General features: G+C 41.5%; 5 protein-coding genes across 14 annotated transcripts; 2 read left to right on the forward strand and 3 right to left on the reverse strand.

The window, feature by feature from the left end:
• Nucleotides 1–3,727: 3,727 nt before the first annotated feature.
• Nucleotides 3,728–242,745, forward strand: NWD2 (NACHT and WD repeat domain containing 2). Its single transcript, NM_001435023.1, has 7 exons — nucleotides 3,728–4,183; nucleotides 101,979–102,067; nucleotides 129,808–129,924; nucleotides 221,778–221,981; nucleotides 225,932–226,076; nucleotides 230,992–231,581; nucleotides 236,421–242,745. Exons 1-7 carry the CDS (start codon nucleotides 4,033–4,035, stop codon nucleotides 240,351–240,353), a joined length of 5,229 nt encoding a protein of 1,742 aa, NP_001421952.1. The 5' UTR covers nucleotides 3,728–4,032; the 3' UTR covers nucleotides 240,354–242,745.
• Nucleotides 176,990–281,288, reverse strand: LOC101906734 (uncharacterized). The gene is made up of 5 exons (XM_059887893.1): nucleotides 281,232–281,288; nucleotides 274,120–274,235; nucleotides 245,998–246,559; nucleotides 208,517–208,622; nucleotides 176,990–177,321 (listed from the first exon to the last, which is right to left on the reverse strand). Exons 1-4 carry the CDS (start codon nucleotides 281,286–281,288, stop codon nucleotides 208,521–208,523), a joined length of 837 nt encoding a protein of 278 aa, XP_059743876.1. The 3' UTR covers nucleotides 176,990–177,321; nucleotides 208,517–208,520.
• On the forward strand, nucleotides 246,365–324,928 carry C6H4orf19 (chromosome 6 C4orf19 homolog). 7 transcript variants are annotated; one of them, XM_005207854.5, is made up of 4 exons: nucleotides 246,365–246,547; nucleotides 301,863–301,918; nucleotides 321,733–321,786; nucleotides 323,183–324,928. In XM_005207854.5, exons 3-4 carry the CDS (start codon nucleotides 321,755–321,757, stop codon nucleotides 324,114–324,116), a joined length of 966 nt encoding a protein of 321 aa, XP_005207911.1. In that variant the 5' UTR covers nucleotides 246,365–246,547; nucleotides 301,863–301,918; nucleotides 321,733–321,754; the 3' UTR covers nucleotides 324,117–324,928.
• An 85-nt stretch (nucleotides 324,929–325,013) lies between these two features.
• Nucleotides 325,014–421,705, reverse strand: RELL1 (RELT like 1). 4 transcript variants are annotated; one of them, XR_009494805.1, is made up of 8 exons: nucleotides 421,515–421,692; nucleotides 381,502–381,726; nucleotides 377,303–377,374; nucleotides 368,262–368,319; nucleotides 365,327–365,563; nucleotides 360,902–361,040; nucleotides 328,290–328,338; nucleotides 325,014–327,197 (listed from the first exon to the last, which is right to left on the reverse strand). XR_009494805.1 is itself a non-coding variant. In XM_059887669.1 (7 exons), the coding sequence occupies exons 1-6, from the start codon at nucleotides 421,600–421,602 to the stop codon at nucleotides 360,905–360,907; spliced, it is 816 nt and encodes a 271-aa protein (XP_059743652.1). In that variant the 5' UTR covers nucleotides 421,603–421,692; the 3' UTR covers nucleotides 325,014–328,338; nucleotides 360,902–360,904. The 4 variants fall into 4 exon arrangements, 2 of the variants coding, with proteins under 2 accessions (XP_059743652.1, NP_001071566.1); XR_009494803.1 differs by having other exon boundaries at nucleotides 325,014–325,830; nucleotides 327,070–328,338; XM_059887669.1 differs by having other exon boundaries at nucleotides 325,014–328,338.
• Nucleotides 421,706–494,359: 72,654 nt separating this feature from the next.
• On the reverse strand, nucleotides 494,360–496,073 carry LOC132345584 (lysosomal-associated transmembrane protein 4B-like). Its single transcript, XM_059887889.1, has one exon. The coding sequence runs from the start codon at nucleotides 495,832–495,834 to the stop codon at nucleotides 495,445–495,447; it is 390 nt and encodes a 129-aa protein (XP_059743872.1). The 5' UTR covers nucleotides 495,835–496,073; the 3' UTR covers nucleotides 494,360–495,444.
• Between the last annotated feature and the right edge of the window lie 43,120 nt (nucleotides 496,074–539,193).

Below are 539,193 nucleotides of genomic sequence, written 5' to 3' on the forward strand. Positions count from 1 at the left end.
ATCCAGGCCAGAATATTTGTTGTACAAGCAGGTAAATACTTGGATCTTTCTTCTGCTGAGTCAGAGTCAGTCACAGGGACTCTGATTATGTCCTTTACAATCACCACCCCCATCATCTAAGTAAGATAAACTGAACAGGTGATACAGCCATGCAGCTGGGTGAAAAGCCACCAGGCTTCATGGGGAAGGGAAGGAGATGAGGTACTTTGGCATACCATTGACTTTGGAACAAGCAACCTGTGCATACATCACAAGAGGTATACAAGGGTTATCAAGTGGAGAGATAAGAGAGGTATTTGGGATCCAGTGGGATGAAATGAGACACCCATTAAAAGTCTTATACAGAGTCTTAGTGTCTAGCTTACAGATGTTTAGCATATCAATATTATTGTAGTTCTTTTTCTCCTGTTCTATAAAATTATTTTTGGGGGGGGGCATCATCTATATACTGACAGGAGTTGAATTCCTTGACAACAAGGAATCCTTCTAGCATTATGAGTAGAATAAACATAGCAGTTATTTTACCTTTGAGCAGCCCTTTTTTATCAAGGGCTGGCATCACTATTTTATAAAGATAGGAACCTCTTTGTGGTCCTCTGGTCTGCTAATTGGGGTGAGTGAGAGGATAGAGAAGGGAATCCCTCTTCCTGATCACAAGTTTGGCCCTGAGTCCACTTTTATTTTCCAGTTTCTATTTCCAGGTGCTCTTCCACATGCTCCAGCCAGCTTCAGGGATGATATGAGTTTACCTGTGGTCTTATGAGGAAAAAACAGGACCTAAAGACAACAAGGAATCTAGAAGTCTTTGTCATCAGATCAACAGCTGGAAGATCAACAGATCAACAGATAAAAGCTGGAAGTGTCTAGTCTTGTGAGATCTTACAGCAGACCTTCTTTCCTATTTTGGTCTATAATAACCAGTCTTCCACACCTGTGAACACAGGCCTGACCATCTATTGTTCAGGTTACTAAAGATGTCAGCCAGGACCAGACCTGGGCAAAATTAGAAAACAGAGGTGGTGTACTGCAAAGACTACTGAGATAGGGCCCCAAAGCCTGGATTCCAGCCTGGGCATCAACTAGTACATGACCTTGGACAAGTCATTTCTCCTTTTTGAGACTTGGGTTTCTTTTGTGTATGTAAAATGGGAGTAATAATAACATGTTTGTAAAGTGTTTTAAACAGATAAAGCAATCTCGACACTGTAAGTCAGGACCTTCTTTCCACATTGATGCCCACCCATTCCCTTGCCTTTCCAGTTTCTCGCCTTCCCCACTATCCACTTCCATAGCCTACAGTTAGTTCCACAGGGTGGGAAATATATCTAGTTAATTCATAACAAAGTGTTAGCACCATGCCTTCCCTTATGCCATCTGCATGCTAATGAATGAATCTCTCGTTTTAGGCTACCCGATGTTAGCAAGAGACAGGATGGAAGAAGTAAATGGGTGTGCCTGTCTGTGTGTATGTGGCAGGGAGGTCATGTATCCTCATGTAGAAACCTCCCGAATAACCCAAGACAGCAGCCTGCTCTACCTAATGCAAAGCTGGCTGTACTGTGCCGGGAGCTTTCTGAAGCTTGGCCCCATAGATACTGTTAAATTCTCTCTCCTCTGCATCCTCGGTCTGCAGTGACACTGGCAGATGCTAAACTTCGGCCTGTCTAGAACAGTTAATTAGGTTACAGAGGCTGCCAAAACTCTCAAAGTCATCCTATGAAAATGAAATACTCTGAGATCTGAAACAAAGGTCAGAAGACACAAACACTAATTTGATTTTTAAGAGAGAAACCACAAAATGGGGGAGGGGGGCAGTGAGAAAGAAAGGGAGGCAGGTAGGTCCTCGACAATCTGGCAACTCTGCACCATAAAACAACATGGAGACGTGGCATGAAGTGGTCCTGGCTCCAGCAACAAATACTGTATATTCATAAAGAATGATACTGTAATAGACATACTATATTCATAACCTCTTCCAGAGAGCCCAGTCCAAACCTCCTGGGACATCAGGAGAGCTTTCAGACAGTTCCCCTTCCTGCTGGAGAATGTCCCCACCTGGGAGTAATGACGCTGGAGAGAGGAAGGAGATAAACTGCTAAATGGAAATCAGTTGAATGAATACGTGGGCATGTTCAAGGTCTCTTTATTGGTTTCATCAAATTATTACAAAGTAAGAACTGCTGTCTGCCCTCAGGTTCTCAGTACTGAAGAGGCAGCCTTAAAAACCTAGAGACACAATTCTTCAAAATGGTTACCCCGAAAGTGTGTGTTGGTGCTGCGGTGGGGGTAACAAAAGGCAGCGGTGCGTAGGACTTCACTGCCACCAGCAGGGGCCAGAAGTGCATGTCAGGAGCTGCCTACAGCAGAAGCCCCAGGCCAAAGGCTAAAACTGGTAGCTGAGGCTGTCTTCACCCCGTGCCCACCCGCCCCCTCCACAATCTCAAAGATTTGGAAAAGCTGTTCTTCCTCTCTAAAACACAGTTGTTCCTGCCTTAAAGCTCAACATCAGGGGTTTGGAGACCAAACTCCAGTTAAGGTTCCAAAACACCCTCCTCCCTTACCCCACCTCACAATCCCACTTCCTGCGTGCCCTGGGATTTGCAGTATTTTGAAGGTGCAGTGGAGTGTGGCCCAGAGATGGCAATTTTAGGTTCAGTCCCTTTGCATCCCATGTCATCCCTTGCACTGTCCACCTCACGTCCCGACCCCTGGTTTACAGCCCCGCAACCGCTCTGGCCGTGTTAGATCCGCTTCAGGTAAACCCAACTCACGCTCTGCACGGACTTGGAAAAGCTGCCCTATGCCAACTCTGATCTCTCGCACCTTGCGCCAATCTGCGGCCACCTGCACTTTGCGGGACGTTGCGCTGGGAGGCGCTCCCCGGAGTCCGCACTAGCCTGCGGTGCCCAGGCGCGCGCCATGCCGCGCGGGACTCCCGGCATCCAGCCTCCCTTCCGGCGGGTCCCGGAGCCTCGGCTCTGGAGGAATGGCCCGGGAATGCGCCGGGGCGGGGGCAGGAAGGACCCCCCTGGAGCCTTAGAGACCTCGGGAGGACTCCCCGCGGAGATCAGCTCGAGGAAGGGTTCCGTGACCACGCGGCGAGGAGCACGTGAGCAGCGCTGCTTTGCTATAAGAACCCCCGCTCTGCTGCGCGAGGGGAGCGAGCGGAGCGGCAGGACGCGGCCACCTGCGCCAATAAAAAGGGCGACGGTGATACTCCCTCCAGGACACCCCAGACGGTCCCAAGTTTTGGTGCTTAGGACCCTGGAGGTCCGGGCTCCGCGGTGCGTCTAACTTTGAGGCGAAATTCCCAGCACTTAGGCAAAAACGCGCAGACACCAGCACGCGTGCGTTTTTGAAGATGCTCAGAGCTTGTTTGACCTCTAGTAGAGTTAGAGGAGGAGTAGCAGAAACCCTGAGCTAATTTCTCGTCCTCCACTGAGCAGGCAGCTAGGAGCGCCCGGGCTCGCCTTCAGAGAAGCTCGGGAGATCCCTAGCGGCCCGAGACCCCCGGCGCCCCAGCCGCCCTTTAATTAAGTCGCAGGATGTTCCTGCGCCCCGCCGGAGGCAGCTGGCGGTAAACTCCAGACGCCTTTTGTAGATAAAGTTTGGTCCGCTCTACTTGCCGGCTCCATCCCGGCCGCGTTGTCCGCCCCCTCCTCCTGCAACGGGCGCGGGCGGGGAGATGGCCGCGGGCTCGGCGACCGGCGCGGGCGCTTCCCGGCGCAAAGGGGCGCCGCGCGCGTAGCCGCCGCCACGCTGACCTCCAGCTCCCTCCTGCTACTGCGCTAAGCCGGGGCAGCGAGCGAAGGCGAACGCCCAGAGGGGCCGGAGGAGGCGGCGAGAGGAGCCAGAAGGTCCATATGGCCTCTCTCCGCCGGCCGGTGGTGTGCGCCACGGAGCTCTCCCGCGGCCCCTCGGGTTCGGAGCGGCTCTGAGCGGCGCCGCCTGCGGGAATCTACCTAGCCGTTCCGCGGAGCCGCGGGCAGGAACCCGAGAGCAGGAGTCGGCATCTATTCCTCCCTAAGGGCAATGTGGCCGGCCGGTGCGGGCACCAAGCTGCCCTGTCCCCGGGACTCTGCGCTCCGGCGGGCGGCTTTCTCCGGGAACCTCACCGCCCTGCCTTCTCACCTCGTGCCAGCCGGCCGTAGCGTCCGGGTCTTCATCAGCGCCAACCCCGAAGGTATGTCCCTCGCTTGCTCTTGTCCGTCTGCGCGGCGGGAGCCGAGAAAGTGCCAGGGCACAAGCGGGTACACCGGGCGTCCCCCGCGCTCCCTGCCTCTGGACCACACCGAGGCTGCCCTGAGCGCGTGGGAATTTCATTAGAATCACTTTTCTCCTTCCCTTGCTCGTTTCTTCTGCTTGCTGACTTTGCCTGGGGTGTCCATTTCTCGCCCCCTGCATTATTTCTGCCGGTCGGTCTAAGAAATATCGGAGAAATTAACAGACGCTTCTGGAAGCTTCATCCTGCCACCCCACCCCCACCTCGTATTTCTTCCCTTCAGCGGTTTCTTCTCTGAGGTTATAAACGCAAATAAATTTTCTCGGCCCCGCGACAGATTCCTGAATGGGGGCACCCTCCTTAGCCACTTGTTAAGGCCGAGGCGAAGTGGGAGCATAGGATTCTCTGAGCCTCGCCTTCTGCCGGTGTGCTAGTGGTGCCTTTGGTCTTGAGGGTCAGAGGAGACCCTGGCGAACCCAAGATCTGCGGAGATCTTGGGGAAATGTGCTGTGCGGTCCCGAAAACAGGCTGGCGCTCAGCCCGGCGCTGGTTTCAAGGTGGAGCGTTCAGGATGAGCTCATCTCTATGGCTGGCTCTTAGGCTGGATCGTCCCGGTCTAGAACTTGGCCTTCTCAGTCGTGTTCCTGCTAAGGTCTGGGCACCTGGTAGCTGTTAAATGAAAACTTGTTGATTTATTACATTCACGAGCCACAGCGACTGAGCCCTGCGTCGTCAGTTTCTCGCTCCTGCTCATCCTGTGCCTTTCTGTTCTCAGTCCTAAATGTTAACTTTTATTCTCAGTAAGTGAAGAAAAGGTAGGATGCATTTGACTTGGACCAGATAAAACTGTAACTTGCTCTTTTCTAGAAAACTAAATGTTTGACCCTAAGATGAGATTATAGAAGACTTAAATAGACGTTTGTTATCGGAAACTTACTTTTGCTGCACTCTATCAAGCCTTGGGTCTGACAAGTAAAGAGGAAAAAAAAAGTTATTCAGTCATTGGATAGAATCATCATTTGTGAAAGCCCAAGACTCTGGTTGCTTGTGAAAAGCATTCAGAGGACCAATAAAAAATATCTTTCAAAAAAGTTGTTTCAAAAAACACTAGAAGCAATTTCGGGTGAAGTCCGAATTATGAAAAGAGGATTGGGAAAAGAATCATATAGATAACCCACAGTGATGAGTATTAGAAAAGCTGTGCACTCATCAGAGAGGGTGTGAATGGTCGTTTATCAGTTTACAACTGTGTTTCACGGAACTCAATAATTAAGGTGGCTTTAGGGCAGCTGCAGTACATTGTTTAAAATTCCTGTCATTTGAAATATGTCTTACAGGATTTTTTACTTAAATCTGGAAAGAGAAAACTGGAGCTGTGTAACCTGTTGCAGGATCTAAGAAAATCTGCAACTTAAGTGTTTCCGTGTTGTTTTTAAAGTTTTCGAGAAAATATCATTTTCCTGAGCTTAAAAAAAAAAAAAAAAAAGCCACTCATGAGACAAGTTGAAATGTGCTGATGTAAAACCAACTAAGTAACATTTTTCTTTAAACAAGTTGTTTTTAAAGTACAATGAAAGTCTGTTAATGTCATCAGTAGTTTGCCTTTCTTTAAATTTGTAAAAATAATTCTAGGATAAACAGTGATAGTGAATTTTTATCAAATAAGATTAATATCGAATTAATAGTCACCATTAATGCTATTTTTCTTAAGCCTGTACACATGATTCTGTTAATTTTGAAGTTTCTTGAAATAGAAACTTTAGTGTGTATTAATCTTAGGACAGCAAACAAGAGGGAGGGGTGGATCTTGCCTTCTGGTCACTGAGCTGGGCAACTTGCACATTTATCTTACAAGACCAGATATGTGAATCTTACCCTGAGAAATTGCAATAGCGGTAGGACTTCAAGTTTTATCCCAAAAGGAGAGTCCAGGGTATATTAAATAGAAAAGATGGAGATGGGTTTTTTTTTTTTTTTTAAGAGCCTGAACATGAGGCTTTGCAATCTCCGTAAATGCTCTGTCCAAGACAGCACTTTACTGCAAGATCTTTATGGATATGACTCAGGAAGCAAATGGTTGTGTTTTGGTGTGATCCAATATTAGATTGTTGGCCAATACTCAAGAGCCTCTCCACTGTCAAATTAAGACAGAGAATATTATCTCATGCTTTCCTTTACCAGCGGAAATCCAATTTATGCTCTAGATAAAAGCTTGTCTGTGAGCTCATAGCAGTTTAAGAATCCAGCAAGGGTCTCCCTTTGATTGCTTTACAAGGCTTGTGTGGCATTTCCCTATCAGTACTTAAAATAATACATGTCTTTAGAACATAGATTGGCTCATTCAGGTTTTGCTCTCAAACACCATCAAAGGATGGTGGACAAGAGGGTGTTCTTCCTATTTTACAGATGAGAAAACAGAGGCACCAGGTTAAACTAGCAGAATGAAATAAGCCAAAGCCTGCAGGGTACTCTTTGGCCCAGCCTAGATTAGTGTCCAATTTCTATAAATATCTACACTCATATGAACAAGAAAATCAGCTGGCTGTAGTCAGTAATTCTGGTCTTCCTCTTGAAGCCTGACAGCCCCAAGAAGCTGAATAGCAGGAAGGGACCATGGTTGCCCTGACCCACTGTACCCCCATGAAAAGGTAGCTTTACAAGCATTCAAGGAAATTTCAAGATTTTTTTAATTCTAATGGACATATTCCTGTTCAGAAGTATATCTACATCTGACTTGTTCTCACCATGTGATAGACACTGGGTAAGAACCAGCATGAGGGAGGCTGTAACTGTCCCCAATTCTCCTACGTGGATGGGTTTTGGATCTCATCTAGTCCCACCTCCCACCAATGTAGCTGTCCCATCTGTGGCATCTTTATTAATCCTTAGAATTTTTCTAGTCATTTAGTCACTGTCTCTCTGCCAGAATGGCACTTATACCTCCTTGGAACAGTGATTCTAAAACATAAAAATTCTCCAGTGTGATTATTCTGGATTGAATTGTCCATGAAGATGTGGAGAAGAGGAGCCTTCACAGCTCTCTCCCTATGATTGAAATTTGAGAGGCCTGTTAAATAATACTCCTCTTCTCTGCTTCAAGTCTTACCCAAGGCTCCTTTTCATACAAGGACATTAATCTCATATTGGGGACCCCACTTTCATGATCTGAGCTAAACCTGATTACCTCCCAAAGGCCTCACTTCCAGATATCAAATTGGGGGTCAGGGCTTCACCATATGAACTGGGGGGAAGGGTGGGGACAAACATTCAAGTCTTTGCCCCTGATCCCTCAAATTCATGTCCTCTTTGCATGCCAAGTACATTATTCCATCCCAAAGCTGCAAACAGTAGCATTAACTCTAAAGTCCAAAGTCTCATCTAAATGATTTGTGGGTGAGACTCCAGATAGGATTCATCCTGAAACAAAATTCCCTTCCAGCTGTGAAGCTGTTAGATGAGTTATGTGCTTCCAGATACACAACGAGGAGCCAGGTGTAGGATATAGTTTCTCATTCCAGAAGGGAGAAACTAGAGCAGTAGGAAAGAAGGGACGAAGGGTTCCATGCAAGTCCAAAGGAACCTATTATACAGAGTGAAGTAAGCCAGAAAGAAAAACACCAATACAGTATACTAATGCATATATATGGAATTTAGAAAGATGGTAACAATAACCCTGTGTATGAGACAGCAAAAGAGACACTGATGTATAGATCAGTCTTATGGACTCTGTGGGAGAGGGAGAGGGTGGGGAGATTTGGGAGAATAGCATTGAAACATGTCTAATATCATGTATGAAACAAGTCGCCAGTCCAGGTTCGATGCACGATACTGGATGCTTGGGGCTGGTGCACTGGGACGACCCAGAGGGATGGTATGGGGAGGGAGGACGGTGGAGGGTTCAGGATGGGGAACACAGGTATACCTGTGGCGGATTCATTTCGATATTTGGCAAAACTAATACAATATTGTAAAGTTTAAAAATAAAATTAAAAAAAAAAAAAGCTTAGGGTCAGAGAAAACCATAAAAATGAGGAACTAAAATGTCAAACTAAAAAAAAAAAAAAAACCCAGCAAGGCAAATACCATTAGGTCTTGCGGCTCTAGAATATTCCTTTTTGGATTGATGCTTTGCCTTCTGGACCCACTAGAGTGTTTGTCTCTCCTCTTATGTCTGCAAGGAAGGAGTCACCCACCAAAGTCCCAGGAGGCCCTGCCCCCAAGGCTTTAGGCAGAGGCCACCTCTCCTATTGAACTCCAGGTGATGCCATCCCTCAGCTTTGAAACCAAGGAAGCAGCCCTGATGCTCTCTGAATCTTTGGGGTCATTCTTCCTCTGTCTCGAAGAATAACCCATGTTCACAGGCAGAAGCCCTGTGGTCCAGTCCTGTAGGTCTGACAGCTTTCCTTTCTGTCATCCTGTCTCCACCAGTTCACACTGGCCATGCTTCTGCCAGGGGAGGGGCCCATGGTTCACACCCATCCTCATTTCTTTACCAAATGGTTGTGTGACCACACCCTTACTGTGCTTTTCAGAGCATACCTCCACATATTTTTGCAATATGGATAGGCTGAGAGCTTTCAAGATCATCAAGTTCTGATTCCCTTTTACTTAACAAAATTAGTTCTTTAGTTCATCTCTTTCTCATTTTACTATAAACAAACCAAGGTACTCCTGCAAAACTTTCTTAAAAATCTCCTTAGCTAACTATCTGTTTCATTGGTTCTACTTTCATTGGTTCTACTTTGTCTTCCACAAAACACTAGAATATTGTTCAGCCAAGTTCTTTGCTATAACAATAACTTTTCCTCCATTGCCCAAAACTTGTTCCTCATTTCTGTATCCTCCCAAGAAGGCCTTTGAAGGCCTTTGTCATCCATAGTCTGGTGATGATTATTTATGTGTTCTCTGAATAGCTGTCACTCCAACTCTCCTTTTTCTGAGCCTCACCAGAGTCCCCTTTATCAGTCCCTCATGGCATTCTTGGCTTTTTCTAGTGCACACCTCAAAACTCTTCCAGCTTCTACCCTGTTCCAGAGTTGCTTCTCCATTCTTAGATATTTGTTACAGCAGCACACCACTTGTTGGTGCCAGAGGTCTCTTAATTTCCTAGGGTTGCCGTAACAAATTACCGCAGATTGGGCTTTAAATAACACAAATCTACAGTCTTATGATTCTGAAGTCTGGAGCCTGAAATCAAGCTGTTGGCAGGGCTGTGCTCCCACGGGAAGGCTCTGGGGAAGAACCTTTCTCTGCCTCTTTCTACTTTCATGCCAATCCTTGGTGTCCCCTGGCTTGTGGCTTTCTCTCTCCAGTGTGTGCCTTGTCCTCATATGGTAGAAAGAGAACTTTTATGTCTCTTTTTCTAAGGCTAAGAATCCCGTCTTATGACCTCATCTAATTATCTCACAAAGGCTTCACCCCAAAATATCATCATATTGGGGGTTAGGACTTCAACATGTGAATTTTGGGAGACACAGCCCTTAGTCAATAATACGTAAAATGTAAAGCTGAAGAAAAACCAAAAACTTGCCTTTGTTACTAATAAAAGCTGAAGCAGGCCAGTGCTCCTTATCTGTGATCCTTTGAGCCAGATGTGATTTTACAATTCCACATTTTTTAGATTTAGGGCAAAAATGGTACATATATTGTTACTAATATCCTATAACCAGATACGAATGTGTTTATAAGAAAACATGACTAAGTGCTATACCGTAGAACTTTCTGCAATGCTGAGGGTCTTATCTGTATTATCCTATGTGCGAGCACTAGTTACATATGGCTATTGAGCTTTTGAAACTTGGCTAGTATGATTAAGAGTCTGAATTTTTAATGTCATTTCATAGTAACTGACTTAAATTTGAATAGACTCTTGTGGCTATTGGCTACTATATTGGACACAAAGCTCTAAGAAGGGTAATAAGGACTATAAGTGGCTTCATCTTCATAAGGTTGGGTTTTGCCACCAGGAGTCAGGTCACTTCAGGTTTTGCTGCCAAATGAATTAAGGAAAATTTTGTTTTCGATTCTTGGGGGATTTTGTCATTTCAAATAAGGGCTGTGGATCTTTATTGGGAAATATAGCTTTTAACTTTAGGCAAGTGGGTTTCCCAGTACTGAGCCTCTGAACTGTACAGACTAAGTAAGTCACTACAGCGATGGACAGACCAGACTCTCCCCTCCCCCATCATGGACAGAGCTGACCCCTTAAAATGTATGATATGGAGGAGCTGAGAATGACAGGTTTGCTTACAAGAGAGAAAGAAGGGGCTGGGTTATTTGTGCCCAAATTTTCCTTCCAAATGCAGCCATCAGATAAAGACACTTCTCCCCGAGGGATAAATGCCAGCCCTATTCAGGGCTACTAGTGGATCCCTCTGTGTGTCAAGAGACATCTGCAGTGGAGACAGAGCTATCTCTAGCACCTTTTTTTTGTTCATCCCCCCACTCCCACACAAACACAGATCATCTTTGAAGGTTGTACACAATGTTAATGATAAGAACCTGAGCCCATCCCCACTTAGGTTTTTTACTTGACTTGTCTTTGCATCTTTCCTGACTCTCTTCTCCATTTCTTTTTAAAAAATAATTTTATTTATTTATTTTTGGCTATGCTGGGTCTTCACTGCTGCACGGGATTTTCTCTAGCTGGGGTGAGTAGGGACTCCTCTCTAGTTGTGATGTGCGGGCCTCTCGTGGCGGTGGCGTCTCTTGTTGCAGAGCATGGGCTCTAGGGTGTTTGGGCTTCAGCACTTGCAACACCTGGGCTCATTAATTGTGCATTTCAGTAGTTTGGTGCATGGGCTTAGTTCTTCCAGAGCATGTGGAATCTTCCAGGACCAGGGATCGAACTCGTGTCTCTGTATCGGTAGGTGGATTCTTCGCCACAGAGCCCTCTTCCCCATTCCTTTGGAATCTTATATAGGAAACCTTATTCTCCAGTTGGCAGAAGTCAAAATAACAAGAGATCTATTCCCTACAGTTGCTGCAGCCAGTGGCCATTGACCTTAACTTGTGTTCTCAGACAAGAGGCAGAAAGATATGCATCAAGAAAACCACAAGAAATTTGTGAATATTCTTCACCATGGTTCTTCTTTCTTTTCCTACAATGCTAATTTCCAAGCTCCATAATTTTTTCATTGTTTTATGAGTTATTGAAAAAAATACAGTTAGGCACAATAAGAAGTGTGTTATATATACACACATACACGCTTTTGATAGGCTGAAACATCTTTCAAAATTAAGAGTCTTAAATGAGAATATTGCAAACTGCTATTTTACAATAAATGCACACAAGATGTTTATAATAAATGAGTTCTAAAATTTTAATAGTTGAATCTTCTGGTCCTTCAGCAAACATTTTTCAGGCAGGAGAGACTACAGATGGCTTAGTGGTAAAGAATCCACCTGCCATGTAGGAGATGGGGGTTCAGTCCCTGGGCTGGGAGGATCCTTTAGAGGTGGAAGTGGCAACCTACTCCAGTATTCTTGCCTCGGAATTCCCATGGACAGAGGAGCCTGGTGGGCTATAGTCCATGGGGTCACAAAAGTTGGATATGACTTAGGACTAAACAACAATAACAGACTTGAGAGCCAGACTAGCTGGGATTTACCCTTCCTCAATGCACCATTTAATGAAGTGATTTCTTAAGCAAGTTGTTTAACGTCTTTGTTCTCAGTTTCATAATCTCTGAAAGAGAACTCTGCCTAAGAGGGTTATTGAGTAGTTGAAATAAGTTAATAGATGTAACTTACTTAGAACAGTGCTGGACACTTGTTAAGCATTATTTGCTGTTATTCTCTTTAAGTTTCCACTGTGATCCAGACACCCTGTGGGTATGGAAGTGCCGAGAGGAACAAGGAATTAAGGAATGCCATCTGCCGAGGCATCAGTCAGAACTCAGCAGTAAAAATGAAGAGCATTCCAGATATGTTCAGGAACTAGATGTTTCCCCCCAAACATTGTGAGGGTCAGAGAAGTGAAAGTCAGGGGCACTATTGGGCATTTAGGTCACATTGCCAAAGCTGTCACCCAGAGGACAGGAGAATGTAGAAGCCACTGCCAGTCTACACCGCTGGAGACTCGGTAGCTGGCTGGTTTCTCCAAGTACCCTTATCTGCTGAACCTGCATGTCAGCCACCACAGCTGGTGACAGAAGAACCTCTTGGCTTCCCTAGCCCTCCAGATCTCACACAGATGTGTCCCCCTGGCCGAGCGGGATTACCTGTGGACCCTGGCAGCAGGTGTGACCAGGAACCTCTAGGCTTCCAGCCGCTGTGCCCCAAGGGAGAGGGTGAAAGGCGTGGTAATGGATCCTCAACCCCAAGAAACAGTATCTGGCAAGAAGCAGTTACATGCACTCGTTTGCTTCCACAGCCAGTAGGTGTTCACAGAGCACCCACTCCCTATGGGTGCTGTTCTGGTGCTAAGAATACAACAGTAACAAAACAGGCCAGGTCTCTGCTCTCACAGAATTTACGTGAATGATAAAAATATATGTGATGAGCACAGAGCTAAAATATGAGCAGAGAAGTGAAAAGACACTGAGGAGTAAGCCAGCTTGGGGCTCAAGAGTGAGGGTTTGGGAGGGCTCCCCAGAGGAAGGAGTAGAACCAGGATGTAGAAACTTCTACAGGATAATTGAACCTGAGGCAAAGAGGTGGGAGATCTCTACAGGGAATAAAGAGGGATAATCTTGATTATTCCACAAAGAGCTTTTCTCCTTTTGAATAAGAGTGGAGGTGATGTATTGAGGTGATGGTATTTTTTGTCCTTTGAAAGTGGCTCATTTAGAATGACACTGAATGGAAAGTGTGACTTGGGCCATATAGGTACTCTATACAAATAGACCGTGATTTTATGATTTAATAGGACTTCTTGGTGGCTCAGACAGTGAAGAATCTGCCTTCAATGCAGGAGACCCAGGTTCCATCCCTGGGTCGGGAAGATTCTCTGCAGAAGGGAATGGCAATCCACTCCAATATTGGGCCGTATAGGTACTCTGTATACAAATAGATTATGACTTTATGGTTTAACAAATCATCTGTGCATGCTGCGTGCATATTCAGCCACTTCAGTCTTATCTGACTTTTTGTGGCCCTGTGGACTGTAGCCTGCCAGGCTCCTCTGTCTGTGGGATTATCCAGGTAAGAATACTGGAGTGGGTTGCCATACCCTCCTCCAGGAGATCTTCCTGAATCAGGGATCAAACCGGAGTCTCTTGCATTGCAGGTGGATTCTTTACCCCTGAGCCACCTGGGAAGCCCAATAAATCATCTACTGATTTTTAAAAACTCTTGTAACACCATTGCAGTGATGTTAATTGCCATTTTAAAGATTTTCTGCAAGTTCGTATTTTGTTTCAGTTGTCTATTGCTGTGTATCAACCAGAGGCTTCCCAGATGGCACTAGTGGTACAGAACCTGCCTACCAGTGCAGAAGACATAAGAGACGTGGGTTCGATCCCTGGGTCCAGAAGATCCCATGGAGGATGACACAGCAACCCACTCCAGTATTCTTGTCTGGAGAGTCCCATGGACAGAGGAGCCTGACAGGCTACGGTCCATAGGATCACAAAGTCAGACACAACTGAAGTGACTTAGCATACATGCCTGTGTACCAACTCGCCCCAAGATTCAGTGACTTAAACCAGCGATTTACCATTTCTCCCTCCTGCATCTGGCTCCTCTGTGCTCCTCCATGAGGGCTTGCTCACTCCAGCTTTTTCTCATCATTTGGATTCATTGTAGGGATTGCTTTCCCAGAGAAAGGAAGTGGAAGCTACCAGGCCTCTTCAGGCCTGGGCTTGGAAGTCCCAGAACATCTCTGTACCTGCATCCCATCTGTGTGAGTCATTAAGGTAAGACCAGAGTCAAAGGGATCTTAAAAAAGTCTTAGGAAGTAGACTCCATCTCATGATGTCAGGAGAGACATGTACATGTAGGCAGGAGAGGTTTTCATGATGGCCAACTATAAAAGCTGCGGAAACCCCCAGTTATGTCTTTGACATAACTGTATTAAATGACATAATACATGAAAATGTAGTAAATTCATAACCTGAAACATAGCAAATGCTCAACAAGCATTGCTAATAATGATAATTGTTGTGACGATGATGATTTGTTAAGGCTGGACAGTGAGTCTGTAAATTCCACCCTTCTAAAACCTTGCAGATTCTGAAATGAGGGGAAAAAAGACCAAAGGCTATGCAGATAGGAGATAAATTATCACCACTGCTGGTGATAAAGATAACGCAGAGCATTTTTGTACCTCCTAACACTAAATACAAGAATTGGACAATCTTCCATTCCAACACTGGTGTGAGGGGCAAGGCGGGGCGGGGGGTGGGGGGGTCTGCTTCATAGAACCTGAAGCCTGGCGCATACCCACGCTCTCCGAGGACAAACAGGTCCATTCCCCATGAGAGGGGTGAGCAGGTGGGTTAAGCTTGCCTGCTTTATTCTTCCTACATTTTCCAGTCAAATAAGTCACCTTCTAACTTCCCACCTGAGCTCTGGGGAGGGTAAATGAGACAGAAAAGAGAGGCCAGGAGCCTTCCACTCCAGAAGAAACTTCCAGTTAGGAGAAGAAAGGCTTCTTGCCTAACACAGATATTCACTTATTTCCACTTAAGCATTCATACATGATGAAAGCCTTCAGTTACCCAGAACCATTTAAATTGGATATCTAGTTTGGCATAGCCCAAATTATATCACTGTGAAATATCTTAATAGAAGAGAAGACAGTGAACAATAGGGTGTTACATATCTTAAATGTAAAAGAAGCAATTACATGCAAATATGCATATCAGAATACTTTCATAGGGTAAGTGCTTAGCAAGGCTTTGGAAAAAGTCACTTTATCTGTCTAGAAATAGTTTGTTTTAAATCACTAAGTTTTGGGATACATTGATATGCCACAATACACAACTAAAAAGAAAAAGTGCAAACTCACAAACACCTTTGAAAATGGTTAATGTTGAAATTCCTACAGAGTAACAGGAATTCAGCTACAAAGTAATTGGGTATGACAAAGTATGCTGGCCAGTCTTTTCAACTCAGATTCTTGTAAGTCTTTTTGTTAATGGTCATATGATTTAAATAAAAGTAAGTCTTGTGGTAGATGGCTCACAAAGATCCTAGGTGTTGAGTTACGTACAATCTAAAAGTGAGGTGATATTGATTTAAAGATAGCTATCACTTCAGGGATTTAGCTTATATCATAATTTTGCTGCAATTAAACAGAATTCATTCTACAAATTAAAGTATGTTGGCTATTATATAGTTAGGAAAACAATTTGTATAATACTGGAATCAAGATTGCCAGGAGAAATATCAATAACCTCAGATATGCAGATGACACCACCCTTATGGCAGAAAGTGAAGAACTAAAGAGCCTCTTGATGAAACTCAAAGAAGAGAGTTGAAAAAGTCGGCTTAAAGCTCAACATTCAGAAAATTAGGATCATGGCATCTGGTCCCTTCACTTCATGGCAAATAGATGGGGAAACAGTGGCTGACTTTGTTTTTTCGGGCTCCAAAATCACTGCAGATGGTCACTGCAGCCATGAAATTAAAAGACGCTTACTCCTTGGAAAGAAAGTTATCACCAACCTAGGCAGCATATTCAAAAGCAGAGACATTACTTTGTCAACAAAGGTACATCTAGTCAAGGCTATGGTTTTTCTAGTGGTCATGTATGGATGTGCGAGTTGGAGTATAAAGAGAGCTGAGCACTGAAGAATTGATGCTTTTGAACTGTGGTGTTGGAGAAGACTCTTGAGAGTCCCTTGGACTGCAAGGAGATCCAACCAGTGCATCCTAAAGGAAATGGAAGGACTGATGTTGAAGTTGAAACTCCAATACTTTGGCCACCTGATGCGAAGAAGTGACTCATTGGAAAAGACCCTGATGCTGGGAAAGATTGAAGGTGACAACAGAGGTTGAGATGGTTGGATGGCATCACTGACTCAATGGACGTGAGTAAACTTTGGGAGTTGGTGTGCTGCAGTCCATGGGGTCACAAAGAGTCGGACACAACTGAGCTACTGAACTGAATACTGAGTTAATGAAAGGATTAAAAAAATTGCAGCTGTGGATCCAATTCAAAGGGAATAATACCCACTTCCAAGGAAATACTTCCTTGAAATCTCATTTTCATTCCAGAGTATTTTAAAGCTTTGACATGGGTACACTTAAAACAGAGAGCAAAGCCCAGATGTCAGGTGTCTTATTCCAAGAGTGATTACAGAATCTAACTCAGAAATGAAATCACAAAATTGAAAGGGTGTCCTTCATAATGCTTAATCTGATCCATTATGTATCGTGTCATTCAGAGGGTTTCTTGTCACTGAGTATATTTCCTTCAGATTTTATTCTGAGCATCAGCTGAAATATTTATTGGCTAGGCATTGCATAGACCAGACTCTGAACTGGTTGGTGTGCAGAGTTACAAAGGAAGTAAGAGGTCCATACTGCTCCCTTTATTCTTTAGGCTCATCCATCTAGGAGGCAGGACCACCACAACTGTCAGGAATAGGAGCACTGTGAGGGGGATGTTTGCGTGCAAAGGTCAGTTGGAATAATTGGAATCAAACTGTCATATCTGATATCCCAGTCAAGCATGAGCTGGTCAAATTTAGTTAAAAGGGAAAAGCCAGGATGTATCTAATCTAAGAAAGAGACCTCTGAACTGGAGTGGAGGGCCCAGCGGGGAAACTGGTCCATTTGCGCATGATGAGAACGCTGAAAAGATGTTCAGAAGCCCAAATAATCTATGTAGAGTATCAATTATGATAACAATAAAAAGGAACATGTAGGAGAAATGTAGACAGATCCAGAGGCTCCCACCTCTGAGAAGCTACCATCTGTAAGTATGTATCTGCAAACTCAAGGGGGATGAGAGCCTTTGTAAAATACGAATTTCATAATTTAATGAAATTACTCTGAATTAGGAATCTTATAAAGGGTGAGGCTGCGAGGTTCTTGTCACATGGGTCTCCCAGTTTTTTGGCATACCTCCCCTTCACAGGTGGGAAATGGACTTCTCTCTGAATCTAGACGCTGTTTTTGACCAACAGGGTGCAGAAGAAATGGCACAGTGCCAGTTTCTGAGTCCAGGCTCTTAGAAACTGGCCCCTTTATTTTCTGTCTCTTGAAGCACCAGTTCTTTAGACCCCAGTCACCCTTGGAGGCTTCCCAAGTTGTTCAGTGGTAAAGAATCTGCCTGCCAATACAGAAGATGCAGGAGACACAGGTTTCATTCCTGGATTGGGAGGATCCCTTGGAGAAGGAAATGGCAACCCACTCCAGTATTCTTACTTGGAAAATCCCATAGATAGAAGAGTCTTTCAGACAACAATCCATGGGGTCACAAAGAATTGGACAAGACTGAGCACACACAGACCTCCTTGGCTGCTGCTGCTGCTGCTAAGTCGCTTCAGTCGTGTCCGACTCTGTGCGACCTCCTTGGAGAGATCCCTTAAGACAAGTGAGTGGTAGCACCATCTTGTGGGCAAGGAGGAGGAGCTGTCTTGGAAGCAGGTCTCTACCCCCACTTCTTCCCATACCTACAGTCTGCCCAGCTGATGGATACTGTATGGAGCAGAGACCTTCTCCCAACTAAAACCTGCCCAAATTGCGGCTTCAAGAGAAAAATGATTATTTTAAGCCAGCGATTTTTATTTGTTATACAGTAATCAATAAGTAAAAGTGGTAAAATGAACAAACCCAGTGTAGTGTGGACCAGCTAAGGTGAGTTTGTGGGGTAGATCTGGATTTGTATCTTGAGATTTGTTAAAATGTTGGGTAAGTCTTCTAATTTCCTCAAGTTTCATTGCCCCTCCAGCTTCTGAGAGTTGAGCGTAATAAAAACCTCCTTCCAAGGTGAGCTTGAGAAATAAATGAAATACTATACATAAGCGCCTAAAACAATACCTGAAAAGTAGCGGGGACTTAAACATCCTGAATCAGAATTTGTGAAAAGCCCTAGGCAATACAGAAAAGAGGTTTTAGTTTATAAGGAAATGAGAATTACTTGAATAGCTGCTTCTTTGTAAATTGTGGTATGAAATGGGTCCTTATTCTCAAATTATGCCACCTATATAATCATATATGCTTTAACTAGAGGAAACTATATTAAAGCAGTGTATTTTTAAAATGTTGATATAACACATAAATATGAATTCAGCCCAGTTTATGAGGTATTAGGTTAATAAGTTGCACCTTTAAATAATAGAGCAGCCACACCTTATAACTTATTTTTTAAAAATCATCTGCCCCCCCCCAAAAAAAAATCCCTTGAAACTATAGGTAGAAAGCAGATTTCAATAAAATGACATTCAGAATAAAAAGTTAGCATTTTCTCCTTGTAATGTCAGATGTGCTAAAATCTTCTACTAAAAACTGTCACTTCTTTCACACATAAAGGATCCCTTTAATGTTGCTTTAAATCTCCATGAGGGTTCAGAGATCACTTTTTAACTCCTGTTAATCTTTTAGATCTAGATGCACAGTTTGCTTGCCACAGATGTTCCAAAGAGCATGAAGTGCCCACATTTATGAGGGAAGGACTACTCTTGATAAAACTGAGCAGCCGTCTTTATCTAAGGAAAGATTTCAATACAGATCTCATGTATGATTGAAACCTGTCTCATTCCAAGTGGCTACTCTGATAGAATGACCCAGCTTTGCATAAGCTGGTCATTCTTGTGTGCGTGTGATGGTTATTGTAACCCCGCACAATATTGATGTTCCTGTCCATGTTTGGGATAGAGGAAGGTAGAGAGGAGGCATGACGAGAAGGGGGAGATGGAGCTCTTGAGTGAATGAACACATGATTCCAGCCAGAGTTAGATGGATGATAACTTGAATCTGGAAAGGCTTGATTCATTTGTTCATTGATTCAGCTCTATAAATCTGAGAGTAGAATGGAACAGGAAGAGAAGGCCCTGGCATCTAAGAATTTTGAAACAGAAACAGGTTTTGTTTTTTAACTTTGTGTTTGGTGTTCCTTGGAAAGGGCTGGATACTTGGGCAGTCTGGTCCCTCTGGGGCAGGAGAGCCAGGATACTGAGCATCATCAGGACGGGTGGAGGGGGGCAGTTGGGCAGGAGCCTTCCTTACTCCATGTCCCTCACATGATTATCTAAAGAAAAGGAACTGAGAGCATTGGCTAAATGCTTTCCTTCTTTTACTGAGATTTCTAAAAAATATTTGAAGCTCATTCTTTGGATCCAGTACTTATTTTATAATCTTTTCTTTTTGTTGTTCATTACCCTTTTCCTTTTGGAAACTTACAGTCTGTTTCACTGTGTCAAAAAGAAAAACAAGAAGGTTTTCACTTTTGCTGATATTATGAATAGTGTTAAAGCAGACTCACGCTCTGCAGGCAGTTTCTATTGTTGTATAAGCGGGAAAGGGGTCCCTTTTTATACTCAGCTGATCCCAAAATGCGAATGTAAATTGCCTGCCTGTAGTACCTGCAGATGGGGGTAGGGCAGTACAGGTTTCTAGGACCCAGGTTTCATGTGATACCACAGCATCCAAGAATCACAGCACTGGCATCGTGGATTCAATTCTGCCCAGTGTTTCCCAGCTGTCCGACCTGGGGCAGGTTCAAATATCAGTCTTTCTGTCAGAACAAAAAACGCCTATATTGTATATCTTACGGAGTCCTGAGGATTAAATTCTTACGTTGTATACACACAGTGATCCCTACATAGAAAGCATTCTTTTCTTAAAACTCTTCCAAATATAATAAACAAGTCTTAAACTGACTCGAAGTCACTATTAAGTAATTAAGTTTCAGTAAAATAACTAAAATTTAGTACTCACATCGGAGAAGGCAATGGCACCCCACTCCAGTACTCTTGCCTGGAAAATCCCATGGATGGCGGAGCCTGGTAGGCTGCAGTCCATGGGGTCGCTAAGAGTCGGACACGACTGAGCGACTTCCCTTTCACTTTTCACTTTCACGCATTGGAGAAGGCAGTGGCACCCCACTCCAGTACTTTTGACTGGAGAATCCCAGGGACGGGAGAGCCTGGTGGGCTGCCATCTATGGGGTCGCACAGAGTTGGACACAACTGAAACGACTTAGCAGCAGCAGTACTCACGTGGAGTAGATGCTCAAGAATTCAATCTCATCTTAAGAGAAATGAAAGTGGAGAGGAGGTGGGGGCCAGTTACCTCTGGACCTAGCCTTCTCAGGCATTCCTGCAGCACCAGCTCTGCCAAACCAGCTCTAGTTCCCAGAACCCATCCCCGATCATTCCAATCCCTGTCATCTCCCACTCCTGCCCACAGTGGGGCTAACCCTCTCTCTGTCAATATACCCAGATTCCTCATACCTGTATGACTCACCAACTCCTCTGGGTGAGGCCAGCTAGATGCCCACAGGAATGGTGGTAGAGACACAGCCTTTGAGACCCATCCTCCAGGCCAGGGCTTCCATTAAGCCACATTCCCTGAGTGCAGCTCCTGATTTTTTTTGTTGTAACAGCCCAAGGGAGAGGAAATTGGAGGAAAAGGGTATCTTTCCCCACCCCGCAGGAAAAAGCAGGGACTGAAGGATGATGAGGTGAGACGAGATTTCTGCCATGAAGCCAGACAATGGCAGTGCAGTTTTAAATCCCCATGCAATTCTCATAAAAACAATGAGAAATCAAATAGCACTGAGGTAATGGTCTAGCTACTATGACTTTTGGGACCAGTTAGCAACTTTGCCACTTTCTTTACAGCAAGTTTCATTTTGTGTTCCATTTAAGTCACGCACAGCCCGGCTTGTGTAACACCCATTTAGAAGTTGGAGAGATTTGAGTTTTTCTGCTAGAGAAATTTCTGGTCTTCTAACAGCCTTGTGTGTGCATGTAGTATAACATTTGTATCCTAGAGGTGATATGAGGTGGTAAAGGGACGTGAAATGGGCTGAAACATCTTGGCTTCTATGTGGGATTTGGACAGTACCTCTGTGACCTTGGGCAGTTCTCTCTGGAACTCTTTTCCTCATCTGTGGAATGAGGTGGATGAAAAACAGGACTTCTGGGACCTCTTCCAACTTCAGTATTGCACTATTCCATTTCTTTGAAACTACCTAGCAGTTTTGTTTTATTTTTTTTTTCATATTGAGAGGAAGTCAGGAGTCTAACTCTACCTTTGTGATTATGACTATGATCTGAAAAATGATGATAATATCACCTATTTTCCTTGACTCATAAATTTGTCATGATAATGAATGGAAAAGCACTTCTGAAACTGAAGTATATTATAAAAGTGAACACTGTTGATTATTTGAATGTGGAAAGTATAACAGAGGACAACCAAGACCGTTCCCAACTGTCCTGTATTGAAACTGGGGGCTGTGAGTATGATGAAATAAGCAAAAAGGACATCTTGTCTAGGCCTACCAATGGGAATTTGAGGTTTACAAAATCATCAGGACTTTGGATAAGGTGGTTAAACATAAACTCCTTCATAGAAGGGGTTGGATCTCCACCCTGAATTGTGTGATGGGATTAATCACGTGTGTACATACAGCACATGATACACACAGAGATCACTGAGTAATCAAGGTTGAAGGTTCAGAACCTGGAGCTGGAAACACTTGAGTTTGAGACCTGGCTCTGTGCCATTTTCTGACTCAGTGACCTTGTTACTGCTGCTGTTCAGTTGCTCATTCGTGTCCGACTCTTTGTAATCCCATGGACTGTAGCACGCCAGGCTTCCCTGTGCTTCACCACCTCCTGGAGCTTGTTCAAACTCATGACCATCAAGTCCATGATACCATCCAACCATCTCATCCTCTGTCATCACCTTCTCCTCCTGCCTTCAGTCTTTCCTATCATCAGGGTCTTTTCTAATTAGTCAATTCTTTGCATCAGGAAATAAATATTGGAGCTTCAGCATCAGTCCTTCCAATGAATATTCAGGGTTGATTTCCTTTAGGATTAACATGTTTGATCTCCTTTCAGTCCAAGGGACTCCCAAGAGTCTTCTCCAACACCACAGTTCAAAAGCACCAGTTCTTTGGTGCTCAGCTTTCTTTATAGTCCAACTCTCATATCTATACAGATCAGATCAGATCAGTCATGACTACTGAAAAAAACCATTGCTTTGACTAGACCGACCTTCTTTGGCAAAGTAATGTCTCTGCTTTTTAATATACTGTCTAGGTTGGTCATAGCTTTTCTTCCAAGCAGCAAGTGTTTTTTAATTTCATGGCTGTGATCATCATCTGAAATGATTTTGGAGCCCCCCAAAATAAAAGTCTGTCACTGTTTCCACTGTTTCCCCATCTATTTGCCATGAAGTGATGGGACCAGATGCCATGATCTTAGTGTTTTGAATGTTGAATTTTAACCAGCTTTTTCACTTTCCTCTTTCACTTTCATCAAGAGGCTCTTTAGTTCCTCTTCGATGTCTGCCCTAAGGATAGGATCATCTGCATATCTGAGGTTATTGATATTTCTCCTGGCAATCTTGATTCCGGCTTTTGCTTTATACAACCCAGCCTTTCTCATGATGTACTCTGCATATAGGTTAAATAAGCAGGGTGACAATATACAGCCTTGACATACTCCTTTTCCTATTTGGAACCAGTCCTTGGTTCTTGGTGTTGCATCTTTGCCTGCATACAGTTTTCTCAAGAGGCAGGTAAGGTCATTTGGTATTCCCATCTCTTTCAGAATTTTCCAGTTTGTTGTGATCCACATGGTCAAAGGCTTTAGCATAGTCAGTGAAGCAGAAGTAGATGTTTTTCTGGAATTCTCTTGCTTTTTCTGTGATCCAATGGATCAATGGCAATTTGATTTGATGCCTCTTCTAAATCCAGCTTGAACATCTGAAAGTTCTCAGTTCACGTACTGTTGAAGCCTTGCTTGGAGAGTTGAGCATTACTTTGCTTGCGTGTGATATGAGTGCACTTGTGCAGTAGTTTGAACATTTTGGGCATTACCTTTCTTTGGGATTGGAATGAAAACTGACCTTTTCCAGTCCTGTGGCTGCTGCTGAGTTTTCCAGATTTGCTGGCATGTTGAGTGCATCACTTTCACAGCATCATCTTTCAGGATTTGAAATAGCTCAACTGGAATTCCATCACTTTCACTAGCTGTGTTCGTAGTGATGCTTCCTAAGACCCACTTGACTTTACACTCCAGGATGTCTGGCTCTAGGTGAGTGATCACACCATCGTGGTTATCTGGGTCATTAAGATCTCTTTTGTTTAGTTCTTCTGTGTTTTCTTGCCACCTCCTCTTAATATCTTCTGTTGAGAGGTCCATACCATTTCTGTCCTTTATTGTGCTCATCTTTGTATGATATGTCCCCTTGGTATCTCTAATTGAAGAGATCTCTAGTCTTTCCCATTCTATTGTTTTCCTCTGTTTCTTTGCATTGATCACTTAGGAAGGCTTTCTTATCTCTCCTTGCTATTCTTTGGAACTCTGCATTCAGATGGGTATACTTTCCTTTTCTTCTTTTCCTTTAGCTTCTCTTCTTTTCTCAGTTATTTGTAAGATCTCCTCAGACAACCATTTTTTCTTTTTGCATTTCTTTCCATTTGGGATGGTTTTGATCACTGCCTCCTGTACAGTGTTACGAACCTCTGTCCTTAGTTCTTTAGGCATTCTGTCCACGAGATCTAATCCCTTGAATCTATTTGTCATTTCCTCTGTATAATTGTAAGGGATTTGATTTAGGTCATACCCGAATGGCCTAGTGGTTTTCCCTACTTTCTTCAATTGAAGTCTGAATTTGGCAATAAGGAGTTCATAATCTGAGCCACAGTCTGCTCCCAGTCTTGTTTTTGCTGACTGTATATAGCTTCTCCATGTTTGGCTGCAAAGAATATAATCGGTCTGATTTCAGCATTGACCATCTGGTGATGTCCATGTGTAGAGTCATCTCTTGTATTGTTAGAAGAGGGTGTTTGTTATGACCAGTGCATTCTCTTGGCAAAACTCTGTTAGCCTTTGCCCTGCTTCAATTTGTACTCCAAGGGCAAACTTGCCTGTTACTCCAGGTATCTCTTGATTTCCTACTTTTGCATTCCAATCCCTTATGATAAAAAGGACATCTTTTGGGGGGGCATTAGTTCAAGAAGGTCATGTAGGTCTTCATAAAACTGTTCAACTCAGCTTGTTTGGCATTAGTGGTTGGGGCGTAGACTTGGATTTTTGTGATATTCAATGGTTTGCCTTGGAAATGAACAGAGATGATTCTGTTGTTTTTGAGATTGCACCCAAGTATTGCATTTTGAACTCTTGTTTATTGTGAGGGCTACTCCATTTCTTCTCAGGGATTCTTGCCCATGGTCATCTGAATTAAATTCACCCATTCTGGTCCATTTTTGTTCACTGATTCCGAAAATGTTGATGTTCACTCTTCCCATTTCCTGTTTGACCACTTCCAATTTACCTTGATTCATGGGCCTAACATTCCAGTTTCCTATGCAGTATTGTTCTTACAGCATCAGACTTTACTTTCACCATCAGACACATCCACAAGTGGACATCGTATCCACACGCGGGTGTTAATTCCACTTTGGCTCAGCCTCTTCCTTCCTTCTGGAACTCTTTCTCTGCTCTTTTCCAGTAGTATTTTGAGCACCTATTGACCTGGGGAGTTCATCTTTCAGTGTCATATCTTTTTGTCTTTTCATACCTTTCTTCGGGGTCTCAAGGCAAGAATGCTGAAGTGGTTTGCCATTCTATTCTCCAGTAGACCATTCTTTTTTCAGATCTCTCCACCATGACCCGTCAGTCTTGGATGGCCCTACATGGCTTGACTCACAGTTCCATTGAGTTAGACAAGGCTATGATCCATGTCCATGTGATCAGTTTGGTTAGATATCTGTGATTGTGGTTTTTATTTCTGTCTGCCCTCTAATGGATGAGGATAAGAGGCTTGTAGAAGCTTCCTGAAGGGAGATAAACTTCCTGGCTGTGGGGTAAACTGGTGGGTGGGGCCATGCTCAGTAAATCTTTAATCCAATTTTCTGCTGATGGGTGGGGCTGTGTTCCCTCCCTGTAGTTTGGCCTCTTCAAAAGGACTTATGCCAGCACCCTGAGGCTCTCAGAAAAGTGCCCCTGACTGTCGACCCATGCCTCTGCTGGAGACTCCTGGATACTCACAGGCAAGTCTGGGTCAGTCTCTTGTGGGGTCATTGCTCCTTTCTCTGGGTCCTGGTGCACATAAGGTTTTGTTGTGCCTTCCAAGAATCTGTTTCCCAAGTCCTGTGGAAGTTCTGTAAATCAAATCCCACTGGCCTTCAGTCAAATTTCCTGGGGATTCTTAGTCCCTTTGTCAGATACCCAGGTTGGGAAGACTGTTCTGGGCCCTAGAACTTTTGCAACGGTGCGAGAACTTCTTTGGTGTAATTGTTCTGCAGTTTGTGGGTCGTCTGCTCTACAGCTTTATAGTGGAGTTAATGGTGACCTCATCCAAAAGGACTTAGGCCACATGCCATGCCTCCCAAGTGTGCTGCAGTCAGAGCCCCTGTTCCCATAGTAGGCCACTGCTGACCCGTACCTCTGCAGGAGACAAATGCTCAAAGGCAGGTCTGGTTCAGTCTCTTGTAGGGGTCAGTGCTTCTTTCCATGGGTCCTAGTGTGCACAAGGTTTTGTTTGCACCCTCCGAGTGTCTCTGGCAGGTGTGAGGTTTGATTCTGAATGCGATTGCACCCCTTCTACCATCTTGTTTAGGCTTCTCCTTTGCCCTTGGACATGGAGTATCTTTGTTTGGTGGGATCCAACATAATCCTGTCAATTGTTGTTCAGCAGCTAGTTGCAATTTTGATGTTCTCGAGGAAGATGAGAGCATGTCCTTCTACTCCACCATCTTATTGTTAATAGTGACCTTAAGCAAATTATTTAAGCATATATATGGTTAGAGAAATTCTCTCTAAAATTGAACATATCATAGAATTCTTATGAGGCCTAAATGAGGTAAAGCTTGTGAAATGCTTATCACAGGCCTGGCACATAATAAGCTCTCACTGAATGTTAACTAGATTTATTTTTATCATATTGTTATTATCTATTAGCTCCAGTACCTCCTTGCCTAGAAGATGTTGACAACTCAGCTAGTTAAAGAGGTGACATCAAGCCTGCTTCTACTAGCTGGCAGTCATTAAGGAAAGAAAAAAAAAAAAACAAAAACTCATCTGCCAGTGGTATCTTCGTTGCCCACTCAATTAGAAGAGGGAAATATATGTGACATGATGTTACAGTTGGGAGACATTTATATTCTGTTTGTTTGTATTAATCCAGAATGTTTATTTCCAACTGTCTGTCAAGGTTGACATCTTAAGAGGCCATGGTTGTTATAAACATACTAAAACGTGCTTTTGTAAAATTATCGTCAGAAATAAGTTAATGAGCTAGAAGAATAGGCATGCCCTCATACTTTCCAGTCAGACCACGTTTTTAATCAGAAATTCACAACAATTATTTAACAAATATTTATTGAGGGCTTTCTTCATGCTAGACACTGTTCTAAGCACAGAGGATGTAGAATTTAACGGTGTTAAATTAACTGTTTATTTAACATGCACATCACTTCTGCTGTCATGGATTTCAATTTCTAATGGAGGAAACATTATGTGAAAAAAAGCAAATAAACTAATATATATTTAAATATCTTTGTAAACCTTATAAACTCCATGGGATGACTCGTGCTGTGAAGACAAATGAAACAAGGTAAGGAGAAAGAGTAATGGGCAGAATTACCTTTTCCCCAGTAATGAGTGGTCAGGGAAGGTCTGCCTAATGAGGTAGTATTTGAATAGAAACACAAACAGAGAGGAGGAATGGAGACAGTCAGAGACCTGGAGGACAAACGTCTCTGCCAAGAAGTACGTGCAGAGCAGAAGGGGTAACTGCAAAGGTCCTGAGGCAGAGCACACCAAGAAGAAACAAGCTCACTGTGGTGGAAAATATACAGCCTTGACATACTCCTTTACAGCCTTGATGTACTCCTTTTCCTATCTGGAACCAGTCTGTTGTTCCATGTCCAGTTCTAACTGTTGCTTCCTGACCTGCATATAGGTTTCTCAAGAGGCAGGTCAGGTGGTCTGGTATGTCCATCTCTTTCAGAATTTTCCGCAGTTTATTGTGATCCACACAGTCAAAGGCTTTGGCATAGTCAATAAAGCACAAGTACAGTTTTTTCTGGCACTCTCTTGCTTTTTCCATCCAGGAGATGTTGGCAATTTGATCTCTGGGTCTTCTGCCTTTCCTAAAACCAGCTTGAACATCTGGAAGTTCATGGTTCACGTATTGCTGAGGCTTGGCTTGGAGAATTTTGAGCATTACTTTACTAGCATTCGAGATGAGAGCAACTGTGGAAAATTCTGAAAGAGATGGGAATACCAGACCACCTGATCTGCCTCTTGAGAAATTTGTATGCAGGTCAGGAAGCAACAGTTAGAACTGGACATGGAACAACAGACTGGTTCCAGATAGGAAAAGGAGTACATCAAGGCTGTATATTGTCACCCTGTTTATTTAACTTATATGCAGAGTACATCATGAGAAATGCTGGACTGGAAGAAACACAAGCTGAAATCAAGATTGCCAGGAGAAATTTCAATACCCTCAGATATACAGATGACACCACCCGTATGGCAGAAAGTGAAGAGGAACTAAAAAGCCTCTTGATGAAAGTGAAAGTGGAGAGTGAAAAAGTTGGCTTAAAGCTCAACATTCAGAAAACGAAGATCATGGCATCCGGTCCCATCACTTCATGGGAAATAGATGGGGAAACAGCATCAGACTTTATTTTGTGGGGCTCGAAAATCACTGCAGATGGTGACTACAGCCATGAAATTAAAAGACGCTTACTCCCTGGAAGGAAAGTTATGACCAACCTAGATAGCATATTCAAAAGCAGAGACATTACTTTGCCAACAAAGGTCCGTATAGTCAAGGCTATGGTTTTTCCTGTGGTCATGTATGGATGTGAGAGTTGGACTGTGAAGAAGGCTGAGCGCCAAAGAATTGATGCCTTTGAACTGTGGTGTTGGAGAAGACTCTTGAGAGTCCCTTGGACTGCAAGGAGATCCAACCAGTCCATTCTGGGGGAGATCAGCCCTGGGATTTCTTTGGAAGGAATGATGCTAAAGCTGAAACTCCAGTACTTTGGCCACCTCAGGGGAAGAGTTGACTGATTGGAAAAGACTCTGATGCTGGGAGGGATTGGGGGTAGGAGGAGAAGGGGACAACAGAGGATGAGGTGGCTGGATGGCATCACTGACTCGATGGATGTGAGTCTGGGCGAACTCCGGGAGTTGGTGATGGACAGGGAGGCCTGGCGTGCTGCGATTCATGGGGTGGCAAAGAGTTGGACACGACTGAGTGACTGAACTGGACTGAGATGAGTGCAATTGTGTGGTAGTTTGAGCATTCTTTGGCATTGCCTTTCTTTGGGATTGGAATGAAAACTGACCTTTTCCAGTTCAGTGGCCACTGCTGAGTTTTCCAAATTTGCTGACATATTGAGTGCAGCACTTTCAAGACATCACCTTTTAGGATTTAAAATAGCTCAACTGGAATTCCATCACCTCCACTAGCTTTGTTCGTAGTGATGCTTTCTAAGGCCCACTTGACTTCACATTCCAGGATGTCTGGCTCTAAGTGAGTGATCACACCATCGTGATTATCTGGGTCGTGAATATCTTTTTTATATAGTTCTTCTGTGTATCCTTGCCACCTCTTTTTAGTAACTTCTGCTTCCATTAGGTCCATACCATTTCTGTCCTTTATTGTGCCCATCTTTGCATGAAATGTTCCCTTGGTATCTCTAATTTTCTTGAAGAGATCTCTAGTCTTTCCCATTCTATTGTTTTCCTCTGTTTCTTAGCATTGATTGCTGAGGAAGGCTTTCTTATCTCTCTTGCTATTCTTTGGAATTCTGCATTCAGATGCTTATATCTTTCCTTTTCTCCTTTGCTTTTCGCTTTTCTTCTTTTCACAGCTATTTGTAAGGCCTCCTCAGACAGCCATTTTGCTTTTTTGCATTTCTTTTCCATAGGGATGGTCTTGCTCCCTGTCTCCTGTACAATGTCACGAACCTCCGTCCATAGTTCTTCAGGCACTCTATCTGATCTAATCCCTTCAATCTATTTGTCACTTTTACTGTATAATCATAAGGGATTTGATTTAGGTCATACCTGAATAGTCTTGTGGTTTTCACTACTTTCTTCAATTTAAGTCTGAATTTGGTAATAAGGAGTTCATGATCTGAGCCACAATCAGCTCCCGGTATTGTTTTTGCTGACTGTATACAGCTTCTCCATCTTTGGCTGCAAAGAATATAATCAATCTGATTTTGGTGTTGGCCATCTGGTGATGTCCATGTGTAGAGTCTTCTCTTGTACTGCTGGAAGAGGGTGTTTGCTATGACCAATGCATCATAGTTCTTAGCAGTTCTTAGCAGAACTCTACTAGCCTTTGCCCTGCTTCATTCTATAGTCCAAGGCCATATTTGCCTGTTACCCCAGGTGTTTCTTGACTTCCTACTTTTACATTCCAGTCCCCTATCATGACAAGGACATATCTTTTGGATGTTAGTTCTAAAAGGTCTTGTAGGTCTTCATAGAACTGTTTAACTTCAGCTCCTTCAGTGTTACTGGTTGGGGCATAGACTTGGATTACCCTGATATTGAATGGTTTGCCTTGGAAACGAACAGAGATCATTCTGTATTTTTTGAGATTGCATTCAAGTACTGCATTTCAGACTCTTTTGTTGATTATGATGACTATGATAGGAAAAGGAGTATGTCAAGGCTGTATATTGTCACCCTACTTATTTAACTTATATGCAGAGTACATCATGAGAAATGCTGGGCTGGATGAAGCACAAGCTAGAATCAAGATTGCTGGGAGAAATGTCAATAACCTCAGATATGCAGATAATACCACCCTTACAACAGAAAATGAAGAGGAACTTAAGAGCCTCTTGATGAAAGTGAAAGAGGAGAGTGAAAAAGTTGGCTTAAAGCTCAACATTCAGAAAACGAAGATCATGGCATCGGGTCCCATCACTTCATAGCAAATAGATGGGGAAACAGTGGAAACAGTGGCTGACTTTATTTTTCTGGGCTCCAAAATCACTGCAGATGGTGATTGCAGCCATGAAATTAAAAGACACTTACTCCTTGGAGGGAAAGTTATGACCAAGCTAGACAGCATATTAAAAAGCAGAGACATTACTTTGTCAACAAAGGTCCATCTAGTCAAGGCTATGGTTTTTCCAGTGGTCATGTATGGATGTGAGAGTTGGACTGTAAAGAAAGCTGAGTGCCAAAGAATTGATGCTTTTGAATTGTGGTGTTGGAGAAGACTCTTGAGAGTCCCTTGGACTGCAAGGAAATCCAACCATTCCATCCTAAAGGAGATCAGCCCTGGGTGTTTATTGGAAGGACTGATGTTGAAGCTGAAACTCCAATCCTTTGGCCACCTAATGTGAAGAGCTGACTCATTTGAGAAGACCCTGATGCCAGGAAAGATTGAGGGCAGGAAGAGAAGGAAACAACATCATCAGATGAGATGGTTGGGTGGCATCACTGACTCAATGGACATAAATTTGGGTAAACTCCCTGATGGACAGGGAGGCCTGGTGTGTTGCAGTTCATTGGGGTCACAAAGAGTCAGACACTACTGAGCAACTGAAGTGAACTGAACTGAACTGTGGTGGAGAATAGATGGAAATAGGGCAATTTTCACAAAATATAGCATCCTGTATGCTAGGCACCCACCAACCAGAATAGGTACCATCTATCAGCAGCCAGTAAGCTGCACCTGTGTGTCTCTGCTGAGCATTAGCCTTGTGGAAAAGGAGGTCAGGGAATGTGTGGAGATCATGTGCAGCCATGTATGTCATCTCACCTTCATTTCTAGACTTAGCTTCATAAACTTTACCCACAAAAGATAAGGGTTATCACTATTTATTTGGATAGCATCTCATTCATTGATTACACTTATTTTTAAAAGTTATTCTAAAAGAAAATTCCAGAAGTATTTCCAACATTGTTGAAAAAGAGGGTATGTCACTGTTGACTTGGATATATGGAAGTTTGTTATAAATAGATTAGATCAGTGTTTTAAGTTCAGCAGTTGTTCAGTGTCCTAATGAGGTAGAAAGGCAAAGCCTAACCTGCATCTCCTGCCTCTTGGGTCCCTGGAAACTAGAATGGGAAGGAAAGAGACATGGTAATCGGATCTTCCAGAAAGCAGGTGGAAAATGGCCCCAAGCTTTGGAAATTATACTCTTACAAGAGAGGAAATACCATGTACACATATGTGTCCTAGGTAAACAGGAAATTCTCTCTCAGGTGGCAGAGGGTGGGGCCAGCTTTGGTCTCTGGGTGCTGGAAAATGGCATTGGCTTTGCTTGGTGTAGCTCCAAGTGGATCCCTTAACCAATTCTCCTAGGAAACCTGTTACAAATTCCTTAAGAGGGAAAACTAAGGCAGCAGTTCTGGAGCCTCTTATAAGTTTGTTGGCTCAAGGAACACCAGCTTTATGTTGTCTTCATCAAGGAAAACAGAAGCAGTGAGATTGTTGGAAATCAATAGCTGAGGCTTAAGTGAACTCACCTGAAGCATCTCGGAGTCCAGCAGGAGCTGCTGTGATGTGACCTTCCTCAGGGACAGTGGGGATGCATGATACAGTTTTCACAACTGCTAAGACCCCAGGGCACTTTGTAAATATTAGAGTCTATCTTTGCAGCAAAATGCAGTGGCACACAAGCAGGACGCATAAGCCACATGTTTCATAGCAGATCCTCAAGGTAATCAAGAGTCTCATACTGGCTATTACTTTTACATTCGGACATCCACCCGTTCACTCAGGGCATACTAAGTGCACGGCTGAGCTGTCCACCACTTGCTTTCCCCCAGTCTGATCTGAAAGTTGAGGGAACATAAGTTGCACAAGGTGTTAACAATGTAACAGAGGATTATGTGGCTTTTGGCTCTGAAATCCGAGATGCCAGGTCCAGTATTTGGAATTCACCACTTTGTGTGTCTTCTTTCTCTCAGCTTTGGTTTTCTCATCTTTTAAATGGGACTAAGCCATGAAATTAAAAGACGCTTACTCCTTGGAAGGAAAGTTATGACCAACCTAGATAGCATATTCAAAAGCAGAGACATTACTTTGCCAACCAAGGTCCGTATAGTCAAGGCTATGGTTTTTCCTGTGGTCATGTATGGATGTGAGAGTTGGACTGTGAAGAAGGCTGAGTGCCGAAGAATTGATGCTTTTGAACTGTGGTGTTGGAGAAGACTCTTGAGAGTCCCTTGGACTGCAAGGAGATCCAACCAGTCCATTCTGAAGGAGATCAGCCCTGGGATTTCTTTGGAGGGAATGATGCTGAAGCTGAAACTCCAGTACTTTGGCCACCACATGCAAAGAGTTGACTCATTGGAAAAGACTCTGATGCTGGGAGGGATTGGGGGCAGGAGGAGAAGGGGACGACAGAGGATGAGATGGCTGGATGGCATCACTGACTTGATGGACGTGAGTCTGGGCGAACTCTGGGAGTTGGTGATGGACAGGGAGGCCTGGAGTGCTGCGATTCACGGGGTCACAAAGAGTTGGACACGACTGAGCGACTGAACTGAACTGAACTGATAGTACTTGACTTATATTGAGAATTAATGAGATAGTGTATGAAAAGAAAAAGGGGCAGCAGAGGATAGGATGGTTAGATAGCATCACTGACTCTATGGACATGAATTTGAGCAAACTCTAGAAGCTAGTGGAGGAAAGAGGAGCCTGGCATGTTACAGTCCATAGGGTCACAAAGAGTAGAATATGACTTATCGACTGAACAACAACCAATATGAAAAGCACTTAACTTTGTGTCTGGCATAGTGGACACATTAATACTAGTTGTTCTGATGATTCAAAATGGAGACATAATTATAAAAGACTGGGGATGGTAGAGGAAGATTAGAAGAAACAAAAGGAAGGAGGAGGAGCAGAAAGATGCAAGGAGATGGGGAGGAGAACATGCAGGGGGAAAATTAGCCAAGAAAATCAAACAAGTGTGCCAAGCTATGTGAAAACAAAACATAGAAATCCCCTATAAATTTTACCAGAGTCAGAGAAATTACTTGAGAGCAAGAGACTGATAGACTGGAAGGGGCCCTAACTGGTTTTTTTTTTTGTTTTTTTTTTTAAGGAGCAGGAGGTAGAAGAAGAAGTGATTTTAACAGTAGGATTTTGTGTGGTCATTGGAATCAAATGATGATTGTTTTTATTCCTAACCATTTACTGAGTGTAAACAGTGAGATGAGTAATACTTTCTGAGCATCCCTGAAACAAAACAGCAATTAAAGAGAGTGCTGGGGTTGTACCTGATGGTTATTAAGATGGAGATTGCAGACTACAGTTAATAACCATTCCATTTATTTCAGATTAAACTAACCAAGCCATTCCAAAGTGAAAGAGAATTTTGGACCCAACTCCTTCAGTCTGTCTGCATGCGTGCTCAGTCATATCCAACTCTTTGCGACTTCTTAGAGAAGGAAATGGCAACCCACTCCAGTGTTCTTGCCTAGAGAATCCCAGGGATGGGGGAGCCTGGTGGGCTGCCATCTATGGGGTTGCACAGAGTCGGACAGAACTGAAGCGACTTAGCAGCAGCAGCAGCAGCAGACTGTAGCCCAACAGGCTCCTCTGTCCATGGGGATTCTCTGGGCAAGAATATTGGAATGGGTTCCCATGCCCACCTCCAGGGGATCTTCCCAACCCAGGATCAACCCAGATCTCTGTGTCTCCTGCTTTGACAGGCAGGTTCTTTACCACTAGCGCCACCTGGGAAGCCCTCAATCTGTCTGTCCACTCCCAATTTTAAGAGGTAACTGTCAGCTTAAAATTCACATCTGACCAAATTCAGATGTAATAGGTGATTATTTTTAACCAGTCCCTTCCTATGTGATAGGAAGATATGGAGAATTTGAGTGGCTTGTTGAAAGTTAAATAGCTGGCATAAATCTCATCTGTCAATAGCATTTCAGATCTTGCTTTCTTCTGGATGTGATTTGGGTAGTTTCTTCCCCTTCGGTAAAATGATATTTCTGTCTCCTCCTCGTCCTATCATTTCGGTTTTTTACAACTTGCTGACCTTTTTCCTAAATAGGTCATTTGGCTGTACAACCAGTAAACTTCATGTTCTGGAAATTTTTGCCCAAGGAAGTTGAATATATTTTTATCTGAATGTGTCCATATTTAAAAACTGCTAAGGTTATCAGTCAGTTCAGTTCAGTTCAGTCGCTCAGTCGTGTCTGACTCTTTGCGACCCCATGAATTGCAGCACGCCAGGCCTCCCTGTCCATCACCAACTCCGGGAGTTCACTCAAACTCATGTCCATCGGGTCGGTGATGCCATCCAGCCATCTCATCCTCTGTCACCCCCTTCTCCTCCTGCCCCCAATCCCTCCCAGCATCAGGGTCTTTTCCAGTGAGTCAACTGTTTGCATGAAGTGGCCAAAGTACTGGAGTTTCAGCTTTAGCATTCAGTGCTCCACAAAATAAAGTGAATGCCCTTATCCTGTAACAAGACATTTTCAAAGGTTCAAAAGATGCAAAAATGAGGTTTTATTCTGTAAGAAGTAAAATCAGAAGTAAATACAGGATATAGCTCTTTCTCATTAATGCCATTATATTCTGTATACATATGTAACATCCTACTTAAGTTCTATAAAAGACTGGTCATATTATATTTAAACTTTTTATATTATATTGGAGCATGATTGATTAACAATGTTGTGATAGTTTCAGGTATACAGCAAAGTGATTGTTAAACATATATATTTTTTTTCAAATTCTTTCCCCGTTTAGGTTGTTACATGATATTGAGCAGAATTCCCTGTGGCAAACAGTAGGTCCTTGTTGGTTATCTATTTTAAATATAGTAGGGTGTACATCTCAATCCAAAACTCCCTGAACTATCCCCTCCCCTCCCCCCAGTAACCATGAATACATTCTCTTAAGTCTGTGAATCTATTCCTATTTTAAATAAATTCATTTGTATCATTTATTTTTAGATTGCACATATAAATGATATCATACAATATTTATTTTTCTTTGTCTGACTTACTTCACTCAGTATGACAATCTCTGGGTTCATCCATGTTGCTACAAATGGAATTATTTCATTCTTTTTAATTGCTGAGTAATATTCCATTGTATATATGTACCAGTTCTTCTTTATCCATTTCTCTGTTGATGGACATTAGTTTGCTTCCATGTCTGCATTGAACATTGGGTGCATGTATCCTTTCAAACCATGTTTTACTCTGGATATATGCCCAGGAGTGGGATTGTATGATCATATGGTAGCTCTATTTTTAGCTTTTTAAGTAGCCTCCAACTTCTATCCATAGTGGCGGTACCAGTTTACATTTCTACCAGCAATGTAGGAGAGGTCCCTTCTCTCCACACCATCTCCAGCATTTACTGTTTGTGGATTTTTTTTTTTTTTTTTATGATAGCCAGGCGTGATACCTTATAGTTTTGATTTGCATTTCTCTAATAATCTTTTCATGTGCCTCTTGACCATCTGTATGTCATCTTTGGAGAAATGTCTATTTAGGTCATATTTTTTTATTGCATTGTTTGTTTTGATGATACTCTGTTGCTTGAGCTATTTGCAAATTTTGGAGACTAACCTCTTGTCATTCACATCATTTGCAGATATTTTCTCCTAATCCATGGGTTGTCTTTTCATTTTGTTGTTATGGTTTTCTTTGCTGTGCAAAAGCTTTGAATTTAACTAGGTCCCATTTGTTTGTTTTTGTTTTTATTGCCAATACTCTTGGAGACAGATTTAATAAGATACTGCTATTTTTAATGTCAGAGTGTTGTACCTATGTTTTCCTCTAAGACTTTATAATATCAGGTCTCACATTTAGGTCTTTAATCCATTTTGAGCTTATTTCTTAGGTATGGTTTTCATTTCATTATTTTATATATAGCTGTCCAGTTTTCCCAATACTGTGTATTGAAGAAACTGTCTTTCCCCCATTGTATAGCCTTGCCTCCTGTGTTGTAGATTAATTGATTATGTGCCTGGGTTTATTTCTGGGCTTTCTATCCTGTCCCAGTGATCTGTTTTTGTGACAGCACCATGCTGTTTTGTTGGCTGTAGCCTTGTAGTGTAGTCTGAAGTCAGGAACCTGATTTCTTCCTGCTCTCTTTTCTTTCTCAAGATTGCTTTGGCTATTGGGGTCTTTTGTGTCTCCATACAAATTTTAAGATTATTTTGTTCTAATTCTGTGAAAAATGTCCTTGATAATTTGATACAGACTGTATTAAATCTGTAGATTACCTTGAATAGTATAGTCATTTTGACGATATTGATTTTTTGAATCCAAGAACATGGTCTTTCCATCTCTTTGTGTCATCCTTGATGTCTTTCATCAGCAACTTATAGTTTTCAGAGGACAGGTATTTTGTCTCCTTAGGTAGGATTATTCCTAAGTATTTTTTTTGGTACAGTGATAAATGGGATTATATCTTGAATTTCTCTTTCTGATCTTTTGTTGTTAGTGTGTAGAAATGCAATAGGTTTCTGTGTATTAATTTTGTACCCTGTAAGTTTACCAAATTCATTGAGCTCTGGTAGCCTGATTAGGATTTTTTCTCTTTAAATTTTAATCCTCTGGTAGCCTCTTCAGGATTTTCTATGTATAGTGTCATGTTATCTGCAAACAGTGACAGTTTAACTTTTTCCAGTTTGGATTCCTTTTCTTTTTATTCTCTGATTGCCATGGCTAGGACTTCCAAAACTATGTTGAATAAAAGTGTCAAGAGTGGACATCGTTGTCTTATTCCTAATGTTTGTGTTTTTTTGTTTTGTTTTGTTTTACAGTTTTTCCTTATGACTGATCTTTAGTCTCACAACGTTGTGGTTGGAAAAGATGCTTGGTGCTTCAATTTCTTAAATTTATCAAGGCTTTTTTTGTGGCTCAGTATGTGGTCAGTCCTAGAGAATGTAAGACTGATCACATTTATATTATACAGTATATGTTTCTAAATATTTTAGCCACTTAATACCATTTTCTAATCAAAATGACATATGTAGGATAAAAATAAGAAGTTTTATTTGAAGTAACTTTTCTACCATACTATCATAATATGCTGGAGATGTTTAATGCAGAATTTATAAGGTAGAATGCACCTCAGAATAGGTCTGCTAGCCATGAAGTACTTAAATTAATACAAATTTCAGCAATAGTAAAATCAAATCACAGCATTCTATCTCAATCCCAAGTCCATACCATTACATGGCTTGATTGCAATTTTTTCTGCCCCTCCAAACAAGTGGAGGAGGGCAGAAGAAAAAGAAGGACTGTAGTGACAATACTGAATAAGGGATAAGACCTAAAAATCCTGATGTAAAGTGATATACAGTCGACCCTTAAACAATGCACAGGTCTATTTACATATGGATATTTTTCAGTTTAGATAAATAGATATAGTGTATTACTATAGTGTAGTTAGGAAGTATCTAGCAAGTATCTGTATTAGTTTCATATTGCATCAATAACAAGCTACCACAAATTTAGTGGCTTCAGATCAGATCATATCAGTCGCTCAGTCGTGTCCGACTCTTTGCAACCCCATGAATCGCAGCACGCCAGGCCTCCCTGTCCATCACCAACTCCCAGAGTTCATTCATCACGTCCATCGAGTCAGTGATGCCACCCAGCCATCTCATCCTCTGTCATCCCCTTCTCCTCTTGCCCCCAATCCCTCCCAGCATCAGAGTCTTTTCCAATGAGTCAACTCTTCACATGAAGTGGCTGAGGTACTGGAGTTTCAGCTTTAGCATCACTCCTTACAAAGAAATCCCAGGGCTGCTGCTTGCAGTCCAAGGGACTCTCAAGAGTCTTCTCCAACACCACAGTTCAAAAGCATCAATTCTTCGGCACTCAGCCTTCTTCACAGTCCAACTCTCACATCCATACATGACCACTGGAAAAAGCAGAGCCTTGACTAGACAAACCTTTGTTGGCAAAGTAATGTCTCTGCTTTTCAATATGCTATCTAGGTTGGTCATATCTTTCCTTCCAAGGAGTAAGCGTCTTTTAATTTCATGGCTGCAGTCACCATCTGTAGTGATTTTGGAGCCCGGAAAAATAAAGTCTGACGCTGTTTCCACTGTTTCCCCATCTATTTCCCATGAAGTGATGGGACTGGATGCCATGATCTTCATTTTCTGAAGGTTGAGCTTTAAGCCAACTTTTTCACTCTCCACTTTCACTTTCATCAAGAGGCTTTTGAGTTCCTCTTCACTTTCTGCCATAAGGGTGGTGTCATCTGCATATCTGAGGCTATTGATATTTCTCCCGGCAATCTTGATTCCAGCTTGTGTTTCTTCCAGTCCAGAGTTTCTCATGATATACTCTGCATATAAGTTAAATAAACAGGGTGACAATATACAGCCTTGACGTACTCCTTTTCCTATTCGGAACCAATCTGTTGTTCCATGTCCAGTTCTAACTCTTGCTTCCTGACCTACATACAGAGTTCTCAAGAGGCAGGTCAGGTGGCCTGGTATTCCCATCTCTTTCAGAATTTTCCACAGTTTATTGTGATCCACACAGTCAAAGGCTGTGGCTTAGTCAATAAAGCAGAAATAGATGTTTTTCTGGAACTCTCTTGCTTTTTCATTGTTGGCAATTTGATCTCTGGTTCTTCTGCCTTTTCTAAAACCAGCTTGAACATCAGGAAGTTCACAGTTCACATATTACTGAAGCCTGGCTTGGAGAATTTTGAGCATTACTTTACTAGCGTGTGAGATGAGTGCAATTGTGTGGTAGTTTGAGCATTCTTTGGCATTGCCTTTCCTTGGGATTGGAATGAAAACTGACCTTTTCCAGTCCTGTGGCCACTGCTGAGTTTTCCAAATTTGCTGGCATATTGAGTGCAGCACTTTCACAGCATCATCTTTCAGGATTTGGAATAGCTCAACTGGAATTCCATCACCTCCACTAGCTTTGTTCATAGTGATACTTTCTAAGGCCCACTTGACTTCACATTCCAGGATGTCTGGCTCAAGGTCAGTGATCACACCATTGTGATTATCTGGGTCGTGAAGATCTTTTTTGTACTGTTCTTCTGTGTATTCTTGCCACCTCTTCTTAATATCTTCTGCTTCTGTTAGGTCCATACCATTTCTGTCCCTTATCGAGCCCATCTTTGCATGATATGTTTTTTTGGTATCTCTGATTTTCTTGAAGAGATCTCTAGTCTTTCCTATTCTGTTGTTTTCCTCTATTTCTTTGCATTGATCGCTGAGGAAGGCTGTCTTATCTCTTCTTGCTATTCTTTGGAACTCTGCATTCAGATGTTTATATCTTTTCTTTTCTCCTTTGCTTTTCGCTTCTCTTCTTTTCACAGCTATTTGTAAGGCCTCCCCAGACAGCCATTTTGCTTTTTTGTATTTCTTTTCCATGAGGATGGTCTTGATCCCTGTCTCCTGTACAATGTCATGAACCTCATTCCATAGCTCATCAGGCACTCTATCAGATCTAAGCCCTTAAATCTATTTCTCAATTCCACTGTATAATCATAAGGGATTTGATTTAGGTTATATCTGAATGGTCTAGTGGTTTTCTCTACTTTCTTCAGTTTAAGTCTGAATTTGACAATAAGGAGTTCATGGTCTGAGCCATAGTCAGCTCCTGGTCTTGTTTTTGCTGACCGTATAGAGCTTCTCCATCTTTGGCTGCAAAGAATGTAATCAATCTGATTTCGGTGTTGACCATCTTGTGATGTCCATGTATAGAGTCTTCTCTTGTGTTGTTGGAAGAAGGTGTTTGTTATGACCAGTGCATTTTCTTGGCAAAACTCTATTAGTCTTTGCCCTGCTTCATTCCGTATTCCAAGGCCACATTTGCCTGTTACTCCAGGTGTTTCTTGACTTCCTACTTTTGCGTTCCAGTCCCCTATAATGAAAAGGACATCTTTTTTGGGTGTTAGTTCTAAAAGGCCTTATAGGTCTTCATAGAACCATTCAATTTCAGCTTCTTCAGCATTACTGGTTGGGGCATAGACTTGGATTACTGTGATATTGAATGGTTTACCTTGGAAATGAACAGAGATCATTCTGTCGTTTTTGAGATTGCATCCAAGTACTGCATTTCGGACTCTTTTGTTGACCATGATGGCTACTCCATTTCTTCTAAGGGATTCCTGCCCGCAGTAGTAGATATAATGGTCATCTGAGTTAAATTCACCCATTCCAGTCCATTTCAGTTCGCTGATTCCTAGAATGTCGACATTCACTCTTGCCATCTCTTGTTTGACCACTTCCAATTTGCCTTGATTCATGGACTTGACATTCCAAGTTCCTATGCAATATTGCTGTTTATAGCATCGGACCTTGCTTCTATCACCAGTCACATCCACAGCTGGGTATTCTTTTTGCTTTGGCTCCATCCCTTCATTCTTTCTGGAGTTATTTCTCCACTGATCTCCAGTAGCATATTGGGCACCTACTGACCTGGGGAGTTTCTCTTTCAGTATCCTATCATTTTGCCTTTTCATACTGTTCATGGGGTTCTCAAGGCAAGAATACTGAAGTGGTTTGCCATTCCCTTCTCCAGTGGACAATATTCTTCAGATGTCTCCACCATGACCCGCCCATCTTGGGTTGCCCCACAGGCATGGCTTAGTTTCATTGAGTTAGACAAGGCTGTGGTCCTAGTGTGATTAGATTGACTAGTTTTCTGAGTATGGTTCCAGTGTGTCTGCCTTCTGATGCCCTCTTGCAACACCTGCCGTCTTAGTGGCTTAACACAACACAAATTGACTGCTTTATCAAGAAATAATTCGGATCAGAAATCTGAATTCACTCTCACTGGGCTAAACTCAAAGCATTGTCAGGCCTGCATTCTTTCTGGAGGGTGTAGAGGGGAATGTGGAGCAGGTAAGGCAGAGACAGATTAAGAAGAGTACACTTCTTAACTCCTGGCTGAGAAACCAGTCTGAAGTCAGACATTACTAAGTAATGTCAGAATTACTAAGTACTGTTGTTGTTTTTTTTTAAGTAACTATGGAGATTCCATGTAACTGCTTCACTTTATCTATTCTGAGCACCTTGGACAGTAGATACTACAGTACTACCGTTGGTGGTTGGTTAAGTCTGTGGATGTGGAGGATGTGCAGAAACAAAGGGCAGACTATTATACATGGATTAAACTCTTGTGTTGTTCAGTGATTAACCATACTTCTAAGATGGTGACTTGTGGTAAAGTATAGAAAGTAGTAAGATTGAATTGACCTTGCTCTGCGTAGTCTCTCTATATAAAGTCTCAGGGAAATCTGGAATATGGGATCCAGATCTGGGACCTTGAAAAATAGCCACTGGCATTGACATCTGAAAAGAAGCATCTACCAAGCATAAAACATGTACGTTAGTTTCTGTTAGCTTCATATTGCTTCCATAATAAGCTACCACAAATTTAATGGTTTAATACAACACAAATTGACTGCCTTACAGTCCTAGCGATCAGAATTCTGAATTCCCTTTTGCTGGGCTGAAGTCACAGCATTGACAGGACAGTATTCTTCTGGGGAGAATCTATTTCCTTGCTTTTCCCACGTTGTGGAGTCTGCTTGTATTTCTTGGGTCATGGCCCCTTCTGTATCTTCAAAACCAGTAGTGTAGCATCGTCCCCATCTCTCTATGATTCTATTTCCATTGTCATTTCTTCTTCTCCTTCTAACCTCTCACTAGGGTCTTAGTGTATGTTTTGAGAACACAGATTTGAGTCCTTTACTTGTACCAAGAATTAATATTTTTCTTATAACTAAAATATTAACTCATAACAGTTGCAACAATTAATGATAAGTGGGCTCTGCCCCCAAAGACTTCATGTCTGATGTCTGATAAGGGAGAGAAGCACAGAAATAGAACATTGGATGCAGTGAGAATTGTAAAAACCAATTGATCCCTTTATGGGACTACTGCATGTCTGACTTCAGACTGATTCCTCAGCCAGGAGTTAAGAGGTCTATTCTTAATCTGCCTCTGCCTTACCTGTTCCACATTCTCCCCTAGACCCTCCAGAAAGAATGCAGGCCTGACCAATGCCTAGACTTCAGCCCAGCGAGAGTGAATTCAGATTTCTGATCTCTAGGACTATAAAGCAGTCAATTTGTGTTGTGTTAAGCCACTAAATTTGTGGTAGCTTGTTATTGATGCAATATGAAACTAATACAGATGTTTTATGCTTGCTAGATACTTCCTAACTTTTCAGATGTCAAGGCCAGTAGCTGTTGTGTAGTTCCTGGGTGTAGATCCCCAGTCCATTTCCTTCAGGAGCCCTCTGTGCAAAGAAGATAGCTTTATAGTCAGAAATTACCCATGTGCTCCTCATCAACCCAGAAACATCTACAGTACCCCATATCACATGTGGAATAAAGTCTCCTCTTCAGGAGCCTGATTTGCCAACCCTTCAATTTGGCATTATCCTTCCAGCCAGCTGATTTCTTTCTGTACCCTGCCCTCACCTGTTTTCCCAAATGAAGTCTTTGTGTTTCAGTTTTAAGGTTGATCTAAGGAATTATTAAGTACTGTTTTTTTTTTTTTTAATAACCATGGAGATTCCACGTAATTGCTTCACAAGGCAATGGCACCCCACTCCAGTACTCTTGCCTGGAAAATCCCATGGACGGAGGAGCCTGGTAGGCTGCAGTCCATGGGGGTCGCCAAGAGTCAGACACAACTGAGCAACTTCACTTGCACTTTTCACTTTCATGCATTGGAGGAGGAAATGGCAACCCACTCCAGTGTTCTTGCCTAGAGAATCCCAGGGACGGCGGGGCCTGGTGGGCTGCCATCTATGGGGTCGCACAGAGTCAGACATGGCTGAAGTGACTTAGCAGCAGCAGCATCTATTTTGAGCACCTTGGACAGTACCTTGCCTGACAGGCACCCAGTGAATGAATGTGCAGTATTACAATACATAGCTTGAATGTTGATAAAACAATTACAAATGTAAATTATACTATGGTCCTTTTATACAGTAAGATCACTCTTCAGTATTAGTGATATGTTCTATAATTATTAAGACCTTTTAAGAGGCTATTTAATAATACTTAGTGGGTAAAAGCAGACCATTGGCATGAAGAAGTCAGTTTTTAAGAAGATTTTTCTGGCAGCCATCTGCATGAGGGATGAAGAGGTGAGGGAAACTGGAGATAGGTAGACAAGCATAAGGCCTATGCACTAAATCAGGCATAAAAGGTGAGTGTCCAGGACAGGAGTTTCCCAAACACCTACCATAACCTATTAACATCTGTTATTATTTAAATATTGCTAAAGCTTATTTGACAAATGGAAATAAGTCATCAGGCTTTTTTATTCCATTAATTGATCCAGAAAAAGTCCATTTTTAGCCAAGTAAGATCAAAGTGAATTTCAGATTTCCCACAGCACTGATTTTTAAGCCTAATCTTAAGAATTCCTTTGCCATTATGAGATTTATTTTTATTAGTATTACATGGATGTGTAAGTATATCAATAGTTTCATAGGAGTTGAGTAGCCTGCATCTTTGGCTAGGAAAAAGAGCAAATAATTGTATCATAATCACAAATAAGACTTTTAGAATAAAAGTTGCACATATTGACAGGGATGCCAATCACAATTTGGTTTGATTCAAGACAGCCAGATGCTTGTCTCTTTTCATGCTCTTGATGGTTGATTGTACTTTTTAATTAGGGAGAATGTGAGCTGTGCAAAACTGATGTCTAGAATAGTAAAGTGAAAAAATGGAAGGTTTATCCATAGTCTTCTTAATAATCATCATTTTATGCAATAAAATTTATATACAGTGAAGCACACAGATTTTTTTAAGTATACAGTTTGAATTTTGACAGTGGTTCACTTGTGCATCCAGAGCATAACAAAGCTATAGAACACTTCCATCACCCCCAAAACTATCCATGTTCTCCCATCTGTCAAACTCCACCTTACATAAGCATCATTCTTATATCCATCACCATGGATTGATTTTATTTTTGAACTTCATTCCAATGGAATCATACAGTAGGTACTTGATCCTGGGTCCTGTCACTCAGCGTAAGGTTTCAGATATTCATCATTGTTGGGTTTGTGTCAGTAATTATTTTTTTTATTGCTGAGTCCTATTCTCTTTTAGCAGCGTACCACAAATGGTACATTATCCTTTTGATAGGCATTCAGATTGTGTCCAGGTTTTTGCCCTTAAAAACTAAGCTGCTAAGAAAGTTAAGGGGTCTCTATGTGTATGTTTTCTCATTGATTAAATACCTAGAAGCAGAGTTGCTGGCTCAAAGGCTGACTGGGTGCTTAACTGCATAAACTGTCAGTTTCCGAAAACAGTTGTACCATTTTACACTCCCATCAGCAACAGATGAGCAATTCATATGCTTTATATAATTTGGTATTGTCAGTCTCCTGATGCATGTGAAGTAGTACCTCACTGAGGCTTTAATTTGCATGTTTCTGAGTAAGATTTGTATTGAGCATCTTTCATGTGCTTATTGAATGTTTATATATCTTTTTTATGAGGTGTTTTTCAAGTTTTTAACTGAGTTTTTGTTGGGTTTGCTTTTTATTATTGATTCATAGAATTATATATTCAGTATACAAGTATTTTTGTCAAATACACATACTACAATTTTTTTTTTGCAATCTAACATGCTCTTTTATTTCCTAAACTGTCTTTTGATGAGCAAAAGTTTTCACTTTTGGTGAAATCTACTTTTATCAATTTTTTTATGTGTAGTGATTTTTGTATCCCAAGAAATCTTTTCCTATTTCAAGATAGCAATTAATTCTCTCATGTTTCTTCTCAAAATGATACAATTTTACCTTTTAAGTTTAGGTCTCTGATGCAGTTTGAATATTTATATATGGTATGAAACAGAGGTTGGGATTCATTTCCTACACATTATCTAGTTGACCCTGTGCCAAAAGACTTTCTTTTCCTCACATTGATTTGCTTTGACAATCTTGTTGAATATCAATTAACCATATATGTGGATCTGGTTTGGGATTGTTTCATTGGTCACTTTGTCAGTCCTCATTTCACTACCTCACTGCCCTGATAAGTGTGTAGCTTTATAGTAAGCCTGGAAATTGGATAGTTTAAGTCCTCCAACTATGTTTTTTATTTTCAAGATTGTTTTGGCTATTTCAGATCTTTCTAGTTTCCTTGTAAATAGTAAAATCAGTCCATTTCTATAAAACAGCCTGCTGGAATTTTGGTTGGGATTCCATGGAATCTGTAGATGAATTCGGAAATAATTGATATCCTGACAATGATGAATCTTCAACCCATGAACATGAGTATATCATCAGTGTATAGTAGATTTCTGATGCTAAAGCTACAATACTTTGGCTACCTGATGAAAAGAACTGACTCAATGGAAAATACCCTGATTCTGGGAGAGATTGAAGGCAGGAGAGGGGATGACAGAGGATGAGATGGTTGGATGGCATCATCGAATCGATGGACAAGTTTGAGCAAGTTCCGGGAGTTGGAGATGGACAGGGAAGCCTGGTGTGCTACAGTCCATGGGGTTGCAAAGAGTTGGACACAACGGAGCAACTGAACTGAACTGATAGTAGATTTCAGTGAAGAGGTCTTACACTTCCTTTGTTAAATTATTTCCTAAGTATTTTCAATTTTGTACAGTTTTAAGTGAAATTATTTTATATAATTTTCTAATTGTTTGAATATTTGTTTCATAAATTCCTTTGTGGTGGGATTTCCTGGCGGCTCGGCGGTTAAGAATCTGCCTGCCAATGTAGGAGACACGGCTTTATCCCTAGATCAGGCAGATCCCCTGGAGGAGGAAATGGCAACCCACTACAGTGTTCTTGCCTGGGATATCCCATTGATAGAGGAGCCTGGCGGGCTACAGTCCATGGGGTCACAAAAGAGTTGGAGACTACTTAGAGACTAAACAACAACAAAAAATTCCTTAGCATTTTTTAGATAGACAGCCATGTCTTTTGGAAATAATAGTTCTGTTTTTGCCCTTTAGGTCATTACATTTTATTTCAGTTTCTTACCTTATTGCACAAGCTTATTGTACTCCAGAATAAGTTGTTGAACAAAAGTGATGAGCAGGTATATTTTCTTTGTTCCTGGTCTCGGGGAGACAGTGAATGTTCCAAATCTTAGGGAGAAAGTGTTTGGTGTTTCACTGTAACATATTATGTTAGCTTTAGGTTTTTTTGAGGTTGCCTTTTATCAGATTGAGAATGTTCCAATCTGTTCCTAATTTTGTGAGTAATTTTATTATGACTATGTTTTGAATTTAATTAAAGGCTTTTTTATATCATTTGAAACAATCACATGGGAGTTTTCTGCTAATTCTGTTATTGTGGTGAATTATATTGTTTATTTTAAAATGTAAAACCAGTTTTTTCTTCCTGGGATAAGCCTAGCTTTCTTGTGATGTATTAACTTTTTATATGTTGCTGAATTTTATTTGCTAATATTTTAAGGACCTTAACTATGTACTCGAGAAGGCTATTAAGCTAATTTTATTTTCTTCTTTTTGATTTGAATATTAGTAGTACAGACCTCATAAAGTTAGCTGAGAATTACTTCTGCTATTTCTGTTTTTTTAATCATTTGTGTAAGATTGATAGTCTTTCGTGGTTATATGGTTGACAGAATATACCACTGAACCCATGTGAGTCAATGTTTTCTTTGAGGGAACACTTTGTTCTTCAATTTCTTGAATAGATAGAGGACAATTTAAAGTTTCTGTCTTATCTTGCATCAACTCTGTGAGACTGAGATTTTCAAGGAATTTGTTTATTTCATTGTTGAATTTATTAGCATAAAATTGTGCATAGTATTCTGTTATTATTGATATCTGTAGGATGCCTACTGGTATCCCCTCTCTTCCTGAAACTTATAATTTGAGTTTTCTTCCTATTTTGCTTAATCAGTTTTGCTGATATTAATCATCTTAGTAGTATTTATTAATCTTATTTATCTCCCAGATAGCCATCTTTCAGCCATGTTAATTTCCTTTGCTTGCTTTCTTTTTCATTACTTCTGCTCAAATCTCTTACCCTCTACTCATTTGGGATCAATTTACACCTTTCCTGTTTTCTTATAGTGAAACTTAAATTATTGATTTTGTGTGTGTGTGTGTGTGTGTAATAAAGTTTTATTAAAGTATAAAGGAGATAGAGAAAGCTTCTGACATAGGCATCAGAAGGGGGCAGGAAGAGTACCCGCTTGCTAGTGTTAACAATGAAGTTATATACTCTCCAGTGAATCCAAAGAATGTCTGGAGGTTGTAAAGACCTCATCAGACCCACTCCCATAATTTACATTTTAAGGTAACACCGTCCTCAGGCAAGATACATCCTTGTAAAGACCAGGTCTACTCCCATAATTTACATTTTAAGATAACAGAAGGTTGAATCCAAAGACTGTCCTTAGGCAGGATACATTATTGTTATATAATCCTAAGGAATGTGGAGAAAGAAAAAAGTTTGTCCTTTCTTCCTCCTTGAGAATTCCAGACCCCTCTCTCCTTGGGGACCCCTAGACTCCTTATCAACCTTCCTAGGAAATGACTTTCTCATTCCCCCCTTTTCTTTTAGGAGAATTATGTTGCCTAGGGAAAAAGGGCGTCGTTCTCGTTCCATAACTACTTCCGAGCTGACAAGGGGTGTTGTCCCTAAATTGGTGAGGCAACATATTCTCCTAATCCTCATATTGAGGATATCTGATCCAGGGGCAAATTATTGATTTTAAACACATTTTTGATATTAATATAAGATTTTATGGCATTGCATGGGTCTGTCATGAAGAATGCTCCATATAAGCTTAAAGAGAGTGTGTATTCTGCATTGAGGGAAGTGTTCTATAAATGTCAGTTAGATTGAGTTGATTGATAGGCATTTTATATCATTGCTGCAGCTCTGCTCAATTGAAATTATTGAAATCTCCAACTGATATTCTGTTTTTCCTTTTAATTCTGACCATTTTTGCCCTGTTGTTGTTTTAGTCACTAAGTCATTTTTGCCACCCCATGGGCTGTAGCCACCGGCTTCTCTGTCCATGGTGTTTCTCCAGGCAAGAATACTGAAACGGGTTGCCATGCCCTCCTCCAGGGGATCTTCCCAACCCAAGGATAGAATCTGCACCTCCTGCATTGCAGGTGGATTCTTTACCATCTGAGCCACCAAAAAATTACTCTTAATAATTTGCCTGAGCTAATTCTGTGAAATCTGTCTCACTTCTAATATGCTTCCACTGATATCTCTACTCAGTTTGTACATAGACATATATGTAAGTTTTAAAAATTGTTTTAGTGTTTAGGTCTGGTATTCTGGGAGTCATCTCATGTTGTCTATGTAGGTTTTCATGAGAGATTGTGCTTGACTACTTTGTCAGTAAGTTCTCTCTTCACAATTTATGAATCTATATATAAAGTGGATAATGCATTTCAAACTCAGCCTATTTCAAATCCTGCTGTGGTCTTTATCTGAGCTCTTTGAGGTCTTTGGAGCTTCTCTGGTGGCTCAGATGGTAAGAAATCCACCTGTAATACAGGAGACCGGGATTCGATCCCTGGGCTGGGAAGATCCCCCAGAGACAGGTCTGACAACCCACTCCAGTATTCTTGCCTGGAGAATTCCATGGACAGAGGAGCTCATGGCTACAGTCCATGGGGTCACAAGAGTCAGATATGACTGAGCAGTTAGCTCGTTTGAGGTCTTTCATGTATATTTGCATAACTTTTGGTGTGAGTAGGAATGTGAATAGCCTGGATTCTCTCTGGTTTTCTCTGCATGTGCATGAAGCTTCAGCCATAACTCTGCTTTCCCCAACCATGACTGTATCCTCAGGTCAGTGGAACTACTTAATTCTTCCCATTTGTCCACTATTGAGATCATCATTTCTACCAAACATGCCTCTGCAAGTTGGTATTGTTCCCACTCCTGCAGCAGATAAAATGCCAACCCCAAGGCCTGGCCTGCCCTGACAGAACCTTTATGTCAACCTTGCTGGCAAGCAGCAGTTGTAAAACACCAATAATTGTAAGTGACATTTCTTCAAATATGCAACTAGTTTGATGAAACATGGTTATATCAGGTGGGAGAGCAACAAACCAGCACTTACATGAATCTTGAAGTGCATTCCTGCCCTTGAGAAGGTTTTAATCAACCAGTCAACCCCTGAACTTTCATGGAAACAAGCACCCGCTTCCTTGACCACTTCATTGTGGTTAAATGGACACAGCAACAGCAGCAGAAAATAGCGTATTTCCCAAAACATGCACATCTGCAAGGTAAACATTTAGTCCATTTTCTGACTTTACTACCATCCTCACTCATCCAATTATGTGCAGTTGGCTTTACAGCCCCTTCCCCGAAAAGAGGAGCGTACACAGCCAGTCAGTTTTGTTAAATGCAGCTTATTCAACTCCCTGAGAGAGATCTTCTGACTGTTATTGTCAGTTTTGTTAAAACATTAGGACAAGACAGAATAAAACGGACTGACTTAGTACAGGTATTTACCCCTGTTGCATTTGGCTATTTTGTATAACATCCGGAATAATGGTCATAAAAGAGAAGACAAAATACAAAGGTAGATGAAAACAAGATGAGAAGTACACATGGTTAATATCAAACCTTATTTTTAAGTAGAGAAGGTGTAGACTTCACTGCTAAGCTTTTCTGGGTGTAGTTCTGTTTGTGACAAAGAGCTTTACTTTTTAATATAATTTATTTATTTTGGGCTGTGCTGGGTCTTTATTGCTGGGGGCAGGCTGTTCTCTAGTTGCAGCGGCAGGGGCTACTCTTTGTTGCAGCGTGCAGGCTTCTCGTTGCAATGGCTTCTCGTTGCAGGGCACTGGCTCAGTAGTTGCAGTGCATGGGCTCAGTAGTTGAGGTTCCCAGGCTCTAGAGCACACACTCAGTAGCTGTAGGGCAAGGGTTTAAGTGCTATGTGGCACATGGGATCTTCCCAGACCAAGGATCAAGCCATGTCTCCTACATTGGCAGGTGAATTCTTTACCACTGAGCCCCCAGGGAAGCCTGATGAGGAGCTTTATTATCACTTTGTTTTACAGGGTTTTTTTTCTTCCCTATTTCTACTGTTTACTTTCTTCCTGAATATCAGTCCCTTTGGAAGCCTAAATACAGAGAAATAGGACAAAGCCTTTAGTAGAAAATCTTTCTCACCAAATGGAAATATTGATTTACGAACAACAGCGAGTTGTATAACAGTAAGACTACACCTGCAGAAGAAAAGAAATTAACATGGTAATTTGCTGTATACTTTCATAATTCCAAAGATGAATCTCCAGAAATAATATGTAGAAGCAGAAGTTCATTGTAAATGAGTATCAGTTGCTTACTCCCAAATGTATTGTAAAGCTCCTGTAACATCTGGGCTAGATTGAAGGAAATACACAGTGAAAAGCAGAAGCATTTCCATTATATCTGTATTATCTCAAATTATTTTACATTAAGTATAATATAAAATAATTGTTAATGGCATGTTTCTAAGTCTATTTTAAACTCTCTCATTCACTTACTCATTTAAAAAAAAAAAAAAAACAAGAACAAAATCTCTTTTGAAAAATGTACTGCTTTATTCTCAGATTATATTATCAGCTATAGTTAATGTTAAACATGAGCATAATAATAAAATAAGTAAAAATGTGCCTCTAAAAAGTAAAAAATAAAACCAAAATAAAAATAAGAAAATTATTCCTAGATTGTAGCCAAGATCTTTTCTCTTAAAAGAATTTCCTGAAGGAAAAGAATGAATAAAGACACCTTTATCATTTCAGAATTAGATTGATAGCTACTGGAGTCATGTAGGAGTTGTGAGGGTAAATCATTGGGTCCCAACTGGGCATGCAAGAGGAGAAGTAGTTGCTGTCTGGTTGCGGAGTGGTTTTATGGCTCCCTGCTACGCACCTACAGTGCTGCATTGATCCAGGTTCCAGCAGGAAACAGATGGCCCCCTCAAACTAAATTATTTCTAGAGGGTTTAAGAAACAGACTTTTTGAGCAAAGCTTAGGGAAAGTGGAGAGAAATTACAGCACCCTGGGACCAGTAAGAGTAGATCTGTTACCACTCCAGGTCCAAAGTACTCAGAAAAAAACATATTTTCAGAGACCCAGAGAGAAAGCCCTCTTGAGAGGACCCTTCAGGTCAGAACTCTGGGGAACAGAGACCGTTGCTTTTCGTTACTTTCTGTCTCTGGTCTCTTGCTATGGTTCCCAGGCTCCACACATCACAGGGAGCTGGAAGATGAGGAGACTCACTGATGGAATTTCTACACATCAGCCTCCTGGCTGAGGAGAGAGAAGGTAGAGAAGGGAGCTGGAGGGGCAAGTGGAAGAAAGCCGACTCCTGTGTTTGTTTTAGAACCCTGCTCTTCTGGAGCTTATAGTCCAGTGGGGAGGCATGGTTAAAAACAGCCACAACAAAATTAAACATTAACACCAAAAAGCAAAGTATAAATGCAGGACTGTAGTCCAGACTTTTTTATGAAGGACCTCCATCCTTTTTCAGATGAACTACATAAAGGGTAGCCCCGTGGGGCAGTCTCTGGTCCCCACTCTTTTGAACCATACCAAGTATTTATGGGACCAGTTAAGTTTAGAATTCTGTTTTTTGAAAAGCTCCTATGTGCTAGACGTATAGTATAAAATTGGCATTTTAAAGTTGGTAAAATAAAGACTCGGTTCCAACCCTCCAGGGCTTGGTAGGATGAGAAGGAAAGGCATGTTTAATAGGTCTAGATGGACCTGTCAAAGGAGACCCTCAGGGTAAGGAGAGGACCAGGATTCATTGCTCATCTTGAGCACTCGTACGTGTAAATTCAGTCTTCCCTTCACTCACCCTGAAGGATTCATCCTTATTTTACATATGAGAAAACAGGCACTGAAAGGTAAAAGCCCAAGGTCACACAGTAAGTAAGCCTTGAAGGTAAGATTTAAGCTAGGTACTGTGGCTCTAATCCCACGGTCAATTCTAAGCCTTACACTTCCCTCCCAGCCACTTCCCAACTCAAGAAGGTTAAAAAAAAAAAAAGGAAGAATGGGAGGAGGGAGTGATAATAATAGTGATAATAATAGTTGTTGTTTAAAGAGGAACTACAGGCTTACCTTGGAGATACTGTGGGTTCAGTTGCAGACAACCACAATAAAGGGAATATAGAAATAAAGTCAGTCATATACATTTTTTTGTTTCAGTGCCTTTGAAAGTTTCATTTGCACTATACCATAGTCTTAATTCTGCAATAGCATTATGTCTAAAAAAAGTGTACATGCCTTAATTAAAAAATACTTCATGACTGAAAAACGCTAGCTGTCGTCTAAGCCTTCAGCAAGTCACAGGCTTTTTGCTGATGGAGGGTCTTACCTCGATGTTGACAGCTGCTGGCTGATCAGGGTGAAAAGTGAAAGTTGCTCAGTCATGTACAACTCTTTGCGACCCCATGGACTGTAGCCCACCAGGCTCCTCTGTCCATGTAATTCTCCAGGCCAGAATACTGGAGTGGATAGCTGTTCCCTTCTCCACGGGAACTTCCCTACCCAGGGATCAAGCCCAGGTCTCCTTCACTGCGGGCGGATTCTTTACCATCTGAACCACCAGAGTGGTAGTTGCTAAAGTTTGGGGTGTCTGTGGTAATTTCTTCAAACAAGACAACAATGAAGTTTGCGTCTATTGACTCTTCCTTTCATGAACAATTTCTCTACAGCATGCCATGCTGTTTGATAGAATTTTATCCACAGTAGAACTTCTGTTAAAATGTTACATCTTCTCAAAGTCCCTGCCACTGCTTTATCAGCTGTTTATGTTATATTCTAAATCTTTTCTTGTCATTTCAACAATCTTCACAACATCTTCACCAGGAGTAGATGCCATCTCAGCAAACCACTTTCTTTGCAGATCCATAAAAGTGATTCCTCATCTGTTAAGTTTTATCATGATATTGCACCAATCCAGTCACATCTTCGGGCTCCATATCAATCAAATTCTACTTTTTTTTAGTACTGCCACAATATCTGTAGTTCCTTCCTCTGCTCAAAGTAAGTCATCCATGACAGCTGGAATCAAGTTCTTCCAAACTCCTGTTAATGTTGGTATTTTGGCCTCTTCCCATGAATCTCTGATGTTCTTAATGACATCTGGAGTGGTAAATATTTTCTAGAATGCTTGCAGTTGATTCTGCCCAGATCCATGAGCAGAATCACTGCCTATGGCAGCTATAGCCTTAAAAATGTATGTCTTTTTTTTTTTTTTTTTGATGAGAATTCTTTTTTCCTTCCACTTTTATTGAGATATAATTGACACCTGTTAAGTCACTTCAGTCATGTCCAACTCTGTGACCCCATGGGCTGTAGCCTGCCAGGCTTCTCTGTCCATGGGGATTCTCCAGGCAAGAACACTGGAGTGGGTTGCCATGCCCTCCTCCAGGGGATCTTGCCAAACCAGGGACTGAACCTATGTCTCTTATATCTCTAGCATTAGCAGGTGGGTTCTTTACCACTAGCACCACCTGGAAGCCCCATAATTGACATAGAGCCCTATAAGTTTAAGGTGTACAGCATAATGATTTGACCTATATACATCGTGAATGATTGTCACAATAAGTTTAGTAAATGTCGATTATCTCATATAGATATATACAAAATTAAAGAAATAAAATTCTCTTTCTTGTGATGAGAATGCTTAGGGTTTATCTCAACAACTTTCAAATATACAGCAGTGTGAATTATATTTATCACACTGTACATTACATTTCTAATTCTTATTTGTGTCTTTTAACTTGAAGTTTACCTTTTGACTGCCTTCATCAAATCCGCACCACATCTGATAACCACAAATTTCATCTCTTTTTCTATGAGTTTGTTTTTGAAATATAATTGTCTACCACATTATGTTAGTTTCTGTTACACAGCACAGTAATTCACTACTTCTATGCATCTCAAATTGATCACTCTGATAAATCTAGTTACAATGTATCACAGATAAAAAGATATTACATAGTTTTTGACTGACAGTATTCCTGCATTACATTTCATTCCAATGACTCATTTATTTTGCAGCTGGAAGTTTGAACCTCTTAATTTCTCTCACCTACTTCTTTGCTCCCCCTAACACTTTCCCTTCTGGCAAACAGCTGTTTGTATCTATGACCATTGTTAGGTCTGTTCATTTGTTTTGTGTTTTAGATTTCACATATAAGCAGGATTTGTTTGACTTATTTCACTTAGCATAATATCCTCTAGGTCCATCCATTTTGTTGCAAAGGCAAGATTTCTTTCTTTTTGGCTGAATAGTATTCTGATGTGTGTGTGAATATGTGTGTATCACATCTTTATCCGTTCATCTGTTGATGGTTGCTTGAGTTGCCCCGTATCTTGCCTATTGTTAAATAATGCTGCAGTGAACATAAGGGTGCATTTATCTTTTCTAGTTAGCTTTTCATTTTCTTTGACTGGATACTTGGCTGAAGTGGAATTGCTGGTAATGTGGTAGTTGTGTTTTTTTCATTTTCGAGGACTTTCTGTACCATTCAGCATACTAGCTGCACCAGTTTACCTTCCCACCAGCAGTGCCCAGAGGTTTCCTTTTTGCCACATCCTTGCCAATACTTATTATTTCTTTTTGGCAATAGCCATTCTAACAGGTGTGAAATGGTATCTCATTGTGGTTTTGATTTGCATTTACCTGATAATTAGTGCTGTTAAACATCTTTTGATGTGCCTGTTGCCATCTGTATGTCTTCTTTGAAAAAAATATCCATTCAGATCACCTGCCCATTTTTCAGTCAGTTGGTTTGTATTTTTTGATGTTTAATTGTATGACTTATTTGTATATATTGTGTGTATTTTGGATATTAACCCCTTACCAGATATATTGTTTGCAGATTTCTCCTCCCATTCAATAAGTGGCATTTTTGTTTTGTTAATAGTTTCCTTTGCTGTACAAAAACTTCTTAGTTATATTAAATCAAATTTGCTTATTTTTGCTTTTGTTTCCTGGCCTGAGGAGACATATACCTCCAAAATATTACTAAGATTGATATCAATGGGCTTATTGCATATGTTTTCTTTTAGAAGTTTCATGATTTTCAGATCAGTTCAGTCACTCAGTCGTGTCCCACTCCTTGCAACCCCGTGAATTGCAGCACGCCAGGCCTCCCTGTCCATCACCAGCTCTGGCAGTTCACTCAAATTCACGTCCATCGAGTCAGTGATGCCATCCAGCCATCTCATCCTCCATCGTCCCCTTCTCCTCCTGCCCCCAATCCCTCCCAGCATCAGAGTCTTTTCCAATGAGTCAACTCTTAGCATGAGGTGGCCAAAATACTGGAGTTTCAGCTTTAGCATCATTCCTTCCAAAGAACACCCAGGACCGACCTCCTTTAAAATGGACTGGTTGGATCTCACCACAGTTCAAAAGCATCAATTCTTCAGCGCTTAGCTTTCTTCACAGTCCAACTCTCACATCCATACATGACCACTGGAAATGCCATAGCCTTGACTAGATGGACCTTTGTTGGCAAAGTAATGTCTCTGCTTTTGAATATGCTATCTAGGTTGGTCATAACTTTCCTTCCAAGGAGTAAGCGTCTTTTAATTTCATGGGTGCAGTCACCATCTGCAGTGATTTTAGAGCCCCAAAAAATAAAGTCTGGCACTGTTTCCCCATCTCTTTCCCATGAAGTGATGGGACCAGATGCCATGATCTTAGTTTTCTGAACGTTGAGCTTTAAGCCCACTTTTTCACTCTCCTCTTTCACTTTCATCAAGAGGCTTTTTTCCTCTTCACTTTCTGCCATAAGGGTGGTGTCATCTGCATATCTGAGGTTATCCATATTTCTCCCGACAATCTTGATTCCAGCTTGTGCTTCTTCCAGCCCAGCGTTTCTCATAATGTACACTGCATATAAGTTAAATAAGCAGGGTGACAGTATACAGCCTTGACGTACTCCTTTTCCTATTTGGAACCAGTCTGTGGTTCCATGTCCAGTTCTAACTGTTGCTTCCTGACCTGCATATAGGTTTCTCAAGAGGCAAGTCAGGTGGTCTGGTATTCCCATCTCTTTCAGAATTTTCCACAGTTTATTGTAACACACAGTCAAAGGCTTTAGCGTAGTCAATAAAGCAGAAATAGATGTTTTTCTGGAACTCTCTTGCTTTTTTGATGATCCAGCAGATGTTGGCAATTTGATCTCTGGTTCCTCTGCCTTTTTTAAAACCACCTTGAGCATGTGGAAGTTAATGGTTCACGTATTGCTGAAGCCTGGCTTGGAGAATTTTGAGCATTACTTTGGTAGCATGTGAGATGAGTGCAATTGTGTGGTAGTTTGAGCACTCTTTGACATTGCCTTTCTTTGGGATTGGAATGAAAACTGACCTTTTCCAGTCCTATGGCCACTGCTGAGTTTTCCAAATTTGCTGGCATATTGAGTGCAGCACTTTTACAGCATCATCTTTCAGGATTTGAAAGAGCTCCACTGGAATTCCATCACTTCCACTAGCTTTGTTCCTAGTGATGCTTTCTAAGGCCCACTTGACTTCACATTCCAGGATGTCTGGCTCTGGGTCAGTGATCACACCATCGTGATTATCTTGGTCGTGAAGATCTTTTTTGTACAGTTCTTCTGTGTATTCTTGCCACCTCTTCTTAATATCTTCTGCTTCTGTTATATCCATATCATTTCTGTCCTTTATTGAGCCCATCTTTTCATGAAATGTTCCCTTGGTATCTCTAATTTTCTTGAAGAGATCTCTAGTCTTTCCCATTCTGTTGTTTTCCTCTATTTCTTTGCATTGATCACTGAAGAAGGCTTTCTTATCTCTTCTTGCTATTCTTTAGAACTCTGCATTCAGATGTTTATATCTTTCCTTTTCTCCTTTGCTTTTCGCTTCTCTTCTTTTCACAGCTATTTGTAAGGCCTCCCCAGACAGCCATTTTGCTTTTTTGCATTTCTTTTTCGTAGGGATGGTCTTGATCCCTGTTTCCTACACAGTGTCACGAACCTCATTCCATAGTTCTTCAGGCACTCTATAAGATCTAGTCCCTTAAATCTATTTCTCATTTCCACTGTATAATCATAAGGGATTTGATTTAGGTCATACCTGAATGATCTAGTGGTTTTCCCTACTTTCTTCAATTTAAGTCTGAATTTGGCAATAAGGAGTTCATGATCTGAGCCACAATCAGCTCCTGGTCTTGTTTGCTGACTTTATAGAGCTTCTCCATCTTTGGCTGCAAAGAATATAATCAGTCTGACTTTAGTGTTGACCATCTGGTGATGTCCATGTGTAGAGTCTTCTCTTGTGTTGTTGGAAGAGGGTGTTTGCTATGACCAGTGCATTCTCTTGGCAGAACTCTATTAGCCTTTGCCCTGCTTCATTCCATATTCCAAGGCCAAATTTGCCTGTTACTCCAGGTGTTTCTTGACTTCCTACTTTTGCATTCCAGTCCCCTATAATGAAAAGGACATCTTTTTTGGGTGTTAGTTCTAAAAGGTCTTGTAGGTCTTCATAGAACCATTCAACTTCAGCTTCTTCAGCATTACTGGTTGGGGCATAGACTTGGATTACTGTGATATTGAATGGTTTGCCTTGGAAACGAACAGAGATCATTCTGTCATTTTTGAGATTGCATCCAAGTACTGCATATCGGACCCTTTGTTGACCATGATGGCTGCTCCATTTCTTCTAAGGGATTCCTGCCTGCAGTAGTAGATATAATGGTCATCTGAGTTAAATTCACCCATTGCAGTCCATTTTAGTTTGCTGATTCCTAGAATGTTGACGTTCACTCTTGCCATCTCCTGTTTGACCATTTCCAATTTGCCTTGATTCATGGACCTAACATTCCAGGTTCCTATGCAACATTGCTCTTTACAGCATCGGACCTTGCTACTATCACCAGTCACATCCACAACTGGGTATTGTTTTTGCTTTGTCTCCATCCCTTCATTCTTTCTGGAGTTTTAGTTCCTACTTATTTAAGTCTTTAATCCATTTTTAATTTTTGTGTCTGTGTATGGTGTGAGAAAGTAATGCAGTTCAATTCTTTTGCATGTAGCTGTCCAGTTTTCCCAATACCATTTATTGAAAAAGCTGTCTTTTCCCACATTGTATATTCTTCCCTCCTTTTCATAGACTAATAGCCCTTGTAAGTGTGGGTTCATTTTTAGGATTTTTATTCTGTTCCATTGATCTGTGTGTCTGTTTTGTTCCATATCATACTGTTTTGATTGTCACAGCTTTGTGATATGATTTGAAATCAGGAAGCATGATGACTCCAGTGTTGTTTTTCTTTCTTCAGATTGTTTTGACTATTTCGGAGTCTTGTATTTTCATGAAAATTTGGAGATTATTTTTACAGTTACCAAGCCTTCTTCCTCAGAGGAATCACTATATGGTAGTTATAGCCTTACAAAATGTATTTCTTAAATAATAAGACTTGAAATTCAAAATTAGTCCTTGATCCGTAGGCTAATTCATGGATGTGTGTTAGCAGATGTGAAAACAACATTAATCTCATTGTATATCTCCATCATAGCTCTTGGGTGACCAGGTACCTTATCAATGAAGAGGAATATTTTGAAAGGAATCTTTTTCTGGGGAGTAAGTCTCAATAGTAGGCTTAAAATATTCAGTATACCAGGTTGTAAATAGATGTACTCTTATCTGTGCTTTTTTTGGTTAATTTATAGAGCACACACAGAGTAATTGAGCCTAATACTTAAGGCCATAGGATTCTGAGAATGGTAATTGAGCATTGGCTTCATCTTAAAGTTACCAACTGAGTTAGCCCCTAGCCAAGACAATCAGCCTATCCTTTGAAGCTTTGGAGCCAGGCATGGACTTCTCTATAGCTATGAAAGTCCTAGATGGCTTCTTCCAATGTAAGGCTGTTTAATCTATGTTGAAAATTTGGTGGTTGGTGTAACCACTCTTATTAATTGTCTGAGCTAGATCTTCTGGATAACTTGCTACAGCCTCTATGTCAGCACTTGTTGCTTCACCTTGCACTTTTATGTTATGGAGATGGCTTCTTACCTAAAACCTCATGACCTAGCCTGTGCTAGCTTCAGACTTTTCTTCTATAGCTGCCTCACCTCTCACAGCCTTCATACAAGTGAAGAGAGTTAGGGTCTTCCTCTGGATTTGGCTTAACAGGATATTGTGTCTGATATGACCTTTATTCAGACCACTGAAACTTTCTCCATATCGACAGTAATGCTGTTTCTCTTTGTGTGTTCATTGCAGTGGCACTTCTAATTTCCTTCAAGAACATTTCCTTTGCATACACAACTCAGCTGTTTGGTGCAAAGAGACCTAGCTTTCCACGTGAACTTCCTCACTAAGCTCAGTCATTTCTAGTTTTTTATTTAGAGTGTGTCTCTTCCTTTCAGTTCAATGCTTAGGGGCCATTTTAGGGTTATTAATTGTCCTGATACCAATATTTTTGTGTCTCAGGAAATAGGGAGGCCCAAGGAAAGAGAGACGGGGGAGTGCCTGGTTGACAGAGCAGTCAACAGTTTATCAAGTTCATTGTCATGTGGGCGAGATTCGTGGCTCCCCCAAAACAGTTACAGTAGTAACACAGATATCACTGATCTCAGATCAGATCAGATCAGTCGCTCAGTCGTGTCCGATTCTTTGCGACCCCATGAATCGCAGCACACCAGGTCTCCCTGTCCATCACCAACTCCCGGAGTTCACTCAGACTCATGTCCATCGAGTCAGTGATGCCACCCAGCCATCTCATCCTCTGTCGTCCCTTCTCCTCTTGCCCCCAATCCCTCCCAGCATCAGAGTCTTTTCCAACGAGTCAACTCTTCGCATGAGGTGGCCAAAGTACTGGAGTTTCAGCTTTAGCATCATTCCTTCCAAAGAAATCCCAGGGCTGATCTCCTTCAGAATGGACTGGTTGGATCTCCTTGCAGTCCAAGGGACTCTCAAGAGTCTTCTCCAACACCACAGTTCAAAAGCATCAATTCTTCAGCACTCAGCCTTCTTCGCAGCCCAACTCTCACATCCATACATGACCATAGGAAAAACCATAGCCTTAACTAGACGGACCTTTGTTGGCAAAGTAATGTCTCTGCTTTTGAATATGCTATCTAGGTTGGTCATAACTTTCCTTCCAAGGAGTAAGCGTCTTTTAATTTCATGGCTGCAATCACCATCTGCAGTGATTTTGGAGCCCAAAAAAATAAAGTCTGACACTGTTTCCACTGTTTCCCCATCTATTTCCCATGAAGTGATGGGACCGGATGCCATGATCTTAGTTTTCTGAATGTTGAGCTTTAAGCCAACTTTTTCACTCTCCTCTTTCACTTTCATCAAGAGGCTTTTTAGTTCCTCTTCACTTTCTGCCATAAGGGTGGTGTCATCTGCATATCTGAGCTTATTGATATTTCTCCTGGCAATCTTGATTCCAGCTTGTGTTTCTTCCAGTCCGGCGTTTCTCATGATGTACTCTGCATATAAGTTAAATAAGCAGGGTGACAATATACAGCCTTGACGTACTTCTTTTCCTATTTGGAACCAGTCTGTTGTTCCATGTCCAGTTCTAACTGTTGCTTCCTGACCTGCATACAGATTTTTTAAGAGGCAGGTCAGGTGGTCTGGTATTCCCATCTCTTTCAGAATTTTCCACAGTTTATTGTGATCCACACAGTCAAAGGCTTTAGCATAGTCAATAAAGCAGAAATACTCACAGATCACCTATCAAATATAATAATGAGAAAGTTTGAAATATTGTGAGAATAGCCAAAATATAACACCGAGACATGAAGTCTCCAAATGCTGTTGGAAGAATGGTATTGATAGATTTGATTGATACAGGGTTGCCACAGACTTCCAATTTATAAACACATGCAATATCTGTGAAGCACAACAAAGCAGACCATAATAAAATGAGGTCAGCCTGTGCTGTGTCTCAGCATTCTCTTACCACTTAATATTCTTGCAGCCAATACTAAATAATCGATTGGTGTTTATTTAATCTTTTCAAGCCACCTGTACTATAAATAAGTTAAAAACATGGAGTAATGATTCTCTGAAGTCTTCCATCTTTGCACTGGGTACCTGCCATCCAAAACACATGATGATACAATGAGACTCATCACCTGTCTAAAAACAGCAGAAATTATAGTAATAAAACATGAAGATCAATACAAAAACTTTTATTATACTATGTTTTTACTCTGTCCTATTATATTTTAATCATGATGTAAAATATTTTGTACTAACTTATAGATGTAAGACTCATAACTAACTTAAACTCTCTCCTTTACACAGACAGTAACATTCTTGTAGCTAAATCAAAGTAGTCTGACTGAATATAGCTTCCTAAAACCTCTACATCATTGTTAATTCCCTAGGGAAAAATAGACCTGTCTTTTCCGTACAATGTCTCTTCAATACAGTGAGCGTAATGTTGCTTATCTCATGCTATATTTTAGAGCAGTTATGCATAGACTTTTAGTGTTCAAAAACATAATAGTCTATTTAAAATTGCCATCCTATTTCTTGTAGATGCAACAGTTCTTTTAATGGAGGGCTGATAAAAATGAAAAACAAAGACATCCCAAGACCTTAAGCACAGGGTATGTAATCTGTTCTCAGACCAGAAAAAAAAAAAAAATATTGCTTATAAAATGATTACACTGTAGCCATATTTTATTTCTGAGGTAGGGAAAAATACAGAATAGCAATAGTTTTTTCTACCCTGAACCTTGCTATATTCCCTGGCCTTGAAGGTGCTTAGGAAAGCCTGTTGACAAATTCAATCTACCTAGATACTGTTTCTTACACAGCAAATGCAGTTTGGGCTGTAAAAACAGTTAAGCCTCTTTCTGTTAAACATCAGTAATTATTTAAGTCAGACCCGTTGACCTTGCCTGTCAGTCTGCATCCTTGCACAGTTTGAGTTGTAGAAATGTTCAGGTGCAGTCCTGTCACTCATACTCACCGTTTATGGACTATGTATTTGGCTCTGGCTGTTACATTGGGCATATTCGTGTAACATCTCTCTGTTTTGGATTTGGCGACACTGGTTTCTCCTTTCCTGGGTTCTGCTTGTATGGCACTTACGGTATTACAGATCAAGTTGCACCATGAGTACCCTTGGAAAATTACTTTACCTCTCAAGACTCCCATTTCCATCACTGTAAACATTGTTCCATAGTTCCTTCTGTTAAAATTGTTGTGAGAAATAAATTGACAAATGTCAGTAATGTAATTATAATAGGTCACCTCTAATCAACATTTACACAGGACTTTGCATGATTACTGAGTTATTTTCAGATTATTATGATGGCATTAATACTACTTCTCTTTTATTGATAGGGAAACCTAAGTTCAGAGAGGTTTAGTAACTTGCCCCAAATCACACAGCTAGTTTGTGCTGGAGGCAGAACTCACATCCTCTGCCTCACTCTGATGCTGCAGGCCTCTTCCTTGCTACTCTTTAATCCTTATAGAGTCCATACTGAGCTTGCCTCAAATCCAGCCTTTTGCAATCAATGAATCAGTCGTGTCCAACTCTTGGCGACCCCATGGACTGTAGCCCTCCAGGCTCCTCTATCCATGAGATTTTCCAGGCAAGAATACTGGAATGGGTAGCTATGCCCTCCTCCAGGGGATCTTCCCAACCCAGGGATAGAACCCACATCTCTTATGTCTCCTGCATTGGCAGGCGGGCTCTTTACCACAGCGTCACAGTTTATTGAAATCTTAGTCTTCTGTTTAGACGAAGACTCTTTACATCTTTTTAGAAACTGGTGTATTTCAGTGATTTGACACTTACCAGGATAAGACTCAACATTGTATAAGTCTTAAGATTTTTGTAGTATTTGTAAAGAATTGGAACATAAATATTATAAATGGAAGCATTTGGAAATTTACATGTAGTGAAGAGAGTCAGATAATTTGACAAAGATTTTTCTTGATACCTCAATAGTATCTGAGGAGTGTAAAGTGATCTCTGTCATCTGTCATCTCTGGGAAGAGCATGTAATTTCCTTCTGTTTACTCTTGAGTGGGTTTAGGAGATGAGGATCCTGGGGAATGTCCTCAAAGCTCTTGGGACTTAAGTTTTCTCATTTAAACTGAGAGGTTGGCTCTTAGTTTATTATATACATTCTATGAGGCTGAAGGATCACTGCAGATGTTTTATTTAAATTCCTTTAAAATATGTTTTGGCAAAATCCTCTGGAAGTTCCTTCACATTAAGTTATTCTAAATCAATATAGCCCTTCTAATCCATAGCTCAGAAAGCTCCACCTCAGGATCTCACAGTGCATCTCGGGGGACTTCCCCCAACTCCTTGGCCCCAAGTTCCCGTTGGACTTCTTTGTAGGGCACCAGACCACTAGGTTCTCCTTCAGCCAGGGTGACCCCATGTATCTGATGGTCCTATTTTACAGCTTATTTACAAGAATTTCCTCTTGGCATGAATCACATAAAAGTGGGGAATGAAGGAAGACCATTCACTGGGAAGAGTAGAACGTGGATGAGGTGTGCACACCTCTCCGCCCAACACCAGTGAGTGTCTGCTGCTCGGGATTCTGTGCTGGTCCTTGTGGGTAGTTGTCGCCAGGAACCAGGGCTGCACATCTGTATTTGCAGCCATGCACTGTCCTTGTATTCCTGCAGTGACTGGAGACCTGTGCTTGGGAGTAGCAGAGAGGGTTGTGGGCAGAAATGCAAGGAGCCTGTTTGCCTTCAGGAATGACATCCTTAGTAGTTGTTTCACTAGCGAGGTGCCTCTCTGCCAACTCCACAGTCAGAGATTTTCTTCCGTGTCTGATGATGGGCAGGACTGATTAAAAAAATCTTGCAACTGTGTATGACCTTGGATACCATCTTGGAAACTATTTAATTTAGCACTCCTTCGTGTACCATCACTGAGCCCACAATACGCTGATTTTATCCAGAAAGGAACAGAAGCCTATTTAATCTACGGTCATTATTGGCAGAATTTGAATTTAGTTCATGGGTCTCCGTTTCTGGCCAGCTTTGTAGCACATTATATAACTTGTAAGGAAGTAGATTTTTTATTTTGTGGAGTTTCTTTTAATGATCTCTGATATGTGTTCCCTGTAATTCAGTAGCATTTGGTTATTTTTCCAAAGCCCTAAAGTCATTAGAAAAATGGGTTGCTAAAACAAATTTATAAATAATTATCCTAAATGTTTCTCCTGTATTTTGAAAGGTGGTTTAATTGGCCAATATTTGAGACCTTCTGGTAGTATACAATATAAAAGTATAGTAATCTAGAAGAGATAAATTTGGCCATCCTGATTTATAATTTTTATAAGTACCCAAGAATCAAAAGAAAAATATCCTTTGGCATTTTCATAAATTCATTTGAATTGCATTAACTGATTTGCTGTCCACATGATGGATGTTTCTAAACATTTAACTTTCTTTAAGAAAACATGTAAGTTTTAGTTTTATTTGGACTAGACAGTATTTTCTAAATTACCTTTTGATAACAATATATTTTTTATTTGGGATTCTAAAATTTAAAGAAAGGCAGATTCTTTACCGTCTGAGCTACCAGGGAAGCCCTTCTAAAATATATCTAAGTATTTTATCTGCATGTCATTATTTTGATAGTTTTATGTAGAACTTTATAATAAGCTGATTTTTTTTCCATCAAAAATTTTTATACACAGAAAATTCTCTCCGCTTTGATGTTCAGAATACAGGGCATTCTGTTTACTAGTGTCACTGTTTATACTAGTCACATGATCACAGTTTTTAAATATTACTTTATCAAACCTACACTGAACAGAATTTCACACTGAATTTTTTGAAGACTTATCAAATATATTCAAGAATTTTGAAGCAGCCTCTTGTTAGAATCATGGCATCAACTGGCCTTAGGCCATATGTGTGGACGAGAGTCAGTTAAAAGCATTGCTCATAGAAATCTGCAGAGACAGTTTTCTGTATTTAGTTGACTGAACAATAGGATATAGCATCAGAGTATCACTTAATATATAATGGTTATTTTCAAATAAAACTTTCATTGTCATCTGTCTAAGAAAAAGTCTTAACTTTCAAATATGATTGGTAAATTCATCATTTTTATGTAGTGTGGTGTTTTATCTGCATCAGCTTTAGAGACTCCTTTACTTAGCACTTCTGTTCATAGTAACAGCAGTGATGATGAAATCCCCAAGATGTCCTAGTGTTGACATATCATCCAAATCCCACGTCTGCTTATTGGGTCAGATTCCCCACACTGTCAGAGTTGGAGAAGTACATTACCTTTTTCCTGACATGTTACATTACTGTGAGCAGGCTCTTGATTTTTGGAACATAAAAGTAGTCTCACGAGATACTCACTTAGATATTAATCAATTCCAATTTTCATTGAGCTGTGCATGTGCAAAGACAGTTTCATGGCTTAGAAAGAATTAGAATCACTATTGTGTCAGGAGAAAGAATGTGGACTCCATGGTGTGTAGCCCAGATTAAACTATACTTTGGCCAGTACAACTTGTGTGTGCTTGGGCAAGTTCCTTAGCAACTCTGAGTTTCCTCGAGTGTGAAATAGAGATCATGATATCTACTTCAAGTGATTCTTGTGAGGTTTAGTGAAACAATGTAGGTCACAGTACCTGAGCAGTTACTGAAAAGGTCTTAATGAACATTACCTGACTAGACATCTTTACCCCTGTATTCTCACAGAGCTTAGCTTGATTTAATGATACCAAAAAAAAAAAAAAAATTAGTATAAAGAGAATAGGAGATTTCCTAATGTGAAGTGTTTTTTGTGGATCCTTTATGTCAACGGGAATAAAGCTGGTGCAAGGAAAATTAATTTCACACTTTAGCCTTCTGCAGATGCCTCCTGTTCCAGTATCTCTTTGGCCAGTATCACTTAACCCTGAGGTGAAAATGAATATAGCAAGAGGGAGAAACAGTTGTTCAATTTATTACAATAGCCAGGCTATCAAATTAAACATGTTATTTATAGTATTTCTAATTGTCAACCCAATTTGTGTATTAATTTGCAGGCTAACATGTGCAGAAATTTAATCAGCAGCCCATTATTTCCATGGAGGTTTAGCGGTTGTATTCAGGCATCAGAAACTCTTCTGCTGCCTCTGACGGAGTCCATGGGCACAGCAGAGGGCTTTATAGAAAGCACACATTGCTGTAAGCTGCTTATTTGCATTTGTTACACAATGCTAAACAATTGAACTAAATTCATGATTGGTTTTCAAGGGATTAACTAAACCCAATTGTTTTAGGAACATAAAAGAAATGGTTATGATTATACTAAACGAATCATCTGTTAGATATTTAAATAAAACTGAGCTCTAGAAAAAAGACTTCTAAATTTGTGACAATTCCGTTCAGATGCTCAGTCCTGTCCGACTCTTTGTGACCCCACGCACCTCAGTATGGCAGGCCTCCCTACCATCACCAATTCCCGGAGTCCACCCTAACCCATGTCCATTGAGTCGATGATGCCATCCAACCATCTCATCCTCTGTCGCCCCTTCTCCTCCTGCCCTCAATCTTTCCCAGCATCAGGGCTTTTCAGTGAGTCAGCTCTTCGCATCAGGTGGCCAAAGTATTGGAGTTTCAGCTTCAGCATCAGTCCTTCCAGTGAACACCCAGGACTGATCTCCTTTAGGATGGACTGGTTGGATCTCCTTGCAGTCCAAGGGACTCTCAAGAGTCTTCTCCAACACCACAGTTCAAAAGCATCAATTCTTCGGTGCTCAGCTTTCTTTATAGTCCAAATCTGACATCCATATATGACCACTGGAAAAATCATAGCCTTGACTAGACGGACCTTTGTTGGCAAAGTAATGTCTCTGCTTTTTAACATGCTATCTAGGTTGGTCATAACTTTCCTTCCAAGGAGTAAGCGTCTTTAATTCGATGGCTGCAGTCACCATCTGCAGTGATTTTCGAGCCCCACAAAATAAAGTCTGACGCTGTTTCCCCATCTCTTTCCCATGAAGTGATGGGACCGGATGCCATGATCTTCGTTTTCTGAATGTTGAGCTTTAAGCCAACTTTTTCACTCTCCACTTTCACTTTCATCAAGAGGCTCTTAATTTCTTCTTCACTTTCTGCCATAAGGGTGGTGTCATCTGCATATCTGAGGTTATTGAATTTCTCCCGGCAATCTTGATTCCAGCTTGTGCTTCCTCCAGCCCAGAGTTTCTCATGATGTACTCTGCATATAAGTTAAATAAGCAGGGTGACAATATACAGCCTTGACGTACTCCTTTTCCTATTTGGAACCAGTCTGTTGTTCCATGTCCAGTTCTAACTGTTGCTTCCTGACCTGCATACAGATTTCTCAAGAGGCAGGTCAGGTGGTCTGGTATTCCCATCTCTTTCAGAATTTTCCACAGTTTATTGTGATCCACACAGTCAAAGGCTTTGGCATAGTCAATAAAGCAGAAATAGATGTTTTTCTGAAACTGTCTTGCATTTTTGATGATCCATCAATGTTGGCAATTTGATCTCTGGTTCTTCTGCCTTTTCTAAAGCCAGCTTGAATGTCTGGAAGTTCACGGTTCACGTATTGCTGAAGCTTGGCTTGGAGAATTTTGAGCATTACTTTACTAGTGTGTGAGATGAGTGCAATTGTGCGGTAGTTTGAGCATTCTTTGGCGTTGCCTTTCTTTGGGATTGGAATGAAAATTGACCTTTTCCAGTCCTGTGGCCACTGCTGAGTTTTCCAAATTTGCTGGCATATTGAGTGCAAAACTTTCACAGAATCATCTTTCAGGATTTGAAATAGCTCTACTGGAATTCCATCACCTCCACTAGCTTTGTTTGTAGTGATGCTTCCTAAGGCCAACTTGACTTCACATTCCAGGATGTCTGGCTTTGGTTAATGATCACACCATTGTGATTATCTGGGTCGTGAAGATCTTTTTTGTACAGTTCTTCTGTGTATTCTTGCCACCTTTTCTTAATATCTTCTGCTTCTGTTAGGTTCCTACCATTTCTGTCCTTTATTAAGCCCATCTTTGCATGAAATGTTCCCTTGATATCTCTAATTTTCTTGAAGAGATCTCTAGTCTTTCCCATTTTGTTGTTTTCCTCTATTTCTTTGCATTGATCACCCAGGAAGGCTTTCTCATCTCTCCTTGCTATTCTTTGGAACTCTGCATTCAGATGGGTAAATCTTTCCTTTTCTCCTTTGCTTTTTGCTTCCCTTATTTTCACAGCTATTTGTAAAGTCTCCTCAGCCATTTTGCTTTTTTGCATTTCTTTTTCTTGGGGATGGTCTTGATTCCTGTCTCCTGTACAATGGCACGAATCTCCATCCATAGTTCATCAGGCACTCTATCTATCAGATCTAGCCCCTTAAATCTATTTCTCACTTCTACTGTATAATCATAAGGGATTTGATTTAGGTCATACCTGAATGGTCTAGTGGTTTTCTCCACTTTCTTCAATTTCAGTCTGGAGTTCATGATCTGAGCCACGGTCAACTCCCAGTCTTGTTTTTGCTGACTGTATAGAGCTTCTCCATCTTTGGCTGCAAAGAATGTAATCAGTCTGATTTTGATGTCGACTATCTGGTGATGTCCATGTGTAGAGTCTTCTCTTGTGTTGTTGGAAGAGGGTGTTTGCTATGACCAGTGTGTTCTCTTGACAGAACTCTATTAGCCTTTGCCTTGCTTCATTCAGTATTCCAAGGCCAAATTTGCCTGTTACTCCAGGTGTTTCTTGACTTCCTACTTTTGCATTCCAGTCCCCTATAATGAAAAGGACATTTTTTTTGGATGTTAGTTCTAGAAGGTCTTGTAGGTCTTCATAGAACAGTTCAACTTCAGCTTCTTCAGCGTTACTGGTTGGGGCATAGACTTGGATTACTGTGACATTGAATGGTTTGCCTTGGAAACGAACAAGATCATTCTGTCATTTTTGAGATTGCATTCAAGTACTGCATTTCGGATTCTTTTGTTGACTATGATGGCTACTCCATTTCTTCTAAAGGATTCCTGCCCACAGTAATAGATATAATGATCATCTGAGTTAAATTCACCCATCCCAGTCCATCTTAGTTCACTGATTCCTAGAATGTCAATGTTCACTCTTGTCATCTCCTGTTTGACCACTTCCCATCAATTTGCCTTGATTAATGGACCTAACATTCCAGGTTCCTAGGCAATATTGCTGTTTACAGCATTGAATCTTGCTTCTATCACCAGTCCCATTCACAACTGGGTGTTGTTTTTGCTTTGGCTCCATCCTTTCCTTCTTTCTAGAGTTATTTCTCCACTAATCTCCAGTAGCATATTGGGTACCTACTGACCTGGGGAGTTCATCTTTCAGTGTCCTATCTTTTTGCCTTTTAATACTGTTCATGGGGTTCTCGAGGCAAGAATACTGAAGTGGTTTGCCATTCCCTTCTCCAGTGGACCACATTCTGTCAGATCTCTCCAACACGACCTGGCCATCTTGGGTGGCCCATACGGCATGGCTTAGTTTCATTGAGTTAGATAAGGCTGTTGCAATTAGTAGTTGTGACAATTAGTAATTGATTTTTATATTAATTCCACATATGGTGTACATCAGTGTTTTAAGCTTTGGCTTACTTTCATTTTGAGCAGGACTGGGAAAGGTCAGTTTTCTCCAATCCCAAAGAAAGGCAGTGTCAAAGAATGCTCAAACTACCGCACAATTGCACTCATCTCACATGCTACCAAAGTAATTTTCAAAATTCTCCAAGACAGGCTTCAACAGTACGAACCATGAACTTCCAGATGTTCAAGCTGGTTTTAGAAAAGGCAGAGGAACCAGAGATCAAATTGCCAACATTCGTTGGATTATTGAAAAAGAAAGAGAGTTTCAGAAAAACATCTATTTCTGCTTTATTGACTATGCGAAACCCTTTGACTGTGTGGATCACAATAAACTGTGGAAAATTCTGAAAGAGATGGGAATACCAGACCACCTGACCTGCCTCTTGAGAAATCTGTCTGTAGGTCAGGAAGCAACAGTTAGAACTGGACATGGAACAACAGACTGGTTCCAAATAGGAAAAGGAGTATGTCAAGGCTGTATATTGTCACCCTGCTTATTTAACTTATATGCAGAGAGTACATCATGACAAACTCTGGGCTGGATGAAGCATAAGCTGGAATCAAGATTGCTGGGAGAAATATCAATAACCTCAGATATGTAGATGACATCACCCTTATGGCAGAAAGTGAAGAAGGACTAAAGATGAAAGTGAAAGAGGAGAGTGAAAAAGTTGGCTTATAGCTCAACATTTAGAAAACTAAGATCATGGCATCTGGTCTCATCACTTCATGGCAAATAGATGGGGAAACTTTATTTTGGGGGGCTCCAAAATCACTGCAGATGATGACTGCAGCCATGAAATTAAAAGTTGCTTGCTCCTTGGGAGAAAAATTATGACCAGTTATGACTAGATAGCATATTAAAAAGCAGAGACATCACTTTGCCAACAAAGGTCCATCTAGTCACGGCTATGGTTTTTCCAGCAGTCATATATGGATGTGAGAGTTGGACTATAAAGAAAGCTGAGGGCTGAAGAATGGATGCTTTTGAACTGTGGTGTTGGAGAAGACTCTTGAGAGTCCCTTGGACTGCAAGGAGATCCAACCAGTCCATCCTAAAGGAAATCAGTCCTGAATATTCATTGGAAGGACTGATGCTTAAGCTGAAGCTCCAATACTCTGGCCACCTGATATGAAGAGCTGACTCATTTGAAAAGACCCTGATGCTGGGAAAGACTGAAGGCTGGAGTAGAAGGGGACAACAGAAGATGAGATGGTTGGATTGCATCACTGACTCAATGGACATGAGTTTGAATAAATTCCAAGAGTTTGTGATGGACAAGGAGGCCTGATGTGCTGCAGTCAATGGGGTCACAAAGAGTCGGACACGACTGAGCAACTGAACTGAATATTTTCATTAATTCCTGAGGTTTCCATTGACTTTTCATGGTACATATCTTAGCTTAGAATACAGGTTGGTGCCTAAATATTGATGGATTTTTGGATGGATACCTCCAACATGGTGCCATTATTTCAATTTTGCTACCTCAGTGAATATAATCTAGCTTTGGGTGTTGTAAATTGGAAATTTCCACATAACTTCTATATTTTTCATGAGTCATCATCAGCAGTTCTCATTTGAAATATGCTTATACCAAATAGTTGCACAGAAGCACCGTTTTTCAAAAATAAGCAATTTACTAAGAAATTAATACTTTGATTTAATTCATTTATGTCAGAAATCGCGATTCTAGTGAGTATTGTTTCTTAATGTCATTTCATCCATTTCCCCCCATATTGTTTTATATGAAAGACTACTTCTCTGAATCTATTAAGAAAAACAGTTTTACTCAGGAGGTAGGTTATTATTTTGATAATTACATTTTTCTTCATTTTTTCCCTCTCTCCCCTGAAGTGCATTCCAGAATACCCCATATAGTCTGTGGTTAATTGATGCCGTTGGTACTCCCATTATAGTTTGTCAACTTTTTTTCTTTAGTTATAATTTTTTTGTATTCTGAAAAATATTACACATGCTTTGGCACCAACCAGGTTTAACCAATATAGGCTTCCATTTGTCTAAAGAAATGTTATTCATGTAGTGAAAATCCTTGCCACTGTTCTGTGCCTCTTTCCCTGGAGAAAGCAAAACATAAGTTTGTATCTGGTGTAGTTACGTCTGAAAAAGTTGCAAGATACAGGTATTCTATATACTATACATGGTACATTCTGCCAGAGAAGAAATGTGAGTTAAGAAAATGAAAGGCACTGATTTCTTTCTACTTTGGAAGGCATGCTGATGCCCCACCATGAACTAGAAGTGGTCTCAGTAAAGATGCTCTTACCTGAGATGGATGGTCAGGCCATTCCAGTTCACAATGCCTTGATCCGTGTTGTGTCCTCATGGGGTGGTGTTCTCTTTAAGGGATGACCTTAGGCCTGAACAGAAAGCTGCTGCTAACCCCTCTGCCTGACCACCCTTTCTTCCCATCTTGGGAAGAATCCCCTTGAAATTATGATGAAAATCAGAAATTCCAAGAAGACCCAGACTTTTATTTGTTCCATTTATTGTGTCTAAAAGAGTTTCTGTTATGTACTATGAATTCCATAAATATTTATTGATTGAATGAAGGTGTCACAGAAAATGAAAACTTTGCATTTTCCTGAGATTTTTAGAATTTCTTCAGTACTCCATCCTAACCTTTCACAACTCTGTGCTTTTGTGTGCTAACATCAGTTCAGTTCAGTCGCTGAGTAGTGTCCGACTCTTTGCGACCCCATGAATTGCAGCACGCCAGGCTTTCCTGTCCATCACCAACTCCCGGAGTTTACTCTGCATCTAAACAAAACCAAGCAACCATTTTCCCCAGCATTTTTTCAATGAAATATTTGAAACATACAGGAATGTTGAGAGAATTGTAAGTAATCATATGCCCACCACATAGATTCTACAGTTAATATCTTACATGTGTGCTTTCTCATACATTTCTCCATCTCTTTTTGTTATATGCATTTCATACCAAATTGTAATCATCAGTGCACTTCACCCTTCACATATCACACTATGAATATTATTAGATAGAGTTCAGTACTTGTTGACAGAGCTTTCATCTGCCTTTTGAGTTAAATTTACAATGAAATGAAATGTGCAAAAACCTAAGTGCATCATTTGATGAATCTTGACAAGTGCCTACATCAGTATGGAATAAACCTTGAACTAAATATAGAACATTGTCATCCCCTAAAAGTTTCCTCATGTAGTTTCCCAGTCATCCCCCATCCCCACCCCCAGAGGCAACCACTGTTGTGATTTTTTTCCACCATAGCTTAATTTCAAGCAACCAGTTATTGGCAAATGCTTTTATTCTCTGTTAAATAAAAGTACTGGTTGGATTTGGCCACATACATAGGTACCTGCCTGAAGGTTAAATAAGCGATCCATTTTCCATTTTCACATCCGTGCAATTTTCTGAGGCTGGAATTTCTGCCTCTCTTCTAATGGCTTACTTGCCCTTCTCCCTAACCATTTAACCACCTTCTAATCCTTCCTGATCGTTTCAGGTAAGCTACGAGAAGACGAAGCTGCCGTTAGAAAGTTAGAAAAGCACACCATTTCAGAATTAAATTCAGCCAGCATATATTAATAGCATACTTTGTGCCAGGTACCGGTCTAGACATAGAGGCTGCCAAGATGAATAAAACATGTAGAAGTTGCAGCACAGGAGATTGACACAAAAGCCAATAACTATTAGTCATTTGTTTACAGCATTTTAAAAATAGTTATTGAGCCTCTCCTGTGTGCCAGGCAGCAGGGATACAGCCCAGAACAAGACAAGCATGGTTCCTGCCCTCAATAACTTCAGCCTAGAGTTGAAGGTGACCCTTAGAAGTGTGCCAAGCATCCCAAATCAGAAGTTCAGGGTGTTACAGGAATTGCAGAGCCAACAGATGGAACACAGGCCTTCTGAAGGGCTATAGGTGGTCAGAAAAGGCTTTGTGGAAGGAATTGCCTTAAGCTGTTATCTAGAGGACAAGCAGGAGTGAACTTGGTGAAGTGGGTATAAGGAGTTGATTGCAGGCATGTGCAAACAGCATGAGAAAACAAGTGGCAGGTTGGAAAGTGGAAATAAGGTGTAGGAGCAAGGGAAACGTGCCCCAAAAATGAAGGCTAGAGAAAGAGATAGGGGAAGTCCAGTGGATTCTTGTAACATTTATCAGGAGGAGGCAAAGGTAGTTAATTAACAATCTGAGCCACTGTCGTCTTCACTCTTCACCCCCCAGATAAAACTGTGGATTTATTGGATTAGCTTTTGAGGGTCATCTAGAATGGGCTGCATCATTGTTCTGGAAAGAAGCAATTCTAAGAGGAAGAGTTCAAGAGTCCTAGAGTTAAGAGATGATATGACCAAAAGAGTACAACACTTGGGAATATCTTTCACTAAGGAGGTGAAGAAAATAAATGATATGACAAGTTTAGGTTTAATTGACTTCTTAAAATATGCATCTCTGTCTAGTTCGGAATCCTGAGACCAAACCTGAAAGGGATCACAGGGATTCTTTGACCAAAGGCATGAATTTCACCATCTACTTCAGAGGCCTGAGATCAGCTCAGGGCGTGCTGCAGGAGTAACCATTGTCACGAGCAGGCCTTCCCCTGGGTCGTTAGTTCAGCAATTTAAAAATAACTAAATGTGGCCAGGTCCTCACCTTTGTACCACTTTGATTTTCTTGCATTATTTAATACCTTGTAGTAAAGTTTAGATGCCATAAAGAAAATAATAGTCCAATCTAAGGATTTGCTGTAAGATTGTTTCTTAAAAATACCTTAAATTGCAACATTTTGTTCATCCCAGATTATACAGGAAAGAAGCTGCAATTATTCAGCTGCTGCGTTGAACTACATGCTAGTGCTGATAAAATCTCCATTACCTTTTTGTAAATTTAATTTTAATTACATCAGTCTAGACGACTCCATGCAGATATTTACTTTTAGTATAATGGATTTTTAAGGGGAAATTTTCCATGAAAGCATTGAGCGTTGAATATTTCATTTGAAAGTAAATGCTAAAAGTATTTTTACAACATTCAATATTGATACTTTGGGGAAAAGTCAAGTAAAAGCATCCTTTAAAGGATTAAAAGGAAACGTGTTTTACAGGCTTTAGCTATGAGAAGTATTTAGAATTTCACACTAATAATAATAATAATGTGTTTTTGACAAAGAAAGCTTCCCAGGTGGTGCTAGTGGTAAAGAACCCTCCTGCCAGTGCAGGAGACATGAGACACGGGTTTGATTCCTGGGTCAGGAAGACCCTCTGGAGTAGGACATGGCTACCTACTCCAGTATTCTTGCCTGGAAAATTCCATGGACAGAGGAGCTTGGTGCGCTACAGTCCATGGGCTCACAAAGAGTTAGACACAGCTGAGCACACATGAGAATTACTGATAAATGCATTAGAGTGAAGGATAACGCTAACCTTTTGACTGTTTCTTTTTTCCTGTGTGAAGTTATATCAGTGTTCTTCACATGGTGTGACATGACTGAGGTATCTCACTCCTTTAGTTATGAGACCAGATGAACACATCCATAAATACATAAGATCAGGATATTAACACTTAAAACAAAATGAAGGCACTATCCAGTACATACCTTTGGGATTCAGTTCAGTTCAGTTGCTCAGTTGTGTCCGACTCTTTGCAACACCATGGTATAGGTATCATATTAAACTGCCAGAATTTTCAGTTCTTGAAAATTTGGAAAATTCTCTGAGTGTGTGCTGACTCCTTAGACACTGAAGCACCTCTAACTGAAGATCAGTTGAGGTTAATTAAATTAACAGGATCACACAGCATTAGATTTAAAATATTTATGTTCAGTTCAGTCGCTCAGTCATGTCCAACTCTTTGCGACCCCATGAACCACAGCACGCCAGGCCTCCCTGTCCATCACCAACTCCCGAAGTATACCCACACTCATGTCCATTGAGTTGATGATGCCATCCAACCATCTCATCCTCTGTCATCCCCTTCTCCTCCTGCCTTCAATCTTTCCCAGCATCAGGGTCTTTTCAAATGAGTCAGCTCTCCGCATCAGGTGGCCAAAGTACTGGAGTTTCAGCTTCAACATCAGTCCTTCTAATGAACACCCAGGACTGATCTCCTTTAGGATGAACTGGTTGGATCCAGTCTAAGGGACTCTCAAGAGTCTTTTTCAACACCACAGTTCAAAAGCATCAGTTCTTCAGTGCTCAGCTTTCTTTATAGTCCAACTCTCACATCCATACATGACTATTAGAAAAACCATAACCTTGACTAGACGGACTTTGTTGACAGAGTAACGTCTCTGTTGATCTGATATGTGTGTGTGTGTGTGTGTGTGTGTATGTATGTTGCTGAAGACCAGACTTAATGACTCTTAATCAAAGGCCCTTACTTTAATGTATTTGATGACTACTAAAAGGCAGAGGAACCAGAGATCAAATTGCCAATATCCGCTGGATCATGGAAAAAGCAAGAGAAAGTTCCAGAAAAACATCTATTTCTGCTTTATTGACTATGCCAAAGCCTTTGACTGTGTGGATCACAATAAACTGTGGAAAATTCTGAAAAAAATGGGAATACCAGACCACCTGATCTGCCTCTTGAGAAATTTGTATGCAGGTCAGGAAGCAACAGTTAGAACTGGACATGGAACAGACTGTTTCCAAATAGGAAAAGGAGTATGTCAAGGCTGTATATTGTCACCCTGCTTATTTAACTTATATGCAGAGTACATCATGAGAAACGCTGGACTGGAAGAAACACAAGCTGGAATCAAGATTGCCGGGAGAAATATCAATAACCTCAGATATGCAGATAAACACCACCCTTAAGGCAGAAAGTGAAGAGGAACTAAAAAGCCTCTTGATGAAAGTGAAAGAGGAGAGTGAAAAAGTTGGCTTAAAGCTCAACATTCAGAAAACGAAGATCATGGCATCTGGTCCCATCACTTCATGGGAAATAGATGGGGAAACAGTGGAAACACTGTCAGACTTTATTTTTTTGGGCTCGACAATCACTGCAGATGGTGACTGCAGCCATGAAATTAAAAGACGCTTACTCCCTGGAAGGAAAGTTATGACCAACCTAGATAGCATAATTGAAAAGTAGAGACAGTACTTTGCCAACAAAGGTCCATCTAGTCAAGGCTGTGGTTTTTCCTGTGGTCATGTATGGATGTGAGAGTTGGACTGTGAAGAAGGCTGAGTGCCGAAGAATTGATGCTTTTGAACTGTGGTGTTGGAGAAGACTCTTGAGAGTCCCTTGGACTGCAAGGAGATCCAACCAGTCTGAAGGAGATCAGCCCTGGGATTTCTTTGGAAGGAATGATGCTAAAGCTTAAACTCCAGTACTTTGGCCACCTCATGCGAAGAGTTGACTCATTGGAAAAGACTCTGATGCTGGGAGGGACTGGGGGCAGGAGGAGAAGGGGACGACAGAGGACGAGATGGCTGGATGGCATCACCAACTCATGGACGTGAGTCTGAGTGAACTCCGGGAGTTGGTGATGGACAGGGAGGCCTAGCGTGCTGCAATTCATGGGGTCGCAAAGAGTCGGACACGACTGAGCAACTGAACTGAACTTAAGGTATATTCCCTTAGAAGATGCATTACTAGTACAAATTCTAAGATGCTTCAAAGAGATGAGTACAGAGAATTGGGGCAGGGGAGTCTTACTTGGCTCACCTCCTAAGCCAAACTCCGGTTCAAAATGATGTTAAGACACTGAGATGTCCGACATACATAAAGATCCGAACTGCATTCTCAAAAATATCTATGCCTATTAAACATAGACTAAATCTATTTCTGGAATTGTTTTTTGAAGTGATCAGTTGCTACTGATCCGTCCAATCACTTGTCAGTAGACTAGCACTGGGACCAATGATAGCTTGCTGCTTCCAACAAAATGGTTTGTTTCAACATGTCAGTATTTTTCCCAGTTTGCATGGGAAATCAGCCAAAAATCTCTCTCCCTCTTTCCCGTAGAAAACATTATTTTTAACTTTTAAACACCACATGCTCTTAATTGATAGGCATTTGTATCAATGGCCACCTTCTCATTATCTGTTACACTGCCTGACTGCAGTGTTGGGGCACATTTCTCATTTCCTCTGTACCTCTGGGACAGCTTTGCATGTGGCCAGAGTGCAATACATATTTGCTAATAATTTAATTCATTAGCAGTATCTAGCAAATTCACATTTGTCCCTAAAAGCAGTCATTATGGGAGCTCTTTTGATCCCTCTTTGATGTCATCATGAGGAGTTGTTTTTTTTTTTTAAGAACAAAAATGTGAATTTAAATATAATCTTCCAATTTGCCACTTGTTGATGAACATCAGCTCTGACATGTGAATATTTCACTTTTACACTTCATATGTTGCCAAAAGGTTTGATTACCTTCCTTTCTAGCTCTGTATAGTACATTATATTAACTCCCTTTGAAGTACATTTCTCTCATACATTTGTACATTTAGTTTATTTTTATAGCCAGGCAGTAGATTGTATATATTTGGAGGATAGTGTTGATAGTGTGCAATAAGAGAAATTTATATGAAGAATGAATATTTACTTTTACTAATGATAGTAAGAATTTAAAATGCTTTATTAACGCAAAAGAAATCTTCATCTATCAGTTCTTGCAAACTATGTGTTATTGGTTAGTACTTAGCAAATGTTAAGCCTGGGACACTGTTCATTAAAAAAAAAAAGAAAAGATTTAGAATTCAGAAAACCAAAGGAGGCCTATCAGTGAATATTCTAAACTAATCAAAAGCACAGTAAAAGGCTTATAGGTAAATGTCAGAAGATTAGCCAAGATTGTTCCACAAGTCACAGAAAGTCTCTCCTCTCCCCTGCCCCACACCCTGAGGGGAGAGGGAGGTGGTCTGTGTTGTCAGGGAAAGTAATGGGAGGGGAGCCACAGAGCTGACCAGATCTGATGCAGTGAGACAGGTGTGAGAGCTTCCAATTTTGTTGCTGTAATAATGGCCGTTCTCCCCAGGGCTCCCACACACCGGTGAAAAAGTACATTTATGGAAGTTCAGGAATGAGTATTATGCTCTTCACAGTTTTAACTTCAGCATACCACTACCTACCAGTTGATGGCTCGCTATTTCAGAGAAATCCTTGGCACCAAAGACTACAACCTAGTATGGTATTCCCAGGACTGTCTTTTTAAAAAAATAAATAAGCCTCCCACCCTTGAGCCCCAGGTATTCATTTGTGCTCCGTAACTCTTCTCATGCTGACTTTCCATAAGGAGCAGCTTGGAGAAGACTCTTGAGAGTCCTTGGACTGCAAGGAGATCCAACCAGTCCATTCTAAAGGAGATCAGCCCTAGGTGTTCTTTGGAAGGACTGATGCTAAAGCTGAAACTCCAGTACTTTGGCCACCTCATGCGAAGAGTTGACTCATTGGAAAAGACTCTGATGCTGGGAGGGATTGGAGGCAGGAGGAGAAGGGGACGACAGAAGATGAGATGGCTGGATGGCATCTCTGACTCAATGGACGTGAGTCTGAGTGAACTCCAGGAGTTGGTGATGGACAGGGAGGCCTGGAGTGCTGCAATTCATGGGGTCGCAAAGAGTCGGACACGACTGAGTGACTGAACTGAACTGAACTGAAGTAGGATGTGTCCCAGGCCCCAGATGTCCATCTCACCTTTTATTTTTAAGATAGCAGCAAACTAAGGGAGAGGGTGGACCACATTGATGAAGATGCAGCTTCTGCCTTTATCTCCATGTTTTAGATATTTCAATGAAATGGACTATGGTGACAACATTTTGCCTAGGTCAAAAAATTTCAGCTCTGATAGGTCTGATTATTTTTAAGGATCTGGAGACCTACTTCATGGTTGATTGAGTATATGGGAATCACTTAAGACTCCAGAGAAAATATTCAGCAAAAATTAGTCACAGGATATTAAAATCATTGTACAGGTCTTAAAGTATTATCCAATCAGAATATTCGATAGTGTGCTCATCCTGGTAAATAACCTGCACCCTGTGTTTGATTACCTCCGATAGCAGTGGCTCTATCTTTGGATAGATAGCTAATTGGATCTGGAAAGCTCTATCAAGTCAAATCCTTATTTTTAAATTTTTTTTATTGAAACTGTCTCACTGAACCTATCTGCTGCTCCTTACTCAGTGCATCTATTTGAATAGCTTTGCCAAAAAAGAGGCAGTTTCACTATATTCCCCTTTCTTGATTCTGCATGTCTTCACTCTAATGATTTAATCCTCCCTTGTGTTACGACTTAAGCACAAAATCTGGGTCTTCCTTTGCTCTAATTATGGCTTCAGTTATCCCTACTGTATAAACAATAATTCCCATAGACTTCATCTCTTTCTCTAATTTGGCTTTCATCAGCTCCTGGATTTCCAAATGTATCTAAGGCATTTCTGGGACAACCTTCCAAACCTATAATATCCTGAATTAAATACTATCTGCTACAGCCCATGGGGTTGCAAAGAGTTGGACACGACTGAGCAATTTCCACTTTCACTTTCCCTCCCAGAACAGTTCTCCTGCCCAAAGACCATGTCTTATTTTATTGTACTACTATTTTTCTAGTCTTCCAGATTGAAAATATATTTCCTTTTTATTTTGATATACGGTCAGCCAGTCCTCATTATTCACAGATTCCATATCAGTGAATTCATCCATGGCTGAAATTTGTAACTGCTAAATGAGTCCTTGTGCTTTTCCAGTCATCCTGCACGCATGCAGATGGTTGAGATACTCAGGTCACCTGATGTGCCCAGTTCCCTGCTGAGGTTGAACAAGGGGGCGCCGTGCCTTCTTGTCTCAGCTTAATACTGCAAACAAGTGTTCTTGTCACAGTCCGTTTAGTGCCACATTTTCCAGACTTGTGTGGGGGTTTTCTTGGGGATTTTGCTATGTAAAGGGGCTCCAAACTACAGTGCTGAAGTGTGTGTGCATAGTACTCCTGAGCACAAGAGGTTTGCAGAGCATGTTTGAGAGAAAATCTATGCACTAACGAGCTTCGTTCAAACATGAGTCATGCTTCATAGAACTTTACTGCAGGTGTGAGAATGGACTGTAATTTCAGACTTACAGAAAAGTTGTAAAAGAGTACAATTAATTTCCATATACCTTCATCTGAATTCCCAAATGTTAGTACTCTATCACGTTTGCTTTATCACACCCTCCTACTCTCTCTGTGTCTCTGTGTGTGTTTACATGTGTATTCACACATATAATTTTAACATATATGTATGTGTGTATGGGCTTTCCAGGTAGCACGGGCGGTAAAGAATCTGCCTGCCAATGCAAGAGGCGCAAGAGATGCAGATTCGATCTCTGCGTCGAGAAGATACCCTGGAGTAGGAAATGGAAACCCACTCCAATATTCTTGTCTGGAAAATTCCATGGGCAGAGGAGCACAGTGGGCTACAGTCCATGGGGCCCAAAGAGTAGGACGTGACTGATAACTAAGCACACACATGTGTGTATGTAATTTTAACATACATGTATATTCTTTGCACTTAAGTGCTTCAGTGTGCATTTCCTAAAAAGGATATCTCCTTATATAACAATACAGTTATCAATTGAGAAACATGAACTCAGTCTCACCTAATCTGTAGATCCTAATCTACCACTTGCCGCAGTAAGGCTGGACCCTGGGTTGCGTTCAGCTGTCACGTCTCTATAGTCACCTTTAATTCAGTATAGTTCCTTAATCCTTGACGTTAATATTTTTGAAGAGCATGCTGCAGTTATTTTGTAGAATGCCTTCAGTGTGGTTTGACGTTTCTGCATGATTAAATTGGTATTATGCTTTTTGAGCCAACCCAATTCAAAAATGATGCATTCTCCTCGGGACATTGTATCAGGAGGATTAGGATAGTGATTTGTTCCACTTCTAGTAATATTTGTTGATTGCTTGTTAAAGGTGGTGTCTGTCAGATTTCTCCTCTAAAATTATTGTTGATGCCCTCCATTCAGACCTCCCAGGAATAAACATCTGGTTAAACAGAGTTGGGTTTCTTGGCTCATGGCAACAAGTGAGGGTGCACACCGTGAGGAACTGGAGGATATCTCAGTGAGGGTGTATTCCAGTGTGTTAAGAGGTTCTTATTTTCATATTTGGATCTACCTGCTTAATTGGAGAAGGAAATGGCAACCCACTCCAGTGTTCTTGCCTGGAGAATCCCAGGGACGGGGGAGCCTGGTGGGCTGCCGTCTATGGGGTCGCACAGAGTCAGACACGACTGAAGCGACTTACCAGCAGCAGCAGCAGCTCAATTATTGGGGGGAGATTTTAAGGAAGTGTGGTTTTACTCTCAAGTGGGTGCTATCAAAAATGGGTGGTTTCTCTATTGGTTACAGTAATAATTTGTATATAGAAGGCAAGAGGAATGGAGCAAAACTAAACTTGTATTTGGTAAATAAGCAGCACTCACATCAGCGGGAAGTGGGAGGTATTGATCATTTTTTGTGGTTTGGACAGTATTCTTGGTTTTGTTTTTTTTATGTGTCCACATGCATTTATGGAATGGTTCTGCCTATGTTTCACTCTAGCATGGTGACAGACCATCTAATACTGGCATTGTAATAAATTACTTACTTTCAGCAAGAGAACATGTATGTTCTCACATGTATGTGAGAACCAGATCTGTTCCTGTTCAGTAAGAGTCAGGGACTGTTTTTCTTCATGTTTATTACATTTTCTCCCTTTGAAATTAATGTAAGCACCCCTATTGAGGTAGATGGATGGATAGCCAGATGGGTGGGTGGCTGGGTGAATGAAGGTACAGATGGATGGGAAGGGAGAGAGTGCTTCCTGACAGTAGAAAGTTAATTGATAAATGTAAAAGATAATGGAAATAGAAAATCATTATTTGCCAACTGTAATAATTTAATGAAGCAGGGACCTTCAATAGATGCCCTAACTAATGGGTGAAAGCTTGAGGAATAACAGGTCATTCAGTTCAATTCAGTCGCTCAGTCGTGTCCGACTCTTTGCGACCCCATGAATCGCAGCACGCCAGGCCTCCCTGTCCATCACCAACTCCCAGAGTTCACTCAGACTCAAACGTCCATCTAGTCGGTGATGCCATCCAGCCATCTCGTCCTCTGTCGTCCCCTTCTCCTCCTGCCCCCAATCCCTCCCAACATCAGAGTCTTTTCCAGTGAGTCAACTCTTCGCATGAGGTGGCCAAAGTACTGGAGTTTCAGCTTTAGCATCAGTCCTTCCAAAGAACACCCAGGGCTGATCTCTTTTAGAATGGACTGGTTGGATCTCCTTGCAGTCCAAGGGACTGTCAAGAGTCTTCTCCAACACCACAGTTCAAAAGCATCAGTTCTTCGGCACTCAGCTTTCTTCACAGTCCAACTCTCACATCCATACATGACCACTGGAAAAACCATAGCCTTGACTAGACAGACCTTTGTTGGCAAAGTAGTCTTAAATCATGTCTCTGCAAGATACCTGTCAATTAAAATGGAAAAAAATAGTTATTTTTTAAAGTAGAGAAATTGTAATCACTCTGATGTGATGGTGGTGGTGATGCAACCAACTTTTACTGAGACATTACTGTATGAGAAGTACTTTATATTGATTTAATCTCAGTAAGGTAGGTAGTATGGACATTCTCTAAGGTTTTTAAAGGCTTATGGTCCAGCTCTAGGACATGCATGTTGTTTAACCAAGCCAGTAATCAAACCCATGATTCCTCTTAACAGCCATACTATGACAGCTCCCTCTCACATGTATAAAATCTGTCACTCCATTTCCCTTAAAATGTCTCTCCTTTGCACCCTTTCTTTTACTGTTGTAATCAAGATGTGAGTTCACCTTACCTTGTGTATGGGTTACTGTGGCTCTTTTTGGGCAATCCTCCCTGTTCCCATTTCTTTTTTGTCAGATCTGCCATTAGGTAATGTATCCCTTTGTACCTTCCCATAAGATCACATGTATCATGTCAGCAGATACTTCATCAGATCCAGACTCCTCATTTTCAAGACCCTCAGTAAGTTGCTGCCAGTACCATAACTTGTTTCCCTGTCCCATTAGGAAGTTTTGTTCTCAGACTCCTGCCTCTTTCTATAATAGGCTCCAGGTCTTCTTCTGCATCAGGAAAGCTCTCTTTTCTACCCTGCTCTTTTTTCTGAATTCTACTCATTTTCAAGTCATAACTTTTCTAAAACATTTCCCCAATTTGGGCCTATAAATTAACCTGGTGTCTAGAATGTGTTCCACTCAGTTTAATATGGAACAATTTTCTGTTTTCTACAGGTACCTTAGTTTTGACTCTTATCTAAAGCAGGGTTCTTTGCACTGGGGACCGAGCAGTGTTTCCTTTGGTTCCCTGATGCCCAGGTGAGTGTTGGGTACACAGTAGAGTCTGGACAAATGGAGGACTGACTGATGAATTACTCTAAACAGACAGGTCAGCCAGGTGCAGGGAAACGTCTGTCAGTAAGGGACAGCTGCATTGTAGACCTAGTATGAAAGCGTTTTTCCTGTAGTTGACTGAAAAGAATGATGAATTGCTTCGGTTCTGCATATTCTGCCATATGTATTCTTTCCTTTCCCATTTGATGAAAAGAAATAATTGCTGTTATCCCCCAGACTCCCAGCACACAAAGAAACAGCAAAAGACTAATATTTATAGACTAATTATATGTAACCCCTGTAGAATCCACCTGCAATGCAGGAGGCCTGGGTTCAGTTCCTAGGTCGGGAAGATCCCCTGGAGAAGGAAATGGCAATTCATGCCAGTATTCTTGCCTGGGAAGTCCCATGGACAGAGGAGCCTGGTGGGCTACAGTTTATGGGTCACAAGAGTTGTATATAACTTAGCAACTAAACAAAAACCGCCACCTGTACATTGCACAACAAACTACACGACCTGATGCTCCTCTAACACATCACACGCTTCTTAAATTTTCCTTGTTTTCCTCGTGCTGCTACTCTTCTAGAAAATATTTCTTCCTTTCTACCTAAGAAAAATTTTATCTATATTTCAGGTCTTAATTACCTTCTCTGGTAAACTTTCCTCGATATTAGACAAATTAATTACTCCTATCTTTCTGCCCCAGTAGCATTTTTCCTATCCCTCTATTCTAGAATTTGCTCTGCATTACTGGGAATCCCATTCTTAGCTGACTGCTGTCTGGCCCCAATATACTGTGAATGCTGGGGACAGGGATGTGCCTTGTGTGTCTTTTATTTTGGAAGAAACACTATAGCAACCAATAAATTTTAATGTGACAGGCACTTGTTGAGAACTATATGTGAATGAAGTCATACTAGTGGAGTGTGAAATTCCAATTATATTTGAATGAGGAGATCTGAGATGCCACTTATAGTTCTTACTGCGTGTTATTTAAATAGACTTTAACATGAAAGGAAGAGAATAATTAAAGATGAATTATGCTAATTTGAAGAAATTTGCTCTCAAAATTTAAAAGAAATCTAAAATTCCAAAGTTACCAATTTTGCAGTAACTTCACTTATTATGATTCACTTTGTAATAAAAACGAACTGTTTTTGAAAGGAAAAATATTATATTAAAACACAAAGAAGTATTTAATATCATTCAATAGTATGCATGGCTGTAACATTAATATCTAGTTGCATGATGACCTTGCAAATATTAACAAGCAGAATGAACAAAGAATAAAGACACTCAAAACATCATTATTCTCCAGAAAACATGAGGAACTAAGATTTTAATTCTCATCCTGCTAGTTTTATCCGTGGATGGACGTGCTGTCAGTATGCACTGCTAGCCTGTCACATCTGTGCTTATCTGGGGCTGTTTTCTGGGTCCACACCAGGGGACTGCAGGTAGCTTGGTGCTGCTCATCAGTGTGGAGTGGATGGAACAGGGTGGCAGCCTTGAGGAGTATGTTCATGTTCAGTCGCATCCGACTCTTTGCAACCCCATGGACTATAGTCCTCCAGGCTTCTCTGTCTAAGGGATTCTCCAGGCAAAAATACTGGAGTGGGTTTCCTTGCCCTCCTCCAGGGGATCTTCCCAACCTGGGGCTCAAACTCCCATCTACCTGCATCTCCTGCATCGCAGGCAGATTCATTACCCAGTGAGCTGCTGTAAGTGACATATAGCATTATCAGTTTCATATATATATAACAGTTTATTGTTTTGTTTATTTACCTAGAAGTGGAATTGCTGGGTCATATGGTAGTTCTGTTTTTAATTTTTCGAGACTTTCATATTGTTTTCCCTAGTGGCGATACCAGTTTACTTTCCCACCAACAGGGCGTGAAGTTTCTTTTTTCTACACATTCTCACCAACGCTTGCAATTTCTTACCATTTTGACAAAAGCCATTCTGACAGGTGTGAGATGATTTTCTCACTGTGGTTTTGATTTTCATTTCCCTGATGATTAGTGATGTTGAGCATCTTTTCATGTGCCTCTTGGCCATCTGTATGTCTTCTTTAGAAAAATGTCTGTTTAGATCCTCTGCCCATTTCTCAATTGAATTGTTTGTTCTTTTGTTGGTTGAGCCATATGAGTTCTTTGTATAGTTTGAAGATTAACCCCTTATTGGGTATATGATTTGCAAATACCCTCTCTCTTTTTCTTTTGTCGTTGTTTTTCTTTGCTGTGCTGAAGATTTTTAGTTTGACGTAGCAACTAATTTATTTTTAGGCTTAGCTATGTATTTACTAGTTTATTTGCATACCAATACTTCTTGCATCTCAAATTTTTGTCTACTTGAAATAAATCCTCTATAATTTCTTTCTAAAGAAATAAGGCACAGAATAGAGAACCCAGAAATGAACCAACATTTATATGGGCAATTAATCTATAGCACAGAAAGGAAGAATGTACAGTTGGTAAAAGACATCCTCTTCAATAAATGGTTTTGGGAAAACTGGACAGCTACATGCAAAAGAATCGAATTGGACTACTCTCTTACACCATACACAAAAATAAATTCTAAATAGATTAAAGACTTGATTGTAAGACCTGAAACCATAAAGCGTACAGAAGAAAATATAGGCAGTAATTCTTTCACACCGATCTTAGTAATTTTTTTTAATATGTTGCCTTAGTCAAGTGAAACAAAAGCAGAAAAAAATGAGAGTACATCAAGCTAAAAATCTTTTGAACAGCAAAGGAAGCTATCAACAAAATGAAAAGGCTGCCTACTAAATGGGAAGAGATATTTATCAACAGTAGCTGACAAGGGGTTTATATCCAGAATCTACAAAATACTCTGACAACTCAACATCAAAAAACAATCTGATTGAAAATGGGAAAAGGAACTGAATAGACATTTTTCAAAAGAAGAAATACAGATGGACAACAGACACATGAAAAGATATTCAACATCACTAATCATCAAGGAAATACAAAACAAAACCACAATGAGATATCACCTCATACCTGTCAGAATGGCTATTATAAAAAAGACAAGTGTTGGTGAGGATGTGAAGGAAAGGGGACACTTGTGCACTGTTGGTGGGTATATAAATTGCTGCAGCCACTAGGGAAAACAGTATGGAATTTCCTCAAAAAATTAAAAATGGAACAATCTTATGATCCAGAAATTTCACTGCTGGCTATTTTATCCAAAGAAAATGAAAACACTAATTAGAAAAGATCTGTGTACCCCTGTACCCATTGCAGCATTACTTATAGTAAGCAAGATATGAAAGCAAACCAAGCACCCATCAATAGATAAATGGATAAAAATGATGTGATATATATATATATATATATATATATATATATTTAAATATTAATCAGCCATAAAAAAGAATGAAACCTTGCCATTTGCAACAACCTGGGTAGACATACAGGGCATATGCTAATTAAAATAAGTCAGAGAAAGACAAATGCTTTTAATTTCACTTACAATGTGGCATCTGAGAAAACAAATGAACAGAAACAAAACATCTGAGAAACAAAACAAACTAAACAGAAACAGTTACAGATACAGAAAAGAAACAGGTGCTTGCTAGAGAGGAGGGGTGTAGGGAGAGGAAAGAAATAGGTGAGTGGGATTAAAAGGTACAAACTTACAGTTGCAAAATAAGTGAGCCACAAATATGAAATGTACAGTGTGGGGAATATCGTCAGAAATTATGTAATATCTGTATGGTGATGTATCGTAAATACTTAGGTAGTGATCAAATTGCCAACATCCTCTGGATCATCGAAAAAACAAGAGAGTTCCAGAAAAAAACACCTACTTTTGCTTTATTGACTATGCCAAAGCTTTTGACTACGTGGATCACAATAAACTGTGGAAAATCCTTAAAGAGCTGGGAATACCAGACCACCTGACCTGCCTCCTGAGAAATCTGTATGCAGGTCAAGAAGCAACAGCTAGAACTGGACATGGAACAACAGACTGGTTCCAAATAGGAAAAGGAGTACATGAAGGCTGTATATTGTCACCCTGCTTATTTAACATACATGTAGACTACATCATGAGAAATGCTGGATTCGATGAAGCACAAGCTGGAATCATGATTGCTGGGAGAAATATCAATAACCTCGGATATGCAGATGACACCACCCTTATGGCAGAAAGTGAAGAAGAACTGAAGAGCCTCTTGATGAAAGTGAAAGAGGAGAGTGAAAAAGTTGACTTACCATTCAGAAAACTAAAATCATGGCATCTGGTCCCATCACTTCATGGCAAATAGATGGGGAAACAGTGGAAACACTAGAGAGACTTTATTTTTGGGGCTCCAAAATCACTGCAGATGGTGATTGCAGCCATGAAATTAAAAGACACTTGCTCCTTAAAAGGAAAGCTATGACCAACCTAGATAGCATATTAAAAAGCAGAGACAATACTTTACCAACAAAGGTCCATCTAGTCAAGGCTATGGTTTTTCCAGTAGTCATATATGGATGTGAGTTGGACTATAAAGAAAGCTGAGCGCCGAAGAACTGATGCTTTTGAACTGTGGTGCTGGAGAAGACTCTTGAGAATCCCTTGGACTGCAAGGAGATCCAACCAGTCAATCCTAAAGGAAATCAGTCCTGAATATTCCTTGGAAAGACTGTGCTGAAGCTGAAACTCCAATACTTTTGCCACCTGATGCGAAGAACCAACTTATTGGAAAAGACCCTGATGCTGGGGAAGATTGAAGGTAGGAGGAGAAGGGGATGACAGAGGATGAGATGGTTGGATGGCTTCACTGATGTAATGAACATGAGTTTGAGTAGGCTCCGGGAGTTGGTGATGGACAGGGAAGCCTGGTGTGCTGAAGTCCATGGGGTTGCAAAGAGTCAGACACAACTGAGCAACTGAACTGGGCTGAGTGATCATTTTGAAATGATATAGAAAAAAAATCACAGTTTTGTGTATCTGAAACTAACATGGTGTTGTATGTCTGTTATATGTCAAGTATACAAACTCATAGAAAAAGAGACCAAATTTGTGGTTATCAGAGGCAGGGGTGGGTGAGCAATAGATGAAAATGGTCAATATGTACAAATTTCTAAGATAAATAAGTACTAGGGATGTAATATACAACATGATAAATATAATTAGCACTTTATATGTGAAAGTTAGGGTAAATTGAAAGTTGTCATCACACACAAATTTTTTAGATTTATTTTTGAATTTATATAAGATAATGGGTGTTCATTAAATGTACTGTGAAAAGTCCAGTCCTTATTCTGTACACCTTAAACCTGTACATTGTGTGTGTGCTCAGTCATGTCTGGCTCTTTGCAACCCATGGATTATAGCCCGCCCATCTCCTCTGTCCATGGGATTATCCAGGCAAGAATACTGCAGTGGGTTGCCATTTCCTCCTCCAGGGGATCTTCCCAACCCAGGGATCAAACCCACATCTCTTCTGTCTCCTGCATTGACAGGTGGATTCTTTATGGCTGAGCCACTTGGGAAGCCCAAACCAATACATAACTGTATGTCAATTGTGGTATGTCAATTATATCACAATAAAACTGGGGAAAAAATAAAATACTTGATAGAAAAAAAAGGAAGGAAACTCACTTTTTGCTTTTCTAAAAATATTTTCTTTGCCCCTTTTGTTTGAAAGATTACTTTGCTGCCTATTTAATTCTAGGCTGACCGTTGCTTTTTATTTCAGCCTAGTAAAGATAATGTTCCAATCTTTGGCTTCTGTTGGTGGTGCCATGTCAGTTGAAAGTATAATTGTCATTATGTTGTAGGTTATCTGTTCTTTTTTTTTCTCTAGCTTTTTTTAAAATCCTCTCTTTTGGTGTTCTTCATTTTCACCATAAAATACAACTTCTATATTTGTGTGTAATTCTTTATTAATGTCTGGAATTTGTTGGCCTTGCTAAAGATGAGGACTGGAATCTTTCAACAAATTTGGGGAAATATTTAGCCATTATTTATTCGAGTACTGCCTCTTTCTAAGCTCTCTTCTCCATCCTTCTGGAGCTTGAAAGATGAATGTTAGATTTTACTGTATTATCTGAATCTGTCAACTTTCCAGATTTTTTTCATTTCTTTCTACTATATTCTGGATAATTTGTTCCCATCTGTCTTTCTGTTCACTTAGTCTTTTTCAGCTACTTAACAATTCCACTGAGTTTTAATTTAAATTATTTTTTTTTTATTTCTAGAGGTACTGCTGTATTATTCTAAAAGACTGCTTTATTGATTTTTATGTGTGCTTCTTGTTCCTGTTGTTTTATTCAGTTCTAACTTTCATTTCTTTAAGCACCTATATTCCAGATAATTCAGTAATTTTTCTGTGTGGATGTGTTTTAGCTATTTTTTTTGTTTGTTTGTTTGTTTCAGCTGGTTCTAACTCATGGTGCCTTGTTTTCTTGTGTGTTTATTGATTTGTGTGTGTGTGTGTGCCTGTGCACATGTGGCTTAATATTCTTTGAAACTTTTAATTTGCTGAAATTCATTAACGCCTCATTAGAGATTATGCTTCTGGAGCACCAGGGGTCACTACCAAAGCAGGACAGTTTTTTGTTTGTTTTTTGTTTTTTAGCATTAATAAGAGATTTTAATCAAGAGGGTAAGGGAACCAAACAAACCTTAGTCTTATGCTTCTATTCAAAGACACTCAAAACTATTTTTTTCCTCCCTGTCCTTTCTAACTGCAACTTTATTTGTGACCATGTAATAAAGGCCAGTTTAAAATCTTTGTTTTTTGAAAAGTTTAAACCTTTTTTAAAAATATTAAACAACCAGGCTAGGGGGAAAAGTACTCAATACGTACTTTATTTATATCAATTGAGCTAATATTTCAGTACAATGTAACTATACAGAATATATACAATGCACATATATTATATATTCACAAAGCAAACACTATAGGCTCAGAACAGATTTGAAAAAAACATGATATTCACATCAATTACAACAACTCTAAAAATGATTGTAACATTGAAATGGCCCTTAGTATACAAAAAAGTCACACACACACACAAATATATATATATATATATATATATATATATATATATAGTCACCAAGAACTCTGGTTCCTGTAGAATACTAATAGCCAGATACTAGTTTATAAAATGCAAAGTTTCAACATCATATATATTTTTAATAAACAAAATGCAAAACCATTTTAAAATAAATTATAGGCTTGATATTTGCCAGACTTTAAATAAGATTAATTTGCACTGCTGATCTACAAGAGGCCAAGCTCGTGATTACAAATATCAAGGAGATTGTTTTTTCTGCCAAGTGCAAATGATATGGCAGCACATTTTCCTGGTGATGAAGATTTATTTCTGATTGACTCTCACACTGAAGATCTTGACTCTTTGAGGTCATGGCCTTTTACAAGGGTTTCCTGATAGACTCATCACTTTGGGGCTCTTTTGTGACCAGTGTACCCTGACCCACAGAAGACAAAAATCAACACTAGAGATCACCAGGATTTAGTGGAAAATAGCCAAAAGCTGGCCTTGAAGAATCCTTATTTTCTGAGATTACTGCTTTCACTGTGTTTTGGGCATTGCTTGGTTTTATTCAAAGTATGTGACATGTTTTAAAAGATACATTTTTAAATATTTGTATGCCATATTTGGGTCGTCTTAGTGTCATATTTGTGCAGGTTTCTTTTCCTCAATATTACCAGAAACAAGCCCAGCATTGTTATCTTTTATAGTTTACCCTTTTTTCCTAAAATGTATTGAAGTGTAGCAATAATACAGCTATTGAAGTTCTACTGGGAACTTTTAAGAGTATTTGGATAAACTGGTGGTATTTTTTAAATTTCATTTTAACTATGGCTTTCCCTAAAGCTTTGAAAAATATCTTGAAAATTTGATCATTTTTTAAGAAATACAGTGTGGGACAAGTTCATGATTGTTGTAGCTACTTTACTATTAATCTTTTAGTGCTGAAAATTCTCATAAGTAATAAAAAAAAAATGCTTTAATCTTTGATTCCCCAAATTATTTGCTAGAAAAATTGCAGTGCTTATTGAGCATTTACCACATGCCAGGTGTTGTTGAAAGATTCCATCCTAATCTTGACAACAACCTCATAAGCTTGATGCTAGTAATTTTCATTCCATATGACAAATGAAAAAAATGAGACTTAACAATTTGCCTGAGATCACACAGCTAGCAGGTGAAGAAGCTGGGATTCAGACACGGGGAGTTTGGTTCTAGAACCACGCTCAGTCCCTCTGTCTTCCCTGTTTGATACCGGTTGGTATACTTAGATTGAGTACTGAGCAAGATTGACTAGGGTGTGCTTTAAAACTTCATTTAAATAATGGCAATGACAACATAATTGCAGAATATGCTGGAATTTTGATAGGGACTGTGTTGCGTCTGCAGATCACTTTGGAGAATCTCAAGCCTGTATTTGGTGAGGGTTGCCATTCTAGTAATATTGAGCCTTCCCATCCACAAACATGAAATGTCTCTCTCTCCTTTCAGATCTTTCTCTCAGCAAGGTCTTGCACTTTACAATGTATGTCTTGCATTGTTTTTGTTAAATTTCTTTCAGTGTTTTATTATTTTAATGCCATTGTAAATGCAGTTTTTCTGTTTCATTTCTGAATTGTTTGTTGTGAATATAAAGAAATACTGTTGTAGTCTATCCAGTGACCTTGTTGAAATCATTTATTAGTTATTATAATATTTCTCTGGATTTCTCAGGATTTTCTACATATAAGACCATGTTGTCTGAAAATACATTTTCTTTCCTTTTCAATCTCAGTTTGGTTCAGTTGCTCAGTCGTATCCGACTTTTTGTGACCCCATGGACTTCAGCATGCTAGGTGCCTTTATTTTTCATTTGTTCTTCACTACACTGATTATAACCTCTAGTAAAATGTTGAATAGAAGTGATAATGTGTTCCTCATCACAACTGGAAAATATTCAGTCTTAAGCTGTGAAGCATAGTGCTAATTGTAAGGTTCTGTATAGGTAGCCTTTATCAGAATCAAGAAATGCCTTTCTGTTTTGCATGGCTGAGTTTTTATCCTGAATGGGTATTAGATTTTGGCAAATGTCTGGTTTGGGGTTTAGGATCATATAGACTTAATAAGTTGAAGTGTTCCTTCTACTCTATTTTCTGAAAGTGTAAGGGAGTATTTCTTTACATATTGTTATAATTTATCTGTTAAATTCTCTGGGCTGGTGATTTTCTTTGGGAAAATTTTTAATAACTAATTCAGATTTTTTAATTTGTTTTAGATTTCTTCATATTTTCTTTTCCTTGAGTCAGTTTCAAGAATTTCTGCTTGCAGAATTTGGTCATTTCAACCAGGTTTTCTGATTTATTAGAAATAAAGTTATTGTTCATAATTTTATGCCCTTATAACTTTTTAAAATTTCTGTAGCATCTTTATGCTATATTTCATTCCAAATTATGATAGTTTGCCTTCTTTTTTCTTAATCAACCTAGCTAGAAGTTTGTAAAATTGTACTATGCATTCAGAGAGCTAACTTTTGGCTTTATTGGTTATATGGGATTTTTTTTCCCTATTTTCTATTTCATTGATTTTGACTCTGTATTTTCCTCCTTCAGTTTTTGATTAAATTTGTTCTCTTTCAAGCTTTTTTTTTCTTCTAGTTTTATTGACATAAAGTTGACAATACAGCACAGTATAAGTTTAAGGCATATAGCATAATTATTTTATTTATATCATGAAATAATTACTACAGTAAGTTTAGTGATTATCCATCATCTAATATAGATACAGAGTTAAAGATCAAAAACTGTTTTTGTGCATGTGATGAGAACTCTTAGGATTTACTCTCTTAACTTTTATATATAACATAACAGTGTTGAATATCTTTATTATGTTGTACATTACATCTCTAGTACTTCTCTGTCTTGGAGTCTGTAGCACTTTGGACTACCTTCACCTACCACCTCCATCTACCCCATCTCTGGTAACCACAAATCTGATCTCTTTTTCTGTGAATTTGTTTGTATGTTTGTTTTTGAAATATAATCGACCTGCGACACTGTCAGTTCTTATTACACCATAGTGATTTTTTTCTGTACATCTGAGAATGATCACCGCAATGTCTAGTTGTGGTATGTCACCACAAAGACATTATTTAGTTATTAACTATATTCCTTACACTGTATACTTCATACTCATGACTCATTTATTTTGTAGCTGGAAGTTTGTACCTCTTTAATCTCGCTCACCTATTTCTCACCCCCTCCCCGCCATCCCATCTCCTCTGACAATCACCTGTTTGTTCCTGGTATCTTTAACTCTTTCTGATTTGTTGTGTTTGTTCATTTGTTTTGTCTTTTAGATTCTGTATATAAGTGAAATCACATAGTATTTGTCTTTATCTGACTTATTTCACTTAGCATAATACCCTGTAGATCCATCCATATTGTTGCAAATGACAAGATTTCATTCTTTTTTATGGCTGAGTAATATTCCATTGTATATATGTATACCACATCTTTTTATCCATTCATCTACGAATGGACATTAGGTCACATTCATATCTTAGATATTATAAATAATGTGTCAATGAACATAGGGGTTCATATATCTTTTCTAAATAGTGTTTGAGTATTTTGAAAAATACCCAGTAGTGGAATTGCCGGATCACATAGTAGTTCTATTTAATTCTCTGAGGAATCTCCATAGGGTTTTCCATAGTGGCTGCACCAATTTACATTCACCCCAATAATGCATGAGGGTTCCCCTTTCTTTACATCCTTGCCAGCAGTTACTTTGTTGCCTTTCTGGTAATAGCCATTCTGACAGGTGTGAGGTAACATTTCATTGTGGTTCTGATTTGCATTTCTCTAAGAACTGGACATGGAACAACAGACTGATTCCAAATAGGAAAAGGAGTACGTCAAGGCTGTATATTGTCACCCTGCTTATTTGACTTATACACAGAGTACATCATGAGAAACGCTGGGCTGGAAGAAGCACAAGCTGGAATCAAGATTGCCGGGAGAAATATCAATAACCTCAGATATGCAGATGACACCACCCTTAAGGCAGAAAGTGAAGAGGAACTCAAAAGCCTCTTGATGAAGGTGAAAGAGGAGAGTGAAAAAGTTGGCTTAAAGCTCAACATTCAGAAAACTAAGATCATGGCATCTGGTCCCATCACTTCATGGGAATTAGATGGGGAAACAGTGGAAACAGTGTCAGACTTTATTTTTTGGGACTCCAAAATCACTGCAGATGGTGATTGCAGCCATGAAATTAAAAGACGCTTACTCCTTGGAAGAAAAGTTATGACCAACCTAGATAGCATATTCAAAAGCAGAGACATTACTTTGCCAACAAAGGTCCATCTAGTCAAGGCTATGGTTTTTCCAGTGGTCATGTATGGATGTGAGAGTTACACTGTGAAGAAAGCTGAGTGCCGAAGAATTGATGCTTTTGAACTGTGATGTTAGAGAAAACACTTGAGAGTCCCTTGAACTGCAAGGAGATCCAACCAGTCCATTCTAAAGGAGATCAGCCCTGGGATTTCTTTGGAAGGAATGATGCTCAAGCTGAAACTCCAATACTTTGGCCACCTCATGCGAAGAGTTGACTCATTGGAAAAGACTCTGATGCTGGAAGGGATTGGGGGCAGGAGAAGGGGACGACAGAGGATGAGATGGCTGGATGGCACCGCCGACTCGATGGACATGAGTTTGGGTGAACTCCGGGAGTTGGTGATGGACAGGGAGGCCTGGCATGCTGCAGTTCTTGGGGACACAAAGAGTCGGACACAACTGAGCGACTGAACTGACCTGAATAATCAGTGATATTGAGTGTCTTTTTCTGTGCCTGTTGGCCATATGTATGTCTTCTTTCTTTCATCTTTTTCTGGTTTCTTAAGGTAGAATCCTAAATTACCAGTTTGAGATCTTTCATTCCTGCTGTAGGTATTCAAAGGTATAGATTTCTCTCTAGCCATTGCTTTAGTTGCATTTCTTAACTTTTGACCTAGATTTTCATTTCATTAAGTGCAAAACATGCCAAGTTTAGTGCAGAGTGTCTTAATCTGTCCCAGCTTTTACTTTTCCACCAGGCCTTCTCATGTTTCTATGCTCCATGTACGAGGCTCAAAGTCAGCCTGAAGCACGTGGATAGCTTTTGATCTTTTATGTCTGTGAGTAGCCTTCTTCAGCCAGGAATTTTCAGAGAGCTTATCAAGACTGTCTTATGGCTGTTTATTTCACTGATTTCCTTGTAAAATTTGAATGAAGCCACAGGCTAGCTGAGCCACCGGGCTTCCCCGTTTGTCTGCTTCTGAGACTGCTACTACTGCTAACGGCGCTCATGGGCATGGAGTTTTCCCTTGCTCAGCTGCAAATCAGGTGAGCTTTCTGTGACAGTGAAGATGCTGATGTTCATAGCTTGACCCTCTCTGACATGGAGTCTAAGAAAGGGAGTGGTTAAGGAGGGATGGGAGAAACCCCATGCAAGAATCTGACAGACTCCACTGTTCTTATCTGAATAACTTATCTGAAGTTCAGTTACTTTTGATTAATAATCACATCCCAATTTGTTTTATGCCCTTGGTCTTTGGTTAATTTACATTAAAATGCTTCTTTTCATAATTTTGTCCAGTTTCATTATTGCTAATTAGAAAGAGTATTTGCTAAGTAAACTCCTTATTATGCCATACTTTGTCATTATTTTCTGACATCACCCCAGATTCACACATTGCTGTTAATCCTATTAACATAGTCAACTATTAATTTAAGATAAAGTTGAATTTTCATTTATGTTAACTTTATGGAGATAAAATAGTTTTTGAGTTTAATTAATGTTTTAATTATAGTAGCATCTATTTTCCCTTTAATTTATTGAGTCCTAGCTATGTGCTGCAGAGAAGGCAATGGCACCCCACTCCAGTACTCTTGCCTGGAAAATCCCATGGACGGAGGAGCCTGGTAGGCTGCAGTCCATGGGGTTGCTAAGAGTTGGACACAACTGAGTGACTTCACTTTCACTTTTCACTTTCATGCATTGGAGAAGGAAATGGCAACCCACTCCAGTGTTCTTGCCTGGAGAATCCCAAGGATGGCAGAGCCTGGTGGGCTGCTGTCTATGGGGTCGCAGAGTCGGATACGACTGAAGTGACTTAGCAGCAGAGGCAGCAGCTATGTGCTGGGGTCTGCTCTATTTTCTGTGATATAAAGATGTATGAGGATGTCTCTGCCTTTCATGAATTCACAAGTTTAATGGGGGAGACAGACTAAAAATAAATTACAAATATTATAATAAAGCATAATGCATGGTGTTATATAGGGGTGAGCAAAGTGCTCTGAGGTGACCAGGATATGCTTGTCTCTAGCCAGTAAGAGTTCACAAATTGTGGTGCTTTTGACTGGGACTCGGGAGGGTCTGAGTCTGCCAAACAATGGGATGCAGTAAATAGGGAATTCTGAGCATGGAAAGCAGTATGTGTAAAGACAAGGTTCAAGTAATATCTGAAAAATACTCTGGAGGGTGCATGGTAAACAGTGGTAGAAGATGAAACTTAGGTCAGAGATACATTTACATCTGCTGAACATTCTGGCCTTCACCCTCTAGGCCAACAGATGCCAGTCAAGGCTTTTAGTGATCAAATTAGTTTTTACTTTTGTTTTGTCTTAGCATGTATCTCCAGCAGTTCTGTGGAGCATAAGACTGCAATGAGGAGAGACAAGTAACAGATCAATGAGACTGGAGACTTTTGGACTCTTAGAGTTGAGATGATGAGTACATAAATAGAGATTATTAGAAAAAAAAGCATAGCCAGATTCAGAGATGGTTATGATGAAATTGACAGGATTTAGTGACATTGAAATGAGGAACAGTAAGGGTAACTGGTTGGGCACAGAAGACTTGGAGGGCATGGGGATGAGGCAGCCTCTGGGAAGCCACCAAACAGGAAATCAACCCAGACCGAAGTCAGATAGGATGTTCAGTGTTTACTGGCTAAGGGGCCAGGAAAAGGAGGGAGGATCCAGGCAAGAAGAGATGTAGGGAAACTTGGGAAACCTGGCTGGAATGACAGCTGCAGGTAGATCCCAAATAAGTTTTCTGAGCTGCCAAGAGGGAAGTGACTTCACCTAAGGTCCATCCCCTTAAGTGTGGGTAGTGGGGGCGGTAAAGAAGTTCCAATCCAACGTGGTCAGTTTGACACTCTTATTTTTAATAAAAACTTGGAATTAATCTAAACCCTACTTGAAATAGGATAATGATATTGACTGATCATTCTCCCTCAACTAGTATTCCTCCTGAAGGTAATTCAGATACTGCACAGAGACCATCATTAATTCTGAAATCAGAGAGGAATTATTCAGAAAGCAACTCTTTGTAAACCTCTATAGTGCTACTAAAGTGTTTTACATCTTTTCAAAGGTGGGCAGATACAAATGGACACAATGATGGTGAAGAATAAATGATTACATACTTTGTCTTGATCTACACTTTTTTAAGAGGTCCCTTTTTATGGGCAACATTCTGTGAGTTAATTTTTCCTGTCCATGACATTCTAGTGTTTTTTTAATTGCTAACCATCCGGATTTGCTGTCAGTATGAATCAGGTTTTTTGTATAATTAAGCCAGCTTATCTGTCACCCAACATAATGAATCCATTCTATTTTAATTACTTTTCCATTTCCAGAACCAGTCATCCTGTATTAATACAAATATAGGAAAATCTGAGTCACTTTTGTACTATAAGTAATAACACAGAATGTCTATCATACACTTACCTCACATTTTTAGAAACATTCAACATAATTTGATAAAATATTAGTATTTTGCCAGAAACACAGAAACCAGGAAAGACATCCGTATTTTAGTTCATTCACTCTCTTCATGAAGCAGACTTCGTAAACCCTATAATTTATTTCCCGGAATTTCACAGTGTTGATTCTATATCCAACCAATGACACATTGTAATGTATGAAGCCTTTCTGTTTCCGAGGTAATTTCAGAGAAGCATTGTCTGTCAGCTCAGTTTTATCGCTTGTCCTTTTGCAGGTTTTTTTTTTTTCATTTACTCCTTCCTTAACTGAGCATGATTCTCGTCAGTGGGGATGCAGCAGTGAAAGAGACAGAAAAAGGTTCTGAGTCCCATTGAACTCACGTGGCAGGTGGGAGAGACAGATGGTAAACAGCTGTCACCAATAGTGATGAGTAATGTGCAGAGAATTTGAAGAAGGTAGTGTGATAGAGAGGGCTTCTGTAGCTGGAGGGCTCAGGGGAGACCTCTCTGAGGAGGTGGCATTAAAGCTGACACTTGACTGACAGGAGATGCCATGAGATGATCGTGGGATTGAGCATTCTAGGAGGAAGTCATGGCTAGAGCAAAGGTCACGAGTGAAAATGTAATCCAGAAACCAAATGAACACCAGTGCTGCTGGAGTGACGTGAACTAGACAAGTGGTAAGAAATGGGCTTAGGGAGGGAGAGGACATTCAAGGTAAGGCTTGGGGATTTCGTCTCAAGTTCCATGAAGAGATCCTGGAGGATTTTAAATGAGAGAGTGATGTGATCAGATTTGTTCTTACAAGATTGGGCTGGCTGCTCTGTGGAGAATAGATGGATGGAGGCAAGTATGGAAACAGCAAGATAAGGTTCAACTGAGAGATGAGCTTGGCTTGCATCAGAGGTAAAGAGAAGTAGATAACTCAGATTTTTTGTTTCATAAGTATCAGAACTTTGGCATCCCTTAATCATTCAGGGAAGTTATTGCACTTGTCATTTTCAAATATTCTTTGCACAGTTACATATTTTCCATGGCTAGAGCAACGTGTGACATTTAGCTCTCTAGATTCAAATCCAAGTTCTCCAACTTAGTGGTCATATGACTTCAAGCATGTCTCTTAACCGCTTTATATTTGTTTCATCTAATATAAAAAATGGACTAGTAATCTTACCTATTTCATTGTTGACAGAAGTGACTAAGAAAATGCACATAAAAATACTTAGCACACTACTAGTCTACAGTAAGAACTCAATGAATGTTAGTAATTAGATACTGGATTTCTGCCTTAGCCTTCTTACTAAGACACATTTAGGTCTCAATACCCAGGAATAAAATTTACAGTAATAACAATTTTAAGAAGCAGATTTCTGCTCTTCATTTCATAATTTTTTCATGTATTATTAGGATACAGTTTTTTTAATATCTTACCAGTAATCTTTATTTAATATACTCCCAGATTTCACATCAGGTAATACTTCATTTTTAAAGTGACTTTTTGTTATCTGGGTTTTGAACATCTGTAGCCTTTTAGAGAGATTGAATATAATCAGTTTTACTGCAGAGTTTGTGTTTTCAACCCTTCAAACAGGGTGAAGGAGGATGGGCATGTGATGCCAAGATTATGTAAATCATGTGAAAGCTTAGTTCCCCACCCCCACCGGTGCCATAACAGCACCTGGTCACTGTTCGGGTGTGCCCTGCTCAAGTGTGGTCCTCCCGCTTATCCTGTGGACTTAGGTCCATGTTGGATCTGTGGTGGGAAAAGACCCTACTTGTTTGGATCACAGAGTAATCTCAAAGACCTTGTATAGAATCTTTGGTTCCCTTGTACACACTGGTTCCTGTCACTCTGTTGAGCTGCCGCTGCATCTCAGACTCTCAGGACTGGTTGTTTGCCTCTCAAAACAGGCTTGAGAACAGTAGGAAAGTAGAGTAGGTCAATGTGGCATATGGTTGAGTTTGTATGCACAGATGTTGTTAGAGAATAACAAGGACAGTCTTTTAAATTGGCTCCTCAGTTATAAATGTGGCATGCAGATGTTTCATGGTTATGGCTGGGATTGAGGTACATTTAGCAAATGGTCCTTTTCGTGAGATAACACATTAACCTAATTTTGAAAAGCTCTGATTCTCATCTCCATCTGAAGTTACTTGGAGAGGGCAAGTCAGTCTGTGCTGTAAGCATCTTATAGCATCATCCCTGATATGGAGCATCATCCAGCACAGATGGAATCTAGAATCCCCTTCTGTGCAGAACATTCAACATTAAATACATACATATTTTGTGGTTCTTCTGGTTTCGGGTTCTCTGTTTCTTCTTGTATTTTTAATGACAGATAATTTTTAAATATTTAATTTTGAAGCTTTTACACACTGTGGCACAGGTAAAGCAGTCCCCTCTCTGATGTAACAGCTCCCTAAGCCCAGAGTGGGAGATACTACTATTGAACCACTGGCTCGTTTCCAAGTACCATGTGTGGAATCTGCTAGTTTTTAGATGTTGACTCCTGCAGTTTGTCCCTCCTCATTATTGTGCTGATTGCACAGATGCTATTGTTTCTAAATGCTTTAGGAAATGACAGAGTCTAGATGTTTTGGGAAATCGGTAACAAATATGTGTGTGTGTATTGGAACATTTATACTCAGTGGAGATACACCCGGTAATCCTATGATTTTTCCTTTTACCTCTTTGAAAGTCAGTGTGGTTGTGGCTATTAAGAGATTGATGTGAGGGTCTCCATTAGTTTAGAGAATCAGCTGTGAATTCTCAGCTCTGCCAGCACCCGCAGAACTTACCAGGGGGCTCCCATCCATCCTGTATGCCTGATAGAGGGATCTCGGCTCTCCCTGGTCTGTGAAGAACAAGTCCCCTCCAGTAGATAAATATCCCATCATTTCACAGTGTAGCACCCCAGCTTGATTATATTCATGTTTATTTGTAAGCTTTCTTTTTTTTCTGCTTTCTTTTACATACGTGGACATAACTCACTTTCTGTGTGTTTGCTTTTCTACCACAGACACGGGAGCAGAAAGACAGGCACTAAAAGAAAATGTGTATCCTAAATTGAGAGAATTCTGCAGAGAAAACTATGGATTAGAATTTCAGGTAACTATGATACTAATTTCACATTTAACTTTATCAGCTAAACAACTAATGTTTGTTTCTTGTCACAACTTAGGTGTTATAAAAGACAAGTTTTAAGCTCTGGAAAATGTCATTTCTTTAAGCATGGATAAAAAGAAACACTGGAAAATAGAAGTAAAATATTTCATCATTTTTGAGGTTTTGCACTTTTACTCTCTGCTTCTTGGACCCTACTTATTATTGGCTCATCTTTCTCTTTGAACCATGTTTATCTGCTTTGTTACTAACCTCCACTAACATAAAAAGGCGAAGGTTGCAAAGCACCTGCCTTCACAATGGCGTCTCTAGAAACGTTGTGCATCTGAAAATTGCAGCTGGAACTTCCCTGGCAGTCCAGTGGTTAGAACATCGTGCTTTCACTGCCGAGGGTATGAGTTCAGTCCTTGGTCAGGGAACTAAGGTCCTACAAGCTGTGCAGCACAGCCCAAAAAAAAGGAAAAGAAAAAAAGTACAAATTGGGATCAACTCTCTTACAAGTACTTATTTTTAGCATCTTGACTAGTCCTTGCCTTCTGTTTCACCTTTTAGTTTTTATTCACATTGTCAAATGTCCTTTTTCCCAAGTATTTCAGAATTTACCGTTTACCAAGAAAAAATATCAGCATTTCAAGAGGCTGTAACTGTGCACATCATTGCTGAAATTCATAAACATGGCATTGTAGTCATCGTCAATTTGGCCATCTAATAGAGAAGTACTAGGAGACATTGGTCATACCCTCGACATCCAAAGTTTTTTGAAGTAAATGTCTCCTGCAACAGATAGCATTATGTAGTGAGAATTTGTTAACCTCATTCGCGGTGAACATCTTAACTGCTATCCGAACTACATGTTTACATTGTTAAGTAAGGAGAATGGACTAGAGGTTTGTAGTGTAAGAGTACAAAATGTGCCATTATTAATGGAAGAAAATTTCACCCTTCATTTGTTTCTTCCTGAATACAGTTGACCCTTGAACAATGCAGGGGTTAGAGGCACTGACCCTCTTCACAGTTGAAAATCCACGTGTAACTTTACGGTCAGCCCTCTGCATCCACAGTCCCTCTGTATCTACCATCTCTCCATATCTGCAGATTCAGTCAACCACAGATCATTTAATACTATAGAACTTACTAGTAAAAAAAAAAAAAAAAAGCCACACATAAGTGGGCCCATGCAGTTAAAACCTGTGTTATTCAAGAGCAACTGTAAATATTTCATCTTGGTATACCCCATAATGCTTTCTAATATGATGTATAAAATAATAGTTTCTAAATGACTTTAATCCTAATGCTTAGTGTCCATCAGCAACAAGCTAATACAACACAAATATTGAAGAGTTACTCATAAGTCACTGTTTACTTGAAAAACTATGAACCTAAGATTCCTTGTTGTGAAATCAGCACTACTTTATACAAGGGCTCTGGTTCTACCGATAACAAGGTCTGGACTGTTAAAGAAAAAAAAAAAAAAATGTCAGTTTCCAAAGACTAAGCCATTCCTTGGGGACTCAGTTAGTATATAACCCAAGTATTCCTTGGGTTGTACTAATAACAGGGTCTCGACTATTTTAAAAAAAAAGATTATATGTCAAAGTTTCCAAAAACTAAGACATTCCTTGGGGATTCACTTAGTATAAAGAAATATGTCTAAGTATATTGATCCCATCTTTGAGTTTATTTGGGTTTTCATCACTTTTGTTAATAGAAGATTGAGCTGCAGAACAGCTGCCATAAAACATGAAACTGATTAGGATTAGCCGAAGGGGAAAAAATACACATTTTCTAAAGTATAAGCATTTACAGGAGAAGAGAAATAAAGCTGAAGGAAAAATGTAGAACGCAAGGTCCCTAGAAGAAATTAATGGCAAGGATCATTCCAGGCAAGTATATTGAATCCATTGATGAGAGTCTCACAGCAGGGGAAATAGCATTGGGTAAAGTGTGACATGGAATTGACTCCCAGCTCTTGACTGCGAGTGATTTAACCCATCCCCATATCCTTCACAGGCTTCCCTCATAGCTCAGTTGGTAAAGAATCCACCTGCAATGCTGGAGACCCCAGTTCGATTCCTGGGTTAGGAAGATCCCCTGGAGAAGGAATAGGCTACCCACTCCAGTATTCTTGGGCTTCCCTTGTGGCTGAGCTGGTAAAGAATCTGCCTGCAAGGAGGGAGACCTAGGTTCAATCTCTGGGTTGGGAAGATCCCCTGGAGAAGGAAAAGACTACCCACTCCAGTGTTCCGGCCTTGGACTATACAGTCCATGGGGTCAGGAAGAGTCGGACAAGACTGAGTGACTTTCATTTTCACTTTCTGGTCCTTCACTATGTAAGATGGGTTGTGACAGCTTACAAATCCGAGGTTGTATTTGCTTTTTACCTTCCAAGCTTCTAAGCTCAAGTACATAATATCTGAATCTAAGAATATACCTCTTAGCATAGTCTTTCCTTATAAGGTTGATTATAGATCTTCCTGAGGCTGTGTTGAGCTTGCTGTGTATGGTTCTTGGAACCATAAAGAAATGGTTCTCTTTTCCAACTACAGCAGAATGTGCCAGAAGCTTCATGAAAAAAAAAAAAAATAGTTTACCTGTACCTTGTCCTGAATTCCATCTCTGTGCATTGGACCCAGGAGAAATGTATTTCCTAGAATTACTCAGACATACCAGGCTATTTCATGCCCTCTTGCCTTTGCTGTTCTCACTGCGTACAGTGCTTTTCTTCTGGTACTTGCCCTGCTTCACCTCCTAAGTCCCACTCACGGAGATTCTTCCTGCCTCACCTTAAGTCGTGCCCCTCCTGTTCTTGCCCACTTCTCTGCAACTGTGTGTCTTTTCATTTGGTTCCTTGAACACTTCAAGCCTATTCCCATTTAAGGATTTTGCACTGGCTGGCTGTTCTCTCTGTAGGAATGCTTACTGCTTCATCTTTACATGGGTGCTTTCTTACTGTTCTTCAAGTCTCTGCTGAAATGTCATTTCCTAGAGATGCTTCTATAATGACTCAATCTAAAATAAGGCCCTAGGTGTGCTGTCTTTTATATCATCCTGTTCTAGTTCTTTGCATAGCATATGTCAGTGTTGGATATTTTTCTTGTTTACTCATGTTTCTTCAAGAAGCAAGAAACAATCTTTCTCTCAAGATTGTTCCACAAGTACAGAGACTTGTCTGTCTTCATGACAGCTACATTTCCTAATCCTAGAATAATGCCTAGCTCATAGTAACACTCCAAAACAATGTGTTGAATGAGTGAAGTCTCAGCCCAACCATTATCTGCTTAAAGAATCATTCTCTGATAGCCCTATTCGTCTCAGCTTATGCCACATACCCTGATCCCCTAAAACCCTGTGTATAACTCCCAGTCATTCATCTGATTCATTTAACAAGTGTTTGTTGACCATCAGCAACATGCTAGACAACATTCCAAGTGCTGGGAATACAGGAAGAAATCATCACCCTCTTTCTGTGGAGCTTTGAATATTGTTGAGAGAGGCAGACAATAAATGGTAAATTCCAGTGGTAACAGATGCATTTTATTGAATAAAAGATTTTTTAAAAAGTAAAGCATGATAAAAGGAGGTAGGGAATACTGGGTGGTCAGAGAAGGACTCAGTCATAAGATAGCCTTTGAGCAGATACCTCCAGAAAGTCATAGAGAAAATCTTGCAGATGTTTTAGAAGGAAAATCCCAGGTATAGGCAACCAGAAAAGGGGTTTTGGATGAGAATGTGTTCAGAACATTCTGGTCTTGTTAAAAAGGCCAAGCGGTAATAGAGTTGAGTTGAGTAAGGGAAATGATCGTAGGAGATGACATCAAAGGCAGATCATATGGAAATTTATGGACAGAGATTAAGGACTTACAGTTTTCCTCAGCAAGAGAACATGATATGATTTATGTTTAACGGGTTCAGGGAGCTGGTAAGGGGTGGGAAGTGATGGCAGAAGCAGGAAGATGGTGCAAGTAAGAAATCATCATGGTACAGACTAGAATGAGCAGTTAAGAGATATCTGGTTAGATGAATTTTTCATCACCTGTCTATAAAGTCTCAAAGTTCTCAGGACTGGAATTGTGTCTTATTCAACTTATCCCAGTAATCAAGTAGCTGACGCATAGTAAGCCATTTAGGGTTAAATCTTTATTGAACTAAGTTGATAGACTGTGGAGTTACACTTTAACAGTGTCATGTACTTTTATCTCTGTGCCTGTTTGGCAAACTGTTTTCTAGTATTTCCTTTATTTTTTCTAATTTAAACTAAGAAAAACATCTACTTCTGCTCTATACCAAAGCCTTTGACTATGTGGATCACAATAAACTGTGGAAAATTCTGAAAGAGATGGGAATACCAGACCACCTGACCTGCCTCTTGAGAAACCTGTATGCAGGTGAGGAAGCAACAGTTAGAACTGGACATGGAACAGACTGGTTCCAAATAGGAAAAGGAGTACATCAAGGCTGTATATTGTCACCCTGCTTATTTAACGTATATGCAGAGTACATCGTGAGAAATGCTGGGCTGGAAGAAGCACAAGCTGGAATCAAGATTGCTGGGAGAAATATCAATAACCTCAGATATGCAGATGACACCACCCTTATGGCAGAAAGTGAAGAAGGACTAAAGAGCCTCTTGATGAAAGTGAAAGAGGAGAGTGAAAAAGTTGCCTTAAAGCTCAACATTCAGAAAACGAAGATCATGGCATCTGGTCCCATCACTTCATGGCAAATAGATGGGGAAACAATGTCAGACTCTCCAAAATCACTGCAGATGGTGAGTGCAGCCATGAAATTAAAAGACGCTTACTCCTTGGAAGGAAAGTTATGACCAACCTAGATAGCATATTCAAAAGTAGAGATATTACTTTGCCAACAAAGGTCCATCTAGTCAAGGCTATGGTTTTTCCTGTGGTCATGTATGGATGTGAGAGTTGGACTGTGAAGAAAGCTAAGCGCCGAAGAATTGATGCTTTTGAACTGTGGTGTTGGAGAAGACTCTTGAGAGTCCCTTGGACTGCAAGGAGATCCAACCAGTCCATCCTAAAGGAGATCAGTCCTGGGTGTTCTTTGGAAGGACTGATGCTGAAGCTGAAACTCCAATACTTTGGCCACCTCATGCGAAGCGTTGACTTATTGGAAAAGACTCTGATGCTGGGAGGGATTGGGGGCAGGAGGAGAAGGGGACGACAGAGAATGAGATGGCTGGATGGTATCACCAACTCAATGGACATGAGTTTGAGTGAAGTCCGGGAGTTGGTGATGGACAGGGAGGCCTGGCGTGCTGCAATTCATGGGGTCGCAAAGAGTTGGACACGACTGAGCGACTGAACTGAACTGAACTGAACTGAAGATTGTTTTTGTCTGCCCTGGGTCTTGGTTGCTGCATGTGGGCTTTCTCTAGTTGTAGTACACGGGCTTCTCTTTGCATTGGCTTCCCTTGTTGCAGAGTACAGGCTTGGGGCGCATGGGCTTTAGCAGTTCCATCTTCTGGGCTCTAGAGTGTAGGCTCAGTAGTTGTGGTGCACAGGCCTAGTTGCCCCTTTGCATGTGAGCTCCTAGTCCCCCAACCATGGATCAAACCCATGTCCCCTGCATTGCAAGGCAAATTCTTAATCACTGGACCACCAGGGAAGTCCCTAAAATAAGATCTTTAATGAAAATGCATCAGCCTGTCTGATTATGTGAACTTAAGCTAATTTAATGTGTGATATATACCTAGTTGACTGCTCAGAGATGGGACCATTGAATGAAACGAATGTCAAGCCTACTCAGAGGAGAAAGCATACTTGGCTCAGGGAAGGACAGGGTATGTAAGTAAGAGGTTATTTGATTGGCCAGTGTTCAGTAAGTGCCCTTGGCTATGGGAAAGAGGGTAGAAAGGAAGAACAGGGAAATAAATGGGGAAAAATAAAGACGACTGGGGTAAAAGCAAGTGGTACAGGACTAGTAAATAAAGGGCTTTAATTATATGTCCACAGGCCATCCATCTTGCTTTCAGATGCTTTCTGTCCATTCTCACTGCTAGGCCCCTGATCTAATACTCATTGCTTCAAAAAATCAAATGAGCAAAGATGATCCTAACTGATCTTGTTCTCGGCTTACCCACAATAGGTTGCAAGTCCTAGAGGAAGAGACTAGTCCTCACTTATTTTTAAGTCCCCAGGGCTTGGGAAGAGGGTTCAACATTTACTGGATTTGGTAAAAGAGTGTCAGCAGAACTGCCTTACATCATCATCCTACTTGAGTTTTCCTATACATCACCAGAGTAACCGTACTTAAATGTAAGGTTGTCAGTTTCTTTGCTTAAAACCTTACAGTGGCTCCCTGCTGCTTACAGGCTCCCTCTGTAATATGATCCCAGCTGTCTTTACACCTTCATCCACCATTCTTCCCAAAATAAACAGGCCATCCTCAACCTGTCCTTGGATCCCATCTTGCCACTTATTCATTCCTGACTTTAAAAGCTCATTTGCTGCATCTGTTTCAGTTTTCCTTTCTTATTACAAATACTCTTTCTCCTGTGCTTCCTGCCTTTCAGAATCCAGCTCCAGGCCTTGCTTTCTAAGAAGTTTTCTTCAGATTCCCAAATATCCCCTTTCTCCTCCCTGAATTCTTAGCAGTCTCCCCCATCCCAGGAGGTACCCTGAGCACGAGTAAACCTGATGAGGGCAGGGACCACTAACAGGATATCTGATTGATCTGGGCACTTAGCCGCTGGTGCATTTTGAAAGCAATTTCATTTCAGTCCAGCCACTCAACTTAGTATCATTTCTTAAGAATTCCTTCTGATAGCAAACATTTTGACAGGCACCTCATATTTATCTCACATCATCTTAGAAACCAGGGCTTTCCTGATAGCTCAGTTGGTAAAGAATCCACCTGCAATGCAGGAGACCCCAGTTCAATTCCTGGGTCAGGAAGATTCCCTGGAGAAAGGATAGGCTACCCACTCCAGTTATTCTTGGACTTCCCTTGTGGCTTAGCCAGTAAAGAATTCACCCACAATGTGGGAAAGCTGGGTTCGATCCCTGGGTTGGGAAGATCCCCTGGAGAAGGGAAAGGCTACCCACTCCAGTGTTCTGGCCTGGAGAATCCCGTGGACTCTGTAGTTCATGGGGTAGCAAAGAGTTGGACATGACTGAGCGACTTTCACTTCACTTCATCTTAGTAATCCTGTTTCCTTTTCTTCACCTTTAGCATCCACTAAATCCCAAATACCTGCAGGATTTTCCTCCTAAATATTTCTTCAGTCTGTGCCGTCTGTCCTAGTCTATATTACTGTCATCTTGACTATGCAGTAGATTATCTTGCTGGCCTTCATCTCCTCCTCCTCCTTCCCAACATCAACCCCTCCATCCCCAGACCTCCTCCATTGTATTACTGCTGTGGTATCTCTGAAATACAAACCAACTCATTCATCCGCAAGACACGTTTTGTACTTCTCAGCCTGGAATGTGAGTTTCTCTTTTCCATTTCCCCCATTCCCCACCCCAGTCTACTACTGAGTCCTGTCTGTCCCCTCTTCCACAGGCAGCCTGTTTTAGCCTTTGTAATCTACATTTGTGGGCTTCTCTGGTGGCTCAGTGTTAAAGAATCTACTTGCAATACAGGAGACACGGGCTTGATCCCTGGGTCGGGAAGATCCCTTGGAGAAGGAAATGGCAACCCACTCCAGTATTCTTGCCTGGGAAATCCCATGGACAGAGTAGTCTGGCAGGCTACAGTCCATGGGATTGGAAAGAGTCAGACATGACTTAGTGACTCAGTAACAACAATCTACGTTCAGTTTCCCAAATAGATTCTTTTTATTTCCCTGAGTCTGCAGACTCACTGTGCCCTTTGCGTGGTGTGCCCTTAAATTGTCCCCCATGCCAATGACTAGAAAATTTTCTACTTTAATAGCATGTATCGTATTGTTTTAATTGCTTTTAAAATGTTTGGTTTTTTTTTCCACCACTAACCGGAAGCTCCTTGAGATCAGAAGTCATATTATTTATATCTTTTTATCACCAGTCTTTTTTAGAGACCCTAATTCATCTTATATACATAATAAATGTTGATTACAGTGAATTTATTGATTAAATGAATAAGACCCAGAAGCTGAGAGTCTTGACCAGGGCTGTGCAAAAGAAATATAATGGGAGCCACAGGTGCAAGTCACAAATGCAATTAAACTTTCCAACTACATTTTAAAAAGTAAAAGGAAACAAAAAAAAATTTAAGAATGTATTTTATATAAGTCACTTTATATCCAAAGCATTGTTTCAACATACGAGCAACATAAAAATTACTGAGTTATCCTATATCCTTTTTTCACACTAAGTCTTCAAAGTCCAGTGTATATTTTATACTCATAACACATCCTGATTCAGACTGGCCACATTTCAGGTGCTCAGCAGCCGTATGTGGTCAGTGGCTTCCGTGCGGGTCTGTGAAGTTCTAGAGGGAGTGGTCAAGGTGAGCCCATTCTAACAGCAGGGAGAGCCTTACTGCCCAGGGATGTGTCCTGGTGCAGGTGATGGAGAGACTTTATTAGAGGAGCTGCAGTGGGGATGGAAATTCATTTGAACATGTTTAAAAAAATCCAGATGATGATTCAGAAAATAATTTTTCACTAGTCACATTAGTAACTTATATTTGATCACTTTGGGACATTGTGTTAGTATAGCATGTCAACAACAACAAAACACACACACACAGTGTAAAAGCTATGAATCATGTTTTTTGGTGTCTTACTGTGGACTGTAGCCCAGGAGACAGCTTCTCAGAGAGCTCTGAGAAACCGTTCCAAGAGGTAAGGAGGAGATGGGTACATATGTGATTTTGGCAAAGTAATGAGCATGCAATAAACCATGAATCTCAGTAGCAGGGTGCTTCTGGTCACCAGGAACAGGTATCTTAATTAATGACTTTAGTGCTTTTCTAAGTGCACTCATCTCCAAGCCAGGCTTCAGCAATACGTGAACCGTGAACTTCCTAATGTTCAAGCTGGTTTTAGAAAAGGCAGAGGAACCAGAGATCAAATTGCCAACATCCGCTGTATCATGGAAAAAGCAAGAGAGTTCCAGAAAAACATCTATTTCTGCTTTATTGACTATGCTAAAGCCTTTGACTGTGTGGATCACAGTCAACTGTGGAAAATTCTGAAAGAGATGGGAATACCAGACCACCTGACCTGCCTCTTGAGAAATCTGTATGCAGGTCAGGAAGCAACAGTTAGAACTGGACATGCAACAACAGACTGGTTCCAAGTAGGAAAAGGAGTACATCAAGGCTGTATATTGTCACCCTGCTTATTTAACTTATATGCAGAGTACATCATGAGAAACGCTGGACTGGAAGAAACACAAGCTGGAATCAAGATTGCTGGGAGAAATATCAATAATCTCAGATATGCAGATGACACCACTCTTATGGCAGAAAGTGAAGAGGAACTAAAAAGCCTCTTGATGAAAGTGAAAGTGGAGAGTGAAAAAGTTGGCTTAAAGCTCAACATTCAGAAAATGAAGATCATGGCATCCAGTCCCGTCACTTCATGGGAAATAGATGGGGAAACAGTGTCAGACTTTATTTTCTTGGGCTCGAAAATCACTGCAGATGGTGACTGCAGCCATGAAATTAAAAGACGCTTACTCCTTGGAAGGAAAGTTATGACCAACCTAGATAGCACATTCAAAAGCAGAGACATCATTTCACCAACAGAGGTCCGTCTAGTCAAGGCTATGGTTTTTCCTGTGGTCATGTGTGGATGTGAGGGTTGGACTGTGAAGAAGGCTGAGCGCCGAAGAATTGATGCTTTTGAACTGTGGTGTTGGAGAAGACTCTTGAGAGTCCCTTGGACTGCAAGGAGATCCAACCAGTCCATCCTAAAGGAGATCAGCCCTGGGATTCCTTTGGAGGGAATGATGCTGAAGCTGAAACTCCAGTACTTTGGCCACCTCATGCGAAGAGTTGACTCATTGGAAAAGACTGTGATGCTGGGAGAGATTGGGGGCAGGAGGAGAAGGGGATGACAGAGGATGAGATGGCTGGATGGCATCACTGACTTGATGGATGTGAGTCTGGGTGAACTCCGGGAGTTGGTGATGGACAGGGAGGCCTGGCGTGCTGTGATTCATGGGGTCGTGAAGAGTCAGACACGACTGAGCGACTGAACTGAACTGAACTGAAGTATGGAAAGATGGAAAAATCCAGGTTCATAAAATTTCTATGAAGGCCTATCTCACCAGGTTACCCAGAATACAGAGGGCTCCAGTCTCCTTTCAGGGTGTGTTTAAGGTCAGTGACTCCAGTGGCTAATGACTTAATTCTTATAGAACTGGATGGTGAGCACCTTTCTACAGTTTTCAGATGCATAACCTGAAATAGTTAATGCAACTTTAAAATATGCTGTGGAATTGGGACTACGTAACTAAATGAGGCAACAGACTAAAACTTATGGTCAAGCAGTTCATTTGCCTGCTATCTAAAGACTTAAACTGTACTTGAAATTAAAAGGTGAAGGTGATGGAAATGCTTATTTCCCAGTATTAGATGAATAGTCCTTGTCTTGATAAGTGCCATTTGTTACCTTTTTCAGTGTTGCTAAGTATAGAATTTTTTTTTTTTAATTCCCTAAAACTCTTGCAATTATCTGTAACAACTTGGTCTCAGAACAGGAACTCCTGTGCTGGCCTAGTCCTTTTCCTTCTCTCCGCCAGGCAGGTGTTGAGTTCCTAGGGTGTAGGGAAGTGTGAGTGAACTCTGCAGCTCCAGTCAGCAGGAAGACCTTGCCAAACCTGCTCTCTGCCCCATGTTGACATTGTGGTGCTGCTTGAAGGCACCAGAGTGACCAGTGCTCGTCCTTGGTGAAGGTGCTTCCTGAGGCCCCTTTGGTCTAGAATTTTCTCTTCTTTGCTTGAGGTTCCATCTCTTCATATTTCCTTTGGCAGCACAGATCCAGACCTATCTACCTTTTTTATCTCTAGACCCCCAGTTAGATGCCATCTTCTTAAGCTGGTGCCTGTGTGAGTGAGCCCCATGGCAGCATCTCTGCCCGCTCCTCTAGAGTTACAGGAGTAATTACATATGTTTCTGCTTTATTGACTACGCTAAAGCCTTTGACTGTGTGGATCACAACAAACTGTGGAAAATTCTTAAAGAGATGGGAATACCAGACCACCTTACCTGCCTCCTAAGAAATCTGTATGCAGGTCAAGAATCAACAGTTAGAATCAGACATGGAACAACAGACTGGTTCAAAATTGGGAAAGGAGTACGTCAAGGCTGTATATTGTCACCCTGCTTATTTAACTTACATGAAGAGTACATCATGAGAAAGGCCAGGCTGGATGAAGCACAAGCTGGAATCAAGATTGCCAGGAGAAACATCAGTAACCTCAGATACGCAGATGACACCATCCTTATGGCAGAAAGTGAAGAGGAACTGAAGAGTCTCTTGATGAAAGTGAAAGAGGAAAGTGGGAAAAGCTGGCTTAAAGCTCAACAGTCAAAAATCCAAGATCATGGCATCCCATCCCATCACTTCATGGCAAATAGATGGGGAAACAATGGCAGACTTTATTTTCTTGGGCTCCAAAATCACTGTAGATAGTGACTGCAGCCATGAAATTAAGAGACACTTGCTCCTTGGAAGAAAAGCTATGACCAACCTAAGAAGCATATTAAAAAGCAGAGATATTACTTGGCCAACAAAGGTCCATCTAGTCAAAGCTATGGTTTTTCCAGTAGTCATGTATGGATGTGAGAGTTGGACCGTAAAGAAAGCTGAGCACCGAAGAATTGATGCTTTTGGACTATGATGTTGGAGAAGACTCTTGAGAGTCCCTTGAACTGCAAGGAGATCAAACCAGTCAATCCTAATGGAAATCAGTCTCAAATAGTCATTGGAAGGTCTGATGCCAAAACTGAAGCTCCAATACTTAGGCCACCTGAAACAAAGAACTGACTCATTTGAAAAGACCCTGATGCTGGGAAAGATTGAAGGCAAGAAGAGAAGGGGACAACAGAGGATGTGAGATGGTTGGATGGCATCACCAATTCGATGGACATGAGTTTGAGCAGGCTCTGGGAGTTGGTCATGGATAGGGAAGCCTGGTGTGCTGTAGTCCATGGGGTCACAGATTCAGACGCAACTGAGCAACTGAACAGACCTGAATTGTTTTTTGATGTTAAAGTATCAAAAATGGAACCTTTCTCCCTTTTCCCAGTTTCCCAGTTGTTACCGTTTCTCAGTCTTCTAGACTTTAAAATCTTGGCTCACAGTCCATTCTACACTCTTAACAACCTAGATCCAAATAGCCGTTCCCCTTGATTCACTGGACACTGTTTCCTAGAAGTTCGCCTTGTCTTTTGATCTCACAGGGCTCTGTCTTTACTCAGGCTTCCATATCTTGATAGCTGAATATCTATGGTAACATTCTCTTGATCTTTCCTTACCCTGGGTGGTGGTGTGTTCTGGTCCAGACTGTACACAGCACAGCAGCTACTCAAATAACCTTATTTGAACTGTATTTACCAAATTTCATTCATTCTAAGATGCATGTTTTTTCATCTCAGAAATTAGTATTTGTCTTACAAATAGTGTGTCATGGTGTAATTGACAGTGCATTTCTTTTTTAGTGGAATGTACAATATTAGAGCAGCCTGCTACTGGTGATGCTTTATATTCGGTAGGATATAACACTTTATGTAATTTATGGGATACAGTGGAAATAGCATATGTTTTTCTGTTAGAAAAACTAGAACTCAAATTCTGGGTCTGCAAATTATCTATCCTGTGAGTGGGAAAATTGTTTGATCATTTTGACACACAGCTGACCCCTCTGGAAAATGAATGGGATGGTATTTATCTTCCAGGATTATGAGAATTCAGTGAGAGAACACAGCATTCCTGGCATATGGAAAACACTTAACCAGTGTTCCTTTTTTTTTTTTTTAATCCATCTTTTCAGTCTTTCTCCTGATTAAGAATCTGCCATCATGAAATTATTCACATGCATTTTTCTTTTGCCTTTTTTTAATATAGTAAAAGGCCTTTCATCAAGACATCTGTCTGAGGGGTGGTGCTTTGTGTCAGAAGGAATGTGAATGGGAAAAATATTCAAGAAATATGTCTTGTACACAAGAAAGGTTTATGCAGCCAGACAAAAACCTTGGAAATCACACTGTTAGCTTGTGAGAAGATAGCTCTGAATTCCTTAAATCACTTCTTTAGCATATCAATCAGCATTGAGGACTCTGATCCTGGAGATCTGCTACGTAGAGAAGGCCCAGCTTGTCAGTAAGGCAGAGCTAGGACCCACCTGACGTGGTCTCTAGGAAAATGATGAAGAAGACAGAGGGGCAGAGTTCAGTAGACTTGCTAGCCCTTTCCCTTTCTTGGAGTTGGGCTTCAAAAAAGGGGAGGTGGGTTAGATAAATGAGAACAGCTTGCCTCTGCTCCCTGCTTAGGACTCTGAAAAGAGTTGGCCTCACAGCAGTCCCCGCTCTGCCCCTACCTCTCCCAGCACACCCAGATGTGGCCACATGATGGCCATGGCAACAAGGGACCATGAGATTGACCTTCTCAAGCTACCCTCAGTTACCATGTATCACATATGCTGAGGTAAGAGCTATTGTTATTCTCGAGGACAGGAAGAAGTGACCACACCTCTCCTAGGGTGGAAACACTGGATGGAGGGTGGGCCCAAGGCCTGGACTTCTCATCCCCAGCAGGGCAGGGTAGCCGTAGTTGGCTGCAGAGCAGTACCAGGCTCTGACCAATCTGAGAGGGAAAGGCCAGTATACCTAGGTTAGAGCTGCCCCAACCAGCCTTGCTGCCAGTGATGGCCATCACCTGGGACTGTGCCCTAGCGATCCATTTTTCCCCTTCAGAATGAGACCACCCAGACATCATCTTAGGAAAAGAAGGAGGGGATTGGAAAGCTGCAGTTTTTTCAAGAGTCAGCATCTTGATTCAAAAAAGAATAACCACTTACTAAAGATGGTGATTGCAGCCATGAAATTAAAAGACACTTACTCCTTGGAAGGAAAGTTATGACCAACCTAGATAGCATATTAAATAGCAGAGACATTACTTTGCCAACAAAGGTCTGTCTAGTCAGGGCTATGGTGTTTCCAGTGGTCATGTATGGATGTGAAAGTTGGACTGTGAAGAAAGCTGAGTGCCAAAGAATTGATGCTTTTGAACTGTGGGTGTTGGAGAAGACTCTTGAGAGTCCCTTGGACTGCAAGGAGATCCAACCAGTCTATTGTAAAGGAGATCAGTCCTGGCTGTTCTTTGGAAGGACTGATGCTAAAGCTGAAACTCTAGTACTTTGGCCACCTCATATGAAGAGTTGACTCATTGTAAAAGACTCTGACGCTGGGAGGGATTGGGAGCGGGAGGAGAAGGGGACGACAGAGGATGAGATGGCTGGATGGCATCACGGACTCGATGGACATGAGTTTGGGTGAACTCTGGGAGTTGGTGATGGACAGGGAGGCCTGGCATGCTGCAATTCATGGGGTCGCAAAGAGTCAGACACGACTGAGCAACTGAACTGAACTGAAAAAGTCCTTGGAAATATTAATTCAAACTAGGGTACCTGAATAGAACAGAAGCTCATTTTATCCTGATAACCAGAGGATAGAGACTTAGACAGCAGACCAAAGAAACTTTAGACAAAATAAAGAAGCTATATTCTCTGTGTCCATCCAAGATGTACACAGGTCAGTGAAATTATGAGTATTATATTAGTTTGACCTTACTAATGATTACTGAACTAGTCAATTCCTTAGTCTCACACCGAAGGTCCATTGTCAGTTGTGTTGACATGCTTTTCCTCTATTGCATCTTCTTCCACCACCACCCTCATATTCAGTTGAGCCCAGTCTCCTCTATATTCATTTTTTCCTCCCGACTGTCTGCCTGCTCAGGAATCTCAAAATGCATTTTGCTTCCTGAGTTGCCAAAATATATCATTGGCTTTGTAATTGACAGGATGTGTTGTCATTCCCTTGGTCTTTTCTCCACATTGTCAACTAATCACTCCTTTCCCATTTTCCATTAATCAAGTGTGTGCCTCTTTCTAAAGTGAAATGCATCTCCCCTTATTGAATCACACATCATTTCACTCAGGCCAGCACTTCAATTTGTCTAGCTTGCTTCGCATTTTGGTTCTGTCTGTCAAAGCCTGGGCAGGTCTTACCAAGATTGCTATTCTGTAAAAGTCTTATAAGCGTGTTACATCATCCTGCTCCCATCCATGAGCCAGTTTATAAAAAGGGGGAAAGGAAGATTAGTAGCTAGTAGAGGTGATAAAAGGGAAGAAAAGCATTATGTCACCATTGACCTTCCTTGCTCCAGCTGAATTTTAAATACTGGCTCAACATTTCTGCAGTATGGAATGGCTCCTCTAGAATTCTCAGGCCTGACTTCCCAAGACAGGATTTTTATTCCTCCTTTACTTTGTACATATAGCTGATCTTCTATAGAGCAGTGGCATTGTGGGAAACTCCAGAATTTATTGGAGGAGCTATACTTTGCTGAACATGTAAGTCTGCTAAATTGTGACTGTTCCTTACACAAACTCTGGAAATCACCCAAGAGGATTAGTCCCTCAATAAACAGAATGAGAGATCCCCATTTGCAGGTGACACTTAAGTACCCCAGTCAGGTCCAATCACCATGAAGTCTTTCTCAAACTCTGAACACAAGGTAGCTATTTCTTTCCATCCTTATTTTCTATTTCTTATAGAAAGGAGAGGAGACCTTTTAACAAGTCTTTGCACAGTTAAAGAACATTCATTTAAGAGGTCTGCTCTGTCAATAATCAGTTATAAACAACTGACAAAGTAACTGAAGCCCAGTTTTCTTATCTATAAAGCAAAGTGTTTCTTCAGCCCAATCTTGTTTCCTCTCAGCTCCAAAAATTATGATGCCTCGAGCTTCTGTCTACATTGGCAGGCCACATCACCTTTCTGTCATTGTTGCTCTATCTTGAGGTGCCTCTAGATACCCTCTCTGAAGAACAGTCTCCTGTGCCTGTATCCTTCAGGTCCGGCCTCCTGTCTTACTTCCTCATAATGTCTACCCTACATCCCCAGGGCAGGTTAAGGCACTTGGGTCCCATGGGCTTCACTCATTTATTCACAGACATTTATTGAGCCTCTGCTCTGCCTAGGCCGAGTCGTGCATGCAGTAGATACTCTAGTGTTGAAAACACACCTAGTCCCTGCCCTCAGGGAGTTTACAGTCTCACAGAGAATACAGTCATCGCGATGCTGACTGGGCTGGTGCTTGCTGCAGAGGAAATGCACAGAGCTTGGGGCCTGCATGATGGGGATGCCTTGTGGAACCTAGAGGCACAGGAAGGCCAGCTGAGGAACTGGTACCAGTCTGTGGAAAATTCTGAAGGCTGGGTAGATGGCCAGGTTAAAAAGAAGACCGTTTCTGGCAAAAGGAACATATTTTCATAAGCAAATTTGGGAAGGAATTTTATGTAGCACTCACTGCCTGCCAGGCACTTATTCTAAGTGCAGTATGTATATTAACTTGTTTAATCTTTCCTAGGAGCCTAGGAGGTAAATTCTGTCTTTGCATTTTTTTAGATAAGGACACTTAGAAATATTGAAAGTAACTATTAGAGATCCCACAGCTAATAAGTGGCAGAGTCAGAATGTGAATCAGTGCTCTTTGGCCCTAGGGTGTGTGTTCTTAGTGTACCAATAAAGCCTCTTATATATTCATGAAAATTTATATAAATGTTTAGGTATATAATTTATACCTGTATATATGTAAGTCTATGTGAATATATAAATGTGTACTCATGTATACACATGTTGTACAAATGTGTGTGAGGAATATACAGCTGGAATATGACCCATGAGTGACAACATGGTATAAGGTGAAGCTGGAGGAGAATCCCCATGGACAGAGGAACCTGGCCGGCTACAGTCCATGAGGTCGCACAGAGTTGGACACGACTGAGCGACTAAGCACAGCTCAGCTCGTGCAGGGTCTCATAAATCAGGTCACAGATTCTAGACTCTGTCTTCGGGTGATAGGAAGCATAAGCCTGGAAAATACTGTAAAGCGATGTTAGCAGCCCAGGTTCAAACCCCGCATCTGCTGCTTGCTACCTGTGTAATTTTGAGCAAGTTACTTCTCTATGCCTCAGCCTTTTCATTTACAAAATAGGGATATTTCTGCCTATTCCTATGTTTTAAGGAGTAAGTAAGTTACTCTGTATAGTGTCTGGTAGAATGAAAGGAAATCTTAACTAGGCCATCAGTTTGCATTTTAAAAAGATTCCTCTGCCTGTAGGGTAGTGAGTGGATGAGAAGGAGCAAGGAGAGGAGCAGGGAGATGATTTAGGAAACTAGCAGTCATACAGGCATGGGTGTGCACAGCAGGTCACTCCTGTACAGTGGTGGCTGATATTCCCCAGACAGAGCAGGGCCATCCTTGGGTCTTTGCCTGTGGTCAAGTGCTCTGCCCCTGAAGGAAGTTGGTATCTCGTTGCAGCCTGGCTAAGGTTCCTTTATGCAGTGAGTTTCCCCAGCTTGGTCTCAACATCGATGCATGGAGCTCCTGACCTGCAGCTTCTTTTCTGCCTTCAACAACTTCTGGTACCTTCTTTGTGTCCCCAAGTTCATTAAGCCTTAGTCAGAGGTCCTGCCTTAGTTGAGTGTTTAGTCCTTCCTTACCATCACATTACCATTCGTTGTTAGGACTGTCCCGAGGCCACATCTCCCAAGACACAGAGGCATCAGGTTTGAGGAGTTAGTCATCTTTGTGAGGCTTTGAATGAAACATTATCCTCACTCACGCTATTGGATCCTCTTTCTGAGGAGCGTGTATGACCACTGGGGCCAACCTGTTCTTGTGCTTGATTTAGGACTCAATTTTCTCAGAAATCAGGATACCTTAGTCATGCTCCCATCTATCCTATCAGATAACACTCGACCAAGAGAAAATCTGCAGGTGACCTAAGTCATCAGTATTTGCAATAGTTCTAATAAAGTGACTACAAATAACGTGCCTGAGTGAAAAACCCAAAGTTGGTTCTGTTCTTGTCAGGTTGGTTTTTTTTCCCCTTTCTTGTATCCCATGCATCTGGGGAAAGTCACTCTTAACCAGAGTAAGAATTTCCAGATTCATAAACCGTAGCTTATCACTGAAAACAGTATCTGACAAACCTAGTCTGAGGCATAAGAATGCATGTATACCTGTGGCTGATTCATGTTGATGTGTGGCAGAAACCAACACAACATTGTAAAGCAATTATCCTCCAATTAAATTTTTTAAATTAAATTTTATTTTTTTTAAAGAGCAAAAGGTCTTTTCAAAGCCATGTCTTGTAAAGGCCAGTAAGACTAGAGAAATACTATTTTAATAGAAACAAACTCCTAACTATAAGTAATGTGAGTTTTTTCAGTACAAAACAAGATAATTCCTACAGAGCAAATGCCCTAGGCAAGGGCAGAATCATCAGAGTGAGTGTGTAGCCTCCCGTGGTAATACCTTTGAGAAGCAGCCTCCATCTTAGTACCGTGTTTGTTCAACACCAGAACCAGTCATCTTGTCTCTGTAGTTACATTTTTTTGCATTCAGATAGTGTCATATGGCTTCCCAGGTGGCACTAGTGGTAAGAATCTGCCTGCCAATGCAGGAGACACAAGAGACTCCTGGGTAGGGAAGATCCCCTGGAGTAGGAAATGGCCCCCCACTCCAATATTCTTGCCTGGAAAATTCCCTGGGCAGAGGAGCCTGGCGCACGACAGCCCATGGGGCTGCAAAGAGTCAGACACTACTGAGCTACTGAACACACACAGTGTCCGATAGCATGGGAAAATTAAGAAGGAAAATATTTTGGAAAATACTTCAATTTCAGAGGCTCTTAATGTGAAACCATTATAAATTGTTTTTGTTTTATTTTGATAAAGCGTAAGGTTATTATTTGTTTCTTACACAGTTGCTTTATTGTTTGTTCAGTAATCTTGGTATTTAAATGATTGTGTCTGATTTCAACTGGTAAAATTTGTTAGAGCTTTTATTTTCTGGCTTTTTTTGTTTTCAGACCAATTCAGCACATTATAATGAGCATGATAAATTAGCTTCCCTGAGAATATTTTTAAAGAAGTTAGATAGTTTTAAGTGAAAACAGATAAAATCAAATTACTTTCCTAAGCTTTTATATTTAATGATGTAATAAGCAAAGACACATAAAATGTGTTGTCAACAAGCTAGTATTCCAATAAATAGTAAATTAGATTCTAGTGTCTGCAGTGCTTGGACATTAGGCCAAAAGCTAAACTTAATTTTTAAAGTATATGATAAATCTTGTCTTTTTGAGCACTTTGGGTTCAAGCCACTTCTTGCCAGTTATTGATTATGTGGATATATGGCATTTCTGTTTGCCCATAATGGTGTTTTGTGTGGCATAAGCTAAATGTTTCATTTATTTATTTCTTCCTTGTCTTCATGGTTGCTTGATTTTATTTTTCATCATTTTCTGCTCATAAAGACATTTGAGAAAGAACAATTTAAATATTCTCTTACTTCCAGCTTTTCTTTAAACAGTGCAATTGAAGTAAGGATACATGTACCTATGAAGGCCTGGGTGAAGGCAGGGGTGGCCAGATTTTAAGGAAATAACAGGTGCAAAAATGATTATAAAAACTCCCATAGATGGCAAATAAATCTTGTGACATTTAGGCTTCTATTTAAAAAATAAGTGAATGCCTTGTTTTGACTTTTACCCTGGTCATTTGTTCACATATATTTAGTGAGATCTTATTGTTTAGCTCTTCATGTACCAAGTGCATGATTTAAACATTTCTGTTCTTACTCTCTCAGTTCTTTGAATTGGAGTTGTAAGACCTGTAGAAAATCACAGTCCAAGCTAGATGTGCAGAGTATTCCTGAGTGATAATTCAGTTCATGTATCATAAAAATTTGCCCACTTAAAGTATACAATTCAGTGTTTTTAGTGTATTCACAGTTATGTAATCACTGCCAAAATCAATTTTAGAATATTTTCATCATCCGAAGAAGAAATCCTGTCCCTTTGGCATCACTTCCTAATTGCCCTATTCCCCTCCCTCCCAGCCCTGGCCAACCAGTGATCTACTATTTGACAGTATAGATTTGCCTGTTCTAGACCTTTCATGAAAATGGAATCATGCAACAGGTGATCTTTTGTGACTAGCTTCTTTCCCTGAGGATAGCATTTTCAAGGCTCATCCATGTTGTAACATGTATCAGTATTTCATTGCTTTTTTCTTGCCAGAACATACCCCATTGTGTGATGTATATCATTTTTATTTATCCGTTGATCAGTTTATGGACATTTGAAGTGTTTCCACTTTTTGGCTATTATGAATACTACTGTTATGAACATTCATGTACAAATATTTTGTCTAGAGGTAGGTTTTCATCTCTCTTGGGTATATACCAAGAATAATTTGCTGAATCATGTGGTAATTCTGTTCAGTTATTTGGGGAACTGCCAGACTGTTTTCTAAAGTGGCTGCACTGTTCTATACTCCTACCAGCAGTGCATGAGGTTTGTAATCTCCACATCTTTATCAACACTTGTTATCAGTCTTTTTGATCATAGCCATCCTAGTGGGTATGAAGTGTTATCTTGTAGTTTTGATTTGTAATCCCCCTGATGACTAATGAAATTATCTTTTCATGTGGTAATATTGATTAGATTATTGTTTATTGGCAATCTGTATATATTCTGTGAAGAAATATCACTCAAATCTTTTGTCTGTTTTAAAATGGATTGTCTTATTGAGTTGTAGGAGTTCCTAATATATTCCAGATACAAACCTATTATCAAATATGATTTGCAAATACTTTCTTCCATTTTAAGGGTGCCTTCTTCACTTTCTTGTTAGTGTCTTTTGAATCACAATTTTTTTTTAATTTTGAGAAGTCAAATTTAATTTACTTATTTATAACTTCGCAATAATATCTAAAAAATCATTGTCAAATCCAGGTCACAAAGATGTTTTCTATAAGAATATGATTTTATAGTTTTAACTCTTAATTTATGTTTAGGATCCATTTTTAGTTAATTTTTATATATGGTGTGAGGTAGGAATAAAACCTCACTCTGTTGCATGTAATTGTCCAGTTATCACAATACTGTTGACTGTTTTGCCACCCTTGTTGAAATTAGTTGACCATAAGTGTGAGAATTTGTTTCTGGATTTTTAATTTTATTCCATTGAATACACTTATGCCAGTATCACACTATCTTGATTATTGTAGCTTCATCAGTTCAGTTGCTCAGTCATGTCCGACTCTTTGCGACCCCATGAACTGCACGCAGCACGCCAGGCCTCCCTGTCCATCACCAACTCCCGGAGTCCACCCTAACCCATGTCCATTGAGTCATTGATGCCATCCAACCATCTCAACTCTGTCATCCCCTTTTCCTCCTGCCCTCAATCTTTCCCAGCATCAGGGTCTTTTTCAAGGCTGCAGTCACTATCTGCAGTGATTTTGGAGCCCAGAAAAATAAAGTCAGCCACTGTTTCCCCATCTATTTGCCATGAAGTGATGGGACCGGATGCCATGATCTTTGTTTTCTGAATGTTGAGCTTTAAAGCCAACTTTTTCACTCTCCTCTTTCACTTTCATCAAGAGGCTTTTGAGTTCCTCTTCACTTTCTGCCATAAGGGTGTTGTCATCTGCATATCTGAGGCTATTGATATTTCTTCCGGCAATCTTGATTCCAGCTTGTGCTTCTTCCAGCCCAGCGTTTCTCATGATCTCTGCATATAAGTTAAATAAGTAGGGTGACAATATACAACCTTGATGTACCCCTTTTCCTATTTGGAACCAATCTGTTGTTCCATGCCTAACTGTTGCTTCCTGACCTATATATAGGTTTCTCAAGAGGCAGGTCAGGTGGTCTGATATTCCAATCTCTTTCAGAATTTTCCACAGTTTATTGTGATCCACACAGTCAAAGGCTTTGGCATAGTCAATAAAGCAGAAATAGATGTTTTTCTGGAACTCTCTTGCTTTTTTGATGATCCAGCGGATGTTGGCAATTTGATCTCTGCTTTCTCTGCCTTTTTTAAAACCAGCTTGAACATCTGGAAGTTCATGGTTTACATATTGCTGAAATCTGGCTTGGGGAATTTTAAGCATTACTTTACTAGTGTGTGAGATGAGTGCAATTGTGTTGTAGCTTCATACTGAATTTGAAATCTGGAAGTGTGAGTCTTCCAACTTAATTCTCCTTTTGCAAGATTATTTTGGTTGTTTTGGGTCTCTTGAATTTCCATATGATTTTTAGGATCAGCTTGTCAATTTCTGTAAGCCAGCTGGAAGTTTTATAGTGATTGCATTGAATCTATAGCTTTATCTAGAGGTGTTGCCATCTTAATATTTACTCCCCCCAGCCATTTATAGGGGATGTCTTTCAATGGTATTTTGTAATTTTCAAAATGTAAAATTTACATTTCTTTTGTTCAGTTTATTTATGAGCTTTTTATTCTTTCTCATGCTCTTAAATGGACTTTTTTATTTATCTTAGATTGCTGCTGCTAGTATATAGAAGTACAGTTCGGTTCAGTTGCTCAGTCATGTCCAACTCTTTGCGACCCCATGGACTGCAGCACCAGGCTTCCCTGTCCATCACCAACTCCTGGAGCTTACTCAAACTAATGTCCATCAACTCGGTGATGCCATCCAGCCATCTCATCCTCTGTCGTCCCCTTCTCCTCCCACCCCCAATCTTTCCCAGCATCAGGGTCTTTTCAAATGAGTCAGTTCTTCACATCAGGTGGCTATAGTATTGGAATTTCAGCTTCAGCATCAGTTCTTCCAATGAACACCCAAGACTGATCTCCTTTAGGATGGACTGGTTGGATCTCCTTGCAGTCCAAGGGACTCTCAAGAGTCTTCTCCAACACCACAGTTCAAAAGCATCAATTCTTTGGCACTCAGCTTTCTTTATAGTCCAGCTCTCACATCCATACATGACTACTAGAAAAACCATAGCCTTGACTAGATGGACCTATGTTGGCAAAGTGATATCTCTGCTTTTTAATATGCTATCTAGGTTGGTCATAACTTTTCTTCCAAGGAGCAAGCATCTTTTAATTTCATGGCTGCAGTCACCATCTGCAGTGATTTTGGAGCCCAAGAAAATAAAATCTGTCTGTTTCCATTGTTTCCCCATCTATTTGCCATGAAGTGATGGGACCAGATGCCATGATCTTAGTTTTCTGAATATTGAGTTTTACAGTTGGATCTTATACATTGATCTTGTATTCTACAACCTTGCACAACTCATTAATTGTAAGTTTTTTAGTGGTTTCCTTAGAATTTTCAATATATAAGATTTTGTGATCTATGAATACAGGTGGATCTGCTTTTGCCTTTCCTCTATGGACTTATTTCTTTTCTTGCCCAGTTGCCCTGGCTGGAACCTCCACCTCCAGTATAGTGTAGAATAAAAGCGGAAATACTGGGTATCTTTCTTCTGCTTCTAATCTTAGGTAGAAAGCTTTCAGTGCTCCTTAAGTATCATGTTAGATATGTTTTTCTTTAAAACATGTCCTTTACTCAGGTGGAAGAAGTTAATTTCTATTACTAGTTGAGGGTTGTTTTTTTTTAAATCATGAAGCAGTGTTGGATTTAGTTGGACTCTTTTTGTATCTGTTGAGACTGACTATATGGGTTTTGTCCTTTATTAATATATAGTGTCTCCCATTAGTTGATTTTCTGATGCTAATGCTACATTTATGGAATAAATCCCACCTAGTTGTGTTATATAATTCTTTTTATGTGCTACCAGGTTAGGAATTTTAGTACTTTTGTTGAGGATGTTTATTTTCATAAGAGATGTTGCTTTGTATTTTCCTCATAATATTTTTGTCTAGCTGTGATACCAAGATCATACTGGTCTCAGAGTAAGTTAGGAATGTTCTTTTGTAGACTGAATAATTGATACAAATGCTTTTGTAAACATTGGGTAGAATTCACCAGTTTATCCGTCTGAACCTAGGCTTTTCTTTTTATGCAGCTTTTTAAAACTTACTACTTAATCTCTTGTCATAAATATCTTCACATTTTCTATTCTATCTTGAGTCAATTTACATAGCCAGTGTCTCTCTAGGAATTTGTCCATTTCATGTAAGGGATCTAATTAATTGGCACACAGATGTCCATAGTATTCTCTAATAATTCTTCTATTTCTGTAAGGTTAATAGTTATAGCCTCTTTCACCCCACATTTTAGATAGCTTTTTTTTTTTTTTGGTCTGTTCATTTAGTTTTGTCCCCTTTGTTGATCTCTTCAAGAACCAATTTTTGGTTTGTTTTTTCTAAGTTTTCTATTCTGTTTCATCAATTTCCATTGTCATCTATTATTTCCTTCCTCCTGCTTGCTTTGGCTTGCCCTTGATCTCCTCTTCCTATTGTCTTCAGTTAAATTATTGAAATCTTAATTTTTATATAGGTGTTTATAGGTCTAAATTCCTCTAAGTACTACTTTACTTGCATCTCACAGTTTCAGTATGTTGTATCTTCATTTTCATTCATCTCAAAGTAATTTTTAATTTCCCTAGTAATTTCTTCTTTGATTCATTGGTTATTTAGGAGTGTTAATTTCCAAATACTTGTGAATTTTCCAAGTTTCTGTTATTGATTTCTGATACCATCCCATTGTATTCAGAGAACATACTTTATATGAATTAAATCTATTTAAGGTTATTGAGGCTTGTTTTATCATCTAACATATGGTCTATCCTGGAGAATGTTCTCTGTGGACTTAAGAATGTACATTCTGTTGTTAGATAGATTGTCCTAAGACATTAGAACTAGTTGGTTTATGGGTATTGCTTCAGTCTTCTAGGATTTTGGTGATCTTCTTTCTAGTTCTTCTTCCCATTATTGAATGAGATATTCAGTCTCCAGTCGTTACAGTTGAATTGTCAGTTTCTCCTTCACTGTTGTCAGTTTGTGGTTCATGTATTTTAAGGCTCTTTGTTGCACATACATTTATGATTGTTATATCTTCCTGCTGGATGGACCCTTATTATAAAATGTCCCTCTTCATCTCTAGTTATATTGTTTTAAAATTTATTTTCTGTGATATTAAAATAGCCCTGTGAGCTTTCCTATGGTTGGTGTTGGCATGATAAATCTTTTTCCACCGTTTTAACCAATCTGCCCAATGTATCGGAAAAGGCAGTGGCACCCCACTCCAGCACTCTTGCCTGGAAAATCCCATGGACGGAGGGGCGTGGAAGGCTGCAGTCCATGGGGTCGCTGAGGGTCGGACGCGACTGAGCGACTTCACTTTCACTTTTCACTTTCATGCATTGGAGAAGGAAATGGCAACCCACTCCAGTGTTCTTGCCTGGAGAATCCCAGGGATGGGGAAGCCTGGTGGGCTGCCATCTATGGGGTCGCACAGAGTCGGACACGACTGAAGCGACTTAGCAGCAGCCCAATGTATATCTCCTGTAGAAGCATATTGTCAAGTCTTGCTTTTATCCAGTATCAGTCTCTGCCTTTGTATTGTTTAAATCAGTCACACTTAATATATTGACATAATGGTATTATTGACATAATGGGATTTACTTCTGTCATTTTACTTTTATTCTACATATTTGTCATTTGTTTTCCTCTATTTGCTTTGCTTTGCAGTGTGCGACTGTTTTCTAGTTTAACATTTTAATTCCTTTAATGATTTTTTCACTATTTTTGAGTAATTTTTCTTTGTAGTTAAAGACATATACATATTGTTAGTATAAATCATAAGCAGATTCTAAGTTAATTCCATTGAGCTAGGTGGCTCAGTGGTAAAGAATCTGCCTGTAAAACATGAGACATGGGTTCAATCTCTGTATCAGAAAGATCCCATGGAGAAGGAAATGGCAACCTACTCCAGTATTCTTGCCTGGGAAATCCCATGGACACAGGAGCCTGGCGGGTTACAGTCCATGAGGTCACACAGAGTCAGACATGACTTAAGTGACTCAGCAATAGAAAGACTACTCCCTTATAGCTCTGTTCCCTTTTCTCCCTTTTTGTGCTATTGTTATTATATATTCAACATCTAATAAGTTACAATGACATCATTATTACTTTATATAATTTTATGTCACTTAAAGGTTTGACTGGAATAGCAGGTATATATTTACAGCTTTTGTTACATCAACTTTTCATTTTTACCATTTCTGTATCTCATTTATTCTAAATCATACCTTTCCTCAGATCCTCAAACAGTGTCAGCCAAAAGGATGGGGACCAGGTTCTGTGTATGGTTGTTTGTGTATGGCACAACCGAGTTATCATTCACATTGCAGATTCGTGTGTTTATTTTGACAGTTTATTGGCAGATGGTCAAAAATGTCTTGTTTAGTAATTTCAGTATATGAAGTTCAGTAATTTACAGTTCTGTCCAGTTAAACTTTGTGATGGTGAAGTATATATAAATATATCTGCACTTTCTAACATGAAAGTCAGTAACTGCATGTGACTAGTAAGCATTTGAACTGAATTTTTTAGTTTATATTAACTTTTAGATAACCACAGCTAATGGCTCTCATATTAGACAGTGAAGTTATATCTCAGATGTTCCCCTTTCTTAATATTAAAGCAAGAACCCTAAAATAAGTGTTCATAGTTTCATATGTTATAGAACTCATTGCCTGGGCCATAGGAATATTTTTTAAAGAATCTGTTATATCTCCATCAGCCACCTAAAAATTCAAGTGCAGATAGACAGAGATTTTGGTACAGACACTTATGTGGGGTGTTGGCCAAAAGAAGGGAAGTACACAGTACTTGGGGCACACTGGAGGATCCATGCCCTGGGTCTCCATCTCACTGGATGCCTTGCAAACAGTAAGGAGAGGGTTCTTTTTTCTGCTTATAGGAAATAAGGAAAAGAAGAATTCTTCAAAGCTACAATTAGAAACGTTTACCTTATGCAGATAGCAGTTGAGTAAAGGGAATGAAACTCATACTGCTCTCCATAGCAAATTTTTCAAAGAGTGTAATTGTACAAGTTCTTACAGATTCTCAGAATCTTTCCTTGTAGTCTTTGAAGTAAGGAGACAGAGGATCCCATTATCCTCACTTCTCTGTAAGGTATCCCTTTCATTGTCTTCTATATACATTTTTTCAGATATGTAGTGATGAAAGCTGAGCTGCTTAGGGGCTTAGAGATAACAGATATAAGCAAAATGTCCCCATGGGATAACAGGTTTCTTTTTTTTATTTTTTTAAAGAAATGTATTTATTTAACTTTGGGTCAGTATATGCGAATGCCCATTGTGGTTTTCCCTTCTCATATTGAGACACAGTGTAAAATTACACACTGTTCCTTATCTCAGATAATGTAGTAACTACATCCCAGCTGCTTTCAGACTTCTGAAATCCTGTTGCCATTTCAATATAATGAAAGCCTGCACTGAAAAGCCTCTGACATTTAACATTTCATTTTCTCTGGGCCCATGTCAACAGTATAATCAGGGACAAAAAAAAGAAATTATAGTGTTCATCCCCAAACCATCATGGTATTAAAAAAAAAAAAATACCCCTTTAGATTAATCTTAAAAATCATTTTCCCTATCAAAGGCAAAACATGCTGCCAAGAGAAAAGTTAGAAGTCATATTAGCTTAATATTGTGAATAAGAATAAAGCCTACATGTCAGTTGAGTTTTCCTGCAGGTGAATTAACACTGCCTCCTCTCTGGGTCCCCAGGTCATAGATCTGTACTGGGGAGTTCATGAAGATGAATGGGACAGCCCTGAGCTCCAGAAGACCCGCATGAAGCTGCTGGAAGATTGTTTGAAAACTTCTGCAGGTCCATGTTTTGTTGTGGGTATAGAAACACTAATGCTTTATATTAAATTGTAGATGAATGTGAGAATTCTTGATTTGTGATTCTTAAAAGGCTTTTAGAATCGGGGGAGGGAAATACTTGCTCTTCTATATCTATTTAAAATTCTTAAACTGTCTCCTTGTCCTCAGTGTGTGAGGACAAAATCCTCCACTTGCCATGAACAGCACTGCAAATTAATGGTTAATAATTTGAAGTGGTAATCAAAGGGAGGGCTTGGGGTTGACAACAATTTCCAAGCACCTTGTGATCACCAGTGAGGATTACTCAGTCCTCCAATAAGTATCCTCATTTTCCTTACATTTTATCATGTGGTATTCCATCCTAGTATCTGTTTCTCAGCATTAGAATTTCTGGCATATTTCTTTAAACACTGTGGCTGAAACATTGTTCAACTAAATACACTGTGTCAGATCCACCAATAGGAATTGATATCATGTGGAAAAAAATTGTTTTTATGGTGATTTTCAGCCAGAGATGCTCAAGTGGAACATTATCATTAATTTGTCATTATTTTCTAAAGGGATATCCAAATCCAAATCCAGTCCTCTGTGTAAACACAGTGGTGGTAAGAGAAGCAGATCACTCTGTGACAGATGATGCACTAAATCATGGCCTTAATTTAGCTGAAGAAAGACCTTATCTTGAACCCAAACACTACCAGCCGATAGGGAAGTTGGCCCTTTCCACACAGATGTTCTGAGGTTGATGGATGCTTGTGAATTACTAGTGGAGAAAATGTCATAGTATACAATTAAAAGCTAGATTCAGTGTATCAGTAAAAGCTTTTAATATGTATTTGCATGTCCATTTATATTCAAACTCCACATAAGGGGTAAAGTACATAAAGGATGTTCTATAATATTTTTAGTATGTGGATAAATTATTCATTTATTCACCAGCTACTTAGTGAATGCTGTTCCTAGTGAATGCTCTTAGTTTTGGGGCAAGTAGATTTATATGAAATGATCATTTTGTAGGTCAGTTTCTTATGACTAATGTTAGAGTTGTACTGAAAAGGTAAGACTTTGTTTCCTCATGGAGGATTATTCTTATGTGGGACTTGCATCATTTTTATGTGGGACTAACAAGAGAGGGCAGATAAATATCAAAGCAACAAGTAAACAACAAGTCAGATGGTAACAAGAGCTATGGAGAAAAATACAAAAAGGAAGGAAGAGAGGGAAGAGAAGTGAGGGGAGAGACTTGTTATTTTGAGTAGAAAGGTGGAGAAAGCCTCACCAGTAAGATGAATGTGGAGGCGGCGGCAGGACGAGGGACAGGGAAGAACCAAGTGGACGGTGCACGCACAGCTTTCCAGGAGAGGAATTGGGGAGCGTGCGTGGCATGCTCAGGAGAGAGGAAGCAGGTGGGTGCCTAAAGCAGCATAAGCACAAGAGTGTGGGAGTGGGGTCTTGTCACCTTGAAACTGACCAGAAAGACTTTACTGTACTTGGTCATGAGAAGCCAGAGTACGTGGAGCAGAGGACTGAGATCCGACTCATGCTAAAGCCTACTGTGGCTGCCGGGGGTAGGACAGAGGGCAAAGCATGAAAACTAACGTGATATGCAAAACAAGAACATACATGGTTGGGGGGTAGAGAATGGACATCCAAAAACAGTGTCCTGTGGTCTGAACAGAATGCAGAAAATCCTAAAAAAGTCTATAGATACCCGAAGAGCTAGTAGTGGAAGAGGAATTAAGACTTTTTCCATGAGTCTTCAGAGGATAGAGAGAGAGCAGTGGGTAGAAATCACAGGGAGACAGGTTTTGGCTCCAAGTGAAGCTGTTAGAGGCTTTAGCTTTCTCTCAGATTTGGGAGTCAGAGATCCCTGGGTCTCACTTGACATTTCACAGCTGTGGGACATGGGAGGAACTTCTTTACCATTCTAAGCTTTGGCTTTCTTATCTGTAAACTGGAAATAATAGTTACCTGCCTCCTGGTGTCTTTCTGAGGATGAAATGAAATTACAGGACACTTTTTATAGTGTCTGATAAATAGTAACCCACAAAAAGTATTATTTTTTTGTCATAATCATTATCTCTCAAAACTGCCTAAATTGTTGGTGATGCACTCTTTATAGATTCATCAAACTAGAGAACACAGATCACTCTGACAGAGATGCTGTAGGAGAGATAGACAAATTAGACCAAATTCCACCATGCTTAGAAAGCTAGATTTAGAAGACAAAGAGCTGTGTGTGTGTGTGCCCTGGGGCATCTCTATTGCTGTGATCTTCATAGCTTTAGACCGATCCAGCCTCAGAAATTCAGGGATGAGAGAGACATTCTTCTCCTTTTATCTTCCTGTAGAGTATCATACCCAAAGTAACTAAAATTAGTCATGGCCATTAATCCCTAGAAGTTGCTGACAGGGGGATGAATAAAGACTTCGTAAGTTCATGCAGGTTCTGAGAGTAAAGGTTAACTGATAGAATACCAGTAACAACTTCACTGAACATAAGCAAATCATTTATCCCTCCTTCTGTTCCCTATTGCACGTTGAAACTCAAGGCAACCATAATAAAACCCTGTGGACAGAGCCAGGATTATTCACCCCAGTGATCCTAAATCATGCAAGGCCTATTTCACTGCTTATAGGAAAAAGTACGTCTCTTATGGCCTTTCCTGTTGTAACTATGGTAACAGTGGGCTATGTGTGTCGCTTTTGAGCTCCAGTTTCCCTGCCCACTGCTCCCTTGTGATATTTCGAGAAGTCATGATGACCCCCCTGGGATGCAAAGCATGGCATATTACTTCCCTGGTGCTGAAGTCTTTGGCAAGAAAATTTACTATTACTCAATGAAAAAAAAAATGTGTTTTTATCTTCAAAGCCTTCACAGATACTAGCCCTTATGTTAGTTACAAATTCAGTACCAGACAAAGCTTTCATATTTGAGTACCTCAGGAATTGAAGTCCAAAGGGAACTTGGACTTAAATGTTGTATGCAGATGGTTCTTTTCAACTTCCTTTTCCTAAAAGTTGTCCTTTGAGATGGGGCCTGGGGTCCCAGAGACAGGCAGGCTATGCCTGCTAATCCCAGGAAGTTCTTTGCACACTTGCTTTGAGTCACATGGAGGACAGAGAGATGGAGTAAGGTACCTAGACAAGTGTCCAGTTTCGCTCTCAGGATTAACTTGGGAGATATACCACACTGAAATTCATCATCTCTACTAAGAAAGAACAGCTTTTGTAGACGTGGATTAGAAGGCTCAGACAGTGAGGAAAACCTACAATTTTTATTTCACAACTGGAGTTAGAGCCCTAGTTCTGACAGGGCAGGTCACTGACCTCACCTTGCTTTAATTATCACATCCATAAAATGGGAAAAAATAACAGTAAACTGAAAGTAAAATAAGTATAAAAGGTTTGTTGTAGAAACCAAATGTGATGGTGTATGTGAGAGTTCTTTGTAAACTATAAAGAGCTCCACAAGTATTAGTTATTATTCAGTGGTGATTTTGTTATTTTCCAATGAGAATAAAATGTTTTTATTAATACTGGGTGTTTATGTGATACTGGAAAATTTTCCCTTTGAAAATGTGGAGGATAGTCTCAGTGTAGAAAGGGTTAATACCTGATTCAGACAGTCAAATATTAAAGGGTTTTTGAGTTCATTCTTAACATTATAAAATGTAGAGAGTATATATTAATTTGCTGAAATTTACTTACTAAGACCTTTACCTGCTCCCAAGAAGGGATTCTGATCAGGACTGCAGTTAACAAGGGGGCAGCTCACAGCTGGGTCCAGAATCACTATCTGTTTCTCCTTTTAAGTGCAGAGAATTGCCTCAGCCTTCACAAAGTATGCAAAGTTCAGCAGAATCTTTCCCCACCAGCCTGTTCCACCCACTTAATTCAGGAAAAGTCCTGATGAAGGGGAGAAAAATATCACCTCCTGGAGAGAGCAGAGTCCATATACATGCTGCCTATCTCAGCCCCATTCCTCTCCACAAGATGTGTTTATGGGGAGAGAGCATTTTCTTCTTGTCATCCCTCCAGACTCAGAGCAGCCCCAGAAAATTGGTTGTGGAGTTTGGGCATTGACTCTGGATCTTGAGTAAAGTCCCATCTCATAGCAGAAGTTGATAAAACCTTAAGTAATCTGCTGGCTTAAACTGGAGTTTGAAAAGCTTAGATAACTTTAGGGATGCTGCACCGAAATATGTGGCTGCATGCTCTGCTCTGTGGGGTACAGACAGTATCGCACTGCGTTCCCTCAATCCACAGCGTGGATGATGTAGAAATCTACTGAGAAAGGTATTGGCAGGTTCCCCTAGGAGAGCCATGACTGGCCTCTGCACCCAAAAAAAACAAAAAAGAGCACCAGTTAGAGACAGAGATTCCATGACTTAACATTCAGAGAGGTGTTCCCCACATCTTAGAGTCAGGACAAAGAGAATATGCCACCTGTAGTATTGTTTTGTTAATTCTCAGGAGTCTCAGGAAGCCAAAGCACATGTAGCATTCTCACTGGGGCTACCCGATTGCACAAATATGTTAGCAAGATCAAACCAGTCAACCCTAAAGGAAATCAACCCTGAGTATTCATTGGAAGGACTGATGCTAGAGCTGAAGCTCCAGTTCTTTGGCCACCTGATGCGAAGAGCCAACTCATTGGAAAAGATCCTGATGCTGAGAAAGATTAAGGGCAAGAGGAAAAGGGGATAAGAAGGGATGAGATGATTGGATGGAATCACCAACTCAGTGGACATGAGTTTGATCAAACTCTGGGAGTGAAGGTCAGGGAAGCATGGTGTGCTGCAGTTCATGGGGTCTCAGAGTCAGACATGACTTAGTGACTGAACCAACAACATATTAGCACTGAAGAGAGAAATAGTCAAGACCAAAGGAATGGGACTGTTGCCATCATTCTTACCTGAGTGTAAGCAGATGCTGAAGCAGCCTCCTTACCTGCCCCCCAGCATTCACACACACTGCCATCAGTGGCCAAGGACAGAGAAAGAAAGGCCGTGGTCTTGCCTACCACAGACAGCTCCAGGCGGCCGCTTTAAAACCACTATGCACCAAGGAAGCAGAAGAAAGCTTAGCAGGCTAGGTTTTAAAGCAGAAGCATGAAGACTTAAGGAATTAGACTGAGAAATCTATTACTTAGCAAGTTTAAGTTTTTCCACTAGCCAAAAAAGACAAGACAAAGCCACAGCTGTTATTGATAAAAATTAAACCATCCCATATTTGTACATCACCAAGTAAATTAAACCTATAGCATTTAGATCAGTTCATCATGACCTGTGTCACCAGTCTCTTTCAGAGTTAAATTATACCCCCTTGACAGTTGAAGTTTAGTTTCTTACTTTAATTTTTAAGAAAATCATACAGTGAGAGTTAAGTCATTCAATTTAAAGAAAGAATTATTGTTTTTATAACAGTTTTGCTTTGGAAAATAGTTCATTTTATCACATTTCAACTTTGGTTGACTTACATTTTAGGTACACTAAAAAAAAATACATGAAAAATTAAAATAAGTGCTTAATGTTTGTACTTTAACAAAATGTACAGTTTTTTATGACTTAGTTTTCAAATTTGTAAGTACAGATTTATTATTTTAAAAAGTACTAAAATGGGGACACAGATTTGAACTGGAAAGTCATCTAAATGAAACAATCTAGACATTTTTTAAGTTTTTTTAAAAAATTTTTTTAATAAAAATTAATCTAAAATCTCAGATTTTCTAGGTATGTTTTGCTTGCACAATCAAGAATTCTTTACATATAAAATTAAGCTTGTCCAAGGACTTGCCTTAATCACTAATGGTCCAGGGGTTCAATCGCAGGTCAAGGGACTAGTTACATGCCATAACTAAGAGTCCACATGTTGCAGCTAAGACTTGGGGCAGCCAAATGTTTAAAAAAAAAAAAAAGCCAAAATTAAACTTTTCCAGTTGAAATCATCCAGATATTATAGTTCTAAAATAGGTTCCATTAATAAATAACTTGAGCACCACCAAAAAAGTTAGAATGGGCAAACATTAAAAAATACTGTTTAAAAAAAGTAAAAGCTAGTTATCTCACAGGTATAAGCCAAAATAGCACCATTAGGTTAATTGTTGCTAATATATAAAATGTTTCCACAATAAATTTTTAATACTAATACATAAGCTATTTTCACAGTTTAACTCACTATTTCACAGCTTATGTAAAGTAGCACATTTTATATGGTTAAAAGAATTACAAAGTCAACTGGAGAGCAGTTAGCCTCCTTATAACTTAATTGGTAAGAAAATTTTCACTTAAAACAAGGACTGTAACAACTTAAAGAGCTTAGTGGAGCTGTGGAGACAAAAATGATTAAAATCTCCAGAGAAAAATGGTCCTTCCTTGGTGAGCTGGCTTTACAGATTGATGTGTTCCAAAAGCATCAGTGGTTGTCATGAGTCGTTTGCTGACCATTGGGCAACACGGGTGATAGAAAGCTGGGGTGGAAAAGCAAAAGTAAGGTCTTCTACAAACTCTTGGTATTTAGGAGACACAGTCCACTAGATTGTAACAGAAAATTCAAGACTCTTGAAACACTTTAGTTCAAAGCAAACTGAATCAAACTGTAACCTGTTGCACCCAGTTCAAATACTGAATGGACTATCATGATTAGATTCTCACCTTATCAGTCTAACATAGGAAAATAAACCCCTCAATAAAAGTTCTTTTAAATACAATGCCCAGAATACAATGAAAATTACGGAATGTGCAAAGAATCAAGAAAACATACATATAAATTTTTTTTAAGTATACAATAAAAGTCAGTCCCAAGGTGAGCAAGATGATGGAATGGGCAATCAAAAACTGTTAAAAATACGTCAATGAAAATTAAAGACAGGTAAATGAATGAGATTGATTTCAACAAAGAAATGAAATCTAAAAAATTTATATTTTAGAACAGACACCAGATCTAAAATTAAAAATGTATTTGATGGGATTTAACAGAAGATTGAACATAAGACTGAATTAATGAACTCAGAGAGAAGTCAATAGAAAATATCCAAACTGAAATACAGATTTTAAAAAATAGTAAAAACAGAATGAAGCAGAAGAGACATGTGAGCCACAGTCAGTCTCACATAAGAGTAACTGGAGTCCCAGAAAAAGAGGATGGGGAAAGTGAGAATTTTTCCAAAAATGTTTAAAGACATCAACCCATATAGATTCAAAAAGCTCAGTTAACTGTAAGCAAAAAAATTACATCTGAGTTTGGACAGAGGAGCCTGGCAGTCTACAGTCCAGGGGATCTCAAAGAGTTGAACACGACTCAGCACACACATTATAGTAAATGCTGAAAACAAAAAATAAAGGAAAAAATTAAAAGCTATCAAAAGGAAGAAAAACATTGCCTGCACAAAAACAACAGATTTTCAGCTGATTTTTAATATGGAAGCTTTAGAAATCAAAAGACAGTAAAAGGTCCCAAATGTTGGAGAAGAGATGGCAGAGTAGAAGGCCCTCCTCTCATAAGCACACCAAAATCACTGACTGAGAACAACTATCAATAAAAAGACTGGGATCTGTTAACAACAACAACAACAAAAACTCTGCATCCAAAGACAAAGAAGAAACCACTAGCTGGTAGGAGGGGCACGCTTGCAATATAATCAAAATCCCATACCACCCAAGGGAGCAGCCCACAAACTGGAGAATAATTATAGCCACAAGTTCTCCCATGAGAGAACAGTGAGCACCAGCCAGGCTCCCCAGCCTACAAGTCTAGCTTCCAGAGGAGGAGCCCCCAGAGTGTTGAGCTTTCAGAGCTAGCAGGGCTTCATCGCAGGAGCGCCACAGGACAGGGGGAAACAGACTCCACTCTTGGAGAGTGCACACAAGGTCTCACGTACACCAGGACCCAGGGCAAAAGCAGTAACTCCTAGGAGCCTAGGTTAGACCTGCCTGCTGGTCTTGGAGAGGCTCCAGGGAAGGCAGACTGGGGGGACATGCGGAAGGGTGGCATGGAGCTATGGCTCTCTCTGGGGTCATAAAAGAGAGCATGGCTCTCTCTGGGGTCATAAAAGCTGGTGGCAGAAACAGTGGGGACCTATGTGAACTCTAACTAGAGGCAGACATTTTGGATTCTGGGCACAAAGACCTGGCCCTACCCAACAGCCTGTAAGCTCCAATACTGGGATGCCTCAGCCCAGATAACCAATAGAGCAGGAACATAGCCCTACCTATCAGCAGACAGGCAGCCTAAAGACTTCTGAGCCCACAGCAACCTCTAGACACACCCTGCTCACCAGAGGGCCAAGACCCACCACCACCCACCAGAAAACCTTCGCAAGCCTCTAGACCAGCCTCACCCAACTAGGGGTGGACATTAGAAACAAAACTACAGTCCTACAGACCCGAGTCCACAAACACAAGTCAGAACCTACCCTGGAACTGGCTGGTCTCCAGACCTAAGAAAAGCTGAAGGCAAAGGAGAAAAGGAAAGGTATACCATTTGAATGGAGAGTTCCAAAGAATAGCAAGGAGAGATAAGAAACCCTTCCTCAGTGATCAGTGCAAAGAAATAGAGGAAAACAATAGAATGGGAAAGACTAGAGATCTCTTCAAGAAAATTAGAGATACCAAGGGAACTTTTCATGCAAAGATGGGCACAATAAAGGACAGAAATGATATGGACCTAAGAGAAGCAGAAGATATTAAGAAGAGGTGGCAAGAACACCCAGAAGAACTATACAAAAAAGATCTTTACAACCCAGATAATCACGATGGTGTGATCACTCATCTAGAGCCAGACATCCTGGAATGTGAAGTCAAGTGGGCGTTAGGAAGCATCACTATGAACAAAGCTAGTGGAGGTGATGGAATTCCAGTTGAACTATTTCAAATCCTAAAATATGATTCTGTGAAAGTGCTGCACTCAATATGCCAGCAAATTTGGAAAACTCAGCAGTGGCCACAGGACTGGAAAATGTCAGTTTTCATTCCAATCCCAAAGAAAGGCAATGCCAAAGAATGTTCAAACTACCGCACAATTGTGCTCATCTCCCGCGCTAGCAAAGTAATGCTCAAAATTCTCTAAGCCAGGCTTCAACAGTATGTGAACCATGAACTCCCAGATGTTCTACCTGGATTTAGAAAAGGTAGAGGAACCAGAGATCAAATTACCAACATCCATGGGACCATCGAAAAAGCAAGAGAGTTCCAGAAAAACGTCTATTTCTGCTTTATTGACTATGCCAAAGCCTTTGACTGTGTTAATCACAATAAACTGTGGAAAATTCTGAAAGAGATGGGAATACTAGACCACCTAACCTGCCTCCTGAAGAATATGTATGCAGGTCAGGAAGTAACACAGAACTGGACATGAAACAACAGACTGGTTCCAAACAGGGAAAGGAGTACATCAAGGCTGTATATTGTCACCCTGCTTATTTAACTTATATGCAGAGTATAACATGAGAAACACTGGGCTAGATGAAGCACAAACTGGAATCAAGATTGCTGAGAGAAATATCAATAACCTCAGATATGCAGATGACACCACCCTTATGGCAGAAAACGAAGAACTCAAGACCCTCTTGATGAAAGTGAAAGAGGAGAGTGAAAAAGTTGGCTTAAAACTCAACATTCAGAAAACTAAGATTATGGCATCTGGTTCCATCACTTCATGGCAAATAGATGGGGAAGCAATGGAAACAAGGACAGACTTTATTTTGGGGGGCTCCAAAATCACTGCAGATGGTTACTGCAGCCATAAAATTAAAAGACGCTTACTCCTTGGAAGAAAAGTTATGACTGACCTAGACAGCATATTAAAAAGCAGAGACATTACTTGGCCAACAAAGGTCCGTCTAGTCAAAGCTATGGTTTTTCCAGTAGTCATGTGTGGATGTGAGAGTTGGACTATAAAGAAAGCTGAGTGTGAAATAATTGATGCTTCTGCACTGTAGTGTTGGAGAAGACTTTTAAGGATCCCTTGGACAGCAAGGAGATCCAACCAGTCCATCCTAAAGGAAATCAGTCCTGAATATTCATTGGAAGGACTGATGCTGAAGCTGAAACTCTAATACTTTGGCCACCTGATGTGAAGAACTGACTCATTTGAAAAGATCCTGATGCTGGGAAAAATTGAAGGTAGGAGGAGCAGGGGACGACAGGGGATGAGATGGTTGGATGGCATCACGAACTCGATGGACATGAGTTTGAGTGAACTCCAGGAGTTGGTGATGGACAGGGAAGCCTGGCGTGCTGCAGTCCATGGGGTCGCAAAGGGTCAGACACAACTGAGCCACTGAACTGAACTGAACATCTGTCCTTCTGAAATTATTCCAAAAATTGCATAAGAAGGAATTTCAAATTGATTCTGTGAGAACACCCTCAGCCTGATAACAAAACCCAGAAGTACCACAAAAAAGAAAACTACAGGCCAACATAACTGATGAACATACACACAGAAATCCTCAACAATATACTAGTAAACCAAATCCAACAATACATTTAAAGATAATACATCATGAACAAAGGGATTTATCCCAGGGATGCAAAGATTTTTCAATCTCTGCAAATCAACCAGTTTGATGCACCACTTTAACAAATTAAATGGAAAGTATATGACACAATAGATGCAGAAAAACCTTTTGATAAAATTCAACACACAGTAAGTCCCCTAGATATAGATGAGTTCCATTTCAAGACCATGTTTGTGAGTCCATTTTGTTCTTAAGTACAACAAAGTGAGCAACTGCAGTACCAACTACTACAAATTAGCTATATAGTACTGTAATAAGTTTATAATACTTTTCACACAAATAATACATTAAAAGGAAAAATAAAAGTTTTAAGCTTACAGTACAGTACCTTGACAAGTACAGTAATACAGTACAATGGCTGGCAAATAGGAACTGGCATCGAGTGAACAGGGAAGAAGAGCTACTGAATGGCGTAGAGGAGATAGGTGATGGTAGTGCTGAAGGATTGTCAGCAATAGGAAGCACAGGGCAAGCTACAATTTCATTCATGCCTGATGTTGATGGGACAGGTTCTGGTTTCTTACTGGATTTACTTCTATCTACCCTCTTGAATAAACAATCCAGTGGCAGCTTGGTAGTATCTTTTTCTTGTTGTAGATGACATGGTAGCCCTGGGTTGTATTCTGAATGGCTGCTACAACCTTCGGGTACTGTTCTATATAATGGGTCCTGTGCCTCCAAACCAGAGAAGGCAATGGCACCCCACTCCAGCACTCTTGCCTGGAAAATCCCCTGGACGGAGGAGCCTGGTGGGCTGCAGTCCATGGGGTCTCGAAGAGTCTGAGTGACTTCACTTTAACTTTTCTGCATTGGAGAAGGAAATGGCAACCCAGTCCAGTATTCTTGCCTGGAGAATCCCAGGGACAGGGGAGCCTGGTGGGCTGCCGTCTATGGGGTCGCACAGAGTTGGACACGACTGAAGCGACTTAGCAGCAGCAGTGCCTCCAAACTAAGTGACTCCTCAAATAAAGAAAATTCCCATGCCCATGCCATTCCCTGCATCATGAATCTCCTCAGTTCTCCAGCAGTACCAGCTTCATCACTGCTGCCTTGACGCTTGCTTCTGGACATCCTGGGCTTGAACTAAAGAGACTGTACTTCTCAGTACTGTACAGTAGAGGATCCAAAAACACAACCACTGGTAGTGGATCCACACATGTAACAGTGTACACCAGGTGTGAACTAATTTACGTGATTGGACTTGCAAATACACATTTGCATCTTTGAAAGGTCACGACTTGAAGGTTTATATGTAGGGGACTTACTGAATATTTCTGATAAAAATTCTCTATAAAGTGGCCATAGAGAGAATCTACCTTAACATAAAGTTGGACCATAAGGAAGGCTGAGTGGCAAAGAATTGATTTTCAAATTGTGGTGTTGGAGAAGACTCTTGAGAGTCCCTTGGACTACAAGGAGATCAAAGCAATCAATCCTAAAGAAAATCAACTCTGAATATTCATTGAAAGGACTGATGCTGAAGCTGAAGCTCCAATCCTTTGGCCACCTGATGTGAAGAGCCAACTCATTGGAAAAGATCCTGTTATTGGGAGAGATTGAAGGTAAAAGGAGAAGGGGTCAACAGAGGATGAGGTTAGATAGCATCACCAACACAATGGATATAAATTTGAGCAAACTGGGAGATAGTAGAAGACAGAGGAGCCTGGTGTGCTGCAGTTCAACCGATCACAAAGAATCAGACATGACTTAGTGATAACAACAACTCAACAAAATAAAAGCCATACATGACAAACCCATAGCTAACATCATACTCAACAGTGAAAAGCTAAAAGTATTTCCTTCAAGATAAGCATGTCTACCCTCTCCACTTTCAATCCACATAGTTTTGGAAGTCTTAGCCACAGCAATCAGAAAAGAAAAAGAAATAAAAGGATCTAAATTGGAAAAGAAGTGAAACAGACACTCTGTGGATGACATACTATACATAGAAAATCCTAAAGACACTACCAAAAAATTACTAGAGCTTGTCAATGAATTCAGTAAAGTTGCAGGATACAAAATTAAAACACAGAAATCTGTTGCATTTCTAAACATTAACAATGAAAGATCAGAAGAAGAAATAAAGGAAACAATCCCATTTACAATTGCATCAAATAGAAGAAAATACCTAGGAATAAACCTACCTAAGGAAGCAAAAGACCTGTACTTCAAAAACTGTAAGATGCTAATGAAAGAAATTGAAGATGACACAAACTGATTGAAAGATATACTGTGTTCTTGGATTGGAAGAATCCATATTGTCAAAATGACTATACTACCCAAGGCAATCTATAATTTAATGCAATTCCTATCAGATTACCAATGGCATTTTTCACAGAACTAGAACAAAAACTTTTTTAATTTGTGTGGAAATGTAAAAGTCTCCAAATGGCCAAAGTAATCTTGAGAAAGAAAAACAGCTGGAGGACTCAACCTCCCTGACTTCAGACTATACTACAAAGCTACAATCATCAAGACAGTACATTACTGGTACAAAAACAGGGGGAAAAAATCAAAGGAACAGGATAGAAAGCCAAGAAATAAACCCATGCACTTATGGTCATAGTCTATGACAAAGGAGATAGGAGTATACAGTGGAGAAAAACCAGTGTCTTTAATTAGTGGTGCTGGTCAAACTGGACAGCTGCATGTAAAAGAATGAAATTAGAGCATTCTCTAACACCATACACAAAAATAAACTCAAAATAGATTAAAAACCTAAATGTAAGACCAAATACTATAAAACCCCGAGGAAAACACAGGCAAGACACTCTTTCACATAAATTGAAGCAATATATTTTTTGATCCATTTCCTACAGTAATGCGGAGAAGGAAATGGCAACCCACTCCAGTACTCTTGCCTGGAAAATTTCATGGATGGAGGAGCCTGGTGGGCTGCAGTCCATGAAGTCACAAAGAGTCAAACATGACTAAGCAACAAACACATACACACACCACTATAGTAATGGAAATAAAAGCAAAAATAAACAAATGGGACCTAATTGAACTTTAAGATTTTTGCACAACAAAATAAACCATAAACAAAATGAAAAAATCTAAAGAACGGGGAGAAGATATTTGCAAATGATGCAACTGACAAGTAATTAATTTTCAAAATATACAAATAGCTGATATGCCTCAATATCAGAAAAAAAAAAAAAAAACAGTCAAAAAAGGGCAGAAGATCTAAATAGACATTTCTCCGAAGAAAGCGTACAAATGGCCAAAAGGCATATGAAAAGATGCTTGATGTCACTAATTACTAGAGAAATGCAAATCAAAACTACAGTGAAGTATCACCTCATAACAGTCAGAATAGCCATCATCAAAAAACTTCCAATAATAAATGCTGGAGGGGATGTGGTGACAAAGGAACCCTCATGCACAGTTAGTAGGAACTGGTGCAGCCACTATGGAGGATAGTATGGAGGTTCCTTAAAAAACTAAAAATAGAGCCACTATATGAACCTGCAGTCCCACTCCTGGGTATACATCTGGAGAAAAACACAGTCCAATAGGTACATGCACACCAGTGTTCATTGCAGCACTGCTTACAATAGATAAGACATACAAGCTATCTAAATGTCCATCAACAGATGAACCGATAAAGAATATTGTAGTACAATGGAATATTACTCAGTTTAAAAAAGAATGAAATAATGACATTTGCAGCAACATATATGAGCCTAGAGATTATCATACTAAGTGAAGTAAATCAGACAAAGACAAATATCATGATATCACTTATATGTGAAATATTGGGGGAAAAATATACAAATGAACTTATTTCCAAAATAGGAAGAGATTCACAGACATAAAAAACAAAAATGCCAAAGGGAAAAGGAGGATGGGGAAGGGATAATTGGGAGGCTGGGATTAACATATACATACTACTGTATATAAAATATATAACCAACAAAGACCTACTATATGACACAGGGAACTATATTCAATATTTCCTAATAACCTTTAAGGGAAGGTTATTAGAATCGCTGTGCTATACACCTGAAACTAACATGATATCATAAATCAACTATACTTCAATTTTTTTATTTTTTTAATCACAATGTATTTTTTTTTTACTTTATAATACTGTATTGGTTTTGCCATACATCAACATGAATCTGCCATGGGGTACACATTCCCCATCCTGAACACCCCCTCCCACCTCCCTCCCCATACCATCCCTCTGGGTCATCCCAGTGCACCAGCCCCAAGCATCCTGTATCCTGCATCAAACCTGGACTGGCGATAAGTTTCTTATATGATATTATACATGTTTCCATGCCATTATCCTACCCTCTCCCTCTCCCACAGAGTCCAAAAGATTGTTCTATACATCTGTGTCTCTTTTGCTGTTTCGCATACAGGGTTATCGTTACCATCTTTCTAAATTCCATATATATGCGTTAGTATACTGTATTGGTGTTTTTCTTTCTGGCTTACTTCACTCTATGTAATAGGCTCCAGTTTCATCCACCTCATTAGAACTGATTCAAATGTACTCTTTTTAATGGCTGAGTAATACTCCATTGTGTATATGTACCACAGCTTACTTATCCATTCGTCTGCTGCTGGGCATCTAGGTTGCTTCCATGTCCTGGCTACTATAAACAGTGAAATTAAAAGATATTTTAAAATGTTTAAAAACAATGGAATGTCAGATTTAAAGAGCTAAAAGAAAAATAGTCAAACTAGATTCCTATACCTATTCAAAGTATCCTGCAGAAGTGAAGACAAAACTAAAATATTTACAGACAAAAACAGTTTGTCATCAGCGACCCACATTTAAATAAAAGCTAAAAGGTTTTTTTTTGCCTTTGTGATAATGACTATAGATAGAAGCTCAAATTCATAAGAAGGAATTAAGAGTGCTTAGAAGAATAATATGAAAGAATATTGACTGTTTAAACTACAGTAATAATGCTTTGTAGAGATTATAACATAGAAGGAAAGTAAGATATTTGGCAGTTCACCTCTTTTAAAGATAGTCTTATGTTATTTGGGAAAGGATAAAAATTATAAAATTTAGACTAAACTGTACTAAGAGTGAGTGCTGTAATATCCCTATATATATATAGGAGACATACTAAAAGGGATACAAAAAGATGTAAATAAAAATCTCATGGCAGAGATCCAACAAAATAATAACAATAATTCCTTTAAAAGAAAACTGGAAAAGAAGAATAAAGAATGGATAGGGAAGATGGAGGAGCAGGATAACACTGAGCTCACCACCTCTCACAGAAACACCAGAATTACAACTAATGATGAGAAAGACCAGAAAGACTACCCACACAAGTAATTTAACACCAGCTCTGGGACCCCTGGACCCTGCAGCCAGAGACCCCAGGCCCCAGCTCTGCCTGCTAGTGGGCTGGCACTAGCAGTAAGTCCCAGTTCCATTCACCAGTGGACAGGTAAAGCAGTGGGATTTCCTGGTCCCAGTCCTTCCCACCAGTGGGTAGTCACCATCACCAGGACCATGACAGCCCCACAGCCTGATTTGTCAAGAATCAAAACACATACCAGCAAGCTGGCACTCTCCCAAGGAGCCCCCAGGGCTCTGACTTACCACAAGCAGGCCAATTCCAGCACTGAGACACCTTGGGCCCCTCAGTAAGTGTCCTCAGGATCTAGCCACACTCACCAGAGAAGCTGACACCAGCTTTAAGAACCCCAGGGCTCTGCAGCCAGAGACCCTGTGACCCAGGTCCACCAGCCAGTGAGCCAGCACTAGTCCTGGGAACCCCTGCCCCAGTCCCTGGTCCTGACTACGAGCAGGTCAACACCAGCGCTGAGTTACCATGGATTCATCACAGTCAACCACCCTGGGATCCAGTTACACCAGCCAACCAGCACAAGCTTGAAGAATACTGAAACCTTCAGCCAGATTTGTCAGGAGCCAGCCCCACCCACAAGCAGTCCAATACTAGATCTGCAAACCCCTGCTTTGTAACCACCCACCCCAAAACCTGACTCTGCCCAACAGTGAGTCACAAATAGCCCAGGGACCCTGCCCCCAGGGTCACAACCCAGTCCTGCAAACCAGAGGCTGGCAGCATCTGAACAAGGTAGGGCCTGGCAATCAACCAAACCAGGGGCCAGTCACAGCTACCAGACCTCCCACAGTAGTCAGCCCACCACAACAGAAGAACCCATATAGCCTCTTAGGGGTACCCCTAGAGTGAATAGTTCTGGTGACCAGAAAGGAGTATGCTGCTGGGAAATATAGTCTGGAACCATAACCTACCAGATGTATATAAATAAAAAAAGCAAATTAAGCAAAACAAGATGACAGAGGAACATGTTCAAATTAAGGATAAAAATCCCAGAAGAAGAACTAAGTAAAGTTGAGATGGGCAATCTACTCAGTAAAGAGTTGAAGATAATGATTGTAAAGATGATCAAAAAACTCAGGAGAAGAATGGATGAACAGAATGAGAAGTCAGATGTATTTAACAATGAATTAAAAAATAAAGAGAGGAACCAAAAAAAGAATATAATAATTGAAATTAAAAAATACACTAAAAGGGATCAACAGTAGACTAAATGATACAAACCGATGGGTCAGCAAGGTTAAAAATAGAGTAATGAAACCACTGAACAGAAAAAGAAAATAAATGAGAACAGGTTCAAAGACCTCTGGGACAATACCAATTGTACTAACATTTACATTATAGGGTCCCCAAAGGAGAAGTGAGAGAGAAAGGGGCAGAACATATTTGAAGACATAATACCTGAAAAATTCCCTAACTTGGGAAAGGAGACATCCCAGACAGGATCAGCACAAAGGGGCCAAACCAAGACACATTGTAATTGTTGTTCAGTCACTAAGTCATGTCAGACTCTCCATGACCTCATGAACTGCAGCATGCCAGGCTTCCTTGTCCTTCACTGTCTCCCAGAGTTGGCTCAAACTCATGTCCACTGAGTCAGTGATGCCACTCAACCATCTCATCCTCTGTTGCCCTCTTCTTCTCCTGCCCACAATCTTTCCCAGGGTGTTTTCCAGTGAATTGGCTCTTCCCAACAGGTGGCCAAAGGATTGGAGCTTTAGCATCAGGCCTTCCAATGAATATTCATGGTTAATTTCCTCCAGGATTGACTGGTTTGAACTCTTTGCAGTCCAAGGGACTCTCAAGAGTCTTCTCCAGCACCATAATTCAAAAGCATCAATTCTTTGATGCTCAGCCTTCTTTATGGTCCAACTTTTACATTTGTATGTGACTACTGGAAAAACCATAGCTTTGGTTTTTCTTTGGTCCAAAGGTGGACCTTTGTCAGCGAAGTGATGTCTCTGCTTTTTAATACACCATCTAGGTTTGTCGTAGCTTTCCTTCCAAGGAGCAAGTGTCTTAATATTGTAGCTGCAGACACCATCCACAATGATATTAGAACCCATGAAAATAAAATCTGTCACTGTTTACAGTTTTTCCCAAAGTTAGTAGAAAGAAAGAAATCCTAAAGAATAGAACAGAAATAAGTGAAATGGATACTAAAAGATAAATTTAGAAAAGATCAAGGAAATAAAGAGCTGGTTCTTTGAAAAGATAAAGTTGACAAACCTTTAGCCAGACTTATTAAGAAAAAGAGAGGGCCAAATAAAACCAGAAATGAAAAAGGAGAAATTACAACTGGCACCACATAAAAACAAAAGATCATAAACAATTACTATGAACAACTATACTCCAATAAAATAGACAACCTAGAAGAAATGGACAAATTCCTAGAAATGTACAATCTCCCAAAACTGAACCAGGAAGAAATAGAAAATATGAGCAGATCATTTATTGGTAATGAAATAGAATCAGGAATGAAACAAACTCCCAACAAGCAAAGGTCCAGGATCCAGTGGCTTCACAGATGAATTCTACTAAACATTTAGAGAAGAGTTAATACCAATAGTTTGAGTTAGTTCTCAAACTATTCCAAAACATTGTAAAGCAAGGAAAGCTTTTGAACATATTCTGTGAAGCCAGTATCCAAAGATATCACACAAAAAAAGGAAGATACAGGCCAGGATCAGTGATGAACACAGATGCAAAAATACTCAATAAAATATTAGCAAAATTATACCATAAAAGGATTGTACACCATGATCAAGTGGGATTTATACCAGGGATACAAGGAAGGCTGAATATACACAAATCAATCAATGAGAGAAACCTTAAATAATAAAAATCATATGAACTCAATAGCTGTAGACAAGGTGTTTTGACAAAATTCAACATCCATTTATAAAAAAAGTTCTCCACAAAGTGGGTATAAATGGAACATATCTCAACATAATAATGAGAGATATATGATCATATGTATGATATATGATAAGCCCGGACTTCCTTTGTGGCTCAGTGGTAAAAAAAATTTGCTTGCAATGCAGGATATGCAGGTTCAATCACTGGGTCAGGAAGATTCCTCTGGAGAAGAAAATGACAACCCACTCCAGTATTCCTGCCTGGGAAATTCTGTGGACAGAGGAGCCTGGTGGGCTACGGTCCATGGTGTCGCAAAAGGTGAAAAAAAAATTAGTGACTTAACAACAACAGGATAAGCCCACAGCTGACATCATACTCAGCAGTGAAAAGATAAAAGTATTTTTACTCAACATAGTATTGGAAGTCCTAGCCACAGCAATCACACAAGAAATAAACAGTATCCAGATTGGAAGGCAAGAGGTGAAACTGTCAAGAGGCTAGAAAAAGAGAAAATTAAACCTAAAGAGATTCAAAGAAAAAGGCATAGTCATCAGAATGCAAAAGCTTTTAAAACATTTTCAAAAGATTCTCAGTACTATTTGTATACCTCTAAGGAAGGTGAAAGAGGAGAGTGAAAAAGTTGGCTTAAAACTCAACATTCACAAAACAAAGATCATGGCATCTGGTCCCATCACTTCATGGGAAATAGATGGGGAAACAGTGGAAACAGTGTCAGACTTTATTTTGGGGGGGGCTCCAAAATCACTGCAGATGGTGATTGCAGCCATGAAATTAAAAGACGCTTACTCCTTAGAAGAAAAGTTATGACCAACCTAGATAGCGTATTCAAAAGCAGAGACATTACTTTGCCAACAAAGGTCCGTCTAGTCAAGGCTATGGTTTTTCCAGTAGTCATGTATGGATGTGAGATTTGGACTGTGAAGAAAGCTGAGCGCCAAAGAATTGATGCTTTTGAACTGTGGTGTTGGAGAAGACTCTTGAGAGTCCTTTGGACTGCAAGGAGATCCAACCAGTCCATTCTAAAGGAGATCAGCCCTGGGATTTCTTTGGAAAGAATGATGCTAAAGCTGATACTCCAGTACTTTGGCCACCTCAGGCGAAGAGTTGACTCATTGGAAAAGACTCTGATGCTGGGAGGGATTGGGGGCAGGAGGAGAAGGGGATGACAGAGGATGAGATGGCTGGATGGCATCACTGACTTGATGGACGTGAGTCTGAGTGAACTCTGGGAATTGGTAATGGACAGGGAGGCCTGGTGTGCTGCGATTCATGGGGTCACAAAGAGTCAGACACGACTGAGCGACTGAACTGAACTGAACTGAAGGATAAAAGGAAATGGCAACCCACTCCAGTACTCTTGCCTGGAAAATCCCATGGATGGAGGAGCCTGGTAGGCTACAGTCCATGGGGTCGCAAAGAGTAGGACACGACTGAGCGACTTCACTTCACTCCCTTCACTCACTTCAAACTTTACTTTATCCCTGGAGAAGGAAATGGCAACCCACTCCAGTGTTCTTGCCTGGAGAATCCTATGGACAGAGGAGCCTGGCAGGCCATGGTCCATGGGGTCGCAGAGAGTCGGACACGACTGAAGTGACTGAACAAGGATAAAAGGAAGATAGGACTTTAGGGCTGGAAAGAGACATGAGATCATTAACTAGGCCACTATTCTTCCAACTCTATTAGTGAGGATAGAGTCTCTGAAATTGGCCTAAAGCACTACAACTGTTAAGATATGGAGCCAGGATTCCAACCTAGGTCTCTTTAATTCCAAAACCCATACTCTTCCTACAAGACCCTAAATGGCATAATTAAAAGCCATAGTAAGGTGTAGAACCAAAGTCCATATTTCCCAGTCTATTTTTACTTCCACTACAAAAGTGCAAAAAATGGAAAAATAATGCCCTGTTTTATGGAATTGTTCAACACACAGTTGAATGAATCAGATAAAATTATCACTGATCTAGTAGGCAGTGTACTTTTCTCCAGTGAGGAATGAAGCTTTGTTGCCCAAGGCTTTATTAAGATTGTTTAAGCCAACCATTAAATTCTGTAATAAACTTCAACTTTTTAAATCTAATTTCCCTGGAGAGAAACTTGAAGCTGCCAAAATCTGTACTTGGAAATGTCATACATGCAAATTGTGAAAACAGCAAACAGATCTCTTCGTTTTTTTTTTCTTCACACTTACCCATATCTCATAATACAAACAAGGTGTATGTCTTTCATACCAAACCAACCTAAAGTCTCCATGTGATTCCAAAGATACGCGCTTCTCACAATGTTGTTCAATAAAACAACCAAGAAATCTATGTAATATCTATCATGTATAAGACTTGATGCTGCTGCTGCTGCTAAGTCGCTTCAGTCATGTCCGACTCTGTGCGACCCCATAGACGGCAGCCCACCAGGCTCTCCCGACCCTGGGATTCTCCAGGCAAGAACACTGGAGTGGGTTGCCATTTCCTTCTCCAGTGCATGAAAGTGAAAAGGGAAAGTGAAGTGGCTCAGTCATGTTTGACTCTTCGAGACCCCATGGACTGCAGCCTACCAGGCTCCTCCGTCCATGGGATTTTCCAGGCAAGAGTACTGGAGTGGGTTGCCATTGCCGTCTCCTGTAAGACTTGATGCTAAGAGGTATAAAAGTAACATACTACCTCTAAACTCTTAACTACCCACCTAAATAGAGAAGAGGGACAGAGAAAGAAATTTCCATGTAGTTCAATATTTTTCAGTTTGGCAAATTTGAAAATATGGTATTAAGTGCTGTGGGAGCCAAATGGAGAAAGTTGTCCTGATTCTGTGGGTCAGAAAAGACCTCCAGAGGAAGTAAGGTTTGCAGTGAAGCTAGCAGGACTAAATGCTTTCCATCTTTAGATCTAAGGCACAGGACATGAGGTGCCTTGAATGTATAGAGACAAGGAGTTCCTGCATGTAGTTAGAATATAGGTTTAATTATAGGGCATTGGGGAACATGAGCCAAGAATTGTAGTTTGAGGTCAGATGTTTTAAGTTTCAGATTACAATTTCAGCAGTGAGAGGGATGTCTGTTCCGATGTGTTACTCTGGAGCTAGTTTGTGAAGAGGGTGGAGGTATGACAATTAGGAGCCGAACCACCGCTGTCATGATCCAGATAATTTAGTGTAGTGAGAGGTAAAATAGTGAGGAGGTCATAGATCAGAGACGCTTAAGATATAGAACTGATGTTGGCTATTTAAATTTTGGGGACTAAAGGAGAAGAATGAGTCAAAGCTGATTATGCCAGTACCCAGGGTGTTGGCTCTTCCATCATCATAGATGCTTAAGTATACACACAAATCACATTTTAGAGTAGCCTACAACCCATGTTTTTGAGCTCCAAAATCACTGCAGATGGTGACTGCAGCCATGAAATTAAAAGACGCTTACTCCTTGGAAGAAAGGTTATGACCAACCTAGATAGCATATTCAAAAACAGAGTCATTACTTTACCAACAAAGGTTCGTCTAGTCAAGGCTATGGTTTTCCAGTGGTCATGTATGGATGTGAGATTTGGACTGTGAAGAAAGCTGAGCGCCGAAGAACTGATGCTTTTGAACTGTGGTGTTGGAGAAGACTCTTGAGAGTCCCTTGGACTGCAAGGAGATCCAACCAGTCCATTCTGAAGATCAGCCCTGGGATTTCTTTGGAAAGAATGATGCTAAAGCTGATACTCCAGTACTTTGGCCACCTCAGGCGAAGAGTTGACTCATTGGAAAAGACTCTGATGCTGGGAGGGATTGGGGGCAGGAGGAGAAGGGGACGACAGAGGATGAGATGGCTGGATGGCATCACTGACTCGATGGATGTGAGTCTGAGTGAACTCTGGGAGTTGGTGATGGACAGGGAGGCCTGGCGTGCTGAGATTCATGGGGTCGTGAAGAGTGGGACATGACTGAGCGACTGAACTGAACTGAACAATCCATGTTTATAAAAGATGATTATATGCTGAAAATCTATACTGACTGGCAAGAACATATCATATTCCTCATTACTTAAAATCTGTGTTTTCTGATTCTTTTCTGTCTTAATATAAGAAGCGAGTGAAAATGGTAACCAAGAGTGAGTAAGGAGGAAGTTGAATCACAGTTTGGTTATTGATGGCCTTGTGGATTGCTTAGAAAATATTGTTTAAGAAAAATGGGCTAGCAGCTCTTGTATTTTCACTCAGAAGCATGTTCATTTATGTAGATGTCATGTTAAACTTGATCAGAATTAAATGTGAGATTTCATCTATGAAAAAAAATATTCTATGAATACTTCTTATGTTCTTTTTACTTCTTTATAAAGTTATCAGGAACAGAGCTAATCTGTAAACATCTGTCATGGTTGCAAGGCAAAGAAAACTCTGAGACATGGAGGTCAAAGCTGGTGTCCCAACCAGAAATATGCACCAATATAGGACAGCCATGTGGGTCTTCTGTTTTATAGCCCCATCTGTATTCTCAGCTCTCCATAGCAGCCATGCAGGTACCAGGTGGGTGCTAATGAGTGCATGTCTGCTAAGTCACTTCAGTCGTGTCTGAATCTTTGTGACCCTATGGACTCTAGTCCTCCAAGTTCTTCTGTCCATGGGATTCTCCAGATAAGAATACTGGAGCAGGTTGCCATGCCCTCCTCCAGGGGATCTTCCCAACCCAGGGATCAAACCTGCATCTCTTTGGTCTCCTGCTTTGGCAGGGATGTTCTTTTATCACTAACACCACCTAGGCAGGTACCAGGAGGTGCTGCTTTTCTTCCTGTTCTTTCTCTTCCTTCCTTAGCATCTGAGATGATAGAGGATGTACAGATCTAATTGTGGAGTTATCATTGCTCCTGACCCCTTTCCTGCTTTTTTGTGACAAGTTGCAAAACCATTTTCCCAGCCATTCTACAAACCTAAATTGAATGGTTTAGGTTTACAATTTAAAGATTGTAGCATTTTTACTTATATACACATGATATATGGAAGAGGTAATAATTTTAATTTTTTAATTGAAGGTAAAGCTACAATATTCTGACCACCCGATACAAAGAGCTGACTCACTGGAAAAGATCCTGATGCTGGGAAAGATTGAGGGCAGGAAAACAGGGCAACAGAGGATAAGATGGTTGGATGGCATCATCAACTCAATGAAGATGAGTTTGAGCAAACTCCAGGAGATAGTTAAAGACAGTGAAACCTGGTATACGGCGGTCTATGGGGTCTCAAAGAGTCGGACATGACTGAGTGACTGAATACCAACAAATAGTTTTCATTATTTAATTTTTAACTTGGAGAAAAGGAATCTCTGCTTATTTTTACTTAGTTCAGCATTTATACTTTGTCTACTATACAAAACAATTACTGTTATTAATAAATGCTCCAAGGTTTCCAAACCCACCAGTAAAATTAGTGTTTCTGGACTGGAATCAAATATTCGTTTACCACCAGTGATATTATGCATAATTTAAAATGTGTATTATCCTGCAAATGGATTCACCATGGTGCTTTCCCTGAACTATGAAAATTTTTCTTATCCCAAATGGGAGCAGGCTTGGGGATATTTGCCCAGCCTTGGAAGAAACAGCTGAATAAGCATTTGGAAGGTGCTTTAAATTTTGTCCCTGCAAAAATGGAATTAGTCTCCAACTTAAATACATTATAAATATAGAGGTGACTGAGATTAACCAATACTAAAGAAACTGATGTCTTTAATCGCCTATAGTAGTCTTAGTGAAGTACTGGACTCAACTTTTCCCAAAATGTAGCTGTCAGTGTAGAAAGAATCTAGATTAGTCAGTATATCCATCTCTATACCCCATTTCTTCAACATAGGGAAAATACTGAAACTAAAGTTTTATTATAAAATGTTCAGCCTGCCTTAGTTTCTACTATTTTACTAACTATGTAATCTGGCATGAGCAGACCTACAGATTAAATGGAAGTGGTATTTTTTTGGTTAGTCTTCCTGTAGGACCCCTTTATTATATAAGCCAAGAGTCTTGGGACTCTCACATGGACCGTCACCGTTGCCTTTACTTTCTTAGTAATCATAATTGCTATGTTTTCTTTTCTAATTTCTTCTCAATAGGTGGTCAAAACAGACTACTAAACAGCATCTTTAATAAAGTTCAGGATGGAAAGCATCTTTAATAAAGTTCAGGATGGAAAGCTGTTTCTGTTTTTATAAATGATGTCATAATGATTTCTGCTTTTGTTCTAACTCAGTCTGTTGAATTTTCTCAGGAAATTAAGGAGGCAAGAGGCCTCTCTTTTCTCAGTTTATCAAATAGAACCAATAATTATGGTTGACATGAACTGGCTCACATTTACTGGAAGGTTCCAAGTGTCTCACCCAATACTCTTTTTTGACATTACAAACCAGCCAACTGAATTTGTGTTCTACCTTTTTATTCCCTGGAGAAAATGTTAAAATATGTACTCCTAGATAATTTTGCTGTTTAGTACAGAATAATTTTTCCCTTCTTATAAGTTTTTCTAATGCAAATAAATGAATAATTACAAAGAAAAACTGTTTTAAACCCTGTCCTTCTCAATTGAAGCAGACTGGTATTCATGGTAATCATATTCATAAAGTGTGAAAAATGAATGCAATACATTTTAGGAGATCAGAAAGTCATTTCTATTTTTGAAGTATCATGTATTTAAGGTAATTAATAGTATCATATATAGTATGTGGAAAATATGCTACTAAGAGTTCTTTCAAATCATTGTTATACAAAATTAAAATGGGTCTTCCCTCATGGCTCAGAGGGAAAAGAATCTGCATGCAATGCAGGAAACCCAGGTTTTGTTTTTTTTTTAACTTTACAATATTGTATTGGTTTTACCATATATCAACATGAATCCTCCACAGGTATACACGTGTTCCCCATCCTGAACCCTCCTCCCTCCTCCCTCCTCCCTCCCCATACCATCCCTCTGGGTCTTTGACTCCAGGGTCTGGAATATCCCCTGGAGAAGGGAATGGCAACTTACTCCAGTATCCTTGTCTAGAGAATTCCAAGGACAGAGGAGCCTGGCAGGCTACAATTCATGGGGTTGCAAAGAGTCAGACATGACTTAGTGACTGAACAACAACAACAAAATTAAAATAAACATTTTATCTAAATAATAATTGTACATTTGAATATCTTTATTTGTATCTCATTTTTTTACTACCTTTATTATCTCTACCTCAAAACTATTATTAAAATTAAACATGTTTCTTTGCATTATATTCTTCATTTTAAAAGTGTCCAGCTTCTTACATTTGGAGATTTATGGTTCTACATAAACATATAAAACATTAGTGGTACACATATATAGACTGTACTATGAGTCCTTTATATGGATGATTCATTCACTGTTCCCAATAGTTTATAAATTACTCTTGTTATAAGTGAAGTTGCTCAGTCGTGTCCGACTCTTTGATACCCAGTGGTCTGTAGCCTACCAGGCTTCTCAGTCCATGGGATTTTCCAGGCAAGAATACTGGAGTGGATTGCCATTTCCTTCTTCAGGGGATCTTCCCAACCCAGGGATCAAACCTGGGTCTCCCGCATTGCAGGCAGATGCTTTACCCTCTGAGCCACCTGAGGTAACTGAGGAGAAAAGAGGATTCCTGACTCTTGCCAGAATGTACTGATGGTAGGAGCAATGCAAGCCGTGAGCCCGGGTCATCTGGTACTAGGATTTGCGTGTTAAAACCATTCCACGCTGTTGCTTCTCAACTTGTCTTCCCTCAGCTTTTGTTTTCTCTGAATTAAGACATGTTCATTTCGGTGTACAGAGTCCTTTTAATCAATAGGTCTTGAATTCCCCTTGGAACACAGGCATCTATTAGTACCACACCTTTTTTAGTGTGTCTTCAGCTCAGATATGGCAGGGTCAAAGGATAGCATTCCTGACTTCCACCTTTCCCCTAATTTCAGTCTATCTTCTTCATTCATCTTTGGGGTTCACTCATGCTACATCACAGAAGACTCTTCATTTCTAGGAATGATTAGTTCATGCTGCTTTATCTCCCATAGAATCCATCCTTGGGGAGAAAGTGAATGAAAGAATACAGACTTACATTATAAATACCCTCTGAGTGTACCAGCTTTACGTTGAACTGTGAGGATATAGGCAAAGATAAAAATTTACAATACTAAAATCAAAATCAAATCAAGGAAGAAATTCAACTGGTTATAAGATGTGTAGAGTTAAATTAAGACTCACAAACTCAAGACATAAAGTAGGTTAAGAGCAACATTTACTTGGTATTATTTATGTGTGAGGCCCCGTTCTGCATTGTATGTGCAGTAGTCTGTGTAACCTCATAACAATAGTAATGAGGTGTGAGTACTGTTATTTCCCCCATGTTTCAGATAAGGAAGCAAGCACACAGTTGGGATTTGAAGCCAGACGGACTGACTCTGAGGTTCATGGTCTTAACCACTTTAAACACCGAAATGGCAACCCACTCCAGTATTCTTGCCTGGAGAATCCATGGACAAAGGAGCCTGGTGGGCTACAGTCCATGGGGTTGCAAAGAGTTGGATACGACTGAGCAACACACACACACACACACACACACACACACCAATTGATAGGAGATGCTTCATTTTGACCATAGTACCTACTTTTTCCTTCAAAATCAGGTCAGTTGCATGCAGTACACTAGCCAACTGCCCATGGCTGTGCATGTACAGCTTTCCAAAAGAGTTGTTCAATCAATAAAAATTAAGGGGCTACAAATGACCACAAACAAGGAGAATGATAGGTTTGGTAGCTTATTGTAATTTGGCATGGATATTCCCAATAAACTAGCTGCTGGTTGGGAACACCTTAATAGTACTGCACTCTGAGAATTCTGAGTATCTGTATAGCCTTTTACTGAAAACACAGAGAATTAGAAACAGTTGTGGATAGAAGAAGCTGGATCTTCTTCTGTCCCTATTAGACACTGGTTCTAAATTAGAATGGGCATCCATTTGTTCTCCAGTAACAGATGGAGGAGAGTTGACCAATACCCAGATGGACAGAGATCAGGACCAAAGAGCAAGTCAGACATCTTGGATATTCACCAACCTCAGGATTGGGGAAAAGAACTTTTGAAAAACATTTTATATATAAGAAAGATGGATGAAGAAGAAGGTAACATATCTGAAAATTATTTTCTATAAAAAACAAGACTTTAGCAAACACGTCAGTATCTTAGTAGCATTTGAGACTGAAAAATCATGGTGAGAACAGACTAACTTGAGAAAAACAGCTAAATGGTAGGGATGGGTGTCTTGCAAGGAAAACAAAGACTAGAATTCACACAGTAAAAGTCAAGTCAGTTTAGTGACAGAATAAACATGAGACGGTTTCTCAGTATTCAGAAGAAAAAGATGAAAAATTAAAAAAAAAAAAAGAGAGAGAGAAAGATCAAGGGCAGAGAAAGGAATCCAACCCTAAAATTACAGGTATTTCCAAAAAGGAAAACACTAGAATCAGAAGCAATCATCAGAAACAATATTGAAGAAAGAAAATCTGCACAAATAATTTTTACTAGCAATAAAAACATAGATCTTTGACAAATGTAATAAAATCAGGAAAATACATAGAAGTAAACTTAAGAATAAAGAGTGATTTAGCCATAGGTTTAGAAATAATAGGGCTTCCCAGGTGGCACTAATAGTAAAGAACCCGCTTGCCAGTGCAGGACTCAGAAGAGACATGGGTTTGATCCCTGGGTTGGGAAGATTCCCTGGAGGAGGAAATGGCAACCCACTCCGGTATTCTTGGCTGGAAAATCCCATGGACAGAGGAGCCATAGGGGTCACAAAGAGTGGGACACAACTAAATCCACTTAGCACATAAGCATGCATGCATAGAAATAATAGATAGCTATAACACTGTGTAGAACTGACTCAGTTCAGTTCAGTTGCTCAGTCGTGTCCGACTCTTTGCGACCCCATGAATTGCAGCACGCCAGGCCTCCCTGTCCATCACCAACTCCCGGAGTTCACTCAAACTCATGTCCATCAAGTCAGTGATGCCATCCAGCCATCTCATCCTCCATCATCCACTTTTTTTTTTAACTTATATGCATAGTACATCATGAGAAACGCTGGGCTGGATTCTTCCAGCTGGAATCAAGATTGCTGGGAGAAATATCAATAACCTCAGATATGCAGAACTGACTAGGTGCCATTAATCTAAGAGTTACATGTATACAATTTTAAACATTTTCAGCACAATTAAGAAAACTTTTGAATTGAAAAAACACTATGTAAAACTCAATGCTGAGAAAGTTTCAAAGCTGAATATATGAATACTTTTCTAAGAAGTATCAATTACCAAAATTGATTCAATGATTTGGATAACTGGTAGTTGTGAAAGAAATTCAAAGTTCATCAAAGAACAACTTTCAAAAATAAGCTTCCTTTTGCTTTCAAAAAAATTTTTTAAAAAGTGGGTCTACCTGTGTACTCTTCTATACTTTAAAGGAACATATTCCCATGCTAAATAAGTTATTCCACTGCACAGATAGAAAAAGGTGTAAAGCCACCCTATTCACTTTTAAGCTAGCATAATCTTGACCTCAAACCTGATGGAACATAAAAATTAATATCCTTTGACAATTTTAATATAGATTGGAAAATCCTTTATAGAATAATTACTAAACCAAATTCAAAGTAGGTTTTTAAAAGTATTTGCTTAAAAGAGTTTACCCTAGAAATATAACAAAGATAATTATTAGAAAGTCCACTGATAAGTAAATCAATGCTGAAAATATATTAATTCCAACTGATGTCGGAAAAGGAATTTAACCAAAAATCACAACTCTTTCCTACCAAGCAGTAAATTCTGTAAACCAACCAACAGATCTCTTCCTCTTAAGAATATCTACCACATGTCAATAACCAACTTTGTGATTACTATAAGCATGCCTATGACCTATGTAATAATTGTAAAAGTAATGCTTACTGACTGGAATTTCCAGATGACTATAAAATAAAATACAAAAGTAACTCATAATCTCACCATCCAGAGAGTCTCATTTAACGAATACTCATTAAAAATTTTAATTAATACCTTAAATGTATGCCAGGCCCTATGTTAAGTGTTTCTTTGCACATTTTTACAGTTGACCTTTGAACAATAGGAGTTAGGAGCACCAACTCAACATGGTTGAAAACCCACATGTGTAGTCTGCCCTCAGGTACACCATTCTTCTGTATCCATAGTTCTACATCCATGGATTCAACCAACAACACGTTGTGTAGCTCTGTAGGATTTACTATTTAAAAAAAAAAAAATCTGCATATAAGTGAACCCATGCAGTTCAAACCTATTTTAAGGGTCAATTGAACTGAACTTTGTTAAGAATATTCTGCCATAGGTATTATTGTTGTAATTCTCATTTTCCTGATGGGGAGACTGACATACAAAAAGGGTAAGTGTGTATGAAACACAAAAAGGTTAAGTAGTTTGCCCAAAGTTGCTGAGCAAGCAGTCACAGAATTCCTTAAATAATGTGTTAAATCCTCTCTTTCAAGAAATTTTTTCCAATATTTTTTCATAAGCATTTCCCAAAAATATACTTTTAAATTATTTTTAATAATTTATCATACTGTAGCATACAAATGAACTATTATGTATTTAAATATTGCCCTTTTTATATATGTAGGCCATTTCTGATTATTATAAATATTAATGCATTTAACATTTTTATGTAAATTCAAATGGCCTAAGTTTTTTCTTTGAAGATAAACTCCAAGACGCAGAATTACTAAGTCAAAAATTGAGCCATCCAGATTTTCTACTTGTTTTCTGGAAAGATTTTACAATTTGTATTTCTACCCACAGAAGATGAGAATGACCATTTCATAGCAACGTCATCAGTTCTGAAAAGTACTCCTAATTTAAAACTTTTCTAAATTTGATAGGTGAAAAAGAGTATCCTATTTCACACCTTTGGCCACTAGCGAAGAGTTGACTCATTGGAAAAGACTCTGATGCTGGGAGGGATTGGGGGCAGGAGGAGAAGGGGACGACAGAGGATGAGATGGCTGGATGGCATCACTGACTCGATGGACGTGAGTCTGAGTGAACTCCGGGAGTTGGTGATGGACAGGGAGGCCTGGAGTGCTGCAATTCATGGGGTTGCAAAGAGTTGGACACAACTGAGCGACTGAACTGAACATTTAAAAACGTTTTCATGTTTGTTAGCCGTTGGAATATGGTTTTGTGAATTGCCTGTTAATTCCTACCTCTGAGAAAGCAGCATAACTAACAGTTAAGAACAGTAACTTTGTCAGAGGCTCTGGAGTTCTGAACTTTTAAGAAATAGAATATCACTACAGAGGAGCCTGATGGGCTACAGTCTATAGGGTTGCAAAGAGTTGGACATTACTGAAGTGACTTAGCACGCATGCATGCATGTTATATGATTCTCACACAAAGGCTGACATGGAAAGTTGTCCCATTAGTCCCAGAAATCTAGGTTAATCTTGATCCCACAAACTTTAATCTCACTGAACCTGTTTCTTCATCTTTAAAGTAGGGATAATGATAATAATACTCATTGATTTATTTTCAGTATTAAACAAGACACTATGTGAAAGTGTTTAATGCACAAATAGCAGCCTTCAAATCGTAACTTTAAAAAAAATACTGCTCCGTGCTTTTATGTCACTTCCTTGGAGCTCTATTTAGACTTAGAGTTTTGTATGCACTTATCAATGGACACAATTCTCAGAAGGAATTTTATTTCTTTTTACTGTCCCGAGTGCTCCAGTACCTAGCAAAAAGCCTGATATGTATTAGGAATACATACCTACCATGTTGGGCTGAATGTAAAATTACTCTGCCTCCAAAGGACATCTTGTGAATAGATGTCAAGATTCCATCTAGCTAGCCTCTAAAACATTTTCTCATTTTCCTGTTGCAGAATTAAAAAAAAAGAAAAATCCTCATATTTAAGTTCTGAAAGGCAGGATTTAGAGCTTTAAATATTTACTAACCACTTCATCTAGGACAGACTCATAAGCCAGTGCAATAAGAGAACCAAATTCAAGGAAAATGCAAGAGTGGTGACCAACCCAATGACAATGGATTTGGTGACCAGAGGCAGAGCAGCTAGTGTGGACCTTGGCAAATGGAGGACTGCTCACCCCACCTTCTCTTTCATTGGAAAATAAATGTTTCCAAAAGTATTTCCTAATGTTTGGTGAAGTGAAACACAGATAAATGAAACTCACTGATATGATTTATAAAAACCTACAAAATTTTATAAAAATCAGCAGGGTTTTTTAAACTATTTTAACTATCAGACCAAAGTTGTTACAAAAGCTCAAGGCAAAAAAGATTTTTAGATATTTTAGGTTGGACCATTTTATATAATAAAAATATAAAGTTGTAAGCCTGCTTTTGTCTATGATAATTAGGAAAGTAAATTTTGTATGGCTCTCTATGCCCTTTATCCGACCTCAGCCCTCCCTTCCCAACTTCTGAGCCGGAGTCTGCTCCACAGCCCTATTCAGAATCACTTCATAAAATGCCAATTGCAGTGACTGATTTGGAGAATTTTAAATGTTCTGTTATTATCTTCTTCTATTACTGAGGCCTGAATTGAAATAAAAGGCATATATAATAGTCATCTTTATAGACAGGTTTAGGTTCCGTTTTATTATCTAAGCTTTCTCAAAGAGAAAAGTGAAACCCAGGTCAAATAATAATCCTAAGCCTAATTATAGTGATAAGGCTCTTGATTAAGAAGGTGAGCAGTGTAATAGCGTATCAGAGTGTCATTTCGTTCATTTAGTTGTCTTTCATGCTGGGTCCATAATTTCAAGAGAGGTGGGAGGGAACTCCAATTTCCCCTTTGCAGCTATAGCTGATGCCAGCCAGATTCTAACCTGATTTTGCATGGATCTTAGGACAGTTCCTTGACCTGTTATGTAATTGCCTTTCTGCTGGCTCTTGTGTTTTGCCTTATTTCCCTAAGCATTTTTTTTTTTTTTTTTTGAGTGACCTTTAAGTCACAGGGACTTATAATTTGGTGACTGTTATAAAAGTGTTTCTTTCAATATGCCCTCCATGTGTCCTAAGTAGAATTTTATAAATCATTTTTTTCCTGTAATTCTGGGCTCAGCAACTGATTTCTTTAAAAATGGAGAAGTTTAAAGAATTGGGCATTGTGCTGAAATTCACAAGAACTTATTTGTTGCTTTAAAGCTACTGAGGGAACCAGCATTTGTTTTTACAGATTTACAATTGTAAAATATAAAACTAATGGAATAGTTTGGTCTGAGTCTGTAGAAGTTATAAAACTGGCTACAATTTCAATTCACATTTTGTCATTCAACTTTCAGACTAACTGTATAAAGGAAAGCTGCTGCTGCCAAGTCGCTTCAGTCGTGTCCAACTCTGTGCGACCCCATAGACAGAATCCCACCAGGCTCCCCCGTCCCTGGGATTCTCCAGGCAAGAACACTGGAGTGGGTTGCCATTTCCTTCTCCAATGCATGAAAGTGAAAAGTGAAAGTGAAGTCGCTCAGTTGTGTCCAGCTCTTAGTGACCCCATGGACTGCAGCCTACCAGGCTCTGCTGTCCATGGGATTTTCCAGACAAGAGTACTGGAGTGGGGTGCCATTGCCTTCTCCTAAAGGAAAGCTAGAGCTTAGCAAATGCTTGATAACTTGGGCTCCACATATCCCCTACCAGCCACCCAAAACCTTTTTTCACTCTGGTGGTTGTGGCAATTCGGTGGAAAACCACATGACAGTCCATGAATTTGCCCAGTCTTTTGTTGTATTTAACCTTCAGAAAAAGGCAGCATTTTCTGGTCTGTTTTGCAGAGGTTTTCACAGGAAGAACTCTGATGGACAAAGCCAACATGGTCATTCAAACCTGAGAGTAAGAATAAATGTAACAAAACACTTACGGGACAGTGTTTGCACACTTTCATCCAGTTAGGCCTTCCAACAGCGTGTTGAAGATGCTGCTGTTCCCTCCACTTCACAGGACAGCTAAGGTACTAAGAGGGTGAATGGCTGGCCCAGAGTCACAGTGGGAGAGGGAGCCAGAATTCAGGTGTGGCGGGTCTGGCTTCAGGATACATGCACTCTGGTGCCGTGCTTTTGTGTGTCACAAAGCACATTTCAGCGTGTATCCCCAGGATACATTAAAGGTGTATTATAGTGTGTTCACTTGAGTAAACTGAGACAGAGACGCTGAGGCAGAGTGGCCCACGGCCCTGCACTGGGGAGTGGTGACGTCACCTCAGTCCCAGGCCACGGCAAGCCTCCTGCTCCCATCTCGTGTGCCTCTCACGTAGGTTTGTTTTCGTTCTGCCAAGAGGCATTAAAACAAACTCTCTTAGGCAGACAAATGAAGTCTGAAGTAGCCCAGTTGGAGCAGAGTGGACAGGGCATTTCCACATCCCTCCTACCCTACCTGTGCCCATTCCACCCACAAGGCCCCTAAGGTGGCTCCATGGAACACAACTGGGGACCTTTCGAAAGGTACGGAATGGATTTGTTCTCCCCTGGAAGGACTGAGTGGTGATGGGAAATTAACAAGAAGAGGCCAAAAATTCTTAGGAATAGGAAAAGCAGAGAGGAAAAAGCAAGGTTTTAGTTGGGTAAGTCAGGATTTGAACCTGACGTTTGTGAACTTTATCGTCTGTTGTTCATCATAAAATGGGAATGAGAGTTGATGCCTCTTATTGATTGCTTCTAGTGGGCCAAGTTACTAAGCATTTTTCCATTTAATGCTTACAGCGAATCTGTGCGGTATAGGTATTGTTGTCTACAATTTACAGGTGAAAAATTGAGACTCAGAGAGATGAGCTTAATCTCCCCAAGGGTACTAGGTCAGAAAATGGCAGAGTTGGAATTCGTCATCACATGTGTCTGACTACAAGGTCTGTACCCTTAGACCTGCATAGGATAGGGGGAAATTATGAGACAAAGCCCCTAACATGTGCTAGGTACAGAGTAGGCAGCCAGTAAATGGTCAATGTTATTTTTGAGAGATAGCATATTATTTAAGAGTCTTGAATCTGAACTCAGAGTTCAAATATCTGCTTTACTATTCACATAACATGTAATCACAGACAAATCTTTTTAATCTAGGCTTCGGTTACCTCGTTTATAAAATTGAAATAATACTAGTACCTACTACACAGTTTTGTGACAGTCAAATGATACCCTGTGTTACTTAGCACTGACCCTTATCCATTGCATGTGTTAAATAAATGCTGATTATTACTAGGAACTCTATGCCAAAGAACCTGGGTCAGGAGATCCAAAAAACTGGATTTTACAAATAGCCTACATTACCTCATTTTGTTTTCACCAAAACTTTTATGAAGTGGTGCCACATTATTCCCAAATGTCTATATGTACATAGCCAGGAAGTGATGGAGCTGAATGTGAGCCCAGGCAGGTGGGATTCTGAGCCCTCATCGTCACTCTGCATCAATTCCGACAAGCCAGTTAAGGCATACTTTTCCCATTTCTGAGGAGTACAAATGTCAGGGATTCAGTATATTAGGAGATTGTACTTCTTTTCCTTGATTAAATTCAGAACCAGTGGAGGGGCTTCCCAGGTGGCACTAGTGGTAAAGAAGTTGTCTACCAATGCAGAAGACATAAGGAAATGCAGGTTCAATCCCTAGATTGGAAGGATCCCCTGGCGGGCAACCAGCTCCAGTATTCTTGCCTGGAGAATCCCATGGACAGGAGCATGGCAGGCTATAGTCCATAGGGTTGCAAAGAGTCGGACACAGCTGAGGCAACTTAGCACCCACAGAGCGGTGGTTGCAGCAATCAGATAGGTAGAGATTGAAATGTTACCTTTTTCATGACCAAGCTGTTGAACAACATGGCTTAGAATTGATACCAAGCAAAATTCTTAAGTATTTCGTGAGGCAGAATGACCCACCCATGGGCCAGCCTAGCACTTCAGCTCCCACCCCCATCCCACGAAGCCTGCCCTGGTGGATCAGAGCTGAGTGAGGTTTCAGCAGAGCAGATACCAGGAAGACAGAAGGGCCGATTCATTTGGCTTCCATCCTCTCTCCCACATCAGTCAAATAAGTGACACCGCCTCACCTGGATGGAATGAGGAGCGACAGCAGAGAAAGGGCAGCGATGTTATTCTAGTAAACACCCTGTGTGGGGTGTAGGATTCCATTTCATACTCCCGAGTTATGGTCTCTCAACTTCTCTGGGCTCAACCTTTAAGACTGTGGGTCATCTGGGTGTGTGACCACCCCCTCAGTGAGACTGATATCTGTCAGAGCACTTCCAAATTCATGAAGCCATCTTCCAGACCAACTACTACTACTCTGACCTTCCTCCCTGGACCATGGCTAGGCAGCATCCAGTTCTGTCCCCAGAAAACACCAAAATAGGTCAGAAATACAGTTATTAAGTTAATATGAAAGCTGCCCTGTACCTAAATCTGAAATTCAGTGTGTATTCTATTTCCCATCCCAAATTACGTACAGCCACATTGTTCAAAATAGCCCTTCAGAGGTTCTGTAATGAGATTAAAAGACAGCATATAGCTATTCTAATAATGAAATGCTCGTAAAACAGTTCTACTGAATATAAATCTCATCCCCTTACTAATTACACAGGGTGAAATTAAAGATTAACATCCAAAGGAGTAGAAGGTAAAGTCAAATTTCAAAATTAATTGAAAATTCTCTTACTTTTTTGGGGAGAATATTTTAAATTTAAGCTTAGAATTGATCTTGAATATCTTATTCTGTTCAGTCTCATTCACCTAGGATGAGCATGGGCTGTCCTCCTGTGGATAGGTGTTACGACTTCAGCATTTCAGAAATGAACTATTATTTTGTGCTTCCAAATGATAATAAAATATGGCTAGCCACTGTGGTGCTGATCCAACACCCATAAAATGCAGAAATGAAGCCAACCCCAGGTAAAGAAGGTAGCCCTGACACCCTTACGTTCCACAAACCCATACTTCATGCTGCCAAAAACCATAGCAGAGATTCAGTGGTAGAAAGTGAAAGGGTCAGCAGAGAGAGTCCTGGTTTCCACCTTGCCAGCTGGTCTGTGCGTGCACTCCAGCGACTATGACCTAGATTCATCTGGGAGAAAATACCCATCAAGAGATTAATTTTGGCGTTTATGAATTCAGGAGGACATTTCTCCTTGCATGTAGTGTCTCCCTTAACAGGATGTAATGTTGAGACTTTCCTGCCTTGCAAACTGAACCATTTGGAATGGTGGCAAACCCAGGTATCAGGCTTTGATAGTTGCCTGCCATTTCCAGTGGAAATACGAGTGTTGGAAAATGGTGCTGGTCCACGTCTCTCCCGCTCCGTTTCCCCTTTCAGCCCATGTTTCTGGAACCCCAATCTACACTGAGGGTACAAGACTTTAGTGACATGACCACAGGCTTCTGTGAAACTCTTATGACAAATGTCTGTTCCCATCTCTTGCTCTGGCCTCACTTATATCTATGAAATATGGTTCATTGGGTGGATTTTCACTGAATCCACAAATGGTTCAAACTGGAGGACTGCTCTAAGATTCCTGAGCTAGAAGTGCTTTGGTGTCTCGGGAGCCTGCAGAGGACCATTCCCTCTGCCCTTTTCCTCTTAAAACACTGGTTTCCTTCAGGTTTTGACCACTGGAATCTAGGGAAGCATTTCTCTGTGTAGTATTTCTCTACAGTGGCATCATCTAGCCTTTTAGGCCATCTCAGGGAGACTTCTGATAGTTTAATCCTTAGCTTGGTCTCTTCCCTTTTCTAACACACTTGAGACTAGCCCTGTTTACTGAATTTGTGGGCCTTCTTTCCCCTTTGATTTATAGATAAACCAACTGACTTTCTAAGATACCACTTTTGATCTTATCCTGTGGGTCTCCTATGGTGAGAGATAAGAAATTATGAGCCCAAGAAATCTACTGTTCAAAAAAAAAAAATCACACCTCTCTGCACCCACCCCCCCACCTCCACATTGGAGATTTCACCAGGTGATACCCTTCCACAAGATCAGCATGGAACCAAGACCTGAGCTCACTCCATTATTATCCTGCCTGTTCCCTTGTAGTATGTCTCACCTTCTGTCTTCAAGTTCTAATCTCATCAGTTTCTCGAGCAAGTCCCTCAGATCATGGGAAACACCTGCACACCTCCTGCAAGATCTCTATCACCTGAAAACCCACCCAGGAAGTCTTTGCTGCCTTCCCAAGTCTTTCCGTAACCAGTCTGTCTACATAGATGACTACCTTCTATTTCACTTTTCACTTTCATGCACTGGAGAAGGAAATGGCAACCCACTCCAGTGTTCTTGCCTGGAGAATCCCAGAGACGGGGGAGCCTGGTGGGCTGCTGTCTATGGGGTCGCACAGAGTCGGACACGACTGAAGCGACTTAGCAGCAGTGGCATACCAACACAATCAGCAGGATATGGGTCCTCCACGGCTCTTCCTGGAGATTCTGCAGTAGTGTTTGCAAACGTTTCCTGGGCTTTAGCACCCTCTGGAGGAGTAATTTCAGGTGTTTTCAGTCCTCTGTGGGGTTTCCTTGGGCTCAAATCACTCTTTCCCATCTAATATCAACCTAAAAGTCTCTCCTTAATAGGAACTGACAGGCTTAGGCATACCTCCTTACGTTTCATAGCTGTCTCTTCAGATGTCAAAGGTATCATATTTATTTAGCATGTCTTCTAAGATGTCAGCCTCTCCCTCAAGGAAATCTTTCTTTGCTTCAACTTTTGATCAGTTTGTTTATTTTGTTTTCAGTCTTCTGCTGCTTTTGATATGATTGTCACACTGAAGCACACTTTTCAAAGCACCTGAATCCTTCCTTTTTTAACTCATTCTTAGTGATGCGCCTTTGAATTTGTGACCATTGCACTGAGTTGTTTTCTACTTCAACCCTGTATGAAACTTCTACTTTCATACATGGCATATGCTATGTATTTATTCTGAATATACTACCTTTCACAGGTGACTCTTGAGAGCCTTGGGCCAGCACATAATTACAAGAAGTTAACCATATTAATTCTCTCTTTTGGCCCTGAATGTTCATGTATTTTGAGGCATCCAGAGTAATGCTACCTCCCTGGGCTGAATGCTAATTATTTAAAGCTAAGAAGTAAGTCAAAAAGAGGAAGATAAATATATGATATCACTTATATGTGGAATATAAAATATGATACAAATCAACATAAACAGAAACGGACTCACAGATATAGATAACAAGATTGTGGTTGTCAAGGTGCGGAGAGGAGGACTGGGAGCTTGACATTAGCAGAGGCAAACTATTATATATAGGGTGAATAAACAAATAAAGGTCATACTATATAGCACAGGAAACTATATTCAATATTCTGTGACAAACCATATGCAAAAGAATATATATGTATAACTGGGTCACTTTGCTGTTCATAAAAAATTAATACAACATTGTAAATCAACAGTTTATTGTTGTTTAGTCACTCAGTTGTGTCTGACTCTTTGCAACATATATATATATGTATATTGCTGTTGCTCAGTAACTAAGTCATGTCTGACTCTTTTGCAGCCCTATGAATTGCAGTCTGCCAGGCTCCTCCATCCATGGAATTTTCCAGGCAAGAATACAGGAGTGAGTTGCCATTCCCTTCTCCAAAGGATCTTCCCTACCCAGGCACTGAACCCCTGTCTCCTTCTAGCCTTCTGCATTGCAGGTGGATTCTTTACCTCTGAGTCACTGGGGAAGACCTAAACCAACTGTTTACTTCAATAAAATTAAAAATAATAATAGCACTAATAATAATTTAAAGCTAGAACCTTTCAATGTCAGCATTGCACATGGAGCACAGCTATATTTGCTCTTTTGAGTCAAGCAGCAAAGTCACTCAGCTCCTGATTATCTAGAAGGCCCATACCCAACAAACACTTTCCCCATCTTGGCCTCCAATATGACTGCTTTCCAAGGCTGGCAGCAACAGTCCTGCCAGGATATAAATATTGGGTTGGCCAAAAACTTTGTTCAGGTTTTTCCATACGCTGTTACAGAAAAACCCAAATAAACTTTTTTGGCCAACGCACTATCTTTTTACCAATTCAGAAACAGCCATTCACCTATAAATAAAGCCATCCTAAGCTACAGTTGGAATCCCACAATACCCACACTTGCCAAAGCCTGAAGCCTTTTGCTCAGCCTCTCTGGTTAAAAGCCAGTGGTAAAAACTAGTCATAGGGTACAAAATAGACACAGGCCAACTACCAAGATTTAAACACACAACTCCCCTGCTGACCCCAGAAGCCAGAGCATGTGACTAGGCCCCACTAAAAGCTCTTTACTCTTGGTCTATTTCTCAAAGTTCCCAGCTACACGTACCAGATGTTGAGAATTCAAGATCAGTAAATAATACTCCTCTTCCCAGTGCTTAAATTCTGAACCCACTAAGATGAACAAGGGTCAGGCAACAATTTAAAAATACACCTTTTCTGAGAATTAAGCTGTTGGGAATTCCCACATTTGTCTGTCACATTTCATAATCATTACTTACCATCCACAGCAGGACAGTCTCAGGCCCTCCCCCATGGGGGTCTGTCCATATGCAACTGACCTCTCAGAGGGGAGAACAGAACACATTATCCTTGCCTTCAGGTGGATTCTGAAAAGAGAGCTCCATTTCCCAAAGCCTCTATATAGTCACTCCCCCAACCTGGAGAGAAGTGACTGATGGAGGGTGGGAACGGAAAGTGCTACTTTAATGGGGGTGGGGTGGGGGGGCGTCCCCTCCACATGATAACACCAGGAGCACAAATTTACACCTTTAAACCAAGTCAAAGAACACATCCACAGGGAAAGCAGTGCTGAATTCTCAGAACAGGATGGGAAACACCAGCTGAGTTGACATAATGTTACAGGATATGATCACATACAGTATATATGTGTGTGTGTGTGTGTGTGTGTGTGTGTGTATACACAGATCTTCAACTTACATTGGGGCTACATCCCAATAAACCCATTTTAAGTTGAAAATATTGTAAATCAAAACTACATTTAATATACCTAACCTAGCAAACATTGCAGTTTAGCCCATCCTTCCTTAATGTGCTCAGAACAGTTAACCTATAGCTGAGCAAAAATCATCTAACACAAAGCTTATTTTATACTGAAGTGTTGAGTATCTCATGTAGTTTATCGGATACTGTTCTGAACGTGAAAACCAAATGGTTGTCTGGATAAGAATGGTTGTAAGTGTACAGTTTATCCTGCAATGCGCTGCTTGTGCTCAGCATCACTAAAGAGGATTAGACAGCATATTACTCACCCAAGATCAAAATTCATAGTACAGTTTTTACTGAATGGAGATGGTGGCGGGGGATTTTTGGTATTATTAGTAAGATAAGAACAACAGTAGTACTTACCAAGTGTTCACCACAGGCCAGGAACTCCACTAAACGAATTTATTAACTTGCGTATGTGCATGCTAAGTCACTTCAGTCATGTCCGACTCTTTGCAAGTCCACAGACTGTCACCCACCAGGCTCCTCTGTCCATGGGATTCTCCAGGCTACTATTTCTCCAATACTGTAATGGGCTACCATTTCCTCCTCCAGGGGATCTTCCTGACCCAGGGATCGAACCCACATCTCTTATGCCTCCTGCATTGGAAGGCAGGTTCTTTACCACTAGCGCCACCTGTACTGGACAACTTTGAGCTCTTAACTATGTGGCCATTCATTGTTATCTGAAACTGAGTTCTTTAAAGAAATATTTAATTGGAGGATTAAATAAAATTTTCTAAAGTCTCTAAAAATGTGTCCCTCTCTCAGAGAGCACATCACCCTACCAGGGCAGTTTCCATGAAGAAGCTGTCACTTAAGAGCTCAAGGGGCATTTTTTTTCCCTCCATGTTGGATATTTAGGGATTTGGTGAGATGCATCTACAGTACTATTTTTATCATATTGAGTTTTGTTATTTCTACACAAAGGAAGTTTTCCAGGGATTTCTGCCGCTAACCTCCACAAACATAGTCTAAAGAATAAAAGCAATCCTAAGCATATATTGCAGAGAAGGTGATGGCACCCCACTCCAGTACTCTTGCCTGGAAAATCCCATAGATGGAGGAGCCTGGTAGGCTGCAGTCCATGGGGTCTCTAAGAGTCGGACACGACTGAGCAACTTCACTTTCACTTTTCACTTTCATGCATTGGAGAAGGAAATGGCAACCCACTCCAGTGTTCTTACCTGGAGAATCCCAGGGACGGGGGAGCCTGGTGGGCTGCTGTCTATGGGGTCACACGGAGTCGGACAGGACTAAAGTGACTTAGCAGCAGCAGCAGCAAGCATGCATTGAGGTTACTGACATTGATAACCTCAGTATACACTTGAGGTTAAGACAAAGATCCATATAGTCAAAGGTGTGGTTTTTTGATTAGTCACATATGGATGTGAGAGTTGGACCATAAAGAAAGCTTAGCACCAAACAATTGATGCTTTCGAACTGCGGTGTTGGAGAAGACTCTTGTAAAGACAGCAAGGAGATCAAAGTAGTCAATTCTAAAGAAAATTAATCCTGTATATTCACTGGAAGGATTGATGCTGAAGCTCCAGTACTTTGGCCACCTGATGTGAAGAGCTGACTCATTGGAAAGGACCCTGATGCTGGGAAAGATTTAGCACAGGAGGAGAAGGGGTGGCAGAGGATAAAATGGTTAGATGGCACCACTGATTCAGTGCACATGAATATGAGCAAAGTCCAGGAGATAGTGAAGGACAGGGAAGCCTGGAGTGCTGCAGTCCATGGGGTCGCAGAGAATTGGACCTGACTTGCATTTGAACAACAACAGCAAATCATATATTGAAATCAACTGTAATTCACACAAAAATATTAATTCCAAGCAAAAGTACATTGATATGAAACCATAATGAATTTATAGGTATTTTCTTAGCTAGAAAATTGAATGCAGCATCATTTCTGCAATGAAAGTGTTAGTCAATCAGTTGAATCCAACTCTTTGTGACGCTATGGACTGTAGCCACCAGGTTCCTACTGGAGTGGGTTGCCATTTCCTTCTCCAGGGCATGTTCCTGACCCAGGGATCAAACGCAGGTCTCCTGCATTGCAGGCAGACTCTTCACTATCTGAGCCACCGGGGAAGCCCATATCTGCTGTTTATTTCTAGCCAGCCCCTAACTGTTGGTGCCTCGGGTCTTGTTTCTGGGTGCTGACTGATTTCTTCCGACAAATAGATTATCCAGAAAGGGTCTTTAGTGTCATCTGCAGGTTGATGGCACCTACAGGTCCAGTGCCAGCCCTGACCTCTGCTTCAAGCTTCGTGCTCCCCATCTCCACCTGCATGTCTCACATACATTGCAAACCTATTAATGTATTCCAGAACATAATTTTTAAATGTTCATCTTTAAATCTCCTTCTCTCCTTTTCCAGCTCAGCGGATGTGCCATTACTTGCATTGTTCAAGCAAGAAACGAGGATGTTATCCTAGATCAGCACCTTCAATAGAAATACCATGTGAACCACATGTGTCACTTCACATTTTCTAGTAGTCACATTTAAAAACACATTTAATATTACAGGCACACCTCGTTCTGTGCTTTGCTTTATTTCACTGCAAATACTGCGTTTATTTTGTTTTACACATTGAAGGTTTATGGCAACACTACATCACCAGATAATGGTTAACATTTTTTAACAACAGAGTATTTTTTAGTTCAGGTATGTACGTAGGTTAGACATAATGCTATTGCATACGATAGACTACAGTATAGTGTAAACATAAATTTCTTTATAGTTTCCAAGTGCATTTTATTTGGTTTTCCAGTGCATAAACCAAAAAATTGATGTGACTTGCTTTATTGTGATATTGCTTTATTTTGGTGGTCTGGAACTGAACCAGTATCTTCAAGGTATGCCTGTATATTGTATTTCTTAATAATCTATTGTATTTGATCCAATATGTCAAAAATAATGCTATTTCTATATCAATATAAAAATTACTTGTAAGGTAGTTGGCTGTTTTGTGCTCAGCCTTAAGAATCCAGAATGCATTTTATACCCAATAGTACATCTCATGTCTTACTAGCCTCAAGTGCTCAGTAGCTACATGTGACGAGTGACTGCCATATTGGACAGTACAGTCTTAGATTGAACTTCATCTTTCGTTCCTCCAGTTAGACCCACTAGCATATCCTGATAATGGGTACTTGTCTCTATCTTGCAATATATGTAAACCATCCGCTTGCCTGTACCTCCAGGACGTTGGCATATTTCACTTCCTACAGAAGCCTTCCTGCTGATCGCCATGCTCCTCTCACCCCTCCAGTCTGTTCTCTACCCAGCAGCAAAGTAACCATTTGAAAGTAGTTACGCTTGTAACAAATATTAGATGATTATATGCTAGGCTCTATGTTAGGTGTTACAGATGGCGATAGTAGGTTAAGAGCAGCTTGCTACTGCTGCTAAGTCGCTTCAGTCGTGTCTGACTCTGTGCAACCCCATAGACAGCCCACCAGGCTCCGCCATCCCTGGGATTAGCTTATCCAGTTACAAATCCTACCTCTATTTATTAGCTGAGTGACCTTGAGCAAATTGCTAAACCAGTCTGTACCTCAGTTTCCTCATCTGTAAAATGGGAACAATAATAGTGTCTACCTTATTGGGTTACTGTAAGGATCCACTTAGTTAATGGATATAAACTACATGCTTTGTACATAGAAAGCACTTCATAAGTGATAGTAATATTTTCCAAGTGATTCTACAAGTTTGAAGTTTTGGTTACTGATTTTTTTAATAATTTTGATTTTTTATGAGAAAATATATATATAATTTGCCATTTTAACCACTGTACAATTCTGTGGCATTAACTACATTTACACCATTGTTCAATCATCACCATTAGCTATTTCCAAAATTTTTTCACCATCCCAAATGACCCTCTGTTCACATTAAACAATAGCTCCTCGTTTTCTCCCTCCCCTGGCCTTCACTGTGAGTTACTAACGTTCAGCTTCCATTATGGAGTCCACATCTAGTTGAGGAAAGACAGATTAAATAAAAAGATATTTAACATCATGTCTGTCAATGGTAAATCCTGATGAAAAAAGAAAACCTCATAGAGAGATAGAGAACAGGAATGTTCTCATCAATGATCAAGACAGGCCTCTGAGAAAAAAATGTTGCCCAAGAGAGGAATGAAGGAGTAAAATCCTTCCCTTGTCAAAAACCCTTCAGTGGGCCCACCTGCCAACCCGGCATTTCAAATAAAACCAAAATTTGTTCCTCGTTGTAGGAAGCCTCTCATCAGAGCCTCTGCCTCAGGCCTTTCTGCTTCTCCCTATAGTGCTTTTTATTCCCCTTTTCTTTAAAGTATGTACTTTGAAGTCTGGATTTAGAGAAGAGAAGAAATTCCAGTGTGCTTCTATTTTATACAAATTTAACCTGTGTATTAATGTTGTGTGTGTGTTCATTGCTAAATTGTGTCCTCTTCTTTGTGACGCCCATGGATTGTAGCCCACCAGGCTCCTCTGTCTACAGATTTCCCAGGCAAGAATACTGGAGTGGGTCGCCAGTTCCTCCTCCAGGGGATTGAATCTATGTCTCCTGAGTCTCCTGCATTGGCAGGCAGATTCTTTACCACTGAGCCACCTGGGTTACAAACCTTAAATTTCTTACACTTTGTCATAGGAACAAAAGGTGAACACATTTGGACTTAAAATTCTGCTTCTGTCTCTTTGTGCCTTTGTGTCTGGATTTCAAACCTTTCTCTGCCCACAGTGATGGGGGCTGCTGTTGTTTAAGGGCAAGTCATGTCACTTCACCTTTCTGGTACTCAGTTTCCTCAACTGGGAAAGGGCCAGAATACAGACCTTACCAGCTGGTTGTAGTGGTGAAGGACTCAGAGTAATGCACAGGGTCTTATCTTTCCTTTGATGTTAGTTACTGTTAATATAACTATTATTTTTTCAATAGCTATGGTCCTTTTCTTATAACATAATTTCTTGGCCAGATGTAAAATTAATATTAAATCATGCATGTTTATTTTTCCTTTGCTCTATGGAGTCCTTAACTAGGAGGTGTTTTCCAGTTATTAAACACAAGGGCTCCATCTAGTGGCCAAACTGTATATAGTGTTTTTCAACCTATGGGTCTTAGGGAAAACAATGTTTCTGATGGAATAAAATTGAATATAAAGTACCAGAGTGATGACAGTTGTTTTGTAAATTTAACAGATAGTCCACAAAATTATTTTATTGAAATATTAAAACATACCCGTGTGTGTACTTAGGCACAATATGAACTACTTTTTCTGATAGTGGCTGTTTTAAAAACATTCAGCAAGTCACTGGTTTAAGCAGTTTGGTTTAAGTTAGGCGTAAACATTGGGCTTAACTTGGGCTGAATATTGGAATTATTGGGGGAGCCTAAAAAATACCATTGTTTTGTACCAGCTCCAGAAATTCTGATTTATTTGGTCTGGAATGTTACCTGGACATTAGGATTTTTTTAAAAGGTACTCAGGTACCCTGTGTAGCGAAAATTGGAACTTATCATCTTAGGTCCATCAAAAATCAGTTTTATATGTGAGAGAATTGTGACCCAGAATGTTTAAATGACTTACCAGAAGTCACAGTGGTAATTACTAGAAAAGTTTCATGAAGGACCTTGATGGATATTTGTTAGAAATTCAGGAGATGTTTCATTTCATTTTTTGGAATGCTTTTAAAAGAGAGAGAGAGAAAAATGGAGAATATACAATGTCTGTCTAATCTGTTTTACAAGTTATAAACGGACTTTTATATTTCAATAGATTTGTAGATTTTTTCTGTTAATTTTTCATTTACAGAATTAATTCAAATTAGATTCTGTGTCTAATTTATAGAATCAAATGTATAAATTTGATTTATACATTTATAAATACATCAGTGATTTAACTACATCAGTGATTTTTTTGTTTTCACAATATCCAATTTGAGGGCATTTTCCATATATATCCCTGAATATAATAAGATAGTTTCACTTGCCTGTTATTTTCTCACAAGGTTTGTGTTGCTGATGCCTCATCTCCTACTAATAGCTAGGAAAGCACTTGTGACCATCCATCCTGTATGATGATTAAATACAGAGGTGCTCATATTTCAGAACTCTGTGGTCTACAGAGAGAGAAGACACACACCTGGATTTCAGGGTTAAAGGGGCACATAAAGCATTAGAATATAACATGAGGATATCTGTTATATGTCAAAGTGCCCTCAGCCAACTGATAGGATAATATGTATGTACTGGTGCAGTAGGTATTTGGGGTCAAGGGAGGCTTTGAGGAGATGATTTTTGAGTGGGGAAAAAGAGGGATTTAGATGTAAATAAAGGGATGAAATAAAGCTAATAATCATTTTAAGTTAGAATAAAAAGCTTTTTATTTAGAAAAGGAAAAATTGGGGAAGGTGATTTGGTTGCTGAGAGAAGACGGAAGAGAAATACCTGATAAAAACATAGGAAAAGGTGAAATGGGTGTAGGGCTTCCACTTCGAGGTGTTTTCAGTGGTAGGAAGTCAGAGCCCCCAGAAGAACCTAGATAAAGCCCATCTTCCGCACCATCCAGGGGAGGAGCTGAGACATGGAGAGCTTGATGAGGTGGCACCATCACCCACATCTTCCCTCCTGCTTCAGTGTCTCCCTCAGCTGGAGCAGGTGGCCTCGCATCCCTGAATTTGAGAGGCAGTTAAGATTCAATATATTCTGTATGTCTTCATCAGCTTAAAAATATTCATTTGATAAATTAAAATATGAATACACAGAGGTACAAACAATTTCTTAAACCATTATGCCTGCTCAAAGAAACTCTAGTGTGTGTTAGTCGCTCAGTCTTGTCCTGCCTTTTTCGACCACATGAATTACAGCCCACCAGACTCCTCTGTCTGTGGAGGTTCTCCAAGCAAGAATACTGGAGTGAGTTTCCATGGCCTCCTCCAGGAGATCTTCCCAAACCAGGGATCGAACCTGGATCTCCCACATTGTAGGCAGATTCTTTACCATCTGAGCCACTAGGGAAGCCACACACTAAAAATTTTAAGAACTTGACCAAAAACCAATTCGAATTTGGAAACATCTAATCTAGCAGATATAACGTGGGCAAACTCCAAGAGATGATGAGGGACAGCGAGGCCTGGCATGCTGCAGTCCATAGGGTTGCAAAGAGTCAAACACGACTGGGCGACTGAACAACAGCATCAGCAGATATAAAGGAGGAGCCATACAAAGTGAGAGACTTCTATAGGCAGAAGGGAACAGGAACGAGGAAGTTATACTAAACCAAAAAAAAAAAGCTAGCTGTTTATTTCAAGGTCACTTTCCTTTAGGGGAAGGCAGTGGTTCCCCTAACTGTGCCTATCAGGCAATTCCCGAACAACTGGTTTAAGATTCCATCTCTAGGAGAGCCAAAACTGTAATTCAGTTAGTTAAGTCTCAGTTTGATGACGTGAGGCTTAGCATAAGTAACTCCATTTAGTGCCTATTGTTCTGTTTTTAACATACTTATGAGTGTATTACAAAGGTTTGAGCCTAATAAAGCGCCATTAAAACTAAAGACTAGAGCACAGATAATAAAACATGATCATTAAACAGCTGAAACCAGACATTTAGTTCAGGGTTTTCTGAACCTCCGCTCTATGGACATTTTAGGTTGAGGGTTTATTGTGTGCATTGTAGAATGTTTGGCAGCATTCCTGGTCTCTACCCATCAAATACCAGTAGCAACCCTTCCACCACCACCCCAAGGTTATGACAACTGAAAATGTCTTCAGTGGGCAGAATACCTCTCTCTCCTCTCCGTCCCTGCTCCCTCCTTCCTTCCCCTCCCCCTGCATTGAGAACCATGGATGTAGATTATATTGATATAAGGATGTCTGGGGCTTCCCTGGTGGCTCAGACAGTAAAAGAATCTATCAGCAATTCGGAAGACACAGGTTTGATCCCTGGGTTGGGAAGATCCCCTGGAGAAGGGAATGGCTATCCACTCCAATATTCTTGCCTGGAAAATCCCACGGACAGAGGAGCCTGGTGGGTTACAGTCTGTGGGGTCGCAGATTCAAACATAACTGAGTGACTAACACTTCCACTTTCTGGTTTTTTCAGCTAGTTGGTCTAGGATTTGAGATAAGAAGTGGCCAGGGAGCTGTACCTCCTGCATCTCAGTCTGTATGGCTCAAACTCAGCTCTGGATAACTGCTCCGGCAGAGCTGGAGGGGTACTCAATCAAAGCCTCCAGGAGCAGAGATGGGCTCCGCAGCTGGCCCTTTATTCCCCTCAGCATCACCCCTGCCAACTCGAGTTTCCTGACCCATCTAGAGTCTCTTTAGAACTGTAGGAACTGGTCTCCCTCTCAGAGAATTTCCGAGTACTAAGGAGTTCCCTTGTTCACACCGGAATGTCTGTGAATGTTATGGCCGCTTCAGAGTGCTCCTGACCCCAGTCTCAGCCTGACATAAACTCCTTCCAGCCACACTCCAGTGGCCAGCAGCCCTGGAGCAGGATGTGTTTCAGTTCCCTGTCCAAAGCATTGGCTCTGACCCACAGAGCCTCAGGAAGTGGGAAGCAGCGGGCAGGGAGGCCCAGCCATGAATGTTGGGCCTTTTTCTTAGAAAACAAAGGATCCACTTGAGGCTAGCAAGAAATATCCGGAAAAAAACCTCTGACCTTGATTATAATCAAATAAAGGATGGGATTGAGAGAAAACTATCTTTCATGCTATGAATAATTGTCATTGTGTTAGACTTTTTAGCATATCATTTCTCTTTCAGAACCATCTCGATTACCTAATTTGCAAGAGAAGCAATTAACCCTCAAAGCAAATTTTTAGAAGAGATTCTAGAAGGATTTCATTAGTTTTTATTTTTTTAATAAACACCATTATTTCCTGGGCTCTGTATTTTCTTAAGAAATACCTGATCATCATAAAAAGTGGAGAAAATTCATAATTATCCAATACAACTTGAAAATTTCCAGAGAAAATAGTCCAGGCATATTTTTAAAGACGCAAATACCACCATCACAGACACCTTAATGGATCCTAGTGACTCTTAGTAAGGCCCATTCATTCATTTTTTTTTCCAAAATGTTTAGGAAACTGAATTCTGTACAGCAGCTAGCACTCTGCTGGCTTGAATTTGGGGTTACTGGCTTCCTAACTTCCCTTCTGCCTATGCTTTACAGCCCCTGATGTCACATGGCCTTCATCCGTTCCTACTCCTTCTGTGGTTTTCCTGTTAGCCAGCACCTCTCTCTCCTGTCAGACTTTTCTTCTTAAGGCTCAAAACCATGAGTCAGCCACTTGAGTTAGCTTGATTCCCTTAGTCCTCAGGCTGGGAATACAAGGTTAACCTTTGAAAGAGAATCTTTTACTTTGGTGAAGAATTGCAATAATGAATGATCCTCCAATTGCAAAAAAAAAAAAATGTTCCTCCAAACGTGTATTATTCTTTTCAGACATCTTCTGAGAAAGAAGAAAGATGAAATGGGGGAGGAGAAACCTTTGAGGTGAATATGGAAGGCTCTGCAGCTCTCATCTGCCTAATATTTGCCATCCCTTAACATAATCACACTAAGCACTGAAGTAAATGCATGATCTCACCTCACTGTTAACCTGTTTAGCATCAGTTTTCATCCTGAGATCTTTCATTGTCAGTATTATGTATTCATCTGTATTGTTTCACTTGATTAAACAAGAAGTCTCAACAGGAGTGGGAAGGGGAGACCAAGGCTTTTCAAACAGTAAAATTAGTTCACACCATAATGCCCCAGAACAAAGGCTGGACATAAGTAAATTATTCATACAAGCTGAAAAAAAATCAACCCGTTGCTTTGTAATAATGTCTACCACAGCAAGTGAAAGGGATATCTGGAAACTCACTCATCCTTACCCCTTACCTTGTCCAGGCGAGTCTCTGAAGGCACAGGCCACTCTGCGCCTCCTCTACCTTTGTGGGCAGCTCTCTTCAGGATGTTCTTCCCACAGTTCTCTAGGATGGAAGTGGAAACTACTCTCCATATTTGAGAATCTTCCAAAGCTTCTGGGGCCACATCTTGGGTTCTCTCAAGAAGTCTCTAAGTGTGATCCACCTCTGGTATTCACTGGAGCAGAATCTATGGGTTTCTGTAGCTCAGCAGGTCTTAGAGAGTAAAACGTGTTCTCTCAGTCCCCACAGATAGGACTTCCTACTTCCCTCCCTTCGTGGGGGCAGGGGTAGAGGTGGGGGAGGCAGTGCCCACCCCAAGGAGAGGCAAAAGCAAAGCAGACTCCCCTCCAGTTTCCTTCAGTGAATCTCTTGTAGTTTTCCGTTCTGTTACATAGACTAGAGGTGAGTGATGGAGACAAGGGTCACAGGAATAAGGTGATCACTTTACAGTCAGCCCAGCAGGTTTGTCTAGCAACTCTTTACAGTGTTGCAATAGCCTATGGCTCTGGTTCCAGTGAAAATTCTGAGATTTCAGGAAGAGTCCCAGTGATGGGTAATTTTATGTGTCAAACTGACTAGACTACCCAGATATTTGGCCAAATACCAATGAAGATGTCACAGTGAGGGTATTTTTAGATGAGATTAACATTTAAATCAGCTGAGTAAAGCAGATTACTCTCCATAATGTGAGTGGGCTTCAACCAATTGAAGGCTTTTAAAGAAAAACATTGGTCCTCCAAGAAAGGAGGAGGAATACTGCCTGCAGACACCTTCAGACTCAAGCTGTAACATCAGCCCTTCCCTGGGTCTCCAGCCTACCAGCATACCCTGCCAATTTCAAACTTTCCAGCCCTCCACAACCGTGTAAGCCAACTTCTAAAAGTATATATAGAGACAGACACACACACACACACACACACACTCTGTTGGTTCTGGAAGCTTCTCTGAAGAACTCTAAGTAATACAGCCCCCTTTAACATTTTACAGTTAGTCTCAGTTCTACTAAGACTCATAACTTGTTTCGCTCACTCTGGACACCATGATCTCATTGTCAGGAGTCAGTGGATTCTATCCATTGTTGTTCAGTCGCTAAGTTATGTCTGACTCTTTGCGACCCCGTGGACTTCAGCACACCAGGCTTCCCTGGTAGCCATATGGTAAAGAATCTGCCTGCAATGCAAGAAAGACCCAGGTTTGATCCCTGCATCAGGAAGATCCCCTGGAGAAGGGAATGGTTACCCACTCCAGTATTCTTGCCTGGAGCATTCCATGGACAGAGGAGCGTGGCGGGCTACAGTCCGTGGGATTGCAAAGAGTCAGACATGACTGAGCAACTAATCCTTTCTATCTATTGTAAACATCTATTTGTCAGTACCTGGAACAGTTCTTCAACTCAGAACTTTACAAAAAAATCATCACCAAGAAATACAACACGTATGATGAGATGAGAACAGTTTGTAATGGTCTGGCATACAACTTTACACAGCCACATATAACTATCCATCTGTGACTTTTGCTTCTGAATTGTTTTCCCCAAAATATTAACTAAATCTATCATGATCAATTCCAGACTTTGTGTCACCCACACTCTTACTGTCTTGGGCTTCCCTTGTGGCTCAGCTGGTAAAGAATCTGCCTGCAATGCAGTGAAACCTGGGTTCGATCCCTGGGTTGGGAAGATCCGCTGGAGAAGGGAAAGGCTACCCACTCCAGTAGTCTGGCCTGGAGAATTCCATGGACTGTATAGTCCGTGGGGTCGCAGAGTTGGACAGGACTGAGCGACTTTCACTTTCACACTCTTACTGTCTAGTCTTGTGTGACCATATTTTTCTTGCCATAAAGTAGCCCATGCTGCAGTGAGGGTAATTTCAGATGCCTTATTTCTAATTCATCAACATCCTCAGGTTCAAGTCACACTTGCTTAAAGTTCAGTGTAAGCACTTTCATTAGATGTAGTTCAAGGAAATTGTATTTCTCTGGCTCCCTCTGCCAAATGCTTGCCCCTAGCAACCTGTTTCCCTGGGAACGGTCTCTCCCCCTCTCTGCAGTGCTGCGTTTTTCTGCTGCTCTCTGTCTGCTGCCCCAGGGTTCTGCACTGGCCACACCATGGCCATAGAAGCTTCTCATCATGAGCACTCATTCTTGCAAATTAAGTCCAAATTAAAACCAGAGCTCCCATCACCCAGAAACGTGATCCTGTGGTTGAAATGGTACTGCTTAACTCCACAACTGAGTGGGTCACAAAATCCCATCACCAGTGTTTCTAACTGACAGAGCTAACATTTACTAAATATTTCCTGTAGTCCAGGCACCATTCAAAGCACTTTATTCAAAGCACTAATTAGTCCTCCCAAGAATCTTTGAAGCTTGCATTGTAATTAGGCCATCTTACTGAGGTCCACAGAGGTCAAAGAAAGAATCCACACAGCCAGTGCGGCAGGAATGGGCTTCAAAGCCCATGTTCTTTGCGATAATGTTATGGTCCCCAGAAAGAATATCCTGCCTGAGGGTCAGCCTTATCCTTATAGACGGAGAGACATTTATATATTTAGGGCTTCCCTGATGGCTAAGTGGTAAAGAATCAGCCTGCCAATGCAGGAGACATAGGTTCAATCCCTGGGTAGGGAAGATCCCCGGGAGAAGGAAATGACAACCCACTCGAATATTTTTGCCTTGGAAATCCCATGGACAGAAGAGCCTGGTGGCTACAGTCCACAGTGGTCACAAGAGAGTCAGACATGACTTAGCAACTAAGCAACAACAAAATAGGATTCTGTATGCAATTTGTAAAATTTATTATATGTGACAGTGTCTACACCAGAAAAGCTTTTGATAGGAAGAACATTTACATGAGACCAAAAAAAAGTCTTAAGAAATAAGGGGCTTCGTTCTGCGTGTGTGTGCTCAGTTATGTCTGACTCTTTGCAACCCCGTGGACTGTAGCCCACCAGGCTTCTCTATCCATGGACGTTTCCAGGCAAGAATACTGGAGTGGGCTGCCATTTCCTCCTCCAGGGGATCTCCCCAACCCAGGAATCAAACCCTCATCTCTTGTGTCTCCTGCATTGGCAGATGGATTCTTTACCACTGGTGTCAACTGGAGAAGCCCTCAGGGGGCTAGGGAGAGACAACTATCAGAAAAGCATTTCAAAGGAAGCTGCCAGACTTGAACAGAAAACTTAGCTCTTGGATTCCTGGCTGTCATGACCAAAACAGGAACAGAGTAAATTTAATATCTTTCATCATGTGATAGAAATCAAGACAGTTTGTGGGGCTTCTCTGGTGGTTCAGTGGTAAAGAATCCACCTGCCAATGCAGGAGACACAGGTTCAGAACCTGGTCTGGTAAGATTCCACATGCCTCAGAGCAACTAAACCCACGCCCCTCCATGACTGAGCTTGTGCTCCAGAGCCCGGAAGCCGCAACTCCTGAGCACAGGTGTGGCAACTCCTGAAGCTCTCTAACGTTGTAGCCCGTGCTCTGAAACTGGAGAAGCTACATCACTGAGAAGCCTGAGCACAACAGCTAGAGAGGAGCCCCCACTCTCTGCAACTAGAGAAGAGCCCACGTAGCAAAGACGCAGGACAGACAAAAACAAATAATAATTTTAAAAATTAAAAAAAAAGATAATGGAGAAAGCCACTTTTTTCATACTGAATTGTGAAGGGAACTTACCCTATGTCTTTGGTTTTGTTTTTTTAATGGCTGTTGGATCTTCCAACTACATTTTCAAGACAAAGCAGATGTCCACATATAAAGGGCAATGAGAAATTTATGTCTTTGCAGTTTTCCCACCCAATCCCCTCAAGAAAAATTCAGATCAAGTTTTTCTTACAGGCAGGACCAATCATGTTTTCATTAAGTGAGTAGCTCAGGCCCTAGGACTCACTTGTTTAAGCCTCTCTGACTGTCACCTGGCTCCAGGAATACTGTAGGAAAAGACTGGAATTCAGCCAACGTAGACTCCTTAAGCCAGATTCTTTTTTATTTTTAATTCCAGAAGTCTTAGTTTAAAATTTTTCAAATAAGTTTCTATTTTTTGCTTATTTCAAATGTACTTCTTTTATGAGCTATAAGTCTTAAAGTTAGTACTTTGGAACTAAAATGATGAAAGATTTCCCTTTTAGATCACTCATTTGAAGAATCCATCCTTTAACTTTGCTGGCTAAATATTTCCCTTATATCTAACCTTACAATGGCTCTCCTTGCCACTTAAGACCACTTTCTCCAATTCTGCAGATTATTGATTTCAAATGAATTTCTGACTCAGTCCTTCCTGTGGGTAAGATAGTTTGCTTCTTCATCCTCTTTGTCCAGAATAAAATTGGTTCCTTTATTCTTTCACTAAATTCCAGTCTCCACTCAGGATTGTAACTTATTCTTCAATTATAGTCTCATACCAGCAGCAACTGTATCACCTGGGAGCTGCCTAGAAATGATCCTCTGGCCCTACCCTGTGGTGTGTGTTAAGTCACTTCAGTCGTGTCTGACTCTTTGTAATCCTGTGGACTGTAACCAACGAGGCTCCTGTGTCCATGGGATTCTCCAGGCAGGAATACTGGAGTAGATTGCCATGCCCTCCTCCAGGGAATTTCCTGACCCAGCGATTAAACACACATCTTTTATGTCTCTTGCATTGGCAGGCAGTTCCCCACTGGTGCCGCCTGACCCTACCCTAGACCTACAGAATCAGAAACACTGGGGCGGGGTTCCGCATATTGTGTTTGAACAAACCCCCAGGTGATTCTGACACATGCTTAAATTGAGCACCAATGCACCAGCCTTTCCTTTGTCAAGCTTTTTATTTTCCCTGATCAGTAAGCAGCAGGTAACCAGAGCTAAGCTATAGACCTCATTCCCATCTTAAAACTTGGGAGTTTCAACAGCCTTGGAAACCAGCCAAATCTAAACAGATAGACCTAGGTAAATTGCTTCTTTTAAATCCCTTCTCATCAATTTGGCTTTCCATCCACTCTAAGATTCCTGCTGTTAGTGTCCAAATGTTCTCATCTGTCCTATAGATCTTAAGTAATGAAGAAGCACTGAGTTTACAGGTCAGCCTCCCTTGACGATCACTGGGGGGAAAATAAAGAGAAATTACCTTCCTGAATTGTGTTTTGGAGCATAAAGCTTGCTGTTCAGCATGTATTTTTCATTTGCCTCTGGCTGTTAACCAAACTTCAGTGAAAAGGAGTTGCCCGGCCTTAGTCAGAAAATTGGAGTGATGGCATGTATATTCCTTCTCCTGAGACAGCGTTCCTAGTCACCATCAACACACTTAGAAGGGCCATTCTCAAAATAAAAATAGTCCTCAGTCTTGCCAAGTTATAGAAAGCTGAGCAAAAATTCTCAGACACTCCACTTTAACTTTGTGACTAATTGTGTTGTATACTGCTCTTGACAGGTGACTGACAAATGGGCATTTTATGAACGTCATGATGGAGTGTTTGCTTTATTGTGACTCCTAGTGCATTATAAACAGAATGCAAAGTGCATTTTGTGCAATTTTAATGTCATTTTAAGTTTGTGCAAATTTTAATGTCAATGAATTTGCATTTCTTGAAATGAGGCTTGGAAAAGCCAGATAACCTTTCCCTACCTTTTCCTGAAAACACTGTTTGTAATATATATATAGTTTTTTGCATATTATTGTATATAAATATTTATATATATAGTTATAGTTCCTGCAGCTATGCTTAGAAGTTAACTTAAAGAGGATTAAGTTGACAAGAGAGCTTCCCTGATGGCTCAGTGGTTAAGAATTTGCTTGCCAACATAGGAGACACAGGTTCGATCCCTGGATCGGGAAGATTCTCTGGAGAAAGAAATGGCAACCACTCCAGTATTCTTGCCTGGGAAATGCATGGACAGAGGAGCCTGGCTGGCTACAGTCCATGGGGTCACAAAATAGTTGGACATGACTTAGCAGCTAAACAACAACAACAAAATTTGGCAAGAAGGAACATTAAGGTGATATCATTCATTGATGTTATATAGTCGTTCTGTCCAAGGCACGGATATTGTCAAGCAGAGCAAGTGAGAACAACATGCAGTTTAAAATATATATATATATATATAGATAAGTATCAATAAATCTTCCCTGGGTTGGGAAGATACCCTGAAGAAGGAAATGGCAACCCACTCCAGTATCCTTGCCTGGAAAATCCCATGGACAGAGGAGCCTTGCAGGCTACAGTCCATGGGGTTGCAAAGAGGGTTATCTTTTTAGCCATCACCTTTTCCTCTTTACTGAGGGACAGAGGACATCCACCAAAAACCCCTTGATCACCCCTGCCCATCTCCATCTCAGAAGTCTCCTCACCTCCCTCTGACCCAGTCTGTAAAGTATCTCAGCAGGAAAGACTGCTCTCCAAAGATACTGCTCAGCCTCAGCTGCCCCAGGTGTTATTACAAACTCAGAGTCTCTCCCCTCGGAACACCAAGCAGACCCTCATTTTCTCTCACCTGCACTCTTAACTAGTCCCTCCAACTGCAGCCTTTTTCTTCTCAACACTTTACACCTGTTTACAAGGTAAGACTTACCTTGTTATAAGACATATATTACTATGTTGGTCCCCTACTCGAAAACTCAGTATTATCTAAAAAGAATTAAAATTAGAAAAATTATTGAGTTTGAATCTCGAGGTCCTCCACAACCCACCTCAAGACCCTCTGCCTTCCTTTTCAGAATAACTGTCTCCTTTATACTTCTATTTCCAGCTCGTAAAGCTGCCTGCTGTTCTCTGAGCATCACTGCCCACCTTCAGACCACTTGCCATTTTTCCCTTCTACAGTGTCCTATCTCTCTGCTTGTTGAAATGCTTGTCCTCAGTGTGCTTCAGTTCCAGTCAGTGGCACCCACTTCTGTGTACCCATGTTACACGTTTATCACAACACTGCCTTCCATTATGGCCACTTGTTTGTGCCTGAGAACAGGAACAATGGCCTTTTCATTTTTTTATCTTTTGCAATGACAAATATGTTAATTTACCAAAATTAGATATTTAGGCACTGAATTAGATTGTGTGCTGTTAACCAAGTGGATAATCACAGAGGTATTACAGGGAAGTAAAGAATGTTAACTCATTTTTATCATTTTCTTCTAATGTTGCTTTAAAAATGTCTAGAATATGTTCTGTTGACACGCAGTTAAATTTTCATTTGAAGAAAGCATAATGGAAGCCCTTGTTTAAAGTAGAAAGATAAGGCTGGGATTAGAAATTCAAAGTCCTAGCCCTGGCTGTCTCCACTAGCTGCATGGCTTCATGCATGCTAAGTCACTACTGTCATGTCCAACTCTTTGTGACCCTATGGACTATAGCCTGCCAGGCTCCACTGTCCATGGGATTTTCCAGGCAAGAATACTGGAGTGGGTTGCCATGCCCTCCTCCGGGGTAATCTTCCCATCCCAGGAATCAAATCTGTGTCTCTTGTGTCTCCTGAATTGGCAGGCAGGTTCTTCACCACTAGTGCCTCCTAGGGCTTTCTCCACAAACCTAGCTGCATGAATTCAGGCATGTCGTTTAATCTTTGGTGAAGACAGTTTCCTCATATGTAGAATGAAAAGTTGGTACTATATTCTCCCCAAGGTGTCTATTATGTCTAGATTTTATCTTTTTAGCCATCACCATTATCTTTTATTTTTATTTATTTTATTACCTTTTGCTATATAAAAATCTACAAGTTATTCAGTCTGATGAACCATTTTTCCTACAATAGGTTAATTATATGTTAAATGTTATAAGGTTTTCTTGATGGCTGAAAGGTCTCAGTCCAATCTCAGTCAAGTAATTAACCCCTGAGAGAGAAGATGAGGCTTCTTTCCAGTCTTTCCATGGAATAACCAAGAATTAAGCTCATTGGAAGAAAAAGTATTGGGAAGAGTGCTAAACCCACAGCACACCACTCACATGAGCTGCCGTCTATTCATCCAACAATATCTACTGAACCTGTTATGAGCCAAATACTGTCGAGGCATGAACATATGATGATAAACAGGACAAAGACCTTGCTTTCTTGCAGCTTATAGTAGAGGGGAAAGATAATGAACAAGAAAACAATGAATTTCTTTTTAAATTGGGGTATAGTTGTTTACAATGTTGTTAGTTTCTGCTGTACAATGAAGTGAATCAGTTATACGTATACAGATATCCCCTCCCTCTTGGACCTCCCTCCTACGCCAGCCCCCTACCCATCTAGGTCACCACAGCACTGAGCTGAGCTCCTTGAGCTACACAGCAGGTTCCCACTAGCTATCTTCTTTACACATAAGAGGAAAATATTTGCAAACAAAGCAGTTGGCATGGAATTAAGCTACAAAATATACAGTCCATGCAGCTCAATATAAGAAAAAAACAACCCAACTAAAAAATAGGCAGAAGACTAAATAAAGACATTTCTCCAAAGAAGACATACAGATAGCCAAGAAGCACATGAAGATGCTCAACATCACTAATTATTAGAGAAATGCAGATCAAAACTACAATGAGGTGTCACCTCACACCAGTCAAAATGGCCAGCATCAAAAAGTCTACAAGCAGTAAATGCTGGACGGGGGTGGACAAAAGGGAACCCTCTCCTCCTGTTGGTGGGAATAAATTAATTTTTAAAAGGTAATTTTAGTTGGTGATAAGATACAATTAGAAACAATATGACAATAGGTACTTCAGTGGCTAATTTAGCTTGAAAATCTAGTTGAGGAGGCGACATCTGAGCTGATGGTTGAATTTAGAATGACTGGATCAGTCATACCTGAAAAATCTGGGAACACTAGGAAAGCTACCCAACTGTAAGTGAGGATTTTGTGGGCCTATTCCAAGAGGAAACGAGAAGTTATCCATTTTCTCCTATAGAGATGACGTCAAAGTTGAGACCCAAATCAAAGTTCACAATCTCTCTAAGACAAGCTAGAGTGCATTGATCATCTTTCACATCCTCTAGCAGCTACTCACACTTGTTTTTCCAATACACACATAAGATGGGGTTCATACTTGCAGACCCAGGATTTTCATGGCCTGTGGCACAATAAAGATAGACCTGGGTCATGAGCAACTGGCGGAACTCTGCCCCTTTTTGTCCCATTCGGAAACATATATGAAAAGCAAAGTGAGTGAGAATGTCGCTGTTAGAACTAGTGGTTGCCAGAGGGGAGGAAGTCGGGGGAATGGGCAAAATAGGCAAAGGGCATTAAGAGGAATATAGTCAAATAATACTGTAACAACTTTGAGTGGTGTGTAAGGTACAAAAATATTGAATCACTATATTGTACCCCTGAAACTAATGTTTAAGTCAACTGATTTCAATTAAAAAGAGAATGTTACTGTTAATAGCCCTAATAATTTTTCATTCACCAACTTTAGTAATTCCTTTTCAGTAACATGTGACATCTAGTGGCAGATTGAGTCATAGTAATCAGTCTGCAGAATTCGGTCCCTGTTCCCCAGTCAGTCTGCATTTGAGTCAGCCATCCTTCAATACCATTGTGTACCAGTGCCGGCAGACTATTAAGGTGAGCTCTGTCCCAGTCATTCTCTGGAACATAATGGATAGCACAATGAATTTGAAGTTCTGTAGACCCAAGCTTGGATCTTTGTTCTCCCATAAGCTTGCATTCTCAACCTTGGGCACAATAGTACCTAAATCACAACTTCATTGTAAGTGCTATGTTATTTAGTCACTAAGTTGTGTCCAACTCTTTGTGACCCTATGGATGGTAGCCTGCCAGGTTCCTCTGTCATGGGATTTCCCAGGCAAGAATACTGGAGTGGGTTGCATTTCCTCCTCCATGTAAGTGCTATGATTATAGATAAAAAATAAAACCTTTGTTGTTATTGAGAGTTGCCTCTTAAAAGCACCCTTTTCATTTATAATTGCAAGCACTATAGAAGGAAGCTACTAACTCCATCTGGAGGGTTCTTTCCCAACCTCACCCCAATTTGTCTATTTAAATCCTATTTAACCATCAAGTGCCAGTTCAAGCTTAGCTTCCTTCCTGATCCAGTAAAACTTCTGATTAGTTTTATCTTCTCTGGAGGTCTGTGAGCTCCAACTAACATTACCAGGCTCTTTGTCCCTTTGTATCCAGCTTTCTTTCCCATCCCATCTAGCCTGTAACCTCAGGAAGAGAAGAATCTTGCCCTTCATTTATTGTGCCTTCCTCTTTACTTAGCTGATGAATAAATAAATGAATTCTTATTCTCAATGTGAAGCACTCCCTTGAGCCTATATTTCAAATCGAAGGCACCCACCTCTTTGAACCTGTTTCATATATATTTTTTTAACACCACCACCTTGCATTAAAATTGGTTGTGTGTGCCTGAGATCAGGGGCACTAGTATTCAGGCAACCAAATGATAAGAATGAAACAATTACTCATATAACTCAATAACAAACAAGCAAAACAACCTAATCAAAAAATGAGTAGAAGACCTAAACAGACATTTCTCCAAAGAAGACAAACAGATGGCCAACAGGCACATGAAAAGATGTTCAAAATTGCTAATTAAAGAAATGCAAGTCAAAACTACAATGAGGTACCACCTTACACCAGTCAGAATGGTCATCATTAAAAAATCTACAAATAACAAATGTTGGAGAGAGTGTGGAGAAAAGGGAAAAACCTCCTACACTGTTGGTGGGAATGTAAATTGGTGCAGTCACTATGGAGAACAGTATGCTGCCTTCTGCTGCTGCTGCTGCTGCTAAGTCGCTTCAGTCGTGTCCGACTCTGTGTGACCCCATAGACGGCAGCCTACCAGGCTCCCCCGTCCCTGGGATTCTCCAGGCAAGAACACTGGAGTGGGTTGCCATTTCCTTCTCCAATGCATGAAAGTGAAAAGTGAAAGTGAAGTCGCTCAGTCGTGTCTGACTCTTTGCGACCCCATGAACTGCAGCCCATCAGGCTCCTCCGTCCATGGGATTTTCCAGGCAAGAGTCTGGAGTGGGGTGCCATTGCCTTCATTGGAGAACAGTATGGAGGTTCCTCAAAAAGCTAAAACTAGAGTCGCCATATGATCCAGCAATCCCACTCCTGGGTATATATATCTGGACAAAACTATAATTTGAAAAGATGCACACACCTCTATGCTCATAGCAGCACTATCTACAATAGCCAAGACATGGAAACAACCTAAACCTAAACAAACCGAAATATACCATTTGTACATATATATGTATCACACACACACACACACACACAATGGAATACTACTCAACCATAAAAAAAACAATGAAATGATCCCATTTGCAGCAGCATGGATGGACCTAGAGATTATCATACTGAGTGAAGTAAATCAGAGAAATACCACATGACATCTTTTATACGTGGAATCTGAAACAGTATACAAATGAACTCTACAAAACAGACTCACAGACATGGAGAACAGACTTGTGGTTGCCAAGGGGGAGGGAAAAGCAGGGAAGGGGTAGTTCGGGAGTTTGGAATTAGCAGATGCAAACTATTATATATAGAATGGATAAACAGTAAGGTCCTATTGTATAACACAGGGAACTATATTCAATATCTTGTAATCAACCATAATGGAAAAGAATATGAAAAAAAAGAAAAAGAATGACACGATCTTGTGGAGAGTGAGTTAGAACCATGTAGGAGAAGACCATTTTGTGAAAATGTGGGCTGCAGTCTAACAGTGCATCAGGGAATCATTCTAATCTAGTAGGTTACCACCAACAATTCTTAGTGGAATAGAACTGAAAAGAGCAAAATGAAAAGCACCAAGATAGATAGCAGACAGTGGAGCTAACAGTTACTGGTGAAACACCTTATGGACCTACCCACAGAATGTCTGATTCCATAGGTCTAAGATAAAGACCGAGATTTGCCACTTCTAAGAAATGTAAATCTGTGTGCGTGAGAGAAAGAGAGAGAACAGGATCACAGCATAAAACATTGCTCTATCTCATAGAAGAGTCAGGTCTAAGAGACACATTTTCATAATTTACCCCAAAGTACTCTGACATACATTATCTCAGAATATGTTAAAAATCTTCATCAGGCAGAGAAGAATACATGATATTACTGTCATCACAGAGTAAGAAGACCAGGACATTTAAACATAGATCTAAGAGACAGATCTTGGTTGAGGAGCCTTTTTGGCTTAACACAGGCATAAAGACAGACAGTAACTGATTCAAAATCAGAATCCAGATTCAAATCCAGTTGGATTGTAAATTCTTCACTACTTAAATGAATGCTTTCTAAGCCAATGGAAAACAAGGGTCTGTGCTTATCATAAGGGCTTTTAAAAAATTCTGTAAAGTTGTTTTTAATTTGTAAACAAAAAGTCTTGTTAATTCATACTGCTTTTAAACTACACATATTCAATGAAAACAGCAAGGACCTAAAGAAGCAGAAGAGATCAAGAAGAGGTAGCAAGAATACAAAGAAGAACTGTATAAAAAAGGTCTTAATTACCCGAATAGCCACAATGGTGTGATCACCCACCTAGAGCCAGACATCTTGGAGTGTGAAGTCAAGTGGGCCTTAGGAACCATTACTAAGAACAAAGTTACTGGAGGTGATGGAATTCCAGCTGAGCTATTTCTAATTCTAAAAGATAATGCTGTGAAAGTGCTGCACTCAATATGTCAGCAAATTTGGAAAACTCACTGGTGGCCACAGGACTGGAAAAGGTCAGTTTTCATTCCAGTCCCAAAGAAAGGCAATGCCAAAGAATGTTCAAACTACCAGACAATTGCACTCATTACTAGCAAAGTAGTGCTCAGAATCCTTCAAGCTAGGCTTCAACTGTAAGTGAACCAAAAACTTCCAGATGTTCAAGCTGGATTTAGAAAAGGCAGAGGAACCAGAGATCAAATTGCCAACATCTGTTGGATCATAGAAAAAGCATGGAAATTCCAAAAACATCCACCTCTGCTTCATTGACTATGCTAAAGATTTTGACTGTGTGGATTACAACAAACTGTAGAAAATTCTTAAACAGATGGGAATACCAGACCACCTTACCTGCCTCCTGAGAAACTCCTGTATACAACTCAAGAAGCAACAATTAGAACCAGACATGGAACAATGGACTAGTTCAAAATTGGGAAAGTAGTACATCAAGGCTGTATATTGTCACCTTGATTATTTAACTTCTATGCAGAGCACATCATGCAAAATGCTAGGCTGGATGAATCACAAGCCAAAATCAAGATGGCTGGGAGAAATATTAACAACCTCGGATATGCAGATGATACCACTCTAATAGGAGAAAGTGAAGAGGAGCCAAAGAGCCTCTTGATAAAGGTGAAACAGGAGGGTGAAAATGCTGGCTTAAAACTCAACGTTCAAAAAACTTAGATCATGACATCTGGTCCCATCACTCCATGACAAATAGAACGGGGAAAAGTGAAACAGTAACAGATTTTATTTTGGGGGGCCCCAAAATGATTACAGATAGTAACTGCAGCCATGAAATTAAAAGACACTTGCTCCTTGGAAGAAAAGCTATGACAAACCTAGACAGAGTATTAAAAAGCAGAGACATCACTTTGCCCACAAATGTCCATCTAGTCAAGGCTATGGTTTTTCCAGTAATCATGTATGGATGTGAGAGCTGGACCATAAAGAAGGCTGAGTACCAAAGAGTTGATGCTTTTGAACTGTGGTGTTGGAGAAGACTCTTGAGAGTCCCTAGGACTGCAAGGAGATCAAAGTAGTCAATCCTAAAAGAAATCAAGACTGAATATCCATTGGAAGGACTGATGCTAAAGCTCCAATACTCTGGCCACCTGATGTGAAGAGCTGACTCATTGGAAAAGACCCTGATACTGGCATACCCTGATATTGAGGGTGGGAGGAGAAGGGGCCGACAAAGGACGAGATGGTTGGGTGGCATCACTGACTCAATGGACATGAGCTTGAGCAAACTCAGGGAGACACTGAAGGACAGGGGAGCCTGGTGTACTGTAGTTCATGGGGTTTCAAAGAGTTGGACATGACTTAGCAACTGAACAGTTCTATGAGAGTTGCCATGGTCCCAGAAAAGCAATAAGAATGATAAAATGCTGAAAATGATTAATGAATACAGAATGGATGATACTAGAAATTTTTATCTCATGATCCCAAAGGAAATAATAAGACGGCAATAATCATCAGTGGTTGGTGAAACCCTTCAGTACAGCAGGTACCAGGTGGACACCACCCAAGCACTGGAAATCTCAGCATCACTATCATTGGGTCAGACAGCACTTTTGCGCCTCATGGTTGATGCAACATGAGAGCATAGCACCATCTGTGAAGTAGTCTTGCCTTAAAAAAATAATAATAAATTGAACCTGAATGTAATCAAGGCTTTACATTTAATTGTGAATCTATAGGAAATATGGAGACTTATTGGAGAAGATAAATGCCAACAGGACACACAATGAGCCAAATTTATCTTGTGGGCTAGTCAACAACAGTGGTACCAGGTTGGATCCTGGAGAGCTTGTTAAAACACAACTTGCTGGCCTACATTCCCAAAGTCTATTTCAGTAGGACTGAATGGGACTTGAAAAGAAATTTGCATTTCTCACATGTTTCCAGGAGATGCTGAAGCTGCTGGTCCACACTTTGAAAACTACTTGCTTACAGAACAAATAACTCACTATTAACCAGTCAGTGACATGAGAGATAGTGGTGATGTTACAGAATAAAATACATTTAAACCCAGTGCATTATATGGACTTTCTCTGGATCTTGATTTTTAAAAAAGCTGCAACTACAAAAAAAATTGTGGAACAACTGATGAAATCTAAAGATGGACTGAAGATAAGATTAAGTTAGTAAGTTACACTTAATTCTTTTAAGAATAATAGCATGATGATTAAAAACATTTTTAAAGTTAAAGATATATGCTGAAATTTCTTTAGCTTTTGTTTTTTGATAAAATGGTAGGATTCCTAAGGGTGGATGAAACAAGATTATCAAAATATTGTTGAAACTTAATAAATATCTGGGACATATTATTAGACACTCTATGCATTGTTTGAAAATTTTCATGAGTTTTTAAAGGCCATTGTTTACACTGAACTTCTCCACTTCTAAAGAATTACATTTTCCTCATCTAGAGGTCAGCCTTCCAGTGCCCTCAACACTGAAAAAATAAAAATCTAACAGTCAGAAATAAAGATAAATTACCTTTTATGCTCCAGAACTCACTGTAATGAAACTATACTAAAGCCATGAAAAATCTTCAGATGTCATTCAGACTTAACATACAGTTCTATAAGAATTGGTTGGTCTAGTTTCTGATTCCGCATTAGATCTAGTAAAAGAAGACTGCCAAAAATAAGTATACAGTGACATCAGGAAAAGTCATAGCTCATAGTCTGACATTTATAGAACAAAAGGAAGGGTATAAGAAACAGACCCACAGACTTAGAGAATGATCTTATGGTTGCCAGGGGGGAAACAATGATAGGAAGAGATAGGGAGTTTGGGATCAACATGTACACACTGCTATATTTAAAATGGATAACCAACAAGGTCCTACTGTGTAACACAGGGAATTCTGTTCAATGTTATGTGGCAGGCTGGGTTGGGGTGAAGCTGGAGGGTGAATGGATACAAGTATAGGTAGGGCTAAGTCGCTTTGCTGTCCACCTGAAACTATCCCAAGACTGTTAGTTGGCTATACTCTAATATAAATTTTTTTAAAAAGCAAGAGAAGTATATAATGAGTTGAATCAACACATTATACAGTGATAGAGCATTAACTAATTCATCAATAATAAAAATATGAGCATGTATTTATCAGTTACCATTCTAATTCCCTTACTTATATTAATGTTTTTATCCAAATGACAACCCATAGAAATTGGCAATGCTGTAATATGCAGTTGACATATAAAGAAATTGAGCACAGAGAGGTTAGATAACTTGCCTAAAGTCACACAGCAGAGGACCTGTGCTCTTAACCACTTTCAGGTCCAGTTCATCAATAAAAGTTAAACACAAGACAATGGGTAAAGTTTAACACATATCTTGGTGAAATGAAATTATAAGAGACAACTTAGATATTTTCTTCTATTGAAATTTCTTTAAAGAGCTTTTAAGGTGTCTAAAGGGAAATAGATGGGGAAACAGTGTCAGACTTTATTTTTGGGGGCTCCAAAATCACTGCAGATGGTAGCTGCAGCCATGAAATTAAAAGGCACTTACTCCTAGGAAAGAAAGTTGTGACCAACCTAGACAGCATATTCAAAAGCAGAGACATTACTTTGCCAACAAAGGTCCGTCTAGTCAAGGCTATCGGTTTGCCAGTGGTCATGTATGGATGTGAGAGTTGGACTGTGAAGAAAGCTGTGTGCCAAAGAATTGATGCTTTTGAACTGTGGTGTTGGAGAAGACTCTTGAGAGTCCCTTGGACTGCAAGGAGATCAAACCCATCCATTCTGAAGGAGATCAGTCCTGGGTGTTCTTTGGAAGGAATGATGCTAAAGCTGAAACTCCAGTACTTTGGCCACCTCATGCGAAGAGTTGACTCATTGGAAAAGACTCTGATGCTGGGAGGGATTGGGGGCAGGAGGAAAAGGGGCCGACAGAGGATGAGATGGCTGGATGGCATCACCAACTCATGGATGTGAGTTTGAGTGAACTCCGGGAGTTGGCGATGGACAGGGAGGCCTGGCATGCTGCGATTCATGGGGTTGCAAAGAGTCGGACATGACTGACTGACTGAACTGAACTGAACTGAAAGGGATTAACTATATATTTGGAGGTCTTTCTGAAGAAACTATGATATGATAGTAAGATCATGGACTCTGAAGTTAGAGATACCTGGCTCAGATTGAGCTCCATCTTTAACTAGCTGTGGGATCTTAGGCAACTTACTTGACCTCTCTGCTCCTTAGATTTCTCAGCTTTTAGAGTGGAAGCAGTAATATACAATACTATCAAAGGCTCAAATGAGCTAATCACATATAATTAATTCATAGTGCTGCTTGATAAATGACTTGTTACTTTATAATAGACACAATTACTGAAATTACTAGAAGATGCATCATAGAATGATCCTAAATAAACTGCCTTTATCCAGAATTCAGCCAAGTTAGCAGAGATGAGAGGACTGGTAGAGGGCCTCTTCAAAAGGTAGTACATGAAAAGCCTACAGAAATGTCTTATCTCCAGGAAAGGGAAATCAAGACAGAGTTTGGTCATTATGGAAATGAGCCAGCATGGAAAGGAGGAGTGGATATGCTCAGATTGAGAAGTGGGAAGGGGCTCAGAGCAAATGGAGCTGTGAACAGTGAAGGCCTGGGGACCTCAATAGTACAGGAGCTGGTGTCTCTATAGTGACCAGAGAGAGAAGCATTGGGCAGTCGGGAGTGGGAGGGTGGGAGAGAGGGACAATCTGCTGTGTCAACACACCTGACTTTGTCATCAGTCACCAGTAACCTTGGCATAAATGTCATCAGGCACTGGCTCTAGCATCATGGTCCATGGTGGGTACTGATGGTAGCTACTGCACATTTTAGACTTCAACAAGACAGAGTGCCTGATGAACTATGGACAGAGGTTCATGACATTGTACAGGCGACAGGGAGCAAGACCATCCCCAAGAAAAAGAAATGCAAAATAGCAAAATGGGTGTCTGGGGAGGCCTTACAAATAGCTGTGAAAAGAAGTGAAAAGCAAAGGAGAAAAGGAAAGATATACCCATTTGAATGCAGAGTTCCAAAGAATAGCAAGGAGAGATAAGAAAGCCTTCCTCAGTGATCAATGCAAAGAAATAGAGGAAAACAACAGAATGGGAAAGACTAGAGATCTCTTCAAGAAAATTAGAGACACCAAGGGAACATTTCATGCAAAGATGGGCTCAATAAAGGACAGAAATGGTATGGACCTAACAGAAATAGAAGATATTAAGAAGAGGTGGCAAGAATACACAGAAGAACTGTACAAAAATGATCTTCACGACCCAGATAATCACGATGGTGTGATCACTCACACTCACCTACAGCCAGACATCCTGGAATGTGAAGTCAAGTGGGCCTTAGGAAGCATCAGTATGAACAAAGCTAGTGGAGGGGATGGAATTCCAGTTGAGCTATTTCAAATCCTGAAAGATGATGCTGTGAAAGTGCTGCACTCAATATGTCAGCAAATTTGGAAAATTCAGCAGTGGCCATGGAAGAAGGCAATGGCAACCCACTCCAGTACTCCTGCCTGGAAAATCCCATGGGCAGAGGAGCCTGGTAGGCTACAGTCCATGGGGTTGCGAAGAGTTGGACACGACTGAAGCAACTTAGCAGCAGCAGCAGCAGCTGCGGCCACAGGACTGGAAAAGGTCAGTTTTCATTCCAATCCCCAAAAAAGGCAATACCAAAGAGTGCTCAAACTACCACACAATTGCACTCATCTCACACGCTAGTAAAGTAATGCTCAAAATTCTCCAAGCCAGGCTTCAGCAATACGTGAACCGTGAACCTCCTGATGTTCAAGCTGGTTTTAGAAAAGGCAGAGGAACCAGAGATCAAATTGCCAACATCCACTGGATCATTGAAAAAGCAAGAGAGTTCCAGAAAAACATCTATTTCTGCTTTATTGACTATGCCAAAGCCTTTGACTGTGTGGATCACAATAAACTGTGGGAAATTCTGAAGGAGATGGGAATACCAGTCTACCTGACCTGTCTCTTGAGAAACCTGTATGCAGGTCAGGAAGCAACAGTTAGAACTGGACATGGAACAACAGACTGGTTCCAAATAGGAAAAGGAGTACATCAAGGCTGTATATTGTCACCCTGCTTATTTAACTTATATGCAGAGTACATCATGAGAAACGCTGGACTGGAAGAAGCACAAGCTGGAATCAAGATTGCTGGGAGAAATATCAATAACCTCAGATATGCAGATGACACCACCCTTATTGCAGAAAGTGAAAAAGAACTAAAGAGCCTCTTGATGAAAGTGAAAGAGGAGAGTGAAAAAGTTGGCTTAAAGCTCAGCATTCAGAAAACTAAGATCATGGCATCCGGTCCCATCACTTAATGGCAAATAGATGGGGAACAGTGGAAACAGTGGCTGACTTTATTTTTCTGGACCCAAAATCACTGCAGATGGTGATTGCAGCCATGGAATTAAAAGATGCTCACTCCTTGGAAGGAAGGTTATGACCAACCTAGATAGCATATTCAAAAGCAGAGACATTACTTTGCCAACAAAGGTCCATCTAGTCAAGGCTATGGTTTTTCCAGTGGTCATGTATGGATGTGAGAGCTGGACTGTGAAGAAAACTGAGTGCCAAAGAATTGATGCTTTTGAACTGTGGTGTTGGAGAAGACTCTTGAGAGTCCCTTGGACTGCAAGGAGATCCAACCAGTCCATCCTAAAGGAGATCAGTCCTGAGTGTTCATTAGAAGGACTGATTCTGAAGCTGAAACTCCAGTACTTTGGCCACCTGATGCAAAGCGCTGACTTATTTGACAAGATCCTGATGCTGAGAAAGATTGAAGGCAGGAAGAGAAGGGGACGACAGAGAATGAGATGGTTGGATGGCATCACCGACTCAAAGACATGGGTTTGGGTGGACTCCGGGAGTTGGTGATGGACAGGGAGGCCTGGCGTGCTGCGGTTCATGGGGTCGCAAAGAGTCGGACATATCTGAGCGACTGAACTGGACTGAACCCAGTGCTACTTTTGGCCACTGCTTCTGAAGACACTGCCTTAGACATGGAAAGCTTTACAAAGGTAAAATGGCAGAGCAACAACATCGAGACCACGAGCCACCAGAGAGCACTTGAAATTCCCTCAACACCTCCCAGAACCCTTCTGGAGGAGTTCCAGGCATTCTGAGCTCCATGGAGGATAGATGCAAAGTCAATAAATCCTATATTGTGGTCATGATTTTGGTCCTAGTTTATCCAAGTGTTAGAGCCTACAAATTATGGATGACATAAATACTTTCATGTGTAACTCAATATTTTCCATCAGAAAAGAGGTGATATTTCAATATTCCTTTTTATTAAAACCATTTTAATGTATTTTAAAATATTGGGTCCATTTCCTACCATCTAAGGAGAGAAACTATTATGTAAGATATCAGAAGTACTTTTTAAATTGAAGTATAGTTGATTTAGAATATTGCAGTATTTTCAGGTACAGCGTAGAAATTCAGGAGTTTTTTGCAGAGTGAAGTGAGGTGAGGTAAGTGTTAGTTGCTCAGTCATGTCCAACTCTTTGCAAGCCCATAAACTGTAACCCACCAGGCTTCTCTGTCCATAGGCTTCTCCAGGCAAGAATACTGGAATGCCCTGCCATTCCCTTCTCCAGAGGATCTTACTGTATATTCATTTTATTTATAATGCTTTTTATCTGTTAATCTGATACTCCTAATTAGTCTCTTTCCCCTTGGGAAACCCTAAGTTTGTTTTCTATATCTGTGAGTCTGTTTCTGTTTTGTGTATAGATTCATTGTTTTTTAAGGTTCCACATAAAAGTGATATTCTCTATGTTCATCCATGTAGCTGCAAATGGCAATATTTCATTTTTTGTAGCTGAGTAATATTCCATTATATATATACACATCTAGACTAAATACATATATATATACACACACACACCGTATCTTCTTAAGCCAGTTGGTTGTTGATGGATACTCAGGTTGTTGTCTTGTCTTGGCTATTGTAAATAGTGCTGCTGTGAACACTGGGGTGCATATATCTTTTCAAATTGGAGTTTTTAGAAGGATTCATAAATGTGAAATTCCAGTTACAGATTAGACATATACTCTAGGGGGACACTTGTAAGTTACAGTAGGCCTTCATGAGCCCAGGCATTAATAACACTGCTCTTGGGAATTCACTGGTGGTCTGTGGCTAGGACTCTGCACTTTCAGCACTGAGGGCACAGGTTTGGTCCCTGATTGGGGAACTAGGAACCTACAAGCCCCACAGTGCAGCCAAAAAACAAACCAACAAAATAAAACCCTGCCCGTCATTAAAATAGTTAACACCTAATGAGCCCAGCTTTCTTCTCTTCAGTTCTTGGGCCCATGGTGCACATGCCAGGCTTCCTCCTAGGCCTGTCTGCTCTGTCCTTAATTCAAAAAAGAAACTTTGCTTGGAACTGTGGGCCAGCAGTACACGCACGGGCGATTCAGCTTCTTTTGTAAGGCTTTCAAAGCAGCACTGAAAGGCCTCAGCAGGATCTACACACACACAGGCAGCTCTGAAAGAACCCTTAGACACACAGACCTGGGTTGACCCCTGCAAGGCAACAGGAGGAACAGTGAGAGCCTGCTGTGGGCCAAGCACTGTACAATGTGTCCAGGCCAGGACAAGGACCAGCTAGCCGGACAGTGGCTGTCAGCACCAGGCTTCATACGCACGAAAAATTGCTAGAATCCATATTTTAAAGTAAGGAGTCAGATATCAAATCTGAGCATGGGCCTTTTTCTATGTTAACATAAATTAATGTCATTTCTACTGACATAATGCCCTCAATATTTGCTAACTTGATAGGATATTTACTACGTTGTTATTTACAAAAGTAAAAAACAAACTAGAAGAATCTAAATACTCATCACCAGGAAAGTGGTGAAGAAAATGTTTAATATTCTTATGATGGGATGTTTGGCTAGACATAGAAATGGCCTAGATCTAAATTTATCAACATAGAGGCATCATGAAAAAAAAGCATAAAAATAGTAGAATATGCCTCCTATATAATTTATTTAAGTTTTAAAATAAAATGCCCATAAATATCATGTATGTATAAAATATAAAAATAGATTATATTTATACATATAAAATATAAAAATAGACTGAAAGACTATATAATATGTGAAGACTTATAGTTTGTGCTCCTTGGGAAGGAAGAGGAGAATCCTCTTGGATCTGCAGATCAAGGGAGAATTCAATTTTATCTGCTATATTTTATTTATTTTATTTTAAAAATGTCTGTTGGAAACGGAGTCTGTAAGACTAAAGGCAAAAGGAGCTACACTTAAGAATGGTATTTATTTCAATAAGACCATTTCCTACAAGGATGGAGGCTTGTAATCCTGATACTGCTGTCATGTGTATTGGAATTGAACTAAGTAAATGAATGGCAGATGGTGGGATCCAGATTTCTTACAGTTGGAGTCAAAATGTAAAGATCAGCAAGAGGAGGTACCTAGAATGATCCATGTGGTAAGAAGTTAGAGTTGAAGATATTAGTTATGAAGTTGATGGAGAGCTCACATTTGAGATAATTTAAGTGTATGACTAACAACTCAATATGGAGCACAGATGGTTACCTATGGAAATATTTTTTGATATGTGTATATACACAGGTTAGTATACACACATATCCAGAGAAGGCAATGGCACCCCACTCCAGTACTTTTGCCTAGAAAATCCCATGGATGGAGGAGCCTGGTAGGCTGCAGTCCATGGGGTTGCGAAGAGTCGGACACAACTGAGCAACTTCACTTTCACTTTTCACTTTCATGCACTGGAGAAGGAAATGGCAACCCACTCCAGTGTTCTTGCCTGGAGAATCCCAGGGACGGGGGAGCCTGGTGGGCTGCCGTCTATGGGGTCACACAGAGCCAGACACAACTGAAGCGACTAAGCAGTAGCAGCAGCATACACATATATCATTCTGAGAGGGCCTAAAATAAATGAACTGCAGTAATAACAAACACATGTTGCACCCAGATCTTGGTTTCCAATTCCATTCTCCAATAAAAAGAATAGGAGCTCTTTGGAGAAACAGATTCTGAGACTGAAGCAGGAAATACACAAGATAAGCCTGGAGCATCTTATGCCAGAAAATAAGTAGTTCTTAGAAAATAAAAATTGCCACAATCTTGGTGGTACGTTAAAGGGACCCAGAAGTCAAGTGAAAGAACTTCCAATGGCCAAAGCTGGAATAATTTGAGCAACAAAATAAGGTAACATTGGATTATAACCCAAAATATAAAATAGCCACAAGTCCCTACTGACATAAAAATGTAATTGGAAGACCTCCCTGCTGGTGCAGTGGATAAGAATCTGCCGGCCAACGCAGGGGACATGGGATCAATCCCTGGTCCAGGAAGATTCCATATACTGCAGAGCAACTAAGCCTATGCACCACAACTACTGAGCCCGAGCATACAACTGCTGAAGCCTGCACACTCTAGGGCTCTCGAGCCACAACTAATGAGCCCCTGTGCTGCAAACTGCTGAAGCCTGCTCACCCTAGAGCCTGTGCTCCATAACAAGAGAAGCCACTGCAATGAGAAGCCCACACACCATAACTAGAGAGGAGCCCCCAGGCACTGCAACTAGAGAAAGCCTGTGTGTAGCAGCAAAGACCGAGCACAGCCACTAATAAATAAAAAAGTAAAGCAGTGTGTACATTTCAAAAATAACTTTTTTTAATTAGAAAAATTAATAAATTCTGTGCACAAGTCTAAGTTAGGTAGATTATGTAAATTATGTAGATACTTCACCCTAAAGGAGGGGAGTACAACTCCCACCCCTTGAGAGGGGGCTACACGTAGTGACTTCCTTCCAGAGAGTACACTATGATATTGGGCCTGGGGGGCAATTTTACAGTAGAGAAACCCAGCCAACACTACTTCAGTCAGGTGACCAAGGTTACTATTCATATGAGCCTAAGTACCATTTTTATGAGGAAAATTCTTCCCAGAACCAATAATTCAAGTCTAATAATGAGAAAAACATCAAGTAAATTCCAGTAGTGGGCATCCTGCAAAATATGTGACTCCCTTGATTATTTAGAGGAATATTAATCAAAAATAAAACCTAAGGAAATGGCCATGAGTTTGAGCAAATTCCAGGAAGATGGTGAAGACAGGGAAGCCTGTCGTGCTACAGTCCATCGGGTCGCAGAGTCACACACAACTTAGTGACCAAACAACAACAAGAAAGGGTCACATTTGGCAGGAGCCTAAGGAGGTGGTAAAGAATCCGCCTGCAGTGCAGGAGACCTGGGTTCCATCACTGGGTTGGGAAGATGCCCTGGAGAAGGGAAAGGCTACCCACTCCAGTATTATGCCCTAGAGAATTCCATGGACTGTATAATCAGTCCTTGGGGTCACAAAGAGTTGGACACGACTGAGCAACTTTCACTTTCAAGGAGAAATGACAGCTAAAAGTAATATGACATCCTGGAACAAGAAAAATATTAAGTAAAAACTAAAGAAATCTGACTTGGACGGCAAGGAGATCCAATCAGTCCATTCTAAAGGAGATCAGCCCTGGGAGTTCTTTGGACGGAATGATGCTAAAGCTGAAACTCCAGTACTTTGGCCACCTCATGCGAAGAATTGACTCATTGGAAAAGACTCTGATGCTGGGAGGGATTGGGGGCAGGAGGAAAAGGGCCCGACAGAGGATGAGATGGCTGGATGGCATCACCGACTCGATGGACATGAGTTTGAGTGAATTCTGGGAGTTGGTGATGGACAGGGAGGCCCAGTGTGCTGCAATTCATGGGGTCACAAAGAGTCAGACACGACTGAGCAACTGAACTGAGCTGAACTGAAAGAAATCTGATGAGAGAAGTGAGAGTTGGACCATAAAGAAGTCTGGGCACCAAAGAATTGATGCTTTTGAACTGTGGTGCTGGAGAAGACTCTTGAGAGTCCGTTGGACTGGGAAGAGATCAAACCAGTCAATTCTAAACCAAATCAACTCTGAATATTCACTCGAAGAACTGATGCTTAAGCTCCAATACTTTGGCCACCTGATGTGGAGAGCTGACTCGTTGGAAAAGACCCTGATGCTGGGAAAGATTGAGGGCAGGTTGGAGAAGTGGGTGTCAGAGGATGAGATAGCTGGATGGCATCATTGACTCAATGGATAGGAGTTTGAGCAAACTCAGGGAGATAGTGAAGGACAGGAAAGCCTGGTGTGCTGCAGTTCATGGGGTCGCAAATAGTCGGACATGACGTAGTGACTAATCAACAAGGAAATCTGAATAAACTGTGTTTTAACTCATAAAATGTGCCAATATTGGTTCCATAATTATAGCAAATGTACCATACAATAGGAGATGTTAAAAATAGGGGAAATTGGGGGAGAAGGGTGATATGCGGGAACTTCAGTACTCTCTGCTTAAGTTTTCTATAAGTCTAAAACTTCTAAAAAAGAGTCTGCTAATTTTCTAAAAATCACTTGAAAATATGACCAAATGTTGAATTTTCAAGCCAGGCTGTGGGGGCAATTATTTTACGCTTTGTATGTTTCTCTATTTATCAATTTCTCAGAGTTAGAATATAAAAACTTAAGCAGAATTCTGTCTCCCCCATTATGTAAATTAGTAATATGGTGGGTGATTTTACTGTTTTGTTTATATTAACACTGATTTTAAAAATGGATAAATTAAGTCTCTTATGGAATAATGCAAAGATATAAGCTAAAAATTGCTGAACTTCTTTGTACACAAATCTTTATATATATAGTAAGATGGATTTCTAAAAGTGGAATTTTATACCTACTGCCAAATTACATTCTCAGCAAAGTTCTACCTACTTTTACTGGCACTCTTTGTCTTGAGTGCCCATTTGCTTATTGCCTGGACACCACTAAGTATTATTTTTTCTGTTTGATAAGCAAAAAGATCTGATCATATGTGTTTTCATTTGCCATCCTCTGAGTATTAATAGAGTTAAGTATTATTACTATCTTTCATGCTTACTGGCATTGGTTCTTCTGCTCCTAAGAACCTGTCGATGTGTTTGTCCATTTTCCCATTGCTATATAAGAACTCTGTACAAAAATTTTGAATATTACCATTCTCTCCTCTCTGCTCTTTTATGACACCATTCTACTCTTCCACCTCCTGCTTCTGTTCCCACTCAAAGGTTGGTGATCCTCAACCTTGTGCTCTTTTCACTCTAATTCCTTCTTGAACTATTTAATGCATACAGATCTCTGACTGCTCTCCCAGAAGGAAAGCCCAAAAGGAGTGGGAGATCGTGATGGTCTTGTTAGTATCACCAACCTTCCTGCCTTCCCTGGGAATAAGGGGGCTCCAAGGATGTTCATTGCTCAAACTGGGATGTGCTGTGCTTAGTCACTCAACTGTGTCTGACTCTTTGCATCTCCATGAACCATAGCCCACCAGGCTCCTCTGTCCATGTAATTCTCCAGGCAAGAATACTGGAGTTGGTTGCCATGCCCTCCTCCGGGGGATCTTCCCAACTCAGGCATTGAAGCCAGGTCTCCCGCATTGCAGGTGGATTCTTTACCATCTGAGCCACCAGGGAAGCTCCTCAAACTGGGATAATCCTGAGCAAACCGAAATGATGAGTCACCCTGTGAGTCAAGTGCCCAATAAATATTTGTTGAATGAATGCATGATGATTTCCAGGATTACGTTTCCAGCCAAATTGCTCTTTTGACTTTATAGATCCATTTCTAATCGCTTCATAGACAGTACCACTTAAATAATAGCATCTCACATCTAATATGTCCAAACTCTCTCCCCACTGAAGTGAAAGTCACTCAGTCATTGCCAACTGTTTGTGACCCCATGGGCTATACAGTCCATGGGATTCTCCAGGCCAGAATACTGGAGTGGGTAGCCTTTCCCTTACTCCAGAGGATCTTTCCAATCCAGGGATTGAACACAAGTCTCCCACATTACAGGCAGATTCTTTGCCAGCTGAGCTACAAGAGAAGCCCAAGAATACTGGAGTGGGTAGCCTATCCCTTCTCCAGCGGATCTTCCCAACCCAGGAATTGAACCAGAGTCTCCTGAATTGCAGGCGGATTCTTTACCCACTACCCCCTGTAAAAAACAAGCAAGCAAAACAACAACAATAAAACCCTGCTCTTCTGTATTCACATTCTCAATGAATTCTTTCTCTAGCATTTTAGAATCTGAGTAATCTTTACACAGTTCTTGGTTTTATAAGGCAACTGTTTGCAGTTAGGGTTGTAACCTGAACTTTGAACTGATTTAAATTAGCTACAAATTCCAACATGGTATTATTGCCCAACCCTTTTTACCCTTTTGGCTGTTTCCTCTGCTCCAATGTATTTTAGGAATTGTCAACTTAAATAAAAGGGTAAAATAAGGCAAGCTTGAAATTACAAAAAGCTGAGTTTATTCAGGAGTAGGAGAAGAACTGCAATTTGAAATATGCAAACTGTAGCGAGTCTGATGAGCCTTTGAGGGAGGCTGTCTTTATGGGCAGGAAATGTAAAGAGGGGAGAGTTCAGGGAGAGTCTGTTAAAGTCAAAAATAAACAGAAGCCAACTTTAAAAATTCCTCAAGCAGATAAAACCAGTCCAGTCATACAAACAAAGCTCAACTCAGCTTATTTTGTGAGACCAACCCCACCCTGGTCACTTCTTGCTCATGCTTCTGGAAACCATCAGCCTAATTTTCCGAGGTTAATGTGAGACAATCCCTGATTAATTTAAGAAAATTCCAATATTATCAGTTCTCTGTAAATCAGGATTTTACAAGAAATCAGTCTCTCAGACCTTAAGATTTGCTTTCCTAAGAATATATATCCTCTGGTTCCATTTTAGACTGAAATTTTTTCACAGAATAATAGTTGTGTTATTTTTCAGGTAATGAAACTTTGTTACAGAGAAAAGCACATGGCACTAAGTAAAGGGTAGCAGAATTACATGGATATAAGTAAATATTATTTGTATCAGTTAAGTTCAGTGATGGGTTTCAATGTATAAATTTAATAACCATAGTTAAACTATGAATATAAATTTTAAGAAAAAAAGGTAAATTATAGTTTTATAGGAGATGAGACTCTCGAAAAAACTAAATCATAGCATTAACTTAGCTATTCTGTTAGGTAAATCACTTAATCTACAGCTTTGCCCTCTCAATACATTTTAGGATGAATTGCCAATGATACCAAATATTGTGTTAACAAAAACTGCTTCATTTTTTTTCATCTTTATGCTTATATTAGCTCAGACTTCCATAACAAAATACCAGAGAAGGGGTGGCTTAAACAACAGAAACTTACTTTCTCACAGTTCTGGAATTTGGAAGTCTGGATCAAGGTAGAGCATGGCGGGGCTGTGATGATAAAGCTCTCCTTGGCTTGAAGATGGCTGCCTCCTCTTGTGTTCCTGTTTGACCAAAAAAAGGGGTTTTAGCGTTACTACCTTGTCTTAGAAGGGCACCAGAGTGGATTAAGGCTCTACCTTTATGACCTCACATAACCTTAATTACCTCCTTAAAGACCCTATCTCATTCACATGGAAGGTTAGGTCTTCAATTTTTTTTTTTAATTTATGTTTTGCATGTGGGTTGTCAGCTCCCCCTAAGCCTGCCTGTGTTCTCTGTAAAGTTAATTCCACACATCTGTTGCTGTTCTAGACACTGACACTGTTAACCCAGGTTCATTCTTTTAAGCCTCTTTTTCCCCACCCTGAAGAGTGGAGGAGTTTGTTCTTGTCTCCCCATGTAATGTCTCACCTTCACACCACCTGTAAACAACCATTTACCCATTTTTTCCTCCTTTCTATCTTCTGTTTGTCTTTCTTTAATCAAGAGACATTTCTTTCCCTTCTCAATCTATCCAGGTGTATATTTCTATTCAGTTCAGTTCAGTTCAGTCGCTCAGTCATGTCCGACTCTGTGACTCCATGAATCGCAGCACGCCAGGCCTCCCTGTCCATCACCAACTCCCGGAGTTCACCCAGACTCACGTCCATCGAGTCAGTGATGCCATCCAGCCATCTCATCCTCTGTCATCCCCTTCTCCTCCTGCCCCCAATCCATCCCAGCATCAGAGTCTTTTCCAATGAGTCAACTCTTCGCATGAGGTGGCCAAAGTACTGGAGTTTCAGCTTCAGCATCATTCCCTCCAAAGAAATCCCAGGGCTGATCTCCTTCAGAATGGTTGGAACTCCTTGCAGTCCAAGGGACTCTCAAGAGTCTTCTCTAACACCACAGTTCAAAAGCATCAATTCTTCAGCACTCAGCCTTCTTCACAGTCCAACTCTCACATCCATACATGACCACTGGAAAAACCATAGCCTTGACTAGATGGACCTTTGTTGGCAAAGTACTGGCTCTACTTTTCAATATGCTATCTAGGTTGGTCATAACTTTCCTTCCACGGAGTAAGCGTCTTTTAATTTCATGGCTGCAGTCACCATCTGCAGTGATTTTCGAGCCCAAAAAAATAAAGTCTGACACTCTTTCCACTGTTTCCCCATCTATTTCCCATGAAGTGATGGGACCAGATGCCATGATCTTCGTTTTCTGAATGTTGAGCTTTAAGCCAACTTTTTCACTCTCTTCTTTCACTTTCATCAAGAGACTTTTTAGTTCCTCTTCACTTTCTGCCATAAGGGTGGTGTTTATCTGCATATCTGAGGTTATTGATATTTCTCCCAGCGATCTTCATTCCAGCTTGTGCTTCTTCCAGTCCAGCGTTTCTCATGATGTACTCCGCATATAAGTTAAATAAGCAGGGTGACAATATACAGCCTCAACGTACTCCTTTTCCTATTTGGAACCAGTCTATTCTTCCATGTCCAGTTCTAACTGTTGCTTCCTGACCAGCATACAAATTTCTCAAGAGGTAGATCAGGTGGTCTGGTATTCCCATCTCTTTCAGAATTTCCCACAGTTTATTGTGATCCACACAGTCAAAGGCTTTGGCATAGTCAATAAAGCAGAAATAGATGTTTTTCTGGAACTCTCTTGCTTTTTTCATGATCCAGCGGATGTTGGCAATTTGATCTCTGGTTCCTCTGCATTTTCTAAAACCATCTTGAACATCAGGAAGTTCACAGTTCACATATTGCTAAAGCCTGGCTTGGAGAATTTTGAGCATTACTTTACTAGCATGTGAGATGAGTGCAATTGTGCGGTAGTTTGAGCATTCTTTGACATTGCCTTTCTTTGGGATTGGAATGAAAACTGACCTTTTCCAGTCCTGTGGCCACTGCTAAGTTTTCCAAATTTGCTGGCATATTGAGTGCAGCACTTTCACAGCATCATCTTTCAGGATATGAAAGAGCTCAACTGGAATTCCATCACCTCCACTAGCTTTGTTCGTAGTGATGCTTTCTAAGGCCCACTTGACTTCACATTCCAGGATGTCTGGCTCTAGGTCAGTAATCACACCATCGTGATTATCTGGGTCATGAAGATCTTTTTTGTACAGTTCTTCTGTGTATTCTTGCCACCTCTTCTGAATATCTTCTGCTTCTGTTAGGTCCATACCATTTCTGTCCTTTATCGAGCCCATCTTTGCATGAAATATTCCCTTGGTATCTCTAATTTTCTTGAAGAGATCTCTAGTCTTTCCCATTCTGTTGTTTTCCTCTATTTCTTTGCATCGATCACTGAGGAAGGCTTTCTTATCTCTTCTTGCTATTCTTTGGAACTCTGCATTCAGATGCTGATATCTTTCCTTTGCTCCTTTGCTTTTCGCTTCTCTTCTTTTCACAGCTATTTGTAAGGCCTCCCCAGACAGCCATTTTGCTTTTTTGCATTTCTTTTTCATGGGGATGGTCTTGCTCCCTGTCTCCTGTACATTGTCACGAACCTCATTCCATAGTTCATCAGGCACTGTATCTATCAGATCCAGGCCCTTAAATCTATTTCTCACTTCCACTGTATAATCATAAGGGATTTGATTTAGGTCATACCTATATGGTCTAGTGGTTTTCACTACTTTCTTCAATTTAAGTCTGAATTTGGCAATAAGGAGTTCATGATCTGAGCTACAGTCAGCTCCTGGTCTTGTTTTTGCTGTATGTATGTTTGAGTGCACTGAGTATGTATGTTTCTCTATAAACTGTTTAAAGTAATGGTGTCTTAAATATTGCCAAGTATTTACACTTCACAGAGCACTTTTACCTGGAGTAACTATTCGATTCGCAAAAGAAACCAGAGCAGATATATGACCAAAGGTAAAACTTTATCTCTACTTACAGATGTAAAAGCTGAGACCCAAGGAGGTTCAGTGACTTTCTAAGGTTACTCCTAACATTTTGCCTTTTTCTAACCTCAAAATATATTTTTTGCATGCATTAATGTCTCTGTGTCTATATATCCTATTTCAGAAACTCTTGTTTGTGGTACATGAAACACAGACTCACTGTGAGAATGGATATTTTTTCCCCAGAAAGATACAAGATGTAAATAGTCATTATACACTGACAGTTTCATCATGGGTATCTGGATAATTGAATGACATGAAAAATGCTAAACATTATGTGCTAAGTATATCTGCTAACATCCAATCTTGGCAACCATGAATACAAGAGTGTATCTCTAATGACTGAGAGATGAACAGTTATCTAAAGGTATTACCCTTTTGTCTGTTGATGCTAAACATATCTTTCTTAAAGATCTTATCTAGATCATCCTTAGTATGGACATTATGTAGTCCTAAGAAATAATGTTTTAGTTATTTGTCATTATTAGTTCCAATTCATCCCCTGTATTAGTCACAGTTCTCCAGAAAAAACAGAACCAATAGGAGATTATAATATAAAGGGGTATATATATTTATGATTATAAGAAATTAGCTCATATGATCATGGAGGCCAAAAGCTTCCATGATCTTCCCTCTGCAAGCTAGATCCTCAGGAAACCAGTTGTGTAGTTCCAACCTGAGTCCAAAAACCTGAGACCCACCAATGCCTGTGATAGAAGTCCTAGTCCAAGTGCTGGAAAAGACCAATGCCCCAGCTCAACACAGTCAAACAGAAAGGGACTTTTTCCTTCTTCCATCTTTTTATTCTATTCAGGCCCTCAATGAACTGGATGATGTCCACTCATACTCAAGAAGGCAGTCTATTAACACTTCACTCAGTCTGCTGATTCAAATGCTAATCTCATCCAGAAACACCCTCACAGACACACCCCAAATAATGTTCCGCCAAATATCTGGGCACCCCATGGTCAAGATGATACATAAAACCAAGCATCATATCCCCCTTTCTCCAGTTTCTTTCATTCCCTGTGACACAGGACACAAAGTATGAGTAATCGAGTTGCAATCCACTGCTAACTAAGTTATCTTATGTTTATTTAGAAAATCTTAAGTCAGTTGTGAAGGTGTTTCTTGACTTTGGAAAAACATTGAGAAAATAGCATCAAGTGTGTGAAGCAGGTTCAGATGATTCTTGGAATTGTTTATTTATCTCATTCAGCAACAGAGGACTGACTATAAATGTTGGCTGTGAGCTCCAGGGACTACATCACAATCATCTTCGTCTCTCCACCCAATGGCAGATAAATCGAATGCAACACCCAAGGCCATAACACTGAACATCCTGCAGTCCTTGTGAACAGTGGCCCCTGGAAGTGTGCAGTGCATGCTTGCACAGACATGTGTAATGGCCTGACTAAAACAGTCATCACAAGGATGTAAGCCATCTGCAGGTACTCTTAGGAGGGAGCACAGCACCATATAACTTGATGAAGTAGAAAGAATGAGATTACTGAAAGCCCTATATTCAAGCGTTAGTATCTCCACACCTTCTTAGAGAGGTGGTTTGGACAAGCCAGGTGAGGTCTGTAAGCTTTGGTGTCCTCTGCTGCAACTCCCTATTTCACAGAATCATGAACATTAAATGAAATCAAGTACAACAGCAAACTGTATGTATTAATGTGAATTTTATCCCTTCTACAGGGGATCTTCCCAACACAGGAATTGAACCAGAGTCTCCTGCATTTCAGCAGATTCTTTACCAGCTGAACTACCAGGAAAGCCCCTTAAGAAATAATAGAGAGGCTTAAAGAAAGGAAGGAATAGTTCCACCTACCTTGCATTAGTGACTGGGTTGAAGGGAATGGGGCATTTGAAGAGTATGTACTTCGGTTTGTTATGGCATCAATGGGGGGAGGGGACGCAGGTGATGGAATCTCGCCTTTCTCTTGCAGCTTTCCCATGAATGATGGCTCATCAACAGTAGCCCAGGGAGCAATTGCCCACCTGCCTTTGAAGCCTAGCTTCCATAACCCTAGAAAGACTGTCCTCACCAGTCTTTCCTGATATCCCACAACAGAGAAAAAGCAAAGACATACTGAGCTCACCAACACTATGGAGAATACATCAACCTCTCTCTTCTGTTTGCTGCAAGAAAAACTGCATGGCATCAGACTCAGACTTCAAAGATTCTCAATTGCACACCCAGGCAGAACTAACCACACATAAAGAACTTGGGGGGGAATGGGAGAGGACAAGGACAAATCAAAAAAAATCAATGCTTGTGCAAAGGAAAAGAAAAATCAATTGAGGGGAAAGAAAATGTTATCCCTAAGCCTTTGAAAGCAGTGGCTTAGACATATCCATATCAGCATAAGGAAGGAAAAGATGATACAAAGAGTAGAGAGTCCTTTTACACTTAAGTTCTCAGTTGCAAGGAAATCAATAGCTCAAAAACTATTTCTTTTTAAAAAAATTGACGTGAAATTCATATCACATAGAATTAACCACTGTAAAGTGAACAATTCTGTGGCATTAGTACATTTACAATATTGTGCAAACACCTCTATCTAGTTCCAAAGCCTCTAGAAGTATTTCTTATTCTAGAATTTTATATACAGAAACTACACTAGAAGTTTTTCTTAGACTTTTCAATCATTTGGGCTTAATTCCCAGGTTGTATTTAAGGACTCATTTGGATTGTTGCTTCCTACCTAATATTAGACATCTTCAGTGTTTCAAGATGGGCCATTTGATTAGGTGAATGGGAGAGGCAATTATGAATTTCCAGACTCAGGAGAAATCCCATAAACTTATGTTCATGTGTATATTGACAGAATATTCAAACAACTCAATGAAAAGTTGAAAATTATTTCAGCCATATGCATTTCTTTAATTCAGGGTCATGCAGGCAGACTGAGCAATGATATAACTAATATATATGGACCTCGATGCAATATCAAATATCAGTTCAGTTCAGTTCAGTTACTCAGTCATGTCCAACTGTGACCCCATGAATCACCCCACGCCAGGCCTCCCTGTCCATCACCAGCTCCCAGAGTTCACTCAGACTCACGTCCATCGAGTCAGTGATGCCATCCAGCCATCTCATCCTCTGTCGTCCCCTTCTCCTCCTGCCCCCAATCCCTCCCAGCATCAGAGTCTTTTCCAATGAGTCAACTCTTCGCATGAGGTGGCCAAAGTACTGGAGTTTCAGCTTCAGCATCATTCCTTCCAAAGAAATCCCAGGGTTGATCTCCTTCAGAATGGACTGGTTGGATCTCCTTGTAGTCCAAGGGACTCTCAAGAGTCTTCTCCAACACCACAGTTCAAAAGCATCGATTCTTCAGCGCTCAGCCTTCTTCACAGTCCAACTCTCACATCCATACATGACCACTGGAAAAACCATAGCCTTGACTAGATGGACCTTTGTTGGCAAAGTAATGTCTCTGCTTTTCAATATGCTATCTAGGTTGGTCATAACTTTCCTTCCAGGGAGTAAGCGTCTTTTAATTTCATGGCTGCAGTCACCATCTGCAGTGATTTTGGAGCCCAGAAAAATAAAGTCTGACACTCTTTCCACTGTTTCCCCATCTATTGCCCATGAAGTGATGGGACCAGATGCCATGATCTTCGTTTTCTGAATGTTGAGCTTTAAGTCAACTTTTTCACTCTCCTCCTTCACTTTCATCAAGAGGCTTTTTAGTTCCTCTTCATTTTCTGCCATAAGGATGGTATAATCTGCATATCTGAGGTTATTGATATCTCTCCCAGCAATCTTGATTCCAGCTTGTGTTTCTTCCAGTCCAGCGTTTCTCATGATGTACTCTGCATATAAGTTAAATAAGCAGGGTGACAATATGCAGCCTTGACGTACTCCTTTTCCTATTTGGAACCAGTCTAGACAATATGCAGCCTTGACGTACTCCTTTTCCTATTTGGAACCAGTCTATTGTTCCATGTCCAGTTCTAACTGTTGCTTCCTGACCAGCATACAGATTTCTCAAGAGGCAGGTCATGTGGTCTGGTATTCCCATCTCTTTCAGAATTTCCCACAGTTTATTGTGATCACACAGTCAAAGGCTCTGGCATAGTCAGTAAAGCAGAAGTAGATGTTTTTCTGGAACTCTCTTGCTTTTTCCATGACCCAGTGGATGTTGGCAATTTGATCTCTGGTTCTTCTACCTTTTCTAAAACCAGCTTGAACATCAGGAAGTTCACGGTTCACATATTGCTGAGGCCTGGCTTGGAGAATTGTGAGCATTACTTTACTAGCGTGTGAGATGAGTGCAATTGTGCAGTAGTTTGAGCATTCTTTGACATTGCCTTTCTTTGGGATTGGAATGAAAACTGACCTTTTCCAGTCCTGTGGCCACTGCTGAGTTTTCCAAATTTGCTGGCATATTGAGTGCAGCACCTTCATAGCATCATCTTTCAGGATTTGAAATAGCTCAACTGGAATTCCATCACCTCCACTAGCTTTGTTCGTAGTGATGCTTTCTAAGGCCCACTTGACTTCACATTCCAGGATGTCTGGCTCTAGGTCAGTAATCACACCATCGTGATTATCTGGGTCGTGAAGATCTTTTTTGTACAGTTCTTCTGTGTATTCTTGCCACCTCTTCTGAATATCTTCTGCTTCTGTTAGGTCCATACCATTTCTGTCCTTTATCGAGCCCATCTTTGCATGAAATATTCCCTTGGTATCTCTAATTTTCTTGAAGAGATCTCTAGTCTTTCACATTCTGTTGTTTTCCTCTATTTCTTTGCATTGATCGCTGAAGAAGGCTTTCTTATCTCTTCTTGCTATTCTTTGGAACTCTGCATTCAGATGCTGATATCTTTCCTTTTCTCCATTGCTTTTTGCTTCTCTTCTTTTCACAGCTATTTGTAAGGCCTCCCCAGACAGCCATTTTGCTTTTTTGCATTTCTTTTCCATGGGGATGGTCTTGCTCCCTGTCTCCTGTACAATGTCACAAACCTCATTCCATAGTTCATCAGGCACTCTATCTATCAGATCTAGGCCCTTAAATCTATTTCTCACTTCCACTGTATAATCATAAGGGATTTGATTTAGGTCATACCTGAATGGTCTAGTGATTTTCCCTACTTTCTTCAATAGGTCTCAACTATTCATCAGATTTCTCCAAAAACTGGTTTACCCAAGCTATTTGTGCAAAAGAAAAGAGAACTCCTCTAAGCAGTGGCTTAGATGTATCCATTTCAGCACATAGGAAGGCAAGGATGACAAAGAGTAGAGAGTTCTTTTACATTTAACTTCTCCGTTCTCTCAAGACTGGTTTGCTGCTGCTGCTGCTGCTAAGTTGCTTCAGTCGTGTCCAACTCTGTGCAACCCCATAGACGGCAGCCCACCAGGCTCTGCCGTCCTTGGGATTCTCCAGGCAAGAACACTGGAGTGGGTTGCCATTTCCTTTTCCATTGCGTGAAAGTGAAAAGTGAAAGTGAAGTCACTCAGTCGCGACCGACTCGTGGCGACCCCATGGACTGTAGCCCACCAGGCTCCTCCATCCATGGGATTTTCTAGGCAAGAGTACTGGAGTGGCTTGCCATTGCCTTCTCCAAAGACTGGTTTAACCAAGCAAAAAATTACCCTCTTGAAAATTGGGGTCAGAAAGATGTAGAAAATCTGACTCTTCTTCTGTTATGGGAGTGAATAGTCTACTGACAGTGAACAGAATAATGCTTTCTTGGGCATAGTTTCTACAGCTGCTGTAGGGTCATCCCTACGGCATGTCTACTCTCCATGGCTACAGGGCTAAGGAACAGTCTGATTAGGAAACCAAGACTGGACCTCCGTCTTGCCACTGCCACTTTTATTGTTAGCATTTTAGACTTAGCCCTGAATCTCTACCCCTGCTCTGAACCATTGGCCATGGAAGCTGAACTTTGTAACTGAGTTGGACTGTATCTTCCTCTAAATTGACTGTTGCCATTCCTGACAGATACAGGTATGCTGTGTGTGTTACCTTGTAACTGTAGTCACTGCTGCTAAGTCGCTTCAGTCGCGTCCAACTCTGTGTGACCCCATAGACGGCGGCCCACCAGGCTCCCCCATCCCTGGGATTCTCCCGGCAAGAGCACTGGAGTGGGTTGCCATTTCCTTCTCCAGTGCATGAAAGGGAAAAGTGAAAGTGAAGTCGCTCAGTCGTGTCCGACTCTTCGTGACCCCATGGTCTGCAGCCTACCAGGCTCCTCCATCCATGGGATTTTCCAGGCAAGAGTACTGGGGTGGGGTGCCATTGCCTTCTCCAACTGTAGCCACATAGAACCCCAAAAAGTCTTCCCGAAAAGTGTGGTAGCAAATTCCCTTTTTACTGTTTCTCTTTTTGCCATTTTTCAAATAGTGAGATAATACTGAGACAGAATCCTATTTGGGACTCCTGAAAAGTAACTGCTTCATGATTTATGAGCATTCTACCCAAAGGAAGAATCAATAGAGAGAAGGCAAAGACTTGGGGAGAACAATCCAATAAGTAACTCTAAGCCTATCTCACATTATTACTTTTCTGAAGTTCTGTGTTAGCACTTTATATATAGCAGGCGCTCAATATAATTTGCTATTTCAATGGGATAAGGATATTTTTTTCTTCTTTAGTAATCTCCCTGGGATTTCTTTGGAGGGAATGATGCTGAAGCTGAAACTCCAGTACTTTGGCCACCTCATGCAAAGAGTTGACTCAGTGGAAAAGACTCTGATGCTGGGAGGGAGTGGGGGCAGGAGGAGAAGGGGACGACAGAGGATGAGATGGCTGGATGGCATCACTGACTCGATGGATGTGAGTTTAAGTGAACTCTGGGAGTTGGTGACGGACAGGGAGGCCTGGTGTGCTGCGATTCATGGGGTCACAAAGAGTCGGACACGACTGAGCGATTGAACTGAACTGAACTGAACTGAAGGAATATTTTACCTTACTATATTGATCAAATAATGTTAGTATTTGGTGCCAGCTGTTCAACTCAAATAATTATTTTTAAATAGCCTTCTATTTATTTTGTAATGATCTGCTGTGTTCCCTGTCTTGTCCCTTTGGTGCTTGTGAACCATTACTCATGAGACCACATATGCATTGCCCACAGCAAGTGGTCCTTAAAGTCTATTGAGAAATCAATAGATTCATTTGTAACCACATTTTAAAATCCAGATTTCTAGGTTCCCCAAGCCCAGTGGTCCTTAGGTCTGAGACGGCATCTTGTAACCTGCTAACAAACCCCCTGGGTGATGTGGTGCATGTCATCATGAAGCATGTTTCAGAAACTGATCCATAGATTTGATCCTGGCCTAGACTCTGTGACCAGCCTTATTTAGAGCAGAGAGAAGATGAAGAACCAACAATAAATTGATAATATAGAGATGATGGTCCTTCCCTGGGACATGATCTTATTTCACTAGTCGCTATTATGTCCCCTTTCCTACTTCATGCCTGAAATCCAGCTGGTATTTCCCTGGATCTTGGTTGCTGAGTCCATCATATTCTTAGGCTTCACTGGTTGCTGGCTAAAGAATTGTCAATTACTAAACCCCATATTTAATGTTCTGGTTGTTTACCAAGTCTTTCATCCAATGACCAAACTCCATTGTTTGCTTTGAGAATTCTTCCAAAAAGTCCTACCCCTACTGTTTAGAAGTCCACTTAGTCCCTCCCTTGCCTAGGTAAGTTTGCAGCTAACTCTCCCAACACAAACACCTCACTCTTCACAACAGATATTTCTGACTGAAGATCCTGACTATCCTTATCCAGAATTACCCAAGAGGAATAGGATACTCACCAGACTGTGCTGTGCTGCGCTTAGTCACTCAGTCATGTCTGACTCTTTGTGACCCCATAGCCTGCAGCCCACCAGGCTCCTCTGTCCGTGGAGATTGTCCAGGCAAGAATACTGGAGTGAGTTGCCATGCCCTCCTCCAGGGGATCTTCCCAACCCAGGGGACGAACCAGCATTGCAGGTGGATTCTTTACCATCTGAGCCACCAGGGTAGTCCATTCACCAGGCTGGCTCCCCATAAAAGGATCATCTCTGCCTGTATCTGTGGTAGAATGAGAGGTCATGCCTGCTCATTTAGCCAAGTTTAACACAAGGGATTTTAGAAGAGGAATTGTTAAGTGAAAAACAAGTCTAAATGGCGTTATTTTTGTTACATACAGCCTGTTGTCATGAATAGCCCTAAACAAATGCAGATTCAAATAAAAGTGCTCTTAATTGGTGTTCAGGATTGAAGTGAAGTTTGCTGACAAAACTGGTACTTTCCCAAATTGTTACTTTACCTGCTGAGAGCTGAAATACTATCTTTACACAAAAGATGAAGTTTCAAATAAGAACAGAACAAACTCCAAGGATATCTTTCTCTGTCTTGGTTTGTTCAAGTAGTCAATAAATATGCTTTTTAATACTTCTATGTGCTAGGAATAAAAAGCTCTGGTCTCTGCCCTCATGAGGTTTATCATCTTATATTACAGTTTAGGTCATGAATTTATGTAGGAAACAGGTCTATCCAGGACTTTTCTTCTCCCACCTGCCTGTCTGAGATGAAAAGAAAATTCTGGGTTGCAGAGATAGTAAGAAATGCTCCCAAGGAAGCCAAACCACAATTCACCTTCCAGTGGGTAGACTTCCAGTAGTGGAAGCTTATGGCAAAGGTGCTAGTCAACAGGAAGAAAGGATGAAGATGGCCACAAATTAAACAGAAATCTTCCTATGGATATTATAAAGCGGACCAACATGCCTTGGATAGTATAGATCTATGTTAGAGTTCTGTATATTCCTTCTATTTCTACCAGATAAGACACTGAAGATTAATTGAAATGCCAGGTGCCATGTAAGCTAATATTTTTGACAGTTTACACCAGTGGTTCAGACACCTGGAGGGCTCGCTAAAACACAGATTAAACTCAGCTATATCAGCAGAGTTTCTGATTCAGGAGGTCTGAGATGGGCCTTGAGAACTTGCATGCCTACCAAATTCCCAGATAACACAGATGGTGCTGCTCTGAGGACATTTTGAGAACCATGGGCTTAAGCAAACACCTAGAGGAGCCTTTGAAAGTGTTGCTCCACGAGGAGTATAGACAGCATCATCAGGTGTAAAAAATTTAAATATCTGTAGTTTTTATCACTACAAAATAATACATTTTGTATTGTAAAAAAAATTTTAATACAAAAGCAATAAATTCATAAAACAATCAAAATAAATTTAAAACCATTCAGTGAAAAGTAGCCCTTGGTAACCTTGCTGTGTATTCTTATAAAATCTCTATGTGTATATGTTATGTTTATATCTGTACATATATATGATCTCTTTCTCATATATATATATATATATATAATGTATATACAATATCAGATTCATCTTATACACACTGTTTTGTAACTCACCTTTTTACTTAATAGATTATAAAAATCTTTGTGCAGCAATAGAGTTCTAAAACATAATTTGGTACATCCTTTGAATAGAGATACCAAATTATGTTTCAATGTATTCAAGTGTTCCCACTTGCTGGACACTTAGGTTCAACTCCTTTCTGTTCAAACAGGTTCAGCATAAATATGCTGATAAGTCGTTATGTACATCCTTATTTTCTTTTTTTTTTTTTTTAATCCTTATTTTCTAAAGACAGATTTCCAGAAGAAAAATTGCCAAAAGTCATGTATTTTAAGTCTTTTCGTATGTATTATCAGAATACCCTTCAAAGAAATATTGGATCAATTTACATACCCATCAGCTCTACAGAGGCATTTTCTCATATGTCCACATAACACTGAGCACATTTTCCTTTGCCAGTTTAATAGGGACAAAATGATATCTTGTTTATATTTTTAATTTTTTTCAGTTACCAGAGGGATCTGTCATACTCAGTGATTTCATACTTCTTTCTTTGTAGCTGTGTAAATCTGGGGCTTAGAATCAAACTATTAACTCTATACAAAGCAATTTTTGTTTGTTTGTGAGTTTATATGTTTGATATTTCATAGAGTCCAACACATCATTTTTCTTTGTCATGAACCAACCAAAATTCTCAAAATAGGTAACTTTTGTTATATTATGTAAACTCTGGGGAAATTTCTTTGTTACAAAATTCTGTAGTTTGGATTTGTCCAATATGCAATCTCAGTATGTGAATTTATTACACTACAATATAAATGGTCTAATTTTACTTACAAAATAATCCATGTGCAAACATATCCACTGTGATGGAATAAAGTATCTTGTTATCTATTCATTAATACATATTGAGTGGTCATATGACGTGAACACTAAAACAGACTTTCTTGCTGATACACTAAACTGAATTCTCTTGGTGACACACAGGGACTATTAGGTGAGAAATATGGGAACATCCGAATCCCCGGAGAAGTTGAAGCCTCAGAGTTTGAAATGATCTTGGATGCTGCCATAGAGGCAAAGCTGGACACCAAGTTACTGGAAGAGTGGTACTGTCGGGATGAGAACTCGGTGCCAGCCGCTTATTACCTCAGACCCAAATCAGAAATGCTGAAAAGCAATACAAATGCAGTAAGTTATCTTTCTCTCCAAAGTGTGTCTCTCTCTCTACATTTTTAAACTGTTTACATCACACAGGAGTGGTTTTTCTCCACAGAAAAGGCACAGGAGACAGAAAGTTATTCTGCCCTGGACTCTAAATTTCCTTTTAACAACTAAATCCAAACCTAAGAAATCTTCCAAATTCACCTTTCTTTTTTGATATCTTAGACTTTCCTTCTGGGGTCATTTCCTTCTTCCTGAAGTATATCTTTTGGAAGTTCCAAAAGAGTGATAAGTTCTGTTTATCTGAAAATGTGTATTTTTATCATCTCACTGTAATGTATATATATTCCTATTGGTATATGTTGTGCTTCCTACATTTGTGAATTCATATATTCTATCAGTTTTAGAAAATTCTCAGCCATCATCTCATCAAATACTGTCTCTCCTCTATTCCTTCTTTCCTTTTAGCTCGTCAGTTGCATGTACAATAGATTGCCTCACTCTATCCTCCGTATCTCTTTTTTTTAATTTTTTAAATTTTATTGAACTATAGTCGATTCACAGTGTTGTGTTAATTTATGCTATATAGCAAAGTGATTTGGAGAAGACAATAGCAACCAACTCCAGTACTCTTGCCTGGAAAATCCCATGGGTGGAGCAGCCTGGTAGGCTGCAGTCCATGGGATCGCACAGAGTCGGACATGACTGAAGCGACTTAGCAGCAGCAGCAGCAGCAAAGTGATTGCTATATATATATATACACACACACATATACATACATTCTTTTTCATATTCTTTTCCATTATGGTTTATCACAGGATACTGAATATAGTTCCCTGTGCTATGCAGTAGGACCTTGTTGCTTATCCATCCCATATACAATAGCTTGCATCTGTATCCTCCATGTCTCTTAATTATCTTTCACATTATCAATTTCCTTATCTTTCTGTGTTATATGGAAAGTCACTTTTGATCTTTTTCCCAGTTTACCAAATTTCTTCTTCAGCTGTGTCTCCTCTGTGCATTGAGTTTTCAAATTCAACAGTTATATTTTTAATTTGTAAAAGATTTTTTTTGAGGAGGCAATCTTTTAAAAAATCTGCCAAGTTATTTTTTATAGTCTCTATAAAAAAGTTTTCTTTTAATTCAGTATGTTCCTTTAACATTTCATACACTGGTAATTTATTTTCTTGTGCCTTATGTAGAACCTTGCAGAGAGGTTGTGGCATACATGAGTGAAGAAGAACTAAAAAGCCTCTTGATGAAAGTGAAAGGGAGAGTGAAAAAGTTGGCTTAAAGCTCAACATTCAGAAAACTAAGATCATGGCATCTGGTCCCATCATTTCATGGGAAATAGATGGGGAAACAGTGGAAACAGTGTCAGACTTTATTTTTGGGGGCTCCAAAATCACTGCAGATGGTGACTGCAGCCATGAAATTAAAAGATGCTTACTCCTTGGAAGGAAAGTTATGACCAACCTAGATAGCACATTCAAAAGCAGAGACATTACTTTGCCAACAAAGGTCCATCTAGTCAAGGCTCTGGTTTTTCCAGTGGTCATGTATGGATGTGAGAGTTGGACTGTCAAGAAAGCTGAGCGCTGAAGAAATGATGCTTTTGAACTGTGGTGTTAGAGAAGACTGGGTTTTCATTGGAAGGACTGATGCTAAAGCTGAAACTCCAATACTTTGGCCACCACATGCAAAGAGTTGACTCATTGGAAAAGACCCTGATGCTGGGAGGGATTGGGGGCAAGAGGAGAAGGGACGACAGAGGATGAGATGGCTGGATAGCATCACCGACTCGATGGACATGAGCGTGGGTGAACTCCAGGAGTTGATGATGGACAGGGAGGCCGGGCGTGCTGTGATTCATGGGGCTGCAAAGAGCTGGACATGACTGAGTGACTGAACTAAACTGAGTTGAGTGTGATAGAAAGTGTCATTGTCTCTTCTCCAACTTTGTTCCCAAATGTATCCATCATGTGTCCCCTGAAACTGAATGAAGGAGGTGGAGAAAACAGATGGGCCTAATTATTGCCTGGACCTTTTAAAGAGGTTGAAAAGAAGCCATAGGACTTCCCTGATGGTCTAGTGGTTAAGAATCCTCCTGCCAATGCAGGGGACATGGGTTTGATTGCTGGTCCAGGAAGATTTCATATGTTTCAGGGCAACTAAGCCCAAGCACCACAACTACTGAGCCCACATTCTAGAGTCCAGGCTCCGCAACAAGAGAAGTCCACCCATTGCAAATAAGAGAGTAGCCTTCACTTGCCACAACTAGAGAAAGACTGCACAGCCAAATAAATTAAAAAATAAAATTTTAAAAAGAAAAGAAGGCATAGATATCCATTCCTCTTCCAAAGAAAATATCCTTGATAATGCAGTACCCAGGAGATCCAAGAGAAGAAGAGCCCTGGGTTAGCAACAGCTCTTCATTTAAGATCCCTGTGTTTTGGCCATTCTGACATTTAACAGAAAGCATTTTCTCCATGCAAAATGAAATCATGTCAGATTACTCAATTCTTCTTCTTCCTCAAATGTATTTTTTGAAGTTATTATCTGGAAGAATACGGAGAATACTGGGGTAAATCCCAAACCATTCACCAGGTAAATATGCCAGGAGTAAAGGCAGTAGCTGGTAAAGTAGATATCAAAAAACATGATACCTCAATAAACCAGTTTTGCAAAGCTGTAAAAGTTACACCTATATTTAATTGGCTTTAGCTGTTCCTTCAAACCTCTGCTGCTGCTAAGTCACTTCAGTTGTGTCTAACTCTGTATGACCCCATAGACGTCAGCCCACCAGGCTCCCCCATCCCTGGGATTCTCCAGGCAAGAACACTGGAGTGGGTTGCCATTTTCTTCTCCAATGCATGAAAGTGAAATGTGAAAGTGAAGTCGCTCAGTCGTGTCTGACCTTCTGCGACCCCATGGACTGTAGCCTTCAGGCTCCTCCACCCATGGGATTTTCCAGGCAAGAGTACTGGAGGGGGGTGCCATCGCCTTCTCCACTATGAGCCTCTAGGGAAGTTTAAATTATTGACTGAACCATGTTTCTGCATAAATTGTTGTTAAGTAAATGATTGTTTGAATAAGATTATCAGCAAGATTCTATAAATGTTACTTTCTTGGTAGGCACTCCTATTTTATTTCCTAGAGAATAAAAAAAAATGAGGAAGAAACAACTAAAGACAATTAAACAGTAACATATGAGTCAGTCAGTTCAGTTGCTCAGTCGTGTCCAACTCTTTTCGACCCCATGGACTGCAGCACACCAGGCTTCCCTATCCATTACCAATTCCCAGAGCTTACTCAAACTCACGTCTGTCGAGTCAGTGATGCCATCCAACCATCTCATCCTCTGTAGTCCCCTTCTCCTCCTGCCTTCAATCTTTCCCAGCATCAGGGTCTTTTCCAATGAGTCAATTCTTTGCATCAGGTGGCCAAAGTATTGAAGTTTCAGCTTCAGCATCAGTCCTTCCGATGAATATTCAGGACTGATCTCCTTTAGGATAGACTGGTTGGATCTCCTTGCAGTCCAAGGGACTCTCAAGAGTCTTCTCCAACACCACAGTTCAAAAGCATTAATTCTTTGGTGCTCAGCTTTCTTTATCGTCCAACTCTCACATCCATACATGACTACTGGAAAAACCATCCTTTTGACTAGTCTGACCTTTAACTGTATTGAAGATATGATTTTTGTTACAACATTTGAATCAAAACTCAAGAGTGAAACACACAATATATTGAGAAAATCAAACAAACAAATCCTGTTTGGCTTCACACCGTTGTGTCACTTGGGCGAGTTCACATCACTTTCAGGGTACTAGGGAGAATAAATGAGATACTATCCATTAAGCACCTGTCATGGTAAGGCCCATGGTAGACTTTCAAATAACAATGATTCTCTTCCTCTTAAATATTGAGTTTTATTGATGATTTAAGACTAACATCTCATTTTCACCTTTCTAAAGATGCAACCTTCTGCCAATGCCGAGAATGAGAAGACCTGGCAAGAGATATCAGATGAGATCAAGAAGATATTTAAGACTGCTGTAAAACTGTTACATGAAAAGGGGAAGATGAAACATAGCCAAGCCAAGAGGTACCTGTTCTCAGGTAATTTTTTTATGCATCTTCCGTAAACTGAGGAATTGATCATTAATAGATATATTCACTGTTTCCTTTTATGGTTCTGTAAATTTAATAGTATTTACTGCCTGATGAAATTTAATTTTTCTAAATGTTTTTATCTCCTGGAGAGACAAGTAAACTTTTTACTCAAAGATAAGCTTTTACTTACTTAACTTGAGGAATTCTCCAAAAATATGACTTTAAAAGAAATCAGAGGAGGCTGAATATAATAGACCAGACTCAGCCAGTATTTCTCAGTTGAACTGTTCATTAATTCACTTGCTCAGCAAACATTTATTGAGGGCATATATATGCCAGGCACTGGGGCTACAACAATGATGAAGAAGGCAAGGTTTCTGCTCTCCTGGAACTTATTGTTTAGTGAGGAGAAAATAAGTGATAGGCAAGTAATCAAATAAATGAACAATATCATGTCAGAAAGGATAAGTGCTATGAATAAAATACAGTAATACAATAATAGGGCCTGAGGAAGGCTGTGGGGGTCCAGATTTAGATAGGGCAGGTGATAAGGAAATGACTTCTGAGCTAAATGGCAGAATGAATCAGAGCTGGCAGTGTCATATCTAAAATAGAGAATTCTAGGCAGAGGGATTGCCAGCTTCAAGATTCCTGAGACAGGAATGTCCTAAGCAAGTTCTAGGAGCAGGAAGAAGGTAAAGATTGCCAAGCTCAGAGAAGGAGAGATGAGGTTAGAAGGTGGGCACAGGCCATAATAACAATAGAAATAATCAATAGGCAATCTGTAATAGAAATAGAATAGAGTTTTATTCAAGCCAAACTGAGGACTGTAGCCTGAGAGAGACAGATTCAAGAAGCACTTGAATTGTGTTATAATTAGAGCTGGCAAGAAGTCAGGATGCATGTCAAATAAGGACTGGTTGGGGTCTGAAATGGTCACATAGTTACAATGGGTAGACCTTGAGACCTAGGCAGCTGCTAGCAGATATTATTTTGAGAATGAACTGGTGGTGTTCTTCCATCTGATACAGTTCAGAGAATTCAAGTTCTCAGTGATGCAGGAAAAATGTCTGAAACCCATACACAATGGCCACTGGTTCCATTTTGGATGCCTGAATCATAGATATTCCATTTTGATTTTTAGATGTATTCTTTCCTTTAGTGGTTAAATCAGATGTACAATGCATGTTTGATGGGCCAGAAGACAGGCTGTTCTATTTAACATGCAGTTCAACCCTAATCAAGTATAAGCCAGAATGACTTCCTCATATTTCAATCTGTGAAAATTTCTTCCATCACTGCATAAGATGGGAAGCTATCAGAGGTTGGGAAGTAAGGGAGTGGCAGGGTCTAGATTCGCCTTAAAATAAAAAATATCCCTAACTGCTGAGCAGAGACTCACTTGTGGGCCTTTTTCAGCTGTGGAAAAGAGGTTTTATTTTTAGGAATTGCCTAGGAAATCACATATCTGAAGGAATATGTCAGTCATAGTTTCCAGGGGATGCAGACTCCTAGGTAAAATAATTGGTTAAGTAGCATTTATTTTAAGAGGTGATAGCAAAGAATTATTGAAGAAAAAAGCAACAGTAGTTGCATTTTCAGACTGGTTTTGTGAATGATGTGGCAAAATGTTTGTGAAAACCTAAGAAGCACTTGATACCATTCTCGCCGGATATGCTTGTATTTCAACCTCAGAGAAAGTATGAATAATTTTGACAAATTCATTCTCCAGAAGATGTCAAAAATTGGGTCTTATTTTAGTTCTCCCTAAAAATGCTAAAATCACCAGGAATAAGTACTATCTTTAGAATATACAGGTAACATATATCCTTATTCCTCTGGGATCTTTTTGATCCATTTTTGAAGCCCTGGTTCTTTGTCTTTATCAAGGGCAAAACTCCCCTATTCCTAAAAAATGTGCTGTATCAGGAAAAAAATACCAAGAGCAAACACTCTGCTATTCTTGATATTAAGAGACACCAGTTGGGGAGGGCATCCTCTGACTCAGAGTTAGACAGCCCAAGTTTTAAAAAATTCATAAGCAAATACTTTCTCTTAATTTTCTCCACAATAAAGAACTTGGTCCACATGGATAGCCATATGAAGATTAATCATTTTGTACTAGGTAGTATGAAATACTATAGCTGGCCTATTTTCTATTTGGGGTTACATCTCTAAAAGATATGCATGCTCATGAAATTTTAATTTACATTCCAACTCATTTTAAGACCATGTTTGCCCAGTGAAAATTGCTGAAGAGGGGCCAATTCTTTGAAAAGGATAGAGTATATTTGTTTTGTGCCAGTCTATCAATAACCAATGTGGTAGTTAGACCAGGCTTTTTGTCTCTTATTAGGATTGCAAGATACTCTTCAGCAATCACCATCAGGTAACTTTGAAAAAATAAAGGCTTATAACTTGTAAGTGGAATAGGAAATGGCAACCCACTCCAGTATTCTTGCCTGGAGAATCCCATGGACAGAGAAGCCTGGAGGGCTACAGTCCATAGGGTCAGAAAAAGTTTGACATGACTGAACACACATACACATTACTTATAGGACCTGGAAATTCCAGAGCACATCTAAAGCTACACAACAAGGTCAGAAGCAGAGAGAGAAAGAGAGACAGAGCACACACATCTAGGGTTCTGCTTTTACTGGGCTCACTCTTTACTGGTAAATTTAAAACGTAAAAGTGGGAATTTAAAGCACAGGAAGAGAGAAAAACAAGTGGCCAGAAAGGTTAGTTACTGAAGTCCACCAAGAGCTCTTAAACAAAGGAGTCTCAGTGAGGGGGGCTGGCCTGCTCTGTATGTGTGGCTGTTAATGAGTTTATTCAAGATAGGTCTCATTGAAATGGACGCCTCAGCAATCAAAGCTTAAGTCAGACATTTGCATTATTAAAAAACAGTGCCCCCCCCAAAAAAAAAAAACTGTCAGGGTTTACACTACAATATTACTTTAATATTTTCCGAAATCTTCAAATAAGAATACCAGATAGAGGGATTTCCCTGGTGGAACACAGATGGCTGGATAAGAAGAGGTGGACCAAAGGCTACTTTCTGCAGGAGTTCAGAATATCCAAATTTCTTGCATCTTTCCCTGTATATATTATAACAAATTTGTACTCTTCTACAAAAAGAAAAGTAGACATATGTTATATAAGCTTACTTATCTGGCCTCCTGATACAATTTTCCTGAATAAAATCTTTGGTAAAACATATTGATTTGGGACTTTCCTGGTGATCTAGTGATTAAGGGCCCACATGCCCCTGCAGGGGACATGGGTTCAAGAAGATTCCACATGCCTCAGGGCGACTAAGCCCGTGTGCTACAGCTACTGAGCCCATACACCACAAGTACTGAAGCCCCAATGCTCTAGAACCTGGGCTGTGCAACAGGAGAAGCCATCACAGTGAGAAGCTCACACACTGCAACTAAATAAAGCCCATGTGAACTAACGAAGACCCAGCGCAGCCAAAAATAAATAAAATTTAAAAAAAGAAACTATACTGATGTGAATAGCACAGCTTATTCAACACTGGTGGATATAAATACATCTCTTTTACTTCAATCACAAATCTTTATCAATTGCTATCATTACTGAAAAAATATTATCACAGAAATTCTGCTAAAAGGTACCATTTTTAAATAAAATTCCCACCTCCCTTCATAGTTACTTTATAGAATATACCTATGTTTCATTTTTGCTTGATGTGGGAGGTGTGGCCAGTATATTGAGATGGTCTAAGTTACAACCAGCCCCATCCCCTGCCCCCATGCTTCCACCAGATCCCAGCCCAGCAGTCACCGCCTTAAGAAAACCTTCTCTGACTTCTCCAAGTGGATTAGATTTCTCAATTGTTTGCTCTCAAGGCACCATATCATTCAACTTCCCAGGCATAAAAATAATACATTTCTTTGTGGGACTCTGTGACTCATGTCTGCCATCTTCCACTGGACTATAAGCTTCATAATAGCTTTTTCTCTCAGCATTCTGTTTTCTCCCACCACTGTATCCTAAGCAACTAGCAGCATGCCTGGTACATAGCAGATGCTCATTTAAGACCAACTGGATAAAGAAAAGCAGAGGGGAGAAAAGTTTCAAAAGACTGCTTGTTTTAAAATTCATGCCCATTGGTTTAATTATTTTAAATTTTTCCCTAAAATTGTGCATAATTGTTGCTTTTTATTAGTACTGATACAACTTTAAATGTTCTTATGGGGCCTCAAATGATTTAGAAAGTATATTTACTTTTATGTGAGCATATGTATTACAAGCCCTAACATGGTTTATCTCAGAAGAAATAAAGTTAAATACTGAGTCATTTTCCTGTTCCTGCTCTGATGGGTGTAATGGGATTTAACAGTGACATGGATAATGGATAAATGAAATTAGCACATAATTATATTTTGAACATGCTTTTACATTTATATTTACACATATATGTCTGGGGTATGCATCTCAAGCAAAATGGTGAAACCACAGTGGAGGAAAGACCCACGAGGAAGAAATAGACTAGATACGTCATGTGGCCTCTTCCTCGTTCTCTCCTTGCCCCAGTTAGTTCCTGCTCTCCACTCTTAGAACCTCTGGAGTCTGGGAGGAAAGCCACGTGGGAACTTAGAAGAAGCAACTATAAGCTTAGTGTGCTTTCTTTCTTATGATTATGTTCAACCTCTCCCTCAGGTCTTGGAGGAAATTAAACAATTGTATTTAGAATCCATTGTTCTGGGATCCAGGCTGTTCAGGAAAAGACAAATAGGAAATTAAGGACTTGAGAAATTATTCTAAAGATAACTCAGCTACACACTATAAGCAAAATAAACTACCACTACTGACTTAAGAGCCACATGCTAAAAGCGTGGGTGCGTTGCTTCTTGGTTCTAGACAGTAAACTCCTTGTTGTATTTTCTTTCAGCGATAGAGGATGAATTTGACTTTGCTCTAGGAAAGCAAACTCCAGCATTCCTGAAGAAGTGTGTTTGCTATATTAGGAAAATTGCTAACATTGAGCGTTTCGTGAAAATCCCGGAAATGGGAAAATACATGGATATAACTGGAACAGAACCAAGAATTATTCGGGACCCTGAAGCCCAAGAGAAGCTGATAAAACTCAGGGATGAATTTATTCCTACCATTGTTGCTTCATCTAATCTGAGAGTGTACACATCTGTTACTCATTGTGACATGAAACTAGGCTATTCCCAAGAAATAGAAAACCATTACATAGAAGGACTTGGTAAACAATTTTATGAGGACATGATTGACATAATTCAGGCCACGGTTCAACAGAATTTTGACACAGAAACTGATACGCTCTATGATGAAATCCTTCAGCATTCGTCCTTATGTAAAACATATGCCTCCTTCTACGAGTACAAATGTGAATCTCTAAACATCGTGCATAAATACATTCTTCCAAGCAAAACTGGGCACATCAACCCACTTATTGTATACGGTGGACCATGCACTGGAAAGACCCTTCTGCTAGCTGAAGTAGCAAAGAAGGTAAATACCTATTCTTTTACATGTATGTTTGTAAAAACTGGGGAAAAGATCGAGTCAACCAAATTCACTTCCATTTTCTGTGTTTACTATGAATTATAATGGGTCCTTTTGGAATGGACCAGCTTTTCTCTTTTGCTGGTATAACAATTATACTGAAAGGTAAGACTCACGAGGTTCAATCCTAGAACAGCTTTGTTTTGTCTCTTGCTGTTCAAACTCATGTTGTGGAGCTAGTTCTCATCTGGCTGGAAACAAGGGCAGATCTCACAACTCTTCTCATCACTCTCAGCAAAGACAAGCCCTCTGATTGCTTCTGGATACTAAATCCATCTCAGTTCAGCAATTAATATGTCCAGTTGAAGATGATAATGAATACTTCAGTCTACATCTCCTTCCCCCGACTGAGGCCAACCATATGCCAGGCCCCTCCAGCAGGAAGTAGGAACATGACCATCTTCTCCTTTCTTACACCACCCAGCACTTCTTCCCCTCCATCCCTAACCCCAACCACGCTCTGACTTCTATAGGTTGTGATTTAGGGGATGTAGGTAAGGTGGCCAGAACATTCTTATAGACCAGTATTCTTCTGACTTGGACTCTGCATTCTGGTCTTGGAAGGTGTTTAAAACTTCCTCCTGTTTCTTCTGAGGCCTTTTCCTGGTTTCCCAAAGGTCTTTTCCCTCTCACATAACCCGACCTGTCCTCACTGAGCACCTCTCACCTGCTGTTCCCTAGGCACAGGGAACCGCATTGTTTTTCCATCTGGTCACCCCATGGCTCCTAGACATCCAGCAACACATATCCTAGTATCTTTAGGCCAAGAGCCTCTCCACAGCCCAGCAAGCTCCCTTAGACAGGAACTGGGAAAAACAGAACCAGCAGAAACCCTCACCACTCCCACTTACCAGTGGCTGACATCTGAAACATGGGAAACACTTGGGTACTGTTTTGCCCTGAGAAACTCCAGTCCCAAAAGGGCATCTCTCTATCACTCCTCCATTGGAGCAGCTAGCCAGGCTCACTCACTCAACCTCCATATTCCTCAGCTGTCATCAGACCCAGATGGCTGTTTCTCAAGCCCTAGGGGACATCCTGAAAGTGGTCCATTGCAGCCCCTTTCCCAAAGGTAGAAGTGAGAAGTGGGCATCTATCAGTCCTCCACTTTGGGAGTAGGGTGGTGAGACATATAACCCACAGCATCCTCATCTCCCCACTTCCCTGGTGGCTCAGTGCTAAAGAACCCGCCTGCCAATGCAGGAGACACAGGCGACACGGGTTTGATCCCTGGGTCAGGATGATCCCCTGGAGAAAGATATGGCCATCCAGTATTCTTGCCTGAGAGATTCCATGAACAGAGGAGCCTGGCAGGCTACAGTCTATGGGGTCGCAAAGAGTCAGACACGACTTAGCCACTAAACAACAACAATAAAATCCTCCTCTCCCATTTTTTTTCTTGGCCCCTTTTTCAGGCTGGAGGTAAGGAGTCCACCAAAGGTAGCAAAACTAGTTTTCAAAATTCCCTTTCAAGTCTTGCAAGATGGGCTGGAGCTTCACTCTGGAATGTGGTGTCTATTGTCTAAACTCGGTGAAACTAGTACCAGTTTTAACCTCCTGTTACACTTGATACCAAAGTCTGATGGTTTATACTATCCAGGGGTTACTTCAGAATCTTTGTATTGCTCTTCTTGTGGCTACTGTCTTAAAAACAGAGGTTTCCTTAACTGTGTGAACATTCTCATGATCTATCACGTGCTACACAATCTTATCTTGAGGACAAGAAAAGGGACGATTGTGTTGCACCTCATGTGGGGATTAGGTCCCAAAGTGAGGACACAGGTGACAACCACGTATATCAGACTTACATTTAAAGTCCCTAGGAAGGCCCATTTACCGTTTCTCAATCTGCCACACCCAGCCGCTGGTTTTCCTTCTGGTGTTAGGGTATGAGCCCTTTCTTCAACTGAAACGGCAGGCTTATATTTAGGGGCCACGTTGTGTCAAAATAGGTGTGTGCATGTGCATGTGTGTGACCATCTGCCTGTGCCTGCATACTGCTTTGTAGGTGTGTCTTCACACTTTAGAATTATTCCAAGTGAGCAAGACAGTAATGCTACAAGGGGAACTGAAATCAAATGAGAAAACACTTGGTGTATGCACTTCACCGGAGAAGGCAACTGCGCCCCACTCCAGTACTCTTGCCTGGAAAATCCCATGGGGCGGAGGAGCCTGGTGGGCTGTAGTCCATGGGGTCGCAAAGAGTTGGACACAACTGAGCGACTTCACTTTCACTTTTCACTTTCTTGCATTGGAGAAGGAAATGGCAACCCACTCCAGTGTTCTTGCTCGGCGGAGCCTGGTGGGCTGCCGTCTATGGGGTCGCACAGAGTCAGACACAACTGAAGCAACTTAGCAGCAGCAGCAGCAGCAGCAACACACACTTCGCACTCACTCTAGGGCTTTTTCCTTGTGGAAGAGGGGAGGATAAAAGTGGTTGCAGGAACAATGCACATGTGACGCAACCCTCTGTGTCCAGCACGGTAGTCGTGTGATGTGTGTGATATGGCTGTACACACACGCAGTCCCCGTGGGCAGAGTGTGGTGACAGTCAACTTAAACAATGGCCTTCCGAGTGCTCGCTGTTCTGGGTATGTTGTGCAACCACCATGGTCTCAGAGGAGCCTTGCCTAGTTTTAGGTCCCCTGCCTGGACTCTGCTTGCTTCTCCTCCCTCCTGGAGAACATCTGCTCCAGTCCCTCCCTCATCTCCACCAATCTGTGCTCTCGTGACCTGTGTCACTTGTAAGGATCCAGACAGGCATCTCAGGTTTGTCTCCAGGTCATCTCTTGTGCAACCTGTCCCAACATTTCCTGGGACATGAGCTCATATCAAAAGGCCATTCTTTATAGATATCGCATATCCTCCAACCCGGGATTGGGAAGAAGGATGATGCATATAATCATCATAAGCCATCCACACAGGGACAAACAGATTGTATTCTGTTTCTGATTTGCCACCGAAGGACAGCGGTAAAATGGAGGGATTCTGTGTGTGCGTGCACGTGCGCGTGCTCAGCCATGTCTGACTCTTTGTGACCCCATGGACTGTAGCCCGTTAGGCTCCTCTGTCCGTGGGATTTTCCAGGCAAGAATACTGTACCTTCCTCCAAATTAGCTTCAAAGGTTGGGGCCAAACACCAAAAATGAGTTGCTTATTTTCCTTAGCAGTTAGTTTTGAAACTGACATCCATGAATCTTCTAAACTTATTCATCTAAACTACCTATTGGGGAACCAAGTTTCATAAACCTACTTCTTAATGTATTAGAAAATAAGTCTTTTTCTAAGGAATATCCTTGGTGAATTCCAAAGATTACTGAAAAACATTATCTCCCTAAAAGTATGCTTTGGAATGTTTATACTTTGATCATATCCCTTTTTGTCCTTACCTTTCCAGACAGAAAAATACTAAACCTAGCAGCCCTCTCACATTTGTTATCCCTTTAACTGTAAATTTAAAAAAGAGAGAGTGGGAGAGAGAGAACACTCAAATGAAAGTCAGATATGACTTCTATTCCATTTTCATCTCTTGATAATCATTGAACTACGAGCAAACTATTTATCTGGCTTGGGCCTCAGTTTCCTCTTCTGTTACATGATACTGTAATCTGTAATCCCATGTGTCCTACAGAGAGATAATGTGAGGCCTGATGACTGCCTGTTTATATAGTAAACTGTCTGTTATAAAGCACAAATTCAGCCAAACTCATTTAATCCACATTATCAGATTTTTATGATAATAATAAAAAATAATAATGATGACCTTATATCATCATAATAGACTAAAAGTCTCTGAGTCATAAAAGATTATATTCAATATCATTTTATTGCTGAATATTTTTATTACATTCTAATTAACTAGAAGGCTTCCCAGGTGGCTCAGTGGTAAAGAATCTGCCTGCTAAGCAGAAGATACAAGTTTGATCCCGGGGTCAGGAAGATCCCCTGGAGAAGGAAATGGCAACCCACTCCAGTATTCTTTCCTGGGAAATCCCATGGACAGAGGAGTCTGGCGGGCATAGTGCCTAAGGTCACGAAAGAATTGGACATGACTCAGTGATTACAACAAAAGTTAACTAGACCATGGTCAGCCTTATGTAACCTCAACCAAGGAAAATAATTGACTTGACCTAATGTGTAGGTCCCAGGTGGCTCAGTCGGTAAAGAATCTGCCTGCAATGTGGAGACCTGGGTTCAATCCTTGGTTCGATTCTTGGGTTGGAAAGATCCCCTGGAGGAGGGCATGGCAACCCACTCCAGTATTCTTGCCTGGAGAACCCCCACTGACAGAGAAGCCTGGTGGGCTACGGTTCATGGGGTCACAAAGAGTTGGACACGTCTGAGAGACTAAGCATACAATGTGTAGGTCATTACTTAATCTATTCATTAAATATTTACCAAGCACCTACCATGTGCCAACAACTGTGCCAAGAAATGGAAATTCAGTGATGAGGAACTAAGCATACTAGATATTCAGATTTACAGTTGGTGAAATGCTTTGTAGCTTTTAGAATACAAGCCAAATGCTGCCTTGTGGTTGACTGCTACTGTTACCACTGTTTTATTACCTTTAGTGGAGTGATCCTGAGCATTTCACCAATAGACTTGCGTGCGTGAGCTTTGTGACAGCTCTCTGACCATCTCAGGCTTTTCCATCTCCTGGGTCTAGGTTACTTTCTGCCTGGTTGGGGTTACCAGAAGGCTGATCTCTGCAGAGAGGAAGTGTTGTTGCATGTGACCATGTGAATATGTATCTCCATTCTAAACGCCACCTTTGTGTTTTAGGCTTATGGCTGGCTACATGAAGACACAGGACCAGAATCTGACCCAGTTGTAGTCGTGAGGTTTCTAGGAACCACAGACTTGAGTACTGATCTTAAGTCTCTCCTTCTAAGTGTTTGTGAACAGTTGGCTGTGAACTACCGGTGCCTGGTTCAGAGCTACCCTAAGAAGATCCATGACCTCCGTGACTTATTCATAAACCTTTTGAATGAGTCTTCATTGCAGAGACCTCTCGTGGTCATATTCGATGCCCTGGAGCAGCTCTCAGAAAGCGACGAGGCCCGGAAGCTCTGGTGGCTTCCCGTGCACCTTCCCCGCTTCGTCCGGATCGTCCTCTCCACACTGCCCAACAAACATGGAATCCTGCAGAAACTGAGGTGCCTTATCCATGAAGAAGACAACTATATCGAGCTGATTCCCCGGGACAGGAAGATGTGCAGCCAGGTGCTCAAACACCAGCTGCTGCGGGTCAAAAGGAAGGTCACGTCAGGCCAGCAGATTTACGTGAACAACGCCTTCTCCAAGTGCACGCTGCCCATGTTTGTGAACCTGACCTTCAGGGAAGTGAGACACTGGCGATCTCACAGAGACGTAGACGAGTCCTCCCTCTGTGTCACCGTGCACGAAAGCATAGAGCAGCTCTTCTGGTCCCTGGAGCGAAAGTGTGGGCAGAAACTCGTCTCTCGGGCTCTCGGTTACATCACCATGGCCAAAATGGGTTTGAGTGAGATGGAGCTGGAGGACGTGCTGGCCCTGGACAACAGTGTGATGAATGAGCTCAATGAGAACACCAGGCCCAGCAATCCCCTGAGGGTACCTTATCTGTACATCGCAAAGCTCAAGGAGGGGCTCAGTGGATACCTAATTGAGAGACACGTGAAGAATGTCACCCTGCTGGTCTGGGCCAATAGACACCTGCAGCTCATAGCCCAGAAGCTATATCTGCAGGACAAGAGCGACCTGCATGAAATGCATACCATACTGGCAGACTACTTTCTGGGAGTCTGGTCAGGGGGCAGGAGGAAAGCTTTCTGCCTGGAAGACCCCTACCTGAACGGCTGCCTTGACTTGGAGAGCAGAAGCCTGCTGGAGGAGGAGAGACACTTCATGGAGCAGGCTTCCTTCGACAGGCAGGCCCCTGACCAGCCCTGGGTCTTCCAGTGCAATCCACTTGAGCCTGACATCTTTTTTGTCAACCATCGGAAAATGTGTGAGCTGCTGTACCACCTGACAAGGTGTGGGAAGACTGACGACCTGCTCTATGGCATCATCATGAACTTCAGCTGGCTTTACACCATGATCAAAATCGGCCAGTTCGACAAAGTGCTCGCGGACATTGAGCTGGCTTACATCTACTCGCAGGAGAAGGAGCTGAAGTTCCTGGCAAGCACCCTCCGCAGCATCAAAACCAAGGTCGTTGCATTCCCTGGCTCCCTCTCCGCAGAGCTTCAGCAGAGGCTGCTGCCTGTTGTGAGCTCCCTGCCCAAACTTAGACACCTTCTCTTAGAATGTGACAAAGATGGGCCCAAATACTGCTCCATTGTGCCATTACACTCATCCATGGATGTGACCTACAGCCCAGAGCGACTTCCCTTGTCATCTAGTCACCTGCATGTCACTGAGATTCTGCCCACCTGTAACCCCAGTACAGTCCTCACGGCTTTAGAAAATGGTTCCATCAGCACTTGGGATGTGGAAACGCGTCAACTGCTTAGGCAAATCACAACAGCCCAGTCTGTCATCCTGGGCATGAAACTCAGCAATGATGAAAAGTATCTCGTGGTGGCAACAACAAATAATACCCTGCTGGTTTACGACAATGTAAATTCTTGCCTCCTGTCTGAAGTAGAAATCAAAGGGACCAAGCATGGAAGTGGCTCCACCTACATCAATGGATTTACACTGTCCGTCAAACATGCTCTGGCCTGGCTCGAAGCCAGCAAAGATGTCACTGTCATTGATCTGCTCTATGGATGGCCCCTTTACCAGTTCCACTGCTGGTACGAAGTGACCTGCGTCCAGTGCTCACTAGACGGTGTGTATGCCTTCTGTGGACAGTACCTGAACACCACCACCATCTTTCATCTAGGAAGTGGAGAAAAGTTATGTACAGTGACATCTGAATTTTCAGGTGGGTTTGTGAAGTTCCTTCTTATCTTGGACACAGCTCAGGAAATGGTAATGGTAGACAGTGAGGGCAGCCTTTCTGTTTGGAACACAGAGGACATCTCCAACCCCCAGCTGACTGATGACTTTGACTGTCGCAGGGAAGACAGTGAGGTGGTCAGCATTGAACTTTCAGAGGACCAAAGTGCAGTTCTTATCTGTAAGGCCCTCAGCATCGAGCTCTTAGACACTGGCCTGTGGAAGGTGGCGGAAAAGTTCAGAGCAAAGCACAATGAACGCTTTATATCAGCTGTGCTGTCCAAGAACGGAGACTGCATCATTGCGACCATGGAAAACACCTCGGCTGTGTTCTTCTGGAGGCGGGACACGGGGCAGTGTATGGCGAGCTTACAGGAAATCTCAGGTACCATAGTCAAGTTGGTGAAATCCAGTCACCACAATATGCTGCTGTCTTTATCCACCAGTGGTGTTCTTTCCATCTGGGACATAGATATAATCACAGCTATGTCCAACATAGATAAGACTGGAAAACCCATCCAAAGTCTCGTGTTACCTGCTCGCGGGGAGATCATTTACTCCCTCGATGGCTCGGATTGTGTTCACAAGTGGAACTTCAGCAGCGGGTTCCTTGAAGCAGTGTTCAAGCACGAAGGAACGGTTGAGCACTGCGTGCTGACGTCCTCTGGAGACGTCATGGTGACGTCAGATGATAAGAGCAGCCAGTATGTCTGGCACACCAGCAGTGGTGAAAACCTCTTTCGAATTAATGGGCAGAGAATCTCTCAGCTGCTGATTACACACAATGACCAGTTTGTGGTCTCTCTCTGTGAGGAAAATGCCTCCAGGGTTTGGAGACTGGCCACGGGCCACAGGGTGTGCAACATCCTGACCAGTCTGCAGAATGCCTTCATCACCTCTGCGAACACCTTCGTGGTGGGCATGACCAAAAGCAAGGTGCTGGCGGTCAGTCTTTGGACAGGAAGCATCACCAAGAAGTTCTGCTGCGAAGACGGCACCACCATTGTGAATTTTAAATTGATTCCTGACTGCCCGGATATCATCGTGTTTATCACGTCGGCTGAGACGGTTAATATCTGGAGTCTGACAGAAGAAGTGATCTGCCGCCGTGTGCAACTTCCAAACAACTTCCTGAAAAACCTAGAGGATTTTGAAATCTCTCCCAATGGAAAGCTAGGCATTATTTCCAGGGGAGATGAGAATATCAACGTGCTGGATTTACACAGCGGCAAATTACGGGTGGTGCATGCCTCGGGGGTCATCTGGAGGCAGAGGTTGTCTCGAGACGGTCGCTACCTGGTATACATTTGTTTCCGAAACGGGGAAGAAGAGGATGAAAATGGTGCAATATCCAGTTTGATTGTCATGAGACTGGCCGATGGCAAAAATATCGGTGCTTGTTCCCTTTACAAAACACCAACTTTCCTTGCCCTCTCCCAGCGGCACCTGAACATCATTGTGGGTTTTGACGATGGCAGCATAGGGATATACACCGTGGTGGACCGTGTAGATGCTGCACTGAAAATTAAAATCGCCACTTCAAACAGCAGACAAATTTTCAACAACGCGACACAGACATCCAGGCCAAAGTGTAATAGTTACTGTTTTAAAGTATCTGTGGATTGTCTATGGAGAGAGTCGACTGAGGTTTTTGCAAGAGACAGTCCCATCACCGTGAGTGACTCCTCAGAACCCAACGAGTCAACACCCTCCAAGAAACACAACTCCTGCTACGAGCGGGTGTGCTCTGCCCTGGAATCCAGGGGCCACAGCTATGCCCCTGACAACTAACAAAATGTTTTTCCTGCTTAGCAGAACTACATCATACACACATAAAAGGAAAAAAAAATACCTTCTGTATCCCAAATGATACACATTCATTCTTAAAAGACAGGAAAGATGCTGGAGTTCCAGTATTAATTATTGCCATTCTCATACATTGAGACAATCCCCTGGAGAAGGGAATGGCAACCCACTCCAGTATTCTTGCCTAGAGAAAACCATGGACAGAGGAGCCTGGCAGGCTACAGTCCATGAGGTCACAAAGAGTCAGACACGACTGAGCAACTAATACACACACATGAAATGTACAGAAATGTGAAATTATTTGTAAAGTCAGTCTTTTTGACAAAGTTTACCCAAGAATGAAGTCTTGACAGAATTTCTAGAAATCACATTTACATGGCTATATCAGCGGAAAGGTAGAGAGTAGTTTTTAAATTAACTGGACTGGAAGAAGCAGCTTAACTCATCCCATTGTCCAGATGAGAGAGGTTAGAGCTACACACAGACCATCTGGACTGGAGTTAGTCCTACAGCAACAGGTTGAAATTGTGAACACAAACTGCTGTTGGACTTCAAATGATTGTGGATAACTAAACACAGCCTTAATCTCTCCTTACATTTTTACGATCCTGACAACTGTGTCAATCCAGTCTGCAGATGGAAGGTCTAAAGGTGCAAAATAATGTAACAAAAATGCCCAGAGGTACTCCCAGTTTCCCAACAGAAGGGATGTGAGGTATGAGGCCACAGACTGGACTGGGGCAAGAGCTGCCTCCTGCTATTACAGGGCTACTGAACATACACAGTCGGTCTTCATTACAACTGCATGCAAGGGTTTCTGTATCATGGAACACACAATTTTTAAACTATTTTCTGGGCTGCAAAGGAACACATTTAATATGAAATCACAATCTTTTCATGCCATTTTGAAATGCCTGTTTGTGCTGGGTGTAAAAATGTTACAGAAAGGGCATTATAAACGTGGTCAAAACACCTGTTCATTTCTATCATTGTACCAACAAAAGGCTGTGCTATAGAAGTTGGTTGTGTGGAAGCATAAACTATTTCCTAAATCCCTGCAGTAAATCTTATTAGAAGGAAAGCTTTCTCAACATGCCATCTGTGGAATACTGACGACATTTGCCTTACTTATTCTCATTCTTCTTCTTTCCTGTGTAAAACGCAGATAGCTGACCAAATACTCTGGGACAAACTGAATATGCCTGTCTTCGTGCTAAAATATTGCATAAATCTTAAGGGTGTCCAAAGGCTCTTTACTGTCCTGTTTGTAAGCACTTTCTTACTTCTATACACTATATGTATCCTCCTTTATCCGTTATCCTTTCTGCCTGAGGATTCTCTGGAGTCTTTTATAGTCTTAGCCGTTTCAAAGCAGAAGCTATGAAATTGGTATTTAATGTTTTTTAAAAACTACTTCTCCTGTTTAAAAGAAAATATTACATCCCAGTAGGGGAACATGATTTTTTCCTTCCATATCCCCCTCATGGCATGTCCTTGGATGACTTTCCAATGGTGATCAGTAGTAGTGGTTTGGTTTAAAAGGGACCATGATGTCTTGAGAAGACAGAAAAATGAACAAGGCACTGACTTTCGGCCAGCTCTGCCTTGAACTCATCTATAGACAGATCTTTAACGTCCCAAACGTATTGTTTTCTTAAACTGCAAGAATAAAGGTAGTGATAGTTCCTCTGTTGACCTCACAGAGATGTGGGGGAAAAATGTGAGAAAAAAGGAGAGCTACATCCTAATTGTTAATGCTAATGGCAGAAACAAATGATCTAACCCACAGGGAATCCAATATAGCTGTATTTCACTTTGGAAAGCAGTTTGACACATAAGCATACAGAGATGAGGTTCAGATAGGAAACACCCCAGTGAAAAGATTTTTTTCCAGTATGTTCCTCCTTGTCTAGCTACCAACCAGGGAGGTGGTAGCCCAGAGAAGTTTCAGCCCACGTACAGATTACTTGGAGTTGATTGTATGAGTCAATGCTTTTTTTTTTTTAGCTCTTTGGAGGTAATACATTCTTATTCCTGTCATTATCAGTTGGACCTCCATGCTACACCTTTCTAAGAATTAAATGCCTAGATGGATTCAATGTAGTGTGAATGTTCTATGTAACAGCTAATAGAGTTTTAACAAGTGACTTGAATGATTTTTCCTAACTTGTTTGCAACTGATAGCTCATATTGAATGTTTTTATGTAAACTTTGTATTGTTGGGAAGAATTACCCAATCAGAGATTTATATTTTCATAAATGTTACATTTAGTTAAATTTTGTTACAGAGTTGTTACACTAGAAAATTATTGCAGTCTTCAAAAAAGGTATAGTCTTGTGTATGTATTGTTTGTATGAATAAAGGATAAACTACTTAGATTTGCATGGTGTTTATTTTTCTCCCCCAACTTTAGCAGGTTCAGTTCAATATCTTCAATATTAATAATTGTTTATGCTTCCTGAGTGCTTACTGTACATGAGACACTTTTTGGAGCTTTGCATGTTCTAAGCCATGTAATCTTCACAAGAGCCATATGAAGTAGGCACTGGAAACATTCCAAAGGTACAGATGAAGAAACCTAAAAACAGAGGTCCAGAGGGAATCGCTGAACAGGATTTCAGCACATCATCAATTTCTTTTTGTTACCTTCTCACAGCACATAAAAATAAAGCATTGAGTATCTAGCAGACACTTATTAATAATAACTTAGAAGAATATTCTCTAATTTCCAGATTATAGACCAGACTAGGCTCTGAAGTTTACTGGAGGTCCTTGCAAACTCCCAGAATTTTCAGGTATAACCATAACCACAATAGTTGAGGCATTCATTCAGCAAATATTCACTTGGGTATGCATTCTGCCACGATGACAAATTTGAGTAAAATAGGTTATACCTTCTTTGATTTCAGTCTTAATAGGAAAACAGGAAGCAAGTACTATGTGTAGTACATCAAATTCAGTTCTCAGAGAAAATGTAGAGGAGTGGATCATTATTATTTGCATAAGACTATTTAATATACATGAAGTTTGCTGTTTATATAAATATCTTCCCTCCTAGGAGCAAGAATACAACAAACACTGTACTTGCTATGTCCAAGATATTATGTTACGCCTAGGATGATTTAAAAATTAGTCATGCACACCTCTGCCCTCCAGAATCCTATAATCTAAGGGAGGTGCAACTAAATTACATATAAGACAGACTATGATTTAAAAAAAAAAAAAAAAGTTGTTAAACGTGAAAGCCAGGTGCTAAGGATACACTGCAGCTGCTGCTGCTGCTAAGTCGCTTCAGTCATGTCCGACTCTGTGCGACCCCATAGACGGCAGCCCACCAGGCTCTCCCGCCCCTGGGATTCTCCAGGCAAGAACACTGGAGTGGGTTGCCATTTCCTTCTCCAATGCATGAAAGTGAAAGTGAGGTCATTCAGTCGTGTCCAACTTTTCGCAACCCCATGGACTGCAGCCCACCAGGCTCCTCCATCCTTGGGGTTTTCCAGGCAAGAGTACTGGAGTGGGTTGCCATTTCATTCTCCAAAGCCAATACTATAACCTTTTAAAAAGTTTGTCTCTTCTTTTGTTTAGAACTATGTTGACAAATATTTGACGGGAAAGAATGGAGACACAGACGTAGAGAACCTACTTGTGGACATAGTGAGAGAAGGAGAGGATAGGACAAATTGAGAAAGTAGTACTGCCATATATACAGTGGCATGTGTAAAATAGATAACCAGTGGGAAGCTGCTGTGTAACACAGGGAACCCAGCCTGGTGCTCTGCGACAACCCAGAGGGGTGGGATGGGAGGGGGCAGGAAGGCTCAAGAGGAAGGGAATATATGCATAATTATGACTGAACCACCACAACACTGTAAAGCAATTATCCTCCAATTAAAAAAAAATGCATATCCACTCAAATTACTGGGTTGGCCAAAAAAGTTTGTTTAGGTTCTGCAAGCTGTTACAGGAAACCCAAATGAACTTTTTGACCAACCCAATAGCTTTCTTAGCTTCCATGACTTAGCATCAGAGAACAATTTATATGCCAATGAAAACATAAACACACCTTAAAAACTAAGTGAATCATGGTGTTTCATTCCCATATGCATGAAGAAACCATAGGCTTTTCTTCTGTATTTTTTTTATGAGGGGCCCCTCTGAGCTCCATTTGGCATTCCATGTGATCTGCATTAACTACAGATTACACATTGTACGGGACACATCAGAGGGTTTGGGTTAGTGTATCAACATGACAGGCTGGTATCAACATGATAAACTGGTAACTTGAGGTTAACACCACTACCTGTGGTTTATAGTATCCCCCCAGCCTTTAATAGATGAGGGTAACCTAGCCAGCAGTTTGAGCAGACTGAGGGCAGTGGTGCCTCATTTGTTAAAACACATATTTTTTCACCCTCCCTGACCCCATGCATCCATATGTCTAGGATGGAGCCCAAGAATCTGCAGTTTTACTAAATTCCCCCAGATGATGCCGATTCTGTAGTCTGGGAAACATACTTTAAAACCCAAGATAAACACCCAAGTCTTTTTGGTCAAAATAACCAACTAAAACTTACCATCATCCTGTGAACATGTTTAAATCATGGGTTAGAAATTGGATAAGATGGTTCTTTACGGGGACAAAGTGTTTTATCAGAAAGTAATGTAAAACAGCATGCACGTGTGCTAAGTCCCTTCAGTCGTGTCTGACTCTTTGCGACCCCAAGGACTGTAGCCTGCCAGGCTCCTCTGTCCATGGGATTCTCCAGGAGAGAATAGTGGAGTGGGTTGCCATTTCCTCCTCCAGGGGAACTTCCCAATCCAGGGGTGGAATCAGTGTCTCCTATGTCTCCTGCCATTGGCACGCAGGCTCTTCACCACTAGCGCCCCCTGGGAAGCCCAAAACAGTATGTAACATCCCTAATAATCTATCATTTTAAAACATGCAGCCACTACATAAGTGGAATGATTCAAAAAAGGAGTTTTCCCCGTAAAGTGTGACAAACGTTGTCATGTAAATAGCGCTGGAATCACTGGAGTGGACAGATTACATCTTTAAATGGCATCCTTCCCTGTTGCTTCTCCAGCCTACTGTTTCATGCTGACGCTCTCTGAATGAACGAATGAAGGGCAAAGAGAGAAAAGGACAAGCTAGGTGGCGCCCTTGCTTAACAGATTTCCCTGTTAAGGCCAACACCGACGCACTTTGGCGCACAGGTGAAAAGAATCTCCAACACTTAAGTTCTATTTTAGGGTAAATCAACCCACCGTAAGTGTGTGGATGGCTACAAGCTCAGGCTTGGAGCTCAGAATGGTAGACGGAGTGTGGCAGCCGAGGTTCCAACACCCCAGGAACAGAGAGGCAAAGTGGGGAACAGGGGGAGCATGACTTCGTTAAACTCCCACCGCGGTCTCCAGGGTGCCGGAGAGGCTATGCAACTTCCCAGGGAATTCTCATCCTGGTAGCGTCTGCGCTCTTTCCCAGAATATTTATCCATTAAAGCAGGCGACAGTGCGTACGCCAGGCACGCACTTGCCAGAACGAGGGAGGAAACAAAACCACAAGTTCACGGGAAGAAGGGGGGATACATCAGTTTGCCAGGGAGTGCACTTATGTATCTCCTCACTTACGTCCCGCATCTTAGGAAGCTCCCCTCTCCCCGCAGCATGACGGTAAAGTAGGCACCAAAAAGTTTCCCCGAGCGAGCGGGCGGCTGGCATGCAGCCTGAGTGTCGACGATCAGAAGCCGAGCTCCGGGATTTTCTGCTTGGGTGCGCCCCGGAGGCCAGCCTGGGTTCCGGGGCGGGGGTGTGGGGAGTCAGTAGTCGGGCTCGGGGAGCCCTCTGGAGCGGCGCGGGCAGCGCAGGTAAAGGGTTACGCAGGCCCTGGAGGCTCGCCCGCCGGCCAGGCCACGTGACGCGCGGGCCCAATGACGGCGCCGCGGCGGCAGCTGCGAGCGCCGCGGGTCCGGGCGGCACTGAGCCGCCGGCGTTTCCCAGCGCGGCCGCCTGAGGCCGGCGAAGCCATGGGCGCCAGGACCCCGCCGCCGCCGCCGCCGCCGCAGCCCCAGGTAGGGACCGTCTCCAGCCCCGCGCTCTCCGCCCCGCCACGAGCAGCACCAGAGCTTGACTTCTGCGGGGCTCGGCTTTGTGGCTTAATTGCCCCCACTTCTCTCGCCGGGTATTTTTACGTCTTTATTTCCTTTTGCCATGAGGGAAAAAGTGGGGGGTGGGAGTGAGGCAATTCTCAGTTTGATTGCTTTGGAAAGGTCAGGTCATTCAAGAAAAGGCTCTGGAAGAGAGGCAAAATGCAGAATGGGGTGAGGTGGGGGGACTTTTACTAACTCCCCCAAACTGAACACCAAGACAGCTTACAAAGCTTGGCATCTAATTGGTGTGCGAAACACTTTTGTGTTTAAATCTCTAATTAATGAACTTTCAAGAGTGCCTGAGAACTTGGATTGGAAAAACTGCAAAAGATTTCCCACTATTTCTAAGAACCCCGTCTTTCCCCCATTTTTAAGCATCTGAGTGTTTTTTTTCTTTTAAGGAAAACGGAAATGGACGGTGACCGCCGTTGTTTCTTTGAAATGTCCTTGAGTCCCAGGATTTTGCTCTTTCAGGGGTGCTAGCGCCCTGGGTGGCGATGAGTAGGGGTGGAAGAGGGGGGCAGTGCTAGGAAGCAACGCGTGTTGAAGGCGGGTCCCAGGTGCAAACGGTTAAATGGTCACACATGGTTTGCTGAATATTTAATAATTAGGCAAATATCTCCCAGGTCAGTTACTTGGGTCTCAGTGACCTTGGGAGTCCAGATGAGGTGAAATTTTCATAAACCACCACTGAACGAATTTTCCAAAGATATAAGACAAAAATCTTTTTTTTCCCCTCAAGCCCTGCAATTAACCTTAAAAACAGAACAAAAACTCCCTTTAGTAATTTAGTACATCTTATTTTCCATTGTGGTATAGATGTTTGCCCAGTGAATTTAGAGGAAGTCAGTGTTCCATGAGGTGGTTCAAATTATTGAAGAATAGGATGCTTATTTTCTTTCTGTCAATATCAGAGAGAATTACTGATGGCACTTCTCACCATGGCTTGTGAATGTTACTGGGTGGTTGTAAACAGGCTATTTAAGAAATGTTTGAGAGTTGAATGAGAAAGAAGGGGAAAGTTGTCGCTTCTTTTAAAGACAGTAGATTCTGTTATTTGCCGGTTATTCCCCCACAGAATCCTCAAGATGACACTGTTTTAAGGAGACATGTTAAAGTCTTCTAAGGCTAAGCACTCAGGTCTCTGGGACAGCCTAACAGTCATGAGGCAGACCACTGAAACAATTACAAGGCTCTGAAGGTCAAGTAAAGTTCTGGGGTAGCTTGTATTTCACTAAAGTGTGAAGAGTTAGTTATAGGAAACTGCCTTGATCACAGAGGTGAAATGGAGCAGACACTGACAGAGGCGGGGTTCTGCTGCTTTTTCTTCTTGGCTCACTCTGTGCCCATCATGATCTTGTTCTTTGATTCAGCAAGTATGCAATAAGCACCTATCTCAAGGCATCTGACCCTGGGGTGTGGTTCTCAAAGGTTCTGAAGATTTAGATGTGTAATGACATCTACAGATTAAGTCGGCCAGTCTTAGCTAGATTCTAAAGAGCTTTTACATATCTGGAATTTAAAACAAAACAGTAGCTTGAGTATCAACTAAATATGTTCATTAGCCTAGGAATGGAACAGTCCCTCTAACTTCCCACCTAGTCCCTGTCTGAACCTGGAAACAACCCAGCTAAGCTCTGGCCCGAATCCAGCATCTGCCCAAGGGCAGAGCAGGGGCTATCCTCCTTGCTCCAGGAACTGCTCTGCCCTTGGTGCCCTGGGAGCCCATTGATTGTGCTTCCAGGAATGGACTTCAATTTCCAAATAGTTAAATACCAATTCTTGGTAGCTGACTTTCCTCCACCTGGACTGTCAGATTCCCCTAGTTCTACAGTTCTTTTTAGTAACTCAGAATCTTGAACTCTTTTCGGATCTTCGGAAAACAGAACCTAGCTCCCTTTTCTCTCTCTCTCTTTGAGGGTATTGCATTGAGGCTTTCCAGGTGGCACTAGTGGTAAAGAACCCACCTGCCAATACAGGAGGCATAAGAGACACGCGGGTTTGATTCCTGGGTTGGGAAGATCCCCTGGAGAAGGGCATGGCAGCCCACTCCAGTGTTCTTGCCTGGAGAATTCCATGGACAGAGGGGCCTGGCGGGCTACAGTCCATGGGATAGCAAAGAGTTGGACACGACTGAAGTGACTTAGAACTCATATACAGCACGCATTTTGATTATTGGTGGCAGATAGATTTACTGGGTATCTAGAAAAGAGGAATTAATAGATTCATCCTCAGGCAGACCTGAGCTGTCACCCATCTGCCAGTCAGACGGGTCATCCTGTTACAGTCTCATAGTCTGGTTATTACCTGAATGCTATTTAAGAAAATAAAATGAAAATGAAATCTATCTACTCTCCCCTTTCTAATCTGAGAAAATCATGGTCCCAAAGAGTTTGGAATCTTCAAGAGGAACACATATCACCAAAATGACCCTACCCTAAAGAATACTTGCAACACGCCCATCAGGTGAATGTATATCCTCAAGCAAAGACTTAAATACCTCAAATGCTAATTCAGTGTTATCAAGCATCTTCGAAAAGACTCTTCTGAGCTGCAGTGAACAGTATTAACATAAGGCAAAGGGTATCATGTCTCACATTTTCCCATGGGCAGTAAAACTCCATGTACAAACAGCTCTCGAAAATTGAATGAAACCCCAACCTGGTCTTGGAGACAGCATATTTGTAGACACTCGACCAGGTACTAGGAATACAGTCCTTGCCTTCAGGGGTCTTACAGTCTTCAGAAAAGCCATTAGAGGATTTTAAGCTGAGCAGATCTGTATTTGAGAAACTTCACTTCCGCTGCAGTGAGAATGAAATGGGGAAGATACAAGCAAGGTGGGTGCTGAGAAAAATCCCCCCAGAGGAGAGGGTGAATTGACTCAAAAGATACTTGGGCAAAGGTATTTAAGATATTAACTCAAAAAATACCAGATGATTCAAGTCTCTGAAGTTAGTTTACATGTCATTTCAAAATACGTGTGCTCCAGGTACATAAGCAGAAGCCACTTCCCATTGCAATGTTGTCCCTATTGAACGGAGCTACTCTGGGGCCCCACCTAGTTCGTTTCTATCACAAAAGAAAGTTTTTGATACAGAGTGAGCTGATTTTTTTTTTTTTCACCCTTTCAACAACCTTGTGCCTCTTTATACAGACTTAACTATACACATAGGGACTTCCCTGGTGGCTCAGTGGTAAAGAATTTTGCCTGCTAATGCAGAAGACATGGGTTTGGTCCCTGGTTCAGTAAGATGGGCTGGAGAAGGAAATGGCAACCCACTCCAGTGTTCTTGGCTGTGAAATTCCATGGACAGAGGAACCTGGTGGGCTAGGCTTCAGGGTATTGCAAAGAATCAGATACAACTTAACAACTAAAGTACTATCCAAAGGCAAAATTAAGATAAACAGTTGCTCCCTTATTCCTAATTTAGTTTAATTCCTCCCAGGAATAAAAATACCCTGACTTTTGACTATGTAACATAATGGAAGTGGGTGTAACAGTCTTTTTTTTTTCTTATAAATTGCCTACCTTATGGCCTGCCATATATCACAGGGAAGACTGCATTCTATTTGCTAAGGGCGGTGTTAGAGCATGTACTAGTGGTATGTTAGAGGTGCTGAATGCCTGTGAGAAAAGAAAAACCATCCTAGTCACTGCCACATGCATAACTCTTTAATACAACATGTATTTGGATGTATTTGCAGTTTACTTGTTAATTCCAGAGTCAGTCTCTGAAATTCTCCAGGCCAGAACACTGGAGTGGGTAGCCTTTTCCTTCTCCAGGGGATCTTCCCAACTCAGGGATTGAACCCAGGTTTCCCACATTGTAGGCGGATTCTTTACCAGCTGAGCCACAAGGGAAGCCCCAGGGAAGCCCAGAGTCAATCGCTACATGAGAGAATTTTAAAACTTAAAATTCTGGTGTTAAGTCTTTCTCCCCCTATTTCATAACTGATTTTGTATCTTGGGTCATTTATATGCAATAACTGCAAATTTGATTTGTACTTTATGGCTATAAAATAGTATCCTCCTTGTCTGGTAATCACACTGCACAACTCAGTCCTCCAAAATATATATTACAACCTAGAAATTAGTAAAAGAAGTCCACCTGCACCTGCAAAGAGTTAAGAGCCACTTACTTTGATTCCCTCTAGAACTTACATGGCATTATTCATCTTTTGATTCCTAATGAGCTTGCCTATCTGGGTTCCTGGTCCACAGCAAGGAGGGCCACCTTCTAGGTCCGGAGCATGACTGTTAGAAGTGTGAAACTCAGTCACAACCAAATGCTGAACAGTGACGGAAATACAGGAAGGGTTATCTGTGATTAAATCCTGAAGTCTACAAGAAAGAAAAATTGGGTTCAGAGCTATCTGTTAGCAAGGAAATAAGTGTTACATTTTGTAAAAATGGATCCTCAGTCCTTTTTAGAGCTAAACAAAAAATTAAAAGTCATTTGGTCTAACCACTTTACCTTGCAGATAAGGAAACTGAGGCTCAAGTAAGTTAAATGATGTTTCCAAGGTCATATGGCTGCCAGTTGGAAAAGCTACTTGAATCAGAATCTATGAACCCTAGTTTCCAGCTCAGCCATCTTTCTAAATACTGATCCAGAAATAGAATTTTTAGCAATATGGAAAATTCATTTTTTTGACATTGTGTCTTTTTTTCTGACAAATGTTGTTGTTGTTTAGCCTCTAAGTTGTGTCTGTTTTTTGTGACACCATGGACTGTAGCCCCACCAGGCTCCTCCATGCATGGGATTTCCCAGGCAAGCATACTGGAGTGGGTTGCCATTTCCTTCTCCAGAAGACCTTCCTAACCCAGGAATGTAACTCACATCTCCTGCATTAGCAGGTGGATTCTTTACCACTGAGCCACCAGGGAAGCCCCCAAATATTGTAATAGCCACTATTTATGGAGAAATTACTTATATATACAGTATCAGTTATATATTTCTGCATAACAGACACCCCAAAACATAATGGCTTGAAACAACCACCATTCATTTAGTTTATGACTTTGTGGATTAGCAGTCTGGACCTGGTGAACCTATTGGTCTTGTCCAGTCTCCCTTGTGTGACTGCGGTCACCAGGGTGGCTCTGCCTCTGGGTGTTCGATGACTGCTGGCTGAGTCCTTTGGGGCAGCTGGACCTCCTGCTTCCTGTCACATGACAGGCTGCCCTGCGTTTGGTGACATGTTGGCTCAGCATGGGTGAGAGCAGGAGCACGGGAGCAAGGCTCCTTGAGGCCTAGGCTGAAATGGACACAAAGTGCTTCTCCTCCAATATACTTTATGAAGAAATAGACTCTTTACCTTTTGATAGAAAGAACTGCAGAGTCATTAGAGAATGTGAATTCAGGGAGGGGTAGAGTGTTGTGGCCATTTTTGCATGCTGCTGCATTGGCCGAGCACTTTATGTAACATCCCTAACTCTCACAACAACACAGGAGGTAAAGGCAGAATTTTACAGGTGAAGTAATTGAAACCCAGACATGTTAGTTCACATTCAGCAGGAGACTCAGCTGGTGAGTGATCGAATCAGCACTGGAACTTTGATGTGCCCCTCAATGTGCCCCTCCCTACTCAGCTGCAGGGAGGATGGAATTAAGTTTCATAAGCTCAAAGTTTGTAAGAACAAAACTTAACTTTAAGAATTCCTTTTTCTTGATTTATGTGCTAAAAGAAATAAAGTCAGGTAAGATCCAGAGTGGGCTTCCCTGGTGGCTCAGATGGTAAAGAATCTGCCTGCAACAGGGGAGACCTGGGTTCTATCCCAGGGTTGGGAAGATCCCCTGGAGGAGGGTATAGCAACCCACTTCAGTATTCTTGCCTGGAGAATCTCCATGGACAGAGGAGCCTGGCGGGCTACAGTCCAGGGGGGTCAAAAAGAGTCAGACACAACTGAGCGACTAAGCACAACACACAAGATCCAGAGTAAAGAGAAATAAACTGGATTATCAGAGAAGCATAGTAAGGAACAAGATGATAAGGTTAGGGGAGCCAAGTGAAAGAGATTTGAAAAGCCTAATATCTATTTATAGTCAAAAGATCCTCCTATCACTTCCATAAAATGGGTAATATTCCCCCTATACAGATGGAGATATTTGCCTGATAAAGATTGCATTCAAATCTATGTCTGTCTGTCTCCAAGAACTACCTCCTCCCCGCCTTTTTTCCCCCTGAGTCAATAGGTTTGCTTCTCAAAGTGGGGTCCATGGGCCAGCAACATTGGCTGGGAGGTGGTTAGAATTGCAGAGTCTTGCCCCCAACCTGAGATCTGTTGAATCAGAACCTACATTTTAACAAGATGTTACGACGATTCATAAGTATGGTAAAATCTGAGAAGCACTGCACTAAAGGGACTGTGGGAGAGTGATTTGTAGTAAGATGGGCTGGTGGAAGGACATTCTAGGCGGAGAGAACAGCAAGAGCAAAAGGCCCTGAAGCTGGCGTCTGGGCAGGTGAAGGAATTCCTAGACTAGAGGAGGGGAATGTTTTTGGAGTAGAGGGAAACAAGATGAGATGGATGGAATCTCTGTGGATCCTGAGTTCTGCTTTTTAGGAAGGCGGATCTGGCAGCACTAAGTAAGGGTGGCCCAGAGAGCCTGGCAGTAGTGAATCCCGTTGTGAGGGTGCTGAGGGGAGGGCTCCGACTGAGGCAGGGATGGGGAAATAGAAGAACCGTCCAACCTGAGAGGCCTTGCAAAGTTTATCCCACGACACTTGTTGCTAAGTTGGATTCTAAGGAAAGAAGGAGAGGAAGTGAAGATGGTTCTAGACTGCCAGGTTCTGAATTGTGCATCGCAAACTTTAGGTTGGGGTGTTATCTTTGCATTCTTTACTATTGAAAAAGAAGATACTTTTTGGTGGTAATGATGGTTTCAGGTTTTTGTTTTCAGGCAACTTTCCCCATTCCTTTGTGGCAGTTTTTAAACTTTTACTAAGAGGCCATTCAAAGTTTTAAAGTTCCAAATCAGCATGCTCATGTAAATTTCATATTTGTGTGTGTGTATATATATATAAATTTTTGACAGGCAATTAGTTATAATGAAGCAGTTCTTTATTTAGTTCTTGAGTTTATTAGACCTTCCCAACTGTCCTGTGACATTTGTATAGGTAGAATTATTAGGCTGGTGCAAAAGTAATTGCGGTTTTGCATTATTGAACTTTGCTATTTGATATTGGTACATTCTTAAATAAATCTGGTTATGTTATACATCATTTTAATGCACATTTCTTCTTTTACTATTTTTTTTATTTTTGCTGATGACTTATTACTTGCTGTTTATATTAATTTTAGACTAGGGAAATGATGTTAGATAAAAAGCATATTCAAGTGATTTTCTTATTTGGGTTCAGAATGGGTTGCAAAAAGCAGCAAAGACAATTCACAGTTTGAGCAATGCATTTGGCCCAGGAATTGCTAATGAATGTACAGTGCAGTGGTGGTTCAAGAGGTTTTGCAAAGGAGATGAGAGCCTTGAAGATGAGGAGTGCAGTGGCCAGCCATTGGAAGTTGACGTGACCAATTAAGAGGATCATCGAAACTGATCCTCTTACAACTACATAAGAAGTTGCTGAAGAACTCAGTGTCTACCATTCTACAATCATTCAGCATTCAAAGCAAATTGGAAAGGTGAAAAAGCTCAATAAGTGAGTGCCTCATGAGTTGACCAAAAATTTTAAAAAATCGTCATTTTGAAATGTTGTCTCCTATTCTATACAACAACAGTGAACCATTTCTCCATTGAATTGTGGCATGTGATGAAAAGTGGATTTTATTCAGCAACCAGCAATGACCAGCTCAGTGGTTGGACCAAGAAGAAGCTCCAAAACACTTCCCCAAGCTAACTTACACCAAAAAAAGATCATGATCACTGTTTGGTGGCCTGCTGTCCATCTGATCCACTACAGCTTTCTGAATCCCAGAGAAGCCATTACATCTGAGAAGTATGCTCAGCAGATCGATGAGATCTGCAACGCTTGCAGCCAGCATTGATCAACAGAAAGGGCCCAGTTCTTCTCCAGGACACCCCCTGACCACATGTCACACAACCAGTGCTTCAAAAGTTGAACAAATTGGGCTATGCAGTTTTGCCTCATCTGCCATATTCACCTGACCTGTCATCAGTGAACTACGACGTTTTCAAGCATCTCGACAACTTTTTGCAGGGAAAATGCTTCCTCAATCAGCAAGAGGCAGAAAATGCTTTCCAAGGGTTCACTAGACAAATCAACTTATTTCTCATTGGCAAAAATGGGTTGATAGTAATGGTTCCTATTTTGAATAATAAAAGTGTGTTTGAGCCTAGTTATGATGATTTAAAATTCACAATCTGAAACCACAATTACTTTTTCCCCAACCTAAATATTATGCCACTTTCACAGAGAGATTTAGGGGTGTCACCCAGTCAATGTTTGAACCGATTCTATTGATGCTAAGCCCAATCTTCTATCCACTGAAGTACTCTGCAGGTTTTATATTTGGTCTTTGGCAGAAATTATCCAAATTATCCAGTTTTAAGTTTGGGTTTACTTTTTCCTCCCATATACACTGTGCCAAACTCAGAGAGATGCTTGAAGGTTTATATTGATGATTCCAAATAACTATTTCATGGAAACTTGAAAATACCTCACAAAACCCTATTTCCTCCCTGGCATGATTTTCTTATTTCATTGAATCCATATGATAATTGTAATAACAACAAACCATGCTTTATATTTCCAGTGCTTTGAATTAAGAATTAGTTTGCTAAGTACAATTTCTGTGCATTCTCTTTTATACTTGATGGGACATGTTTTATGATCCTCACTGGGATTCGGTTTTGATGAAGGAAGCCAAGTGTTCTAGGAACAGACGTGATAGAAGCTTCAGAGAGTCGCTGCAACCCAGGCCGAGGTCCAGCCCCAGAAGACCACTGCTGCTGCTGCTGCTGAGTCACTTCAGTCGTGTCCGACTCTGTGTGACCCCGTAGACAGCAGCCCACCAGGCCCCGCCATCCCTGGGGTTCTCCAGGCAAGAACACTGCAGTGGGTTGCCATTTCCTCCTCCAATGCATAAAAGTGAAAAGTGAAAGTGAAGTCGCTCAGTCGTGTCTGACTCTTTGAGACCCCATGGACTGCAGCCCACCAGGCTCCTCCGTCCATGGGATTTTCCAGGCAAGAGTACTGGAGTGGGTTGCCATTGCCTTTTCCACAGAAGACCACTAATGGAAGCCTGATCCCCCAGCTCTGTAAAATGAGTTCAGTCTCTATTATTGATGCAGAGCTTGCTTTCTCCTTTCAAAGGTAAAGTGCGTTAGTCGCTCAGTCATGTCCGACTCTTTGTGACCCCATGGTCTGTCCTTGGGATTCTCTAGGCAAGAATACTGGAGTGGGTTGCCATTCCCTTCCCCGGGGGATCTTCCCGACCCAGTGATCAATCTCGGGTCTCCTGCCTTGGAGGCAGGTTCTTTGTTGTCTGAGCTACTAAAAGGCAAATATTTCGTGGTGCTGAAGCCCAAGTTGAAATGAAAATTGTGGATCTGGGGGAGAGCCTGAAAACAAAAGAAGGTGTGAAGAAGTCACAACAAACTGAGAGAGTTGGAGGGTTGTTTTTATAATTTCCTACCTGCAATCAAAGGTTTAATGGGGCAAAAGTAGTGTGACCTGCATCTAGGCAAAAAAATCAATAAAACTTAAAGCTAAAGTAGCTTCAGAGAAAAAAAATTACTGAAACTACAATCCTGGACAGGCAGTTGTCCTGTAAGATTAATTAGACAAAAAGCAAAACAAGTAAACCAAACAAATTTCCAGAATTCACTGCCCCAGAACCTTGAAGGGCTCCACTGACAGGTGTGACTGGGTGAGACTCAGAAACAGAATCATCCTCTTAGTCTCACAGATGACTGCGTCATATGCATGTTGGGTTCCTCTAGATGTCTTTACGCACTCTGTTTGCAGGTGCTTACTGTCTGTTTAGTTTATGGGAACCCTTAAAAGAAACTGTATTAGGCTCCCCAAGTGGTAAAGAATCCACCTGCCATGCAGGAGACTCGGGTTTGATCCCTGGGTTGGAAAGATCCCCCGGAGAGGGAAATGGCTGCTGCTGCTGCTGCTAAGTCGCTTCAGTCGTGTCCGACTCTGTGCGACCCCATAGACAGCGGCCCACCAGGCTCCCTCATCCCTGGGATTCTCCAGGCAAGAACACTGGAGTGGGTTGCCATTTCCTTCTCCAATGCATGACAGTGAAAAGTGAAAGTGAAGTCGCTCAGTCGTGTCCAACTCTTCGCGACCCCATGGTCTGCAGCCTACCAGGCTCCTCCGTCCATGGGATTTTCCAGGCAAGAGTACTGGAGTGGGGTGCCATTGCCTTCTCCAAGGAAAATGGCTACCCACTCCAGTATTCTTGCCTGGGAAATCCCATGGACAGAGGAACTGGTGGGCTATATATAGTCTGTGGGGATCACAAAAGAGTCAGATATGACTTAGCAACAACAACAAAAGAAACCAAGGTACTTTCTTCCATTCACTAAGCCAGTGGGTCGCCTATGCTTCCCAGGTGAGTCTCAAGGAAGAACGGGTCATGACCCCCTTTGAGTCAGGCCTGGCTTTCCCAGAAAAGACAAGAGTGAGGGCTGGACCCCCATCAGGTTTGCATCCTAACTCTGCCTGGAACCTCCCTGGGTTTCAGTTTCCATATCTGTAAAGCTGCATTTGTCTGCATTTAGTAAATACTTAATCAACCTAATTCTCAATCTCTGTGGCCCACAGTTTTCTCAAAAGTGAGATGAGAGGTTAGTTAGGACCAGAGCAGCGCCATGGGATACAAGATGCAAGGAAGGGTCTGAGTAGGGCAGGTGTTCAAACAATGCACTTTTCCTCCCAGCTCACCTCATCTTTACCTTGGACAAAGGCCACACGAAATAACAGGAAATTTCTAACTGAAACTCGTGGGATTTCCCCGGAATTTCTAACTAGATATGTAACTTTCCTTATCATAAAATGTCCTTAAATAGCTGTCCAGGGGTAGTTTTAAATCCTCCTCGAACCTCAGCATGTACAGAAGTTTGGGGTGAAGTGTGTTCCGTGTTTGTATTAGTGGGAAGTAGGGAGAATGCCAAGGACTTGATGTGTGGAGACAAAGTAAAATGGAGTTCTCTGAGAAAGCAGAACTTATTTGCATACTGAAATGATCCTCCTGTAAATGTTGAAAGGAAAGGAAACTATGAAATATGCAGAGTGAGTGAGGAAGAAGGTGGCTTTCTTCTGGCCCTTCTGTCCGTGAAGGGTTTTCAACAGAATTAAGTTGGCGTGGATAGTATTTAAAAGAGAGGGTCATTGCTTCACCTTTGTATTTTATATATCCTTTGCCCTTCACTTTGTGAGTTTGGTTGGATTTTTTTTTTTTTAATACTGTTAAGTGTTTTCATTATGGAAGGCTCACTCCACTTAGTGAACCTAGTTCCATAAAATTTTTTAAAAAAATACTAATGCTGTTGGGCGTAAAATCTAAATGCTCTTTATTGAACAAATGTCCATAGTCTGTGCCAGACAGTGGGAATACAAAGGTAATTAACACAGGCCTGGAGGCAGTACCATAGGGCTTGGTGCAGTTAGCAAAAGGACGCATCATCATCCATTCCCTTAGGTTTCCCTAAGGGAGAACTGCCCTGGGCTCTGTGAGGGTGGGGGCATGACCTGGCCTGAGAGGCCAGAATGGCTTCTCTGAGGGAAGCCTGTCCCGCCAAGCTGGGAAGGATAAGAGGGATCTGATCAGGCAAAGTGGGTCCTCCGGTGCAAAGGCAGGCTGTAGGCTCAGACATCCCCCAAGGTACGGTGTTCCAGAAGTCTCCTGAGCAGGAGGAGGACCAGGAGAGGTGGCAGAAGGTCGATTGTGCAGGGTCTCTTAGGTTACATACTATAATCTGACCTCAATCAATCCGACCCTTATTTAAGGTCTTGTTTAGGATTTTTTGGGGGTGGATGTTGAAACCTTCAATATTTAGAGGTGGTTGAGGGTACAAGTCTCCTTCCCCACAGCCTCACACCTGATCCCAAAGCAAATGTCAGGCTCAATCTAGCCTCACGTTGTAATACTGACTTGTAAGCAGAAGTTGAAACAGTCATGCAGCCTGTTTGTAATCTGGATGAAGTTCCCGTTTCTGTTCCTTTTGTTTCTCCAATTAGATCTTTCATGGAAAGTTCATTAGAGGCAAATGGAACACTCCTCTAGGGACAGGGTTCAGCTAACCTAAGGGTTTAATTAAGCAGCAAGAACTAGACAAGGCAACACTCACCAGCATGTCCTGGGAACCGCTGGGAAGGACAGATCCTGAATCACTACCAGGTACCATTTGATGCAAGAGTGTTGATACCTCAACACTGTTTCTAGCCTGTCCACACATCCTGTACAACACTGACTTCACCGAGGAAAAATAACTTCTAACAGTTATTTGCTAATTAGTCAAGTCCTTTGTGCTGATGACAGATAAAGAAAGTAACTTGCTTGTAGAAACCACCTCTGAATTCTAAGCATCTGATAACATCCTTACTAACCATCCCAGAAGTGTGTTGTCCTGACTGAGTAACTAATTTACTCTACATACTAATTTAATCTACATCCTAGGGTGCAGGGAAAACACATACAAATTCCAAACTCTATGCTGACCTCAAAGTGCAGCACCGACAATAAAACCATTACAAGGCAGTGGTCTTTATCTTAGGAACAGAGAGAAGCTACTGAAGGTCGTAAACTGGGAAATAAGATTTGCATCTCTGGTTGCAAGTTAGGAAGCTAGAAGGAAGACATGGGGCTAAAGAAGGCTAGCCTCAAGTAAGGGGCTATTGTGTGAGACATTGTTGAATCTCCACTTGAATAAAATAGAGAGAACTCAGTGGAGAGAAGTGTGTGGGTTCCTGAGGTATTAGGTGAAACCACCAGGACCTGGTGATGGATTGGAAATGGACAGTGAGGGAGGAGGTGTCAAGACTGAATATTTGGACAGGGCATACAAAGGAATTTTGTTGCACTATTGTTTATGATCACAAAGAACAGTGTATTTGTTGTCAATATATGCTGGTTAAATGAACTACAACTTTCAGATACAATGCAGTACTCTGTTGATTTAAAAAAAAAAAAATGAGATGTGATGACACGGAAAAATCTCCAAGATATAATCTTAAATTTTTTTAAGTTTGTTAAAGAAACACGTATTTTATGTTCCATTTTAATATAATTAGTAATGATTATATTTGGCACCTAAAATGGCAATAGTAACAGTTATAATTAACACGTATAATATCCAGAAGAAAAAAATTCTACCAGTGGTTATCTGTGAGGGAGAGATTACCAGAGCCATCTGCAATCTCTCTGCTGGATTTTTTACAACTGAGAAATCAGATTTTGCAGAAAATGAGCAAACCACCCTAATTATCTCCTGAAAACTCTTGATCATTCTATCCCAATATGATTACTCCTCCCTTTGAACATGCAGTCCACAGTCATTCCAGAATGGAGGATCCAGAAAGGGCCTTAGACGTCATTTAGTTCACCATTACACAGATGAGGAAACTAAGGCCCAGAGAGGTTAATGGCCTAGCTAAAACCGTATGCTGCTGCTAAGTCACTTCACTCGTGTTCTACTCTGTGTAACCCCATAGACGGCAGCCCACCAGGCTCCCCCATCCCTGGGATTCTCCAGGCAAGAACACTGGAGTGGGTTGCCATTTCCTTCTCCAATTAAAACCATATAACCCTAAATTATTCAGAGGGCCAAAACTAGAACCCACGGATTGTGCTAACTCAGAGTCTGGAATTCTTTATACTGCAGCAAAGTCTCCTCTAACATTCACTGCATCTGGGAGTACCTTGGCTTTTATTGAACTGTCCAGTGAATAAACCCAGAGAAGGCAATGGCAACCCACTCCAGTACTCTTGCCTGGGAAATCCCATGGACGGAGGAGCCTGGTAGGCTACAGTCCATGGAGTCGCAAAGAGTCGGACACGACTGAGCAACTTCACTTTCACTTTTCACTTTCATGCATTGGAGAAGGAAATGGCAACCCACTCCAGTATTCTTGCCTGGAGAATCCCAGGGACGGGAGCCTGGTGGGCTGCCATCTGTGGGGTCGCACAGAGTCGGACACGACTGATATGACTTAGCGGCAGCAGTGAATAAACCTGTTTCCTGCCATAAACAGTGTGCTCAGAGAGTGTTTAGCTTCATGCTCAACAAAGTGTAAAACACTCATTTAAAGCAATGGTTGGAATAGTTAGACTTAAGATCCTAGAGGCAGGATTAAGATTAGAGCAGGAGAAAGACTCACACACTCAGCTGCACTCAACACAGAGAGCAAGCTCCTCCAACCCCCACCCAGACCCCTTCACACAAGTAAGAATAAGTTGACAGCTCTCGGCTACACTGCCTAATTGGTTATGCTGGGGAAATGGACTTTGGATTTAAGTGAGGGTCAACAGCACACCCATATCTTGAACTTCCTAAAGGAAATGGCATGGCTCTGGAAGGACACTTGTATTTGTTGATGAAGTCAGTGATGATTTCTTGCAGCTGTCTTCACATCACTTACTTGCCACTGTTCTCATAGCCCCTCTTCACAGCGTGGGCTTTGGGGACTGTTTCTTAGCTTAGAGAAAGGCAATCTGATTGTGGGCTCAGAGCAGGGTGTCACGTGGTGGTGCTCCAGAGAACTGGACACTTCTGGATGACAATCTGCTGACAGAAATGATGATAGAGGTCTGCCTTGTCCTTAAACCAGGAGTTACCTAGGGGCAGTTAGGGAGTCACGTGCCTCCATCTGCTAGGGGCTGTTTGGCTTTCCTACCTTTGGTACCTGGTTCTTTTCTCCTTCTCCCCTGAAGCTAATTAGAATACTTTTATTTGTAATGAACTACCCTTGGCATCTGGTTTTCCTCACCCAAATGGGCCTCTACCTTTCAGATTCTTCTGCTCCCATTGTGCACATTTGATGAGCTTGTTTGCAGTGTTCTATTAATTTATTTCAACTCAACAGTTTCCATATCTTAAACATTGCCATGTTTTAAGTTACCATGGTATATTTTTGTTTAGACTCTATGCACACACACATTTATATAAAGTTTAGTTTTAAACGCTTTCAAACCAATTTTTCTTTATCTTGTTGCTATTCTTACGTGGATTTACAGCGCTTTAGGTATTTAAGGTATCCTTATAGTGCATTTGTAAATTTTATCTTAAAATTGGGGGAAAAAAGCAAAAATAGTTAAGTGTCACAACTCTGTTGTTGTTCTTACATTGCTAAGCCATGTCCAACTCTTGGCCACCCCATAAACTGCAGCACACCAGGCTCTTCTGTCTTCCCACTATCTCTCAGAGTTTGCTCAAATTCATGTCCATTGAATCAGTGATGCTATCTAACCATCTCATCTTCTGCTACCTCCTTCTCCATTTGCCCTCAACCTTTCCCAGTATCAGAGTCTATTCCAATAAGTCAGCTTTTCACATCAGATGGCCATAGTATTGAAGCTTCAGCCTCAGCAACAGTCCTTCCAAACCGTGATATACCTTTAAATTGTATTAAGCAAGCTAGTATTTTTATGTAATGAAACTAAGGATAAATTTAAAGTACAAATAATGATTTCCCCTTGGTCAACTATGTGTCTGCCTTTCAGTAAGCTCACACTTTGCTTTTCACAAATGCAGAAATTGTGACCTCCCTGGTGGTCTAGGACTTAATACTTCACCTTCCAATGCAGGGGGTGTGGTCAGGGAACCAAGATCCCACATGTCTCATGGCCAGAAAAGTAAAACATTAAACAGACAAAATGTTGTAACAAATTCAATAAAAGACTTTACAAATAATTCACGTCAAAAAAATCTTTAAAAAAGCAGAAATTTAGCTTCCTGAATACTGGGAATATGTGTAGAGGCTGGATGTATAGGCAAGGGGAGAATGTACAACCTTCCATAGACCTTCACTAAATACTGTAGGAAGGAATGTGAGTGAACTCAGATCTGAAGAGTCAGAAAATTCCAAGATGAAAGGACAGTTGAGCCTGGGAGGGATTATTAACAATACATAACCCAGCCCTGGACTCTGTGTGTGCCATCAGAAATACTTAGGATGAGTTACCTTTCTCGTTGCTCAACTGTGGGCAGTCCAAGCCATCATCTTTCTGACAGATGGTAATTTTGCTATGAGATATAGGTACCGGATCTTCTAGTAAAATGCAAAGCACTTTGTATGGACAACAAGATAGACTATTTGAAATCAGACTTCCCTGAAAACTCAAGAATTCATATATTCCTTTACTTCCCCAAATACTATAACTAACAAAGCGTCTGTGTTCCCCATAACTTGCCCAAGTGACTGTGACAAAGCATTTTTATGCCAACACTGTGACATTGTGTATACCTAAACATTGAAACATTTTAATTATTAACCAGAATAATAGCCTCTTTTGGAAATTAAAAGTTCCGTGAAAGAATTAGAATGTTGGGGTGTGTAGGTATAACCTAGACCAGGTAGATTCACTAATGTCTCTTAATATCCATAATCAACAAACATTTGAATGCTTTCTATTTTCATATCTTTATAAAGTTTTGAAAGTCGAGAAATATAAGACAAAGATTAATTACCTCACAGTCAAAAGAGCAGAAATGTTTTCCTGCTAGCATTATTTATTTCTGATAAGAGTATAAAGGAAAACCAAAGGAGAAAAGGATGCTGTGCCTTTAAACTAGGACACACTTTATAATTGTCCTTGAAGTTTCTATTTTCATTTGTTTGCTTTGAGGTGGGACATGGAAAAGTATTTGCCTACACTATGGTACTAATCTTCATGCATATGTTCATGAATTTTCTTTCCTGAAAAAGGTGGTAGACAATTCATTGGGGATGACTTTTATTTTTAAATGTTTGCACATGCATGAATTTTTGTCCTAAAGCTTGGTAAGTTCAAGTTCACTTAGTGTCATGAGATAAAATGTCTCTGAGACATTCCAAAGTGTAAAGCTTTAGGAATTAAATGTTAGGTTTTCCAATTATATATTATCCCAGAAGCTACCTTAATTATATAGTCAGTATTTTCATTATAAATTGATTACTAACAAAGTATTGATGAACTCTAAGATTTATTCTAAATTACACTGGAAAATTTTAATTTACTTGTTTAAATACTTTTTTCTTTTCATGTTTAGGTAGTATCTTTAAATTATTTTCAGTGGCTCGGAGGCACAGTGTGGTGGTGTTTTTTTTTTAAGAGAGTGAAAATAACTGGTGTGGAAATTCACTTATTCATTCAACAAATATATATTGAGCACTTCATATATGCCCAGGGAATATATAGGTCAGTCTTCTTGCCACCCCACAGTGGAATCTTTTCACAAATGCAGAACTTTAATTTGCAAATAAAATTCTTGAAAACTATCCTACACTATATGCTTGGAATATAAATTCATTCATCATGTTTATTGAGCACCAACTCCATCTAGACTTTGAGCTGTGTGCTCACCAGGATACAAAAGTGAACAAATAGGATCCTTGTCCCCATGTGGCTTATAATATCTGCTGGGAAAGAAGAACATTAAATAATTACGTAAATAAAACTAGAATTTCAAATTGTTCAGTGAAGTGCAACAAAGGAAAGTAAAGGGGACGTTGCAAAGCTTTTATGAGATCTGCTTGACAAGAGGGAGGAGAGGCCAGGGAGGAGTTTTCAGAAAAAGTGATGTACTTCAAAGCAGAAGAATGAGGGAAAGACAGCCAGGAAGAGAGAGAGAAAATTGATTGTGTATATTTTTATAACAGCGGAGGGAGGCAGAAGCCAAGAAACCCAGTTTGTAGTTTGAGAGTCACCAGTAACTGCTCTTGAATATGTCTCTGGTCTGATTTTCTTTACCTTAGAAATCAAAATTGAAGAGAAACCTCTAGATTCCTCCTGTGACCTGTGATACATGTGAATTACTGCATAATCAGGAGGCCCTCTGATGGTTCCGTTTGGCCATGTCTGGAGCTGTTGTCATCACAGTCCAGATTCCTTCTGTTCCCAGGAACTTAACTGTGTTGAGTCCTGCCAGGCTGGCCAGAGGGGGCCAGGTTCAGGCAGCTCAGCTGGGCTACCTTCACTTCCTGCCCCGCCCACGCCCACACCTGTCTCCCTTGGTATCCCTTGCCACATTCCCTCCATTCTTAGAGGACAAGATGTTCCTTTTCCTGTTCAAGGTCGATCTTTTCACCTGGTCTCCTTATCTCTTAGCTGAGATCCTCTGGTACACTGCCTCACCCGTCAATCCTGTCTCCAACCCAAAGCTTCAAATTCTAAGCTCTCCATCCCTTCCCCACGAAAGGAATCAACTCTCTCCTCAGCAAACACACTCAGATCTATTTTTAAAATTAAAATATAGAATAAATATCTCTTCCCATTGAACCTCTTTCTTCCACTTTTTGGTTACCACTCCATATCTTTCACTCCCTCTCTCTTATTCTATCTACTTCTTCCCTGCCTCTCTTTACCCCTTATTAAAATACAAACTTAAATTAAAAGATCTTAATTCTTGAGTTGTTGCTGCCTTGAAATGCAATTCCAAATTTCTCACTTCTAGCTCACTCTTCCTATGTCGCTCTTTGATTTCTACCCATACAATGACATGAAAATCTCACTGATGCAATTTGAATCTTAAATTTAAGTATATGACCATCTAACCTAATGGTCCTGTTTCATCCCTTTACTTTACAAACTTCCCTGCTGCATTTCAAACTACTGATGTTAATGATACCTTCCTTCTGGAAATTCTCTCTTTCCTCTGACTTCTATTCTACTATTGCATTTCTTTCTCCAGGTTCTAGTTCTTCTTCTGTGACCAGCCCCTATTCATCTGCCACCTATTATCCATCAGAAGAAGGGTGTTGATGCAGAGTCTGTTGGCAGGTCTGTGCACACTTGTGGGCTTCCCTCACAGTCCAGTCAGTAAAGAATCTGCCTGTAATGCAGAAGACCTGGGTTCGATTCCTAGGTCTGGAAGATCCCCTGGAGAAGGAAATGGCAACCCACTCCAGTATTCTTGCCCAGAGAATCTCATGGACAGAAGAGCCTGGCAGGCTATATCTGTGAGTGATAATTGTCGTCAGGGAAGGGTGTACAGAGAATTCAGGGTTAAATGGTGAATAGAGGTGTTGATTTGGGTCAGTTGCCAAGTTCAGCCCGTGTGGGAGATGGAAGAATCAAAGAGGTCTTGAGAATTACGTGACTAGTAATTAGAATCTTAGGGACAGAGATGAGAAGACGGCACCCAGTGTCAAGTTTGGGTTCCATCTGAAAACAAATTATTTCCTTACAATGTAGTGTTTTAATGCTGGGAAGGTTTAGAATCAAGTACGAATGAGATGGACTAAATAAAACCCAAGGTATTTGTATCTTTATATATAGTTGTGGGGAAGTCTGTCTTTACTATTTTAAATATATACACTATTCACAATGTTTCAGATAATTTGTTAATTAACATGAATAGCCTTGTGACTCCAATTTAAAATATGTCCCTGAGCAATTGATTCAGACCGTGGACCTGTAAGTTGAAATGTTTAAGATAATTTGCTGTTTTATACTAGATTGAAACTTTTAAGAACTGAAGATTCACCTTAAAAGACTTAAGCACTAGGAAAGGGTTTGTTTACTGGTCAAAAACCTGAAAATAAAAAAAGAAAATCAAATATATTACATCATTCTTAGAGGGATTCCTAGGGGACACCCAGAAAGCCCTGTTGCCATCCCCCACTCCCAAGCATCATTGTGGCCAAGGCTCCCTCCCCACGCCCTGGATCTTCAGAAGCCAGGCAGGCCTCTGGCAGTGTCAGCCTGTATGCACCTGTGCACCCCTCAGAGCTCAGATGCGCCCCTCCAGGCCTGGTCTCCCCACCCAACTACAGATCTATTGAAAACAGCTCTGCAGGGCAGAGCTACTGGCACGTCCCCAGACCCCTTTCATTTAACCCATCTGACCAGTCTGAGTTCATTGTCCTACCCGCACTGATTCATTTATAATCATTTAGTCTGGCTTTTTCCCACTTCCTTATGAAAGAACTCACTTTACCTTTTTAGACAGATCAAAATACCAACACTTAATGATTTCAAAGGTCAGCCTTGTCACTTAGTGAAGATACATCAGCAGAAGCAGTTCTCCCAGCTTTGCTACCTGACCGTCTGCTGATCAATGAAAACTCTTTCTTGATCTTTCCATGTACTGCCAGATGTGTCTCAGTCCGGTTGGACACACAGTGTTGGATTTAGGAGGAAATGCAGCCACGAGACTGCCTTTTAAAAGACAAAATTGAGAAATCATCCTTCTCACATTTCCTCCTGCTCTCTCCTTTAAACAGTTCATAGAAACAGTGCTCTTTGTCCCCGCTGCATATTTCAACCCTAGTAACAAAATTAATAAGCGTGGTAAAACTGGAACTGCTGTCTCACCCAAGTCCACCCCACCTGTGGTCCATGCCTGGAGAATAAGCCATTTTAATACAGGCTGCCAAATGCATGTTAAAGACTGAGATAACAAAGATCCTTTGCTCAAAGTAAACATTTTAAAAACAATCAGCATTCTAGTTTCTATTTCTCATTTTCGATTTAACTCTGTCTCATCCAAAACTAGTGTGCTTTTTGGGGGGAGTGGTTAAGATTCTTGACGTGAAAGTGAAAGTTGTTTAGTCGTGTCTGACTCTTTGCAACCCCATGGACTGTAGCCCGCCAGGCTCCTCTGTCCATGGGATTCTCCAGGCAAGAACACTGGAGTGGGTTGCCATGTCCTCTTCCAGGGATAAGATTCTTGAAGTTGGAGGAAATTCTGTCTAGTTTCTTGGCAGGAAATTATGTATAAAAGTGTTTATGAATTGGTTATTTAGAAAATCGATTCCCTGAGCTCCTCTATTTAGTTGAGTCTTGTATATAAATTTGGAAATTATAGGAGAAGGAAATGGCAACCCACTCCACTATTCTTGCCTGGAAAATCCCAGGGACAGAGAAGCCTAGTGGGCTGCCGTCTATGGGGTCGCACAGAGTCGGACACGACTGAAGTGACTTAGCAGCAGCAGCAGCAGAGCCTAGATAAAGATATAATCATTATATATGTCATGCTGTGGAATAGATTTCTAGGTGGTAGTGAGCAGGAACTTTTTACCAATAATGTTTAACTAGAGCCTGAGGAATTTTAATTTCCGGAATGGCTTGTGATTGTGGCTAATCTGCAAAATCAGTTTTCCTCAACAACAAGGAGTTAAAAAAGAAAAAAAAAAAGAAAAAAAAACTACATAAAGTGGGAAATAATCACAAAACTGAATCACCTCTCTGGCCTCATTCAGAGAATGCAGTGACTCAAAAGTACCTGGGCTTGGTCTCTGAAGTGCACAGACCAAAAGGTAAGTGTACTTAGCATATGTTCTATTTATCACCATAGCCCTAGGATAATTGTGTGTGTGAAGTCACTCAGTTGTGTTCAATTCTTTTTGACCCTGTGGACTGTAGCCCTCCAGACTCTTCTGTCCATGTGGTTTTCCAGGCAAGAATACTGGAGTGGGTTGCCACTTCCTTCTCCAGGGTATCTTCCTGACCCAGGGATTGAACCTGCATCTCCTGCATTGGCTATGACAACCTAGACAGCGTATTAAAAAAGCATTACTTTGCCAACGAAGGTCCATATAGTCAAAGCTATAGTTTTTCTAGGAGTCATGTATGGATATGAGAGTTGGACCATAAAGAAGGCTGAGCACTGAAGAACTGATGCTTTCGAAGTGTGGTGCTAGAGAAAACTCTTCAGAATCCTTTGGATAGCAAGGAGATCAAACCAGTCCATCCTAAAGGAAATCTGTCCTGAATATTCATTGGAAGGACTGATGCTGAAGCTGAAGCTCCAGTACTTTGGCCACCTGATGCAAAGAGCTGACTCATTAGAAAAGACTCTGGTGCTGGGAAAGATAGAAGGCAGGAGGAGAAGGGGACGACAGAGGATGAGATGGTTGAATGGCATCACCAACTGAATGGACATGAGTTTGAGCAAGCTCTGGGAGATGGTAAAGCACAGGGGAGCCTGGCTTGCTGCAGTTCATGAGGTTGCAAAGAGTTGAACATGACTGAGTGACTAAACAACAGAAACAAACAGATTAGATGGTGGCCAAATGCAATTAACAGTTTGTATTAATTTAAAAACACACCCCCACTCACTTTGCCCTGTTAGGAGTAATCTTCCCCTCTGCATCACATTTGTACCAAGTTGTGGTCTTATTCATTATTTGCCTGATTCCAATTTCTCTAGACGTACATGTGGACTTCTGGAAATAATGGGTTAAGAAGGAAATGCTCCCCGGATCTCTAGGCCTAGGGTCCAGTTCACTGGGAGGCACACCCTCCCCAGGGCATGTCTTAGCGTGAGGCTGACTAAATACGTCAGGTGAATATAGTAGCCTATTCTTTGTCAGGGGAAAAAAATGGATTAATTACTTGGCTTGAGTCCACCAAACTAAGGTTGACCCTTAGAGGAACAAATACTTCCCTGAGCTTTGGATTGTCCTTCTAGTAAAGAATAAAATAATTGTAAAATATCGCTGTGTGTTCACAAGAGAAATATGTACTTATTTATAATTTGCCTTATAAAATTAGTTTCCCAAATTGGCCTTTAAGTACTAGGAAATTAATTGATAACAGGATATGTTACTTTCCATAGGAAATTCATTTCTGTGAAGAAACATAAATAGAAACAGTTTTATCCTCTTCATATTCTCAGTGTCTTCTGCCTTCCCTCTGCCCCCAACACTTATCTGTTATTTTTATTGCTGTTTATTTTTGCAGTTGAATTGCGTTTTGTTTTCTCAAGTGGCTGTAAGTTTTTTTTTTCAGTGTGGCCCCTAAACATCATTTTATTTCCTGTAGTACCTTATTTAAGATTGAGCCCTAAATATTTCTCAGTTAAATTATTCACCAAAAGGCATGTCTAGCCCTCCTGAACTATGAGCATTTGTGATCTAATTGCATAGTCATATCTTTCTGAGGGCGCTATTAGAATTACATTGATTACAGTAAAGCAGAAAAGAACAGCTTTTTGGGAGCAAAATCAAATCATTACACAGGTTTCTTAAAGTATGTGGCTGTTCATACACTCATCTTCCAAGTCTTCAGTAGGTTTGAAAATTTCCAAAACCAAAAGTATTTTTTTTTTACGTCACACACCCACATTTATTTCCAGAATTTAGTCCCAATATCACATTTTTCCATGTTCAACTTCTCAGATGGGTTATTTATTTCAAAGAATGCTAAGCTACAGCAAGCAATCGCCTATTTCTAAGGACCGAAAACCTTTCTCCTTGAACTCTGTTCACTGTCTTTCTTCATAAACATTCTTCACAGTGTGTTTTAGAGGAGACCTCCCCAAACCTTCATCAATAAATTAACTGGATCATTCACAAAAGATATTTTACTAAGAGTTTTCAGTGTAGAAGAGGAAGATTCCAACATTAGCCAAAACTCACATGTGTGTAAAGCTTCGGTAGAGACACGTGTCCCCAGGTTTGGTTTCTCCTGAGGCCTCTGTCCTTGCTGGCTCTTCACGTGGTCCTCCCAACAGTCTGTGCTGTCTGTGTGTCCTGTCTAGTGCTGTGCTTAGTCGCTCAGTTGTGTCCAACTCTTTGGGACCCCATGGACTGGGGCCCACCAGGACCTTCTGTCCATGGGATTCTCCAGGCAAGAATATCGGAGTGGGTTACCATTCCCTTCTCCAGGGGATCTTCCCATCCCAGGGATCAAACCCAGGTCCCCTGTGCTCCAGGCAGATTCTTAACTTTCTGAGCCACTAGGGAAGCCCCTGTGTGTCCTAATCTCTTCTAATAAAGACACTAGGTTGAATTAGGACCTAGCCTAATGACCTCATTTTACCTTAATTACCTCTTTAAAGGTCCTCTCTCTAAACACAGTCCCGTTCTGAGGTGCTATGGGTTAGGGACACAAATCAAGCCACATCAACCCCAGAAGCATAAGTATTTCTGCTAGAGCTGGTGCCACCACTGAGCATTCATAGCCTGCACTATATCCCAGGTCTGGTGGTCCCATGTCATGAAGGGTCGTCCATCCTCAACTCACTCAATGGAGCAGTCCCCGTAAGTGCTGGGGCAAGACTTCTGTTACTTACTCAGATTTCTTATTAGTAATCCTATAAAATACCAATAAAGGAAAAGAAAAATGCAACCAGTTGTACCCCTCTGATCAACCCCATGCCCAAGTTCTGGAAGATGAGATGTTAGTGGAGGAGGAAGAATGCTTCTCAATTTTTCTCATAACTTAATGGGACCAGCATTTCAGCTTGAAGCAGCAGAGCATCTGAGCTAGGTGAGCTGAGCCAGGTCTGCCCAGTTCCACTGCCCAGCACTGGTGTGGCCAGGTCTCTTAGATGCAGAGTTGGAGCGAGCTGTGTGTGCAATACATGGGGACTAGAATTCAAATTCTTTATTTTATTTTTAACTTTTTATCTTATATTGGAGTATAGCCAATCAACAACGTTCCCATAGTTTCGGGTGAACAGTGAAGGGACCCAGCTATACATATACATGTATCCATTCTCCCCCAAAGTCTCCTCCCATCCAGGCTGCCATGTAACATTGAGCAGAGTTCCTTGTGCTGTACCTTAGGTCCTTGTTGGTTATCTGTTTTTAATATAGCAGTGTGTACATGTCAATCCCAAACTCCCTAACTATCCATTCTTACTTCACCCTCTGCTCAGAAAGCAAGTCATTCAGCTTTTCTCTGTTTCTTATCCTGGGAGAATGGCTGAAAAGATTATGTTGATAGATTATCCCATCTTTAAGAACAAAGAGCAAAAACCACTCTGTGCATGTAAAAGTAAGGCTGTCACTCATCCCACTCCACCAGAAGGCTGAAACAGTATGGCTGTATGGCAGCAATTCATAAAACCCACCCAAAGAGTGAATATTTTATTATTTTGCACACTATTTTGTATTCTATATTCTCTACCAAAGTCACCTTCAGGTTTCCTACATTTCTAATTTCAGACAAGCTTTAAAATCTCATCCCGTAATCTTTATTGGAATTAAGTGTGACATGAGTCACAACCCAATGAAAACTACCTGCTGATTTGCTGATTATATACAATTTATGTTAGGAAAGGAGCCAGAATTTTTTTTTTCCCCCTCCTCAATCCAATTAAGTTTCAAAGTTTGTCTGCTACTTTCTGGAACCTAGGTACCACTAATTGAGTCATTGTTTGAAACATGTCTACTATATTTTCCCAGTGGGACAGGCAGAAGATGCTTGATTTGCACATCAGTCAGTTACTTCTCAGGAAGAAGATGGTTTGACCTGGCTTTACAGGAACCCACCCTTCTCTCCCTAACAATAACACAGAGATATCCGCACAAAATGAACCAGAGATCCTGAACTTGTTCAGTATGGGGTTACTGTAGCTGATCCAGTTCTGATACGTTGCCCCTGTACGCAGCCAGAATTGTCTGACACTGTTTCATGAATCTGGTTTGAATTATGGCCTCCAATCAGAGTAAAGTTAATCAGAAAACTGATATGTTTTTTTTCAAGGCTGGCTTATTGTCTTTTTAATTTTTTTCCTGGTAGGTATTTACCTAATTTTTTTCCTGGTAGGTATTTACCTAATTCATACATTCTTTCTAGTGCTAGCATAGCTGTGCCAGGGGTCCTGAGATCCCTTTAGCTCAAATCCGGCTTCTGCCTCTTTAGCACCTTAGCATTTTGTCAGTCGGAGCTGAAGATCAAAGCCTGACTCCTGGTTTTAGGTGAAGATATTTTATCCCTGCCCTCTTCTTAAATGCATGGCTGTACAGGTATCAGGAGCCGCAGGGATGAGGCAGCCTGCTAATTACAATGTTTACCTACCAGTTTCATACAAAACCGAACCAATCCCAGGCACGCCACCAAGCAGCCTTCAGGGAAACAGATTCCGAAAAGCTTCACCGAAACCACTTATTTATTGACACTCAGAGACGTTTAATCATTCTACTGAGCAAGAAACACGAACCAAACAAGGAAAAACCCGACCTTTCAAACCCCTGACCTTTGTCAAGGGTTTATTGAGAAAAGGAAGCTAGGAAAGAGCTGGGGGTGCCAAATCCAGGCAGCCTTTGTCACACCCTTTGGCAAGGTGACAGTATCAAATGGCACTGGATACAAGGAGTTTAAGGAAAAAGAGAAAAGGAACAAGGTTTCTCTCTCTACAAAAACTGGATTAAAGTTACTGTTACTTTATGATTTATACTATGTATCTTTTTCTAAAATGTGCTCACTACCTGGATACACACACACACACACACACACAGAGTCCCACACCTTCATATTTGAATAATACATTCTGCTAAAAATACCCACCATCGCAGACATAATCTTCCTCTTAGAACATCTGTTCTAGTTCCTGGCTGTCTGGAAGTTCTGAAGATGTGACTCAGCCTAGAGCTTTTTGTTAAACAATAAAGAACACCATGAAGTTCTCTATAGGAGGCTGACATGTGTAAGGTAATTAGCACCATGCTGGGACAGCCCCAAGATCCAGAGGTGGTGGTGGCGATGTACTCATGGATGATTGTTGTTATTAAGGGGGCGGAGGTGATGTGTATGACACTTGAGGTTCCATTTATTAAAATAGAACAAGAACTATATGAAATGCTTTCCTTATTTCCAAGTCTCTTTTTTGGCCCAACAGTTAATGAAATAATCCAAAAAGGCAAAAAGAGATGCTCTGCCATACACTCACATTGTTTAGTGTGAAGTTTTCAAGTTACAGAAAAGTTTAAAGAATTGCACATCCCACCATCTAGAATCTACAATTCACATTTTGTGTCTTTTTAAAACTCACATACTAACCACCTGGCTATCTACCAATCCCCCACCCTTTTTTCACGGGGCGGGGCGGGGCAGGGGGGACTACATTTCAGAGTATATTGCAGACCTCACTTCATTTCAAACATTTCAGTATGTGTTTTGTTGACTGTAAGTTCAGTTTTTATTTACCGTTCTCTTTCTCCTCTTCTCCTTCACTTTCCCCCCTCTTCTTCCTTCTCCTTCTTCTCTTGTAATTTACATGTAGTGAAATGTACAAATCCAAGTGTACAATTTGGTGAGTTTTGGCAACTGCGTACAACTGTATAACCCAACTCATCCTCGAGAAATAGAACATCCTCACCAAGGAAAATTTCCCATGCCTCTCTGCAACCAGTTCTCGTCCCCACCCTGATGGAACCAGTCAATATTCTGATTTTTTTAATTGCCATGGATGAATGTAGCCTACTTAAAACTTATATAAATGAATCACACAGTCCATACGAATGTATTCCCCCTTTTGTGTACAGCTGCTTTTACTCAACATGTTTTTGAGTTTCATCCATGTTGTTGCATATATCAACAGTCCACTCATTTTTCTTGCTTGATAGTATTTCATTGTATGACCACACCACAGGTATACTGTTGATGGACATTTGTGTTATTTCCAGTTTGGGGCTACTCTGAATAAAGATGCTGTCAACACTCTTGGACAAGATTTTATACAGATATATATTTTCATTGCTCCCAGGTAAATACTTAGGAGTCACATTGCCAAACGATAGGGTTGCTCCATATTCTTCATAGCCGTGCCTGCTGGGCCCAATCTTAGAGCAGCAACCTCCAAATCCATTCAAGTCCAAAATATGCCCAGCCTGCTTCTTGTTGCTGTTGTTCTGGACGGTAGCAGAACAAGGGGCAATAACAGTTATTTTTAGGTTCTAAATGTTCTCCATTATCCTTCTGCTTCAAGAAAGTGTGTTTTCCAACCAGCATGTTAAGACATGTTAGCATTTTCGATCAGTGGAAGAAACAGTGCTTTGGACATTGTAGGTGATTCCAGCCCATCTCATTTGTAAGTTGGCACCTGCATCACATATGCTATTGGCGGCAGACTGTCCATCATTTGAATATTCATGTAGGAAAAATAAAACCCTGAAAACCTCTTCTCTCACCCATAGGCTCCTCTGTTCATTTAGCCCTCCATATTTGCAAGTTCTGCATCTATGGACTTAACCAGCTACAGATTAAAAAATTTGAAAAAAGTAAGTTCCAGAAATTTCCAAAAAGGAAAATTTGAATTTGCCACACACTAGCAACTATTTACATTGTATTTGCAATTATTTGCATAGTATTTATGTTGTATTAGATATTATAATCTAGAGATGATTGAGAGAGTGTGTATAGCTTATGCAAATATTCTACCATTTTATGTAAAGGACTTGAGTGTCCTTGGATTTTAATATCCACAGTGCATTGGAGAAGGAAATAGCAACCCACTCCAGTGTTCTTGCCTGGAGAATCTCAGGGACGGGAAGCCTGGTGGGCTGCTGTCTATGGGTCGCACAGAGTCGGACACGACTGAAGCGACTTACTAGCAGTAGCAGCAGCAGGGTCCTGGATGGCCCAAAGGATACTAAAGGATGACCACATTTGATTTCATCTGGTCCCCTAACATCACTCAATTGTATGTTTCTTCAGTCACTTCTGTTTCTGTTTGACAGCATCTTTATTCAGAGTAGCCCTAAACTGGAAATAACACAAATGTCCATCAACAGTATACCTGTGGTGTGGTCATACAATGAAATACTATCAAGCAAGAAAAATGAGTGGACTGTTGATATATGCAACAACATGGATGAAACTCAAAAACATGTTGAGTAAAAGCAGCTGTACACAAAAGGGGGAATACATTCGTACGGACTGTGTGATTCATTTATATAACATTGTGAAAATGCCTGTTTTCTGTTAGGGGTGAAGTCACAGGAACTGCCAGCAATGCTGTAGTGTGATGTCTACATTCAGAATTGAAGAAAATACTAAATTTAAGTTAGAGATTCGGAAAGAAGGAGATATGGCTTTTACTCATTTAAGTTTACTGATGCCTTGAACCCTATCCAGGAACTCCTTGAGACTCTATAACACCATAGCTTAAAAACTCCTGCATTTGGGGAGATTTTCATCGCACACACACACACACACATTTATCTACATGTACATCCATTTTTCCTTCCCTCTCGATACAAAAGGAGATGTCCCTCTCAATCAAGAAACAGAAATTACTTAGCCATTTCAAGCAAGAGGAAATTTAATACAAGGAATCGAATGCTTACAATATCCCCAGAAAGGCTTGAGTAGCAGGCTCAGTAACACCAAGACAACAAATACCACCATACAACTAACCCTCCCAGGGAGCTGCCTCCTCCTACACAACCAAAATGAGGGGGAATTGGAAATGGTCAGCGGAACACTACCTTAGCTGGGGTTAGCCTGTGAGCTGCCGTGAACGATGGCCCGAGACGTACACCATGACTCAGGGGTCTGCACAGACAAGAATCCAATGCCCCACATTCTGCCTCTTGACATCCATAAAGCACCAGGCTGCTGGGACACTGCTAACGGAAAACCCAGTGCATCTCTGTGGGGTTTACCAGCAGAAAAAGCAGAAGTAGCTGAAGTACAGCCTCTGCCTCCCTTCCTTCTCCCTGTCTCATCTTGCATGCATGGGTGCTCAGTTGCTCAGTTGTGTCTGACTCTTGCAACATTATGGACTGTAGCCCACCAGGTTCCTCTATCCATGGGATTTCCCAGGCAAGGATGCTGGAGTGGGTTGCCATTTTCTACTCCAGGGAATCTTCCCAACCCAGGAACTGAACTTGTGTCTCCTGCATTGCAGGTGGATTCTTTACCACTGTGCCACGTGGGAAGCCCCCCTTCTTGCATAGGATTGTCTGAATCTAAGTGGATCTGGGAACCCTACTTCGAGTGAGGCTGGGAACTCTTTTCTGCTCTCTAGCCTCTGCAGAACAGGAAGACATAAAATGAAGACACTCAGCACAGGTCCATCTCATTTCTCATCATCTCCTGTCTGAGGCAGATTGACCCTCCATCATTCCCTTCCGCCTGCGAACAGACCTTATTCCAGTCATAATCCTCTCTCTTTCCTCTGTCTTCAACTCCTCCCTTTCTTCCCACTGTCTCCAACCAGCATATCCAAACAGCTTGAAAACTCCCAACTTAAGCAAACCTTCCTTTAATCCTACTTTCGTCTTTCTCATTCTCTCTCACTTCCTTTCACAACCGGTTTCCTTCTAGAGTTTTTATGGGTAACGTTTCCACTTCTTCACCTACTGAGGAAGCTGGGTAACCCATAGCAGTCTAGCTTCCAGATTCACCCCTGCGCCAAAACTGCCTTTGCCAAGGTCACCACCAGTTACCTTCTTGGTGCTGAACTTGGGAGGCATTACAGTCCTTTGCTCCCCTGACCCTTGAGTGTCATTTAACCCTGCTGGGCAATCCTTGCTCACTGAAACTCTTTACCTGCTTCATTACCACACTCACTTCTGTTTATGTATTTGATTGATCGTTTTTTTGTTTTTCAAATAAGAGGTCTCACATATTTATTACTAAACCAACTTATTAGGATAGATGCTTTTTTTACATTAAGCAATATTCATCAGGATTCAGTCTTTTCTTTAACTCTGAATAATTTTTCATGTTCATTGTCTTTAATATTTATTCACTTCTTAATCGGTTGGTCTTGTCCTTTGTTGCTGATATCTTTAATAAATATCCTACTGAATTATGAACCCTTTTAAAGTTAAAGATAGTGACCCTTTATCATCTGTCACAAATGTTTCATTTGATCTTTGTAGTTTTTCAGATTTTAAGGTGAAAAATGTTTGCTTTTTATGTAACTTATTAATCTTTTATTTATATTTTTCCAAGAACTTTAGTAACCAAAAAAAAAAAGTCTTCCTTATTCTTTAATTAGGTAAATATTCACTTGTATTTCCCTCCAAATATTTTTATTCTCATTTAATTCAGGATATAAGTTTTCTCTAATAACCTGTTGTCTAACAGCATTTATGAAATGATTTTAAAAATCCACAGGATCTTACATGTAGAAAAGCCTGAAGATTTTACACACACACACATGCAAATTAAAACTAATAAAGGAATTCAGTAAAGTCACAGGATACAGAATCAACATACAAAACCAGCTGCATTTCTATGTGCTGAAAACAGATTATCCAAAAAGAAAATTAAGAAAACAATCCCAGTTGAAGTAGCATCAAAAAGAATAAAATACTTTATTTGTATGGGAATAAGTTTAACCAAGGAGGTGAAAGAACTGTACACTGAAAACTATAAAACATTGATGAAAGAAATAAAGACAGAAATTAACAGACATCTCATGTTCATGGATTGGAAGACCTAATATTGTTAAGATGTCCATATCACCCAAAGTGATTACAGATTCAGTGCAACATCTGTCAAAATATCAAAATCTCAATGTTTTTACAGAAAAAGAAACAATTCTAAAATTCATATGGAGCCACAAAAGACCCAGAAGAGCCAAAGCAAACCTGAGAAAGAAAAGGCATGAGATATCACAGTTTCTGATTTCAAAAGGTATCACAAAGCTGCAGTAACTAAAACAGTTTGATACTGAAAACAGACGTACAGACTAATGGAAAAAAATAAAAGCCCAGAAATAAGTTTATAACTACATGGAATCTTAGTCCATCGAAGATGCTGTAACAGAATACCATAGAATGGGTGACTTGTAAAAAACAGAAATGTATTTCTCACAGTTCTGGAGGCTGGGAAATCCAAGATCAAGGTGTTGGGATTCAACATTTGGTGAGATCTTACTTCCTGGTTCATAGAGAACTATGTTCTTGCTGTAACCTCAGGTGGCATAAGGCACAAGGGAGCTTTCTGGGGTCTCTTTTATAAAGGCACTAATCCCATTTGGGGGGCTTCCCAGGTAGCTCAATGGATAAAGAATCCTCCTGCCAATGCAGGAGACACAGGAGACTCAATCCCTGAGTCAGGAAGATCCCTTGAAGGAGGGTATGGCAACCCACTCCAGTATTTTTACCTAGAGAATCCTATGGACAGGGCTATAGTCCACGGGGTCACAGTCGGACACGACTGAAGCAGCTGAGCACACACACATGCACAATCCCATTCTTTTGGGCACACAGACCTATAGTCTGTAGCATAAATGTAACTGATCTTTGACAAGTATGCCAAGAATACACAATGAAGAAAAGACAGTTGGGAAAACTGGATATCCACATGCAAAAGAAGGAAATTAGACCCTTATCTTATACCATACACAAAAATCAGCTCACAGTGGACTAAAGATGTAAACCTAAGACCTGAAACTATAAAACTCCAAAATATGACAGAAAACCTTCATGACATTGATCTTGGCATTGATTTCTGGGATCTTACACCAAGACCACAGGCAACAAAAGCAAAGATAGACAAGTGGGACTGCATCAGGCTAAAAAAGCTGCACATAGCAAAGGAAATGGTAGTGAAAAGCCAACCTATGAAATGAGAGAATATATTTGGAAACCATATATCTGATAAGGGATTAATATTCTTTGGGGGTTTTTTAACACAAAAAATAGCTCGCAACTAAACAGTATTACTTCCCTACAATGAGTCTTCTTTATTAATTTCTTTAAATGTAAATTACACATACTGTAATGATATAGTAACATTCCACTTAATATAGTGATTTAACCTATAAAAGTTTTAGTATAAACAGAAAAAAATAGAAAAATAAGATTACAGTCATAGATGAGAGAATTGTGAGTAACTGTAAGGTATGGTTGTTCTTCAACTATGAGAAGCATACCAATTTTTTTTTTTTTTTTCATTTTATATTCAACAAACAATCTCCTTCTCTGTAGGCCAGATATTGTTGAGGACCGGAAAAATAAAAAGGAATGAGAGCATGTCCCTAAGCCAGTCGTTGGACTCCTTGGCTTGGCACTAGTACAGAGTCTGCCCACCACATCCAAGAATGCCAAATGCATCTGGCATCCAAAGGAAAGCTCTAGCGTCAGATACGAAACATTGGTGCAAATGAATGTAACCTGAGATTTTGCCAAACAGGATTACTATGGTCAGTGAACAATGTGTTCCTTGACTTTTTGAGATTGACTTGACCAAATTTGTCATGGGAAAGTCTCTCTTCTTAGAGCTTCCATTATTCTGAAGACCAGGTTACATAAATAAAGTCCAGGTTAAAGAGAGAAAGAGCATGCCAGAGCCCATGAAAGTGCACACCAGCCATGAATCTAAGACCCCAATAAATCAGTTCTGTTCTTTACATATGTTTTTAGAGAAGACACACGTAGGCACTGTTTTCAGTGTTCTACAGGTATTAACACATATACTCCTAACAGCTACGTGAAATAGGTATTCAAGGATGAAGAATTCAGGGCCCAGAGAGATTGAATCACCAGTCACCAAGCTAGGAAGAAACGGGAGATTTGAACTGGACAATCTTCTTATTTCTCTTTAGTACAGAGCTCCATACCTGGCCCTCCCCATTTTAGTGTTTTAGTTTTGTTGAAAGTGAAGCGAAAGTTGAAGGACTCACCATCAACTTCCTTGGCATATGCTAGAGAAGATGAGAGTGACTTGGCTGTGCTACCAAGATTAACATTGACTTTAACACAAATTTATGCTAAAGCATTAACTTTACCAGAGTTTGTAGCACTTTCCTTCTACCCCCAGCCTCCAGCCAAGTTCTCAAGCCAAGTTTAACTCCCTGAGATGGATAAATATTAACTTTTAGGCTCGCATCACCATACTTGCGTCACAGTTCAGAGTCTAAGCAGCAGGGAACTTTAGTCTCTTCCTGTGTCTCCTCTCACATGGACAGAGGAAGACTGAAATGCAACCTCAGGTGTTTCTCTACAAATCGGTAGATGGTTGCACCACCTTGTTCTTCATTCGGTAGGATCGGATTATGCCTTTGTGAATATGTGGATAATACAATTAATTTTTAATGATCAAATAATCAGGGGAATTCCACTATTGATTATCAGATTTGTGTGTGTTTATGTTCACAAGTCCAGACACATGTACAAAGAGATACAAAACACAAACACATGCAGAGGTCTAGTCCAACCCTCTCAATTTATGAAAAAGGAAAGTAAACACCCAAAATATTATTTATCAAAATTACATAGGTGTTATTTTGAAAAAGCAGTACACGTTAGCTGTCTATATACTCTTACACTTTAAATTATTTTTTAAATGTTCATCAAAATCATATATAGCAGGGTACAGCTTAAAAGACATGCTGGTTCTACAAGGTTTCTTAAGAAAATGAGCAGGTCCCAGGCTCCTGTTCCTCTTTTCCCCTTCCCCAGAGAAACTACTTTCCACTCCGCCTGCATATACCTTAATGGCAAGTAAGTCCCGCCACCTCCTGCTTTTTTCAGAGACGTCACTGTACGCTGACTTTCCCCTACAAACACGAGGACCTAGTTCTTTATTCGCTTCTACCACGGGCAGCTGCCGTCCTCACAGGGTAGGGTCATCTCAGTTTTGATTAGAAAAATATTCAAAGTTTACATTATTATGACCGTGCTGTTCAGAAATGGAGCATATACTATTTTTTTCCTATCAGCATAACCTATGCCTAGAGTTAATAATTTTCTTTTTACTTGTTTATTTATCTTTGTTTGGTTTGTGTGCGTGTGTTTTATGTACTTAAACATTCATTCAGCACTGAAATATTTGCCAGTTGTATGAACATTTTCCAAAGGTGTTCCGTGATTCTATCAGTTTCATATCAGGTATTGTATCCATTCTATTTCATGCTTTTGAAGAAATCTCTCTCAGAGACTGCTCACCTGCTCATCTGGACTGGTTGCCCCCTCTGCCCGGTTATTGCTGAGATCTTCTGTCATTGCGGTTCCACAGGGTCCCTTCACTTGTCTGCTATGTTGGAGCTCCTGTTTCATAGACCTCTTTTTTCTTGTTTTATTTTCTCATTTTCATGGACTATATCCTACAGTAGCTCCCTGACAGAAAGCATATGAAGTTTAAAATTATGTAAGAACTTGCCTGTCTAAAAATGTCTGTATTCTACCTCACTGGACTGATAGCATGATTTCATAGAGAGTTCTGTGTTGGAAATTATTTTCACTCAGATTTTTCTTTTTTCTTCCAAATTTTGAAGACCTTGCTCTACTGTTTCCTTGTTCACAGTACGGTTGCTGTAAGTATTCTAATTCCAGCCACCACTCCAGTTCCCAGTCACGTGTGTGTGTGTGTGTGTGTACGTATTTTCTTCTCTGAAAGTTGGTTGAATATGTTGGGAAATTTCACAGTGATATCACTTCAGTGCAGATTTTTGTGTTTTTTGTTTTTGTTTTTTTAATCCATTATACAGGAAACTCAAGGGCTTCCGTGGTGGCTCAGTGGTACAGAATCCGACTGCCAATGTAGGAGACATGGGTTTGATCCCTGGGTTGGAAAGATCCCCTGGAGAAGGAAATGGCAACCCCTTCCAGTATTCTTGCCTGGGAAATCCCATGGACAGAGAAGCCTGGCAGGCTACCGTCCATGGGGTTGCAAAAGAGTCGGACACAGCTTGGTGACTAAACAACTAGAAACTCACTGGGCCTTTTAAATCTAGAAAATCTACCCTCCAGTTTTGAGAAATTTTCTTGGAAAATATTTGATATTTTCTTCTCCTGTGGGTGTTTTGTTTTCTTTTGTTTTACTCTAGATCTCCTGGAATTCCTGGATTATTTATCTGCTTTTCTTATTCTTGCTCTCCTCTGGTCTGTTTGTCTTTTCACTCTAATTTCTTCAATTTTAACTTAAATTCTTTCAAGTCAAGTTTGTATTTATGCTGTCATATTTTTAATTCCTAAGAGGCTTTTTTGTTGTTGTTCTCTTAATTCTCTCTTTTTTAAAACAGTATCATTTTCTTGCATCAGTAGACAATATATTTCTCTTATCTCCATGAATTCTTTACTAATCTTTTTTTGAAATTTTCTTTTTACTCCATAGTTTCTGATCTCTCCGTATTGTTTTTTGGTTTTCCTCAGCTATTTGATAATCATTTATGTTAGAGTGAGGGAGTTTAACTAAAGTTCCAAATGAAAACGTGAGAGTGAGAGATCGATTGCACTTTCTGATGGTGACTTGTAGGATCTGGCTGAGCTAGTTGTTAGGGAACTTCCACCATCACAGTCATTTTAGGGCTTTCCTCTTGTGTTGGCCAGATCCCCTTAGAAAATGCCTGCAAACTCTTGCCCTGAGGGTAAGGGTCTGGCTGCCAGTGATTGTTTGGGAGGTTGAGGGTGAGAAGGAGACTGAAGGAATCTCGGGATGCTGAATGCACATTTCCTTCATTTTCCTCTCTTTATATGATACCCACCCTGAATACTGGGCTTCCCAGGTGGTGCTAGTGGTAAGGAACCCGCCTTCCAATGCAGGAGACATAAGAGATTCAGGTTCGATCCCTGGGTCAGGAAGATCCCCTGGAGGAGGGCATGGCAACCCATTCCAGAGAATTCCATGGACAGAGAAGCCTGACGGGCTGCAGTCCCTGGGGTCGCGAAGAGTCGGACGTGACTGAAACGGCTGAGCACATATGCATGTGCACACCCCGAGTATTACCTGGACCTTCCCTAATTCAGTGATCCAAGGCACCTGCTGCTGCTATTAACAGAAAGTAGGTGGATGAGTAGCCACACATTCAGTGGACCTGAGAAAGCTGACCCAGAAGCTGGAAATGGGGCAAATAAATCCCATCAGCTTTCATGCCCTCCTCCCCGCCTTATATTTTGGCCACACAGCATGTGGGATCGTAGCTTCCCAACCAAGGATTGAACCCATGCCCCTGGAATTGGAAGCACGGAGTTTCAACCACTGGCCTGCCAGGGAAGTTCTGGCAGGGTGCTCAGAATTCTCCAGGACTCGGGCTGAGGGGAGAGGCCTCTGAGGCCAGAATGGTAGGAGTGGTGGAACTGTGTTTAAGATGCAGGTGACACCCCACCCTCCTTTTCCTACTGCAGGCACCTGGGTGGCAGCACCTCCTCCACCTCTGCAGAAGCCTGGAAGTTTCTCTCATGGTGAGAGCAAAACAGAGGTCATGAATTTGAGAGCTTTTGCAGAGTGGGGTCTCTCATGAGGTTGCTGTCAGGCATCGGGCTGTGGCTTCAGTCACTGAGGCTTGACTGGCACTGGAGGGTGCACTTCCGAGGCGGCTCTGTGATTTCCTCTCCACCGTATCAGCGTCCTCACGGCAGGGCAGCTGGCTTCTCCCAGAGCGAACCACTTGAAAGACCCCTGCAGGAGCAATTATGCTTTTCCTAACCTAACCTAACCTTGGTAATCACACATCATCATTTCCACCTTGTTTTATTGAACACACAGGCCAGCTCTGCGTCAGTGTGGGAAGAGGACCTCACGAAGATGTGATAGCAGGAGGCAGGGATCACAGGGGCCAGCTGGGAGGTTGGCTATGTCATCCAAAGCCTTTCTGTGACAGTTTCTCATCTTTTACAGTGAAGAAAGCAGTGAAGAAAGGGGCTTTTTTTTTTTTTTTTTTTTTTTAAGGAAGTGAAGGTTAAATAGATACCCTCTTCTGAAGCATTGTCTAAGGCAAATGACTGAGGTGATATGGAGAGAGGCCAAAGCAGTCATCACCCATGGAGAGTCCAAGAGGCGTGAATGGGCACACACTGGGTTCCAGTAGAGGGTGAGGTAGGACCCCAGGTGCTAACAAAGGGAAAGGCCAAAGGACTTTAGCCTCTGATGATTCGAGGAATCCAGATATAAGTTGGAGTAATTATAGGTGCCAAGTTTACAATTCCAAAATTCTTTCAGTCCAGAGAAACTGAAACAGGAGAATAGAGATAAAGAGATTACTCATTTCAGTTCTACAAACATGCATGTGTTTCCTCTGGGATAGGAAAAGAATAACAAGGGGACATTAGTGCAGAGGAGGAAAACTAGCAATGAATGAGCCCCACAGGGCTCCGTACAGAATTGTTTTAAATTTTGCATCACCTGGGAGGTGGGTGCTCATCCTCATTCAATGGGAGTAAACCAGTATACGTGAACGTATGCTAAGTCGCTTCAGTCGTGTCTGACTCTTTGTGACCCTACGGACTGTACCCCGCCAGGCTCCTCTGTCCGTGGGTTTCTCCAGGCAAGAATACTGGAGTGGTTTCCCTCCTCCAGGGGACCTTCCCGACCGAGGGATTGAGCCTGAGTCTCTTATGTCTCCTGCATTGGTAGGCGGGTTCTTTACCACAAGTGCCACCTGGGAAGCCCAAACCAGTATAATCAGCCATATAACCTGGAAAGGCCAAAGTTGCATTTGACCTTGAAGTAGCTCTTTCAAGCATCTGAAAACCAAACTAAGTGGGATCCAGCTTAGAGAATAGCAGCCAGAGGAAAGTTTGAGGTGGGTGAGAATTAGCCAGTCTCCAGCATCACCCCTGTTAGGATGTAATGAAAGCAAGTCTCAGACCAAGTTCTCCACACACACATTTTTATTTGCAAGCAGACACAAAGCAGAGTAGCAATCTGTTTTGTAAACTTGAAACCCCAATCCTCTGTCCTTCTAAGTTCTGCCGCCACCCTGCAGAAAAGATAGAGTCGGGCCAGGCAATATTCCATACACAGGATTCTGTTACTCTGATAGTCAGCATCAGGCACCAGAAACCACGTAATCCAATGACAGATCACAGGACTGGGAATCCACTTCATGCAACATGCCTAAGGGTGTAAACTCTAGATTCTACTCCCTGTTTACATGAAGCCAAGGAAGCCATGACTGTGTCCCTTAAATCCCACAAGTAGTGTCTATTTCTAACATTTATTTTCCTGGTTAATATATCAGTGACTTCACCAATGAAAACCCATTTATGCCATTCACCAATTCATATCATAATAAATGGACAGTGGATTTGCATTTAATGACTTATTTTATGTTTGGACTTCCTGATTAAGTACTAGTTGATCACCCTGAAATGTAAATTTCTCACTACCCCCTAAAGTTTAATAAACAAAACATTTGTATCATACTGTGTATGGTGAAGTAAATTAAGTTGTAGAGCCAAGAGGATGTGTAAAGAGGATGTGTAAATTCTTAGACCAGAGAGTGGATGCAGGCGGAGCTAAGTTGAGAACTGGCATCAACCTTCACACTGGACTCCATGTTTTCTTATGTTTAGTTACCATCAGATTGCTTCATGTATTGGATTTGGCTTCTTAATCAGATTATAAAATTCTTGGAAAGAGTGATCATTTTTCCACAATGGCCAGCACAGTTGTAGATATATATACTTACGTATGTATAATATCTTTTAATTGTTTAAATTTATGGCAATATTTGGCTTCCCCAGTGACTCAACAGTAAAGAATCCACCTGCAGTGCAGGAGATGCAGGAGACATGGGTTCGATCCCTGGGTCAGGAAGATCCCCTGGAGGAGGAAATGGCAACCCACTCTAGTATTCTTGCCTGGAGAATCCCATGGACAGAGGAGCCTGGTGGGTTACAGTCCATGAGGTCACACAGAATCTGACATGACTGAGTGATTGAGCACGCATGGCAATATTTTACGAAATATGGGGCCTGAGGATTTCATATTTCCATCAGAGTTCTAAAGTGCCTCAGTAGATTAAAAACCTAACAACATTAAAAAACTGCCTAGCTCACTTGAAATGATTCAAGGCAATTTGCAACAAGTGAGGGAAATAGTATACATTTTTATAGTATTTCTTTTTTCAATGTCAATTCCCAGCCTCGGCTGTAACATACATTAGGCTTCATCAGAAGTTAGGCCTGAATTACGAATCATAATATACAAATAGAAATGGTGATTTTGGGCTTCATTCAGAATTTTTTAAATTGTGTTTGTCCGTTTCTACTGAATTTAATGACGAGTCCCAACTCCAGGACAGTGAGCACTGGGTTTGTTTTTATTCCAGGTACTGCTTGAATACTAATGGTGGCAAAGCACTGTGGGAGTTGAAGAGCTTTGACTAAAGGAACCTCATGCTCTCGTTCGAGTCGTCAGCAAGGAGGGGCATACCGTAATCACTGTATGGGGTATACTCTGTATACAGAGGGGTATACTCTGTAATCACTACCCCTTGGCAGCAGTCCGGGCTTCGAGTTTGGGTTTGTTTAGCAATAGCAATCAGCCACACAGCCAACCTGTGGCCACACCCCAGCCAAGAAGGCCCAAGGCTGGATTTTCTGTTTGGCGTTTAACTATTGCACAGGTGTGTAAAGTTCCAAGAACATGCTAGGATTTTAACCCTGAGATGTAAGCTTTTAGAGCACCTCTCTGGGGAAGAGGAAGAAAAAGAACTAGTAGAACTGCTCCAGTGTAGGTCTGATGAGGTCAAAACCCTGGTGAAGCAACAAAAGAAAGAAAAAAAAAAGTTTCAGAAAAAACAATTTCACACAAAATCCCCAGTTCCTCTGCAGTTGCCCAGAGAGAGGAAGTCTGTCTTGACTGACCACAGTGTTCTCCTAGGCAGGAAATGTGCCCCCTACAGGCTGGGAAAGGAAGGTTTCAAGGATTTAACTTGAAAAGCATAACCTCAGATACGCAGATGACACCACCCTTATGGCAGAAAGCAAAGAACTAAAGAGCCTCTTGATGAAAGTGAAAGAGGAGAGTGAAAAAGTTGGCTTAAAACTCAACGTTCAGAAAACTAAGATCATGGCATCCAGTCCCATCACTTCATGGCAAATAGATGGGGAAACAATGGAAACAGTGACAGACTTTATTTTGAGGGGCTCCAAAATCACTGCAGATGGTGACTGCAGCCATAAAATTAGAAGACACTTGCTCCTTGGAAGAAAAGCTATGTCAAACCTAGGCAGCATATTAAAAAGCAGAGACATTACTTTGCCAACAAAGGTCCATCTAGTCAAAGCTATGGTTTTTCCAGTAGTCATGTGTGGATGTAAGAATTGGACTATAAAGAAAGCTAAGCACTGAAGAATTGATGCTTTTGAACTGTGGTGTTGGAGAAGACTCTTGAGAGTCCTTTGGACTGCAAGGAGATCCAACCAGTCCATCCTAAAGGAGATCAGTCCTGAATATTCATTGGAATGACTGATGCTGAAGCTGAAACTCCAATACTTTGGCCACCTGATGCGAAGAACTGACTCATTGGAAAAGACCCTGATGCTGGGCAAGATTGAAGGCAAGAGGAGAAGGGGACAACAGAGGATGAGACGGTTGGATGGCATCATCAACTCGATGGACATGAGTGTGAGCAGGCTTCTGGAGTTGGTGATGGACAGGGAAGCCTGGTGTGCTGCAGTCCATGGGGTCGCAAAGAGTCAGACACGACTGAGCGACTAAACTGAGCTGAACTGATACATCTACTTTGCATTCCTTCCAAACTTAACATTATATGGTTTAGTAGTGTGTACTCAAATTTAAAGACACTATAGTTTAAGGAAGTATCTTCATCAACAGTTCTAGCCCAGTATACATTATGTAAACTCCACCAGGAGAGAAAAACTTCCCACTTTGTTCAAGCTTAAGTTTGTGTGTGCACACACATACATTTTATTATTATTACTCTTAAAAATTTAATTTAGGTAATCTGGTTCAATGCTTATAGTTTGAGGTTTTAATTCTGACAGCTTGTCATATTTGGTTAATCATATTTTGTGCTTTTTTTTTTTCCCATTTAGAATGTTTCCCACTCAGGAACCTAGCTTGAGTTTTTATGAAGCATGATGATATAGCAGCTCTCACTGAAATTTATGAATTTGAATGATGTTTAAATTTAACAGTATATTACCTAAAGTCCTTATGCATAAAATGTTTCTAGGTTAAATTCTGTGATTTCCCCAGAAACACATATCAAATTGTCTTTAATAATGTGCTACGTAACTATAACTAGGTACTTTAGATTACAGTCATTAATTTTATTCTTTTAGTATTTCTAGCTTTGAAATTCATATATATTCCTTCCTTTGTATCTTCTTACCATATGATCATGTAGTATTGTGTTATAATTTTCTTATATCTTAAGGTTAAGCTAACTCCCAGTAGCTCTGTTATCCCTTCTGTGCTTGAAATGCATAGCATTTGCTGAAATTGCCCATGGCTTGACAGTTAATCCTTGGTGTCCTTGAAATTCAGAATAAAGAATAGGGTTTCTAAATGCATATGAAAGAAAAAGACAAGTGAGATCTTGGAATCCTGACTTCCTTTAGATTTGACCTGATTAATAAGCATAACAAATGGGCTGTTCTTTTTATTCTTAGAAGAAAATGCTATATTCTAGAGGGGGAAATATGGAATCAGTTCAGCCTATTTACCTTCCTATTAGAAGGCATGGCATCTGGTCCCATCACTTCATGGGAAATAGATGGGGAAACAGTGGAAACAGTGTCAGACTTTATTTTGGGGGGCTCCAAAATCACTGCAGATGGTGACTGCAGCCATGAAATTAAAAGTCGCTTGCTCCTTGGAAGGAAAGTTATGACCAACCTAGATAGCATTTTCAAAAGCAGAGACATTACTTTGCCAACAAAGGTCTGTCTAGTCAAGGCTATGGTTTTTCCTGTGGTCATGTGTGGATGTGAGAGTTGGACTGTGAAGAAGGCTGAGCGCCGAAGAATTGATGCTTTTGAACTGTGGTGTTGGAGAAGACTCTTGAGAGTCCCTTGGACTGCAAGGAGATCCAACCAGTCCATTCTGAAGGAGATCAGCCCTGGGATTTCTTTGGAGGGAATGATGCTAAAGCTGAAACTCCAGTACTTTGGCCACCTCATGCGAAGAGTTAACTCATTGGGAAAGACTCTGATGCTGGGAGGGATTGGGGGCAGGAGGAGAAGGGGATGACAGAGGATGAGATGGCTGGATGGCATCACTGACTCGATGGACTTGAGTCTGAGTGAACTCCGGTAGTTGGTGATGGACAGGGAGGCCTGGCGTGCTGCGATTCATGGGGTCGTGAAGAGTCAGACACGACTGAGCGACTGAACTGAACTGAAGAAGGCATGAGGGGGGAACTTCCCTAGTGGTCCAATGGCTAAGACTCCGAGCTTCCAATGCAGTGGGCTGGTGTTCAATTCCTGGTCAGGGAACTAAATCCCACATGCCTCAATTAAAAGTTCTCATGCTGCAGCTAATACCCAACATTCCACTATTCTTGCCTGGGAAATCCCATGAACAGGGGGGCCTGGCAGGCTACAGTCCATGTAGTCACAAAAAGTCTGACATGACTGAGCGACTAACACTTTTTCACCTTTCATTACTCCTATTCCACATTAAAAAAAAAAATACATATATATAAGCCTTTTGGATTTGTAATTTTTAAATACCTACTTAAAAAAAAGAAAGGGTCTAAAGAGGCTTGGAATCCCAAATGTATTGGTAGATGTTCCAGGGCAGCATGTTTTTGAAAGTCTCAAATACTCTTTAAGAGAGTTTATCATTCATCTAAACAAGACCCTCCCCGCATGACCATTATCTATGCTGATTTCACTGGAGAAAACTCATGCCCATGATTCAAAATAGAATATCTACCATAGAAGTTGCCCTTTGGGTCTGCTAAAACACTCCCAATTACAAGTTTTCCTTCACTATTTTTTTAATTTTCTGAGAAGAGATGAAATAGTGCTTTGAGGGAGCCAAGTAACCATCTTGCATACACCTACGAAATCTTGTTGTGACCTGGCTTGCTCTGACTCACTCACAGTCACATTTGCAAAGCACATCTCTATTAAGAGAAGAAGCAGTGTCCTAAAGGGTCCATGTGTGTCCAGAAAAGGAGTCTTTTCAGTGACCCTGCCGCCATCTTCAGACCTAGTTATGTTTGAGGCAGTATTTTAGGAACTTTGTATGCATTACTCTAAACCTTGTAATCATGCTAGAAACAGCAACATGCCCATTGTCAGTTCAGTTAATTTCAGTTCAGTCGCTCAGTCGTGTCCAACTCTTTGCGACCCCATGTACTGCAGCACATCAGGCTTCCCTGTCCATCACCAGCTCCCAGAGCTTACTCAAACTCATGTCCATCGAGTCAGTGATGCCATCCAACCATCTCATCCTGACCTTAATCTTTCCCAGCATCAATATCTTTTCCAGTGAGTCGGCTCTTCACATCAGGTAGCCAAAGCATTGGAGCCTCAGCTTCAACACCAGTCCTTCCAATGAATATTCAGGGTTGATTTTCTTTAAGATTGACTGGTGTGATCTCCTTGCTTTCCAAGGGACTCTCAAGAGGCTTCTGCAGCACTACAGTTCAAAAGCATCGATTCTTCGGTGCTCAGCCTTCTTTATGGTCCAGTTCTCACATCTGTACATGACTACTGGAAAAACCATAGCTTTGACTATATGGACTTTTGTTGGCAAAGTGATGTCTCTGCTTTCTAATACACTGTCTAGTTTTATCATAGCTGTTCTTCCAAGAAGGAAGAATCTTTTAACCTTAATCTTATGGACATCTAATATTTATTAATGAAAGAAATGAAGGAAGGAAAAAAAACCACTAGGGAAGTTTCCATTATTTTCTGGAAAATTGCTTACATAGGATTAGGAATGCTTAAATGGAAAAGATAAAAATAATAACTGAGCAAGATATATTTGACTCAAGTTTGGACAGGCATCTTAATGGAGACAGACCATGTCTGCAGAGTTCTCAGTTCCCTTAGAAAAGTAAGTGGATTGCTAAGTAATGGTGAGAAATATAGTGCACATTTTTTGAGTGATTATTAAGCATCTTCTTTTTTCTGGTTTTGACATGAAAAATATATTAAGTTCTTTATTTGGGAGGGTGGTGTCCATTTTACCTAACTTAAAGGAAATCTGAGAAAGTTTTTAGTCTCTTGGGATTTTATTGTTGCTTGGAAGAGAAGCTCTATTGGTTTTTGGTATTCGTGTGTGTGACATTTAAGGAAGCAAGATGAAATAGGTAACCCATACAGATGTACTCATTTTTTTTTTTAACTTTTGAAAAATCGTTGCTCCAAGAAACATACAATTTAAATCATTTGGCTGCAGTCTGAGCAGATTAGATAGATAATACTTTCCTAGAGGATGAGCACACACTGATGTAATGGCACCATCAAGTCTAGGAACTTAAATCATGAGAACCCATGTCCAGGAAGATCCTGGGAGTCCATTAAAGTGTGGTCACAGTTGGGGTGTCTTCTGAACCCTGAAGCCATTTCTTGACCTCAGTTCAGTTCAGTTCAGTTGCTCAGTCGTGTCCGACTTTTTGCGACCCCATGAATTGCAGCATGCCAGGCCTCCCTGTCCATCACCAACTCCCAGAGTTCACTCAAACTCATGTCCATTGAGCCAGTGATGCCATCCAGCCATCTCATCCTCTGTCGTCCCCTTCTCCTCCTGCCCCCAATCCCTCCCAGCATCAGAGTCTTTTCCAATGAGTCAACTCTTCGCCTGAGGTGGCCAAAGTACTGGAGTTTCAGCTTTAGCATCATTCCCTCCAAAGAAATCCCAGGGCTGATCTCCTTCAGAATGGACTGGTTGGATCTCCTTGCAGTCCAAGGGACTCTCAAGAGTCTTCTCCAACACCACAGTTCAAAAGCATCAATTCTTCGGTGCTCAGCCTTCTTCACAGTCCAATTCTCACATCCATACATGACTACAGGAAAAACCACAGCCTTGACTAGACAGACCTTTGTTGGCAAAGTAATGTCTCTGCTTTTGAATATGCTATCTAGGTTGGTCATAACTTTCCTTCCAAGGAGTAAGCGTCTTTTAATTTCATGGCTGCAGTCACCATCTGCAGTGATTTTGGAGCCCAAAAAAAATAAAGTCTGACACTGTTTTCACTGTTTCCCCATCTATTTCCCTTGAAGTGATGGGACCGGATGCCATGATCTTCGTTTTCTGAATGTTGAGCTTTAAGCCAACTTTTTCACTCTCCTCTTTCACTTTCATCAAGAGGCTTTTGAGTTCCTCTTCACTTTCTGCCATAAGGGTGGTGTCATCTGCATATCTGAGGTTATTGATATTTCTCCCGGCAATCTTGATTCCAGCTTGTGTTTCTTCCAGTCCAGCATTTCTCATGATGTATTCTGCATATAAGTTAAATAAGCAGGGTGATAATATACAGCCTTGACGTACTCCTTTTCCTATTTGGAACCAGTCTATTCTTCCATGTCCAGTTCTAACTGTTTAGAACTGACCAGCATATTGGTTTCTCAAGAGGCAGGTCAGGTGGTCTGGTATTCCCATCTCTTTCAGAATTTTCCACAGTTTATTGTGATCCACATAGTCAAAGGCTTTGGCACAGGCAATACAGCAGAAATAGATGTTTTTCTGGAATTCTCTTGCTTTTTCCATGATCCAGCAGATGTTGGCAATTTGATCTCTGGTTCCTCTGCCTTTTCTAAAACCAGCTTGAACATCAGGAAGTTCACGGTTCACATATTGCTGAAGCCTGGCTTGGAGAATTTTGAGCATTACTTTACTAGCGTGTGAGATGAGTGCAATTGTGCGGTAGTTTGAGCATTCTTTGGCATTGCCTTTCTTTGGGACTGGAATGAAAACTGACCTTTTCCAGTCCTGTGGCCACTGCTGAGTTTTCCAAATTTGCTGGCATATTGAGTGCAGCACTTTCACAGCATCATCTTTCACTTTAGTGAAAGTCACTTTAGTCATGTCTAACTCTTTGCAACTAACTGTATGGACTATTACCTACCGGACTCCTCTGTCGATGGGATCTCCAGACAGGAATACTGGAGTGGGTTGCCATGCCCTCCTCCAGGGGGTTTTCTCCACCCAGGGATCAAACCTGTGTCTCTGATGTCTCCTGCATTGGCAGGCAGGTTGTCTACCACCAGTGCCACAGCTGTATTAGTTATCTATTGCTGTGTAATACAGTAATCCCCCCCCAAATTACTAGCTTAAAACAATGAACATTTGTTATCTCACAGGACCCAAGCACAATTTAACAGGGCACCTCTGGTTCAAGGTCTCTCTTGGGGTTATAGTCCAGCTGTTGACCAGAGCCATGGTCATCTCCAGGCTGCATGTGAGCTGGAGAGCCCGCTCCCAAGCTCACTCAGGTGCCCATTGGCAGGCCTCCAGAGACCTACTTCAGGTTCACTCACATGATTCTGGCATGCTTTGGTTCCTCCTCATATACTTTGTTCATCCTTTACAGCTAGAGTCAGCACTTTGTAGAGGGCCAGAAAGTAAGCAAATATTTTAGGATTTGTGGGTCGTACAGTGTCTGTCACCACTACTCAACACTGCTATGTAGCTTGAAAGCAGCCAGAAACAACTCCTCAATGAATGGGCATACCTGTATTCCAAGAAAAGTTTATGTAGCAAAATCAGGTAGCCTGACCCTTACTTTAGACCTCTACAAGGACAGCAGCGTGGTTCAGAAAAATTATTGCTGGGCATCACTTAGCTTCTCAGGGCTGCAGGTCCCAATCCATAGTACATGTGGGCTAGAGTAATTTTTCTCAGGGCTTCCCACCACAAAATGCTGTGATCCTAACTTTAATCTTTATTCAGAGCAGTTTAATAGCTATTTCTTTGTTCTTACTGTCTCTCTGCTAAGACTAAGAACTTAACCAGAGTGTCAGTAACACCATAAATCTCACTGTAAACTTGGAGACAGTTAGCCAGGGACAGCTGGTAAGGAATCCACTGCAGTTCGGGAGACCTGGGTTCAGTCTCTGGGTTGGGAAGATCCCCTGGAGAAGGGAAAGGCTACCCACTCCAGTATTCTGGCCTGGAGAATTCCATGGACAATCCATGGGGTGTCAAAGAGTTGGACATGACTGAGCAACTTTCACTAGCCAGGGATGCTTAATATTTTTTTTAATATTTATGTAATTATTTATTTGGGTGCCTCGAGTCTGAGTTGCAGCACATGAGATCTTCATTGCTGCATGCAGGCTCTTTGGTGTGGCATGTAGGCGTCTCTCTAGTTGTGGAGCACAGGCTCAGCAGTTGCAGCACGTGGGCTTAGTAGACCTGAAGCATGTGGGATCTTAGTTCTCCATAAGGATGGATGGCATACGTGCTCAATCGTGTCCGACTCTTTATGACCCCACGGACTGTAGCCCACCAGGCTCCTCTGTCCATGGAATTTTCCAGGCAGGAATACTGGAGTGGGTTGCCATTTCCTACTTCAGGATCTGCTCAACCAGGGATCAAACTCATGTTCTCTGCATTGGAAGGTGAATTCTTTACCATTGGACCACCAGGGAAGTCTCAGGACAACTTAACCGACATGTTCAAGTTCCTTTTTTAATACATGGAGTTTCAGTTAGTCATGGCATGGCTGGCCAGTTTGGGGCAGAGAGTGATGGGCTCTTGTAGCAGAGCCCTTGCCCAGGAGCTCTTGCCCTTACCAATAGAATCATTATAACAGCTACTGGTGATTGATTACTTACCTATGTCAGTGTTGTTGTTGTTCATTCGCCAAGTCATGTCCGACTTCTCGACCCCGTGGACTGCAGCATGCCAGGCTTCTCTGTCCCTCACCATCTCCCAGAGTTTGCCCAAATTCATGTCCATTGTATCAGTGATGCCAGCCAACTATCTCATCCTCTGTCACTCTCTTCTCTTTCTACCTTCAATCTTTCTAAGCATCGGTGTCTTTTCCAATGAGTCAGCTGTTTGCATCAGGTGGCCAAAGTATTAGAGCTTCAGCTTTAGCATCAGTCCTTCCAAAGAGTATTCAGGGTTGGTTTCCTTTAATATTGACTGGTTTGATCTCCTTGATGTCCAAGGGACTCTCAAGAGTCTTCTCCAGCACCACAGTTTGAAAGCATCAATTCTTCGGTGCTCTGCCTTCTTTATTGTCCAACTCTCACGTCTATACGTGACTACTGGAAGGACCATAGCCTTGACTATATGGACCTTTGTTGACAAAGTGATGTCTTTGCTTTTTAACACACTCTAGGTTTGTCATAGCTTTCCTGCCAAGAAAAAATCATCTTCTAATTTCATGGTTGTGGTCACCATCACAGTGATTTTAGAGCCCAAGAAGAGGAAATCTATCACTGCTTCTACCTCTTCCCCTTGTATTTTCCATGAAGTGATGGAATCGGATGCCATGATCTTAGTTTTTTTAATACTGAGTTTTAAGCCGGCTTTTTCACTATGTCAATACCAAGTATGTAATCCATGGTTAACAGCTCTTAAGGTTCTTAAGATGCAGATACTTACAGAATCACAAACAGTGAAGTCCCTACAACAGATAGATGAGAGCTGAAAATTTCAGCTCTGAAAATTTCCCATGAAGTAATTCCCCATAAGTCTGACTTAGGGTGAATATACAGCCTGATTTTTCTAGAACAGCCATAATGTCAGATCAAGTCATTCAGAGGTTGAAAGAGGTCTGGATTACTTTTTTATTGTTCTCTTCAAGGTTCTTGGTATATTAAAGTAGTAAAATAATGACAGAATGAGATAATAAAAATTAGAGAATATTTTAAAAGCTTTCATGTACAGATCTGCAATATTGCATACATGCATAAAGGTGACAAATTTTCCTATTTGTATGGAAAGTATTAGTTCATTGGGAACTGTAGGAAATCTACTATGGAAACATGGGGCTGAAGTTCAAAGCTGTGTGATAAACATTGTCTTCTTTCAGTCCTGTCCATGTAGCTCTGGTTGTATATTTGGAGATAGTGGTCAAGAGTCTACATTGAGGCCCTCCATGAATGGGAAGCCTGGGTTATTTGACCTCCTGTATCCCATGTTCCCATACTTCCTACCTGCCCCGATGATGATAGGCTTTATGACAGAAACCCTGTCATAAGGAAGACTCCATGATATAAATGAAAAATTTTCTGAAGCCCAGCTCCACCATTTGCTAGTTGTGTAACCTTATATGAGTTAGTTAAGCTTGCTAAACCATTCTCTATATTCATAAGATGGAGCTAGTAATGCGTATCTCCAAGTTACGGGAAGAAGACGAAATAATGAATGTCAAGCACCAAACGCAAACTGGGTGTTCAAGTGTCAGATACCATCACTACCACCACACATACACACACACACACTCACGCAGTCTTGCCTCCAATTTGGAGCCCAAGTTTGGGTTTTGAACATCTGATGAGTGTAACTACACTGCCATCCCTGGGCCTAGTAAAGAGTCCTGTGCCCACAATTTCCCCGAGCTCCCGTTCACAAATGAACTGCCAGCCCTACAACTGTGGTGACTTGGCCCCCGGGCCCTGCCTCCTGTTCCGTCCCCCCTCACCTGCCCTTGGTAAATGAAGGTGTGAGAGTCAGCATGTACATCTGAGACACATCTCTTATGCCACATCTGTGAAAAAACTGATACAGAATCAGACTTTATAAATAGAAAAAGGTAATATCCAAAGGGCATTGGCATAAGCAGGTTTGCAGGATGGTTTACAGCCATTTCTCCTGGGGCCCCTGCTGTTAAGAGGGACATACCTTGTGACCGCCACCTGGGAAGAGCTTGTGCTGCAAAGAGAGAAAAAAGATAACATTCATAGAAGTTAAGAATACAGGTCAGGCTTCCCAGGTGGCTTGGTGGCAAAGAATCCACTGCCTGCCAACCAAGAGATGAGGGTCCTTGTGTCAGGAGGATCCCCTGGAGAAGGAAATGGCAACCCACGCTCATATTCTTGCCTGGGAAATCCCATGGACAGAAGTGCCTGTCAGGCTACAGTCCATGGGGTCACAACGAGTCAGATACGACTTAGCGACTAAACAATAAGGATTCAGGTCTGATTCCCTGGCATCTACTGTGCGGGGTTTTTAACTGTTTGGTAAAAGAGGATTTCTGCCTGGATAGGTGATGGCTAGGCAGGTTCCCTTTGCTTTCACCTGGATAAAGCTCTGAAGAGCGGTGATGCCTTATGGATGCAGCATTGCCTGGTTTGTGATGGAGAAACAGCCTCCTGCTGTCTCTTAACAGCTTGGTCCTATAGATCTTTACTTTGTGTCAGAAGAAAATTAAGAAATTGAGAGGCAAAGAAAATCGAAATCAGGTCACTTGTTACAATTATATAAAGCTTATGGTTGGCACCACAGACTTGGAACTTGGAAACTGCAAGGAGGGTGACTTTAACAAAAATGGAAAGTTCCAGAAATATTAAGCAATAGAGAGAAATGGTTAACTGGCATAATTAATTGGAATAATTTGCAGCCATTTAAAAAAATCATTATGGACATTATGGATTGTCATGGAAAAGGCTCAAAATGTTAAAGGGGAAAAAAGCAATACATGAAGTTGTTATATATTGTGTAAAATGGATATGCAAATGGACATAGACTAAAATAAATCCTGAGAAAAAACTGAGCACCTAACCCAGGTTAGATTCCTTGACTAAGGCTTCTTCCCACACTTTTCCTAAACTTTGTGTGCTTATATGTATTTGTGCATATGTCTGTGTAATTATATCTATTTTATATATAAATATGTACACATACAAATATATTTTTAGTGAAAAAATTCTTAAAGCATTTGAAAAAGATTGGAGGTATTTGTGAGCAGAGCAGCTGCAAAAGGGGAAAAAAGAAAAATGTTTGTATGCTTTTTAAAAAAGCACTTAGACTTTGCATCAAGGACTAAACTTAAATCCATCAATAGATGAGTGAATTTTACACTTTCTACTGCAGCTGATGTGTTACTGAAGTAATTAGGGCCTTTCTTTTTTCCCATAGAGATTCTAGAGATAAATCACAGTTTTGTTTTTCCTTGGTTTAAATGGCATTCTTCTTTGATCATTGCTTCACAGAGGGAAAAGATATTTCCTTGTGCAAAGTAGTGGTTAACTTCTCACAACCTCAGACAACAAAGGGCCCCTCTGTGAGGACGCAGAAATTCCTCCTGGAATACAGGGAAGGCCCCCAGCTGAACCGTATCCAAGGAAGATGCCGCAAAGCTTGCAAAGCTTGTTGGGAGAAAGGAGCCCAGCTGGAGGTCTTTTCTTTCTATTTAGATATTGGCCCTGCTTAGAGGTGGGGGTGGGGGCAAACCCATAAAAGAAAACCCCAAAACAAGCCTGAATGCATTTACAAATTACAAGGAAAAGTTAATTCTGGCAACCAGTGTTGGTGCCAACTGAGGCTTATCATATTTAGAATTTAACTCCACTTGGGAAGAAAGTTGGGTTTTCTTCTCATGGAAGTTAGAGAAGTACACTGAGATGGGCTGTATGGCATAAATGCTGAGTAAAAGCCAGTCTGTGGGTAGGTTACATGCTGGTTCAGTTGGCCTCGGCCACCTCTACTCTCGGGCCACTGTGAGTGCCACATGTGGCCACTGGTTGTTGTTATGACGTGGGATCCCATCAAGTCAGGCCTTGAGCGTGGCGCCCACAGCGCCCCCTACCTGACTGCTGTGAGTTTACGTGTCACCGTGCTTCCTTTTCCACCACCTGCCAGCCTCTTCCCTCTCCAGCCACCGTCTCATCAGCTTGAGCTTCTCGACCCTGGGAGGGTTTACAGAACAATGGGCAGGCCAGGCTGGCATGTCCTGGGCTCCGGGTGACTGCCAGTGCCCTTCCCTCTTCTTTCTTCCCTTCGCCCTTCTTGAACTTAAATTCCTCTTCCTGATATAGTTAATAAAGTTCCTGGTCAATGAGAGAGCTTTTTGAAAAAGCCAGAAATCAGGGCGATGATGAGAAGAAATGAGAGACGAGGAGACCCTCTTCTCTACTGAGAGCCCCTCATCCCATGTAGATTAAGAACAGTGAGAAGAATGGCAGCTACCATTTCTGAGCTTCTTCTGCACCTGCTTATCCTGATTCTTACATTATCTGTATACCTCACATCTGAATAAACAAAGGCCCAGAGAGGTTTAGAAGTTTGCTCAAGGCCACACAGCTAATTAGCGAGGCAAAATTTCCAACTCAGAAGTTCTTGAGTTCCCCAGAACTATCCCCTCTTTTTGCTACACGAAAGTGCTTTCCCAAAGACTCAAAAACTATTAGTCACCATCAGTATTTGCCCTCAACATCTGTGGCCAAACAGTATCAGGACATGTAATAAAGACTCCTTTCTAGTTCCAGCAGTGGCTCCAATTGAAAAAGAGTAAAAGTTCTACTCCATGTACAGATAACTAGTTAAATATCAAATTCACCAAGGCTCTACTTACTAACAGACCCATGGAATGTGGTCCCTTCAGGGGTTCCATGTACTTGAAAACACTGTAAAAATCACCATTTAGGAACCTGTAGACCAGCACCATCAAGTAGAACTTTCCGTAGTGAGAAAAATGTTCTATGAACACACTGTCTGATATGACAGCCACTAGCCACATGTGGCTTTCAAGCTGTTGAAATGTGGCTGGCTGGTGTAACCCAGGAATTGAACTTTTCATGTATTTATTTTTTAGTAATTTAAATAGCCACATATGGCTAGTAGTTACCACATTGGACTGTGTGGCTCTAGAATATTCTGGCAGGTTGATTGCTGGTCCCCACATTTTCATGATGCTTTGCCAATAGGCTTTATTATAGGACTGGATCGTAATTACTTGTTTTTGTTTTACCCACCTCACTAGGCTGTAAGCAATTAATTTTGCTAGATCATCTGTTATTAGCACATGACCTGGCCCACAGTTGTCACCAAATCACGTCCAAACTCTTTGTGACCCCATCGACTACACCACTCCAGGCTTCCCAGTCCTTCACTATCTCCCAGAGTTTACTCAAACTCATGTCCATTGAATCAGTGATGTGATCCAACTATCTCATCTTCTACCACCCTCTTCTCTCCACAGTAGTAGGCATTAAATAATTAATGTAGGCTAAATAAATGAATGGGAATCAGCTTTATTTGAAAGCATCATTGTTATTGCTTGCTATCATCTAGTTTACACTTTCTCCTGACTTTGCTCTTAGGACTAGATTGGTTCCCAAACTTCCAGACGAAGCCCAGACTGCCCACTTATGAGTACATCTTTCATTCCTCAAAGAGAATCACTTCTTTAGCTGATTATTTTGGTTATTTGCCTCAGTAATGTTTCTATTACCATTTCTTGATTTTTTTTTTTTTTTTTCGGTTTTAGACATTATCTTCCACTGCGGAAGAAGATGGTTCAACTTCCACCCCCTGCCCCACCACACATAAGGAATGTCCCCCCTCCCTATTGAACTCCACCTCCAGTTTTAGTTAGATAAATAACTAGTATTTATTATAACTACATAACTGCTGTTCATAGCTAAGCCAAGTAGAGAATTAGAACTACATTTTCTTTCCTGCACAGTTTTTTTTCTGAAGGTAACAAATGATTTGTTTTTTTCATTTGTTCAGTATTCTGCATCCTTACCACTAATTTGACACCAAATTCTTTCCCTAGCATGTGTATTTTTCTCTGTAGGATACTTCAGTGATTCTGTCAATTTCTTCTCTTAAAAGAAAACTGCCCAGAGCCTTCTTACCTTCTGCAGTGGGAATGAGCTTCCAGTGCTGGGATTCTGGAATCTCCATGGCGGTTGTCCTAGGCGTTCCTTTTGTCTCTCTCCTGTGTTTAATGTCCTATTTCTTATATTCCTTGCCTTCCCCTCTTGGTTTACTTCCTCATTTGTTTATTACATCTTCTAATAGACTCCTTTCCAGGAACGGATGGTAAAATTTTTGAGACTTTTCTTATCTGAAAATGTCTTTATTGTACCTTCTCATTTCCTTGGTAATTTGGGCAAATTTAGAATAGTGTGTAGGAGATCAAACCAGTCCATCCTAAAGGAAATCAACCTTAAATATTCATTGAAAGGACTGATGCTGAAGCTGAAGCTCCAATACTTTGGCCACCTGATGTGAAGAGCCGAGACACTGGAAAAGACCCTGATGCTAGGAAAGATCGAGGGCAGGGGGAGAAGGGGGTGACAGGATAAGATGGTTGGATGGCATCACCGACTCAATGGACATGAGTTTGAGAAAACTCTGGGAGATAGTGAAGAACAAGGAAGCCCAGCATGCTTTAGTCCATGGGGTCGTAAAGAGTCAGACATGACTAAGCACAGCACAGCACTGTGTATGTATTTAAGAAGTCTAAAGCCATTCTGATCCCCAGCTCTTTGTATATGGTCAGTTTTTCCTTTGTAGAAGCCTGTAGGAGCTTTACTTTTACCTCACTTCTGAAATATCACAATGATGTTTCTTGGAGTTGGGTTTAGTTTTATTCATCACTTTGGTCACTTGATGAGTGCTTTTATCTAAAATCTCATTCCTTCAGTTATGTAAATGTTTCTCAATAGCTTTCCTGTTGTGCTGTTTAAATCTCACTACAACCATATTTTATAGATGAAACACTGATATTTGGGTAAATGATTAATTGGGCATTAATTGATTGTTAATTCAGTATCACAGGCCTGGTAAATTTCAAAGCCCTTGTCTGCCTGGAGTCACTGGTCCAAGCCAGGAATCCTTTCCCCCACATCACTACCTACGTCTCTCTCCGGAAATGCTCTCTGTTGTTACTTTCAAGATGCATCTTGGCTATGAAAAGGAGGTAACTGGCAGGCCTGTTTTCAACTGTTTTTTGTTTCTTTTAGCTGCAGGAAGAGAAGTTAAATGTCTAGAGAAACCTAATGGACAATTTCCACAACAGGTAAGCTCTTCTCTTTGTTATGTTTTGGGAAGAAGGTCTATTCTTTCCACTTTCCATTAAATTTTCTATTATTTGGTCTCCCTCTGCAGTTTTTATTACCTGAAACATTAAATCTGGTAGACAAGGCAATCTTTCAGATTCATTCAGGTTTGAGTAAAATGCTGTTATTTTCTTTTTCCATTTGTTGTTTGGGAACAAAGAACAAAGTTTGTTTGTTCTAAAACAAGTAACATACAACATGACCCATCTAAGTCTTCACATTGAACAATGTACAGTGTGAGGCTAAAACAAGAAGGCTGAGTATTACCTTGTTTGAGCTCAGTTAACTCCACTCCAATATTTCACCACCCTGTGCATGCCCCCAAAGCACAGCAAGTATTAATGTGGGGCTTATAATTAATTTTAGACAGTAGATAATTTACACCTATGGAATCCACAAATAATGAGGAGCAGTTGCACACATAAAGCGCGTGGAACACCCGGTGCATGGGACACTCTATGGAAGTTTGCTATTTTTAGTGTCATCTTTGTTACTCTATGTTATTAAATCCTGAGGCTATTGGACGCCTTTGAAAAGTTTTTAGTTCAGTTCAGTTCAGTCACTCAGTCGTGTCCAACTCTTTGCGAGCCCATGAATTGCAGCACGCCAGGCCTCCCTGTCCATCACCAACTTCCGTGATGGAGACTCATGTCCATTGAGTCGGTGATGCCATCCAACCATCTCATCCTCTGTCATCCCCTTCTCCTCCCACCTTCAATTTTTCCCAGCATCAGGGCCTTTTCTAGTGAGTCAGTTCTTTGCATCAAGTGGCCAAAGTATTGGAGTTTCAGCTTCAGCATCTGTCCTTCCAATGAATATTCAGGACTGATTTCCTTTACGATGAAAAGTTTTAAGCAAGGGGACTGATAAGATTCAGGTTTGTGGCCTAGAAAGATCCCATGACTTCCGTGTGGCCAATGTCTTAGAAGACATGGGGATGCAGTGGCAAGAGGCTTTGCAATAACTCAGGTAAGAGAGAAGTGATAATGTCTTAGGACAGGGCAGGGGCAGAGCACACGGAGAGAAAAGAGTGGGCCTCAGAGAGTGTGTCAGAGGTCGCCTTCCCCTGGAATGTGGTCTAGACCCCTACCAACCCCTTTATCTGCTCGCTTTCAGCCATAAGTCTTTTCCCAAGATTACTTGGGCACTTGTTGCCTTATAGAACACAATGCATGACACACTTTATTTTATTTTAAGATTTATTCTTTCTTTCTTTCTTTGGCTGCATCGGGTCTTAGTTGTGGCACTCGAAATCTTCATTGTGTCATGCAGGCTATTGCGTTGTGCTGCACAGTATCAGTAGTTACAGCACACGGGCTCCAGAGTGCATGGACTTCCGTTGCAGCACATGGGCTCTCGAGTTGCAGCGAGCAGGCTTAGTCGCTCTGTAGCATGTGGGCTCTTAGTTCCCAACCAAGGAGCAAACCTGCATCCCCTGCATTGCCAGGCAGATACGTAACCACTGTACCACCAGGAAAGTCCCCATACTTAAAATTCATACTCTTGGCACTCCCTCAGTCATGTATTTATGCATCTGTCTTCATTGCTAGACTGTGAATTCTTTTCAGCTCCCTGGAACTGAATTTGGTACTTGCACAAAATTGGTGCTCAGGAAATATTTGATGTGTGAATAAGTGGTGAACCCTTTAACATACAGCAGAGATCTCTGCCTCTTGTGTCCTGGTCACTAGCAGAGTGTTTTATCCTCAGATTCTCAAGGATATTCAAGGCCTTGAAACCATGCTTATTCTTCTCAAGTGCAAACTTCAAAGAAATAATGGACGTGAGTTTGAGCAAACTCTGGGAGATAGTGAAGGACAGGGAAGCCTGGTGTGCTGCAGTCCATGGGGTCACAAAGAGTGACTGAAGAACAACAAAAGGAACATCAGTGTCCAAATTCTGCACATGCAGTGTCATCTACAAACATGGGAGAGTCTGTTTTTTCTTGTCCTCTGACCAGTCCACACTTCCCACCTTGAGTGGGAAGCCTGTATTATAAAATACAGTGGTTGTGTAGTAGGATGTTCTTTAAGAGTCGCTGAAGTTTGGCCGTCTAGAATACTGGAGATTAACCAGAACTAGTCCATTCCAAGCATCCAGCCTTGAGCTGTGCTTGCTTTTAAAGTCATCATTATTTGTAGCTTTATAAGACTGTAGCATTTATAAACTGTAGAAGTTTATAAACTGCTGTCCACATCGCCTCCTCTTCAACTTCTTCATTTCCAGAACTTCATTTTTTCTAAATGCTTCAGTTATCTTCCAGACTTCCCCCACCTTCCAGATAAGGCTACTTACCAATGTTAGCGACACACCCTGTGTTGGAGACACGCCTGACTCTCGTGGGATTCCAGGGAGGATTGGGTCAGAACATCACCCATTTCTGTTCTCCGTGTCTAAAAGTCACTGCTGCTGCTGCTAAGTCGCTTCCGTCGTGTCCAACTCTGTGCGACCCCATAGACGGCAGCCCAACAGGCTCCTCTGTCCCTGGGATTCTCCAGGCAAGAATACTGGAGTGGGTTGCCGTTTCCTTCTCCAATGCATGAAAGTGAAAAGTGAAAGTGAAGTCGCTCAGTCGTGTCCGACTCTTAGCGACCCCATGGACTGCAGCCTACCAGGCTCTCCGTCCATGGGATTCTCCAGGCAAGAATACTGGAGTGGGTTGCCATTACCTTCTCCTAGGCCAGGGTTAAAAAATTTTCTCATAGACGATGGCCATGAAGGTGAGAGCAGCCCACATCTATTAAGAACCTGCTACTTGCTAGTCATACTCTGCCAGGTCCATCACATGTATAAGTCGTGTGGTTCTCAGAGGAACCCTTCACGATTCCGTGTCACTGTTTCCCTATCTAGTGGCTGGCAAAGCTTAGACTCTGAGAGGTTAAGCTACTCAAGATCATCCAGCTTATGTCAGGCCAATCCAGACTTTTGACTCCAGAGCCCACTCCCTTAATTATGATAGACAGACTGTCCTCTATCTACTGGGTCTTAAAATTCTTCGTCCTCTTCTTCTAGAACCAGATATGATTTTTACACACATTCTTTGACCAGTCCTTCTGTTGAGGTGGCTATAAAAATGAAATCAATTATGAACTAATAATGCAAGGGTATCTCTGATGAGTTTAAGCAGATATCCTACTAAAGACTGGTGATGCTGAGCTTCCTATATAACTTAAGTCAAAGTCAAGAGGATCAGCCCAACAAGCTGAGTTGAAATGAGTCATGTCAGATGATACTGTGATTATGGGTGGTCAAGAGTGTGATGGGAGGGGGGCCACCGAATCCCACATGAAAAAGACATAGAACTGCACATGTTAAGTGAAAACACATCATCTTCACTTCAAATTTTAAAAGTCTTCTCAAATTGTATTATCTGAAGAGTCTCCAAAGTGTACTTGTTCATAGTCTTAGAAACTAAAAGCCACCCAGAAGGTGATGGCCTGTCCCCATCTTCAGTTGAGCCTGAGTGTTTGTGCTGTGGACATTATCCCTGAACACATGTGGTTTGGTTTGGTTACCAGTGACATGGTCTACTAGTTCATCAGTGAACAAGTTTCTACCCAAGTAGCAGAATTCATGGTAAACACCTAATCCCATATCATTGATGATAGTCTGTCATGTTAAGTGAGATTGTGTATGTGATCCCTGGGTCAGGAAGATCCTCTGAGGTAGGAAATGACCTCCCACTCCAGCACTCTTGCCTGGGAAATTCCTTGGACAGAGGAACCTGATGGGCTACAATACAGTCTATGACACGACTGAGCAACTGAGCATGCACGCACGTATATGTGATTAGCTGAGCTCTCTGTAATGTCTCTTTCACTTCAGAGCTGTCTGTGGTCATTTGCAAGACTTCCTCAAAACATATTTCAAAAGCAACTGATAAATGCATGGTGATATCTGGACTCCCAGCTCTAAGAGTTATAGATACTGTCTTCAACTGTTGAATTAGAGACTCCCTGAAGGATTTGGAAGGAAAGTTATGACCAACCTAGGTAGCATATTCAAAAGCAGAGACATTGCTTTGCCAACAAAAGTCCGTCTAGTCAAGGCTATGGTTTTTCCAGTGGTCATGTATGGATGTGAAAGTTGGACTGTGAAGAAAGCTGAGTGCCAAAGAATTGATGCTTTTGAACTGTGGTGTTAGAGAAGACTCTTGACAGTCCCTTGGACTGTAAGGAGATCCAACCAATCCATTCTAAAGGAGATCAGTCCTGGGTGTTCATTGGAAGGACTGATGCTAAAGCTGAAACTCCAATACTTTGGCCACCTCATGCGAAAAGTTGACTCGTTGGAAAAGACTCTGATGCTGGGAGGGATTGGGGGCAGGAGGAGAAGGGGATGACAGAGGATGAGATGGCTGGATGGCATCACCAACTCAATGATCATGAGTTTGAGTGAACTCCGGGAGTTGGTGATGGACAGGGAGGCCTGGTGTGCTGCGATTCATGGGGTCGCAAAGAGTCGGACACGACTGAGCAACTGAACTGAACTGAACTGAAGGATTTGGGGGTGTATTAAAAATAAACTTCCTGCTACTACATTGATAATGGGGAATAGATTAATAGCACCCACATGAATAATAGAGAATGCCCTTCATATTTCAGCAGACATAAGAGACACCTAAACTTATTTATTAACCACAGTCACCCATATGTGTTAATGATATTGAGTATTTTCATGAGATTACTGAAAATAGTGTGAAGGTCCATGTGTTCCCTATACTTTCTCCAGTGGCAGTTTTAGAATATCTATCTACTAGGAAGGTTTCAGAGCTTAGAAGGGAAGACAGGAGACTTGTCTAGAAGTTGTTTTGCACAGTAAACAGACTGATCTGGGGTGGGAAAGGCAAGAGAAATTGACGGAGATGACGGAGGGGCTAAAGTCCCTTCCCCAACCACCACTGACACCCACCATGACTTGTCCTACATCCGAAATTAGCAACAAGTACATTGGATACTACCCATCTGTACAGAGTTCAACACTCTTATTGTATATCACTTAATAACTAGCTAGGAAGCCAGAACTTCCCTGGTGGCTCAGAGGATAAAGCGTCTGCCTGCAATGCAGAAGACCCTGGTTCAATCCCTGGGTTGGGAAGATCCCCTGGAGAAGGAAATGCCAACCCACTCCAGTATTCTTGCCTGGAGAATCCCATGGACAGAGGAGCCTGGCGGGCTACAGTCCACAGGGTCGCAAAGAGTCGGACACGACTGAGCGACTTCACACAAAGGAAGCCTTTAGTCAAGATATTATTTGTATTAAGGAAGGTCCAGTCAAGAATGAGAACTCTTCCTTTCAAACAGAAGGATGTTATAGTCAGTGGGTTATGTGGGTATTGGAAGATCTGGGAAACCAAATGAGATGCTGAGTTAAACACGGAGATGGTCAAGGCAGGAAGACATTACCATCCTAAGGGGAGCCCAGAACCAGGTGCTGGGTCGGTGGCTGGAGCCTGGTGAGGCACCATAGCGGGTGGGGCTCTTGCACATCTCTTGCTGTGGACGAGAGCTGGCCACTACCGGGATGAGCAGGATGCCGTCCAAAGCAGAGAGAGGAAGGGAACCAGACCCTGCCTTCCCTCATCCTCTCCTTCTTCCACCAGTACCTTCCACTGGTGGGACTCACCCAGATCCAGACAAGGGCTCCTCAGTGTTAGGGTGCCCTGAAAAACTGAGCGGGCAAGGGAGGCAGAGACCGATCGAAGAGCAGACAGGCAGTGGACCGGCCCAATGCTGGCATTGTTTCGACTATTAGTTGGGTTTGTTTCCACTGTTCCTCAGTTAGTAAACATTTAGGTTGTCCAAACTGATCCCTTTATTATTGGACACTTGGTTTATTTTCACTTTCTCCTGTTATAGTACCCATAGAGAAGGATAGAGGAACGTAAGTTAAAAACTGTTAAAAAGCAAATTCTGAAGAACAGAATTTTTAGAAACTTAACAGGATTATAAGCTGCGCCCATTGGCAGTGGAATTGGAAGCAGTGATTACTGGTATTAGTTTCTGACCAACATAAAGTTATGTTTTGGCCAACTTGGTTTGGGCCATGCCATCTGTCACCGAAAGAGGCCAGTGGTAATGGTAACCACCTCACTGTTGCCTGAAATTCCCCAAGACACAGAGTTCTTAGAGTGTTAGGCCTCTCCCTTTAAGTAGAGCTCGCCTAGACCAACCAGTAACATTGGCAAAACAAAGACTCCTGCCTGCGTTTACTTCCTTAAAACCATAAAGCTGTAGTTCTCAGAGTGCGGTCCTTAGACAGCAGTGTTAGCACCACCTGGGAGCTTGTTGGAAATGCAGGCTATCAGGCCCCACACAGACCCAGGAGGACGCCTGATGGCCCTGGTGCCCTCTGCCTCTCAATGTCCCCCAGGATCCCACCCCTGTCACCTGCACACCTTGGTTCAGTAATGAATTGCACCCCTCCTGACCTAAGTAGGAGCCTACCCCCAGGAATTTACAGTCCAGACAATAGGGGAATAGCTTCTCAAACTTTTCCCTAGAACCTTTCTCCCCAGGGTACAGGAAGAAGGACCTGGTCTAGAGGGCTGACCACAAGTTACCAACAGAACTTGTAAATTTCTGCATACCTTTGTTTAATTCTAATAATTGAGGCACAATTTGCCTTTTCAAACACAATATTCTGAATTTCTTTTAAATACAAAGTAATGGGCTTCTTCCCCAGAAACCTTTGAACTGGGCCAGATTTATTTTATAGCTTATCTTTACCCCCTAGAATATGGTCATGTACCCTCATCCAGAAGATGGGGCCCCAAGACCAGCTCACACCGTGGGCAGCACACAGGGTCTGGGGCAAGCACAAGGATGGCCCTAGGGAAGGAACGGTGAAATGGACAGGTCCAGCTGCAGCAGATCTAACCCAGGGCAGGAAGTGAACCCTTCCATATCCTATCCTGCCTCCCCTAGTCCTTCCCCAAAACTTTCATCCAGGCATCAGATCCCATTTGTGTGAAGAGAGGTGTCTGTAGAATTGCAGGAGTCTTTTGACCCATCCATGGTCTGGCCAGGCTACAGAGTAAATCCCGTGCCCAGCCAGAGCTGGAGGAAACTCTGCCATAAGGTGGTACCGTGGCTACCAGAACTTAACACAATAATTATCTGAATGTTTACCAAATCACCTACTCTGTAACTTCGCCACATGGCAGAGCACCTACACTGTTTAAGCCCTAATTCTCCTGTATTTAAGGCCTTTCGCATACTAAGTCCCTCCCTTGAAATTAAATACCCAATATATACTGCCATCTGGTGGCTAATAGATGAAACCACATGTATGAAATACTGTTCAGTCCCTAAGTGGTGTTAGGCACTTTGCAACCCCATGGACCGCAACACTCCAGGCTTTCTTGTCCTTCACTATCTCCCAGAATCTGCTCAAACTCGTGTCCATTGAGTTGGTGATGCCATCCAACCATCTTATCCTCTGTTTTCCCCTTGTCTTCCTGCCCTCAGTCTTTCCCAGCATCAGGGTCTTTTTCCAATGCATTTGCTCTTCGCATCAGGTGGTGAAAGTATTGGAGCTTCAGCATCAGTCCATCCAGTTAGTAGTCAGAGTTGACTTCCTTTTTAATACCCTGTGTAGATTTGTCATAGCTTTTCTTCCAAGGAGCAAGTGTCTTTTACTTTCATGGCTGCAGTCACCGTTCTCAGTGATTTTGGAGTCCAAGAAGATAAAATCTGTAACTATTTCCAATTTTTCCCATCTATTTGCCATGAAGTGATGGGACTGGATGCCCTGATCTTACTTTTTGAATGTTGAGTTTTAAGCCAATTTTTTCGCTCTCCTCTTTCACCTTCATCAGAGGCTCTTTAGTTCCTCTTCACTCTCTGCAATTAGAGTGGTATCATCTGCATATGTGAGGTTGTTGATATTTCTCCCTGCAATCTTGAGTCCAGCTTGTGTTTCTTCCAGTCAAGCGTTTCTCATGATGTACTCTGCATAGAAGTTAAATAGGCAGGGTGACAATATACAGCCTTGATGGACTCCTTTTCCAATTTGGAACCAGTTTGTTGTTCCATGTCTCGTTCTAATTGTTACTTCTTGTTCTGCATACAGGTTTCTCAGGAGACAGGTAAACCTAATTCCCATTTCTTTAAGAATTTTTCACAGTTATTGTGATCCACACAGTGAAAGGCTTTAGCATAGTCAATGAAGCAGAAGGAGATTTTTTTTTTAATTCCCTTGCTTTTTCTATGATCCAGAGGATGTTCGCAATTTGATCTCTGGTTCTTCTGCTTTTTCTAAATCCAACTTATACATCTGGAAGTCCTCAATTCATGTACTGCTGAAGCCTAGCTTGAAGAATTTTGAGCATAATCTTTCTGGCATGTGAAATGAGTGCAATTATACAATAATTTGAACATTGTTTAACATTGCCCTTCTTTGGGATTAGAATGAAAACTGACCTTTTCTAATCTGTGGCCACTGCTGAGTTTTCCAAATTTGCTGACGTAATGAGTGACGTAATGAGCACTTTAACGCCATCATCTTTTAGGACTTGAAATAGCTCAGCTAGAATTCTGTCACCTCCACTAGCTTTGTTCACAGTAATGCTTCCTAAGACCCACTTGACTTCACATTCCAGGATGTCTAGCTCTAGGTGAGTAACCACACAGTCATGGTTATCCGGGTCATTAAGACCTTTTTTGTATAGTTTTTCTGTATATTTCTACCACCTCTTCTTAATATCTTCTGCTTCTGTTAAGTCCATACCATTTCTATCCTTTATTGTGCCCATCCTTGCATGAAATGACCCCTGGGTATCTCTAATTTTCTTGAAGAGATCTCTAGCCTTTCCCATTCTGTTGTTTTCCTCTGTTTCTTTGCATTGTTCACTTTAGACTTTCTTAACTCTCCTTGATATTCTATCAGAACCCAAATCAAGAGGATCCAGTTCCCTTTTGCAAAACATACTGGATCACAAGCTGCTGCTTATTGTGAAATTCTGTGGACTCAGAAACGAACAGAACCTAGTAAGAGATATTATGGTATTATATTAATATAATAAGAAAGATATAATATATAAATATTATATAGTTAATGTTAATAATGAAAACAGTAACAGCAGAATTATAATAGGTACACTGTGCCTGTGTGCGCTAAGTCGCTTCAGTCATGTACAGCTCTGTGCGACCCCATGGACTGTAACAGCCCGCCAGGCTCCTCCGTCCATGGGATTCTCCAGGCATGGGTTGCCATGCCCTCTTCCAGGGTATCTTCTTGTCCCAGGGATTGAACCCGAGTTTCTTATGTCTCCTGAATTGGCAGGTGGCTTCTATATGACTAGTGCCACCTGGGAACCACTCTCTAATTTATATATCCGTTTACTTATCCATAAAATACTGGCTTCCAACTTCTGTACGCAGCTGGTAGGAATGTAATGTTGCAGCCACTATGGAAACCAGTATGGAAGATCTTCGGAAAACTAAAAATAGACTACCATATGACTCAGCAATTCCATTCCAAGGTATATATCCAAAAAAAAACTACAACGCTAGTACAAAAAGATCCAGGCACGCCAATGTTCATAGCAACACTGTTTATGGAAGCCATGATATGGAAGCAACCTAAGTGTCCATAAACAGATGAATGGATAATGAAGGTGTGATATATGTAATATAATGGAATATGATTCAGCCATAAAAACAAATTAAACTCTGCCATTTACAACAACATGGATGGACCTAGAGTATGACGTTTAGTGAAAGAAGTCAGACAGAGAAAGACGAATACTGAACGATTTTATTCATATGTAGAGTCTCAAAAATGAAACAAAAGAATACAGCGGAACAGAAACAGACTCACAGATACAGAAAACAAGCTAGCGGTGTTAACAGTGGGGAGAAGGAGGAGAGGAGGGGCCAGGCGGTGGCATGTGATTAAAACTATCGTGTACAAAATAGATAAGCAATAAGGACATATTGTACAGCACAGGGAAATGTAACCAGTATTTTGTGGTAACTTTAAATAATTTACAAAATATTGAATCACTGTGCTGTACACCTGAAACTAATATAATATCGTAAATCAACTATCCTTCAGTTAAAATAATTATAGGGATTTTTCTGGCAGTCCACTGATTAGGACTGTCTGCTTTTACTGCCTGGAGAAGGCAATGGCAACCCACTCCAGTACTCTTGCCTGGAAACTCCCATGGACGGAGGAGCATGGTGGGCTGGAGTCCATGGGGTTGCTGAGGGTCGGACTTCACTTTCACTTTTCACTTTCATGCATTGGAGAAGGAAATGGCATCGCACTCCAGTGTTCTTGCCTGGAGAATCCCAGGGACTCGGGAGCCTGGTGGGCTGCCATCTCTGGGGTCGCACAGAGACGAACACGACTGAAGCAACTTAGCAGCAACAGCAGCAGCAGCAGCAGCAGCTTTTACTGCCATGGCCCACGTTCTTTCCCTGGTCAGGAAACAAGATCCTTCAAGCCACATGGTGCAGCCAATAAGAAACAAACAAACAAACAAAATACTGGCTTCTTCCTTCAAGGGTTATTGTGGAGTTGAAATGAATACATGAATTTTTTTAAAACAGTACTTGATGCATATTAAACAATAGAATGTTAATTATTTATAATCATTAATAAGCACTGGCAGGGTGCCAGACATAATAAATGCCATACATACTTTTATCTCACTAATTTTTGAAACAATCCTGATAAACAGGAATTGTTACCTTTCCTATTTTGCTGATTAGACAGGTGAAGTTTGCAGAGGCTAAGAAATTTGCATAGAGGTCACAAAGCTAATAAGTGGTGGAGGCAGTGTTGGAACCCAAACTCACCCTAAATTACTCATTTAACCATGGTGCTGAATTGCTGATACTATGGATTTTCTCAGAAGCTTACAAATTCCATCCTGCCTCACACATACCCCAGCCCTGCCACACACACACGCGCGCACACTCTTACACACTTCCCCAGCCCATTCCAGTGAAGAGGTCCAGCACATACTTCTTTGTCCTCCTGACCTGAGTCCTTGCCCTTCCCAGGGAAGTTGCAGTTACACACACTGACTCTATCTCAAGGCTCCAGGGCGTTGATCAGCTGTGTGTGTGTGTGTATGTGTGTGTGTGTGTATACACTCAGTCACTTCATATTATCTGGCAAAGAAGCCAAGAAGACCTCTTCAAAGAGCTGCAGACCTGAGGGAATGAGATGAGAACTTGGGGCCTGAAGGGAGGAAACAGGAAGAGAAGCTTTGTACATTCAGTTAGTTTAGGTGAGTGTGGACTTGGGACCCAAACACCCCCATCAGTATAGGGATGTGGTAGTTCACAAACCACTGAGCAGGGCTCCCCCCTGCAGAAGGGTCATATCGGTGCCTGCGTTGTCTGGGTGTTCAGTGCTAACACTGTGTGACCCAAGTCAGAGAGGTCATGAGTTGAGGACACTTGCTTCACTGATTCACCACCTCCATTGTTCAGTTTGGAAGAGACCTTTGATGTCAGGGACTCACTGGGGAGATAAAGAACCTGAGGGATCAAGAGATTACACTACTTTCCCACATCTGTACAGTTGATGATGAACCTACTGCTGGAAGGTGGATTTCTTATACCCAGCATGGACTTTGCCTGGTTGAGTTCACAAACACCAACCCCTCCTGACAATATTAGTTTGGGGCTCAAAACCCTTCCTGACAATTAGAACTGCCATGACAATTGTTTTTCCCAAAGTTCCACAAAACATAAATTCTATTGGTTATTAATATCTTTTATGGGGGAAGGGAAGTTCTGTGGTCAAATAATTTTGGGAAATACTGAATTAAACAGGGTGGAATCATTCTTTTTCATAATTGTGAATGTGTTCATCTTTAATCTCTGCTATTCCCATTCCCAAACCTGTTTGAGGGAACCCTTTGGCAGGAGTGGGGGACGAACATTTGAACACATCTCTGCACAGATACGGAGAAGGCGATGGCACCCCACTCCAATACTCTTGCCTGGAAAATCCCATGGACGGAGGAACCCTGTAGGCTGCAGTCCATGGGGTCGCTCAGAGTCGGACAGATCTGAGCTACTTCACTTTCACTTTTCACCTTCATGCATTGGAGAAGGAAATGGCAACCCACTCCAGTATTCTTGCCTGGAGAATCCCAGGGACAGGGGAGCCTGGTGGGCTGCCATCTATGGGGTCGCACAGAGTCGGACACGACTGAAGTGACTTAGCAGCAGCAGCAGCTGCACAGATAAGGACATGGCAACCCACTCCAGTTTTCTTGCCTGGAAAATCCCAGGGATGGGGGAGCCTGGTGGGCTGCCGTCTATGGGGTCACACAGAGTCGGACACGACTGAAGCGACTTAGCAGCAGCACCAGCTGCACAGATATCCCATCAAGCCCAGTTCTAGGTGATGCTGACTCGTATATGGTAGCACATTGACTACTAGGAGTGCGTCAAATGGACTGTTTGATGGTGCTAATAATAAAGTCTTATAGTCTTTCTCCAAAATTACTGAAGCTCACCTCTTTAGGAGAAAAGGAAACACCAAAAAATGTCCCAGAGAGTTTGCAAAGCCTGCTCAGAAAGGAGAATATGGTTCTGCTGAGGAAACAGATTGATTTAGTAGTCAAGAATTATCTTCTTGTCCTTTTTCCACCATAAATTAAATACTGTCTATGAAGCTGGGCAGGCAGTCTTTTAATTTCTTTTATAAGGCACCTCGTGATTTGTTCAATGCCTGGTAGTTATTTTTATCCACTCCTCTTGAGTCTAAGAGGTCAGTACCCAGAAATGACTCACTAAATATTTTTCAGCTTCACCTGCTAGCCAGGTTAAGATGAAATCCTGGACTGTTTTCTAAACATTGGCAACTTGGTTTATCACAACAGAGTTGAAATTTAAGTGTTTGATTTTACTGTGTCTTTTCCAAGCACTTCAACTTCTATCAACTCAACTCACTTGCCAGCAGCTGCTATGAAAGCCCATTGACTAGAGCCCTCGAAGCAGGACACCCTTAACCCTTGGAATTACATAAAGTAATTCCCAAGCTGGGAAGGGGAACCACGGTCCCTCCTATCTCTCTTAGCTTGTGCCATGCACTTGACTTTTGATTTTGGACTACCCGGTAGAGTTGAGATTTGATTGTGGAAAGTGGTAGACCTTCTACTGGAATAATTTATAAAATCTCATACTCACCATTCATTCACTCACTTCTGTCACTCACCAGTCACCCCTTTATTTGAATAACAGATGTGACATGCTCCATACAGGTAGAGGCTGCCCTAGGTTAGGCAGGCAGCTGACAAACACCAAAGCCCTAGACAAACACCAAATCCCCTCTGAGGTGGGGCAGCCCAAAGACCGGAAACATCTTCTTTGCCTTCAGAGTTCTAGTGCCTGGGGCTGGCTATTGAGAAAAGGTCTTCAGTACATACACAGAATGACAGCCAAATGCAGAAAGCTTAGTGGGCTTTCGATGAGCTCCTTTCCAAGACCTTTCCCCATGTGCTTCTTTAGAGGGAATGGCTTAATCGCAATGGTTTTCTGTTGGTATTGGGTCCTAGCCCAGGAACAAGCAGAACAGAAACTGACATCAGATTAGTGGGTTTTTTTTTTCCTTTTAACTTTTGATATTGACATCATATCAGACAATGAAAAATTGCAAGGAAAGTACAAAGGACCCTCAGTTACTCAGAGTCCCCAAATGTTAACCTTTACTACATTTGCTTTATTCTTCTTTCTCTGTGCACACATACACACACATTTTTTTCCCTTAATTATTTTAATAAGTTACAGATACCACCATGTCCCTCTACTGCTAAATACATCACTGTGAAATACTTCCTAAGAAAAAGGGCATGCTCTCATATAGCCCCAGTACAATGATCAAAAGCAGGACGTTAACACTGATTTAATACTACTACCTAATCTACAGGCCTTATTCAGATTTCACCAGTTGTGGCAATAATGACCTGTTACCAAAAGATCATGCATTGCATTCATGTCATGTCTCTTTTGTCTTCTTTAATCTGTAATAGTCCCACAGTCTGTCTTTGTTTTTTTTCCTAAAGTTACATTTTGGAAAGAGTACAGACCAATTGTTTTGCAAAATACCCCTTAAGCTGTGTTTGACTGGTGTTGCCTCCTGCTTCAATCCAGATAATACTCTTTGACAGAAAAATCACAGAAGTGAGGCCAAGTTCCCGGTGCGCCACCTCTGAGGCTATTGACTACTCTCACGGTATAACTCTTACTCGCGGTATTACCCTTGGTTCTTTGATTTTGGTGCTGTGACCCAGGTTCCTCCACTGTAAGCATACTATTTTACCCCAAACATGTATAGGGGAGCTATTGGGGTTGGCCAAACGAGTTCATTGGTATGACGTTATGAAAAACCTAAGCAAACTTTTGGCCAGTGCCAATACTTTGAGGTTAAATATCCCATTTTCTTCAGGTTTTTACCCACTGATCTAAACATCTGTTGATGATTCTTGCTTGAGTCAACTATTAAGGTGATGGTTGTCTAATGGTGATTTATATAATTCTGTTTGTTAGCAGGCTTTCTACTTGTAAGTCAGAGCTCTCCCTTTTTTAGATTTATATCCTGAGGATTCGCAGATCCTTGTTTTAGTCAGTGTATTACACTCCTTTGTGTCTGTGCTTGCTGCGATGCTCCCATTGTTCCAGATGGGCCAGTAGGACGCCTACAAGCTGGTCCTGTGTCAGTTGACCTGTGCGTGTCATTCTTTAAGATCATCACTATTCAAAGGCAGCCCTTTCCAGCTGAGTTGAGCCTCTTTCTGTATTCCTTGACTTCCTGATGAATGCTCAGTTAATTTCTCTGCCTGGTTGCACAACTCCTGTGCCCCTTACCCTCCCACCCCTGGCCTCCTCATTTCTCCCTACCTCCGTCACCAACCCCCTTGTGGAACCGGATTTTCCAGCAAGAATACTTGACTAGTAACTGATGGGGTCTTAGCATGACCATCTTCAAACACAGGACTGTTTAATTTCAACCCTAAACACAGGACAAGAGTCAACCTCCAGCACAGGACTCCAGGAGGGGCAGGCGCCGAAGTGGGTGGACACACCGTCCTAATGGTGTTTGCTTTTCTCCTATGGAAACCAGATGATGGTTGCTTTGCCCTTTGCTTCTCTGTTGCTCTTTTATACTCCAAAGACAAAGCAAATTCTGCTTCTGCTCCATAATAAAGGGCACTGGACAACTGAGTTCTCACCTCTGACCCAGCTGTTGTCACAGTGACGGGGAAGGGAAAGAAGACAAACTGCCCATTTTGAACTTAGTCTTACTTCAAAAGAGTATATTTTGTTTCCCTGTTTCCATGGGAAATGGACATGGAATATTTCCTTTTTGCACCTGGAAATGGGAGACCTCACTAAAAGCAAGATATAGGTGTGGGAGTGACACATGAAAAGAGAAATAAATCAGATTTGATGTTAGGAATCATCATTTATGGAAGAATCATTGTAGACACAGGCAGGCAGGGGTTGGGTGTAAATGCATTAGTCCCCACCCTTTTCGTCAGCAGTCACTCGACCTTGGACCTTAGAGCCTGTCTCACTGAGAGAAGGAATGTCACTGCAAAAGGGAACACAGGATGGCAGGGTGTGAGCGAGGGCAGGACCTCTAACCAGGAAGAGGCACCGGGCTGGGGAGAGGTGCAGGGCATGGCCCTCGGGTACAGGACTAGGTCTGTAGGAAACCCAAGAGTGCACCCTAAAGGGAGGCAGTGAAAGGTGGAGGGGCTGGGGAGGATCATCAAAACACCTTTTATAATTACATGGCTTTGAAGAAAAATATAGATCCTGTGGTTTTCCAGGGAGGTGGGCGAGGAGGGAAGGGTAATGTGAAAGGCACAGGTGACTTGTCAATTCTCTAAGAAACAGAGAAGTTGAATCTCAGCAGTCAGCTCAGTTCCCGGCATGGCTGTGAGTGTGGCCAAAGCCACAGGGGCAGAGGGTGGGGTCAGGTCGACCTTGGTCAGCCTGGGAGACACTGGGAAAGCAAGGTGTTGCTCAAGACCAGCCTCTTTTGTTCTTTCTTCTGTTCAGAAGGAAACCTTCCCCACCTACAACACTTGAACCCATGATCCTAAAGTTGACCTACCTGACATTTTTCAGTGATTCATACCTCGCAGTTGCTTCAATTACATTATTAAGACTGCGGTCTGCCCTCTCTCAAACACTTCAAAGCCTGTTTTTTGTTTTTTTTTTTTTCTTTGACTTTTTCTTGCCTCCTATCCTCTTGACTTTTTAAAAACAGATTCCAAGATAAACAAAGATACTGCCAGTGTGGAAAGAGGCCGGATTTTAGAGTAGGTTGTGGAGATGGAGGGAGGGGAGGGGGTGATGGCAGGGAGGAGGGGTACAGGGGGCTCTTGAACAGATTTATCAAGCTGACATATGAATTATTTACAGAAAATGGATGTAAGTGGGGAGCGGAGGCTGGAAACAAAACCCTGGGCTTGGAAAATGGAGTGATTCCATTGAGAGTGCTTTGCAAAAGGAAAAGGTTGTACACATACTGCTGGCTAAGCCCACTGTGATTTCTGTCTTGCGGAACTCTTGTTGCACTTGGGGTATGTGTCTTTCAGTTGGTGCCACAGTTGATAGAAATATACCATTTGGTCCTTATCTGGAAACAGGTATAACTTGGTACTGTTAATGCTCTTGTTTGTAGGCATATGTCATGGCAACTAGAGTACTTCTTCCTTAGGTGAAAAGCTTTTTTTTTTTTTTTTTTCAAACATGCTGTATCCAGACAGAGCTGAGTAATAAGTATATGCTTATTAGGAATGTTAACTCGTATAATCCCCAACAATGCTACATGGTAGATACATCATTATCCCCATTTATAGATGAAATAGCTGAGGCCCAGAGTTACAGGGCAGAGCTAGGGCCAGAACCAGATCATCCAGACAGTCTCCTCATCTCAAACCTGTAATCACATATGCAAAGACTTTTTTTTTGTTTTTTTGGTCATATGAGGTAGCAGTCACAAGTTTCAGAGATTAGGATGTGGATACTGGATATCTTTGGGGAGGGAGGTGGTATAAAACTACTTCCCTCTAGATTTATCAACCAGCTAATCTATACTTCTTAAATGGTACTGGTCATTTTCTCTGTGGTTAAAGGCTTATAAAGTAGAATCCTTGGAAATCCATTCATGATTGAAAGAAGGAAGGAGAGAGAACAGAGAAGGCAGTGACACAGCCAACAATGAACAATCCCTGAGACTTCCCTGAAGTCAGGTGGTTAAGACACCAGGCAGGCTTCCACTGCTGGGGGCACGGGTTTGATCCCTGGTCAAGGAACGAAGATCCTGTGTGCTGAGTGGCAAGATCAAAAAATAGAGGAAAGAAAAACCAAAACAGAAACAATAAGTGATCCCTCTCTCTCTCTAGCATGCGCTTCTTATGGAGACAAAGGGACTGGGGCTTTCAATTCTGTCATTGGCTTGTCTGCTTCAAGTTGGTAACTATTAGACATGGAGGATGACTTAAAGATTCTTCCATGCTAATTTCTAGGATTTTCAGAGAAAAGACCAGAACAACATGGTTGGTTTCTACATGAATAGAAGGTTTCATTCAAAGGGCAATCTTGAGGGGAAAAAATGTAACTTGGGAACCGGCAGGGGACAGAAGGCAGGCGGGAAATGAAAGCAGCACAGAGGTAAATCCATCCACCACCAGGAAGCCCCAAGGGGCATGTCTTTGACCTTGTGATGTTCAGCGTCCATGCCTTGTGATGGGAAAGGCAAAACAGGAGCAGTTTAGTCCACATGGACTTCCCTGGTGGCTCAGACGGTAAAGCGTCTGTCTACAATGCGGGAGACCTGGGTTCCATCCCTGGGTAGGGAAGATCCGCTGGAGAAGGAAATGGCAATCCACTCCAGTACTATTGCCTGGAAAATCCTATGGACAGAGGAGCCTGGTTAGGCTACACAGTCCATGGGGTCGCAAAGAGTCGGACATGACAGTGACTTCACTTTAGTCCACATAAAGCTTGTGATGATGACTCAACTGTAACTTCCACGGGTCTGTAACATGGAACATGGATCTGTAGCTGGGATCCTCTGCCCTATCCTGACATCCTCTATTGCTGTGCTAAGTCGCTTCAGTGGTGTTCTACTCTTTACAACGCCATGGACCAAAGCCCACCAGGCTCCTCTGTCCATGGGATTCTCCAGGGCAAGAACACTGGGATGGGTTTCCATGCCCGCCTCCAGGGGATTTTCCTGACCCAGGGGATCACACCCACATCTCTTACATCTCCTGCATTAGTAGGCTGGTTCTTTACCACTAGTGCCACCAGGGGAGCCCAGGACATCCTCTAGTACTGAAACCCCTGGGCAAGGAAGCCTCTCTGCTCTCTTGTAGCGCCTACTGCTGCACCAGGGCTTAACACCCTGGTTAAGTCCAAGTCCCATGGAGAAGGCAATGGAAGAAAACACAGGTCCTTTTCAATCCCACCTTTCTTTCTCTGGCATTGGTTAACCTGTTTTCCCTCATTTACAAAATGAAGATGACATATGTAACTCCCAGAGTCAGGGAAAGGTCTGGCACAGAGACTAGTTTGCGAATACTGAATCGGTGATTTTAGATATGTGAAGGTATTCCAGGTAACCAGTGTCCTCCCTACTCACATGTTATCCTTTTCCAAAAAAACTGTAACTCTACTGACTTTAAGTATCTAGGAAAGAAAAGGCAAACAATTCCTATTGAAATCTTATTCAGCTGCCTGCGTCCAGTCCAGACTGCAAGTGCCTGCAGCTAGCCATTTCCACTCTCTGCACAGATGAGGCACCTCAGCCAGAGAGAAGCAGAAGTCTCTGGCCAGGATGGGGCTGGAGAGCACAGCCCGTGTGGTGGAGGTGCCTACCTGCCTACAGGTGTCCTCAGTGATGTCCGATTCTGCGACCCTATGGGCTATAGCCTGCCAGGCTCCTTTGTCTATGGGATTCTCCAGGCAAGAATACTAGAGCGGGTTGCCATTTTGTCCAAAAGCAGATCTTCCCGACTGTCCCGACTTAGTCCCAGGGTTGGGACTGCCATCTCCTGCGTTGACAGATGGATTCTTTACCCCTGAGCCACCTGGGAAGCCTCTGTGAAGGTTCAGCTTCCCTTATATCTTAAACAGCTCTCCGCCCTGAGAGTGTGACCTGGTTCCCCGGGCTCACAGTGTGATTATTGCCTTTCCTTGGTGTGCTTTGACTACTTGGCTACCTTACATTTGTCCATTCCTCCTGCAGAAAAAGGAAAGAGGGATAGCTTGATTCATCTTAAAATACAAAAGGAAAATCCCAAAGTGGTGAATGAAATAAACATTGAAGATTTTTGTCTTACTAAAGCAGCTTATTGTAGGTGTTGGCGTTCTAAGACATTTTTTGCCTGTGAGGGTTCACATAATAAACACAGTGAATTAACAGGCTATGATATGTGTTCACTAATACCGAAGAAGGAACTATAATAGTAATAAATTAGGATGGAATACAATTGTGTGCTATAAAATCTTATGACAGTATTTTTTCATTCTTTATTTATAGAAGATCTTTCAAATGGTAGTCTTAATTATTGCCAGTAGTTGAATGATTATTTCTGTCAATTTATTTTCTTGTTACACTACTGTTTATATTTGATACTTTATATATTCACTCATTTATATAGAATTAAATTGTGCCGCTCCTTCATTCTGACTGCAAAGAAACCAATGTCTTCCCACAATAAAACCAACAATTTTTATTTAAAAAAAAGTAAAATGTCATTCACACTTCTCTCTTTTTTCCCCAGATGATAACAAAAAGTAATCCAGATGGGGTGCAGGTGCTGTAAAATGATACAAAGGTAAAGTTGAAAATATGGGAAATTGTGATTATCACGAAGGCACTTTTAAACATCCTGCATGGATTCAATGCCATTTTCCAACTTGGGGCATGACTAGCATTGCCAGGAAGTTAAGAGTTTGGAACCACATTAATATTATTTAAAAGAACACAGGGGCTGGATTTTAAAAAATTTTTTGTGCAGTTCTCCGAGCATGTTGGGAACACTGTCATTCTCTGAGGCTGACTTTGGTTTGGGTTGAATTTACATTTCTCCAGAGAGTTTCAGTGCAAAGAAAAGCTTGAATTTTAGAAGATGCCTGAAATGGTATCACTGAAAATAAATCACCCCAGTCATGTATGTGCTTTTAATTTTGTCCAGATTCTATGTCATAAAAATTTGGGCAACATGAATATAATTCTATATAAAATAAAGGGGGAAAATTAGCTGATCATTTTGCTTCTATAACAAAACTATCTTTATTATGTTAGTTCTATCCCATATCTGTATCTATGTGTGTATACATAAATAGGTATAAATATATACATATACATACCTACATACATATATCATTTTTTCCACTATAGTTATAATTTAATGTTAGGTGCCATTCAAAAGTATTTATTGTGAATAACTTTGATGCTAGTCCAGACGTCACAATTGTTATGCCTGAAATGGTATCACTGAAAATAAATCACCGCAGAAATGTTAATGACTACATAATATTCCACTGAGGGATTGTGGCATCAGTTCTTAACCACTTATCTTCCTATTGTTGAACGTTTGTTTTATTTATTTACTTTTTTTTTGTATTTAAATGTCATGACCCACTTTGTTCTTCACCTTCTTCCTGCCCTTTTTCTAGCTCCTTCCTAAGATCTGTTTCCTGTCGGTAGACCACTTTTATACTTCGATACCACTGTATCTACCTAATTGTTGCTGTTTAGTCACCACGTCCTGTCAGACTCTCTGCGACCCCATGGACTGCAGGATGCCAGGCTTCCCTGTCCTTCATCTCCCAGAGTTTGCTCAGATTCATGTCCAATATCTATTTAATTAGGTACACATAAGAAAAGACTCTGATGCTGGGAGGGATTGGGGGCAGGAGGAGAAGGGGACGACAGAGGATGAGATGGCTGGATGGCATCACTGACTCGATGGACGTGAGTCTGAGTGAACTCCGGGAGTTGGTGATGGACAGGGAGGCCTGGAGTGCTGCGATTCATGGGGTCGCAAAGAGTCGGACACGACTGAGCGACTGAACTGAACTGAACTGAACTGATAGGCTTAAAAGAGTAATCATGGAAATTAACAGGAACCATAGACCAGCAGCAGAGCCTGTAGTAGAAATATTAATAATGAAAGTTAGTTATTAATAAAGTTAATACTTGACTGATCTTCCTTCTTCTCATCCTAGCTATCTCTTCGATCCAGTTCACGTGCCCTCCCCTGGTTACGTTAACGAAGTAAACAGCTGCAAGTTAGATGAAGAGGACACTCTTAAATTGAAAGACAAACAGAGCAGCGAAATCCTGGTGCACAAGGGTGACCCTCCGAATGAGGGCTCCAAGAGGACTGCAAGCGGGAGCGGAACAGCCGCTCCGCAGGAGCCCTACGGGCCGCCCCGAGGACCGCTCCTCTCGGAGGATACTGTGGGGGGACCCTGTGCCGAGAAGACTAGCGGGGCCATCAATGGCCTTGGCCCCGCTGCTGTCCTGCAGCTCATTGGTGAGCCGGGGCCCCCTCAGGGGGCCAGAGACTCCTGGGCCAGTGCTGCAAACAAAGGTCACCCGACCCAGCCCTTCCTTGAAGGAGGGAGTGCTAGGGAGCTGGACTGCATGCAGCTGGGCTCGGGAGAGACGCAGGTAATCAGGAATGGGGGCTCTGGCACGCCATCCACAGCCGGGCTTGCGGCCTGGGAAGTCCCAGCCCAAGTCCTCCAGATACCCACCCCGGACTACCCTCCGTTTTCTAGCTCAGCTGAAGACAACACTGATCACGTTGATCACCAAGAGAAGGACCGTCTTTTCAAGATCCACTCTGAGAAGGAACCCCAGGAAGGTGCTCACCCCCCGGCAGGGGAGTGTGGTTTGAATATGCCCTTCTCCATAAAGAGAAGCTGGGATTCATTAAACGAGGCCGTGACAACTGAAATCCCAAGTGTCTACTTTGACAAAGACGATCCTGCTCAGGACGTGCCTGTGGTCGATTCGAGAAACGGGTGGGAGGAGGCCCCTGGCTCCCCCGGAGACGGGAGCTGGGAGACGGCGGATGAGGACGCGGAGGTGGCCGAAGCCCTCGCGGCCTTAGAAGCAGCTACTGCGGGGGAAGATGTGGATGAGGCCGAGTAGGGGAGAGGGTTCTCCAGGCAAATAAGCTAGTGATGATCTGGTCACACGGGCCTGGGTTTGCTGCTAAAACCCAGAGCTGATAAATGCAGCATATACGGCTGCAGCCTTACAAGGGGTTGACACCCAGCGCCAGTTCTGATGGATGTGAGCATCAGCGCCATGCTGCTTGTTCATTATGAAGAGTACCACCGTCTAGATGGGCTAAAGCTCAAGAGACTATAAGTCAGAGTGGACCACCGTGCTGGTGTCCACAGAACATGCAGACCTTAAACACCCTGCTGGCCAACGCGCACAACTCCTGCAGAACGCGTGGTGCAGGTGTTCGTGAGAACGCCCTGGGATCCCAGCGCTTAATCCCAGGGGCAGAGATTCACAAGACATTCTGTTTGAGTGTAAAATTCCTTACCTTGCTTTTGAGAGCCAAACATTATACCCAGTCAGGGAAAGGTAACTACCCCTACTTAAAGTGCCTAATGTACCCCCCAGAGCATGGCTTACCTTCAGGGACAATCACCCAGGGAACCGATCACTAACCACTTGTTGGACAGAGAATGGAGCTTGGCAGCTTTCAGGGTGGAGCAGGAGCCGCCTGTAAACAAATGGTTAGTCATTAGCTGTGATATCAGACCACCTTGACCTTAACTTTTTTACATTATTACTTTTTCATCTCCTTTGGGATTGGGGAGTTTGGTCAAAAGACTTCTTTGTTTAAAATTCAGGTTTTTATGTTTGTGAGATTTGGAGCAGCAAAGAGATGGATGGAGTATTTTGTGCCACGTAATGTCTGATTGTGATTAAACAATAACCACATATGTGTCTGAGTGTCTTAAGTCAATAGTGCTTCTAATTTTCCCAGACTATTAGTGACCCTTGAGGTTTCTTTCAATTTAAAGAGATAGACTATTAAATTACAGTTGAAGAGGAGACTAGATTGATTTGCCAGGAATGACTTTGACTCTGTCCCTGTAGGTCAAACTCTTGATGCCATGACTACCTGTGCAGCTCTTACTTTAAGGATGAATAGCCCTTCCTGGGTTTCAGCTATTTTGACATGGCTCAATGGAGAATTTAGGGGATGGTCAAGACTATCTAGAAAAATATAAATATGGAGGATTCCTTATTATAGTGTTTCATAACACAAACTGAAATCTGACTCACTTTGGTTGGATTTCCAGCTTTGCCGTGTAACCTGGGACAAGTAATATATCCTTTCTATTTGCCCATCGGTTAAGTGACAACAATAATAATATATATTTATAGAGATTGTCATAATGTCATTGCTCCATTTGGTTATTATTTAACATAAAACATGATTTCTGAGCCTAACAGACACATTTCCCTGGATTTTCTTGATAACAAGCCATGTCTACATACAATGTCACTCCGAGCTTTTAAAGATTAAACTGTTGGCATTGCTAATTGGATTGTAGATGTGTTCGCTATTTAGTACACCAAAAGCTTAATGTTTCAAAGTGGTTCCTTCAACAATTTCCCAAGTGTATCTGTTGTGATTAGGTCCAGCTGTATATGATAAAGTGTCTTATAAAAACAGAGATTTACTTATCTTTTATGTAAAAGAAGTCTGGAGATAGAAATCCAGGCTGGCAGAGGACTCTGTGGTATCGGTGACTTGTGTTCCTTCTATCTTTTGGCTTACTTCTCAAGACAACTGCCTGGTCCACAGTGACTGCTGGGGCTCCAGTCATTACATTTGCTTTCCATTTGGAAAAAAGAATAACAGGTCAGAAGATCTCACTCCCTCTCTAGTAAGGACCTTCTTACTAGAGGTCTTACTAGAATTCAGCGTTCCACTTTTACCTCATTGATCAACATCTGGTTACTTGGACACATTCAACTGCCAGAGAGGCTGGAAAACTTACCTTTCTAGCTATGAGCATGGCTATCCCAAATAAGTTCAGGATTCAGTTACTGAGAAGGGAGAGAATGGACATTGAGTTTTGAGATTGTTTACAATCTGCCACATCAGGTCCTCCAAACACAAAAGCCTGGTCCTCCAAACACAAAGAGCCAATTTGCAAGAGATTGAAAGATAATTGTTTTCATTTAGTGTGACACGGAAAAGGTCTAAGCCTTTGGTCCAAGGGGAAAGGAGAACTGGACAGCTGCGTAGCAACTTCCCACTGGTATCTCCAAAACAGAAGGATAAAAAAGAAAAATCTGACAAGGAAAAGGTAAGATGAGGTATTTCTGCAAATAAGTCTTTTTTCTGGGCACAGCAACACACTTCTGTGTTTACATTTACATGTGGACCTAATTTTACATTTTAGGACTGCTGCAGAGTTCATCATGATTAATAACTCTAAAGTTTTTAAGATTATGTGAACAACTGCTTCAAAAAGGTTAACAGATGACCAAGAACTTCAAGTGCTTTTTTAAAAGCAGCCTGGGCCCCTTTACCTCTACCCCAACATCCAGGCTCCACCAAAGGACGTCAGAGGAAAAGCCAGAGTCTTTAGGTTGAGAGGAAACCCCAGATTTTAGCTTCATCCCCCAGCTTGTCTAGCAGCTGAGACTCCTGCTCTGTGTAACATCTTTCTGCAGCCTGGTGGCGCGCCTTATCAAAAGTGATGCTGATGATACTGATTCTTTTCAAACATTCTCGACAGCATGGCAGCACCGATGCACACTGAATGTCAGGCACTGGCTGTGAGTAGAAGTGGACACCACCGTCCCCACGATCTTAGGAAACTGCATTTCTATATTATTTCTATATTACATGCAGTTTTCTCGACCTAAGAAGTTACATTTCACTTCTTACTGAGGGAAGTTTAACTATCATATAAATGTGAAATTAGATGTTTCCCCCCAGTTTCCAAGACAGATGGTAGCATATTGTTAGAGTTGTCAAACCAGATTCGAAAAGGAATGAAGAGAATTTGAGTTCCTTAGCACACACCCATTCGTCCACACTCAGTAACTATTAGCCACTCACCATTTTTCTCTTTAGCCCTTCCTCTGCCCTGACCCTAAGGGCAAGATTATCTCTTTTCTTCTTTATTTTGGCCACACCACATGTTTGTGGGATCTTAGTTCCTCAACCAAGGATGGATCCTGTGCCCCCTGCAAAGGAAGTGCAGAGTCTTAACCACTGGACCACCAGGAAAGTCAGGCTTTTTTAAATTGAAGTATAATTAATGTACAATAATATATGTTTCAGATGTACAAAGTTATTTAAAAATTTTAAAGGTTATACTCCATTTGTAGTTACGACTATTATAAAAGATTGGCTATATTCCCTGTATTGTTCATTATGTCCTTGCAGCTTATTTTATACAGAACAGTTTGTACTGCTTAATTCCCTATTCCTATCTTGCCTGCCCCCACCCTCACCCCTTCTCATCTTAACTGTTCATCAGTATCTCCCAATGGGAGGCCTTAGGAAGAATGAAGGAGGCACCAAATGCAATTACATGAGTATAGATCTGACTTCCTTAGTTTTGTCGTCTGTGTGCAGACATAGGAATGTGGCCCCTGGCATTGAACTTGAACTTTATTCACCAATGGGACTCCTATTTGTCCAATGAGTCCATATGATGAAAACGTGGGAATTCTTGCTTTCTGTTCTTATTTTTTTCCCAGATTAAACCTCATTCATTTTAAAACCTGCTATTTTATAGTTGGTGATGATTAAAGAGACAAGCTGGCATTTATTTTTTATGGTAGACACTCTCTGTTAATTTACGGAGATAAATTACTCATTCATTTGTTTACTAAGCTCGTAAGTTCCCCCAATGTGTTAGTTTACAGTAGACATGTAACAGGCTAACTTTTGAAACACCCTCAAGCACTCTAAGAAACAACATTTTAGGCAAATCTATTAAATATGCCCATTATGAGCGACTCTTACCAACACATTCAAGCTAGTTGCTTGGCACTGACTATTAGCATTTTTTCCCTCAACTAAAGTGACTATAGTAAATGCCTTTTGCCTAGATCTAGGATAGTGTGGGCACAGAGTGAGTACTCAGGACATTATTTGTTGAATAAAAGACTAAAAGCTCTTCACATATAGTGGAAGAGACATCATGCAGCTGATTAAGATTCTGAATGCTAATTATTTGATTGGGATATGTTGTGATAAAGGTATGAATGCAGGGCTGTGGAAGCACTGTCTATATGAATATGACAAAAAAAATTATGTTTATTATTCACCTTCCTCACTCAGGGTCTTCTCTGGTGGCTCAGATGGTAAAGAATCCGCCTGCAATACAAGAGACCTGGGTTGGGAAGATCTGGAGAAGGGCATAGCATCTCACTCCAGTATTCTTGCCTGGAGAATCCCGTGGACGGAGGAGCCTGGAGTCACAAAGAGTCCGACACGACTGAGCGACTAACATTTTCACATCCTCATTCAGACGGCCCTTCTCCATTTGAATAAGGAGGCTGCTTGGCAGTCATTGGGAAGATGGAGGTGGAGCAGCACTGAGTATCCAGTGGAAGTTTGGTCTCCATCATGAGAGCAGGTTACCCTGAGGAACCTACACCCAAATTGAGACAAAAACCTTAAGAAAACCAATGTTTGGGGCCAAGCAGTAGGAAACTTGGCTGACCACGCTTTTCAGTCATCTTGAATTCAATCTTTCAAATCCTGGAGGGGCAAGAAAAGAAAGGATGTATGTTTGTGACTCAAGACTCTGATGTCACTTTTCTCTTGGCTCCTCATGTTAGAAAAAGTACAAAGGGGTTGACTCTGCAGTTAAAACCCCTGCAGCCTTGGGTGGTGACCTCCAGGTGTTCAACGGTTCTGACCACACAGCGCAGGCTGGGCACTCACACTCATCCACTTTTTTAATCAGCCTAGGGTGGAATTAGCCTGTGCCTCTTACTCATTGTATGATTTTGGGTTTAAGTTTCTTAACCTTTGTGCCTGAGTTTCCTCATCTGTGAAATGGGGATCACTACTACATGTCCAGTGGAAAGCAGACATTCTCAAATTTGAGTGTGCTTGTTTTACGAAAGCAAGTTTCTGGGTCCCAGCTCTCAGAGACTTGGATTCAGCAGGTCTTGGGTGAGGCCCCGGCATCTGCAGCGTAGATGCAGATATTTCTCCAGCCACACTTGGAGACACACAGAGACCGGAGCAGGACTTGCTTCATCTTTTTGATCTTGCACCAGCTATCAATAAAAAAAGTCACACTCTTACCCCTAATAGAAGTATGTTTACAAATAAATGTTCTGTCCTCTTGTACTGTGTCATATACTTTGTAGAGCTGGGAGATACTGGAGGACAGAGGAGCCTGGAAGGCTGCAGTCCATGGGGTTGCAATGAGTCCGGCATGACTTAGCAACTGAACAACATCAATAACATTAAGATAAATATCAATCTGGGTTTTAATCCATTCATCCCACACCCCTGGGTTATGTGAAACCTACTTTGAAAACCCCTGATTTAGAAGCTCAAATGAACTATGTATAAAAACACTCTAAATAGACAAAACTGAACTAAGATTTTCGACAAAATACATAGCCTACATATGCATGTGACCATACACTTAGAACAGAATACAAGCAAATGTGAACGCACACCCCAATACCACTCTGAGCTTAGTTTTTGGAAGACTTCTGTATTTTCTGCTTTTAACCATTTTGGAATAGTTCATACACAGCAAGGATAAAATATGACCCAGAGACCAGAAGATAGACAAAGAATTTTACTCATATGCCTTATCAGAATTACACATTCCCAATTCACATGACTGACCAAGCTAATTAGAGTATTTGTTGAGTGAGGATCTTGCTATTTTAAAAACAAAACCATGAAGTTTTCCCTTGACACCAGTTACTAACCTTAAAAAAAAAACCCACAAAAATAATTTCATTTCTAGGTCCTACTCAATCCCTTTTTAATTCTCCAAAGTAGTCCTAAAGCCATCAAGATTGGCACATATAAACCTTGGTTCTTATATAAACAAGTGAAGATTTTTACAGGCCAAAGAGAGTTGCTGGTCTCTTCTCATTAACTACTGTACTCTCCCTGTCTTAAATGTTGATGTCTAGAACAGTATCAAAAGTTTTTAATCACCCATTTATGAAGCCATGTGATCATAGGTTCCAAGATCTTCATGACATCAATGATTGGGCAGGAGACAAACCAAAGACTATTACAGCATTTAAATTAAAAGTTATAGGTGAAAATTTTATAACAAAAAAAGTATCTGCAAAGACACTTTCAAAATAATTTGCCAAATCATACAATTATTGATAAAAAATTTTATTCAGTAAGAATTTCTGAGAGCCATCAAGTTATGATTTTTGGTTTTTTGTTTTTCAATTTTCTTAAGTTTTTTTTTCTTTTTTTAATTTATTGTTCTTGTTGTTGTTTAGTCACTAAGTCATGTCTGATTCTTTTGTGAACCCTTGGACTGTAGCCCGCCAGGCTCCTCTGTCCATAGGATCTCCCAGGCAAGAATACTAAAGTGGGTTGTCATTTCCGTCTCCAGGGGATCTTCTCAACCCAGGGATCAAACCCATGTCTCCTGCAATGGCAGGAGGATTCTTTACCACTGAGCCACCAGGTAACTTTTTTTTTTTTTCTTTTTTCTTTTTTTTTCAGGTAACTTTTAAAATTTATTTTTAATTGGAGGATAATTGCTTTACAATGTTGTGCTGGTTTCTGCAATACATCAATGTGAATCAGCCATAGGTATACATATGTTCCCTCCCTCTTAAACTTTCCTGCCATCTCTCCCACTGCATCCCACCCCTCCAGATTGTCACAGAGCACTGTGTTGAGCTCCCCGCATCATAAAACAAACTCCCACTGGCTGTCTATTTTACATATAGTAATGGATATGTTTCAATGCTACTGTCTCAATTCACCACCCTCCCCTTCCTCCACTGTGTACAAGTCTGTTCTCCATTTCTGCATCTGTATTGCTGCCCTGAAAAATAGGTTCATCAGCACCATTTTTCTAGATTCCATATATACGGGTTCACACATGATATTTGTTTTTCTTTTTGACTTACTTCACTCTGTATAACAGGCTCTAGGTTCATTTACCTCACTAGAACTGACTCAAATTCCTTCCTTTTTATGACTGAGTAGTATTTCATCATATATATGTATGACAGCTTCTTTATCCATTCATCTGTCATGGAGATCTAGATTGCTTCCATGTCCTGGCTATTGTAAATAGTGCTGCAATGAGCATTGGGGTACACGTGTTTTGTAGAATTGTGGTTTTCATAGGGTATATGCCCAATAGTGGGATTGCTGGGTCATATGGTAGTTTTATTCCTTATTTTTTTTTTTTAAGAACTCTCCATACTATTCTCCATAGTGGCTGTATCAATTTACATTCCCACCAACAGTGCAAGAGGGTTCCCTTTTCTCCACATCCTCTCCAGCACTTACAGGTGCAAATATAGCTTAACTTAAAAAAAATTTTTATTAAGCAGCTACCATAGTTGAAGTTCTGCATATGCATTATCTTGCTTAAGTCTACCATAACCCTATGAGTTGTAGGTATGGTTATCCCCATTTCACAGATGGAGAAATGGAGGCTCAAAAAAGCTATCTAACTCATCCATGGTCACACAGTCAGCGGCAGAATCTCAACTGAACTCAGATTGAACAACAAACTGGTCCTTTTTAGGAATATATAGTACCACCTCTTTGGAGACAGCTTGTTGCCATCAGGCTAAAAGAAGAGCTGAATCAAAACCAAGGAGGTGGAGGCGAGGACATCCACTTGTAGAAAAGTGTTAGTTGCTCAGTCATGTCCAACTCTTTGTGACCCCAAGGACTGGGGCTCGCCAGGCTCTTCTGACCATGGGATTCTCCAGGCAAGAATACTGGAGTGGGTTGCCATTTCCTTCTCCAGGAGATCTTCCCAACCCAGGAATTGAACCCAGGTCTCCTGCATTTCAGGCAGACTCTTCACGGTGTGAGGTCCCAGGGAAGCCCTCTCTTAGAAAAGTAAACTTACATATACTGTCAATTAGTAAAGAAAGTGGCTTTTTTTCTATGGTTCTGAGGAAGAGTTTAATAATGAATTGAAAAGTTAGTCAAGGCCTTATCTGTAAAATTCTGATGTTGTCTACTATTAATGATATTTATGTTTTAGTGATGACATGAATGACCAATGCAAAGTAACTTGAGAGTCCTTTCCTCAGTTTTGTCAGAATAGAATAGAAGTGGTGGCCACGCCTCCCTTGGTCTGTAATGCAACTTACAGAAGACACAGAATATAAAGGGCTTAGTACACACTCAGCACCAGGTAAATAGTAAATGTAAGCTGTGATTTTATTATCCAGTGATCATCTCACACCGGACCACTTTTTTCTTAGTAGCACTTACACTTTTTTTAATAACTAAATTTTGATTTCTGTGACTACTGAAGCTTTCTGCACCACTTCTAATAATATTGAACAGTTTCTAAACTAGATAAACCCTTTTCTACTTACATTACTAACAATTATCTCAAGGCAAATATGCACATTGGAGGCACTTCAAATTTAATATATTTTTATTCTCATCATTATCATGTATTTTATTTTCATCATTTAACCATTGGAGAATACACAGTAATTTATGCCTAGTTCCAATTTTAAGTCATGCTGTTTGAGGCATTAAAACTGACCTATTTCTTTTATCCTCCCTTGCCACAAATACATCTATATTAAATAAAATGCACTTTTAGTGCAAGATAGAAATCTTCAGTTTGGTAGGGTTGGTTAGTTATTTCAGAGGGATTGTTTTCTTTGGTATTTTCTCTATAATTTCTTGACAGATTAACTTGCAAATAAAAAGAAATCAAGTTTTTTTTAAGGCTGTGCCACATTCATCTCTCTTTTTTGGCTGTGCTAGGTCTTCGATGCTGCACAGGCTGTTCTCTAGCTGCGGAGAGCAGGAGCTAGTCTCTAGTTGCGATGTGCGGGCTTCTCATCGTGGTGGTTTCTCTTGTTACAGAGCACAGGCTCTAGGGGCATGGGCTTCATTAGTTGTGGCCCCTGGGCTACAGGCTCCAGAGCACAGGGTCAGAGGTGTGGCTCACAGGCTTAGTTGCTCTGCGGCATGTGGGATCTTCTGGATCAGAGTTCAAACCCACATCTCCTGCACTGGCAGGTGGATTCTTTACCACTGACCCCCCCGAGAAGCCCGACATTCATGTCTTATCCTAACAGTGATAAGATAAAATGACAGCCTGAACATGCGGGGAAAGAGCACACCCCTTGTCTTACAGATCTGTGTCCATGTAACATCAGAGTAACGAGATAGTTCTCTCACTGAAGGTATTTGGTCTGGTTCCAGAAAAATCATGGGCCAGAAAGAATCTCAGAAGTTCCTTCTGTTACCCAATTCCTCCTACTCACCAACCTCACCCCTACCCTAGATCCATCTTCAACATTAAGCAATATGAATGTGGCAGAAACATCAAGAACCCACACTCAAATGGTCGAACTTTCATCATTGTATCATTTTTTTTCACTAAAGAGGAGCTGAATTTAGCAACTTTGAGGCAGATCATTGAGTAAGTGCTGGCTGTATCCAGCCCCATGCTAAGTTCCAGATGTTCAAGCTGGATTTAGAAAAGACAGAGGAACCAGAGATCAAATTGCCAACATCCACTGCATCATAGAAAAAAATAGAGAATTCCAGAAAAAACATCTACTTCTGCTTCATTGACTACGCTAAAGCCTTTGACTGTGTGGATCACAAAAAAACTGTGGACAATTCTTAAAGAGATGGAAATACCAGACCACCTTACCTGCCTCCTGAGAAACTTGTATGCAAGTCAAGAAGCAACAGTTAGAATCAGACATGGAACAATGGACTGGTTCCAAATTGGGAAAGGAGGCCATCAAGGCTGTATACTGTCACCCTGCTTATTTAACTTACATTCAGAGTACATCATGTGAAATGCCAGACTGGATGAAGCACAAGCTGGAATCAAGACTGCTGGGAGAAACATCATTAACCTCAAATATGAAGATGACACCACCCTATGGCAGAAAGTGAAGAGGAACTAAAGAGCCTCCTGATGAAAGTGAAAGAGGAGAGTGAAAAAACTGACTTAAAACTCAACATTCAAAAAACAAAGATCATGGCAACTGGTCCCATCACTCCATGGCAAATAGATGGTGAAACAATGGAAACAGTGAGAGACTTTACTTTCTTGGGCTCCAAAATCATTGCAGATGGTGACTGCAGCCATGAAATGACACTTGCTCCTTGGAAGAAAAGCTATGACCAACTTAGACAGCATATTAAAAAGCAGAGACATTACTTTGCCGACCAATGTGCACATAGTCAAAGCTATGGTTTTTCCAGTAGTCATGTATAGATGTGAGAGTTGGACTACAAAGAAAGCTGAGCACCGAAGAATTGATGCTTTTGAACTGTGGTGTTGGAGAAGACTGTTGAGAGTCCCTTGGACTGCAAGGAGATCAAACCAGTCAACCCTAAAGGAAGTCAGTCCTGAATATTCATTGGAAGGACTGATGCTGAAGCTGATGAGATGGTTGGATGGCATCACTGACTTGATGGACTTGAGTTTGAGCAAGCTCCAGGAGTTGGTGATAGGGAAGCCTGGTGTGCTGCAGGCTATTGGGTAGTGACTGAACTGAACTGAGGCAGTTCATTGAGTAAGTGCTGGTTGTATCCAGCCTCCTGCTAAGCGCATACATGCATGTTCAGTCGCTTCAATCGTGTCCGACTCTTTGCAACCCTATGGACTATAGCACACTATGCTCCTCTGTCTATGGGATTCTCCAGGCAAGAATACTGGAGTGGGTTGCCATTTCCTCCTCCAGGGGATTTTGCCAACCCAGGGATCGAACCCATGTCTCCTGTATTTCCTGCATTGCAGGAGGATTTTTTACCACTGAGCCTCCGGAGAAGGTCAGTGCTAAGAGCACTACCGGCCCAAGCTTGTGGAACCCTCATGGAAGCCCTAAAAAGACACATGTTATCTTCAGTCTATAGGCAGAAGATTGAGATCTGCAAACCTTAAAGCCAGAAGTAAAGTCATCTGAATATCAAAGCCGTGCTCTTAAGGGAGCCACAGTCACAAGCCCTGTAGCAGATCAAGGAAAGATGGGAGAAGGGCAGTCATCCCAAGGCAGTGAAGTCCGGAGAGGGTTTTCATAAGCATTTCAGAGCAGAAGCTGCAAGGGCCAGGGCCCCTGACTGTGAATCCAGAGCAGCGTTGGGTGGTCTCAGCTGGAAGACTGGAGACCTGGGCTCCACTAGCCATGTGGCTCTGATACCCCTCATGGATCTACTTCTCTGTAAATAATTGCATTGCCTGTGGGGTTTTGTGGTTGTTGTTGCAAGTGATAGAAACTCTACACACACGAGGGAAGACCAGAGAGAAATGTTCTTGGAATGGTCATAAAACTCAGACGGGCAGCTGAGCCTCAGGGGCAGCTGCATCTGGGCCTTGAGAGAACCCAGAACTGCCTCTCTTCCCTCCGTATGTTCCCTTCCTTTCTTCAGACAGGCTTCCTCAGCATGTCAGGAAGCGTGGCCTCCACCAGCTTTAGCCTCCAGAGAAATGAACCACTTTCTTCAGCTCCAGTTGTTAAATATCCCAGGAAGAGACCCCACTGGGCCAGGTCACAGATGGTCATGCGCCCACCTCAGTCACGTCCAGCTGTGGTCAGAGAGTGGGCCACCTGGCTGTGTTCTAAGAAGGAGGAGAAGTGTTCTCCAGGAACAGTGGCATCGTTCACAGACAGTAGAAGAGCTGGGCTGAAGGAGTTTCAGCTGCCCCTTACACACACTACCTCTTCATCTTCAGATCTTTTGATCTTTTTCTTTTAAATATTTATTTTATTTATTTTGGCTGTGCCAAGTCTTGGATACAGCATGTGGGTTGTTGTTTTTTTTTTTTTTAGTTGCAAGATATGGGCTCTAGTTCCCTGACCAGGGATTGAACCCGGACCTCCTGCAGTGGAAGCACAGAGTCCGTACAGGACGACAAGGGAAGTCCCCTCAGATCTTTTTTTCTACTCCTGTGCTCTGCCTCCTCAAAATATGGACTGTCCTCTATTCAATGCCTCTTCCATGAGGGTTTTGAATTCTAACTGTGGTTCAGACTCAGAGCAAGAAATTTCCTAGCTCAGCTCCACACTTGGAGAAAATTCTGTGTGCTGAGACTCTTCCCAGGCCACCTTGACCAGCTGCGGTGGGACAGAAACACACAGACACTACCAAGCCTGGCTGTTGACAATGGCAGCACTCACCATCAGAGTGAATGTGGAGATCATGGCAGGCCCCATGACTCTGCATGAATATTTCTAGTCCTTAAAAATCCTGTGAGACAGATCATTTTACAGATGAGGAAACTGCATCTCAGAGATAAGGCAATTGCCCAACACTATACCATCATGAGCATCAGAGCCAGGATTCAAACCCAGTAGCAAAGACCAAGCTACTTCTCTGAGACCACACTGCTTCTATACTCACACCACTTCCAGGGCAGGGTTCAGGAAACAGGGTTCCCTTCAAAGTGGAACTCAATGATTTCTACCAGCATCCAAGGTCACATGCACAGGAAAGCAAGTTCCTAGTTAAGAAACTACGGTTTCCTAGCAGAAAGACAATAGAGACCAGCTGGCAGGGTCAGAAAATGAGTTAAGAAAAATCCAAATTTTTACTCCCATAAAATAGGTAATAATAATCTTTCATCTTTTTAAGGTAGACTTTTGTTTATTTATTCAGTCAGCACATTATCATGAAATGCCTATATACTTTCTGAGCTCCAGGCCCTGACAGACAATGAGCCACCATCAACAAAGAGCAAAGCTGTGCCGCCTGCAGTTCTCGCGTTCGGCCGGCAGAGGGCGCGAATGCCAGCTCTGAGAGAGGCAGACGACAACCGTCAGGACAGCTGCTGAATCTGGTGGGCAGCGACACCAGCTGGGCGGTTACAGAATGCCGGGGACGGAGTCCCAGCTATCCTTTGGTGTTTGGATCTACCGTGAGAGACCTCCAGAGATCTGAGAACAGTCCTAAAGAATGGTCCTGGGAAGATGAGGAATGAAGGAAAGAAGCCCTGGACAGAAGCTGCCCCACAGACAAAAGGGTCAGAGGATTTAAGATCTGGCAAGGATCTGGCAAAATCCCATGGATGGAGGAGCCTGGTAGGCTACAGTCTATGGGGTCGCAAGGAGTTGGACACGAATGAGCGACTTCACTTCAAGGATCTTGGAAGCAAAACGGAGTCTCCTTTGACCACAGCCAAACCCTTTATTGGCGGAACCCCACTTCCAAAGCATCACCATCCTGCTGCCCTTGGTGGGAGGGGAGGAAGTGTTCCTCCATGTTTCCACTGTGTCACATCAGGGTGGAGGAAGCGTCGATATCTGATTTTGAGGAAGAGGGGCAGAAGCATACAGGGCCATGGACCCTCAGTCTCCCTGGCACTTTCACCAGGACCTACCTGTGTCCAGAGAGAGCTGAATCCTAGGGAAGATCCTAGAGAGGATATCAGATTGTTGATTAAGAACAAAACCTGTAACCTCAAATGACTCCCCGGCAGGGGGAGTCCTAACATCTGCCCTCATGCATACATTCTAGGTTACCTGGTTTTCATGAGCTGAAAATTATTAGCATAAGCTGTTACTGATCATCTTGTTTTCAAGGAAAACACACACACACACATGAAAATTCATAATCAGAACCCAATGAGGCACCACAAAGAGTGAAGTTTACTGTACATAAATTTTAAGAAACTTAACCTGGATATGAAGGAAAGATGGAATGCAGATGATGACAAATGACTCTGTGTTAAAACTGAATCACATAACCATGTCCAAGGGGTGGGGAACGAAGGTGCTGACCTAAGTAATTTCGGCTAACGGGCTTCTGGCTGGATTTTCTAAGGCTCAAAACTAGAAGAATAGTACACGGCACTGTGCTCTCATTGGAAATCTATTTCTTTAGGGGTCTATATTCAAACTACTTTATACATATGCTAGAGTTGATACGGATATAAAAAGGTCATAGATCATAAGAGCCAGGTTTCTTTATTGCTGGAGAAAAATTACCAAGGGGGAAAGGGGGAAGTTTAGAGGGAAGCCTGTGGAGCTGGACTGGGGTCAGAGGCAGCAGTTATTTTGTTCTAAAGATAGTTACACAGAGGGTTTCCTTGGTGGCTCAGTGCTAATGAATCCACCTGCCAATGCAGGAGACATGGGTTCTACCCTTGGTCGGGGAAGATCCCACACGCCTTTGAGCAACTAAGTCCGTGTGCCACAACTATTGAACCTGTGCTCCAGAGCCCGCTAACCGCAAGTGCTCAAGCCTGTGAGCCCTAGAGCCTGTGCTCTGCAACGAGAAGCCACCACAGTGAGAAGCCTGTGCACCATGACGAGAGAGTGGTCCCCATTTGCCACAACTAGAGAAAAGCCCAAGCAGCAATGAAGGCCCAGCACAGTCAAAATAAATAAATAAATAAAATTAAAAAAAAAATAAAGAGAGTTGCATAGGGACTTCCCTGGCAGTCCACTGTAAAAGGCACATATTTGATCCCTGATTGAGGAACTGAGATCCCACATGCCACATGGTCAGCCTAAAGAAAACATAAAAAGTTACATAAAGAGGTGTACATGTATAGGTTAGTAGTATGTGTGTGTGTAAATGCATGCCTGGAAGCGGTAGCATCCCAGCATCAACGAGCACACCGAGTGCTCTGATCTCTACTTCTAAACACCATTCTCCAATAAAGGGAGCCAGAGCTCCTTGATTAGTGGTGGATTCCAAGGCTGAGGGAGCCAGAGCTCCTTGATTAGCAGTGGATTCCAAGGCTGAGATGAGGAAAGCACAAGATGAGATGATGAGCCTGGAGCATCTTATGGTTTCCAGAAAGGTAGAGAGGGCAAAAGGGATAAGTGAAGAAGAAATAAAGAGGAGCCATATCAAAAGGTCACAGCCACCGACCTGAAAGAGTCCCCTCCCACAGTAAAAACAGCTGCAGGCAAGACCCACCAACGGATGGTGTACGGGGTTGAACTGTGTCCCCTAAAAAGAGAGGTTGAAGTTCTAACTCCAGGTTCCTGTGGAGATGATTGATCGTATTTGCAATCGGGGTCTTTGCAAATGTAATCAAAATGCAGTTATCCTAGATTACAAAGGGCCCTATATCCATATAATGATTGGTGTCCCCATGAGATGAGTGAACAGAGGCCCACGCACAGAGATGTCCATGTGAAGACAGGCAGGCACTGGAGCAAGGCAGCTACAGAGCAGGAAACACCAATGACTGCCAGGAAGCACCACGAGGCAAGACAGGGCGTGGGACAGTCAGGCTTTTGCTTCCTCAACTGTGAAGAATAAATTTTTGCTGTTTTAGGCCACCACCTTTGTTTTTTATAGGAGCCCTAATAAACTAAGACATGCAGGTCACGAAGCAACAGTTAGAACTGGACATGGAACAACAGTCTGGTTCCAAATAGGAAAAGGAGAACGTCAAGGCTGTATATTGTCACCCTGCTTATTTAACTTATATGCAGAGTACATCATAAGAAAACACTGGGCTGGAAGAAGCACAAGCTGGAATCAAGATTGCCAGGAGAAATATCAATAACCTCAGATATGCAGATGACACCACCCTTATGGCAGAAAGTGAAGAGGAACTCAAAAGCCTCTTGATGAAAGTGAAAGAGGAGAGTGAAAAAGTTGGCTTAGAGCTCAACATTCAGAAAACGAAGATCATGGCATCCGGTGCCATCACTTCATGGGAAATAGATGGGGAAACAGTGGAAACAGTGTCAGACTTTATTTTTGGGGGCTCCAAAATCACTGCAGATGATAACTGCAGCCATGAAATTAAAAGACGCTTACTCCTTGGAAGAAAAGTTATTACTAACCTAGATACCATATTGAAAAGCAGAGACATTATTTTGCCAACAAAGGTCCGTCTAGTCAAGGCTATGGTTTTTCCTGTGGTCATGTATGGATGTGAAAGTTGGACTGTGAAGAAAGCTGAGCACAGAAGAATTGATGCTTTTGAACTGTGGTGTTAGAGAAGACTCTTGAGAGTCCCTTGGACTGCAAGGAGATCAGCCCTGGGATTTCTTTGGAAGGACTGATGCTAAAGCTACAACTCCAGTACTTTGGCCACCTCATGTGAAGTGTTGACTCATTGGAAAAGACTCTGATGCTGGGAGGGGTTGGGGACAGGAGGAGAAGGGGATGACAGAGGATGAGATGGCTGGATGGCATCACCGACTCTCGATGGACTTGAGTTTGAGTGAACTTGGGAGTTGGTGATGGACAAGGAGGCCTGGTGTGCTGCGATTCATGGGGTCGCAAAGAGTCGGACATGACTGAGAGACTGAACTGAACTGAATTTCAAAGCGTGTGTGTGCGCGCAGCACAATCAGTTGAGTCTGACTATTTGAAACTCCATGGACTGTAGTTCACCAGAGTCTTCTGTCCATGGAATTTTTCAGGAAAGAATATTGGAGCAGATTGCCATTTCCTTCTCCAGGGGATCTTCCCGGTCCAGGGATCGAACCCACATCTCGTATCTCCTACACTGGCAGGCAGTTTCTTTACTCCTGTGCCACCTGGGAAGCCCCAATCTCAAAGTCTCTCCCCTCAAAAGCTTATTCATTACAAAGGGAAAACTAGTGATTTCATAGAAATGAAAGCTGGTGGCCACCACCTGGGCCAAATAGTGGAGGCTGACATCCCTAGTGATACATACTGACCTCACATTCTCCCCCAACAGCCCCCCAGTATGGAGCAAGAGGAAAGGCATCCTTTCTATAATGCAAACTCTCAGTCTAATCAGGAGAAACAGCTGGCACACTTAGGTTGAAGGACATTCTATAAGATAACTGATGTGTACACACTAACATTGAAGATCCTAAAAAACTGAGGGACAATCACAGGTCAGAGGAGACTAAGGACGCCAATGGCTAAACGCAGTGGGCGATCTGGAACAGAACAGGATGTTAATGGGATAAGTGGTGAGACTGGAATGACGTTGTGACTTAATTCATAGTGTTATACTGATGTTAATTTCTTAGCTTTGATCATTGTTCAGTGGTTATGTAAGATGATACCATAAGGGAAAATGGTGTGAAGAGTATACAAGGACTCTTTGTACTGCTTCTGCAATTGTTCCATACATCCAAAATTATCTCCAGACTTAAAATAATAATCAGGGGGTGATATCACTATGGGAAGAGGAAGAACCCAATGAGGAAAGTCAGCCAAGTGGTCACTTGACAATTTAGACATAAGAAAATGGTCACTGTGACATTAAGCTTGATAAATTATACCAACTACAATTGTACTTTTCAGTACCCAAGGCACCAACAATTGGATCATTCAAAAACAGCTCCCTGTGTTTAACATTTTTATTTTTAACTCTTCTTTGGTAGTACAAAAGTTGTAGAAGTACAAACCAGACAGTTAAAAATACATTTAACACTCAAAATGGTGAAAAATTCCCTTTACAAATTTTTACATCAAGGTGGTAGCCAACTCATTTATTACATCAGAAGTTAGTCCATCATTAGTGTTTTATACAGTAACTTTGTTGTGGCTCCCCAAGCCTTCTAAAGAAGGAGGAAAAACACAAAAGGCCTGTAAACATCAGTTGTACTGGAGACACTTAAGGGTTCTTATTAGATAATATAAACCAGTAAAAAGCACGTATGTTGAAAATATTGAATGCTTAACTCTTGGCATATTTGGAAGCCAGTCAGACAGCAACTGCTCAAGTATTAGAAAATATTTAAAACATATGGACTCTTGGTATAAATACAATTTTAAATATTTTGAGTATTTTCTTGTCTGTTGTATTGCTATTTAAAAAAGTGCTCTGACCTGAATAAAATTAAAAAATAATTAAAGCTGAAGAATATCTTACACTTTATCCCTCATCATTTTGAGGGCATGATATTTTTAAAACAAAAAATGATTCCTTTTTATAAAACTACTGGTCTAGACTGCATATATATTATTTATACTAATGCACACACCCCCCCCAAATTCTTATATTGCTACTTTTTGGAGCACAGTGAAATTTATTTCCATATTGCCTTCTCCTGGTTCACTGTGTATACACATGCACACGTACACGTTTTAATTAGTTGTCAGCAAAAATTCACATGAAATTGAACATACCATTCACTTAAAAGGTTAGAAATTTTTAGTCTGGTGCCAGAAAAAGAATGGAATGAGTATATTTACAGTAAATACTTTAAAGTACATTTTCATAAGAATTATCTTTTGAGATAAATGAGAACTGTGTTTTCTTTTTGCAATAAAGGAAGTGCCCCAAGGCACCACAGCAATACTGACACAGAGGCAGGTCTTGGAGAAGTCCCTGCACTGGACTCCTTTCCTCTTGGCCCAGACCTACCATAAATATACCACTTCCTTCACCTCTGGGTTCTTTCAGGTGTTCTATAAACTGTACAGCTTTTTTTTTAAAAAGTGGGGTACTCCAGGCCCACAGGAGGAAGTAACCTTCAAGAATCCTTTAAAAACAGGCACTAGTTACAAGATGGAGAACAGGAAGAACACCAAGGAAGACATACCAGAGGAAGGTGCGGGCCCATCTTACATCAGAAGTGGAGATTGTTTTGTCTTGGTCTTGGGTTATCAAAACAAGGCTTTTTCAGAGTGACTTTAAACCATTTTCCCCCTTATCCAATGGCTAAATAAGATTTGCTTAGCTTGAGTTAAAAAAAAAAAAAAAAAAAAACTCAGTATTTTATGAATGACCTAGGAGTGGCATGCTGGCAGCAGGTCAGTGCTGATTTCTGGTCTCCGAATCCAAAGTCTAGCATCTGGTTCCCTCCAACTCCATAATCTCCTGGGGGGGATCAAGTATCCAGGGCTAGACTATCTTCAAGGAGCCTTCACCAGCAAAGATGCATCTTTTATTTTCTATTACAGTTAAACTGTAAGAGGATCATCTTACAACCAGTAACAAAATGAGATCCAAGGGTTGGGGGAACAGAAGCACAGGTACACAGACATGTGTACACACACACACGTGCATACACACACACTCTGAGCATTAGCTCAGACCGTACACAAACAGTTCCACTGTACATAGTGACCGTCCTGGAGAAACTGCAGTGTGTACACCAAGGCCACGGATGGGGAATTGGGAGGGATAGTGGTTGGGAAGATTAAAAAAATGAGCTCTTTTCCTCCTTGGATAAGGAATAAAATTTCTCACCAGACATTTTTTAAACCAAAATTTGTTTCAAAGCAAACTGAATTCTGTATCCAGCATAGCAACAGTATTCCCTTTTAGCTTTCATCCACTTGCCTGTAGACTCTACCATAGAAACTGTATAAAAGATAAAAAATAATTCCCTAGGCAACTTCACACGTTTTAAGTTCTCAGTCTTTTAGAACTCTTCACATATAGTCATACCTGCAAGAGAAAACAAAAAGGTAAAGCATTATAAAAGGCAAGCATCATATCCCATATTAATCTGCCTGAATATTGAAGAACATGGGGGAATTGCAATCTTCCATCCTCACCTCGTCCCACCCCATCCCACTCCGTCCTATTGCATTCCTTCCCTCGTTACAGGTTCTTCTAGAATTCGGTCTAGGGAAATTTAAGTACCACAATTTCCAAAGGACCTCTTTATTTTACAAACCAAGAAAGAACAGAACTTGAGAACCACCGTGGTCTGAGGGCTTCGGTCTGTTGGACACAAGGTTCTGGGGTAACTGGTGGGTGTCCTCCCTGCAGAGCCTGTATTACTTATTCAGGAACCTGTGCTTTAACTTTTCATTTCCATTCTATGAGTAACAAGCTACAGGGTGAGCGTGGTCATCACGAGTATCCTCACGTGTGTCAGGCACAGTGTCTTTCCCAAGCCCCCCGAAACTGACTTCACTCCACATCTCCACTGAGCCCCCGGGGCAGCCTGACCGGGACTTTGCTGGGCGAGTAAGAACACGGTGACAAAATGCTCGGTCCTAGGTCTTCCTTCTCCTTCAGAAAGCTATATACGATATTTTTAGGTTCTTCCAACAACTGGCCCACGTCAGTGTCTATGTTTAAATTACAAATGACACCCCTTGTAAACCTGAAAAATAATTTTCTACTTTTTTTCTCAAAGGGTGTTTTGTTTGGTTGGTTTACAGTGGTCTCACCTAAGTGACAGTTATGTACCCTTTTACTTTCCCGTCTTGAAGATCCAGGATACACAGGCATCCTAAAATTCTATGTACGCCTGTGTATACTGAAACACACACACCACGCAGGCCAACCTACATCAGGTTAAGGAACAAAACATTCTCTTGTCTCTCCAGATCGTGTTTGCCTAAAAATGCTAAACAGAAATAGAGATGAAACCAACTTACAGAAATAGGAAGGAATAGAGAAGAGTCAATAGTATGTCTTTATTAAGTATTGCTTTTTTTTGTATTTATTTTTGTTGTTGTTATACTTATTTCATAATTCATCCTTCAGGATATGTAGTCCAACACTGTCCACATTATCCTTTTCTGTCATTGTGTCATTTATAATATTCAGTGTGTGTGTGTGTGTGTGAAAGACAGAGAGATTTCCCATCTAAATGGGTTGGGAAAAGGAACCGTATCCCTTTAACTGAAAAGGAAATAAAACATTGTTCTCTAAAACAGCATGAACCAAGTTCTTAATTATAAACGAGTAAGTAATTCCCCGCACTGCATTGTTACAACCTAGCACAAGTGAGCTATGGATTTGTGCCATAAGACTGAACAAAGTCAACTCCAGGAATACTGTCATTTAAGAGTTGATTAATAATTATATGGAAGATATTAGCAAGGAAAAAAAGTAGAAAAGCCAGAGGTGCAAAAATAGAAAAATTGTCCTAAAAGAAGAAAAAGTAAACAAAGAAGAGAGAATTTTCTCAGGAAAACTTCAAACTAGGCCGTTAACTAGAAAATAGGTACTCAACTATTTTTATGTCTCCTCTTTTTATCAGCTGCTCCCTCAGCCCTGGACTTTCCTGCATCACAGAAGCAAGAAGGTCAAAAGCAAGGGATGTCAGGCTTAGAATGAAATGTTTCATCAAAGTAAGCATTTTCATCATTCCAACTTAGTAGAACTTCCCATTTAAAGTTCTTTGCACAGGTTTGACTAACTTTAAGGAGAGAGCATGTAAGACCAAGGCTGGCTAAAAAGGAAGAGTCTGGGGCCAGTGGCTTGTCCGCAAATCCAGACCCCTGTGACTAGCTGTTGAACCTTGGCCTCTTTGCAGCATCCCTCATAGAGCTGTTGGGGGTTTTACATAAGAGGATATATGTACAATGCTTAACACAAGGCCAAGCAGTCAGTAGCCTCCTAAAAGTTAGCTACCATGACCATCACCAGCATCCCATCACGGTGGCTCTCTTCCACAATAGTCTTCTGTGGCTGATTAAAACTGCCCTGCACACAATGTCTTTGAAAGAGGATGTGAAAGTACAAACTGCTGCTTAAAGTCTTGATTACTAATACCAGAAACAAGGCAGAAAAAAGGAAAGTTAACCTTTTCAGGGGCTACTGAACACTACCCAGCACTGATTACAGTTCTGGGCTCTCCCTCTTCACAAAGACACACTTAACAAAAGGGAAAACCTGACCAGCATGGCAGCTATCAATTCCCAGGTAAATACCTGTCTTATCTGAGCAATAATCCAGAGGAAAGAAAACACCAGGTTCTGAACAACTTTTAAATTTCCAACTGCAGCCTTATTTCTGGTACTGTGTCATGGTGCATTTGACGTTGTTAAATTCCTTCTCATTTCATTCTACAGCTGTGAATACAACTGTATTTATAAACAAACATATATTTTAAAATAATATTTCTCTACTACAGTGCATTAATGTTAAAAAGTGCCTTCTCTATGGGCACACAGCGGTGTGAATGCCAGGGACGGGCTGGCATGAGTGCTAAGGAAGGCCAGAAGCAGGGACCACAGGGGGAAAACCACTCCATCCACCGGTTATTCTCAGGTCCACCACCATGGGACCCTACATAGTTAATAAGACTGACCTACCTTTTTTGGGGAGTAAGATGGGGGATATTTGGAGATGATTGTCTTACACAAGTGATTACTCAAGCTGGGAGAAATGAAACAAAATTTCCATATACTGAAAAGACAATTCAGAAGTCCCAAGTGTGACCATTTCCATCATAGAACAAGACTGATGGAGAGAATTAAGAACGTTCAGTTCAGTTGTTCAGTTGTGTCCGACTCTTTTCGACCCCATGAATCACAGCACGCCAGGCCTCCCTGTCCATCACCAACTCCCAAGTTCACTCAGACTCACGTCCAGCGAGTCAGTGATGCCATCCAACCATCTCATCTTCTGTCGTCCCCTTCTCCTCCTGCCCCCAATCCCTCCCAGCATCAGAGTCTTTTCCAATGAGTTAACTCTTCTCATGAGGTAGCCAAAGTATTGGAGTTTCAGCTTTAGCATCATTCCTTCCAAAGAAATCCCAGGGCTGATCTCCTTCAGAATGGACTGGTTGGATCTCCTTGCAGTCCAAGGGACTCTCAAGAGTCTTCTCCAACACCACAGTTCAAAAGCATCAATTCTTCGGCGCTCAGCCTTCTTCACAGTCCAACTCTCACATCCATACATGACTACTGGAAAAACCATAGCCTTGACTAGATGGACCTTTGTTGGCAAAGTAATGTCTCTGCTTTTGAATATGCTATCTAGGTTGGTCATAACTTTCCTTCCAAGGAGTAAGCATCTTTTAAATTCATGGCTGCAGTCAACATCTGCAGTGATTTTGGAGCCCCCAAAAATAAAGTCTGACACTGTTTCCACTGTTTCCCCATCTATTTCCCATGAAGTGATGGGACCAGATGCCATGATCTTCATTTTCTGAATGTTGAGCTTTAAGCCAACTTTTTCACTTTCACTTTCATCAAGAGGCTTTTGAGTTCCTCTTCACTTTCTGCCATAAGGGTGGTGTTATCTGCATATCTGAGATTATTGATATTTCTCCTGGCAATCTTGATTCCAGCTTGTGCTTCTTCCAGTCCAGTGTTTCTCATGATGTACTCTGCATATAAGTTAAATAAGCAGGGTGACAATATACAGCCTTGACGTTCTCCTTTTCCTATTTGGAACCAGTCTGTTGTATCTAGAAAAAAGTGTCATCTTTTTCTGTAAAGTTTACTGCTTTCTACACAATTCTAATAAAAATGATCATTGCATTACTAAGGTTCCACACAAGCCACAGTAGAGCTTTGAATAGAACACATATGTGCCTTACTAAAAGGGATTTTCCAGAAAAAAGGATCTGACCCCTTTAATAATGAGAACCATGTTTTAAGAAATTAGAGGCCTAAAAACATTCACCGACAGTGAACACCAAGACCTCCAAGGACAGGGGATTAAGGAAGGAGCACCGTCTGACTACCGACAGTGGCTGACATGTACACAGTGCTATGTACCAGGCACTGCCATGCTAAGCACTCCAGATTCAGTAACTCACTCTCCAGTGACTCCATGAGTCAAGGCCGATTTTCATAAGTGGACACTGAGGCTAGCAGGTTCAATAGCTCGCCCAAGGCTACACAATTAATAATAGGAAAGCAGTGGTTCCAGCCCAGGAGGTCACACCTGGAAGCCCATAGTCACTGCCACAGCAATCACACGGAGACACTCATGGCACCATGGGGTCTTTCGAAGCCTGCCCTTGTCTGCTCTTTCCTGAACATCACCAATGGGTAAGCTGTCCACTCCCTGTAGCTTTGAATTTTCTCACATTAGATGTGGATACTATGGAGAAGTCTGAGGGTTAATCTGAGTTATAGCTTCACAGAACTTTTTAACGACTTTTTGATGTGGCCCATTTTGAAAGTCTTTATTGAATTTGTTACAACATTGCTTCTGTTTTCTGTTTTGGATTTTTGGCCACAAGGTATGTGGGATCTTAGCTCCCTGACCACGAATCAAACCCACACCCCTTGCACTAACCGGAAGGTGACGTCTTAACCACTGGACCACCAGGTAAGTCCCAGCTTCACAGCAATTTAAAGCTGTTCATATATTTAGCAACGTTGGGCTTCCCAAGTGACAACAGGTGAGCTTGTGATTTACCAATCCAATGGATGGTGAGGAACAGAGCACTTTATTCCAAGTAAAATGGAAAGTTATTCTGTATCTGGAAAAACAAGGGTTCACTTGGGAAGGATTTAAATGAAATACAGCAGTTCCCTACTAGTCTCAGTACACCTCTGATTCAAAATCTACACTAAGCTCCAGGCAGATCCACTTATGACTCCGAACGGTCCCACCTCTTTCTACCAAGGAAAACAAAACAAGCTAAACACTGCGTCTCTGCTGCCTTGCCTTTAGTAGGTCTCCCATGGTCGTGCTAAGTCCCTTCAGTTGTGTGAGATTCTTTGTGACCCTAGGGACTGTGGCCTGCCAGGCTCCTCTGCCCATGGGATTCTCCAGGCAAGAATGGTTGCCTGGAGTGTGTTCCCATGCCCTCCTCCAGGGGATCTTGCCAACCCAGGGATTGAGCCAGCGTCTCCTAGCGTCTCCTGCATTCCAGGCAGATTCTTTACAGCTGAGCCATCAGGGAAACCCCAGTAAGTCTCTACCTGAGTGTCAAATAAACAAAACCACAACATCTTATAGGTTACATATAACCTGCCTCTCTGAGTCTCAGGAAAATTAAGAAACATCAAAAACTATTCATTTGGGGGACTTCCCTGGTGATCCAGTGGTTAAAACTATGTTTCCACTGCCAGGGGCACAGGTTCAATCCCTGGTCAGGAACTAAGAAACCACATGCCACATGCCCCCCCCCAAAATTAATTTTTTACACTTTTATTTGCTAAGTGTTTAAATAGGCTCCATCTGACACAATATTGCAATAATAACATGAAGCATTTGCCTATTTAGCAGTTGTGAAGTGCCAATGAACAACATCCCTCTGAGGCAGGTGTTAGTATTATTATTAAGCCCATTTTGCAGATGGAAAAGCCAAGACATCAGAGGCTAAGGAACTTGTCCATGAACACACAGCTGTAAAATGCCAGGCCAGGACTTGCCATAAGGAGTCTGGTTCCAGAACCCATACTGTGGAGCTACGACAACATCATACATCCTTGTAGAAAACAGGTGACTTCTGGAAAACAGGGACTACTATTTATTTAGCTATTTAAAGTTAGTAGCTCCAAGTCTTGAGTTACAGATTAAGAAACATAAAAATCCTGAATATGATTATTAATTTTCTCTTCTTTCCCATTTTAGGCCAAAATGTCTCCAAAGGCATTTCCTAGGATGCCTTAGGTCCACCCTTTCTTTCATCCTCCAAAATCCCCGTGAGCCTCCAGTGCTGCAGCTTCTGTGGTGAAAGGGGAGACATCCCAGCCCTCTTTCCCAAGCCTTGTCAGAGGGTGGCAGGGCCCCCTGGGAGGACAGATAAGCTCCCTGAGGGGTCAGCGGGTCACCTTCCAGCCAGGACTAGGGAGGCAGCCTGGAGCAGACCCTGCTGAGGGACATAACTGAGGAGAGGAGACAGTTAACTTTGGTGGCAAAACAAAACAAAACCTCTGGGCCCCCAAGTTATCTAAATTCTGGGAACACTGACAAACGTTTCAGTCTCTTCTGTACACAGATCAAAGGTGTGGAGAATAATTTAGAACACTATAGTTGATGACAGCAAAGTATGTTTTAGGTCCACCCCAGACTCTCAGATTATGTCCATAAATGTTTTGGGGGCTATTCCCAACAACACTGAACCAACAGTGCATACAACATTTTAAATGAGTCCAACATGTCCACTCCTCATGGCTAAATCAATGTGGGAGAATTAAAAACAGTTCACGGAAGTTATCAGTCATCAACTTCAATAAAAAGGAAGGTGCAGACACATATCTAAGCTCTTATTTGTAGAAGGGCAAAGGAGGGGGCTGCAGACACATATGTACTTTTTAAAAAAATTATTTACATATTTACTTGGCTGCACTGGGTCTCAGTTGTGGTGTGTGGGCTTCTCTCTAGTTGCCTGGTGGGGCATGTGCAATCTTAGTTCCCCAACCAGGGATTGAATCCACATCCCCTGCACTGGCAGGTGGATTCTTAACCACTAGACCATCAGTGATGTCCTGACACATATATGTGCTGTATAAGCAGGTACACGCATAGCCTAATCCTGAAAGGATATTGAGGACACGACAACCGCGGTCCCCTCTTGGGAAAAAGACTGGGAAATGATGTGTGTGTGGTAGGGGGTGAAAGGGTGTAGACAGGATAAAGTCTTGGTTTTTCAAAGACATTTTTCACTCCACAACTTCTTAATGCTATTTGAATATTATATTGCGTGCATGTCTCAATTTTCCATTTTTAAAAGTGATTCCATTTCAAACACTTGTAATATCCAGGCCCTCAGAAGCAGTGAAGAGGTTGAACTATCAGGAAGTCCAAGCTCAGGCTCTGGAATGAACCATCCCTGATAACCTTGAACAACGTCCATAATGTCCTGCTGCTGCTGCTGCTAAGTCGCTTCAGTAGTGTCCAACTCTGTGCGACCCCATAGACGGCAGCCCACCAGGCTCCACAGTCCCTGGGATTCTCCAGGCAAGAACACTGGAGTGGCTTGCCATTTCCTTCTCCAATGCATGAAAGTGAAAAGTGAAAGTGAAGTCGCTCAGCCATGTCCGACTCTTAGCGACCCCATGGACTGCAGCCCACCAGGCTCCTCCATCCATAGGATTTTCCAGGCAAGAGTACTGGAGTGGGGTGCCATTGCCTTCTCCCCATAATGTCCTAGGGCCTCTTTATTCTTAAACGAGGGGACGGGAACATGGGGAGAAAAAATTACTATGAAAACTAGCAGGAGTTCCATGACAGCATGGCCCACGTCTGTCCCTTTTCCACACTGTTGCATTCCTAAGGCCTGGAACATAGCAGGGCCTCAATAAATACTTTTAAAAGACAAAACTGTACTGGAACTGACCTGAATTAGCCATCACAGCTCCTCTGAGATCTCAAAGCCTATGATCTCAGTCTACTTGTAAGAAAACAGAATAGCTCACAAATTTGGACTGATCCAGACACAGCTCTAACAGCCAAAAGACTTGAGGTGGTCCCCATAGGAGACGGAGCCTAGGGAAAGTTGATGATGTTGAAATGATCACCACTGTGAATTACAGGGCTACACTGAATGAGGATTGTTTTCTCTGTTGAAGCAAAGCTCCCTTGAACTTCAAAGCCACATTGGAGCATATTGGCCCCAATGTGTGGATTTTTTCCCACCTAAGCCCTCTGCCTACCTAGCTCAGGGATCTGGGAAAAATTCATCCCACTGAGCCTGGCTCTTCAACTACAAAGTGCAGAGATGACCACCCATAACCCATCAGGTTGCATTCAAATGTCTATCCCCCACTCAGCTCTTCTCATCTGCCTGGTTCTACAGGCCTGTGTTTTGCACAGGCAGTGAGCAGTCAAGGACAGACGTTAACCTCCCTCCACTTTCATATTTAAGATGGACTCAGTGGGATTGGTCTTTCATATAAGGACAACACAAGCATCAAAGAAAGTACTGCTTTTACTCTTTAGAAATGTATTCCGCCGTTTCTAAATCAGCCAGGTGGTCCTATCCATGGCTATTGGAGTGCAGTTTCTGTCTATAAATGTCAAGGAACCAACTGAAGGGGTTTCCATCAAATCTGAGATCCTTTGGCTTTAAAAAAAAACATATGTATTTTGCCCTGAAAAAAAATATAAGCTATAGAGAAAAAAATTAACTCATGGTACCTATAGTTTCTCAGGCTCCCAGGTGGTAAAGAATCCGCCTGCCAGTGCAGAAGACATAAGAGATGTGGGTTCAATCCCTGGGTCAGGAAGATCCCCTGGAAGGGGCAGGGCAACCCACTCCAGTATTCTTGCCTGGAGAATCCCATGGACAGAGGAGCCTGGTGGGCTATAGTCCATGGGGTCGCAAAAAGTCGGATATGACTCAGCGACTTTCACTGCACTGCCTGTCATAAGAGTTCAAAAGCAAAACAGAGAAAAGCATGCTTCCCTCACTGTTAAAGTAGGAAATGAAAGCCCTGAAGGTCAGGAGAGCTGACCTTGTGCCTGGCCGTGGTCCTGAAGAGGAAGGGAGCATCATCCCTCAGATAGTCTTGGCAAAAAGGAGACTTTTATCCCTGAGCAGAGCCCCAGCCATGCAGCAGCACAGTTAAGTGCAGATAATTCAGTCCACACTACCTCTTCATATAACCCCTCCTCCGATCTAATAAAAAAAATTTAAGCTACAACACTTTTCAATTGCCTTGTTACTAATTCTGATTCCACCTCTAGTAAGAGAGGCATGGTTATTTCTAAGCCCCTCTTAACACAAACAAGAAAATAGCCCAAATTCCTAAGGGACTTGCCAAGTATCTATTTCTGAGATGTCATCAGAGTCCAAAGCCCTAATGTTCTTAAGAAGTAAAAAGGGAGTCACAGTATCCAAAAGTGATGCTTGAGGAATGAGCTAATGAATCACGAAGACCCCTGCGAGTGGGCTGGAAATTACTGATAATAGTGAATAGTGAGTTAGTTAATACTAACTCTGTGCCAAGGCCTGACTTAAGAACTGTACATACACAGTATGTCATTCATGTCCAACACCCCACCCCACACCACTTTAAAGATGAAGAACTGAGGATTGGCAGGGTTAAGTAACTTGCTGAAAACAATTGGTAGTTAGGGGCACAGTTAAAATTAAACCTAAGCAGTTTAGGGACTTCACAAGAATCCATCTGCCAATGCAGAGGACGCAGGTTCAATCCCTGGTCTGGGCAGTAGGATCCTACGTGTCTTGGGACAGCTCAGCCCATGCCCTGCCACTGCTGAAGCCCTCGAACCCTAGAGCCAGTGCTCTCCAACAAGAGAAGCCACTGCAATGAAAAGCCGGGCTCACTGCAACTAGAGAAAGCCCGCGTGCTGCAACATAGCGCCTGTGCACAGCGCAGCCAAAAATAAAATAAAATAATTAAAAAATAAAAATAAAAGAATTTAAAGCTTAAAAAAAAGGAATTCTTAAAACAAACAACGCCCCCCCCCCCGCCCCCCAACCTCAGGAAAACCTAAGCAGTTTAAAACTCAGCTGTGCTTTCTATTTTTTCTCTTGGCAGCACCTCTCGGCTTGTGAGATCCCCTTAGGTCCCCAACCAGGGATCGAACACGGGCCCTCAGCAATGAGATTGTGATGTCCTAACCACTGGACTAGCAGGAAATTCTTAAAACTCAGCCTTTAATTAGTAAGCTAAAGGATTGAAATAAGAATTAATAGAATAGCTCCAATAACAAAAAAACTTGAAACAAAAAGATATCTAATATGATTTTTGTTTTCATAAAAAACATTGTTCTATAAGCTTACCAAATCAATGTCTTCAATAAGGTACTACCATAAGTTGGAAAAAAAAAGAGGGGGGCAGATACTTCAGAAACATGTGCTGGAGAATGCTTACCACAGCATCACTTTTAAAAAGCAAAAGACCAATGATAATGAAGACAAAGCAGTGGCATTTGGAGGCTGAAAGCAATTTGATTTATTTAACTTTGAAGAACAAAAGCTTATTCTTCTAAGAAGAAATAAAAACACATTTTCTGTGGAAAAAAGAAACCATTTTAACTGCATTGCCAAAATAAATCAGGCAGAGGGCAAATCAGATCCAGCTACAAAACAGAACTCAGGCCAAGGAAACAGGGGGGAAAAAATGCCAAACAGCAGATTTTAGTTTTTAAAAATAGAAGGAAAATGCCAATAAAAATTACTTTAAAAGAAAAAATAAAAAGAGAAGGAGAGGGAGAGAAATCCTAAATCCAGTTTGCAGTATCAGCCACTGTATTTTTTTTTTTTTTTTTTTTAAGAAGGAATCCTCACCACCGGGTAGATGTGCATTTGATTCAGATATTTGGATCAGTCTTGCATTAAAACAGTAGCCCTGGGTGGCTCCGACGGTAAAGAATCTGCCTGCAATATGGGAGACCTGGGTTCGATCCCTGGGTTGAGACGATCCCTTGAAGAAGGAAATGGCAACCCACTCCAGTTTAAAACAAGGCATTTCAGTAAAACAGCATGGCCAAAAAATCAAAATGTAAACAAAAATGTTTTTCAGAAAAAAATACAACTCTAAAAACTGTATCAGACAGTGTAAAGATACATAACACTCCTGTCTTACTGTATTAGCTACATTCCACTGCAGATCTTTTGATTTGGCTCAGAACCAGCTCAGAACTCTGCCATCTGGGTCCAGAAGGAAAAACTTCCAGACTTCTCTAGTTGGAAATCAAGTCCTATTAAATAGCCATCTCTTGGAGGATGAGAAATAATAAGAAACCAAGCAAGAAAAATTTTCATGAATACACAAATATTTTTAAGTGTCAATGAATACTGCCTTCCCTCCATTCTTTGAGTCCATTCTCTGTTGGGCTCACCAGACATCCTTACTCAGCAAGTCCCAATCCCAGTAGACTCTAATCCTAGGACCTGATTTTCCCAGACCTGGCTGAGTGGTGACGCTGGGACTCCAGGAGCCAGACTGCCCGGGTTGGACTCTAAACTCTACCACATTCTTACTTCTAACTTGAAGCAAGTTGCTTCAACTCTCTGTGCTTAACCTGGTACCTCCCTACTACTCCTTCCAAAGCATGCCAGGTACACAGTAGATACTCCACACACAGCACGTATTATAAATAAATTAGTCCCAAGGGCATTCATGATCCTATTCTCTCTACTTTTGAGTCTCTTTGACATTTTCCAAAATAAATATTTTTTTATTCCAAAATTAATTAAAAAGTTGAAGGCTCAGAAAACATACCCCTTTCTAAGGTCACTCATGTGCTTGTTGATCCTCTGGCCAGCACAACACCACCGAGAGCCAACAACATGCCAGATGCTCTCCTGGCACTTGTACTCAATTGATGAATTCAATATCCTATTTCACATTCAAGAAAACCAAGAGTAAAATCAGTTAAGGACAATTTCCAAGCAGCAAAGCTAGGATGAAAGCCCAGGTCTCCTAATCAAATCCAATGCTCTTTCACAAAATCCTGGGAGATGATTGGATGCTTTGCAGAGAGTATCAAATTTTAAACCAGTGAGATGTGGTCACAATTTCGGGTGACTGGATCAAATCCAGATACAGACAGAATTTGGACCAAGAACACTAGTTGAGCAAGCCTAATTCTTTTAACCTTCCCAGATCCTAAGTGCCTCTCTCTGGGCAGTAGTGGCCAAAACCAGCCATGGCACATTAGCAAGGCTCTAATCCTGCTGGGCCAGACCAAGGATCACCTTGCACTTCCTGCCTGAGGGCGAACAGTGTCTTCTTACCCACGGTCTGCTCCATCCCTCAACACACTGCCAGGTTGATGACTCATCTGCAGAACTGTCATTACAACTCATGCTTTCTTTGCAGCTGAACTGGCTGGCCTTCCTCACCGTAGACTTGAATAGCCACATACTTCTCTTCCCAAAAGGCAAGCCCTCGTGCTTTCAGTCAGAATGTTTCCCTAATTGACCAAAACCACTCAGAACTCCAGTTCTAACATCTGAGTACCATCTACTCTGTCGGTAACACTTTCTGCAACGATGGAAATGCCATGGAAGTTGTCCAACATGGCACACCCTAGCCATCTATGGCTACTGAACACTTAAAATGTGACTAGTGCAACTGTAGAACTAAATTTTTTATTTTAATTAATTTAAATTTAAGTAGCCATAGATGACCAGTGACTACCATATTAGACCACCAGGTTCTAGATCATTGGTGGAAATGTTCTACATTTGTGGGTCTTCAGCTGCCCCTTCATGAGCACCCCAGGATGGCAGAAGAGTGTGGCTAGTCTTAGAGTCACAGACCTTGGTTCAAATCAGCTCCTCCTTCCAGCTGTGTGACCCACACCATGTATATAATTTATCCTTTCCATGCACTGATTTCCTCATCTATAAAGCAGGGATAAAAGTATTCATCCCATTAGGAAATGTTTATAATAGTGACATGTGAGATATATCTCAGTACAACATCCAGAAGACTAGAACTCTGAACTGACATCAGTTGCTTTTATTATTATCTTCATCATCCACTTCCTTTTCCTAAATACTGGTTCCCTTCCCAAGGCCAGAGTAACTGACTAAAAAGGAACTCTGCTTTTTAAGAAAGCCCCTATTGGGCTTCTCAACTCATGGGGAGGGGCCAGATCTTCCCAAGGGCAAGACAGCAAGAGTTAGTGCTGCACCTCAAGAAACAAGAAAAAAGTCAAATAAATAACCTAACTCTACACCTAAAGCAACTAGAAAAGGAAGAAATGAAGAACCCCAGGGTTAGTAGAAGGAAAGAAATCTTAAAAATTAGAGCAGAAATAAATGCAAAAGAAACAAAAGAGACCATAGCAAAAATCAACAAAACCAAAAGCTGGTTCTTTGAAAGGATAAATAAAATTGACAAACCATTAGCCAGACTCATCAAGAAACAAAGGGAGAAAAATCAAATCAATAAAATTAGAAACGAAAATGGAGAGATCACAACAGACAACACAGAAATACAAAGGATCATAAGAGACTACTATCAACAATTATATGCCAATAAAATGGACAACGTGGAAGAAATGGACAAATTCTTAGAAAAGTACAACTTTCCAAAACTCGACCAGGAAGAAATAGAAAATCTTAACAGGCCCATCACAAGCACGGAAATTGAAACTGTAATCAAAAATCTTCCAGCAAACAAAAGCCCAGGTCCAGACGGCTTCACAGCTGAATTCTACCAAAAATTTAGAGAGAGAAGAGCTAACACCTATCCTGCTCAAACTCTTCCAGAAAATTGCAGAGGAAGGTAAACTTCCAAACTCATTCTATGAGGCCACCATCACCCTAATACCAAAACCTGACAAAGATCCCACAAAAAAAGAAAACTACAGGCCAATATCACTGATGAACATAGATGCAAAAATCCTTAACAAAATTCTAGCAATCAGAATCCAACAACACATTAAAAAGATCATACACCATGACCAAGTGGGCTTTATCCCAGGGATGCAAGGATTCTTCAATATCCGCAAATCAATCAATGTAATACACCACATTAACAAATTGAAAAATAAAAACCATATGATTATCTCAATAGATGCAGAGAAAGCCTTTGACAAAATTCAACATCCATTTATGATAAAAACTCTCCAGAAAGCAGGACTAGAAGGAACATACCTCAACATAATAAAAGCTATATATGACAAACCCACAGCAAACATTATCCTCAATGGTGAAAAATTGAAAGCATTTCCTCTAAAGTCAGGAACAAGACAAGGGTGCCCACTTTCACCATTACTATTCAACATAGTTTTGGAAGTTTTGGCCACAGCAATCAGAGCAGAAAAAGAAATAAAAGGAATCCAAATTGGAAAAGAAGAAGTAAAACTCTCACTATTTGCAGATGACATGATCCTCTACATAGAAAACCCTAAAGACTCCACCAGAAAATTACTAGAAATAATCAATGACTATAGTAAAGTTGCAGGATATAAAATCAACACACAGAAATCCCTTGCATTCCTATACACTAATAATGAGAAAACAGAAAGAGAAATTAAGGAAACAATTCCATTCACCATTACAACGGAAAGAATAAAATACTTAGGAATATATCTACCTGAAGAAACTAAAGACCTATATATAGAAAACTATAAAACACTGGTGAAAGAAATCAAAGAGGACACTAATAGATGGAGAAATATACCATGTTCATGGATTGGAAGAATCAATATAGTGAAAATGAGTATACTACCCAAAGCAATTTATAGATTCAATGCAATCCCTATCAAGCTAACAACAGTATTCTTCACAGAGCTAGAACAAATAATTTCACAATTTGTATGGAAATATAAAAAACCTCAAATAGCCAAAGCGATCTTGAGAAAGAAGAATGGAACTGGAGGAATCAACCTACCTGACTTCAGGCTCTACTACAAAGCCACAGTTATCAAGACAGTATGGTACTGGCACAAAGACAGAAATATAGATCAATGGAACAAAATAGAAAGCCCAGAGATAAATCCACGCACATATGGACACCTTATCTTTGACAAAGGAGGCAAGAATATACAATGGATTAAAGACAATCTCTTTAACAAGTGGTGCTGGGAAATCTGGTCAACCACTTGTAAAAGAATGAAACTAGAACACTTTCTAACACCATACACAAAAATAAACTCAAAATGGATTAAAGATCTCAACGTAAGACCAGAAACTATAAAACTCCTAGAGGAGAACATAGGCAAAACACTCTCCGACATACATCACAGCAGGATCCTCTATGACCCACCTCCCAGAATATTGGAAATAAAAGCAAAAATAAACAAATGGGACCTAATTAACCTTAAAAGCTTCTGCACATCAAAGGAAACTATTAGCAAGGTGAAAAGACAGCCTTCAGAATGGGAGAAAATAATAGCAAATGAAGCAACTGACAAACAACTAATCTCAAAAATATACAAGCAACTCCTACAGCTCAACTCCAGAAAAATAAACGACCCAATCAAAAAATGGGCCAAAGAACTAAATAGACATTTCTCCAAAGAAGACATACAGATGGCTAACAAACACATGAAAAGATGCTCAACATCACTCATTATCAGAGAAATGCAAATCAAAACCACTATGAGGTACCATTTCACGCCAGTCAGAATGGCTGCGATCCAAAAGTCTACAAATAATAAATGCTGGAGAGGGTGTGGAGAAAAGGGAACCCTCTTACACTGTTGGTGGGAACGCAAACTAGTACAGCCACTATGGAGAACAGTGTGGAGATTCCTTAAAAAACTGGAAATAGAACTGCCTTATGATCCAGCAATCCCACTGCTGGGCATACACACTGAGGAAACCAGAAAGGAAAGAGACACGTGTACCCCAATGTTCATCGCAGCACTGTTTATAATAGCCAGGACATGGAAGCAACCTAGATGTCCATCAGCAGATGAATGGATAAGAAAGCTGTGGTACATATACACAATGGAATATTACTCATCCATTAAAAAGAATACATTTGAATCAGTTCTAATGAGGTGGATGAAACTGGAGCCTATTATACAGAGTGAAGTAAGCCAGAAGGAAAAACACCAATACAGTATACTAACGCATATATATGGAATTTAGAAAGATGGTAACCATAACCCTGTGTACAAGACAGCAAAAGAGACACTGATGTATAGAACAGTCTTATGGACTCTGTGGGAGAGGGAGAGGGTGGGAAGATTTGGGAGAATGGCATTGAAACATGTAAAATATCATGTAAGAAATGAGTTGCCAGTCCAGGTTCGATGCAAGATACTGGATGCTTGGGGCTAGTGCACTGGGATGACCCAGAGGGATGGTATGGGGAGGGAGGAGAGAGGAGGGTTCAGGATGGGGAACACATGTATACCTGTGGCGGATTCATTTTGGTATTTGGCAAAACTAATATAATTATGTAAAGTTTAAAAATAAAATAAAATTAAAAAAAAAAAAAAAAGAGTTAGTGCTGGAAAGCTATGAGAACCCCTATGTCTTATGGAATTCAGGAACACAGTTCCTCCAGATAACTTCTGGATCATCCCCAACCCCTCTGAGCCTGGGCAGGTTATCAGAGAAGCTCCATTCAAAAGCCACTTCTCCCCCCACGCAGCCACACTGACCACAAGTGAATTCACTTATAATAATTAGTAGCACTGACTGAGCATTTCCTATCTGCCAGGCCCTGGGCTTCCTGCGTTATTTCCCTCATATCTTACTGCCATCCTTCCAGGCAGGCAGTATTATTTTTACTTCCCAGTGAGGAAAGTAGGCACAAAAAGCCCAAGCACCTTGCCCAGGTCCCAGCGCTAGTGAGTGGTAAATGGGGACTTGAACCTGGCAGCCTGACTCAAAGGTTCAGGCTCTACCTTGATATTTCCCTGTACCTTCTAGGACCCTGCCTCCCCCTCCCTTTGTAAGTGGAACCTCTCCTGCCTTAACACTCAGGCTCTGATGGTTCCACTGAAGACTCTGGAGCTGGTCACTCCCTTCCTTTTATATCTAATAAATAACATGAAAGGGATGGGCAGGACTCAAGCCAGAACAGAAAGCAAACAGGAAGATAAAAGCTAAGCCAATATCAAATTAGCAGAGGCTTTTTTTTAAGTAATATCTTCTAAAGTTAAAACAGCCAAACTAAGAAGCATTCACTTTCGCTTTTAAATTGCTTCAAAATATCTGATGGAAAGAGTAATATTTCTACTAGGGATATTTTAGAACTGTGATGCATCAAAGAAAACTAGTTTCTCAAAGAAAAAAGGATTGCTTTGCTTGCTCCAGTCTTTATCAAATCACTGTTAACCTAGAAGTGACGACAAGATTATGTGTCATTTGGCCTGAATGGTTTTTAAAAGGATTTTTACCAAGCTGCCAACATTTAAAAGTCTGTGGTGATTTCACATGTAAAAACCCTTAGATTTCCATCTTTTTTTTGCAAAGGTATAGTCACACTAAGTGCCTCCTGTCTTGTGGGCATGCAAACCCTATAGATGGGGCATGTGATCTCTAGTTTACCACAATCTCCACCACTCCACATTGCCTCATAAGAAATCCTCCTCATCACCACGTAGGCCAAGCCTCTAGAGGCACCTGTGTTGATAGGCTCTTCACACAAAGCTATGGGCAGACAAGAGATGGTGTTCTGTCCCCTAGAGCCCTACCTGCTCCACTCCTATGTCCTTCCCGAGTCACTCTCATGTCACCATAGACCCCAGGGATGCTCTTCAGCACCTTCTCCCCACCATGTACCACCCCACCCCCATGCCGCCACATCTACAACTTACCTGCTACTCTGAGTCACTTTGCTGTCTCTTCACAGGCGTCACCGGCACCTCCCCATTGACACTGTCGGTCCCACTAACTGACATCAAACTTCTCCGCTCCTTCTGATTGGACTTGGGTTCCACTTTTGTAACTCTAAACCTGAGCGGGTGGAGCAGGGGGAAGAGGAGATGTGATGGGTTTTGCTTTTCCACTGAACAAGAACCATGAATGAACTAAAAATCCACCTGGAGGATCCCAAAACAAACACAGTCAAAAGTTAGGACAGCAGTGAAAATCACCACATTCACATGTGCACACTACTATATATAATAAAATAACCAACAAGAGCCTCCTATATAGCAGAGGGAACTATACTCAATATTTTGTAACAACCTATAAGGGAAAAGAATCTGAAAAAGAATATATATATGTGTGTGTGTATGTAATAAAAACCAAATCACTGCTGTACACCTGAAACTAACATGACATTTTAAATCAACTATACCTCAATCAAAAAAAAAATTTTTTTTAAAAGAAAAGAAATTCACCATATACAACAGGAGGGACCATCCCACAGAGCAAGGCTCCCCATCCCCGGCCAAACCTCCCAGCTACTGTTCACTCAACGCATCAGAGATTCTGCGACACAGTTTATAGAGCATGTGCAAACGCACTAAGAAACAAGGGCACTCAAATATGAAACAGCCTCAGAGCTGTGGTTTCTAACAAGGACCTGAGCATTTACATCAGTTGTTTTAACCACAGAGACTGGATAAAAGCCTGACTAGTATGTACATCAGATGTTCACTAGGCAGTTGCCTTCCTCAAAATTTTCCCGGCAGAATGTCTATCTCTACACACAGGCACGCATACACACACATGGCCCCAGTCACACGTTTAACCAGAATCAGTCAGAGGCAGGGTTTTTGTGTATGCTTGGGTTTTGTCTGTTTTGTTTTTTTTTTTTTTTAAAGCAAATTTGGGCTTTCATTAAGAGTTAAGGAATTTGAGAGAAATTTTTCTCAAGAATTAAAAGAGAAGGAAAATTTATTCAACTGGAATACTTTTCTCATCTATCACCATCAATACCCTTAAGTCTTTTCTAAGTCTCTAGTCCTGGTCTTCATTTCCCTCATAACCATCTAAAATAAATTCTCCTTCTTTGTCCAAAATGAGCTCACCGACCAGAATGGGGAGGGAGATGCTGCAGAAGTGAAGGGAGGATGAGGAAAAAAGCTGTCACCACAAACCTAGGTAGTCAAGCTCTAAGACTCTCTTGAAGCAACATATGCTGAAACACAGCCTGTGCTCATTCAACATTCATAGTATTTATTCTGTTAATACCTCCAAGACACAGAGTTGGATGTGGGGCACTTTTTTTTATTGGAGTATAATTACTTTACAGTGTTTGTGCTAGGATCTGGGGCATTTAAAAAAGCCATGTTGAATCCGAGTAGAAAGTTTCAGCAGATTTTTTTTTAAAGCAAACAAAATACACTTTGTCCAAACAACTTGCAGGTTCTCACCCCACTCTACATTCATAAGTTCCCATGACTCTGTTCTGAATAAAACAGCATGGTCACGAGTTGCACTGTTTTGCTATAAGTGGCAAAGAGCCATGCAGTCTTCTCTTTGTTGCCTGTGCAACACATGGTAAAACTCAGTGAAATTCAAATAATAAATAATAATAACAGATACCAATTCCTTATTTCTAATTTTTATTTTATATTGTAGCATAGCTGATTAACAATGTTGTGTTAGTTTCAGGTTTACAGCAGAGTGGTTCCGTTATACATACACATGTGTCCATTCTTCAAACTCTTTTCCCACTTGGGTTACTACATATTACTAAGCAGAGTTCCCCATGCTGTGCAGTAGGTCCTTCTGTGCCAACAATTCTTGAGTGTATAATAATCGACAAAAACTGAATTAAGATCTTTGCATGAGTCACCTTATTTAGTCTTCACAGCCACCCAGTGAGGTGTCATTCCCATTTTATAGAGGGGGATACTGAGGCACAGAGAGAAGGAACAGTTTGTAGTGGTGCCAGGACTCAAATGAGGGCAATTTGGTGAGTCTAGGCTACTCTTCCTCGAGTTATCAGCAGAGAAGCAGGACCATATAGGCAGCACTGTCAGAGTTTGCTCAGGGCTTCCCCAGTCTGGCTCCAGCATGCTTACTCTCCACCACTACTCTCTACTGCCTTCACCCAAGCAGCATTAGCCATGCAGTTCCTGTGGGACTCTCAAAATCAACCAAAAATGCTGTGTGTGTGTGTGCTTAGTCACTTAGTCATGTCTGATTCTTTGCAACCCTGTCGATTGCAGCCCGCCAGGCTCCTCTGTCCATGGGGATTCTACAGGCAAGAATACTGGAGCAGGTTGCCATGCCCTCCTCCAGGGCATCTTCCCAGCCCAGGGGTCAAATCCAGGTCTCCCGCATTACGGGCAGATTCTTTACCTTCTGAGCCACCAGGGAAGCTCACTACGTAACATCAAATTACTACCCTGGTTGTTCAGACCGTAAAGAAACTGCCTGCAATGCGGGAGACCTGCATTCCCTCCCTGGGTCAGGAAGATCCCCTGGAGAAGGGAATGGCAACCCACTCCAGTATTCTTGCCTGGGAAATCCCATGGACAGAGGCACATGACGGGCTGTAGTCCATGAGGTCACAAAGAGTCAAACACAACTACGTGACTAACACACACACATCATCAAATTGATTCACCACCCCCAAAGACCTCCGCATCACATGTAGGTCACCAGCAAATGGAAGTTTCAGACTGGGGAACCAGGGCACAGAGGAGACGGACTAAAGAAAGCAGTCCCAGGAACCCACATGATCTTACACGGCAGACACTGGACCAGCTCCTTCTCTTTCCTTCTTCCCAGCACAGGGCTGGATGACATTTCCTACCCCCCTGGGCATTAGGTGTGGCCGAGTGATTGAATGCCAGCCAGAGGAATGTGAGCAAGAATGAAATGTGCCACTTCAGGACCATCCCATTAAAACCTTTTGTGAACAATCCTCCGAGGACTTTCTCCTGCTAGCAAACCTGGCAGAGGCACAAGACGGAAAGGACCTGGGGCTGTGGATGACTGCTCCAAGAGCCACCACCAACCTGGTCTCCACAAGTGACATGAACTGCTGTAGAGAGTGGAGATTCTTTATCTATTAGAGAAAGTGTGATGCTGTCACTTGACCAGGCCAAGGGCTGCACAGAGAGCTGATAAAACATTAGTTCTGGGTGTGTCTGAGGGCATTTGCAGAAGGCTTTTGCAGAAGATAATAGCATTTGAATTGGTGGATTGAGTAAAGATCATCTTCCCCGATGCAAATAAGAATCATCCAAACCCTCAAAGGCCTGAATACAACAAAATGGCAGAGGAAGACTGAATTTGCTGTTTTTCCTTGAGCTGACACCTCACTCTTCTTTTGCCATCAGACATGAGCATTCCGGGTTCCTAGGCCTTCAGACTGGTGCCAGGACTAACACCATTGGCTTGCCTGGTTCTCAGACCTTTGGGCTTGGACTGAATTACCACCAGCTCTTCTGGTTCTCCAGATTGCAGACAGAAGGTTGTGGGGCTTCTTGGCCTCCGTGATCATGTGAGCTAATTCCCATAATAAATCTCTTCTCATACGTATGTATGTGTGTGTGCATATATATAATATGGTGGAGGTGGTTTAGTCACTAAAGTCATGTTCAACTCTTGGCAACACCATGGATTACAGCCTGCCAGACTCCTCTACCCATGGGATTTCCCAGGCAAGAATACTGGAGTGGGTTGCCATTTCCTCCTCCAGGGGATCTTTCTGATCCAGTAATCAAACCCACATCTCCTACACTGGCAGGCAGATTCTTTACCTGAGCCACCAGGAAGCATAATATAGAATCTTATCGATTGTGTATATATATGCATGCACGCTCAGTTGCTTCAGTTGTGTCCAACTCTTTGCAACCCTATGGACTGTAGCCTGCCAGGCTCCCCTGTCTGTGGGATTCTCCAGGCAAGAATACTGGAGTAGGTTGCCCTGCCCTGAGCCAGGGGACTTTCCCGACCCAGGGATTGAACCCATGTCTCTTAAATCTCCTGCATTGGCAAGTGGGTTCTTTACCACTAGCGCCACTCTGGGAAGCGCACACACACACACACACACACACAATACATACAGAATCTTACTGATTCCTGGAAAATCCTAATACAGCAAGTAATTAATTTATCGCCCTAATCAATACATCTCACATCTGATCTCACAATAACCACCTCTTAGAATTCTTCTTCTGTTGGAAAAATGCAGGACTCAAGACTAGAAAATATCAAAGAAGCCAAGAGACAGGACCAAGCCAGGCTCAGGAGAATACACGCTACGTTTAATAGGTGTACAAATCCACACGGCAGAGCAACCATGTCACACAAACCCCAAGCATCCCAGGACTCACCTGCCCACAGAGAGGACGGTGACCTCTCCTTGGCGCCTCGGGCGGCCCTCTTTGGACTTGTTGGTGGGTTTTATGAAGTGCCACCGCTTGTGCCTACACCGATGACACACGTCCCGCTCGACAGGACCCCCCACTGTGTGCAGATGGTGGCCGCAGATATGCTTCCCTGGGGTGACCCCTGGTGACAAGGGCCCGGGGCTCACCGGCGGGCTCCCAGGAGTGCTGGGCGTCACTGGGCTAAGATAGGAAGAAAAAAAGGAAGAGGTTACTTAAAAGAAATAGCTACACCATTTGCTCCCTCTGCAATGAAAGAAGTTTAAATCAAAAGGAAAAATACCTCTTCCAATTATACAAATGGGCTTTGTGGACTGATCTCAGGCAGCAGGTACTCAGCTTTTGAGACTATACAATGACAGCTCATTGTGAACAGTAATGATGTGATTTATCACTTCTAGTTAACTGGTTGGAAATAAACCACTGCTTTTAATGACGATGCACTGCTTATCTTTGAAGTACGAGGTTTCTTTTCTTGTATGGCTGATCTCCCTTCTCATACAATCTAATTTCATGCAAACTAATTTCTCATACTTACCCAAATGCCTCCTAGATCTCTAAGCAAAGAAAGGCCCTGAATATATATACACTGGAGGAAAGAAAAACTTAAATTCCAATCCAATCATTAGATGACTTAGGAAGGAATATTTGATCCAGTCTGACTATTGGGTCAAAGGAAGAAGGCTTTTAGGCCAAGATATCAAAAGTGACGCTCAAAAGAGACGTTGATAATAATAATAATAAAAACCTAACAGCATTCTAAGCATTCGATCTTTACAAAACCTCTAAATCGGAATTATTTATAAAACAAGGACACTGAGCCTCAGAGCAGTTAAGCAACTTGCTCAAAGTCACACAGTGATGGCTCTGAGATCCAAATCTAGAAAGACTAAATCTGAAACCATGATCTTAACCATCATGCTACAGTGCTTCAGAAACAGGGGAGACTACTTTGACAACCTAGAAGAAACCCAGCCAGGCCATCCAAAGTATAAAAAGCACAAGTCTAAAGGTTAGATGCTGGCTGCTTTCAAAAGGCATGTTTCAGGCTTCTGGTCCTCTAGAAAAGGAGGAGTTAAGACAGGACAGGGCTGGCCTGACCAGGAATCTGCACTCTGATGTGGAATAGGTGGGTGTGAGTGTGGGTGTGGGCCAGTCAGCATGTCACAGCAGAGCCTGACGCCTGAGACCAGGCCAAGAGTCCCAAAGGCACATGGAGGTCTCATGATATATCAACCAGCCTTCATGCTACAGATAACCAGCCCACTTGTCCACTTCAAAAGGAGCACGCATAATTGAAGAGAAAGTCTCAAAGACCCCAAACAGCCAAAAGTTTCCTGGCTTTCGTTAAGGATACTTTTTACGTTGTTAAAATAAAAACACACAGCTGCAGCTTTCTGGGGTAAAACAATGTTAATATCACATATTAGGAGGTTGAATTGTAAGTTTAACAACATTCATTCAAGAAACATTTATCAAAAGAAAAAAAAATGAAACAATTATCTATATGTGCTGTGCACAAAATCCAATGATGGGGACTTTAGGATGCTCTAAGATGACTGAGGTGACATGGTCCTTAGATGAGGAACCTGTGGTCAGGGCTGGAATGTGGGGGGACCCACAGCCCATGAGTCTCCATGAACTACACCACCAGGGCTCCCAACACTGGCCCTCCTGAACTGAGTCACCTCACTGAAACGCGGGTCTAACGTGGCCAGTTTCACAAACATGTATGAAACAGCTAAGATGTGCTGTGTGCACAACCTACAGAGTAAGCAGAAAAAGGTCCAAACCCCTTGCAGAAAAAGGTTCAAACCGCTGGCGAGGTCACTCAGACCCAATTTGCTTCCTTGGTCCTTCTTGCTTCTGTCCACAGCACATCCTCAGGCCACCCTAGACTGAAACTTCCCAGGGCATCCCACACTTTCACTCTCCTGGGCCTTTTGTCCTGAGCTTTGTCTCCCACAAGCTTCCCCTACTTCTTGTTTCTACTCCCCATTAGACTGAGTCCTCCTTGGCGAGGATGTATGAAGGCCCAGCTCCAGCATCATGCCCAGCACACAGCAGGCACTCAATAAATGCTCTCTGAAGCATGAAAGACTACACAGAAATATAGTTGCCTGTGATTATGACCAACTGTGAAGCTCAACAACCATAATCAAAAACAAACATCCATACCCTAATACAAAAATAGAACTTAGCTGCTGCTGCTGCTGCTGCTGCTGCTAAGTCAGTCGTGTCCGACTCTGTGTGACCCCATGGACAGCAGCCCACCAGGCTCCCCCGTCCCTGGGATTCTCCAGGCAAGAACATTGGAGTGAGGTGCCATTGCCTTCTCCAATAGAACTTAGTAGGTGCTCCCAAACCAGCCCAGTTTTTCATTTAAGCATAACTAATTGTTCATGGAGGTCTTCAGTGCCCGAGATAGTCTGTATTTCTTATGATGTTCCAGTTAGGTTGGTGTGGCGGTTACCCTCAGTTTATAGATAATGGAATTTGAGCTCAGAGTGGTCAGTTAACTTACCCGAGAAGAGGGGAGCCATAAGTGGCACAGGGAAGACAATTCAGGTGCCCAGTTCCAGGGCTTCCTCCTCCCATCATGGTTCACTAACCCAGCAGTTCTCAACCAGGGGCGACTTCACCCCCAGGGGACACGGACAATGTCAGGAGACATTGTGGGATGTCACACCGCAGGAGAAAGGGACCATGGCATCCATGCACTGGAGGTCAGGAATGCTGTTAAACTTCCTACAAGGCAAAGGACAGTTCCCCACAGCAAAGAATTCTCTGGCTCACGTGTCAATAAGGACAAAGTAGAGAAACCTGCTCCAGCAGATAATTGAAAACAAAAGCCTCATAAAGTCAGGGGGAAAGCACTCACCTTTCAGGATCACACACGTTGTTATCTTCTACCATTGCTGCTAAAATGTCAACATTTGCTAAAAAAAAAAAAAAAAATTAAAATGGAATGAATTAGATGAGTGATCATAGAATTAGCATATCAGAAAAACTGGTGGAAAAACACCTAATTGAATTTCTTCAATTCACAGATGAGGCCTTGGGGCCCCGGAGAAGGCAGGGCCTTTCCCAAGGAAAGTCCAGATATGGCTCCATCTGCAGATAATTTTCAACTCACAGGAAGTTAGTGAGAGTGACAGAGGATCTATGCAAGGGAAAGCAGATCTACCACAAAGCTCTGCTTCCTATACATCATCAGCAATATAACACAGAAATTTCTTTCTCCTCTTCTCAAACCAAAGGGAAACTCAATTTAACTCACTCTGCTAAATATGTCATGAAATGCATGACCCGAGACCTATATTCTAATAACTTACATGTGTTCAAATAATTAGCCCTAAATTCTGGATACCCCATGTAATATCAAGTCTATGGGCTTCCCCGATGGCTCAGTGGTAAATAATCCGCCTGCAGCACACACAAGAGACTCAGGTTTGATCCCTGGATCAGGAAGATCTCCTGGAGGAGGAAATGGCAACCCACTCCAGTACTCTTACCTGGAAAAACCCAAGGATGGAGGAGCTTATGGGGCTATAGTTCATGGGGTTGCAAAGAGTCTGATCTTTGGACATGCCTGATCAGAGCACAGTAACAGCATCAAGTCTATCCCACACAGCACTGGGGATGAGAAAGGGTTAGTTTTTCAGGTGGGCCATTTGGTTTAGCTCTGCTTAAGGACCATACAAGACCTTAACTCTAGCCAGGTATCTTAAAATTTCAAATGCTGGTCAGGGTCAGATGCATGAGTGCTAAGTCACTTCAGTTGTGTCCGACTCTGTGCAACCCTATGGACTGTAGTCTGCCAGGCTCCTCTGTCTGTGGGGATTATCCAGGCAATAATACTAGGGAGGTGTTGTGCCCTCCTCCAGGGAATCTTCCTGACCCAGGACTGAACCCCAGGTTTCTTATATCTCCTGCATTGGGAGGCAGGTCCTTTATCACTAGGGCTTACATAGGAAGTTCACTGGTTACACACATCAGTTATCTAATATGGACTGAGTTAAATTAGACTTCTAATGTTAATTTTTAAAAAAAAATCCAAATTTGTAGGTGGAACCTAGGCTGTCAACTAAAGCAAACTGAATCTCAGCTTCTTGGGCGCCCACCCCGCCACTGTACACAGACACACATGTTACTTCATTTTTTGTAGGGTGTCAAGTCTTAAGAATAAAAGATGGAACTGAATGGTCAAGTTCCTCTTGGGTATCTCCTGGCAAGGCCAGATGTTGTGACTGACTCCTGACCCCTTTCCATTGATTTTTTAAAAAATGTTTATTTATTTTTGGCTATGCTGGGTCTTCGTTGCTCCCTGGGCTTTTTCTCTAGTTGTGGCAAGCAGGGGCCACTCTCTAGTTGCAGTGCACGGGCTTCTCGCCGCAGTGGGTTCTCTTGTGCAGCACAGGCTCCAGGCACATGGGCTCCAGTAGTTGTAGCTCCCAGTCTCTAGTGCACAGGCTTGTAGTTGTGCCACACCGGCTTAGCTGCTCCATGGCATGTGGGATCTTCCCGGATCAGGGATCAAACCCATGTCTCCTGCATTGGCAGGCAGACTCTTTAACACTGAGCCACCAGGGGAACCTCTCCATTGATTTTTAAAGTGCTGTTCTCAATACTAACCACAACAAGTTCTCTAGACATAAAACAATTTTTTAAAAAGTCACTATTTACCATGTGAGCTAACACCAACATTTAATATTCAACAATCTCGAAATTCCAAGAGAAGGAAAATTAACTCCAGTTTCAACACTGCTGCTTTTAAGTCAACAGCTAAAGATGGATCTAGTGTTCTGCAACTTTTTTTCATGACTGCTCCACCCAGAAGCTTTTTTTTTTCGACATTTTTTCCTAATTCATCCTCCCATAAAACTATAATACTGAAGATAAACAATTGTTTATGTATTATATGCATATCTGTGTTTTACATATAAAATAGTAAGGGATTTTTTGCCCCCACAATCCAATATTATCCCCTTCACAACCCTTGCAAATGCATAGAATTTTTGAAGAAATACTAATGGAACACACCATCATTTTCAAAAAGAAATAATTTCTTTGCCTTTCATGACTATCTGTGAAAATGCACAAATACATTTCCAAATATAAGTTTTGATATAAAAAGACTCATCATTACAAAAAAAAGCACTGAAATGGATCAGTAGTGCCTTCTCCCACAGGACAAAAAAAGGCATGTTACCCTCTAAGTCAAATTTAAATATAATTTAATTATTTCCCTTGAACTAATACTAAGAATTCCAAAAAACATTTTCTTTCAGATAAAGTGTTTAGGGAACACACAATAATTTGCCAGCTGACATTTATATTATGCTGCTGCTGCTGCTAAGTTGCTTCAGTCATGTCCGACTCTGTGCGACCCCATGAACTGTAGCCCACCAGGCTCCTCCGTCCATGGGATTTTCCAGGCAAGAGTACTGGAGTGGGGTGCCATTGCCTTCTCCGTTATATTATGCTATCTTTTACTAAACTTCAAAACTATTAACAAAAAGGGGGGGAAATAACAACCAAAGAAAGAAATGGAAACAAAGATAACACTAATAGCATTCACTTATAAAGATGAGCTTTTCAAAAAGTTTATATAGTTACCTGAGAAAATTAATCACCTGCAAAATGATGACCTCTGTTAGAAACATCAAATTATAAAATGCTCCCAGGAAGATAATTAAAATATATTAAAAGCATTACTTTTTTTTAGGCTTGTGTTGTATCTCATATATTCATGTATCCCTGTACTTCACCCTTATTTCTTAGAAACAATAGTAAACAACCCCTTTGTTTGCTGTGAGCAATGATTTAAGAGTAGGCTCAAGTTTTTATGCAAATAACATGCATACTCATGTAGGACCAAGACATGCACACACGCACTCATGTAGACCCTTGTCTCTAGGCTTTCACCCAGTCTATACCAGGGAGTAAATCTCAGTGAACTATCCCTTGGGAACCTTTTTGGTTTCCTGTGATGAGAAAACCCTAACGTAACACCACCATTAGCACATAAACACATGCTTTAATTTGGTTATAAAATTACTATAAAAGAGCAAAACCCAATTAAGTTCTATTAAATATACATCTCTTTGTGATTACTCATAACTCCAATAAGCTCCAAGAGACAGTTTTCCCTACACTTTTTTAAAAAAAATTTATTTATTTGGCTGCACCAGGATCTTTGTTGCATCTTGTGGGAATCTTTCTTTATGTTGCACAGGCTCAGTAGTTGTGGCAGAGGGGCTTGGTTGCTCCGCAGCATGAAGGATCTTAGCTCCCTGATCAGGGATCGAACCTGTATCCTCCCCATTGCAAGGCTAATTCTTGACCACTGGACCACCAGGGAAGTCCCCTCCCCTAAACTTGTCAACATTCTGTCCAACTATACTTCCTTTCATGGGTGTCCAAAGGATGGGAGGAGTCAGTTACAGGGCAAGCAAAACCTGTCAAGAACAGGGAAAATTTTCTAGTGAGCAGTCATTTCCAAATACTGCTTCCTCTCTTCTTTCCTGAACTTCTGCCTGATAATATGCATAGAGTAGTCAAAATCAGCCCTGTTTTCTCTCCCACCATTATTCTCTTTAAAGTTTTCCCTTACATTCAAGGCAAGATCCTGCTATGTGCCAGCCACTGTCAAAAAGCTTTGTAGACCTTCCGTGTCGGATTCACTCTAATAGCAGGCAGAATTATCATCCCCATTTTACAGATAGACACTGAGGCCTAAAGACTGTACTGACTGTCCAGAATCCCACAGCTAGAAACAGACCTAGATACAAAAACCTGGTCTATCTGACTCTAGGGTGGGTGCATTTCACCCCAACCAACTCCTCCCTACTCCTTCTCAGTCTCCACCCAAATGATGATGGTTTAACAGTTCACAGGATGTTTGCATAATTATTATGGCAAGTTTCAGGGATCTACTCAGTAATGATGGTAGTTTATGAAGAAACCCTTTTAGCCATCACACAAATTGAGTGCCAAGATGAGAATTTCACCAAGGGACCCCTCTCTTCTGCCCAATGTAAATAACCATAATCTGGGGTGCTTGGACAGTAATCACAATACTGACAGGTGCTGCTATTTTCAGACAGTGTCTGGCCCTGGCAGAGAAGCCCAGCTGGAGAGTTGCAGGTACTTTCCAAACTTCCGCAGTGATCACCCAAATGCTCTTCAGTCCTGCTCTATTTAGAAAGGATTACAGACTAGTGGGAAAATAATCAGTGTGCAGTTTAGCCAATAAATTCATCCTACAAGAGATACTTGTCTAAACGAAATGTGATTTGCAACATCCAAGACATGATAGGTTTAAACCATAAATAAGAATGTCACCATCAGTACTGGTGAAGTATTACCCCCTTAGCCAAATTAAAAATGCAAAGCAGAAGATGAGTCATATATCAGGACTGAAAGTGTTTTAAAATATGTAAAATAGGCAAAGAAAACCTAAATAAACATGAGAAAAGGGTAATGGTTTGTACTCAATTTTATTCACTTTTTTCTTCAATGTTTAAAGAAAAATTATGTTATAGTGTGCTATTTTTTAAAAATATAAAGTTAATTAACCTCAACATGGAGATCTAAATGGATATTAAGTTCAGAGTCTGTTAATGACAAAAAAAAGAAAAATACATTCTGTTCTACAGAGAATTTAAGTCTCCAAGGCAAACTAATAAAACTAGGTTATAAACTGTTAAGAGCCCCAGGTACCTATTTAATCCTCCAGCTGTGGTTTTGGCACGGGCTGGAAGCTAGAGAGGTCACTGTGTGTGAGGACCCAGTGAAATCAGATGTCTCCTGGTGGCCAAGGAGAACCAAGGCCACCTAAGGATGAGGTCACAGGAGAAATCAGAGGTGACAGACGAAGGCCCTTACAGGGAGAAGAGTGAAGAATAAGAAAGACAGAAGGCAAAGAACTGGGGAGCGGAGGAGAAAGAATGAAATCAGTGCTTTGATTACTCCACTGGTAATCAAGGCAGCAGAAACTAAAAAGCTACTTTCCAAAAGGAAAAGGACATAATTAAAAAAGAAAAGAGGAGTCCTAGAGTCTGTGAGTGTGGGAGTGAGGAAATTATATAGTCTGTTTCCTTCAGGGGCCCACAGGTTTCACCTCGGCTGTAATAGGAGAAAAGAGCCCACTGCTGGCACCATCCTGCCACAGGCCAGCTTGATGACCCTTAGGTGACTTTCTTACCCTCTGGGCCCCTGTTTCCTCATCTGCAAAATGGGGTGGTAACACGGCTGACTTCATAAGGTAGTTTGAATAATTTAATGCACTAATATTTAGAGTTCTATAAAATGCCCCAGCTGTATATGTTATCTCTTTGAAAGGAGGAAGTTTATCGTTCATCTTTCCTGACACCAGGAAGAAGCAGTGACAGTACACAGGTATGGACTCTGATGTCAGAGGCTAGAGTTCAAATCTCAACTCTGCTACTTGCAGCAGGGTGACACTGGCAAGTCAGTTATGTGCTGTAGACCTCGGTTTCTCAACAATAAATTGGAAATGATATATCTGAATCATAGGGCTCCCAGAAAACCCTTAGAACAGGCCTGGCAGTTAGCAAGCATTCAGTGCCAAATATGAAGTTATACAAGAGAACTTTAGCCCCCAGCAAAGTGTTCACAGCTGACACTTCACACCACTCACCTCTCAGTAACCCCTCATGCAGCACTCACTCACTCAGCAGCTGCTTCAGCTCTCAGAAGCCCAGGTCCCACAGGTCTCCAAGCTTCCAAAAGCCATGAAGGCAGTTTCTTTCTCTTTTTTTTTCCCCCCAACTTTTTATTTTGTATTGGAGTGAGTGATAATCACTCAGTCTTGTCCGACTCTGCGACCTCATGGAATGTAGCGCGCCAGGCTCCTCTGTACATGGAATGCTCCAGGCAAGAATACTGGAATGGGTTGTCATTTCCTTCTCCAGGGGATCTTTCTGACCCAGGGTTAGAACCCAGGTGTCCTGCATCGCAGGCGGATACTTTACCATCTGAGCCACCGGGGAAGCTGTATTGGAGAATAGCTCTTTAACCAAGTCGTGATGGTTTCACGCAGACAGGAAAGGGACTCAACCATACATATACATGTACATGAAGGCAGTTTCGACTGTGCAAGACCCAGGAGAAATGAAGGGCCATCCACACCTTACTCGGTGCACTTCTGTAATGGCTGGAGCTTTTACGCCAAGAACAAATTTCTGTACTTCTTATGCAAATTAAAATCCACTTCTTTATGCAAAAGAAATATGCACCACTGAGTCCTCAAGAATAGCATCACCAACTACTGCTCCCTGAAGGAAAAGTGAAAAAAAGTGAAAGTGAAAGTCGCTCAGTCATGTCCAACTCTGCGACCCCATGCACTATACAGTTCATGGAATCCTCTAGACTAGAATACTGGAGTAGGTAGCCTTTCCCTTCTCCAGGGGATCTTCCCAACCCAGGGATCAAAGCCAGGTCTCCTGCATTGCAGGCGGATTCTTTACCAGCTGAGCCACAAGATCTGTTTTATCTGTTTTATAAAACAGATATTGAATCCAATTGATCACTGTCTTTTTCGTTATTTTAAACATCATCCTATTAAGTTAGATCATCTGGTTTTCAATCCTGGAGAAACTGAAAGCGACAAACTAGAAGAGAGGCAAGGCAATGCTGAATAGATGCAAGAGGCCCATGCAGGGTGGTACTACTCCCTAACCATGTGACCAACCACTTGGAGTCTTCCTTTCTTCATCTGTAAAGTGGGTATAATAATATCAACTCCAGAAGAATACTGTGAGGATTAAATGATATTATGCACATGAAGCACCTAGATCAATGCCAATATGTAAAGTCCACTCTAAAGAAAAAGGAAAAGTATGCTGAACCATATGAAGTTGCTGCTTCTCTAGGTCAGAAGCACTGACTGCAGCCTGGGCCAGGCAGGCGCTGTGGTTAATAGTGAGGCTATGGGGACACAGGATCCCAGGGAGGGGCTTGGAACAGAAGGCAGGTATTTACTGAGCAGCATGGAGGGATTTCAACTTTCAGACAAAGGGCTCAGCTGTGTCAGTGCATGCAGCTTGAGACAGTGTTTACCAGGGCCCAGAGAGCGCCCAAGGAAAACATTTTGTTTTACATTCTCATGAGAATTCAAAGCATAGGGCTATTGGATATGTTGGCTGAAAAAACTGTGACCTAAAAGTTATGCACAACCTAAAAGTTGAAAGTTATGTTTTATTCAGTAGACAAATCTGAGGACTTAAGCTCAGGAGGCAAGACTCTCAGATAACTCTGAGAGACTGCTATGGAAAGACAAAGGAGGGAGCCAAGATATACAAGAATTTTTGCAATAAAGATCAGGTAGTCAGAACGTCACTGTTACTGTTAATAAAAGAAAACCAGACATCCCAAGTCAAGGAATTCAGCACTTTTCCATGTATGGGAAGATGTAAGAGTCTGGGCTCACTGAAATCATTCCTTTGATGTGCACCTCAGCTATCTGGGGCCAGCATCCAGTGTTTTCACAGCCTGAGTTTCCTCAGGACTCATAGTCGGGGAGAGGCTGTAGTCTGATGGCTGCTGGATGGCAGGCATTCTCTCCCTCTTGGGTTCCCTCAGGGTTCACCACTGTGGCGTGTAATGGACGGCTTGATGGCTATGACTTTCTTTGTTTACTGATATGAGAGGTGGCATTTTTCGTTCACAGGTATGTGGGCAGGAGTGCCACATGCCTCAAAAGTCACTTGGGGTGTGGTATCTTGTGGAGACAGTCACCAGTGTTTCAGAAAAATGACCCTGATTTATCTAATCAGGGTTAAACTAATTTAAGAAGACAGGGGTTTAGGATACATTTCAGAACGGAAAAAAATGCTTAAAGTCATTAAAGCTTAGTGGTAATGGTTTAGTCGCTAAGTTGTGTCCAACTTTGTGACCCTCTGGACTGAGCCCAACAGGCTCCTCTGTCCATGGGATGTCCCAGGCAAGAATACTGGAGTGGCTTGCCATTTCCTTCTCCAGGGGATCTTCCCCACCCAGGGACTGAACCTGGGTCTCCTGTATCACAGGCGGATTCTTTACTAACTGAGCCACCAGAAAAGCCTAGACCTTTTAAAAGCTTTAACACTTAAGAACATATCATAGAATAGGTGAACTCATAGAGGCAGAAAGCAGAGGAAGGGTTGCCAGAGGCTGGAGGGGAAGAGGGTGGAGAATGGGGAGTGACTGCTCAGTGCATACAGAGTTTGGGATGACGACAAGATTCTGGAACTAGATACTGGTGATCTTTGTACACTATTGTGAACATGTGTGTGTGAGTGTGTGTGTGCTCAGTCGTGTCCGACTCTTTGCGGCCCTGTGGACTGTAGCCTGCCAGGCTCCTCTGTCCATGGGATGTCCCAGGCAAGAATACTGGAGTAGGTTACCATTTCCTTCTCCATTGTAAATGTACTTAATGCCAATGAATTGTACATTTTAAAATGGGTGTAACAACAAATTCTATGTTTAGTGTATTTTACCACAGTATTTTTAAAAGCAGAAAAAAAGGAATAGATAATATTTGAGTGCTTATTATACCAAGCAGCTTCTGTGTAATATGTCACAATAATACCATGAGGTAAATATTATTTTAGAGGAAGAAACTGAGGCTCATGAGGTACTATGACTTTCCTCCAAATCAAGGCGATGCCAGGATTAAAAGGTAAGCCTCCAGGGCTGACTTGGCAACACTCAGACCCACTGACTCTTAGAAAACTCACTTCTGTGAAACTCTCCTGATAAGATAATGCTGGAAGCTGGGCTATTTGTGAGCTTAGGTGGAAGGTGCTACCAATAACTTCAGAAACATTGACAGGAGAATCCATACAAACTCTCTGAAGCAGGTTTTTAATAAAACATGTGAATAATGAATTGTTCTGGGCACTAAAACAGCCATACCTTCGTTTTTCATGATGTATTGGACAATCTGCCCAACGGTGTCACTGTTTTCATTTACACTGTCGTTCAACTCTGAAAGAGAAAGGGGAGGGGAGGACAGGTTACAGTTGCTCACCCGCATCAGGTCAGAGACACAGTCTCAGAGCCTAAGACTTCTCTGAACAGTCTCCAGAAAGCTCAGCTGATGACCCATGGTGCTAAGAGCTCTGCTTTCTTTTAACCTACCTTTCTCTTAGCACACTCTTAGCACACGTGACTGAAAACACACAGCGACTTTCTCAGCAGAACAGGTGCAAACTGCCCATCAATATCTTCTCAAGTCCAGACACATGCTTAATTTCCAAGATGTCTTTATCAGTCCTTACAACTATTACTCCTCTCTCATCATTTTGTTAAACTCAAAGGGGAAATGGAAAGAATAAAGATAACTAAAATAAAAACTTCTTGGATTTTATTTTCATTGTAGATATACCATATACAGAGTATTAATTTATTTCTTAAATTGGGTAATTATTCATCTCTCTCTTCACAAGACTTTGAAATATACTTCCAAATGATCTAAATGTTGGCCATGGTTAATTACCTACAAACTCAGTTTACTTTGAGAGACTCTGTACATGGGATAGTCTTTAGGAAAAAAAAAAGTCAAACCTTCAGTCTAAAACTGATTCCTATCATTCGCTTCCATAACACAAGAAAGAAAAAGGAGGGTTGACCTAGAAATCATGGTGTGGTATATTACCCATGTAATCTGGAAAAGTGTCTTCTCCACCCAAGCCACTCCCTCCCCATGAACACGCACGTCCAGTTAGACAGTGCACATGCTGACCACTAAGCCAACCTACACAGCGTCTGCAGAGGATGAGAGAGAAAGGTCCCGCTTTCTGTTGACAAACATTCAGCCTCGGTTTGCTCATAAACTCACACATGACTCATCGTGCAACTGTGCTCACTCCCTGCCTCAAAGGTCAGTGGGGGTGGGAAAAACCAACAGGCCAGCAAGCTGGCAAGGAATGAAGAAGCTCCCCAACTCTGCCCGTGATCCCACTTGAAGGGTGACCTACCCCAAATGTCACATTTCTGCAAAAACTGCCCTTTGAGGTCTGAAAAGGATAAGCAGAGTTACCAACTATTCCCCAAGGCCCAAAAGGATGGTTGAAAAGTACATTTGTGGTGAAAACAGGGCTTCACCTCTCAGGGTTTTCAAATACAATCCAGAAACTCCATGTGAGGAGGAAATGCTGAGACACTCTGAGGTCAATCCAAAGGTACCAGCTCTTGTCATTTTTTCATTGCACTGTTCACACAACCATTTACTTAATAAACATAAACTCCAACCTCATATTAGGTTGGTGCAATAGTAATTACAGTTTTGGACCCTGATTTTAAATCATTATAACTAGCCTCAAACACACCTTTAGTAATCAAAATAGGAGCCATTACACTCAAAATATTTTTGCCAAAGAGAAATAAGCTTGTTTATTCTTGTACCATAAAAATCCGTGCTTCAGGATTTGATGAACTCTTGGAAAGCATTTTCTACCTCCTGTTGGTTGTGAAAGCATTTTCATTTTCCCTGCAAAAAGTTGTCAAGATGCTAGAAGAAGCAGTAGTTAGTTGGCTACTCGGCAGTATGGCAGATGAGACAAAACTTTATAGCCCAATTTGTTCAACTTTTGAAGTGCTGGTTGTGCAACATGCAATCGGGTGTTGTTGCATCTTTTTTGTTGACCAATGTCAGCTGCACGCATCAGTTTTCAGTGTATCTCATCAATTTTCTGAGAATACTTCTCAGATGTAATAGTTTTTCTGGGATTCAGAAAGCTATAGTGGATCAGACAGACAGAAGACCACCAGACAGTGACCACAACCTTTTTTTGGTGTGAGTCTGGCTTTGGGAAGTGCTTTGGAGCGTCTTCTCCATTCAAACACTGAGCTGGTTGTCTCTGGTTGTTGTATAAAATCCACTTTTCATCGTATGTCACAATCTGATCGAGAAATGGTTTGTCGTTGTTGCATAGAATAAGAGAGGACGACACTTCAAAATGACAGGTTTTTTTTTAATTTGCAGTCAGAGCATGAGGCCTCCCCCTTATCAAGCTTTTTCACCTTTCCAATTTGCTTCAAAATACCAAACGACATAGAATGGTCAACATTGAGTTCTTCAGCAACTTCTCCTGTAGTTGTAAGAGAATCAGCTTCAAAGATCTTCTCAACTGGTTGCTGTCAACTTCAGATGGCTGGCTACTGCGCTCTTCATCTTCAAGGCTCTCGTCTCCTTTGCAAAATTTCTTGAACCACCACTGCACCGTACGTTCATTAGCAGTTCCCGGGCCAAATGCGTTGTTGATGTTACAAGTTGTCTCTGCTGCTTTCTGACCCATTTTGAACTCAAATAAGAAAATTTTCTGTCTAACATAATTTCCATAGTCTAAAATACATATAAAATAAGCAGCAAGTAATAATTCATTAGCAAAAAATACAAAGCATACACATTAAAATGATGTTGAAGAAAGTATTCTAATATCAAATGGCAAAGTTCAACAATGCAAAACCACAATTACTTTTGCACAACCGAATCAATTTTTAAAGATTAACTCCCCTAGCAAAACTAGCAGCACAAAAATGGTGAGACCTATTCAGTTATCCTATTGTTCTTATTAGAATCTAATTCAACAGCAACAGTAAGGGTTACTATATGAAAAAAGTGAAAGTGTTAGTTGCTTAGTCGTGTCTGACTCTTTGTGATCCTATGGACTGTAGCCCAACAGGCTCCTCTGTCCACAGGATTTCCCAGGCAAGAATATTGGAGTGTGTAGCCACGCCCTTCTCCAGGGGATCTTCCCAACCCAGGGATCCAGTCCCAGTCTCCTGTGTCTACCAGTACCGCAGGTGGATTCTTTACCGTCTGAGCCAGGGAAGCCCAAGGGTTAATATATACTGAGTGCCATTTGTGACAAACACCAAGTGTATCTTCTCTCTAATTTCACAATACTCTTACAAGGTAAAGATTCTTGTCCTCATTTAAATTAAAATTTTAATTAAATTAATAAAATTAAAGTTAAATTAAACATAGCGGTGATTTACAGCATATTAATTGCCCAAGGCCACAAAGTCAATAAGAGTAAATTACTTCGTAGTTATTTAATAAATGAAAGCAAAGTTTCTAACTCTAGGTGTGGTTCCTATAATATTTACAATGATGCTATACCATAGCATCTGCCTTTAAGATGGATCATTTTGTAAAAGTGCTGGTGAGGGTGTAGAGAAAAGGGAACCCTTGTGCACAGTTGGTGGAAATTTAAATTGGAACTGCTTCTATGGAAAACAATATGGATGTTCCTCAAAAAATTAAAAATAGATCTATCATATGATCCAGCAATTCCATTTCTGGGTATATACCCAAAGGAAATGAAAACAAGAAGTCAAAGTGGAAAGATATATGCACACCCCACTCCAGTACTTTTGCCTAGAAAATCCCATGGACCGGGGAGCCTGGTAGGCTGCAGTCCATGGGGTCACTAGAGTCAGACACTTCTGAGCGACTTCACTTTCACTTTTCACTTTCATGCACTGGAGAAGGAAAAGGCAACCCACCCCAGTGTTCTTGCCTGGAGAATCCCAGTGACGGGGAAGCCTGGTGGGCTGCTGTCTATGGGGTGGCACAGAGTCGGACACTACTGAAGTAACTTAGCAGCAGCAGCATGTTTACTGCAGAATTATTCAAACTAGCCAAGATATGGAAATATCCTAATGTCCATCAAAGAATGAATGGATAAAGAAGATCCACTGATCAGTAGTCAATGAGAAGAAATAGATGTTTTTCTGGAATTCTCTTTTGTTATAATCCAACAGATGTTGGCAATTTGATCACTTGTTCCTCTGCCTTTTGTGTACTATACTTATCAAATTTATAGAGAGACTAGAACTGAATGATTCCTACCCTAAAAACAACTGACAATTACGTGATAGAGGTGTTAAACATCACTACAAGGGCAATCATATTACAATATATAAATGCACCAGAATAACGTGTTGCACACTTTAAATTTACATGATGTTATTACATCAAATATATTTTGATGAAAAAAAGATGGATCATTTGCTTTACAGAGACAGAAAACATACATGACTCATTTCTTATTAAAAAATTGTCTGCACTCACATGCCCACAAAAAAAAAATAATCCAGATTTTTACCTATCTTTTCAACCTTTTCTCCTTCAACGTCTTGCTCAGCTTCTGTTGTACATCGATAGCCTTTCTTCTTAAGCAGGTGGCAAATGAGGACGCCAAAGAGACCCATGACGAAGAACACAGGGACAAGGGCATATGCGATGTATTCCGGGTGTCCATTCCCATTGTTGTTAGTGGGTGAGGGCGTCGTCTCGGTTTTGGAGGGTAACGGGTGGCTGCCACTATGATCTGAGGAAGAAACATACACAGCCGCGTCAGATGTCTACTGGAGACAAGGAACATCTGACAACCTTGGGAAATGTCCCTGTTAAATGTGAGCCTGTTTCCAAAACCACAGGTCAGGCAGAGGCTGGCGGGTCCGGCAGGACAGGCACATGGGCTTGAGTTCCTATCCTGACCCTGCTACTCATAACCTGGGCCCCCTTGGGGTAATTTTTTTTTTAAAGCTCTCCAAGCTAGCCTCTGCTTCTTCATCTGTGAGATTATCTATACATCGTGGAGTGAATGCACAGTTTCAGCAAAGGGTGCACATAGAGTACACACACCATCACTAGGTGGTATCATAGCAGAGTCCTTAGCGGTTAAAAGCACAGACTCAGGAGACTTGGGGTCAAGTCCCAGCTCCACCACTTTGCAGCTGTGTGACTCTGGACAATGACTTAATCTCCATGCCTTGGCTTCTGATGAACAGACATACTAACAGTACCCAACCCACCCCTCAAGGCTTGTTATGAAGATGAAATAAATGAACACACATAAAACATCTAGAACCATTTCTACAGCAAAGCAAATGCTCAACTACATGGCAGGCATCGTTTTAGGCATTTGTAACTTACCACTGAGCAAAACAAAGACCCTTGTCCTCATGGAGCATATGTCCCAGAAAGATTTAGTAAACTGACTGATCTAGTGCATGAAAAAAGAGAGACAAATCCAGGACGCATCAGGTTTTGGCCTAGGGGCACACATATAAAAATGGAAGCACGCGCATTTGCGTATTTGCTCACCAACCCAAATTATCATTTATGGCATGACTGTTGTATGAAAAGCACCAGCTGGGAGCTGGATAGAGAGTGGAAAACAAGACAGCATGCCCAGTGCCAGCTTGGAGCCTGTAGGGTAGCACTGGAAACGGGCACTAAACACCTGGGCAGGCATGAGAGACTGGGAGAAGGTATGCATGGGGCACTAAAAGAAATAGGAACAGTGGGGACCTATTTTATGACTTCAGAAACAGTGCAGCTGGGAAGGGGGCATCTACGGGGGAGAAGGAGCCATTTGCTTCTGGACACGTCAAAGTTCCACATGGACTTACACCAGAAGCAGCAGGATATCTGGGCCCACGAGTGTGCCAGGATATACAGGGAACTGAGTCACCTCCATGAAGGAGTGAGAGGGAGAAACATCCCAGCTCATACAATATAAGATTCTACCAGTTAAGATAATGGAGAAAGAGCCAACTGTGTGGAAAATCAGCAAAGTATCAATTCACACACACAAGATAAAAAGGGAGTTATCACACAAAGGAGGGGGTCAGGAAGGATGAAGACTAAAGGAAAATGTGGGGTTTGACTGAAATGAAGTCTCGTTATTTGGGGTACTCAGATTCTGAAGTGATACAATGAGGTTTTCTGCATCACAGAGATTTACACATATTGCTTAAGAAACCCAGAAACTGGGAATCTAGATGCATTTAACTACAAACTCTCTCGAGAGTATTTTGGTGGGGAAAAAATGATCACATGAGGACAAATACCAGGTGTGAAATGACCACATTTCATCACTGCAGCAAACAATATCAAACAGAGACCACAGGACAAAGGGCTCCCTCACTTTCAGATGGAAATAACCATTATCTCTGCCCATGAAAGGAAACTGCTGGTTTCTCAGGTTTTGTAAAAGGTGGCATTCTTTATATTATCATGAAACCTCTAGAATCTGGGGATAAGCTACATATTCATTCTGATTTCTCTCCCAAGAATATAATTAAACGGATGAATGAATAAAAAAGAGTACACATACACACTTCCCTAAATATATGCAAACATATCATCCAAATTAGGGTTTAACATCAAGACTTAATTTCAGTAAAACCAGAAATATTTAACTCCCTTAGTAATTCTAAGCATTTTATTTATTAATTCCTTTTAAAAACATATTCCATGCAACAGGAATAGCTAAAGCAGGCAACATGTTAAGACTGAAAGAGTTTTACTCAGAATCATGGTCAGTTTCAAGCTGGAAGCGATAAATTCTGTTTAGGAAGCAGCAGAAACAGGAATGAAAGCAGGGGGCTCAGACTTGAAGCCAGGCAGCTCCTCCCGAATCAGGTGGTTAAGAATGTGTATTCATCATTAACTTGACCTCTAGGAAACCCTTGAAAATACTATGAATTCACAGTTTGTGATTTACAGACAGGTGTCAGTCATTTAATCTCATAATTACCACACCATGGAAAAAGCCGAGGAAGATACGACTCTAAATTAGTGAAACATGAATTACAGAGATGCACTGTAGCTAAAAGGTCAGACTGCCTAGCATAAATAATTGCTTGGCCACTAACTAGGCATGTCACCTTGAATAAGTTTTTTAACTGCTCTGTGCTCAATTTTCTCATCTGTAAAATGGAATCAAAATGATTGTACCTCTCTACAATGGTTTCAAAATGTGGCCCCAAATTCTTTGGCAGTCATTGTTTTAAGCCACTAAGTTTTGTGGCAATTTTTTATATAGCAAAGTAACTGGAAGACTATTTGTTAAATTCACTGTGAGGATTACACACATTAATGTGTAAAGCACTTAGAGTATTTAGGAAAAGATAAGCACTATAAAAGTGTTTACTCTTGGGCTTCCCTGTGCTCAGTTGGTAAAGAATCCGCTTGCAATGCAGAAAACCTGGGTTCGATCCCTGGGTTGGGAAGATCCCCTGGAGGAGGGCATGGCAACCCACTCCAGTATTCTTGCCTAGAGAATCCCCATGGACAGAGGAGCCTGTTGGGCTACATTCCATGGAGTTGCAGAGAGTCAGACATGACTGAGCGACTAAGCACAGCACATAGAAGAGTTTAGTTATTATCTTGATAGAACTGCACTATCCAATACAGTAATCACTAACCACAAACAGCAATTTAAATTTAAGTCAATTAAAAATAGATAAAATTTAAAATTCAGTTCCTTAGGTGGACTAACCACATTTCAAGTGCTCAACAGTCATATGTGGCTAACTGGTCCATATTAGAGAGGTCAGATAAAGAACATTTCCGTCATCCCAAGAGCCTCTTGATAAAGGTAAAAGAGGAGAGTAAAAAGTTGGCTGAAAGCTCAACATTCAAAAAACTAAGATCATGGCATCTATTCCCATCACTCCATGACAAAAAATGGGGAAAAAGTGGGAACAGTAGCAGATTTTATTTTCTTGGGCTCCAAAATCACTGCGTATGGTGACTGCAGCCACAAAATTCAAAGACGCTTGCTTCTTGGAAGAAAAGCTATGACAAACCTAGACAGCCTATTAAAAACCAGAGACATCACTTTGCCAACAAAGGTACATACAGTCAAAGCTATGGTCTTTCCAGTAGTCATGTATGGATGTGAGAGTTGGACCATAAAGAAGGCTGAGCACTGAAGAATTGATGCTTTTGAAGTGTGGTGCTGGAGAAAATTCTTTGAGTCCCTTGGACAGCAAGGAGATCAAACCAGTCAATCCTAAAGGAAATCAACCCTGAATATTCACTGGAAGGACTGATGCTGAAGCTGAAGCTCCAATACTTTGGCCACCTGATGTGAAGAGCTGACTCAATGGAAAGGACCCTGATGCTGGGAAAGATTGAGGGCAAGAGGAGAAAGCGGTGACAGAGGATGAGATGATTAGATGGCATCACTGACTCAATGGATGTGAGTTCAAGCAAACTCCAGGAGATGGGAAGGATAGGGAAGCCTGGCCTGCTGCAGTTTATGGGGTCACAAAGAGTCAGAGGCGACTGAACCAGTGAACAACAAGAAGTTATGTTGTACAGCCCTGTTATAGACTACAAAGAATCACTAAAGAGCAAAATGTTGACCAGAGAATCCCTGTTATCTACCTCAGCAATTTAAGAATAACTTTTAAATCACAAATCAACTATTCACAATTAATGCCTAAGATACTGGTTAACTTAGGTAGGCTTAATTGTTTCTTCAATTTACACTAATAATCTGCTTAGAGACACCACGTCCATCTTTTGTCTTCATCCTTACCTGACTCATATTTAAATTCTGAAAAAAACTGAGTCCAAATTAATAGCAAAGGTTGTTGTAACATTATAAAAAGTCAAAAACAGCAACAAATGCATGTTTGACAATGGGATAATAATAAAATATCTGAGTCAACCATTGTCTGTCCATTTGACGGAATAATATGCACCATTTAAAACTATTCATGAAGATTTTGTGAAGATATGGGAACATACTTATTATCTAATAATGAATTTTAAAAGATGGATTCAAAAACCATACATACTGTAGGATCAAACTAGTAAAAAATAAATAAATAAATAAAGTACATGAAGGTATAAACTACATGAAGAAATAACCAAAATGGTAAGTGATTCTGAGTAATTGAATAATAGGCTAATTATTAATTATATTTTTATGCTTTTCTGTAATTTTTTAAAATTCTTACATATATATTATATATGTACCAAGGTGATAGACACTTTAAAGAAAAAAAAAAAAGATATACAGCAGAGGTTGTGAGCCATTTGAGAGTCATGGATCACCAATCCCTTTGTAAAACTGTTGGATCCTATGGTTCCTATTTCAAAATTGTGCCTCCAAATTCTGTAAGCTCTGGACCCTAAGTTAACAGAAGTGCAAGTGAGTTGATAAGGATGATGCCCAGGCATCTGCATGAATAACATGGTGAACACTGGTGCCATTCACTGAGATGAAAAATATCTGGAAAAAAAAATCAAGTTTGAATGGCGCTATGGGTTGAATTTTGCCTCATCCTCAATACATATGTGGAGAAGGCAATGGCAACCCACTCCAGTACTCTTGCCTGGAAAATCCCATGGATGGGGGAGCCTGGTAGGCTGCCGTCTATGGGGTTGCACAGAGTCGGACACGACTGAAGAGACTTAGCAGCAGCAATACATATGTGGGAAGTCCTAACCCCAAGTACCTGAGAACATGACCATATTAGGATACAGGGTCTTTTTACAAAGGTAATCAAGTTAAAATGAACTCTTTAGGGTGGACCCTAGTCCCATGTGGCTGTTGTCCTTTAAAAAAAAAAGGAAATTTGGAGGCAAAAACATGACATGAAGATAGAGATTCGAGTGATGCTTTGGAGAAGCCAAGGAACACCAGAGACTGCCAGCAAACCACCAGAATCTATAACAGAAACATGGAACAGACAGACCCTCACAGCCCTCAGAAAGAGCAACCCTGCTGACACTCGTCTTGGAGTCCCAGCCTCCGGAACAATAAGACAATGAATTTCTCCTTTTTACGTCACCCAGTGTGTGGTGTTTGGTTACAGGGTACCTAGCATAGATTAGCAGAGAAGGCAATGGCACCCCACTCCAGTACTCTTGCCTGGAAAATCCCATGGACGGAGGAGCCTGGTGGGCCGCAGTCCACGGGGTCGCAAACAGTGGCACACAACTGAGCAACTTGACTTTCCCTTTTCACTTTCATGCATTGGAGAAGGAAATGGCAACCCACTCCAGTGTTCTTGCCTGGAGAATCCCAGGGACGGGGGAGCCTGGTGGGCTGCCGTCTATGGGGTCACACAGAGTCGGACACGACTGAAATGATTTAGCAGCAGCAGCATAGATTAGTATATATGCTAATGTAATTGCATGGAGAAGAACTATATGTTTTTGAACATGTAGTGATAGAGGTAAATAAGCAGGGGACCTTCAAATGGAAATACCCACTGAGCAACTGGAAATACTCCATGAGGAACTAGGAAGAGAAGTCAGGACTCTAGCTTGGAACACAGAAGAAGGAGTTTCCAGAAAGAATGAGCAGTCAGCTAGGTGAGATGCTTCAGGAGAGAGCAACTAAAACAGGAAGGAAATGTAAAATGGTGCAGCCACTATGGAAAATAGTATAGAGGTTTCTAAAAAAAAAAAAAAAAAAAACAGACAAGAATAGAACTACCACATGATCCAGCAACCCCATTTCTGGGTGTCTATCCAGAAGAACTGAAATAGGATCTTCTGCACTGCCACACTCTTCGCGGCCAGGGGAACAAATGTTCTGATCTTTGAGCAGATAAAGAAATGTGACATGTATGTGACATGAATCAGATCCCATTCAGCTTTTTTAAAAAGGAGGAAATCTCACCATAAAGGACAACAAAAATGGACCTGGAAGACATTATTGTCATTGTTGTTGCTGTTGTTCAGTCACCAACTCGTGTCCGACTCTTTGCAACCCCACAGACTGCAGCACACCAAGCTTCCCTGTCCTTCACCATCTCCTGGAGTTTGCTCAAATTCATGTCCACTAAGTCAGTGATGCCATCCAACCATCTCATCCTGTGTTGTCCCCTTCTCTTCCTGCCTTCAATCTTTCCCAGCATCAGGGTCTTTTCAAATGAGTCAGTTCTTCTCATCAGGTGGCCAAAGTATTGGAGCTTCAGCTTCAGCACCAGCCTTTCCAATCAATATTCAGGGTTGATTTCCTTTAAGATTGACTAGTTTGATCTCCTTGCTGTCCAAGGGACTCTCAGAAGACATGAGGCCAAGTGAAATAAGCCAGTCACAGAAGGACAATTACTGCATGATTCCACTTCCATGAGATTATCTAAAATAGTCAAATTCACAGAAAGAGAGCAGAATGGTGGTTTCCAGGAGCCAGGGGCAGGGAGAAATGGGTAGCTGCTATTCAATGGGGATGAAGTTTCAGTTATGCAAGATGAATAAATTCCAGATATTTGCTGTACAGCATTGTGCCCTTAGTTAACAATACTGCATTGTGCACTTAAAAATTTGTTAAGAAGATAATTCTCATTTTAAGTGTTCTTAGCACAGTAAAAAAAAAAAAAATAAAAAGAAATAAATAAAAAGAAAAAAGAAACACTCTAAGAAGAATCTTTTGAAAGAGAATTGAGAAAAACTCAAGACAAATTGGGCCACGTAGAAGTTCACATAAGAACAAATGGAAACTCTTCAATTGCTAACTTAGGGAGCAACTTGGAACATTTTCTTAACTATCCCCTTGTTGTGCTTTGCTACCTTTTTCTCCATAGTCTCTTGAAGTAAACTTAAAATCCTAAAACACATACATACATCATACATAAAATGAAAAAATAAATAAAATAAACAAGGAAAGAAAAACCATTCCGTGGGAGATCTTTGTGGCCTTGGAGGGAGCGGTTTTTCATAGACCAGAAGGAAAGACTAGATTCCCTGAGCTGAGGAGCAGAAACAGCTCAGTTTGCTCTTTCTAGAAGCTCGATATGAGCATTAAGAGTAAGGGAGTTCACCTTCAGCATAACGGGAAGAAATTTTTATTTGCCTTTTTGAATTCTTTTTTTTTCCGGCTGCATTGTGTGGCACATGGGATCTTAAGTTCCCCAACCTAGGGTTGGGCCAGTCCCCAGCAGTAAAAGTGTGGGGTCCTAACCACTGGACTGCCAAGGAATTCCCTGGAATTTTTTTAAAATGACTGAAAGCAGAGTGTTTCTTTACAGGCAGAAAAGGAGCAAAAAGGAGAGTCTGAGACAGTGTGTAAAGTGATGACCTTGAGGAACTGGAGGAGATGATTTCCGTAAGAAGGAAGGAGGTGGATTAAAAACTTGAACAGGTAAAAGGACACCTCGTTCTCCAAAGGCAGGGGGTCCATGAGTGATCCTTTAGGGTGGGCGGAAGGTCCACGAATGAAAAGATGCCTGGGAGCCTCCACTGTCTCTGAAGGTAAGAGATGGCATCTGTTGAGACCCCAGGGAAGAATAAGGGGCCTGTGGGGACAGTGAGGCTTAGTGGAGAGTCTGCAGGAATGGGAGAGGACTGCAAAGGCATTCGGGGCACAGCTGAGATGGGCACCCCAAACCTGCAACTGGGCTAACCCATGAGAGAGGGCCTCCGGAGCAGAAAAGAAAAACAAGAGATCAGACACCAGGGTCAGAAGGGAGTGTAGGGCAAAACAGAGGAAGGAAGAGGTTGGTAAGAGTTCTAGAAGTGCTGGAAGTCTAGTTCAGACAGGTTTGTTACTCCTCTATTAACTACCAACAAGAACTACCACCATCACACTATGGAGCATTTACAAGCCACCACTAAGCTAAGCACTGACTCTTCAAAGCAAACTTCCGACACAGCTACTGGCATTCTCCCCATGCTACAAATGGGGAAAGGAAGCACAGAAAGGTCATACAGTCTTCTCAAGGTCACGTTGCTACTACATGGCAGCTCCTAGATTCAGGCCAGGCAGTCTAGATCCTGCCTGCATGGACGCTGCTTCCTCCTCCCTGACCTGAGGTCATCATTTACCAACTCTTGGTTAAAATGCTAAATGCTGGTTTGCTCTCTAATTTCACAACTGAGATCAAAGGCTCCCCAGATCTCAAAACTGAGTTCCAATTAGCACAGCAGAAAGTAGGATGTTTTGAAAATGCCTACTACCAGACCTCAGAGCAGTTTCCTGGATGAACAAGTATAAAACTGAAACTGTCCTCCACCTCTGAGCTCCTACCCAATTCCCAAATCACAGCTCATCTTTTGCAGGCCACAAGCTTAGGTCCCTCAGCCCCTTCAAAACAAGCCCATCACCTCAACTTTAGTATCTTTAGTAACCTCCACACACACCAATAGCCACCGAAACAGGGAGGGTCTCAGCTCTTACTGATAAACATGATTCCCTTCCACAACATCACAAGTAAGGCATGTCCAACAAAAGCCAGGGGTTATCAAAATCCTTTGGGTTTTTCCTAGACCCAGCCAGGTTGTCTTAATTCACTTTATTTTGAGGACACATTAGTATTGAGTTTTGCCAAGATCTTGTTGACAAAGTCACAAACGAAAGCAAGAAACTGAGGAAGAGGTATGAGGAAGGGCTCAAAGTCAACCCCCCAAAATCAAAAGCAGTTTTCTAGCCTAGTTTCCAAGTAATATTTAAGTTTCCAACTGACCCCAATGGTAACAGGAGCTGAGAAGCAATGGCACAGAAATGGCATTCCTCAAACCCAGTGGACATAACTCAAGGGTTGCTAAAATAATGGGGAAGACGGTGATAACCTGAGACTCCAGATAAGGAGGCCCTCATGACTCCTCCCAAGCAGCTTCATTCCAGCCAGGGCCAAGAGCATTTTGATGGTTCTGATAGCAATTCTATCAGGAAAGGGGTACGTTCTCAGAAGCTTGGGTTACCCAACAACTCTCTGATGGGAGAAAAGGACTTGGCTGGAAAATAGATAGCCTACCCAGCTTGGTTGGAACGTTGCTTTTAAACACACTCACACACCCTATTTTTTTTTTTTTTCCAGCAAAAACATTCAAATCACAGGATCCAAAAGTCTATTGTTGGACTACATTACTGACTAGGAGGGCAAAATTTGCATTTCTCTAAAGGCGTTTTTCTTCCTCCAGCTTTGCCCTGGCTGCCTCTGTGATTACTTCTCTGTGCCTCAGTTTGGTCAACTGGAATATTATGTGCTGATGCCAATGTCCTTGGTTCTTGACATTCCATACTCAGCCTTCTTCAGCTCCATCCACAATTCCCTCTGGGTTGGTAAAACATACCCTCCTGTGTCCACAAGGCAAAATCCCCAAAATTCTAAAGATAAGAAGTCTTATACCTCATTTCACAGCAAAACTCAATCCGACAAACTCACTGGTAGCAGAACTTGATCTGATATGAGGCTATTTACAACCTCTGCTCCACCGAGTCTGCTGCACAAATATGAATATACTTGATGAGACCTCACAAAGGGGCTTAGGCCACAGGGCTCAAGGGTTTTTGATGGTCACAGTCCTATGAGGTGGGTATTCATTAGAGAGAGGAGCTGGAGGTGGGGGAGGGTCTGCCACTTGCCCTGGGTCACATGGTTGGAAACTAGTAAGAGCCTGGAGGAAAAGCCAAGCAGATCTCATCTCAGGATAGTGCTCATAGCCAGCTCACACACAGCCTCTCAATCCTGCTCTGGCTGAGCTAAGATCTATTAGCTCCTGAAAAACAACCTCCTTTATTAAGCTAATTGTTTAAACACAGTTTAAATCAATTATGGACACAATGAAAGGGCAGAATGCAAAGCAAATTCTACAAAATAAAATCATTCCCAATTATTTCTATTTTTGGCTACAGAGATAACCAAGGCCATGGAGCTCTTAAGAGATACCACCCCACCCCCAGCACCACTGACTGAGACACAACATTTGCCCAAATCTTAAAAGCTTAAAATGTATGAAGAGAACAAATGAGCTTATATGGAAATTGGAAAACAATGAACTTCAGTATATAAATAAGTCCTAAACTTTGTAGTGAAACTTCAGGCAGCTACCAGTTTCCAAACGCCTCCCAGATAGACAGCTGCTACAGCCCACCCTCCCCCACTCCACAGCTGTGACAAGACAGGAAGGGGAGACCCAGACAGGACCCACTTGCTCAGAGATCACTCACCCATGACACAAAAGCCCTCCCAATACAAGGTACAGTTACCTTTACCTTATTGAATTGCCTGAAATGCTATCCTGATACTGGAAGATTCTCTTTTTCAATTTTACTTTTTTATTTTTAATTGGAGGACAATTGCTTTACAATGTTGTGTTGGTTTCTGCTGTACTTGATTCTGGACAGCAAAAACCACTATAGGAACAGATGGAGGCCCAGAAAGCCTTCCTCAGAAAAACATGCATAAATCAGCAATGTCTGGTTGTGAACCCCTGATTGACATGAGCGTTTGGCTAAGAGGTCCCTTGAAAAATGCAGCTGTCTCTGAGGTTTCTGCTCATACCCGTGAGAGACCAGCTGCACCCTGTGCTATGCTTAGTCGCTCAGTCGTGTCTGACTCTCTGTGACCCCATGGACTGTAGCCCACCAGGCTCCTCTGTCCATGGGATTCTCCAGTCAAGAATATTGGAGTGGATACTCTTCTTGGAGAATATCTTCTATCCCTTCTCCAGGGGATCTTCCTGACCCAGGAATCGAACCGGGGTCTCCTGCATTACAGATGGATTCTTTACCATCTGAGCTACCAGGGAAGCCCCAGCTGCACCCTGGAGGATGCTAAAATGCAGGGCTCAGGGTAGCAGGAGCACCCAGGATCCAGAGACAGGCGTTAAGCATGGGAGAGGAGCACCCGAGAATGCAACATACCAGGAAGGCTCACGAGGAAAGCTCCTCGCCTCCCCCAGCACTTGGCTAAATGTGGCTTCAAAGAGCTTTTGTTAGAAATAATAGGACAAAATGAGGTTTGTAAACCTGATGGCAGTCTGGTTCCAGATTCTAAACAATAAAAATTTTAAAACAGCAATAAAGGCTATTTTGAGGACAACAGGAAAATGGATTAAACAGTATTACAGACTTGAATTATTTTCTTAGCTGTGATGATGGTGTTGTGGTTATGCGGAAGGAAGTCCTCAGTCCTACAAAATGATAGCAGAGGGATGTAGGTGAAATGCAACACTGAATACACTTGATTTCCAAGAGTTCAGCCAAAAAAAGTAGGTAAATGGATGGATGGACGGGTGGACAGATAGGGTGAGCAAGTGAATATGGTACAATGTTGAATCCAAGTGGTTCACACAGCAGTCCACTTTACTTTTCACCTTCTCTGTAATAATAAAGTTCTCTAAGTCCTATGTTGTCACTTTTTAAATAGCCTTTGTGGGAGCCTAATTATTATTTTTAATGGGAAAATGCATTTCAATTTCTAGCGTACTTTCCAATTACTCAAAACGGAATGTCTGGAGCATAACCCTTCCTTAAGCCGCAGTTTCTTTGTATAAATACCACAGGAGGTGAGAAGGGAAGTATAATTAGTGTGGATCCAAGAAGAAAAAAAGACTTTATATTAGGTTTCAAAAGAAAAACTGAATTTGGCTGGACAAAAAGGAAATAAACATTCTTGACAAGCAGGAGGTTGGGAGGACAAAACTGAATTACTCTTGAACCCCAGGTAGCAACCAGAACAAAGGACTGAAACTGGGGTGACGTCAATATAAAGATACAAAAATACTAAAAATAATGCCGGAAACTGTAAATATTTGCCATTCCAGGTTTCCATTTAAACTAGAATGGGAAAATGAACTCTGCAGAGTACAAGTTCCTAGCATTCTCCACAACTGTCTCAGATTTACTATTTAAAGTGATTTCTTAAGGCCACAGAACTTTCTGACCAAACACAACTCTTCAAGGGCACCAAAAGACTGAACACAGAAAACAACTACAGCCTCATAGCTACTCCTTGGGAAGGGATTCAGTTTAGGACACAGGTGTTTTGAGAAGCCAAGGAGCTCAACTTCTAGATTCTTCCCAAATCTTCCAGAATATCTCAAAGGTTTACATTCAGACAACACAGAAGGTTCATCTAACCTGAGCTCACCCCAAGGGGTAAAGTCAGCTTGCCAGTGTCTACACTGGGACACAGGCCAGGAAGCCACCCACCATGCCTCTAAGACAGAAAAGGCTGAGGAGCTCTGAGGGGAGCCCAAGGGGTGGGCACATCATGGGGTGCTCTGAGAGGGGTGGTGTTGTTCAGTCGCTCGGTCATGTCTCACTCTTTGCCACCCCATGGACTGCAGCATGCCAGGCTTCCCTGTCCTTCACCATCTCCTGGCACTTGCTCAGACTTGTAACCACTGTGCTGATGATGCCATCCAACCATCTCATCTTCTGTCATCCCCTTTTTCTGCCTTCAATTTTTCCCAGCATCAAGGTCTTTTCCAATGAGTTGGCTCTCCACATCAGGTGGCCAAAGTACAGGAGCTTCAGCTTCAGCATCAGTCCTTCCAATGAATATTTAGGACTGATTTCCTTTAGGACATCCCAAGAAAAAGAAAGGCAAAAAAGCTGTCTGAGGAGGCCTTAAAAATAGCTGTGAAAAGAAGAGATGTGAAAAGCAAAGGAGTAAAGGAAAGACATACCCATTTGAATGCAGAGTTACAAAGAATAGCAAGCAGAGATAAGAAAGCCGTCCTCAGTGATCAATGCAAAGAAATAGAGGAGAACAATAGAATGGGAAAGACTAGAGATCTCTTCAAGAAAATTAGAGATACCAAGGGATCATTTCAGGCAAAGATGGGCTCAATAAAGGACAGAAATGGTATGGACCTAACAGAAGCAGAAGATATTAAGAGGTGGTAAGAATACACAGAGGAATTGTACAAAAGGGATCTTGACGACCCAGATGATCACGATGGTGTGATCACTCACCTAGAGCCAGACTTCTTGAAATGTGAAGTCAAGTGGGCCTTAGGAAGCATCACTACGAACAAAGCTAGTGGAGGTGATGGAATTCCAGTTGAGCTATTTCAAATCCTAAAAGATGATGCTGTGAAAGTGGTGCACTCAATATGTCAGCAAATTTGGAAAACTCAGCAGTGGCCATAGGACTGGAAAAGGTCAGTTTTCATTCCAATCCCAAAGAAAGGCAATGCCAAAGAATGCTCAAACTACCGCACAATTGCACTCATCTCACATGCGACTTGACTTTCCCTTTTCACTTTCATGCATTGGAGAAGGAAATGGCAACCCACTTCAGTGTTCTTGCCTGGAGAATCCCAGGGATGGTGGAGCCTGGTAGGCTGCCATTTATGGGGTTGCACAGAGTCGGACACGACTGAAGCTACATAGCAGCAGCAGCAGCAGCACAAGCTAGCAAAGTAATGCTCAAAATTCTCCAAGCCAGGCTTCAACAGTGATTGAACTGTGAACCTCCAGATGTTCAAGCTGGTTTTAGAAAAGGCAGAGGAACCAGAGATCAAATTGCCGACATCCGTTGGATAATCATAAAAGCAAGAGAGTTCCAGAAAAACATCTACTTCTGCTTTATTGACTATGCCAAAGCCTTTGACTGTATGCATCACCACAAACTGTGGAAAATTCTGAAAGAGGTGGGAATACCAAACCACCTGACGTGCCTCTTGAGAAACCTGTATGCAGGTGAGGAAGCAACAGTTAGAACTGAACATGGAGCAACAGACTGGTTCCAAATAGGAAAAGGAGTACGTCAAGGCTGTATATTGTCACCCTGCTTATTTAACTTATATGCAGAGTACGGCATGAGAAACGCTGGGCTGGAGGAAGCACAAGCTGGAATCAAGATTGCCGGGAGAAATAGCAATAACCTCAGATATGCAGATGACACCACCCTTATGGCAGAAAGTGAAGAAGAACTAAAGAACCTCTTGATGAAAGTGAAAGTGGAGAGTGAAAAAGTTGGCTTAAAGCTCAGCATTCAGAAAACTAAGATCATGGCACCTGGTCCCATCACTTCATGGCAAATAGATGGGGAAACAGTGGAAACAGTGTCAGACTTTATTTTTTTTGGCTCCAAAATCACTGCAGATGGTCACTGCAGCCATGAAATTAAAAGACACTTGCTCCTTGGAAGAAAAGCTATGACCAACCTAGAGAGCATATTAAAAAACAGAGACATCACTTTGCCAACAAAGGTCTGTCTAGTCAAAGCTGTGGTTGTTCTAGTAGGCATGTATGGATGTGAGAGTTGGACCGTAAAGAAAGCTGAATGATGAAGAATTGATGCTTTTGAACTGTGGTGTTGGAGAAGTTTCTTGAGAGTCCCTTGGACTGCAGGGAGATCCAACCAGTCCATCCTAAAGGAGATCAGTCCTGGGTGTTTGTTGGAAGGACTGATGTTGAAGCTGAAACTCCAATAATTTGGCCACCTGATGCGAAAACCTGACTCATTGGAAAAGACCCTGATGTGGGAAAGATTGAAGGCAGGAGGAAAACAGGACAACAGAGGATGAGATAGCTGGATGGCATCACCAACTCAACGGATATGAGTTTGAGTAAACTCCAGGAGTTGATGATGGACAGGGAGGCCTGGCGTGCTGCAGTCCATGGGGTCACAAAGAGTCAGACATGACTGAGTGAGTGAACTATACTGATCCTTTAGGATTGACTGGTTGGATCTCCTTGCAGTCCAAAGGACTCTCAAGAGCCTTCTCCAATACCACATTTCAAAAGCATCAATTCTTCAGCATTCAGCCTTCATTATGGTCCAAGCCTCATATCCATACATGACTACTGGAAAAACCATAGCTCTGACTATATGGACCTTTGTTGGCAAAATAATGTCTCTGCTCTTTAATACACTGTCTAGGATTGTCTTAGCTTTTCTTCCAAGGAGCAAGCGTCTTTTAATTTTGTGGCTGCAGTCACCATGTGCAGTCATTTTAGAGCCCAATAAAATAAAGTCTGTCACTGTTTCATGGTTTTCCCATCTATTTGCCATGAAGTGACGGGGACGGATGCCATGATCTTAGTTTTCTGAATGCTGAGAGAGGAGTGTAAATAAGGGTAATGCCCAAGGTGCTGTGGGGCCCAGGAGAGCTCAGCAGTTTGGACCCCAGCTGAATCCCCCCTCCTCTTCTCCTGTTCTCTTACCCTTTCCTCTTCTCTTTCTTTTGCTATTTTTATGGTTGTCCATTTGTGGAGTTTTTTAAGTCTTTAGTTACCCTAGCACTGTCAGTCTCTTGAAAATGGGCTGGGTGGCTAGAGGACAGGAGTGGAATGAGACTTTGTAGACCTTTCTATGCCTTTCAAATCATAAACTATGGGGCTTCCCTGGTGACTCAGTGGTAAAGAATCCAGCTGCCAATGCAGGGGACACAGGTTTGATCCCTGACCTGGGAAGATCCTATAGGCCATGGAGCAACTAAGGCTGTGCACCCCAACTACTGAGCCTGTGCTCTGGAGCCCAAGAGCCACAACTACTGAAGCCTGAATGCCCTAGAGTCTGTGCTCCTCAACAAGAGAAGCCACCACAATGAGAAGCCTGGGCACCGCAAGGAAGAGTATCCTCTGCTCACTGCAACTAGAGAAGAGCCCATGCATCAGTGAGGACCCAGCACATCCAAAAATAAATAAATAAAATTATTTTTTAATTGTAAATTACATCCACTCAAGAAAGAAGTGTGATTTATTTAAAGACATTCTTGATATGACTGCAAAACAATGGGACTTAAGGAATTTAGTATTCACTTCAGATTCTTTTCTAAAGGTGGCGTGTTATAAAGAATGAATTGCTATAAGAAGGTAACCATAGGGCAGCATTTACCTGGTGTCTGCAGTGCTCCAGGAAGTGTTCTATCAACAGATGCTTCATACACAATTCCATTTCATTTCCACAACATCTGTAAGGTAGGTTATCTCATTGCCCACATGTGCAGATGAGGTCCACAGGGGTTCAATATACATGGGGTTCAATAACAAGTCCTAATGTATGGTGGGACAGGATTTGAGCCAGGCCATGTGATCCCAAGGCCCCACACTTACTTTTAGCCACATTGTTTAACAGTGTCTGGAAGAATGGAGATTGGTTTTCAGCTTTACCTAAGGGGCACATAATTGACCACAGAGCTGGGCTGAGACCTACGTCCATATTCATCCACACAAATGCCCTAAAGCTGCTTCTCTTCAAATGACCCTATTATGTGTGATAAACACTGGAATCTGCATGCATCTTGTTAAGTGTAAAAATTGTCTTCATGAAAAAGGATTAAAGTCAACGAAAGAAGTATGAAATTTGTATTGACTTTTTTTTTTAATTCTCAGCAGCTTAAAATGTCCCAGTATTAATTTTAACTACAAAAAAGCAAAAGATCACTCTATAGCAGAACTCTATCTGATTCCTCCTTAACTATTCTATTATGAAAATAAAAGGGAGACTTGTTCCTATCTATTGAAAAGCATCTTGTTCACAGTGTACATTTTCACATTGTTACTCACAAACTATTTTACTTAGAAGCAATTCTATAGCCATCACAAACATAATTTGTGCTAACAATGTTCACTGCATGGCATCTAAAAATCAAGAAGAAAGAAAGAAGAAAAGAAGGAAGGAAAAATAGAAAAGGACAAAGAATCTTCAATCATACATATAACTAGCTAGAGACATTGTATAGGATATAAAAGTTTCCACGCAAATGACACTATTTTTTCATTGTTTTATCTGAAACCTCTAATCCCAAGGAGGTAAACAAAAGGGTGGATGAGATTCTCACTTTGCAAATAAATCAGTGGTGTAACATGACATCACTGGGGAGAGGCAGAGAAATAAGCCAAGTAGAAAAACCAACACTCAGAGCCTATAACAGCCTCTCCAACCACTTTCCTATAAACACATGGTTGGGCATACAGTAGCCAATGTTAAGAAAGCCAACAGAGGTGACAGAATTCACAGGAAAAGCCCAGTTTAAGTCAAACATGCCTATTTCCCCACGTAGTAGGAAAAAGGTCCTTTTGTTGAACGCCTAACCCCACCACAATTCCTGGAACACAGTTCTGCTGTGCTATGCTTAGTCGCTAGTTGTGTCCAACTCTTTGCAACCCCATGGACAGTAGCCCACCAGGCACCTCGCCCATGGGATTCTCCAGGCAAGAATACTGGAGTGGACTGCCATGCCCGACCCCAGGGGATCTTCCCAGCCCAGTTGGCAGCACCTTAAACATTTGCCACATAGAACCTGGGAATCTTGAAAGCAGATTCCATCCTCCCAGAGGGGCTCCTCAATTACTGAGCAAGCATCCCCTTTCACTGTAACTGGACCAGCAGTTTTATTAAGATGCTATTTGATGGAACAGAATTACTAATGTACTTGTGTCTGCATTTGCCAAATACAGCTTTTAAAAACATATATAAATAGGTTCTTGTCAAAGCTTGGATGACTGATCCACCCTGCAGCTTTACCCACTTATTTATTAGGTAAGCCCTTTCCAAAAGGTATACATATACCAGCAAGCTCCTGTATTCTTCAAAATCAACAGAAGTTTCCCATTAGCAAACATTCAAAGGAAGGCCCACAAACAGCAGTAGGTACCCAAACCCAGTGCAGGGGAACTGGCCCTCCACTGCATTTTCACCAGACTCGATCACATTCCACACTGCCATGTCCTGTCAAGGGGTGGAGCTGACACACCCTCACAAAGGCACTGCCCTCTTTCCACAGGGGCCTGATCTCCAACAATCTGTTCCTGCACACTCCTCACCAGTGGCCAAGCAGGGACTAGGTCAGGAATTATTCAAAATATGGGAGGAAGCTAACCTGCAAGTGCCAGGACAAAACCACCAAATGGGAAGAGAGGCCAGGATGGCCTGTTACTGGCAGACACTGCAAGAGAGGGACCCGGGGATGAAGGGGTTTCCTTAGGAACCAGTGATTCCCTGGGGCTCCACAGAGAGGGCGCTGACTCAGAGGACCAGGCTTCCAGGAAGTAGGTCCCTGGGTTTCTGGGTACAACCAGCCCCTGCCAGGGTGGGAGTCCAGCCAAGTAATTTCCACTGCGCAGAAGACAACACTTACTAACCATGTGGGAAAGTAAAGGGTGTTGCCGAGCTGGCTGGTGCTAGTAAGCAAGGGCTTCAGGAGGGAAGACTGCCCGGCACCCAGCCCTACAGAGAGAGAGGAAGATACGGGCAGATTTTCAGGGGGTGCGTTGGGGGTTCATCATCCCTCTTCCAGGGCCTCTGGGATGCTCCACCACTCTATCACCAACCCCTAACAGCAGCAAACCTTCACCGAGTACTTACATATGAGCCTGGCATCTTTACTTGCATTTCTTTTTTTTTTTTTTTTTTTTAATCTTCAGGACTCTTAGGTGTTACAATGAAACCCATTTCAGAAATGTAGGCATTAAAGAACAAAGTATTGAAGTCAAAGTCACTCATCTGGGGCATGGCCAGGATTTGAACCAAGGTCTGCTGCAAGCACAGCAGGAGCTCTCAACCAAAGCTGCTCCCGGAAAGAAAGGAGGCAAAGCAAAAGCAAGTTTTTTCTTGGCTGCACTGTGTTCATTCAACTTGCTTCCTGGCTGTCAGACCCCAGGCAAGTCTATTAACTTCCCAGTACCTCAGTTTCCTCACCTCTAAAATGCAGATAATAACAGAATGGTTTCTGAACAGGAAATGAAATGAACTCGGGTTTAGGAGAGGTCTTTGCACAGAGTAAGTGCTCAGTAAACGTTATCAAACCAGTTCAAGGAAATCAACCCTGAACATTCACTGGAAGGACTGGTGCTGAAGCTGACGCTCCAAAACTTTGGCCACCAGATGTGAAAAGCCGACTCTTTGGAAAAGACCCTGATGCTGGGAAAGACTGAGGGTAGGAGGAGAAGGGGATGACAGAGGATGAGCTAGTTGGATGGCATCACCAACTCAATGGACATGAGTTTGAACAAACCCCAAGAGACAGTGAAAGACAGGGATGCCTGGCACGCTGCAGCCCATGGGGTCGCAAAGAGTTGGACATGACTATGAGACTGAACAACAACAAAACATTATCCAGCATTGCGGTGCTGTTTATTATCAGTGGTAATAAGTGTAAGCGCTGCTATCCTCACAAAGTTCCCAGCTCAGCTGGAAACACAAAGCCAAGAAACAGGAAACTGAAACTAAAGAACATGAGCCTGACTGGAGGGCAGTGTTAAGTGCGGGGAACAGAGCAACACCTTACGACCTGAAAGTGAGGAAGCAGCTGCCCTAGGAAGCGCTCTCAGGGCCCATCTTCAGCTCCCAAAACTCTTGACATCAGTCCAACTTCTCTTCCTTCCAGGAACAGGAAACAGGTAACGATTAAACAGAAAACTACAGGAGTCCTAAACACAGGGTTTTTCCAATTAGTCACAGGTTAGGTCAGGCAGTGTTCTTGCTAGACAGGCATGTGGCCAGCCTTCTGGGAATATGGGAACTGGCGAGCAGAGGTGGTATATGTGGAAGGTCACGGTCCAGTCCCTGCAGGGAAGTCACGAGTCCTTTGACGCAAAGTCTCCCCTGGGGCTGTTAGAGAAAAGGGAAAAGGAACTAGGGTATTCTCTATCCTAGACCGCTTCAGAAAAGGCAAACAAAGTCAAGATTAAACAAATGAAATTAGAAAACCCTAGATATAGAGAGCCTGATTTTGAAGGGGAAGAAATGAACGTCAAAGAGTCGGACACGACTGAGCAACTTCACTTTCACTTTTCACTCTCATGCATTGGAGAAGGAAATGGCAACCCACTCCAGTATTCTTGGCTGGAGAATCCCAGGGATGGGAGCCTGGTGGGCTGCCGTCTATGGGGTCACACAGAGTCGGACACAACTGAAGCGACTTAGCAGCAGCAGCAGCCTGAACTCAAATAACTCTGGAAACTGTAGCAAAGGTTAGACACAGAGAAAAATTATAAAAATAATAGTCACATACTGATGCATAGTATCAGTGCTTTGTATAATTACAAAGCACTAGTACTGTATAATGACTAGACCAAGCACTTCACAGGTATGAACTTGCTTAACCCTTACAATAATCCTATGAGGTAGGCACTATCGTTTTCAACTCCATCTTTCAGATATGAAAACTACAGCACAGAAAGGTCAAATAACTTATACCAAGTCACATAGCTAGCAAGTAGCAGAGGTGAGTTTTTAATCCAGGCAGCCTGTCTCCAGAGCCCCAAACTCTGCTCTATTGCTTGTGAGAGTTAACAGTTTTAATATTCAGTAAAGTTCCACAAAATGGGATTATCCATTGCTCACCTCTATGGTGAGTTAGAGTCTTGAGTAGAAAAATCTATGGGTAATCATTACTCATCCAATTCAGTAATAAACCGACAGTGAGAAAATGGTGAATCACCTATCGGGAAGAGAAGGTACATTTAAGTTGTATTGTCTCCTGGTCAATTTATCTATTTTTTTGACATTAGGTACTAATTTTAAAAAAATTCCTGCTATGATTTATAAGAAGCAAATCAAAAAAGCCATCTGATCTGCATTGAACACTGTTGAAACTGCTGATTACTTATTGAAATTTCTAAACTTCCCTTTGACTTTTAAAACAATAGGAACTATTCGACTTAAGGGATCAGATTTGCCATATCCCTTTGCCCAAAATGATTGCAATTGTTAATGAAAAACATTAAGTGAAGGAATAAACATAAAGTAGTATTTTGAGCTAACATGATCTCAGTTTTTATTGAAAGAAAAAAAATACCAAACTGTTTACATTCGTTATCTATGAGTAGTGAGATTATAGGTTATTTTTTTCTTTTTATTATTTTGTATCTTTTGTTGGTGGAATTTGGGAGTATTTTTTTTCTTTTTTGACTTTTAACATTTTTTAAAAGGTCCTGATGACAGTCACTACAGTTGTTGGCTTTTTTTTTTCTACTGCAAGTAGAAAGTTAGTAAAGAACCTTCATTCCTATTAAGTTGAACCCTATGAAACTGCTGTCACTGTAGATCAAAAACAGTGGAAGACTGGTAATTTCATGTGGCTTATCCAAATAGTAATAGTAATGCTGTAGAGGTAAACCAAAATACTGAAAATTCCTTAGTAAGGAGATGACCTATAACTGCAGTCCATAAATATTTACATACTAGATATCCCCACTGACTGAAGGCAGAGAAAATGCTATGCAATCTTTGGTCTACACCTTAGGAGAGAAGATTCAACAGAAACCACAGAGTGGTGTAACTTCTACTTTTATTACACTATAAAACACAATGTAAATACATAAATAATATGGCATGGGCCTGATAATTTTTTTTCTTTCCCAATATACTTTTTTTAAGTCAGTTTTTCTTTTTCCTTATTTTCGGCTGTGCTGGGTCTTCCTTGCTGTGCCAGCTTTTCTCTGATTGTGATGAACGGGGACTACCCTTCCTGGCAGTGCACTGGCTTCCCATTGTGGTGGCTTTTCTTCCTGTGGAGCGAGGGTTCTAGAGCACACAGGCTTCAGCATTTGTGGCACAAGGGCTCAGTAATTGCAGCTCCCAGGCTCTAGAGCACAGGCTCAATAGTCATGGCCCACAAGCTTAGTTGCTCCGCAGCATGGGGGATCTTTCTAGATCAGGGATTGAACCTGTGACTCCTGCACTGGCAGGTGGATTCTTTACCATTGAGCCAGCGGGGAACCCCCACTATACTTTTTTTAAAGCTTTTTCAGTCTTTAAATAGTAAACAACCATAATTTCAAAGAGATTATTACAGCCACAATAGTATTAATATTATGAACTGATGTTTCCCAATAGGAAAGACGACTATTTCATTTCCCAACAGCCAATTCTCCATCACCAACTGGATGTCCTGCAAGTCAGTTCATTCTGACAACAGCTCCCTGGAGTTAGTACAAACCCCACAGGTTTAAGGGCTCAGTCCCACAAGGACCGCACCCATTTCAGACACCAACTGCAAATAGCATCTACCAATTTAACCGAAATGCAGTACTTGGGTATAATCTCAAAAACAACAGAATGATCTCTGTTCATTTCCAAGGCAAACCATTCAATATCACACTGCTGCTGCTGCTGCTAAGTCACTTCAGTCATGTCTGACTCTGTGCGACCCCATAGACGGCAGCCCACCAGGCTCCCCTGTCCCTGGGATTCTCCAGGCAAGAACACTGAAGTGGGTTGCCATTTCCTTCTCCAATGCATGAAAGTGAAAAGTGAAAGTAAAGTCACTCAGTCGTGTTTGACTCTCAGCGACCCCATGGACCGCAGCCTACCAGACTCCTCTATCCATGGGACTTTCCAGGCAAGAGTACTGGAGTGGGGTGCCATTGCCTTCTCTGCAATATCACACTAATCCAAGTCTATGCCCCAATCAGTAATGCCAAAGAATCTGAAGTTAAATGGTTTTATGGAGACCTACAAGACCTTCTTTGGAGAAGGAAATGGCAACCCACCCCAGTGTTCTTGCCTGGAGAATCCCATGGACGGAGAAGCCTGGTAAGCTGCAGTCCATGGGGTCCGCAGAGTCGGACACGAAGCAGCAGCAAGAAGACCTTCTAGACTAACACCAAAAAAGATGTCCTTTTCATCACAGGGGACTAGAATGCAAAAGTAGGAAATCAAGAGATGCATGGAATAACAAGCCAGTTTGGCCCTGGAGTACAAAATGAAGCAGGGCAAAGGCTAATAGAGTTTTGCCAAGAGAACGCATTGGTCATAGCAAACATCCTCTTCCAACAACACAAGAGAAGACTCTACACATTACATAACCAAATGGTCAACACCAAAATCAGACTGATTATATTCTTTGCAGCTGAAGATGGAGAAGCTCTATACAGTCAGCAAAAACAATACCAGGAACTGACTGTGGCTCAGATCATGATTTCCTTATTGCCAAATTCAGGTTTAAATTGAAAAAAGTAGGGAAAGCCACTACGCCATTCAGGTATGACCTAAATCAAATCCCTTACGATTATACACTGGAAGGGACAAATAGATTCAAGGGAAAAGCTCTGATAGACAGAGTGCCTGAAGAACTATGGACAGAGGTTTGTAACACTGTACAGGAGGTGGTGATCAAAACCATCCCCAAGGAAAAGAAATGCAAAAAGGCAAAACGGTTGTCTGAAGAAACCTTACAGATAACTAAGAAAAGAAGAGACGCAAAAGGCAAAGGTAAAAAGGAAAGATATACCCATCTGGATGCAGAGTTCCAAAGAATAGCAAGGAGATAAAAGAAAGCTTTCCTAAATGAACAATGCAAAGAAATAGAGGAAAACAACAGAATGGGAAAGACTAGAGATCTCTTCAAGAAAAGCAGAGATACCAAGGGAACATTTCATGCAAAGATGGGCACAATAAATGACAGAACCAGTTTGGACCTAATAGAAGCAGAAGATATTAAGAAGAGGTGATAAGTATACACAGAAGAACTATACAAAAAGATCTCAATGACCTAGATAACCACAGAGGTGTGATCACCTGCCTAGAGCCAGACATCTTGAAGTGCAAAGTCAAGTGGGCCTTAGGAAACATCACTACAAACAAAGCTAGCAGAGGTGATGGAATTCCAGCTTAATGATTCCAAATCCCAAAAGATGATGCTTTTAAAATGCTGCACTCAGTATCCCAGCAAATTTGGAAAACTCAGCAGTGGCCACAAGCCTGGAAAAGGTCAGTTTTCATTCCAATCCCAATGAAAGGCAAGGCCAAAGAATGCTCAAACTACCAACAATTGCACTCATTTCACATAAAAGCAAAGTAATGCTCAAAATTTTCCAAGCAAGGCTTTAACATTACATGAACCAAGAACTTCCAGATGTTCAAGCTGGATTTAGAAAAGGAAGAGGAACCAGAGAACAAATTGCCAACATCCGCTGGATCATAGAAAAAGTAAGAGCATTCCAGAAAAACATCTACTTCTGCTTCATTGACTATGCCTTTGATTGTGTGGATCACAACAAACTGTGGAAAATTCTTAAAGAGATGAAAATACCAGACCACCTTACCTGCCTCGAGAAATCTGTATTTCTGTATACAGAGAAATCTGTACAAAATCTGTATACATAGAAATCTGTATGCAGTCAAGAAGAAAGAGTTAGAACCAGATATGGAACAATGGACTGGTTCCAAACTGGCAAAGGATTAAGTCAAGGCTGTATATTGTCACTCTGCTTATTTAACTTATATGTAGAGTACATCATGCGAAATGCCAGACTGGATGAAGCACAACCTGGAATCAAGATTTCTGGGAGAAATATCAATAACATCAGATGTGCAGATGACACCACCCTTATGGCAGAAAGCAAAGAGGAACTAAACAGCCTCTTGATAAAGGTGAAAGAGGAGAGTGAAAAAGTTGACTTAAAACTCAACATTCAGAAAATTAAGATCATGGCATCTGGTCCCATCACTTCATGGCAAATAGATGGGGAAACAATGGAAACAGTGACAGACTTTATTTTCTTGGGCTCCCAAATCACTGCAGATGATGACTGCAGCCATGAAATTAAAAGAGGCTTGCTCCTTGGAAGAAAAGCTATGACAAACCTAGACAGCATATTAAAAAGCAGAGACATTACTTTGCCGACAAATGTGCACATAGTCAAAGCTATGGTTTTTCCAGTAGTCACGTATGGATACGAGAGCTGGACCAGAAAGATGGTTGAGTGCTGAAAAATTGATGCTTTTGAACTGTGGTGTTGAAGAAGACTCTTGAGAGTCCTTTGGACTACAAGGGTATCAAACCAGTAAATCCTAAAGGAAATCAACCCTGAATATTCATTTCAAGGACTGATGTTGAAGCTGAAGCTCTAATACTTTGGCCATGTGATGTGAACAGTCAACTCATTGGAAAAGACCCTGATCCTGGGAAAGATTGAAGGCAGGAGGAGAAGGAGATGACAGAGGATAAGATGATTGGATGGCATCACTGACTCATTTAACATGAGTTTGAGCAAGCTCCAGAGATGATGAAAGACAGGTAAGCCTGGAATCCTGTGGTCCATGGGTCATAGAGAGTCGGACATGACCAAGCAACTCAACAACAACAATTTAACCAGGCTAACCCACCACAAACTCAAGGCCTCCCAGGATCTCCTTCAGGTTCAACAATTTGCTATGATGACTCAGAGAACTTAGGAATGTGGTATACTTAATGATTACAACTTTATTATAAAGGATACAATGTAGAAGTGGCCAAACAGAAGAGATCCATAGCACAAAGTACAGTGCAGGGGCAGGGTGGTGCAGACCCTCTATGCTCTCTCCAGACACATCACCCTCCCAGCACATCCACAGAATCACCAATCCAGAAGCTCCTTTAGCCTTCTTATTTCAGAGCTTTTATCAAAGTTTCAAGAAATTTCATTACATAGGCATGATCATTTTGAAGTCACTGGTCTTTGGTGATTAACTCAGTTGCCAAGACCTCAACATCCCCTGAGTTCAGGGGATGCAGCTAAAAGTTCCAACTCTCTATAATCCTGAAGTTGGTTCCTCCGGCAACTGGCCCTCATTCTGAAGCTATCTAGGGGCCCACCAAGAGTCATTCATTAGGGCGAACTCTGATATGGTCTAAAGGGCTCATTGTGAATAATGAAAGACACTCTGATCACTCAGGAAATTCCAAGGGTTTTAGGAACATGGGATAAAAGCCAAATATATAACCTTTATTATGCCACAATGACTCCAGGTCAAGAATTTATTTACATATCAAGATGCAGCACTGAACAACATGGAAAAGATCAAATATTTTATCATATGGTTCAAGCAAAAGAATTCTTCCCTCCTTGAAGACACCCCCCTTCCTATCCCACCTTTCTATCCTACCTTCCTATCCCACCTTCCTATCCCACCCATCCAGGCACTAAGACACACCAACTCGACTGTCTCCGTACCCCTATTTCCATAATAAATAGGCACCCATGTACACTAAACTACTTTCAAGTGGGCTATCTTTCCTCCCCCAAATCTATTCAGTCACATTGTAAGAAATCAAGGGACTAAGAAAATGGACTTGCAAGAAACAATGGAGAAAGAGAGCCCTTAGCCAAGCAGAATTTAATAAATTGACCCAAAGTTGATCTGTATGTTTTATGTAAAGACACTGCCCTAAACACTGATGGCCAACACTGCCCTCCTGACCTGGACTCGCCTGGAAAGAGAAGAAAACAATGAGAACTTGACCAACAATGGGGCAAAAACTGGAAACACACAACAATCCTCTAAAAATAAATGTTAAGCAATAAAGAATTCAGGAGTCAAGATGATTTGTACAGTTTTAGAGGATATGCTCTAACTTAAGATATACACAAACAGCTGGCTTTTACCATTAATGAACACTTTTTGGTCTTCATACCACCAAGACTATTACTGTTGTTCAGTCGCCCAGTCATGTCCAGCCCTTTGCAACTGCATGGACTGCAGCATGCCAGGCCTCTCTGCTCCTCACCATCTCCCGAAGTTTGCCCAAGTTCATGTCCATTGCATCGGTGATGCCATCCAGCCATCTCACTCTCTGATGCCCTCTTCTCCTTCTGCCCTCTATTTTTCCCAGCATCAGGGACTTTTTCAATAAGTCAGCTGTTCACATCAGATGACTTAAATACTGGAGTTTCAACTTCAGCATCAGTCCTTCCAACAAGTATTCAGGGTTGATTTCCCTTAAGATTGACTGATTTGACTCCCTTGCTGTCCAAAGGACTTTCAGAAGTCTTCTCCAGCACCATAGTTTGAAGGCATCGATTCTTGGTTCAAAGGCACCAAGACTGTACATTGCACCTATTTCATGGTTTTAATTTCCCAGCAAACTTTGAGGACTTGTTTATATCTATATATCAAACACATTATATTAAACCTATACATTATAGAGGTCATATTCATATTACTTACAAAGGACTAATAATATTCTTTTGAGAATCCAAACTGCTTTGAGATATACTAAAAACACATATATTCATCCTCTCTCCTCCCTCCCCATCTCCCTGCCTACCCCTAACCCTCATCTTTCTCCAGATGAGGAAACAGAACAGCAGTCTCAATGGCCTTGCTGAAATTACTAGGTCCTTGTCTGGTACGCAGGTCTTATTCAGCTCAGCATCTGGGGCTTTTCCATCACAGTGCAATGCCTGAGGGCGCCTTCTAGTCCCCTCCCCTCCACTCCACCCCATCCTCAGCCCCTGACCATCTACACAGTATGCACCTGGTTTAGGAGCCCCACAGCCTAGCATCATTCTCCCTTCTGCAGTAACTTCTCCTGACCTACCTCCACACCTCTGCACAAACTATGCCTTTTGTTGGGCTGCCATGCCCACATTCCCTTTTAAGGTTTTGCTTAACATGCCAAGTTTTAAGCTCTCAAGGATTCTCCACCCCTCCTATCAGAAGGAAAATCTTCTCTGAGATCCCATGTGGTATTTCGTTCGTAGGTCTCTGATGATTCCAAACACATCCTCCTTTATTCTGTACCGATTTGTATTCAGAGCTTATCTCCTCTGCCATTTCCATCTCAAATTGGTGGAGAACAGAAACCAAGATTGTTGTTCGTTTCATGTACCTACACAGCACCTAACAGTATTTCAAAGAAGGCCCTCATTTTTAAATGAATTGCATGTTTGTATGGAATGTATATACATGTTTTACTTGCAAAGACTATTAAGACACTGACTTGACAATCATGCATGGGGAATGAGTCTTACCTTCAAAACCCAGCTTTCTTGGCTCTGGGTTAAGCAATAGCCCATGCCTCTTTTTTTTGGTTCTGTATTTTGCTTCAGTAGAGGAGGAGTAGATAGGAAAGAACTGAGGAAGTTGCAGAAGCATTCAGGTCATACAAACATGCAAAGAAAAATGAAGGAATGCCAGTTCATCAGCCATCTGCCACTTTACCAATGCCAGGAAATTCCGGGCTGCCGTTCCTTATAATGTGAATAATTCACATGATTGTGTTGGAGACTTCCAGCTATGAAGAGCTGTTGCAATATTTGGAAATTAGTGTTTCCGAGTTAAACTGTGAGACAGAAAGCCCAGCGAATTCTTCCAGCTTCCCCCCGTTACAGGAATCTCTAAGAACCACATTATGTTGGTTTCTGCACGGGGGAGGAAGGCTTGGCATGTTACTGATACTGAAAAGAATTGTTTGTTTTTAACCCTACCTACCATGTGACATTTTATATACAGATTCTTTTTCCTTTCTTTCTTTTTCTGCTTATTTTTATTGAAGTATAATTGACATACAGTGTTGTAATCGTTTCAGGTACACAACACAGTGACTAGACATGTCTATGCATTATAAGATGATCACCACAATAAATCTGGTTACCATCTGTCACCATTTAAAGGCATTACCATACTATTAACTACATTCCCTATTATGTATAATATATCCCATGACCTATTTATTTTATAACTAGAAGTTTGTATCTCTTAATCCCCTTCATCTATTTCAGCCATCCCCCACCTCCCAACCCCAGGTCCTTTATAAATCTCCAACCTCTCTACTAAAGTTATCTGGCCACTTAAGAAGGGCGTAACTGTCTAACCTGTGTCTTTTCAAGAAACTGAAACTGATTATTAAAAATATCTCCCTCATGCCAGAATTTTATAAAAGTCATTTAGAAATCAAATGACACGTAAACTGAATTAGTCCCTTGAAATATTTACTCTAAAAGTAAACAGACAATCTCTGAAGAATTCTTTGGATAATCGCCCATTTTCCACTAAGAACAAAATCTACATTCAATTAATGAGCCGCCTTAGTTTTCTCTTTAAGTAGATGGACCTACAATGAAAAAGTACGTGATAATAATAATAAACATATATAAGACCTTCCTTTCACCAGTAGTGCTTAGCATGGAGTACATGCAATTTCACATATCAAAAAAGAACATTTGGGATCAATGAACATGTATATAGCTCTGGCTTCCCCTCATCTAGGGAAGCCCTCATAGCTCAGTCAGTAAAGAATCTGTCTGGAATGCAGGAGATCCAGGTTCAATTCCTGGGTTAGGAAGATCCCCTGGAGAAGGAAATGGCAATCCATTCCATGGACAGAGGAGCCTAGCAGGCTACAGTCCATGGGGTCTCAAGAGTTGGACACGACTTAGCGACTAGACCACCACCACCATCCCCTCACCTAGGACTTGAATGAGACATTTCCCTTCTCTTCATCTTGGCTATCCCTCTGTACGTCTGTTTCCTCATCTCTACAAAACAGAGAATACAGCAACCTGCTCCTGATACCGGTTGCAAAAAATAAATCTGATCAAGCAGTCAAATGCTTGTATGCCTTATATGCTCTGTTGTCTACTTAAGACAAAACACAGTGGAAACAACTGCCTATAATTCTATGTCCAATAACATAGAATACTGACTTGGCAATCATGCATGGGAAATGAGCTTTACCTTCAAAAGATGTATTAATGGACTCAAGGTATATATTTGGGCTTCCCTTGTGGCTCAGCTTGTAAAGAATCAGCCTCCAATGCCAGAGACCTGGGTTTGATCCCTGGGATGGGAAGATCCCTTGGAGAAGGGAAAGGCTACCAACTGCAGTATTCTGGCCTGGAGAATTCCATGGACTGTATAGTCCATGGGGTCACAGAGTTGGACACGACTGAGTGACTTTCCCTTTCACTTCAAAATATGTATTCACAGACTCAAGGCATATATTCACAGAAGGAGATATTCATGGTAAGAATACATAGGAAAGCTTTCCTGGCAGTGTTATCCACAGTTTCAGCCTCAAGGAAGGAGAGGAAAACAGGATGACTACCCCAAGAAGAGGGGAGGGATTTCCAGGTTAAGATTCTTAGGCAGCATCATCCAGGAAGGAGGTAGATATGCAAATTCTCCAGTCCCTTCTGGGACCTACAGACACTGGGGGAGGGGGAGAGTGGCTATCTGTGTTGTGACTAGTCCTATAGTTCATTCTGATGGCCCTCACCCCTCCCTTCCATGACCACCTGTCCTCTTCATCTGGTTAATGCCAACACGTTCACAAGTATAGGTTCAAACTTCATTTCCTCCAGTACTTGCTCAACCAGTACTCCACTCTCGTCCCACCCCCAGCCCCAGGTCAGGCACTCTGGCCCTGTGCCACACTTTGCTTATCGAGGTAGTAATGATACTTTATCATGATGGCTTGTTTAATTGTCCTGCTGATAACCTGTGCTGGCTCCATAAAGGCACAGACTGTGTCTGTTTTGTTCTCATCCCTTCAACCTAGCGCCTCGCACACCAGTAAGGCACTTGGCTAGCATTTGCAGAATGAATAAGTAATTTAAAGAATTAACCTGCAGGATTTCCCTGGTGGTCCAGTGGCTGAGACTCCATGCTCCCAATGCAGAGGGGCTTGGAGTTCAACCTCTGATTGGGGAACTAGATCGCACACGCCAAGACTAAGAGTTCACGTAAAGCAACTAAAGATCCCGCACGCCAGGACTAAGACCCAGTGCAGCCAAATAAATACATAAATATTTAGTGAACCTGTGCAAGGTATAAAGGAAAGGTATAAAGTATTATAAACTTGACAATATGATATGAAATTAACAGATGCATATAAAGGACCAGTTAGGTAAAGTAAACTTCATGCATGGATTTGGGTTTTGAAAATCTTTGCATTGAAAAATTTTCACTAACACTTTCAAATATATCAATCTCCCATCATATTCGCCTGATAAGGCAGTACTTGCTTACTTTTGTATTGTCATTCTTTTTTCTCCAAGACCAGAGTCTTCATCTTAGACTTTGGGAGCAATATAGCCCATAAAACAGTACTGAGATCAAACGATGCTGGATGGGCCAGGGGTAGCAGGCAGTGTCTCTTAAGTCTCCTGCATTGCCATCAGTGCCACCTGGGAAGCCCCAATAGACAAGCAGACCTGGGATCTGAACTTGTGTAGCTCTGCTCCAAAATCCACGCTTTTACCCAATACAGGTGGCTCTAATGGTGAAGAATCTGCCTGCCAATGCAGGAGACATGAGATGCTGGTTTTATCCCTCAGTCAGGAAGATGCCCAGGAGGAGGGCATGGCAACCCACCTCTAGTACTCTTGCCTGGAGAATCCCCATGGACAGATGAGCCTGGTGGGCTACAGTTTATAAAGGTTGCAAAGAATAGGACATGACTGAAGTGATTTAGCACGCACACACACAGCCCATAAAAACGGACAGATAAAACTGTCTTTCCAATCTAGGAGGAGAGAGAAGAAACTTACAGCTAAGATAGGTGGGTGACTTTGAAAAGCCTAAGTCTACGCTTTATTATAAAGAAAAAGCCTCGGGCTGAGTCAGAACACCTGGATTTCTCAGCTCAGACTTCCTTCCTTCCTGCATTCATTCAAAGGTTTTTAAGCCTCTGCTCTGTTCCAGGTCCTACACTTGGATCTGAGCCTTGGACAGTGACCAGCACACACATACACACTCACACACACACACACACACTCCCTCACCAGAACTAATGTTCTGCTCCTCCACCACGGACTATGGCCATTCTGACTCACATAGACTCCTGAACCTGAAGGTCCCCCATCAGCAAAGGGAGGGTTTAATTAAGATGACCACGGCGTCCCCTCTGACACTAACATGACATGATTAAAACAACACAATTACTCTCAGAAGTCAGTTAGCCAAAGTCATGCTTCTCAGGGCCTGCTCACCCACCCCAAAGCCAGAGAGCCGAGAAACCAGACCCTGGAGCATGAGGGCAAAGGGCAAGAGGAAAACTTGCCAGAAGCAGCAAAGTGGGGTCCATGCAGTGGAGAAGCAGCTTTAACTCAATGAGAAGAGTTCAAGACAGACTGCAGGATTTGCTTGAGACCTGGGTAAGCCAACTTGGTGTCATCTGCTGAACAAGGTTTGAGGAGACAATCAGCTCTAACGCTGCAGGGCTGTAGCTCATTTGTCCCAGTATGAGATAGTAGGATAGCATCATCGAGTCAATGGACATAAGTCTGAGCAAGCTCTGGAAGATGGTGAAGGACAGGGAAGCCCGGCAAGCTGCAGTCAGTCCATGGGGTCACAAACAGTCAGACACAACTAAGTGACTGAACAACAACCAAGCAACTGACTCAGTCCCTCCACTACCCGAAGCAAGTGTCCTCCCTAACAGGTTCACAGGCACAAGGCTGCACCCCCACCCTGCCCCCAGCAGAAACCAATTCCAAGTCCATGTTGTCATCTGTGCTTCGGACCAACTGACTATACACCCCCTCATTGAGTATGGTTTAAGTTATAGAGTGGCTCAGGGAAACATTTGACTTTGCAGATCACCAGTTTATTATAAAAGGATATAACCCAGGAACAGACAGACGGGAGAGATGCACAGGACGGGAAAAGAGTGGGGTTTCCACTCACCACACATTTCAGGCTCTCATCAACCCAGAAGCTCACCATCTTGTTATTCAAATTTTTAAAGCACTTAATCTGTGATCTTCCCCCTGGCTCTTCCCCTTCTCAGAGGCGGCTGGGCAAGGCTGAAAGTTTCAGCTCTATCCCCACCCTCTTTCAGGCGACCAGCCCATCCTGAGGCTATCCAGGGGCACCACCCTAAGTCATCACCAGATTAGTATTCACTCAAAGGGGGCTTCTCACAGAAAAAGATCCTAAATATTTAGGAAATGTCAGGGGTTTGAGCAACTCTGTCCCAAGAACTGAGGACAGAGACTAAATATATTTATTATACATATATTACATTTCCCTTGTGGCTCAGATGATAAAGAATCTGCCTGCAATGCAGGAGACCTGGGTTTGATCCTTGGGTTGAGAAGATTCGCTGGAGAAGGAAATGGGAACCCAGTTCCCAGAATACTGGGAATGGGAACTCCAGTATTCTTGCCTGGAGAATCCCATGGACAGGGGACACTGGCAAGCTACAGTCCATGGAACTGCAGAGTCTGACATAACTGAGAGACTAACACTTTCACTTTCTTTTCATATGTATATTATACATCATATATTATTGTTTATGTTACATATATTTCTAATTATATTCTACTTCAACATAACATTCACTACTGAACAATGAGAAGATGAACAATGAGCAGTTATACTCGGGATCCTCAAAAAGGATGTCACTAGGACAATTACACCAATCCTAGGGGAAGACTGTCAAAAACAAGATCCACTGGCTAGACAAAAATCAGTTGGTGAATCTTTCAAAATTCTCCCAAAAGAAACGGCTATGTTTTACCCTTATCAAGATGAACAGTTTCTTCCTTTTTTCTTTCTCTCCTACCGTGCCTAATTTTGGTAGATTAGGCTAAGCCCTGCACATCCCTTGCACCCCGAGAGAGCGCTCTGCCGAGTTCACTGGTCCCTACTCCTCCTCCCCTGGGGCACTGGCTCTGCCCACCTTGCCTCCTCAGCTCCCACCCAGGACACCCCAGACTCAGCAGCTGGGCTCTGAGCAAGATGAGTCAGAGCGATAACAGAGGACCTGAAAGGAAAATTCTGGAGCAGGTAGCAACTTTCGTCCCATCTGAGAGCTGTGACAGGGAGTCTTTGGTTAAGGACACAGAAATATACTTTTGTAGCACCTGCTGCATGTCAAACACTGAGCCATGCACTCTTGTTTTTATCTCATGTAATCATCATAACAATCCCAGTGAAGCAACTCTGCCGTATTTTCTCCACAACACAGACGAGGGAAGTGGTTCAAAGGTTTTTGACTCTCTGTACAACAGGCATTTTCTCTGTGGTTGGAATGCAGTTATACACAGGGATGTGCACACAAAATGGGATGGAGGAGGGAGCTGGGAAGAGCTGGCAGCTGTTTGAGATGAAAAAGACAAGAAGGCAGGAAGCTTGGGGCACTGCACAGTTGGGTAGAAAAACCCTGAGTTCAAGAAGTTTGGCACAAGGATCTTCAGGGTGAGATGACTGGGCACAGGAACTCAGTTTGCCTGGGGTATCCAGCACCCTCTATCATCCCTCCCTCCTCAAAGAGGCCCTTGGGAGGACTCTGGGTTTTTTTCTCCCTTACAAAGAAAGCTGTGTCAGTAACTGGCAGAGGAACGCAGAGTTTCCATTATAATGTGTATCCTATTATGTCCCACTCCTAAACCCACCTAAAATACTCGAATGCTCAGCTTTACCCAAGCTATCTTTACTTTATTAGATTCCATGCTAAAATACCCAAGCAGTGCTCCTTTTCACAAAGTGCCACGCGTCAGAGGAGTTCTTTTTCTCCATAAGGTATTTTACTACTGTGAGCAGTTTTACATTTGACTGCCCAAAAACAAGAAATAGATGAGTTGTGGAAGAGGAAATGCAGGACCATAATCCCTTATCTGAAAACCTGGAGGTCAGATGTACCTGGGAATTCAGGCTGCAATCCTCAAAAGGTAACACACGCATTTAGCACACATTTTGTAACACTTAGAAATCAAATTCACTAATATCACTGCAGCCAAAACTTAGCAATATTCAAACTAAGTGAGATAAATAGACACTGTAGAATCCCACACTGGTTCAGGTTAGGTATTACCCACCAAGAGGGTATGCAAAAAACCTCAAAAATCTTTCTGTTTTCAGATTTTGGAATTGTCCATGAAGAATTACAGACATGTGCAATCAGTTCAAATACTAGAAAAAAATAGGCAACCTACCCATAATCAAAGACATACCAATTTAAACAAGCAAGGTTCCAATTTTTGCCTCGTGTGTTTTAGTCGATCAGTCATGTTCAACTCTTTGTGATCCCACAGACTGTAGCCGCCCGGCCCCTCCAGGAAGAATACTGGAGTGGATTGCCATTCCCTTCTCCAGAGGATCTTCCCAACCCAGGTACAGAACCCTGGTCTCCCGCATTGCAGGCAGATTCTTTATCATTTGAGCTTCAGGGAAGTCCTACAGGAATTTTTGCCTTATAAGTTAGCAAATATGTTTTGCAGAGAAAATACCAACACTGTCAAAAGTGAGTCCTTTGACCAATGCTGTGAGACTGTAAAATGGGACACCCTTTAGTCACTAAGGTTGGTGTCCCCAGTGGCCTCAAACATAAATACCTTTGACCCCCAACAGTGCCTTTTCAGGAACCCATTTTCTCTGGAAGTCATTGATATCTAGACAAAGCTTTATGCATAGGTATTCACCTAAACAATGAGCTTTAAAACTCACTTTAAAATAATCAGCAAAAACTAAAATGGAAGCCCAGTGAGGTAAAATATAGAGAATCCATACAATGGAATATTACGCAGCCACTTTTTGAGTGTATAGAGAAATGGAGAAACCTGCAAGTATAACATTAGGTAAAAAACACAGGGTAAAAAAGTATATTTGCATTAAGATCTCCTCCAAGTGGAAAATACATATAGAAGACCAGGCTGACAGGGGTAAGTGCCTTGGGGTAATGAGATCAAAGGTGATTCTCTCCCTTCTTCTCCAAACTTTAAATCTTTGGGGGAATTCTCCAGAAATATCAAGAGCACTGTGTTTTAGCTGAAGGGAAACAGGGAAAAAAAGGCCTGGCTACTTAACTCCCAGGCAGCGGCAACAAATTCGTGAATCTGAGGTGTCACTCCAGACTTTCATATGTTTATAAGGAACCTATGATTGCAAACCATCACCACCTCCAGAATGAAAACATGTGTGGTCTACATTTATTAGACAATTTGACTGACACTGTAAGTCTAGTCTAAGGGGCACTGTGGGTAAGAAATACAGGGGAAAAAAGATACACAAGATAAAAGCTATATACCACTTTGCCATTTGCCAACACCTTTCAGAGGCAATAGCTCATTTGTTCCTCACTAGCAGCCAGTAAGGCAGGCAAAGACAGGAGTTGGCACATACCCATTTTACAGGCAAGAATATAGAGGCAGAGAGAATCACATTCCAGAAAGTGCAGGCACACTTTAAGTCCGGGTTATGACTTAGAGGTTGGTACTCTTTCCACTCTATCACGTCTTTACAGTATTAATGACTTTTTATAAATATCTTTGGGGCTTCACAGGTGGTACAGTGGTAAAGAATTTGCCGGCCAGTGCAGAAGATATAAGAGAATCAGGTTCGATCCCTGGGTTGGGAAGATCCCCTGGAGAAGGAAATGGCAACCCACTCCACTATTCTTGCCTGGAAAATTCAATGGACACTGGAGCCTGACAGGCTATAGGTCATGGAGTCACGGAAGAGTTGAACACAACCTAGGGACTAAACAACAGCAACAATGTGTAAAAGAAAAACCTATTTCTCTAAATATCTTAGAATAAAAAGAAATTCCTCACTAGAGGGCAAAACAAAATGATCTGGTAATAAAAGTCCTCAGAATTGAACAGATGTGAGTCAAGGTCAAAATCCAACATACATACTCAAGTGACTTGTTCAAGTTAACTTCTCAGGATTCAATTTCCTCATCTATACATAGAGGAATAAAATTATACAGCTAACAGGATGCTGTAAGAATTAAATGATCTTAGTACTTAGACCAGAACCTGCCACAAAACAGGTAAAATAAATACTGCATTCCTTCCTCCAAAAAAGATTAAAGTGCCTACAGGGTACTAACTGCAAATTCCAATTTTAGTCCTGTTAGCCACACCAGATTTACTAATACCAAATCTTTAGAATTACTGAAGTAACTACCCTACAATTCTCAGAAACCACTCAACATAATAGTTTTAACCAGTGACAGTTTCAATCATTTTTTATCAATTTTTAAACAACTTCTCTTCTGTCCCAATATGTAATTGAACTTCAACATCAGAGACAAACAATTCTTTAAAAAGTAACAACAAAACTTTTTCCTCCATCACCTGGGTCTTTAATCTCTCTTGTTCAAACTCAACTACTCAAACTCCCAAATAGCAATGGTTGTTTAATTTACTTTGGGGGGATAAGCGGGGAAGATGGGAAATGGCAGGCACATCTCGAATTTTTCATTTCCTCTTTCAATACAATTTGGGCTGGAAAGCCCAAGCCCCAAAGGGTTGCTTTCTCAAAACATCCTGCCCACTGACTATGAATAACATAGATACACAGCCAAGCAGCTACCTGGCTAAAGGACAACCTGGAATTTAATGAAGTTTATCGTGAGCATCTAAATGAGGAGTCAGGAGGCTGGATGGAAGCCCACAGAGCCCCAGGAGAGAGCACCTCTTATTCACCAGTCCCTGGTCCTTTTCAGTCCACTCCTTACTCAAAGGCTATGTCCATTGTCTGCAGAGAAACTAAGCCCTAAGTAACCAGAGAACTTAAAGACATAAATAAGCCAAGTGTGGAAAACCATCCCTTCTGGTGCAGTGGTATACAGTTTCAAATGCTGCTACTAAGACAGAAGCTTAAAGAGGTTCTACTAGGCAGGAAGTCAAAGAGACATTGCCACTACCCATCGTTCACTTACCTGTCCTTATTTTCTCTGCTTCCCAAAGTCTGATAACCCCACACTTAACAATACTATGATGTCCTAAACTCCCTATCCTAGAACCCCAACAAGACACCGAAGTTGATTTCTGTTCTATTTTTTCTCTGCGGAGCAGTGAGGTATAGGGGAAAGAGAATGAACTTTGGAATCAAGCAAGCTGGGTTATCAAAGATAAAGATACATGTAGACACACACACACACACCCCTCCTAATGGTTCTGCCTCTCTGACTGAACGCTGAATGATACACTACATATGGGATCTTGGACTAATTTTTTAACCTCTCTGGGCCTCAGATGCTGTACTGGAAATAAGAACTTCATAGAATTATGAGAAATAACTATAAAAATGAATATAAAGTGCCCAGCTCAAAGCTTGACAAATAACAGTTACTCAACGTTTCTCCCAACTTTCTCCCTACTTCCCTAAACTAAGCCTACAAAAGTTAACACTGTCTTAGATTCCATGGGCACCAGATGTTAGCTGCTCAGGGCATCTTTTCTTCATGAAACAGGTCTCAAGTCACACTGGCACATCTGTACTCTGGACCGTTTCCTTTTAGATACCTCCTTCTTCTCAAGCATTATACTGTGTAATTAAGAGCTTTCATCATCACATTCCAGTTTGGAAAGCTGCTGCTGCTCAAAGATCTATCAAAATACATACTCACACTATGGAAGGATTTCTCCCGCTATGACTGATTACATGCATCATGTGCTGAATTTTTAACAACTTCCCTCCCAGGTTAAGCTCTTCAAATTCTGGAGCAACTGATTCTAGCCCTGTAAGTACCGTCTACAACCTGAGGTCCAATTTGAACCTGATGATTCCCCTATCTGGGCTTCCCTGGTGGCTCAGACGTAAAGAATCCACCCGTAGTACACGAGACCTGGGTTCGATCCCTGGGTCTGAGAAGATCCCCTGGAGAAGGGAATGGCTATCCACTTCAGTATTCTTGCCTGGAAAATTCCATGGACAGAGGAGCCTGGCGGGCTACAGTCCATGAGGTTCCAAAGAGTCAGACACAACTCAGAGACTAACTTTTTCACTTTCATGCCCCTACCTGTCTCACTAATGGTATGCAGAGTGAAACCCAAAATCTCTTATCCAATAATACATGTCACTAGTGGCCATTTCCTCAGGATGGTTGGCTGAAGGAAATACAGATCTGCTAATAAAGACTCAAGAGACATACCGTTCTGTTCCCTTCCTAAGGTATTCTGGTTTCTATGAAAGAGTGAAGACCAGGGAGATAAGCCAGTTTAAAAGCTGCAAGCAAGCAGAGTCTTCTCAGGAGAGAAGAGCAGTATGTATGTTTTTAGGGAGGAGATAGTAATGGTTGGAAGGCTTCCAGTTACTTGCTTATTATTTGGACCTGAAGAGGAGCTACTCAAGCTTGGAAGGGTTTGCTGACGTAAGATTCCAGGCTGTAGTAACCCCAACTGGCCAAGAAGGTATAGATTTATTATTTTAACTACTGCTGTGAGGTGGCAATTAAGAGGGGACAAATGGTAAGGAATCCCTAGCGTCTATAGTTATAAAAACAAGAGTGTGAAAAAGGACTTCCGTGAAAGTTACACCTCGTCTTAGATTTCAATTAAAAACTCCTGTTCCATGTTCATCACTGGAGACAGTATTTTATCATCTCTGCTGATGGCTTCCTGCTCTGACCACAGAAGGTTCCTCTTGTGGTGACAGGAATCAACTCAAAGAAGAAGGAAAGGTAAGTTTACAAACTCGCCTTCCCTTTTTCCAAGACTGATGCTAAAATAAAACTTGGAAAGAAAGTGGAACTCCTCAAGGCTTTAATATTTAAATTTAAAAAAAAGGGGGGGGGGGAGCGGAGAGGAAGCCGGCGACGACAGCGCACCCGGTCGCCGGTGTCACAATCTTCCGCTCGCGGGCCCTTTGAGGACAAGGGCAGGAAAGGGGTCCGCAGGGCTCTGGGTCGCTGTACCCAGGCGGAAGCGCTCCCCAGGAAGGCAAGAGCCGCCCGGGTCCCTACACGCCAGACAGCTCAGAGGTGGGGGCGGGGGGACTGGTAACAGGTTCTCTCAGCAGCAGAGAAGAGAGAAGGCGGGAGCCGAGCGGGCGGGAAGGAAGGGCCGGGAGCCATCGCCACGCGCCGCGCCCGACCCGGGCCACCCCCGGGACAGCCAGATGCTCAGCGCCAGGATCCCGCGGCTGTGCCAAGACCAGGGGAGCTGGGGCTCAGCGGGGGCGGCAGTCCGGATCCCTCGCGCTCTCCTGCGCGCCCCAGCCGCGACAGGGCACTCACCCGAGCGGACTAGTGGCGAACTCACGGCTCCTCCCACGAAGACAGCAGCGGCGAGCACGGCGGACCCCGGGAGTCCCCGCGGAGCCATCGCTCTGTCCCTTCGCCCTCCTCCCCCGGGGCGCCACGTCCCGGGCTCCGGCAGTGAGTGCAGCTCTGGGGACCGCAGGCGGACAGGGTTAGTCTTGGCAGGGTTCAGCCCCCGCGCTGAGCAGCCCGCCCGCCAGGGCTCCTCCCTCAGGCCCCACCCACCTCAGCCCAGCCCCGCCCCGCCTCTCCCAGCCTAGCCCCAGGCTCCGACTGCACCAGCAGGAGGCACATCCAGTGACCCCGCCCCCGAACCCGCCTACCTCGGCCTGGTCCAGCCTCTCCCCTTCGCCTCCGCTTCCTCTTCAAGCAGGTCTGCAGCTCCCGCTGCCCGGATTAGTCCATGGCCCCGCCCACAGAGCGAGCCCCACCCTCCTGTCCGCGCCCGCGTTCTCCCTTTCCCAGAAGCGGTGGACAGCCGCTGCCCATTTAGTGCGAGAGCCTGGGGTCGGGGCAGGGTCGCCGGGGCTTGTCCTCCCGGACGCCGAGACTAGACGGGCGTGGGAAGAGAAAAAGACACAACAGGTCTGGAAGCTCTGTATGTGCAGACATGGACAGCGCTGGAATGGGCAGGATCTCTTTTTCTCTGCTGGCATCTCTATTCAGGTGGCATTCCCCTCGGTGACTGGTCTGGAGAGGGGCCCTTCACGGGATGTCAAGTTCCAACGTTTGAAAATGAGGAAAGTCAAATCATTTAAATTTCTTCCTATCTCCACTTCCATTTAAGCTGCTCCTGTTAGGGAGAAAAACCTCTACGTATCTCCAGAAACAAATTGCCTTTGTTTTTAAATCGTGTGCCCACATTGCACCTTGCCAATACTTCTACGAAGTAACTCTTCGAGTGCTTAGTCACTTATTATCTCTTTGTATCGTCACGCCAGCTCTGTGAAGTAAGTAGTACCCTTATTTCACAGGCTAGGAAGTAAACCGACGATGACCAGGACAGCGTGATAAATTCAGATTAACTTGTCTTCATTGTGTTTGCTGTGCCCTCCCCGCCTGGCTCAAGGACTGCACGCACACTACGCGTGAGGTCAGAAGTGGAATTATCATCCCAAGGAGCCGCTGATCTCAGAGCCTTTCTCTGAGTAGTTCCCTCTTTGCATGCATCCTCATGGACTGCAACCCACCAGGTTCCTCTGTCCATGGAATTATCTAGGCGAGAATACTGGAGTGGGTTGCGATTTCCTCCTCCAGGGGATTCTCCCAACCCAGGGATCAACCTGTTGTCTCCTGTGCTCCTACATGGGCAGGCAGATTCTTTACCACTGGACCCCCTGGGAAGCCAGTTCCCTATTTACTGCTCTTTGGAGACTCCTTCTGAAACAAAGTGGTCAGGTCTTGAACAAATGTTAAGAACAACACAGGAGAATGAGGTGGGCACTGGAAGTTTTCACAGAACAGGCTCTTGCGTGACCTGTCAGTCTTGGATTTTCAAAGGAGGACTCTTTAGTCTCTTCACTGAGTCTTCTACACAGTCTACTAGACTCTTGCAAACATTTGCACTGATGTGGGAATTCCCAGTGAAAGCAGTTTAGGCCGCTACCGATGGCTGCAGCTGAGGGATGGCCCTTTGAAGACAAAGGGGGGTATGCGTGTCCTTTGCGCTGCTGTCCACACATCCTGCAGTCTGGCAGGTGAAGCAATTTATTCCAACACAAATACAGAGTAACTGCAGGAGAAAGAGACCCATGTGGGTTTCTAATTTAAAAGAAGAAGAAGAAGGAGTCCTGGGCCTAAAAATTAAACTATAGATTATAAGTTGTAGCCAGAACCAGTTACATAATTTGCAGAGTCTCATGTAAAATGAAAACCTTTTTTCAAAATTAAGAATTTCAAGATAGCCATAGTCTGGTATGGAGCCGCTCTAAGCTTGAGGCCCTGTGTACGTCACATACCCATAAAGCCAGTTTTAGTTTGGGAACTTAAAATGTAGCCAAATGATTGGACCAAGATATCTCTTCAAAATAACAAACATTTTAAAGAAGAATAGTGTTTCACTCTTTTCTTACAGACTGAACTTACTATTAAAAAGACAGGACCATTTTTAACAACATATTTGAATTGGATGTCTGCTTGTAGCTCTCCAGAAATAAAAGTACAATCCAGTAGTTAAAGTTAGAGGAGACCTCAGTAATCATCTGCCAAGCCACTTACTTTACAGATAAAAGATAGTTAAGTGTCTTGCCTGCTATCTCTTTGCTAGTGTGGGCCAGAATTGGAACCTAAGGCTCTAAAATTTTCCTTCTCAGACTTTTCCATAACACTTAGCTGCTTGACCAAGTGTTTTACTATAGATATTTTACTGTCACGGAACTTCATGTATATGCATTTGCGCATCTTGTTGATGGAGAGAGAGAGTGGGGGGGAAGATGGGAGGAAGGAAAGAAATGAAGCTTCACTTATTTTCCAGGTATTTAACCCTACAGATTTGTTCACCCAATTTAAAAAGCCCCACATATGCATTATCTAAAAGTCATTCATCAGTTCAGTTCAGTCACTCAGTCGTGTCCGACTCTGCAACCCCATGAACCACAGCACGCCAGGCCTCCCTGTCCATCACCAACTCCCGGAGTCCACCCAAACCCATGTCCATCGAGTCGGTGATGCCATCCAGCCATCTCATCCTCTGTCGTCCCCTTCTCCTCCTGCCCTCAATCTTTACCAATATCAGGGTCTTTTCAAATGAGTCAGCTCTTTGCATCAGGTGGCCAAAGTACCAGAGTTTCAGCTTCAATATCAGTCCTTCCAATGAAAACCCAGGACTGATCTTCTGCTGTTTTACTTTAAATGTGAAGACATCAATGGGATCAAAGTTCTCATTCATATTAGGAATGGTTTGCCATATTTCTTCTGAGGAAATAAAAATTTAACATCCCAAGACTAAATAATTTGCCCTTTTTGTTTCAGAAATAAAATTAAAGAATCATAGGTAGAGATAGTTATAATATTAGCTCTCCTTTACTCATCTCTTAGATTCAGCTCAATCCTGGGGCAAGCACTTTTCCTGTGTTCCTTCATCAAATCTTCACAATTTTATATTTGGGTAAATATTATTACTGATTCTCACTTCAGAGCTTAGGAGACTAGGATTTGCAGGATGAAGGCATTCACCCAAGTCACACAGCTGCCTGGACTCAAACTCAGGATCAACTCATTCCAGGCCTACACTTGAACTTCTGCTTATACTGTTCTGCCTCTGAAATGTAGGATAGTAGCCAATTAGCTCACCTTTTCAAATATAAAGTCTTCTTCTGTCATTTTTTACTTAACCTGGCCTCTTTGAATTCTGTGTCAATAATAGCTTAAATACATTTTTTTTCAGGGAAAATTAAGTTATTTATGGGAATATGTTATAACTAAAAGCTTCTAGGAACCAAATTTACAAATATACAATTTTCCATCCTTTCTGGTTTTTGTTGAATTTTGTGAGCTTTTTTTCCAGTTTCTCTATATGAATTCAGTTAATCATTCCCCTGAATAGAAACCTTTCCTGTTTTCCTCTGTGCTAGAAGGTGGCAATTTTCATCACCATCATTTAAATGCATAAGACTCAGTTGACTGGTATTTACTTTAATTAATGTTGAAATTACTTCCGCAGAAGGTCTCTGTAGAATTTCTTCTTTCTGTGATTTAGATGTAGTCATCTTTTGTTTTGAGAGATTATATCCAGGAGAGAAGCATACCGTTCTTTGAAAAATATGTTTGTAGGGGTATCAAATGACGTTTTATAAAATCGAAGATTATTGTGATTTGACAACAAAATGTGTACTGTGTTCCTTGTATTGGGCTGAGGGGAGGAGGTTGGAGGGGACAGTATTGCAGGTAAATTAATGGATCCTAACCTGGCTTATCGGAGAAAGCAATGGCACCCCACTCCAGTAGTCTTGCCTGGAAAATCCCATGGATGGAGGAGCCTGGTGGGCTGCAGTCCATGGGGTCGCTGAGGGTCGGACACGACTGAGTGACTTCACTTTCACTTTTCACTTTCATGCATTGGAGAAGAAAACGGCAACCCACTCCATTGTTCTTGTCTGGAGAATCCCAGGGACGGGGAAGCCTGGCGGGCTGCTGTCTATGGGGTAACACAGAGTCAGACACGACTGAAGCGACTTAGCAGCAGCAGCAGCAACCTGGCTTATAGAAGCTTTTAAAGTGTACCTGGGAGAAAGGAAACAATTGCATTGTGAGATGGAAATGGTCAAAGACACAGGGATCAGGATAAAGCCATGCCAGAGACTCACTCTGTGAGTTTCAGCATCTCTTGGGTCAGTCTTCTTACCCAGACAATTCAGGCAGGAGATAGGATGATTTCTAAAAGTTCCTATCCAACTCTAAGATTCTATACCATAATGAGCAATCAAATGATAGGGCATATGGTGCCAAAGTTGGGCTAGACTGTAGGGTTTCTCAACATTATCAATATTTGTGGACTGGATAATTCTTCGGAGGCTATTCTGCACATTGTGTAACATTCAGTAGCCTCTTTGCATGTGTTCATGCCAGGTCACTTCAGTTGTGCCAAGCTCTTTGTGACCCTATGGTCTGTAGTCCATCAGGCTCCTCTGTCCAAGGAATTCTCCAGGCAAGAGTACTGGAGTGGGTTGCCATGCGCTCCTCCAGGGGATCATCTGGATCCAGGGATTGAACCAGTGGCCCTTTACGTCTCTTGCATTGGCAGGCAGGTTCTTCACCACTAATCCCACCTGGGAAGCCCAGCAGCCTCTTTGGCCTCTACTAATTAATTCCCTTCCCTAGTTGAGACAACTAAAAATATCTCCAGATGTTACCAAGTGTCTGGTAGCAAAATTGCCCCTGATTGAGAACCTCTGGGCTGTTGTTGTTCAGTCACCAAGTTGTGTCTGACTCTGTGACTGCATGAACTGCAGCACACCAGGCTTCCCTGGCCTTCATTATCTCCTGGAGTTTGCTCAAACTCATGTCCATTGAGTCAGTGATGCCATCCAACCATCTTGCCTTCTGTCCTCCACTTCTGCTCCTGCCCTCAATCTTTCCCAGCTTCAGGGTCTTTTCCAATGAGTCAGCACTCCACATCAGGTGGCCAGAGTATATTGGAGCTTCAGCTTCAGCATCAGTCCTTGAAATGAATATTCAGGGTTGATTTCCTTTAGGATTGACTGGTTTGATCTCCTTGCTGTCTAAGGAACTCTCAAGAGTCTTCTCCAGCACCACACAGTTCAAAAGCATCCATTCTTCAGCACTCAGCCTTCTTTATGGTTCAACTTTCATATCTGTACATAACTACTGGAAAAACCATAGCTTTGACTATATGGACCTTTGTCAGCAAAGCTAGGTTTGTTATAGCTTTTCTTCCAGGGAGCAAGTGTCTTTTAATTTCATGTCTGAAGTCACCATCCCCAGTGACTTTGGAGCCCAAGAAAATAAAATCTTCACTGTTTCCATTTTTTCCCCATCTATTTCCTATGAAGTGATGGGACCAGATGCCATGATCTTTATTTTTTGAATGTTGAGTTTTAAGCCAGCTTTTTCACTCTCATCTTTCACCCTCATCAAGGGGCTCTTTAGTTCCTCTTCACTTTCTACTATTAGAGTGGTATCATCTACATATCTGAGGCTGCTGTTATTTCTCCTGGCAATCTTGATTCCAGCTTCTGATTCATCCAGCCCAGAATGATGTACTCTGCATAAGTTTAAATAAGCAGAGTGACAATATACAGCCTTAACATACTCCTTTCCCAATTTTGAACCAGCCCATTGTTCCATGCCCAGTTTTAACTGTTGCTTCTTGACCTGCATACAGGTTTCTCAGGAGGCCAGTAAGGTGATCTGGCATTCCCATCTCTTTAAGAATTTTCCACAGTTTATTGTGATCCACACAGTCAAAGGCTTTAGCATAGTCAATGAAGCAGAAGTAGATGGTGTTTTTGTTTTTTCTTAATTCCCTTGCTTTTTCTATGATCTAACTGATATTGGCTATTTGATCTTGGTTCCTCTGCTTTTTCTAAATCCAGCTTGTACATCTGGAAGTTCTCGGTTCATGTACTGTTGAAGCCTAGCTTGAAAGATTTTGAGCATTACCTTGCTAGCGTGTGAAATGGTGCAGCTGTACTGTAGTTTGAACATTCTTTGACATGCATTACCAAGTGTCACCTGAGGGCAAAATTGCCCCTGGTTGAGAACCTCTGGCTTTAGAAATTCCAAAACCAAAAGATTGCAATCAGAGGCTCTGAGCAAGGCTTCATGAAGAAGGTGCAATTTGGGCTAAATTGAGGGAAGTCCAGGGATTGGTGGGAAAAGTGTGTGAGGACAGGCACAGTGACAGGCTAAGCATGGTGTAGGCTGCACAGTGGCGAGTATGCAAGAGGGGAAAAGGGAGGCGAGAATGGATCAGCAATGGCTGTGGGTCAGAGGTGAGCACAGTGGTCAATAAAGGATAACTGAAAACTATAGAGGCTAGAACCTGTCGTAAATTAGACCAACATAGATTGTTTTAGGGATGCTGAGATGAATTTCAGTTGTTCAATTAGATATATTTTTTATCATAAGTCAGGAACCTGCAAATATAGAGAAGTCTCAGTTTTGCCAACTTTTTCAGTAGACATCAGAGGCCTCTGATTGCTGGGTTAGCAATGATGGCCATAATCTGCCTCATTTCTGACCACCAAGTCAGATTTTGTTTCATGGACACAATCTCCTTGAAAATGTCACATAAACAACTCAGACCATCTGCTTTTAGAACCTCAAAACCAGGGAGATATACAATGATGTGGTTTTCTCCATAAAGAACAAGGTAGAAATGTAGTGATGAATCACATGGTTCTAGCTCAATGAAACCCACAAATGCACATTTTAGAGAACAAACTCTACAAAGTATAAGGTGTCTGTCTTAGGCAAGCTTCCTTTTGATTGTAATACACAGAAACATCAACACTAGCTGAATAAACAGTACATTTATTATAAAGGTAAAACATTTATAGTTATAAAAAGGACCAGGTCTCAAGCCTTCAAGCAGAGACAGAGACAGAGAGGAAGTATATCGTTGCTAGAGGTGGAAATGAGAACAATGGGGTAGCCCATTGAGAGAGAGATGTAGAGGGAACCCACACACCCTACATTTCTTATCTACTGTTCCCAGTTCTGATTTGCTTGAAGTCATGCTGAGCAAGGCCTGAGTGCCAAGGAACCATGTGGTTCATCACTGCATTTCATGCCATGCATGCACGTGGAAGAGTACACTTGTACACTCTCACTGATGCTCACACTCACACACATACATACACACATGCATGACTGTCCTATGTCAATCATTTGCTGAGCATCTCTTGAAGTTTCTTCTCTCATTGGAGAAGCCTGATTTGTGCCAACCAGACTCCAACCCTACTTCTTTTTCCCTGAGGATGTGCAGAATGTGCAAGCTGCTGACACTGCAGGGACCCAAGTTCTAGGGGTGGAGGGGCACAGGTTGTCAGAATTTGGGCACCTACATGAGTGCAGTCAGGCTTCCCTGGTGGCTGATGGGTGAAGAATCTGCCTGCAATGCAGGAGACCCGAGGCGGGTTCAATCCCTGGGTCAGGAAGATCATCTGGAGGAGGGCATGGCAACCCACTCCAGTGTTCTTGCCTGGAAAATCCCATGGACAGAGGAGCTTGGTGGGCTACGGCCCATAGGGTGGCAAAAACTAAGCACCTACATACATACGTGTAGTCAGGAATGCTTCTTGCTGGGACTCTGGAAATCCCATTTCCTCGTCCCCAGGGCAGAGTTGTCCAGACTGCACAATAATATCAGAATAAACTAATTAGATGGAGGAGCTCTTTTTGCCAATTCTCAGAGATTCTGAGAGTAGTAAAGTTCCCCGAAGAGAACAAGAGAGCTGCCTACCATATGCACTGCTGTGCATCGCTGAGGGTACAGCTGGGGCTGCAACCCATGAATTTTTCATGGACCATTCTGCTCGATTGAGTGATGCTCAGTAACTGTGCCTAATGATCCAGGGATAGAAATGAAGAAAGCAGTTTAGGAGATGGATTCTAGTTTAGGAAAAGCCTGACATCTTAGAAGTTTTTCAAGGAATTTGGCAGTTTTGAGGGATAAGAGTTTGAGGTGACAAGATTCAGTGTAGGCTGGGTAGAACACAAAAGGACTGATGCACGGAGAGAAGTTAAAGGGTCTGGTGGTGCCTAAGGTGTTCCACCTGGGCAGTGGGATGGAGGGGATGGGACAGCTGCAGGAAGGGAGGACCCTTTCTCAGCATAGTCCAAGACTCTGAGAATCCCATCTGGGCCATTCTCTGGCCAAGACCCACATCAGTAACAAAGATTCTCCCCTCTTCCTTTCGGCCAAAAAATTAGTCTGCATGGCCAGTTCTTAGCAATTGCTGCCACCAACTCTGCCCCTCTGTGGGGATGACCTTCTCACCCCATCCTGGGTTCAGAGTGGACCACCACAGCCCAGACAGTCTCTGTGATGCTCAGGAAGACAGCCTGTGAGCTTTTTTACATCAAGAGCTTTTCTGAAATGACTGCACAGAACCAGAAAAAAGATTTTTTTTTTTAAAAAAAGAGCTACATAAGGAGATCATGTGGATTTGTTACCATCTAAGCCACCAAGAAAGCCCATGAATACTGGAGTGGGTAGCCTTTCCCTTCTCCAGGGTATCTTCCCGACCCAGGAATTGAATTGGGGTCTCCTGCATTGCAGGCATATTTTTTTACCAGCTGAGCTATCAGGGAAGCCTCACAAAGATTACAGAATCTTAAAAAAGGGGGCTTGCATAGTTTAAACCAGATTGTAACTATATGATTTATGTGAATTAACTTCATGATTATTTCTAACTAGACAAAATAACATTTCTACTAATAGAATTAAAATGCAAGCTTCATATGTAGTTTAACATTTTCTAAATACGGAATTAAAAAAAGAACAGGTGAGATTAATTTCAGTAATATATATCATATAACCTAATGGATCCAAAATATCATTTTAGCATGTAATCAAAAACTGTAAATGACTAATGAGATGTTCAACATTCTTTTCACTAAACTGTGATTTCAGAATCTGGCAAATATTTTTCCATTTAAAACACATCTCAGGGACTTCTCTGATGGTACAACGGATAAGAATCCACCTGCCAGTGCAGGGGACACAGGTTTGATCCCTGATCACAAAAGACTCTGCATGCTGCAGAGCAACGAAGCCCACGCTACAGTTGCTGAGCCCACGTGCTGCAGCCACTGAAGCCTGTGCACCTAGAGCCCGTGCTTCACAAGAGAAGCCACCGCAACGAGAGGCCCAAGCACCACAGCTAGAGAGTAGCCCCTGCTGGCCACAACGAAAGCCCTCACACAACAACAAAGACAGCGCAACCAAAAATAATTTAAACATTAATTAACTAATTTAAAAAGTAAAGCACATCTCAGTTCAAGTGCTCCACAGCCACATGAGACCATTAGTACCATGTAAATCTGAGCTAGAAACCCTTAAGTCCTTTCTGAGTTGTTTAGTCGCTAAGTCATGTCTGACTCTTTGCGGCCCCGTGAACTGTAGCCCACCGGGCTCCTCTGTCCATGTGATTCTCTAGGCAAGAATACTGGAGTGGGTTGCCATTTCCTTCTCCAGGAAGTCCTTTTTGAGGCCGTGACTGAAAGGCTGCTGGACTTCTCCCGTGTTTTGGTCCTCAGGGTCATGCTTATCAAGATTCCTCCATTCTTAAGAGCAGATGCACTTCAGTGTGTGAACCTTTGACAGCTCATTTTGCAACAGGGTTAAAGGTTGCAGCAATTCCATTTCCATTGGTGAAGGGCCGCGACATGCCTTCTTAGCAAGAGAGTTCAGAATGCCAGGGAGAACAGCCTGCTTGGTCATGCACGCTGGTTCAACTGTTTATTTTGATCACAATCCCATGCATGGTCTAGTATATCTTTGTGCTGAAGGCAGACTGAGCTATTATGGCCCCTGAATGAATAATCTATTGTTTTCAAATATGTTTCTCCATTACTCTCTCAGCCATAAATACCTTCATTGCTAACATGCTGTTCAAAATCACCATAATCAGAAGAGGGCCATTTTATATCCTCTGTTCACATGATCTGAGCAGTATTTTTGCATGACTTTAGGGAATAAACAAGAAAAGGGGGGACATTTTAAAAATAGAATAAGCTTAATGGCTTTTTCACTTATTTCTTTAACCACATTAGTATACTATGGGGTGATATGCACTAACTTTTGGTAGAAAGGGGGGCCTATTTTGTAACCGAAAGAAAGTGGAAAATGTTTCTGTAACATTTTTACTTTCTTTCAAGCTTTCAAATGACTCAAAAGAAATATGGAATAATAAAATAAAAACTCGAAGGCTGCCAAAAAATATCCTTCATTCTTGTTGTACACCTATAACTTATGTAATATTGTACATCAACTATATACTTCAGTAAAAAAAAAAAAAATGTTTTTTAAAGACTCCTCCTTCCTTGTGGCTTCCATTCTCTGCTTCCCATAATGCTCCCGTGTCCACTCTGTCTGCAGATACAGTGAAGAAGCAACAGTGCAAACTAATGATGTTTCAGGTATGGCATGAACTAAATAGAGCTTTGCAGTTCTGACTGGCGCCCAGCCTCACCTATGACTCTTTTACCAGAAACCAACTTGGATGAAAGGGAGTCTGAAGCCAGTTGACATTTCTACCCCTCCCATTACCCCACCCTCCACTCCACTCCCCACCATCAGGCTTAACAAAGAAATTTTATTGCTGAGATTCTAACTCTTGAATAATTTCAGGATTAATAAAAATGTAACTTTATTGAATCTCAATGCTGAAATTCAGTGCTAAGATTCTTCTCTTCCGTGAGGACACACTGAGACGGAGGAACTTGGTGGCCAGTTCCAGCTACTGGAAAGCAAGCACACAAGTTATTTCGTTTGTTTGTTTTTTTCTTGCTGAAGAAGCAGGACAGCTCTGTTTGACTTTGGAAAGGCACAGCTGAGTCCAGAACTGCTTCTCCCTAAAAGGCATGATTCTAAGGGTTTCATCCTCCTTTTGTGTTCCTGGTGGTTCCAAGTCCTGCAATGGCCTCTAAACAGCCTGTCTCCAGCATGTTCTGGTCCACTTGATCTCCAATCACTGCCCCGGTGCTCCTTCTAAAACCCCACTGATAGCAGACTTTCCTCTGCTCAACTCCCTTCTAGGGTCCAGCCCTTCATTACCTACAGGGTCACATTTATACAGGATCACGTTCACATAGAGTCACGTTCAACTCTTTAACCTGCTATAACCTCAATGTCTCCCCTCGTATCAAGGCAGGCCGGATCCAGCTTCTCCCTCTCAGTCAAGGGCCGCTTACCTCTAACATATTTGGCTTGAAGGGTGGACTTGCAGCCATCCTAACTCAGTCCACATTGCCAGCTGCTTATTCGTGGTCACCTGGCTCCTAACAACTCTCTCTGCAAGTCTGGGATGGCTGCTCTGGTCACTAAGAAAGGCTTCCACACTTTCGGTTGACCCCCTCCAAACATGTATGCTGCCCATTCTTGCCCCTGCCCCCACCCTCAACATACTAACACAGAAGGGTTTTGTGTTACAGGCTTTTCCTAAAGGTTTGGCCAGTATTGTCTGTGGACCCAGCACTGATGGAACAGGAAATGAGGTGGTTCTCTGGATCCCCTCAGCCATCATGGCCATGGAAAATTCCTCCCTGGAAGTCCATCCACACTACCTGGGTCCCCACTTACCTCTTTGCTTTTAGAGTTAGAGCAAAGAGTCCTATCTCTCCTGTCCTAGGCTTCCAGGACTTTCAACACACTCCACTGACAGCTCTCCTCCCCCAGAAAACACTAAAAATTCTCATTACTTTATTATCATTCAGAGGACCAGGTGATCCTATTTCATATTGCAGGGTTTCTAACCTGGAATCCATGGGCTCCTAAGGAGACTGTAAATAGACTTCAGGAGGGGCTGTGGATTTGCATGGGGAGAAAGTTATATCTTCATTGTTTTCAACAATCTTGAAATAAAATTTTGCATTTAGTTCAATGATAAATGTGGCAACAAACCACAGAGCCTGAGAGACTGGCACCAATTGAGCCACAGATATTTCATATTATCTTATGTTTGAGCAGATATCTCAAATACTGCTTATACCCATTATTATTTGGAAATTACAAATCACCTGTTAAAAGCAAAAAAGCTGGTTTAATGTGTGAAGTGGCATACATATTGGTATCTCAATTTTTTATTTTTAGTTAATTTATTTTTTACATATTTTAAAGGCTTTTTGGCCACACCATGTGGCATGGGGGATCTTAGTTCCCCAACCAAGGACTGACCCTGAGGGAAGAGAGTCTAGGCTAGTAAGATAGGCAGAATAATGGCCTGCCAAAGATGTCCATGTTCTAATCCTTGGAACCTATGAATATGTTAGGTTCATGGTGAAGAGGAGTTAAAGTTGCAAATGAAATTAAGGTAGCTAATCAACTGACTTCAAAATAGGGAGATTATCCTGGATTGCCCGGGTAGGTAATCCTTAGTCAGAAAAGATTTTGACGTGGAAAAGAGAGCCTAAACAATAAAATAAGGGTATGTGACTATGGAAGAAAAACACAGAGAGATGCAATGTTGCTGACATGAAAGAGAGAAGGAAGCCATGAGCCACAGAATGTGGGAAGCCTCTACAAGCTAGAAATAGCACAGAATCAGAGGCTCTCCTGGAGCCTCCGGAAGGAAACAAAGCCCAGAAACCTATTTCCATTGTCTACCCTACAAAACTGTAAGGTAATAAATTTGTGTTGTGTAAGTTGCCATATTTGTTGTGACTTGTTACCTCAGCAATGGGAAACTAGTATAGCTGGGTTACTCAGCTTCCATACAATGGCTTTTGGAGGGTTAGTGGAGAGAAGTGAGACTGTAAATCTCTTGAATCCAGCCTCATGGGTTTTACTTTGGAAATAATGACTGGGTGTATAAGCATGAATTAAGAGCTACAACCTTTGAACAACACCAATATGATGCTGAAGGTTTAGCAAGGGATCATTGAGTCCTGGGAAAGCATTTACAACATTCAGAGCATCCACTCACTCTCAATACTAGTGCAAGGATGAAAATAATGATACAGGTGCACTGATCAAACCATCCTTTCCCCATTTTCTCTCTCTCCTGGGGAAATCAAAGTAGGACAGTCTCCATACTATGTCATTCAATCATTAGAAATATGACATAAGGCTGCAAATGCTAAAGTTGGTTATATCTGTCATTGCAGTCTGGCATTGAATAGAGTGCCACGTAAATGTTTGCATTTAACACTCAGTAAATGTGTTGACATAGTGTCTTAGACTGCCTTTGTGATATGAATTAATTCAGTAGTTCTGTGATAAGCCATGGCAATTTAAATGACCATGTAAGCCAAGATCATTATGCCAAGTTCCAAGGAAATAAAGAATGAATGATGAATGATGCTTTTTTTCTCTAACAAACCTCATCATAATTTTTTAGTTGGAATCGTAATTAAAAGATCAGTTCCAATATTTATAACACCTGCATTTTCCTGACTATAGCTTTACATTTAAAATTAACATTTGGAAACTTAGTGAAATTTGTTTTTTTTATTCCCTCTCTTGGAGTCGAGGACTGCCAGTAGTGAGAAGCAGTCTGGTCATAGGCATGAAGGAACAAAATAGTAGATTGAAATTTCACCTTGAAAAAGCTTTTCCTACATCCTTCTTAAGCAGTTGGCAGTCAAATGTGGGGAGGAGGGGGGAATATTGAAATGTTGTTTTAGATGAAAAATCAAAATAAAGTCCCCAATATCTTTGCAAAGGGTTGGTTCCAGCCCCTCACCTCCACTTGTGGTTAACAAAATCCAAGGATGCTCAAGTTCCTTATATAAACGGTGCAGTATTTACATATAACCTACATACATCCTCCCTTATATCAATACTTTGAATCATCTCTTGATTACTTAAAATACTTAATACAACATAAATGCTATGCAAATAGTTGTGAGTGTGACAAAATTAAGTTTTATTTTTTGGAATTTTCTGGGATGTTTACTAATATTTTTGACTGCAGGTTGGTTGAATTCACGGATACAGAATCTGTGGATATAGAGGGCTGACTGTATTCTGAAATGCAACAAACATCTCCATAGGGGGATTAATGTAAACATTTTAATTTATTCGATCATTAAATAATCAAAGGTGGCTAGGCAAGGTCTCAGTTGATGGAAGGGTCCTTTACTTAGTCTACCAAACACTCTAAGTAGCCTAACATGGATGGATCGTGGCATCCACCATGGATTTGGACAACATTGTAAAATGGACAGACTTTTCTTTCAGTGCCTTCACACACTGTTATCATTCACTCTCTTCCAATCCTTCCCCTACTCAATAGGTGCCCCAAGCCTACAATTATGCCTTACCCATTCTTCAGCTTGAAAGCCAGTGTACTGGCCTCTACCAGACAACATATAAGTCACTGACAATCAGCCTTCTCAATAAGTATTTTTAGTTTTCCCTGGGAATATAGTTTTTATTTCAGCCTCTTGATAATGTTCTCAATTGACTACTTTTTCACATCCACCAGATAACTACAAAATGCCCATGTATGTGATACAGTCATTGAAAAGAAAAGGTTGAGCAAAATTATATAAAGTTTGACATATTATAATAGCTAATATAACATGGGCATATAGTCAAAGCTATGATTTTTCCAGTAGTCGTGTATGGATGTGAGAGCTGGACCATAAAGAAAGCTGAGCACCAAAGAATTGATGCTTTTGAACTGCGGTTTTGGAGAAGACTCTTGAGAGTCCCTTGTACTGCAAAGAGATCAAACCAGTACATCCTAAAGGAAATCAGTCCTGAATATTCATTGAAAGGACTGATGCTGAAGCTGAAACCCCAATACTTTGGCCACCTGATGCAAAGAACTGACTCATTTGAAAAGACCCTGATGCTGGGAAAGATTGAAGGCAGGAGGAGAAAGGGATGACAGAGGATGAGATGGTTGGATGGCATCACAGACTCAATGGACATGAGTTGAGTAAGCTCTGGGAGTTGGTGATGGACAGGGAGGCCTGGCATGCTACATACAGTGCATGCGGTCGCAAAGAGTCAGACAACTCAGCGACTGAACTGAACTGAATATAACATGTAATATGTTTGCCATCAAAATGCTTTTAATGCCACCAACCTTTCAATTTATTGTTGAAACAGAAAAGCAATTCACCAATGACTTGCTTTTTGCTTTGGATTTTATTTATCTATCTGCCCTAAACCTTAAATACTTGTACTTCTTAAAAAAAAACCTTTTTTTTCTCTAGCAACTAAATGTGAAAGAAAAGTGAAAGTGTTCATCACTCAGTTGTGTTCAAGTCTTTGCGACCCCATGGATTGTAGCTTGCCAGTCTCTGTTCGTGGGATTTTTCCAGGCAAGAATATTGGAGTGGAAATTGCCATTTCCTTTTCTAGGGCATCTTTCTGACCCAGAGATCAAACTCAGGTCTCCCACATTGCAAGCAGACTCTCTACTGTCTGAGCCATCAGGAAAGCCCTAGCAACTAAATAGTTTCTGTAAAATACTTACATATGTACATTTCATTTGTCTTTATATATATTATTAGGTATATGTGTGCATATTATAAATACGTATAAAATAAACATCATGTGAGATTAAGACGCATTTTAAAATTGCTAAAATTTCAACCAGGTTGATTTCATCTGCAAAATGATAGGGAAGAACTGTCTGAGCATTGAGAAAGGGCTTGAAATTACTTGTGATTTCAAAATTACTTGTGAAAAGTTAAGAGTTTAATTTTAAAATCATTAAAGTTAAGAAAATGACTTTTTAAATGACTTGATCATTTTAACTGAAGAAAGGTAAGGTTTTGAACTGACTGACTTTTTTATGCCATGACATTTCAGTCTCTCCATGTTTCGAATGATTTCCTCCTTGCCATCTGCACATGGCCTCTGTGTGTGTGTGTTAGGTGCTCAGTTGTGTCCGACTCTTTGTGACCCCATAGACTGTATCCTGCCAGGCTCCTCTGTCCAGGGAATTCTCCAAGCAAGAATACTGGAGTGGGTAACCATGCCCTTCTCTAAGGGATCTTCCTGACCCAGGGATTAAACCAGGGTCTCCTATATTGCAGGCAGATTCTTTACCATCTGAACCACCCAGGAAGGCTGCACATGGCCTAGAGGTGTTGTAATTTGCTTTATTATCACTTTCATCAACTTCACCAGCCCACACACTTGTCTTCTAAATAACATTTATTAGATCTCTGATGGGTAACAAGAATAAACACAGTCTGAAGACAGATCCTAGACTTTGAGATTGCCATCAAAATGCTTTTAACTCTTTCAGTTTACCCTTGAAACAGAAAAACAATTCACCAATGACTTGCTTTTTGCTTTGGATTTTATTTATCTATCTGCCCTAAACCCCAAATAATTTGTATTTTTTAAAAAAACTTTTTTTCTCTAGCACCTAAATAGTTTATGCTCACTGGGAGGAATGTGAAAAAACTGAAAAAAACAACATAAGTTAACTGTTAAAAAATACCATGTTGAGTACATTTAGGTATCTCATTGTATTGTGGGTTTGTTTCTTTTTTTTAACTAATATCATTAACATTTTCTCATGTCATTAAAAGGTCTCTGAAAACATGATTTTGGTGACTGTAGACCATTAACTATTCTCTTGCCAAGAACATCTATGTTAATTTCTGTAATAATAGCATGAGAAACAGTTTTGTTCATTAACCATTAGATGCATATCTACCTTTTAAAGGATGCATTTCCAGACGTGATTGTAAGGATTCTTAGTGTTTCTTTAGGAATAAAGGAAAACCCATTTCATCCAGACTTATATGAGGATGCTTCATAGTTCTTTTCACTGAATAGACCTTCTAAGGCAGCACTGTCCAAAAAACCTTTTGATGGTGACAAAAATATTCCATATCTGTGCTGTCTAATATGCTCACCACTGGCCACATGTGGCTACTGAACATTTGAAAAGTGGCCAGTGAGAATGAAGAACTGAATGTTAAATTTTATTTTAATTTATTTAAATCAATTTTATTTAAAATTTTTTATTGACATATAGTTGATTCACAATGTTGTGTTCATTTCTGCTGTATAGCAAACTGACTCAGTTATACATATATATATATATATATATTCTTTTTCATATTCTTTTCCATTATTGTTTACCACAGGATATCCCTGTGCAGTACAGTAGGATCTTGTTGTTTCTTCATTCTGTATGTAATAGTTCACAACTACTAATGCCAAACTCCCAACCCTTCCCTCCCCATTCCCCCTTAAGTCAATTTTAAATAACTACATGTGGCTAGTAGCAACCATAAGAGATGGCATGATGAAAAAGCAGGAAAAAACTGGAGTTTACCAAATAGTATTTTTAAAAATGCAAAATCCACATTTTCTCTAATCACCGGCATTTGAAACCTTAATGTTTTAGCTACAGCACCTCTCCTTTGCCCTTTAGTTAATTTAACTAAATGGGCTTTGATGCGTATATACATGATATACAGGGAAATACATGATATCCACCAAGCTAAAAACTTGTACTTTACAAAAGTTGTGTTATTTTAATTGCTACAAAGGAGCTACAGACATTTAAGAAATTCTGTTTGAGGAATATCAATTATGTTATTCAGATTTTCAGAAGTAGTTTGAGAGATAATAAAAATATGACATGATTCAGAACACCAGAGAGGTTTGAAAGACAAGTTACCACAGAGTGTTGATAAATGTTCTGTGTTCTGGAAAAGGAAGCATACAAATCAGCCTACTTTATGGTTCTTAGTTTGTATCTGAAAAAAGTTAAATGAAATTTTGGCTCATGTTTGGGAGAAAATTTACCAAGTTACACTTTTCAGGAAAAACTGCCTCTGAGCTCTGATCTTACCTATTTCACACTTGTTTCAGTCCGTCACCCACTCCTTCACTGTCGATTCACATGAATCAAGTTTAAAATTGTCTTTTATGTTCCCATTTTAAATACTCTCACTTTTGGCTTCAACAAGATGCCTTTGACTCATTTTCCAAATTCCTATGAAGTTAGAAGTTAGTATCATTCGTTACACGGCTTACTTCCTATTCAATACCTGTCTTCTCTACACTAGAAACTCCTTGAGGTTGAGGACCATGATTGTGTTGTCTTCTTGCTGCCATATCTAAAGCTCCAGATAAACGATGGTAGATAGATAGATAGACATAGAGACAGATACAGATTGTTTTAGAGATACAGATATATGGGTAGATATAGTCAGTGCTTCTTAAGTATTTGATAAGTGCATTAGTGAATTTAACCTTCACAACTGCCATGTGAGGAATGGATTTTCAGTCCCACTGTGGATGAAGAAAGTGAAGCTCAGAGAGTACACTTTCTCTGGGTCTCATGGCTGAGAGGTGAGAGAAGTGGAATTTGAGTCCAAAGTCTGAAATTCTTTTCATTATATGAGAGTTGCCCTCTCATTCTTCTCTAGGTTGGCTTTTCTCATTCATCTCTATTTCCCTAGCCAAACAGATACATGAGCAATGGAAGCAATTCCAGTAAAGACAGGGTTACAATGAAAATAGCTGCTGCCATGCAATAAATAAATGCAAGAATGGAGCTGTGTCTAGGGCTAAATGCTCTTCTCATTGTACAATGAGTTACCATGCTCTCTCCAGTTTGAAAAAATAAGGCCACAGACTGAAGCTCCCCTGGTTTGTAATAAGCATCACAGTTCCATTTAACCAGCTTAAAAAGATCCATGTAAAGTACTATAGCATTGTCCTACTACAATCCCATGGATTCTGCTTTAAATAACCAAATTATGTAGTACAGTCACCCCTTGCTATCCATGGAGGATTGGTTCCTGGACCCCCCACAGATACCAAATTCAAGGATGCTCAAGTCCCTTATACAGAATGGCACAGTATTTGCATATAACCAACACACATTCCCTCATGGACTTTAAATCATCTTTAGATTACTTAGAATACTTAGATTACTTACATTGTATTAGTACATTCAATGTAAATACAATGTAAATCTATGTAAATAGTTATAAATACAATGTAAATGTTATGTATATATAGTTTCTGGGCATGTAGCATATTCAGATTTTTCTTTTTAAATCTTTCTGGAAAAATATTTTCTAGTATTTTCAATCCAAGGTTGGTTGAATTTGTGGGTGCAGAACCCAAGGACTTAGAGAAGACTATAAAAATACTTATTTCACCAAATTAGAATGAAAATAGACTTTAGATACACCCCTTTTTTGCCATTTCTTTTTTCAAATGTAAAAATGGGATTCAGAGAAATGAGAAGATGTGCCCAAGATACACAGCACTAGGGTGAGAACAAAGCAATCAAGCTTCTTTGGTGGCCCATCTGCTCTATCAGTGATCTTCAGACACCAGGCTGCTGAAGGGTGCTCACCTGTGACACGTCACGTATCCATCCAGGGACGTGAGAACGCTCTCAGTACACTAGCTTTCTGTTATAATTACCACAATTTGTAGTTCACTACTTCTTTGTTTGTTTTCTACCTATTACCCTCACTAAAATATTAGGTTCATATGTCAAGGAGCTATGGCAGTCTAGTGACAGTTCTTTCTTTCACACCTGGCAGACTCCTACCAGTGCTTCAAAATTCAGTGCAAGTGTGTCCCCCTCAGGGATGCTCTCCCTGATCTCACCAGCCCGAGCAAGCACTGCCTCCATGCTCTGTCTGGGGTAACTTTCTTCTATGGTAACTGCCTCCATGCTCCATCCATGGCAACTTCTATTTGTTGAATGAATGAGCCTTATATGCTTTTTCTCCTTTTAATTCTTTTTTTTTCCTTTTAATTCTAAAGTCTTTATTCATAACATATGTTTTAATTTGCTAAGTCTACTGTAACAAAATACCACAAACTTAGCTTACAATAAGAGAAATATATTCTCTCATAGTTCTGGACACTAGAAGTCTGAATCCAGGTGTTGGCAGGGCCATGCTTCCTCCAAGCCTCTGACAAGGTTCCTTCCTGCTTCCAGCTTCTGGTAGTCCCAGACATCCCTTGGTTTGTGATAGTATTCCTCTGCTGTCTGTATGGCTGTGCTCCTTGTGTGTCTTTCTCTCCTCTTCTTCTAGGACACCAGTCAGATTGGATCAAGATCACTCTGTACTCCAGCATAACCTCATATTAACTAAGTACATCTGCAACAACTCTATTACCAAATAAGGTCACGTTCTGAGGCAGTGGGAACTGAACATATCTTTTTGAGAAACACAGGTCAACCCACAACAATATATATCAAAAAATGCTAACTTTCACCACTACCTAATCCCAGAGCACTTTCATTACCAGGGACTTCCCTGGTGGTCCAGTGGTTAAGAATTCACCTGCCAATGCAAGGGACATGGGTTTGATCCCTGGTTGGAGAAGATTCCATGTGTTTGAGAGCACCTAAACCCATGCACAACTATCAAGCCCATGCTCTAGAGATAACACTCTGCAACAAAAGAAACCTCTGCAATGAGAAGCCCAAGCACTGCAACTAGAGAATAGCCCCCATTCACCACTACTAAAGAAAGCAACAAGAACCCAGCATGGCCAAAATGAATCAATACAAAAAACCCCACACCCATTAGCAGTCACTCCCATCATGAACCCTGATTATCCCCACCCGTGATGACCATTAATCTACTTTCTGTCTCTATTCGTTTACCTCTTCTGGACATTCATTTCATACCAGTGAAATCATACAATACATGTCTGGCTTCTTTCCCTGGTATAATGATTTCATGATTCATCCATGATGTGGTATGCATCAGTACTTCGTTTCTTTCTATGACAATAATATTCTATTGCATGGGTACACAGCATTTTGTTTATTCATTCTTCAGTTGATGGACATTTGTGTTGTTTCCATTTTTTAGGTAAAGTGAATAATGCTGCTATAAACATTCTTGTACTGTATATGTTTTGTGTGGATATTTGTTTTCACTCTCTTGGGTGTGTATTTGTATGTTTTTGTACCCTAAATATCCAGCACAGTTCAAGACTTACCGTAGACATCAATTGATTGATTGCAAGCTACAAGCAACCCTAACCTCCAAAAACATTGTCCTCTATCGAGGAAAACTTTGCACACTTGATCGTAGCTCCCCTGTGTTTGATCCCCATTGTCTGCATTCATCCTTCCAGATAGTTAATAGTCATCTGCTTTTCCATCAGTGTTAGTGCAGGAAGCAGCCTGTTGCTCATGTGCTCAGAAAATGTCATCTGGGGTCACGATGAAAGGGCATGCGCTTGAAATAACAAAATGAAATATTTTGGAAACTGTTGATTTGAAACAAAGCATATACCCATCAATTTTCCCCTGATGAGGACATCAAAGAAGTACAGCATTAGCGAGATCCCCTGGGCTCTGTTCTGTACACCTGACAACAGCCATGTGGACATAGTGATAGACGCATGCTTCCAACTCTCTCCTTACTTTTTATGTTTTGGAAAAGCGGTTCCTTTGTTAGATAAGCAGCTAGGTAGGTAGATAAATTCTTCTGAATATGTAGTAATTCTTTTGAATGGATGTATAGTATACAAGACATAAAGATTAATAAAATGGATACAGGTGTGCCTATTAACCCAGCTTAAGAAACAAAATATTAAGCAAACAGCTGAAATCGTTCCCCCTTCTCCAGTGAATCAACCATACTGAATTTTGCAATAATTTTGTTATAATTTTACTACATTGTTGTGTATCTCTAAATAGTATATTTATTTTTATATTGCCTTGAATTTTATGTAAAAAATATCCTATTGCTTGTATTCTTCTGCCACTTGCTTTTTTCACTTTATTTTGTATTTGTAAGATTAATCCATATTGATATATTTCACTTTAGTTTACTCGTCTTCATTACTCCGTTTTATGTAATTACTACAAATTATTTGTCCTTCCTTTATGATGTCAGACATTTGGATTCTTTGCCTGTTTTGCTACTACAAACAATGTTATGAACATTCTTATAGAAATCTATGGAATGTGCGTTTTTCTAAGCACACTTGGAAACACATACAACAGCAATGTAACTGCTGGGCCATGAGGTATTTTCACCATTATAAGTTAATGGCACATTATTTTCCAAGGTGGTTATACTAGTGTGTGCCACTAGTGTGTTAGGAGTTCCCATTGCTCTATATTCCCACTAACTCTTGACACTGCCAGACTTCGGAATTTCGCTAGTCTGATGGCTGTAAAATAGTACCACTATCAGGTAGTCATTGCCACATACTAACTACCCCCAAAATTTAGTATCTTAAAACAATACCCATTTATTATTTCTCACTAGTCAAGCATGTGGGCTTGACTGGGTGGGTCTACTGAGGGGACCAGGCTCTGCTTCTTTCACCTGGGCTTTCACCAGCCCACTGGTCATCCGTGCACTGGCTAGACTAGGATGGCCTCATGATTTAGCTCTGTTCCATGGATCTCTCATGCTCTAGTAGAAAAGTTTAGACCTGTCCTCATGGTAAGATAAAAGAGCAAGAGAAAGAGCAGAAACACACAAGTGCTTATACAAGCTCTGCTTGCAATAGGCTTGCTATTGTCAGGTTGAACATGGTCAAGTCCAGACTCAGTAAGGGAGGAAAGTGCCAAAGAGTGTGGACACAGCGGGCATGAAAACTTGGGGCCATTGGTGCACTCAATCCTCCTAAGTGGGTTTAATATATATATGGTTTTAATATGTATTTCCTTGATGAATATAGAGGTTAAATATCTTTTCATATGTTTATTATTCATTTGTGTTTCTTCTTCTGAAATGCCTCTCCATGCATTTGTTCATTTTTATAACAAGAGTTTGTCTTTTTATTTATTCAGAAGAGATTATTATTATTATTACCATAAGCGTTAACCCTTTGTCAGGTCATCTACATATTTTAAATCTTCCAATTTCTATCCTTCTTTTTACTTTTTTATTTACTACAATAAATTCGTAGTTTTTTTCTTGTGTTTTTGGTGTACATGTATTTTTTAATATCTTATTTGTGATATCTTTCTATATACTAAATATTCTCTTCTAGTATTCTTAAAGTTTTGTTTTTCACATTTTGGTGCTTAACATACAAGGAATTAATTTTTGTATTTGTTATGAACGGGATCCAACTTTCACTTTTTTCCATAGGGAAAAACTCCAGATCCTGGCACCGTTTATGGAGTACACTCTCCTTTGCCCACTGATCTGACTTGCTACAGCTATCGTGTATCAAGCTTACATCAGCATTTTATCTATACCTGAGTTTTCTGTTCTGTTCCATTGATCTCTTTGTCAACATCCATACCAGCATTATGGTGGTGGTAGTTTAGTCACTAAGTCATGTCTGACTCTTTGCAACCCCATGGACTGTGGCCCACTAGACTCCTCTGTCCAGGAGATTTCGCAAACAAGAATACTGGAGTGGGTTGCCATTTCTTTCTCCGGGGGAATCTTCCCAACCTAGGGATCCTGCATTGTAGGCAGACTGTACGGCTGAGCAAGCAGCACTATAGCCTCTAATTATTGTAGCTTTGTACTAAGTTTTGATATTTATTATAGCAAATTTCCACTCTTCTTATTTTTAGCAATTTGCTTTTTTATTTAAGTTTTAGTATCAGGTTTTCAAGGATCTTGAAAACCTATTGGAATTTGGATTGAAACTAGAGGTTTCCCATAGATTAAATTTGAGGAAATATGACATACTATGTTATGTCTTCTTTGCCATTACATGATATAATTCTACACTTATTTAGGCCTAATTTTGTGTTTTTAAATAAATTTTTATGATTTCCTTTCTAAAGGTTTTGCCCAAATTTGTTAGATTTTTTTCATTTGTTGTCATTTTAGTCTAAGTTGTGTCTGACTCCTTTGCAACTCCATGGACTATAGTCCACCAGGCTCCTCTGTCCATGGGGTTTCCCAGGCAAGAATAATGGAGTGGAGTGCGGTTTTCTTCTCCAAGGGATCTTCCCGATCCAGGGATCAAACCCATGTCTCCTAAATTGGCAGGCTGACTGTTTACCTGTGAGCCACCTTAACCAAATTCGTTAGATTTTTTTTCATAATTACCTTAATTTTCCTTCTGTGGCTATTGCATATTCTTTTATTTTCAATATGATTTTTTAAACTGTCACTACTGTATAAAAATATAAATGTTTTTATAGTTCCTTGTGAGTTTTTGGTGCTTCTTGTTTGTTTGTGTGCAGATAATTATATTATGATTACAGTTTTGATTATAGCTTTGTTTTTTCTTTTCTAATCCTTATAACTTTTAAATTTTGCCTTATTATTCTGGTTCAACCTCTAGTTCAATGTTGCATAGACTCAAAGTGTTGATAGTGGCATCTTTATTTTGATTTCTTGATTTTAGAGGGAGTGCTCCTAACATTTTATTCCTATATCTTTCTTCTTTTCTTAGACATCACTGCTCCAATGGGTTGGTTCAGAATGCTGAAAAATATGAAGCAGTCTCAAATGTAAAATATTTCTATTTAAAAATACTGAATAGAATTGGTTTATTGATTTTTTTTAGTATTTTCACAATTGCAAAGCACAGTTGTGTTTTTTGTTTGTTTGTTTGTTTACATTTGCCAGTTTATTATAGGATATGCTAAAGAATACAGATACATAGGGAAGATCTCTGGGAGGGTCTCAAGTGCAGAATTTTGGTTCCCTTAAAGTTGGGAGCATGGTTACTTCTCTAGTCCTCACTAATTATTTTCTAAATTTATTTGACATGGTTTTCACTTCAGAGTTTAATGCTCTTTTCTCCCATATTTTGCCTCATCAATTATCCGATATATCAAGGTTCAACTGTTTGCGTAGCTCTTGTTTTTTCAAGCAATAGACTTTTTCAGTATTCGTACACTTCCTTTCCTCTATGTGGTTGAATATAATAGTATGAAATTAGCATTTTTCAAACATGTAAATTGTTTACTAAGGATTTAATCAAAGCAAGGAAGAAATAATTTGTTCATTATCTTCTATATATGCTTTACACATATATATATATTTACTATATATTATTATATTATATTATAAAATATCCATTTTAACCAATAACTTCTTAAGGTACTTATTGTTTCATATTGTATTAACTCCAAAATGTATCTTTGTTCATATTTTAACATCTCTGAATTTTGTATGCATTTTAAAACCAACATAAGAAAGCATATTACTACAGTTTAATTGGCTGCTTTTTAAATTTCTTAATGGTGCTTAAAATAATGATGCATCTTATAACTCATGAAATCCTTGCTTCAATAGAACACAGTGTTTAGCAATTTACAGATAAAAATCCTTGGCCTCAAAAATGTCAGGAATTTACCCAAAGTACGCAGGTAGCAAATGCCATGAACCCAAATCTGTCTTACACCAAGAGTGTCCAAAGTTTATGGTAATTAGAACATGTTCATTAACTGTTAGTCCCAACAATAGCGATTGCCAACTACCTTTCCAATAACTTTCATACCTATTGTCTAGTCTAATGATGTGTGTGCTTAGTCACTCAGTCACGTCCAGCTCTTTGCAACCCCATGGACTGTAGCCCACTAGGCTTCTGCTCCTCTGTTCATGGGGATTTTCCAGGCAAGAATACTGGAGTGGGTTGCCATGCCCTCCTCCAGGGGATCTTCCAAACTCAGGAATTGAACCCAGGTCTCCCACATTGCAGGTGGATTCTTTACCATCTGAGCCACCAGGGAAGCCCCCAGTCTAATGATACATGTTGTACACTTGATAAACATACAGTTTGGTTTTGGTTTTTTTTTGGCCTCGCTGCCCAGCATGTGGGATCTTAGTTTCCCAACCAGGCATCAAATCTACATCCCCTGCGTTGGAAGCACAGAGTCTTAACCACTGGACTTAACCAGTGGACAGCCAGGGAAGTCCCTATAAACATTTTTAATAAGAAGCTGAATTTAATAATTTATATCAAATGAGGTGCTTGTGCAACATTTTAAAAGTATTTAATCTTTCCAAGAAATTCACTCACTAATGTCTGTTAAATATCTTCTACGCACTGGACATTTTTCAGGGAACTATGGGCTATCACAGCTATGGGCAAGATGGATAAGGCTCTTGCTATCTTGAAGCTGATGGTTGAACCAGTAAAATAATTCCACCAACATTTCTTAAAAACTGGGAAAAATTAACTAAGAGCTAGGAAACACTCAGTCAGTTACATAAGCTTAGACAATCCAGACAGAATATTCTAGTATTCAGAAGATATTAGTTCACTGACCAACCTGCCCAAATCTGAGTCTGAGAAGTTGTAGGACATTTGTCAGGACCATCCAGTTCAAATATTGACCAGCTAGAACAATGCCTGAGCTGTTTGACTGGGACTAGATACAAACTATGGAATAAGAATTACACAGCTTTCTAAGCCCTAATTAAATATGTGTCAACACACTAGCTTGGTTTGAGTTTCCCTAAACACAGACGCTGAAACAATTGATTCAGTTGGGAGTTCATCTCAGGAAATCCTGACAGGTCAACAGGGAAGAGAGATAGGAAGCCAATAAATGGTATGTTTTCAAGTAAGTGTTGCCGGGACTCAGTCCTCCTGGGGACCCTGGGAGACAGTGAAGGGCATATCTGAGTCTTCTGCTGAGAGGCAGGGGAACTGGGTTACATATCCACCATCTCCCATTGCCCATTGCTGGGAACCTGCTGGGCAACGTGTGTGGGAGAGGTGGTGGGTTGTTAATGGTGATGGTGGTTAAATCCCCAGCACCTCTTGATACTCAAGGAAGTCCTTAGGGCTGAGACAAAGAGCTGCAAGTTCCCTAAGTTGAAATCTGGTAAAAAAAAAATAAGTGCTCCAAGGGGATATGAATGGAGCTACATACACATCCACCATAACTAACATACTGTCTAGTTCTAAAGTTCATCCCAAGTGTTTTCCATATGAAAAGAATGGGAGGAAACTTTCCCCAGATATGGTTGAAGGCTTGTCTTCATTCCCCTTTAACTGCCTTTGTGCTACATCACTTGCTGACCCCTTTTTGGCTTTCACTGCAACTCAGGTACCAGCTTGTTTGCCTTGGAGAGGTAATCCATTGTATCACCTTGTAACATCAAGAATTTCCCTCGGGGTTCCCCGATGGCTCAGTGGGAAAGAATCCTCCTGCCAAAGAAGGAGACACAGGTTCCACCCATGGTCCAGGAAGATTCCACATGCTGTAACTAAGCCCAGGCGCCACAACTACTGAGCCTGTGCTCTAGAGCCCAGGAGCCACAACTGCTCAAGCCCACATTCCACAACTACTGAAGCCCACATGCCCTGGAGACCCTGCTCGGCAACAAGAGAAGCCACCTGAATGAGAAGCCTGCACACCACAATTAGAGAGTAGCCCCTGCTCGTCGTAACTTGGGAAAAACCTGCACAGCAATGACAATCTAGAACAGCCAAAAATAAATAAAATTATATATTAAAAAAAGAATGCCTCTCCACCTGCAGTTTCTCAGTATCTTCACTGATGAAGTCTAAGAAGGATTGTTTTCCTCTGAAGAACCACTCTCTCTGAAATGTCTGCACAGATACTGTTTTGCCCACGGTCATTTTACTGTGGTTACTCTTAGAGTGGACACAAGAGCAAAGTTATAACACCTACAGCTACGAGTGAGCTGTCTCTAGGACTGTTTTAACATTCAATCTTGTATTTTATAGACATGAAATAACGTAAGATTCCAAGGGCAGATTCTGACATCCAACTAAACTGGTTAAATTCCGCATCTCCACACTCTCCTATGCCTCTGTTTCTCTTAGAGAAAAGAAAATGATTATATCTCACTCACAGAACTGTCATGGGAGTTGAATGGGTTAACTCTGTACGACACTTTAAAAACTGTCTGACACACAGTTTGAGCTCAATAAATATTAACCATTTTTCAATGTGTCCCTGATTAGAGTTTATGCTTTCTTTTGATATCAGGATTTTTTTTTTTGAGTCTGTCATTTAGTAACTAGAGAGAAAATTCAATCACTCTACTATATTGTCATTAAGCAAAGCAAGAAGTTAAAGGAAATAACGTAATTACTTTGTCATACTCCATAACTAATTAAGGACTGAAATTGTTCTGAATTGATGAAAGACAATTATCTTAGAAAGCACCATCCTACCTTTCACCTCTTACTTGTATCAACAGAAAACTTGCAAAATGAGTTTGCACAGTCCTGAATTGCCTCTTTCCTCCAGTGAGTCACTTAACTTGAATTACCTAGTAGTTCATGTGAGGAAAAGAACAACTGCAAGAAGCTGGCAGATTCCCAAATGCCTGGTGGCACAGTTGAGATAAAAATATAGGTGTTTGTGCATGATGACATTATTGAGATCATGAAGTTTTCCTAAGATAAGCTCTGGCTAGTGAATGGCTCTCTTTTCTACTCTGTCCGTGGGCTTGCCTTTTGTAGGGACCGGCTGCTTTCAGTAAAGAAACATTGCGGTCACAGCTCTCAGAGTTGACTTCCGTTCATTAGCTCACTTTATCCTCAGGACAATCTGGTGAAGTACACAGAACTGGTAGTTTTATACTCCTGTCTTACAGACCCGTTCATTGTTGGGCTTAACACTGTATAGTTATTCACATTCAATCCTAAAAATAGGACCCACTTTTAGGGTCATTTGGATTGGAAACAGGAGGTTTCTTTTTCCTTACCCTATTAATCTTCCTGGAGACCAAAGCAAACCTAACCAAATAACAATAATAGCAGCAAAAACATGAAACAAAAACTCTTTTGTGTTTGTACTTAACTTCAGTCAAACATATCTAAGAAACTTCCTCTCCTTTAAGATGTCTTAGGAGAAGGCAATGGCACCCCACTCTAGTACTCTTGCCTGGAAAATCCCATGGACAGAGGAGCCTAGTGGGCTGCAGTCCATGGGATCGCTGAGTGGGACACAACTGAGTGACTTCACTTTCACTTTTCACTTTCATGCATTGGAGAAGTGCCGGGGACCAGCCCGGCTGATCCAGGGTATTCGAAGGAGAGACGGCATAGGCGAAGATCAGGAAACAATTGCTTAATTAAACGTTAATTAAGGATATAAAGAGTAATAGAATAAGGATAGCTCAGTAGGAAAATTCAGTGGAGAAAAAAGGCTGAGTAGCTTGGTTTACGCGGGAGACCAATAAAACTTCAAGACAAGAAGTTTGCACCACTTACGTAGGCCGCAGGCGTCCTTCCGTTCTCCCGAAGGAGAGGAGACACTGAGGCCTCCCCGGTCGGATCTTAGAAGCCCAGGCATAATTAGTAAGCATGGTGGGTTCCGAGAGAGAGAGCGACATGGGGAGACCAGTATTTCGAGAAACTGATCCCAATTCTTTATTTTCCAGAGTCTGTTTTTATACACTGAGATGTTATACAAAAGTCACGTGGGGACAGCAGTCCTGACTTTTATTAAAGTCAGGTGCTTCACACAAATGTATACAGAGGTCTTAGGGGTGTTACATCATCTTCTGGCCAGGGGGGCCTGCTGACAATTTACGACCCTCTCCTTGTGATAGCGGTCAGTCAGTCAGGACACTTATTTCTCCAGGGCTGATTAGTCTCAAAACAGACGCCACCCAAGTAAAGTTACATTCCTACAGGGTGAGGCTGTAGTGGGTTTTAGTTAAGGAAAGAATTTACTTAGCCTAAGGTCTAACGTGATTAATATCAAAGGTTAATACTTATTTCTTCTATATATTCATTAATGTGTGTAAGGGCAGGGGATGTGGAGACTTAGCAACAAACATTGGCTCAACAAATGAAAAACCCTTCACCAACACAATTTCTAATCAGCCCATTATACTTATACTAATAGTTTTCTACTTCTCTAAAGAACCTGTTTTTAGAGGGTTTAAAGCATCTTGTGCCTCTCACGGTTGGGAGGCTGTGAGCAATCACATGTGGCTGGACGAGCCTGTCAGGCAGGCTAGAGAACCTTCAGAGGAGTTTGTAGGTTAAAACACTCTTATCACGCCCAGGAATTATTATTAACTGGAGCTCTAGGTTAACTCCTTCTCCGAAAGAGGTGGTGGGGGACAGCCCCCCGTAAAGTCAGAGGTGTAGGTAAGAGCACAAAGTAGTAAAGTAGGCAGGCTCTGGTTATGGGGGTAGATGCTCGAGGAGTTCCAGGGGGACTCCTGAGGCTCGATCCCACCTTTGCGTATGTCGAGCCTCCTTCCTCATGACCTTTGTCACGGGCGGAGTACCTCACTCTGGCCCCCAACAGAGAAGGAAATGGCAACCCACTCCAGTGTTCTTGCCTGGAGAATCCCAGGAACGGGAGAGCCTGGTGGGCTGCTGTCTATGGGGTCACACAGAGTCGGACACGACTGAAGCGACTTAGCAGCAGCAGCAGGAGATCATTAAGGAACTTGGGATAGTTCAATTTCCATGGGTTGTTTGTTCTGGAAGAGTGGAAGGAAAATACAGATAGGCAAACAGGCTTCCCTGGTGGCTCAGACAGTAAAGAATCCACCTGCAACGCAGGGGATCTGGGTTCGATCCCTGGGTTGGGAAGATCCCCTGGAGAAGGGAACAGCAACCCGCTCCAGTATTCTTGCCTGGAGAAGTCCATGGACAGAGGAGCCTGGTGAGCCACAGCCCATGGGGTCACAAAGAGTTGGACATGACTGAGGGACTGAGCACACACTAATATGTACTAAATGTATTTCATGATCCAGTGATTCCACTCAAAGGTATATATCCAAAAGATATTCACCAAAAAAGATTTTGATAATAGTCATAACTTTATTTAAAATAGCCTGAAACTCAAAATAAGTCAAATGGCTCATCAAAAGGACCATGTATGAATAAATTATGATATAAACATGGAAAAGCATATAGCAATAAAAACTGAATGAACTACTGCTACATGTTACAACATTGATGACTCTCATATACACACTGTGTGATTCCATTTATGTAAAAGTTCAAGAACAGGCAAAACTAAACTCTGGTGATAGAGGTCAGAAAAATGTTTATCATGGGGGGAGGTAAAGGTATTGTCTGGGAATGAAGGAGTCTTACTGGATGTTGGAAATATGTTATATCATGATCTAGGTGGTGGTTACACAGTGCATATATATATAAAATTTCACTGAGAGTTACACTATACAATAAAGATTGTATACAGTCTTTATAATACAATTTACACTATATGATAAAGATGTACCTTTACTGTGTGTTGTGTGTGTGTGTGTGTGTGCGTGCTCAGTCATGTCTGACTCTTTGCAACTCCATGGACTGTAGCCCACCAGGCTCCTCTGTCCATGGAATTTTCCAAGCAAGAATACTCAAGTGGGTTGCCATGTCCTTCTCTAGAGATCTTCCCAACTCAGGGATCAAACCGCTGTCTCATCAAGCCTCTTACATTGGCGGGCAGATTCTTTACCACTGCATCATGCACCTTTACTACATGTTATACATCAATAAAATGTTTAAATGCACATAAAACACATATCACTGTGCCTGGCATATAGTAAATGTTCAGTAAACATTTGGTAATGTGAACCCAGCTGCTTCCTGCAATAGTCCGAAGGACCGAGGTTGGCAAAGCACCTGTAGTCTTAGTGTTTTCCAGTGGGGACAGTGCATTCCTTGTGGGTTTAAGTTCTCTGAGTTGTTGAATGTCATTGGAAGAAAAATATGGAATAAGCAGCCTTAGCAATCTGTCTTCCGAGATACTGGTTTGATAAAGCTCTCAGGCAAATCTGTCTTACTCCCAAATGAACTATCCACAGTAGAGGTCTCAGGAAGAGAAAACATAACATAGAGAGTTCTGTTTAGCAATCCCAAGGCTGGGACTAGGAGATAAAAGGCCACAATACCTGTAACATTTGTTAATCCAGCACCTTCTCCAGGGTCACCCTTCCTCAGAAAACAAAAACAACGCTACCTGAGATGGTATATTTATTTTATGAGGAAGGTGGACAATTGACTGGCTAGATAGATCATCTACAGATGATGATGCAGGGTTTAAAATTTTTTTTTAATTTATTTTTGGCTGCCATAGGTCTTCATTGCTTTGCACGGGCTTTCTCTAGTTGTGGCAAGCAGGGGCTACTCCTTGTTGCAGTGCACAGGCTTTTCATTGAGGCGGCTTCTCTTGTTGCAAAGCACAGGCTCTAGGGTGCATGGGCTTCAGTAGTTGCGGCATGAGGGCTTGGGAGCTGCAGCTCATGGGCTTTAGAGTTACAGGCTCAGTAGTTGTGGCACACAGGCTTGGCGACTCCGCAGCATGTGGAATCCTCCTGGACCAGGGATCGAACCTTATCCTGCATTGGCAGGTGGATTCTTATCCACTACACCCCTAAGGAAGTCCTAAGATTTGTGGTTTTAAAGCTGGAGAAAGTCTTATTCACTGATGGATTCGTCTGATTGAGTTTCTTTGCCATAGGTCAAAAGGAAGCTACGATTACCAAAGCAGACATCAAAAACAGAAAGGAACTTATGGCCACATGGGTCAGAGGGAATTTACCAGTTTTTCGAGTGAGGATGGGATGAAGGTGGTTGACACGTTTGCAAACTGCCAGTTTCTGTAGGAAATGTTTATCACTTGATAAACATTTTGTGTTTGGGGACTTCCCTGATTGTCTGGTAGTTAAGACCCCATGCTCCCAGTGCAGGGGATAAGGTTCAGTCTCTAGTCAGGGAACCAAGGTCCCACATGACACACAGGGTGACCAACAATTTTTTTTTTTAAATAACCTGTATATTTGGTCTTCCCAGTGAATCACCCTCACTAAGACTCTGATGTCCTTCATGTGATAATTAACAGCTACATTGACTGTAAACTAAATTCTCCCCAGAAAATCTCAGTTCCCTAATGTTTCAAGGCAAGAGCAGTCTGTCAAAAAAAATAAACAACAACAAAAAAAAACACCATAATATCAAGGGAACCTGAAAAGATGAAAATTAAATACTCATGGAGATGACTTTGATCCCTCCATAGTCTTCCTGTGTTCATCCTTGAAATCTCTATTTGCTCATTTCTCATATTCAAACCACCACTGAGTCCTAAATACATCTGACATCCACCCTCTTCTCTCTATATCCACCCCCATAGCCTGTTTCCTTCATTTCTCACCTGGATTTCTTCAACAGTCTAATCAGACAGGTTGCATACTTACATCTTAGCTCTCACCTTCCTCTATCCTATACAAACTGATGATTTTTTCAAAACACAAATTTGATGACTTTATCACTTTTGCTGTCTGCCAAGCACTTCAGTGGCTTCCCATTGCTTTGAGAATAAATACCAAATCTTTATCGTGATCATAAGGCCCTGCATGATTTGGCCCCTGCCCAGCTTTCCAACTTTATCTTGGACCACACCCTCCCCAGAACCCAGAAAGTTCGGATCACACCTTGCTTTCTCCTACTACAGGGCCTTTGAACATGTAGTTGCCACTATCTGGGAATATCTTTACCTCTGTCTTCACTTGGGCTTCCTTGGTGGCTCAGAGCGAGGTTCAATCCCTGGGTTGGGAAGATCCCCAGGAGAAGGGAATGGCTAGCTACCCACTCCAGTAATCTTGCCTGGAGAATCCTGCCGGGGTCCAGCCCCGGCTGATCCAGGGTATTCGAAGGAGAGACGGCGTAGGCGAAGATCAGGAAACAGTTGCTTAATTAAACGTTAATTAAGGATATAAAGAGAAATAGAATAAGGATAGCTCAGTGAGGAAATTCAGTGGAGAAAAGAGGCTGAATAATTCAGCCAGAAGGTAAGAGAAAGAACGACATGGTGAGACCAAGTTTCGGTGAACAAGGCCTGCACTTTATTTTCCAAAGTAGTTTTTATACCTTAAGTTATGCATAGAGGATAATGGGGGAAGGGGTAGAGTCATGCAGCAAGCCAGGCTTTCTTCCTGCAAACTTATCATATGCAAAAGCTTAGGTGATTTGCATCATCTTCTGGCCCTGAGGCCTGTTAACATTTTAAGACCCTTTCTTCAGAAAACTTATTTTTCTCTAAAGGTGATTGGTCAGGAGCCACCCTCCAAAAGCATTAGATAAAGTTGCATTCCTACAGAGCAAAGGTGTGGTGGGCTATAACAAGAAAAAGAATTAACTCAAGGGTCCAAGGTTACAAACATTAAAGCTACTACTTACATTTCTATACACCCATTATATCAATCAATATACTGCCAAGGACACAGTAGGTAAGGAGTATGGAGACTTAGCAGCAAACATTGGCCCAATAAGTGAAAAAACCTTTCACCAATACAATTTCTAATCAATCTTTTAACTACTCAAAGGAATCTGTGTTTAGACAGTTTAGAACATCTCCTGCCTCTCACAGTTGGGAGGCTCTGAACAATCACATGTGGCCGAAAAAACCTATTCAGGCAGGCTAGAGGATTTCCAAAGGAGTTTGTAGGTTGAAACACTGTCACACCCAGGAATTATTAACTGGAGCTGTAAGCTAACTCTTTTTTCAGAGAGAGGTAGTGGGGGACAGCCCCCCGTAAAGTCAGAGGTGTAGGTGAAAGCACAAAGCAGAAAGTAGGCAGACTCTGGTTTTGGGGGTAGATGCTCGAAAATTTCCAGGGGGACTCCTGAGGCTTGATCCCGCCTTTGCGTATGCCAAGCCTCCTTCCTCATGACCTTTGTCATGGGCGGAGTTCCTCATGCTGGCTCCCGGCAGTGATAGAATTCCAGTTGAGCTATTCCAGATCCTGAAAGATGATGCTGTGGAAAGTGCTGCACTCAATATGCAATATGCCGGCTCCCGGCAGAATCCCACGGACAGAAGAGCCTGGCAGGCTATACTCCATAGAGTCACAGAAAATTGGACACAACTGAGCAACTAACAGTTTAAACTCTCCTGGTGGCTCAGATAGTAAAGACTCTGCCTGCAATGCAGGAGACCTGGGTTCAATCTCTGGGTTAGGAAGGTTCCCTGGAGAAGAACATAGCAACCCACTCCAGTATTCTTGCCTGGAGAATTCCATGGGCAGAGGAGCCTGGTGGGCTACAGTCCATGGTGTCAAAAAGAGTTGGACACAACCAAGCAACTAACACTTTCATTTTTACTTACCTCTCTCTTTACCTAGTCAAATCCCATCTGTTTTTCAGTTTTCATTTCAATCATCACTTATCAGGAAACGCTTCCCTAACCTAATGGCACTTGCCACACTTAAGAAGTTTCTAGTTATTTGTTTGATTAACGACCAACCCAGTAGGGTAGAGAGCAAGCTCCTTGAGGACAGAGATGGTGTAGTTTTATTCTCATCATTGTATCACCAATGCTTGGCATAGTGGCTGGCATCTGAAGGTATTCAATAAATGTTTATTGAATGAATAAATGCAAGAATTACTGAATGACTTTTCAAGGTAGAACAGCCAATAGCAATCTTCAGCCAGAATTTGGGCTCCTCTGATGTTATTTTAGAGGTAAACATGCTTCAAGGAATCAAGAAGACACATGACTCATGACCCAAAAAGCAGTGACTATGTCCCTACTCTGAAAAGCACTGACTGACACTGATGAGGTAGTTCATCTAGTAAAGGAGTGCCCACGAAAAAAGAAACTGTAATAGGATGCAAATGTGTCACATAGTAAAAATAGCCTCTGATGTTACATTGCACTGTGCTCCATTCTGTAAGAGAGAGGCTCATCTTGAGTGGAGATGTGACCAACTGCCATTTTCTGAACCTGGCATCAGACTTTGTTTATTGTAATGATCACAGAATCAGAATGTTTGGTATACATATCCAGTGAGCAGTTCCTAGCGTTTAAAATAGAGCAGAGTGGACTAAGGGAAAAAGAAAGCCTAGAATCTATTTCAATGTCATTTGCAAAAACAATGGAGAAAGGTCTAGATGCAAAGTTGAAGACTGAGCTAACTATATGAAAGAAGAACATTTTTCCATATCTCTAATATTGTTAGGCCCAAGAGAAATAGGGAGGTGCTTGTTATAATGGTTAAAATTAATTGAATAGATCAAGATTAGAACACATCAGGTTAGAACACATCTACTGTCAAAGGGGTAACATTTGCTGCAAGTTTCTGCTTAAACCTAAGACAGGAGATGCTTGTGTTTTGAAATACATCTGAAACTATGGAGATGCATTGGTAGTAAGATTACTTGAGTAATCTCTCAGAGTGACAATCTCTCCAGCTTCCAAGACGAATTGTCCTTGTCACTTCTCCCTATCAACACTAAAATATTGGAAGCCATTTTATCTCACTGGGAAAGAAGCTTTATGTCTTAGAGAAAGCCACATAAGAAACATGCTAGTCCAGGTCAGAGATACATAGCATAGGTCACATCCACATGTGAGACTAAAAACTCTTGAGTCACCAGATTTTGTATACTGTCTGAGAGACTACAGTCAGAAGAGACGCTCAGTGCATAGAACGTGAACTCAAATAATGGATTACTCCAATATGGTATGGAGACTATGCAATTATACATCCAAAACTGAAATCCAAAACATGACAGCTGGAGACAGAGCATAATTAGGCTCATTACTCAGCCCCACGATGCTTCTGTAAGCCTGATGAGTAGTTGTGGAGCTGCCCATAGATTTGTGAAACTTACTCCAGGGTGGGTAGGCTCAGCATGGCACAAGGCCTGCCAGCTGCCAACACTTTTTTTCCATTATTCCACATTCTGAGAATGCATGCTCTCTAAAAATTCAGTGTTCAAAATGTTACCAAAGGGAACTCTGGTGCCTCTGGTGGTGTAATAGTTACTGGCTGAAAATGTGTAGAATAGGGTCATCTCCGTACCCTAGATCAATCCCATCCCCTTCTAGAGCCAATTAGTGGGGACAAGGTCACAGTGGCAGAGAGAAAACAATCAATAAAGAAGGGGAAATGCTGAGCTACTGACTGTACTCTACTTGAATCAGGAAAATGCACCTGAAGGTACCAAGAAAAGTCAAATTCATAGAGAAGGTGCATTGGTAGATGCCAGGGGCCAGGGGCTAGGGGGTGGGAAGAGGGAATGAGGACTTAGTGTTCAATGGGGACAGAGTTTCAGTTTATGAAGGTGAAAAATTTGGGAGATGGATGATGGTGAGTGTTTCACAACAATGTGAATATACTTAGTGCCACTGAACTATAGTTAAATATGGTTAAAATAGTATATTTTATATGACTTCTACCACAATAAATGTTTTACCTTTTTTATAAAAACAACTTGAAAGAAAAACAAAAAAAGAAAAGTCAAGATGATTCAAACTGCACTTGGCAAGTCTCCACAATGCCTGATTATGGGCACTTTACAGTGTTATTAATAAGAATATTTTTATGTGCTTCAAAGATGCATTATTTGAGGGTATGCGTGAAATCAGCCTTCTACAAAAATCTGTATACACCATGATAAGATCATACATTTTATTTTCTAGATACTCAGTGATCCAGTTTAAGGTTTACAAAATAAGAAAAATAACTTTAAATAATTTTTACTATTATTCATGATCTGTTCAGAATCAGATGGAGCTACATATGAATATTATCTTCCCAATTAAACACTATTATGGAAATTATTTTTACTTACTTATACTGCAGCTTTATGTGATAAATTCTAATAGAAGCTGTTAAACTCAGTGAAACAAAGGCTTCCAAAAGAAAAAAGAACTTGGAGAGTAACAAGAGATAATGCCCATCGAGTAAAAAATAGTATTTTCAAGAATTCAAGTAGAATCATTCTTAGTTTTCTTGTTAGTTTCCTTTCCTAAATGAAAATCAAGTTTGCATCAGTCTTTTAAATGCTAAGATTGTAAAGAAACCTTGAAATTTTAACACAAGATATCTTTGTTAGATACTGATTTATTAATATATTCCAACCTAAATACAATGGGGATCTTTGATTGCACTGTCCTAACCCAAAATCCACAAATCAATTGATGGATTTTCCAACAAATAAATGCAAGCATATAGTAAGAGGCAGGAAAATGTTTTTGCGCAATTCTTTCTCCTTGCACTTGAGTTTCAACCATTTCCCTATGAACATACATTATACTGAACATGCTTCATTATTTGTTGACTGAAGTCTCAGTCTCCAAGTAATCACTTTACACTGAAGTGGATATTCTGAAGACCATGTCTAGATATCTGATTAGTCAACTAGAACTTGGGGCTTCTTGGGACTCATCCCAGCCTGTGCTCTTTGCTTAGCCCTGGTGAATCACAGCCTATCCCCAGAGTCACATTTTTCAGTCTATCAAATAGGACAGAAACCTGCCAGGCTTTTCATCTTCTGTTCTGTACAGCTCTCAGTGCTAGGCAAAAATATCATCTCTGAGGATTTTTATGGGGTCTAAGTAGATGATGCTGAGAGGAAATATGCTGTGTCAATAGATGTAAGGCATTTACTATGATGAAATTGAAAAATCATTACAGAAGTACTGCAAACAAGTCAGAATGTCTAACTGCCTAAATACAAGTTGAATGTTCAGCAGAGCATCACTTTCCTGACTGCAAAAGTAATGCATGTTGGGTTTGGAAAACTGTCAAGGTCAAGGGTAGGCAGAGGGGCAAAAGAGGTGAAGGTGATTAAGAGGCACAAACTACTAGATATAAAATAATTAAATTACAAAGATGCAATGTACAGCACAAGGGATACACTCAATATTTTATAACAACTTTATTTGGAGTATCATCTATAAATAATATATATTTTATATATAATATATAAAGTCTTATATATTATATAATTTTATATGATATAATAATATTATATAATTGAAAATACCAAATTACTATGTTATACACCTGAAACTAATATAATCTTGTAAGTGAACTATACTTCAATTTTTTAAAAAAACTGTCAAGGTAATAAAAAGCAAGGAAACTCTGAAACTGTCACAGCCAAGAGGAGCCAAAGAAGACATGACAACTGAAAGTGATGTGGGACCTTGAATGGGATCCTGGAACAGAAAAGAAAATATATTAGCTTTAAAAAGGAAGTTTAACTATGGACTTTAGTTAACAATAACCTGTCAACATTGGCTCATTCATTGAGACAAAAGTTGTTATCCTAACAAAAGATGTTACTATTAGGGGAACTGGATTTGGAGGAACTGGATTTTGCAGTTTTCAAAACTCTTCTATTGTAATCTAAATCTAAATGCAAATCTAAAACTCACCTTAAATTAAAAGGTTATTTTGTGGAAAAAGTCTAATGATAAAACCAATTTTAAAGATTTTATGTAGAGACTAAGAAGATGTTGGTTCCAAATTGGGAAAGGAGTATGTCAAAGCTGTATGTTGTCACCCTGCCTATTTAACTTATATGCAGAGTACATCATGAAAAACACTGGACTGGATGAAGCACAAGCTGGAATCAAGATTGCCAGGAGAAATATCAAAAACCTCAGATATGCATATGACACTACCCTTATGGCAGAAAGTGAAGAAGAACTAAATAGCCTCTTGATAGAAGTGAAACAGGAGAGTGAAAAAGTTGGTTTAAAACTCAACATTCAAAAAACTAAGATCATGGCATCTGGTCCCATCACTTTATGGCAAATAGATGGGGAAACAGTGGAAACAGTGACAAACTTTATTTTGGGGGGCTCCAAAATCACTGCAGATGGTGACTACAGCCATGAAATTAAAAGATGCCTGCTCCTTGGAAGAAAAGTTATGACCAGCCTAGACAGCATATTAAAAAGCAGAGACATTACTTTACCAACAAAGGTCTGTCTAGTCAAAGCTATGGTTTTTCCAGTGGTCATGTATGGATGTGAGAGTTGGACTATAAAGAAAGCTGAATGATGAAGAATTGATGCTTTTGAACTGTGGTGTTGGAGAAGACTCTTGAGAGTCCCTTGGACTGTTAGGGGATCCAACCAGTCCATCCTACAGGAGATCAGTCCTGAATATTCATTGGAAAGACTGATGTTGAAGCTGAAACTCTAACACTTTGGCCACCTGATGCGAAGAACTAACTCATTGGAAAAGACCCTGAAGCTGGGAATGATTGAGAGCAGGAGGAGAAGGGGATGACAGAGGATAATGAGATTGTTGGATGGCATCAACGACTCAATGGACATGAGTTTGAATAAACTCTGGGAGTTGGTGATGGACAGGGAGGCCTGGCGTGCTGCAGTCCGACAAAAAGTCGGACTTGACTGAGCAACTGAACTGAACTAAAGGAGATGCTTACATCACAGCTCACCCAGCTAGGCTTGAACATCCTCCTGCACTAAGTCTCTGTTCTGTCTCCACCCTCTTCCTAGGAGTCTTCCCAACCAAGAGTCTGTTCTCTATATTCTCTGCCCCTCAATCCTCTATTTCCAGTCAATTCATGCAGCTCCTAGAAACCCCCAAGCAGCTCAGTTTTTGTCCTCAGCCTGCACAGTCCACTAAGCAGACTCCATCTGCAGATTTACTGAACAGCAAATCTGTTCCTCAAGCATGCTCCTTGGATAAATTCGCTTCCCTACCATATTCAGTTAAGGGAGATGTCGTTAAATGCTTTCATTCTGACTCAGTGTGTCATTTCCAAATAAAGCTCAAAACAACTTCTAAAGTAACAAATTTATGTAGAAGAAGCTCTTAAACCTAACCTTAAACAATGAGACAGCATCCAAAAGCCTGTAGGATTCCAGGAGATTCTATGAAGCTCAATTATCATTGTCATAAAAATTACAAAGTAAAGAAAGAGGCTCAGAGTACAGGCACTTAACAAGCTGAGAGGCAAAATCGACGCCTGCCAAGAGGACACACAAAAGCAGAGCTCTGGGGAAAGGGTCCCCTTGAATTCTAGGCTCCCCACTGCCCAATTTTCTCCTGATATCAGAGACCACTTACAAAGGGTCTAAATGCTCCTCAGATGTGGTGATGGTTTCCACAGACTCGCCCACTCAGTCTTCTTATTCTTCTGGGTTAAACAGCAAATAGTCACCTCAAAAAGAGTCAGGAATGCCTAGGGTGACCAGGAGACACCAGTGTGAAATGCCCATGACCTTGGCCACATCCTTATTATTTCCTATCCACAGTGAGTTCAGTAGGCAGAAAGGGAGAAACCTTAACTCTTAGAGTAAACCACAGCAGGAAGGTCCTTTAATGGTTAACTAGCTAGCAGTATAAGTCAGTGATCCTGCCAGAAGAAAAACAAGAGATGGAATGACATTCTTCTTAAAAGAATCATTATATCTATTAACAAATGTGAGTGTGCATTTGCAGAATGATAGAATTCTACTTTTACAGTCTTCAGTCTCCAGTATCTTCAGGACACCTCTGTTTTAAGAAACAAATACACAGTTTTACTTGGTGCTGACCTTGCAGTGAAGGCTGAACAGATAATCTGGAGCCTTCTCAACAATCTTGGCATTTGCACACAAATCTCTACAGCTCACCTGTGTTTCCCGTGCCATTCCGTGCTTAGTCGCCCAGTTATGTCCAACTCTCTGCGATCCTGCCAGGAATGGGGTCTGGACTATAGCCCACCAGGCTCCCCTGTCCATGGGATTCTCCAGAGAAGAATACTGGGGTGGGTTTCTGGGCCCTCCTCCAGGGGATCTTCCCAATCCAGGGATCAGACCCAGTCTCCCACATTGCAGGTGGATTCTTTATCATCTGAGTCACCAGGGAAGCCCTATGTTTCCCAGCCTCACTTTATTGTGACCTTAGAAGAAAACAGCCATCCTGGACTTCTGGAAGGCAGAGAAGGAGTCAGAGCAGTAGCCAAGAGGCTTGCAGATCAGAAGTCAGGGAGCCAGTAGGAGAGGCATGGAGCTCGCCAGTGGCCATCACGGTCAGAGCAAGGGCAGAAGCAGCCCTCGGGGCAGAAGCTATGTGACAGGAGGGAGCCAGGAGAGGCTTGGAAAAGACCTACCCAAGAATCACTATGAGCTGAGGAGAACTGGGGACCAGACCCAAAATCTTCAAATCCCAAATTGACACACCAGCCACCTGAAGAAATTCTGAATTTATTTTATCACTCTTCCTCCTATTGCATCACTCATGCAGTAAATAACAGACTTTAGGAGCTTTTAGAGTATTCACTCATTCCTTCCTTAGAAGACTCATCAGAAATTTCCTAATGGGAAGAGTACCAAGAATTTGGAGTCATGTTTTAAAACTACCAGTAGCTTTTGATATCAATTCATAGCTCTGAGCTGTCAGTAAGAAGTGTGACTCCCCTCATGTTGCTATGCTCTAAAGAAGCCAAGTCACATGGAGAGGCTGAGTGTAAGTGCTACAGTGAACAATCCTAGCTGGGTCCATTCTTGGGCCATCGCAGGATGCTTAGTGAAGAGGCCATCGTGAGAGTACATCCTCTGGCTCCAGCTACTCCAGCCTCCACACATTCAGTTTACACACCCTCCCCCTAATATGAGTCACTCCACCCGAGACTCCAGACATCATGAAGAAGAGAACAGTTGTTCTTGCTGTGCCTTTTTTGAATTCCTAGCCCACAGAATCCATGAACTTAACAAAAATGATTGTTGTTTTAACACCAATAGTTTGAAGTGGTCTGTTACTCAGCAACAGGTAACCAGAACCATTCCTCTGTACCAAGCACTTATTCTGTACCAACACTCCACATGTTCTCCAATCCTTACAATGCTATCAGGTGAGGAATATTATACAGATGAGAAAACTGAGGCTAAGAGAAGCAAGATTACACCTCGGGAAGTGATGGCGGCAGGGTTAATTCCCATGCCCATTCAGAGCTGAAGCTGAAGCTCTTACCCATTCCAGGGGCCAAGGGAAATCCTCCTGACCAGAAAGGAGAGAGGTGAAGAAGGGTGGTGGCCTTAGCTTTCTCCAAAACATGTGCTGATCTTCTACCTTAATAAATGTTACCATTAAGTGCTTCATTCTCTCGAATATTTCTCTTCTTAATTCTAAACCTTCCCAGAGATGAGAGATCGGTGTCGTTCAGTCGCTAAGTTGTGCCTGACTCTTTGTGATCCCATGGACTGTAGCCTGCCAGGCTCCTCTGTCCATGGAATTCTCCAGGCCAGAATACTGGAGTGGGTTGCCATTTCCTTCTCCAGGGATCTTTCTGACCCAGGGATCAAACCCAGGTCTCATGCATTGCAGGTGGATTCTTTACTGTCTGAGCCACCAGGAAAGCCCTTGCTTACTGAAGATGAGTCTAAATTTCTTCTCTATTTTGTTCTACTAATTTACTAACACTCATAGCAGAGAAACCAGTGTAACAGAAGTATGTTAACGGAAATGGAATAGATATGTCAAAGCAATATTAGTAAGCTCAGGATGTTTATTAACTCTTATCCAAGATAATTCATCTCATTAGCATCCAGTGTTAACAAGTCATTCTGTAAAATTTTAGCTAAGTTTATATTATCTTTGGATGAAGCAATAGTCCACAGACCAATGCTGTTGCCAACAGCACTGTGAGCCACACTCCTTGAAGCAGTTAATCACACTCAGATGATCTGCACCAGTAGGTTTGGGGCACAATAAAGGAATACATGTATTAATGAACTAATTTCAACTATTGCTACCACTCCCCACAGTTAATTAAACCTGAAGTGACAATATGGAGCAGCAACTGGTGTATTGTGACACTCAGAAATATACTGAGGGCAAATATACTGGGTCTTGAAAATGTTTCTCCATGCTGTAACTATAGACAGGGTCTTGGCTTCTCTAGTTATTATATAATCAAAATGGCAAAATTAATTAATCTTGTTTTAAATCTTAATTTTCTCATTATAATTCTAGAATATAATTCAGCAGGAAAGCACCTGTCTTTAAAATGATGATAAGGCTTTCTGAACAAATGATGGTGGGTGCCATATTCTCCACCTATAATTAATAATATGGTATTGGGCTTCCCTGGTGGCTCAGATGGTAAAGAATCTGCCTGCAATGTGGGAGACCTGGGTTCGATCCCTGGGTAGGGAAGATCCCCTGGAGAAGGGAATGGCAACCCACTCTACTATTCTTGCCTAGAGAATTCCATGGACAGAGGAACCTGGTGGGCTACAGTCCATGGGGGTCACAAAGAGTCAGACGTGACAGAGCAACTAATACACACATTGTGCACTTCAAAATATGTTAAGTGGATAGATCTCATGTCAAGACTTCTTAACACATATAACACACACACACAAACACACACACATCCTTAAAGCCACGAAAAAAACAAAAAATTATTTGGAAATAATAATTATGTTTAATACCTTGATTTTGCTGGATGTTTGCCTATGTCCAAACTCATCAAAATGTATACATTAAATATGTGAAATTATCTGTATGTCAGCTATCATCAATAAAGCTTTTTCCACGGTTTGCTGTGATCCACACAGTCAGAGGCTTTAGCGTAGTCAATGAAACAAAAGTAGATGTTTTTCTGGAATTCCCTTGCTTTCTCTATGATCCAACAAATGTTGGAAATTTGATTTCTGGTTCCTCTGCCTTTTCCAACAAACTGAAAAATTCTTAAAGAGATGGGAATAGTAGGCCAGCTTACCTGTCTCCTTCCTGTGGGACTTCCCTGGTGGCTCAGATGGTAAAGCGTCTTGCTTTCAATGCGGGAGACCTGGGTTTGATCCCTGGGTCAGGAATATCCTCTGGAGAAGGAAATGGCAACCCACTCCAGTACTTTTGCCTGGAAAATCCCATGGACAGAGGAGCGTGGTGGGCTACAGTCCACGGGGCCACAAAGAGTCAGACACGACGCACTTCACTTTCACTTACCTGTCTCCTGAGAACCTGTATGCAGGTCAAAAAGCAACATGTAGAGCCAGACATGGAACAGCAGACTGGTTCAAAATTGGGAAAGGAGTAAGACAAAGCTGTATACTGTCACCCTGCTTATTTAACTTCTATACAGAGTGCCTTTTGTGAAATGCTGGACTGGATGAATCACAAGCTGAAATCAAAATTTCCTGGAGAAATATCAACAATCTCAGATACACAGATAATACCAATCTAATAGCAGAAAGTGAAGAGGAACAAAAACCCCCTTGATGAAGATAAAAAAGGAGAGTTAAAAAACTGGCTTAAATCTCAATATTCAAAAAACTAAGATCATGGCATCTGGTCCCATCACTTCATGGCAAATAGATGAGGAGAAAGTGGAAGCAGTGACAGACTTTATCTTCTTGGGCTCCAAAATCACTGCAGATGGTGACCGCAGCCATGAAATTAGAAGATGCTTGTTCTTTGGAAGGAAAACTGTGACAAACCTAGACAGTGTATTAAAAAGCAGAGACATCACTTTGCCAACAGAGGTCCGCATAGTCAAAGCTATAGTTTTTCATATATATATATATATATATATAGTTATACATAACTATATATATATATATAGTTACTATATATGTAGAGTAATCATATACAGATGTGAGAGTTGGACCATAAAGAAGTATGAATGCTGTAGAATTGATACTTTCAGATTGTGGTGCTGGAGAAGACTTGAGAGTCCCTTGGACATCAAGGAGATCAAACCAGTCAATTCTAAAGGAAATCAACCCTGAATATTTATTGGAAGGACCGATGCTGAAATTGAAGCTCCAACAGTTTGGCCACTTGCGAAGAGCCAACTCATTGGAAAAGCCTGATGCTGGGAAAGATTGAAGCCAATGGGAAGAGGGGGCAGCAGAGGTTGGATGGCACCACTGACTCAATGGGCATGAATCGGAACAAACTCTGGGAAATAATGAAGGACAGGGAAGCATGGCATTGCTGTCCATTGGGTCACAAAGGATTGGACATGACTTAGTGACTGAACAACAACAACAAAAGCTTTTTAAAAAGATAATAAATAATTTGATTTTAATGTAAAGAAGAAATAAAAAGATTCTCAATGAAAGCAATTAGTTTTGAGAAAGATGATTTCTCATGCTAATGAGATACATGAATCAGGAAGAACTGGAGGCAATAGCTGAGATAGTCATAGTTCAGATATTTTATTAAGCATCAGTAGGAGAAATTTCCTTCAGGTTAAACTACAAATTTTAATTATTCATATAACCTGCTAATAGGAAATTTTAAATTGAATTTTTGGTTGTAAGACCTCAATTTAAATAATTTAAACTACTTTCATCTTTAACGTACATTTGATGGTTATTTTTTTCAAATTAATATACTTATGAATCTGGTCCTAAAGTTTAAAAGCACTTCACGTACATTGTCTTTGTATCATTATACAAAATAATTCTCTGAGTATGCTGCTTAGTCGCTCAGTTGTATCCAACTCTTTGAGATCCCAGAGACTGTAGCCTGCCAGGCTCCTCTGTCCATGGAATTCTCCAGGCAAGAATACTGGAGTGGGTTGCCATTCCTTTCTCCAGTAGATTTTTCCAACCCAGGGATCGAACCCGGATCTCCTGCATTGCAGGCAGATTCATTACCTGAGGGAGGCAGCTGGTTCTCTGAGAGAGGAAGCTAAATCAGAAGTCACCTCCGTTTTAGCAGCACTCTCCTTATGCAGCTGTTTGCCTTCACAAGTTATTAGTCTTTCTTTTCACATCTGCATTCCCTCGTGCAGGGATTATTGTTCTTGTTTCACAGAGACCTAAATAGATCCATGGTGGTAAGTGGGGTTTTTTGTTTGTTAGTATTTTAGAGCTTCTACACAGTTAGTGTTTAAACCAAGATCTTCTAATTCAGAGGTCAAGACACTTTCATCCTCATTTGGTGATCCTGGAGAAATCTATACTAAGCATTCATCTGAAGATGTAAAATGCTTTACTCTGACTACCTCACTCATCTTTATAATGAAAATATGCATTTTATGTACATTCATAATGAACCATCAAGACAGTATAACACACAATTCATTTTCTTTGCAGACAATCAACAGGATCACTGAGCAAAAGCGCTGTTGTTGATATTGATGGAGTTACAACCTAGCAACTCATGGGGAGTCATTCAATATTTCAGTTCAGATAACAAATGCACTTATCTCCTACTAAGTGCTACATGCTCTATTAAAAGTCAGAGAAACAACAACAAAATGAACAGAAACAACTTCTACAATTAAGGGTAGAGAACTCCGGGTGTGTTTAAAAACAGAGGCCTCGTTTAGGCAGAATGCCAAGGTCTGACTAACATGTGAGAGTCCTCAATATGGGAGATGTTAGAGGGTTTACTCACGGAGGGTTTACAGGGTTGGCAGTGCTTGTACCTGGATGTTACCCTGGTGACGGACTACAGTACATCTTATAATTTTTGACTGTGGCTTCACAATAAACATCATTATTAATGTGCTTCAAAAGTGTCAAGCCTTGAAAATATACATCTAAGTTCAGAGGCAGCTGTTGTTTAGAATTGGGCTTTTAAAACTTACTTTATAGAAGCGTTTTGATCGATGATTTCCCTGCTGCCAAGAAACCACACAGGAAGTCACAGACAGATGGCAAAAGCAGAAGCTCCAGGAAGCGCATAATGATATTCCATATGGCATATGGTGTGGGGTTCATAAAAGTGGTTCTAATGTCCAGAAATGAATTAACCAGCAGTCACAGGGGAATTAAATCTTCTTTCGTGACCTTTATGGCCATGCAAGACTTCATTACAAATCAGCACACAACACACCAAGAATAACAGTGGCAGAGTCTGGGAGAACAAATGCAAAGTTAAACCAAAATGAAGTGCAAATCAAGCCATCAGCTGCAGAACCATGAAGCCTTAGTAGGCAAGCAGAGCAAGCTTCGAGAGCGAACCAACTGTGTGGAGAGGTGCTGAGATTTTATAGAAACAGAATCGGAATTTGAATATGGGAGCAATATTTTAACTGAGCAAGCCACGGCTCACAAATGAAACAAGGCCCATGGCTTGTTTTGTACCACCTGTGAGCTAAGGGAGTTCACATTTTTAAAGGATTGAGGAAAATACCAAAAGAAGAATAATATTTCATGACACATTAAAGTCGTATGTCATTTCAAGTTTGACTGGAACCTCTAATAGATTTGCAAAACTTCGAGTCATTTTATTGGACCACAGCCATGCTTGGTTTTAGGTATTGGCCACAGCTGCTTTGTGCTGTGACAGCAGAGCTGAGAAGTTATGACGGAAACAGTCTGGCCTGAAAAGCCTACAATATTTACTCTCTGCCGTTTTCAGAAAAATGCATGCACTTCTGTTCTAGTTCTACATCAACAATGTGAAAATGAGAAATGGAGGCATGCTATGTGGAGACTCCTTCCACTAAGGACGGTGCACTCAGAGCAAGGATGTGTCTTCACCTGGTTACGGTTCCAGAGCCTACTTGATTGTCTTTCCTTCTGCTGAACTGTCCTCTCTCTTGGATCATAAGCTCTGCATAGGAAGGGGCGGGGCCTGTTGCCTTCACTGCTGTGTCCACCCCGACGCTCAGCTATATTTGCCAAGTGAAATGATCTCCTTCAAAAGCCTCTTTACTTGGACTTTCCTGGTGGTCCAGTGGTTAAGACTCCACCTGCCAATGTAGGGTACACCGGTTCAATCCCTGGTCTGGGAAAATTCCACATTCTTCAGGCCAACTAAGCCCATGTACCACAATTACTGAGCCCGCATGCCCTAGAGACTGTGCTCCACAACAAGAAAAGCCATTGCAAGGAGCCCGCACACCACACACCAAAACTGGAGGGGAGGCCCCACTTGCCACAGCTAGGGAAAGCCCCTGTGTACAGACCCAGTGTGACCGAAAATGCATAAATAAATAGGCAAGAGCTAACAAATGCTAAAAAAAAAAAAAAAAAAGACTCTTTACTACTTCCACTGTGATCTTCCTAATGTTAAAAGGGGTTTTCTCATTATAATGTAAGTTTTTACATTAGCGGAGAAGGAAATGGGTATAGCCTGACATGGCACAAACTTAGAAACGGACAAAACGTATATGATTAAAAAGGGAGTTTTCCTCTTATTCAGTCACCCAACTACTCAATTTGGAAGACAAATGCTGCCATCAGTTCTACTGTCTGGTGTCTCCTTGAGGAGGAATTCTATGAAGAAATAAACTTAACATGCATTCTTTATTTTAGCCCATGTTGGCATACTGTACCTGCTGTTCTGTACCTTGTTTTCTTTTTCACCCCCCAAACTTTAAGCTTATTTTGTATTAGGGTATAGCCGATTAACAATGTTGGGGTAGTTGCAGGCGAACAGTGAAGGGACTCAGCCATACACACACACATATCCATTCTCCCCCAAGCCCCGCTCCCATCCAGACTCACACATAACACTGAGCATTACAAGAACATTGTGCTATACCATAGGGCCTTGTTGTTTATCCATTTTAAATGTCGCAGCATTGTACCTTGTTTTCTTAGAGCACATTTTGGAGCCTGTTTTATACTAAAATATAAGGTGGCTGTCAAGTCTAGTAACATAAGGAAGGAATATGCTTTTGAAAAGATAGCATATTGATATGTAAAACATGATAAAATAACATGTCTATGTTTCCAGACTTTATAGCCAGGCAGTATATTAACTGGGATAAAAGTCTCTATATACATTTTAAAATGCCCTCGATAGTTTCCTCCTTTCACTCCTGGTTGGTCTCCTCCTGTGCCTGGTGGCCCCCCACTTTGGGACCTGCAGCCAACACCACTGCTAAGCACAGGTCCCAGCTTCCTGTGAGCTGCTGAGGGCCAGACGACATCAACCTCCACCAGCTGGAAACAAGAAATGCGAGGAGCCAAGCAGCAGACCTCTCCCGCCTTTCCCTCATCCATAGACTACTCTGGGCTGGTTCCTACTAATAAGCTGCCTGCTGAGTGAAACATTGTGTCCTTATGATCCATGATCTGGTCAGCATGGTAACACATAACACTGCACTTTCTCTTGCCTTACTTCCCATTAGCGTTCACCATCACCATTCTGGGCTTGTACCTCCCAAATGAATTGTTAGCTTTGCTTTCTGGAGAATCTGATCTAGGACACTATGGATTTGCTTCATTCTTTTTATGTTTTTAATTTTTTTGGAAATGAGAATTTAATTTTTATTTATTCATCTTTTAAATTAAGATTTAAATTTATTTATTTTTTAAAATCTACTTCAAGTAAAGCAGTGTGTACATATCAATCCCAAACTCCGACTGTATTCATCCCCTATGCTTTTTAAATAGCCATATATATGGTTTTTCATTTATGTATATAGAAAATTTATTTAATCTGTCTTCCATTGGTGGACATTTTGGTCATCTCTAATCTTTTGCAGGCATGAATATTTAAAATATTAATTGTGTTTGGAGCTCTGTGTTATCATGCTGCTGCTGCTGCTAAATTGCTTCAGTTGCGTCTGACTCCGTGCGATCCCATAGATGACAGCCCACCAGGCTACCCCGTTCCTGGGATTCTCCAGGCAAGAACACTGGAGTGGGTTGCCATTTCCTTCTCCAATGCATGAAAGTGAAAAGTGAAAGTGAAGTCGCTCAGTCGTGTCCGACCTTCAGTGACCCCATGGACTGCAGCCCTCCAGGCTCCTCCGTCCATGGGATGTGTTATCATAATCATCTCTTATTTGATGGTATTATCAATTCAGTTCAGTCACTCAGTTGTGTCCGATTCTTTGCAACCCCATGAACTGCAGCACGCCAGGCCTCACTGTCCATCACCAACTCCCGGAGTTTACTCAAACTCACATCCATCGAGTTGGTGATGCCATCCAGCCATCTCATCCTCTGTCGGCCCCTTTTCCTCCTGCCCCTAATCCCTCCCAGCATCAGAGTCTTTTCCAATGAGTCAACTCTTCGCATGAGGTGGCCAAAGTACTGGAGTTTCAGCTTTAGCATCATTCCTTCCAAAGAACACCCAGGACTGATCTCCTTTAGAATGGACAGGTTGGATCTCCTTGCAGTCCAAGTGACTCTCAAGAGTCTTCTCCAACACCACAGTTCAAAAGCATCAATTCTTCAGCCCTCAGCCTTCTTCACAGTCCAACTCTCACATCCATACATGACCACAGGAAAAACCATAGCCTTGACTAGACAGACCTTTGTTGGCAAAGTAATGTCTCTGCTTTTGAATATGCTATCTAAGTTGGTCATAACTTTCCTTCCAAGGAGTAAGTGTCTTTTAATTTCATGGCTGCAATCACTATCTGCAGTGATTTTGGAGCCCCCAAAAATAAAGTCTGACACTGTTTCCACTGTTTCCCCATCTATTTCCCATGAAGTGATGGGACCGGATGCCATGATCTTCGTTATCTGAATGTTGAGTGTTAAGCCAACTTTTTCACTCTCCTCCTTCACTTTCATCAAGAGGCTTTTTAGTTCTTCTTCACTTTCTGCCATAAGGGTGGTGTCATCTGCATATCTGAGGTTATTGATATTTCTCCTGGCAATCTTGATTCCAGCTTGTGCTTCTTCCAGCCCAGCGTTTCTCATGATGTACTCTGCATAGAAGTTAAATAAGCAGGGTGACAATATACAGCCTTGACGTACTTCTTTTCCTATTTGGAACCAATCTGTTGTTCCATGTCCAGTTCTAACTGTTGCTTCCTGACCTGCATATAGGTTTCTCAAGAGGCAGGTCAGGTGGTCTGGTATTCCCATCTCTTTCAGAATTTTCCACAATTTATTGTGATCCACACAGTCAAAGGCTTTGGCATAGTCAAGAAAGCAGAAATAGGTGTTTTTCTGGAACTCTCTTGCTTTTTCCATGATCCAGCAGATGTTGGCAATTTGATTTCTGGTTCCTCTGCCATTTCTAAAACCAGCTTGAACATCTGGAAGTTCACGGTTCATGTATTGTTGAAGCCTGGCTTGGAGAATTTTGAGCATTACTTTACTAGCATGTGAGATGAGTGCAATTGTGCAGTAGTTTGAGCATTCTTTGGCATTGCCTTTCTTTTGGATTGGAATGAAAACTGACCTTTTCCAGTCCCGTGGCCGCTGCTGAGTTTTCCAAATTTGCTGGCATATTGAGTGCAGCACTTTCACAGCATCATCTTTCAGGATTTGAAATAGCTCAACTGGAATTCCATCACTTCCACTAGCTTTGTTCATAGTGACACTTTCTAAGGCCCACTTGACTTCACATTCCAGAATGTCTGGCTCTAGGTGAGTGATCACACCATCATGATTATCTTGGTCATGAAGATGGTATTATATCACTACATAATTATTGTTTTTATTAAAAAAAACACCAGCTAAACACTTTTAGGAGGATTTGGCACTTTCTTTCCCCCAGGGACTCATTTCTGCTACTCTTAACTTTAAACCTCAAGAGCCATCAATACTGAACTGCTTGTAATTCCCAGAGCTCTCTTAAATCTACTTGCTTTTGCACAGACTGTTCTTTCTCCCTGGAATGCCCTCCCCCGACTATCTCCCTGGATATCTCCTCCTTGTCCTGAAGTCTGTGCTTGTGTCAAAATTACATCCTTCATGAATCTTTCTCTAATCCTCTCTAGCTCAGAATTTCTTTTTCTGCTATCTACCTTTATTCCAAATATGTGGCCTTAGTAGCAATTATTATGTTGAATATTCATCATTTGTTGGCACTTCTGTCTCTCCACTGGTCTGTAAGTTCTCTAAGAGACAAAAATCACATTTTCACATTTATAACTTCAAGGCTATAAATTATCAATAACAGTTACCTAAAAGCTACACCATTCTTGCCTCTAGGGACATCAGTAGCAACCCAACAGAAGTAGATTTGGTGCCTTTTTCTATGAACAACTAAAGCTTTTATCCATACACCATGTATTTTGTCCTATGCATCTGTCAAAAAAGAAAAAGAAGCATGTATTCTTAAAAAAACATGTCTCAATCAAGATCGATCTAAGTCAGTTTTGCTGCTTACTCATTTGTTATCTTGCACAAGTTACTCCAACTTTCTGAGCTTCATTTTCCTCACTGGTCAAGTGGCTATAATAATACTTACCTCTTTGGGCTAGGTGGAAGGATTAAATATAACAGCACATAATATATACACTGTCTTTCCTGAACCTGGAATAGGAAAGATGATCAAAAAACGTTAGTTCTCTTATCCTTTCCCTTTCTACATTGCTCACTTGTTAACATACTATCTTTGTGTGAGTTGTGTGGTCTCTTCATTTCAAAAGGATTTTGAGATCTACAGAAACAACAAGCTCTATACTGAGCTCGTAAGTGTCAAGCAATGTTTTGTGTGCTTTGTATATGTTGTCTTAGTTACTGAAGTTGATTAGAGCTGTGCCTTGGCAGAGTTACCATTTGATCGTCTGAATTAACTCACAAAGTATGGAGATGACAGATTTTTAAAAAATACCATCTTGGGTTCCAGCAATGACGTACATGACTAAAGAACTCCCAAGAGCAATGCTGGTTCACCCAAAACAGAAACCAAGCACATACTTTAGGGCATCAGAAAAGTTGCAATCACCAAAAACATATATATTTTAAGCTTCTATTGTTATTTTTTAAATTAAATAAAACCATTAAAATGGGTACTGGTCATGGGGGAAACTTTGGTTTCTATGGGTTAAACTTTGCATTTATTTTCAATTACTTGGGATGGGGAGGAAGGGAGAAAAATGGGTCCCAAAATCTGTTCAATGCTTAAAAATTGTGTCAACTGGTCCTTCTCATTGCCATCAACAGGAATTTCTCAAACAGCGTTTGAAGATGAGTCCCAGGGAAGGCCTTTAAACTAGAACCTGGAAGATCCCAATACAGAAAAAGATGCATTTCTGATGTGATGCCACTAGCCTCAGGCAGATCTGTTGTAACAGGAATGGCTGGAGCTTCTTTCTTGCAAAATGGAGAAGTCTGTGGTTTCCTAAATACGATTTCTCCTCTTCCTCCCCCTTTTAGTCATTTCATTGCTTGCTCTCGCAGACAGTTTGCTGGCTGCCTAACAAGCAATCACTCCAGATCCTCCCTGGTAACAGAACATCAACCAGTGGAAATGCATTCATCTCATGAGAGGAGGCATCTATTCCAGGCATAAGTGAACAACTGTGTTTGGTCTAAACCATCATACTGTCCCATTTTCCTTTGAGAGAATGGGGTTAGAAGTAGACATGTGAACCTGCTCTGGCCAAAGAGATGTAGGAGAAAGCTGGTTGGGAGAGTCTTTTGATCTCAAGATAAAATGACAGAACCTCAGAGGAATAAAGCTTTCACGTACCACCCACCTTCATTCTATCTTGGAAAGCTGATGTGAAGGTAAAATACCTAAAGCCGCAGCAGCCATCCTGTGACCCTGAAGTAATGAAAACAGGATGAGAAACTAGTAGCTGCAAATGTCCTTTTCAGGGCAGAGCAGGGATCCTTGATGACATCACCGAGCCCCAGGAAAAACTCCAGATTCACCTCCAGACGTCTTGTTAAGTAAAATTGTGTCCTTTGGGTGTAGCTGCCATTAACTGCTTTTGCTGCTCATTTTTGCCACAAACATTTTCAACTGATATAGTTGCCTTCCTGAGCAAACCAAAGCTGTCTCATTGGAAGACAGTCTCTGGGGCAGTGTTTCCAAAACTTAGGTATACATTGCAATTACCTGACATCTTTAAAATATTCTTATGCCTGGTTTCCATGCCCAGATATTCCTATTTAAATCAGTATAGAGTGTAACCTGGAGAAGGCAGTGGCAACCCACTCCAGTACTCTTGCCTGCAAATCCCATAGATGGAGGAGTCTGGTAGGCTGCAGTTCATGGAATCTCGAAGAGTCGGACACGACTGAGCGACTTCACTTTCACTTTTCACTTTCATGCATTGGAGAAGGAAATGGCAACCCACTCCAGTGTTCTTGCCTGGAGAATCTCAGGGACGGGGGAGCCTGGTGGGCTGCTGTCTCTAGGGTCGCACAGAGTTGGACATAACTGAAGAGACTGAGCAGCAGCAGCAGAGTGTAACCTGCCCATCAGAAGTGATAAAATCTCCACCAAGAGACTCTAATATGTAGATGAAGTTTGGCAACTACCATTCTGGAGGAAGGCATGTGGTGTCTTCATGTTACATGCTGATATTATAATTACCTTTTTGAAGCATGTTAACCCTTGAATGAACACAGTTTGCATTGTCCATCTTTTTTCAATACAGTACAATCCAATCCAGGGTTTGTCAAATTCTTGGATGCAGAATGGCTGATGCAGAGGAACCATGGTTAGAGAGGGCCAACTAAAAACTGTAGGTTAATTTTTGACTGCTCAGAGAGTGGACACTCCTACTCACCTCCTCACCTCTGACACTCACACTCTCCGACTACCTTGTTCAAGGGACAACTGTGACTTCTTTTTAAGTGGGTCCCACCTGGCCTCAATAGAATCACTGAGAAAGCTTTTAGAATATACTTCTTCTTGGCCTTACCTTCATGATTTTGATCCAAATGGATCAGAACACAATCTAAAGCTCCCAGGATAATTCAAGTGCATAATCAGGGTTGAAATCCCCTGTATTAGGAGAATCCAGTGGAGTACTAACCGGCTGGAAGCCTATCTATGTTGTGAATCTGAAAACTCTAGGTGCTGGTGGAGCATAAAATTTTCATAGCCAGGCTGATTCCTCCACTACCCACTGGGGATGCTTAAGGGTAAATGTTTCCAGCTGTCTCAAACAGGAAATGTTTACACATATTTACAGAACTTCTCTATCAGCATTGAGCAAGATCTTGCTGTTTTTGAAGAACAGCCAAGTGAATACTTGTAACCTAGGATTCATAAGAAATACAAAGAAAGCTGGTTGAAGGTGCTCTAGAAATAGTGCTATGAAGCCATTGCAAGTTGTTCTCAAATGTACAGGATGGACTAAATCATTCAGTGAAGACTGCTGCCCATAAGGGTATGTGCAGGGTGCTTAGGTATCTCCCACTGGATTCTAATTGCAACCGGGGGAGAAATAATATTTCAGTAGAAAGTTATAGCAGTTACCACCTTGGGCTAGAGGTCACGTTTATTTAGTCATGGTAGGACACCCTGACATTATGTGACTTCTGATGAGAAGCAATTGATGTTCACGGGGTCACCTAAGCAGTATTTATGCCAAAGATGTGTGACCTGAATCTTGTCAAACCGCTGGATCTACCTTTCAGCTACACAAAATACATGGGGAAAAGAGGCGAGATGAATGGCACCAGGAGAGAGCAAGCAGATGAATCCAGACTGTGGAACCTTCTACAGGACCACTGCCTGTTCTCTTCAGAGGGACAATATTTTTTTTTGGCTTGTTCGTTTGTTTTTAAAGTGCACAATACTTTTAGCATAAAGGAAAATAAAGAGATGCAACAACAAAATGCAATGCATTGATTAGATCCTAATTTGGAGTGAGTGGAAGAAAACAACACCCATAAAAGATATAGGAGCATTTGGGAGAAACTTGAGTAAGGATGAGAAAAATGAAATTAGGAAATATTATCTCAAGTGTGATGTTATGTTGGAGAATGTCCTAATTCTTACCTCAGTTATCTAGGGGCAAAGAGTCTCAATGTCTGAAAATTATTTTCAGAAGCTTCAGCAAAAATCTAGATACACACACACACATACACAAACACACACCCATACAAACAAAAGGTTAACAGTTGTTGAATAAAGGTGTTGTACTCTTCTTTCAACTTTTTAGAATGTTTTAAATGATTTTCATAACATGTGGGGAAATATCTCTTTTCCTAATCTCTCCATACCAGAAAATGCTTCATCCAGATTTGGTTGCTAGGAGTGTTAGGGGTGGACGTCATTCCTATAACTTTTTCTCAGTCTCTTCTGTTAGACTCCTGACGTGTTCACCCAAGTGCCGCCCACATCAATGGATGGTTACTTTCTCAACCTGGACCTTCTGTTTCTGGAATGAAATAGACTTTCTCAGGCTCAGCTGAGGACCTGGCTCACCTTCCGGACACCAACTAGAGTCAGCAGAGTCCCTAATGCAAACACCTCCATGCCTTGCCTCTACTGGATACATACTTAAAAGAAATAATAATAATAAGGCATTAGCATACTGTGATGTGACTGTTTTCAAAACAGCACACTATGATTTATGTGCTCAGATGTCCTCTTCAAAAGCATACCTTGCACAAACTGGTTTGGAAGTCTTCCTTTTAGGATCACCTTCAGGATCCACGTTACATTCCCTTGAATGGCCACATACCTGTGTCTTTCGAGGTGAATCTGATTTGTGTGAACAGTTAAATAGCATTGAGGGTCACAAGTAGTAAACAAAGTAATTTAGCAAGCACAGGCATGCCCTTATGGCCAAACGAAGCGTTTATTACACACTGTGATATTTATTTTCTGATATAAACTGGCTCTAATAATAATTCTTTTCAAAGGCAGTTCAAAAATGTTTAAGGTGATGTTAACATCACTTGAAAAACATTACAAGCTAAGTTCTTTGGATAATCCAGTGCTTCCTTGAATGTTTAAATTTATTCTTGACTCTGAAATCACTGGCCAAGAAACATCTTCATACCTCTGTTTTCCCCATCTGTAAAACAGGAGTAACTATGCCTCCTTAGGCCTCAAGGAGTTGATATATGCAAAATACTTAGAACAGTGTCTGGCATGTAGTAGAGCTTACTAAATATTACCTATTACAAGTATTATTACTGCTATATATCAAACATTCAATCATACTACTTTCCAGTTACGTTCAGGAATAGAACCTTTAGTAAGATGGTCCTTTCAGTTATAAATGAGATAAACCCAATTCTAAATAGCTTCAGTTAAAAATAAATAAATAAATAATAGGATTATCTATTTAGGAAGTTCAAGTGCCATGGTATAGCTTCAGGTATGGTTTGATCCAGGATTAAAACAATGATGTTAAGGCTCTGTTACTTCTTTCTCCACCTCTAGGCTCTGCTTATTTTTTTGGTGATGGGCTGTGGCAGCCTCCCTCCAGGAAGTGGACAAGTTCCTCATTGGTAGCTAGACAACAACCCAACCATTTAGGCACTGTTACTCTCAATGCCAGATAAAGGGACCCTCTTTCCTCCAGCAGCTATAGTCATCATTCAAAGGTGACTCCAAGTAGCCATATTTGATCCTTGCATATCTTTGTGCAAATTTCTGCATTTAGATGGAGCACAAAGATTTGCTGGTGTGGGTCCCAAAGTCACCCCTGGTTACTCCAGAACCCCGTGCAATGGGGCAAAGTAGTTACCAAAGGAAGTCCTTGGGAAAAAATTCAAGTCTGCTCTCTTGGAAGTGAACAACTGACTTCAGATGGTTCTATCTCCATTTATTTATCACCTGATAGTTATTTTTTGACGACCATTTACTACATGGCAGGAACTACACTGGGGCTATATGTGAAAGTAAAACGCAATAATATGTAAATTTGATTAAATGGTTGATATGTACCAGATTCTAAGTTTTGTATTTCAAATGGATTAACTTTTTTAATCTTCCTAATAACCCCATGAAGTAAAAGCACTATTATTATTCCCAGCTGAGAAAACAGAGGCCCAGAGGAATTAGTAACCTTCCAAAAGCTGTATGTGTGTGTGTGCTTAGCTGCTCAGTCATGTCTGACTCTTTGCAACCCCATGAGTTATAGTCTACCAGCCTCCTCTGTCCATGGGGATTCTCCAGGCAAGAATACTGGAGTGGGTTTCCAAAAGTTATACCCCTTGGTAAAACAGGGTTAGACTTTGGAGCCAAGGAAACCTGACCGCAGAGCCCTTGCTTTACAAGTTGCATCCATTTGATTCTCATAAAAGTCCTATGAGACAACGCCTATTTAATACCATTATAGGGGCGTCCCTGAGGCTCAGTGGTAAAGACTCCACCCGCCAATACAGGAAACATGAGTTCAATCCCCGGTCCACATATCAAGGAGCAACTAAGCCACAGCTACTGAAACTGCGCTGTAGAGCCTGGGAGCCTCAAGTACTGAGCCCAGATGCTGAAAGTACTGAAGCCCACACACGCTATAGTCTGTGCCCCATAACAAGAGAAGCCTGCGCATGCAACTAGAGAGTAACTTCCACTTGCTACAACCAGAGAAAAGCCCGTGCAGCAGGGAAGACTCAGAATAGTCAAACATAAGTAAGTAAATAAATAAAATTATGTTTTTTTTAAAACCACTATATTAGAGATGAGCAAACAAGTCTGAAGAAAGTCACCCAGTGCCTCCAGAGCCTTTCTCTCCAATGCAAACAACTTGTTTATACTTGCTTGCTTTCCATGCATAAACATGTTTCTCTTTGTTTTTAAACGTATCTCAAAAACAGCATATGCAATGACAAATTCCATGAAGATGTTTTTATGACATCTCTTAAGTTCAACATGTTTACAGTTTGTCAAACTAGAGTGTAAACACTCTGTCAAAACATGTTCCCTTGTGCGGAGAAGAGGAGTAAGGCAGCCTCTGAATCCTTGTACAAAGCACACACCACAAGACAGTGTCCACGGGACGCAGGAGCAACAGATGGCCCAGGAGCCACGTGTAGGCGAGTCCTCCCACCCTCCCGGACTGCCCCGACTGGGACTGCAAAGAGCAGAGGCTTCTTTCTTTCTGAAGCCACTGCGTTTTTGGATTCCTTTGTTCCATCTGCCTACCCTTTATCCCAGCACATACACTGAGTGAGACAAAGGAGACAATCAACATTTACTGAATAAGTGAATGAAAGCATGAGTAAAGTGCAATTGAACACACATTTCCTCATACTTCTAGAACAATGGAGCAGCCTATATTGTTTTGTCTTGTCTGTTTCTGGGACAGTGTGTTTCCAAAGACGGCGCCAACCTGAAGAAGGTCACAGAGTCACACGGACCCGGGACGGGAATGCCAGTTACCGAGGGAGAGACAGCTCCATCTCTGCTTCGTGCAGCTGCTGGCGGCCACTGAGAGACTAGGGCAGGACCTCTGGCCTCCAGGTGCCCTGGGAAATCAATACGACCGCGTTGCCTCCTCCCCCCAGCACAAATGCTCCTGGGTCAGAGACCTCTGAGTAAAAACTAAAGAACAGATGGCAAAATAAAGCATTTTTACAAATGTGGAGTCTGTGCTTTGTCTGTATGCACACACACTTTCTTGCATGCGGCCCACACGTACCCCACTTCTTATGGATAATGAGTTCATGTTGCCAGCCCCGTTTGCAGCCAATAACCAACAAATACAAATATTGATGTTCTCTTCACTGCCACCTTCTACCATGTGAATATTTATTGTCAACGTTAAACCACAGAAAAGAAAATTTTGCAGGGAGCTGACCTGATTTGGTAGGTCAGCTTAACACTGACTGTTAAGACGAAGGAGGAGGTACTTCCCTGGTGGCCCAGTGGTAAAGACTTGCACTTCCACTGCAGGGAGCAGGCGTCCGGCACCTGGCCAGGGAACTAAGACCTTGCATTCCATGTAGCATGATCAATAAACAAATAAAATTAAATTTAAAAAAGATGAAGGGGTAAAGTGAGCCAGCAGGATTTATTGGGAATATGATATACTAATCCATCAGGAAGATCCCCTGGAGAAGGGAATGGCAGCCCACTCCAGTATTCTTGCCTGGAGAATCCCATGGACAGAGGAGCCTGGTGGGCTACAGTCCACGGGGTCACAAAGAGTCAGACATGGCTGAGTGACTAACACACACACACACAAACACACACGCACGCATGCGCGTGCGCATATGATATATTAATACCTATAGGAACTGTTTACAGGCTCTAGATTTCTTAGAGCCCAGAGTAGGTCTAAATATTATCCTAGGTTCAGAGATCATGTAAATGATTCTATTTCCTATGCATAACAAAATGACTGGCTAGGGCCTAGCCAGTCCCTAGTTTGAGAAAGCACAAGCTATCTTACTAGCACAAAGTCTGAGGGCAGAGACTACTCATCCATTCCAAACTGTACTATAGTTTGTAACAATTCTAAATTATAAACTTCTATAGCCTTTAAGTCACTACAATGTTAGCTTTCTTTGTTTCAACAGTTAGCTTTTATCTTAACAAGTACTCCCCGCAAGACAGATGAAGTTCTTAAATATGCCCGCATGCAAGTTTAGCTCCCAGGCAAGTTCACTGGTGTCATCAGGGAGTCAAGAAGAGTGGAAGTAGCAGAGAGATACTTCTAGAATGGCGGTGGAAGAGGAGGCCTGCAACTGGAAGGAGAAGGGGGTGAGGGGAGGGGACTCTGTTTCCTGCCAGTAACTGGGCTTGCAGCTCCGGAGGTAATAATGCTGACAGCCCTATGGTGCTTACTTTGACCAGGAACAATTCTAACTTCTATGTGTGTTAAGTCATTGCATCTTCATGAGAATCTTTGAAATAAGTATAGTTATTCTCTTCAATTTATTCTGAAACAAGTCACAGAGAGGTTAAGTCAGTTGATTGGTAGAGTTATGACCCAATCCTAGAAACTAGGCTCTTACTCCTCGTGCTATACTGTCAAGGTCCAGGGGGAGCTGCTGCTGCTGCTAAGTCGCTGCAGTCGTGTCCGACTCTGTGCGACCCCATAGACAGCAGCCCACCAGGCTCCCCTGTCCCTGGGATTCTCCAGGCAAGAACACTGGAGTGGGTTGCCATTTCCTTCTCCAATGCATGAAAGTGAAAAGTGAAAGTGAAGTCGCTCAGTCATGTCCAACTCTTCGAGACCCCATGGACTGCAGCCTACCAGGCTCCTCCGCCCATGGGATTTTCCAGGCAAGAGTACTGGAGTGGGTTGCCATTGCCTTCTCCAAGATCCAGAGGGGCAGATGGAGATTAAAATGCAATCTGTGTCTGCTTTGGCAGGATATTCTGCATAACAGAGAAAGGGAGACCTTTTTCTACTAATAATTGGCTCCAAGAAACTTTTGATCTCCAAGGTTGCATCTGTCCAGAAAGGATGCTTCTTTCTATTCTCATTTAAGTGAGGTGTAGCCTGGCAGCACCGCCTCTCACTAGAACAGGCTGACTTAGTGTGGCCGCAGGTACGTGTGGTATCTGCTGCTATGCGTGCTGGTAAAGCTACAACCCGTGATGACTTACTCCCACTCTTACTAATTGTGGCTTTCGTGTTCTCTAGTCATCCACTTCCGTTCATGTGACCAGCCCGGCAGACATGAACTACAGTGAGCAGGAGAGAGCCCTGAGCTGGCTGCCTGCCAGCATCTCTGCATAAAAAGCACAGAACTTTGTGCTGCCTGCCCTGCTGGGTGTAGCAGGAACAGGGCAACCTTTTGGGGACAGTTGTAGACACACAGACTAAAACCAAGAGCCACATCCAAAGTTAAAACTCCACTAGAGAAGGCTTTTGCTTCTGTTGTTTTATAAGGAAAAAAAATAATTGAATGTTCTGACTGTTATATCAATACATTTGAAGATATGTAGCAAGAAATTAAAACTTTACCAACAATGAAATGTATTTCTATGCCATAGACAGCTGTGGGGTTAGGAGAGTCAGGTCAAGGTCATAGCTTGGACATCTCCTACTATATGAATTTGATCCATTGCCTCAACTCTCTGGATCTACCTGTCAGTTCCTGACATAGAACTCCTACACCTGAGTGATGGAGTATAAGGAGCATCTTTTGTTCTAATATTTGGTGTTTGACGCTGGTTCCTGACACAGAGCGCCTAAATCCCTTGGCATTTCTTGGGTGACAGAGTGTCTTATGTTGTAATGAGGTGACTCTGGATGGGTTCCTAGAGAGTTTCAGGATGGTCACTGGAAAAACTAAGTCATGATTAAAGGCTTGGAATTTTTAGCCCACCTCTATCCTCTGGGTTGGGGAGAGGGGCTGGAGATTGAGTTAATGATCAATTCAGGTCTATGGGGTGAAACCTTCATAAAAATTCTTAAACTCCAGGATGTGGAGAGATTCTGGGTTGGTGAATAGGAGGGTGTGCACCGTAACTCCACAGGGACAACGTTTCTGCACTATGGACTCTTCCAGACCTCGCTCTATGAATCTCTTCACCTGGTTGTTCATCTATATCCTTTATTATGTCCTCTAAGTGCGTGGTAAGTCACTTCAGTTGTGTCTGACTCTTTGCAACCCTGTAGACAGTAGCCTGCCAGGCTCCTCTGTCCATGGGATTCTGAAGGTAAGAATCCTGCAGTGGGTTGCTGTGCCCTCCTCCATGGGCTCTTCCCAACCCAAGGGTCAAACCTGTGTCTCTTACATCCCCTGCATTGGCAGGCAAGTTCTTTACCACTAGCACCACCTGGGAAGCCCTATGTATAAGCCTCTATAATAAACCAATAAATAGAAACACGTGTTTCCCTGCATTCTGTGAATCATAGCAAATTATCAAACCTGAGGAGAGGATCATGGGAACCACCAGTCTGCAGTCACAGAGATGTGAGTAACTTGGAGATTCACTGCATATGATTGCTGTCTGAATCGGGGGGCAGTCCTGTGGGACTGAGCCCTTCACCTGTGGGGTCTTCCCTAACCCTGTGTAGTCAGTGTCAGAATGGAGTTATAGTACATCCAGTTGGTGTCCAGAGAGTTGGAAAATTGATTGGTGTGGGTAAAATGCCCACATATTTGATGTCAGAAAGGTGAGAAGAATAAGAAACAGATTTTTCTTTCCCATCGAACAGGGGAGGTAACTGTGTCCAAAAGGTTGTTAAAAGAAACAAACGGAAGCACCCTGGTGGTACAAGGGCTAAGACTCCACGCTCCCAATGCAGGGGGCCTGGGTTTGACCCCTGGTCAGATCCTGCATGCAGCAACTAAGAAACAAATGGGACAATATGTGTGAAAGCGCCTACAAGAGTGACTGGCACAGAAAGAGTGCTCTAGAGAGACCCTGTTCCCCAAAAAGATGGGAGAGAGGACTAGGAGTTATTCTCCCAGTTGTTTTCTCTCTCTACTTGAGAGAGGAAAACTTACTTTCAAGTCAAAAAGCTATCTCATATTATATCTTGCAGCCCTCTCCACAAGGTCATTGTCCTTACACTTATCTTAACAGATAAGGTGTTTCAGGTTCTGAGAGGTTAAGTGGTTGGACCAAGGTCATAAAGCTTGGGAGTAATTAATCCAAAATTAAAAATCAGGTCATTATGACGGCAAGGCTTATGCTGCTTCTCAACACAGAGAAGAAGCGGAGAGAGAGGGGGAAAGGAGGGACACACATGAAGAGAGAAAGGGGACTGAGAGCCACCAAAAAGCAGGAGGCAGAGTCTTCCTTCTCCATTAGTCCCAGGGACCGGGGTCACGCATATGGCCTGTCATCTCATTACTTGCCTTCATTAGGTTTCTAACTTTTCAGTAGTTATTCACTGTCTGAAATTAGCTTTCCCAGTTTGCAAGTTTTCCATCTTGGAAATTTCTTTTACCTTCCCCAGGTACCTGAGATAGGCTGAATAACAGCTGTCCAAAGATGACCACTGGAGAAGGCAATGGCACCCCACTCCAGTACTCTTGCCTGGAAAATCCCATGGGCGGAGGAGCCTGGTGAGCTGCAGTCCATGGGGTCGCTAGGAGTCGGACATGACTGAGCGACTTGACTTTAACTTTTCACTTTCGTGCATTGGAGAAGGAAATGGCAACCCACTCCAGTGTTCTTGCCTGGAGAATTCCCAGGGACAGGGGAGCCTGGTGGACACGGAGTCGGACATGACTGAAGTGACTTAGCAGCAACAGCAAAGATGACCACCGGGGATTCCCTCAGTGGTAAAGAATCCGCATGCCAGTGCAGCAGACCCAGGTTTGATCCCTGGGTTGGGAAGATCCCCTGGAGAAGGAAATGGAAACCCACTCCAGTGTTCTTGCCAGGAAATCCCCTGGACAGAGGATGGAGTTGGGAAGAGTTGGACACAACTTAGAAACTAAACAAAAACAAAGATGACCATGTTCTAATCTCTGGAATCTGTGAACATGTCACCTTATTTGGCAAAAGAAAAAATTGCAGAGGTAATTGTGTTACAGATCTTGGGATGGGGAGAGGTTTCTAACTTATCTGGGTGGGCCTGATGAAATCACAAGTGTCCTTAGAAAGAAGTTGCAAGGACAGAACAGGGGCCAGAGAGGAGAGAAGACACTCTGATGCTGTCCTTGAAGATGGATGGAAGGGGCTCTCACCCAAGGAATGGAGTCAGACTCTTGAAGCAACAGATTCTCCACTAAAAGGAATCAGCCCCATGGCAGTCTGACTTTAGCCCATTTCAGACTGACCTCCAGAACTATAAGCATAACTTTGTGTTGTTTGTGATCATTGTTTCAGCAGCAGCAGGAAACTAACACAGGACCTCATCCCCACCCCTTGTGCATTTTTACCTCTACAGTTTGACACTCTTGGGCCTTAATCTGAATCATAAAATTAGTAATAGCCACTTTCATAGTGCTTCAAGATTTGCAAAGAAAATTCAGTAACACTTGAGTGCTTCTCCTGTGCCAGGCACGTGTAAAGCTCTTTGTGTGTTGACCATTGGGTAACCTATTACTTGTCCACAGCATCCTGAGCCAAAATTCAAACCCACGTGTATCCAACCTCACAACCCGTACTCTCAACTAGAACTCCCACCAGCCTCTCCATTTCATGTTATATATTCAATGCCTCACATGATCTTTGTGCAAATGCCCTTTAAGGAGGGCATTTTTTAATCATTCTTCATTTATAGATGAGGAAGTCGAGTTTGAGTGACTTTACCAAGATCATTTATCCAGGGAGAGTCAAACCCAGCCCACAAACAGATCAATTGCTTCCTTCTCTCTGACCCGTTCAGGAGAAAGAAATGCTCCTCCCGTGATGCCCACAGGCCTTTGTATCAATAAATACCTCTATCACCACAAAGCATTCCAATTATGTATTTATGTAGTAGGAGGATTTAGGATGCCAAACCTTTGTGGTTCTGTGTTTCACTGACATCAGAATTAAAGAGGCACAAGCAGCAAAAAACATTCAAAAAAGGAAGCCTTTATTCTTTAACTTATCTCTCAAAAATAAAGGTGGGGATCCCATTCCAAATCTTGTTACACTTTTACATCTCCTCCCTCTAACTGCCCCCCCCCCACACACACAGCCCTCCCTGCCCCCCACCTCTCAGTTCTCTTACCCCATAACCTCTCAGCCATCACCCACCTCCTGTGCCTCTCCTCTCCCAAGCCCAAGAGCCATTTTCCTTCCACTTCTCATCTCTCCTCACTGAATTCCTTACTATTAGACCACTTAGTCTCTCCTCTAAGTCTATCAGCTATATATTTTTTTTTATTTTCAATATTTTTTTTATTTGGCTGCACCAGGTCTTTAGTTGTAGCACGAAAATTCTTGCAGTGTGTGGGATTGAGTTCCTTGACTAGGGATCAAGCCCAGGCCCCCTGCATTGAGAGAACAGAGTCTTAGCCACTGGAGTACCAGGGAAGTCCCTTCTCAGCTCTTTTTAACTCTGCATCCCAGTCTTTTGCCTCCCTCAGAGAGTGTTTCACACCCAAAGAAGCCCACTTGTGAGCAACCCAATAAAGTAGTGTCTTCATCTAGAGCAGAGTTGGGGGTGGGCAAGGGGCAGCCTGGAGAGATTGTCACTCAGTCTAACACTCTGCCACATTGGTCATGACAGTAAATTATCTTGTAGGTACCACTTTGTTCCAGATGCTGTCCTGGTCAGCTTATCTATGTGCTTTCTGTTAGGTAGGTAGAATAGGGAAAAGGAGTCCAAAATGGCGGTGGCTAAAAGACAAGGAAGGTCCGAGGACCAGAGTGAAAACTTCAGGCAGAACAAACAGCACTCCTGGCTAAGCCAAATTTGCATAGGACAGGCCCAGGTGGAGAAAAAAGAAACATATAAAAGGAGGAGCCAAAGCGTTTTCTCACGGACTTTCTCTCCCGCGTGTGTGCACTCTTTTCTTTCTCTCTCTCTCTCCCTCACTCTCCTGCTACCTTCTAAATAAAATAGAGCTGTAACACTGATTTGCCTAAGAGCTGTAGCACGGTTTGTCCAAGACCTGAGAGCTGTGATGCGCCAAGGGCTTTAATGTCCGTTGCTCCAAATCTTTGTTGTGACGAGACAAAGAACCGAGGAACATACACTTGTGTGACATCGCTGAGGAGTTGCTATTTCATTGTAAGAAACCAAATCAGAGATTGTGTGATTCCCCTAGATTCCCCTGGACTCCCCTCAATGCCCTCTCCCTTGCCCCGTCCCACGCTAACTCCCACCAAGACTTCTGCTTAATTCTGAGTTCCTCAAGGTCAGCTACAATTTCTTACTCATCATTTACTTCCTGAGCTGGGCACATCAAGAGTATCTGATGCAATGCTCTCATGACACCCTCAGTACAATTCTGAAAAGTCACCCCCGGCTTTATCTCACCCCCACCCACAAAACCAATACTTTTCCTTGTCCTCCCTTAGTAAAGCCACAAAGTTTATATCTATCCTCAGGCCTAGGGCCGGGTGAAATTTTGCATAAAACTAGTCCAATCCTCTTACTTTACCTATGAGGAAACAGCCCAGGGAGATGATTCACCTGGTCAGTGACCTTGCCCGGCACTTTTTTCATGAGATTACAGGGTTTTTCATTGCTGAAGGGAAGTTGCAAATACAAAGCAGGAATTTGGCCCTGGCACTCTTCTGGTAGTTTTCTTGGTGTCAACATGGACCTGTTTCCAGCAAGCTATACAGCAAACAGGTTATCTTTTACATAATTTTCCAGGAAGTTTTATGCTCTATCACTGAGCTCAGAATGGGTTGAACCAAAATTCTCCTTCAGTTCTGGGAAAGCCATTTGACCTCCTAAAGGTTTTATTTATTTTCCTTTCCACCAATAAAAGAAAAAAACACTTGTCTAAGAAGGAGACTTGGGTTCTTACCTAGACTCTGATACTTCATCTCAAATTTCATTTCAATTTTGGGAAATCAAATTCTTCATTCCCAAATACTTCATTTCAAATTTGGGAAATTTGGTAATTTCCCAAATGTCTGACAGCTGACTTTGACTCGAGGGCTCGCTGATGGCTTTCACAAACTGCACAGCTTATTCATGTTCTGATGATGCTTCTGGCCATGTCTGGACCCTCCTCCTCATTTTGTCTCAGATGCTTCCCTTAATGGAAGCTGGATTTCTTTGGAAGGAATGATGCTAAAGCTGAAACTCCAGTACTTTGGCCACCTCATGCGAAGAGTTGACACATTGGAAAAGACTCTGATGCTGGGAGGGATTGGGGGCAGGAGGAGAAGGGGACGACAGAGGATGAGATGGCTGGATGGCATCACTGACTCGATGGACATGAGTCTCAGTGAACTCCAGGAGTTGGTGATGGACAGGGAGGCCTGGCATACTGCGATTCATGGGGTCGCAAAGAGTCAGACACGACTGAGCGACTGATCTGATCTGATCTGATCTGATACTGCTGTTTCCCGGAAGCATGTGAGCCAAATAGTCGAGACTGTTGGAAGGTCTGCTCCATGCTGTCATTCAGGGCCTGTGGCCTTGGCCTCACCCACATGGTCAAAGCTGGACCTCCACTGGTTCTAATCAAGGAAGAGGCACATAAGAGGTACATCCAATGTCTTAGTGTCCACTCACATTCCACTGGTGAGAACGTAGTCACAGGACCATATATAATTATAGGTAGGCTGGGGAATAAGGAGTGAATGAGCAGTCACAGGCCCAGGTATTACTTAATTACCCTGGAAGGAGAGAGAACTGATCTGACAGGAGATGGGCTGACTCTACTGCGTGCTTAGACCTGGAAAGCTTAAGACGGCTTTGCAGGCATCTTATGAGATATCATTATTTTCATGTTAGAGTTGGGGGCACTTGAACTCAGAGTACTAAAGTAACTAGGTCACAGCCAAGTTGAACCCTGGAACTGAAATCTGAAATCATTTTAAAGCTTGTTTTCCTTCTTTTTTCCCCCAGCTTCACTGAGGTATATTACATTGTGAAAGGATTCCTTCCATCGAGTTAATTGACACATCCATCACTTCATATGTTTACCTTTTTTTGGTGAAAAGTGAGTGAGGACATTTAAGTTCTACTCTCTTAGCAAATTTCAACCATAGGGCTTTCCCTGGTGGCTCAACAGTAAAGAATCTGCCTGCCAATGCACCACGTTATACATTAGATCCTCAAACTTTATTCTTCTTAGAGCTTAAAATGTGTAACCTTTTACCAACTTCTCCCTATTTCCTCCACCCGCAAACCGTGGCAACTACCATCCTACTTTTTCTATGAGTTCTTTTTTTTTTTAATTTCCCATATAAGTGATATCAGAGGTATTTGTCTTTTTCTGTCTGGCTTATTTCACTTAGCATAATGCCCTCCATGTTGTCACAAATTACAGGATTTGCTCCTTTTTCTTAAACATTTCATACTCTTTACGTTCCTTTCTCTCCTTGCTAACAGTCTTCAGTTAATACATCTTGTCTCTTTTAGTTTGGAGTGGTTTTTCTTATTCTCCCTTTTCTTAAGTCTATAATTTACAAAATGTTTGCCTATGCTGATTTTTGCTTTTCTTCTAGTTCAGATATCACTCATTTGAGTATCCTTATGTTCATTTTTCTTGCATTTGGTCACCTTTATTACTTCAAATTATCATAATTCAAACATTGTTTTTCTGTTCTATTCACTGTTTATATTAATATCGTTGTTTCTGTTGTTTCTCTTATCTTTCTTCTAATAATTCATTCCTGTGGGGATAGGCTAACTCAAACCAAAGGTATTTCTACCTTGATTGAAATCAGTCAATAAAGTCCATGGAATAATAAAAATGTTACCTTGAGTTTCCAAAATATGTTTGTCTATTAAATATCAAGATATTGTATTAGAAAAACTGGGTTACATTATTGACTTTTTTATGAGTTCAGTATACAAAATAAAATATCATTCAGTAGGGTCATTAAAAATCACACATTGGTTTACTGGAAATAGCTAAATTCCAAACAATGACGTCATTGTATAAGAACAAAAGGTAAGAAAGGTGAACTTGAAAATGTAGGAGCTGACTTGATAAGCAGCCATTTTATCTCCTGGTTTTCACTGTGGTTGCTCTCAAAATATTTGGGCTTTAATCTGGAGCAATATTTATATAAATTAATTAGGTTAATAAAAGGAAAACCAATTAGATTTGTATTTTACTAATTTCAAGAGAACAATTTAACTAGTAAAAAAAATTTAAATCATTTCCATGTTACAAGTAGATTCATGCAGACATTGTCCTAAAACTTCAACTGTTTAGTAAAAAAGAAATTGAATACTATTTAATCCGCCCAATATAACAAATATTTTCTTACATTTCTTGAATTTTAATAGAATAGGATATAGATTGTGCTTTTTGTTTAACAAATAAAGTAACAAAAGTGACAACAAACAGATTAATGATACAGCTGTCCCTCAGCACAACTAGGGACGATTCTAGGACCTCTGAAGTTATCAAAATCAATGGATGCTCAAGTCCCTTATATAAAGCAGTATAGTATTTACATATAATCTACACACATCCACCCATGTACTTTTAATCATCTCTAGATTGCTTATTGGAGAAGGCAATGGCACCCCACTCCGGTACTCTTGCCTGGAAAACCCCATGGAAGGAGGAGCCTGGTGGGCTACAGTCTATGGGGTTGCTAAGAGTCAGACACAACCAAGTGACTTCACTTTCACTTTTCACTTTCATGCACTGGAGAAGGAAAAGGCAACCCACTCCAGTGTTCTTGCCTGGAGAATCCCAGGGACGGGGGAGACTGGTGGGCTGCCATCTATGGGGTCACACAGAGTCCGACACGACTGAAGTGACTTGGCAGCAGTAGCAGCAGCAGCAGCAGCAAATTTCTTATAATAACCTAATACAATGTAAATTATACAATATAATACAATACAATACAAAGTACTTATACAATATAATTACCATGTAAATGTTATGCAAATGTTTGCCAGAGTGACAAATTCAAGTTTTGCTTGCTGGAATTTTCTGAAAATTTTGTCAAATATCGCTTGATCCATCGTTGGTTGGACCTGCAGATAAGGAAGGTCTACAATACGTATCTAAGGATCAGTTATGGACTCCACAGCCATAGGCAGTGTAAAATCCAGCTGTACCAGTCAGGGGAGGTTCACTGTTACAACAATCAGCTCCAGCCTGCCAATGCTTGACACAAAAAGTCTATTTTCACTCACAGACTAGTTCAATAGAGGTGTTGCTGGTCAGGCAGCCCGCTTGTATGATCCCCTTTCGGGCAATTACTCAGGACTCGGGCTCCTTGGAATTTGTGTCTCCACCACCACCTAGGGCATTAGAATCCTCTGATTTCCAGCTTCCCAGATGGCAAGAAACTGAGGGAGGGAAGAACTGTGGAGGAGGTGAGTTACCAGACCCATGCCTGAGGGCCAGACTAAGAAGTGTGGTCTGGCTTTAACACCTAGAGAAAAAGGAAACAGAGGCAGCTAAACACATAGCCCTGGTGGCTCAGTTGGTAAAGAATCTGCCTGCAATGCAGGAAACTGCCTGCAATGCAGGAGACCTGGATTCCATCCCTGGGTCAGGAAGATACTCCAGAGCAAGAAGTGGCAGCCCACTCCAGTATGCTTCCCTAAGAAATCCCATGGACAGAGGAGCCTAGTGGGCTACAGTCCATGGGGTAGCAAGAGTCGGACACGACTGGGTGACTAACAGAAACACATAGCGGTCACTGCCAATCCAGTCACAATAAACAATAGCTGATTTTTTTGGGGGGTGGGGGTCTAATTTTGACTTTATTTTACACTTTCAAAAGAGAAAAAGGGAGTGAAAAGTTGTAATGTCTTCAACTTTGGGGTTCAGCACATACAACAGACTCCTTGGACAAAGGTTCATCCAGATTGTTGAAAATTTTGATGCAGAGGGAAGACTAGGGGAGCCCACCCCACCCCACCCCTCCTGACCCCCACAGAGAGAAGTCTACAGTTACTCTATCACAGTGCTCTAGCTAAAGCCCAGGTTTCAAACCACAGAGCTCCAACTTAACATCTACAATTTTAGGCTTTGGCATTTCAGTAAGAAATAAGCTCAGAGCTCATCTCAGAAGTAAAATTAAGCTGTTGCTCTCAGCTACGCCCCACTTCCAGGCTTAGGCAGACACGTAGGGTGGCAGTGGTATGGGGATAACAGCATTGTACTGTCACTATTGATAACATAAACCAGGACATCAGAGGAGTTCCTGCCATTGAGGCATCAGTAGCAGTTCCAAACATAGCTAATCAAATAATCCTTAAAAGTCAAGATATGCTGATAAACAGAAAAATAATGAGGACCAAGCAGATAGGATTCATTGACATGATATCATCTTTGTGAGGAAAATTAGGAGGCAGTTGAGAAGGGAAAGGCAAAGGAGAAAAGGAAAGATATACCCATTTGAATGCAGAGTTCCAAAGAATAGCAAGGAGAGATAAGAAAGCCTTCCTCAGCGATCAGTGCAAAGAAATAGAGCAAAACAACAGAATGGGAAAGACTAGAGATCTCTTCAAGAAAATTAGACATACCAAGGGAACATTTCATGCAAAGATGGGCTCGATAAAGGATAGAAATGGTATGGACCTAACAGAAGCAGAAGATATTAAGAAGAGGTGGCAAGAATACACAGAAGAACTTCACAAAAAAGATCTTCATGACCACGATGGTGTGATCACCAACCTAGAGAGAGACATCCTGGAATGTAAAGTCAAGTGGGCCTTACGAAGCATCACTACGAACAAAGCTAGTGGAGGTGATGGAATTCCAGTTGAGCTATTTCAAATCCTGAAAGATGATGCTGTGAAAGTGCTGCACTCAATATGCCAGCAAATTTGGAAAACTCAGCAGTGGCCATGGGACTGGAAAAGGTCAGTTTTCATTCCAATCCCAAAGAAAGGCAATGCCAAAGAATCCTCAAACTACTGCACAATTGTACTCATCTCATACGCTAGTAAAGTAATGCTCAAAATTCTCCAAGCCAGGCTTCAGCAATACATGAATCATAAACTTCCAGATGTTCAAGCTGGATTTAGAAAAGGCAGAGGAACCAGAGAGCAAATTGCCAACATCCATTGGATCATTGAAAAAGCAAGAGAGTTTCAGAAAAATATCTACTTCTGCTTTATTGACTATGCCAAAGCCTTTGACTGTGTGGACCACAACAAACTTTGGAAAATTCTTGAAGAGATGGGAATACCAGACTTTCTGACCTGCCTCTTGAGAAATTTGTATGCAGGTCAGGAAGCAACAGAACTGGACATGGAACAACAGACTGGTTCCAAATAGGAAAAGGAGTATGTCAAGGCTGTATATTGTCACCCTGCTTATTTAATGTATATGCAGAGTACATCATGAGAAATGCTGGGCTGGAGGAAGCACAAGCTGGAATCAAGATTGCCAGGAGAAATATCAATAACTTCAGATATGCAGAACACCACCCTTATGGCAGAAATCAAAGAAACTAAGGAGCCTCTTGATGAAAGTGAAAGAGGAGAGTAAAAAAGTTGGCTTAAAGCTCAACATTCATAAAACTAAGATCATGGCATCCGGTCCCATCACTTCATGGCAAATAGATAGAGAAACAGTGGCAGACTATTTTCTTGGGCTCCAAAATCACTGCAGATGGTGACTGCAGCCATGAAATTAAAAGACGCTTACTCCTTGAAGGAAAAGTTATTACCAACCTAGACAGCATGTTAAAAAGCAGAGACATTACTTTGCCAACAAAGGTCCATATAGTCAAACTGTGGTTTTTCCAGTGGTCATGTATGGATGTGAGAGTTGGACTATAAAGAAAGCTGAGTGTCAAAGAATTAATGCTTTTGAACTGTGGTGTTGGAGAAGACTCTTGAGAGTCCCTTGAACTGCAAGGTGATCAAACCAGTCCATCCTAAAGGAAATCAGTCCTCAATGTTCATTGGAAGGACTGATGCTGAAGCTGAAACTCCAATACTTTGGCCACCTGATATGAAGAGCTGACTCATTGGAAAAGACCCTGATGCTGGGAAAGATTGAAGGCAGGAGAAGGGGATGACAGAAGATGAAAAGGTTGGATGGCATCACCGACTCGATGGACATGAGTTTCAGTAAACTCCAGGAGCTGGTGATGGACAGGAAGGCCTGGCGTGCTGTAGTCCATGGGGTCGCAAAGAGTTGGACACGACTGAGGGACTGAACTGAGCTGCACTGAACTGTCATGTGTATTCCTGGATGGAATTTGGATAAACTGCAACCACAGTGTTCAGGGCAAAACCAAAGATCTGGTAACAGAAGAATGGGATGATCCTGGTCACATGTTGCTTGTATGCTCCGTGCACAGCCATTGCCCAGTTAAGGACCGTGAGAACAGAAATTGTGATGGCAATGCACATGTTGGCATCATCCATGAACTCAAAGCCACCTCCGAGTTCAGAATTTGAAGACTGATACTGATCTGGATTAGCCAGGGCACTCAACAGAACCAGCAGTACCACAGCATTGAAGATCAGGTCCCAGGTGCCCAGCAGGATGGTGCCAGCTGGGACATGGCAGCACAGGCAGCAGCTGGTGGAGTAGAACGGCATCCAGGGGGCCACCATCTTCATCACTCAGGCTGCCCGCACAGTGGCATGCTGGGCTACTGCTGCCTCCTCGGCCACTCTGGCTCCACTCTGGCTCCCTCTCCCCGCCCTGCTCACCACCCACAAGGGCTCCTAGCTGCTGTCTCTGACAGACCACAACAGCTGATTTTTGAAGTGTTCCCATATATACCCACTCTTATAGGGGAACAGCCCTGGAAATGCAAATAATGACAATTATTTGGGACACCAGAATGTCTGTTTTATTATTTGTACCTGAAATTAAAAGAAATACCAAATTAAAGTCAACTCTTTCAAAACGGAGTCCCAAATCCATGGCCATGACTGCTGGTGTCTAGTAGGGCATTTAGCTGAGGTAATCAGAGGTAACCAAGGGTACCGTCTGAGAAGTGAGCTTCCCTTTGCAAGGAAACTCAAGGCGGGCACACTTTTAAGATGATCTTCTAGATTGCTATTCCATGGAAGATATCATTCCCATGGTTAGGTTATTTTATATGGCATACAAAAAGGATTCTGTAGCTGTGATTAAAATCTCTAATCAGTTGACTTTGTTACTTAAAAGGGAGATGCTCTTGAATGGGCCTAAACTACTCAAATGAAACCATTTGGGAAAAAAGTCTAGAGTCAGAGACAGAAGTCAGAGAGATCCAATACAGTAGCAGACACACTCTGTTGGCCATGAAGAAGCAAATTGCCATGTTGTTTTGAAGAACTCAGAGCCCTTTATAAATGTAGATAATCCCGATACCATTTACAAAAAAAAAAAAAAAAAAGTGGCTTTCCAATTTAACTCTTTTATATAGTGGACGGATCAACTAGCAATTTTATGCTGCATAGCGTGACCCCATATTATATTTGTATAATTGGGAATGTGTCCTTACTAGCATACTGCTCATACTGTGACTTCTCTAATGGTTTTGACATCAGCCCAGCTACATAGCAAAGAAAATTCCACAATTAGGCTTTTGTAGTTTGCCAGCATAAATATGTAAATGCCAGCATTCCTTCTACAAAGTATTCTCCAGCATGCAGAAACCATTAACATTGAGCCTTTTGAAATACCAAAGCCATAATGATCTTTTAAATTCACAAATGTGATCATGACAAATGACATGCTTAAAATAAGCATGACTGTTTAAAATAAAATTACCAGTGAGATACCATTGTCTACAGGGTGAGTCCAGTCAGTGCCCTGACAATCCAGCCCCTGCTTCCCTGTCTACATTCGTCTCCAGTTTCTCTCCATACGCAGGCTTCCCAATCTTGTTCTGAATATAAGTTGTTACTACTTTCCTGCATCCTACAGGCATCCTGACTTTTTCTTTTATCTTTGGACTAACGTTTATTTATGCTTGAAGGTTTTATTTCAACTGACCTCTCCTATTGCATTCATTGCTCACTCCTACTATTTGGCTCTTGGAACTTCCCTGTTGGCTCAACAGTAAAGAATGTGCCTGCCAATGCAGGAGACATGAGTTTTATCACTGGTCAGGAAGATGCGTTGGAGAAGGAAACGGCTACCCGACTCCAGTATTCTTGCCTGGGAAATCCCAAAAGAGTCCGACACGACTTAGTGACTAAACTATCAAAAAAAATAAATAAATAAATAAACTATCACCACCACTACAACAGTATAGTTAGTGAGTGCTCTGAGCAATCTGCTGCTACTGCTGCTGCTAAGTCGCTTCAGTCGTGTCCGACTCTGTGCGTCCCCATAGACGGAAGCCCACCAGGCTCCCCTGTCCCTGGGATTCTCCAAGCAAGAACACTGGAGTGGCTTGCCATCTCCTTCTCCAATGCATGAAAGTGAAAAGTGAAGTCGCTCAGTCTAGCAGTTTGCTAGCGTATTATAAACACCTAATCAGAGCTTCCTGCGTAGTTCAGCTGGTAAAGAATCTGCCTGCAATGCAGGAGACCCTGGTTTGATTCCTGGGTCAGGAAGTTCCCCTGGAGAAGAGAATGGCTACCCACTCCATTATTCTTGCCTGGAGAACTCCATGGACAGAGGAACCTGGCAGGCTACAGTCCATGGGGTCACCAAGAGTTGGGCATGACTGAGAGACTTTCACACACTCAATCAGTTCCTGATTTCAGAATGCAAGAATTCAGAAAAAGAAGGCTACTTGATTACAGTTTTTTAAATTTTTGCATTTTACTTATTTTATTATTATTATTTATTGAAGGCTTCCCTGGTGGTTTAGAAGGTAAAGAATCTGCCTGCAATGCAAGTGAACTGGTTTTGATCCCTGGGTTGGGATTTTAGAATGTTTGAACTCAGAAAAAGAAGACCACTTGATTACAGCATTGCTTTTTTTTTTAAATTTTACATATTCTATTACTATTATTAGTTTATTTACTTTGGCTGAGCTGGGTCTTTGTTACTGTGGGAGGAGGGCCCTTGATTCTGGCTCACGGGCTTTCTCTAGTTGCAGCTCAGGCTTAGTCGCCCCTCGGCATGTGTGATCTTAATTCCCCAATCAGGGATCAAACCTACATCCCCTGCACTGGAGGGCAGATTCTTAACCAGTGGACCACCAGGGAAGTCCCTACAGTTTTGCTTTATTCCTTATTTTCTGTATGTTACGTAGTCCATAGGGCTAATGGGACGAGAACCACAGCAAGACTGCCTGGGTTAAAACTCCATCTCTTCTGTTTATTACCCCAACTCCCTCTCTCCTTCACTTTCCATGGCTGTCTAATGGGCATAATAACAGCACCCATCTCATTAAGCTATGAGCGTTAAATTAGTTTTGTTTGCTCCAAAGAGGATGTAAGGATATAAGATGGAGTATGTGTGTGTGTGCATATTACTCTTCAGTGAGCTTGCATGCTCCCTGGGGCAGCAGCCATGCCCTGTATCTCTCTGTATATTTCTGTAATGGCCAGCGCAGTGCCATATATGTGAGCACTTACTGAATACACACACCATGCCAATACGTCTCCATCTATTCCCATGATGTTGAGCCTTGTGCTTGGCTCAAGGACACCTGTGTGTTTGTTGGTTGGACTGTAACTGCTGCTGGCAGTCGCATGACTGCCATCAACCCAGAAGGGAGAGTCACTGACCCACACAACAGGGTTTCAACAATCTGAGTCACCATCCTGCCTGCAGATTGGGTGAGCAGTGATGATTGGTTCTGCCAAGACAGGAAAGAGTGGGCTCATAATAGCAATTCAAAATGACTCACTGTTCTCAGGACTTCCTTGTTGGTAAGACTCTGGGCTCCCAATGCAAGGGATTCAGGTTCAATCCCTGATCAAGGAACTGGATCCCACATACCACAACTAAGAGTTCTTATGCCACAACTAAGCAATAATAAAGTAAAATAAAATAATTCATTGTTCCCAATGACAAAAAGCTAGGATTACAATGATGTACATTGTTTATAAAGAAAATCATGACTAGCCTCCATTTGAAAATGTTTCTTACATTTAAAAATATGTGAAGATCGATGAGCCTGAATGAATACAAATAATGGACTTAACAGTTACTGCTGCCAGAAAAGAGAAAGCTGCCCATTCTACCCTTTCTCAGAGGATATCCCATGGCAGCTTAATGATGAACTAAAGCCTCATAGAAACCTTATTAGAGGATTTAGGTGCGGAGGATGGTTGTTCCAAGTCTTGGCAGAATGCATACTTGTTCTTCATGACTTTGTTCTTTAACTTCCCAGAGGATGTTATTTACACTATCTGTTGGGTCCACAAGAACTGCTTTGTCCTGTATGGTCTCCTCCATGGCCCCACCAGTGGAAAAGCATATCTTGGACAAGGAAAGAGTCTATGTTCTGCAAGTGTGGTGCTGTCACTTGGGAAGGGAAGACCAGTCAGGCTGAGCCAAAACAAAACTCTGCATTGGGGGACCTTCCTGGTGGTCCAGTGGCTAAGACTCTGAGATATCAATGCAGGGGGCTCAGGTTCCATTCTTGGTCTGGGAACTAGATTCTACATGTTGCAACTGAAAGATCTGCGTGCCTTAGCTGAGACCCAGAGCAGCCAAATAAATACATATTAAAAAAAAAAAAAAAAAAAACCTCTGCATTGATGCTCACACATTTAGACACTAATATAAATAAACCCTATAACTTTATGGTCCCTTCCATATATGCACAGCAGCCCTTCCATTCCTGGATTATCCTGTGGGCTTTTATTTTCTACTGAAAGAAAAAAATAGTAACTTCAATCCCCTCACCATTTCCATCTAGATGGGTTTTAAGGTAATGAGCTTTTGCTCCCCCCATAATTTTGTGGCAGTTCATGGGGAGAATAAGTAAAAAGAGGAAACAAAGGCGAAGAAGGATATAAAAATAAATGACCTGTTTTTTCCTCTGTCCCTTTTCTCCATGGCATCTGGAAACTTCTTTGTAGGTTCTTTTATGGCTGCTTCTGGACTTTCAAAGCTGTCTAGGCTGAGACAAGGAGAAGGGCAAAAAGAAGTTGCGCTGCAAATCACAGCAGTGTCCTGGGGAGGGAGTGCCCTGCGGTGGTCCATTGATCTTCATTGCTGTATTAGACAAATGGACTTCTCGACCTCAGACAAAACTTAGCTCAACAAAGCTTTATTTGGGAGGATGCTTTATATATAGTTCTTTATCCTTTTTAAATCTTACCTGCAGGTCCTGATCTATGCCAAGATGAAAAGACTTTGGAAGCATAGAGAAAGAGCATCTTGGCTCCACATCCTAAAGGTTCAGGAAAAAATTCTGGGAACATGAAACACATTTGCATACCAGCTGAACGGCACTTGGTAGCTAAACTGGTTGAGTTTCTACATACTTTTTAAAATGCAGCATTACTAATCTGTCTTATCAAATGCTCAGCATGAGAAATTTAAACCAAATTCCTTCATTTCACAAAGTAGTCTCTCTTACACATCAATTGAGCTTGGGAAAATACAGAATTCTTAGCTTTGAATACACGGATGCTGTATGGTTAGCAAAAACAAGGAGTGTGTGCAAAGAAGTCACAACGCTGACAACCCAAATGAGAGGCAGAGAGCAAAGCTGTTCTGGGAATGATCTTATAATGCAACCTATTTTGATAAGTGAGTTGATTCATTGGTCTCTAAATATGGTTGGATTGCTCGATTTCCTCCCCCCACCCCATACTGTCACTCTGTTGAAAATAACCATGTGTGAAGACCTTTGCTGTCTTAAAGTCAAAGATGGCAGATCCCTGGGACTTGAAGCTGACCATAGGGTGGGGTGAGCTTCTAGAAACCACCTGTTAGCTTTTGTAACAGGCTCTGTCTTTAGGTTACTAAGCTCTTGGGGGTGGGGGGTGGGGGGAGTCAAATGAGCACAGTCAGTGAACTTTTATCATTTGATTATTTTTAAGCAACTTTTTTTCTGATTAGAAAAGTACTGTGGCTTCATTGTAGAACAATTAGACAGTAAAGATGAGAATAAAGAGACAGGTTTTTTCATAATCCCATTTTCAAAAATAAATTCTATCAACTTTCTCACATGCGTGATATCCATTTGAATCTGTTTTTTAAATGTAAATAAGGTAAAGTAGCAAGTGCTTAACATTTAATTCTAGTGTCAGCTAATAAGGAGGAAAAACTTGTAAACTATCCCTATATGTGCTCAGTTGCTCAGTCAAGCCTGACTCTTTGCAACCCCATGGACTGTAGCCTGCCAGGCTTCTCTGTCCATGAGATTTCCCAGGCAAGAACACTGGAGTGGGTTGCCATTTCCGTCTCCAGAGGATCTTCACAGCCCAGGGATCGAATCTGCATCTCCTGCGTTGACAGGTGGATTCTTTACCACTGAGCCACCAGGGAAGCCCTAACTATCCCTGTATTATCCTCAAATTACTTACAAGGTAGGGTATATGTAGTTTTATGTTCACAACCAAGTAAAGTGCTTGCTATGCACACCAAAGTTTGAGAACTACTTAGCTAGACTAAAAGAAAAAGAAAAAGCAATGTCTTAAAATAGCCTAGGGAGGAGGGTGGAGAATTCTAAAGTTATTCTGTTGCTGGCCATTATCCACTGTTGCATTTTGATATTAAGCAACTGTAACCTTGATACATATTAATAGGCTGGTTTCTTGTGTGGGTTAAAGATGATAAAGAATCCACACCTTGCTGGATATTAAATTCTAACCTTGGTGCCAAAGATGCACATATGATGCCCGCTCCCTCACTTCCTCTCACTCTCTGGATACGGAAAAAAAAAAAAAACTCAGATCACATATGTTGTTTTGAGTCCAGTTCTTCCATTTAGCTAGCTATTTTAAGCTTTTTCCCAAGATAATCAAGTGCTATTCTAAAACACATTCTATTTATGGTTATTGTTCCAAGTTTGTTTTAATATGATTATATTTCAGTTCCTGGTTATGGAAAGATGTAACTCATGTATTGGGTCAGCCCAAAAGTTCATTCAGGTTTTTCCATAAGATATTATGGAAAATAATATCCAGTATGTGAATATTATATCCATATAGAATATCCAGTATGTAAATAACAATCCAATATATGAACTTTACAAATAATGTGCACCACAGATGTTTAGTGTGGGTCTTTAAACCTGAGAATCCAAAGGGACTGCATGTTGCTCTGGGAGGAACTGAAGAAATGAGGCTGCAGGGCCTCTGTGCTGGAGGAATGATCTCTCAGAAGCAAAGGAGGAGACATCTCAACCTCAGCAATAGGACATATGCTTCTCCTGTTGATTTCCTACCACCTCATTTTCTAGTCATTTATTCCTTATGTTATTTCTCCCTGAAAGCTATTTTGCAGCTGTTAGGTGTATGCATGCATGCTAAGTCACTTCAGTTATGTCCAACTCTGTATAGCCCCATGGACTATAGCCCGACAGGCTCCTCTGTCCATGGGATTCTCCAGGCCAGAATACTGGAGTGGGTTGCCATGCCCTCCTCCAGGGCATTTTCCTCTCCCAGGGATCAAACCTGCATCTCTTAAGTCTCAGGCATTGGCAGGTAGACACTTTACCACCAGTGCCACCTGGGACAGGACAACAACTAGACACCAATAGGCTCCCTGAGGCTGGACTAGGTGGGGAAAATCTGAAGGCAGCGAAACAAGACCGTGACGGAAGTTGCAAGACTGGTGTGGAAGACATTAGCAGTGGAGCTAAAGAAGGGACTGTGGGAAAGTAGCAAATTTGATGACCATAGAGAAGAATAACTAGAAACTTCTATTAAACTAGAAGTTTCAAGACTGGTGTGGAAGACAATAGCAGTGGAGTTGAAGAAGGGACTGTGGGAAAGTAGCAAATTTGACTACTGTAGAGAAGAATAACTAGATTATTCTGGGGTTTAACTAGAGGTCAACATAACCAGACATCAGCCATGAGATCCAGTTGTGATTGTCCACCCCTAAGATTCACAGCCTGTGGAGGCCCAAAGCTCTCACCATCATTTCCAGTCGCCCTGGCGGTCAGCTCTAGCTAGGCCCCCTGACTTTCCCACAAACTCTTCTGCTCACATCAGATCATTTTCCAAGATGAAACTCATCACCTTCTTTCATTTCCTAAACTAGCTTGCACACAGCCAACATTTATGAGTACGGTAGCTGCCACAGATCATGTAGGCTGGCTAGCCCAGGACCAGGCCTTCTCCCTGGCTCCCTCTGTTAACAAGGCCGTGTGTGCTCAGTCATGTCCGACTCTTTGCCGCCCCATGGGCTGTAGCCCACCAGGCTCCTCTGTCTATGGGAGTCTCCAGGTGAGGATACTGGAGTGTTGCCATTTCCTTCTCCAGAGGATATTCCCAACCCAGAGATCAGACTCGTCTCTTGCGTGTGTGTCTCCTGCATTGGCAGGTGGATTCTTTACCACTGTGCCACCTGGGAGGCCCATCAAAGAGGATACAAAAGCTAATTGGAGACCTCCATGGCAGTTCACTGGTTAAGACTCTGAACTTCCAATGTAAGGGGTGTGGGTTCCACTCCTGGTAAGGAAACTAAGATCATATGCCTCAGGACCAAAAATAAAATAATAAAACAAATAATTTGGGTGCTATACCCAAAGTATGAAATGAATTGCAGTATGATCTGCAATTACCCCCCAGATCTGGAAAAAAAAAAAGCTTATTATTTCCTTTTGCCCCTTGAGTTCAGGGAGGCCATGTGATATAAATAGAAACTTGCTAGGGGTGTTTCTGGTAGTTTACTTTTTTAAAAAAAGAATAAATCCATCTTTGGTAGTCTTTCTCTTTATTCTCTTCTTGCCTTGAATATGGATTTAATATATGAGTGCATGGCAGCTCCCTGAGACTGTACGTAATGTGGCAAGGATGAGCATAAGAGCCAGCAGAATAAGGATGGCAAAGTGGAAATATGGAAAGTACCTAGGGAGGCTTCCCTGATGGCTCAGTGACAAAGAACCCACCTTCCAAAGCAGGAGACAGGATTCAATCCCTGATCTGGGAAGATACCACTTGCCTCAGAGCAACTAAGCCCGTGCACCACAGCTATTGAGCCTATGCTCTAGGGCCCGGGAGCAGTAACTACCGAGCCCACATGCCCTAGAGCCCAGCTCTGCAACAAGAGAAGCCACCGCAATGAAATGACTGTGCCCTGCAACTGGAAAAAAGCCCATACGGCAATGATGACCCAGCACAGCCAAAAATAAATTAGAATTTTAAAACATTAAAAAAATATAGCTGGGAAGAAAGATTTTTTTTTTAAGTACCTAAGTCTTTGATGGCATCATTGATTAGCTGAATCCTTCCCAACAACTACAAATCTCTGATTTTAGATAAATTCCCATGTATTTTGGCCACCTTGTTTCTGGTATTCTATAACTTAAAGCCTACTATGCCTCAAACTGATAAATTAGATTTTGCTGTTATGTTCTGGGGGTCCCAGAGTGCATGAAGATTACACAATCTTTTGTCATCTTGCTTATTTCTCATCCTTTCTCTTCTCTTTTCCTCTTTCATTTCACACCCTAAAAGGCAAAGCAGAATTATCCCTTTGTTTCCCACAAAGCATTTGTAGCCATAATGACCTTTTTCACAGAAGTGTAACTTAGACATCTCTTCCTCCATTCCGGTTCAGTTCAGTTCAGTTCAGTTCAGTAGCTCAGTCGTGTCCAACTCTTTGCAACCCCATGAATCACAGCATGCCAGTCCTCCCTGTCCATCACCAACTCCCGGAGTTCACTCAAACTCACGTCCATCGAATCGGTGATGCCATCCAGCCATCTCACTCTCTGTCATCCGCTTCTCCTCCTGCCCCCAATCCCTCCCAGCATCAGAGTCTTTTCCAATGAGTCAACTCTTCGCATGAGATGGCCAAAGTATTGGAGTTTCAGCTTTAGCATCAATCCTTCCAAAGAACACCCAGGACTGATCTCCTTCAGAATGGACTGGTTGGATCTCCTTGCAGTCCAAAGGACTCTCAAGAGTCTTCTCCAACACCACAGTTCAAAAGCATCAATTCTTTGGCACTCAGCCTTCTTCACAGTCCAACTTTCACATCCATACATGACTACTGGAAAAACCATAGCCTTGACTAGATGGACCTTTGTTGGCAAAGTAATGTCTCTGCTTTTGAATATGCTATCTAGGTTGGTCATAACTTTCATTCCAAGGAGCAAGTGTCTTTTAATTTCATGGCTGCAATCACCATCTGCAGTGATTTTGGAGCCCAAATATATTTTTTTTCCAATAAAGTCAGCTCTCACTCTAAAAGAAATTTTGGTGCCAGATGTTCAGATAAAAATATCCTCTCTACTTTTGTACATAAAAGATAATACATTTCTTAAAAGGATACCAATACTTACAGCCCTAGAGATTGAAAAGAGAATGCTGCCAGTATTGATGAGGTAATTCTTCATAGTGACAAGAGTTGATGCCAGTATTGGCTCTGTCTGCCTGGAAAGCACTGCCCAGCAATGCTGAGCAATTTGGCTTGCTCTCTCCAGACTGGGCAGGTCGTTTCTATGGGACTTGGTCAACTGAGCATGCTCCCCATGTCTAGCATGTCCACATTGACATTCTAAACCCTGGGGAAAGGTCATCTGCCTTCACCAGCTTCACCCAAGACCTGGCTTGAGCTTGATCAGTCATAGAACACTCGCCAGATGAAACTGTGAGCGTCTGCACCAGACTGGGCTCACAGAGTTCCTGCACTCAGCCAGCAGAGGTCAGCTGCCAAGAATAACCAAGCCTGGGCTTGGAGAGCTCAAGACAGCTGGTGACTTTTCCAGACATATTATCTTGTGTGTTTTCTACCAGAGGTAATTGAGACTAAGGTGAATAAATCAGAGTGTATTGGGACTTCCCCGTGGCTAAGACTCTGCACTCCCAATGCAGGGGGCCATGTTCAATTCCTGGTAGAAGAGCTAGATCCATGAGCCACAACTAATGGTCCTGCATGCCACAATGCAGATAGAGGATCCCAAGTTCTGCTGCTAAGACCTGGCTCAGCCAAATGAATGAAAATCAATCTTTTTTAAAAGTGTACTTTCTCAATGCAAATATTTTTAAATGTCTCTTTTCCCCCTTACTCTATGCTAACTGCACATTCTACTCCCACATATGTGGTCCTTTGTTAAACCTATTCAGGACTCACTTTTAAAAAAAATTCATCCATTTGTCTAAAGCAATGGTTCTCAACAGGAGTGGTTTTTGGCCCCCAAGAGACATCTGGCAATGTCTGCTGACATTCTTGGTTGTCACAGCTGGTGGATGGGGGAGGATGCTTCTGGCATTCTATGGACAGAGGACAGAGATGCAGGTAAGCATTCAGCAATGCATGGAACACCCCAAATCATCAAAGCATTAGTCCAGTAGTGCTGGAAACCCCAATCAAACTCAAGCACCAGTAAAAAATAAGCAGAGAGAACAAGCACTTTGAGTCTTCTTAGTTGTTGTTGCTGTTCAGTTGCTCAGTCATGTCCAACTCTTTGCCACCCCCATGGACTGCAGCACACCAGGCTTCCCTGTCCTTCACCATCTACCGGAGCTTGGTCAAACTCAGGTCCACTGAGTCAGTGATGCCATCCAACCATCTCATCCTCTGTTGTGCCCTTTTTCTCCTGCTTTCAATCTTTCCCAGCATGAGGGTCTTTTCTAATGAGTCAGATTTTCACATCAGATATGCCAATGTACTGAAGCTTCAGCTTCAGCATCAGACCTTCCAATGAGTATTCAGGGTTAATTTCCTTTAGGACTGACTGGCTTGATCTCCTTGAAGTCCAAGGGACTCTCAATAGTCTTCTCCATCACCACAGTTCAAAAGCCGTCATAGAGACCTATTTAATTCTTAGAGGCATGCATATATTTTTAATTCATTTGCTTTGTCATTGGTTGTCAGTGCCTTTGATTATACATATTGTATCCTATTATAATAAATATAGTTTGTAACTCACTGACAGTATCTGGACATCTATTGACAGAATCATTTGCCAATACTGATTTTCTCATTTACCTCCTTCTGTATTATATTTCTGACTTCTGGTCTTGAAGCAAAACAATCCCTTAGCAATGAAAGCACAAAGTGCTAACCACTGAACTAACCCTAACCCTTAACATTCTTTCTAAAATGGAATCATTTATCCAGTTTCTTTTATCCTCCATCACAATCTGAGCATCTTACCTAGGAAAGATTATAGACATGTTCATTGGTGCACACAACCGTCTGGCCCACAAGAGTCAGAAACCCACCATCATGATGCTACAATTAAACTATTTCCTCTGGGTTTACACATTTACTGGTTCCAGGCATGACAGAGAATTCAAGTTCAAGGCGGGTAAATAACAAGTCTCTGGGAACATTTGCTCCCATCATTTCTTCCGCCAGCTCTTGTTATTTCAGAATCTACCAATCTCATCTCCTTTTCCTTTTTAGAATATTCTCTGAATTGTCTTCAATCGGCTCTCTCTTTTCAGAACTCTAAATGTATAGTCTCTCTTCCCCTCAAATGGTGCTTAATCAAATACACTTTGTGATGCCGCTCACATTTCAGTTTGCCTAGTTATTAAATTAAACATTTATTTTCTCTTCAACTAGAGAAGCTTTTGTGGGGGAGAGACCATGCCTACTTCTCATTAAAACTTCTCATTAAATCCCTGGAGGATCAAATCTAGGGCCCAAACCAAAAGTCATCCAATAAACAGTGATTTCATGAACAAAATATAGATCATGCATAGGTATGTTTGAGACTACAAGAACATACTGTTTTACTCCCTCAGTCTCTTAATTCGGTCATCATGAATGGAAGGAAAAACATCTTGTCTCCCTGAGAAAATCTTTCTTATAATAAAAATAATGGGAAAGCTTGGCCAAAGTTCACATGACTAAGTCATGACCAAAGAGAAACTTGATCTGAGCCCTTTGGTGACATGCTCAATGTAGAAAATGTGAATGAGCTTAATGATTACTGATGGCTGTTAAAAATTAAGGCTTTAAAAACTATGTGAATACTAAAGCTGCACATGCCTGGAGGTAATTGGTGATACCTTTCCAAACAAATTTCTGTTACTAATATTTTCCTTCAAATGGACTTCAGAGCAAATAAAGCAATGAAGCCAACCAAAAAAAGGACAGGAAACAGATTTTCCACATACCCATTGTCTATTTTCCTTTTAAACACATCCTTGATCTTCAGACTAAAGACTTGCCCCAAAGTAAATTGAGTTAAAATACATGGAAACTTCATTTCTATGAAGTTTCATAGTAAAATGAATACATCTAGGATTCTATACACAAAATAATATATCTAGTATTATCAATAGTTTCTGTAACTTTCTTTAAAAGTTTCTCTTTTATCAGTAAATGCATATCCTATTTTGGCTTCCCCATTGGCTCAGTGGTAAAGAATATGCCTGCAATGCAGGAGACTTGGGTTTGATCCCTGGATCAGAAAGTTCTCCCTGGAGAAGGAAATGACAACCCACTCCAGTATTCTTGCTGAGAAACCCCATGGGCAGAGGATCCTGGTGGGCTAAGTTGCAACTGAGCAACTAAGCACTCATGCATGAGTATCCTGTTTACAGCAGCCCTGGAATAGTGCTGATTTATTACACACTATTTGTCTCGACATTATTTTTCTGAGCCAAAAATGAAAAAAAAAAAAGTCATATGGACTTCCCTTGTGGTCCAGTGGTTAAGAATCTACTTGCCAAAGCAGGGGACATGGGTTGGATCTCTGGTCCGGGAAGATTACGCATGCTGAGGGGCAACTAAGCCCATGTGCTGAAACTACAGAAGACCTAGAGCCTGCGCTCTGCAACAAAAGAGGTGAGTGCAATGAGAAGCCCACACACTGCAACTAGGGAAAGCCCACTTGGAGCAACAAAGACCCAGCAGGACCAGAAATAAATAATTAAGTGAATTAAAAATGGAAAAAAAAAAGCATGATATGGAGCATTACATCATGAAGGAAAATATAACAGACCCTACAGTCCACCCCTACAGCAACCAGTGAGAGCCACTCTCCTGAACTGAGTTGAGATGTACTGAAATAAGTACCCCTGCTCTGATGCGCCTTCTCTGTTGCCATTACTGGTTATCAACTTTAACCCCTGGCTGACAAAATGAGTGATTGACAGTGCTGGACCTGCAGTAACAGGAAAAATATCAGCCTAAATGTTGAAATGCAGATTTTAGTGAGACAAGAGCTAGCAAGGAAAAGGTCAAGGAAATCTAGGCTGCAGAGTCAGAAGCCACTGGGCATTGATGGAAGAAGCCCTTTGACTTTGTGAAGGGCTTCAGAAACAGCACTGCAGCCTTGAAGGCTGACCTATGCTGGAGGATGCACTGGCCACAGGCCAGGAGTGGCCTCAGAGGAGAAGAGCAATTGCCAATGCACAAGGACTGGGATGCTCAGGAAGCAATGATCACCAGGGTTCAGTTAGAGCTTTCATTTCCAGGAGAGAGTCTCTCAATCCACAGGGCAAATTGTTGAGTTGCTCCGTCGTGTCAGACTCTGTGACTCCATGGACTGTAGGTCTCCAGCCTCTTCTGTTCATGGGATTTTCTAGGCAAGAATACTGGGGCAGGTTGCCATTTCCTCCTCCAGGGGATCTTCCCAACCCAGGGATTGAACTCACATCTCCAGTGTCTCCTGCATTGGTAGGCAGATTCTTTTCCACTGAGCCACCTGGGAAGCTCATAGGAACCTTACTTAAATATTTAAATTTCTTCAAATTTAAATGCAAGCATCTTTGTTTTCCATGGTCATCTGTTCCTCTAATAATCATTGTGTCCTTTTTGAAGCATGGAGGTTAAGAAAGCAACAAGACAAAGAATCTACTACTGGTAAGAAGCTCACAGTTCTACCTGTGGGCACAGGGTACTGGATTTTCTCCTCCACTCTCTGGATCCACATTCCACCTTTCTTGACCCCGTCCAGAGGCCCTGGAGGCTGACTTTTATGCACAGATGGGGAGCAGCCATCTGCCGCTCCACCTCATGGTGGAGCCAGATTCCAGTAGCCATTCCCTTCCAATGCTCCCTCAGGCCCAGTACTGGTAGTGGCTCCTACTCTTGTAGCTTGGGAGTGCTTCACCAGCCACTCTTGGTTCTTCCTTCGCTGAACTTTGTTTCATTTGTTTGCTGTATGCTGATGCAGAGAGGCAAGCTTGGGCAAGAAGTAAAAGTCACAGAGTCAAATGTGCAATGAAGGCTCACAGGAAGGAGTCATCAGTCCTACCCGGGGAGGTCTGGTGAGGCTGTGGTTTATAAAGTCCTGCTCCTATTTACCTTTTCAAATGCACATTAAAGTTTCCCTAGGAAGATAGACTCAGTCATGTTATTTTCCAGCAACTACAGTGGAAAAGCCTAATGACAACACTGGGAAGAGAGTTCCATGGCCATGTGACTAACTTCATAATGAAGTTCCATTTACCTAAAAAAACGGCACTTAATTTATTCTGATGCATCTTAAGGTTATATGAGATACAGAGCAAGGGAAGCTATTTTTAAGATCTACTTTCTAGTTAAATAATAACAAAAATAAAGTAATTATTCTCACTAATTACATGTAATATAGTATAATAGTAATTATATATGAAATCACACATACAGATATTATGTATAGTAATTGCTTACCATATAACCATGGGAATAGTACTGCTTTACAGAAGAGGAAACTGAGGATTAGAAAGAGTTAATGACTCATTCAAAGTCAGACAGCTAGTTAGTGGCAGAATGGGGGTTCCAAGTGCATGTACCTCTATTCAAAGCCCTTATGCTCCTCAATAAAAGTTTTTCTCAGGTCACATATTGGTTAAGGTAACATTCAGCACTATAACAGGCTAATTCCCAAATCTCAGTGAATATTCACACTGGAAGTTTTTCTCCCACTCATCTCAAGTCCAGTTGGTTTATGTGAGAAGGGTCTGCTCTATAGACAGTCAAGGATGAAGGCAGATGGAAGGCCTGACATCTTCAACATCTACTTCCAGAGTTTCCCTGAGTGGTGAGGTCCAGTCAGCAGAAGGGGAAGAGAGAGAGAAGGAAGAGTTTTATGGATTGGGCCAGGAAGTCCCAGACATAAATTCTACCTGTATATGTTCCATTTCCCTGCTGGCAAATCCATTGCATGGTTGGGAAATGGAATCTGGCTGAATGTATGGAAGGAAAGAGAAAGAATTTGATGGATGGCTAGGCACATTTTGGGCTTCCCTGGTAGCTCAGACAGTAAAGAATCTGCCTGCAATCCAGAAGACCTGGGTTCCATCCCTGGGTCAGGAAGATCCCCTGGAGAAGGAAATAGCAACCCACTCCAGTATTCTGGCCTGGGAAATCCCATGGACAGAGGAGCCTGGTGAGCTATAGTCCATGGGGTCACAAAGAGTCAGACACGACTGAGTGACTAACACTTAGGCACACTTTGCTTCAGATCATAACTACACACCTGCATAGAAGTGTTCTCAGGTAAAAGGAAGCTCTGAATCTGATGACTTTAAAATTCAGCTGAAGATCAAGTGAATTCCAAACATTTAGTTCTCACCATAAATGTTGCATCAAGTCAGGATCCTATCAGGAGAACAAAAACACTTTAGGTCTTTCAAACAGTGAAAATTTAATACAATGAATTTATAAAAGGACTTGAGAGGCTAAAAAGGGGTAGTGAGACTGCCCAGAATTTAGATAAGGAAGTCAATATCACCCCTAAGACAAGGATGTCAATAGGAAGAGACAGTGTCAGAGCACTGAAGCTAGGGCTTTCCAGTGCAAGATGCCTAAGATGAGTGAAAGTCACTCAGTCATGTCCAGCTCTGTACAGTCCACGGAATTCTCTAGGCCAGAATACTGGAGTGGGTAGCCTTTCCTTTCTCCAGGGGATCTTCCCAACCCAGGGATCAAACCCAGGTTTCCCCATTGCAGGCGGATTCTTTATTAGCTAAGCTACCAGGGAGGCCAAGATGCCCAGAGGAGAGGGACTAATGGGCAGGAGGGAGATATGTAACTGCCCTTGGAGACTCCACCAGGGACAGAGAGAGACTGAGAGAGAGAGACATGGAAGAAGGTAAGGAGGGAGAAAAAGAAGGAAGAAGAAAGAAAGGATACCCAGACACAGAGAAAATGCTCTGGCTTCTCTCCTCTTTGTCTCAAACCTTTTCTTGCCTCCCTTTTAGCTGACTGGTCAAGAAACCAGGCAACAAGGGAGCCTGAGAAATATAGACCCCTATGAGACAGAGCAGATCAGGAAGACAGCAGAGAATGAATCTAACAGCAAATAGGCAAATGATCAGCAATAATTTCTCACTCTAGCTTGCTTGGTGGCTCAGATAGTAAAGAATCTGCCTGCAATGCAGGAGACCTGTGTTCGATTCCTGGGTCGGGAAGATCTCCTGGAGAAGGGAATGACAACCCACACCAGTATTCTTGTCTGGTGAGTTCCATGGACCTCTCCTGGCGGGCTACAGTCCATGGCATCACAAAGAGTCAGACATGACCGAGCATCTAGCCCTTCAGGGCTTCCCAGGTGGTGCTAGTGGTAAAGAATTAACCTGCCAATGCAGGAGACATGAGAGGCACAGGTTTGATCCCTGGGTTGGGAAGATTCCCTGGAGGAGGGCTTGGCAACTCACTCCAGTATTCTTACCTGGAGAAACCCATGGTCAGAGGAGCCTGGCTGGCTACAGTCCATAGGGTTTCAAAGAGCTGGACACAACTGAAGCAGCTTGGCACAGCACACAACGTCCAATTTACTCTTTAAATCTAATAGCAGGGACTTCCCGTGTGGTCCAGTAGTTAAGACTCTGTACTCCCAATGCAAGGGCCCGGTGTTTGATCTCCAGTCAGGGAACTAGATCCTGAATGCTGCAACTAAAGAGCCAGCACAGTCAAATAAATTTTTTTGAAAAAGTGAATAGATGTACTAAAATTGTTAAGCTGTATCTATATAAATGAGGCAATATGAAGAACCTGTTAAAGCAAACTGCCAATACTTACGGGTTTTCTTAGTCCTAATGGCTCTGTTGTGTCATACCTCAAAGTCACACAGAAAGTCATATTTAGTTATTACCAGGACAAATATTATGTATAATTTTCATCTTTTTCATAAATCAGAATTATTCTACTGAAGGAAAGAACCCATTCAACATTTATTCATTTATTTATCAAGTGCCAGGTTCTCTGCTGTGAGTTGGAGTAGGTCTAGGACCTCTTTCCCTCTCCTGTCATTCCAAATGTTCTCCTGGTTGTCTCTGATGCGTAACTACTACTGTGTCCTGCCTAGAAATCTCTTGTGCTCTACCTTTGAAATCTTAAACTCTAATGTTCTACTCTCTGATGTTCTCCTATGTCTCCAGCATTCTCATTCTTGACATTTAAAGACGCATCCAAACCTCCAGTCCCATTATCCCTCTCTTTTCCCCCAAATTTTCAATTATTATCATTTCCCACAACTTCCATAATCCCAGAACCGAAAGTCCAACACTCAACCACTCTGTCTTACTACAGTGAATAGCAGGGTTTGTTGTTGTTTGTTTTCCCCTGTGTCTAAACCTCCTTCCTAATTAGAAGGAAACTCTAAGGTGAGAGTCTGATGGGAGGGAAAGACTCATTCCCAGTATGGAAGCTGGGAAAGGAGCCAGATACTTATCACATCTTCATGGAAGTAGAGATGGGACACATGACCAAGGGTCAGCCAATTGTTGCTCCTGCCTGAGGCCTCAACTCTTGACTGCTAGGGACAAATGGGTAGTTTAGTATGTTTTCATGGCTTCAGAGTCCATGTATGGCAGGTATAGAGCCAGGAGTAGGAGCCCCGCCGGGAGTGGGGCCCCTTGGCAACAGTGGCACCCATTCCAGCAGGGTATCCTGGTCGTTCGTTCCTGTGCTGACTGTCTCATCTCCCTTGATGCCCATCTGTTGTTTTACATTTGATTCCCTAACCTTGCCTTTGATTTATGGGCTACTCTTTATTTACCGAAGTTAGTGGTTTATTTCCATTGAAAGTGAAAGTCGCTCAGTCTTGTCAGTCACTTTGTGACTCCATTCCAGTCCAAGGAATTCTCCAGGCCAGAACGCTGGAGTGGGTAGCTTTTCCTTTCTCCAGGGGATCTTCCCAACCCAGGAATCGAACTGGGGTCTCCTGCATTGCAGGTGGATCCTTTACCAACTGAGCTATCAGGGAAGCCCATTACGTTAAACTAAATAGATTTACCACCCTTCAGCTCACTGGTACCTTTATCATTTTTTCCACCTCTCCACGGATTCTTTTTGTTCTCTGACTCAATCCCTCCCCCCTTTTCTTTTTGCTCCCACATTCTGACTTTGTATTAGTGCCAGGAAAAAAAAAACAATCACTGTTTAGACTGGAAGAAATTCATGATCTGTAACCTCAGCCATAGTCCTTCTAAGAATACGTGACTCCTTATCTTACTCTCCAAAGCAGCTACTTCAGTTCTTAGAGATTCTTCCCAAGGCCCCCCTTCATCATCTTCTGCCCCCCTCATTCCCAAGTACTTTCAGCAAACAACTTAGTCATCTGCTGCGTAGAGAGGCCAGGAGAAGTAGACCCAGCTGTCCAAACAGTCATTTCATGAATGGTGACAGCTGCCAGCAGAACAGAACTGCTATCTTGTGCTTCTCTTTTTGACCTTAAGATTATTTTCAAAAAGTTCCAAGTATTTACACTGATCTTGTAAACTCTTTCTGCCTAGAGAATATGCCAATGTGTGTGTATTATGTGTGTCTATATACACACATATACATGCACAGATAAATGTATATATATATATATATATATAATTTTTTCTTTTTATTGGAATAAACTCTTTTTCCCTTTCCATTTTTTAAAAATTTCATAGTATAAATGAAGCAGCAATATTTGTGTTTCTACACCTGATTTCATTTCCTCAGGGTATACTTCCAAAATAGAATTATTGGGTTAGAGGGTATGAAGATGTTCAAGAGTCTGCTACATACTGGACACTTATTCTCCAGGGAGGGAGGTTCAAGAGGGATGGGACATATGTGTACCTGGGGCTGATTCATGTTGATAAATGGCAGAAACCGACACAAAAATGTAAAACAATTATTCTCCAATTAAAAATAAATTAATTTAAAAAATAAAACAAAAACAAACCAAAAAAAAAAAAAACACTTATTCTCCAGAAAGATGCCCTTTCTGAAGTGAGAAAGTACATTCTGTTTTCCCATGGTGATCATGTAGCCCTGGGTCCATTGGAGATTATATTTTTTTAAAATAATTTTTGCTACCTTATTTTATATTCCTCCTTTCTGTTGGCTCATAGACTGTTTCCATGAGACAACGCACTATCCTTTGTTCTGGATGAGCTTTAAGGGCTACTAAAGGAATTATACCTGTTGACTTTTACATTTGTGTGCTTGCTATATTTGAATAGGAAGGGTTTTACCAGAGGTCATCATTACATTTGTTTTCTCTATTCTATTGGCTTCTTTCAATATATATTTTTGGCTGCTTGGCACGTGGGATCTTAGTTCCCTGACCTGAGCCCCCTGCACTGGAAATGCAGGATCTTAACTACTGGACCACTAGGGAAGCCCTCAGTATTTATTTTGATATAGTGTGTGTACACAAATTTTAGTTTGACCTCACAGATTTGATCATATGCATTGCATCTCTGGTCATAGCCTATACTTTTCAAGATTTAAAGATGTATTTCTTCTCCACAGCTGGATTAAATTTGGCATTCCATTTTTGCACAGATTTTTATCTTTTATAGATTGGTTTTAATGTTTAACTCTTTGACCCATCTGAAGCTTATTTCAATATATAATATGAAATACAGAGCCAAGCTAATTTTTCTCCCTACTCTTGTGCTTGCCTGATAACATTCATTAAACAGCGATTTTAACCCTCACCATCAGCATTTTTTAAACTCCTGACAATGATTTTCAATCCAATATTTTTCATTGTGTAGAGCAGTGAATTATTGTAAGAAGCTAATGTAGATAATTCAGACCTGAAAATGTCCCTCTGAGAAGCTGGGATTTTTCCCTTCAGAAAACCACCTGATGAACACACAGAAACTTAGGGCTATGAGGAATTTTAAAACAGTTTTGTCCAACAGTCCCCTTCCTCCTAACACAAATGGGAAGACAGATGCACCAATGAATTAACTATGATACAAGGGGCTCTGCTAAGGACTGTGGGAAAATGTAGAAAATGAAGGCATGTAACTAGAAATTGAGATGAATTGCAGATGAAAATGTATATAATATTAAATAATAGCACTAAGAAAATATACAGCTAATAATATACCAAAATACACAGGTAAGGATAATAATAATAATAAATCTACAGCTAATAATAATGCCAGCTACTGTTAATTGAAGATCTGTTGTGTCCCAGGCACTATGCATCTCTTTCAAGCCCTGTGCATGTTCAGCCATGTCTGACTCTGCTACTCTGTGGACTGTAACCCACCAGGCTCTCTGTCCATGGGATTCTCTAGGAAAGAATGGGAGTGGGTTGCCATTTCCTCCTCCAGGGGATCTCCTGCAGCTCCTGCATTAGCAGTCATGTTCTTTATAACTGACCCACCTGGGAAGCCCCCTTTAAGCCCTATGACAGCCCTATAGGGTATGTATTATTATTCCCATTTAGATACCTAGTAATTTGCCCAGTCTACTACCAAGCGGTAGCTCCCAGCTGTGTCTGACTTGAAAACTTTCTCCTACTACGCAATACTGCCTCCCAACTACACAGAGAGGAAAGACAGGACCACTAAAGAAACTATTGCATTAAGATAAAAATCAACCTTTTACTTGAGTTCATTTGCAAATGATTTGCTTCAATTACTAAAATTGTATGATTTGGGGAAAATCAAGTGATTGTTTTAGAACTTGGTTTACTCAGCTGAGGACAGTTGCCCTCAGTAGACAGCAACAGGCAAGAGGATCTCTAAAATCTCTTCCAGTTTTAAAATTTCAGGATTCTAACTTCTGCTGTCTATTTTATACTCTTCCATACAAATTAAAATGTTACAATTTTCTAAGGAAGTACAGCCCTTTTTAAAAAAATTTTTTAATCAATTACATTTTTTTCTAAAATAGTTTTAGGGCCAATAAAACCTTTAATAGAAATTAAGTTTTGATTGGAGAAGGCAATGGCAACCCACTCCAGTACTCTTGCCTGGAAAATCCCATGGACGGAGGAGCCTGGTAGGCTTCAGTCCATGGGGTCACAAAGAGTCAGACACGACTGAGCGACTTCCCTTTCACTTTTCACTTTCATGCATTGGAGAAGGAAATGGCAATCCACTCTAGTGTTCTTGCCTGGAGAATCCCAGGGATGGCAGAGCCTGGTGGGCTGCCATCTATGGGATCGCACAGAGTCGGACACGATTGAAGTGACTTAGCAGCAAGTTTTGATAACCATGAAAGAAAAGGAAAATAATAAATTAACAAACCTTTGTATTTTTTATACTAACAGTGTAAAAAAAAATTTATTGGAAAGATTATTTTTAATACAATAATGGTATAAGATGATCTGGGAGAATAAATACTATGTTTGACTTAAGGTTATAATAATAATAATGGTTAATAAGTACCTATTTAGTGAGCTAACAAAGGAATTTTATTTACCTAAATTGCAATGCCTGGACCAAAAGAATAGATTTATTAATTCCATTGCATTTTTAGCAATTGCCGACTAAATGGTAATTTTTGTATACATAATTTTCATGGACTGTATTATAGTATACACATTAAATGAAGGCTTATTCAGAAAACCACAAGATCTTAGAACTGGATAGAGTTTTTATCTTTGAATATGAATAGAATTCTGAAATACTTTCAAGAATATATGAATTATTGCCAATGACAAAAAATTCAGCCTTTCCTACCTTATTGGTATTATCACAGGTCAAGGGAGGAATCCCATAATAAGCACTCCTGTAGTTGTACTTTAACTCTTCCAAAAAAAGAGTCGAATGGACTTTATATTAATATATTGATAAGAAATAGGAATTAGGAAATAAACAGGGATTTTTAACTAAATTAAGTTATATTATTAAATAATAATAGAAAAAAATCATGCTTTCCTGGAGATTTCCAAAAATATAATACTTCTTACTGCTTAAAGTTAGACATAGAATACGCCACAAAGTACCTCTTAGTGCTGATTCTGAGTTTCTGGATTTTGCCGTTTTCTGTTCAATATCTTAAAAACATTGGACATGTTGCCGGAAGAGGGCGCCCTTTACTACAAAACTAAGATTCATTTGGTAAACTAATACATAAATCTGCAAAATAAAGCACTATACCAACTTCAAATTTTCAGTAGAGATTCTTTTTCAAAAATGTATATGTGTATATTATTTATATATATACCATAAACTATGAAAAGAAAAGGCACTTCTACATGGCAAGACCTTGATGCTGGGAAAGACTGAAGGCAGGCAGAGAAGGGGGCAACAGAGGCTGAACGGCATCGCAGACTCAACAGACATGAGTTTGAGCAAACTCTGGGAGATGGTGAAGGATAGGGAAGCCTGGCGGGCTGCAGTTCATGCGGTCACAGGGACGGGACATGACAGAAACTGAGCAATAACAACATGCCCAGTGTGAAATTTAAGACACAGGAAAATTCCAGTGACTTGGAAGCCCCTTTATGCTTTTTATGCTATCTCCATCTCTCCTCATCCCTAAGGGAACCATTTTCCTAGAATATGTGTTTATAATTTCCTTGCCTTTCATTATAGTTTTATCACCTAGATATATTGTTCATTTCTGCCTTTTTCATCTTAAATATAATTATGAATTCATGCTCTATGAATTCTTCTGTGACATGCTTTTTTGATCAATATTAAGTGTTTTCGACCTGTTCATACTGATACATGTAAGTATAGTTCATGCATTTTCAGTGCTATGCAGTTTCCCACCTTATGAGTGAAAATCAGCAAACTGTTGCTTACTGTTTATGCTTTAGGGGTACACTTATTTTGTTGCAATTAAAAGTTACACTGCTGGAAACTTCTTGCATGAGCCTCTCACTATACATGTGCAATAGCTCTTCTAGGACAATTTGCTTCTTGTTTTTGTATTGCCCTCAAGTTGGGAATGATTGCATGTTTAAATGGTTGAAAGAAAGATAAAGAGTATCTGTGACATGAGAATATTACATAAAATTCAAATTTCAGTGTCTCCAAATAAAGTGTCGGAACACAAACACACCCATTCAGGTCCATGTTGCCCAGAGCTGCTTTCCAAGCATAGCAGCAGAGTTGAGGATCTGTGCCGAAGAGCTGCTGGCCCACTGAGTCCCAAATATTCAGTATTCGGCCCTTTACAGAAAAGGTCTGCAGAGTCCAGCTTTATCTTATATACCTAGGATGGAAATGCTGAAGCTTAGTGTGTCCATTTTCTACTTCACTTATTTTCCAAGGTGGCTGTACCCATGCTCACTCCCATCACCAGTGTGTGAGTGTTCTCGGCATCTTCATGGTAGGGAAGGAAAGACAGACCTGCTATAGAACTACAGAAGCTACCTTTGTGGGTACATGTGAGTTGTAGTGATAGCTTGCTACAGTTCTGATAAGCCAATAATAATCATTTTGTTTTTGCCTTGTATGTGCTCACTCGCTTTAGTCCTATCCAACTCTGCGACCCCAAGGACCGTAGCCCTCCAGTTTCCGGATAAGAATACTGGAGTGGATTGCCATTTCCTCCTCCAGGGCATCTTCCCAACCCAGGAATCAAATCTGAGTCTCCTGTGTTGGTAGATGGATTCTTTCCTACTGAACTACCGGGAAGCCCTGTATGTTGTACGTGCTAGGGTGTACTGTGCTCAGTCACTTCAGTTGTGTCCGACTCTTTGTAACACCATGGACTCTAGCCTGCCAGGCTCCTCTGTCCATGGGGATTCTCTAGGCAAGAATCTTAGAGTGAGTTGCCATACCCTCCTCCAAGGGATCTTCCCAACCCAAGGATCAAACCCAGGTCTCCCTCATTGCAGGTGAATACTTTACCATCTGAGCCACCAGGGAACCCCTGGGTGTTGTATGCTGCTGCTGCTGCCGAGTCGCTTCAGTCGTGTCTGACTCTGAGCTACCCCATAGATGGCAGCCCACCAGGCTCCCCCGTCCCTGGGATTCTCCAGGCAAGAACACTGGAGTGGCTTGCCATTTCCTTCTCCAATGCATGAAAGTGAAAAGTGAAAGTGAAGTCGCTCAGTCGTGTCCGACTCTCTTCCTCAATTTAAGCCTGTCAGCAGACAGGGTCTTGGAACATTGATATTTTCTATTTAAAAATAATATTTCTTCATTTATTTTTGGCCCTGCTGGGTTGCTGTGAGGGCTTTTCTCTAGTTGTGGAGAATGGGGGCTACTGTCTAGTTGTAATGCACAAGCTTCTCACTGCACTGACTTCTCTTCTCGCGGTACACAGGCTCCAGAGTACACATGCTTCAGTAGTTGTGGCTCCTGGGTTCTAGAGCACAGGTTCAGTAGTTGTGGCACATGGGCATAGTTGCCCCACGGCGTGTGAGATCCTCCCAGATCAAATCTGTCTCTTGCATTGGCAGGCACATTCTTTACCACTGAACTGCAGGGGAACCCAGAACACTACTATTTTCTAGACCAGTGGTCCCCAACCTTTTTAGCACCAGGGACTGATTTTGTGGAAGACAATTTTTCCACAGACTGGAGAGAAAGGGGATGATTTCAGGATGATTCAAGTGCATTACATTTATTGTGCACTTTATTTCTAGTATTATTACAGCAGCTCCACCTCAGATTGTCTGGCATCAGATCCCGGTGATTGGAGACCCCTGTTGTAGACCACATCCTCCCATGGTATCATGACAAAAAACATGCCCTAGAGTTCCCAGCTTCTCCATCTAGAGGGAGTTCAGCTGGTTAAGACCATTCATGGGCCTCCTACAAAGCCAGGATGGTACAAAGTGAATTGCATGTAATTCATACAACTGCCACAAGCTTATGCCTTTATCCTGAAATCTACTGCTTCTGAGATCTAGGAAAAAAGTTCTAAGTGCCAGGTCTCTGCAGTTGTAACTGGTGTCTTCATGCAGTAAGGATGCTAACAAGTAGTCACTGAGAACTTGGAATAAGGCCTGTCCTAACTGAGATGTAAAAGTCCGTGTAATAGACTCAACAGTTTTCAAAAACATATTATGATGAAAAAAATGTAAAATGTGTGTTGCTTTTAGCTGCTGCTGCTAAGTCGCTTCAGTCGTGTCTGACTCTGTGCGACCCCATAAACGGCAGCCCACCAGGCTCCCCTGTCCCTGGGATTCTCCAGGCAAGGACACTGGAGTGGGTTGCCATTTCCTTCTCCAACTCAAGTAATTTGTTATACAGCAATAGAAAACTAAAATAGTAGGAAAAAAAAAATGGAAAATGTAATATTTCAAGATACTCAGTTCAATTCAGTTCAGTCATCCAGACGTGTCCGACTCTGCAACCCCATGGACTGCAGCACACCAGGCCTCCCTGTCCATCACCAACTCCCGACGTTTACTCAGACTCATGTCCATCGAGTCAGTGATGCCATCCAACCATCTCATTCTCTGTCATCCCCTTCTCCTGCCCTCAATCTTTCCCAGCATCAGGATCTTTTCCAATAAGTCAGCTCTTCGCATCAGGTGGCCAAAGTATTGGAGTTTCAGCTTCAACATCAGTCCTTCCAATAAATATTCAGGACTGATTTCCTTTAGGATGGACTGGTTGTATCTCCTTGTGGTCCAAGGGACTCTCGAGAGTCTTCTTCAACACCACAGTTCAAAAGCATCAGTTCTTCAGAACTCAGCTTCTTTATAGTCCAGCTCTCACATCCATACATGACTACTGGAGAAATCATGGCTTTGACTAGATGGACCTTTGTTGGCAAAGTAATGTCTCTGCTTTTTAACATGCTGTCTAGGTTGGTCATAACTTTTCTTCCAAGAAGCAAACGCCTTTTTATTTCATGGCTGCAGTCACCATCTGCAGTGATTTTGGAGCCCAAGAAAATAAAGTCTGCCTCTGTTTCCACTGTTTCTCCATCTGTTTGCCATGAAGTCATGGGACCGGATGCTATGATCTTAGTTTTCTGAATGTTGAGCTTTAAGCCAACTCTCTCACTCTCCTCTTTCACGTTCATCAAGAGGCTCTTTAGTTCTTCTTCACTTTCTGCCATAAGGGTAGTGTCATTTGAATATCTGAGGTTATTGATATTTCTCCCAGCAATCTTGATTCAATCTTGATTCAAGATACTAATAACATTTTATTAACAGTCTCTTAATATTTATATTAATTTTTTATTAGCTTGGCCAGCATTTAATTTTTTAGTGATATTAAGCATATAAAACTATTTTCAGACATTTAAAAAAAGAGCTGTTTTAGTCTTGGAGATGGTGGTACTGGTACCACAACGATGTGAATGTACTTAATGCCACAGAACCATACACTTGAAAATTATTAAAGTGGCAAGTAATGTGTGTATTTTACCACAATAAAAAGAAGCTGTTTTTTCAAAGAGTTATAGGTACTTTCAGAGAAGAGAATAGTATTACCAGATTGCCAAACAGAAATAAAGAATCATTAATGCAAGAAAAATTATCACTCAATTTTACTGTTACAGAAGTCTTTATGGCTTAAAAGATGGTTACAGGATTAATAATTGTAAAAGAAACTGCATTGTTTGCTCTTTCTTTACAAAAGCCATTGAAAGAAAAGTTTTGCCATTTTTTTTTCTCAATACTCATTTAACACTGTTATTAAGAAGAAATAAACTGTCTTCAATGTCTGAATGAGGAGTGGGATAATGCATAGAATAGATACTATTTGCAATAATGTAAAACTCTAGAAGAAAAAACCCTGCAAGACACAGTTGTTTACTTTCGTTAACATCAATATTTTAAAACAAGAAGCTCAAAACCTTAAGAAAAAACATGTGAAGTTTGAGGAGGGACAGGAATCTTAGATATGGCCAGTGTCCGGCTATCAACTCCTGCTCCAGATAAAGCCTAGTGAGGCCAGTGTTCCCAAGCCTTGCTGACCTCTAGAATCAGAACTACAATGCCTTGAAATGCAGGTTCCAAATCCCACCCCACAAACCCAGTGATCTAACTCTAGCTCAGTTTTGAGTGGGTGTGTATGCACATGTGTGTGAGTGTTTATGTGTGTGAATTACAGAGCTTTGTTTTAAGGGTTCCAGGTAATTTTAGTTTGGGAATCACTAAACTAGGAGGCTAATAGTTTCTTTCTATAGGCTTTAAATCTCAAGGAAACACCTGGCATTTGTGTAATCTTTATTCCAGAGGTCATTTTGGAGCTTTCTAATTTTCTTCTCAGCAGCATTTGAGAAGCCCGACCATTCCTCCTTGAAACTTGCTTCACTGGCCTCCAGGACCCCCCACAACCTGGTTCTCCTCCAACAGTCCTAACTGTGCCATCTCAAGTGTCCCTGACAACTGGGGTGCCCCCCAGAACTCAGTTTTTGAAAGGAAACTGAGTTGGCCCAATTTACATTCAGCTGTTTGGCTTCACCTCAAAGCCTCCTCTTTAATACAGGTTTTTTTTTAATGGTTTAATTTCTTTTATATTTGTATCAAGGTAATACATATTTATAGTTTTAAGAGTTACATAATTCCACAAGGCTTGCTATGAGAAACAGCAGCCTCTGCAACCACCACCATTTCACAATAATGCAACTTCATTTATCTCTTTTTAACTGGTTTTGTCTTCCCCTGTTCTCTGTGGTCAGTCACGTCTAACTCTTTGCAATCCCATGGACTGTAGCCCACCAGGCTCCTCTGTCCATGGAATTTTCTAGGCAAGAACACTGGAGTGGGTTGCCATTTTCCACTCCAGGGGATCTTCCTGACACAGGGATCAAAGCTGCATCTCCTGTGTCCCCTGCATTGGCAGGCAGATTACCACTGAGCCACCTGGAAAGCCCTATCTTTCCCTATATACTTCCAAATAACATGCTTGCTGCTGCTGCTGCTGTTAAGTTGCTTCAGTCGTGTCTGACTCTGTGCGACCCCACAGACGGCAGCCCACCAGGCTCCCCCATCCCTGGGATTCTCCAGGCAAGAACACTGGAATGGGTTGCCATTTCCTTCTCCAATGCATGAAGGAGAAAAGTGAAAGTGAAGTCGATCAGTTGTGTCCAACTCTTAGTGACCCCATGGACTGCAGCCCACCAGGCTCTTCCACCCATGGGATTTTCCAGGCAAGAGTACTGGAGTGGGGTGCCATTGCCTTCTCCGAAATAACATGCTTACATAGATACAAATGGCAATAATCATTCTTTTTATGGCTGAATAATATTCCATTGTGTGCGTGCGTGTGTGTGTGTGTGTGTGTGTGTGTGTGTGTGCATGTGCCCTCTTCTTTATCCATACATCTGTTGACGAACACTTAGTTTGTTTCTATGTCTTGGCTACTGTGAATAATGCTGCTATGAATATTGGGATGTATATATCTTTTCAAACTGAAATGGAGCAGGACACTATGGCCTTTCCACCACTCCCCCATGCCCTTCAGTTGCCCTTTAGCTCCAGAAAGACTTTAGCCAAAGTAAGTTTAATCAGAGAAGTGAGAAAATGCAGAAGCAAAGGAAAACAGTCAAACAAGACCAATTAATAATAGTTTAATCATTAAACAAAATTGAGGACTTTTAGTTCCAGCACTCTTACCAGAAAATCCCATGGACGGAGGAGCCTGGTAGGCTGCAGTCCACGGGGTCGCTGAGAGTCGGACACGACTGAGCGACTTCACTTTTACTTTTCACTGTCATGCATTGGAGAAGGAAATGGCAACCCACCTCAGAGTTCTTGCCTGGAGAATCCCAGGGACGGGGGAGCCTGGTGGGCTACGTCTATGGGGTTACATAGAGTCGAACACGACTGAAGCAACTTAGCAGCAGCAGCAGCAGCAGTTCCTCCTCAAGGGCTATAAATAATATTCTGAGCCATATCCTTTAAGCTATCTTGTAGATATCGAAACCCTCACTGGGTGGAAAAAGTTAACTACATGATGACCAGACTGTAGCCATGACATAACTGCCACAATTCTGAGATCTAACCTCAAAGAAATGGGACCAAACTGCCTCTAGAACTGAAGACTGTTAAAAATACTCAAGATGACACTGATCAGACCGCTGCATGACCAGTTTCAAGATGACCATCAGGACTTCCCCGGTGGTCCAATGGCTAAGACTCGATGCTCCCAATGCAGGGTGCCTGCGTTTGATCCCTGGTAAGGGAACCAGATCCCACATGCTGTAACTATGACCCAGAACAGCCAAATAAATAAATATACATATATATTTTAAAGATGACTGTCAGAGCTGACTGTACTGTTTCTGAATGTAACACCCTGCGTCCACCTATAACAGCTCTCGCCCACTGATTATCAGTGTGAGAGAATTGACTTTTGTACGTGAGTTCCCTGCCTCCCACGACTGCCAGCCTCTGAAATGAAGCAAACTTTTCTTTACACCAGCCTTGCTTCTTTATTGGCTACAGAGTGTCGAGCAGCCACAATCCAACTTTCAGTAACAGAATTAGAGTTTTAGTCTTTTCCTGATTTATGCTCAGGAGTAGTATTGCTGGGTATATGGTAGGTATATTTTTAAAGGAACCTCCATACTATTTTGCATAGTGGCTGTACCAGTTTAAATTGCCATCAGTAGGTTAGGAGGATTCCTTTTCCCCATACCCTCTTCAGCATTTATTATTTACAGACTTCTTAATGACAGATTCTGACTACTGTGAGGCGATTATCTCAGTGCAGTTTTGATTTGCATTTCTGTTTTAGAGTACTAAGCATCATTTCCTATGCCTTTTGGCCATTTGTATGTCTTCTTCAGAGGACTGTCTATTCAGGCCTCTTGTCTATTTATTGATTGGGTTATTTGTTTTTTTGATACTGAGTTACATGAACTGTTTGATTATTTTGGAAATCAACCCCTTGTCCGTCACACCTTTTGCAATTATTTTCTCCCAGTCTGTAGGGTTTTTTTGTTTGTTTTGTTTCTGGTTTCCTTTGCCACTCAAAAGCTTTTAAGTTTGACTAGGTTTCATTCTTTATTTTTGCTTTTATTTCTTTTTCCTTGGGAGACTGATCTAAAAAATATAGCTACAACTTATGTCAGAGACTGTTTTGTCTATCTTCTAGTAATTTTATGGCATCATGCCTTGTTTAAGTCTTTAAACCACTTTGAGCTTATTTCTGTATGTGATATGAGAGAATGTTCTTTTTAAAAATTATTTATTTATGTTTATTTTCGGCTGCATTGGGTCTTGGTTGCTGCATGCAGGCTTCCCCTAGTCACAGAGACCAGGAGCTACTCTTCTCTGTCCAGTAAATAGTTTTTTACTGCTTGTCCTATTTTCGCTTTGGCATCTTGATATTACCCATATCTGGGTTCCTTAGTCAAAAGACTTTACAAAACCAGAAAATAAACACCCAGCCCTCTGCTGGTACACCACGGGCAACTGCCATTGGCATGGAGGGCAGTGTCATGCCAATGGCATGGAGGGCAGTGTAGAGATTTAACTGCTTTTCCAACAGACTTTCAACCAGTCTTTCTGCTTTTAGCCTCATTTTTATTTTTACATGTGGAATTATCTGGGTCTACCAATTTCTGAGTCTTTGGTGCTCTGTGTTTGAACTGTATCATTCTGGCTTTCTCCCCTAGGTTAGGACACAGCTCCCTCCAAGTTGCTATGACAACCACATCCTTCTACCTGTGTTCCAGCCCCCAACATGTGCTGGTGTTTCCCGCCCCTCACAATTCTCATTGTCCTGGTAGATTTATATCCTCCTGAAGTGTCCCTTTATCTCCACCTTAGCGTGGTTTTAGAAGGGGTGGAAGTATGCGGTCAACTTGCTATTCTTGGTGCAAAGCCTCAGTCTAGGTCTTACCATTAACAAAACTAATATTTTAATGTTTATCTGTCAGGTTGAGTCCATGATCTGAAGTTGTTGATTTATCTTTCTGAGTGTTTTTTATTTTGTTTTTCTTTTTTCATTACAATACCCCCAGTATCTAGCCTTCTGTGTATTAGACATATTTCATCAATTTTAAGTAAATTAAACCATACAATATTTTAGTACACTCTTGTAAAAAATTATTGAAAAACAGCATATTAAAAAGCAGAGACATCACCTTGCCAACAAAGGCCCAATATAGTCCAAGCTATGGTTTTTCCAGTGGTCATGTACCCATGTGAGAGGTGGACCATAAAGAAGGCTGAGCGCTGAAGAATTGATGCTTTTGAACTGCGGTGCTGGAGAAGACTGTTGAGAGTCTCTTGGACAGCAAGGAGATCAAACCAATCAGTCCTAAAGGAAATCAACCCCGAATATTTATTGGAAGGATTGATGCTGAAATTGAAGCTCCAATACTTTGGCCACCTGATGCGAAGAGCCAACTCATTGGAAAAGACTCTGATGCTGGGAAAGATTGAAGGCAAAGGGAAAAGGGGGCGGCAGAGGATGATATAGTTAGATGGCATCACCAACTCAATGGACATGAATCTGAACAAACTCTGGGAGATAGTGAAGGACAGGGAAGCCTGGTGCTGGAGTCCATGGGGTCACACAGAGTTGGACATCACTTAGTGACTGAACAATGGCAACTGTAAAAAACAGCAACATTTTAAAAGGTAATTTTACAGTTAAGCGTGAAATTGTTTTTCCATTACTGAAACTAAAAACTAATACATACATAAATACATACATACAACAAAGAAATAGAAATGTAAATGAATATGAAGACATAAAGCCAGGCAATGGGACATTTGACATACAGAAATGATAAAATGTACTGAAAACCTTTCATTATTTAGATGTTCAGCTATGTGATTATCTAGTCTTTAATTTGAAAAGGAGTCTGTCTAGGGCAAATTATAGTTGTCAAATTACATTGTAATGATTTCATCAAGTCAGACTATGACACAGTATTTTTCAGAATGTGGTAATTATCAGTACTCAAGAACTGTGGACATTTTTTTCCTTTGTGTTTTTTTGCAGAAATCTGTTTGTCTGTAGTCTGAGGGCATTTTGAAAAGCACAACATGAAAAATTAAATAGTTAAAACTTTTCAATTATTTAGGGTACTCGGTGTTTGGAGCTTGTTGAGAAACATTGTGGTTTGGCTTGGTTTCATTTTGTTTACCATTAAGAGGAGGCTAAAAGCATTGATTGTCCCTCATCAAGCTGGTGACCCAGGGGAATGTCCAGAACAATTAGGGAACTTTCCTGAAAACTTCTATCTTCATATGATATGAGAAACATTACAAAGGCTATGTCCAAACATTCCTTTATTTCAACCATCCTCAAAGCGCTTAAAGCCACTCCAGGCTGGGTTAGTCAACTTCGCTGCAGTAGCAGATGACCCCATAAATCCCAGCGGTTTGCAAATATTTCTCTCTCTCGGCCACGTTACATGGCAAGCGATGGGTCAGGTGCTATGACCCACTATGGCAGCTTCTTATCCCCAGACGCAAACCAAAGGAGCAGCACCACTTGGAACATCTGCTCAGTAGCAGAGGGAAGGAGAACTGCCTAAAAGATATGATGCCTGTTCAAATTTCTGTTCAAAGGCAACCCATGTCTTGTCTCCTCACGTTCCACTGAGCAAGTTACGTGGCCAAGCCTCACACTGATGAGGAAGGGAAGTTACTCCTCCAACAGGAAGTCCCTACAGGTTGCATTAGGAAGGGGTGGATGTATGGTCTTTCTATAAGAAAAGGGATGGACGACTCATTGAAAATTAAAATCTAGTCTCTACAGGTGGAAGAGGAGAGGGGCTCAAATTACTGAAGAAAGAGCATAGGATTAGATCAAAACTGGAGTGATTAGAATGGGAAAATTTACAGATTTTAAATTATCTTTCTGGAGCTGAACACAGTGGTGCTCTATGGACTTTAAGGCTGGATCGTCCAAATTAAATTATGATTCATGCATTATCTTTGCAATATAATTTTATTGAGGTGAAGTACTACTTTTATCAGTATACCCTTGGTCTCCTTTCTAATATCATTTGCTTCAAGAAGTACAAACTAAAGTCCATATTAGTGCAGGGAGAGTTAGAAATACCTGAGATGAGAAGGCAGTCATAAAAATCATCTTGTTGAAAAAGAAAAAAGCAGTGTATCTGCAGCTTCCTTTGGTGAATAATAACTTAGCGGCTACCCAAACAAAAACTAAGGATTCCCTGGTTTCTAACTTTAAAAAAGCTGAATATTCAGTTGCCAAAACAGTGATTTTCAGAAACATCATTAAATGGGCTGTTCAGGAGAAAAATAAAAATAAAAACTTTCCCTTCCTACTTAGTCTCTTAAAATGAACACTTCCAGAGATGCAGTTTTTAGTATAAGCATTGGTCCTAAGTGGAATGAGTATACTAACAGTTGAGAGGACACTGAAGTTTTCAAGCAAGAATCTCCGAGGAGGACTTACCCTCACACACTCTGAGGGCAGGGGTCTCTTCCTCTGACTGAGGTAGAAACCAAGGCACATAACATTTCAATGACAGTGCTTTCCTAAGTTCACCAGCTCATTAGTGCCTAATCAAATATCCAAACAGTTGAGGCAAAAAGACAGTGATGCTGAACTAGTCATCAACCATCTAATATGAATGATGACTTATGCCCTGAGATCTGGTTGTGAAAGGCCAGGGGTATGGGAAGACAAGTGAGCACCATGAAGAGGAAAAAGAGAAGTAGAAAAGAGGAAGCTGAGCTGAGGAAACACTAACCAGCCCTGGCCTTATGTTTAATGAGTTCAATCACAAAAAATTATTAGAATAAGTCACGGGGGAAAATGAGCCACTTTCAGGAATTTATTAATGAAAATAGGCATAAATAAGAGATACCCTAGCGTGCTGCAGTCCGTGAGGTCTCAAAGTGTCAAATACCACAGAGATATTTGCATATTTTTTTGCTGAGAAAGACAATTAAACTCCAGATGGTCTGCAGAAATGTTTGCTATTGATGTACTTTGAGTTTATGGCCAGTAATGAGAATACTGAGAAAGTCTATTGACACATATTTACTCCTTTTCTCATCAGCCTTGAAATCAGGGCCCTAGAGGGCAGTGACAAGCAGTTCACTCTTCCTGGTTAAATTCAGAAATGCTAGTTTGTTCTAGAGAAAAAGTTTGCATCAGTGCTCTATCTCTATCTTACTGCTATATCCGTTTTTCTTTTTTCTTCATAAAGTGTAAGGAGACCCAATGATTTATTCTTAAATAAACACTTATTGTGGAGAAGGCAATGGCACCCCACTTCAGTACTCTTGCCTGGAAAATCCCACGGACAGAGGAGCCTGGTAGGCTGCAGTCCATGGGGTCACTAAGAGTCGGACACGACTGTGCGACTTCACTTTCACTTCTCACTTTCATGCATTGGAGAAGGAAATGGCAACCCACTCCAGTGTTCTTGCCTGGAGAATCCCAGGGGTGGGGGAGCCTGGTGGGCTGCTGTCTCTGGGGTCTCAAAGAGTCGGACACAATTGAAGCGACTTAGCAGCAGCAGCAGCAGCAAACACTTATTGAACACCTATTATGAACTAAGCATTGTTCTAGGTGTTGGAGGCTCCGTAGGAAAAAATGAATTTACATTATAGCATGGTTGGCAGATACTGTTAAAAATAAAATTTACAATATGATGGCAGGTAATACTAAACATTTTTTTTGAAAAATAACATAGTAAGATGATCAGATCAGATCAGTCGCTCAGTCGTGTCTGACTCTTTGTGACCCCATGAATCGCAGCACACCAGGCCTCCCTGTCCATCACCAACTCCCGGAGTTCACTCAGACTCACGTCCATCAAGTCAGTGATGCCATCCAGCCATCTCATCCTCTGGCGTCCCCTTCTCCTCCTGCCCCCAATCCCTCCCAGCATCAGAGTCTTTTCCAGTGAGTCATCTCGTCGCATGAGGTGGCCAGAGTACTGGAGTTTCAGCTTTAGCATCAGTCCTTCCAAAGAAATCCCAGGGCTGATCTCCTTCAGAATGGACTGGTTGGATCTCCTTGCAGTCCAAGGGACTCTCAAGAGTCTTCTCCAACACCACAGTTCAAAAGCATCAATTCTTTGGCACTCAGCTTTCTTTAGAGTCCAACTCTCACATCCATACATGACTACCGGACAAGCCATAGCTTTGACTAGATGGACCTTTGTTGGCAAAGTAATGTTTCTGCTTTTTAATATGCTATCTAGGTTGGTCATAACTTTCCTTCCAAGGAGTAAGCGTCTTTTAATTTCATGGCTGCAGTCACCATCTGTAGTGATTTTGGAGCCCAGAAAAATAAAGTCTGACACTGTTTCCACTGTTTCCCCATCTATTTCCCATGAAGTGGTGGGACCGGATGCCATGATCTTAGTTTTCTGAATGTTGAGCGTTAAGCCAACTTTTTCACTCTCCACTTTCACTTTCATCAAGAGGCTTTTGAGTTCCTCTTCACTTTCTGCCATAAGGGTGGTGTCATCTGCATATCTGAGGTTATTGATATTTCTCCCGGCAATCTTGATTCCAGTTTGTGTTTCTTCCAGCCCAGCATTTCTCATGATGTACTCTGCATATAAGTTAAATAAGCAGGGTGACAATATACAGCCTTGACGAACTCCTTTTCCTATTTGGAACCAGTCTGTTGTTCCATGTCCAGTTCTGACCTGCATACAAATTTCTCAAGAGGCAGATCAGGTGGTCTGGTATTCCAATCTCTTTCAGAATTTTCCAAAGTTTATTGTGATCCACACAGTCTATTGTGATCCACACAGTCAAAGGCTTTGGCATAGTCAATAAAGCAGAAATAGATGTTTTTCTGGAACTCTCTTGCTTTTTCGATGATCCAGTGGATGTTGGCAATTTGATCTCTGGTTCCTCTGCCTTTTCTAAAACCAGCTTGAACATCAGGAAGTTCACAGTTCACATATTGCTGAAAGGAGTACAGATACCATTTAGGAGAAGGAAGATATGCCCTGACAGTTTATCAGAGCTGACTAGCAAATTGTTAGAAATTTTACTGCTGCTGCTGCCAAGTTGCTTCAGTCGTGTCCGACTCTCCGCGACCCCACAGACGGCAGCCCACCAGGCTCCCCTGTCCCCGAGATTCTCCAGGCAAGAACACTAGAGCGGGTTGCCATTTCCTTCTCCAATGCAGGAAAGTGAAAAGTGAAAGTGAAGTCGCTCAGTGGTGTCTGACTCTTAGCGACCCCATGGACTACAGCCTACCAGGCTCCTCCATCCATGGGACTTACTAGCCAGATATTAGACACTGCCATCATTAAAATTTAAATGTTACAAACTTCCAAGTAAATACATAATAATAAAAATGTAATAAATACTCAAAACTCACCATTTTCTATTGATTTTACTACGTGTTGCTACTATTTATGTTCTTTAAGTTATTTATATGTATTCTATCTGTGCATTGGAAACATTACATGGCATGCAACTTTGCATCTCCTCCTAGCTGTTTGTTCAGTGACATCATGTTGGTAGCAGGGAAACAGCCAAAGTGGATGTCTTTACACCACAGAAATTGACAAACACTGTTAACACAAATCAGGGCTTTTTATCCCAGAGAGCTAGATGTGAAACATTTACCAGCTGTTTACAGAAGAGAGACTTTCTAATGAGGGGATAATTAAGCAGAAGCCTAAATTACACGTGGATATTTGGCACTGGGATATCTGGGGGAGGGCAATGCAGGCAGAGGCTTCAGACCAGATCTTGCTTGACCTGTTTTCAAGGATCAGCACAGAGAAAAGCCTGAGAAAGTGAGTGAGAAAAGTGGCAGGAAATCAGGGCAGGACGATAGATGAAGTAGAACTCTGAGGCTCTGGTAAAGATATAGATTTAATTCTAAGTACATTATGAAGCCATGAGAAGACTGAAAACAAGAGAAGGATAGGATCTGATTTTTATTACAAGGGGTCCCTTGCTCTACTGTATGGGGGAGAATTCTATATTTCACCTGAGCTCAGAATTACTCCTTGCTTGTTAGAGATACAGCAGACTCATTGATATTTGCAACCACCCTAACATTTAATCACAGACAAAACTGAATGTGTGGTAGTGCCCATGAGGGTCCATCCCTATCCAATTTTTTTCTCCTTCCTGGGCACACAGATTGTCTATACCTCCCAGTACTCTGGCAGTTCAGTGGGTTCACATGATGAGTTCTAGCTAATAAAATATGAGTAGGAGTGATACACACCCCATTCTCAGGGAGAAGCATTTAAGAGCCGTGAGTGACCCCCACACTCTTCGTGGTGATGGCAGAGGCCACATCGTGGGATGCAGGAGCCGAAAGATGGAAACAGTCTGATCCCCAGGTGACTGTGTAGAGTATAGGATCCTCTCACTCACCCCGAGCATGAACATGAGCAAGAACACAAAGCTTTGTTTCACCAAATACTGAAGTTCAGGGATTAATTTACTACTTCAGCCTAGCCTAGGCTGTCCTGAATAATACAGAATGTCATGCTGTAGAAACTCTCAATGATAATAGTTAACATTTATTGAGGGCTTACTCCATGCCAGGCACACCATTTATATGTATTTCCTCATATAAGTCCCACACTATTAGAGATGTACACTATGATTGCATCTTTTTCAGAAATAAGGACACTGAGTCCAAGAAAGTTTAAGTGACTTGCTCGGGGCCCTCAGAGAACAAAGGATGGAACCTAGAGGGCCAGTCCTAACTCTGGAACTTCCCTTTTCTACTGAGGAAAGAACAGTCTCCTGTTCTTTTCTTCATTCATTTCTTCATCCTTTTATTGGGCATTTACAGTGCTAGACTCTGGGTAGCATAGCATAGCATGGGTACTCAGTTGTGTCCAATTCTTTGTGACCCTATGGGATTTTTCCAGCAAGAATACTAGAGTGGGTTGCCATTTCCTCCTCCAGGGGACCTTCCCAACCCAGGGATCTAACCCATGTCTCCTGTTTCTCTTGCATTGTAAGCAGATTCTTTACCACTGAACCACCAGAGAATCTGCTAGGCTCTGGGTAGGCAAAGATAAATAAAACACCATTCCTATCTTCAAGGAGATTAGTGAAGAAGAGACCACAAAGTGAAAATTATAATGTGATGAATTTATAAGCAATACAAGAGACAGAGAAACATGCTAACAGAGATGGAGATACAATCAGCAAAATCTAGACTGTGGAAAGCTCTATAGGACAAACAATCCAGTTCCTTCAACAAATAAATTACAAGGAAAGTTAGTCAGAACCTATAGATTAAAGAAGATCTATAAGTCTGAAGACTTTTGAGAGTCACTTGGACTGCAAGGAAATCAAACCAGTCAATCCTAAAGGAAATCAACCCAGAATATTCATTGGAACGACTGATGCTGAAACTGAAACTTCAATACTTTGGCCACCTGATGTGAAGAATTGACTCAATGGAAAAGACCCTGATGCTGGGATAGATTGAAGGTGGGAGGAGAAGGGGACAACAGAGGATGAGATGGTTGGATGGCATCACTGACTTGATGGACATGAGTTTGAGTAAGCTCTGGGAGTTGGTGATGGACAGGGAGGCCTAGCATGCTGCAGTCCATGGGGTCACAAACAGTCAGACACGACTGAGTGACTGAACTGAACTGAAGGGCTTACTAACTTTAACTATACAATTTTTAGGTGAGATAATGATTTGTGGTTATTTTTAGGGTATCCTTATCTTCTATAGACACACACTAAAAAATTATAGAATAATATGATGTCTGAAATATTCTTCAAAATATGCAGGAAGGAGAAGTGGGTACATGAAACAAGATTGGCATGGATAATCATAGTTGACCTAGGTATTTACTTTGGGGATAATTTTAATAAACATTTAAAACTTCCCAAAATCAAAAGTTTTAGAATAACTGTTCTTGGGCTGGATATAAATGAATTGGTGGAATCACTGACAAGGTGTCTGGGAAAACTGGGAAGGTTTCCCAGGAAAATGGGATCTCCACATGTGAAACACTTCTCAGGTGACAAGAGAGCATGCACAAACAAATTAAACAAGGGAGCACGCACAAACAAATTAAGTTATTTTGAACATCACCTAATGTATCAGTGACAGAAATGATTAATATTTGTTTTACATCAGGAGCCAGCTGCTGTCACATGGAAACAAGTTACCAGAGTTTACGAGCTTCCTTCTATGGACATGTGGAGAAATGGGCTGAGTGGAGCTGGAGATTGAACACCGGATTAGAAAATCAAGAGACCAGGCAGGAGAATCTTGGCTCTGTCTCAGAGAGGGACTTGGAAACTTTGTCTCTATTCCCTCATCTATAAAAGGAGGTCCAAATTGATCCCAAAGAGCTGTTTCTGCTCCAACATTCTAGTATTCTACATGGGCTTCCACAGACATGAAATGTTAATTTGGGGATCATGTATGAGAATCTACTGCTTCAGGTCATGGTAGCATCATTGTCAGAACCAAAAGGACCTCCAGTGCAGGCATCTTAGTTACAGGAGACCCTCAGAAAGTCTCCTGGGTGTAGGGATCCCCTAACATAAATGCAGAGGACTTTTTCTGCTTTGCATGGGAAGCAGAAGGGAGTAACAGAGCAAGCCAATCATGCGTTGTTTTCTGCACAGAACCTGGGATCTTGGTGCTCTTCACAATTAAGGGACGAGGATTTATTTACAACTTGGCAATTTCCCTGTGAAAAGTTCCCCTAGGGTTAAAGAATCTTACTTGCTTTCTTTGCTTGCATATTGAGCACTGAGATACCTGCCCCTTGGTGTCCCAAATGGAAGTTAAAATAGTTCAGACAGGATGTCTCCATGGACCCATAACTTCTATACTGATTAATATAATGAGAAGCATCAAAATATCCTGTGGCCACCAGATTCCTTACGTCTTTTGAACTGTAGCAGAGATTCAGTGACCACCACCCTCATCATGGAGGTTGTGATTGGACCCCTGAGGCCCAGGACCACCCCCTCCCTCTCTCCCCTACCCCTTCCCTACCCTGGCAGAAGGCTAGAAGCTACACAGTTCCACCTGGGAGACCTCTGGTATTTGACAGGGAAAGAAGGGCAAGTGAGACATGTCTCGAAAGGGAATGTTGCCTGCCATTCCAGTAAATAACAAATGTTGCCCAGCATCAAGCCATTAGGCACTATATCCCACTAAGCACCCCGAAGTACTCTCTGAGGGGAATTCAGAATGGAGAAAAACAGGAAATCCTCTGTGCTTTGAATACTGGTTCAGATGTGTATCTAAGGAATAATGTCAATGAGCTTAGACTTTTGCATCTTCCCATACAAGCACTAAAATCATTAGCTTGAGATGTCTGCTTTTTATGATTAGCAGTAATCTTTTGATGTCCAACTACATGGTTTTTTTCCCAGCAGAAAACTCCTACATATCTTGACTCCCCCCTCACCTCTTCAGAGGAGGTCCTCAGAGCTATCTGAAAGGACGTCTCCTGGGCTGCAGGCCTCAGTAATGTCCCTGAGCCAAGTTCAACTCACAACTTTTAGGTTGTGTGTTTTTCTTACGTTGACACCTGTCTGGTCTCAGACTCTGCGTCACACAGTTTTGGTCCTAGCATGTTGAAAAGAAGCTTGGTCTGGTGCAGAGAAAGAAGACAGCCTGAGAGTGGCTGACCCATGACAACCTGCCAGGTGGGGAGACAGAGGCTGCCTCTCTTCCTTCTCATCTACCTTCCTGTGTCCAGTTTCTTGGGACTTTCAGCTGGAAGGAGCACCGCACTTACAGGGTCTCTATCCAAAAAGTATTTTCCCGGTTGCCTCCCTCAATATCAACTGCGTCCTTCCCTCCTGTCCCCTGGTGCATGTATCCTAAGTCGATTTTCATATTGTCCAACTCTTTGCTACCCTCTGGGTGGTAAGCTGCCAGGCTGCCCAGTCCATGGAATTTTCCAGGCAAGAAAACTGGAGTGAGTTGCCATGCCTTCCTGCAGGGGATCTTCCCAACCCAGGGATCAAACCTGTATCTCTTACCTCTTCTGCATTGGCAGGTAGGTTCTTTACCTGCCACCTGGGAAACCCTCACAAGCCTCAAGTACTGAGGGAAGCTTTCCTGACCTAACGTGAACCCTCATGGAATCTCCTTGCTTTCCTTCCAGCCTTCTCATCAGTTTATAATTACTTATTAACGGATATGATTGGTGTAATTAATTACAAACTTATCAACTGATATATAACTGGTGTAATTATATGATCATATTGTTGCCGGTGAACTTGAGGTTCTCTCTCCATCACAAGAGAATTTGGAGACAAAGCATAGAGGTTAAGAAAGTAAAATGAGAGTTTATTTAAGCAAGGATTTGCTCTCAGAGGGAGACTGGGCGGGCAGGTGAAGAGCTGCTGCCCTGGATTTCTTTGGCAAGCTGGTTAAGAGGGGGATGAGTATTCACCAGGGAAGGAGGAGTTTGCAGTTGTCTTCCCTGATTTTTACCCCTGCTCATTCTTCTGAGGAGAGATTTTTGTCCTTATTTAACTTAGATCAGTGTCATGGCATCAGTGTATGATGAGTACTTCTTATTTGTAAGGCTGATCAAAAAACTAAGATCATGGCATCCAGTCCCATCATTTCATGGCAAATAGATAGGGAAACAATGGAAACAGTGACAGACTTTATTTTCTTGGGTTCCAAAATCACTGCAGATGGTGACTGCAGTCAGGAAATTAAAAGATACTTGCTCCTTGGAAGGAAAGCTATGACAAACCTAGACAGCATGTTAAAATAGCAGAGACATCATTTTGCCAACAAAGGTCCATCTAGTCAAAGCTATGGTTTTTCCAGTAATCATGTGCGGATGTCAGAGTTGGCCCATAAAGAAGGCTGAGCACCGAAGAATTGATGCTTTCAAATTGTGGTGTTGAAGAAAACTCTTGAGTGTCCCTTGGACAGCAAGGAGATCAAACTGGTCAGTCCTAAAGGAAATCAATCCTGAATATTCATTGGAAGGACTAATGCTGAAACTGAAACTCCAATATTTTGGCCACCTGATGAGTAGAGCCGATTCATAAGACCCTGACGTTGGGAAGGATTGAAGGCAGGAGGAGAAGGGGATGACAGAGGATGAGATGGTTGGATGGCATCATCAACTCAATGGACCTGAGTTTGAGCAAGCTCTAGGAGACAGTGAAGGACAGGGAAGCCTGGCAAGCTGCAATCTATGGGGTCTCAAAGAGTGAGACATGACTTACGGACTGAACAACAGCAACACTACAGACTGAACAACAGCAACAATCTAATGAGAGCAAAATGAGCAAAAGGTGTTAAATTTGGATGCCGGAAATGACCATCTTTCCCCACCTTTCTTTGTCTGCCACTCAGACCCTTATAGGCCTCCCTGGTGGCTCAGCAGTAAATAATCCACCTATAATGCAGGAGACAGAAGAGACTCAGTTTCCATCCCTGGATCAGGAAGACCCCTGGGTTGGGACGATCCCCTGGAGAGGCCATGGGAACTCACTCCAGTATTCTTGCCAGGAAAATCCCATGAACAGAAAAGCCTGGTGGACTACAGTCCATGGGGTCTTGAAAAGAGCTGAATGCGGCTGAGCACGCACGCATTCAGATCCTTTTCACCCAATTTCTTGTGGTCTGAAAGTTCTGGTTTCCCTTTGTCTGCCTATGGATTCCTGTTGTTTACAGGATGCGCGATTTCCGTGATTTCCTGACACCTGACCCCTGCCCCCATTTCTCCAATACCTGCCTGCTGTGACAGTATGATTATATGATATATTTCTCATTACACTTAGCTAGCTATCATAGATCCTGGATATATATTGTTTTCTTTTTAAAATTGAAATTGAATAAATAAATAAATACAAAAAAGAAAGAGAGTACACAGAAAATGCACAATTTATAGGTGCAGCCCAGGGAACTATTACCAGCTACTGAGCTCGCTTGATACACAGTTGCATGAGATTTGATGAACCTGTATTGTGTTTATTATAACCTCAGCCAAGATACAAAACAATTCTATCA

The sequence above is a fragment of the Bos taurus genome, chromosome 6 (assembly GCF_002263795.3).
Source record: "Bos taurus isolate L1 Dominette 01449 registration number 42190680 breed Hereford chromosome 6, ARS-UCD2.0, whole genome shotgun sequence".
Lineage (NCBI taxonomy): Eukaryota > Metazoa > Chordata > Mammalia > Artiodactyla > Bovidae > Bos > Bos taurus.

Excerpts from the sequence above, each read along its gene's own strand:
- LOC101906734 (XM_059887893.1), bottom strand. The coding sequence starts at position 281,288 with ATGACAGAAGATCTCAGCAATAACCGGGCAGAGGGGGCAACCAGTCCA. Across the intron at positions 274,236-281,231 it reads CAACCAGTCCAGATGAGCAG|AACAACAGCAACAAGAAGCA; the intron begins GTGAGCAGTCTC and ends GCTACCGTCCAG. Across the intron at positions 246,560-274,119 it reads GAATATGGAGCAACCCTATC|ACGTAAAAATACCCGGCGAG; the intron begins GTTTGGCAATGT and ends AAGGAAATAAAG.
- RELL1 (XM_059887669.1), bottom strand. The coding sequence starts at position 421,602 with ATGGCTCCGCGGGGACTCCCGGGGTCCGCCGTGCTCGCCGCTGCTGTC. Across the intron at positions 368,320-377,302 it reads ATACATCATGAAAAACGAAG|CAAATGTTGACATTTTAGCA; the intron begins GTATGGCTGTTT and ends TTTTTTTTTTAG. Across the intron at positions 361,041-365,326 it reads ACCGTCCTCTCTGTGGGCAG|GTTTAGAGTTACAAAAGTGG; the intron begins GTGAGTCCTGGG and ends CCACCCGCTCAG.
- NWD2 (NM_001435023.1), top strand. The coding sequence starts at position 4,033 with ATGTGGCCGGCCGGTGCGGGCACCAAGCTGCCCTGTCCCCGGGACTCT. Across the intron at positions 102,068-129,807 it reads ACTATGGATTAGAATTTCAG|GTCATAGATCTGTACTGGGG; the intron begins GTAACTATGATA and ends CTGGGTCCCCAG. Across the intron at positions 221,982-225,931 it reads TGAAAAGCAATACAAATGCA|ATGCAACCTTCTGCCAATGC; the intron begins GTAAGTTATCTT and ends ACCTTTCTAAAG.
- C6H4orf19 (XM_005207854.5), top strand. The coding sequence starts at position 321,755 with ATGGGGTGCAGGTGCTGTAAAATGATACAAAG. Across the intron at positions 321,787-323,182 it reads TGCTGTAAAATGATACAAAG|CTATCTCTTCGATCCAGTTC; the intron begins GTAAAGTTGAAA and ends TTCTCATCCTAG.
- LOC132345584 (XM_059887889.1), bottom strand. The coding sequence starts at position 495,834 with ATGAAGATGGTGGCCCCCTGGATGCCGTTCTACTCCACCAGCTGCTGC.